The 559,698-nt window shown below is 41.9% G+C and overlaps 7 protein-coding genes and 4 long non-coding RNA genes across 56 annotated transcripts; 5 read left to right on the top strand and 6 right to left on the bottom strand.

The window, feature by feature from the left end:
- Positions 1-551: 551 nt before the first annotated feature.
- AGO2 (argonaute RISC catalytic component 2) lies at positions 552-48,128 on the bottom strand. Of its 4 annotated transcripts, none has more exons than XM_031591263.2 (19): positions 47,778-48,128; positions 32,240-32,435; positions 27,705-27,825; positions 25,024-25,208; positions 23,587-23,723; positions 23,310-23,444; positions 20,252-20,339; positions 19,281-19,428; positions 18,978-19,097; positions 18,668-18,790; positions 17,358-17,491; positions 16,315-16,499; positions 14,526-14,685; positions 12,727-12,817; positions 11,917-12,111; positions 11,242-11,376; positions 9,535-9,636; positions 9,030-9,229; positions 552-8,202 (listed from the first exon to the last, which is right to left on the bottom strand). In XM_031591263.2, exons 1-19 carry the CDS (start codon positions 47,806-47,808, stop codon positions 8,094-8,096), a joined length of 2,595 nt encoding a protein of 864 aa, XP_031447123.2. In that variant the 5' UTR covers positions 47,809-48,128; the 3' UTR covers positions 552-8,093. The 4 variants fall into 4 exon arrangements, with proteins under 4 accessions (XP_031447123.2, XP_031447124.2, XP_089994180.1 ...); XM_031591264.2 differs by having other exon boundaries at positions 25,024-25,205; positions 47,778-48,127; XM_090138054.1 differs by lacking the exon at positions 47,778-48,128 and adding an exon at positions 47,053-47,582.
- A 1,371-nt stretch (positions 48,129-49,499) lies between these two features.
- On the bottom strand, positions 49,500-54,330 carry LOC149918740 (uncharacterized). 2 transcript variants are annotated; one of them, XR_016465369.1, is made up of 3 exons: positions 54,091-54,330; positions 50,079-50,186; positions 49,500-49,880 (listed from the first exon to the last, which is right to left on the bottom strand). It is a non-coding gene; the product is annotated as an uncharacterized LOC149918740 (long non-coding RNA). The 2 variants fall into 2 exon arrangements; XR_016465368.1 differs by lacking the exon at positions 54,091-54,330 and adding an exon at positions 52,758-53,494.
- A 92-nt stretch (positions 54,331-54,422) lies between these two features.
- On the top strand, positions 54,423-55,594 carry RPLP1 (ribosomal protein lateral stalk subunit P1). Its single transcript, XM_031591266.2, has 4 exons — positions 54,423-54,598; positions 54,709-54,783; positions 54,883-55,000; positions 55,474-55,594. Exons 1-4 carry the CDS (start codon positions 54,527-54,529, stop codon positions 55,551-55,553), a joined length of 345 nt encoding a protein of 114 aa, XP_031447126.1. The 5' UTR covers positions 54,423-54,526; the 3' UTR covers positions 55,554-55,594.
- A 1,401-nt stretch (positions 55,595-56,995) lies between these two features.
- On the bottom strand, positions 56,996-249,331 carry PTK2 (protein tyrosine kinase 2). Of its 13 annotated transcripts, XM_090138051.1 has the most exons (35): positions 194,572-194,846; positions 182,800-182,871; positions 171,401-171,627; positions 159,793-159,959; positions 154,232-154,319; positions 141,086-141,165; positions 139,510-139,572; positions 135,271-135,325; positions 130,745-130,885; positions 129,979-130,056; positions 128,937-129,044; positions 126,037-126,154; positions 120,335-120,365; positions 118,235-118,287; positions 110,550-110,633; positions 109,350-109,367; positions 105,725-105,781; positions 104,350-104,370; positions 103,219-103,316; positions 98,275-98,359; positions 94,816-94,916; positions 93,183-93,298; positions 91,599-91,699; positions 89,428-89,517; positions 87,502-87,706; positions 80,203-80,314; positions 77,001-77,087; positions 75,619-75,756; positions 74,780-74,911; positions 66,631-66,693; positions 63,551-63,590; positions 62,640-62,743; positions 59,386-59,541; positions 58,483-58,563; positions 56,996-58,269 (listed from the first exon to the last, which is right to left on the bottom strand). In XM_090138051.1, exons 1-35 carry the CDS (start codon positions 194,675-194,677, stop codon positions 58,057-58,059), a joined length of 3,489 nt encoding a protein of 1,162 aa, XP_089994177.1. In that variant the 5' UTR covers positions 194,678-194,846; the 3' UTR covers positions 56,996-58,056. The 13 variants fall into 13 exon arrangements, with proteins under 13 accessions (XP_089994177.1, XP_089994171.1, XP_089994172.1 ...); XM_090138045.1 differs by lacking the exons at positions 109,350-109,367; positions 110,550-110,633; positions 194,572-194,846 and adding exons at positions 234,240-234,298; positions 248,914-249,331; XM_090138046.1 differs by lacking the exons at positions 109,350-109,367; positions 110,550-110,633; positions 182,800-182,871; positions 194,572-194,846 and adding exons at positions 210,869-210,895; positions 234,240-234,298; positions 248,914-249,331.
- Positions 221,795-234,230, top strand: LOC116227776 (uncharacterized). Of its 5 annotated transcripts, none has more exons than XR_016465361.1 (5): positions 221,795-225,015; positions 228,696-228,801; positions 229,734-229,833; positions 229,923-230,153; positions 231,206-234,230. It is a non-coding gene; the product is annotated as an uncharacterized LOC116227776 (long non-coding RNA). The 5 variants fall into 5 exon arrangements; XR_016465360.1 differs by having other exon boundaries at positions 221,795-224,676; positions 224,942-225,015; positions 228,696-229,833; XR_016465359.1 differs by having other exon boundaries at positions 221,795-224,652; positions 224,942-225,015; positions 228,696-229,833.
- Positions 249,261-264,241, top strand: LOC116227522 (uncharacterized). 4 transcript variants are annotated; one of them, XR_016465365.1, is made up of 5 exons: positions 249,261-249,341; positions 258,066-258,217; positions 258,384-258,475; positions 259,274-260,793; positions 260,919-264,241. It is a non-coding gene; the product is annotated as an uncharacterized LOC116227522 (long non-coding RNA). The 4 variants fall into 4 exon arrangements; XR_016465364.1 differs by having other exon boundaries at positions 258,384-260,804; XR_004166587.2 differs by having other exon boundaries at positions 258,384-260,793.
- Positions 264,242-324,740: 60,499 nt separating this feature from the next.
- Positions 324,741-343,984, bottom strand: LOC116227777 (uncharacterized). 8 transcript variants are annotated; one of them, XR_016465372.1, is made up of 7 exons: positions 343,705-343,790; positions 340,558-340,658; positions 334,100-334,348; positions 333,649-333,731; positions 332,091-332,270; positions 329,157-329,228; positions 324,741-327,932 (listed from the first exon to the last, which is right to left on the bottom strand). It is a non-coding gene; the product is annotated as an uncharacterized LOC116227777 (long non-coding RNA). The 8 variants fall into 8 exon arrangements; XR_016465376.1 differs by lacking the exons at positions 324,741-327,932; positions 343,705-343,790 and adding exons at positions 343,183-343,346; positions 343,938-343,984 and having other exon boundaries at positions 328,412-329,228; XR_016465375.1 differs by lacking the exon at positions 324,741-327,932 and adding an exon at positions 343,183-343,346 and having other exon boundaries at positions 328,412-329,228; positions 343,732-343,810.
- Positions 343,985-344,083: 99 nt separating this feature from the next.
- On the top strand, positions 344,084-382,714 carry DENND3 (DENN domain containing 3). The gene is made up of 23 exons (XM_031591277.2): positions 344,084-344,292; positions 349,523-349,799; positions 350,522-350,637; positions 351,121-351,260; positions 357,080-357,191; positions 358,748-358,867; positions 359,270-359,488; positions 360,835-360,956; positions 361,139-361,294; positions 364,101-364,197; positions 367,606-367,709; positions 368,033-368,214; positions 368,843-369,364; positions 370,437-370,699; positions 371,718-371,888; positions 372,887-373,016; positions 373,409-373,516; positions 375,040-375,179; positions 376,362-376,522; positions 377,879-378,012; positions 379,024-379,139; positions 379,269-379,406; positions 381,216-382,714. Exons 1-23 carry the CDS (start codon positions 344,209-344,211, stop codon positions 381,414-381,416), a joined length of 3,813 nt encoding a protein of 1,270 aa, XP_031447137.2. The 5' UTR covers positions 344,084-344,208; the 3' UTR covers positions 381,417-382,714.
- A 4,517-nt stretch (positions 382,715-387,231) lies between these two features.
- SLC45A4 (solute carrier family 45 member 4) lies at positions 387,232-473,823 on the bottom strand. Of its 9 annotated transcripts, none has more exons than XM_090138063.1 (10): positions 434,692-434,972; positions 423,399-423,505; positions 422,664-423,281; positions 402,063-402,251; positions 399,536-399,715; positions 394,773-395,848; positions 394,575-394,674; positions 393,367-393,578; positions 392,273-392,675; positions 387,232-390,980 (listed from the first exon to the last, which is right to left on the bottom strand). In XM_090138063.1, exons 3-9 carry the CDS (start codon positions 422,905-422,907, stop codon positions 392,313-392,315), a joined length of 2,364 nt encoding a protein of 787 aa, XP_089994189.1. In that variant the 5' UTR covers positions 422,908-423,281; positions 423,399-423,505; positions 434,692-434,972; the 3' UTR covers positions 387,232-390,980; positions 392,273-392,312. The 9 variants fall into 9 exon arrangements, with proteins under 9 accessions (XP_089994189.1, XP_089994188.1, XP_089994185.1 ...); XM_090138062.1 differs by having other exon boundaries at positions 387,232-391,325; XM_090138059.1 differs by lacking the exon at positions 434,692-434,972 and adding an exon at positions 453,136-453,387 and having other exon boundaries at positions 387,232-392,675.
- On the top strand, positions 455,258-473,784 carry LOC149918741 (uncharacterized). Of its 6 annotated transcripts, none has more exons than XR_016465381.1 (6): positions 455,258-455,692; positions 459,782-459,884; positions 463,041-463,250; positions 465,575-465,839; positions 469,310-469,460; positions 473,702-473,784. XR_016465381.1 is itself a non-coding variant. In XM_090138065.1 (4 exons), the coding sequence occupies exons 1-4, from the start codon at positions 455,642-455,644 to the stop codon at positions 465,607-465,609; spliced, it is 399 nt and encodes a 132-aa protein (XP_089994191.1). In that variant the 5' UTR covers positions 455,258-455,641; the 3' UTR covers positions 465,610-468,601. The 6 variants fall into 6 exon arrangements, 1 of the variants encoding a protein (XP_089994191.1); XR_016465380.1 differs by having other exon boundaries at positions 469,310-470,402; positions 473,702-473,782; XR_016465379.1 differs by lacking the exon at positions 473,702-473,784 and having other exon boundaries at positions 469,310-472,681.
- Positions 473,824-518,435: 44,612 nt separating the features above from the next.
- On the bottom strand, positions 518,436-544,682 carry GPR20 (G protein-coupled receptor 20). Of its 3 annotated transcripts, none has more exons than XM_090138067.1 (2): positions 544,595-544,682; positions 518,436-523,453 (listed from the first exon to the last, which is right to left on the bottom strand). In XM_090138067.1, exon 2 carries the CDS (start codon positions 523,436-523,438, stop codon positions 522,371-522,373), a length of 1,068 nt encoding a protein of 355 aa, XP_089994193.1. In that variant the 5' UTR covers positions 523,439-523,453; positions 544,595-544,682; the 3' UTR covers positions 518,436-522,370. The 3 variants fall into 3 exon arrangements, with proteins under 3 accessions (XP_089994193.1, XP_031446773.2, XP_089994192.1); XM_031590913.2 differs by lacking the exon at positions 544,595-544,682 and adding an exon at positions 532,253-532,386; XM_090138066.1 differs by lacking the exon at positions 544,595-544,682 and adding an exon at positions 525,527-525,703.
- Between the last annotated feature and the right edge of the window lie 15,016 nt (positions 544,683-559,698).

Raw genomic sequence — 559,698 nt, forward strand, 5'->3', positions numbered from 1 at the left:
AACTTTTTTAACTAGTTCAGCCTTACAGGAACATCCTACTCTCATTAAGCAGTATTTTTTGCATACTCTGAGAAAATCTGACAAATTTATCTTTGTTTTAAGGCTTAAGGTGGCATCGCCACACAGCATCATGCAAATCTTACGCTACGTCATCAAGATAAACACGACGTATTTTGACTCTCCACACCTACACAGAGCCTCAGCAGTTCTGAGTAACACAGAGCAACACCTCATCTCTGCAACGAGCCCTACAACACCTCTGATACATTTAAAAGTCAGGTGAGGGTATTTCTACACCTGGATTTTGTATGACAAGTGCCAGTCTTACCCAACCAGCACTACAGCACTGATACACCGCAAGCACACAACATTAATGCAGGTGCAACACAGTCAGCACACACTCAGTACCACTCGAAATGAGACCCTTAACATCTTCGTTTTTGCTTTCAAAATGCTAAAATGGTTATAAAAACATTTTTGTTTCAAGGGAGTGCGTACAATACAAAATTTCTGAATTAATTATTGGTTCTTTTTCCATTTTTTTTATTTAAAAAAAAAGGATTTGAACCTTAGCAGATGTTCATGAAATCTGCAATGTACCGAATTAAAGGAAAAAAGATTTAATACATTCTGTTCTCTGTCTCATCCCCCCATGATCAGTTAACCACTTTGCTACACAGAAACGTGGGACTGGGTCTGTATTTACAAACAGCCCTCAAGTCTGAGATTTTGTGGTTGCACACCCTCACAAAGCACTATGGAAGCCAGTGAAGTTGTGCTTATTGTTCCCAGCAGAATTCTCCTTCTATATTTTCATATACAAAGAGCCACACTCAGCTTTCAGCAACATGTAGATACACACACACACACACCCTGTGTACACAATGTTTTCCAAGCTGAACCAAGAAATCACACCAAACTGCAACCTTTCAGAACAGCCCACAACTTTGCCAGATAGTTTTCGAATTTGTGATTTAGTTTTCCATAGATACATAATTCTGAAGCTTACTCCTCATGTTTTGCTTTTGCTTCCCCCCATATGATGTGCTGCTTTCCCAACAGTCTACCAGTAATTACTCCTCAAGCCTATTTTCTTCTATGAGCAAATTCATACATTATCTCACCCTTTCCTCCATATAATCAAGAAAACACAAACTATTTCTGCTGTCAAACACTAGGTAATAAAGAATGGGCACATACAACAATCTTCAATTTAGAGACATTCTGGGGATTAAACACTGAGAGGTAATTTAAGATCAATTAAAGATTCAAGTCAGGCAGGCAATTGGAGACATGGTATTTAAGATAAAATAACAGCATTGTCACTTGTAAATGAGATGAGAAATTTAAGGTTCAGCCTTACATGTCTAATGAGAAAATGCAGAACAAAAGAACCAGGGTCAGTATTACCTCATTTTTTATAGCACATTTTATAGTGTTTCACTTTGCCTTATTTCCACAGAGGACGGGGTAGCTGCATGGCACACATGGCATTTCTCAATATTAGACATCCAGTGCTGGGCTCCTCCTGATGCTCTTTCAGGTTTGCAGACATTTCTATGAAGCACACAATGTTTCTCTCATTGTTTTGTAAGGTTTTTCTCACAGAGAAGTAAGTTCAGTGCCCAGAAACCTCTTTGAGGCCACAGCAATGCCAATAGTGTCTGTAGATTCCTAACTGCAAGACATAGCAAAGTATTTTCTGAAAGGAGCCATTCCCCCTCGAGCAAAACACTTCATGCTTTTGCAGGGAGCCCTGTTAAGTTATAACAGCAAATGGGATAGAGTGTTTAGGACATCATCCCTCAGTTATTAGATTAACTTATTTATTCAGTCACTCACCACTGCTCAACAAGAATTCTTCCACAAACCAGAACATCAGCAATCATCCCTGCCAGAAATAAGCATCATTCACATCTGTGGCCAAAGATGAAGACATTGAAGATAGCAAGCAATCCTGGGCTAACTTCTTTCTGAAATGCTAATTTCCAGAGCACAAAGCCCGTAAGCTACAAGAGTGCTATGAAAGCACACCAGCACACTGAGCCCAACCAGGGAGCATTTCTGTCAGCAGAGTGGCTAATTATAAAATGAAGAAGCTTGTTTGGATGCATTGTAAAAACAGTGATGTATTAACACAGTTTTCTACAGTTTCTACTCAGGTTATTTAAAGCACCTTTAGTTGGCGTGCGCTTACTTCAGGACTGAGTTACAACTGAGGCTTTGCACTGATCTGACACACCAAGCAGTCACAGCACAAACAATACTCCAAATCTTTTTTTTCCCCTCCATTTTAAAGTTTATCAAATGTGGTCTGAGCAGGGAATAAAGTATTCTCAACGTTACAGTCTCACTTATCCAAAAAGCATTAAAAAAATACTCATGTATATATATTTTACCTCAGATTCAAAATATATTTTCAAGCACCTTCATGTCATTTGCAATGAAAACATGATGATAATTTTTAAGCCAACAGCTAAAGCATGAAAAGGTTTCTCATCTGGAAACGACAGTATACAAACTCAGCAAAAGAATGGGCAGAAGGTAAAGGGATTGCATGGAAGCAGGCGTGCTGGATGAGATCTGCCTTGCTAGTTCTGAGACTTCAACAACCACTTTGGCATGGACACATCAGGAAGACATCCAAGATCACAGTATGGCACCAGCAGCTCTCCAGCAAGGAACAAAGCACTAAGAATACAGTTGATCTGGGAGCATTTTAGCTGCTGTAGTAGTAGGTTCACTTTACAAATTAATTTATCTGCAGAGGAACACAGGAGGTAGCCTTGAACTGCATCTGCTTGCTAACTAAGAGTCCTATAAAAACACCTTTTGTAGTGATTTGGCCAAGCCATTACATTCATATTAACACTTCAAGCAACAAAACAACACAGGAAAAGCAACTGAAGCATAAAACTGACTGCGCACCACACCACGTGCACACTGCAAACCTCATCTCCATCAGGCTGAGAGCATCTTTGGAGGGATGCACCTTTCCAGTCACTAACCCACTGGGAACAAAACTTGCTGTTCTGCATCCCAGCATAGTAACTTCCACCCCAATTCCCCATTATTCTACTAATTCTGCCGTAGAGCACAGAGATTGGTTCTTCTCAACACAAGCCAGGAATCAAATGCTGAAAGAAGCCAGGAAACACGTGAGAAAGCAACTGTGCCCTTGGATTCATACCAGAATGCAAACCAAGTATAACATCAGTGAAAAACCAAAGCTCTTATCTCAGTACTGTAAAATATGGCAGTATTTCTACAATGGAAGTACAAGGACTGAGATCCACAGCGTTTCAAGATCTGCTATACAGAGCATTATTTACAGTATTTTGAAACAGCTACAGCAGATGCCAAAAAAGTCTTACAGTAAAAAGGGAGATTAAAAACAATCAGTGCAATTACCTCCTACTTAAAGTTCTCCTTAGAAAAGACTGCAAGAGTGCAAGAAGAAGCCCATTGCCAAATGTAATATAAAAGTAAAAAAATGTATTGTTCTGTATTAGAAATTGAGAAAGCACACAGGTCAGGACAAACACACACACACACAAAGAGAGGTTACTGAAGGAGAAGAGTATTAAAACAAATAGGAAAAGTTAATTTATTACACTGGTATCAAGTGTGACTAACAGAACTTTTTTACATTCCTTTTTTCCATGTAAAATGTATCTGTGCCACCAGAAATGCTTACTGGATGACACCAAGATGGCCCCATCCACACCTGCTCTTCCAGCACAAGGAGAAGTTTCCAGTACAGATACTCACTATTATGAAAAAGACTGGGGCTTTTAGAGGAGAGATGCATGTGACCATTTATTGCTGCAGTAAGGAAATAGTGTTGGCAGCAGCGTGCAAAGCACTCCATGTCCCAATCTGCTTTCAATACAAAGTCTCTTTGTGCAAGCACATGTGACTTCCGATAAAGCTTCAAAAGCATCTTAATGAGGAACTTCCATCTTTTCATAAGGCTACCTGGGCACTGAAGAACCTCAAAGTCCACAACTACCCTTCAAAAGTCATTTCAAATCTTTGTGACAGACCTAAACGTGATGAAATTGACCAAAATTTCTGCAACATGGAAGATCAATGACTGCCACTCAGCAATCCAAATCTGATAGTTCGAGCACTCTAACTTGAACCAAATCAGAAGAAGGAGTTCTAATATACAGAAGTGACCTTACATCAGTGCATACAGACTAGAAGTGTTAACGTTGCATAGGGCCCTCTGAAATGCCAAAATCATGTAAGGCAGAGACAAATTCACCTACTTCCAACGTTTCACATTGGATATTTCCTCCTAAGCATTGACTCAACTCTATTTCCCAGGTGGTATAAGATGCAGAGTGGATGTTCCATTCCATTGAGCCACTGGAGCAGAAATTTCTAAAAATAAGCAATACTGTATTACATCCAGTACATGAGAAAAGACAGCTTTATAATTTATCTTTGTTAATGTGGGGATTGTCACAGAACCTTGTGCTCTGAGAGGGCTCTTTGGGGATGCCCAGTCCCATACCTAGCCAAGTCTGAGCCTCTCCAAAGACAGAGATTCCACAACCTGCTTCAGTACTGGAGTATTTTCTTTCCTATAGCGTTACCATTTCAGTACAAACTCCAGAAGACAAATCCATAGCAACTCATTAATACCTGCCCATCTCTCAAGCAAATTCTTTTAAAGGTGAGCTGCTCTGAAACAAAATAAATGCTGCAGTACTGGCATCAGTTTGTCCATAAGGGTGCTCCTGCCTGCAATGAGAATAGATATTTTTGTCACCAGGGTGCAATCAGTATCAACTTTCAGACTGTTAAGCACCGCGATAGCTTGCACCAACAGCTGAATTCAAGCAGAAGGTCACTGCCAGGAAAATAACAGAGAGCACAAGGAATGCAATGGAAGAGGTCCTGCCCAGTGCTCTTTTGCAACTGCAGTCACACGACTCCTTTGCATGGGCTCAAAACACAACTGTCAAAGGATAAAACACATTTGCTTACTGCTGGCCTGAGCTGCGCAGTGACTCAGTGGTTATAACTGCCAACCCCAGCTACAACTTCGACAGCAGGAACGCGAGCGAGGCAGAGACACCTTGAGCTCTGTGTTTACCTGAGGTACTGCTGTTCTGACAAAACACGTGGGAGGTAAGCAAATAATACCAACAGGAAGGTTTGAGGTGTTCGGTGGTCCCCCCCCAACCTCTTCTTCTTCTTTTTGGACAGGAAATACTTGGAACATTAGGAATGCTGCCAGAAAGATAGCTTCTGGGTTTACAGCACACTGTACTTTTCTACATGTGTACTTCATCAACGTTGTTTTAGAAAAAGGCTTCAAATAATGTTTATTCACCAGCTGGGGGAAAAGGGGCAGCAAGAGAAAGGAGGGAGAAATCAAGCTGTAGAATCGGCAGTAAGAGAAGATGAAAAAAATCAGTGAAAGGCAGAAACGTCTCCAGCCTGAAATGCATTAACCATCCCAAGTTCTTCACACTCAGGAAAGGAAAACTACACAGAAATCTCTGTTCATTCCAAGAGGACCCACAGATGACGGCTACTCTCAGATCAAGAGTCCACAGCTACTATGCCAGCCCAAAGAAAGCATCCATCAGAGGCAGGGAGTGCCGTGACCTGCTTCAGAAATAAGATTTGGGGTCAAGACAGCTTGTCTGTCCTCCTTATCCCATCTGTCCATCTGCACAAAGTCAGTTATGCCAGAAATGCACAGAGAGGGAAAAGGAGGACAAAATTCACATCCAAGAGGTCTCCACATAACAAGCAGCAAATAACATAACTGGAGTTTTAAAATGCTTGATCTTTCTTGTATTTGTTAAGAGTAATTCATATAAAAATAAATTCATATATAAAACTCTGCCGAATTAAAATCTGAAACGCATTAAGCAAACACACAGAAGTGCAACGTGTCAACTGTGGAAAAGCTTCTGCAGGTGAGCAGTACGTGTAAGGGAGGTACGTACAGCCTGGCTGCTGGAAAATGGGAAGACAGACAACGCGACGTGGACTCTGCTTTCTGTTATACTGTCTATCATTTAAAAGCTAGATTCACATCATGAGACAAAGGTCTGACCTGGCAGGCTGGCCAACAAATGAGAACAACACAAACACAGTTCATCTGCCAATAGGATTGACATCACTGTCTCACCTGAACAACACCAACGTGCTGCTACAAGGTGATGCTTGAAATCTACACTGAGTTACGTACCTAGAACTCTTAATGCAGCAAAGGTTGGGCACATCCTAGCTTACTGAGCAAGCAGCCAGCTACAGGCTCCCTGCTGCATGGCACAGACCTCTGCCTTGGTTAAAGCTCCTGGCCCAGCTCAGCAGCTAGAGGTATATGGACTCACAACAGTGACTGAGCATCTGCTAAGAGAAAAGGGGAAAGACAAAGCAAAATGGAAGAGAAGGACATCTTTTAAATACACGTTGAGAGGGTGGATTTTAAGCTTTCCTACGAAAATAAACTAAAACAAGTCAGCATAAACACATTTCCTGGGCTTTTTCCTTTTTCTTCTACACCTGCTTGTGGCATCATCATTAGTGCAATGGTTTTCATACGTACTACGGTTTTTAATGAACCCAGTGTGCAAACTAACAGAAGTGTTTGTCTAATAATTATCAGTTAATTAATGCTTCTCCTAAGAGAACGGCCAAACTCTCATGTTTACTTTTATGCATCATGAAGGTTTCACCTCCCTTCCTAAGTAAACTTCAGTTTCCTAAGATTTACCTTTACTGCATAGATTCTCTGACTTCTGTCCACGCGACAAACATCAAACCACTTCCCTCTCTTAGAGCTCCAGCTTCACCAATAATCAACACATAAATAAAATACAATTGCTTGTGCTTGGATGGATGCAGAACGTTGGTCTCGTGTGCGTCTTTGACTGCACAGGTAAAACCTGCTACGTTGTGTGTGCACTTTGAAAAGCCTTTCTCCAAAGGACAGGCTACACAATGTCCTCTGTACGCAGCTCTGAACTCTCGCATCAAAGTCAATTGCATATTTTTGCTTTTGAATAGTAACGTCCTCACGATAAGGTTTTAATTTCTAAATCCAAAGCATTCTTGATATGTTAACAGAAGTATAATGAGCACTCCTTAGTAAATAAAAATAAATAATAGCATCTAGTCTATCACATTAATACTGTGAAACACATATAAAATTTACATTAATTCAAACATAACAGTGAAAGAGGATTGTACTGTATTTATCACCACAGACCCGTATTCCTTAGAGACTTTGGAGAGTGTCACAGTCCTGTATGACAAATTCTAAAGTTAGCTGTCAGTATGATTTAAAAAAAAAAAAAACTTCAAACTCTTTTTCTTTTCTTAAAAATGGCACCTTTTCTTTTGCCAATCTGACTGCACCTATTAAAAGTTCAGGTACAAGTTCATTCATTCTGCTTTAAAATTCTTCTTTAGTCTATGAAAAACATTTTTAAATGCAGCACAATAAAAAACATTCAAGAACAAGCTTCAGAAAATACATTTGCCCTTAGACACGCAGAGAAAAAATTTTGTAAGACAGCTGGAAAGCAGAATTTTGTCACTCTTTTCTTTTGAAAATAAAACTTTTGGAAATGCATCTAGAATAAAACCAAGGCTACATAAATAGTCAAAAAATGCTTTGCTTTCCTTTGTATTAAAAGCTAATTCGCAGCATTTTAGCCCATTAACTTTAGTACGAATTAGATCTCTCCAAATTATTAAAAGCAATTAAATGAATAGCAAACAATGAAGAGTTTTGTGTTTTGTTTTTTTCCCCTAAGCCCTGAGATCACAGCTCTTGATTTAATTATAAAATATGGGTCTGTTTTATAACAGGCAGCTTAAGAGATTTTGGCAAACCACATTTCCAACAATCGTGGGGCTTTGTAGAAGAATGCAGTTCATAACCAAGTCTGAAATTCTGGACGGAAGGCTTTCTTGCAAAAAGGGGGGGAAAAAAAAAATGAAGATACATCACTCATTGCTGGCTGTCACTGGAGCTTGGGCAACTGTTGGTCTAAGTGCAGCTGGTCTCATGTGAATCCAACTTGGTACTGTACTGAGTCGCTAAACATTAAAACATGTCAAGCAAAGTACATCGTGCGCAACGTGTCCTGGTGAACCTGAACTGCTTTTGCAAGTGCTTGATGATCTCTGCCATTACTCTGACCCGAAGTGTGACTGCCTTCAGCACTGAAAGAGAACGGGGGGAGAAGGGGGAAGAAACCATATTTATTCTGCCTCTCCTTACATGTACGGTTTTCATACCCTTCCTTTCTTATGAATAGACTGGTCAAAAGCTCACAGACTCACAGAATGGCCAGGGTTGGAAGGGACCTCAAGGATCATAAATCTCCAACCCCCCTGCCACAGGCAGGGCCACCAACTTCCCCATTTAATACTAGACCAGGGTGCCCAGGACCCCATCCAACCTGGCCTTGAACACCTCCAGGGACGGGGCATCCACAACCTCTCTGGGCAGCCTGTTCCAGCACCTCACCACTCTCATAGTAAAGAACTTCCCCCTGACATCCAATCTAAATCTTCCCTCTCTCAACTTAAAACCATTTCCCCTTGTCCTGCTGTTATCTACCCTTTCAAAGAGTTGATTCCCCTGCTGTTTGTAAGCTCCCTTTAGGTACTGAAAGGCTGCAATGAGGTCACCCCGCAGCCTAACAAGCCCAGCTCCCTCAGCCTGTCTTCACAGGGGAGGTGCTCCAGTCCCCTGATCACTTTTGTGGCTCTCCTCTGGACCCTCTCCAACAGCTGTCTTTCTTGTACTAATTCCCCTTAAAACATTACTGAAGTTCTGAAATGGAAAAACAGCAAAGAAGGATACATGAACACAACACCTCTTTCTTCTCTTTCCCCTCCCTGTCATCCCCCCATGTATTTCACTGGAGAAAAAAAACAAACAATCTGCCCTCCAACTGCTAACCAAGGATGCTGCTGATCCCAAACGCCCATTTCCTTCTTGTTTCCTGTCAAATTCTATAGTAATCCAAAGCCATGCAACTCACCTGTCATGTTCTTTATCCACCAGATGATACCTGGCTCTAAAGGCAACCAGGTGCGCATAATATGCTGGTGCAGGGATGGAAACAGAACGAGTACAGCGTACGTACGTATGACACAGCTGGTAGGTAAGAATCTGCAGCTCATCTGAAGAGAAACGATTGTCATCCCAGAGGACGTGGTAATGTGAAGGTCTGCTTGTTCCCTGCAGGCAGATCACACACACAACATCAGCATGTCAAAAACAACTCCTTACATTTCCACCTCTGAGGGTGAACTGCCACAGAACTGCCTACTTCCCCAAAGTTACGTGGGAGCAATTCAACACAGTAAACTGAAAGCACAGCGCGTGCTTCCTGCCTGTTCAGGTTCATTTCTTTTAGATGTTAGCAGTACAGGACAAAGCAGAAACACAGAGGTTGTATGATTTGTCTCCTGTGTAAACAACACCAGGAATACCAATAGCCAATGCTATGTTTGAAAGTTACCACCCCATGCAAAATGCTGTACCTGAATACCAGCGTGACTACACAGGTAGAAGTCAAACTCTGATGGATGGGTGATTTTTGTGTCCACTGTGGTACCAGCTGGAATGTTCCCACTTTTTCCAACCTGTGTGAATGGTACATGCAGATTTATTAATGCACATAAACTTTCTTCTTTTTCAGCTGTATAGTAAGGGCAAGAAACATTTTAAAAGAATCTGTAAAAAGCAGGAAGTCAAGAAGGGACAACTGAAACTAAAATTTGAAGCATCTCTACAATTGAGAGGAAAAAAAAAGAAAGAAAAGAGATGAGCTGCAAAATCTTCCTTCAGGTTATCTATAATAATGAGTTTTTCTGATTAATGCAGAAAGAGCTTCCCACAACTGATCTGACAAACACTTCTCACCTTCCCATTCTGTGACAGAATATTCCCCCTTAAACTGTCTTGTTTATACCTCCAGAGGACAGTCTGTGCTTGGAAGTAGAACTTACAAATACCTTTTACATTAAAACAATTTTAACCACATTCTCAATATACAAAATGACCTTCATGTCAGCATTAACAGTAATTAACGCCTTCAATTGCTGTGGGCTTCCAATGCTCACACAGAGATTCCCAGCAGCAGGAAAAAGAACTGAAAACAAATGCTGCATTTTAAGAGAGGTTTGCAGTTGGGAACTCTTCATTTCCAGCAATGACACCATCCTTGCCCTGGGGAATCTCCTCCCCACCAGGAAAGGGCAAAATACTTCCACATGTACTTTGCAAGAGACACAATGGTGACTGCAATGAATTCATAAAACCATTTGAGATGTGCACAGATACAAAATCACAGGCTGACTCAATACTCCCAAATCAAATCACTGGTGTCCAAGACACATCTGTCTGCCTTACACACAGCATTAAGGACAGAGCTCATCTCACCTAACAGTTTCTATTGTGCAGGTGTCCCTATCTCCACCAGCTACCCAAAAGTCACTGTACATCCAACAGAAACCCACAAACACTCCCTACTTTAGAACTGGACGAAGCATGCCTTAAGCACTGTTGGAAATACTGAACAGATCTCTCTGCTTACAAAAAAGAGTGCCTGACATTCCTAACTTATAAGCTCTATACTGCTAACCTAGCAATCCCTTCGTTTAAGTGTCTCGAGAAAGTAAAAAACTGAAAAGAATGAAGAATTTGAGTAACATCAAGAAATTACAAGCAGACTTGTTGAACAACATATCCTCTTGCTGTTTCATAAAAGCTTCTTGCTGGTTTATTATGTGGGAAAGAAAAAGAACATTTTCCTTACCAGGCAGAAATATTTTACCCACTACATTACACAGTTCTTTAATCACAGCAAATGTTTCATACTGGGGAGCTTTTTCCTGTAGGGGAGCTACAGGAAAGAAAGGGCAGACTCTTTAGCAGGGCCTGTGATGACAGAACAAATGGAAATGGCTTCAAGCTTAAAGAGGGTAGATTTAGGTTGGATATAAGGAAAAGTCTTTTACAGTGAGGGTGGTGAGGCACTGGAACACGGTGCAGAGATCTGGTGGATGCTCCATGCATGGAGACATTCAAGGCAAGGCTGGATCAGGCCCTGGGCAACCTGACTGAGCTGTGTGCATCTCTGTTCACTGCAAAGGACTGGACTACATGGCCCTCAGTGGCCCCTTCCATATAGCATATAAGCAATGTGGCTGTGATCTAGATATCTGCCAGTCACAACATGAACATACCCGCTCGTTTTTATCTGTACAGAAGAGTCTGGTGTGATGCCTTTTCTGCACAACTATAAATGTAATTCCAGGCTGGTAATCCTTCTCTAGTTTAATACATGCTTCTCTGATAGCCAGCAATTCATGATGGAGAACCTGAATCATAAATACAAAATGTGTGTGATAAATACAAAAAAAAACAGCTTTCAGATTAATCTCATATCATGCTCCCTCTTGCACTGTCATTCAGTTATGAGATGTCAAAGCATGCATGATCAAACCTCAGATTCTTCACTTAATGAGAAGAAATTAGCTCATCAGCTCAGACTAATAAGCTATATGTCAAAATCTTTTTAACTGCCAAATACAAATTAACATGTAATTAGGCTGCTGAATATTCAACAGACTAATTATTTTCCAAGCTAGTAAAGGGGATCATATCCAGAACTGTTCAAATGCATGCTTTTCTCCAGCTCTCTGAAGTCACTTACAGTGCTACAGGGATCAAAAAGAAGTGAAAAAAAGCTGAGCGCAGTGAACAAAAAGCAATTCTTTAGGATTTCTGCTAATTATATGAAAACATTTTCCCCACTTATCTTGGTCGGAATGCAAGAAATTGGTAGATGTTCATTTCTACATAAAACCACATCTACTACCAGGAAACAACAGAATCCAAATCTCAAAACGAAACGTAACCTGCTGAAACTGCCCCTCAGAAACTCCATCTCTGTAGAAAATGATACGAGTCGGTTTAAATCTGGTTGATTTGTAGAACTGAATCAGCAGCTCCCTGACCATGGCAGCCAAATCTTGGATGATTTCTTGGCGGTGCTGCTGGACCCGAACAGTGGCACAGTAGCGATTGGGGTGAGCATCCATGCTTCCTACAACCTGTTGGAAAAATAAAAATGAAGATCTTAATATGGCAGCAAACATGAAAGCAATTGCTTTGTCTATTTATTCAGTAGTAGCACTAAAACCTTTGTTATTAAATAAGGCAGAGAATCCTATATTTAACATAATTGCTTCACAGTTTCTGCCCAGTAGCAGATCTGGGTTTGGTGGCCCTGCTTGTGGCAGGGGAGTTGGAGCTTGATGATCCTTCCAACCCAAGCCATTTTATGATTCTATGAATCAGGAAGCTCAAATCCCCCCTGAACCACAACTGAAGCAGACACATTCCTGCTTAGCTAAATTCTTAATATTTTTAACTGCTGAAAAAGCAGATTTCAGCATGCGCCAGCTTCTTACAGGTCGATAAATACCAGCTAATAGAAAAGCTCCTCAGTGTATTAGCATCTCAGGCATTTTACAACACAATACACACATTTACATAATTAGCAGCAGAGCAAGCTCTCCAAAGTTTCATTCGATTCTGCAGAAAAATAATTTAGAACACTATAAATGGGCAATCAGAAGAAATGGACCACGTAAGAACTGCGAGTAATAAAATGCTTCATAACTGAACAGTGGAGAAAGCAGGAGTTAACCACACAATGTACTCACTGCAGCAATGGAGGGCTTTTTTCCATCTCCAGCTGGAGGATGGGTTACATCTGCACCAAGGAATATGACAGGCTGTTGGAATACTGGTGGTCTGTATGAAGACAAAGCTAATTTGTAAAAGCAGCAACTTTTACACTTCATAAAGTGCATCAGAAGTCAACTAAACAGCACATCCTACTGCTGCAATGCATTAGTCTGCAACTTACAATGGATCAGACCATTGCCTGCACTGTGACAGTACTCACATCACCATCAAACTTCTCATGCTAGATACAAAATGTTTAGGCATATTTTTTAAATAGCTTCTCGTTAAAAAGGAGCAAAAAAAGTTTTTTTTTATTTAAAACTTGAAGAATCACATCTTCCCTTAATTAGAACACAAATAAAGATGACAAGCTGCTCCTTAAGTATCCAATACTATATGAGAAAAGTGAAGAACTGCACACATACACAAAAGGTTACTTTTTCTACAAATGAAAGTCAGCATCAGTAAGTAAGTATAAAAAACATGGTTATCATAGCTATTGATCTAGAAACAGAACTTTTAAGCTGTATTTCCAAATCAAATCAAACCTCTAAGATATTGGTCTCTTGCATCAAAATAGAACACCAAAACATTGCACTGGGAATGTTAAGATTCAACTTTATTCCTTAACAAAACAATGTTAAATGGGAGACTTCAGGGCACAGGAATTGTGTGTGTATGTGGGTGGATTGGGAATGGTTATATAGACAGATTCAATTGATTTCTGGCCTGCTCCCAAAAGGAATTTGAAGGTAATTCTAAGTGTAGCTGCTTGCAACCATCATGCAGCTCAACAAATAAAGGGCTCTTCTACCCAACAACCAACAAAATGATCCAAGCATTCCATTTAAAAAAGCCCCAAAGATGGGCTCCTCTGAAGCATTTAGGCACTGTGTGCAGTTGTGCTGTTCCTCCTCTCCCTCTTTACTGACCTCCATTTTCAGGAACATACAGTTTATTGGTATATTGAGTAAAGTTGAGTACATTCGGTGTAAGAGGATTTATTGAGACACAAAAATATATCTCCCCTCTGATGATGTGTTTCCCTGCTGCCAAGTACTTGTTGGATTATTTCTGAGCAGCTGCCACCTGACTAACCTAAATATGGTGAAGTGAAAACTTGCTTATCTGTGCAAAACAGAATGTCTCTGAAATGGGATCCTAAGAATGATGCAGCAGTTACTCCATAGGCTCTCTATAACTTGAAATGCAAGGATTGTTAAAAATGCTGTTTTTTCACTCTAGTAGAAACCTAACACTTCACTTTGATTACAGTAACTGCAGTAAGAGTGTATGTGCATGTATACTGACTGCAACATTACCAGGAAATTGTAAGGCAAATCCTGGAAATCAGTTAGTTAGTTTTCTGCTCCCAATTTCAATTGCTTTTCATGTCTACTGAAACTGAGATGTACACCAAGATGAACAATCCTGAACACAAATTATAAAGGAGAGGACACTACTTTGAAAGATGTTTTCTATTTGTTTGAAAACTGAAAGCAAAAAGACTTTTTTCAACTCAAACGAAAGCCATACAGTTTCAATAGGCAGGCTGCAATACAAACTTGTCTTAGAACCAATTTCAACTGGAACAAACATTCCACTACATTCTTTGTAACCCAGTTTTTGCAGGACTGCATTAGAAGCCAAAAGACAGCCTGACTAAAGATCACTTAGACTGCAGTGCTATTGACTATAGGGGAAAAAAAAAAGTTCTGTGATGCATATTCCCTTTACAATACAACACACTTCTCCTCTGTGAAAGATGGCTTACCTCCCCTGTGGCAGTAAAATATTATTTACACCTCCTAATTTGACGTTTATTTTTAAGCAGAGGTTAGACAGAGTCTGAGGTGTTGTTCTCTGCACATTCTTCATCTGAACACACTGCGTAGCCATTCCCAGCACTGTGTCACCAACACGCTTCACCTCCGCTGCAAAACAGAAAAGACACAGAGATACTTTTATAGTACAGATCAATGCACCAGACGTTGGTTTATTGACACCTAGAGATTCAGTACTCATCTAAATGAAGAGGAAAAAAAGAACAAACCTACTTCCCTGACCCAACCCCGCTCTCTAAACATCCTCCTCCTGTCCTGCTTCCATCCACTGACAACACAGCACCTGGGTCCTAAATGCAACCAAAGGCATTGGTGGTTTATTTGAACTTTCTTCTGAAATTACACTAATTGTGTCAGAATTATAGTGTGCCACCATAATTGTGGAAAAATCTTCGGCAAATGAAGTCAGGTAGTATGGATAATATTAGACGGTGAGCAGTTCTTTCATTATTAAACTCTGGACGATTAACTCAAAAATGGTATTAATGTGCCAACATTCAGCCAACCATGAACATTACGTCCCTCTAGTTTATCAGCTCATTAGCTTTAACCCTGACTTGCACAAAAAAGGACTTTTTGAGGAGATTGAGGAGGAGAGACAAGGCCATGTGCATAGGAAATGCAGGAGTATGGAAGAACACGGTGAAGGATGATGATTAGAGGAACACAGAGAACCATAATTAAAGATGATTACAAGGAAAGTAGATGGGAATGATACCACATCCTCTCAGTGGTTAGAAAGAAGAAAGCATCCCCTCTAAATGTGAAGCAGGAACAGTACAAGATGTCATTTCACACTGCAGTTCTACTGACCAAATTAGAGACAAGCAACCTTATTTGGAAGGTTGAAAACAAAAAAGAAAAAAACATTCTTTACTTGCAGCTTTTTTCACCTCTCTTACTTTTGACTTTCTATCAGATAATCTTTGGAAAAATAAGAGTTAGGAGCATATTTTCTGCTATATTAAATTGGTGAGTGTGAGGGATGGGATGAGGGAAGACGATTCTGCAGCTGCATGGTACAGATGGGCTGAGATCAGAGCCCTTGAAGCTATGGGAGAAAACAGCGGATGGTTTATGGTGCTACAATTAGGCAGGGTAAACTGCAAGAGGAGGAAGGCAGGACATGAAAAGGAGCAGTATAGGAAGAGCTCATTAAAAGCAAGATGTGTGGTTTGTCTCAAAAATTAAAACCTATGTGTACGTGCTGTGTAAAATGCACCTATGGTCAATCCGTCTCCAAGAGCTGCTGAGTTTTCACCCACAAAATTCCATGGGCAGAAGCTTTCTACTTCATTCAGCTTCTTCTGCAAAAGGCTGATGGCATGAGTAAGCAAAGATGTCCTAAAAGCTAGGCAGTTTTTAAGCTAATTTCTTCTTTACTCACTCAGAACTTTTAGCATGACAGTAAATATATTTAGAACTGCAGTAAGTATATTTTAATCAACCACAGAACAGTTCAATCAATTTCTCAAAAGCTCTGATTTTAGCTTTTCTGCTCACAAAACGTGTATCAAATAAACCCAACTGGAAGAGCAAATTAAAAGCACAGTCAAACATAATGAAATGAATTAAGGTATTAATAGAAAACATCATGCAGCACAAGAAAAGGAGTAAATTTAATCTGTAGTCAATTAGACTTCCATCATTCAGATAATTCAGTGAAAAATGCCAGAAACTGTGATTAAAACACAAGCTCATGATTTGGCACTCACTGACCATAAACTGGTGTTTTTCCTGGTAAAATTACTACAACGAGCTGCAGTCCGGTGTAAGTGTTCTTGAGATGCCTGAACATGGGCTCCACGCTGTCAGCTCCCTGGGCATATTTACAGAAGCATGGCTGCCCTTGGATTGGCATTCCTGCATCTCTGGAAATCTTCCTCAGTTGTTCTGTGAAAGTCCTAAAGGATTTAAACAGACAGTAGGATGTAAAAGGTAACGTTTCCAGTGTTTTCTCACCAGTTGTTAGGGAAACATTCTCAAGCTGTTTGGGAAATCATCTAAAGGGACATCATTATGGCAATACCATTGTGATGAATAACTATGAACCTGCATTCACCTGACAAAGAACAGCTGAGTCACCAGCTAGGGCAGCTAAACACAGCACTTGCCCATGCATGAAGGGAAAGAAACTGTGCAAAAGAATTACAGAAATCCAGCTACACAGGCACGCACACTTCCCATGGTCAAAGGATGGCAGATACCACTTTTAACAATAACCTTCCATTTGTTTGTGACAAAAACATAGAAATTTGAAAGCTTCATTTAAATGTTCCAAGTGAACAAAACAAGCAGCTCTACTGATCCTGTAAGCACACCAACGTATGCACTGCTGTGCCTCCAGGCTTGGGCAGAAAGTTGGAGATAAAAGCTGAATTACTTGTTAAAATATTCCTTTAGGATTAATAGTGCAAAGTTATTCCATGCCATATAACATGCTAACTTGTAGGTTAAAACATACAAGTTAGCTTTAAGACTTGACAAACCCTCAGTGATGAATACTCTCCATTAATCATTTTGACCACCTTAAACCCAAACCCAAGGTAGGAGCTTTGCCCTGCAGTACGTGTTGGTTCTGGCAAGTCTAATTTTGAGGATTTCATTATGCTATCGTGGAAATCAGACCTGCATAATTCAAAAGAGCATCAAAAGCAGCGTTAAAGATATACTGCCATATTTAAAATACATATTTTGTTTGACATAAGTCTATTTCTATACATAATAAGTAATAAAATCATCACCTTATGGAATACACTTACTTAAGATGCACCTCAGTGCATTGGCGCTGGGGAGCAAAGCATGCAATTGCCCAAACCTTTATTTCAATTCCAGTGTGAAACTGTTTATTCCTCATGTCCCAAACTCCTTGAACTGGTGTAGCAATTGCTTTATTCTGGGTGTGGAAAGAAAAAAAAAAAACATTAAATCAGAAAAATGATTCATACTAAGAAAAGCCATTTATGCTTCCCTCCAACTAGAAAGCTATTTAAGTATCTGAGCTCTTTCTCTACTGCTCAAACACCCATCCTATCTTAGAAAGATCATCCTATCACTGTAACAAAGCAGTCTGCTAGTCTGGTGAAAAATAAAGCTTCTTAAGAAAAATAACTGTAGGAAGCAGGCAATGTTTATTTTTACTGTTGATGATTTTCTTTGGTAATATAAATTAAGAGCAAACAGAAATTATGTGTGGATTAAATCAAAGATTCATGGTCAGTATGTAATGTTAACAGAAACACACATTTCTACAGTGACTTTACAACTGCACAGTGAACTCTCCAAGTGTCACTTAATTCAAGTGCTATCAATACTTTACACATCAGTAAGCAGAGGCAAATGCTGGTTGGGTGCCACTCACACAATTGCAGAAAAGACCCACAAGATGACAAAAGGTGACCAGTTATTGAACTTTGACATGCATGATCCTTTTACTCCCATCAAGTGGATATTGTTGTGATGCACTGGTAGAACTATCTTCAGCTGGCAATGCATGATCTAGAAGTTCATGAGAAGCCTCCACAAATTAAGTCATCCTAGACATGGAGGCTTTGATCTTGCATCAACAAGACAAGCTATGTAACTGATAAAAACACTACAAGCTTTTTGTTTGCAAGGCAACACAGTAAGATGACCACGTCAGGCAGAAGCCATTTGAAAGGTCACTGTAAAGAAAAACCTGCAAAGTAATACTTCTACAGGAAGAGGCAGTTTTGAGACTAAGAGATGATACCCTAAAATAATCATCCTAACCAGAGTTGCTCCACCCAGAACACTCAAAATCAGAAGTTTCAGAATATTTCAGAGTTGAAATAAGTAAGCAGCATCTCCCAGGGAAGTTTATATAAATGCATTTTACCTTAGCTTTATCTACAGATATAAAGAAGCAATTGAGGAATAAAGAATTATCAACAATGTGGCCACAAAACATAAGGACTTCTAACAATAATACTAAATGTTAAACACTACACCTATGATAACCTCATTATATTCAGCTCCATTCATACAAAGCAATCCGAAGTTAGCACAGCTGGTAATCAAAACAGTCACATTTTGCTGTGCCTCAACATACCCTGCCTCCGTAGAGGATTGAGGGAGGCTGTAGGACTCTACCAGTCACATCTGTCATTTCATCCTTCACCATTATCCCAAATTCACGAACATAAGGGTCAGTGTTAAAATTCGCACTCCGCATCTGAAATTCAAAGAAATGAGATACAGTTTGCAAAAAAAGAGGACTTTTTTCCATTCAAATCTCAGCTTTTCTGAGATGACTGTATTTGGGCAACAACCTGTTTGTAGTGCACAAACTCCTCAGAACCTGCTAACGGGAACAGAAAGAAAATCTACTACTCCTGCCTTGCTTTTGAGGGAACACTTACCAATTTGCTGATCTCTTCCTGACGGTCAGGTGCTGATCTGGCAGTTGCTCGAATCATAGTGGAAGTTTGATTGTCAGTGAGTTTTTTTATGCATCTTTGTCCTGCCACTATGTTGCACACCTAAAAGATCCCCAACACGAAGTTAAAAAGAACGAAACCAATACAACTTTGAGTTCTCCCCACCTCAACTGCTTTACACAATTTCTCGAGTTGACTATTCACCAAACAGTCTGTCAACAGCTTAGCTTTTTTTTCATCCTGACCACATCCCCAGAGTACAGTATTATTTCAAAGCTTACTGACCTCAAGAGGAAGGTATGTGTGTTTCTGCTCCTGCCCAACCTGTAAACATGGAAGGTGAGGATAGCGTAAAACTAATTTGTGCCTGTCCTTAAAATACTGAGCTACAGTGCATTCAACTGTTTGTCCATTCTCCTGCTGAAGTGGGAATCTATGGGAAATCAAACATGAAAATGAGCCATTACTTTATGAAAACACTTTTTCAATTCACTTCTTAGCACGTTTTAAGTTTGCTGGAGGTTAAACCCATCTTGTTTAAATGATGCATGTTTATTTCTGTAATCATGAGTATGTCATTACCACTACCTCATGTCATTGAATTATACCCCAGAAGGCACTTCTCTAATTTGATACCTAAAGCTATCAATTAAATTTTCTAAGAATGAGTGCCTTAGAGGCAAAGACTAATGTCTTATACCTATCTGTGATACCTGCAGAACTCATTTCACGCTATGCCACGCACAGAAAATTGTGAGCTTATGGTGAGGCACACAAACCCAACAAGCATTTCAGAAATGCATTTCTCTGTACGTTACAAATACATTTCCATATATGCACATGTTTATACCAAGTTGCCACAAATGGTCTTTTCGTTAATAAAATGCATCACGTGAAGGAATAGGAAATTAACTCCAAACAGTTAAATCACATACTGAGATACTGCTGAGTTATTTTATCATGCAACCTGTTACAGGGTGTCCTGTTCTTCTAGTGTTGTAGAAATCCAGAAAGCAAAATGAAAGAAAAGCACAGATCTAAAATGAAAGGAGTGGCTGAAATGCCATAAAGTGCATTAAAGAATAGAAATAGAACAAAAGAAACAACAAAACTGGGAATAGCTGGAGTTATATTTTAAATTTACTGACCAAAGTACCATTTTGCAAGACAGCTTTTGCCCTGGCTCCCTAACAAAGTCATGACACTCTTCAAGCATAAAACTAAATACACACATAAGAAGTAGCAAAATAGTTTACGTTTGGTGACTTGCTGGTCGTCTGGTGACATTGCACACTCTGTACTTTCTTTTCATTTGTCCACAGTGTGTTATCTCCACCTTTAGACCTAGAAGTGGAAAAACATTTATCACCATTTCTTCAAAATCAAGCTGTCAGTGCCCATAAAACTCAACAAGACTACTCAGACTGTGTAGTAAAGCTAATGACTTTTTAGTGAGTTCTTAGGGAATTGAAGACTATAAAAAAACTTACAACTTTAAAATAAAAAAAAACCCAAAACAACACAATACTGATTCAGCCAAAATTAAACAAAGAACTTCAGAAACAAGGCAAAATCTTAAGGTCATCAGAGCTGAAAAAGCTGGACGTATTCAATTAATTCTCTCTCTTTCTCTACTAAAGTCAGGGATGGTGGAAGGAGAAAAAGGGCATGGAATAAAAAGCATGTTTAAATATTATGTCTAAACACACAGTATCTGTGAGACCTCCAGACAGCAAAACAAACCCTGGGAATGAGGCAGCTGGGCCTCACTGTTAGTGAAGACAAACATCTGCTGCAATCCCCACCTGCACAAAAATGGAGCCTACCTGCAACCCAACAGCTTTCAGAGAGAAGCTAACCATGAAAGTGGAACACTCCCCACCTAAAAAATAATTTTTCCACCCCAGATCAGCACAGCACAGCTACATGAACAGAAGTATTTCAGAACTACCACTAAGCTCAGACATGAGCTTGAATACAGAACTTTCATTTATGCTGCTTTCTTGTTCAGACAGAAACAGGTGTGGGATGACTGCTACATTTAGGATGTTGAATGTGTGGGAATAGAAAAGAGGGGGCTGTAAATTAAAATTCCATATCTATCTGCACATGGGTATAAATTCATACTGCTGCTGAGTAACATGGCATTATTTATGGTATCTGTCAAAGGTGCAAATAACTCGCTGAGCACACTAATCTTCCCACCTAATTTTTTAGGGCTTAAAGTGCCTCTACTACTAAGCCACCAATAAATATCAAGTTTTCACAAGTATTTCTAAAGTCTGCAGCACAATATTTTCCAATAAAACGTTACCTCAGTTTACAATTAGCTTTGCTGCAAACCTGCTATAATTATTTCTTCTTGAAAACTCAAAATCCTTATGGAAAAAAGCTGGCAATAGTGTCTTCTGTTTCACCAGCAAGTACAAAATCAGAATTTCTAATTTTCTTGAAGACTTCTTGTTGGCCAAATACAAGTTTTCAAAATGATTCTGCAGACTTTTTGTGGAAGTAACGATGATGGGAAGCTGCTTCAATACAAGACATTGCTGGAGTTCTTCTTTCACTTCCCTCTTTCTTAGCTAACATATCAAAAAGGAAGGTGTGTTGGCTCTAGACAGGATAGTTAATTTTCTCTAGTGGTCCCTTCCAACCCCTACAAATCTGTGGTTCTGTGAATTGCATCATGCATCACTTATTTCATGTGTTTAAATGCTTTTATCTCAACTCACAAGTCTTACTTTCCCCCTCACCCCCAGTTCTCCCAAACATCCCACTCCAAGAGGAGACAGCCAACAGCTGTGTGTGCTTAGTGCCTGCCAAGTTAAACCACAACAGAAGGACCCTGACTTTCCAGAAGAAATGTTATGGGTAAGAGTTCAGGGAACACCACAAGGAGCTCAATTCCTTCCTACGAGTTTTGATTCATTCACTGCACCATTTGGTAACTGAATAAACTGTGGTGCTCAGGGACATGATTTAGCAGAGGGTTGTTAGAGTTATGGTAACACGGTTAGGTTGTGGTTGGCCTGGATTCTCTTTAAGGTCTTTTCCAACCTGAGCAATTCTAGGATTCCATGATAATATACTTCCTGGAAGAGTACATGTACAAAGTATTATGTAAGTATGTAAAACTACATTACTGATTTATTAGAAAATTTGGATATGGAAGTATTTCCATTAGTAATTTCAAAGAAAATTAAGATAGGGTAATTAGGAACAACAAATGTGAAATCCCAGTCTTGTCAAACAATTTAAAATCACTTGATTAGAAACAGGACCATGTTACAAAACTGGGATTGGCACTACTGACGTGACAGAAATGAAAAAAATGTTTTCTCATTTCTAATTGAAACTTGTATTTAGTGATGGAAGTACTTTCTGAATAAAGTGTAAAGTAGTATTTAATTCCTAAATACAAGATGGAAAAAACAACTGTCATTTAAGAAGATGAATTGTTTTTAAGGAGACTGACATAGTAAGGGATGCTGCACTGAGATGCTCTCAAGATGTTCACATGCACAGCTAACTTTGACATGACACTTGATCAAGTGATTAGGTGATGATAACACAATGAAATGAAGGCTTGACAAGGATGAGAAGCTTTTATATAAATCACAAGCCAGTAATTGATCTCAGGAAACCCATCTGCTAGGAAGTTTGAGTTTATCCCAACACTTAAGAAGAGAGTGAAACATGTCATATTCATGGATTCACTGCTGTACTCTCATTAAGGACACAGGTAACTGAAATTACCCTATACAGGGATTGGGCTAAATGCACACACGTATAGTTATCACATTCTCAGGTAAGTGATAATTTACTTATGTGCACATCTGAACTTAAAACGTGCCTGCTTCAAAAATAAATCATAGAACACCACCAGTTGTAAAGGATCCATAAGGATTACAGTGCTCAGGGACATGATTTAGCAGTGGGTTATTAGAGTTAGGGTAGTATGGGAAGGTTGAGGTTGGACTCTGTGATCTTGGAGGTCTTTTCCAACCTGAGCAATTCTATGATTCTATGATGATAGAGTCCCACACCCATTCAATTAACCTTTCATACAAGTGAATCAAGTCAGAAGACACGTATTTATCTGAACTGACCCAACTTTGGTTACTGACAAAGAAATTGTCAAAATCTTGAAACAAATGCCAATAATGTTTCTTGCCTTTACATTTGTTCAAAAGTGTACATTCACTGTTCACTGTCATAATTTGCTTTTCCCAAATAGTCAACAGCTATAGAAAATCTTCTGAATATATGTTGGTAATACACCTGCAGACAGAACAAAGCAGTTATATTTATTACCTTTTATTTCTTTGGTAAACTTTACCCTTTGGGAATCTGTCAGAGGTTTTTGTTGTTCTTCAATGCTTTTGAAATCCAAAACTTCACATACAAACTCAATAACTGGCTGTGCTTTGTAAAATGCAGTCGCCGACACTGCAGACGAAAACATTAAAATTGTATTACAAAAAAACAGAGGAATAAGTTTTGAAATAAATACAACTGAACGATTGAATTTTTGCCTCTCCATTGAAAGAGAGAGAAAAAAAAAAAAAAGAGAGAATTGTATAAAACCCACCATCAATGTTTAACATCATTTTCCATAAGGAAGGTCTGACTGATTGATGGAATCCAAACCAAACCTCTCTGCCACCACCTAATGGATTTGAGCACCCCTCAGATGCTGTAAAAAACGATCGCCCCACTGGAGTATATCTGAAAGAGAAGGTAAATCCACATCATAAATTAAAGCAGAAGGTATAAAATACTTATATTAGTTATGACTTTATTGATGCCTATTCAAAAGCACAGAAACATCAGTTTCCGTGCTATAAACAAGCTATAAACAACACCATAAATAATAACTTCTCCCCTTATTTCTGCATGGCTTACCCTGAAATCCATGGAAACACTGTTTTGCTAAACGAGTCACCTAGCAAGCATTGCTGAAGCATCTTTCAACTGCATCAGAATGATTGCACTGGTAATTCAGTACTACACATTTAATATCAAGCATCAAAACCCGTGCTAATGTGTTTCTCTGAATAAAAACGTGTGAATCGTTTGTCTCTCAGCTGTTTTGTTTACTGTAAAAGCTAATTGATTCTTTTCCTGAATATGAGAATAAAGTCAATGCAATACAAGGCTATTTAAATATATTTGCATAAACTTCTCATTCCTTTAAAATGAGAAAGTTCAGTAAAGAAATTTGTTCTTTATTTTCCAACTGCATTTAATTTGAACAGTGGTCTTAAGCAAGTTGTTTCATGGCAGCAGATTTAAAGAAACACTGTTTTGACTACAAATACCATGTATGCTGCTTGGACAAAGCCGTTTTAAAGCATTTCTCCTCTATAAAAACTGCTGTACTAAGTGCCACCAATGTCTCTCTTGCCTGATAATACAGAAAATCAGCAATTAACACATGCTGAAGGAACACAGGAATAGGAACTTTTGAGCCATACTTATGTGCTATCTCCCAGCCTCCAATTACTGCCAACTCAGGAGCTTCCTTCTCAGAAGGATACAGAGAGATGGAATATAGCTGAGGTACCAGGGCACCCCAGCTCTGAGACTACACAAATGTAGAATGATTTTCAGTAATTTTCAGTGCAAAAAGGGACTTTATCAAATGAGAAGCCTCAGAGCTGGATATCACATCATAGAACCGCGTGGGTTGGAAGGGACCAAAAGCTCAGTTCCCATATCCCCATCCAACCTGGCCCTGATGGCCAGGATGGAACACCCACACCTACTCCGGGCAACCTGTTCCAGTGCCTCACCACCCTCTGAGTAACGAATTTCCTCCTGACATTTAATCTAAATCTCCTCTCTTTTCACTTAAAACCACTGTCTGATAAACAGAGAAGTGCCATGTTACCTCGCCTGGCTCCATGACCTACCAGGTAGCTATTATTTGGTACAGCTGTTCAAGCACATCCAGCCCAAAGTAGCTGCCCAAGCATTTCAGATAATAAGGCAAATTTCCTCAGCAATACCAGTGTCTTCTGCTCACCTCATGGAAGGCAAGTGCCTCATCACAACATCCAGTGCTTGGATGGTTTCAAACGGGACACTTGGCAGCCGGCCAGAAAGAGCATCATGCAATGCCTGCAAACTCACACAGGACATCCACTTTATGGCCACCTTAAATATTCTGTCCTTCCCTTCCCCTGGCAACGTGACCTCCAACTCCACCTGCAACAATGACAAACAACAAACCAAGATGATTCTTTCTGTTTGGAGAGGAAAATGAGAGGGGACAATGAATTGCTCTGAATAATGCTGTACAGCCTGGGAAAAGATAGAGCAATGATGAAGAAACAGCAGATATTATGTACAGCCTGTCAACAGCTACATTTTTCTACAGGTGTATTTCAGCTAACTGGTATGCTTCCCAGGTTGGCATTCTAACACTGATTTCTCATCTTTCTTAGAAGATAAGGTCTGAGAATAATTCTTAACCCAACTGGAAGTTGGTCTAGTCTGATATCACAAAAACTGAGGCAGTGACTATGAGAAATAACATCATCAGAACGTCCCTTGCGTTGGATGTAAACAAAAGCATTGCATTTTCCTGCCCCGAGTGTACTGCTTCAATTCAAAAGACACCCACTTAGCAGACAAACTGTAATTAGAGTGCTATTGAAAACAATATATGGTAGCAGCAGGCTAATATATGCAGTCATCTGCCCTCTTGCAGCAGTTAGCTTCTTCAGTCCAAAAAGCAAAGATAAAACAAATACAAGCAGCTTCTCCATAAGCCAGCAACCAAGTTGACAATTTATAGTGGACAGTCCAAATTAATACTGCAGTCCTATCTTTCCCTTACAACCAACATTATTCACCACAGCAGCTGTGCAGAGGAAGGAGCCATGTGGCCGTGGGAGAGCAATGGAAAGTGGAGTCTGGAACAGCAGGACCTGTAGATGGCCCAGAATGTTTATTCTGCCAAAAAGGTCATGCAAATGAAGGTGTAGGTTGTCAGCTGATGCTGGTTGGAAGCTTTCTACAAAGCCTCTTTTTGCTTATTTGGCTTTTTCCCTCCCCTTGGTCTCAACTTACAAAGCTCCTTAACCACAATGGTATGGAAAAAAGATAAAGAACTGATCTATTTGTGGTGCTGTATCCACATCCCTGATAAACACAGGACTGGAGAATCTCTATGACGATTACTGGACTGCAAGCCAATGTCCGACCCTCTCCCCGAACCCCACATCCAATTCATACCTTGAGCCCTAAGTTTTAAAGTGGATGATCCATAACGTGAACTACTTTACTCATTTCTTGGTAATAAAACCCTAACACACAGGTAGGCTCAGCCATCTTAGACAAATCTACCAGTTACCAGAGCAATATCTGGGCCATGCTACATTTAGCTTAGATGTCACAAAGAATTTACAGTAACTTGTCCCACTTTTAACTGTTGGCTTTTAAGCCTCTTCAAAACCAAATTAGTCACTGATACTGCTCAAATACATAAGTTTTAATCCAACTTTCCAGGTTGTCTTCCTTTTATATCTCACCTGAGTGAAACGCTTCTGAAGAGCTGAAAAAATAATCCTAAAGATACATTAGGAGACTGCTCCCATCTACGTACCTTGACTGCGTCCTCTACTCTTTTTGTATGAGTAAAAATTGAGAAAATATTTTGTTTTAATACTTATATAGTCCATAATTGATCTGAAACGTATAAAGAAATGAAGGAGTGACAGAATGAAAATTAGCTATAAGGAAGGAATTACAACAGGTATGAAAGGGTGAGCAGAAAAGATGAAAATGTGTTTGTACGAGTTCAAATAGAAGCAGGATAACAGCAAGGCCAAAAAAAGAAAGAACAACTACCACTGACAAGAGATGAAGACAGAGGATGTTAATTAAGTTAAAGAGCAAAAGGAAAAAGGTGCTGACAAATTGGTTTTAGCCTCCTGATTAGCATCAGTTCTTCCTCTACTGGCTTATATTGCAAGTAAATGAAGTTTTTCTCCTACTTAGATTAAAGACCATCTATTAATCATTGTATGATCATGAATCTTTTCAATATGATCCCAAGTGTAGCAAAATTGCTATATTTGTTATGTACAGAACAGCCAAAAAACCCCCAAGAAACTTAATCTAATTACTCTGGAGGAAAGTGTTAATACCTACAAGCTTTATAATGGTTTAAACCATGCTTAAACCAATTAAGCTCCATGAAAAAAGAAATTCCCTCATTAAGCTAAATTTCCCCACACTTGATTTAAACCAGTTGAGGTTTTTCTGTATAAGTTTTTTCCTCCAGGGTAATAACTTCAGTTGCCTTGGCATACAGATATTAAAGTTCTGTTGTGGATGGGAAAAAGGGAAGAATCTGAAAGTCTATCAGAAGTGAGAGCCAGATACACAGATGAAATCACAGATTCACAGAATGGCCCAGGTTGGAAGGGGCCTCAAGGATCATGAAGCTCCAACCCCCATGACACATGCAGGGCCTCCACATTTAATACTAGACCAGGCTGCCCAGGGCCCCATCCAGACTTTTGTGATGGCAATAAGATCACAAGACCCTAAGAAAAGTGGAATCTAAAGGCAGCAGCAAATTTACACATAAAAAAGAACATACAAACCAATTTCTATCAGTTATTAGAAAGGCTCTGCAAATATTACACTGGGATCTCCAATCAGAAACTCTTCTGAAGTTTTCTCTTTAAAACTTACTTTATCTCTTCCAATGGGAAGTGGCATAGCTGTATAAAGGTTTTTTCTTCCATCGAACACTGGCTTGCGATCCCCAAAAATCTGTGTTTTAAAGTGCTGAACCATATGCTCCACTATTTCTCTGAAAAATACAAAAAAGAGTACATTAATTCAACTTTTTTACTTTTGATGTTACATAGCAGATGAATACCAATATTCATGAGTAGAAGCATTAGGAAAATTAAAAGGTTGTCTCCTGCCAGGCATTAAAGCTGAGATTTGTTTGATCTGAATTAGAGCAATCTTTTCACAGACTAAACCACTTTCTGAACGCAGCTGTTGTTAGCTTTTTCAGATGCCTTCCTGTCTGCTGTGATTTAACACAAGTGGCAAACTGAAAGATTGTGCTATCTCACGGTCACAACAGAAGGAGCATGGTATTGTCTGGGTCTCCTGCTTCCCAACCCTACAGTACTTCTGTATGGAGCCAAAGCTCAGCAGACTGAGCAGCTTTCCAAATACGACTACCCAAGCTTTCAGCCTCAGCCTTCCCCCAGCACAACATTCCTGTGATGACAGTGATACATAAAATTTCTGTGTGGTGCTAAGACAGATTACTTAAGTGCAAGTTTTTCCACAAAAGCAACAAAACTAGCATTCACAGAGATCCAAATGTATTAGAAATGCATATCCGTCCATTAAAGCACAGCTGGAAATACGTGCTGTTTGTATGAATGATGTAACTAGTCCCAAAGCACTTGTCTAACCACAGTGCTTCCACGCTGATCATACAAACCAGTCCACCAGCCAGATGAGTGGCTTGTTGAAGTAACAGCACCCTTTGATGCCAAAGGCCTTTAGTCCAAATGTCCCAAACAGACATGCTTCAGGCTACGTGTCTCATACAGCTGGAAATCTCAAATCCAGCAGTGGTTTGCAATATGCTGCCTAGAAGATAGTTAACATATATATGGCTCAAGGGCAAAACAGCCCAAAGAAGTTGAGCTGACACAGGAAGGAAAGCTACAGGATGCTGTTTCTTCTGTACCACTGCCAACTAGCTCAGTGAGGCTGCAGATGACTATTTTACTCACCATGATTTAGAAAGATAATTAGCTGAATTAGTTGCTATAGCAACATAAAACTCTGAGAAGAAACTTCAAGCTCATTCAAGCATTGTAGAGAGTGAAGGCTGTTTGAGCTGACAATTTGCTGCATCTCACAGCTTTAAGATTAGATAGGTTTCTTTTAATGGTCCCATCTCAGCTTCTGAGAAATATGAATGAAACTTAATCCAGCAGCTTCTGCTTCAGGTCTGCAGTATCTGACTGAACAAGTGCCAATTTCAAGGATAGAAGGGAGATATTTTTTACCCTTGTTTCGAGCAATGGAAAATCCATTCTCTTACTGAGCAAGATTTGATTGCAAATTGCTCTGCATGAAAATGAACGCTTCTGTTTAATTAGGATTTTCACACTTGGAACTCTGTTTAATGATGGTGTTTCTCAGCTGTGGTTTGAGGCATTTCAATGAAAAGTGGAACTATTTTCTCAATTTGAAGTTAAAAGAAGAGTGATTTACTGGCATTCTAGCCCTTGTGGACTACTGCACAGAGACCACACGTGCATGCAAGAACACAAGAGATCCCAGGTCACTTAAGAGGCTAGTGACACACTGGAACAGGTTGCCCAAGGAGGTTGTGGATGCCCCTTCCCTGGAGGCATTCAAGGCCAGGCTGGATGTGGCTCTGGACAGCCTGGTCCACTTGGCGACCCTGCACATAGCAGGGGGTTTGAAACTAGGTGATCATTGTGGTCCTTTCAATCCAGGCCATTCTATGATGATTCTATGATGACAATTCCAGGTGGAGTTCATTTTGAGCCATGTACAAGTCCCAGCAACCCTCACAAATTAAACCAAGGACACTGACAGCACAGAACCAATCCCACATTGCCCATTCTCAACATCTACCAAAAGAGATCTGGACTTCCTGCAACATGAAAAAAACTGAGCCTAACTGCATAGGTTTGGCACAGCAGCCCAGCTATCTCAGCTCAGTATTCCAGTCCTGCTCCAGCTCTTGTTTATGGCGTATCCAACTGTACAGTCCAAGCCATAGGTAGTCCAAAAATAAACTGAAGAATGAAGCCAGCACAGATGAGGGAATAGTGTAAATGGAATTAAAAGCTCAACCTTTTCTAGATGTTAAAACACAAAATAATGATAAAAGCTACTGATTGTAGGTATGTAGCTGAGTTACATAACTAAAACACTAGAGACTCTAATCTAGATGAACAAATGAATTTTAGCTCTGGACTGTACCTGCACCCTACAAAATCCTACATATGCATATATAAACATGTGCACAGACACAGGTATACATGCAGGACTGAAAGGCCACAGCAAGCAAAGCACCAGGCACTGACAAGTGCATGTACACCTAAAGGGTAGCAAAAGCACAAGCAAGTGCTCAAGGAAGAAGAAATGAAACATAAACTTCATTAAATGAATCCAATTTGTATTCTTCCCACACTATACAGAGAAACGTGCACAGTTGAATGCATTCATTACACCCTTGCTTACTGCAAAAGGCACTGAACCATGCAGATTTATATCTCCTCTGATACCACAACACAAGGAATAGCTAACCTAACAAAGGAGATCGGGTCTGAAGCTGTCAGTGGGGCAACAACTCATTACAGAGTATAACCTGCTTTATCAGCCAGGAAAATTGCTTTACAATTACTTTATAATTATGTTCTCTACAATTCCTTGGAAACTGATTCCCCACCACTAAAGGTAGGGATGAGAGAAGAAAGCACACACACACACTGGACTACAAAGAGGAGATCACTGAGAACAGCAGCACACACCACAAACACATACCAGCTGCACAGCACTGCACCATCCAGAGGGGCTAAGGAGCATAGAAATCTGCAACATACAGCAGCATGCATGCTGTCAACACTGGAGCAGGAAGCAAGGATAACCAGTGATAGTGAAAGCAAAGCTCTCATGGCTTTCTCTATGAAAATCTGAACTACAGTGCAGTGGGAATGCATTGTGCAATCAACAGGGCTGCTTCAGGCAAGAAGAGAATTTAGCTTGATGCACGTACAACATCTGCTTTTAAAACTAAGCCCAATTCTCAACTGGTTTAAAGGTTTTAAATAGCCTTAGAAAAGAGAAAAAAAACAGAGCAGCAAAGTATAGCAATGCTGCTTTATGGAAATACCATTACTAGCAGACTTGTTAGTGTAACAGTTGATAATGCACTCCAGTTTGTTAATTGACGTCAAGAAAACCGTGGCTTTCAGGTGACTTTTTGGACTCTACACTTTTGTTCTTAACTGCATAATCCACCCATGTGGACCTTTTTTTAATATGGAAAGTTTTTGCTGTTGAATATATAAACAAACCATTACGATACTCCACAGTCAAGATGTGTAGGTAGTTATAATGATGACACTTGTGGTTTCGACTTAGTGCCAAGTCTTGTTCTCAGTTTCACTTCTGGCAACACCACTCTTTTTCAAGTTAATGAGGTTGCCACACTGTGACTAATAGGGCACACATGCAAAATACAGGACCTAATTGCTTATTTCCTTTGCCAGCTGATCCATGCTTTCATCTCCCTATCTGTTTCAGGAGCATATCTTTCCCTTTTATAGAATCTACTGATGAAGGATAATTTCTTACCTAATTCAGTCCTTCCACGATCCTCTCCCAGCAGCACAAACAAATGGGTTTTACCTCCCCTTTTAAGTAGGTGAAGGCAGGAAAACAAGCTGGCAACACCAGTTCCCTGCTGAAGGGCTTGCCAGCCAATTACACTCTGATATTTAAACAAGCAATACCAAGAATATTACTTATCAAGTTGGTTTACACTGATCTAACCTCTCTATTGAATTAATACAGAGGCTTTAATCAGAAGTTGACAAGTTCGTCAAAATAAGGGACCATCAGCACTGAATCTTTGGGCTGGGACCAACATTGTTGGAGAAAGAGTGTGGGGTGACCTCATTGCAGCCTTCCAGTACATAAAGGGAGCCTACAAACAGGAGGGGAATCAACTCCTTCAAAGGGTAGATAACAGAAGGCCAAGGAGAAATGGTTTGAAGTTCAAGGAGGGAAGATTTAGGTTGGGTACCGGGGGAAGTTCTTTACTACGAGAGTGGTGAGGTACTGGAACAGGCTGCCCAGAGAGGCTGTGGATGCCCCGTCCCTGGAGGTGTTCAAGGCCAGGTTGGATGGGACCCTGGGCAGCCTGGTCTAGTACTAAATGTGAAGGTTGGTGGCCTTGCATGCAGCAGTGGTGTTGGAGCTTGATGATGCTTGAGGCCCCTGCCAACGCAAGCTCTTCTATGATTCTATGATTAAAAAGTCTGAGGAACACTGCTTGTTGACGGGTATGGAAAGTTGGAAGCTATCAGTACAATGAATAAAAACAGATGCATCTTCTGAACTGTCAGTGAAAACAGGCACGTGGCTCCACAATTTTCAAATGAAAACCAGAATCTAAGCAAACTCTGGAAAAAAGCAAAGCACTGGATTACCTGTTAACTCTTCTTGGACATTTTTCTGGCTTTATATCCAACTCATAATGGTAGATATCTATTTTAGGAATGTCCATTTCAAAGAAGTTGGCCTGCAGTTTGATTGTTCTCCCAGAAGTCCCAAAATCTGGGCGAGGAGGAGGTTTGAAGGCATATCCCTGTACTGGTGGTGGCAATGGTGGAGGAGGTGCAAGCACTGAAAAGAGAGAAAGCACAAATTAGCCTGAATTCACCTGACTTGAACAAATTCACAGACATTATCCAACAAAGTGGGGGATGTTCAAACTGGTAACAAAGAAAATCTGCTATCAGGAGTCCATTCATTTCCTCTCTTCTTCCAATGTTGGTTTACTGTTTGCTCTGTTTCCTAGTCCTCACCATTGATTAGAATCTTAAAAATAGTAAGATTTTCCCATACAACGAGACAGCTGGGCAGGATTTTGAGATGCTAAGCAGGCACTGGTGGAAAATCAAGAACAAAGCACCATTTATGAAGAGTCCCAGTTTCAAAACAGATACTGATACGAACTGTGGATTGACATTGAGAATATTACTGTTGTTTTTTTTTTTTAATTGTTCTATGTTGTTATTTTTATTAATAAAGCAGTTCTTGGGCTTTTCCTTCATTTGGTTTGTTTGGGTCAGATCTTGTCCTCCAAATGCATTCAGAGGCATACACTCCTTTAACACCACATTACTGAAGTCCAATAAACATTGCCATTAAAAACTGTGACTCTCCAACAGCAACCTGAAAGATCCATTCTAAATTCTTGTTCCACAAGACCTGTGTTTCTACAGTGGTGGTGGTGCTGTCCCATCATTCCCACAGCTTCTATTTTCTGCTCCTGGCACTTGGACTATTCGTTTCTTTTCATCCACACTTGTATCTTGGTGGCATTATGATCTGCCTTACCACTGCTACCTGTCCAACTACTATGCACCCACGTTAAGCATTTCCCTTGCCCATGCCATTATGCTCTCTAACGCTGCTGTACTCACCACCACATCCTGATTTCTCTGCCCTTTCTTTTGCTGTAGAGACTGTAACTGACATCTATCTACTCCTTAAGTTGGGATTGCTTGTTACTTCTCACAGAGATATAATGAAGCTCAGCTTACAAATATTCAAGGAAGAACACTGGAGCTTGGTAAGTTCCATTGGAGCTTAGTGACAAATGGTAAATAAGCAAATTATGGAGATAACATGAAAAATGCAAATTCCTGGGGAAAGATATGGAACAATTCACACACACAGCAGAGAACAGAACCAGGCACTTCAAAAATAACAACCAGCAATATCAGCTACTTTCACTTTTAAACTACATCTGTTTTAAATGTTCCAATTAAAGTTACTTCTGGCTCAACACACTGAGCAAACTTATATAGGGCAGGGCGGTGCTTGGAAGAGATAAGCACTGTTTATTAAACAGCAGCACTGACCTGATAAGCAGTCAGCCCATATTTCTGTGGCACGAAGCAGATACACATGCATTAGCTACAGGACTGATGGCTGTACCTATGTGCACCTTACATGTGGCACTGAGGAACATGGCCTGCTGGGCACGATGGTGATGGGTCAGTGGTTGGACTACATCATGACCTTAGTGGTCCTTACCAACCGTACCCATTCTATATGGGAATGCTTCTCTATGGGGTGTTGCAGAGGATACAGATATACTCTACCCATGGAAAGCTGCCACAGCTCACCCACCAGAGCCCAAAGGGCTGCCCCTGCTGGCCTTCCAAACACACCGCTGTGGTTTTTTTGCTCCATTCCTGGTTTTCAGAGACTCCTTTGAAAACACACACAGTACCTTCAGACAGTACTCTGAAAGTCTACATGCACTGGATTTTACATTTAAAGTGCTGTCAAGGGGAGAATGAAGTAGATGAAAGACAAGTACACCGAAACACCCTTGTGATATGCATCAGAAACTCCTTGTTCATTTGCTACATGACAACGTGAATAATAAAAATGTTTCAGCCTTGATATGATGACTGAAGCCATCAAGAAAACACAGAGCTCTATTTGCATGGTTTGAAGTAAGGTGCACTGCATACTCAGTAATGAGGTGCCAGTATAATGTCTTCAGGCTCCTCTGGAACTGAGAGCTAACAGATTTCCTACCAGAATTCATTCAATTTACAATAGATCAAGTGTTCAAAGTTAGCACTCTTAAGAACGGTCATTTCTACCAAAGTAGAAACTGGGGAAAATCCAGGTATTAGAAAAGTAACTGACTCATGGCAGTTTTCTTAAAGAACCATAAACCTCAGGCAGTATCACTCTGTTAAGAGAGAAGCAGGAAAATGGAGGTGGCAGAAGAGCTGTGCTCAAACACAGAACTGCACAGAGATGTTAAGTTAGTGCAAAGTTTTGCAAGTTCACAAGAATGCTGCAAATTCAAGGCTGGCTGCATGCAGACTTCCATTCCATCAAAATACTGCAGATCCAAACTGGAGATAAGAGTGACTCAAGGAGCCACAGGGCCAAGGCACTCCCAGCATGTAAAAGGAATGAATGAGCCACGCTTCTGATTGCACTCCTCTCCCCCTCCAAAACCCAACCAGTTGTGGAACTGAATTATCAGAGCCATTTAATTTATCACCTATATGGAGGCCTTCAGCACCGTCCTTTATTCTTCATTGTGCTGTAAAGCTTAAGGTTGTTGTTGCTCTGAAGTGCCGCTCAGCACTGAAGTTTTAGCATGGAATTATGCCATTAACACACAGTCAGAGGCCTAATGAGTTACTAAATAAGAAAGGGCCAAGCTAGTTGCATCCAAAAGGGCTTGTCGACACAGGAGATCATCCAAGCATAATTCTTCTACTGTAATTATATCAATACGTTTTTTTCCGCAGCAAGTCCTAACACATTTAATTACCTGGTGATGTTTTCACAGATCAAAGAACATTTTAGCACTGGGCTAATGCAGCCTACAGCTGTCATAGGAAGCCTCTCAAACTATACGGCCTGTAAGTGAAACTGATGTGAAGGAAGGAAGCCTTATTCGGAAGCCCCGCTTTCAGTTGAGGTTTCATTATCAGACATCAGGGCGGTTATTCCGGATCATCCATGTGGGTGTTTTCAGATATTGCTGTGTTGATCTACAATACAGCTGCCACTGCCAGAAGCTGCCACGTGAAAAGGAGATGTTTAAGACCTTCAACACTTTTTTGTGCTCAGTAGTGCATTTTTATCCACCTCAAACAAGAGATGCAGGAAGTGAAGCAAACGGCAGGCAACAGAGCTTACCCTGAAGACAGAGTGATGCTGTCAGAGGTACAATAAATAAGACACTTTTTTTTCCAAAAGTGTATCAGACACACTCATTACTTGACACCCATTTAATGAAACACATCCAAATTTCATGCTGGCATACAGAATTTTAACACAGTATCACATTAAGTTCCCCCTGCTGCACTCGATGTGCCTGCCTGCCAATCCCAGCCTTGCAGACAGTACAAAGACCACTGTGAAGTTTGCTTTTTGAACTACATTTTGCTTTTTCCTGTTAAGTCACTGATTCCATCCTTTCACAAGAAGATATCACTACTATTGATTCAAAAACCAAATTGGGAGGGTTATGAACCTGAGCTCAGCTACTGAACAGCTGTTTTGCTCCCAGGCCTGCAGGAAACAACAACAAGATCAGGTTAAGAACCAAGACCAGCAAAAGAAGGGATGTGTGTGCTACACAAGGCAGCTGTGTAGGAGGTGCTGGATATGGTGAAAACACAGAGTAAGCTGCAAGAGACCAGATATGGCCACTCTCCTCTTCACAGAGTTTCCAAAGCAACTCTTACAACTCGTTCCAATGGTTGATTACCCTCATGGTAAAACACATTTGTGGTATTATTAGCTAGTTTCCTGTGCTGCAGCTTCTGTCTCTCACCCCATCCCTTGTGCACCTTCCCTAAATCCATGTTCACCTCCTCCAGATCTCGCCTTATGAACTTGCAGATTTCCTTAGCTGTCCTAAAGGTTCTACAAACCCAATTCTCTCAACCATATATATATGTATGTCAGAATGTCTTTGCACGTGGTCTTCAGCTTCAGGCCATCTTCAAGTTTTCTTACAGTATGTGTTTTTAAACAAGTTTGACTTCTGAACTGGTTTTCTGTTAGGAACGGTTGGAGAAAGATAGAAAGAGAGCCTGCAGTGTTTTGTAAGAGATAAGGGAAACTCCAAGCTGCAGCTAATAGTCCCTTGATACTATGGAGGGCAGAGGCATCTATACATCTGCCTTTGCTGCCTATTAAGCATGTTTTGGAGAATACAAACTAAATTCATCAGTCAAGTTATAGCACTGTTGCATTAGATGATACACAAGAAAACAACCTTCTCAGTTATCCCCCCAAATTCAACAAACCACAAGAGAAGCACTGCAGGGAAACTGAAGAAATATGGATGCCCCATCCCTGGAGGCATTCAAGGCCAGGCTGGATGTGGCTCTGGGCAGCCTGGTCTGGTGGCTGGTGACCCTGCACATAGCAGGGGGTTTAAACCAGATGATCATTGTGGTCCTTTTTAACCCAGGCCATTCCATGATGATGATGATACTATGATGAAATGATGATGTAGTCAGAACTTCATTTAAGCCTGTATTACAGCACTATTTTAACTATTGAAGATCCCATTGTAAGGTGCGACTGCCAGAAGATTTCCTGCTAATAACACATCCTCTTGAAAAACAATATTTGATAGAGCCCAGAAGGGCAAGTAACCTGATAAGCACCTGAAAGAAATGAAAGAGTAAAAACAATTATTTCTCCTCTTTTATGCAAATGAACACGATCTAAGGTTTACTGAGGATAAATCCTGTAACCACTTCTTGTTCTAGTGGTATCAACAGAGGAAAATTATTCAACTGGATGGAGAGCAAACAGATTACTAAAGCTGTCCTCAGAAGGAAAGAAAACAAAAAGGGAAAGTGGGGGAGAGGAGAGCCTTCTGGTAATCCTTATCTTCTACTCTACTTGAGTTTCCTAGCCAAGGGCTGTTAAATGATTATTTTCCTGAAATGGCACTATAATGCTATCCAGAGTTCAATCACTCCAGAATGGAGAATTCCTGCTTCCCATCACATTCAGACTGCTCCTGTACTTCTCACAAACACCTGCTTGTCATCATCACATCATCGTTCGAGTTGGAAGGGATCCTAAAAGGCCATCTCCCCTACAATGCACAGAGAAACCTACAGCTCCATCAAGGTGCTGAGAGCCCCATCCAGCCTGACCTTGAGTGTACCTCCAGGAATGGGGTTTTCACCACCTCTCTAGGTAACCTATTCCAGTGCTTCACCATCCTTAATTGTAAAAAACTTCATCCTTATGTCCAATTTAATATCCCCTCTTTTAGTTTGAAATCATTTCCCCTTGTCCTGTTGCAATAGAGTCTACAGACTAAAGAGTCTGTTCCCTTCTTTCTCATAGCTCTCCTTCAGATACTGAAAAGCCTCTCTCCAGCTTCCTATACACCAGTACTCCCAGGTCCTTTTTGGCAGAGCAGCTGTGCTTTATCTTTACATCCCCCAGCTTGTATTGATAGCAGGAGCTGCCATGACCCAGGTGTAAGACCTTGCATTCAGCTCTGTTGAACCCCATGACGTTCTCCAAGGCCCACTGCTCAAGTCTGTCTAGGTCTCTCCAGATGGCATCTCGTCCCTCAGGCACCTTGACCACACAGCTTGGCATCAACAGCAAACTTGCTGAGGATGCACTCATTCCAACTGTCAGTTCACTGATGAAGATATTAAAGATCACTGGTCTCAGTAGCGACCCCTGCAAAATACTCCTGTCATGGACCTCCATCCAAACATTGCCCCAGCCCATCGTGTTCCCATTCACACTTGGAACCCAAGCCTTAAAGAAACTTCAATCACCTACATTCCTCCTTGCTGTGCCTTGATGAGTTTCATTTCTGTTATTTCTATAAGCTGTCTTTATATTTTGTCTTATTTTAAGACCCCTGTATGATACTATTGGGAACTGTATCTCACTGCGCAGAATTGGTTCTAATTCCTTAGCAATATGCAATTCATATTCAGATAAGCAGCAGAAGTGTTGGATAAACAGCACTGCCTTCAAATCTGTGATCTCATTATATTCAGCAGACTTAATCGAGAGATCATTTTTATGTAATAATTGTCACTTACCACAAGAGAATTGAAGCAGTGTTAATTATCAAGTCAAACGTTGTATTATTCTGCTTAGAACAAATAATCAGTTACAGATCTACAGCTGCCTTGGTTATCCTGGATACTTCCCCATCCTGCTAAGACACGGATGTGATCTCTCCTTACTGCAGGAAGCAATGTAACCCAGAGAGATCAGAATTCCTTCCAGACGCCCACAGTGAGCGTGGTCAGAGATGAAAAGGAGAAACAAGACAACAGTCCTGTTTGCTTTATGAAGTCATAACCAGGTTTCCAACATGGATACGTGAAAGACTGCAAGAACTCCACATACAAGTGGGGGTGAGCAGCAGAGGAGTAACACAGAGCGTTCAAGATGTACATGGAGCATCCAACAGCTATCCCTACCATTAATAAGCCATGTGGCTTGACTGATATCTGCATGCAAAGCTGCACAAAGTGAACTGAAATTCTTCCTATGGGATACAGAGAATTCTTTTAATTGTGAACAGTAATGTTGAATTAAGTTATGAACTGGAAACAGTGAGCCTCATCCAAACAGTGCAGTGGGTGCTTATGACTTACCTACGTGTCAGTAATCCAGTTGAAAGTTATCATGAATGGAGACTACAAAATGACTTCACCTTCAAGCAGATCTCTACTAGGTGAAGAGAGAAAATGGAGACTGGTCTGAGTGCTGTTTATCACTTGACCATAATGAATCGTTCTGTTCTCCTTACCTTGGAAAGTGCTGAACTAATTCCAGGTTTTTCTAAGGATTAAAAAAAGTCTGTAGTATTTTCTGTGTTCATAAAGAACAGTGCCTCCATTCAATACAACCTCAAGCCTTTAGGAATGGAGAAGAACGAAGCAGCGAGTATTACATTATCCTAGAGAAGAAAAAAATTTCCAAATAGCACCTTCTTCATGCTGCTTCATGCCTTTTAGAGGAAAGAACAGAAATTGTGTGTCCCTCATTGCACCTTACCTCCCTTTACCTGCACTCTCTGAAACAATGCACTTAGGTTAGGATAGGAAAGAAGTGCAGCTTACTTCCTTTCTTAGTTGACAGTCATACTCCCACACTTTGAGACCACGTGGTTGTGTACAAAATGGTACAACTCAGCCTCCACTGTCGTCAGCTTTCCTTTCCTTTTTTCTAAGTCACAGTAGACCTGTAAAGCACAACTTCCTTATTAAGGAAACCTCATTAGTGCTGCATATTTATTTCAGAGGCCAAGCTGAAGTTTCTATCAAACTACTTGGTGCAATCACCGGATGAATGATAACTTGCATTCAGTCCACAGCACCACTGAAGCTGTGCCAGAATCAGAGCCCACTGAGGGGTACTGAGCCCCAAGCAACCACATCAGGTACTTCAGCACCCTCTGCCCAGTGACATTTGTACTGTATCCAATTTAATGAAGCACAAATGATTGGGGGTCAGACTAGATGATCTCTAGAGATCCCTTCCAACCCCTACAGCTCCCTGATTCTGTGATTTGTCCTCAGCTTAATAAAGAAGTAAGCCAGGATGGACATCTGTGCTGTACCTTTGCTATACTGACTACATTCCAGACTTGGAATAACTCTGAAAATACAAAGTTTAAAATATCTTCATGCCCACAATATTTTTAATTTACAAAACTCAACTCTTAAGATATAATTCAGAAGCTTTCCTTCAAAAAGAAATCTTTGCCCAGACACACAGCAGATCAATCTAAAAAATACTAACGCTCCCACGGCTCAAAGTAGGAAATTCACAGTTCATTTATCATTTTAGATAGTGAAAGCAGCTGCAGGAGCATCTCTACCATGCCAGAGATCCAACAGTACATAATGCAATTTCAAGAAAAGGCTGTGGTGGTTTCCAGCATCGCTGAGAGGAGCAGCAAAATACTGGTTTGTAATAATGGAATAATTGAGACATGAGAAGTGGAGGCTTTCAGTTGAATGCTTCTATGTTTTTCCCCAGTTACAGCTTTTTTCTTTCACCTGCTTCCTGTAACCAACTTAAGTTCTCATATTAGTCAAAACAAATGAAGACCCAGCTGTGGCACTGTGCCACCCGAGTGATGACAGCTAAAGCTTGGGAGCAGACTGTTAAGTAGTGACATCTGACTACAGGGAGATTCACAATCTCACAGAAATATGTATTCATCTGTTTTCAGCTGCAGTGTCACTACCAACATTTTATTCAGTATTGCACCTAGTCCTGTACATCTCCATTTGTGGTCTGCCCATTCTGTCTAAGGATTCTGTAAAAGACAGGAAAAAAAGCAAAGCGTATACAAGTGTGTCCAAGTTTTAGGTTAATGGACATTTGCAAATCAGGAATAATTAGGAAAAAAATACTACTGTATTCTAATCACACGACACAATCCAAACAATAAAGTTCCACTTCCTCACCCCAGTGGGAATCCACTTTGAAGTTTCCTCTTCCTGCACGAAGCTCTCACTTCTTCAAACAACACACCTTCATTCACACAGCAGTGACTCGTACAGATCAAAACCACACGCTCCTTCATTAAACCCTGAAGAAATGTATTTGGTTCATTGAGGCATTCGTTCTTCTGCACTGTCATACCAACCTGAACCTCAGTGTCCTCCATTCTATTCTTGTTTCGTCTGTGGTTTGGAGGGTTGATGGTTTTTTGTTTTTTTTTTTAAAGCTATGTCTCAAACACTGACGTTCAAAAAGGGATAGAGTCCAAAGAGCTCAAGTTGAAGCTCACTGTTGTTTGAGAAGTCTTGCATTTTAGCAACAATTAGAATAAAAAAGAACATGGAAAATCAGAGAGACCCCCACCCCCAAAATCTACAGACTGTGCTCCACGTGAGAGCAAACGAAGATGTCAGAAATGATGAAGGATTACAACAGGGCAAGAGAGGCCAACCAACAGAGGGACTCCTTAAAAGCAGGAGAAAGGGAGCATTCACTGCAATCCACGACTTGTATGAAAGGACAATGTAATAAGTTCTTTATCAAAGGATAAGCGAAGCCAAGAACACAGAAACATTTAGATAGGAATTTACCCTCTGCATGAATAGACGTCTGTCCCTTGCTAGTTAACACTTGCTAAACAAGTTTCAGAAGGTATTTAACGAGGCCCCAGTAATAATTATGTTTTAAAGGCTTATTTATCTACATGACAAATTTAACTTCAAACAGTTTTTAGATTGATCCAGCTAAGCCAGTGAATCCTCCCCTCTTGGGAACTCATCTAAAATAGGCTTATTTAAAACAAATCAGAACTGGCACGTCCACACACTTCCTACTACTAAACTAAGAGCTCTACAGAGGTGATCTGTGACACAAGCAGCTTTAAGAGGCACCCATGCTCACATCACAGCACCTACTGCTGCCTCAAAGTCACTTCACACCCTGGCCAGAAAAAAAGTCATGAAGTGGTTTACAAAATCATCATCCTGGTGTTGCCTGTCTATAAATCTGTGCTATAAACACCACTACAGGTTTTAAAAGCAGCACTGAGCCCCGAGTGATGTGCTGAAGAGCAACGACTCCATTCCTGCCCCAAGGACTGCTGCTGCAGTCACAACACATCCCGTAACTTCTATCACCAGCATTCCTGCTTTGCTTCTCTCAAGGAAAACTCAACAGGGTGAAGAGATAAAAGCAGAAAAAAAAGAGACTTGGTTCAGTTTGGAGCAGCACACAATGCAGCATCCCACATGATGTCAGCACAATCATTTCTTCCTGCAGCGCCACTAGATTAGGCTAGTTTCAGACATACATAAAATTATAGGCTAGCACGCAGCCAGCTTTTATATCTGCTATCAGCAATGAAGCATTTTGTTTCTCGAGAGAAAAGAAGACTAAAACATACAGCAGAGACAAAACACAGCTGAGAAGCTCTGCCAGAAATAGAAAAAGACAAACAAATTACGACAGGAGAGAACCAACTACTCTCACCACATCTGCGGTTAAAAAGCATCAGTTTCACAACCCAACTACAACCAACACTTGGCAGCGCTGTGGAAAGCACAGTGAGAACAGGCATTGGCACAGCTTGCCCAGGGAAGTGGTGGAATTGCCATTGCTGGAGGCGTTCAAGAAAAAGGCAGATGTGGCACTGAGGGCCACGCTTCAGTGCTCTGGTGGGGATGGGTTGATAGTTGATGGCCTTAGTGAATGGCCTTAGAGGTCTTCTCTAACCTTATTGATTCAATGATTTCGCTGTATTTATACATCAAATTCCCCAAGTATTGCACCTAATACAGAAGAAACACCTACTACCCACACAGCTGCAGCATTAAGTAATCACGGTACTCTACCCCTTTTGGCTACTTTTCTGCCAATTGCACTTGATGGTGTAGGACCCCTGAAGAGCCTGATGCCTCAGCAGTCATCTGGGGAATGCTCCCTTTACTATTTTACCCTTACATGGCCACGTAAGAACAAGCTGAACAGTTTTTCCTCTTGCCAATTTCCTAAGGGGAACAACTATCCTTGATAATCATCAGTGGAGTGGTGAGGTGCTGGAACAGGCTGCCCAGAAAGGTTGTGGATGCTCTGTTTCTAGAGGTGTTCAGACTGGATGGGGCCCTGGGCAGCCTGGTCTAGTATTAAATTGGGAGGTTGGCGGCCCTGCATGTGGTGGGGGGGGGTGGAGATCCATGATCCTTGATGTCTCTTCCAACCCTGGCCATTCTGTGATTAATCAGATAACATCAACTGCCAAGGCATTCTGCTTTAGCATAAGCAGTACTTGATCAAAGCATTCTATGCTCAACGTTCATTAAGCACAGACAATACCCCTTTCTTTCCAAGGGAAGATCATTGCTTCCATTACATACATCTTCCCCTCCTGATAGTTTTGAGATGTCTACCTGGTATCAGTGCCACTTGCCTTCACAGCTGTGGAAGATGATGTTGTTCAGGTCTGCCTTTTCCAACTTTGCAAGCATGGAATCAGTAAGAAGATGTTCAAGTTCAGCTTTAGGTATTAAAATAAATTGGAGAAGGGAAAAAAAAAAAAAAAAAGAGAGAAAGCCTTTGCAGCACCTTGGAAAGCATAGAACTTGACAAGCCAACAGGCCAGGAGACACTTCTCATGTTGGTGGGCTGCTTTGTCCATCAGAAAAGATTCATGATACTGAGGGCAATTCATCAGACAATGCATGGAGCAGATCCCTACCCACAGCCATTACACTTAAAACTACATAATATTTTCCATCAGCTCTTTTTTTTCCTAGCCTGGAACTTAGCAAAAATAAGATACTCACAGTTGACTTTTCTTAATAGTCACGGAAGTGTGAGATCACATCTTTAACAAGCAGTAGTACTGCCTGCTGTTACAAATATTACAAATTTGGTCACTAACAACATGACCAAGTGCTCCTCTAAAACTTGAGATCAGGAAGGCTGTGTGCAACACTGTTTTTGATGAGTCTTACAAGTTTCGCAAAGCTATCTGTACAATCAGTACGAGAATCACTGCTGAATAAACTCTTGTACTTTCCATACAGTGAATCTTTTGTATACATTGGCTTGCTAAGGAAAGGAGAAAGTTTCAGTCGGATGTACATCTGTCACCTTTTCATCAAATAATCAACCAGGAGGTAAGAAAATACCCTTAATTTTCCTGTGTTTGACACATGGAAAGCCATAACCCCCCCTTTACAAAGTCAGTGTATTTCAGACAACTGCTGCTTTAACAATTAATGTCTCCAGTAGCAGACAAAATTAAATGTGCTTTCAAAGACTAAGAAATAGAATATATAGGACACTAACCTTGCAATTCAGAAATATAGAATCATTCGGTGGAAGTTACAAAAGTTCAAGTGAATTTTCATCACTTCTTCAAACCAAACTGATATAAAAACAGTGCCTTTATTAAAATATTAATACATTCCCCTTGTGTATGGGAAGGAAGGTTGGACTACCTGATCTTTAAGGGTTCCCTCCAACACAAGCCATTCTATCACCACATCACTTGGACGTTCTTTGAAATTAGTCAGGTGAACACAGAAAAACTGCTGCTGTGGCCACATAACTTGCTTTGTACTGTTAAACGGGGAAAGAATTAAGATTAAAACAGCCACCCTGGGGCAGATTGAGCCATTACGTTGGCAGGAGGCCAACACCACAGAATGGGCATCCAGTTTGGCAACGGGAACTTGAAGAGTGAAGTACTTCCCACGTATCAACAACACGGAGAAGCAAACAGCAGCAAGGTCTAAGTTAGGAGGCACAGGAACGGAGCACTCAAGTGGTGTCAAGGATGTGCTGACACACGGATGCTGGAGCTCTTGGACATTCACAGCAGCTGCTAATTTTAAATGGCTGTCAATGACAACTCTCATGCATTCCTCCGAACTGGATTTTAGCAATTTCAGGTGTCAGATTAACGTATGGAAAGGCACTTTCACCACAGCACACAGACTGCACAGTGCCTTGTGCAATACAGCTGAGCCTCCTGCTGATGGACCCCAGTTCCAGACTGGTTTCATCATTACCAGAAAACATAAATTCCCTCAGTTACGTTTAGAAGCAATTTAACATTTATGAGGTAAATCAAAGGGTTGAATTTTAACAGCACTTAATCGTTAACCAATTTGGAGATTAATAAAGCCATTTAGTGAAATATATAACTCAACAGCAACTTGATTACAGATCTGTGGAGGACAAGATTCACACTAACAGAATACCCTGTATCAGTGTATACACACCTGCATGGATGCACAACACACACTGCAGCACACGCACACCCAGATAAATGGAGATGTGGATCCAGTAAAACACCTCAACACCCACCCTCATGAAACACCTATTGTTAAAACATATCTAAGTAGGGAGGTGGATGGAAGAAGAATAAGCCAGCCTATACTTACCATTTCCCTCTATTCAAGTTTAGAGCAAATGCTCATGGTATATCTGCATTCCTTGGCGGGGGATAATTAAGACTAACTTGAGTGGGATAACTTCACTCCATCCTCTACCAAAGGTCTTGAGGATTTGGTATTGCCTAGCAGGCATTCCAACCCAGCTAAGATTGCTGATCACAGCTCGCTGCAATCCAGGAAAGCCCAAAGGGTCTCACTTAGAATCTTTGCTACAGGAGTAGCTACCTTTGGTCAGGTATTTTCCCATATCAACTCACTTGGAAAGTAGCAGAATATTTCACTATCCACCAGTTGTGCCAACACCCGGAATGTGATGGATTCCAAATTCTGTACCAATCCCCTCGGGCCACAGTCCCAGATGCACTAGGATGCCTTAAGCTGACTGATACTAAGTGATGGGAGAAGCAGGAGCCAGAAAGAGCTTTAATGCTCTGATCTGCTGCTTTTTGCCATTTATGTGAAAGTAGAGGCAAGGCCATGCTGGTCCTCTGCCTTTCTCATGTGAGAGGAAACACCAACAGGCGTAAGAGAAACAGGGGGACAGCTGTACCACCCCGGGGTTTGCAATAAGATCCTCTAACAAAAAGATACCTGCTTACAACTTGATGTGGATCAGGAAGCTGTTTGGACCAGCAGAAGCCACCGTGCTGCTAAGGCTCTCTGTGGATGGTTTTACAGCAAGGGAACGGAGATCCTCACGACAAAGAGAACAACTTGCAACTCCTACCCCAGAACAGACTCTGCCCAGCTCTGCAGAAGGCTGAGCTGCAGAGATAAACTAGGAAGCAAACAAGTCTGAGGACGAGCTTGGTTGGAGGGCGTAGAAGAGTAGGAGTCTGAGACAGAGGTTATGTTTGGAGAGGAATAACAACCTCAGACTCGGTGAAAGGATGGTCTTAGAGCAAAATCCTGATGCTCAGAAAGGGCTGTTCTGGTAAAGGGGTAATGGCCTTAAACAGTAGGTGTAGTGCTGTAGAAGTCAGATCATTTTGCATGAAAGGAAAAAAAGAAGGATCAGAGAGAGAGAATGTAGGAGGATAAAAGGAGTAGAAGTACTCCCAACGCATATGCTGCAAGTATTTGTAATAATACTTTGGCTCTTTATGCACAGTTTTGAAGAAGATTTTATCAATAGGAGGTAAGCAGCCTTTGCAACACAAACGAGTGCCACAAATACCTTGACAATGAATGAAGAAGAAAACCAGGCACTAAAAGCAAGGCAGATAACTAAATCAATATACACTGCCTTACTACCGAAACGTGCAAGTGATGCTCTACATGAAACACAAAGCCTTGAATATCAGTCTGGATGCATACAGCTGCAGTGATCCTACATAAACCCAGTGCCTTGAATATCAGTCTGAATACACACAACTGCAGTGACCTCTCCCCCCAGCACGTCCAGTAAATGCACTGTAGGAAGAAATGCAAAGAATTACAAAGACTCCCCTAAGACAAAAGCAGTCACTGCAGTCGTCCTTCTTGATTCCTGCTCCTTCAAGGAGAATCAGATCAGAGGAAGAAAAAAAAGCAGAAGCCAGGATTGAACCATGGATGCTACCCTGTGAATGTTCTTCAGAGGAAGCATTCCTGAGCAGCAGCCACAGGTTCCACCTTCCGTTACACGACTCCTTGCCAGATACCCATCTAGAGATGATTCTAGGAAAACCTGCTAAGAACAGTAACTTAAAAGACATGGAGTTACTCACTCTGAAACTTTTCTAGGAAAAAAACCTCAACGTCTGAAGTACCAATCACCCAAACTACAACACAGAAACGGCCAAACGGTAACAAGCACTGTCCCATACCGTGCCAACTCGCACATCTCCATAACGCTAAACGTCCCCGAGAGGTGACCGTTCTGTCGTTCGCATTCCGCTCGGCTGGCAGAACGCGCAGCTTTGCCACAGGTCTGCAGCCCCTTCCAGCCCTACCCGACACGTGGACGCCGTTTTTATCCCCATCTCAACAAGGAATCCAGGCAGGAGGGCCGCGGTTCGCCGCTCACCCCCCGCTCCCGTGCGCCTCGGGACGGCGCGGCGGATCGGAGCGTGGAAACGGGAGACCGCGGGGGCACCGCGGGGCAGGAGGCCGAGCTGGCAGAACAGCCGGGCCCGGCGCGGGGAAGGCGGGCGGCACGTAGCGCACAGCCGCGGGCACGGACGGCCCCGCCGGCCCCCGCCTCGCTCCGGGGCGGCTCCAAGCGGGCAGAGCCCCCGGCCTCGGCCCCCCGGCAGAGGGAGGGGAGAGGAGAGCGGGGGAAGGCGACCCCTCTCGGGGGCCTCAGGCCCGCGGTGCCGAGGGCGGCCCGAGCCCTCCTTCCCCCGGCGTGGCCTCGGCGGCCGCGGCCAGGCCCGCGTTCCCCACCCCCCCCCCCCGCGCTCCTCCGGCCCCGCGGCGCAGCGCCGAGACGGGCCGCTGACAGCGCCTCGTGCGCCGCCTCCCCCAGTCCCCCACGCGGGACCCGAGTTCGAAACCCCGGAGAGAAAAAAAGCGCCCCGGGCGGCTCGAGGGAAAGCGGCCAAAGCCTCACCGGGTCCGGCGGTGCTGGCTCCCGGGTACATGGCTCCGTGTGCGGCGGCGGAGGCGGCGCCTCGCTCCAGGTCCCTACCGCGGCGGCGGCCGAAGGGGAGGGAAAGGGAGGGAAAGGGAGGGAGAGAAGCCCGAGCGGCGGTTACGCTGTTGGGAGAAGGGGGAGGAGAAGGAAAGAAAAGGGAGGGGAGAGGAAAAGAAAAGGGGAGGAGGGGAGAGGGGAGAAAGGAAAAAAAAAAAAAAAAAAAAAAAAGAGGAAAAAAAAAAAAAAAGAGGGAAGAGGGCCGGGCCGACGCCGGGAAACCAGGTTACTCGGCGGCACTGAGGAGCGGGGAGGTGGGCGGGGGGAAGGGAGGAGCCGCGCAGTCACGGGAAGGGGCGCCCCGCCCGCCGCCTCCGCCCGCCCTCCTCGGGCCCCAGCGGGCGGGAAGCGCGGCACGGCCGGAGCGAGCGGGGCTGCGCCCTTCCGCCGCTGCCTCCTCCTCCTCACGGCGGGATGTGAGCGATCTTTTGCCGTGCTCGCGCTGCCTCGCTCCTAGCGGCTTGTGCCGTCTTTCGCTGAGACTTGGGGACGTGACGAGCCCTTTTCGCCGCCTGTCCGACGTGACGCGGCTGTGAGTGTCCTATCTAGGAAATGCAGCGGTGTGTGACTCGTACAACGGGGTCATCTCTGGCCATCTTTATTTGAAGTGTAGTGCAGGAGAATACGAACTAACAACTGCCGTGACGCAAAAGAGACATCAAATCATAGAGTTCTTTGAGTTGGAAGAGGCTCTTAAAGGCCGTTTAGTCCAACTCCCCTGCAGTGAACAGGGACACCTACAGCTCCATCAGGTGCTCAGCCTGACCTTCAATCAGGGATGGAGCATCCACCACCTCTCTGGGCGACCTGTGCCAGTGCTTCACCATCCTTATCAGAAAGAACCTTGTTCTCATTTTGAATGTAACTGTTCCCTCTTTTAGTTTGCAACTTTTTCCCCTTGTCCTGTCATGACAGACCCTGCTAAAGAGTCTGTCCCCTTCCTTACAGTCATCCTTTCCATTCTGAAAGGCCATGCTCAGGTCTCCCTGGAGCCTTCTCTTCAAAAGAGGAATGGCCGCCAGGGCGAGGGAGGCGATCCTGCCCCTCTGCTCTGCTCTGCTGAGGCCTTACCTGGAGTGCTGTGTCCCGATGTGGAGTCCTCAGTACAGGGGAGACATGGATCTGTTGGAGTACATCTGGAGGAGGGCCACAAAAGTGATCCCAGGGATGGAATGCTGTTCAGCCTGGAGAAGAGAAGGCTGAAGGGAGAACCTGAAAGCAGCCTTTCAGTATCTGTAGAGGGGCTGTAAGAAGGAAGGGGACAGACTCTTTAGAAGGGACTGTTGTGGTAAGAAAATATTAGGCAGTCCTAAATGCTGACAGTAGGAAATCATGCAGCCTGCATCCGAGTTTTTGATACTATATTTAAATCAATCTCTTCAATCTGATTAGGAAGATAACTCCCTCTAACATTATCGTACTTTCATGCCACTAGACCTTCTGCATTTAAGTATGAGAGAACACACAAGTACCATGACAGGTTTCTAGAAAATTCCATTGAAAGTGGTGATTGTGGAGAAATTAGCAACCAGCATCCACCAGCTGATGTCACCCAGCTATGTCTAGATTTACTGCCTCACGCCAGCACTGACTACACGTGTATGTATAGCTGTATGCCACGTGCCTGTCTTGACACTTATCATTACATTCTCAGGTTCAAAAACGTGCGAAAAAAACAAGGGCAAAAAAGTAGTAGGGCTACCATCACATGAGCAGTTTGTTTATTGTTACAGCAAGAGAAATAACAGGGCTTATGTTTGCTATATGAGGAGTGCAAGATTAAAGTAAGTCATCATCACGAGTAATCGTGGCATTTCAAAGTCTGTGACTTTTGATCCTTGGCAGCTGATGTGCTGTGGCAGTTGACATCCATACCATCACCAGGAGCATCGCAAGCATTTGATGATCAGGTCTATCAGTGTTCAAAATGTTTATCAAAGCTTATATACTTCATTTAAGCATTATAATATATCATTTCACTCATAAGATTGCCCTCCGTCAGAACACTCAGAAGTTTGGAACCTGCAAGGTGAAGAGGAACAAAACATGAGCAATGATTACTCTGTTATATTTTTCCACGTGAAAGAAGAGCTCCTGGTGTTGGTAGAAATGTGGAATGAACTCAATATGTACTTCCAGGAAGATGACAATCACTGTTTTGTAGGCAGGCAAGAACCAAATCGACTGTTGGACACACAAACATTGATAATCCTGTCTCACCTTTCTACATCATTCTGCTTGTGAAACACCACACTGAAAGCAATGGTCAGCAGAGCTTACGTGCAGAAGGGATGCACTGATATGAACTTCATCTGATAGCTCACACTGCTGCAAAAGGAAAAAAAAGATGAGTTCACAATAGTGCTCTGCAGTCAGTTTGAAAATAACAAACTATCGAGCAACAGAAGATGGGTGAAGGGTTTAGAACTTCAAAAGCAAAAGGGCTTATCGCTGTGTATACACTTGCACAATCAGTTAAATAGTAAATCAGTTAAATAGCTGTATTTAAACAGTGTTTTCATGTCTAGGAGTCCTGTTCCTTTGTGGTGCTGTGCTCTCCCAGCAATATTTCTGTGTTCACTGAGCAGCGCTGGTCTCCCTGTGCTCCTGAAGGAACAGGACACACACTTTGCTCCATGTTGCTCCATTACTTCTAATGCTTTCTGTCACTGACAGTTGCTGTTTTGGAGCACAGTGAAACCTAATTATCTGTTCCTCAGCAATTTCACACCAATAAAAAACCACCAACAACAAATAACCCCTCCATTTCTTAAAAGGTTTTGGATCAAAGTGGTTTGGAAGTTCCATAGCAGCTTTCTTTTCATCGTGCTCTTTATATACTCTATTAACAATTACACAGTAGTGTAAGAAGAATTACTGAAACACAATCAATTTTTTTTAAAGAGAAATGTGACTGTTTTGCACAATACGCTGTCATAACGGCTGGATTTCAGGCTGAAATTTCCTAGAGACCTCCCATAGGAGGAATTAAATTAGTTTTGAAAAAACTGTGCATTTTCTCATCGTTTTGGAAGTAATGATGGGATTTATGAATGGCTTTTAAAAATCATTTATATAAACGGAGGTGCTTGGGGGTAAATATTTTATATGCAATAGGCTGCTGGCAGAATACCTGGCTCTTCTTTTTATTAGAGAACATATTTTGACTTTACTAAGTAACAACTCTTTTTATTTTAACCCAAATTACATTCAAAGCCAGTTTATACAAGTCTGTTAGGGATGGGTAGTAATGATACAATGGCAAAAATTTTACTTAGAGAAGAAAGATGTAAATTTGATTCTTGACTCTGAGGGGGACCCAAACTTACGTTTTTTTCAGCCTTCAAGTGGCCCGGCTTTTAAGATGTTATTTTGGAGTGTGTGCATTAGATTTCTCACATATTCTGTGTCATTTTAAATAGAGCCAAGTGTCAGGTCCTGCATTTTGGTCACAACAACCCTAAGCAACCCTACAGGCTTGGGGAGGAGTGGCTGGAAAGCTGCCTGATGGAAAGGGACCTTGGTGTTCTGATGGACATTCAGCTGAATATGAGCCAGCTGTGTGCCCAGGTGGCCAAGAAGGCCAATGGCATCCTGGCTTGTATCAGGAATGGAGTGGTGAGCAGGACTAGGGAACTCATCCTACCCCTGTAGTTGGCACTGCTGAGGTCTCACCTCGAGCACTGTGTTCAGTTTTGGGCACCTCGGTACGGAAAGGACATTGAGGTACTGGAGCAGGTCCAAAGAAGGGCAACAAGGCTTGTGAAGGGCTTGGAGAATATGCCTTACAAGGAGAGACTGAAGGAACTGGGGCTGTTTAGCCTGGGGAAAAGGAGGCTGAGGAGAGACCTTACTGCTCTCTTGCAATACCTGAGAGGTGCTTACAGCGAGAGCGGCATTGGTCTCCTCTCACTGTGACAGGTGACAGAATGAGGGGAAATGGTCTCAAGTTGTGCCAGGGTAAGTTTAGGTTGGATATCAGGCAAAACTTATTCACAGAAGGGGTTGTTAAGCACTGGAATAGGCTCCCCAGGGAGGTGTTTGAGTCACCATCCCTGGATGTGTTTAAAATCCGTTTGGATGTGGCGCTCAGGGACATGATTTAGTGGAGGGTTGTTAGGGTAGTATGGTTAGGTTGTGGTTGGACTTGATCTTTAAGATCTTTTCCAACCTGAGCAATTCTATGATTCTATCAGAACAAAAGTGAGAAAGACCACGACTATGACCTGACCTGTTCACCTGGTTACAAAGTCTTTGAGGGCCTGACTTCAGTTCACTCAGGAAGGACTGACTTTTCTAGTGATCAGAGCGAAAAACATAGCAACAATTGAAAACTATGACAAAGGTGCAGCACCACCTATTGGGGATATGGTGCGAGTTGAGTATTACTGTTTCGAGTCACAGTGGAGTTTCAGGGGTTTTGTCCACACAGGTTTCTGTGGGACTTCCTAAGGCAGTCATCAGCTCAGGCATGAACATATTTTGGGGGTCTGAACACAGTTATGAAGAAGTGAAAACACAGGGGGAAAAAAAAAAAAAAAAGTAAGCTAAGGAAAAAGTAGTTTCCAGAAAAAAAGATAAGAGAATCAAGTACTGTGCCTGAGACTGAATGTGAACAAGTTGGGAGAACACAACCTTATGGTGAACAGTCATGCTGTCAAAATAAAATAAAATAAAATACAACCAAAACAACAGCAACAAAACAACCCTGCAAAAGCATACCATACAAAGAAAGAAACTAGTACCACAGCTGGAAAACAGATGCAGGAGGGGATAACTGCCCTGATGAACAGCACCTACACAGTGCTAAGACAGATACAAGGCACCCTGATGATCTGCCAGCACCTTCCCTCTCTCAAGAGGTGGAAAGACTGTGATTCTATGCAATACAAAACCTACCTGGAGGCTCAGGGAATCATGTTTTGTTATTATTTGCTTTTTTCAGTCAACGTCATATCTTTTCCCCATCTTGCAAGTGACTTCCACACCTGCAGGTCCTGTACCTGGCTGAGTGCTGTTTTGTGCTTGGAAACTCTGCCTTCATGTCACAAGTAGAGGACTTTGCCACTTCATACGTCTTACTTATTCTTCCTCAGTGCTGAGCAATGACATAATGCAGTTTTCTAGAAGCCCAGAACAATCACTACACTGATTTTAACGTTAACTTCCTTTGAACCAAACACAACCATGCAACACAACTACTTAGAAAATTCTTACCATATGCCCGGTGAAAACACTGTTGTCTTGCTATGAACAGGCCAGGGGCACCAGTCTTAGTTTGTCAGACCTGTGTAATGTCTGTGAGAGCTGACTCTGTGACCTGGAACTTTATACCGGGCTTCTGCAGTGTGTTTTATTGCAGGATAATGGCAAAGACCTGGGAAACAGGGACCTCAAACCATCAATAACTCACAATCAGCTATTCATTATTGAAAACATACAGCTTGAAAGCTGGGAAAAGGCTGTTTTTATAAATGAAGAATCAGCTCAGGAAGGTTACAAACAACACATAGCAAGTAGTTAAGCAAGAGAAGGGAAAGAAAGAAAATGTGAAGTTCAGGCTTCCTTGCTGAGGACCTCTTGAGTTTGGCCACCGTGATGATTATCCACAAAGCACAGCCATGCTCTGATCACACAGCATCAGCTCTGCAGGGCTGTGTACACAAAGCCAGCTTGGGATCAAGTGGTGAGCCCTGGCTGCTTTGCATATGTTGTGACAATGACCAAAAAAGTGTGAGAATTAATCTGCAGGGATAGCAGCTATGAGAAGTACTGATTAGCATGGGGTGTTTTCTTAACTTTCAGCAGTAAAGCTGTGTTTTACCTTTTAAAACTGGCATGATTTATTAGTGTTAATACTGCAATCACAGCAGTCTCCAATTCTTTAAATGGATGGTAGGTATGTACATATACGTGTTTATACACATCTATAGTGGTTTCCTTTCATCATAACTTAATTCTGAGGTAAGTCTCATCAGTGTCACTCCGCAGATACAGCCTGACAGCCGCGAAGCAAGGCTGAAGACACATCTCCTTTAACTAACATCTTTACCAAACGAAGCCTAAGTTTGTTCAGATGTTAGGTCCTAATATTTTATTTTGAGCAATGCACCCGCACTGTTTTGCTATCTTGTAGCTGGTAGTGCGTTCAGACGGAGTAAAGCCCTTGTGAGGTATTCAGCTCCTTTGTGGGCTGCTCTAATGAAGGCTGAAGGCGATCCTGCTGTATTACCAAGCTCTAGCTCTCCATGCTTCCTTTTGCTTAGGGGAGTCATTCCTCAATTCTTTCCTTCACATACGTCGATATAATCAGTGTGGGATCTGCCTAGGAAGGGATATAAAGAAAAAAAAAGTCAGAAAAGGCTGAGACAGGTGAAACCCTACAGCACCACGCGCGGCCGCCCAGGCAGCGCCGCTGAGGTAATGCTGCCGTCATCTCCCATCACTCCCCGCCGAGCTGCGATTGGCGGAGCTCTCCCTTCGGGCCCGCCCCCGTTGCTCGCGGATTGGACAGCACCCCGGTTCGCGGATCGCGATTGGCTGATGGCGCCCTTATAAAGCTCCCCCAGGGGCGCGTGCTCCCTTTCGTCCCCGGCGTCACAAGGTGCTGTGTCCTTCAGCTGAAGCTAAGGCCGTTCTTCCCCGGCGACTGGCACCGCGCCCCCACCATGGCCTCCGTCTCTGAGCTCGCGTGCATCTACTCCGCCCTCATCCTCCACGACGACGAAGTCACCGTCACTGTGAGTGTGCGGCCCGGGGGCCTCCGCCACAAGATGGCGGCGGGGCCGCGGCATGGCCGGCGGTGCGGGGGGGGCAGGGCCGGTCCTCAGCGCCGCTCTCTGTGTGGCAGGAGGATAAGATCAACGCCCTCATCAAGGCGGCGGGAGTGAACGTGGAGCCGTTCTGGCCGGGCCTCTTCGCTAAGGTACGTGGCGGCGAGGGGAGAGGGCTGTCGTGGCTGCTTCGTGCTGAGGGCCGACGCGCCCCGTGCTAACGAGGTCTCGCTGCTGCTCGTCTTCCCCAGGCTTTGGCCAACATCGACATCGGAAGCCTCATCTGCAACGTAGGAGCCGGTGGCGGAGCTCCGGCTGCGGCTGCTCCTGCGGGCGGTGCCGCGCCGGCGGGCGGTGGTGCTGCGCCCGGTAAGTGCGCTGAGCGCTGCGCTCCCGGTGCGGCCTCACCGGAGCTGAGAACAGAGGGAGGATCACCTCCTGCTGGCTCTGCTGTTTGTGAGACAAGCCAAGGATGTCGTTGGTCTTCTTGGCTACCTGGGCATGCTGCTGGCTCGTGGTCAGCCAGCTGGCAGCCCCAGATCCTCTTCCTCTGTGCATTGGTTGCATTCTAAATCAGTGTACAGCACTACTGCTGTCTCAGGTATGAGGATGTCTCTGCTGACAAAGTGAGCCTGCCTGTAGAACTTGTCAGGTTTCACAGAGTTGTGAAGGTGCTGTGCTAATTCTCAGTAGCACTGCTCTCACTGGGCCGTGAGATGGGATTTGGAAGGATTGCTCAGGTTTTGCTCCTTGATGTTGCAGTCTTTGAATGTGAAGTCTGATAGCATGACTTCATGAACTGACAGAAGTGGAAACTTTCTGACCACCTTTTTCTTTTCCAGCTGAGGAGAAGAAAGAAGAGGAAAAGAAAGAAGAATCAGAGGAATCTGATGATGACATGGGCTTTGGTCTTTTTGACTAAATAGTTTTGTAACTGCCTGTAATAAAGAACATTTAACTGTATTTTTGTCTCTTAAATTAACACTTCTGAAGAATGGCTGCATTACCTCCAGTGACAAAAATGGCTGTCAGTGTGTGGTCACTTGGGCTTTTACAGCTATCCCCATGCTCAGCACTGACAGGTATGAGTGACACAGCTCCTGCTGTCATTCAGAGTGTGGACAAAGGTGAAAATGTTACCACAGTGAGAATGGGATGTGGTTGGGTTTAGCAGAAGTGCTGCTGCAAGGTTATACTGCAGTGAGGCTGCAGCATCTTGGTGAAGCTGGAACAGCCTCAGTCCGTGCTCTGCAGCAGTGTGGCTTCCATCAGGCAATTCACAGAATGTGGTTGCTTAACCTGGTGGGAGAAGCAGTGGCTATGTTTCAGATGACAGCAGTGGAGCTCCGGGCTTGGGAAAAGGCAGAAATCTTTTACTGAATGCCCTTGCTGGGATGGAGTAGCTGTAATTTAAAAAGCAGAGGGAAAGTGCTCTGGGCTTTTGACCTGCAGCCAACCCTGGACATTACACAGAATCATAGAAGGGCCAGGGTTGGAAGGGACCTCAAGGATCATGAAGCTCCAGACCTGCCACATGCAGGGCCACCAACCTCTGCATTTAATGCTAGACCAGGCTGCCCAGGGCCCCATCCAGTCTGGCCTTAAACACCTCTAGGGATTGAGCATCCACAACCTGTCTGGGCAGCCTGTTCCAGTACCTCACTGCTCTCTCTGTGAAGAACTTCCTCCTGACATCCAACCTAAATCTTCCCTCCCTAAATTGAGGCACATGGGGTGTGTAGTCCTTGCTTTTCCAGGAAAAAAATCAAGGAACATTGCTGAAAACATGCTGCTTTGAAGGGTGGGTGTGGAAAATGGTGCAAGTTACATAGCATAGTAATACTTTAAACATGACTAACTTCTGAGCACCTGAGCCAATGTAAGAGTTGTACTCACGTGCATATAAGTAACTGCATAATCTTCATTTAATATTCTAGTATAATACTGAAAGGAGTGGGGGGGGGGGGTTAGTCCATGTCTGGAGGAATGATAGGAATGCTCTGCACTGCCCTGCCTCTGTGCAGAGCTGAAGCCCATTGGGTGTTTTGGAAGGCACCACAGTGGCAGCAGTCTGTGCACCCCCACTGCTGCTGAGAGCTTCCACGATAACCCCTGCAAACCATGTGGCTGCTGCCATCTAAGCATGCTTACTTTAAAATAATTTCAGGGGAGTAAGAATTAGCACAGATATCCAGCGACCAGTGCAGATGGTAATAGTGCCTGCCTCTATAATTAAGAGGAAATTGCTTTCTGAAGATGACTTATCTTGGATTTCTTCCTGGATGCTCACTGCTGCTCCTCAAGTGAATTCTTGACAGTAACAGACAAAGCAGAACTCACCGTAGCTTCTGCAGAGTGTGTGTACACAAAAATACAGCCAGAATTTCACTGGTAACACCTTTTTAATAGGTCAAAGTAACTGTACAGTTCATTATATTCTTCCTGAGAATAATTTATATCCCTCAACAGCAAAAAGGGAGTGTGGTTTTTATTTTAACAGAACAGATGGCGTAATTGGAAAACCAAGGAAAATCTAATTACACTGCTCTACTGTAACTCCTCCCAGGCAAGACAGACAAAAGGATGGGTTAGTTAACTACAGGGGGTTTAAAATATTCAACATGGCTTTAATCTGTCTTTATAAATTATATAAAAATGGGGGACATGAATGGTTACAGGACTCCTCTTAAGTGCAGCTCTGAGTTGCTCTGGTACAAAGCAGCATTTTCGCTTCCAAGGAAAACAACATTGCTACAAAAGAACTGGCACGTTATTCTGGTGAAAAAGAAGAGAGTTTTCCGTTGTGTCCTACAGCTAGTTCCAACCAAAGGCGTCACACATTCACATAAAAGTAAAAGGCAGGAAGATGAAGAGGGCTTTAGTTTGTCTCGAAATGACTGACGTCTTGAAAATATAGCTTTTTATTTTCTTTCTCTGTAAATTGTGATTAGCATATTGCGACGTAAGTGTTCTAATAAAAAAAATTCCAGTCTGGATAGTTCATATACTGTGGGCAAGAATTCTCAGCCCTGAGGTTTCCCAGAATTCTTCACAATATCTCGCTCCGCTCTGCTGCTCCAACAGTTCCGGCTCCGAAACTCCACCGCAGCTCTGGGCTGAGCGCGGCCGATGCAATGGAACCGTGCTGCTCCAAAGCCATCGTTTCCCAAGGACTTCTGTACAAACTTCATCCGGTGATGATGCCGCTTTCTGAATCCCAGGCCAGCTTGGCTTTGTGAGAAAAAAAAACGTGGTTAACCTTTTGTAATGGGAGAGAACCAACAGCTGTCAGTCAGGGCTGCTGAAGCAAGAGGCGCTGGAAAGCCAGGACCACACTGGGTTAATCCTCACTGCTGGTGGAAGGTGAACTAATCCTTTCGCAAGCAGAATTCTACAACAGACAGATGAAACTCTTCCCTCGGTGCTTAGTGCGGCCTCGACTGGCTGATCATTTTCAGTCTGGCTTGATCGATGACATCCAGCAAGTTCTTGGCATCCACAGCCAGAGCGTGAGCGGCTGTCAGCATTTGCTTCTTGTACTCCTGCTGCAGGCTGGTCATGACATACTGCTGGGCCAGCTTCATCTTGTTAATGAGCTCAGCCAGGTCAGAGTTGAGCAGTTTCTGGGCCATCTCAATCTGGAACAACAAGAGTGGGTCAGCCACACAGGTTGGTAGCAGCACTATCTGCCCTCCCCAAGGAAGAAAGTCACCTCCATGAAATCTGAACAGCCTGAGAGTTTCCCTTCAAGCTGAAGTCAGCACGTGGGGCTGGTGACACTTTGTACTCAGACACCAAGAGCTGCCTTGTTAGCTACAGGGCCACCTGAGGGTGAGTGGGGCTCTGCCTACCTCTCTGTGGGTGCTTGCAGGAAGCACTGGCAGCGACTCGTCCACTGTTGCTAGCAAGGTTCTCAGCGCCAAGCCAACCTCCTAAGGAGAAAAATGAGTAAGTAAGGAAATAACAGACACAGGACAACCCAACAGGACATCTCAGATTTGATTCAGATGCCCCTCTCACATATGCTGCCAACATACATCAGACCATATAAGCATTATGAACTAATAAAAACTTGGAATGAGTGGAGTTAAAGAAGTGTTGCTGAGTGACTTTGAATCACACAATCATGAAGGTTGGAAAAGACTACTAAGATCATCTAGTCCAAACACCGACCCATCACCACCATGTTCACTGTGTCCCTCAGTGCCACATCTCCACGTTTCTTGAACACCTCTAGGGATGCTGAATCCACCACCTCCCTGGGCAGTCTGTTCCAATGCATTACCACTCTTTCTGAGAAGGAATTTTTCCTAATACTCAACACAATCCTCTCCTGGTGCAACTTAACTCTGTTACTTCTTGTCCTATCCCCGTGACCTAGAAAACGCTGATCCTCACCTCACCACAGTCTCCTTTCAGGCAATTGCAGAGAGCAATAATATCTTCCCCAAATCTCCTCTTCTCCAGACTAAACAATCCCAGTTCCCTCAGCCACTCCCAATAAGACTTGTGCTCCCGATCCCTCACAGCTTCGCTGCCTTTCTCTGGACACAATCCAGGGCCTTGATGTCCTTCATGTAGTGAGGGACCCCACCCACAATTCCTTGTTTCACAGCATCAGAACAGAAAAGCAAAGGGTGGATTATAAAAGTTCCTTTTATAAATGAAATGCAGCAATGTTGCACAACTCCCTGTTAACAAGAACTTTGTCATTCATGAGAAAAATGAAACCATGTTCAAAATGGCATCCTTACCTTTACCATGGGCACGTACTCCTCTGGCGGAGCTGGCTGTATTTTACTGGACATCTCTATGACAGCTTTCACCAGCCCGGTTACATTCTCATAGACTTTGTCATTGGAACGGTCCAGGTTGGCCGTAGGAGGAGGGCTGATTTCCTGCGGCTTGATCTGGAAGCAGAGAGAGATTGTTGAGCCTCCTGTGCCCAGCAGATGGGGCTCAGCAACCTCCCAGCCTGCAGAGATCACCAGGAACAGCCACCCCAAACCCGCTGAGCACATTTGCTCGTGGGTCTGAAGGAAGTTTCCTTCAGGCTTTCTGACAGCCTGATCTCTGAATGACTCTGAAGAGTCTACCAAAAATTCTCTGAAGAGCTCCCAGTGCAACTCCCACAACAAAGAAAAGTTGAGAAAGGAGTATGGAATACTTGTCGTATCGAAGTGGTTCACTACTGATGGACAAATTCCATTGCAAGACAACTGGGTCCCTTGCTCCAGAAAGTTGCTTTCTCCACTACCACTGCATGCCATGCCCAAGCAATCACTTGGAGAGAAGGATTAAGAAATTGCCCATTTCCTTCTTATTGGTCACACAGTGGCCCTACAGATCTGGGCTGGGCTCACAGCATAGCAGCCCCACAGATGCAATAACACTGGTTCCCATAATTGGTCCCTGCTACAGAGATGCTTCACTGGAAGCAGTTGAAACTCTACACAGATGAAACCATAAAGTACTTGGATGAGACTCTGTCTAAGGAAAGAGTGCAGGATTTGGTGCATAGTTTCCCATTTTTTGCATTTCACTGATTGGTTACTGACAACTGTTACAGAGATTCAATCTGTCACATTGATTGGAAAATACCTTAGGAGAAGGAACATTGCAATTGCTGCAATCAGCAGGGAAGGGCCGTGATTCTAATTGGTTTCAGCAATCAAGAAGTTAGGAGAGTCATCTCGCAAAGTCGCATGCAAAGACATTTTGGAAAAGGGCACGTAAACACGCTCACGCACTGCTTACCCTCCATGGCTATTGTTGAGCAGAATGTGGGGGAAGGTTAAAGAAATTTACCAAAAGAAGGGAAAAAAGAAAAACAATATTAATAAAACTCAGCAGGAAAAAAAAAAAAAACAACCACAAAACAACAAACCAAAACATGTGTAGCAATAAGAGACCAGTTAAAAAGCCTGCAACAAAAACGCATCCTCAACGCTATCCGCAGTCATTGGGGTTAGCTCATGGTCCATCTGTAACAGAAGCACCATGTGCTGACAACTGCTGTGCACCCGCGTAGAAGTGGAAGTGTTTGCCATGCACCCATGCTAACGTTTTACTGAACACATGGGGAAGAGATCATGCAAAGCTCGACAGGAGCAAGCCAGTCTGGCAAGGAGCAAAGGGGTGAGTGGAGCAAAGGGCCTCTGCAACAGTGGGAAAGGTGTCCTGTGAAACCCTGCTTCCTTCGTAACATTAGGGATCTGTCACAATAGGAAATATGCAGTCATGTAGCTGTGCAGCTCTTGCAGTTGATGACCAGCCACACTCATGGTTAAGAGCTACCAAGAACCCAGCCTAGATGCATTCTATTCAACCTAATGAATTGATATGGCCAGACCCCAAAGTATGGACATCTGCAATTCTTAATAATCAACGTCCTCCTGTTCTTATAGCTAACATCAACATTACTGCAAGCTTTCAGGGTTTTCCTTGTGTGGGCTGGCTGCCTTGATCTCAGCAGGTAACACTGCACTACCTTCTTCTTGGTGCCCTACAGCTATCTGAGGGTAGGAAGGTCAAATCCTCTGATTTTCATTTTTCTCTCAGAACAGAACAGAGAGAATGGAGTCTGAAATGAACCTCAGAAGCATCTTCAGTTAAAGTCTGCAGACACTAACAAAACTACACCCTATTAAGAATTAATGAGCTGTCTTCTTGACAGGATGTAAGACCATCCAATTTCAGGAAATGCTTGACAGAAAGCAGGACAAAATCTTAACTTCTTTTCCACTTTCCAAGAAGTTATTTAATACATAAATCTTACTCACACTGATGACTTTGGTTGCTCGGGTTTGTTTGTCATCAAAAGGATGTATTTCAGAAAACATCTTTATGTTCTAATACCAGTAGTTAGAAAGGAAATTTTAGAGTAGCCACGTTCAGTAACACATCTGTTGCTGCTTTTTCATATTATCTGAGGCTTGGCAGCTTGAAATGCACTGGCACTGGTTTGCAATAAATAATCCTGCTTGAACTTGCCAGTGCTGATTCTTAAATACTCAGATGATCTCCAAAAAAAGAGAGCACGAGTGAGACAGGCAGTGGCTGAAGGACTGATTTGTGCTGAACACACTACTGTGATGGCAAGTTGTGAACTTCATGGCCAGATGACCTGGACACTGTCTGTATTTTCTTCAATCACCTAAACTAAGTGTCACCTACCACTGTATCTCCTCCCACCACAATGTGGAATCCAGTTTTTTGCTACAGGCAACAGAACTGCTATGTTATGTATCAGCTGCACTTCTGTTAGAGTATTACTGGCAGAGAAGCCCCAGTCACTATTATATCTACCTGCTAAAAACAGCTTATGACGGAAACAGCTTCTGTGGTTCCACTCAGGAGGCCCTGAAGTCACTCATATTTCTATCTCCTTAGGATTAGAACAGTAAAGGAATCCCAAAGGCAGAGAACAAAACCTGGGTGCATCACTTTAAAAGTGACTGGCACACTAAGGATGAGTTCCACTGACACCAGCAGTAACAGCAGACAGCTTCATAGCACCCTGCAGCCTCTCTGCTAGAGAACTCCCTGAAGTTTCACTTCTGGATTTATGCCTATTTACTGGAGACGAGACAACAAATCAGAAAGCATCTCAGTTAGGGGTCAGAAAGTGTTTTTCTTCTGTCCTTGCTCCCTACAGCCAGTAGGGATTTAGAAGTCCAGGTGCTGCAACAGCAGCATTCTGAGCATGGGGATCCTGAGTGTATTCTGTGCTCCTTCCTCTGAGCAGAACTATGTGAGAGATATCATATGCTTCTCAAACTACAATAAACTTGCTTGAGAAAGTTCTGGGTGAGGAACATGCTGAATCACTCACAGAGGACACGGGCAGCGCAGTTAATTTCCCAATTCCCACCGCATGTTTGTACCACAACGTTTACTTGGGAAGTTCAGTCACTTCTGCTTTCTGTGTTCTCTACTTGAGCTGAACTATTTCTACAGGGTAATGTTTTATTTCCTGAAATGTGTTTTGTGTCACTGAGCACCATACCTTCACGCCTTCATTGTAGCTGTCCACAGGGCTGTTCAGGCTTGCGAGGCTGCCCAAGTGGGGGGCTCCAGGGCGAGGGGGCTTCTTTGGTGGAGCTGCATGATCTGGTTAACAAAACAAGTGGCATGTTAGAGCACCAACATATCACATGTAACAAATCACTGCCGTCTGTCAACATTACAAAGGCTATGCCTGCTTTACTGTAACGGTAGAGGAGATGTGTCGCACAGAAGATCCATTGTTCGCACGAGCTATGCTTTAGTTGTTTCTACTCAGGAAAAGCAGAGACAAAAAGGTGTTATGTGGAACTTATCCATCAATGAGTTTTAGCAAGGTACTTTGAAAATCTCCTAGTGAGATTCCTGCTCAGTCCTACTAACTCAGTACACCCAGCCTAGACCTAGAGGAGCTTCTTACCACTCTGCACCACAATGAGTGCCCCACATGCTGCCGGAGTTCAAGGAGTGTTTGGACAGTGCTCTCAGACACAAGATCTGATTTTTGGGTGGTCCTGTGTGATGCCAGGAGCTGGATTTGATGATCTTTATCGGTCCCTTCCAACTTGGGATATCCTACGATGTTTCCTGGCTGAAATCCCAGCTGTGACTCACTTAGACACCTGAGGTTTCAGTCTCAATCTGTGTTTTGCATGTCAGAACTCCATGCGTGGCGGAGTCCTACAAGGTGATTCAGCCTCGTCTAGACAGTTCCTGACTGTTGAAACACTTCCTTGGATTTGCTGACTAATTTCTGGGGACTGCATGGGGAATTTCAGCATCAGAACACCTCTGTGCAGGTATCCATAACCGAAACCACCGCCTTGTATGGAAATCCTGGCATTTGCTCACTGTTAGTGCTCAAAGACGTGTAACCAAGGATTCAAGATAACATTATATGAACTTTGTGCTTACCTGGTTTACCCACAGGCTGATATATGTGCTGGTTACCAGCCTGTAAGATAAAATATGTATTTATAGCAGTTACTACAGTGCTCACAATTTCGCTAGCAAATTCTTCCCCACTGAAAGCAGGCAGTTCCCAGCACATTTCCCAACAGTTAAAAATACCTCCCTATTCACAATCGCTACCTATGAATCCTAACAGCAGTTATATACAATTATACAGTAAGGAAAATATTTTCACTTCTTTTGTATTGCTCATGACAGCCTAAGCCTGCACATAACGCTTTATCCTTCATTGTTACTCAAACACGCTGGCACATTCATAGCAGTTTTTCTTCTTTATTCAGAGATCAAACTGCAGAAGTTACAGTGCTGATGAAGGAATTGGAGAGCAGCAATTAGAAGCCTAAGGTATTGCTGCACGGCTGAATAGTGTCAATAATGGTAACAAGCTTCTGAGCTCTGAAGCTCTTAGTCAAGGTCAATTTGCTTATTCATTTGGAAATACTTAATGCTAGATTCAAATGACTTTCTTCAGTAATTACATTTACACCACCTTCATGCCAAGAAAAATGAAAATCTAGTCACAGCCAAATGAATACCTTATACAAAATTTGTCATATCACAAAAATAAAGTTACAAGCAAAACAGTCACATTTCATCATGCATGCGTATCTGTATAATGGATTTCCATTACAGAGCACTGAAGGCAGTTAGAATTTCATATGCCTCATGGCAAGAAGTTCTCAAAAAGGCAATTTTTAAATAAAGACAATTTTCTGCAAAGTCAGAGTACTTCCTTCCACCAGGACTTAAGGAAGCCGCTTCTTCAACACATTAAAGATGATTTTCCAAAAACTTAAGAGTTCACTGTTAACTGGTATGAAAACACAGCATCTGTTTCAGCTTGACTTCAGCTCTGGAGAATGCTATCACAATCACTGTCTGAGAGTGTTAACTAATTAACTTTACTTTCTGACCTTCTAAGCACGTCTTTTTGAACCTTATTGTATTTTCAGTTACTCAAACTGGACCATCAGTAGGACATTCTCTATCCCTGGCTCACCTCTTCAGTAACAAACCCAGAGGATATTCACAATTGTAGTTCAGCATTTATTCAAAGTCTCAGCTGGACATTTTTAGAAATTAATGTTCCTATTTTAAAACTACAGAAGATTTGACAAGGCTGGTGTGGTTAGGTTTACCTAGCACTTTATGAAGCTGTTTTCAGCTGCTCAAAACTTTATCAATTTTTAACTGTGTGAACTTCAAGTCCCAATTCTAACTCCATGTCAAGCTCAGTTCTATCTATATAGAAAACTGTAGCAAGAGGCAAAACTTCCATCATGTGGGCTCACAGAAGAATGTATTGCACAGGGAGAGTTCTGGAGAAAGGCACTAAGGAATTCTTACAGGTTTGGTAGCACGATAATCAAAGCTCCAAGTCCTGACACTCTTCTGCTGTTCTCACATCTCTCTGGCCACCATCTCACACACTGCCCTACCACCATTAAGCTTGCTCATGTTGCTAACCTAGCTATTCCAAACCTGAGAGCCCTGGGGAGAAGAGATGGGGCAAGAGGAAGGAGGCTTAGTTCCACTGGAATAAAATCATGATGTTTACTTCCAGAATGAAAGAATGTTGAAAGAATGTGAGCAAAGTTATAAACTGCTCCTTATTTCTCATCTCTCAATGCAGAACTGAGATTGACTCACAGGTTTACCTCTTAGGGCTGCCCCATGTGGAGTCATGAGTTGGACTTGATCCTTGTAAATCCCTTCCAACTCAGGATAGTCTAAGCAATGGCATTTCCAACTGCAAATGAACTCAACAGTTACATTTCAAATGCATTAAGAATTAAAAAAATGCAAACACAAATTCTGTAACTAATTTAAGAGTCTCTCCTGCAACTCATTCTGTCAACAGTCTTCTTGTTCAAGTGGAGTGAGTCCTACCTCATCTGGGAATACAAGACATCCCCTAGAAGCAGTTTGGGATGCATGTTTTTACTCTAAACCCAGGCAAAGAAAATTTGGAACTCGCTGCCTCCTACATCAAACCTCTGACATGACCTCAAGATACTCTTGCAGCACTCCCCTGAGTAGCACAAAATGCACTAATACTTTACTCATTCTTACAGTAAGATGCAATGGCAGTAAAGACCTAATGGTAACTGACAGTCTCCTCCAGGTTCGTGGAAAAAATCTTAGCAGCTTCCAAACATGAGTAACCAACTCCCAGAGACTGTATTGCAGAGTGTGATTCATGACTCTACTTTGCAAATGCAAGAAGAGTCCCTAAACTCTCCTGTTGTGAAGAAATAGTGAAGTCAAACAGAACTACAGCCCAGATAAACAAGGAAAGTGAATTTAAGACATCAACTTCCAAGAGAAGCCTTGAAGGTGATCCCTGGAGATTGTCACTGGATGAAGCATTGATTGTCTGCCCTTAACGGTCCCCAGCCTGACCCCCTTTTCTATGATTCAGAGTTTCCAATGGCAATTAAACAATTGGAGAGATGTTTTTATTCAAACAGGCAGCAGTTATGGCAGTAAGAATGAGTGCTGCAGCTGTTGCCTGACAACAAAGGAATGGCTGTGGGGGTTATTCCATTTGTTTCATGGCGGATCATTTACCCTAAACAGAGTTCTGAGTAACACAGCAGTAACATTTACATTCCTTGTAAGAGAACCCTTCAGATATTTAAACAACTGCAGAAGTTATTTTAACCCCACTTCCTGTTGACAGAAGTTTCAAAAAGCATTTTTAAATAAAAGGCCCAACCATACATCACAGGCACATTCAAAAATAATTGCAACATATTTGCAGAAACACTGCAGTATTGTTTCAAGGGGGAAAGAAAAAAAAAAACCAAACTCCAAATCCATCCAAGTGCTGCATGACCAAAGTCTGTCACTGTTCTGCTGTTCCCACAGAAGCTGAGCTCCTTGGAAAGTTGCAGAGCCATGTAATGACAGTGGAAACATTTAGCAAAAACTTTAAATCATCTCCTGTAATAAAAGACAGCACGTTCTACCATGATGCTGGAGAAGGGGCCAGGAGATGAAAGGATCCAACAGATACTCACTGGGCCCTGGAGACCTCCGTCCTCCCGCTCGATGCTGCCTCTGGAGAGCCGCACATCAGGTTTCTGAAACACAAATCACAGGATCACAGAATGGCTTAGGTTGGAGGGGATCTTAGGGATCACTGAGCTCCAAGCCCCTGCTGTAAGCTAGTTGCCACCCACCAGCTCAGGCTGCCCAGCACCCCGTCCAACCTGGCCTTCAACACCTCCAGGGATGGAGCACCCACAGCTTTTATAGGCACAATTTCACCCCGTTCTCTGCTTACATATTCACACAACCTAGGTACAAAACCTCTCAAAGACAAGGCCATTGAAAGATGAACGCTGCCAAGCACAAATGTCACTGCATTCGATGTGTTTTAGAAACAACAGCTCCCCAAAACTCCCAGCAGACTCCCAGACTGCTTGGCCATCCATTCTCAGCACACGAGTGAAAAATGCTATTTATAAATATTGCCAGTACCATTTCCCTAACACAACACTGGAAAACTGGCATTTTCTATTTTCTCAAAGGCAACAAAAGTTGTTTTTTTAAACAACTGTTCTCCTTCCAGCAGCAAAATTTCAACCACAGGATGAGAAATGCTGTGAGTTAATTCCCGCTTCCTGCTCGGAAGGCTTCTGTGTACTTGGCTCCCTCTGGAAGGCTGCAAACGGGGCCCAGTGACAGAGCTCTGTACACACTGCATGGATAGAAAAAGCTAACGTAGATGCCCAGATGCACAACTATCCTGATAAAAGTGACAAATAAATGAGTTTGTGTTCTGTCTGCTTTAAGTCACAGAGAGAAACTTGGGGCTTGACTGTTTTAAAATGGAACACTAAGACCACCCCAACTTCTTCTTGGAGAAACTGACCATTCCTCTCTCCTCCCACCAATACCAGGTGTATTGTATTTATTCTTGAAGGACAGTAATTCTTATGTAGGAAGAAAAAGGAAGAGCTGATGCGAAATAAAGCTTTGTGCTGACCTGAAGACACAAGCCGAACAAAATGAGGGTGCTTTTCTAGCACAGAAAAGCAAACTTAATGTACTGTCCTATGGAACTGCACAAGGAGTTCATGTTCTTCAGGTTGAATATTAAGAATAATTTCTTTGCAGAAGACTGGCAGTGCATTGGCACAGGCTGGGCAGAGAGGTGTGGAGTCACCATTGCTCAAGAAGTTGAAGAAACATGGAGAAGTGGCACTGAGGGCCATGGTTAGTGGGCTTGGGGGGGGTAGGCTGATGGATGATCCTAGTGGTCTCTTCCAACATGAATGATTCTGTGATTGAGGCAACAGACTCTTTTACATCAGTGTAAATACAGCCTCTGACATGTATGTGAGTGTATATATGCATAAAACGTATGCACACACACAGAACAAGATGTTAAGAGAAATGCAGACAAATACCGACAGTAACTAAGCTCACTCCACAAATACGTGCTTTCAGGGTCAGTTTTGGGGGACAAATGTATTTGTTTCTTGTTGAAAGCAACTCAAGATCCCCTTCCTTCCTTCTTTCTAAAAACACTACAGAATAATTCCAATTCACATACCCTGCCAAGTGATCCTAAAGAAACAGCAGGGCAGGCAGATCAATAACACTAACACTGATGCCTTTAAAAACACTCAGATAGCTCTAGCAGTCTGTATGAAGGGCTTATTCTGTGCATTTTCATTCAGACTTCTGCAGACAGAGCAAGGCACAGTCAGACTCACTGCCTGAAAGAACTTGCAGATTAAAAATAGACAAACCAAAGCAGACAAGGAAACATTTAACCCCTCCTTAAGCAGGAAGAACTGATGCAGACAAAAGCAAGCAATTTGCTCAATGCTTCTCTGAGAATTTGTGACAAATTCTATAGTGAAACCTACCTGGACAAATGTCTAGTTTATTTTCCTCATTATGATGATAATTTTTTTTCTTTAGTCTCATTTGACATGAGTACGTCAGACAATTCCACAGATATCAAGTGAGTTTGTGACACTCAGAGCAGGTTTTAGTTGAAGTAAATAGCTGTTCTTACTTAATTTCTATTACACTGATATTCACAATTTGTCTTTATTTCACTTCAATTTCTAGCCAGGAATTGCCCAAAGTCTTTGGAAATTGCTGAAGATTAATTCACCCTAGGGGTCACTCATGATGCTTGCACTTTGAGCAATTAACTCCTCCAAAAATACACCCTAAACCAGATTAGCCCAACAAAACTTTATTGGACTGCCCTTATACAAACGAAGCCATGGAGAGCACTGATGTTGTCCAGGTATTTCCAAAAATGTGATTTGAAAATGAAGAAACCCAGAGCCCTTGGATGCAGGAGCAGTTTGTACAGCTCCACAACCCACCTGCATCCCAGTGATCTCCACATCCACACTGTAGGAGTAAAGACAGAATCTTTAGTGCCACCACTCCCAACTTCTCCAAACGCTTCTTTCCCTCTGTCCATCAAAACCCCAACACAAGGAAGAAGAGAAATACTCAACACACGTCTGTGACCAATGACTAACAAGAGGCCCAAATGTATTTCCAACATTAATTAGTGAACGATATTCCAATTTATTCATTTGCTAAACTATTTTACACTAAAGGAGGTATCTCAGATCAAACATTCATTGCATTTTTAAACATCACAGAATGGCCTGGGTGGGAAGGGATCTTAAGCACCATCTGGTTACAACTTAATAGCAACTCTTCCTCTTCTAAGTGGATAGATTTTTAATTGAATAATATACCTTTCACAGTCAGGATAGGAGTTATTAATTTAATGTTAGCTCTTGATGCTGGCACTACACTGCAATGTGTGGGTGAATTCTTAGTACTGAGCTTCCTCAGTTCAATGCCACATTTCAGGGAAGAACAGTACTTCATTAAATTCTTGCAGAAAATCAAAGCCCTGGAAAAGTAAATGGACTCTTAATTGTTTGTTTTTTCCTAATAAGTACTCTGCTATCTGAAATCTTTGGAAGCATCAAGGGTACTTTTCAGACAGGATGCATACATTCACAAACTGGAACACAGTCTAGATTTCCAGTATTTCTGGTCACTCACTAGTAAGAGAACATGTATGTCTTGGCATTCTGAGGGCATGCCAAACTGTAATATCTCGGTGGGAATTTCTCAGGCTAAAAATTAAAATCTTATTTTAGCAACAGTTCACATCAATTATATTTGAGCTGCAGTTCTCAGTGTCAAAACAAGACAAAAACTAAACCACAGCTATGTGGGAATTTCAGAAAAAAAACAAAACTAAACACGATAAGGAAACTATGTAAGTTATTTCTTCTGAACATCCCAGGAAAGAGCTATAAATTCCCAAGCATAACACTGCTCTATCTGCTGAGGAGTTACCCAAAGGCATGAGCACATACATCTTTATTATATGTAATAGGAAGCAATGCCAGATACCATCAGTACAACCACAACAGAAAGGTTCGAGCTGGAAACTGAATTCAAATGGAGAAGCAGTTCATCAAGGCATCCTAAAAGAGGAAAAGCACTCTGCAAAACTTTCAGAGACAGCTACAGTGCAAGAAGCTACAGCAACAAAATCATCAACTGAACTGAAGAGGTCATCCTGGACAGTTTCTGTTCCAACAACCCCTGATAAGCAAACTAACAGCCATCAGTTACACAGGCTCTTATGCACCATCATCACCTCTGCTTTCCTAGCTGTGTTTAGGGATGATTCTCCTCTTGGGTCAAATTCCATATTAAAATAAAGAAGATATACTCTCCTAGAGGCAAATAAAAAAAAAAATCAGCTTCTGGCAGTTCCAGATATCTGCCAAAGCTTAAAAATCAAAGCATTCTGAAAGGGCTTTTTAAAAATTATTTTAGCTCAATGAATGCATCGATTTGCTTTTAAATTACTTCTACATGTGAGAAATCAGGCAGATTACCACATACACACCATGCCCTAGCAGAGTAATTCAATGTTTCAGTCCTGATTTGCTGTGTGCACACATAGCGTATGCTTTACATTAAGCACAAGCACTACAGGATGCCTGCCAGACTGTGGAGTAATAGGCCAAATATTTCAGTTCCAGTGAGCTGTGAAGGCCAGCAATGAAGAGACCATCTGCAATTGTAGAGCACTACATTTGGGGATGGAGGTTGCTCATTTGGCTTCTACATGCTTTGCGCTACATGAGTGTAAAGCTTCAATCAAACTGTTGTCAGTTTTACTTTTTGGAGTGGAAATACCCACTGTGTTTGCAAAATGACTCAAGAGAAAGTGCAGAACGAGAGCTTTGTGTGTTTCTTCTATGAATGAGGTAATCAACCAAACACCATAGGATATAAAAGATGATGAAAATCTTGTGGATTGCAGCACCTGGAGAATTGTAGCAGCAAGATACCTTACACAAGATGTCTTACTGGAGAGGGTCCAGAGGAGGGCCACTAAGATGATCAGGGGACTGGAGCACCTCCCTTACAAAGACAGGCTGAAGGAGCTGGGCTTGTTCAGCCTGGAGAGGAGAAGGCTGCGGGGTGACCTCATTGTAGCCTTCCAGTATTTAAAAGAGGATTACAACAGGAGGGGAATCAACTGCTTACAAAGGTACATAGTGATAGGACAAGGGGGAATGGTTTTAAGCTCAAGGAGGGGAAGGTTGAGATTAGATGTCAGAGGGAAGTTCTTCACAGAGAGAGTGGTGAGGTGCTGGAACAGGCTGCCCAGAGAGGTTGTGGATGCCCCGTCCCTGGAGGTGTTCAAGGCCAGGCTGGATGGGGCCTGGGCAGCCTGGTCTGGTACCAGATCTGCAGGCTGGTATCCTGCCTGTGCAAGGGGGTTGGAACCATGACCCTTGAGGTTCCTTCCAACCCAGGCCATTCTATGACTCTATCATTTTATGTGACTGCACTGCAGTAGTTCCACGTCTCCACCTATGTGTACCTCAGAGAGACAGCAACTTCTAACATCACCTGCATGAAGTGGGAAGTGCAGCGACACTTTGTCTTCACTTCAGCTACATCAAAAATAATTCAGAGATTTCCACCCTGTTTCCAGGAGGCACTGATATCCAAAGCAATTTTACCAAGATGGCATGAAAGGCTGCAGCTTTAACCACTGTCCATGAAGCTACCCGACTCATGTCAGTGGCCCCTCTGTATCAGAGGATGGGAGTTAATTTCAAAATAATTCCCCCCTGAAAAAAATCCCCCAACTCTCCTACTCTCTTCTCACTTCCCAGCAGATATATTTGGTTCAATTTTCAATTTAAAACCTTCTTTTCAGTTTTTACCCAACAGATTTAATTTCACTCATGAGCTTCCTATGAAAAGAGATCTGTTTATTTTCCCTTTATATAGCAGAATTTCAGAATTGTGGATTCTATTTAATGCTGCAGCTTGCAAACAACATCTCCATCTCCTTTCACATACTATTTACATGTTCTCAAAGGACTGTTTTCAGACAAACCACACAGATATCATCCTCTCTGAAGACTGTGCATTTCCATTTCAATGCCACTGCCATTTCATTCTTCATCTTGGGTGTCTCTTCTAGCAAACACAGCATCAGTGCTGTTCATCTTTGTCCTAACATGCTGTAAGCTGTAGTTATTCTTTGCAAAAACAGCGATAAATTTTGAATCATGAACAATCACTAGCAAAAATTGTGCCAAAAGAAACCCCAGTAAGGATTTTCCTTCTCATTACACAGCATCTCACATTAAATGATTTGCAGTCACTGCTCTGTGAGTCCAAGTCTCAATAGTAGAAATGAGATTTAAGATAAACTGTAGGAGTCTGAAGACTGTGTAAATAAAGCTGCTTTTGAAAGCAGCCAGCTTTAAACTAAGAACACTAGGCTGTAGAGTTACATAAGCTAAAAATTTAAATCTGGCTCTTCTCTCTCTATTGTTCTCTATGCCTAAGAGGAAAAATGTTCTTCTGAAACCTAAAGCAGGGACAGGAGAGCCACACCAGCCAAACAATGTCATCAAAACCTAAAGGTTAGTCTTCTTGCAGAGAATGCTCTCAAAGCATGAGAGACAGAACACTCACTGGTAAAATAAGTTGTCTCTCTTCCTTCACATTTTGAGAGGTTTTAGTGAAGTCCCTCTCTGGACAGAAGAAATGTCAGTTCTTTATTAGAGACCATGGGGTAAACAATGTGAACATGTACAACATATATAATACTTCTACACTGGACACTCATATTTGAAATCTCATGTATAATCTCTGGATGTTCTTCAGGAGAAGGCCAAGGCCTACAGGACTGCTTCCTCACAACGACTCTTCTACTGTCTTGATTTCTTCAGCATAAAACCTAGAAAACCATGTTCCTTATTCAAGAAATAGCCACGTTTAAGCAAAAGTTTCCCAGGCAATGTACCATGCTACGGGTTCAAATATAGCCTGTGACTACCACTACAGCTTGTTCAAATTTTGATACAGTGTCCAAGTCTGTAATGCCTTAAATTATAACCCCCACACCTCTATACTGAAAACGTTAGTGTGGAAAGACCAAGAATTTAAGTCTTCAGTGAATTCTGATTCTCCATTTTGGCCACTTAGCTTTACACTTACTCCCCTTCAAACTTGCTCTTTTTCCCTTCCCAACTATTTAACATTTACATTGGGTTTACAACCAAAAACAGCTCTGAAAAAGCTACAGAGCTGTAGAGCTCACAAGCTCATGAGCACCTTTAAATAGGAGGTGGTAGTAGTGATGGTGTCTCTTCAGCAGTAGGCTCTTACAGGGCAAAAGAAAAATCAACAAGCAGCAATCCAGGGGATGTTAAACATCTTGATAGTGTTCTGCTTTGCTTCAGCCCCAGGACCGAGTGCTACCAATAATTATCACCTATTCTGCAGAAAAGGTGAAAACTCCTGCACAACCCACTGCCACCACCTGAAGTTACCATGTCTCATTTTCAAGAGGTTCCTATTAAGGAAGCACTCTTGGGGCAATACATTAATCCCTCAAAAAATTCTTGATGATCTTGTAAATCTTAATCCACATTTGTGAAAGCCACAAACAATTGGTGCCATTCAGGACTGGAAAAGCTAATGCCTCAATGAGGCAAGAAGTTTTTCCTTTCCTCTCCCTTGTAACACATTTGACAAAGCAATCTGGGTACAGTGGTTTCTCTGTCATCATCAAATGATGAGTGTTTACAGAGAAAGAAGCCAAAAGCAAGCTTCACTGCCTTTTAATCAAAAGTGACATATTACCTCTGTCACAGATCTTAGCTAGAACACACAATGGGCATGGAGGCATCTACCAGCAGCTCTCATCTGCTAGTAGAGATTTATCCTACCCTCGGTTGCTCATCAACTGTTTGGATGAGCACATCTAATGAACACCCTAAGAGACTAAGGTAACTCAATTGCCAAAGAATTAGATCTCAGTAACACTGTTTACATTTAAGATCTGCTCTCTGTTCCTTCCCATTGGCGTCCTGTAGAATAAAGCATAGATTCTTACTTCCAAGGGACTCAATGTACTGGCTTCAGCATCCCTAAAATATGGCTTTAAATTTAGTGAGACAACCATAACCATAGCAAACATCCAAAATAAAAATAAGTCACCTGGGCAATTACTCAAACTTAACTCTCATAACAACTTACCACACTTGCATTGATACAAGCATGTCTTCTGACTACATACAACAAGAAAAGCTTTCAAATCAAAATATTCCTTGAAATACACTTGAAACCAAACGTGTGACTGATGCATGTCACAACCCATACCACACCACTGCCATGCACCTATCCAGTGAGGCTCATGGACTCATAGGCTTCTCAGCATGAACCTATACAGGAAAAATATCAGCTGTTTGAGTTTGGTTCTTTTCAGTGGTGCCCAGTGCCAAGACAAGAGACAATGCAGACAAAATGGAACCCAAGAGGTTCTGTCTAAACATCAGGAACCACTCCCACATTGCGTAGTGAACTGAGCACTGGCAAAGAGAGGTTGTGGAGCCTGCTCCTTGGAGATCTTCAAAAGTCACCTGCACGTGGCCTTGGACACCCTGTAGGTGTCCCTACTTGAGCAGGAATTGGACCACATGGATCTAGAGGTCCCTGTCAACTTCAGCTATTTTGTGCTCCTGTGGTATCTGTAGCACAGGACACACTAGCTGAACACTTGAAGAAAAATCAGAATGAATGAATGAATGAACGAACAGTAAGCACAAAACAAAGCATTACCAGGAATCGTTCCTCTTTCTCAAGCCAGCGTTGATCTTCTTCCATCTCTTGTTGTTGTCGTATTAATCTCTCCTCCATGAGATGTGTGGGTAGAACCTGCCCCATTCCTCGTACGTCCAAAGTGCCTGAATCCTACAAAACAATTGAGTTTATGCAGCCTTACAGCACTGGCAATCTGTAAACATTTGAACAATTTGAACATGAGCAAAATAGTCACGTGCTTCTGCCAATACTTTATTCAAGCACAACATAATTAAACTAAGTTGTTTCTATTGCCCCTCTAGAATAAACACGAATGCTGAACTACCTGGAATGACAACACTCAACGGAACTATACAGAGCATGAAAAACTGCATGGCTGCAAGCAGTAATGGCAGAATATATGACCGAATCAACCAAGAGTAGCTTGAGGCAACTGAAGATGTGGACACCTATCTGCTCTCCTGTATTTATGGTATAAGTCTCAGTTCTCATATAAATGCTTACCAGAGGCTCAAAGACTAGAGCACTGCTTATAGAGCAAATGAAGTTAGACAGAATCTTTGTGGAACGATAAAATGGAATTAAAAAATGGAAAATATTGGAGGAGAACAAAAAAAAAAAAATGCTGCAAAAATTAGAGGAGGGAAATAATTCCATGTTCCTTGTGGCTACATGCAGGATCTGGTTAAAGAACTGAATTCAGTCATGACACCCATCCCACTGCAGGAAGGCAATTTAAAAAACACTACTGAAACACACTTGTTTTTCCTACAGTACTCTCCAGATATACCTAAGGAATTTTTTAAAAGTGTATTTACTATACAGAGTGCAACAACAGCTGTATCAGTTCACCATACCTCCATGTTTGGCTGCCATACTGATACTTCCTGAGGTCGATGGTTCCAGGAATCTGTTTGATCCAAGAGAGAAGCTTGTCCAGGATAAATGCTGCCTGCCATGGCTGGTATCCCATGAGAACCAGAGTAGCCAGATACCTTTAGGGATGAAGAAAAAGAAAGTTACAGCAGTAGGATTTATGCTCCCCCATACTTAATAATCTTTTTTTTTCAAGGGAGTAAATATGAGTGACTCAATTCAAGCAGTCATTGTGAGGGAGGACAGGAAGCAACAAAAGAAGAAGGAAGCCAAGCCAAGATGTGACACAAAACTTTTCTCTAATTCATATACCATCTGAGGATGCCTAACCTAACAGCTACATTAGAAAGTATGTTTCAACCTCTGTAGTCAAGAAGATCGAAGTACTCTGACAAACAAAACCAACCCTACTGATACTTTTGGGAGACCTACATACACACAGCTCATATCCAAGTTAATAGAAGCTATGCACACATCACCCAACAAGGCCATAAATAATGTACCCCCCACTCCATATTACAAGCTAAAGTTCTGAGTGAGTGCATGTAATTACTGTGCTTAGCTACACAGCTTGAGAAATTATCCACAGAAAAATCAAACTAGCTTTAGTAAGTCTGAAATATTCTGATTAAAAAATTAAAACCTCCCCAACCCCATGAAAAAAAATAAAAAATGTCATCTGAGTCTGTTGTATATGGCTGCTTCTTTGAATAGAGTGTACTTAAAGAAGGCTTTCAGCCAACAGAAAATAAAGCTGTTTCAGAGAAATATTAGGGAGTACAATATCAATAAATCCAAGGAAAGTGCACCATCCAAACCTGTTCTATAATGCAAGGGATTTCGTAACAGCAAAAATTCCAACCCAGCCCAAGACACTCCATTTCAACAGAACAAATCCTATGATTCTATGATTCATTAAGAAATGTGTAGATATGGCACTGAGGGACATGGTTTAGTGGGCATGGTGGTGATGGGTTGATGGTTGGACTGGATAATCTTCGTAGCTTTTTCCAGTCTTAACGTTCCTATTCTCTGATAATAATCTATAAATAAGGTCTTTACCCCAGACATTCTACGATCTGATAAATGCTAACAGGAGCACCACATTCCTTCAGCAAATATGAAAAAGTCCAATGCGCTTCACTTCAGTTTCAGGAATTTGAGCACTACATCAGATATGGAAATATTTACCATCTGGAGGAAACCTACTAGGCTCAATTCAGGGTTTGTTCTGATGTAGAACAAAAAAACAGCAGCAGTCAACGGAACTAAACAGCAGCAGAAGTGAATCAATCCCACAAGCTACAACTAAGTCATAAACACCACATTTGAATAAATGCATGCAGAGTTTAAAATACAATACCTGGTAGTGATTTGGCTGTACCATATGCTGAGGACTCGGATAAAACCCTTCACTGGACCTTGGGCTGGGGTAACCAGGCCTGCTGGGCTGCAAATACAAAGAAATTTTAGAAGAGTCTTTATAAACAGAAACTAAATCCACAAAATTATTCTCTGGTGAAAGAAACATTTACATTACACACAAAAGCTAAAATAAAGAAAGAAAGAAAGAAATTCCTAAAATAAACATTCTAAATTATTTACCATTTAGAACAAAAACAACATAAAATTAAATTTTCCTCCATTTTCATCTGGAAACAACAGAGGCTGAATTGTTTGTTGGATATTTCAGTAAGTAGCATTCACTCTGTCTATTTCTGGGGCTTATCTGATTGCTTGAATGATGGGGCCTTCTCCGTGCTGTTCTTAACTCCAAAAAGAACACTCTAGAAATCTTAAATCAGGCTTTCAGGTTGAAATAGCATTGTTTCTAAATTCATAATTTGCATTATGTAAAGTTCTGCCGTTTGTTGCTCTGTAACTGTTCCCAAAAGCAAATTACTGTGCTTCAATCTGAACACAAATCTTTGTTCAGCACAAATATTTACATGCATTATTCTGAGGACCAAAGTCAGTTCTGATCATTAACCCCCATATAATTCACTGCCTTAAAATGGAAGGTGCTTCTGGCCATATTCTGAACATGCTCTGTTCTGCAACCCATACCTAGTCACAAAAAACTGCTCCTATTAGGAAGGACAGCTAAAGAAAAGCTATCAGATTATTTCCCCAAGCATCATTCTTGTCACTTTCAGCAGAAGCAGAATACTCTGCACGTAAACAAAGCTGATGTGTAATCACAGGAATACATGAGAAAAATCAGAAGAAATTAGGAAAGCTCAATGAAAATGAAGCTTTTTTGTCTGCACACATTGAACAGGCTGGCCATCCTTTTGCCAGAGTAAGCATAGCAATTTCACACTGCTGAAAGAAGCAGTGATGGAAAATGACGCTCAGAACAACTTATTTTTATCTTCAAAGTAGAAGTGTTCAGTTATTAATACTTGATGTTAACCTCTATCACAGAATCACAGAATGGCCTGGGTTGAAAAGGACCACAATGACCATCTGGTTTCAGCCCCCCTGCTATGTGCAGGGTTGCCAACCACCAGATCAGGCTGCCCAGAGCCACAACCAGCCTGGCCTTGAGTGCCTCCAGGGATGGGGCATCCATTGGGCAACCTGTGCTAAAGGTGCATTTGCCTTTTTTGATGAGGAAGTGTACTGCTGTGCATCTCAGAAGGAAGAAAAAAATTAACCAAAGAGGCAAACATACCCAATACAAAACCCAAACCTCAACATTCTGTTTCAGTTAAAAGCTACTATCACATTACTTTGGAACTTCAGAATTTTATCATTCCCTACATGAAAACTGTTATCACTCTGTAGTGCGATCTTTTCCATCTGAGGTTTCTCACTAATTACTGATAAAAGTAATTTCATAGCACAAACTGAGAGTTGTGAGCTATCTGAGAATGTGAGGAATTGAAGGCTATAAATGGGAGTTAAAGCACATGAAGAACTGTTACAACAAATTACTGAAAGAAAAATCAATTGTCTCTATTAAAAAAAATCAGATAGTAACTTAAAGGATGCTTGAGATACCTTATGTAAAAAAATTCAACTTGTAACAGTGTCATTAGTACACACAGATGTTACACAAAAACACTGTATAAAAAACCTAAGCAACAATTTCACTGAATATACAGTGAAAGTATCTCAAAGAGTTAAAACACTGAAAAAATCCATGCAGTGGTAGGAGAATTAATTTCAATCCTAACTTAAATTTTTCAAGTTGTAGTTTGGACGTCGCACTTAAAGGTCTGATGATGATCAGTTCTAATTCAGTGCTGCTCATCTACTACTTCAGTTAAAAGTATTCATTTGAATTAGCCCTAAAGCCTCAAGACTAAATACATTCTTAAACAATGTTGTAATAATTAAGTATTACTAAGTAGCTTAATGTCAATATAATAATAAATTTTAATTGTTATTAAGAAGGATATTGCTCTGATTCATGCAGTTCATCTCTTTCTGTAGCTCAGTACATTATCTGGTTATATATGCATCAAATCCTGGCAGTTTACCTCAGAAGCCTGATCAGTGTGATGGACTGCTCGCCATTCTTAACTCTGAAGTAAAAACAGTTATAGGGTCTGCAATTCCTGGTTGCCATAAAGTTATCAAAAAGGAGAACCAAACTAGGAAATCTGTCAAGCAACAAGCCAGAGATAGGGAAACCAAAAAAAAATACGTTTCTTTTTGATGAATGCCAAGGGATGTGTGCAGCAAAACTTGTCCCACTATTACTTTCCAAGAGATGGGTAGATGTGGCACTGAGGGACGTGGTTTAGTGGGCATGGTGGGATGGGCTGGTGGTTGGACCCGCTGACCGCAGTGGTCTTTCCAGTTTTAATGATTCCAGGATTCTACACTCTGACTACAACCCCTCTGAGTACCAGAGCTTGCACAGAGGGCTACAGGAACTCATCACACACCGATCAGGATGTGGATGGTACTCCACACCGCAATGGTGAGGGCACAAAATTAAATTCTCTGAAATATGGACTCCTTCAAAGAACAAAAAGCACACAAGTTATTGAGAGAAGTGAGTGCTTGGCAATTGGTGAGGTTAGACTGCAGAGCACCTCAGTGACATCTAACAGGACAGACGTGCAATGGAACAAAGATAAAAGTTATCTAAAACGCTTAAGTTCCTTGGAAGTAAAACTGTAATTTTTTGTTCAGAGCAAGGAAAATGAAAGAAAATACAATTAATTAATTTCTATTCTGATCTGTTATAAAAAAAAAAGCTTTACAGGGGTCTGAAATCTCACCAGCTAACATTTCACAGGAGCGCTAGAAGAGAGAGAAGAAAGAAAAAGCCTGGAAACATTTTTGTGGCAACTATGGTAGTCTCCTGCAAGTTAAATAAACAAGAATCAGAAAATTGTCAGTGCAAAATTATAGCAGAGATCAGCCCTAATAACAGTCTAAAGAGAGCTGGGTCATTTCAGGCAAGCATTAACTGATGATGATGGAATTGGGCAGAACGCCGTCGTCTTTACCAACCCCTCAGATGAGGCTTGGAAGAAATAAATGGAATTAAAAGGAGTATTATCATTATTTTTAGAAACATTCATGCTTTGTGTTCTGATAGCTACCTTGGGAGGAGCTTCATCTGATCCTCCTGAGTCCCAGGATACTGTGACTTGTCGCCTGGATTCCATTCTCATTCGTTCTTCTTGCTGCAGCTTCTCCTCCTCCAGTATTGTACTAAGAAAAACATATGGTATCTCAGTAAAACTCCTGTTTGATCTCTCACAAACCCCTCCCCAGGGCTCCCACATCTCACAAACTAATCAATACTATTCGACAGACTGAGAACTGAAAGGCAGAGCTCTCTTATGTGCACTGGGTATGTTTCTGAAAGCCTGAAGGAATACATCTGTAGGATTATCACTGTGCTTTTAACATCAGAAGCAGCATCAGGTTTTTAGAAAGCAGTGGTTGATCTTGGATAAAAATTTCTTTGCATGTTAACATTTCTTTTGATGTGCAATTACACAGAGAAATCCTCAGAGACAATAAATCAAGCACTTACTTGCATGAAAACTTATTTTTCACAAGAAAATATTCTACTGAATTGCTCTAAAGGATCAAAACAAACTGAAAATACATATTTATGGAAACTCAACAGAGCCTCAACGCATTGCCATTTTTTTTCTCTGTTGAACAAAGCAGTCAAAAACACTTTAAATACCATGCTTTCCCCTTATACTTCAGCTAAGCAGGAACAGTATAGCAAAGAGATTCAGCAAAACAGAAATATCTGAGAGCATTCACCCAGCATTTAAACACTCAGGTCAGAAGGCTGCATTTCCAACAAAGCACAAGACAGTAGTAAAACTCGTTTGCTACTTACCACAGTTCTGACTATTAAAAAGACTGTTTGAAGTTCAACGTGATCCCGCTGCCCCCACAGCAGCCTCCTCCCAGCTCTGCTATGTGGATTATTAATGTTGGATATTTGCCATTTAAAAAATACTCAGAATGAAGCTTTGGAGGAGGGAGCTGCCAATTCACTGGAGCTGCACACTACATGGATAGAATGGAGATCTGGGGAGGGCAGATTATTTACATATCCATCTCCCCAGAGTGAGGACAGTCCCGTAAAGCAGCCATTGCAGCTTCTTTATCACTCCAGCCTTTTGAGAAACAAAGCTCAGCTCTGAGTTTATAATCTGTGCAGTCTACTAAATAACCACCCAGAATTACTCATGCAAGGGATGAGATCAACTGCAGCAATCTATTCTAATCTTGGAACTTCGTTGCTTATTTCAAGAGTAAATTCCTGCTTGGTTGCAGACTAGAACTCTGCTCTTCCTTCCCCAGCCAAAAGAATCCATGCCCCTTTTTAAAAGCAGCGAAGTCATCTTGTCTCGCTGCAGCTAACCCGCGTCTAAGTATTGCTGCAATTCCAATCCATCATTGCTGAAGTAACACAAGAATGTGGAACAAAAACAAAATCAGACAAGTTATTTGCAGAAGTCATCCTGATAGAACAGCCACAGAAAAACAGCTACAGCCCAACAGAGGCGACTAAAAGGAAAACCTTTTTACTTTACCACCTCTTTTGTTTCCTTCAGAGTAAGGAAAAAAATATTTCTCACTTGAACTCACAAAGAATGAGCCAAATCCCACTGCTTTAAGGTAGTTCATGCTTCAAATATTCAGCGTGCGTTTTTATGTACCGTGAGAAATCACTCAAGATGTGGCTGTAGTCGTAAACCGTGATTAAGATCTTTCAAAAATACCTCAGAACTCAACCAAAAAAAACCCCAACAAAACAAAAACTCACCTATACATGTATGTATCTGTGCATGTGTGTGTGTGTGTGTGTATATATATATATGTATATATATAAAAATATATATTTTAACAAAGCTCTTGATACAGCAGTTGCTCTAATCCAAGCTATGGGAATGGAACAAAAGCCAGCTAAAAGCAGCTGACTAAATTTAGAGATGGCTTATTGACAACTTGGGGCCACGGGTACGGTTTGTCACAGCACAGCCCTCATTTTCCACAAAAAGGAATGAAACACTGGTGCCTATTTCATAGAATGGCCTGGGTTGAAAAGGACCACAATCATCATCTGGTTTCAACCCCCCTGCTATGTGCAGGGTCACCAACCACCAGACCAGGCTGCCCAGAGCCACATCCAGCCTGGCCTTGAATGCCTCCAGGGATGGGGCATCCACAGCCTCCTTGGGCAACCTGTTCCAGTGTGTCACCACCTTCTGTGTGAAAAACTTCCTCCTAATATCTAACCTTAACCTCCCCTGCCTCAGTTTAAGACCATTCCCCCCTGTCCTATCACTATCCACCCTTGTAAACAGCCATTCCCCCTCCTGTTTATATGCTCCCTTCCAAGTACTGGAAGGCCACAATTTGCCTTCATGTCAAAGACATTTTACTTATGACATACCATTATTTAATGGAATACCATCTGCTTCCACTGTGTCACTGGCAATGACAATTTTCTACCACAGTGACTTATTGTAGCATAGGTTCTTCTTTTTGCCTTCCAGCTCATTCACTCCACCATGCTACTCCTTGGCCTGTACTACCACAGGTCCTCTCCTCACAGCCCAGTGAGAAACGTGAGGCAGATCAGTTGCAGCAGAGTTTGTACTTGGATGCCCTCGACTACTGCTGACAAGAGAATATAAAATAGAAATGCCTCAGAGAAGCATCACTCCAAAAAAAAAGCCAACAAAAAAAAAAACCCACAAGGAATATAAATGACTCACAGAAATGCCTTTGTTTTCACAAAGGGAAGACAATCCATAGATGGAGTTGAAGTGTGCCAAGAGATATTTTTGACCCTTCCTCAGTACAGCTGCTTAAGTACTCCAAACAGTTTATTAGTATTCACAGAAGGTCAGGAAAGTCAAATCTAGGCATATTTTCCCAAACTACTTGTATTCTTGGCAGCAAATAGAAGTATGAAGAGAAGAAGCCTTTCTATTCATATGGCTTCCTGAGCAAATCTGGATCCAGGGCATCTTCTTGGCTAGGATGAGAAATCTGATGAAAGATCTCAGCTATTAGAAGTCTGTGTAATTGATAAACTCCGTCCATTTTCCAAGAATCTTTTTGTTGAAATTTGTCAGTGAGGTTGAAAAGGAAACATTTACCAGGAGTTCACTGTAAAAGTATCTGAAATACTGAAATGCAGCCTTAATTTCCAAAGGCAAAGCAACGTCAGTGTTTTCTCATATGGTGGTGTGGGAATCTACAGTAAATGCTGACCCTTGGAACCAGCAGCTTCTTTCTTCCTCTCTGTGGTCTCTGGCCTTCAGAAATACCAGGCTGCATGAACATGAGCACATTTTCCCACACTGCCCTAATTTAAAAACACTTTCATATGGGTATTATTCCTTATGGTCGCTGTCAAATACCAAAAGGCTCATGAAGAATTTTGAAACCTCCATCATATGTATCAAGTATGTGCTAAAATTATTTTTTGCCAGATGCCACAAAATAGCAGGACCTAAACTGCCCCCATTCTTATCAGTTGCTTATAATGAAAAGAAACATTTCAGGAACTACAGCAAATGCCTTCACAAGGCTCAAGTCCAACATGTTAACCATCTCACTGCAGTCATAGAAACAAACTTTAAGGGGATAACTAAAGTCATTATTTTAATTTATTTTTATTTTTATACTCTTTTTAGAGTTATATCTAAGTTTAATACATGACCTGCAGCCCGTGGATGCTACTGGGCTCATCACCTCTGCTAACACCTGTTCATCAGTGACCAACAGAGCCCTAATCGATGATCCTAACACAGCACTGATAAAACTGCTTCTGCAATTTTTGGAAGAGAGGAATAATTAGCAATAGGTACTTGATATAAAATTAATTCAATGATGCAGTGAAAATGTCATGGCATCACATGAATGGAAAAGCTCAAAATCAAAATTTAGCTTAAACAATGAATACAAAAAGCAGTTTTAATAGAATTACGAGCCTGAGATGGGCAGGGCACCATGACTCACAAGCACAAGCCTGGGAGCTGACTTCTAAGAAAGCTCGTGAATACACTGGTACTTACTTTAGCCATACAAACCTGTAGCATATTGAACACAGCAAAGAATAAATTAAATTCAATAATAAATGTTACTGTTCCTAGAGATGTACAAGGAAAGGGTGGATGTGGCACTGAGGGATGGGGTTAGTGGACATGGTGGTGTTGGGCTGATGCTCTTTTCCAACCTTAATGATTCTATGATTCTACATGTGGAGGAGATGGTATATATAGCCATAGCAAGCATATGGTTATAGCAGAATTAAGCATATATAAGTAATTCTGAATGGCAAGGCTGTAGAAGTAATATTGCATTATTTGGGTTCATTAAATGCTTTTGGCCTATCATATTATTTACCACGTAGTGCAAAATTAAAAATATCTTCTCCACATAATCATCAAGGAAACACATGCTTCCTGATTAAAACACTCTGGACTTTCACTGCGGCCCGCTCAGGGACAGCACAGCAATGCAGCATCTCTGCTTCCTGATTTCATCTCACTTTTTTGTTTTTCCGCAAATTGAAAATGAGAGACGTAGGAAGTGAGGAGAAACTGAAGTTGGAAATGCACAATCTGTTTCTGTGTTTGCTCTGAAGACTAATTCATCCTTACTCACTCTGGACAGACTCAAAACCACAAAATGCCAGGCTCTATTACTACCCCAATAACATCACATAAATTCTACAGCAATCAGCGTCTCACATGGCACAAGCAACTGCAAATAAAGTTTGTGCAAAGCAGATGTTACTATGAAACACATCAAACAAACTGAGAACACACAAAACATTTATCCCATCAGTGCTATTTCACATGCAGAAGTTTTTGGTGGTTTTTTTTTTCTTTTCCCCCCCCAAAGCCATGGCCTTTGTGATAAAAAAGAGAGGAATGCTGTAGTGTTGCACCGCTGGCTTCAGGCAAACAATCAGTCTGCTCTCAGCTTGAAAAAACTACCCTGGAAAACATCCAGAATGAGCAGCAGCAACACCACACAGAAAAAGCCACCAGGGAAATGGCTTGTTTTTGCAAGTTCATGGGAATTTGAGTTTTGAAACACAATCTTTCCTAGTTCCCTGACATTGCCTCATAAAAGGGAACTGGCAACCTTTCCGATGAGAGGCAGCACAAAGAAGTCCTAAGGACAACTGGGCTGCCTAACTTCTAGGAGGTAAATGTCAACATTTGGGAGTAGCAGAAAATTTTCTGCTTTGGTGAGAAGAGAGCAAATACTCTGGATTTTAGCATTGCTGTTGCTCCAGGAGAAAACCTCTTGTCTAAACTTTAATTTCAAACAGCTTCTCAGCTTGGACTTCAGGAAAATATTCTTCTCAGAAAAAGTGGGCAAGCAATGGAACAGGCTGCCCAGGGATGTGGTGGAGTCACCATCCCTGGAGATGTTCAATAAAAGGGCAGATGTGGCACTGAGAGACGTGGTTAGAGGGCATGGTTGGGATGGGTTGACGGTCAGACTAGATGATCTTAGTGGCCTTTTCCAACCATAACGATTCTATGGTTCTCAACATCCTAGCAAGACAAAAAGAGGAAAAAAAAATCCCCACTTGGTGCATTTTTCATCTAGAACTGGAGAATCAGGTAAGTTGGAAGGGACTCCTGGAGGTGGCTAGTCCCATCTTCTAACGTTGGGCTTGATGCACAGTGAGGTCAGGTTCCTCAGAGCCTTCCTCAGTCAAGGTCTGTAAGTCTCTCACTATGGAAATTCCACAGTCTCCAGATGATCTGCCTCAGTGCATAACCACATACCCTGGGACACATCTTTCTTGATAAATGATCACATCTTGCCTTTCTGGAAATTCTGACTTTTGTTTCTGTGTTGGCTGTGTATTTCTGAGGAAAGCCAGGTTATTGGGTTCTTGTTCCACTTTTCCACTAGTTTTTTTTTTTTCCTCTTTCCCTTGTGACTCATGACTCTACAAGCAGTCTAAATTTTCAGCAGCACCCAACAATGTTCCTCTTCCCTTCCTGGAAGAGGAATTCCCTTCCCTGACTGCATTTACACACTATCTTCCTGTCTACATTTTTTAGGGCTTCCTTCTCCTCTGTGCCAGCCAACAGTTATCAGTACAACTGCAAACTAAAAAGAGTCAAAAAAAAAAAAAAGAAATGAATTGCCACCTAGTACCCAAACCATACTATTGTGTCCTATCTTCTCCCTGTAGTCCCTACCCAGGCCTATCACTCCTTCCTGCGTAGTCAACTCTACACAGTCAGTTCCTTCTGAGAAGGGCTACATCCTTCTCTAGCTATGTAAATTATTTGGCTACAGATGAGTTCCCAGAGTGAAACACCTCAACAAAGAGGAAAAAAAATTGAAAATGCAGTTTCAGCTTAGGATAGCTTATCCATACAGGCACTCTGAAATAACACTGTCATCACAGTAAAATTGCCTCTCATTTTAACAACTTGTGAATTTTCTTCGAACACAAACATCCAGTAAGAGAATGCAAGGTATTATGAACACAAGTGAAACAAGATGGAAGATAAAACTTAAGAACCTGGCAATGAATCACAACAAATTCAAGAGTGGATTTACATGTTGTTTGAGGCTTATGTTGTCTCAGTAAAACAAATGCTGAACACTTAGAATACCATAAAAGTGGTATAAATATTAGATATGTCTGTACAACATCTCAGTAATGCTTCAAAGTTTAAATATCACCCCTATACCTTATCTGGAGAAATGAACATATAGGCACTCATTACAAATAAACTAAGAGTGTGAACTCAGACTGGTGTCAAAATCATGTACTCACACTTATTGCAAGATAAATTGTAAGGCAGTCCATCCCCTGCAAAATAACTTTTAGCTAATTACAATGCATTTCTTGCAACTGCACAACCGTGCAAACTGATGCCTAAAGAAAAAAACTTGTGTGCTACCTGTGTTACAAAGTGACTTTCAGCAACACCTCCTCCAAATCTTGTTTGTTCTACTGAAAACGCACAGACACCTAATTCAAGGCATCTACTCTGAAACTGGACGACTGGTTTACTTACAAAAGCATTGCATTTTACCCCAGAACTGTTCACTGCATGTTTGCCTAGGTAGTAACTCTAAACTCCTTCTACCATCCTGCTGGAGAATTGTAGCTAAAACTATAAACAAACATGGAGTTCTTCCTGGCAGAGAAACATGATCCACATTTCCAATCATACGAATTCACTCCCTAATTTAATTTACTCCAACATATAAGGTCCAGATTTAAAAAAAAAAGTACCAACAACCTGGTTTTCTGATTTCAAACTTAACACACACATTTTTAACAGAAAGAAAGTACTGTAATGGAAGATAAAGCAAAAACAAGTATTTCTGAGCAAGGAAATGATCTTTTAGAAGAATAACCCTACCTGAGTTGTGCTTTAAGTTCAGTAAATCTGGGTCGTCTACTAGGGTCATATGCCCAGCACTTGGTCATAAGGCTGTAGAGGGTGGGAGGGCAGTTTGGAGGCATGGGCAGCCGCTCGCCGTTCTCAATCCGACCAATAACATCATTATTTTTCACTCCCTGGAAGGGCTTTACCCCATGCATCAGGATCTCCCACATGCACACACCTATGAAACACACAAAACGATTCATTTTGCCTGCGTGAGCAAAGATAACCTGTCAAAATAAAAGAAAGCAACCCCTTCCCCCACCACCAGCACACAAACTCTTCATTTTAAGAATGCAGAGATTCAATAAGAACGGTGACTTAAATAAAGGACAAAAGCCTTCTTTCAGAGCTGTTATGTTCAGCTATACTACATGCTAGAAATGTATCGGTTCCCAGAGCAGCTGGCTGGATTTGCACGGCCAAACAACACAATTTCATCAAAAAAACAGAGCCAGGGAATCGATCCCTACTTACCAGCTGAGAGCAGAAGGGAGAGATGTGCAGTAAGACTACATACGCACTATCAACCAGAACTGCTGGTGAGGAAGCACGACCCACAGCTGGCTCACAGCAGCCTGGTTTCACATTAGTTACATTCTACCTATTGTAAGTCAGAATGGTTGCTCATATTCAAATCTACCCCCCTTTTTTTTTTTGTAATGATGTAGAATGAGCTGTATTTGCTTTTCCTCTGACTAGTTCCAACCGGCTCGTTCAGACTCCTAGGATGTATTTTCACTTTGAGGGTGATTCAGCCCTGGCATTCTGTCTGTGTGTCTGTGTGTGTGTCTGTGTGTGTGTCTGTGTGTGTGTCTGTGTGTGTGTCTGTGTGTGTGTCTGTGTGTGTGTCTGTGTGTGTGTCTGTGTGTGTGTGTGTGTGTGTGTGTGTGTGTGTGTGTGTGTGTGTGCGCGCTGAAACCATGTAATAAAACAGCTTCTGTTGAAACTATGTTAAAAGCAGAAAACGATCTGTTGGTTTACTATCAGCCAGTACGTTTCAAAGACTTAATTCTTGTAACTGGGACTGTGCTAGAGCTTTCTTCATATTACTAGAAAGATCACATACCCTTTGCTTAAAAGCACTCATACTTCAATTTGCAGAGTGAACCCTTACTCGTCTCTCCTGCTCTTATTTAATGTCTCATCATCTTTGTTCCTTCACACAGCCTATGTTTGTTTTCTGTCCACACAAGCAGTCAGTAAGCTCTAGCTTGAGCACAGATGATCATATTCATATAAAAGCCTTTAAATTTAATAAAGAAAGATCAAGGTTTCAGGATATTTCCATTGACCCGTGTTTTTACTCAGCTTCTGGTCATATTTTGTATGAGTGCTATGAGATACAGTTTAGTAGCTTAGTGGGTAGGAATAGTGATGGGAAGACAGTTGGACTAGATGATCTTGTTGGTTCCTTCCAACCTTGTGATTCTATGATTCTATGACTGCAAGCTATGAGGAGTTATCAAAGATAAATCAAGTGGGAATTTAGCATTAAAGAGCTGAAAACAGGACAAGATGTAGGCTGATCTAGACCTTATGAAAATAGCAGAAAAAAAATAAATCAAGAAAATAAAAGGTGAAAATATAAAACAAACTGAAAATAACCATGGTATTACAAAAAGAAATAAGAGGAAAAAATAAAAGTTAAAAAAAAAAAGGGTCTCCATTATGACCTTCATTTCTGTCAGTTTCTTACTAGAGATGAAAAAGCACTTGCAACTTCAGGCTTACTGAGAAAAAGAAAAATACAGACAGAAAAGATGCTGGAAGAAAATGCAATTTTAGAAAGAACAGTAAAAATAGAGGAATATCTGGAAATTATTAATCTCACAGTGATAAAACTGAAGCATCAACCATCAAACAGGACACTAAAAACCCCACCCTTTGGTATTCACCTACCAAACATCCACACATCACTTGCTGAGGTAAACCGTCGGAAGTTGATTGACTCTGGAGCCATCCATTTGATAGGTAACTTTCCCTTGGAAGCTACAAGACAAGAAGGCAGGCCATTATTCCTACTGCTGTGCTCAGACATAGGCTTTGTTCTCAGGGAAATCATTTAAAGGCCAAACTCATCTCCACTCAATAACTATCAAATTTGGTACATGAGATTTCTGCACCATCTAACCATCTGCAGGTCATCTTCTAGAAAGAGGGCAAAAGAGCAGCACTTGGCATAAATATATGGACTGATTAAGCTCCTTCTAATTTTAAGTCAGTTCTTATTTATAGGTGCAGATGTTAGGACAGTTCTTATTTATAGATGCAGATGTTAGAAGGCAGTGTTCATTTGCCTGAGGAAGGCCCTACAGAGGGATCTGGACAGGCTGGATTGATGGGTTGAGACCAACTATATGAGTCTTAACAAAATCAAGTGTTGGGTGCTGTACTTTGGTCACAAAAACCCCACGCATCACTACAGGCTTGGGGCAGAGTGGCTGGAAAGCTGTATGGAAGAAAGGGATCTGAAGGTGTTAGGTGACAGCCAGCTGAACACCAGCCATCACTGTGCTCAGGTGGCCAAGAAGGTCAATGGCATCCTGGCTTATATCAGAAATAGTGCAGCCAGCAGGAGCAGGGAGGTGATCATGTACTATACTCAGCACTGGTGATGCCACACCTCGAGTACTGTGTTCAGTTTTGGGCCCCTCACTGTAAGAGACACTGAAGCTCTGAACATGTCCAAAGAAGGACAATGAAACTGTGAAGGATCTGGAGCATAAGTCTTATAAGAGGTGACCAAAGGAATTGGGATTGTTTAGACTGGAGACAAGAAGGCTCAGAGGACACCTTATCGCTCTCTACAACTCCCTGAAAGGAGGTTGTGGTGAGGTGGGGATTGGCCTCTTCTCCTGGGCAACAGTGATGGAACAAGACCTAATAGACTCAAGTTGCAGAAGGGGAGGTTCAGGTTGGATATTCGGACAAATTTCATCCCAGAAAGAGTGGTGAGGCATTGCAACAGGCTGCCCAGGGAGGTGGTGGAGGACACCATCCCCAGAGGTGTTCAAGAAGAAGGTACATATGGCACTGAGGGACATGCTATAGTGGTCATGGGTTGATGGCTGGTGATCTTAGTGGTCTTTTCCAGACTTAATGGTTCTATGATTCTATGTAACTACTGCAGCTCAGTACGTACAACTACTCAATCTGAAACTGACATGAAAATCTCAGTTACATAGCAGGTATTTTTAAATGGTTAACTGAAAAAAGGGTAGCTTGTTTGGCCTTTCAAAAAACACTCCCAAGAACAGAACAAAATAAAACAGTCACCAAAGCCTTTCAAAAATATCATGACAAAAATATTCTTCATCTCTTCTCAGCATTGAAATAAACTCTAAGTACCTCACAGTGATATAAGACAAATGAAATGCAGAAACATGCTGAAGCATAAGGGGACAGATAAAGGATGTTTTAAAATACGTGACTGTTACTTAAACATTTATTAAAGATTCAATTTGTGAAGAGTTACATATTCTGAAGCAGATGTAAAACATGAGTGGTTGCCACCATACACGCCATCTCTGTTCTGCTGTATTTCCATCTATCAGGCACTGATGTACATCTCACAGCTGCTGGAGCTGCTTAAGCTCAATGTACTGTGCACAATGGGAAAAAAAGTAGCTATGTGCATTCTTTTGTACTGAATTTTGCCACTCCAGTGGCATTTGGGTGAACGCAGCATACAATGACAATGCAAATTCTAACACCTGTTGGCAGTGTTGAAATCACTGCAGCATACTTAGGTTAATACATTCCTATTACCTCAAACAGGCCTCAAATGTGGACAACCTTCTAAAAACCATGAAAAAAATAAAAAATAACAAAATTTTACCCACAAATGTATTTCTACTTTTTGCGAGTTAAATCAGACTCAATGATTCTTCTTTTTGATGCATACGTATAGGAATTTACTGCCAGCTTTTCAATTCTCGAACACTTCATCATTTTACCAAAAGAAAAAAAACAACTGCTAGACCAAGAAAATCTGGTCAATTCTTTTTGACAATTAACTTAGCACAGTGAAAAGCAGTGCCTTGTGAGATGAACCCAGAGTGCCAACTTACCTTTATAGTAAGTACTGTCTTCCATGTATCGGGATAAGCCAAAGTCACCCAGTTTCACACAGTCAGTGGCAGATACCAGCACGTTTCTAGCAGCAATATCTCTGCCAAATAGAGGAGATACTATTTATAGCTGTTTAGAAACTTATGCTGATAAAATACCATTTGAAAAATATTATTAAAGCCCAGAAATATCAATCACCTTTGAAAGGACCAAATCACTCTTCTAGACACAGTTTGGATGTACATACACAGAAAAAAAGACGACTACTACATGTTTGCCTACTGATTCTGAAAAGCTTGCAGAAATACTCTGGTATATTTGATCCTTTTGAGTAAAAACTGTCATCCTAAGGTGTAACTGTCAAGTGACAGAGGAAAAAGTTTTAGTTTTTCATCTGCTAAAGATTTAAAGGCAAAAAAGTTTTGGCAGTTCAAATTAATGGAAAGAAGAAAATCTGTCCTCCGCCACTGGAAAGGTGTGGAAATGCTTTAACATCTCTGTCCTCTAAGAAGCTTCTTAAGGAGCCCAGTTTTAGTGGTACTACAGTGCTTCCAGTGCATATTCCTTTCCTGCAGCTTCCTAGGTGAGAGAAGAAGCCTTATTTGTTTGTTGATTCTGGATTCTGGCACGCTGACAGACTTAAATTTGAGCAGCAACCTGAAGTGATCTACTTCCTCCTATTTCAGTATAATACAACTAAGTTGTCTTTCAAAATTTTACTGCTAGAGTTAAAATGAGCAGCTACTTGGCCAAAATTCAAATATCTGTGACAACTGGAAGGGTCTGTTACTTACAATGCTTATACATTTATGTAAGTATACATAAATATCTAATATGCATGTACACATATATATGTATGCACCTTCAATATATACTACATATCATTTGCACTTAAATGTTTAAACACAGACAGAATGTTCAAGTTCCAAATGCTTCATGATAATCTTGTCAACTGTAATTGCACACAGTACAGGGATAAATTCAGTCTTTTCTCCCTAGGGAGGAATTCAAAGAAAATAAAAATTTGAAACACATGAATATAGAAATATAGGTTCACTTTTTAGCTAAGCAAGCAGTTTTATGTTATAAACATTTTATTTTCCCTGTTCTTTGCTGAAGAAGCCAGCTGCCCCTTGTTTTCCTTCTCTGTGTTTCGAAGATGACAGCTGACAAGCAGTTTGAGAAAATGTTGTAACCACAATGCAACAACTCAGATGGAATTTATTCCTCTGATTAAAATGAGGCATCATCTCCAAGTCAATCTAGGAGTGAGCCAGCAGGTGTCACTCTTGAAAAGGGGGTTATTTTGCTATCAGTCTAAAAAAAGCTGTACTAACACGAAGATGGGCATAAAACGTGAATGTATTGCTGCTACCTATTCATCATAAGCCAAGAAAAATAAACAGGAAAGTTAAGCTTAAAATATAAAACCATATGTATCTTAAGCGTGCATCTTCACTCAAGTGTATCCAGCACCCAGAATACTCCCAGCCAGCAATCTGGTAATCTTGCACATTAATCCCCTGATGTTTCAACTAGCCAAGTGTAAGAACAGACAAATACACATATACATGAAGTCTTACCTATGTACAAATCTTTTGCTCTCTAAGTAAGCAAGTGCTGTGCTAAGCTGGTAAGCGTAGAGGATCAGGGAGGCCAGGTCCAAGCTGAATTTTCTTACTTGCAAAAATGATCTCAACTTTTTGCATAAAGAAGAAAAAAATGAAAGTGGTCAGGATGGAAGATAACAGATTCAAACAAACTGCATCTCAAACTGTCGGGTTTACAGAAGTGTCAACAGGTCTGCCTTTGTTACACACTGCACAAGAACAGAAAACCATTTGTCATGAAAAACCAGAACTCTGCACAAAACCAAGCAATTTTTTGCATGAAAAATGTTATCTAAACCAAGTAAACCTTTTTCTATTGCATTCAGGCTCCTTCTGAAGGCTGAGTGCATGTGCTACTGCTGTTCTAGAGACACCTGGTCCTATGAGCTCTTCCACTAAGTGTGCTTGTTTTTTTCTTGAGTTCAGGGAAACAGCAAAACAGAATACAGGTAACAGCTGTATTGTTTGAGAAGAATGCATTTTCTTACTTTATATTTGCTAACATATATGCACTTCTCTCAGAGCACTTGCTATCAATGTAGAAATTTTATAAACTATGTTCCTAGTTAAATGCAGTTAGGATCTAATAGAAAGTGCCACTAGATGCTGTGTATAAATTAAAACAAAGATTTAAAAGTAATTTGGACAACAGAAAATAGATTTATAATCTCATGAGAGAAAATGACTCCTCTATGGTTTCTATTTTTTATTGTCTTTGTTTTTTGTTTTTTTGTTTTTTATTTTTTGGAACAATGAATTGCAGGTTGGTAATTAAAATTACAGTCTTACAGTATGAAATATATGAAATATTACTTCAGTTCAAATTTTCAGATATGCACAGAGGAAACAAATAAATTTTAAAATCTGAGATCTAGTTTGGTATTAACCATTCATCCAAATGACAGGAGAATGAGGAAAGCCATCTCAATGAGGGTCTCTGTACAAAAGAAGAAACATCATAAATTCAGAGCTCCAAGGGACAAAGAACAAATATTACTCAGGAAGCTTCCAAAAAGTGAAAAATAATAGTTTGTAACTACTGTCAGTAAAATGTCATGAGCCATGTTAGTCTATGAACAGCAAACCCACCCATTTTCTTGTGCCAAGTTCACTTTTCGAGGAGGAACTACTGAAGACTGGGCAAGTAATTTGGATGGCTTTATGCATCCACTTCTACCTTTCCCACAAACTCTCCCTGCTATCATCTCCTTCAATTGCTGCCTTCACAGCACAAGCCTCTTCTGCCACCTTAAAGGAACGGAGGAGGTATCACATCATAATTTCCCTTCCAGAACACGAGCTTGCAAATGCTGTTCAAATGCTATCTCACTATCATCATCTGACTTGACACAGGTCATGCTCTCATCCTGCAAAAACAACCAAAGTTCTGAAAATTATGACTAAATCACTTCGGTATGAGTTGATGCAGATCCCTTACTGGAGGAGTTAGGTCAAATTTTGCCATTGCTGTGTCTGAGTCCATAATTCTAAGACAAGTATGATATCATGTCTGTCGAGTCTGCCTTTGCTTCGTAAGATAAGTGTTTTTTTATAGTGTTTTGCAAAGCCAGACAAGGGACCAAAGACACTTGAGAATTTTTCATACCTCTCCAAGCGTACAGAGCTCCATGATTATCCACACTGGGTTTTCTGTAATAACTCCAATGAGCTTCACAATGTGAGGATGATCAAACTGACGCATTGTTACTAAAAGGAGAAAAAAACAGATTGTATGCTACAGAAAATTTGGGGTTTTTAAACAATAAAAAAGTTCTATCCTGACTGAGCGTAACACTGAGCATAACACAAGCATGTTGACCTATCAATTCAGTGTATGACCTCTTAATCTGTGCCTTTCTACTGAAAGAAGAGGAGGAAGGATAAAACTGAATAATTCAATGGCTGAAAAAATGTATGTTAGTTTATGACACAGACACACAACCTCAAGTAACGACTATGCTCACGTCTGATCTTATTTTCTATGTGCTTAATTAACTTTTCAGTCTCAGCAATGCAGTCAGTAGATTTCATGCACTAAGACATAGAAATGCTTATTAACATTCCGGGGAGGTATGTTTGTTAGGTTAAAAGAAATATCAGTCCTCTGATTGTATTTTCATCTCCCAACACACACATGATGAGCATTATTAATTTAATTTTACAGTACTCTCTCTTTTGTATTTACAATGTATAGTGTCAACAGAAATACACAACAATTACTAAACTGGCAAGTCTGCTTTAGTTCACATATAACTTGAGAAGAATAATCCCCTTCCCTCCATAATGTGCCTTTTTATAAACCGTAAACTAGAATAGTAGGCTTTTCTATTCTAAAGAGCTCTGAATTCTACTTCTGCACCCTAGTTCACAGCAGTTGTATAACCAATACACCCTGCAACATTAAGTATCCCAAGAGAAATGCTTGGATAATGCTACTTGTATGACTTAATCTTGTAATAGTTCACTAGCATATTTTACTGCACAGAAACTTAAATGGGCCAACTTAAGAACATACTCTTTAAAATATTCATGTGTTATGAAAACTATGAAATCAATAAAACAAACAACCCTATCAATGATGAAGCTTAACACATTAATGAAAAGGAATAAAGAATGAATGGTGACACATCAAGTCAAGAAAAACTGGTAGAACACTACATAGAATGGAATTCGATTCCTAAATCACTGACTTCCCCTCATCCCTTTTGAAGTAAAGGGAATTTCAGAATGCATACATTATGAAAAAGTACACATTGCTAAACCAGTTTACCTGAGCCTGGATGAGAAGTAATGGCACACTATTAAAAATTTCTTCTCAGAAACAGTGGTAATGCATTGGCACAGCCAGTCAGGGAAGTGGTGGAGCCGCATCACTGGAGGTGTTCAAGAAAAAGGCAGATGTGACACTGAGGGTTCAGTGCTATGGTGGAGATGGGTTGACAGCTGGACTAGATGACCTTAGAGGTCTTCTCCAACGTTAATGATTCTATGATTGCACCATTAAAATCTTGGTAAATGAAGTGTATATTAAAAACATAACACCTATTACTTATTTTTAGACTTCTCTTATACTGATCTAACTCAATGAAATATACATTTCTTCACTGATGTAAAATGAAGCAGGAATACAGTTATAACTATTAAATCAATGGAGAAGAAATTAGCACAAGTATTTTGATACTTCATACGGCCTTATCAGTTTTAAATGTATTTCATTGCTGGAAAGTATCCTCCAGATACTAATTTTATCAGTTGTACCTCACAAACTCAAAAATTCATTTTGCCATCCAGCTTCAAAATAGGTATGAGGAAGATTCAGTTTCCAGAAGGAATGAATAGCTTGTGGAAAGGAGCAATTTACAACAAAAAAAGTGGAAGAACAATAAAAATCTACAAATCCCATGCAGTTTATATGGTAGCATATACAAATGTCTCAATCGTAACACGCTGCTATGCAAGAGTAGACAGGACTGAAGAAACAGATGTTACTCACTGAAATGTCTTCTTTCATGTGGAAACATTCAATCACTAATGTTGGAATAGATAATCTTAGCTAGTCCAACTGTCAACCCATTACCATCATGCCTACCAAACCATGACCCCAAGTGCCACCCCTACCACAGACAGACTCCACCACTCCTCTGGGCAGTCTGTTCTCATGTTTGACCACTCTTCCTGAGAAGAATTTTTTCCTAATATCCAATCTGAACCTCTCCTTGTGCAGGTGTTTCTCCTTCCAAGAATCAATCCTAAATCTTTTCAGCACTGGAAAAATCACCAGAAAAAACTAAAATGCCCAAACTACGAAATCAGTATGATTTATACTACTAATAAGTACGATCTTTCCATCATACTTCAAAGTTCTGAATTTGCAAAGCTTTTGTTTATGTATGCATTTCTAAGGAAAAAAAAATATCTGAAGTTTTTTAGCAAAACGGCCAGCTCTGGCTAGGTGCTGGATTTGGGCCCTTTAGAGAATGCTCTTACAAACAGTGAGGCAATATCTCAGAGTTTGCAAAGGCGAAACATAATGGATTGGAATTACTATAAAAAAAAGAAGAAAAACAGAAAAATGATTAAATCAAACTTGTAAAGCACTATTTATCTGCCTACAATACTGGTGTTTCCTAATCAGTCGAGCACAAGAGTCTAGTAAAGTGGCATTAAATTACTTTCTACACTGTAATTACTTTCTACATGAACAGACAGCTGTCTAACTTTGACTGCTGAGTTATTCCTAAAAACAACAGTATTTACTTTTCCAAAGCTAGACAAGTAATTGAAAGAATTACAGCAATTTAAGAAAAAATATGACATTCCAAAATAATAAGCCATTAGCTACGAACACATTTTCTAAACAATTAGAAAAAAAAAATGAACAAAAAGAATATGAAGTAGAGAGCACATTATAACGTCTGGCTATAAGTAATTACTTTAATGATATAACACAATACCTTCACAAGACACACAGACACAACTGTGGATGGTAATAGGCAATATTTGCTTGTAAAGCCAAACCTTACAGAACTCAACAACTACAACACTTCTATGGAAGTTTTCTGTTAGTATTTTCCTTAAAAAAAAGTTCTCCTCACATTTCAAAGATGCTGTTTGAGGACTGCGATATTTTCAGGCAAATGTTTAAAAAACTGGTTTATTAAGTTCTGAAATTTCAGAACAGATATATATTTGATGTAACATCTTAGCAACTTAACGAGAACAACCACCTGATGTAAAAGGTGGTGTAATACACTGATACAAATGCTACTACATTAAAAAAAATATTAAGAAGGAGACTGGAGATCAGATTTTTGACACCCCAAAGCCAGTTCTGAAATCTTCCAGGAGTCAGATATCACTGCTGAAATTTGGAAAGCCAAATAATCCACATATAATCATATACAAGGGCAATGCCAAGATATAAAGCAGTTTTCCTGGCATATATTGCAGGAGAGAACAAAGCCCATACTATGCATTAATAAACCAAACTAGTATCAGAAATCTCTGGCACAGATGGCTGCGAAGTCCAAGGACCATTTACAGAAGCTGATAATGTAATACTCACAGGCTTCTTGTAGGAACTTTTCTCTAACGCTGTCTGAGGTGCAGTTTTTACACGTTTTGATTGCTACAGCCATAGCTGGATTTTCCTGGAAGAGATTTAAAAACAACTGAAACACAGCCCACATAAAATTAGGTCCAAAATTCTAACGAAACTGATTTAGAGAAAGAGAATATTAACTAGAATACCTTTAGTTAAGAAATTAATTTTGAAAGCATCAGTGTTAAAATATTATTATAACCAAGACACTTAGTGTGCTTTTACATCTAATTAAAATTTTATCTGTTTTAAATTACGCTAATTCGTACAAAAATTCTGACAGAAGATGATTAAGTGTGCAGTGCTGTAAATGTTCCAGCACTACAGAAGATTAGAATAGAAGCACAGTTAGCAAAAGCAAAGGGAACAAGTAGATATATGCCTGAAAAACACACTTGGCTTCTGCAAGCAACTTGGAAAGCCAAATAAAGGGCTTTTTGTGGCTTTTTGCAGTGCAAAGACCAGCTATAATTTTTGACTGACTCAAATCCTTCATACAAAGCAGATTGCTAACAGGATACATACTAAGTCAGCTTTTCAACTGAATTCAAACTACAAAGAGAAGATTTTATAAATTAGCTTCACAGCCAGTTACACCAAGAGCTTAAAGCTGAGTTTAACAGAACACGTGTATTCCAAAGCAGCAACAGATTCGAGCATCTGATTGCTTATCCTCCGAATACAGAAAAATGAGAAGCTCTCAGACAGCCCAAAGGAGGCCTCCTGGCTCAGGAGGAGGCTTTCATCTTATCTTCCTTTGGTGCGTCTTACAAACACTCCGTTCTAAGTAACAGACAGCACTGAGGACTCATAAGAGCGTTTCTTTCCTAGAGAAGCTCTAGGCATTCTGTCTTCAGAAGGATTCAAAACACCACAATTTACTTGGAAAATGGTATATTTTTTAAGTTTAAATCACTATTTGGCAAGTGCAGAACCTGCATAATGAGCTGGAAAGCTCACGTACTGCTGGCTCTTACAAGAACAGCTCTGCATTAAGTTGCAGCAGAAGCTGCTCCATCCACGAGGAGCTCCATCTGCTCCAGCACAGCACATCCCCACTGCTGCATCTCAGGCTCAAGCTTCACTTTGACAATTCTTAATGAACTGGAAAAGCAGGTGAAGTGTTTTAAAATTAATCCTGATCAAGGCCTGACAAAGGATTAACGAGTTCCCAAAAACTGCAGCTCTGTGGAGAAGCACTTGGTGCTCTGGAGGATGAAAAGCTGGACATAAACCAGCCTGGAAGGTCAACAGTATCCTGAGCTGTACCAAACAAGAGGTGGCAGCAGGGAGAGGGACGAGGTTGTCCCCCTTTGCTTTGCCTTTGTGATGCCACATCTGGAGTACTGCGTCCAAGCCTGGAGTCTCCAAGAAAGCCCTGTGGAGAAGGACCTGGGGGTCTTGATAGATGAAAAACATGAGCCAGCAATGAGCACAACAAAAGCAAGTGTAGAGTCATGCATCTGGGGAGAAATAATTGCATGCACACCACGGTACAGGTTGGGGGATGACCTGCTGGAGAGGAGCTCTGCGGAGAGGGACCTGGGTGTCCTGGTGGACGACAGGTTGGCCATGAGCCAGCAGTGTGCCCTTGTGGCCAAAAAGGCCAATGGCATTCTGGGGTGCACTAGAAAGAGCGTGGCCAGCAGGTCGAGGGAGGTGATCCTCCCCCTCTACCCTGCCCTGGTAAGGCCTCATCTGGAGTACTGTGTCCAGTTCTGGGCTCCCCAGTACAAAAAAGACAGGGATCTCTTGGAAACAGTCCAGCGGAGAGCCACAAAGACGGTGAAGGGCCTGGAGTGTCTTTCCTATGAGGAAAGGCTGAGTGATCTGGGTCTGTTTAGCCTTGAGAAGACTGAGAGGGGACCTGATCCAGATCTATAAATATCTAAGGTGTGGGGTCAGAGTGGCGAGGTCAGACTGTTTTCAGCAGTGTGTGGAGACAGGACAAGGGGAAATGGCCAGAAACTGCAGCATAGAAGTTCTGCACCAATGTGCGCAAGAACTTCTTTATGGGGAGGGTGACGGAGCACTGGAACAGGCTGCCCAGGGAGGTTGTGGAGTCTCCTCTGGAGATATTCAAGACCCACCTGGACACCTACTTGTGCGACCTGGTGTAGGGAACCTGCTTTGGCAGGGGGGTTGGACTCGATGATCTCTGGAAGTCCCTTCCAACCCCTACGATTCTGTGATTCTGTGAAAGTGCCCTTGTGGCTTGCAAGGCAAATGGTATCTTGGGCTCCATCAGAAGAGGGGTGGCCAGCAGGTACAGGGAGGTGATTGTTCCCCTCTCGTCTGCTCTTGTGAGGCCCCATCTGGAGTACTGTGTCCAGGTCCGGAGCCCCCATTGCAAAAAACACAGGGAGCTGTTGGAGAGGGTCCAGAGGAGGGCCACAAAGATGATCAGGGGGTGGAACACCTCCCCTGCAAAGACAGGCTGAGGGACCTGGGCTTTTTCAGTCAGGGGAAAAGAAGGCTGTGGGGTGATCTCACTGCAGCATTTCAGTACCTAAAGAGAACCTACAGATAGGAGGGGAATCAACTCTTTGAAAGGGTAAATAATGGCAGGACGAGGAGAAATGGTTTTAAGATGAGGGAGGGGAGATTTAGGTTAGACATCAGGGGGAAATTCTTTACAGAGAGAGTGGTGAGGTGCTGGAACAGGCTGCCCAGAGAGGTTGTGGATGCCCCGTCCCTGGAGTTGTTCAAGGCCAGATTGGATGGGGCCCTGGGCAGCCTGGTCTAGTATTAAATGCGGAGGTTGGTGGCCCTGCCTGTGGCAGGGGGGTTGGAGCTTCATGATCCTTGAGGTCCCTTCCAACCCTGGCCATTCTGTGGGCCCTGGGCACAGAGATCTGGTGGGTGGTAACCCTTCCCAGGGCAGACGTGTTGGAACTGGGTTGAAACTTTCTTTTTTGCATAAGACGACAGAAAAATGAGGATCCAAAAACAAACTGGTAACACTTGTATAGCAAACAGTAAACACTATTTTAAATGACTCGTTTAGCTTAATTCCATAGTAAATAAGCCTTCACAGACAGTTTTATTAGAATTGCTTGCACGTGAACATTAAGATCCTATACATGCCTAACTTTTCATACAGTATGCTATATACATGCTGCTTTCTGGTATTTCTTAAATATTTAGTAGCAAGTAGCCTTGTAGAAGATGTGGTTGCTATTCAACCAATAGAGTAAGAATCTGACAAGTACAACAAACAGGGATCAATGAGATTTTCAAATTGGAATTTGAGCTAGCGGAATAAGATGTGAGGCATCTCCCCCACGTTTTTACATGTGAGCTGAATACACACAAAGATGGAAAAGCAATCATATCATTGTAACTGATTTTTCTACTTGCTCTATCATTTCTTCTAGACATTTAAGTATAGTCTATGATTATTACATCAAAATGTAATGATACCTTCCTACTTTCGCTTTGCATATTTGATTATCTTAGATGCGGTAATAATTTCATTAATAAAAGTAATTAGTAGGTAACATTTATAGAAAGCTAACTAGGTACATGATGACTTAACAGAATCTATTTTCCTATTCAAGAAGAATGAACAACATTTACAGAACAGCTCCAAGAAAAGAGGTCTATCACTGGTTTTACAGAGCACTACATTTATCCACTTTGCTCCAAGTTCACTGCAACGTTCTTCCTTGAGCACTCCTGTTAAGTTGCCCAGGGTTAAATAAAAATAAAGACTGATTCTAATACAAGGTATAACAGAACTGTTTTTCTGAACAGAGCTATAATGAAATATCTAACATCTGTATGATATATTTGAACACTTATCCCTATTTTGAAGTATCGCATTAAATATGTATTTATTTAACCCCACACATGCTTGGGATGTTAATCAGTTGTTTCTGGGAAATAATGTTTCCAAAGCCAGAACTCAGCTGTTGTACATATGAATTATAACTTCATCTACAGAAATTCCAGACACCAAAGTTCTTGAGTTGAGAAATAAGTTTTCATTTTACAGTTGCAGACTTAGTTCCTTATTATAATTGGCTAAAGTTAAATAATTTTACAGCTTTGTCTCTATTCTACCCCACTCCTCCAGTCCCCAATTCAATTCTTCATCTATATAAATTATCTTCATCTTTGTCACTGAAGTCTGTATAACACATAAACGCCAGCCTGAAGTTCCTGAGTGCCACTGACCAAACTGGTTTCAGTGAGGTGACTAGTGGACATTGAGGTCTGGCTGGATCTGCATTTATTTTGTATCTTTTCTTGGAACAAACTAATAACATACTAACATACAAGTCATAGAGCAAGAGAGAAAGATGCTTACCGCAAAAACAGACGTTTTTATTGCCTCTGTTGTAGGCTACTGCTTTTTCAGCATAAAAGACTAAAGCTTCTCCCCTATATTTCATCAGAGAAGTTACATTACTTGATCCTGACCCAACTGGCAGCTTCTGCACTGAATGCTGAATCGAAATCCAACTCAGGTTTAACATCTCCAGATACTATTTCAAACTTCAGAGAAGGTTCTACAGCACCAAATACTCACTAGTGGAGTATGGCCAGAGGTATATGTGTATATCACACTTGGACAAACTCAAAATTAAGAAGAATGTGTGCAACTAGGTTTAAAAGCAGTGAGTTCCAATTCTAGTGCTGCCAGTGGTTTTGGTAGGGGTGTGAACAGTTTACCTGGCATTTCTGATTCACTTTCTTATCTGTAAAAAAGAGGGATCACTCTAGAGCTACTATTTTAGATATCTGAAAAATGAAAAATATGTTCTGCATGGGGATTATTCCACTAAATAAACCACAGAATCAAGGTTTGCTTGTTCTGGAAGGCATATGAGGCACACGTTTATTTATTTTAACTTGAAAGCTTTTCTTTTTAGCTTATTCTTTTGTTTCAGAAGTGAAGCTTACCGGACTCATGTAAATTCCTTGGTGCACATCTCCAAATTGTCCTTCACCAATGCAGCGCCCCAGTTCAATTCTCTCCCTTTGAATTTCATAATCTCTGGCTATAAGAATATAATGCACTTAAAATATCAGATCTCTGAGGAAAGGCAAAGGAACAATCCACAAGATACCAAACTCAGTCACTCCAGTGTCTCACAAATGAATAACTACGATTAACATACGCTGCACACCAACCTATACAAATGCTGTATACACAGTGGAAACCTCTTAAACAAAAGTTTGAATCAAAGCAATGAAAAAGACAATGTGAACTGTAATTTCTTAAATTAACTATTATGCATTATTTATTTCAATACAATAGAGATAATTAAACCGTTCTTGCTAGTAGAAGACAAAACATAAATAGCCTAGGACAATAGAGATGATAATAAATACAGCCCTAGCTCACATGCTTTTATGAGTTTAAGAGAAGTCCACTATGTGGTATTTTAGATCTTGGAACCATCAAATTAGCCAGGAGAATTTTTAAAGAGGTAACTGCAAGAAAAAAATACAGAAACAAAGAGCATGGCAAATAAAGATAGAAGGAAAGAGCAAAATTTTGAGTGCAATACACCTCCATCAGTCTGTAATTGAAGTAAAATTGATAGAATGCATTGCAACTTATACAATTTTAATAACTTCACTGCTAAGACTGAGAGGTTTTCTGATGAAAATGCCTCAGTACTTTGGCAAAAATATTTAAGCAATTGCAAGTGAATTACTTCATTTGCAATTTAATTTCTAGCAGACATGGAAAAATATTTCTGGAACAGCAGAAAAACATGTACAGTATATGTTTTCACCTCTACTTCTATTATTCAGAGAAAAAAATAAGCTACCAGCTTAAGACTTAAGGACTGATTTTTTGCACTTATTAACACTACAGAAATAACAATGTCTAGAGATGGATAACACTATGATAAATGCCCTTTTCATTTCTTGCTTTAAGTACTGCATTTTCCTCTTTAAAATCCCAAAGCTAGTTGGTTTAACTATAGATAAATAATGTTTATTAAATGAAAGTGAATAAGAAAAATTCCACATCATTCCAAACTGCAAGCATACAAGGATGGGTAAAGGATCTCCTGTTACCTTCATCTATTCCATAGCTTTCTGCAGTGCAATTAAGAGAAAGATCAAATGCTTACTTAGAGCTTCTTAAAATCAAGGACAAACATTTTTTAAACATTTAAAAAAAATGAAGAACTATACAGATGCAGTTTTAACTTTACATTGGCAGAAGTCACAGGTCTGTTCTTGTGATCTGAACTGCCCCTGCCCTGGGACAGCTGAACACTTGAACCCACTTCAGTGCAGCACAGCACTTAATGCTTGTGTCAACAGCCCATCCAACAGGCTTTGAACTGAAGGCATAAACTGAAGTGTTCAGAGTCATCCAGTGCTGGACCACAAGTAATTTGTTCAATGGAAATTCAAAAGAAAATTATTACAAAATAATAATTAAAAAATCATAGAGTTAATATGTTAAAAAAAAATTAAAGGATTTAGGTTATCATAGTACTTTTTTAATCCTGCAATTATTTTAATGGAATTATGTAATAACTTACAAGACATTCAAAGCACACTGTTTATTTCTAGAAAACATATATTCTTGCTTTCCAAATATTTTCCACAGTAGCATATTATACAATAAACACTGAAGTGATTATGAAACACTTCTGTCTCACGAAAACCTGAAGAAATCCCTACACACAAGTCATTATTTTCCAGCAGAACACGCCATCAGCTCAGCACCATCCTCCCCTGTCACACCAAACCAACCTGGCATTTCTGTAGGCATTCTTCAGAAGCAGACAGAACCAACTGTCTAATGTTAGAGAAATCCCAGGCTGCCAAAATATTTCTGTAGGTTGCAGATGTAACTTAAAATCAGCATACGGACTTCTATGTGAAATTAGCTGACTCTGACAGTTCAACATATCCTAATTCAAATATTCCACGAGAAAATCCTGGCAGTGGCCAATGCATCATCTTTTTTTTTTTTTTTTATTTCAAAGATGAAGACTCAGAAGAACTTTTATCTTGAAAAAAACTGCATGTGGTACAAATGACTTTGCTCTAGAGAATAGTATGTGTGATGCAGAGCAAGGATCAAGGATGGGATACAGTTATAGAGCAGTATCCAAAAGCATTCCAAATTCCTTGCCTTTATGACAGAAATCTCACACATTCTTTATGCACTGTGTTCGGCATCACAGTACAAAACAAACCTCCATTTTATGACATTTTGAGACATAGAAGGGAGCTCACAATGAAGTCACTGGCAACACAAGCTATGACAGAAGTTACTTCGTTTCATAACCTGAGCTTAAAAGGACACTGAAGCTAGGAAGCTTTCAAACATCATCGAGCAATACGTGTGCAAAGAAAATATTCTTATGGCTGAAATGTAAGATTCAATCCCAAAGAAGCTGCTGGGAAGAAAAGTTCCAGTTAACATACTTACTTGATGGCATTGTATAAGTATCTTCTTCATCTATAATCTCTGCATAGTCATCTGTTTCTGTAAAGGGAGGAATTAAAGAATTTCGGGAAAAACAGATGAAAACACTTCTCCAAAACAGTATCTCCAATGTATCAAAGCTGGTAAGTCACAATCCCCCCACTTCAACAGCGCTGGGACACATTTACAATAGCATGAATAAAACTTGCTCATGCATAATTTATGGCATGATAATGACCTCAAGTGCCAATTATGCTACGTCACATAGATGCATTCAACAAGGAACAAAAGAAAGTTTCATTTGTATTCAGAAAAGTGTAAGTTCTCTAACTGAATCCAATCCAAACTGTTGACTCCAAAAGAAAATCCTTTTAAGAGCAAATTCGACCACAGAAAAAAAAACACCAACAAAAAAAACATTATTAATGGATTAAATTGTTTTATCTTCAATAAAGTGTGATCAATAGTTTGCTAATATTTATGTCAAACAAGCAAAACAGATGGTAAAGATGTGCCAGGGCAGCATCTACTTACTGTCAGTGCAGCAAGGTGAGCAATTTTCTATACTATTTCCTAAAGAAAAAGATCTTTTCTTCTTGTACTACTCTCAGTTTTGTTTAGAAGAATTGCTGTCTCAAATCAGCATCCTCAGAAAACATCCAGCTCTCAAAGTTACCAGAAAAACAACAGCATACTTCTTCCTCTGTTTAAAACTTATGACTTTTATATCATCAGTTCTCACGACAGTGTAACTGGTGACATGTCCTGTCCTACCAGTGGCTCCTTCTGTTCCTCTGAAGAGCTTCCAGCTCATGTAAGTCATTTCCTAATGGTCAGAAATTCTCCCAGGGTTTACAAACCCATCCACAGCAGTGAAATAATCAGTCACTGCCAGGCAATTCTATTCTCCAACTTTAATTGCATAGAGGTTCTCAAAATTGAGTAATTTCAAGTCCAGTATGAGGTTTTAACAGCTGTTTTCAGGTGATTACATATTGGGCTGCCTCTGAAAGGCACAAATCGCTTCTTCTGCCCTGGAGCATATGTACAATCCTACAGCTCCTCTGCATCATTTCTACAGCAGTGGTTTCTGAATGGTGAATGGGACAAAGCAAAGGTTGGGATGATCCCTTTTTGTGGCAGCCCTCAGTTCAAACAAAGCCAACTCTGACAGCAGAGCAATGCTCCTAAATATTATACAGGTAGACAAACAAGAACAGATTTTCAAACGAACTCAATATTCAGCAACTAGAAAACTTGAGATTACCTATAGTATTTGAAGTTCAACACACTTCAGCAATTAAATATAGATTTATGGTCTTAACTTTACATTACTAACACAAAATTAAAGGTTTTTTTCTTCCAAACCCCTGTAGAAATTTCCTATCTTGTAAAAACAGCAAATTTTACTCTTTAAATTTGTGTTAGGCAATTTCTGTTTACAATACAGCAAAACAGAATCACCAAACCAAAATCCAATGAATTATAAAGACAGTGCACAAGTGTGAACAGGCAGCACACTAAGGGGGGCTAATCACAAAATCACAGAATGGCCTGGGTTGAAAAGGACCACATTCATCATCTGGTTTCAACCCCCCTGCTATGTGCAGGGTCACCAACCAGCAGACCAGGCTGCCCAGAGCCACATCCAGCCTGGCCTTGAATGCCTCCAGGGATGGGGCATCCACAACCTCCTTGGGCAACCTGTTCCAGTGTGTCACCACTCTCTGAATCTCTAATCTCTTGGTATGTTTTTTCTTCTAGTCATACAAACTGAAATTTTAACAGACAGGTAAACTCTAGGTTCACCTGAAAAGTAAGCATGCATCTCAAAGAAAACATTAGCGTTACATCACTGTTATGAGGGTAATCATTCTGCTTCTTTATAATATTTTTAAAGCTATTTTTAAACTTTTGTTAGGTGAAATATACATCAGCCAGTGTTACAAGCTGTTATTTGAGGCTGATACCACAGAGTTCTTCCCATCTGGTTAAAAAATGGACTGAATGAAAGATATTATAAACAACTTCAAGAAGAATTTAAGGAGTCTAGATAGAAAAGTGGTGTCACACTGTTCTTTAAACAACTAAGTCATTTGTCACACTAGTTTGTGGAACAGTGCTTATGAATGTGACAAATGACTTGGCTTGTTCATCTCCCTACTTTAATTTACTGAAGTTCATTCATAAGCATTATCATAATGCTGTTGAGCACAATGCATGGTTTTAAGACATTGCTCAAAACTGCTCTGAAATGAAAAGAGTCCTCATTAGCCAATCTAAATGAATAACATGTTTGCAATTAACTACATAAATATTTCCTGTTATACTTGTAACACTCTGGAGAGGAACATATAATGAGAATTCAAAAAGTAATTCCTATACATGTTTGGTATCATTTCTAGGAATTAGAGAAAAAAAAAAAAAAAAATCAATCAAGGCATTAACAGGGACTCGAAGTGCTTTCTACAAGAGATAAGCAATCTCCATAACCCATGGTCAGAGCCACGTTTTAAGAGACTATATTCAAGTCAGCTAAGACTGAGACTATGTCTGCTCTCAGATATTCCAGAATCCACGCAGAGCCTAAAGCAAGGCCCACTTGGGCAAGGCTCTGCAGGCTTCTTAATGGAGAAGGATGTGCTGTAGCATTCCCCAGAGCAAAACGCTCACAGTAAAGCAGGGATTCCAGGAGTTACTGTTTTCAAGGCCCTTGGTATGTCTAAATGAGTAAGCCAATTTGAACTTCACTAAATCTGAACATGTTTATGAAATTTCGGTGCATTAACTCCATAATAGCTCATCCCTTATTTTAAAATGCTCTTTGAAATTTCCTTCCTCATGATTTTTTTCCATTTACCAGAGCCCAAATTTTTAAATGATAAACACCCATCAAAACCTGTCTGTAGGTATTTGAAAATCAATTTCTGAATTTATGATTGAAAAAATGCCCTTCAAGCTGTTAAGAAATTGAACAAAATAGACACAGTATTATCTTAATTTTTATCTGAAAGAGAGAAGGGAGGTGTGAATTTATATCAATTTATTCAGAGGAAGGCCACAAAACATTATTTCTTTTTACAGTCTTCCTTTACAAATTAAAGAACGTAAAAAGCAATACCTCCTACTTATAAAAATCAAGACAGACACAACCAGCAGTATCAGATTGACTTTTTTTCCCCAATATCAGATGGAGTTCAGCAGTAGTGGACTACTGATGACTTTAAAGCATCTCCTCAGCAGACTCATTTCCCATGCTGTATAGCAGCCATTGAACACACTCACTGGCCAAACCAAGCATGTAACAATCGCTTAAATCAAACTGAATGGACACTCTTGAAAGCCTATGAACTTTCTCTGCATCATGCCAGAACTCCCATTGCAAACACATGCAATACCACATCCCTGAGCGTTTGAAACAGGTTTCCCTTTTTCAATTCCAGTTTAGCAGAAAGCTCTGGTTGCACAGCCTGTGAAGTACAATATTTAATGGCTAATGGCCAAGACAGACTGCTTTTTGATACTAAAAGGTGTATAAAATTGATTACTGAAATAAGCATTAACTGCTATATGGATGTAAGAATTGCATATTGCACGTTAGTAACACACAGACTAGAAAACATATTACCGTCCCCACTAATTTCATCTGCAGATCCAGGTGGCATGCAAGGAGAGAGAAAAACAGGGGGAGAGAGAAGGGACAGAGAAAGGGAGGGGAAAATATACTATTAAATTCATGAGTAATCCAAAAGTATTCAGATTGCAGTTATCTTATATACCTGACTCAAGAGAAACCAGAAAAGTAGTGGAATTTAAGACTTCTCACCTAAAACCCAAGGGACAAAGATACGTTCTGAGAAGCTTGTATGATGAAACAGAGTTAACGACTTTTAAACACAACATTACAAAAAATTAAATTTGGAAGTGGAACTAGTGCTTTTAATGCATAAGGAAATATCAAATCCTGTTGTTCTTTAATCCTCTGCTACTGAATGGATCTCCTACAGCCAGATGGGTCGTTTCAATTTGGCTTTGCACATACAAATGTGATTTTTGATAACTAGAGTTGGGGTTGACTATTTTGGAAGGAAACACACTCCTGTGCTATCACAAAAGCAAGAGTAAGAAATGGAACAATCTAAGCAATAATCATACACAGCATACTAGTTATATTGAGCAACTCTACATGAAAGCTGTTCAATGAGCACCACAGCCTGCATTTCTGTAATGGCCCCATTCCACACCAATAACTACAGCACAAGCTGATGCATTTTAGATATTACTGATTTCAAAAATGCACATTAATATTGTAAAAAATAATGCACCTGTTACTCCAATTCTTCTTACACCTAACAAAGCCAAACTGGTCCAGACCAAGTGCTGAACCAGTATGAAACCACAAGCATCACTGTATTCAGTATTTAATTAAAAGTGATCCCAGCTGATGCTTACTGATGCTATTCTACTTCATTCATGAGCATGCTGTATCAGGGGTCCAAGAATGAAGTCAAAATCCATTAACAAAAAAAAACCCCAAGAGTATACATGGCCAAAATAGATATACAAATGAAAATATTAATGCTTGTAATTGCAGCATACAATGTTTAAAACAAAGCCTCTCATTAAAACATGGACCAGCAAGTTTATGACACAGCACGAATATCCAATTTGGTAGACTGAAGGGGTAGCAGAAATTTAATGAGATTATTCTTGGAACTCTGTTTACCTGAGCCTGAAATATTAAAAAAAAAACCAACCAACCAGTAACTGAGTTAGTATTTCAGGGTTTGGGTTAATAAGGCAGCCTATACAAAGAGCAGTGCAGTACCCTTAGGTGGCGGCTCATGGGAACAGAAGACGAAAGGGAGAAAGCGTCTAGCTTTCTTTACTTTATGCTGACAGTGATTGACTCCTTTACAAAGAGGCAAAAAAAAAGGAAAGAGAAAAACAAATTATTTAGAAATAAAAGAAAAGAGGCTGGAGAGAACATTTACAGTGAATGAACATAAAAATAAAGATTTACATTACAGTTCTGTATATGCAAAATGGATATACGAATGTATTTGAAACTCTAAAGCATAATTACTTTCCTTCAAATTCTTTACTACAGCAGTAAATTATTCCCATTTCACTTTTAAAAAGTGAGACTAGATTCAGTTGAGAAGCTGGCTTTGGCCAACTACCTACACACCCATTCACAATGCAGAGATACTGTCCATCCCAGAAGCATAACCCACTTTTGTAAGCTCCCCACCTAAGCTTGACTAGAATGTGCTGTGCTAAAACTCTAAGTGATGTGGCAGATTTAAACATGTAATACTGACTTTCTGGACCCTGAGAAAAGAACTTAATATGAAACAACTATTTCACATATTACAATTATATAGAACAAGGAAAAAGCACTGCTTCTCTATCCACTGAAATACAACACTGCATTTGATTAGCAAAGTGCTCAGCAGGAAGAGAGAGATTTATAAGCAGGAGAGATCACAAGAAAGCCAAGACCAACTTTACAAGCTGAGAAAGAAGGAAACAGGATGATACAAGGAACCTGAGTATAGCTGCTCCTCTTGTTTCTCATCATCTGTTCACTCCTCTCTGCTTTCTGTTCACTCCTCTCTGCTTTCTCTTCCCTCTCCCCCCTATCTCAGGAAATGGGAGAGATGATGCAAAACGTGCGTCAACCAAAGACTCCCACCCAGCTGCTGATACTCCCTTTCAAAATTGAGGAGTGAAGTCCAGCTGCCTTGACTAATAGAGGCTGCATGAAGAACTGAGAGCCCAAGCCATGCAGGAGCAGCACGCTGGCCCAATACCCCAGAAGGAGGATGGAGGAATCTGGAAACCTATGAAGTACTAAAGGAGCTATATTTATGCAAAAGCACTGTCTTCTACTCTTCATTTTTTCTTCTGATCAGAGTTTGAGGGATGATGAGAGCTGCATTAAGTATGTTAAATCTGGAGGGTGCACGCTGAATTTTATGCATGCAAATCTAATGGATAACTTCCTACAACGTAGAATCCCTATTCTGCTAAGACAGTAAAGGTAAAACACATGGGTATGATTTATTATTGTACCGAAACATCACTTTAAGAACTGCCAGGGTGATTCATCAATTGTGAAAATTTATGTGCCACTAAAAGTGGCAGAACATCAATCAATGTTAAACATTGAAGGAGATGCAAAGAGGGCAAACTTACAAGTTAGTTTATAGTATTTATGTGAATTAATACATTAATGGATTCACAGGAACCTATTTTCCTCATATCACATGGCACTATGTTCTAATACAAGGCTAAGGTAACATTCATAACAAAGCTTTAAACACAGTGCAAACAGAAAGAAGTCCTACAGCTATTTTTAGAGACATCTGAAAAAGTATTGAAATAAGAATAAAGGCATACAATACACTGCAGTGAAACAGAAGAACAGGTATAAAGTGACTGGAAGCAACGCAAGCTATCTGAAAGGGAAGAGATGCTTCAACTCTTGACCTGCCCACTCTACTTCAAGCCTGAAATACTGCAGTGCTGCTACTCTTATCCGGACACACGGGAAGCAGAAGCAGGCTGAAACCTGACCCACCTTCTTCATAAGAAGCAACCATCAAAATGAAATGGTCTTTTAATTCAGCACATCCTGATGACTGAGAATATTCAGGCCAACTTGTCTTCTGCACTTCAAATGTTGTTTGTGACTCCTTGTTTATAGTTTGTGCCACTGTTCTGCTACATTAAAAGAGGAACACTTGGCCTTAAAACTATCGCATCTTCAGGTTAGCTACAGAAGTTGTTCCTCTTGATAGAGTCAATTCTGAGTTCAAAAAAGAATGTGTCAGGAGCCTAGAAAACACCTGCTTGAAATGAATTCTATTTTGATTTACACCATTCCACACTGACTTCCAGCCAGTGATATGCTGGCTTCTACCTAAATGCCCACAAAGCTCAAAAATGCTGCTGAAAACAGAACTCACAGGATTCCTTTAATTTTGTTTAGTGCCTCCCCAAATACTCAGCTCTCATAAAGTTACTGCATACCATGAGTCCATACCACTTTCTATTTTACAAGGGACACTATGATGCTCGAGGGCAATTGCTCCTGGAGCTCCTTATCTGGACAGTGTGAGCAAAGAATGGAAGGCTGGAAAAGGTAACATTCCTTTCTACTTTAATATATATTCCAGAACCAGCTTGGGAAAAAAAAACACAGGAAAAAAATCTGTGGAAGGAATAAATATAGTTGTTTTCGTATATTTGCCAAAGCAAACATACTTATACATAAACAACAACAACAAACAAATGTAAAAATGCATATCTTTAGTCATACTACAGAAGTGTCTGCGTATATTTAAAAAAAAATGGATGGCAAAGGAGGAGTGCAAGAGGGGGAAGAGCTTTAAGCAATGATGGAGATTGGTGAAATTGAAATCAATGCAGGACATTCCCAGGCACTGACAGAGAGCTTGCATGATCACAGTTCATTCTGGTCTCACTGTGCCTGAAAAGAAGCATTTTAGTGAGCTTAAAATACAAAGAGATAACACCTGCCTAGTCAACTGTGATGAGAAGCCTAACACAGTAATTTATCATCATTAAGGGTATTTTAAAGCATATTATCTTATTAATAATCAGAATAGCTCGGTGAGTTATGCAGGTACCTTCTTTTTGGAGACAAATGACTTGCTAAAGGGTAGTCTGCCAAAAAAAAAACCAAACAAACAAACCTCAGACTCAAATGCTTCCCAGTCCTGCGACCACACAGCACAGCTACAGCTGTGCAGACTTTATATGCCTCTAATTACTTGATAATTAGAATGTGTAACTCCACAATTTATGCTACAGTGCCAGTCTGCAGAAAAATGAGCTGTCAAACGTGACATAATTGGGTGAACAGACAGAAGTCGTAAGCAGTCAAGATAATGGTTTTTTATCATAATAAATTACATACAATTTTCAACACTGTCTTCTTGTAGTGACTCGATAAATTGAGCATGCTTCCAAAAAATATCTGCTTTACAACCCTGGGCAAAAACACCTTCTTACCCTACCAACTTATTGAAAAGGAACTAGGAAACGTTAAGTCCTAGACAAGAAACTCTTTCAGAAATGAGCACACTGCAGACTTTCATTTTTAGTACAGAATTATGAGACAGAGCACACACGGTGCTTTGCAAGTAGAAGTGATTCAACAAAATCCCTTGCTCACAGCATTGCTTGTGACTAGCCCTCATCGTTAGCAGACTTCCTGGTCACCTGGTACACTCACACTGTCTTCATTAAGAAGAAAAAAGTGAAATCAAGTGAATCTACTTGGTGGTTTTTTGTCTGCTGTTTGTTATGCTTTGACAGTTGGCTCTAGCTATGTTTTGTATTGCTCTAGGTAGCCGACTACAAGTCTGCTTCCTGAATGAACTGCACCATACGCTGCGTCTATGCCTATTTCCTTCAAAAAAGTATATTTAAATCAAATTTAAATCTCAGCCAAATGAAATGACTGAAGGTGACAGCTACTTCAAACTCAGCATCTCATAAATTGCCCCTTAGAGCTATCTTCTCTATGTCATTTCACTGACACTGCCATAATCAGGAGTTAACCACGGTAAGTGATTTAAGTGGAATGACATTATACCAGGAGTCTGTGATTTTAAGGTAGAAACAGGAAGCTGGCAAAGAAACCTGTTTCAGGATGCCAAAGTCCTAAAATTTCTACTATAAAGCTCCCTCCAGAAGACACAGTTTCTCATACACGGGGCATAAGCAGCACAACTATTAGATACTTATGCTGTGGTATAAGCTACAGCTTCTCCTTCCAACTTCAGTTTGAGCACAAACCTGCTCTTTGTGTTAAAAACAGCCATGTCAACTATGGAACAAGACACAACACATTTCTCTTTCAGTCTGGGGTTCATCTCTTGCTCTCTTCTGCTGCTTGGAGGGCTAGCTGGGCATTGGCTGGGGAATGGTGAACAACTGCTTGTGCATCAGTTGTTAAATATATATATATATAATTATTATATATGTCATAATTATTATCCTTTTCTCTATCTTAGCAAATAGTTTTATCTCAATCCAGGAGTTCTACTTTGTTTTTTTTCTGTATTCTGAGCCCCATCCCGCTGGGAAGAGTGGGAGTGAGTGAACAACTGTGTAGCATTCTTATTATATAATTACATATATTTTATATTTTTTTATATATATATACTTATTATAATATGTAATTGATGGGGTAAATTATTATTTTTGGATACGTGTACATCAGGAAATATGCACATCACCTTACTAAGACTAATGGTTGCTATTTCAAAACTAACTGCTGGCCAAAATAAGTTTCCGTAGACTAGAGCAGTAATAAAATCACAATAAAATCACAGTAAAGTGCTACGTTCCTTCTTATAGATTAGATGTACAATTTGCACACAGCTAATAATTCAGCCTAACTGTCTTCTCCTGATTGTGCCCTCTTGGCCAAGCAGTAAGAATGCTTTCCTAATGCAAAAGACAGAAGTAGATGGAGAGGGAGATACGAGGTGGAACCATCCAACTACTAACTAGAACACTACTCACACTTCTGATGAGTCAGTAATTTTAACAAAAACACCATATGTGTACCAAAGAAATCCAAAATGCAAGTCATATTTAACTGGGCTTTTAATTTATATATAAACACACAGATAAATGTAAAATTTGAGGTATAAAATTATCATTATGTTTAAAAAACTTCTTACTTGCACACAATAAAAGATAATGCCTGTTGTAAGAAGTATTAAATATGAAGAGGTAAGACAAAGAATGCCAGAACAGAGAAAGCCACAGTGAAACCTGGTTCAGTGACACACAGCCATTAGGGAACATTTCTTTGCTCCCAGGTTCAGCAATTTGCTGCTTGAGATTCCTGGAGCCAACTTCACCCTTCATTAGTTTGAAAAGGTCTTTATTTAAAGCTAGAGTTTAAAAAAAAAAAAAATATTTAGAAACCTTCAATCTCTGTATGCCTTGGAATATTGAAAAACTTGGAAAGAACAGGTTTTCATTTCTCTAGACCAGAAATATTTCAAGGTGGATTAATACATAATTCAAACAGCAAGACAAGACATCTTTCATTAATAAGCTCATTTTCAACCCTATAAAACTTCAGACAAATACCTGCACTTCCAGACCACCAAATCATGTTCCACATCAGCATTCAGCTATTGCTTGGTTCCAAATTGTGGTAGGGAACTCACTTTGAAATTTTCCTTTAGCAGTCAAGGGATAAATGCTATAAATATGTCTGACTGCTAGATTTTCCTGCAGAATAACTTGTTTTTGATTTTTACTATTTAGTGTTAGCATTGGGAGAGGTCTAAATAAAGAAAGAACAGCAATCTCACTGCAACAAAGAGCTGAGTTAATTTATGATTTAAACTGTCGAAGGCATGAATGATATTACAGCTGTCAGAAAGTTACAAAAGATCGTCTTATTTGAAGTCCTTAGCTCTGAGGCATTTAAATGTCACCAGAGAAAAGCTCTTATTCTCCAAACCAAGATAGCATCATCCACAGCTGGCTTTGCACTGCATGCTGTCAGCTGTCAGACTCCGCTGACCTGTAACTCCCGGGTTAGCTGAACATAATGTACATCTGTTGTCTCTGTTGTTCCATATGATGTATCAGTTACATGTGACAACAGGAGGGGACTTCTTCACATCTACATGAAGCACTGCCTCATATATAACAAGTTGATTCCTTAGGGTACGCCAAAACTCCCAAGGAGAAATCGCTATCACTCAACTTTATGACTTCAATTCAATATCCTGACATCCACAGCACAGTTCAAAGTAATGTGGGGGCAAAACTGAACCAAAACAGAAACAATAAAACAAGGTTTTCAGTATTCTCTGTGCCTTTCTTAAGAAGAAGAACAAACCCTTGAAACTGAATAATAAATGCAGTAGTTTTAATCATTCCCGTATTATGTCAGTGTTTCCAATGGTTTGAAACGTGGTATAAGACACAAGAACAATGATTTCTCTGTGGAAAGATATAAAACCTTACTACAAAAGAGGAACGCATTACTGGTTTTGATTTTGGTAACAGAAAGAAAGACAAGGACATATGCTGGTTTTAATTGACTGTTTTGCTTCTGTCATTATGAGCCAGCTTTGTACTTTACGGCTTCTTTGATATTCACCTCCTGCATTTTGCTAGATGCTACCCTCTCGCCCTGGCTCTGCAGCAAAGCTCCCATCTGGCTATCAGACACCTGTATGCAATGCCCTACACAGCAGAGGTAAGCGGTATCACAGCTAACTTCCCTACATTAACATCAAACCACTACTTCAGAAGAGCAGAGAAGAATGAAAAGAGAGAACACGTTTATCACGCTTCATGCTCATCTCCCTCAGTGCCCTAAACCTTGCTTGATCAGTTGCTGTTTGACTCTGAGAGGTAACGTTAACTGATGAAGATCTCTTAGACCTCTGCAGCTTGACTGATATTTTAATTCCAGATCCTCTCACCTATGCTCTTGCACAAGGTCTAAATATGGACTTCTTACGCCAGCGGTGAATCTTAAACACCTTTAGAAAAGCTTAAGCATGGGGGTGGGAATCTGAAAAGTAGGAAATGAATCAAAAACATCTATGTACCATTCCTCCTTCTCCATTTCCTGAGTATGTGCCACTAAATGGTCACAAAAACGTTCCAGTGGAGCTGTAGCCTTCCTGTAAGTTAGGGATGGACATTCCACAGGGTCACAGTAATGCTTCTTGAGGTTTGCGGCCAAACACTATAAATCTACACGGACGTAGCACAATCTTAGTAACACTTCCACACTGCAAATCTCCTTTATGGATAGTATGTGTAAGTACTTAACAATGCATTTCCTACTGAGAAATTGAATCAATCCCTCAAAAGGATTTGTTGAGAGCCTTTAAAATAAAAATATTCTCTCTGGAGGATGAAAACTTTAAAAAAAAAAAACAAACAACATAGCAGCTAACAGAAATTTTAGAAGCCTGTGAGCTATAGAAACAACACATACTACATTACATGCTCATCATCCTTCAATTTTCTTGTGGTTTTCAACAGCAAAAATTTAAGTGCTCTGATCTAAACAGCAGTTACCACAAATTAGCTATTAAGTTTCTTCTTTCAGAAGTGATGATTGATATTTAATGGCTTATTTTCACTTTTCAAAGCTACTCTTTCATAATTAACACATCCTCAGGTAATTTAAGATGGATAGTTTTGGTGACAAGTAGAGTGGCCTCAGTGGAAATACTGACAGTCAGCCTTGCCTTCATGTATCCTGCCCCTGCCTCCCCGCACAGATGTGGCTGTTCTCACAAGCAACACTGCACAGAAGGATAGCTGGAAAAGTTCCTCTTTATGAATTCTACTGCAAAGTCAGCACAGCTATGGTCTTGGGAAAATCAACGGCCATGGAGCAAGAAGTGAGCTAACTGTGAGCAAAAATCTATCTAAACATCTGCTGGCTGTAAAAATAAACTTGCATTTCTTTCAGAGCCTTACCTGATACAGAGACTGTGTGAGACCTTACTCCTTGCTTCTCATTGTTGGCCAGCCTGTAAAACAGAGGTTTGAATCGCTGAATGCTGTACATTCTTCACGGTCACATACACTGTGAATTCATCCTAACAGGGCACCTACTGTAATTAGCAGGGCCAATCCATTTTCCACAGTGACACATTTTGAGGGGGAGAAAAGTCAGAAAGGAATCTACCACTTCAAACCCAGCTGGGGGAGTGAGAGAACGTGTTACCATTTTAATTAGAAAGCAACTTGGCAACAACAGAACAAACTTTAAGAAAAGCAAGAGAAACAAAACTGTTAAAAGGTTTTAAAGTTAAGCAGAGCAAGTCTAAATGTTGCCACTGTAGACAATCCGATGGTCATTCAGCTTTCTGTATTCAGTACTGGAAACAGAAATTATGAATTGAATTCTTATCTGTAAGCTGATTTATTTTATAGAGCAATTTTAAATTGATTTGCCTATCAAATAAATGAAGAAAAACAATTACATTTAAACTGTTTTTAGATATAGAAGTTGATTACTAACAAATTTCAGTGAATTCTTCCAGTAACTTGTTTCACATACATGTGTATATATAACCATAGTTATAATGTTATGAGAGGAGTACAGCAATTGATGCTTTGAGAAATCTGAAATTTCATCTGCAAAGGCAAATCTTTCCAGATGGTGCTGGCTAGTACTTTAATACACTTGACAAAAGACTATTCCCCTGCTGTCAGCTGAAGAGCATATGTGGTGCTCTTGTTTAAACAGACTCAACATTACAGTATTGGTAAACTGTCCCAAAAATGAAAAGAAGTTTCTACTTCAAACCTTACTTTATCCTAGAAATCCCTAGAAAAAGAAAAAAAAACCAAAAACATTGAAGTGAAAATTCTGTAATTAGAAGGTTATTCTGTTTTGCTCAGTTTGTTCAAGTAAAACTTTTCATCTCCAATGTGAGTGCACACTGTTTACCAATCTTACTGCTTCCTGAATTGACTTTCATTTGCTTTTCCTCCCTGTACTTTATCTCTTCTCTTTCTGCACTGTGAGCAATCTGCTACCTGGCTACTGAGGGCTGCAGCAGGACCTGTGAAGGAAGAGTATCCAAGTGGCTTTTTTCTTGCTGAATCAGGAATAAATCATGTTCCATACTGCATTCAGTAGTTTAAAAAGTAATAACAAAAATGGTAGGCTCACTCTAGGAGTTAAGGAAGAAACAGAATGAGGTGGCTGGATCAGAGTAGTACAGTTCCTGATCCCCAAAGGAAAAACAAAGAAAACACAATAAACTGCTAAATTTCTTACAGTTTTTCAATCATTATCTCTGGCTACTGGATACTGCTTGATAAGCCTCAAGGAAAACAAAGAATTATTAGATGCAAATACCTTGGATAGAGTGTCACCATTAAACGATTCAGAGGAAAAGAAATCAGATCTATTTGTAGATTAAGATTTTCAACACAATTATTATTGCGTATGTATTTTGATACATTACTACATTTAAAAAAAAAGATCAAAAACTGTTTGCTCTATGAACGCTACTCTTTATCATACTTGAACCTGGAAATTCCAACTCAGACTGATCCCATTATGGAAATATGATTTGGAAAAAAGAAAAGAGACATAAAAGATTAATTATAGGGAGAAAATTTCTGTATTTTGCATAAGCAGTAAAGCAGACAAATAGGAAAACCAACATTGCAGACTGATCTACAGAGAGGCTGAAGTGACAATACACAGACTGTTAGGCATCATTCCTGTAATTAAATCTACCCATGGACTCAAAACAAATAGCCTGAATCCCAGTCAGGCTTTTTCCAAAATATCCTTCTTTTGTTACTGTCAAGTATCATCAATGCACTACGAGTTTTCTTCCCTCAAATTTTATTTGTGGTATCTATAGCTTAATGCTGCTGTCAGGCATTTACGCCCCATGGTTCCAAATGACTGCCTGCTATTTGTCCTAGAATCCAAAGGCAACAATAAAAATTAAGCATGTATAAAAAGTGCGAAGTGTCTCTTAAACAAAACAAAACTATTTTTGAAAGCATTTTTTGAACTACATATATATAAAAAGAAAGTATTAAACTCACTTTGGTATTGATGGTAAAGCTCTTTCACCTTCTGTATAAAGAAGAAGAAAACAGAATTAAAATTGTATTTCAGTTTCCAAATGACCTCTCTCAATGTCCAATTTATACAAGGCTGAAATAGTAATCATCACAACCTTCCAGGGAAATTGTGTTGACTCAATACTTATATCAACAGCAGCACACTAACACAGTTCCTTCCACTAGCAATGCATCCATTCTGGCAAAGTCTTATCTAAGAATAATAATGTATACAGAATATGAGACTTTTTTATTCACAATAAATAACTCTGATAAATTTCATCTCTCTACAGAGAAATACTTCTCTCATTTCCGAGACGTGCTAACCATACATATAGTACACATGTATATACAGTATATAAACATATATGTATTAATATACCACACACACAAGAACAGAAATACTGAAATCAATGTAGACTTCCAAACAAGATTACTAATGTAAATCATCAGCTGATATAAATCATCAGCATAATATTATATAGCATATAATATTAACTTCACATTTGGTTGAAATTATACACCAGTAACGCCCAGAAGCCAGAGATGAGGTTGTCTCATTACACATGTGGAGGAGGATGGGGAAATTACTAACCCTTCAGTAAAACACCAACAATTTGAAGTAGATTGAAGTATGCAGGGAAGGAGAGAAAGAGGGCAATTAAAACAAGCATCTTCCTTCAAATCACTGTAGCACAGATAAAGTGTCCTGAAAGAAATGGAAGAGTGTGGCCCTGGGCTGCACACCCTCCTCCCTCCCCACAAAACAAGTGCACATCCTCCAGATCCAGCTACAAAGCTACTGAGTTTGGAGACTGGAGCAAAAAGAGACAGGCTCAATTTTAACTGAAAGTGTAGAAGGGCAGGATGGTCCACCGTAAAGTGCAGAAAGGAGAAGAGAGCTGCACCTCAGTGTCAGATGAGGTTGCTGTAAAGGAAGATATAGGAAAGAAGGGAAACAAAGAGCTTTGATTTTTGGAGATGACATAGTAGCTTTGCAAACCATATGAGCAAGCAGCTTGGAGCTGGAGGATGGAAGAAGGATGGAAGAAGCAAGTTCCTCCAAGAAGCATGAGGCAGAACAGGACAGAAAGGTATTGTAAAATGTTAGAGGAAATAACTACCAGTTGCGTAGAAAGAAAAGTCAAAGATCCAGAAAGGTACTGTGGAGTGACAAGTACAAGAACATAAGCCTGAAGGCCAGAGCCTGGCATCAAAAGGATTGGAGTTGAAGGGTTAGCCAAAAAACAGAGACTAGAATTGGCACAAGAGGGATTCACACTGGATGGAAGAAGACAAAAGACATCAAGCTTGGAGAAACAGGCGTAATAGCCCTGCCCAGCACCATGCAATCCTCCCTAGGATTGGGAATAAGACTCAGAAGCGTAAGTGCCATCTGATATCTCCTGATACTTCCATCAGCTGTCAGTCTGTGAAAGTATCCTGTATTCCAGCCTCCATAACTTGGTAGTTATGATGCTGCGGGTTACTCCAACACCTCTCCTACATTTGGCAATGAATTTAATTACTGATGTAACAGACCTGCAGTACATTGTTTTTAAAGGCTTAGGAAATGACACAAACATACAAAACTCCATTTTAACTCAAGATAACTGGAGTACAATTAATCAACTGCTATTCAAACTAACTAACCTTGATATTGAAAAGGCAGTTTAATCACATATTAATTACACACTATTCAAAACCGTCTTCTAAAGATGGAATTTTTAATTTCCTCTTTTGTGTGCGTGTGGAACATATCAGTATCAGATTTCAGGGCTTGAGAAACAATTCTGTAACACAGCAGGACCTGAGTGCTTTGTTCAAAGATTTCAACTGCAGATAAGATTGCTTCTCTCTCCTGTAAACAGACTCGACACCCTCTACAAAGAAAGAAACACAATATAGGTGGCAACTGGCAGTGTAAGCTGAAGTCACTTGCTACATATCAAAAAAGAGCTAAGAGAAATAAATACAAAAATCTAACTTTCCAGGGCAATATTAAGTTCCCTTAAACATATCTCCTACTCTGCTTCTGCAAATCCCAACTTCACTTACTGAACAGCATCTCACTGGTGTGCAAAAAATAAAGCAAGGATCATATCGTAACATCTCTCAACAAAATCCTGATTCTACTTGGCAAGAAACCCATTTACGGATTTTATGAGATAAGGAGAATGTGAAGAGAAGGAGAGGTGGAATTACATAGCTGACAAGTAATAACATCGAGGGATACGGATTGATCTGAGATTAAACAAGCATTTCATAAGACTTTGGAGTTTGTGATTTGAATAGCATTCTGTTAGTACATCTATGCTTTCACGATTGTTATGCTTTAAGAAAGCTGTTGTATTTTCACCTTCAGCCACAGAAAGCAGGGCATTAAAAAGCAGACAACAGGAAGAATCAACAGCTCTAAAATGGGTAAGACATAAACGGCAGACTAACTGCTCTGAACACAAAAGCATAATTCTGATGATGCTGGAATGAATAACTATGATGGAATTGGAGAAAGGCAGTGTGCACGAAATGCCACCTGGTGCAGCACTGCATTCAGCTCTGAAGCCCCCAATATGACTCTGATCTGCTGGAGCAGACAGATCTAGCGGATGGCCATGAGGATGATCAGAAAGATGGGGCACCTTTCCTATGGAGACAGACTGAGAGAGTTGGGGTTGCTCAGATTGGAAAAGAGGAGGCTCCAGGAAGACTTTATAGGGTCATCCAGTATCTAAAATAAGTCTACAGGAAAGGTGAAGAGGGACTCTTTCCCAGGGTGTTGTGATAAGAACAGAGGTAACAGCTTTAAACTAAAAGAAGGAAGATGTAGATGAGATATAAGGAAGAAGTTATTTTCTGTGAGTGGTGAGGAACTGGAACAGGTTGCTCAGAGAAGCTGTTAATCTGCAGAAGAGTTCAAGATCAGGTTGGATGGGTACTTGCCAAAAGGAACTAGTGGGAGGTGTCTCTACCCATGGCAGGGGGTTGGAACTGGATGATCTTTAAGGTCCCTTCCAACACAAAGCATTATCTGATTCTATGAGAGTGAAAAAAGATTTGTCCAGTGCAATAAAGGTGTAAGCAACTGTAGATAGCTATGAGATGGTGCAAGAAAATGATGAGGATGGAGAGAGGAAAGTAGAGACTCTAGGATAAGTTAAACGAATGCTCATTTCCAGATTGGCTAAAAAAAAAAAAGAGGCTGCATGCATGGCTTCTATGTAACTTAACCCCCACTATTTCTGATCATTTTTCCTGTCCTTGGGCTGCAGAAAGCATGAGTGATTTTATTCATAGCAATAGAGCAATGGCCCCTTACCCTCTTGGTTGATGTGGGAGCAGAAGTGGACAACATGGCAGCCCTAGGGAGAAGGAAGGAGAATGCAGAGCTGCTCAAGAGCAACATCTGGTATAAAAGTGCTATATAACATTCTTTTAAATGAAATCATTGTTTGTTTGCCTTCTGTTAATATATATACTAATACAGATACCATGCAAATAAGTAAACCTGCTCCATTACACGCATGGATTTATTTTGCAGTAGTGCCTACAGGGAAACCACAGTGCACAGCTCAGCCAAACCTAGCTCAGTATGACAGAAAGAATACCAGATATCTTGCCTTGAAAAGTGCTTAGTGAGTCTAGAAGACATAACAACTGATGATAAGCAAGTCAGTTCAGAGGGATTAAGGAATTAGATAGAGGTGAAAATAAAGCACATCAGTTTTCATTGCCACTTGAAGCAACAGTAAGCTAGGACCCATTAGCCCTGTTTGTCCTACACGGCAGCTGCATGCACCATGGAACAGGTTATGTTAAAAGGACACAGTAAATCTTGCAGAGATTTTGGTTGGGAGCTTTTCCCTTGATAGTGTAAGACTGGCATAGAGAAAAACAGAGTAGGATTTGGCAGAGAAATGGCAAAAGACATGACTGGGGCACAATCAGTGCCACAATGAACAGCAATGGAAGATGGTGAATTGGATAAATAGAGCTAAGACTTCACAAAGACCTTAAATGCCTGTGGAAATCAGCAGGCAGCAGTATGCTTTTGAATTAAGAGCCTTTATGTGTAGATAAGAAATGGAAGCCACTCCAGTTGCGAAGAAACAAGCTGATAATTGCACTGACAGCAGAAATTAAATGGAGCAAATTTCTGAAATATTTCCAATGCTAAAATGGCAAGAACTGGACACTGTCTACATTTGTCAGTCAAAGCTGACAAACCAGCAGTCCATTGGTGGTACTGGAAGGAAAGTTTTGGGGAGTGAATAATGAAGACTGTAAGAAATCCCAAATCACAATTTTTCAGAAATGGTAAGAAATTGTGAATATTTTTCAGACAAAAACAGGCATAAAGGATGGTTTCTCAGAGGTATAAAATAAACAAGAAAAGCAATGCCAACTTTATTGTTGGAAGAAATATAAACTAGCATTATTACTGATGCCAGCTTATCCTTTTGACATTCAGTTTGGTGCCAACGGTTCATCATCACTGAATTGCATGCAATGTTGGCTAGAAGAGTGGAATCTGTGTTGAAAGGAATATCTTCCTCTGTATGGGGACGAAGTCGCATGACTAATGCAAATTCCAGCAAAGCTGCATGTTGGAGCTACCAGTCAGTTGCACACTTTAAGAATCAAAAGAAACAAACACCCGAATTTAAGAATAACTTGAACAATCTTGAAGTGTTATCAAAATGTCTAACACCCTAAAATCATGTTCCTTCATTACTGAACTATCAAGTTTTCACACGGTTTTTTTTTGCTGGTTTTTTTTCTTTGCTTTTTGCTTTGTTTTGACAACAGATGTAAAGTTCAGAGCCATAGGATGCTAAATACAGAACTAGGAAAGACATAACTATGTCAATAACACTACCCCATCTGAACTACAGAGAATAAAATACCAGTGGTACAAGAAAGCAAAAATGTGGCCGTAAAAAAACACTTATGTTCAGATTGTAGAGCTTCTAGAATGGCTCTGTGTATATTCTTGTAAGACAAATAGGGAAGGAGGAAAAAGTTTATTGTTTTAGAAACCAAAACTGCTGGATGAATTTCCGTAATCAAGGATAAATACAAAAGGACAGAAGTTTCTATTTTAAGGGGCTTTGACTGAATAAATTTCAAAAATTAAAACTACTTGAAACCAGAAAAAAACTTCTGAAATTTAATTTAATTATCCCTTTACATCTAGCTGTAGCTGCACCCTTATCCCAATGCTTCCATCTTGTAGTTTGCTATAAAAATAACTACCCATCAACGTATAAAATCCATACTTTGCTTTAGTTCTGTTTCATGAGATAGGCTCACAAAACTTCTCTCAAGGTTTAAATAATAAAAAAAGAGAGATTTTGAGTACCTGGGAATAGAAAATTGATCTTCAAAAATTACAACTAATTCTATCCGAATGATGCATTCTAACCAACACCTCCTGAATTTCTGCTTGGGTACTGGTGTATCATTTCAAGGTAACAGATCCTTGTTAAGAGTGCCTTTAATTTGCAGTGGGGAGACACTGACAGTCAGTGTATTCCGTAGCAAAAATACCTCAAGTTTCATTCTAGCAAGACAACATTCTCCAAATGATGACTTTGAAGCTACCTTGTGTCTTCTGTTCAAGCACAAGATAATCTACCAGTAGAACAGAGCACAGCCAATACCAGAATGGAACATCATCTTACCTTTCTGTGGCCTGATAATAAAAGATTGCGTGGCTCCATTCACCAGTCGGCAATATCCGTCTATCAAGTCAGCCATATTCTCTGCAATGGTTAAGGATGGTGCTGTCACTGTCAGAGGCTGAAGAAGGAAAAAAACAAGGCACCAAACAAAGAGGTATTATTGTAGTTGCAAACACTGAGTAGAACAGCTGTGTCACTGCATCAGAACTTCACATACACTCGCGAACAGTAAACAGAAAAATGTGAATAAGCAAAGAACTACCAGATTCTTGCTTTACTTAAGATGTAGCACAGCTGAAAAACCCTCCATCCAACTGTAAGATTGATATGGGACTAGTTACTGGCTTGCTGGGCAAACATCCAGTCAATCACTGATCATTACCATGACTTTAAAGCTCTAATCATAACAACTATGTAGAAGCTACTTATTCTGTACAATAACTTACCTTAGATCATAACTGCATGCATTTTGATATGTTGGCTAAATACAGTCCTGTGAACATGGAAAAATATACAGCCTTGCCTTCCATTTTGATAAAGAAATTTGAGAACAGGTTTCAAGATTGCCCGAAAATCATCAATTTATGTCTGTGACTCCATTTGCAGCCAATATATGAACCGCAAGTTTTCAAATGCAACATACACAGTTGCCATCAGATACCCAACACAAAAGTAATCACATCCCTTTACCAGATTTTCTTAAGCCCTACCTTATTAGAGAAAAATATCCTTTCCTTCACAACCCCACCTTATTCAAGTCACCATTTTTTGGCAGTATTCATATTTGTGAACAACTGTCAAGGATAAAGTATAGCAAGATTAAATATCATCAAAAATCTCTGAGTCCCTTGAGACCTCACTAAGAATTGCAACCATTTCCATCAACCTGATCGAATAATCAGACTGATTAATTTCACAAAAACAAGAAGTATCCCACTGATTTTATGTTTTTGATCTTTTTTTCTAAACGTTTAAATAACAATATTAAAATTCAAAACATTTTGCTACTTACATATTAACTATATTGCATTTTACAAGGGCTGCTCTGAAAGTAATGCCTCTTGTTTTATGATGTTGGGCTGTGATGTCAGGTGCAAATGCTGGGTACTGCAGCAGAGATGCAATCTTCCCACCACTAATCCCTTACATTCTGTTGCCATGTGAAGATGGCAGCAAATGGGCAGTCTGACTAAATAGCATCTGACGTGGAACTGCATATGAAGCAAAGGTGTGTCACTGAATTCCTCCACGCAGAAAAAAGGGCACCCACTGACATTCATTGATGCTCATGAACGTTTATGGAGACCAAACAGTGGATGTGAGCACAGTGAGGCAGTGGGTGGTGTGTTGCAGCAGTGGTGACAAGACTTCAGTACATCTCCACTGGTGCACATTTTTATGAGCACAGCATGCTCCTGTTCACTGCTGGTGAAGATGCATAGCTAACAGGGGTGACTGTATTGAAAAATAGCATTTTGTAGCTGAGAATTTGCTATATCAAATCACAGAATCACCAAGGTTAGAAAAGACCTTTAAGATCATCCAGTCCAACCATCCACCGATCACCAACAGTTCTCACTAAACCACATCCCTCAACACAACATCCAAACTCTCCCTGAACACCTCCAGGGTCAGTGACTCCACCACCTCCCTGGGCAGCCAGGGATATACAAATAGTGTTACTGTGCATTTTGCATCAGTTGTAGTTTTTGTGCAAATAAACAGAAGGCATTACTTTCAGAGCAACCTACCTATACGTGGCCCAAAACAATTCCTCTTCACTGTAAGTGGCCTGGCAAGTCAGAAGGTTGGACACCCATGCCTAAGGTGGTATCTTCTTTCCTACCCTTATGCAACAATTTGCTCTTTACCCAAAATGTAACCCCAACTTCAAAATAAACTGAAATTAAGAAGGGAAGAGGTGAGACATACAGGCAAATCACCAATTTTAATAACACTGATATTGGATTCATAGAATGGCTTGGGTTGGAAGGAACCTTTAAGATCATCTAGTTCCAACTCCCTGCTATAGGGCACCTCCCTCTAGACAAGGTTGCTCAAAGTCCCATTCAACTTGGCCTTGAATGCTTCCAGGGAGGAGGCATTCACAACCTTACTGGGCGACCTGTTCCTGTGTCTCACCACTCTCACAGTAAAGAATTTCTTCCTGTTACCTAGTCCAAATCCAGTTTAAAACCGTTTTTGTCACTACATGCCCTTCTGAAAAGAAAATACTCATCCTTTTCACAGATTTGCCAACTTGCCCTCAAAACTTCTATTTCCCAGTGTACCAAGGCAGTGATTTGATTTCACTTCCAACTCTTCCTCCATGTAATATGAGAGAAACAGATTTTGCTGCTTTCATATTTCCCCTTTTCATAGAAGTGAAATCACTCCATTTCCTTTTCAGAGCACAGCATCATACACATAAGCAGACTGCCACTAAGATGCACCTAAGAACTGGTATTTTCAAATTAAATTTAAAGCACATAATGACATTTATGAGTATAATGAGTGCTTGCATTCAAGTACCTCAATCCCTTAAAGTACAAGGGAAATCAAACAACTACACATAATACTGGAAAGCAAAATTTAAAAAATACAGCAATGGCTGTAGCTATAGGAGGAGCAAGAGAGTTTAACAACAGATGAAGTCTTTGTATGCACATGTAGTTTGGCTGTCCTCAGCTTAAACTTGCATATGGAAACGTGAAGCATACTTTCAGGACAATGTATTTGTCAATTAGGCTGACAGAAGAAAAATTCAGAACAATGTTAAAGCCAGAATATGAGCACAACATACAAAGAGAGTACTGTAAATTAGGAGTATACAAATTCCTCTTTTTTACTTAAAGGAATATCAAAGAAATTTAGTTTATCATAGTTGCCAACTATCATACCTCAGGTGCACCAGCTATCTTCAGTTGCAACATCCCTTTTCTGTCCTTGTCTTCACTGTTTGAATACTGAATAGTTTGTACTTGATTAAAATCTGCCAGGTGAGTTGGCTGCAGGAAGACAACAGGAAAGATGTCAAAATCAAAGCATAATAGCTTGGGTTTACTCCTGAAGCATACGTTAATTTTGATCTCTGAATCTGCAAGTCTGTTTCTCTTTCTACAATCATTGGGCTTCTCAATTTTGTTATTTTACATTTACATACTCACATATGAAACCAAATATCAAGGCTGCCTACAGAGGTCACTGTTGAGTAACTCTATGCACACGCTAAAGAACATCAGAAACAACTTCTTTGAGGTCAAAAAAGAAAATTTAACAGATACCCACGTGGTATCTGCACTAAGAGCATGGTTAGGTATCCTCAGACTGTTGTAAAAGACACATTTTTAGCTGGTTACAGAATTCAGTTCTCTAAATAGTTTCACTACCTTTGAACGCTTCTCTTAACAGAAGCTGGACATACATTCAACTTGCATCGCGATTCTAAAGGTCCCAAACACTTTCCTGAGGCACCTTACACCATAAATACTCTAAAATGGTCAACATCATGCAATAAAAAAGCTGTTAAGAGCACAAATTAAAACAAATAAACCAACCATGACGGCACGAACACTACATACTGACTAACCAAGTTTTTTATTTACACATTCTCTCTATGAAAGGGGGGAATAACTTAGAATAATCTGCACTTTTCTTGTTAAAGTCACCACTTCAAATTCTAAGTGAGCATTTCAGTGGGTACAAAAGATAAGAAATGGAGTGGCTAAGGCTGACCCAGTCTCTCTGCTGAACCCAATTGTGTTTTCTCCACCCCAAACCATGAGTTAGTTTCTGAAGAACAGCTTTATGTATTGAATTTCCCAGCTCTTCTGAGTTTGTCTTGAACATTAGATTTGTCATTCCCTTTTGTGTGAAGTTCAAGTCACAACAGGTCACGGCTGTTAAGTCAGTAAGAGAGAGAAAAAACAGAAATAGACTTACATTTGCACCCTTGTCTGTAAGGTAGCTGATTCCTTCCTCTGGGCCAATTGCCAGCTCCACTGAAATAATCCAGCTTGACTTCAAATTGAAGGAGAAAGATGAGACAAATTTCAGCGTGTTTAAAGGAACGCTATCCCCCAGTGTTATCAATGCAGTTTTCAGTAATTCATCTCTAGAAACTTCTACACTCCTCAAACATTGCAAGATAGTAAAATGAAGTAGTTCTTCAAGTAGCAAAACTTCTGATGACAGGCTTCCTGGGGATCTGTTTCAATCAGTACGAGTTCCCATGTGTTCTACTTTCACTGTTTGAATACTATATATTTATTTCCTCTTCTCTCCTCATGGTCACTGATGTTCACATTCTGATTTCTATTCAAGTATCTCTTTTCACAAAGGTTGGAGACTCAAAGGGTTTCTCAAACTTTATTTGAAATGGTAGAGATTAATAGGCATTAGAGAAAAAATTTACAAATTGAAGAGGCTAAGAAGTCTCATCTCCTCAGGAAACCAGGTAAATAACTGCTCAGTTATCACAAATGAAAAACCAACAATTCTTATCAAACTAATATATGTTGTTTTTTAACAGTGAACTGAGAAAATAACAAAATCAATAAATATGTTATATATTCAGATTTTTAATATTTATCTACTCTATTCTCTACATCAACAGGCTAACTAAACAAGCAATTAACTGTAGAACTAAGAAAACCAATGTAACTGAACTACAACAATATCCTGGTGACTGTAGCGTTCCTCTACTTACACCAAGAGCACATTTGAAGCACTCCTTGTCAAATCTGTACACTGGAGAGAGGATCTCAAAGAATTTCAGAATACTTTCTTCTCTGTTGAGGTTGGCAAATTGTCGAAATGTTTGTTGGATTAATTTTCGTAGTGTTTTGGCCTGTGTATGAAAATGTTTAAAAGTCAATTATTTTATACCTGATCAGTGGCTGTGCATTTAAAGAGTTTCAGTTTTGACTAAACTTAGAACATAAGACAACACACTAAACTTTGCAGGAACTATTTTTTCTACGTTCTGCACTTCTCCCAACATCCTAAATGTCTACCAATTGAAAAGCACTGCCATCCGGACCTGCATCTTCCTACTATGCCTTAAATTTAAATGTAGATCCTCCTATTTTGCAATTACAGAATGGCTTGGGTTGGAAGGGACCTCAAGGATCATTTAGTTCCAACGCGCCTTGGAGTTGGCAACCACTAAATAAGGCACTAAATCAGACTGTCCAGGGCCTCATCCGACCAGTCATAACTGAGCCATAGCTTTATCTTCAACTCTGCATACAAGCATCTCAGACTATCTGTAACATACTGGATTCTTAGTGTACAGTAAGATCACAGAATCAGAGAATGACCTGGGTTGAAAAGGACTACAACAATCATCTAGTTTCAACCTCCCTGCTATGTGCAAGGTTGCCAACCACCAGACCAGGGTGCCCAGAGCCACATCCAGCCTGGATACACTGTAAGATTTACAAGAAAGTAAATTGAAAATTTATGTAAAAATTAAATATTTTAAATGAAATGTAAAAATCAAAACTAAGACTTATGAAAAGCCAAATATTTGCCTGAGGAAAGCTGCCACTGATTTCACAATAAATGCAGAATCTGAAATGCAATCTCTTTAACGTGCCCCAAACAGTGAAGAATCCTAAATAAAAACATCCTGACTCTAGGCACCAGAATTCACCCTGACACCGCCAACAAAAGTCCAACAGCTTCTCTCATCTGTTCTAATTGCAACAGCATAAGGATGCTGTTTAAGCAGTGTAGAGCAAAGTTACTCCATTTCATCTCTGCTCACATCACATAGTGCCAATATGTCAAAAACAAACAAAACTATTGTTTTTGGTTTTTGTTTTGTTTTGTTTTTTCCTGGCCAAAGCTTGGATTGTGTCAAGTGATTGAATGGGATGTTTTAAAAAAACTACCTCTGGCAATACATATTTCTAATTCATCTTCCAACTTACAAGAATAATGAAAGGTAAAGCCATGTTTATTTTTGCAATATGTCAAGGTTAAGACAGGAATTACCATTGTTCCTCTACCAAAACATATCTGACTGTCCTACTGTAACAGCACTAAAGCTCTTCATTCTTTCATCCTTTGCCTAAAATGGCTCCAAGCACTACACAAAAATAAACTTCCTTTTGGTGTTAACACTTCCAGTCAGATTAGGCATTCAGTTTTACAACACCATGAAAGAACATTTAGAACTCTAAATAGCCAATTTTTTTTCAAAGCTAACACTAAGAAAAGAGTGTAATAGCAACAAGCAAACTTGCATAGTCCCATACAAAACAATGATCAGTTTTGGAATGACACATATGTGGGCTGAGAAAACTCTCAGCTCAACACATAAGCTATATGCTATAAAATGAACAAAGAAATCTGCTGTTTTGTTGCAAGTTTGAATTAATCTGTCAGTTTAGCAGAACCTTCTACCAGCTACCAGTCAGGATGTCTCACTGCAGCCACAGTTATCAGCACTCCAGCATAATAAACCCTTCTGTGTCTCAATATCCTTTCCAATGTAGTGGAATCACAGAATCATAGAATAGCTCAGGTTGGAAGGGGCCTCAAGGATCATCAGGTTCCAATTCCCTGCCACATGCAGGGCCACCAACCTCCACATTTAATACTAGACCAGGCTGCCCAGGGCCCCATCCAATCTGGCCTTGAACACCTCCAGGAATGGGGCATCCACAACCTCTGTGGGCAGCCTGTTCCAGCACCTCACCACTCTCATAGTAAAGAACTTCCACCTGCCATCTAATCTAAACTTTCCCTTCTTGAGCTTAAAACCATTCCCCAAAGTGGAAGTTATCTACCTTTCTTAGAGAGAAAAATGAAGTTATGGGAACTTTTAGCTTCACCTGGACACCTGGCAAATGCTAGGAGGAAGACACTACAGTAGGTAAAAAAATCTGCTATGTTGAAGTTGTCTCAAGTATTGCAGCCACAGTTGTTGAGAAATACTTTATTCTTCTCATTATCCGCTTTGCTGGATTACTGCAACATCAGCTTGACTTCATGCATACAGGGATACATTATTTGTCTCCTTTAAGTCAATGAAGAAGACCTGCTATTGCCATATAATCCTGACCTAAACTTCAGATCATTAATAAGATACTTAGAAAAAACCTTATTCCATTAGAAATTTTTATGAGAAATATCTGCAAATGACTTCAAGAGAAATAAATCTAAAATGTATTACAATATTTCACATGAACAATTTTTTTTCTCTGCTATTTTTCAAGGCATGCTGTAAAGAAACAGGAAAATAATTTGCAAACTAAAAAGAACCTGGTTAATATCCATTCCCCCTGCCCACTGCTGGTTTAATGGAAGCAGGTATTTTCCTCCATACAAAGGATGTATCCACACAGATGCAGTTAGTATGGCACAGAAGTCAGAACTTCCCAGAGGCACTATTTACTACAGTAAATACAGGAAAGCTTATTATTCTTCTCTAGTGAACCAATGAAAATGGAAGGCCAGCTGATTCAGTAACTTTTCCTGTGTGCTTCATTTAGACTGACCTATTCTTTCTTGAACGTGAATAGCCAAGTGCTACTAGCAGGGTACATGTGATGCAGGGCTCTGTGCAATGAGCTCCCTCTTTCATTTTGGAGAGAACTCCCTTGGCACCTCAGGGTCAGCACTTGCTTTCTTTCACAACATCATTACACTCTGTGCTCAGGCAATATGCCAATATATCAAATGTCTGTGCTCAGGCAATATACCAGCATATCAAATGCCTGCTTTTTGAACTCACGTTTGTCTTCTAATACTTTGCACTGTTAAGTATTTTAAATCTCATCATCACAGCTTTTTGGTCCTCCTCTACATAGGGTGAAACGCTCTGTGTAGCTGTTGTCTTCTAAACATGTAGATCAACCAATGTCATTAACACTGCAAGACACTGCAAGTTTTACCTCGCTATTAGTGAAAAACACTTGTTTTTATATTTAATGGCCATCAGGAGCTCTCCCTTGTCTGCCAGTTCAAAACTATTCCTCTTCTCTTCACAAACTAAAGGACACATTTAATTATTTGGACTAATTCTAACTTATTTTTAATAGGGATATCATTTTCATTAAAAATCAAGACTCATTCTTCCATCCCTCGCTTTTCTCTTCAGATACCCAACATTTCCTCACGTCTGCACAAGTTTCTACACAGCTTCACCTTATGGCAATTCCTGCTACTTCTTCCAACCATTCATTTCTTAATTTCTGAAGAGCAATTTTCTTTGTCAGTTTTCTGGCTCCCTAATATTATTTTCTGAAGCATTTATTCAGTCATTTATGTCTGGAGCCTTTCACCACAATTTCTCCCTTTAGTGGTTCCAGATAATTGCTTAAATTAAAATGCAGACGGATTACTTAAATCCACTTGACTTCATTAGTTTCTGATTTTCAGAATTCTTTTGAAACAAAATCCATTCATGACAGACCTTTGCTGTTTATCCTACCATTTAAATAACAATGAATAATCTTCATAAATCTGAAGCTAAATTCTATTTGTAACTCCTCTATAAAACCACCGCTGCTTACCAAAACGAGCTCTAAAACAACAATTTATGATTTATATTTGCATATATGAACAGCAGATGTATTTTACTGCAATATCCATATCTAGACTACTACAGCTGTAACACCACTTGGAGACCGTTCTTAACCCTCCCTTTTTCAGGGGACGCCAGGAAAAATTTGCATTTTTTACTCTGGGAACATATGGACTTCAATGAGAGTGAGATCTGACTAATGCTTATAGTCCCAACCAGGATTAACATAAATGGAAATGGCTGGAAATCTTCCTTGAATGAGCTGGCTACAGTCTTGAGCATGAAAGGCAGAATTTGGTTCATCAAGCTGACACTAAAAATACGCTTTTTTTTCTTATATGTCTCCATCCTCCTTCTCCAGAAGCCTCACTTCTCTTTTAAGAAAGAAAAATAAGTTATTTGGTAGCAGAAGATCTGAAGACTTGTTGTAAGCTTTTTTTTCTTCAAGGTTAGAGAGGTACTTCGCTCACACCAGCTCAGCAAGGACACGTAATCACTGGCTTGGTTCTTCCAGTTGCATGCTTCCACTTGAACCACGGAGATTTATGTCCCACCAATTTGACAGGCAGCTTTGATATTTTTTTCAGCAAGACTACAACTGCACTTACAGCTCTATACTGAAACTGATCGTGCAATTTTCAAATTTCTTAAGAGTCCATTTGTTTGTTTTTTATGTAGTTAATTGGAACTATAATTACCTTCACTGAATCTAGCAAACTCTTCGGAAAAAATCGTCTTAAACCGACATCTTTTCTGAAAAAAAAATAAAAAGCACACATTTTTAATAATAATTTTTAAAAATTGTCAGATATTAGAATACAATTTGTGAGGGTATCTTGTGTTTTTAACTAACATATGCAATACAGTAAATTATTTTCACTGTAAAGGCTTTGACAGTCAGTCTCAGAGTACCAAATGCAGCACCATTAACATGCTAACTATAGCCACAATACAGCAAAGAGCAGAATTTCTAGTTTAAACTCAAAAGGATGTCACATCCTGGTGTGGAATGCTGGCTCTGGCACAGAGAAGTTTTGAGAATAACAACCATTGACTGTACATTTGAATAATTTAAATAATACTGAAAATAATGTTCTTACTGCATTCTTACAGCTTGGTCAGCTGAAAAGGGAATGACACAAAAATGGAAAATTCTAATAAACATCCATTTGAATTTAGTAGGAGAAACAGTGCAAAGGGGAGGATCTCTCATGATATCAATTTAGTAGATTTACCCAATGTGGCACTGTAATTAAATTTTTAAATTTCTACTGTCACTTTGTCCTCGTATTGAACATCTGGCATTACATTTCTCAGCTTTTCAGTGCAAATGATCTCACTTCTTGCATTCACAAGTCAGGATCCTAGTTCTTTTTGCAAGCTTGGCTTCTGTAAACTAAATTGCATCAAGCTCAATTCTTCAGACTTACAAAGATGGATTTTTGTGGCTTAGGTGTGCTGCATCTACCTTATGTCTAACATGTATATGTCTCACTACCAGCCAGGGAAGTTGCCTGGGGAATTACTGCCAAAAGAGATCATTATGCAGCCAGGTGTATTGAGTGCTGCAATAAGCAAGGACTGGTTGTATGGACATTTGCAGAACATCTGCATGAGGAAAAGGAAAAACTGAAAGAAAAACGTCCTTTGGAAAGATATACCATCTCTGCCTCTCAAAGGTATAAATGGCAACTTTTTCCCAAAAAAAAAGAAAGGAATAAATTTAATCAAGAGGTTACAATCTCTTTAAACAAAGACCCTTTGCTGTTTCTCAAATGAGTAAGAATGCTTTCCATGATAGGACGCTTTGCAGAAAGAGAAACACAACTGCAATGTTTACACTTGGCAAAGCAAGAAAAGCTGTTAGCCAGCTTAAGAAATACAGAATGTATTTGCTGCTACCTAGCCATGCAAGAGGAAAGCCAAAATTAAAGTTAACATAAAAAGCTTACTCAAAAAAATGAAACAGGGTTATTTTTAAAGCTCTCTCAAAACAAACAGCATTCAATTGTACAAAATATACTAAAAACATCCTCAACCAAGAGGAGCAGAATGTTCATGTGCAGCAGTGAACGCTGGCATCTGTGCCATGACAGTAAGCTGAAAGACGATAAAACTTTCATAAATGTTAATTCCTTTGATGCATTTCTTCTCAAATGCAAATTATATGCGGTTTATCATCTCACAGTTAAATAAGTCTAACACACTATTACCATCTAAATAACATGCAAAGACATTTTGACAAGGAATATATTAGTTTAACATTAAGCATTTTAGAGAGAAACGGTGTTTTCAAAATGAGGCACCCTCCATCACTCCGTATTACTCATCTCAATGGTGCTGCAGCACATGGCTGCCATTCTGCTGCTGTTGTGGGTAAAATAAGAGTAGTTTTTGTACAGATTTGTATGTAATAAATTTGGAGGAAATTCTTATGCAGAGTATAACGAAACACAACACTTAATAAAACTTGTAATAAAGCATTTAGGTTAGGCTGAAAATTTATTTACTGTAGGAGAATTTAACATAAGAACCATACAAATTCCAGCCAAATCTACAAACAGGAGAACAAGTACTACAAATTCAAACATACAAACTGTTCTTTAAACACACAACCCTACAAACTTTCTCTCACCTCCTCAGCTGCACTGCATGGGGATAAACCAGACCAAATCTGTTTTCTAAATGCCAGTAAGAGGTGATTAGCAGTGAGATCCTGCTCCACACAGTTTTTCCAGTTTTGTATTTGGCCATTCTACTTGAGGACTTGATGTAATTTTTTTCTTTATGTAGAAGCTTCAATAGGATTAATAAAATACTAACTACAGATAGATGATACCCCTTGCCACATAACAATAAGCAGATCTAGGCAAGACATATCTTAATCTCTATTTTTCACCTCCAGGTTGCATCAAAAAATATTATTAGATTAACAGAACAGACTTGAACATGCTCTTTACAAAACTGTGGATGCAGCTGTTTCTTCCTATAGCTCCCATTTGTGTACTGGTAATTATTCCTGTTCTATGCTAACAGGCTTCATGTTTATTATGAAAAAAATTCTTCTTTCATCACATGCAGGCCCAACTCTTAAAGACTACTTAACAATTTGATTCTATCTCCCATTTCCCATCCAGATTTGGTCTTGCATGAAAATTTGATCAAAGATGAATATACATCAAATAGACATCTGACAAAGACAGGCAAGGAGCAATCACATCAAATGTGAAAAAGTGCTATGCAAGAATTGCACTCAGCTGGTTAAGTGCCTCATCAGTGCTACAACCAACAAAAAGGGGCAAGAAACAAAATGCCTCACTCGAGAAATAAATACTACTTGTGTAAGAAAACCTTTATAAGATAATTAAGGTGATAAGTTCAAACAAGTACTTTGGCACTTTTAACACTCTCTTACAAGCTTAAAATTATTATCTACAGACACTTTAAGGTTCTTTTATCCTTCATCTCTCTCTCAGAGATTTGTATGAATCCCATACAAAACACATTTTGCTTCCAAAACTGTAAAACAGAAAATAACAAAGAAGTCTGGAAGTGCACAACTCAACCTTTACTTTTTCTCCAGCACAGCATCAAGCTGTTAGATTTTACACATCATGCTTTGGTTTCCGTCTTTCACTGTAATAATTAAGTTTAAATCTACAAGAAGAGTCACTGTTTGAAAACACGTGCATTGCAAGTCATTGTTAACCTGGAAGTGGCCCCATACTGCTGAGCCCTACAGGAGCTCTTAATTGTTATAATCCTTAATTAATACTGTATATCATCTGTTACGAACTTTGTTTCTTTTGTCTCACTGTCTCTGAAGTTCTCATTACCCGTGTCTGTGGTTCAACAGCTGCCACATTACTAGCTTAAATATACCCCCCTCAAGTTCCTACTGAAATACATATAAACTGTAACCACAGCAAGCTCACAAACTCTTTCTCACAGGACGACAACATGCTCAGGGCTTGTTCAGGTCACAGTGCTTTCCTATCTTTTTATGTAACCTTTTGGCCTTTACTAACTGTTCACCTTGTTCATTTCTTGGCCCTTCTCATTTTGTTACAGGTCTCCTCACTCAGGACGTTTCTGCTGGTTTCAGCATGAAACTGAAATCCTTCAAAAAATAATGATAATCCAAACAAAAGCAGAACTCCTTGATTCTACACAGACAGAGGAACAGCATATAACATTCGCTTATTTTCGTGAATGAATAAATTAGCTTTACTCTTCATTTAGAAGGTTGAAAGTTGGGGTTTTAAACTGGAACACTGGCTCTATCATATTCAATCTGGAAGATCTGAATTCTAAAGATTAACTCACAGATTCCAACAACAGTTTACACACCCTAACATTTCTTAAGGAATTTGGATTTTATTTATTTTTACTTAATCCAATCAACCATAGAACACAGTCAACTAACAAAAATATTGATATTTCAATATACAAACATCTTTCGGCTGTCCAAAAATTTCTGCTGTATTTAAAAATATGAACTTTTAACTGCAAGGTCACAACTCAAATCCACATACTTAGCAAACAAAGAATGATCCCACAAGCAGTTTAATTCAAACTTTACCACAGATTAGTCACAACTGAAGAATGCCAACTGAGTACAGAAAAAACATCTAGAAACAAAAAAACACCTTAGAAATAGACTTGATGATCCCATAAACATTAGCAGAGTTGAAAAAATCGTCAGCTTCATGGTCAAGTTTAAACAACTTCAACTTTACTTCCCTGTAGCAGAGTTGGAAGTGTTCTTCCTACTTATATATTTTAGTTGGTTTAATCATCCTTATTTAATGCACTTGAAAATCTCAACAATCTCCATGAAATAAGAAATGTCAACAGAAACTTTCTTTTAAGGACCCGAAATTAAAAATTCCTGACTAAGAAACAGCTCAAATGACATGCTTGAACACCATACTTACTCTAGCACTTCATAGTTGGATTTCTTTTCTAATGCATTGCCTCTCATCTCTCCGTAGGATCTCCTGAAGTCATGAAAAATATTTGAAAGCAACAATTATTGGATGACCTGGCCTAAAACCACAGTCAAATCTTTCGGAGACTAACATTAGAAACCATTTACAGAATGAATTCAAGTATAAATATTCTTATATTATTAACCTACCTCGAACAGATTTCTATTTTACAAAATAATTTCATACACTGGAAAATGCATGGGACTATACCAGTATTAGAAGAACTTTAACCCTCTTTAATTGAGTTGCTAGTGAAAGAAGTGATCTAACCTCTTGATCAGCAGCTATCTCATAGCTACCTATTTCAGTATCCCCCCCTGCTCTCCTCTGTAACAGCACTCACGTCTATGCATGTAATAGGGAGAACCTGACCCAGTTGTGAATGGTGAGAACCAACAGTTTCAAGCCAGACATTCACAACATTTGTTCATAAATATAAAATATCAAAAAGGAGTAGAGGGCTGGGAACATTGTTTTTACTGACAAAGTGGGCCACTAACGCAGTGTTAAGTCTTAGTAGTCACCTACTCACAGTACTTCACCAAGGCAAAAATGCGCTGAAGAACCACGACGTGCCACCCTGAGAGCTTTGGAAAGCAAAGTTTGACTGGCAAAATAATTGTGGATTATGATCTTCATGATATGTTTTGAAATATAGTACCGGTAGTTTTGTCAGCATGACTATCTGCAGTCACAACAAGACCTTTTGTTTTCTCTGTGCCTACCAGCAAAACTTACAGCAAGGACAGCAGGTTTTCCTACAGTGCCCATGCAATTGCACAGACCTAAGTTCTGTTTTATTCTGGAAAATTACTGTTTAAAGGACACTTTCCTTCTGTGCTAACAAGTTCACATTTCCCATGAATTTCTCATTGAGTTTACTACTTTGCTAATCTCTCTGTGCAAGACAACAGCATACAAAAAGCAAATGTATCAGGCAGGAAATTCTCCATAAATTAGCAAAGAAAAACAAAACAAAACAAAAAACCCATGCACTTCAGAAGCAGAACTGGGAACTCTCTCAAGGATCTATTGATCTGATAAACTTATCTTTATTTTCCAGCTGCCTGTATAGTTGACGACAACACCAAAAATCCCCAAAAGAATCACAAAGGTTTAATTATTTGAAACCAGCATATTAAGATTGAGTGAATGTAGACAGAAAAGGTAGCAGTACTTATCTTGAACATTTTTTAGATGCAAGATTTATACACGCAATTCCAGGACTGTTTGCTAAATAACACCACAGATGAATTGTTCTTTTAATGTCTTTCACTGTACCCCACAAATCTTTGGATTATTTAAATGAAGAATACATCCAACAAAGGCAAGTTAATTTTAAAGATCAGTAGAAATTGAGTAGAATGCAGCCTACCCATTTTTTGATCAAACTACTTTGAAGCAAAAAATCTGATATTTAGGTGTATTGACGAGAAATCCATGAACTATAACGAGTTACAAAATTGAAGTATATATTCTGTCAGAAATACGTTGAATAATAAATAAATAAAAGTCAGCTCACCTGATTTCAAGGCAACCTAGTTTCAAAGCAATTTCCTGGTCCACTTGATCTGCTATTTCTAACATATAGTCATTTTTCACCTACAGCAAAAAAAATGGGCATGCATTAGTTATTAACAAGAAAAGGACAAAACTAGTGCTGAAGAACTTAACTCTGCAAACTCTTTCACACAACAGCCTTTTTTCCATCAGTAACATTCCACAACAGTACAGCATTTCTGATAGCTTACACTATGCTATCATGAAAGCATAAGCTTGCTATTAAGTCTCAATGCAGAAAGTCTTAAAATATCATTTAAAAAAAAAAACCAAACAACAGAGAAACCGCAGAACAAAGAGCAGATTATAAATTATGAGATAAATACACTTTATGAAATGCTTTTTGAGTGATTCCAAGTTTAAGAAAAGCCATTTCAAACTCGTTTAGTGTAGGAGTTTCGTAGCTATAAGACAGAAAGACAGCAGCAGATTCAGCAGCTGGAGGCCCTCTCCAGTCAGCATCCAGCCAGCAAAGCATTAGCAGGCAAAATAACAGCTGGATCAAACCTCACAAAGCAAAGCAACAAATGCATGAGTCCTTTCTGGTTATGACGTGCATGAAAATTTTTGTTATGGAAAGACACAGAAGAAGAAATAAGAGCAACTGTGTAACAATGCAACTTCTTACAACAGTTGCACCATCAGAAAAAGCTTCCTTCATAGGGACTCATTCAGCAACTCAGCATGCTGACAAAATACTAAGTTTTTAATCCAACTCAACTCCAAAATATATTAATTAGAAGTCAAAGACTTAAGTAAGCATCCTTCAGCATCACGTAGTTTGCAATGCAAACATATGTATGGAAATGAAATTGTTGTTTTGTACTCCCATAGGAGTGATACAAAAGATACGTAGAATTAATGACCACTTTTTTTCATCATAATGCTTACCATTAAAAGAAAAAACAAAAAAGCACAAGAAAAAGTAACAGAAAAATGCCATCCACATGTATTTGATTCCTATTTGAGTTCTTCTGGTACCATTTCAAGATACACTCTATATATCTTGCAATTACAAGCAATGCAAACTCAGGGAGATGCACATCTTTCAGGAAGTTATGATGTTTTGATTCTGTTTTCATTTAAAAGCACGAGGGCTACACAGATGGTGGAGGGTCTAGAGGGAGCAGCGCTGAGCTCTGCTCTCTGTGACAGCAACAGGGCCAGAGGGAACGGCATGGAGCTCCGTCAGGGCAGGGGTGGATGGGGGTTAGGGAAAGGGTCTGCACCAGAGGTTGGTGGGCATGGAATGGGCTGCACAGAGCAGTGGGAAGCCCTGAGCTGCTGGAGTTCAAGGAGTGTTTGGACAGTGCTCTCAGATTTATGTTTGGAACAGTGTTGTTCCTGTGAGGAGGCAGAAGTTGGACTGGTTGATCCCTGTTGGTCCCTTCCAACTCAGGATGTTCTAGGATATCATTAAGTAGTGTCTATTTACGTTCATTCACTCATCATCATACTGCACAACTGCACCTGTTTGCAATGGTATAGTATTTCTCTTCAATTACCAAGGTTTTCTTCAACTTGAGTCAGAAGTATCATCCAGACACCTTTGTAAATGGCAGAATGTAATAATTTAAACTGAAAAATACACATGAGCTTCATCTGCAGTGATATGAATTCTGGTCTGCACTAAAACTGACAGACTCAAGCTCAGGACATATAAATTAAGAATATAATTTTCAGACTCCTATGTTACTGTATCATTACAAACGACCTTTGCAGTAGCCACCCCGATGGCAAACAGCAGCCTGGTTACTCTCTGTTTGCAGGTCTGTATGGGGACATATGAAAACCAAGAGAAAAACTGAAAATGGGAACTTTGAGTGAATTCAGTTCCTATACAGATGCTTACATTCCAGAAACAAAGGAAGTTAATATTAACTGCAACCAAATTACCTTTTTATATCATCCATACAGAGTTTTAATGCACCTGAATTGTACTTTCAATATAAGCTTTCATTTTCTACTCCTACCCTGTGTAGGCATTAATCTCTATGGATAGCCCAAATCACTTCCCTGAAGAAGCTAAAATACCTGCTCATGAAACCCCTTACCTAATCCACCTTACATCAGTCCAATCCAAATACCTACTGGTTAGTTCACTTCATTTTATTTTTTTTAAATAAATTACACACCCACTTTGGAACCGTTTTAATAATTTTGCAACACCAGAAAATTTCACAGTGCTGTTATCTACCCTTTCCTTGAGGTATTCATAAAGTACCTGCCTGCAGCAAAGCATTTTTTCAGTACTGATATGTAAAATTTCCCCTTGCAGACACTACACTCATTTGAGGCTGCTGGTATATCACGATCAAATTTTTACTTATCTTCACAGTTCATTGCCTAGTGGATCCCAGTACTGAAATAATTCATTTGCTAAACTAAAGAGCTTAAAAACACCCTCAGAATCATGCAAACAAATTTGAAAATGCTGCTAGCCTCAAGAAACTACTATTCCATAAACAAATAAGCAACGTTAACCAAATATTTCAAGTTCTCTTTCCCCTTGCCCTCTGGCTTGTGAGCTTCCAAAAACTCCACTCACGTTTTCCCAGTTCAAATTTGCAACTGCAGGCACCACAACTGTACTAAAATAATTCCACAGCCCTCCTGATCGCAACAATTTGGAAGAAAAAAAATCGGTCATGACATCCCCTCACCAAAATGAATTCCTGCACTTCATTATCATAAAGGAATGCACATCCATCTGATCGTTTTATTTTTCAGCTTTGGCAGGTATACAAAGACATTACAAGCTTCAGGAAGCCTGTGTAATCCGGTGATCTAATTAGATGGAACGATGTTGTATTATGAATAAAAAAATGTAATAAGTGGATATAATTAATTTTATGTTGCTTTTTTCCCCCAACACTTTCCTGCACACAGACTTCTCTAAATTTCAGTACGTTTAAGAAAAAAAGCAGATTCAATTTCTGCTCCCACATCACCAATAAGAACTTCTCTTACTTTCCTTCGCCTATTTTGTCAGAGCTACACATGAACCAATCAACATCACATCAAGATAGGAATTTTGCAAGTTTCAGCACAAGTTGCATAACACCAAGGAAAAAGCCTGAGCAAGTATTAAATGGAAGAGACGTAAGAGATAATGCAATGGCAATTAAGTGTGCTGTCTTAAGACAACTGAATGATTTTCCTTCTGTGTTTGCTCAATTATGACTTTTATTATTCTTGTTGTTAATATAGATAATGAAAATTGAGAAATTTTTTCATCTGTTCAAGAGAAAAAAGCACTTATTCTGAAATTCTAAATCCTGAATATATAAATATAGCAGACACAAAACCTTAACTGTTGGCACATCTGAAGAACTTGACAAGTTTTTCTTGTTTATTACTGACTCAAAAGTATGTGAAGAGGAGGATGACTCCAGATCAGTGTTGAAAACAAGATCTCCTAAAGGCTAACTCATAAAAATGTCATGACCTACCTCAAACAAGATGCTCTGGCATCAATCTACCTCACACTTCCAGATGAGTACTACCATACAAAAGGAACCTATCACATAAATAAGGAGCTTATGAGTACTACCATATTAAGGAAGCCTATAAACAGGCAGGGAGCCAACTCTTTGAAAGGGTAGATAACTGCAGGACAAGGGGGAATGGTTTTCAGGTGAAGGAAGGAAGATTTAGGTTGGATATCAGGGGGAAATTCTTCACTATGAGAGTGGTGAGGAGCTGGAACAGGCTGCCCAGAGAGGTTGTGGATGCCCCATCCCTGGAGGTGTTCAAGGCCAGGTGGAATGGGACCTTAGGCAGCCTGGTCTAGTATTAAATGGTTGGTGGCCCTGCATGCAGGGGGGTTGGAGCTTCATGATCCTTCAGGTCTCTTCTAACCCACGCTATTCTGTATGATTAAAAGTACTGAAGTAACTGTATTTGCCCACATGGGCTGATGAATAACACTAACTGATATGCAGCCTAAGCTTCACACTTGCCATTAATCTCTCGGTCATGACAACTACAGACTACTGCAACTAAGGGATGCAGTATATGAGAACTATGAATGCCAAGCAGAAAGGCACTTTTCAGAGATAGGAAAAGTGCCTTTCATATGCCTTGATAAAATGTGGAACACAACACATACTACTTGTTCAGAAAATACAATATTAGAAAGGAAACTAACATTCAAATACAAGAATTGGATTGAAAGAATGTCAAAGTCCAAAAAAAAAATCTAAGCCATAATATATTATGTTGACATATTAATACCTTTTTTTGTCCAGTATTTATCTTTTATTCTCACCAACACGTTTTTCATCACTGTTCATCACTGCTTGGCCAGAACAAAAATATCTGTAATGTTTCAAGTCTTTCGAACAATAAAAGATCAGAGATACTGTTAAATCATAAGAAAAGGAGGTGAACCATGAACTAATAAGTTTTTTCCACAAGGAAGACATGCATGCAAACAAAAGCCCAGTTGCACTGGACTAGTTTCCCTTCAGATGTCAGACTTCTAAAATATTTCTTCTTGTACTTGAAAGGACAAATTGCTGATTGTCTAACTTGTAACTTCTCAAAATTCACTAAAAAATAATGAGCACTCTGACAGCTATATCAGTGGCTAGCTATGAATGGTTCCAGCTGGTACAATTTAAAATAAAAACTGGAGACAGGGGAAAGCCCACATTTGTGAAGATGAAGAAATCAGAGAAAAGCCCTATGCTAGAACACATGATCTAAGAAGAAATCTATCACAGGCTTCGTATTCTGTATACCAGCTGCTACTTTCAGAAGCCATCTGCTTCATTTTTCTGCACACAAGTTTTTCTAATGCAGCTGCAGTGCTTCAGAAAAGCACTCACTTGGGCTGATGAGCCATCTTGCCAGTGCAGTTCACAAAGACACAATGTGGGATTTAAATTTCTTTATTAAGAAGAAGAGTAAAATAATTTTGAACTGAGTAACAAGTTCTTTCCATGAGTTCAGGGATTTAAAAAAGCCTTCTTATTCTGCCTTAAAAACATATTTTGGTTTAAATTTATATCCCAATATATATATATTAAACACAATTACCAAACTTTCTATTAAGTTTTGTTTTCAGACATAAACACTGTGGAAATTCTTTAGCAACAATTCTATCAAATGGTGTCTCAGTACCAATATCAGCCCCTTTCTGCTGGCTTTCCCATCTCATTTAATGTTACCAAGAAATTTCCCACAGGATTATATCCAATTTTTCAGGAGGACAGTTTAAAAATAAGCAATCTATTTCTCTTGCTTTACTTTCACTATCTGTGACCTACTTACACAACTTACAGGTCTGATTTTTATTTTTTTCTATACGATAATTGCTTTGGAACTGCATTTAAACAGCACTTCAGTGGTGAAGGACTCTCCAAAGAGTTAAAAACAGAATCAAAAGGAAACCCTGCCACAACACAGAAATTTAGATAAGCAAATGACAATGCCTGCTGTACCTCCATTTACTAAGCTGCACAAGAATCGCCACTCGAGTAGCTCAACAAGGCATGGTTTACACTTCAGCACTTTCTCCTTATGCAGTGTGCTCCATTCACAGATCTTCACATGGTGTTTTTTGCCTTTTATATTCAAAAATGATGTACCTGTGGTTAGTTTGTCACATTTATATTAACAAATACAAAATAAAAAACTCTCCTCCGTTTACAATACTCATTTGTTCTCCTATTTAACAGCTCAGGTTGTTCTAGCACCTGACACGTCTCTCCTATCTGAAGGTGTTCAAGTCCAGGTGTCATAGAATCACAGAATGGCCTGGGCTGCAAAGGACCACAATCATCATCTAGTTTCAACCCCCTGCTATGTGCAGGGTCACCAACCAGCAGACCAGGCTGCCCAGAGCCACATCCAGCCTGGCCTTGAATGCCTGCAGGGATGGGGCATCCACAGCCTCCTTGGGCAGCCTGTTCCAGTGTGTCACCACCCTCTGTCCACCACCACCACCACAACCCTAAAGAAATTCCAAGGTGACCCAATGCATCACTCTGAAAAGCAAGTAGTTAAGTGACCAAGACAACAATCTAAGCACATTTGTTTTCCCTGAAACCTCACATTTAAAGTTACTCTGTGCCCATGTTCAGATTGCATTTTGCTTTCTACTTACTGCAGGTACTGTATGCAAATCCACCATGATCCACATTACAGCTCTTCCTACCAGACAGAATCCTGTCAAATATTCTATACTTCATGCTGTAACCTGTTTTGCAGAGTTGAACAGATTGCCAAAAAGCTGTAGCCTTCCAACATTAAGGTCCCAACCCACACCACTATCACTTCAGAAATCTTATGCAAAATTTATCCTACAAGATCCATTACTCTCCTGCTTTGAATGAAGTACCGTATGCACAAAAGCTCAAAGCATGCTTCAAATGTCCATTTTTAGGAGTCACCTTAATGACCAAAATGGTAGTATTTCAAACACGTACAGAAGGAAAACACATGTGGTGGCTCTCCGTCCCTATCTGCCCATCTGACAATGTTAGACACATTATAGGAACTAAATCTACATTAGAGAAAATTAAGGCTTCAGCTTTTTCTTGTGGAGCTAAAAGCACAGATTCAGTGTTGGGATAACATTAATTTGCCATCTGCCCTCAGCTGCTCCTCCTCTCCAACTTCCAAGGTCACATTCTCTACATTATCTGGAGGTGATCTTTGACATCTCTAATTTTGGAAACTCCGATGTTAATAATAAGGGCATTAGAGATAGGGAGAAAAAAATCAACTTCTGGCAAGGCATTGTTTGGGACAGAATGGCTAAAAATGATCCCTTCTGTCAGTGTGGGCTGATCTCCAGATGTCACTGCAATATACACTGCTGCTTCTTACATCCTCCACAAAGTAGGACTATACACTTGGGAACCATATAGCGCTCAACCTACTAAGCGTGCCTCGCTAGCAGCTAATTTTATACTCCTCCTTCTGACACAGGGTTTTGCTTTTCCAGATCAAATGAGTCCAAGGATCAATGTGATTTGCATTTTGCTTCTCTGACGTGTGTTACACACTCATCAGAACAATGCAGGCATCAATACATGAAAACCTGTGCTGAGTATTTCACACTTGCGGTCTTCAGCTCACAGTCACTCACACATGACTGAATGAAAGCCCACAAGCACTATTTTCACCACTTCTGCTGACAGGTGGGAATTTAAAAATCAAAGCAGCTGCTCTCCTTTGGACCAGGTTTGACTGTGGAAGAAGTATTTGGGAACACCAGTATGCCTGACATTCCTGGCACAGAGCACTGCTCGCAGGAAGCACCGTGCGACACAGAGCATTTGGAAGATGCAGAAGCAGTGACACAACTGTACAAGCTGCAAGAACTCCAAAAACATCAGCACAGTTCCGAGGCCGTAAATCAACATTTATAGTTAAAAACAGTACTTTGCAAGGAATTGTGAATTTCAGCCCTTTCAAGAAATCACCCCTACAAAGGGCACCTCACTTCTAATTACTTTCAGAAGCTATAAAAAGCAGACAGGTGATACTCAGTTTGATGTGATTTTTCACTTTTTAAGCAGTTGCAATTCTTACATTTATTACCATTTTGCTTTAAGGCACAGTTTGTGTGTCAACCATTAATTCTTCTTGAAGGATTTTATTTTACTTCTCACAGGCTGCAAATATCAGGAAGAACATGTGCTTTTCCTCCTATGTCCTCGATTTTCTTCAAAGCTTTAACTACCAAAGTCATTTGCTTTAGGTCTCCTATTTTTATTACAGCATTAAGAGACACTGTTATTTAATTAGGTTAAAGAGTCTAATTCCCAGCCTGTACTTCAAATTATATCTCAAGCACCGAAGACTTATAAAACTTAAATCATTATTATAGTACTTGCCTTGACTTATAACTTTCTACGTGTTCAGGGACAGTATTATAAAAAAGGTATTCCATCTGCATGATATATTACTCTACACAAAATGGGAGTGAATTTTCATTTATGGAAATGCATTTTACCTGTTGTTATCTTCACAGAAACAGAACAAAGAAGTCCCACTGCCTACCAGAAATTTTGTCTCATTTTAGTTTAGCACACAAAACTTTTTTTCTTTCTTTTTTTTTTTTTAAAGGAGACAATTTCTAATGAAAATACACCTGCACTGAACTGGCCTGGGGAAATATGGGATTTCTACATCCGACAGAATTTAATTCAATTTTTCCAGAACATCATTTACCTGCCCTAACTTTCTCTGCTTGCGATTCCTCCTCCTGTGTTACATAAACCTTGCCTCATTTAAATGGCAAAACCAAAACACAGCCAAAAGTCTCCTTTAATAGATTAGTGGACTGGAGCTGGAAGTATAAAAGCTAAAAGAGGCAGCCTAGAGAAAAATTCTGCATTGATAAAAAAGACCTTTCCTCCTTCTTTGTGATCTAAAAACCCCAAAAGTTACTTTTGAAATACCTTGTTCAAGGCATAGGGTAGCAACAACAGAACAGCTGAGGCCCAAGAGTTGCTTACCCCCCACTCACATTCAGAAGCTTATTGCCTTTTCATCAAGGAATAAACCATCTCCAATTACTATAAGCTAACGTGTTATTCAAGGATAAATGCATGCAGGCTCTTGTCCCATACTAAAAGGCAGGCAATTCAAGTAGCTTACATCTGATTCTAATTACATGAATGTTTTAAAAATCTGTACTCTGTCTGGACGTGAGATCCTGCCTTCATTCCTCACTCTGCTATTCAGCCTGTACCCTTCACTTCCACCTCCCAGCAGCACTCACACTGGGACAGAAAGAGAGGAAGACACCTGCAATGAATTCCACCAACACTTTTTTCTTTTTTTAAGGCAAACCAAAATGCTCCAAGAAGTACAAGAAAAACATGACAGAGTTTTCCTTACCTGACAAAAATTCCAATTTTTAATTCTCCTTTTATGCTTTGTTTATTCTGAAGCCTTCTCGAATATCAGTTTTTTAAAAATCATATAGCTATCTTTATTCTTTTGGGAAGAGGGCTGGAGCACCTCTCCTATGAAGGAAGGTTGAAGGAAATGGGCTTGTTTAGCTTGGAGAAGAGAAGGCTCTGGGGAGACCTCATTGTGGCCTTCCAATATTTCAAGGGAGCGTATGAACAAGAGGGGGAACGGCTGTTTACAAGGGTAGACAGTGATAGGATGAGGGGGAATGGTTTAAAACGAAGACAAGGGAGGCTTAGGTTAGATATTAGGAGGAAGTTTTTCACTGGACACACTGGAACAGGTTGCCCAAGGAGGCTGTGGATGCCCCATCCCTGGAGGCATCCAAGGCCAGGCTGGATGTGGCTCTGGGCAGCCTGGTCTGGTGGCTGGTAACCCTGCACATAGCAGGGGGGTTGAAACTCGATGATCACCGTGATCCTTTTCAACCCAGGCCGTTCTGTAATTCTATGAAATAAGGAAATTAAGTAGTGATGAAAATCCATTTACAGTAGTTTTCCTCATCATCTCATGCACACTCTGTTTAAAGGTTGTCGGGTGAGGTTAGAGTTGTTTCACACTGGAGTATCTAATACAACAGGACACAACTAGCAGTGAAGACCTGCATATGAAGGCAACACAGTAAGTGTATGCAGGCTGTGCAATGACCACTAGGTGCAACACCATTTGCCTAATTCGAGTGAAACTGCAAGCAGTATCCAAGGGAACAATACAGTCAATGCAATATCACCAACTAAACGTTCTTCTACTTAATGAAAAAGAGATAAGAGACCACCACAGACCTCCACTACCTTTGCCACCTTCTGAACAGACCAGCAAAAATGGTTAAATTCTAGCGTGATTCTTTTGAACGACTCTCAAGTAGGAAATAAGAGGGTAAGTCCTAAATGTGACCATAGCATCACTCTTCTCTATTTCCAGTCTCAAAGCTGAGCTGCCTGAAAAACAGATGCATTGATAAACTGCGTGCTATCACTGTTAGTATGACTGCTTGGGATTAGCACGTTTGTAATTCTGTCATTACAAACAAGTTGCAAGGCTTCCCCCCCACATATTGATTTGAACCATTTGCTGTACAGCTTGCAGACCAGAGGCACTCCTGCTAAAGGTCTCATTAAGTGCCCTGCTTTTACACTCCCAATTAGAAGTGATTACGCCCACTGCAGCTGGCTGAATGACTGCCACTGATTGCAAAGTGCAGACTGCTCTGGTCTCAGGTTCCTGCCTGGTCCAACAAAGAATATGTAAGACAAAGAAAAGTCACAGCATCCTTCATATAACCAAAACCAAGAAAAAAAAAAAGCACCTATTTAGTACACACTTAATACGACAATAATAGTAATAAATAAGAGAAATCTTACATGTCTTCATGGATTCATACAGGGCAATGCACATATTGAGGTAAACGAGAATAGTCATGCATGTGGAGTTATAAATGCGTGCCAATTTTTCCCAATTTTCAGTTCAACAGCCTGGTAACTATTGCTGGGATTAACTGCATGAATAAATATGCCTGCTGACAGTGACTAAGGTAACATTTCAGCATTTTTACTGATGTTCTGTGCTTCTGTGAAAGATGACGGGTCACTTGGGGATTCAGTCTTACCAAAACTTTCAGCTCATCAACTACACTGCAGCTCTGCAATTAAAACTCAAGAAAATCAATTCACCATTTTCAAGATTCACGGACATTTCACAGGTGACCACATCACCACAGCCCTTTTCCTTCCCCAAGACCTCCTTAATTTGACAATGTACATTTTTAATCAGCCAGACAACATGTGTTTAGATGTCATTAAGACAGTAATGGGTCCTCAGACACATCTTGAAAACAAAGATTTTGTCGTGGGCAGCATCTGGCCCTCAAAATCCTTTTTTTCTCATGTACAACACAGAACACAAGAACGTAGTTAACTTTTACATCCAAAAAATGTCAATTTGAATCCACAGTTGTTACTGCTTTTGTTTGCTTGTTGTAAATTCTGTGAGTCCTATGTTCATCGCCTCTAACATAGTTATTTCTGTGCAGAAACCTCATGGTATCTGTGTACGCACACTTGATTTATACGTGCATTTCACTGTTCTTGCCTACACACAACATGCTGTGCCTGACTGCACACTGACTGCAAAGGATGAGCTGTGGTTAGCAAAAAAGGCTAAAATGCACTGATGACAATGAGACAAAGAAAGTGGAAGATTATTTCCATATCCCTCCCTGTTCTAAGTTTGTTTTATGCTGCAGCATTATTTCTCAACATAATTATCTTTTCCTGCTTTCTTTTTATAAGCCAGTGAGGTTATATTACCAGATAGATGTAATTGTCCTAACTTACTCAAGAAGCCAAGTGAGAATAACAGAGCAAAACAGAGCCAGGGACAGTGTATCAGCTCTGAAACTTATGCATGTGATTTCCATGACAACAGAGACCCAAATACCTCGTAGGACCACGTAAAGAAAGAGCAGTGACTTTTTAAGAACTGCATTTAGAAATGCTTCATGATAACATGAAGAAGAGAGGGGAAGAGAAAGTACTTGTAAGGTCTGCAGAGAAAGGAGACGAGAACCCCTGATATTCATTTTACAATAAAACTGGGATTTAGGGCATCATCAGATACACTCAGCTGTCTTCTTTGCATATCAGTTCCTATATATCCTCATAAGCCTTCCTGCTACCTTCAGACATTTGTACCTGATTCCTCCAAGTTTAATAAGAGCATCTTTGTCAAGAAGTGCTGTAAGTACTGTTCTGGCATTTTCAATTCCTCACTGAAAGAAATAGTGAGGCACACAAGAGAAGAAGCTTTAGGATTGTAGTGCCGCTGTTTGCAAATGAAACAAATCTTTATATATATGAAAAAAAAAGGAAAATACAAGGAAATAAGGAAAAAAAATATATACCTCAGGGGGCTGAAAAGACCTACCTGCTTCCCTTCCTAGAATCTTGAATACCATAGGAATCAAAAAGAGAAAAAAAAAAAAGAGAAAAAAAAGAAGAATGTAACCATGTGTTCTCACCCAGATTTGAGCTGTGACTGCAGGGTGAGCTTTGTCAAACCATAGCAATACCTTCCTGAAATAGAAGGGAAGCAACCCAAGAAGCTCTTCTGAAGTCTTCCTCCCTGCTATAGGCAGGGACACCTCTCACCAGACCAGGTTGCTCCAGCCCCATCCAGCCTGGCCTTCAATGCTTCCAGAGAGGGAGCATCCACAACCTCACTGGGCAACCTGTTCCAGCGTCTCACCACACTCACAGTAAAGAATTTCTCCCCAATATCTAACCTAAATCTACTCTCTTACTGTTTAAAACCATTTCTACTTGTCCTGTCATGACCTGCCCTTAAAAAATCCCTCCCCAGCTTTTCTGTAGACCCCCTTCAGGTACTGGAAGGCTATAAGGTCCCCTCTAAGCCTTCTCCAGGCTGAAGAGCCCCAAATCTCTCTGGGATGATCATGTTTTCCTCCTTCCAGTAACTTAAAAGAGAAAATTTACTCAGAAATACTGTTAAGCACTGACATTTCAGTGTATGAAGAACCAGATCACACCACCCACAGACTGAAAAAACCCCACCTAATGTAGCAAATAAGTAAATATTCTGAATTCCCAGAGCTGCATAGTTTGTTCAAGTTTAAGGATTTGAGTCCAAACTGCTCTAAAAGGTAACCCCCCGTTTTACTCTGAGCCTCCCAGTCTAAAGTCAATTCAATATTTTAAGAGTATAAAATGGATGTTTAGGTGCTTAATTTATATAAATGTTACCATTCAAGTTTTACTCATCAAGAAGACAAACCTTAAGAAGATACTTAAATCAACAACATAACCTAAATAACACGTCTGGTAAAAACATTCCATGGTTGTAGTAAAATCACCTGCTTATTTACACTTGCAAAAGAAATAAACTCAACAATTTAATAAAGCACTAAACACAGAAAATCAGACAGACAGCAGTAAATTTCATCCAAAAATGAGACAACACCTGCAGAGTTACCAGAAAAGATCGCCCATCGCTGCTCAGGGAGAAAGGCACCACTGTGGGTTCCCTTTCTTACTTTACATATGAACCTTAAATTCTACGAATTTTTTGTTTCTGGAACACTACATCATGCACATAAACAAAGCAAGAATCTTCCAAACAGATGGCAGCAAAACAGAAAGTAAATGATAACTCAGTATACCTGCTGATAGAAAAAATGTAAAGTTGGTTTGTCCTCAGTGAACTGGTTTAGAAATCCTTTGGGCAGGTATCGAATTCTCAGTTCGTATCTGAAAAACAAGAAAGAGAATTAAACTGGTAAGACAAATAATATCAAAGACTTCACTGCAACTACAGACAGTCTTCAAATGTTGTACAAAATACAGATAAAATCAACACAAACACTGAAAACTAAGTAAAAATTCTATTGTTTGACCACTCGGAACACTAAATCAGAGAGCACCATTCCAGAGTACCTGACATTTCATAAACACGTTTTCAAATGACCTATACATAAAAACAAACATAAAACCCTCATGCTTCCCAAAGCTTCACTGAGGACTGAAGCGTTAGAACCCAGAGCAGATAAGGTGCAGACCCATTGGAAAGGTGCCCTCTGTGAGGTGATGACAGCATGTGACCTGCCATAGCCATAAGTGTGACTGCCTGGCCTTTTCCTTTGCATGACATCCCTGTACAGATCTCACTGCTCCAAGGGAAAGTGGCAGCAGGGAGCCACATCCTACAGAAAACAACAGGGGCACAGAAAACAACATCTGTAAAACAATCTAAGGCTGTAGGTTATAAAAGAGATGGAGAATGAAGCCAGGCATAAATGAAAAAACAAGTCAAAATCCCATTTAATGAGAGCCATTTTTTTGAGAGCTGTCTTGAGAAGGTGCACAGGATCACCCGTTATTGCTGGCCTGTGTTTCCATTTCATGACTGTCACCTTGGTCCTTTTACAATGACTGATAGGGGGTATTTCCTTTATTCACCTCAACTTAAACTTTAATCCAAACTGTACCCATTCAGTGGCACTGTCTTTAAGATGATAAAGCTCGTGGGCAGAGGCACTTTTCTTCCCAGCCTGTTTAGAGAGTGGCTGGTTGGGTGTCTGGCAGAAGCCAGCATCACCTAGGACAAGTGCTTGATCAAGGGAACCTCCAACTGCCTGGAAGGGGAATATTATGATAGTACACATGTTTGGGACAACTTATTTAATAATGAAGTCTGAAGGTAGGGTTGAATTATCACAAATGAATAAGAACTCTTTATTTGGTCATCCAAAGTATAAAGAACAAACTGATTAAACGCATAAGTCACTCTGTACCATCTCTTCTATCTTTCTGTTGTCTTGCAAGCAAAAACCAGAGATCGTTCAGGTCCCATGAGATGCATACAGAACTTATCTCAGATCTCCAAAGAAACACATGCTGACTCTGTCGTCTTGATAAAGAGATGAGAAAATATGGGAAAAGCAGTATTTCCTGTACAGAACTTGATCTGCTTCACTAAGGAGACATGAGAAGCACTGCTTTTTGCAACAGGATCTCATGAGAAAAATAAGGCAAGGTAAAAAGCTTGGCTGGGACAGCTACAGTGACCTTCATTACCTATTTATGAAGAAATCTCTGATTACACTTATGGGAATGAAGAAGACAATTTCCACAGGCCAATTCAAGGATGAGCTTGAATTTCCATATCCTCTAAACATACTTTTTGAAACGTGGCCAACCCAAGAGAGAAGTCCCTTCCCACAATATGGATCTGCTTGCTGAGCAAGTCATTGATGTCTACCTCCCTTAAGTCTGATAAGAACACTATTCAGAAGGCTACAATTCTAGTTGCTGCTCTCTATCTGTGTTGGGGTACAGGTGCTTCTATGCACACACTGTCTTCCACTCTAACCTTCAGAACAATGGGCACCAGAGTGAAAAAGTTGTATGGTTTAAGTAAGCACAGCATATACTGCTGAGTAGTTCCAGGAGCTTCTCTTGGAAAAAACAAGCACTACCTGGGCAGAAGTTGAAGGTGAAAGGATGATCCAAGTCTTCGTACCTCAGGGGCAGCAGAATAAATAATTAGACCTATCCCAACCACGTAATTCAGTTCCAGCAGGATCTGATTCAGTTTGCATCAGCAGAAAAGTAACCAGAAAAGAGAAGATGGGAACAAATAGGGTGGACACAAATGGGATAAAATAGCATTGTGTGAGATTAATGAACTGCATCAGGCTGCTGAAGGATTAGCCAAGCATTAAGGCTCATAGAAGAAAAGGCACAGGGTTGGATAACTGGAAGCACGAAAGGGGAGAAGAAAGACTGGGGAGAAGAGAGCTGTGAGGTTATTTGTTGCCTCATTAAATCACACCGTGAGTCTTCTGGTCTTTGTGCCAGTGCAGAGGCACCTGTGCTGATACAAGAATTTGTAACACACAACAGCTAAGCAATGGGGCTTCCTTAAGAGTGTCTTTTACCTGTTACAGCCGAAGTATGAATGACATGCAGTTACAAGGATCAGTTTTACCTATGCACCGTAACCACAGAACAGGAAGATCTCTGTCCTGTACGGAACACAGTTGTTCCAAGCAATAAAATTTGTTACATGAATCTCTCAGTTTTCCCCCAATCGGGCATGGTAAATAGAATGGTGCTTTGGCATATACCATTTTTAAAGGACAGGCAGGATAGCTGCTGTGATTGCTGGTAAAGGCAGAGCCTTATCAAAAATAATCAGGGCCGATGTAATGATTTAATGATTTAAGACTCCCAGATCCTGACATTCCTAGTTCAACCTGCCATACAGGAATAAAGAATACATGCCAGAGAGGAAGATTCATTCCTGTTTCACTCTCATGCCCTTCAAAACATCCAATCATTAATATAATACTACAAGTGAAGAGGAATTTCTTCATTAAAAGATGAGTTTAATGCACGCCCAGGTCTGCCTTGCTGACATAAACACTAAGAGGAAACCTGAAGCAAATAAATCAAAGGCACTCCAGTCTTTATTATCTTCACATAAAACACCACTGGGGTTTCATTCGTATTTCAGTTGTCGACTGGGAACATCTTGCAGATGCGGGTCTATAGGACTTCATAAAACATAATGCTTAACAAAGAATTAACAATTTATGCTGCAGTAAAATAAACCTGACAGCAGCAGTGTTACCGGAATTCAGCAAACCCTCAAACTGTATTTGGATGACTACAGTTACTCTAAAGCAACTGCATGAAATTATGCTCAAATTATGCAATACTGTTGTAGTGCTAAACCTTGGACATCTCTTTGAGGTAAGACAGTATTACTCAGGACTCCTTTACTTCCACTTACTTTCAGGACTCAAATGTTGCCATCTTGTGCAAAAAGTCTTTTTTTTTTTTTTTTTTAAAGCAAGAAAGAGGTTAACATTATAAATAAAGCAAACATGAGGGTCGGAAAAGACTTCCAGAAAGCAATAATTTCCTGTTTGTCTTTTGCCACCTAATTGGGTTTATCCACTGGTAGTTTGGCCAAGCTCAAGTTGTGTGTGCCTCTACAACTGAATTTGAAATAACAAATCTGAGTGACTTTGTTGCCCTGATGTCCACTAATATTTACTCTTTCTAGGCTCTAACTACAGCTGTGTCATCCGAAGCAGTCACATCCTTGTGCCATGCCACTACACCATCCTCCAAAAGTCTATGAATAGGACAGCACCAGACAAAAGCTGCATACCCTGGAGACAGATTTTACCCTGGTAACCTACGTACATCCCACTGAATCAGTGTAGCTTCCAGCATCTGGATAAATCCAAAAGAACATCTCAGATCTTATTTCTGAGCATCAAATACAAACCCTTTTAATTCAGATGATTAAAAAATTCATAAGAGACATTTATTGGATTATTAATACTATAGGAAGCTTTCAATTTAAGAATCATTCCAAGATGTCTCTCCCTTTACTCATCTAAATATTTTTACAAGTACTGTCATTTGATCTTAAACACTCTTTTATGGTATTACAAATATGACAGCAATGTTTTGATATACACAGCAAATCTCCACGGGTTTAAAAGGTATGTCAGCTGCATGGATCCGATAACACATAAAACGACGCCTTGGAAAGGTACTGAATAATTTACATCTTATCACAGCTCTTTCATGAGTATTTTATACAATTCCTATCCGCAAACTTCAAAACAATCATCTAACTTTGCTTTTAAAACCGATTAACTTTGTTCTGCGATGTGCACAATGTGAGCTGTGCCACGTAATAAGAAATGGAATTGGCACTTGTGCACTACGTGACAAATTTCCACTGCATAAATAATTCACATCTAATACACAGCACGATTGTCGTGGAACTCATTCAGGAATCCCTTACTTCTAAAACTGTATTTCGCAGTATTATCGATGAAAAATTTCTTGTAAGGAAGGATAAAGGTTGGTGCACACCCCAGAAACAATAAAACTCAACATGTGTAGAAAAGAACTTCCTAAAGTTTCTGGCATTCATGTTTTCAACAATTCTAATTCATTTGATATTATAAAGGCACTAAAGAGAATTTATAAACTGTGACATCTGCTAGTATAACATGCAAACTCAATTTGCAAAGAATCAAGTATGGACTATTTACAATAATTCTGCAGCAGACAGTATTTTAGCCTTCAAAGTAATACAGCAAGCTAGCACAAATTGTAGTTATGAACGTATTAAAGAGAAAAATAGGCACAACCCACCTGCACTGAATCCATAGTAGCACTTCATCTACATTTTGGTATTGCCACAAGTCTAACATTACACTCGGTATTTCAGAGCTCCCTCTCTTCTCTAGTAACCTACTGCATCCTTCTGCAAACATTTCCTCTCGTTTTTCTGCCAGCAAAGTGGAGAATCTTTCCTGTCTTCCTCTCCAGTCTACATCCTCTCCTGAGCATGCACCCTCACTTTGCTCTTTGTCTCTTTTCAGCTTGCTCTGCTAAAAAGCTGAAGAGAACTCAACCATAAACAGAACACAGCTGGCTGAAAGAAGTGGTATGACCTAACTAGTATGACCTAACTAGCCAATAAGTCAGCAAATGTACCTAGGCTATGAAAATACAAAAAACAGATATATGTGGTTATGCTTCCATTCTTCATTGATCCTAGTATAACTGAAGAAGATCCCAGTTAGAAGAAAAGCAGATGTCACTCATTGCTCCAGGCCTCAATTCCTTATCCAACAAGTAGTTTTATAACTAAAACATTTCAGAACTGCAGATGAATAAACCAACCTACTTCCTTTATTTCATCCTTTCCAAATTTCTCCTGTTTCCAAAACTCTCCTGTTTAGTCTGCATAAATACAGTGAATGTGTAACAGCATCTTCTTGTTTTCAGTTAAGTAATAGCATCTTTTAAAAATTTTAGAGGTGTACATACACCAGAGATAACACCAAGATTCTTGTACTAAAACCTTCAGGACAAAACCTGAGACAGGGTTCACTAAACATAACCCAAGTTTTGCAGATCTTCAGGACAAGTGCTAGATTTCTGCTCCTACTTTATGCCTCTTCTAAATCCCAGGTTACACTTATGTGTTTTTCTCAGTTTGTAGGAAATCCCTTCCAACAACAAAAAGCATACTTCACCAATTACAGCCCTCTGATGCACCAAGTCTTGTTTTGTTTCTGTTCTACAAGATCTTCCTTAATAAAGGAAATTATAGAGTCAACTTTCATGACAAGGCAAACAGACTCATATGATACGATTTTGACACTGAAGAGATTTATGGTCTTACTTCCATTCTTCTGGAGGATGTGCTAGTTCAAATTTCTCTCTCACATTGGATACTCCCATGTCCAGGTGCAGCCAGTGAACCTCCTCAGACTGCAGATGACTGAGTCGCAACCCATAGCAGGCCACATTTTTCACTTTGTGACTGTCCACAATCTTCTGTATTATGCCCTAAAACAGAGAAACACACTCCTTAACAGCCAGAAAATGCAATATGTATTTGTAAATACATTAATTTTGCAGTAAGACTTCAAAATGTGACCATGTCAAACTCTATACAAAACACTAAGCAATAAATCAGACGGCACCTTTATTAAGAATACTAAACAATTTAAACTACTGCTTTGGACAAACATCTATAATTTCTGAAGCTTTACTGGCATAGTTTCAGAAATAATCACATACGTAGGCCTCTATGAATCTTACCACATTTAAGACACCATTCCTTTTATGTAAAGTAACATAATGTAAAAAAGCAAAATATAAAAAACAGATCGGTGGATGAAAGCAAAATATGAAAAAGCAGCACCAGATCTTAAAAAAAAACAACACTCAATGTACAACTGGAAAAATGTCTTAGATGCACATCTTGCTTAGTGCCTGAATTGCCAGGATTTAGCAGGTCACATCACAGCCTCTTGACATCCCCCACTCATTTTTTCCTGAGCTCCAACAAATCCCATATAAAATGAGGCAAGAGACAATTATTTGGGATTATTAAATTCAAACGTGTTAGTAGATGATGGATTAGCAATCTCTCTAGTGCCATGTGCTGGACTGTTCTGCTCTTACCCAGATTAAAAAGTCAGCAGGGGACCAAAGTTGCTGCCTCACAGCCTGCTAGAGAGTAAGCTGCAGGGCAGCAGAGTCCTGCCAGGGCTGAGCCCCATGCCCAGCAGGAGCACGGGCTATCACTGCTGCCAGATGCTTCTTTCAGGAAATCATTCTATTTCACTTCTGAGCTGGATGCATCCTATTGAAAATGCTCATTACCCATAAACACATACATATAGGTATATACACAAAATGTTGCTTCTTGCACAACGTTTCAGAAAACATCAACACACAGGTAACCAGGAGCCAGATGTTGCCAGATGTGGCTTGACACTGCTTCCCCAAATTGATGAGTTTATATCCCAAAGAAATAATTTAAGACTATGATTCTGCAAATTAAGTATGAAAAAGACTGCAAAGAAAGCTAACAAAGCACTCAATCTGAGGAGAGGGGGAAGGTGGTACACGTAGGACTGGAAGCATGCTTTTGGTGAGAGTGAGCTTGCACATATCAAACTGCAACTTCTGAAAAAATGTCCTAGAAGCAATACAGTGCACACTGGAATGTAAAAACAAAAAAAAAAAATTGTTGAAAGTCTGTAAGAAGGGGAGACAAGATGTGTTTAATAAGTTAAGAGTCTGAGTTAGGAGTTGGACCATCAAGCCCAGCACCCAGACCCTGAAGGCATCAGCAAAAGCATCCTTAGCAGTGTCCTTCTCTTCAGCTCCTGCCACAACCACAAGTCCTGCCAAATCCTTGCCTCTACAGGACTTATGCTTGCAGGAAGGTGGACACATGGTTGCAGAGGACTCTATCATCAAGAGGGGAGAACTTAGGAGATACTGTGCAAGTTAGCTTCTTGCAGCCTTCACTAGCAAGTTGTAAAAGTCTCTTGCCAGATCAGGCAGCAGTTTTAGAGCTGAATTAAAGTTACCAATGACAAGGTACAAAAATTGACTAGATTTATAGCTCCTTGTGTTTGTTAGCAAATAAGGCAGAGCAGTTGCCTGTATCCAGGGAAACCTACAACAAAACCAAGAGCTCTCAGAAGTGACAGAGGAAAATTTAACCTATTATTCGCCCAAAGGACAAGCTCTGCTCAGTTTGTGAAGCATACTATTGGCAGGGGTACTTCCAGGTGAAGGGCACATTGCCAGCTTTTCTATACACATGCAGACAACAGGGATTCATACATTTTCATTGCTTACTGATCACTGCAAGAACAGAGTACATAAGGTGCAGGCATTTGTTAATGGAAATCCATCCCTTCCCATGTTTCTTGTGCTTGAAGTCGATAGTGAAAATGGCCGTACAAAAACAGTTATGCCTGCTGTGAGAAGAAATGACTCTCAAATTAAAAAATACATATTTTTTTATGATCATGAACAACCAAGAACACTAATGCATAGGGCAGCTGAGATGATTAGTATCTACACAGAAAAGAATCAAGCTAGATATTTAAGAACCTCTAGTTTTCAGGTTGAGATTTCAAAACAACTTCAGCAGCCACATATTTTAATTCCCAGAAAAAGCAAGCTTCTATGCCTTTCACATCATTAACTGGTTTTAGACCCACTGCAAAATCAAGACAAACATTTAGAATTTGATAATCTATTTCAAGAGGGCAGTATCACAGCAAGCAAACAAATTAGCAGAAGTCTATATTGCAACTCAAGAAAAAGAGATAAGTAGTATTAGTGCAAAGGTGGAGAAGTGTTTGAAAATACCATCTAAAAACTATTATGTATATCCAGAAAAGAAATAGTTATGCTTTACATGAAAAAAACATCCAGTTGCTTCTTTTTCTAGAGAGCTCATTTCAAATGCTAGTAAGTCCTTCTGTACTTGAAGGGAGCATATAAACAGGAGGAGAACGGTTGTTTACGAGAGTGGATAGTGACAGGACAAGGGGGAATGGTTTTAAATTGAGACAGGGGAGGTTTAGGTTGGATATTAGGAGAAAGTTTTTCACTCAGAGGGTGGTGAGGCACTGGAACAGGTTGCCCAAGGAGGCTGTGGATGCCCCATCCCTGGAGGCATTCAAGGCCAGGCTGGATGTGGCTCTGGGCAGCCTGGTCTGCTGGTTGGTGACCCTGCACATAGCAGGGGGTTGAAACTGATCATTGTGGTCCTTTTCAATCCAGGCCATTCCATGATTCTATTATTATTTATACATTAGGCAATCTGAATTTTGAACATTTAGAGTCACAGCTGCAATAAGTGTAACCCAGCACTACAACAGTGCTGTTCATTCAGCAACAGAAACACACCGCAACACTGCAGCATGCAAACAGCATAGTAAGATCCTGAGTAGCACTGCAGCTTTGTTTTCTCTGGCTGCTGTTTCCAAACTGTACAAAAATAATCTCCAAGAGTTGCTTTGGCATCACGGCCATAATTGGGCCAGTGTCTTTAACTCCCATGGTGTAACAAACAAGGCATCCAGCCTTCTGGGCTTCTGACAGCCTTGCAAGCCACGTGGAGAAGCTCACAGTACCAAACAAAGACACCACCATTGCACTTTGGGACCAGTGAGAGATCCTCTTGTCTCGCACGGTCACAGTGCGAGGAGCCTTGCCAGGAGCATGCCTGATGTTTTCTCCAGGAGCAGAGCAGAATGCTTGATCAGAAGTTTCCAAAGACAACATTTAACTGTTTAACCACTGCACACAGACAGTAAAATACCCTGCTGAGATAAGAATACTCTGAGTTGAAAGGGACACAGAAGGACTATGAAGTCCAACTCCTTTACACCTAACAACCTTCAGCATCACCAAAGAAAACAGAAACCTCTTCAGATTGGACTGCAAACACCTCTTAGCTCAGGAAGCTCCTCAGAGGCATTCTTCAGTGAAAACTAAACAGGTAAGGAACATCTGGATGAAACTGTCAACCTTGGTGACAAACTTAGAGCTTCAAAGCCATCCCAGCTGGAAATCCTGGCAGGAGAGCTGGACTCCAGTGGACACCTACACCAGAATAACATTTTTCTTTGGGCATACACTGGCTATCCATGCGAATATAAATTTCTACCAGTTTTCACCCATCTGTTGTCACACTCATCTAAACACACAGCTGCAGTGAAGTCACACAATCGTATGTAAGCTGGGTGTTGTTTACTGTAATCACATAGTCTTTAATTAGGTTTGCAGAGCCGACATTTACACACCAAACATAAAATAGGCCAGTACAGCTGAGCAGAAGAGAATGGGAAGCCCTTAGAGAAATCTTCTATCAACAACAGGTGATAGGTCATCTGTTCCTTCCCCTTAACTGAAGAGTGGAGGCAAAAAAAAAAAAATTAAAAATAAAGCTTCATAAAGAACCATAAAACTGGATAGCACTGGTTTTCACTTAATCGTTCAAATAACTCACAGTTACTCAACAGGTAATTTGCAAAATAGATTAATATTTGTCCTCAATTAGGAGGTAAAAGCATCCAAGAATAGAATTTAAAGTAAAATACAGTTAGGAAGCTGTTGAAATTCAAGACAGGCCAGAGAAAGGCTGAAAGACACAAAATCACAGAATGGCTTAGGTTGGAGGGAACTTTAAATATCACCCAATTCCAACAGCCTGCCACTGGCAGGGTTGCCAAGCACTAGATCTGCCCAGTATCCAACCCAACCTGGCCCTGCATACCTTCAGAGATGGGGCATGCAAAGCTTCTCTGGGCAAATTTTGCCTCATCATCCTCCAAGTAAAAAAATTTTTCCTAACATCTAACCTAAATCTGTTCTCTTTTGTGTTTAAAGCCATTCTCCCTTTTCCTATCACTATAAGACTGTGTAAAAAGTCAGCCCCCCTCCTTGTAAGCTCTAGAAGGTCACAGTGAGGTCTCCCCAGAGCCTTCTCCAAGCTAAACAAGCCCAGTTCCCTCAACCTTTCCCCACAGGAGAGGTGCTCCAGTCCTCTGAGCATCTTACTGGCCCTCCTCTGGACCTGCTCCAACAGCTCCACGTCCTTCCTGAACTGAGGACCCCAGGCCTGGACACAGTGCTCCAGATGGGGCCTCACAAGGGGCAGAGCAGAGGGAGACAATCCCCTCCCTGTTCCCTGCTGGCCATCCTTCTGTTGATGCAGCCCAGGATACTATTGGCCTTTTGGGCTGCAAGAGCACACTGCTGGCTCAGTGTTCATCTTCTCATTTATCAGGACCCCCAAGTCCTTCCCCACAGGGCTGCTCTCAATGAGTTCTCTCAGTCTTTACTTGTAACTGAGTTGCCCTGACCCAAGTGCAACGCCTCACATTATGGCCTTGTTAAACCTCATTAGATTCTCATGTGACCACTTTTTAAGTGTGTCAAAGTCCCTCTGGGTAGCATTCTTAACCTTCTGTTGTGTCAGCTGCACCGCTCAGTGTGGTGTCATCAGCAAACTTGCTGAGGGTGCACTCGCTGCCGCTGTCTTCACCGCTGACAGAGCTGTTGCAGAGTTCCAAGATGGACTCCAAAGGGACACCACTCATGATCAGTCTCCACCTGATTGTAGAGCCATTGACAACAACAATCTGGCTGCAACTATCCAATCAATTATTTATCTGTACCTAATAGTACAGCCTTTAAATGCATCTCTCTCCAATTCAGAGATAAGGATGTGGTGCGGGACTACGTCAAAGGCCTTGCACAAGTCCAGGCAGACAACATCAGTTGCACTCCCTTTGTCCACCAATGCCAGCACTCCATGATATGCTAGGCTCTCTCAGTGTACATCAATACTATCCTGTGATTCTGCAAATGAGTGAAAATGAATTGCTTGCTTGTAAATTATCAAAGCTGATGTGCTACTATGAATAAATTGAAGCTGGAATAACACATTCCCACTGTGACAACAAACCTAATTTCCCTATTTAGAAGGAAGACTTCTGCACTGGAAAAGACTTTCTAGTCTTCAAGCAGCACCTCCTGCACAGAAACATAGCATTAATGTTAGTGAAGTACTTTAAATATGTGTGTATATCTATATGCAGAATTTCAAGATCCAAACAGAAGTAAAACTGCAAAGGTTTAGGGCAAATTAGATTTAAAAGTTCTATGGAAGTGCAGAATGCCTTCATGACACCCAGGCCTGGGTGTCCTCTGATGATGGTATGCCTGACAGTTGAACCCTAAATGCCATAGGCCTTTTTTCTCATAATCATGTTAACTTTTTTTTCCCCTCTCACTTTCTCCAGTACTGATCCAGTAGATGTTTGTACACCACATGACAAACTAAATCAGGTGAAAAGGAACTCTGTCACTGAACAAGTAGGTACTGAAGAAACAATAGCCCAAAATCACATTATTCAGATTCCTAGCATTTTCTGCAAGCCCACAGACATCATCACTTCAGAAAACAGAGCAACCTAAGTACCTCAGCATCTCTCACACTTAAGCCAAAGATCACACAATGCAGAACTGGTAGAGCCATCCCTTCTAGTCCCCGTGACTGAATTAGCACTCTTCTGATCCTACTGCTACACTTCTTTAAATAAACTTCAGTGCTTTTGAAGTGTTTTAAATGTTTAGTTTTCTGGAAGCTTAGCATCCAGAACTTGATACTCCTTACTCTCAGATTACTTGCAAATTCCTGGTGTCTCTTTGGACCCAACCCTGTATAGCTGAATTCTGGAACAAGAACTATTGTAGACTTGAAGGCCACCTGTAGATCCAGATTTTTTCAGTAAAATGTCAAAGGGCTATTTATATAGTTTTTAAAGCATTGTTTAGTGCGTCTCCTTCATCCAAGGATATCTAGAGTATTGTGAAAAAGTAAAGCAACCACCCTGAAGACCAAAAGCATTTTTGTCTGTCACAACTAGTGCAACTATCAAAAGACACTCAACTGGTTTTGAGCTCCCTCGCTGCTCACAAGCTCTCCCTAGTGAGCACGAAAGACTTTTTGTGTGGCTAATCTTCTAGCCCTACACTGTTATCAGAAAAATCTATTTTAAAAGAAAAAACTAGTAGAAAAGGTCTACTACGTAACACCTTAGCAGTCTCATTTACAGAAAGATAAATTATAGCAGTTGTACAGCATGCCCAGGACCGAGATGAAGATGGATGGGTACAACCATGGCTACAAATGAGTCTTCTCAGGGACTGAAGCTAAGCTGACACGCCTCTAATTCTCTTTTTGCCCTATCACTCAAGATAGGCAATATCCTTTTGAGGTGTGGTTGGAGACCAGGCACGCTACAGTGGATGATGAGGAATCCTCACAAATGAGGCTCTTTCCCTGGTGGTGCAGTAAATCTGCAAACCTGAGCAGTGCCAGCAAAAACAGATATTTCCTTTCATCCTGCAGTCTTCTTAGCTGTGTCCATCCGCAAGATGATGCAGCTAACAACACTGCAAAACTGATCTGGATTAGAAACTCGACTAAAAGAATGATCTATTCTGACTTCAATCAAGCTTTCCAACCATTCATATACCTGTGCTGGCACAACTGAGACAGCAGCTTGAGAGAACAGTGAGAGGGAAGCTGGCACAGCAGCCAGAAGTGCATGTCTAAGAAGCTACCTGAGTTGTAGACTTGTGCAATAGACTCCATTCCACCATCAGGAACTGTCAAACGCTCAGGTGTCATGTAGTGCTGGGTAAAACACACCAAGAAGCCACAGTGCAGAAACACCAGAAAAACTTCAAGGGCTTCATTCAGACAAACCTGACAGGAAGAGAAATACTGCAAGAACAGCTAGCCAAAAAGAATGAAACACAGTCGCTATAGGACAGACTTAGACATGGAAACTGCAAATAGTTTTGGATGGTAAAAATGGTGGGTTTGGATTGAATGGGAGACGTAAACAGGAAAAAAAAGTAAGGAACAATGAATAACACAGTAATGCAGCTTACTTAACCTGCGTTAGTGAAGTATTGAGAGAATGTGCTTTAGCCTTCCTAAAAACTCCAGTGAGGGACCTGGCTGAAATCACACAACTCTTCCAATCACACACCCATGCTTTCTAGAATAGCATTGGAGGACTAGAAGTTGAAAAGATACACCAGAAGTGAGCCAGATGCCTGTGAGTGTAAATGCATAGCATGAAGCAGAACTGCACTTGAGCAAAACGCCTTCTGTCTACACCAGTTCACGCAAGATTTTCAAAGGCTTGTTTAATAAAAATCCACTCCTCTCATCCCTCAATCTGCTAAATGTCAACAACACGTTTACTTCTCTGCTTCAACCACATCTTCTGAAAACAGAAAGGCAATTTACCTGTAATTGCAGCTCGAAATTCAGTGGCACTGTTTACATTCCAGGTGCACTTGAGACCAAAGAAATCCCGTCTCAGCAGCACCCACCCCACTGCATTCCAGTGCTAGGGCTGTGAACAGGGCAGAGCATGCCCTGGAAATCCAACTTTGTGAATGTGCACATAGAAAACACATATTAACAGAAATAACAAGTTGAACAACCTTTCCTTTTCTGCATAGCAAATATAGCCAAGCACTTGCTGTAGGTGGCCAATGTTTGAACAGCCATAAAGAACTTTTTTCTTTTGGAAATGAAGCATGTCTTCAGTTTAACACCAAAGGAAAAAGAGCATAAAAGAGAGCGTGTCAGTTCTCTGAAATCCAAAAAAGCATTTCTAAGAATTGAAAAATTGCTCTTCAATCCATTGGAGAATATGGATTCATCCTTCAGAGGAAACAGCTGCCTTTGAGGGTCTAAATCCATCCAGAAACAACAGTTCACAGTCATGAAGTTCTCCTTAAAGCAAAGCCCACATATAAACACTGCTGTCTTGTTTAAAGATATTTCAAGAGAAATAGCAAGGAAATTGTACCTTTAATCTGGGCACTTTGAGACTCTTATAGAAAGCTAAATTATGTTCATCTCAGCTTAACGATGAGTCTTCTCATTATAAAGGTTTTCCCCTTTAGTGATCAAAGATGTTTTCTACCCAGCTCTTAATAAATCATAAAAGATCTCAATTTTTTGTTTGTTTTTTGAAAGGGAAGAGGGTTTTTCCTCACTTCTATAACCAAACACATCCTTTCTACTGACAAAAGCAAATACAGTTTGACTTGAAACAGAAGATATTATGTTAGGGAAACACTAAAAATCAGGAAAGAAACTTCCACGCTTACTTTCCTTCAGTGTTAGCACATAACACAAAGTCCTCTGCTTTATCAGCAGAAATACCTTGCAGAAATTGGCTGCTCTGGAGATTCCAGTCCAACCTGCCTTCCTTTCAAGGCTGGAAGGGTTCCTTGGCTATCATTCCAGAAGCCATGCTGATCAGGGAGAAATCTTGAAAAAAAACCTTTTCTTTCCCTTTTAGTTGTACAGTTTTCTCAAAGGCATTCACTGCTGACTGCTTCCAAGACTTCACCAAAATGAGCCAAGAGACAAACTCAGCATCAGCCTCCTTCCAGTTTGTAACCCACAGGAGAAATGGAAGCTCTTTTGCAGTCAATCTCCATTGCAAGAGGTGAAGGAAAAAGCAAAGGCATAAAAACCTTCAAGGCTGTTTTCACCTTAAATTACTTAACTTGGTCAAACAGCAGTCATTTCAATGGAATGGAGGCTTGTACTCCAACAACCATTCACTGTTTCTAAAATAAAAGTCAGGACATGGTAATCCATCAGTGCTGGGCCACTGCTATGAGTACCTGCTCATATCTACAGTGACTGTCTCACTCTGCCAAAATAAAAAGGCAGCTGCTTTGTTAAATGAGTGGAGGTAACAGTGACTCATGGCTTGCCCAGCGCTCTTGTTCTTAGGAAAGGAGAACAATACAAAGATATTAATTACTTTAGAAATAAGCATACAAAGAAATGTACATACATGAAAATCAAATATGAAGGCAAGCCTTAGGTAACTGCTGTCTGTTCTTTTAATTCTTTCTAATAAAAAAATATGACGTGTTCTTGCTTAAAATAGGATTATGTGGGTCTTCAAATTCAACTCAACACTGGATTTTTTTTTTTACAGGGAGTGTAAATTTTGCATTCTAAAAGCTCATGACCGCTGGAATTTTTTGAATCTTTTTTGAAACCAGAGATGTAATCTGTTTCTTTTTTTACATATTGCTTTGGAAAGATAACCTGGATTTCAAATACTGTATATTCAAATCCACAGCCAAAACTTGCAAGTAAGGTTAAAAATTGATACAATTTTCCTCTCTTGCACACCATAATACACTTTATGAAATGAATCAATCACACTGGATACATCAAATCAACATACTTAAGTCAGACAATTAAGATATGATGTAGCACTCAAAAAACCCTCTTTCGTGTAAAATAAGTGTATGTTACTGATGACAGTGATTCCTACCAGCGTACCTCTAATTTATCTAGCCCACCAAGTTATCCCTGTACAGAGATATGAGCTGATTAAATTGACAAGAAGCAGATTTTCTGATCATCACCAAGGAAAATCCCTGAATTTCACTGCAGCAAGACCTACTCCACCTAAGAATGCTCTGAGGTCTTTTATACACAGAGGTGCTAGAAAGTAGTAATAAAGGAAGAGCAAGTATTCAAAATTCGTTACTGGAATTTAAAGTACTGTACAAAGAATGCAAATGCTGGAAGGAATGGGCAGGTGGCAACCCGCTTCCATAGCAAGAACCTTGCAGAACAAAGCCAATCCTATAAACCACCTACCACAAGGCAAGACTGCTCTTGGACAATAGCTGAAAACAAGCAAACTACACTTTAACAGTACTTGAAATGCTAAACAGAGATCATTTAAGAACCACAAGACCTCAGAATGTGAATAAGTGTAGCAAATGCTAAGTAAAGGTCTCACTGTCAGATTACTATTCTGCACATTCTACACAGAGCAGCTCAACCCTCTCCAAAATAAACACAGTATTTTCATGCGTATGTATACTTACACACATATCAAAGGTAACATACACCTGAAGTAATTATTAAAACAATCCTTAATCTTCTCTTAAGTTAGCTGAAAAACTGCACTGTACAAATAAAACTAGGTGACTACTGTGGCGAGGAGGGGAAGAGCAGAGGGAAGAAAGGGCTTTGCCATAAAATGTTTTATTCCCCCACAATGGAAGGAAATACTGTCTAAACAAGAATTAAAAAACAACACATCCTTAAATATTTTAAACAACTGTTTACCTTTTTTACTTTCATAGAATCACAAAATGGCTTGGGTTGGAAGGGACCTCAAGGATCAGGAAGCTCCAATCCCTCCAGTGCAGGTAGGGCCGCCAACCTCCACATTTAATACTAGACCAGGCTACCAAGGGCCCCATCCAATCTGGCCTTGAACACCTCCAGGGAGGTGTTCAACTCTGGGCATCCACAACCTCTCTGGCCAGCCTGTTCCAGCACCTCACCACTCTCATAGCAAAGAACTTCCCCCTGATATCCAACCTAAATCTTCCCTCCTTCAACTTCAGACCATTCCCCCTTGTCCTGCAGTTATCTACCCTTTCAAAGAGTTGACTTCCCTACGTTTTTCAATAAAGAACAAGAAAAAAGGCATTTAATACCTCTCCTTTCCTACATTTCCTCCCATCACCACACAGAATTTAGGGGAATACAAAGTGGTAAATGTTGAATGACGTAAGTCAGTAGTAGTATTTAAACTGACAACCAGTTCTAGAAATTTCAAGTTTCTGTTCTGCAAAATGGGAATAGTTCTATTTCTTTAAGGCAGTAAGCTATCATACATCAATTTCCACAGCTCTTCCCCTCTCTCCCCAAAGGAAAGTTGGTACCACTAACGCCTTTTCCAAAAATTACTCAAAACATACAACAGGTAAAGATTCTTTCAAAACAGTGAATTTTCTGTTTCTTGGCTTCCAGATTTCACCTTTTGAGGGTAAAGTTGGAATTTAACCTAAAGATGGCAGGAGAATGCTAAAACCAGACTTACTCGAACATCAGTAGCATCTCCATGCCGGATAATGCTGGCCCACGTCGTTGGCTCACTGCTGGTTTCAAAGTAGTGAAAGACCTTTAGGACTCGCTCCATGGCCCCCGGGGAACGCTCCATCCCAGTACCGAGGTGCATCTTTGCACTTGAACTTGGTGTATGATTCAAGTTTGGATCAAGGTAAGCTGCTGCCATGGTTTTGCTAGATGCTAGGTATCTGTCATATTCTGGAAAAGGGAAACAGAAAATAAATTAATTTTCATTATGCCCAAATTCTTATACTGATTCAGACAAAACATTTGTTGCAAATTCTGCAAGACTAATTTTTAAGGCTCATTTAATTGTTTATTTGGAGTTCCCTACTAAAACAGTTTACTGAAACAAAATCTTTCCAGAGTCATATCAAAAAAAAACGGTGAGCCCCTCAGAGTACATCAATCTAACGTGAACAGCAGAAATAACAGAAGTGGTATCTTATACAAGACTTCTTCCTTCACTTTCTGTATCTTAATCCAGCCATCCCCCTTTGAAGAGCAAATGCTGACTTCCAGTTTTACCAGGAGCTCCCACTGCCAGGACCACTCACTCAAAGTTGGCCTTGCAGAAACCCAAAGACTGGCACTGGGGGAACCCAGACACCCAAGACACAAATCTGAATCTATATGATGGTGACGCACACCAACACCAGCCTCACCAGTTTAATTCTAGGACCATAGAAAATCAGTCATTTTCAGCTATTCTGGGATGCAGTGAAACTCAGACCATGCAGAGTTGAATTCATCCTTCAATGAGGCACCACGAAGAACACCACTGAGTGCCCTCCCAGCAACTGTGGTAGAACAACGAGGCACAGGCTGCCCACAGAAGCCAAAGATGCCCCAGTCAATCTTTCAAGGCCAGGTTGGATGGGGCCCAAGGCAGTCTGATCTGGTGGGTGGCAACCCTGTCCATGGCAGTGCATTGGAACAGGGTGGGGTTTAAGGTCCCTTCCAATCCAAGTCATTCTACTATTCTACATACTATATGTATGTATGTGCTATGCCACTGACTTTTTGTTTTGTTTCCAAGTGATTTTTGTATCTAGTGGCAAAAGACACAGCCAACAGTATATACCTGTATCTCAAAGAAGCAAAAAATTGCCTCCTGGCTACTGCTGCGAATTTGTCAACAATGAGCAGATGGTCTCTGAGAAATCAATACTGAACAAGAGACAGAAAGAGAAAACAATACATTTTCCTTTGCTTGATACAGCCTTAGGAATCATCCTAGTCTGTTGGCTGCAAACAACAAAGATCAATGAGCTGAGTTGTCAGGGCTGCACAAGTGCACTAAGAATTTCACTGCCTCTTCCTTGTAGAGTGAACACAGCAGGGAGGCACTTTATCAAATGTGGCAATGCTAAAGAACAACACGCTTGATCTTTTGGGCATGGTAGAGTGAATGACTCTGTACTAGTAAAGCTGACTTGGGAAATGGTCAGAAAAAGAAGAGTGAAATTGCTTTAGACTGTACTGCTGTTGAATATCTGAGCATATCCTAATACCAGACCAGGCTATCCAGGGCCCATCCAACCTGGCTTGAACACCTCCAGGGTAGGGAGCTACAGCACAACCAACAGACTACCTGCACAGTGTGACTGCACCTTTTCAATTAATGGGGGAATCGCATCCATCCAGAGCTGTTCAAACTTCAAGTTGGCAACAGTGGGTCAGACAAAGGCCTCAGATGCAAGCCCTTGGGGAAGGTAAGCACAGGCCAACAAGTGGAAGACACTTCTCCCAAATACTCCCCATACTTGAGGAAATTCCTGTACCTGCTCATTGCTGGCTCTGGGAACAGACTGATGAAACTGAAGTGCTCTCAACTAATCCTATGCTTATTTATAAATCCTTCCTTCTGTCCATTCTACACTAACAAATACAGACCAGAAAGTGCTGGGCAAAACCTTTTGTTTTATCCTCACAGAAGCAGCTTGCAAGCTTTTTTCATAAAAACCTTTCATAAAAAAAGCTGGAGCAGGTCTAACAATCCTCCTTTTGGCAGACTGAGACCAACACATCATGACCTTCTGCAAAGCTCCTCTCCTGTAACGTAAAATTGGGCTGTAAAACTCCAACAGAGGGGACTGGGGAGCAGCCTAAGGACAACTCCCTTGGCCAAAGTCCTAACTGCTCTCAATAGTGTAATGACTAAGAATTAAATCGCAGTTTTCCGCTCAACTTGGGCCACTTTTAACCTTCTGCTATTAAGTTCTGCTTCCTTTAAAACCCACTACACTACCCCAAAGTCACTAGTAAAATCACTGAGTGTTACGTGTCAAGCTTACCCACAACAAACAGTAGAAGAAAATCACTGCAAACCAAAGCAACATGAGGATTTCTTTTTTTTTTTTGGCCACAGGGAACAAGAAGAACACCTGCTTTAATGTTTATGCGTAGCACGTCATCAACTTAACAGACAAATTTAACAGATTTTCTTTGGCAGAAAAAGGGAGAAAAGCTACAAGGAAAAGCAGAAACAAGTATTCTGAGCATCTAACCACAGATTTATTATGGACAGTCTACATCCCCTGGGAGCTGCAAACAGAGACGTGATGAAAGACATCAGTTTTATACACAGAAGTGCTCTTAGCATAATTTCAGTGGATAAGAAAAATACTTATGACAGAGGGAATTTCTTCATATGCATCATATTGAAGAGAAAATCTGGAATCCAGGACTGACCATCCCAGGTGCAGGGTATGGTCAGTACACACAGCATTTCACACGACAGAAGCATTTAAAGGTAGAAAAACTTCCTACTGCAAGTCAGACAAGCACTTTTCCTTAAAAATTTCATCATCTTTGGGTTCTTTACAACTTTCAACTTTTAAAAACCCCAGTGCTTTCTTTACAAGGTAACAAAAAGGCAATAAATTCGATAGCTCTTAAGTTACAGAAACACATGCCATAGCTCTGGTTATGGATCTATTAACTTAATCATTAAAACCAGCCCCTGGTTTTGAGTTTATGATGTGACTGTAAAGCTTTGCCCTCGGCCAAAATTTTGTAGAACATAACTGCACTTCTCCTAAGGATAGTTCAACAACTATTTTACAAGATCTGCTTGGTTATTTTAAGATGCAAAGAAAGCTAAGGTGACCAAACATGGATGCTTACTTGAGCTTTTCCAATTCCAGCCAGGTTTGTAATCTCACAAAACAGACAGATCAGCTTTAGTCCTTTTGGTATTAACCAGACAGGCAGGAGGCTATTATACAGCAAAAATGAGCTACTTTATTCTGACTTTATTCTGCTTGGTTTTACTGGGTACTGTGATGATAAAGGAGCAGAGGCACATCAAGCCCAATGGCCAACTTGTTTGTATGCAGGGCTGTGTGTAATCTTTCCCTCTGGGCTTCCAAGATGAAAAGCTATCAATCTCCCAGTTCACACACTTTACAATAAATAAAAAAAAAAACAAAACATTATTTCTCAGTACTACAACAACTTATTCCATGCTTAAGGAGAGTGGAGCAAAGCCATTCTGGCCTGCTGATATTAGGTGATTCTGCCAAGATGCTGTAAGTTATTACCAAATCATAATGTGCATTATCATTTTGATAACCTGCTATCATCTGGCAGAATAGCTGAGATTTTGGAATGTAGATAGAAGACACTTAAGTGAGGTCAGAAGAGCCTTTATTATTATTGAAAAACAAACAAAACCACACTGCACAGCAAGGAAGCACTGCTGACCTTGTTTGTGCTTTTTTTTTTTTTTACAATTCAATTTTGAATGGCAGCCATTTTCACTACTGATATCTGAATAAATTACAATAAAAGCTGTTTTTATTTTCTCAAAAACACAAAATTATGAGTTCACTAACTGAATGACTTCTAAAAATTTGTTCACAACTCATTCACTGCTCAACTTAATTCCTGCTGACAACTTACCAGCACTGCATATTCCCCACATTTGATGACTGCATTGGAAACAAAGTCAATATTATGACTTCTGGCAGTACAAACAATCAAAGTTCAAAGTCATACTTCACCACCAGCTCTGAGTACTGAGAAATGAAATCCCTTCCACTAACGAGACAGTCAAAAAAAGTTGTAACAAATATTTAAATCAATTAATAAAGTGTAAAGTAGTCTGATAGAGTCAACCTTTTCAACGTCAAAAATGTCTGCCCTATTAGCAAATGGATAATATATGGAAAATAAGTTACTCAACAAGATTTGGCACATGGCCATCAACATGATGCCAGCAAGTTTGTCTGACAAGGAACCGAGCTATAATTATTGACACTGTGACTTCATCATAACCTTTACAAGTACAATGAAGTTTTTATGATATTGCTGAGATGAACCCCATCTCAGGCTTGAAGACATCCAAATCTACAATAATTTCTAGAAGAGAGCTCCAGGGGACCTCATCCGTGTGTATAAATACCTGATAGGGAGGGAATAATGAAGATGAAGCGAGGCTCCTCTCCATGGTGCTCAGTGAGACGACACAAAGTGATGAACAATAATTTCCATTACAACCATCTCCCCAGGTCCCTTTCAAACCCAACAAATTGGTGAAGACTAAATTAATAATTCCTCCCACCCTACAAGCATAGAATTGCTCAGGTTGGAAAAGACCTTAAAGATCGTCAAGTCCAACCACAAAGTGAAACAACAGCCAACTTCAAGCTCAAAATGGGAAAAGAGTTTTGGAAGGGTAAGCGTGTGATCTCAGAATACTTATCACAGGATATACTAAATTCTTAAAACACTTCATAATGGATCAGGGAGGGATTGCAATCCCTCTGTAATTTTACCAGAATATCCAGATTAAGCTCTCTGTATATGCCATGTAGAAGATCAGGGTAGATTATGAGTTTTATTGTTCAAAAAAGCTAACCAGCAATGTCTCTCACATCAGACAGTAAACACATTGTGAATTTAAAGCCCAATCCATTTTCACAGTTTGCATTAAATCTTGTTGTAGCTCACCTTGCAAATATTGACTTGTCTATCTCACCCTCACAAATGAAGGTTATAAGGTACAATTTTATGTACTTCCCCCATTATAAAACTTGTATTTTTAGGGGTCTGCACCAAGTTTTCCACACTGCTGAGCTTTTTGATACATCATCTCCTGATATCTTTTGTTGTTGTTGAGTTTCTTTGTATTTATGTATCAAAAGGTTTGGGACAGATGGATGACTCCCTGTCACAGGGATACTTACAAAACCCCATTTCTCCTAAGGAAACAGTCACCATACTCTACTTGCCGAGGGTCCCATGACACAGCTGCATACACAGAGTTATGGCATAGTCACGTTCCCTGAAGACTGGATAAAATAAAAAGCACAAGTAGATACCTATATCCACATCCCTACGAATTTAAGAAAGAACTCTGAGGAAGCTGTTAGCTTTCTGATTTCAAACTGGCTATAAACAGAGAAAGAGAAGAGAATTGGTATTTCTTCCTATAACAGTCACTTTTGCCTTCAGGAACAGTCAATATATTTCAGCCATTTCCATAAGCCACATTGGAACCTCCCTGTTTATTTCCTGTTGAGCTTATTTTTCTTGTTTTTCTTTCAGTTAATGCTGATGTTCAAAAGAAAGAGGAAAAAAGCTGTAATTCTCTGCTCCTTCCAGTCAAATTCACTCTTCTGGTTAACGCTTTCGATAGCTACATGTCCAGGAACACAAATCCCTTGCCATCTCCTCTCTGGATGCTTCCTGACTACCACACCTCATAAATATATTTATTTTCAAGTTCACTAATTGTGGTCAGAAGCACTTAAGCCCCCCAGGTCAAAAAAGTATGAAGCAGGCTGGCCAGACACATTAAAAGCATTTCAATAATGAGTTCTTGATATCTATTTTAGTCCAAACTGACACACCAACTATTTCACTATATCAACATGAAATGGAAGAATAGTCTGAAACTGACAACTGCTGACCATTTTCTTTCCTTTGGAATGCTGCCTTTAACAGTTACTAACTCAAGGTCCTAGTTCAGTACAAGGCAAAAATTTATAGTCTCTTTCCTAACACACAATCACGTATTTTAGAAATACACCAAAAGGTCAAAATGAAAAATATAATAGAGACCAAAGTCAGAACAAGATTAGCAACGCAAGCTGCAAACGTGCAGAAAATTTACTTCAATTGTATCAATGTTTTAAGGAGATTAAATGTTCAGGGGAAGCACGAAGAGATAATTCACAGAAAACGTGAGCTATGAGAACAGCATGAAATGAAGCAATATGACATCCTTCAGCCTGCTGAGCAGGAGGCAAGCACATCTCAGCATAAAAATCAATTAATAAGTATACCCATCCTAGACTAGCTGAAACGAAGGTTGATGTCATGCACAGCAGCTGTTAGTGAGGGCTGTCTCAAGAACCTTTAAATCACTTTTGAAAAGTGCTCCAGAAGTATTTGCCTATTACTCAGGAGGCACTGCACCTCAGGATAGAAAGATGGAGAAAAATTTTAAAGAATATTGAAAAGGAGCTGAGCTACATCCACTGTCAAGCAGTAATCCAGCTTCAGTAAGATGTCCTGCAATATTCAATATGGCACCCTTTCCCAAATCCCATGGTATCCCATGGGATCCCATGGGCACTGACATACCTCAAAGGCTGGGTTTAACCCAATTTTCTTGCAACACTGTTGCGTAACCAGCAGTACTCAGCAACTCCCTTTGGAGTCGGCACCAATTCCTAGTTGCAATATTAAAGGAAATGATAATGAGGAAATATCATTTGAGTTGGGAACAAAAGAAAATCCATGTCTTTAATTAGCACAAGGTATCCAGCCAGATACTTGCTTCAGTTTTTAACAGCACTCCAAATGCCCACTGTGGTCTATAGGTACCACTGAAGTCCACGCACACACCGATCCTTTCTTACAGCTTCAACTGATGATCTTCTGAATCTCTTTGACATGGTATACAGTATTATAACTGAACTTTTCCCAGAAACTCAAAACTTCAACTCTTCAAAAGGGATAACAACAGGACAAGGGGAAATGGTTTTCAGGTGAAGGAAGGAAGATTTAGATTGGATGTCAGGGGAAGTTCTTTTCTATGAGTGGTGAGGGGCTGGAACAGGCTGCCCAGAGAGGTTGTGGATGCCCCGTCCCTGGAGGTGCTCAAGGCCAGGTTGGATGGGGCCCTGGGCAGTCTGGTCTAGTATTAAATGGGGAGGTTGGTGGCCCTGCACGTGGCAGGGTGGGGATGGAGCTTCATGATCCTGGAGATCCCTTCCAAACCTGGCCGTTCTGTGATTCTGTGAAAAAGCACAGAACTGAATAGTAACAATTCTGTATTTGTACAAAAAGGCTACAACAGAATTCTATAACTGTTGTGAAGTTGCACCACTGGTTGGCAGCAACCCTACTTCTGAACATCACAACAGGAGGGTGATGCAAGCAATTGGACTTAACCCTTTCAAGTACTACTTACTGAATATTGCCTAGTGGAGGCCCTACATAGCACAAGTTCTTCTGAACAGCTATACAAGTAGTAAATAGAAGCAATGAGTGTTTACTGTCTTTCCAGAATACCAAACGCAAAGTCTAAGTTAGAATTAGTGATAATGAGAGCATGCTTCGAGGAGACTAGGAGCTAGACACGTCTGAACAGCTAAGGAAAGCAGTGAGGTATTTCTGCTATGCATTATCAGAGATACAAGTATTTGGCTTTTGCTACCATCTGACTTTAAACTTGCCCTTCCTAGTTTTTGGATACTGAGTGATTATAGCATCCCGGCTCTTTATTACACAACATTCGGCTGCGTAGGCTTCTCATTTCTGATTCACTTTGCAACAGTTTGAGTTGCCCTCATGTTATCCCTATTTTTATGAAAGCCAGAAGAGCACATCAGATAAGAGGCACTTAAGTACTCGGGAGGAACAGTGCAAGACAATAGTCACGTTGTCCCATTGCGTGGCAATGGCCCCATTACAAAAACCAATGACCTGTAAAAAGTTTGACTTAAGCCCATTGTGGCTCAAGTGTTTTCCAAAGCCGGTAATTACAGCCTCTGTTACACACAGAGAAATGAAGAACAAAGCGATTCTTATTCAAGCGACTGAATGGCAGTTTAATGTAGGCCGACCATAAAAATTCTTCCAATTACGGATTTTGGAGATGATACTCCTCCACATCACACACACACACACACACACACACAAGAATAAGACCAAGGCACCATGGCTGCTAAATCTATTGACTGACTTTGGCAATTCCTCACAAAAAGGGAAAACTTCAAAGAATATTGGTCTGCAGAAGAAAAAACGTCTCAATCCTCTACAGGAAAGACTGATTCTGTAGCAATTCAGCTTCATGCTTTTCATTACTTCGTACTCCTCAGTGGAAGAAACCATTTGAGAACCTTTTGAGAACCCAACGCACCGCTTCCTTCACCACCACCCCCATCAGAAGGGACAGTCTGGATCAAAACTATCAGTTCTATCAGTACTATCAGTACTGAATTACGTCCAAAGCCACCAGTGTATGCTGTCCCTCATCCTGCAGGGCAGGCAATGCCTGGGTAAGGTCTTCATGGTATGTGGCACACGAAGAAATGAAGGCAAGCACTAAAAAATAAGCTAAAAAACAGACAAACAAACACAAGTAAGCAGGTTTCACTTCCTCCACCAGAAGATGTTACACCATTTTAGAGCAGATCTGAGCATATCTTAAGATGACACAGAAGATGAAGCTTACTTTATTGTGCGCTGTTGTTTCACTATTCTTCCCTGGGGAAAAAAAAAAAATGCAATTCTTATCCAACAATCTGAACTCTTGTAGAAACACCTGGTGGCTATAAACTGATGTTACAACAGTTCCATAAGCCTGTATTACACAGAGCTATCAACCCAGTCTTCCTTGAGTCCCTGTCAGAGCATGCAGAAACATTAATACTGGAGGTCACTAAAAAATGTTTCAATAATAAAAATAAAAAATAAAGTTTTAAGATGCTGAGTAGCATAATAGCATCTGTTATTAGAGACCAGTAATCAAAGGAACTTTGCACATGAACTTCAGGAAGGAGTCCTTAAGCATTTGCAATCTGTGCTCTTAATGTGTTTCACAGAATCACTGAGGTTGGAAAAGACCTTCAAGATCATCCAGTCCAACCATTCACCTATCACCAATAGCACTCCCTAAACCATGTCCCTCAACATGGTTTGAGCATCTTGTGAAAGTACTTCGCTGTGGCTACAGTGAAAATAGGAGAAAAAGCCTCCAGAAAAGAGAACAAATTCATTTCCATACAAAATGAGTGTTGTTTTGCTGTGACAATGCATTCTCCATGCTGGAGACAACTCATCTTCTTTATGCAGCACTATTTCACAGGTTGGAGGAGCACCACTCAAAATCCCAATGCAATCTGATGCAGAAGTTACTTTAGGAAAGATGCCACAAAGGAGTAAAGCATTAGGTATTCCAAATGAAGGATTCTTAACACATTAGTAATGAAAGTGGGGACATTCATAACGTGGAAGAGGTTCTAAGAGTTGCTCACACAACTTCTTGCCAGCAGAGAACCATGGATGAAGTTTATACTGTTTTAACCTCAAAGTACAGTCAAGACAATGAAGCCTCTTTTCTACCACAATTAATACCTGGAAACTCCACACAAGGGCAACCAAAATGCTTGGTGGCAGAGTAGCAGTTCTATTAGGGAGAACTCAAAATGCTGGAACCCATCAAATTGTGAGACCAGGAGACAGGGAAGAGGGGGAGCTTGATGAACATCTGTGGCATCTGCGAGATGATGGATTTAATGAACCCTAAGCCCCCTGATAAAAGAATGCATTCATATTTGAATAAACTAATCTCCTCTTAATTTTCAGAGGGAAGACCTGGGAAGAAGCAGCAGACAGTGTGCTAGATGGGCCAGTGATGTGATGCATTTTTCACATTCTTCAATTCCAAAGCTTCCCCTTTTGCTTCTATCCCTGAAGCTGAAGCATGATTCTCTGTCAAAGTCCAGCTGAAAGCAACATGCCTATCTTGAGGCTTGGGAGAGACTAAGTCTGAACATTAAATGAAGTAACAAAAAAAAATTGACAGTTTTCTTGAACAGAACAGTTCAGAAAAATGCAAAAACTGAGGGAAAAACCACATCTATGAATGTGCCAGGAAATCTACACTGTATATTCTCATCCTTAGAAAGTATATTTGTTGTTTTATTGCTGTTATTTTTAAGTCAAGAACAGTTCAAATTCTCATGTATAGTTTAACATTCAAATATCATTAAAGGAACTCAAGTCTGGTTTCTCAGCTCTGCCTCTACAAGAAGCTACAGACAACAAAACTGATCTATGATTATTTCCAAAGAACATACACATACATATTTGTACAGAAGTTTAAGCTCATTTTTCAAAGGAAAACAAGTTGTCACCAAAGGCTGCTGAACCAATTTAACATACCCAATTTGTCCTTGCTGCTGTCAAAGCTGCAGAGCCTGCTACTCCTTTCCTCCCTGCCAAGCCTTTCCTCATCCACTCCACCTGACTTGAGCAATCCTGGCTTTCCTTCTGTAGCTTTCTATTGCTGCCTACACATTTTTGGAGCTGCTTTTGCAGACAGAATAAAATCTGTTCAGGCTTCTTTTTTTTCTGGTTTTGTGTTAGTGGGTTTTTGTTTTTGTTTATTTTTGCTATGTAAATGTGGTTAAGTGGCTCAAAAAGAGCTCTAAAAAGCTCTGGAGCCACTACAAAGGCAGCAGCAGAAGCACACAGCCAATACTAAGGGAGCAGACTTCCCACATTATATGAGTATATCATATATATCCGTATATATTAGCTGGTATATCAGCTCATTGCTCATCCTAGACTACACCTGGGTGGAGTGTGGGGAAAATAAGTAGGAGACCGAAGAAGCGAGAGCTGGGTTCCGGTGACATTGCTTTCTTCCATACAGCTGCACAAATCATGTGTAGTCCAAATCTGACAACTCTGAGCTTCTGACAACTAAACCATTAAATTGCATTTACTGATTTATAAGACAAGGGCAAACCGGGGGGGGGGGGGGAGGAATGGCAGAGCTCCAATAGGGAAGGTGGAGCTCTTCTGCTATAAAGAATGAAGAGGGTGAAAATAATTTGGTTAAAATAGCAACAATTAACAGTCATGTATCACGTTCAACTCCAACCTTATTTTCCCCACTCCTTCAAGCTATTTATCAACTATCAGCCGGTACCCAGGTGCACCTGATCAACTCAATCAGCATATGTGGATAAGACCAAGAGTCTTTAACAGTCATGTACTGGATACTCGGTAAATGTCAGAGTAGAAAGAAGGAGGAGGAGCTGCTGATCGAAACCACTCCCATAACCAGTGCAGTCTGGACCAAACTTTTATAGCATTCAGCCTTGTGGCTGAAATAACACTCACCTCCTGGTGCCTGAGCTACCTCCTCACACAGGGGTCTTGCTGACCTACGCAGTCCCCACAGACATCTTCTTCCTAACAAAGACGAATGGTTCTTTAGCTCACCATCAGAGCAACACCTCTGCTCCCCACCCTTCATTCTAAATCCAAGAGAGTGGAAACTACAAAGGACTTTCATGCTCCATCTTAACTGTAGATAATAGAGTTTTTAAGTTCAGCAAAGCTATAATCGTCAAGTGTTTAGTTTCTGGAACAGATGTAAAACAATTGTATAACAGACTAAGTTTAAGACCATTGATACATTAATTGCTTATCATTAGTATAAGATTACTCTCTCATTTCCTGAGTGAAGAGCAAGAGAAGCAATTTTTCTCCCATTTTCTGGGTTTGAAATGCTTGTAAACCCAACAACAGCCTGCAATATTCTTTTGAGCCAATTCTCATTCAAAACCTCAATCTTTTGCAACATGAAGCTTTGATGGTATTACAAAACGTGTGCAAAGGAAATCCAAGAAGGTACAGAAAGCCTCGTGGAATACTGAACACAATCCTGAAGTGCATCACAACTCCTTAGCTCTACAAACTTCCACTGCTAAAAATGGAAGCATCTCCTGGCTTTGCATCAGTGCATGAGCTGAAAGCCTTAACGGCACAGTTTGAAAAGAAAAAAAAAATACAGGCTAACTATCCTGTTTCACTCAGAACAATGGCAATTTCCCCTATCTTGAGAGTGTTTACTAACACTGCACAGCAGTTTTTCTATGAGGATAAGAATGTATCAGGTGATAAAACTTACTGAAGAAATTCTTAAGTCCAGGAATTTGGATACAGGGGCAAAAGTGGATGGAATTCCTGGGCAACAGCACAAACAAATGGTTTGTTTGCATCTGATAGAAGGCAGACAAAGATAAGCACCTGTAATTTACACCCAAATAAACAAAACATCTGAGAGTTAACTGCCATGGCACCAGCTACAGATATTCAGCAAAAAGTCAATTAAAATGCAGCCACCTTCTTCTGTCCCAGCGCTGTACAAAGAAGCGATGGACCCCAAAAGGAGCAAAGTGAGTGAGCAGCAGAGCTTTTATAATGCTTTAACAAATCCTCTGGCAGCTGTAGAGACAATGTCCCTTCTACACAAATAAAACATTTCAGACGTTAATAAGAGTTATTAAGATTTATTTCAAAGAAGTCATAGAATGGCTTGGGTTGGAGGGGACCTCAAAGATGATCTAGTTCCAGCTCCCAGCCATGGGCAGGGTTGCCAATCACAAGAGAGGGCTGCCTGGTATCCCATCCAATGTGGCCTCGAACACCTCAGGAACAGGCCATCCACAGCCTCTCTGGGCAGCCTGTGCCAGTGCCTCACAGCCCTCTCAGTGAAAAACTACCCCAACATCTAATCTAGATTGCCCCTCTTTTAATTTAAAACGATGCCCTGTTGCCCTGTCACTAAGAGACCACGTAAAAAGTTTGATTTCCCTTCTGTTTACAAGCTCTCTTTAAGTACTGGAAGGCTGCAATGAGATCTCCCTGCAGCCTGCTCCTCTCTGGATGGGAGCGGACATGGGTGGAACAAAGGCAGACAAACCCTTCCTTTCCCTGCTGCCATCCCTCTGTTAATGCAACCCAGGATACCGACCAGGCTGCAGTGCACTCTGCCAGCCCATGTTATCCTTTTCATCTACCAGGACCTCTCTGTTATCTCCTCCATCTACCAGGACTCCTCTGCCCTTCTCTGCAGGGCTGCTCTCAAGGACTTCTTCCAGCCAACTCAAACCAGGAAAAAATTGTCCTCACCAAACACTTCCCCCACCCTGTGCTATTTTTTCAAACAGACAAGATTTTTTTATTTTGTTTTACATTAATCAAATGAAACTCAAGGCACAGATTTCAGAGATGCAGACAACTTGCACCTAAATACACAAAAACTTCACATTTGCTATGTAGCAAGTTAAGGGTTAAAACAAGCTCAGATCCATCTTGAACGTATCAGTTACACTGTTTTAACAGCATCTGAAAGCAGAGAACTTTGAATATTATTTTGAAATAGCTATTTCACTAGCATGCCTGCTTTCAATTTTCCATCTTCCATTACCCACAAAATATTTGATATTAAGAAGTCATTTGAATAACCAGAGTTAATGCTTTTATAGCCCAGGATAAGTATCCAGAACAAAAAAACACCACAAAAAAGAAATATTTTATTCCTCATTTGCCAGAAGACAGACATACTTTTAGAGCTTTCTTCTGTCAGATTTTAATTAAGAGAAAGCACAATGTGTAGCAGCATGCTATCTCTAACTTGCACATTACCTTGCTGTGTTCTGTCACTGCATCAGGTGTAAGAAGTGGCAGTATAGAATGAGGGAAAGTAGTTTTAAATTAAGACAGGGGAGGTTTAGGTTGGATATTAGGAGAAAGCTTTTCCCACAGAGGATGGTGACACACTGGAACAGGTTGCCCAAGGAGGCTGTGGATGCCCCATCCCTGGAGCCATTCAAGGCCAGGCTGGATGTGGCTCTGGGCAGCCTGGTCTGGTGGCTGGTGACCCTGCACATAGCAGGGGGGTTGAAACTCGATGATCATTGTGGTCCTTTTCAACCCAGGTCATTCCATGATATGATATGATATTTTTGGAGGTTTGTCAGTTCTCATAGGACACATCTTGCAGGAGAGATTTAAATTCCTTGCTTCTGCACTTTTATGAGAAGTTAAGGTTAAAGAGAGATATAACAAATTGCTTTGAAAATATTCCTAAGAATAAGATGCTGTTTTGAAAGAAAACTATGAACTTGATTTAGAAGTTATTATAACATTTATGTATTCTCCTTTTACATGCTAAACAAAACAGCTCACAGAGATAGTACAAATAGCATCACTGTGCCTAAAAGAAGTGAAAGCAGAAGGGAAAGAATGCAAAGTAGTAGTAATCAAAGCCAGAAATAACACTACGTAGAAAAACTCAATGCCAAATGACACTGTGCCACTGATGTCAAAGCAAACATATGCAATAACGAACAGAAATCAGCAACCTGAGGCGTTTGAGATCCACTCCTGTCCAGCTCAGCCCTAATTTTGCCAAGCACTGAGCATGCATGTGCACTTCCAGCAGAACTGCAGGTTTAATGGGTTCTCATGGACAGGTGGTGAGCACCAGGGCAGGTATACTGATAAAAAGGGAGGAAGCCTTCAATGCCTGAGAAAGCTTGGTCCCAGCCCTAGAAATGTGTAAAAAGCTGCATAGTCAGTCACAAAGGACACATTTTATGAGCAAGTTTATTGCCTTACTGTAGGATGGCTGTCCTTGTGAGGAACAGAGGGGAATAGCTTACATGGTATTTATTTTTCCCATTGGAGAAGAAGAATGAGTCTGTGTTTTCAATTCCATCAGAACTGGAGCAAAATTAACGTGGGTGCAGACTGGATATGAACAGTGAGGGAAGTGTAACAAAAAGAAGGAAAAATATTTTCTCCGCGATTTTTTATGGCAGTAAGTTACAAAAAGCTACCCAGCCCCTCCTGTATAAGGCCATTCCAAGGATGAACCATCAAGTACGTCACAGATAGAGTAATTCAAATTCCTGATAATTGACCCGTCCTAAGTCAAGGCATCATCCACAACAACCAAAATGAATGCTTCCAAGCACAATTTACTTCCAAGGAACTGCAGTGCACACAACATCCCAGTAAGTTCCTACCACTGAACAAGAGAACAGGGATTGCTTCAGACATCACAGATCAATTCTTTTTAAAACAGCATTAAAATTAATGACAGCATACCAACACCTTTCACAGACCCCTAAGCACACAATACAGGCAAGTGCACAAGTAAAACTACTGAGCTGAGGTTCAGCATTGTGCCTCAAGTCTGCCTGTTTGTTTTTTACATCTCCAACCAGCAGCTTGTGCTGAACTTCACTCAATCGATAACATCAAAAAGAAAAACAAGAGCTGTGAGTACAAGCTTCAGAGCTGCCTTCATTTTTCCCTCTGCTAAAGGTGCACAAATCACTGCGACCCAGCAAATGAGGACAGTACTTGAGATACTCAACATCAGCATCCTTATTCCTAACTTGGTATCTTTCCATGAAAGCATGCAGCAAACTTAAAACTTCACAAACATCAGCTTCAAAAAGAAACAAGGTATGACAGATAAGAGCAATATTCCGCTTGAATTTTGGCTGATTAACAAATGATACTTAAAATTAAGATATACTAACTTGGCACTTCAAATATCACATCCAGCATTAGCAGCCTATGCAGGCCACGTGGTTTTACTAAGAAGTTCACTGCAGGCAAAACTAGAAACAATTTGTTCTGACTTTTATCTGATATTGAGCCTACTGAATTCCCAAAACGACTTTAAAAGGAAAAACAAATAATGAGCATTTTCCCACCGAGATATTGATCATGCCTCGTATCCACTTACATACACATATCAGCAACGTGACTGAAGAAACTTAGCAGCAGAAGTATATTAGTGCCAATCCTTCCTTTTAAAGACAGGCCAGGAATGGTGCTGCAGCACTTTCTTCACTTTACTCAAGGTAACTTCAGGCACTGAATCTTCTAATTACCACAAATGCAAAAAAAAAACAAAAAACAACAACAAAAAATAAAACCTACCTTTTGCTAAAACCTACAGCTAATTTACAGAACAGACTTCAGTCTACTAACATGCTAGGATGAATCACAGACTAATGGAATATTCCAGATTAGAAGGGACCCACAAAGACCACGCAATCCAACTCCTGGCTCCACAAAAGAACAACACTGTTCCAACCATAAATTTGAGAGCACTGTCCAAACACGCCTTGAACTCCAGCAGCTCGGGGCCGTGCCCACTGCCCTGGGCAGGCCGTTCCATGCCCACCACCCTCTGGTGCAGAACTTCTTCCAGCTGCCCCTGCCCTGACACAGCTCCATGCCGTTCTTTGGGGTCTTGTCACCAGGGAGCAGAGCTCAGTGCTGTCCCTCTGCTCCCTGTGAGGAGCTGCAGTCGCCATCAGGCCTCCCCTCAGCTTGCTCTGAACAAAGCAAGGGATGCCAGCCACTCCTCATCCACCTTATGCTCCAGACTCTTCTCCATCTTTGTAGCCTTCCTCTGGACTCTCCCTAATAGTTTTCTTTGGTTTTTTTTGTTTGTTTGTTTTTTTACTTTAAAGGATGTACATCAGGATACAATCACTGCTCCCCTTGCCATATGTAGAATAAAAGCAGCACACACGAACAGCTTCACGATGCTGCTGGCTGAAGGACGCTCAGCCTCTGCTACCTGAGCAGCACCTTTATCTTCTGGTAAAGGGCTAGGATGGATATCTACAGCAGATGCCTGCTTCCATTTCAAAGGTAAAGCCATACTCAATCATAGATCGGAGTCCTTTGAAGCCAGCCTTTTAATTCTGCCCATATTATTCCAGTCTGCTGCAATCAAACACCTGAATGGACAAAAAGCTGCCGCTGAGTCGACTGGCAGCACAAGTTGTTGTACGCGAATCAGCCGCTGCGATCAAGTGGAAAAGGTTGCTCTGGTTTAAAGCATCTTTGTTACAACTCTGCTTCAGTTTATCTCAAGCAACCATCATGTCACAGCCGAGACAAAACCTCCTTTGAATGAAATACGCTAAGATTTCAGAAATACGATTCCTATTGATATCTCTTAATAACAGCAGGGACAACAGACTGTAGCTGAGCTGCAATCATGATACAGCAGAAGGCCTCTGAGCAAAATGCAAACCCTATTGCTCCTTACCTTCAGAAGCCAGCTGTGAAGCTTCAGGAATACATCTAGCTCCCTCCCATTCTCCTGCCTAGAAATAAAGACCCACCACGACTGCAGACCATCATCCACCCAGCAGCTACTTGTTAAGAACAGCTTTGTTTGCTAAAGTGATCTTTGTAAGTCCTATTAAAGAACAACACAACAGTAGGAACCCATGACCAACTATATATTAGGAAGCTATAATCATAAGGAGAAGTTGAGTTTTAAATATGGATGGCTTCAGCCAAATCCTTAAAGATACTAGAAAGCATGTGCTGATCATTAGTCTGATAATACAGTATCACACGCTATAAGGAACATGGTGATAAAGGTGACTTGTGTCTTCTGAAAGTTTGGGAACCAAGATCACCCACACTTTCTGCCTCAACAAGGCAGATGTCTATATACTTCATTCACAGAACGAGTGCAATTTAAAGAAGCAAACCAAAGGATTGTGCTCAGTTTTGAAGGATCAGAAATCTTTTCCAGGCAAAACAGCGTCACAGAAAGCAGAGGTGGTGCTGGGGGGGAAGGAAGCAATCCCTCTCCTGGCAGGGGAACAAAACTTGGTTATCAAATGTCTACTGATGATTTTCAACAAGGTGACTCAGTGGAACTGAATTCTGCCCAGGAAAACTCTTCCTGACATCTTTGCTCAACAACATTTGTTCAATGTGAAAATCCAAAGTCTTCCTGTGAAAAAAGTGTCACATCTCATGCTGGGCACTTACCAGTTAACTGCTCAGTGCTCCTGATTGCAACATTAACAACTCCATGCCCCATCCTTCCCCCATCAGAAGGAATTGGTCCCAGGACCTTTAATGCAGATTCACCAGTACTGATCTCACTTACTCTGTACAAAGAACTTGCTGTGAATGCTACAATATTTTTAAATTTATCAGTCCAAAGACACTACATACTTATTGCTAGCTCACAGAACTTTTTGGATAGCATTAATTTGCACCTACTCTGTTTAAGGCCCACTTCAGCAAATGGAAGGATTTAATAAGTAAGCTGATGCTGTTCTTACAAATGCAAAGCAAATCTGAAAAGTTAATTTTACTGCAACAGTCCTTCCAAGAAAAGCTGTGCATCACATTATATTGTCCTCCTGCCCACAGGATTCCTTTTGTTAAAAAGGCAAAAAAAAAGAAAGGACCTGAAGGATTATCATAGAATCTGGAATGCCTGGGTTGAAAAGGACCACAATCATCTAGTTTCAACCCCCCTGCTATGTGCAGGGTCACCAACCAGCAGACCAGGCTGCCCAGAGCCACATCCAGCCTGGCCTTGAATGCCTGCAGGGATGGGGCATCCACAGCCTCCTTGGGCAACCTGTTCCAGTGCCTCACCACCTTCCTTCTAATATCCAACCTAAACCTTCCTTGTCTTAGTTTTTAGTTTCAGATTACTAGCTATGGAAGCTGATTTCTAAACATAGCAACAAGCTACTGCCAGGCTAAATAGATGAAAAAGTGAGACTGGGTGAACATACACGTATGAATGTGTGTATCAATACTTACGTGCACTTTTTTTTCTTATTGATTCATGATAAAAACCCACATTTAACTCGAATAAGAAGGCTATTAAGGCTACAAACTCTTATTTGAACTTTCAGCAGAAGAGGAATATTTCAATCAATGTATCATCCTCTTAAATACCACCATCCAGATTTTGCTCTTCAGTCTTCATCTGAAGCAACTTCAAAAGGGCAGTGAAAACATTCTGTTTTGCGTAAGTGTCGCTTTGTCAAAGACAGCCCAGAATTCAATTCCACACCGGTTCCTTCCTAAGTGCTACCACTGATAAGATCACACATCTGCATTACACAGGTAACATTAAATGCTCTCCAGGAGTTCAAAACAATCGCCTTCCTTTCTTGTACAAGTATCTCAAGGTCCATCTTCTATCTCACTAATGGAAACACATCAGCATTCTCATACCTGTACTTCTGTGCCTAAATGTGTGTAAAATACACAATGCATACCTCTCACACTGTAAAAGGCCAGTCAGTAACAAAAGTTTGGATACATCTATGGTTTGGAAATAAGTGGCTAACGTGTCACATCAGCTGATGCAGTCAGTGAACCAAGTTACCAGCTGACTGTCAAATGACAGACTGAATTCTTCTTTTCCCAAGTGTTTTCTCTCTTAATGCACCAAAGCTACTATCTGCCTACCTTATATAGACAGTGCTTTTCAAATGAAAGAGAACTCTCATTTTAGAGACTAATTACCCTAAATAACTGACTACTTTCCCAGCACCAGCAACTCTTACACCATTTCTACTGCTGTGTCCATTTCCAGCCATCACCTAAAATACCAAGGGTCTGCAAGACTAAAATCATTTATTTTCCTGATAGTAGAACAGCAGAGATTGTAAGGATGGGAATGAGGGAGAACAAGCACTGAACTTGTCTCCTATGCATCAAAACCTGGCTTATATTCAACATCACCAGCAGGTCCCTTCTGAACATTCCCTGAAATCACAAGGTTTACCAGAAAACAACCATTTCACTTGGAGTTGCTCATCACTTCTAGAAGATTGCAACATTAACAGATTGCAATAAATGGGGTAAAACTCCTTCCTGCTGGATTTAGTAAATTTCACAACATTGTTGGCTCTCAAACAAAATCAACATAAGGTTTGGAACAGAACTGCAGTTATCTGAAGACAGCAGCACCTTTCCTAGTCTAAAGGCAGTGTTCAATAACTGCAATCACTTTGCCCTGACTACTCATGTGTAATGCATTTCACATCACACCAATTTATTGTTTGTAAATTATTTAATAGCTCTTCACTTGGAAGATATTAAAGAAACTTCCTCCTTCTCAGAGTGGGTAACTTACAGACACACAGCACAGCTATCCAATTACTAAGAGCTGCTCAATTTACATTTATTTGGTAAACTAAAAACAGCATGCCTTGCAAAATTTGGGAAGGAAGGCTACAAGCAAAAGCATTTGAAGCACAATACATCACATCATCTACAACTTTTAATATCTGTAAGCTTTGGTGAGATTACTACTAGCGCACACAAAAAAAGTACTGCTAAAATTGAAGGCAATTTTAATCTACTCTTCAAGTCAGAAAGAAAACATCCCTTATAAGAGATTTTCTGTACTTGGCTGGAGGAAATGCAGTGACCCAGACACCAATGCAGCGCTCACTGAAGGTCTGACCAAGATTGAACCTATTTATTTCACAAGACGAGAGATTTCGAGTTTCAAATTACTTAGCAAGGGAAGGGTGGTGGGAGGAAAGAAGCAGCCAAAACCATCTTAATCCTATCACTACTGAAGGAAAGCAATACAGACTTACTTCCTGAAAAGAAATGTGCCCGTAAACAAAATCCACACTTTCTCTCCACTTGCCAATGAAAATATTCTCAAGTCTGGAATAGGCAGCTCCAAGCTAAGTTATCAAATTCACAAACATTGCTTTGCATTGATGCTGGTGTAAAGAGGAGGCAAAACCTGGCAACACAGATTACACAAACGTTTCACAAAGAAAGCAAGCACTATCTTAGTCCTTGGTGCAGTCCCACAAATGGAGCACACAGAATTAACAGCAATTAGGTCAGCCCACTGTATCACAGAGCTGGAAGATTTTAGGTTTATCCTACAGGAGTGTAAGCATACTACATGTGAACACAAACTTGCTGAAATATTTCAAAGCATTTTCAAACAACAAATATTTGCTACGAGATCACACACACAACAGACCAGAAGCTTCATCTGTCCCGTTTAAAGAGAAAAGGAACCATTTAGGTGACATCTTATACATAAAAAATACATCAAGATCACACTTTTAAGAAGCTACAAAACAGTTGTTGAAGTTTGATCAATTTTTGCTGCAGTTAAACTGAAGCTTTAAGAGATTAGCCCAAGGATTAGAATAACCTTATCCAAACCAAACATTTCTCTCATTAATATATTACCTTTCTTTGACTGTAGATATCTCACAGCCCTTATCAAAGTAGGCCAGATCCGTTTCATTTCCCTCAGGTTACGCTGGTGAACAGTACATGGGGTATCCATCAACTAAGGAATGGCCACCATTCAGTGACAAATACAGCACCAGCCATTTCTCATCTGTCCTATTTCTTTGGAGGATGGTATGTCTCTTCTAGAAAATCACCACAACTGGCAGACTTAGAGATGCAGTGCCTTTGTCCTTACGTAACTGCCCGCGTCCCCCTTCTCCCCCCCAGGAGGAATAAGAAGAGATTACACGGTTGTTCTCCATTTCAGGAAGGAGGCGGCTGGATAAGACATCACCACAGAAGTTATGTCCTGAGAACCCTCCGTAAAGCAACCAGGAAAGAGGGAGGGATTGGTTTTCATTCCTTTCAGTTGTTGCAGTGAGTGGGGGGAAAATCAATACCTTTTATAGTGGCCCATTGCAGCCATCTTTGCAAGCAGCAGCTAGCCCTGCTGTCCTGATCCGCCAGTGCTGGAGCAGGAGGAAGAAAACTGATACCCCGACACTAAACAGCCTTCCTGAACAACAGATGGTAACAACCCCTTCCCCCCTTTTAAAGTAAGTATTTTATTCACTATTTGTACATTATGGAAGTTACTCTTTCTAAGGAAACTTCATTCTGACTCTCACTGTATCCCAAGGAGGTGAATCCCAACTCCATCTGATACTTCCCTTACCAATTTACAGTGCACAGGAGCAGGTATTGCTGTTACCCCTTCTGGGTAGATCCTAGTAGGCAGGTTTTTATGGAGGCAAAGAACAGCTCTGGTTCAGCTATAAAGCCACTCCAGCTACATTTGCTGCGTTACACACACAGAGCTGACAGATTCTGCAGTTCGTTATACACCACTACAACAGTGGTCAAGCTTGCTGATTTCTTTCTGTTACTTCTCCTATATGTGCTCCCATAATATGTTGACTTGTGGCAAAGAGTGGTTGATTTAGCCTGAGCATTTCAATAACTTGAAGAAAGCACACAAAACAAAGACAGCGTTAAATACTCCTGCACGGATCCTGCAAGTAAGGAGACAGCTAAGAATTAAGTACATTCAGTGTTCTTTTACCCAAGACAGCTCATGAGCAGCTACATCCACCTGCCATACAGCACCACGTCCTCCCTGGCCCAGCCACCTCTGCCCTGAAGTTCTGAAGTCAGTGCCTGTCTGTGATCCAAGGGCACAGTGATGCAACACTCCACAGCCTGCTTCTCTTCCAAAAAAGAAAGTGCACTGAAGTGAAAGCAGACAAGAGGAAAGTCAGGCTTGCAACCAGCAATACTTAACCTTCTACTGTTGTTCTCTGTGTAAGAAACATTTGATTCTTTGGCCACTAACAAAATTTTAAGTTGAATCCCTGCTCTGCTATTTCATGTGGGTATTTTCAGCCACAACACCAACACACAACTACTCTCTGGATTATGATAGTGTCAATATTAGTGTTCTGCAATGCAAGACAATCATGTGAATAACTTACACGTTTCCATCCAGTTATTATTAAGCCCCAATTTCAAGCCAAGCCCTCTCATTGTAATAAATGCATACTTCGTGGCTAGTTACTGTCTCTTATGGGGGCAGAGGGGGGTTTGGTGTGGGTTGCAAGTTCTAAAACCTCGAGCAAAGAGATGCATGCCTTCCATTGTAAACAGCCACTGGAACAGCTTCTTCCAAAAGGTAAGGTACACCACAGCAGAATCACACTCAGTGCTTCAAAGCATTAAAACCAAAGTCGTGAAGTCTTCAAAAGGGAAACCTGCAGAGCTCAGTGCAATGATTTTTGAAAGCACAGAGAAAAACGTTACATTTTCCAGATGAAAGAAAATCCAGGTGACTGCTCCCTGTTCTAAGTGCACAGGTGAACGTCGAATGGAAGAGGGAAGGGGGATACTCGTAGGTGATAAAACATTCAAGAAGAAAAGAGGGATACTTACAGGCGAAGAATGTGGAAGAGGGAAAGCGGAATGCTCAGAGATGATAGAACGTTAAATTAAAGACAGAAAGAAAGCTAAAACAACGCAGATCACGCGTACCTTTAGCCCAGCACATCGGGAATGGGCTGCAGCCGCTCTTCTCCATACAGACAGCACCTGCTGGCTGCGGGGCCTGCCGGCCTGCCCCCCCCGGCAGCAGCAGCATGCACCCAGCGCGCAGGGCTGCAGCCCGGCTCCGGCGGCTCAGCTCTCAGTGCCGGCGCTGCCGGCGGCCCCCGGGAGCCGCCAATTCGGGCGCGGGGCCGCAGCCGCCCGCGGCCGCCGGGAGAACGGGCGCTGCCTCCATCCTCGGCCAGCCCCGAGCAGGCAGTGCCCTGCCAGTCCCTTCCTTCCTTCGGCGGGGAGGGGAGGAAAGGGGGAGGCGATTAGCGAGCGCCGCATTAATATGCTAATCTCCCCCTTCTGCTCAATGCAGCCGGCAGCCTCCCGCTTACAGAACTGACAGCGGCTTCGCAAATCGACTAAGCCGTAAATCAAGCCTGACCCGGGTCATGTCTGGAGCTGCGCTCGCCGACCGCTTTTTGTTCCGCTGAGGCTCGCAGAAGCCCCCCCGGCGTTTGCTTTGCAGGAACTGCCCCGGGAGGAACAATGGGAGGCGAACAATGAGCGGCTCCGGCGCGTCCCTGCGAGAATCTCCGAGCGCTTCCCGGTCCGGAGACCTTTAGGCAGCCGTTCCGGGCAGAAGCCTCACAGCGCACCGACTCACGGCTACTTCGAAGGGAGCGGACCTGACAGCGTCACCTGCTCTGCTCCACAACCGCGACAAAAGGGAGCTGAAAGAAGCTCGGCCGTATGCGGGTGCTTTGGAAAGAACGCAGCAAAAGCTATTAAAAACCAAAAAGAATCACCTGCAAACGTGAAACATCTCCCCTCCCTCCCCCAAATCCCTCAAACCCGATGCCACTGATGAATCAGCAGCACTCCCCGTGTCAGGGCTGCTTTATATACCTCTGCTCGAAAGGCAAAGGTCAGTGCCATGCTGCACTAAGTTTGCTCTCAACCTGCAGCACAAAACCTCAAAGCTACTTACAGCGGTTTGTTTGAGCGTAAATACTGGACAAGCACATGTTTATAAACAGCTGCAGGTGGATGTGGAAATAAAGAAAATACCCCTTTTACCCTTAGCAAAACTCAATGATCCCTACGGGTCCTTCCACCTCGGGCTATTCTATGACTGTGTGGACTGGCTCTGCTGAAACACACATTAAACCCAACAGGAACATGACTCACACAGCTCAGCCTCTCCATACAGCGTGTGTTAATCTTTCCTCCCTCCCAGCCCTCAGCAATAAGGCACAAGGCTTATCCTGGTCTATAACCAAAAGGGAATTAATCCCAAGCTAACAGCCTTCAACTTAACCTACCTGCCTACTTGTAAGCAGCACAAACTAATCTACAGCACATATTTAATTACCGCTTTTTTTTTTTTTTTACCCATAGTGGCACCACGTCTTCACTCAATACTCCGGCACTGCAGGGCTAGAGTGGTGTGTGTCAAAACTCTCAATAAATACAGCTGCTGCTTTTTAGAAGCACTGCTTTCTTCTATATTTAAAAGAGAAAACAGTCACACACAAAAAGAAAAACCCCAGGCCGCAAGCAGGCCATCTGATGTTCTGCATCACCGCTCAGGCACAAAGCTCTCTCTGGGGCTGAAGAAAGCCAAAGGGGCTGAAGACATGCCTGGATGGCCCTCCCCCCCAAGGAAAGTTTTCAAAGCCCCAGAGTGCTACACTGACAGCCAAATGCTTCCAAGAACACAGGGTGAGTTATGTTTGTCCCAGCAGTATCTGCCACACAACTCCGTACAGCGGTGTGTGCGGAAGGCTCACTGAGGACGGCTGCAGCTCCAGCCCACAGTGCAGGAAAGCTGATTTCCCATATCCAGCTCAGCCACCGGCTTCCTTTGTGACCTTGAGCACATCAGCCTTGTTTTGCTCCAGCTCAGAAGTGAAAGCTGCAGGCGCTTCCCCCGTTTTCAGAGTTTGTTTGGTCTGAGCATGAGGGTGCAAAATGTGAAGCAGCCTGCGTTTCTTCCAGACCATAACAGCATCTTACAGAGAACAAGAAAAAAGGGGGCTAAAAACGTTAAGACATTGTCTGCTCCTTGCAGCTCTCCTTACTGATGACAGCAGTGCTGGGATCAGTCTCATCAAGGACACGCTTTCCCACTGCAAAGTGAAGGTGAACACCAAGTATGGTACAGCCTGAGAATCTTTATATGCTGTTTGTATAATTTCACTAATATTTCACACTAAGAATACAAATGCTCAAAATAAGCCCATTGCTTCCTTGATGCTAAGATACATACATATTTTTAATTACTTCTTTTCTCCTTGTTGGTGCAAAAGTTATCTAGCAGAAAAAAGCTCTATTGCAAACAACATGGACAGTTCTCAGTACAACAAAAGCCTGATGCGTGGATTTGGTATTCTGAATTATGCTGGAAACCCCAAACCTTCAGGTTGTTGATTTGTGATTTGCTTTATTTATTTTTTCCTCCTCATTATTTTTGTTTTAATCGGGCCTGAGGGGCTGATCCCATCTCATAGCGAAGCCAACTGCAAAAATAACAAAGCCTCATACAATGAAAGGTTGAAGAGCAATTTTATTTCCACAGATAGTATCTCTAGTCATCAAATATTGATCAAACCAATTGGCAAGTTTGAGCAGCCTTGGGAAGAGAAGGACAGAGCTAAGCTGACAGTACTTCTGAGATTTCACTACTCTGAGAGTCTCAAAATCATAGAACAGCCTGGGTTGAAAAGGACCACTGTGATCACCTAGACCCTATGTGCAGGGTCACCAACCACCAGACCAGGCTGCCCAGAGCCACATCCAGCCTGGCCTTGAATGCCTCCAGGGATGGGGCATCCACAGCCTCCTTGGGCAACCTGTTCCAGTGCATCCTCTGCTCACACACCCTCTGTGTGAAAAGATCTGTATATTTGATTTAGAAGACAGAAAACAAACATCCCTTCACTGCATTCATTTTGCTGGTCTCTAAGTCTACCTGTTTACTATCATCGTGCTTGCAACCCATTGCTCCTCATTCCCCTCCCCTGCTTGTGTCTTCTCTAGTATAGGGACTTACCTGAACCGCCCCTTGCCAAAGGCTTAAAAGAGTACATGTATTGAGCTCAATAAAGGAACTCTGAAGACAACAAAGATGCTCAGACACCATTATGCTGGTACCAGAGGTACTGCTATTTCTTATTTAACTACAAGCATTCTGGCAGATAAAACTGAAAAAGAAACGATATTTTATTTCAGAGCATCAGAATCTGAGTTCTCTGACAGAACTTGACTCTTTGCAAGATGGACAAAAACAAGTTCCACATTCTAGATTAGAGTAAGGGCTTCATTCTTCTCCAGGAAACATGTAACAAGGACTTGGGAAATAACCATTAGAGATCCAATCCAGAAACAACAACAAAAAAAAGCATGAACTGTCATTAAGATCCATCCACTTGGTTGGTTCCAACTCAACCAACCGAGAAAATCTGGATTTGGAGAAGTCTTCATTTTGAAGTTCTGGCAGAAGTACAATTACAACACAGAACACACTTCGTAGCTTCAGCCTGGGGCAGCTGATAGCCTGGAAGAGAAGATTTTGAAGGACGCACATTGTTATGCCTAGCTGATCAGAGGAAGATGCCAGTAAACCAACAAATTCATTCCTGATCTGTCTTGGACATTTTTCTGGCAAAAAAAAAAAAAAATCAATCCAAGATTGAATTTTTTGTTATCTTCCACCACTTGGTAAGCTTTATTAATAACATACATGTAAGGCCATGACTCATGAAAAGATCAGTTTTAAGTAACACATTCTAACCTTTTGAGCCACTACCACATAAAACGGATTTACTATCTCTGAACATTTTACAGTAACATTTGGACTTTTTTTTTTTTTTTTGGGATGCAAATCCTCCTTGGTTTCCATTGTTTTTTTTTGTTTTTTGTTTTGTTTTTAAATCTAATATCACTGAAATACCTCTCAACCAGCAGTACCTGGCTTTGATTGGAGGCCTGGCTTTCCATGGCCTTGGAACAGCTGACGTTGATGGAACTCTGTATCTTTACTTTCAGTCTCAACCTACTGACAGTTGTGGAGAGGAGAAGGCAAACAGAGTTGGTCACTGAGACAAAAAAGAAGAAAAGTACTGCTAAGTCTCCCAAAACTTCCCCCCTTCTGAAAGAATCCTCTGATGCTGAGGAACACAATGCAGTGCCCTGGCCCACACTGTTAAGATAACAGTTAGAAGGACCATTAGGATAGCAGGACAAAGGGAAACAGCTTTAAGTTGAGGGAGGAAAGATTCAGATTGGATGTCAGGGGGAAGTTCTTTACAGGGAGAGTGGTGAGGTGCTGGAACAGGCTGCCCAGAGAGGTTGTGGATGCCCCATCCCTGGAGGTGTTCAAGGCCAGGTTGGATGTGGCCCTGGGCAGCCTGGTCTAGTATTAAATGGGGAGGTTGCTGGCCCTGTCTGTAGCAGGGTGGTTGCACATTCGTGATCCTTGAGGTCCCTTCCAACCCTGGCCACTCTATTATAGCTCTGCTTTCATTATTTCATAAATACAGACTGGCCGTTTTCTAAACCCATACAGACTTCATCAATCCACAAACATGAAAGTCACAGCATCTCCTTATAGTCTCCTACTTCCTTCAATTTACTTTTTTGAAGTTGTATTGTAAAGAAATACAAAGACAGTACCATGGTTTAAAATTACTCCTTCCTTAGGACATTAATTCCAATATTCTGCCTTTGGATTCTAGGCTGCTTACAAAGCAATACACATACCTGCTACTGTTCTCAAGACACCTTCTGAGAAGTTCCTTCACAATCCCAGTGCTTCCAGACAGCAAAAGCCTGCTCCATGGGGACTTGAAAAAGTAAGAGGTGCAGAAATCCAACCCTACATACCTTGCTCGTTCATTTAAGGCAAAATGAAGTGATATTTCTGCCTTGTGATAGGTTCCTTAGGTGCTCATCCCTTTGCACTCTTTTTGTATTCACATTTCTTGGATGAAGAGGAGGCAGCACAGGAGTTAGAGAAAGCTATCCAGATTGGCCACCAGACTGATAACATTTCCTCTATTTATAGAGAGAAGACATTGTTTATGGAGTAACCACAACAGAAAGCATCTTGAGGGGAGGCTCTCAGCCCTTTGATGCTGTCTAAAAGAAACCAATTCTGCAAGTATTTGTTTTGTTCAACAGAAGGGATCCACAAGTGGATCAGCTGACCTTACAGATACTCACTCCTTAGAATCCATCTTCATAAATTCAAAGGTAAATGAGAAACACCATACTAGAAATGTGACACTAGAAAAAGTGTCTTATTTGTCTGTTCATATCTGAGCTGCCTTTCCTCTGATCTACTTAACAACCAGTTACACAATAGCAAGAAAGCTATGCAGTCACAAAAGGTCCAGTAATTTTCCAGAACTGGCAGTCTGGACATGTTGTTTCTCTTGTCCTACCAGCTTCTTCTTCTTATGCTAAATACAGAGTTAGAACAACAACTTAGCAAGAAAAATTGTTCTAAACAGCTGTTTACAAGTTGTGTCTAATTTATGTATCACTGCACCTCAGAAGAAAGCATGTAATTTTCAAAGACTCACGGTGTTACATAACATTAGCTGTTCCTCAGATATTCAAGTCACTGTACCCAGTTAAACTGAATATAAACCAACATGCTGACAAAAAATGCAACATCATTCCATTTATATTTTAAAAAACTGGTTGAACAATAAGTTCTGTATTTCTTATCGAAGGAAGAGTGGCATAAAGGCTATGGTAAATAGCTGTCCAACATTAAGGTTTTGGTGTTACAGAATGGTCAAGCCTATACTGACATCCTGCAAGTCTAAGGAAACATAAAATTAAAAAATATTTTTTTACATAATGTCTGTTTAGAGTTTTGTAAATATAAATATTAAGGCTGCTCAAACAAGCAAATTCTGTGCCTAACCTGCATTTAAAAAGCAAGAAATCAGAAACACAAACATCCCACTCCATCTTCAATTAGCATAATTTGGGTTCAAAATTGGTTCATGAGATACACCAACAAATTGAGTTTAACTCTTTGTTTAAGACAGACCCCAGAGATAAACAGATTTTACTCTTTCTTACTTCCACCAAGCCCCTTTGCAGTGTTATACCAAGAAGTGCCCTTCCCTTTACAGGCACTTTCTTTTATGTCTCTGCCTCTGAAAATGGCAATAAACCTTCGAGGACCACTGCCTCAGGTAGTCATTCTCTCCTCTGCTATGGGGATCAAACGTTGAAAAAAATGGTTTTGAGTGACATGAGGACAGTGCAAAACCCATCACCTTACATAGCCTCATCTGTCTAATTAGACCAGCATCTTGTCAGCCTGTTCTATCAAAGAGGTTTAACTACCAAAGTGCCTGTACACTGGTATGAAAGTGCCCAGAAAACACAAGGACACGTTGCTCAGTTTTAAGAAGGCTTCCGTGATCTCACCACCCAACAAAGCCCAAGTTGTTTTAGCTAACCAGATGCAAAACTGAAATACTGAGTGCAATTCCATGTAAAGGCACTGATTATTTCTCTTTTAGTGCATTGCAGCCTTACCTTGAGCACTGGGTGTAGTTTTGGGAGCCAAAATATAAGGATGTAGATACTATTGAATTAATATCCAGTTTCTTGCAATGGTAGACAGAACATTAAAAAACCTGACAGAAACTTGAATGACCTACATTGCCAAATGTCAGAGGAACAACACTACTGGCATATAACAGCATCTGACAAGGCCAAGAACTCATTTCTTTTGTAGTATTGAGCTGTCAAGAACCACTTCCAAAGAAACTGTGGCATTGGTCTCCACAACCCCATTTGATGCCTTTCAACCAAGGCACAGTACTCAGGTTTTCATAAGAACAAGGGAATAAGACAAAAATAACTGAATGCAAAAACAGAAGGCAACTAAGCCTTGTGTTGCCTTGCTGACACAGGGAATAAAATGTAGTAAACCAGAGTGGTAGAGAAGTTCAAGCATCCTGAGATGAAGCTGAGATGAAGGCATAACAAGAATTTTCACATTGCAGACAAAGCCATTAAGCTGCCTTCTTAATAGGTTAAATGACTTCAGTGTAGTCATTTTTGTCTTTGCATAGAAGGACAGACCTCCTTTTCTCCTCGAGCTTTGAAGGAGGCAGATCATTAAACACCGCTGATCATCACCCTCCAAACATGCACTTAAAATCCTTCCTTAATTAGTTCTGCATTCAAGGATGTCAGTAACTCAAATGTAGACTTCTACTGACTCAAAGAGCAGCTGACCTGCTAATGCAAACTTGGGAGTTTAAATGAAGTTTTTTTTAACTTCATTTGATGAAAGATGAGCTGAAATGCAAGCACGTGTGTTTACATCCTGGCGCATCCAGCCTCTAGAAATTTATTTCAAGAAAGCTGGTAAATCTGTATCTCAAGATAAATGCTATTAATTCTGGAAAGATAGTTCCAATACTTCTCAACATTAAGTCTTCCTAAATAAGTTATTGCTCACTGCTGAGCTGCAAAATACATCAAACAATACTGTAGCAATGAATCTAAATGGAGACTAAGTAGAAACTTCAGATTTCTATTTCTTTTTGAAAGGCATAAATAGTGAATTAAGACAATCTGGGAAACAACTTTGTGCCACAGTTAATTTCTTGAGAATTTAAGAAATCTCATATTCATCCCAAGCATAATTTACTAGCCCACCAACGAAAGCCTGAGCATTTAACACAAACTTCTGTCAGTCGGGGCTCTTTTAGGAATAAAGTATTGAGGAAAAATGTGTTTGCTACAGGAACAGACATTTATTAGCTTGGCCTCCCATATGAAAACCTAAAGAACATGTCAAATAGCCTCTAAAGTTTTTTGTTCTAAGTGTACTGATATCCCATTCCCCATAATATAACCCAATACAGCATAGAAAAGTCTTGCAGAAATTATCACAGTTATTATGAAGTTGTTTAGGTATTTTCTTAATTACATTCTTCATCCTTTAAATATATTTAAAAAAAAGGGAAGGAAAGGAAGAAATCATAGGCAGAACATCTACTATTTTTATTACTACTGCCTTCCTTCAGTCTTGTGCTGAGCAAAACCAAAAAGAACAATACCAAACCTACACAAATAACTATTAGTTAACTTCATAAAGCAGAGAAATGCAGCTTTACACCAAGAATCATCATATAGCCTTATTTATGATCACTGTAGGCCTAACTTATAACGAAGCTTGAGAAAAGTTCAGCCACGTAATGCTTTTCCTCCTGCCCACAATGTTCTACTTCAAACAAGCTGATGTGTATTTTGGGAGACAATTCCAGGCCGCTCCCAACTCAAGTCTTGCAGAACAAAAAACACTCTAACAACTAATGTTTATATAAACTAAACACTCAGGTTCCAACTTGATTTCCAGAATCCTTTTTTCAGTAATACTGCCATCCTCACCCTCCCTTGACTTTGTGTTTGCTGCTACCATCACCTTAGGTACGAACATTCTTAACAGTATATCAAGTTTCCTCAATGTTCTCATCCAAGCAGACCTCAGGTGCCACTGAAACACACTGATAGTTGTGCTTAATTCCACTTAGTACACCTTGAAAGTTTTACCAAGGCTGACAAAGTCACTGCTCAGTTGCTTCAGCAGTAGAATGCTACGATTTAGGATGTGAATATAACTGGACAAGAGAGCAACATGGTGTGCAGTTTAAGAAAGGTCTGTTCAGTGATTAATTTCTGCTAGTTGAAAGAACTGCAAATTGAAAGTTGAAAGAACTACAGAAATCAGCAGGAACTGTATTTTCTATGGAGTAGTCTTACAAAAGGCTACATGCAGCACGGGCATAAGCAGGATACTGCTCATAAACCATAATTATTAATTTTTGTCTGTTTTTTAGCTTTCAGAATTTCTTATTTTTCATACTGCATTCAAATCCAGAAAAAGATAATTTCAGTGACCGCTACCAAAGGTTTTGTGTTGTAAAGAAGCATCAGTCCCTCATTCATGATATCCTAATGCCTGACTGGCTCACTGTCCTCCACTGACAAGGCTGGCTCTGCTCTTAGTTTTTTCTCCTGTAAGACAAGATCCTAAAATCTCTTAAATTCCCATCTCCTTAACAAATACCATTAAAAGGTTTCCTAAAAAAAGTGCAGGCATTTCTTAAATCAGGTCCAGCTGTACTTGGTCAGGCTTAGCAAACGTCACCACTGCAGTCAGTGCACCAGCTCCATTTCTCTTCCACCAGAGAGAGGGAACCTTCCCTCCTGAGAAGTGTAGCAGCATTTGTTATACAGCTGCTCCCCAAGGCCAAAAAATAGTCTCTCCTGTAGCAACATGGAAAACATCACATTTCTGTAACCTTGGCGCAGTCCAGACAAAATTCTACTTTAGATCCAAATTAAATATGCCACTTGAATAGCCCTCACAAGCGTGCCTTTGTATATCACATACCTTGACTTCTGGAATTTTTCCACTTCTAGATGAGTCCATAGAAGCACACAAGAACAATCCTAACTGTGCGTCCCCAAAACCTTGGGAGCTGGACAGGAAGCAATACAGAAATGTGCTGAGCTGCCGCTGGTTTGTTTCACTGTTTGTTTTTTAAAGTGATCAGACAGTTAAGCCACCTTGTTAACATTTACAGGAACATCAGCGCAGGAGTTGAAGGACTTTCCATTTTCATGCCATCAACTCCTATTCCCTACTTCTTCACGCAGTCATGTCACTGTGCCATAAATCAAGTTAGAAATGCGTCACTTTTCGAGCATAAGAGCACACAAAACCAATTGCTGGGAGTGCCACACTACTCTCAGTTCTCCAGACTTCGATCCCAGAAGTTCAATACTCTATACTGAAATTTCTTCTCTATGCTTTTTTACCTTTTACCTTCTAACTCATCTTTTTCTTCTGTCTCTCCCTGTATGTATACACACAATGAGCAAAGAGCAAATTTCTCAACTGGAGACCATTTTGCAGACTGGTTTTAAGTGATCAAAAGTAAGACACAAGAATGTCACTGGAGCAAAGGAATAGCTGTAGCCTTCCAATGAAAGAGACTGCTCTTCATTCTAAGTTCTCTTGATTCCTTACAGCTTGACAATTACAGAGTAGATACACAAAACACCTGATAAAGCATTTTTCTTTGTTCCTTTTTATTATTACAGTCGAGTTCACACACGATTCATTATTAGGTCTGGAATCACAGAGGTCTTCTCATTAGTTTAAAACTCCCCAAGCATATTTCTGGAACAGTTATCTCAAGTGCCATAGGTACCTATTTAAAGGACACAATTACATCGCAATAATTATTTTTTCTACACCAGGCTGTAAATGTCAGGCTGAGAATAGGTAACACTTACAGTGCAAGACAGGACCCAAACAGAACCTTCAAGCACAGTCTGGCAGCCGTGCACAGGTGGAAGAGAGAAGAAAGTGCTACTTAAACTGCATATTTATGCTGCCAGTACTACACATATCAAAGTTTAAGAATACTTTCTGTAAGCACTTACACAGATAGTATTTCACTCAAAAACCTCAGTGTATCTACACCTAGAATTTATTACCACTTAGTAAAACCCTGCAGTGCTCAGAGGCATCTAAGTTACATTTACAGAACACACCACGTCAGCACTGCACATCCTCTTGTTTTTAATAAGAGATTCACAGATGCGTCACTGTAGATACCTTCCCTTCTGCCCCTCTCATACTGTTACAAGAGAAGGAGGTTCTCTCTGCTGCAAAATAATTAAGCTTATGTAGTCCTGTATTTTCTGAGTCATAACAAATCCAGTTATGCTCTAAACCAATTTCAAAATAAACAAACCAGACTGTGGTAGCATTTCAAGCCGGTTTAAATGGAGCAGTTGTCTTTAAACACTATCAAATTAATACTCACCATTATGCTGATGAAATGTCTTCAGCATGGAACAATAAAGTCATTAACTTAGCTATGATAATTACTTATAAGTCTGCCTCTAGCTTGCTGACACTGCAGGCATTTATCCTTTTGTCTGTACTGATACTGATGAGAAAAGCAATGGCTTGAGGAAGAATAGATGGATGTTGTGGGTCAACAACTGGCTGCACAACTGGCATTGCCAACGTGGTTCTGGCTGCGATCCTCTTAGAGGTGTGAATACCAAGTGGAATTCCAAAAAGGGCAAACAGGAGCATCTCGGTAACTAAAGGCTGCTCAGCCTTACCTTCCTCCCTGAGGTGATGAACCAAATAGCAACAGGTCATTTCCGAAACATACAAGAAATAAAAAGACAATCAAAAGCATTCAGCACAGACATGCGAATGAGAAATCACTCCTGACCAACCTGATGGAATTCTACCATGAAAGGAGGAGCCTGGTGGACAAGAAATGGTTAACCTTTACCTCAGAAAGGCTTCCAACACTGTCTCCCATGACATCTTTATGGATGAAATGAAAGTATTGACTAAATAAATGAACAGCAAGATGAACTGAAAACTGCCCAGACTGTCGGACTCAATGGCTTGTGGTCAGCAACTCCAGGCAGAGACTAGCCAGAACAAACAGATGATTAACAAGATCATTTTCTAAAAGAAAAAAGAAACAGAAATGCTGAGTTGCATTGATTTTAGTCATATTTAATATACCTCAGCATCTCAACTCTATTGCATGCCAGACTCACTAATAAGAAAGTTATCACTGTATCCAAAATATGCTGGTGCTTTTGAATTGTGTGGACACCAGCTACAAAATACGGGTGGAGGCAAGGAAAGGGTAGATGAGGGCAGTGTCAAAAGAGCAGCCAAAACAGGCAAAGAACGTCTCACTAGGAAGGCTTGCAACCACTTAAATTTCAATATTTTAGCTGTCTTCTCCCATCTCCCTAGAACATTTAATACAAAAATACCAGATACCTAACAGCAACAGACCAAGGACAAATGTTTTGGTTTACAAGTGTCCAAGGTGTATTAGGGAGGAAAATGGTATTTTACAAGCACAGATGATTGTTTAATGTACACTATAAAGTTTTAAAACAGGAAGATTTTGCATACAATAGCAAGGAAAGCTTCCTTATTAAGCTTTATGAGCAGTAATTCTCATCCATTAGGAGCAGGAGTTTTGCAATACAGCATTGGGTGGTAAAAAAAAAAAAGCTATGAAGTCACATCAAAAGAAGAAAAAGCCTTCTCATGCCTTCTGAACTTTGAGAGGCACACAGACTGCTAATTCTGAATTAACAACACTAACATTTTATCAACTAAAAATTACTAATTCTGTGTTCTTTCATTGGTATGAGCACCTCTTCTAAACATAAATAAATCACAACCATAGAAACAGCAGATATGAAAAACTAACTTTTAAGTTATAACTGTTGTATTTAATTCAGTGAACGCAGTACTCCTGGATAAGAAGCAGAATCCTGGTAAGTTTATCTAAGATCCTTTAAGAAAAAAAAACACAATTTATCTAAAGGTAAACTATCCTTAAGGAAACAGGTAAAGCAGGTCTCCTTGCTGTCTCCTTTGACAGAATGCCAGTGTGTGCTGCCTGAGCTACAGAATCACAGAATGGCCAGGGTTGGAAGGGACCTCAAGGATCATGAATCTCCAACCCCCCTGCCACATGCAGGGCCACCAACCTCCCCTTTTAATACTAGACCAGGCTGCCCAGGGCCCCATCCAACCTGGCTTTGAACACCTCCAGGAATGGACAGGGCATCCACAACCTCTCTGGGCAGCCTGTTCCAGCACCTCACCACTCCCTCTGTAAAGAGCTTCCCCCTGACATCCAACCTAAATCTTCCCTTTCTCAACTTCAAACCATTTCCCCTGAAGTCCTGAAGGGAACTGCTTACTATCCATAGCACCTCAGATTTATGTATAAAATTGCAGCACAAATCAAAAGGCCACAACTACACAGCTGGTAATTCATTTTCTCCCTTTAAACAGAGACACTGACAACAGTTCTCCACTAACATTACTGAGTTCATTCTCAGCTGTATGAATAATTGCTGCAGAATTTATTGCTCCCTGTAATGAGTGTGAACATTTTAGAAGTTCTGCATATTGTCAGTTAGTCAGTTCTTGCCACTAAGCTTCATCTGGCTTTTCCTCAAGTGATGTTTAGTTTTCCATCTTTTAACACACAAAGTAGCCTTGCATTTTTTTTTTCTTCCTATGGTCTGAAAAGCAACACTGCATTTCAAGTTGCTGTGTTCAGATTTATCACAGCTGATGTTTATGTAGGATAAAGAAGATCTAAATGCATAGCACAGCATTAAACACCCACCTCATATCTGGCAGCTAAGAGGAAAGGCAGCAGCAGGTTGCTTCAAGGCAGTGTTTCTCCGGAAGGTGCCAAGAGATTAATCTGGTTTAACTGAAGGGGTAACTAATAGGCTTTCTGCAGGAAGGAGCACCCTAACAAAAAATGGAATGCAGAAGCATTTTTATTTCAGACTGAGCAACATTTAAGCAGAGTTGAAGATGTATCACTTCGTTTCTTTCTTTTCTGGCCCTAAACAAACACATGGAACATAAACTAGTTCCAAAACCATTTTATATTTCAAGGTAACAAAGGTTTCATACACACACAGCCAAACTAAATAATATGCCATACGTAAAGAAAACACACAAAAACATCACATGGACATCAAACATACTGAATATCTGAAATACACAAACAAAGGATATTCATTCCTATTAATTATTACCTCAAGCTAGGAGAACAACACTTAACTCACAAGAGTTAACTCTGAAGGAGATGGTCTTCCAGGACACAACATCTCTATTTAAGATCCTATTTCATATTTCTGACTGTAAACACAATATATATATTTTTTTCTCACTATTCTCTAGCTATCTGATAGTTCTTTAATACAAATTTTTGGTTCTCATTATTTCTCAATTCTAGTAATGAATGCTTATTTGCACTACGGGATCAGGAACAAAGTGCTAGGCTGAAGAACTGTCTGCTGTATCACTTTAATACTAGAATCACAGAATCCTTTGAGTTGGAAGGGACCTTTAAAGGTCATCTAGTCCAACTCCCCTGCAACAAACAGTGACATCTATACCTGTTTTAAATTCAGAAGGGAACAAAATCCAAGAAGACTTGGTTTTAATCCCAACAGCACTAATAGATTAAAAAGCATTTACCATAGAAAACTGGCCTTTCATTCCACCAGGCATGCTGTGAGCATGCTCACATTCAAGGACAGCTTCACATACACACAGGAGCACTTGGATGTGTCTGGCTGTGAAATGATGGTATTTTAACACACGGCCTTCCAAGTCCCTAATGGCTTACAAGCCAGAAACTCTACAATCGTACCCAGGGACCCGATTTACAGGCAGTAAAGCATCCAAGTTTCCTACTGACTTCAAAGTAGTGATACGGCTTAATGCAGGGTAACTCCCTAGTAATGATTTAATGATTGGATTAGTAGCCCAATCAACTAATGCATTCAACTGCACACAATCATTTGTACAAGAAGATAGCTATAAAACCAAAGTGAAAAGGAAGTTTTCTGGATGACTTTGGTACACCACTGACCACAACAAGTTTATATACAATGCAACCTCAAGCACAACACTATAATGAAGTGCATTTCAAGTGTTCTCCTTGCTTCTGGAAAGCATTCAAACACTGCAAACTCCTCCAATGTATAATGATACCAAATTTGAATACTGAAAAAAAAAAAAAAAAGCAGGAGGAAGAAGTGGGAGCATTTCTAGTGACATCTATTGTCCACTGTTAAAAGTGGCACCCAGAAGAAAGTTCCGTAAAACTTGAAATAAGCAAGAATGAGTTCTGATGACAGAACATCAATTAAAGCTTTCCATCTAAATGCAGAACCTCATCTTTATTTAAACGCATTGTATCTTTCATCTTATTCCTCCAGCTCCTTTCTGTTGAGTTTTAATCCCATCATCCAATGTGCTTGCAACCCTTTTTTATACTGCTGTCACTTGTAGATTGAATAAGCACATTAAGTCCATCATCATGGCCATTAATGAAGCCATTGTAACGCCACAGGACAAGTCAGGCCTTTGTGGGACTCCTTTCCATACACTCTATTCTTCTGACAGTACTTTAAGCATGTTCTAAAACAACTTTCCTTAATTTGCTTATCTTTGATTAAGTCAAATCCCTGCTACAGTCAAATTCTGACATACAGCCTTTCTAGCCTATATGAAGCCTCCTTATCTTGTGGCAGAAACGAAGCTACCATTTCAAAATCTTGGGCAATTATTTGCCCTTTATGAGTATTCAATGCTAGCAAGTACAATTAGGACACCCCCCTTCACAAAGTGAAAAGAATTATCTCATTGTGACTCAGACTCACAGTATCAGACAAAATCTTCAAGTCCCAAATGAAAACTCAGAAAAGTAAGATCTGCTCTCTTCCCACAAGCCTGACTAAACACCAGACAGTCATTCTTCTAAGATACCCCACCAGTAATCACCTACTTGACAACTGCCCTCAGCATTCCAAAATAATTTTACTGTTGAAAATAAACAACTTGTTCCCCATTTAAAGTTCTCTTCACTGATTCAAGCAAGCACAGTTCTGTCCCAGAACAGCCATTGAAAGCTCTCACGGAAAGACTGCACAACACATCAGCTGTCAAGCTTTTAATTGAAACAGCCACTGGATTCAAATGGGAACCACCAACTACTTCCAGAGCAGATTCAGGATGACTGCAAAGTGCTGCATTTCAGAAGTTCACTTATCCAACCAAAGCCACTTTGTGGATAGGTGTGAAGCATACTTTAGGAAGACGACGAAAGAAAGGATCCATAAGGAAAGTCACCAAGATAAAGTAAGCATAAAAGGCAGAAGGTTTGATAACACCCAATGCAAAACTTGCTCAGCTTTTACTCCAGGTGAACCGTGATGATGGTTCTAGAGCATCTTTGTTAATGCAGAAATTACAAACAAATCAAGAACCCACACCCTCCCAGCCATAAACCTCCTGTCTCCTTGCAGGCTGTTCCTCTGATTCATCACCAATATTTCTGCTTATCTTCTGACAGCTTTATCACACACTCTGCTCTTTTAAATATGCATGTGATATAATTAATGTTTTACAATAGCATCAATTTGTATTTAATAATTTGTTTCCTCCTCCTCCTGTCAAAATCCATCATTTAAATATAAAAAGGTCTGCACATCAACAGGCTTTGTTCTGACCCCAGCATTACCCCAGGTGCCCACATGATGAAGTACCATGACAGTGCCAGGAAGAACCCAGGCTCTGGTTATATAAAAACATTACTGTATTGCAAGCAAGTTCTGCTTGCTGTCAGATCAAGACATAAAGACTTACCTGCTGGCAAAGAATGTCTTGAAATTTCTGTAACAATAAAGAAACACATTTAGAAGGAAAAAGAAAAACAGCTCTAAAACCACGTTAGCCTAATCGCTTTTCTACAAGGCTGCATTTGCTTAATAAAGCACATGATTTTAGGCAATTTGCTAGCTGATAGTATGCCACGTGTAAATTAAGACTGTTTCACTTGTCTCATTCTGTTTATTATCAAGATTAAATTTTTGCTCACCTAGCTGAAGGGTAGAGATTACAGCACTAAGTAACAAGGGCAGTTATTACAGCAGTGCAAACATTCAACGTGAAGTCACAGAGATTTCACTACTATCACCTCCACAGTTCCAGAGTTGTGTGTCAGGGTTGTTTTTAGCCTCTGCATACAAAGAGGATGTTATTGTTTTTTATCTTTATGCTTAACCCTTGACAGAGAGAAGACCAAGTTTGAAACACAAGAAGCAATGCTAGAAGAGATGGATCTCTGTCACAGAGAGGCACAACACAGCTGCTGAACATTTTTGTAATAAGTATCAAGCCTGCCTCCAGTAGCAATTGACTTTATCCAATACCACTGTCTCAGAGTCTAAATAGATCACATCAGAAAAATTATGTTTATTCTTCTTGAGGGTATAAGTGTAAACACACAAATACATCATCATGCCCATTCTAACTCATTCTATTCCTTCTGCCTGATTTTGATACACCTGTCAACTCAGTACATGGGAACCTAACTAGGATGGAAGGTGCCAATCAGGCTTCAAAAAGGAAACTGAAATGCACGCAGAAAGAGAAAGTTAGAAGTTAATGAGGTCAAGGACTGTGGATTAACATCAAGAGTTAATGAAATCTGAAATTAAAACAAGTAGGGGAAAAGAAAGAAGTAGAAAGAAAATGAATAATAAACCGAACTGAGCCTAAGAAAAAGGGTCCATGTAGTTCCTTGCTTAAAAGGGGACAACAGGACTGTGTAATAAATCCCTTTATTGGGTACAAAAGCCATGCAGAAACTGATCTTTATCCACAGGTGCAGCAACTGGGACGAATGGTAAGGAATGCCTTCAGACAGGAGAAACCCTGACAAGGAGCTGTGTTGTGTGCTGGAAGGAAGAGTCCCAAGCTGCCTCGTGCAAAAGCATCTGCATAGAGTGCATGTTGGTGTACACTGAACAGAGCTTTCTTCTGGCAGCAGAAATGTTCAAGCTACCATTAAACTGTAACATTAAATTAATCCAAAGAGGTGTTGCACCTTGCAGTCTGCTACACACAGGTTTGATCGTCTTTCCCACACGTATTTCAGACTGAACTCCTGCTTATCCCTACAGAAGATGAACCACCCTAGGGCACTAGAGTGAAAAACCAGAATCACAGAACGGCCTGGGTTGAAAAGGACCACAGTGATCATTTAGTTTCAAGCTCCCTGCTATGTGCAGGGTCACCAACCAGCAGACCAGGCTGCCCAGAGCCACATCCAGCCTGGCCTTGAATGCCTCCAGGGATGGGGCATCCACAGCCTCCTTGGGCAACCTGTGCCAGAGCATCACCACCCTCTGTGTGAAAAACTTCCTCCTAATATCTAACCTAAACCGCCCCTGTCTCAGTTTAAAACCATTCCCCTTTGTCCTATCACTATCCACCCTTGTAAATAGAATCAAACTGCAGAGTAGAAAACACCTTATTTGAATTTAATTTCCTGTGATAGAAGGCAATCTCTAAATTCCTTTAAAAAAAAAAAAACACCAAAATTTTGATATACTATGAAAAACTAAAAGCTGCATTAACATTTCCCTCGATCCCAAGGACCAGAGTGGGACCGAGCCAAAGGAACCTACAAGATCAGCACTGTTACTATATTTAAGTCAACAACTGTAATGATTTAGTACTTCCACGTTATGCTGCAAAATAGCTCTGTAAGTCCATTAACTGGAGAGATGCTTCACCTCTGAGAGGGTATGCCTCCTGCAAATGCACATTCCTCCAATATAACCAAGTACAAGAGACTGTTTTCCAAGATTAGTTGACACATGTGAGTTAAAAACAAGCAGGAGAAAAGAAATTGAAACTTGAAGGCCTCATCAGTCAACTGAAAATTGCACGAACGCACTTAACGAGGTATTTGTATCATATCTTTCAAATATTTCCATTAAGCCCAAGGTCCACTATAGCCTAATGCATCTTAACTCTGGAAAACACCAACTACTACAGAAATATTAACTCATAGTAGCGTAAAATGAAACATATACCATCACAACTGCAAAAAAAAATACCAATTCTATGGGAGTTTTGTGTGTCTGTTTGTACATTTAACACAACAGTGAATGTTTGTTATGTCATGTATTTTTATTAGTTACAGAGCCCCATCCTTAATTTTGGAGGTTAGCTTCATGACCCTTCCTACCTTTGGGTCTATCCTATCTCTCCAGCGAGTTCTCGTCTTCTCTGGCTTGAAACTTTTTAAGCTTGTTCTCCAAATATGGTTTTTCATTCAACATCTAACACTGAAAGCAGATTAGTGGCTTCTGGCAACATCTTAAATACTTCATTCACTGAGAAGTAAACTGAGACCACGCATTTAGGTAGCTACTAATTTCACACTGCTTTTACACACTTGCAGACTTTGCAATGCAGTGAGGTTGCTCCTTTTTGAATACCCTTTTCTAGTCTCTGGTCTCCCAGCTTTCCCCCATTTCTCACTCAGTGTAGCAGAGCTCACACAGCTACATTTAGCACTTCCAAAAGTGCAAGGCCGTCTCTGCAGCACTCCTAAAACACAACACAGCCCCACACACCAAGGCTGCCAGGGCAGTCCCTCTGTTGCAGTACAGCTCACAGGAATGTCAGAATTCCGGGACACCTGCTGCTGGGAACATGAGCAAACAAACTTTACACGTTGCCAGGAAAGGTAAAATAGTCCAAGTAAAGCTGATTTTAATCCTAGTCAGACAGCAGGACGATGACGTAGATGGGCTCAAGAGGTCATTTCCAATCAGTGTTGCTTTCACAGTATACACAGATGACCAAAATAGAACAGGAAAGAAGCTGTAACAATGTAAGAGGTGCAACAAAACAAGTTCATTACCCAAAAGTCTTGCTAAGCAAATGAGTTACCTACATGAAATTACTGAAAAGCAGAAAGGAATTGACTGTGAAGAAGGAATACTGTGATTACTTCTGAGATCACAGCATATTCACAGCAGGAATGGTCCCACAAGGATCACTGAGTCCAACTCAGTGCACTCCTCACTGCAGGCTTTGCAGATGCAATCCCAAACAGCCTTTTCTATGATATCCAGCACACCAAGACGCTCATCTTCCATTAAAATTGAAACTATTTTCTATGAAACCATGCACTTATGCATTGCAGACTCTCCTCAAATGTTTTCCTGGAAATGGAGCCACAACTTCACATCCTTCTTTCCAAGAGTAACATCTGATCACTGAAAGCAGGAATATTTTGTGAGCTGTGTTCTTACCTCACAGTAAGATGAGAGCACGGCTCCGTGGCTGAGGACAGAGGCTCAGTGCCTTCCCAGGCTGCAGCACTGATCTCCTTCCAGAGCTGTGGTAAGGAGCTGACCATGTGAAATTTCATCCTGCCTTACTGCAGCAGCGACTGACTCCAACCTAGCAGAGCCCCCTTGAAATCAGTTCAGATATTCAGTTCAGGAACTGCTCTCTCATTCCAGCAAAGAATAAAGGCTTGCAGCACATGAGGAGCCTCAGACCACAAGCTCTGGGAAGATGGCAAATGTGATTTTCCTATTTATCTACCAGTACCCAATTCATTTAGGAATACAAGCGTCTAGCTTTTGTGGGAATAAACCTGCACAAAGTTGCCTCAGAGGCTAACCTTCCTGCTATGAGAGGATAGATGCTCCTCTACTCCTTAATGAAGCAGAGATATAACTGCCTCCTTTCCCCCAAGAGCAAACAACTAGGCTGAAAACTCACCCCTAAAATAAACTTAGTAAATTATTCTTTATAAATTAACTTTTGTTGAGAAGCTCAAGAATTTCTCCACAATCGATCCAAAGACCTTGGAGCTCCCATTAATTCATTCTGACAGCACTCTCTCTAAGGAAAAGCCATTAAATAGCATTTATAATATGATGAAATTTCCATGCAAGATCTACAGTAACCCCTGGTTCATATCTCTATATATAGATATATATATAGGTATATAGATATTTTCACTTTCTTGTTAGAAGTGCATACCTTATTTCTAACCTCAACTAATCTTCTAATTTAGCATTCTGCAGAGCTGAATGTTAACAGCCCCTCATTATATCATTTCCCATTAAGGCAATTTTAGGTGAGCATCACTACAATACAGAGAGTCATTTCTCTAAACTTTTGGTCGCCCTTACACACCTCAATTTCACTTTTTTTTTTTTTTTTAATTTTAGCAGCTTCTGTGCTTTACAGACACCACTGCCTGATGCAGTATTCATAAGTTAACCATAAGAGCACTAAAAATACCACTTGCTTGCTTCAGTTTTTTCCCCTATTGACATACTTACTGCACTTGCCTTAGGCACAGTAACAGGTGAATACTCACCATGAACTATCAATTTGTACCTGGTGCTGTGGGTGAGATGGGAAGAGAGAAGACTACAGGACAGATCCCCCATCCACCAAACCTGCCAGAATTCTTTATCACTTGACCAAGTTCACTGTACAAACCCACACATTTTTTGTTTTCAACCCAACTTCATAGGAGATCCAGGTTGCACTGCAGACATTTATTATTCTTAAATCCTTGTTTCCAACTGTGAATATCAGCAGTAAGGATTTAACGCTTTCATCTACATCTTTTGAAAAGGTTAATGAGGAAACAGCCAAGAATGAGTTGCTATCAGACCCTCCTCAAGAAGTGTGCATGTTCTGTATTACATTTTGAGAAGGCCTGTTTTACCAGTTATTAATGTCACTGCAAGCTGTTGTCTCTGAATCCCAAATACAATACAAAATTAATTGTGTGTATGCATGACAAAACAGGTCCTAAATACATTTGCAGTACGATCACCATCATATCTTGTGGAGGTCTTTAAAAATGCATGAGCGAAGTATTCTATTATTGCAACACAAGTCAGTGAAGTCATCCCGTGCCTTGGGAACACAATCAGTTTGTGTTTATTTCCATAACTGACAAAGCAGTACCTAATTAACTGTGGCATTCATCTCGCTGCCCCCAGCCTTCTGTTTATACCTGCCTTCTGCTTCCCACCCACTGTGATTCAAAAACAAAAGCAATGTTTGGTCTCCTTAGTTTACAGCATCTACAGAAGCCTTTTCAAGAGTTTCCAGTAACAATTTCCCCTCTGCTGCTGAAGGAAACACTCCACCTAAATCACTTGGCTTATGGCTGTTAAACACTACTTACTGACTTCAGAAAACAATCCAAATTCTCATCAAGATGCCATGTAACCCACTTGCATTTTCCTTCACCTCAATTAGAAGAGTACACACCTGAAAACTTCAGGTTCATTTACACAACATCCACACAGTGGAAACAAGCACACCCTCAGCAGGTTCACAGATGACACCACACTGAGTGGTTCAGTTGATACTAAGAAAGAATGCCATCCAGAGTGACCTGGACAGGCCTGGAAAGTGGGCCCAGGAGAACCTCATGAGGTATAACAAGGCCAAGTGCAAGGCCTTGCACCTGATTGATGGCAATCCCCGCTATCAATACAAGATGGAGAATGAAAGTCAAAAAGGACAGGTGGACAGGAAGCTGGACATGAGCCCAGAGCCCAGAAGGCCAACTGTATCTTGGGCTGCATCAAAATAATTCTGGCCAGCAGGGTGAGGGAGGTGATCCTGCCCCTCTTCTCTGCAATGGTGAGACCTCACCTGGAGTACTGCGTCCAGATGTGGAGTCCTCAGTACAGGAGATGCACGGACCTGTTGGAGTGCATCCAGAAGAAGAGCATAAGAGTGATTCAATGGGTGGAACACCTCCCTTGTGAGGAAGGGAGAGGTGGGGCTGTTCAGCCTGGAAAAGGCTCTGGGAAGACCTGAGAGTATCTAAAGGAGGGAGCTATAAGAAAGTGCACAAGACTCTTTAGCAGGGTTTGCAGGGAAAGAATATGGGGAAATGGTTTCAGACTGAAATAGGGGAAATTTAAACTGGATACAAGAAAAAAAGTGTTTTACAATGAGGGTAGTAAAGCACTGGTACAGGCTGCCCAGAGATGTGGTGGATGTCCCATCCCTGGAGACATTCAAGGTTGGGCTGAACTTGGCTCTACACAACCTGACCTAACTGTAGGTGTTCCCATTCACTGCAGGGGAGTTGGACTAGATGGCCTTTGAAAGATCCCTTCCAACTCAAATGATTCTATAGGGAATACAGAATCAGTATCTGAATACCGTTTTGCCTGTAGGAAAGAAAGGTATGGATTAAAAGGCAGGAACATGGTTTCTCAAGAGTTGTTTTCTTGCATCACAGATCTGATAACAAGTCTTCAAGCCCGTAAGTACTAGAAAGCTCTTGTGCGTAGGCAAATCAAATAGCATGCCAGTGGGAAGAAACTGCAAAAGGACCTCACAAAAAAAGTTACCAAGAATTAGCAGATGCACTTCTACATAGATGTGACATAACACATTTAGGGAAAAAATGTTCTGAGCAATACCTAAATCATACCACTTGCACTTTCTGCACTTCTGACTGTAGGAGGAAGTCCAAGTCACTGCTGTTTTCCCTGAAATAATCATCAGCACCAAATGCAGTAGCTATCAATAACTACAAAAAAAAAAAAAGCTACGAAACACTGCCTGTCATTAGGAAGGGTACTGAAAAACATGGCGCTTAAAGATTTCACTATACAAGAAAGAAACTAAATAAATAAATGCAGCACCACTGCTCATAGTAAGAGTAGTAGGAGTTATGTGAAGAAACTACAGGAGATCAGCTCCAGCTGGAGGACAATGAGCTCCCTGAAGCTCCTGCTACTGGAGGCACAGAGGTAGGTAGCATCAGCAAGTTTAAGAAGATACAGAGTCCAGCAGGTCAACAGGGAAAGATGAGAAGGGCTCAGCAGGGAGGCACCAGCTGGTATCTCTGATGCAATAGTGGACGCTGAGGGATGCAGGGCCAGATGTACATACAGTATTTAAACAGCACCTTCTGTTGCTGCTGGGGCACAGTGCTGGGCTGTGGGATCACTGGTGTCACCCAGCAGGGTCTGTCATGGTCCTGTCCCTGTCACAACTCCGTGCTGATGTTGGACACCCACAAGCTTTACAAGTGACCTACAGGGATTTCTCTCCTACAGGAAACACTGTTTTAATAGTAAGTTAGCTACATTATAAGAATGATCTTAGTATTTTAATGGTTCAGAGCAAAAGGAAATGTGTTGTGCTCTCAACAAGCCAAGGAAACTAAAACTGCTCAAGATATTTAAGGAGGGACAACTGTATGCAAGTGGCTCAGGTGTACCAGGAGCATCTCCAGCACTGCGATCTGTGATCATGTAATCCTGCTGGAAATCCTCTGACATTTTATGAACCCACCAATTCAGGCCCTCAGGCAAGCCTTAGGGACAAGAGTAGACACATACTCTGTCCACATCAAGCTCTCCTCATTTGTACTACAGAGTGCCTCTTGAAAGCAATAGCTTTACTGGAATGTTTTATTAAAAAAATACAACCAAAAAAAAAATCTGTCTTGACATTGCTTGCTGCCATTAAAGATCCCTTGTCATTCCTCATGATGGACTACTGATATGCAGTGTTCCAACACATCACCCACATCTTCAAAAGCTGACAGGATTTTATAGCTTCTGTGCTAAAATACAAATTACTCCTGTGTGCCAGGATAGGTGTTTTGTGCTCTAAGTACGACGGGAACTCTAAGCACACTGAGCATGAAGATGCTTCAGAATACAAAATGGGAACAAACTTTACAGGTGCAGGAACGAGCACCAAGGAAACACAAATTACAGACAACAATCAGGACTGGAAGGTTGCTCACAAGCAACTCCAACAGAGCTAGAAATCCCAGAAAAGAATACAAGAGAAACCTGCTTTCTTGGTTTCCTAAGTTTAACTGTTAAGAAAAACAAAGAAGTACTGAAACAGCATTTTATAAGTTGTTGTTTTGTTTTTAAATAAGACTTAAGTTCTTAGAAAGTTGGGAGAGTCATTTCCCTGCATGTTCCACCCCTGTAAAATCATGCTGTTTCCATGGTTATGGCCCACACACTGATTCCATTGTTACAAAAGTTTTCCTTTAAGAACACTCAAAGCAAATGAAAGAAGGCTGAAGAAACAATGCAACCAACAGGAGGGGAAGTAGAAGTAAAAATTAAAGCAACTACTTCACATATGGTACCTACAGAAAACGGACTGTTATGTAGTTAGCATCTGCATGCATGTGAAGACTAACAGACTAACTTACCTCGTGCCTAGCAAAAAAATGGTTTGCTGATGCCAATGGGACTACTGCAAGATATTCAAAATTAATTTGACAGCAGTCACAGAAGTTTTGTTCTGTACAGAAGCCTGCTCCAATACACAAGATGAAATTGATTTTAACAAGAATGCTGGTGCATATTTAGTGTAATAGTGATACCACAGATGGAGAAAGTTCTGGCTGCAGTTAGAGCTTATTCTCAAAGCAAAACAGAACACCTCTTTACAATGAACGGGCATTTCCACAAGCATATGGCTTGGGCATTTGCAGTTGGAAGAGCCTGAAGTCACTCTTCCATAAATGCCTACATCCTAACAGCATCTGAAATAACAGAAGAGAGGACAGCATGTTCAGCATGCTAGACAAATTTCCAATAATCTTTGCAACACAGGCATAAGGAAGGCTCCTTTAACAGAATCTTGCTGTTTCGGTACCTCTTAGCATTTCTTACCATGAACACAGACTGCAAAGCTTCAGACTACTTCACTGCACCACGTTATGCCTCCAAACAAAGCATGACTCCTTCTATGATTCATACATACACATGTATTTATATATAGGTACTTATTTATGTTTTATTACTATTAATAATAAAAATTCTCCAAAACCTGGGTCACAAGGAACCTCTTCAAGCTGCAAGAACCATCCCAGATGAATAAATATATTATTTGTCAGAGATGTAGCTAGCTAATGTGGTAATGAGAATTAACAAGAAAAACATTTATGTAACATATGTACTCAAACATACATAATTAAGCAAAAAAGAAACAGATCCTGTGTGTCTTAAGTAGGAATTTAGGTGCAAAAGAAACAAAAAAATCTGGAAAAGGAAAGAGTAGGTTGAGCTACACTCTATGCATTCATTTAAAACACAAAAGCATTATTTTTTTTGCTATGCTTAATGATAGCTGCATTTGTGATCTGTTTGTTCTTTCCTCTCTCCCTGCACAAGGCAGATATTTGGGAAAGATCTTTTCCCTGGCTTCGGCTCTGCTTTCCTGTCACCTTTTAAAGAGTTCTTCAGATGGAAAAGAAATGCAGGACAAATTAAGACAGCAAAAAAGATGACAAGCGAGGTGGGGAGGAACTACATGCAGGAAAAACGCTGAAAGAAAATACACACAGCAGGACAAAGAAACCAATGGATGGCTGACGAAAGCTAGATTAAGGAGAAAAAAAGGGGGTGGTGAAGGAACAAGGCTGCAGACAGCAGAATTTCAGTGCACAACATGAGACAGGCTTTTTTCCCCTAATTGGTTCTGTCATGTAGCCGTCGGAGAGCGACTCGCCAAAGACGCTGTTGTTGTGTCGAAGGAAAACCCCCAACACGTCTGTTCTCAGCACCAGCATGATCAAACAGGAGCCTTAGTGGGCTTGACAGAACACACCATGTGTGCACCTTCCCTATTCCGTTTGCAGCGACTTCCAAGTGTGGCCATTACTTGCACCAGTGAAGTGAGCAAGTCAGTTTATTGCTAATATAGCAGCATTCCAAGTCTGGCACACATGATGAATGGATTCTCATATCCACAAGCCCACTGAAAAAAAAAAAAAACCCTTCGGTTTAGCATCATTAAGATGCTATCAGTTCTGAAATGCAATTTAAGATAGTATTTCTCCCCTTAATCTGCTGCTTTATTTAATCAATTTAAATGCACGGTTAAAAACTTAATCTGACAAAATTGAATGCATTATTTCTCTGCCTCTGGCACAGAAGAGATTAAGACCACCAGAAATACTTGCAGAAAGATTCAAGACTCATTCCATCTTGGGTGGTAGATAAACATCAGTTATGCTATGAGCTCTGTATTCTGTAGACTCAATATCTGGTCTACAAAAGCTGTAAGTTTATTAGTTAACACTGTAATTACCACCCCAGCAGCTAACTCAAGGTGTGCCTCCTACACAAGCCATGACAGCAGTATTTCATGTCAAGCTGCATAAAAGTAGTTTACACAATACAGACTCCAGACATAATGAAGATAGAGCAGGGACAGCAAACAACTCCAACATCCTTTCTCTGTCCTTGTTAGGACCGGAACCTACACAGGTTGATAAATGCATACATCAGGACTGAATGAGCTCTTGACCCAAGTCATCAAGGTTGGAAAAGACCTCTAAGATCATCTAGTTCGACTGTCAAGTGTTTGTCTCAGCTGAGTCTACTTATAATCCTACCTAAAAATTCATCAAAAAGATTTACCTGGTGTAGGGATCCTGCTTTGGCAGGGGGGTTGCACTCGATGATCTCTGGAGGTCCCTTCCAACCCCTACGATTCTGTGATTCTGTGATTTCATTTCAACTAATCAGCTTATCCATGAAGATAGTGAAAGGCAAAACAGTAGTTGCCACAGAAGAACATATGGAGATCCACAGAAAATGATAACAAAGCTGGAAGTCGCAGGAGATGCCTACTATGCAGCTCTGGTGGTGAGACTTGAGCAGCTTCTCCAAAAAGTAGCTCCCATCATCCCAGCACCGAGGCTGCAGCGTGACAGTACTGTCTGTAGCACAAAGTGAACACTTCTGCCTTCAGCACCGTCAAAGCCATTCTCCTCACAAATCATTAACACACCAATCCAAAGGGCACCAGCAGGGAAAGGAATCCTGATTGAGTACTGTTCACAAAGGGTGCATTTCTTCCTAAAAATCATTGCATTCCCTAAACAATTCCGACTTAGCATCTACTGAGAGCTACTGAAGTATTGAAGAATATTACAAATCTGTTTAAAGTTGATTTCAAGTCTACCATCATTTTCTATCAAATAATTTCATAATCTATGATTTAAGAAATGTTTTTATGGAATAAAATGTATCTAGTATTCAAAACATTCAATCTAAAATCCTACTTAGATAAGGAGGCTCGGTACAACCATGTGGATGCTGGTCACAGTGTACCATGTTTTCTGTACCAAAACAACAACTTAAGACCACAAAGAGGCTTTCTCCTGAGAACTGAGCGCTGCAAGGTAACAACATCATCTCCAATTTCTCTATCTACCACAACAGAAGTGCACACCTTCCAAACAAGAGTGAACTATTTCAGGAATATTCCTGAAACAGCTCTTCCTTTTTTCCATGTCCTGTGAATGAACAGAAAAGATAGCAAGAAAGCTATCCAGATTTCTCTGCTCCTTACCCAGATTCATCAGTCAGCTACCACTAAATCTCACAGTGGCAAAAATGAAGAATTAAACTTGGTCACAACAATTATGAAGAACACAACTGACAGCTATTTCACACACTTCTACCCTCAGCAATGCCAAAAGAAAAAGCGGGGGTTTATTGCATCATGATCTAGTTTTCAAATCATCATGTATGAAATGCCATTTATGTAGAAGACACTGTAAGATATCTCCTGTCCACAAGAACTGTAGGGTACATATGCAGTATTTATTAAAAATTAAAATTCAAGAAATACTGAAGGAACTCTGCTCCTCACCCCTCCTTCTGACATCGGTGGAGATGATATCTTAAAAATCACTCTCAAGAAAGTCACTGCAGTTCAAGCTTCAGACATAAATGAGAAAGAAAATGGTTTAAGGTGCAAATTATTAACCTTAATTAATTTCCCAGTAATTATTATATTAAAAAAAGACCCATTTTCAGTGTAAACTGTTTCAAGCGAGTCATTTTCTGAGCAAACGTGAAGTTGAATTTGCCAAAATACGCTAAACTGTTCTGGCATAGAGCCACCCAGTTACTGCATGAAGAGTGGTATTTCAGGAACTTCAGATGCATACACCTGCTGCTGACGTGCAGAAGAGAGATAAATGAGGAACTACAGTGCATCCTTATTCTACTGTCAGCTCAGGTAGAGTTAATATTTCATCATTCTGCAAATTAAGCATGTTTGATAGTACAAAGCAATTGCAAGCTGCAAACACTAACATGTCACTGAACTTTAGCTGAAATAATTTCTACTTTGTCTGCTGCAGCACATAAGAAAAAAAGTGAAGTTTTTAATAATAGGACATTGAAAGCTAGAGCAAACCAGAGGCAGCTCACAACAAAAGCATTATTCTCAGTCTAAATGGCATGGCTGTTAACTCTGCTGCCAAATGAATGCAGGTTAAGGACAGTCCATCTACCTCCTTTCTCCCAGTACCTGAGCCACAGAGCAGCAACACTAATCAGAAGGCCAGAATTACCTTATGACATCTCCCCCAGAGGACCAGTTCTCCATTCAGCAGTCTCACGCCTCGAGCTGTTACTGCTTGAAGCACACAGTCCTAAGAATTTCTCTGAAAATGGTTCTAAAAACAGCAGCTCCAGAAATCAATTAATTCCTCCCTCTATCCCACTGAGCACATCACGTGGATGGGTCTGGAGTGACTCAGGTGAGAGTGCCAACATCTAGCTATGTAAGTCCCATTCCATTACTTTTTCTTTTTTTTTTTAATGTAACACTGCATCCAACAGCTGTCAAGACCACTTCATTTATTTATTTTTTTATTTATTTTGAAAAAAAAAAAAAAGGAACGTCTAAAAAACCCCTTCAAATGCAAAAAGCATGATGTAAGTGAACAGCACAGCATGGTACTTAACAGGATACCACAACAGCTTCCAACATAATTTTACCTACTAAAAATTATTAAATCCTAACTGCATTGTGATGAAAATTAAGAGAAGCTGTTTTGAATAGTTTAATAAAGCTTCTTCAGTCTGGAGAAGAGAAGGCTTCAGTGAGACCTTACTGCAGCCTTCCAGTACATTAAAAAGTCTCTTTCCATCTTTCGGAGATGCAGTAATAGGATGAGGGAGAACAGGTTTAAGCTGGAAGAGGGGAGATTTAGATTAGTTATAAGGAAAAAATTCTTCACTCAGAGGGTAGTGAGGCACTGAAACAAGGTGTCCAGGGAAGTTGTGGATGCTCCATTCCTGGGGGCATTCAAAGCCAGGCCTTTAAGATCCCTTCCACTCCAAATCCTTCTATGATTCTATAAGAAATATCGGAGTTTTCCAACTGGTTCCAAGTTTCAGAAGTACCCATTTGGCATCACCCACACCTGCATACTTAAGGGCCAGATACCAGCCTGAAATCAGCAGCTGTTTTGTGTTCCTACTACATACATTATTAATGGACACCTTGTCTCCTTATTCATCACCAGTCAGGTTGGTAGAAGCACTGCATCTGATGCCCTAAGGCCAGAAAGCCCCCTTCTACCTGCTGAAGAGCTTAGCCAACCTTGCTATGTTACATTGACCTTCATCAGCCCAAGACAGAGACAAACATCCAGGCCACGTGTGGCTCTTTCCAACTGCTGACCTCAGCAGCTACCCACCACCACACAGAGCTCCTGGTGGACTTCAGAATGTTGTATTATGACCAAGACCTGATGGACCTCCACCCAACACCCTCCAACGGTAAGCAAGTTATTCAAATGAAAGGTGAGCAATCATAGCATATGATTATGTACAAAACAAGGACACGTATCAAAATATGAAGTAATACAAGATTCAAGTCATCCATGTTGTGTCATACAACAGCCAAAATGTATTGTTTTTTAAGGGATAGAATCCCATTAAAATAAACATGACAAATGACAATTTTCTCACTTGCATGTATTGGAGGAGAAACTAAAGTTAGCACAAATCTACATTGGGAACATTCTTACACTGCACTGGTTAATAGCTAAATATTTAAATCTGATAGAAAAGCACTGAGAACTGAGGTCTGACTGTAGATATTCTGAGAAGCAGAACCCCATGGGATGGGCAGTGTGAAAGGTAAGTGTGGAGCTCCCATGTTTTTCCCCATGCAAGTAACAGTACCGTCACATTAGAAAGCTGGTTAATAGCAACTTATTTCTTTCTTACTCCTTTTTTTCCTCTTCATATTCGCACCAAGCCTTTCAACAACTAACGTGCACTGCAAACAAGCTAGTCTCATGTCAGCAGAGTTGGTTTAGCATGGGAACCACATATATAAAACACGGCAGTAACACAGATGTCTGGCTTTCTGAACCACCACTGCATATTAAAGTATGGAATTTAAGGTTAATTATCCATAACACAGAAATGCTTTTCATTTAGAAACACCAACGTATAAAATCTATACTTAATTCGCGGTGTAGGAGTTAAGACTTTGACACTGCTGAAATTTGAGAGCTCTGAGGCAAATCTGAACATGTCCTTGCTTCAAAACATGTCTTAGGTAATCTTATTAAGAAGTAATGGTAAGAATTACCATGATTTCAAGAATAGATTGCATATGACTTCATCAGACCAGCAATAAATAAAATATGGATGCTGCAGAGGTCAAAACCAAGATGATGCAAAATCAGATTTTCTGAAATCTTCCACTGCTGTCATTTGACTTAGAAAACTACACACAAAAGCAACAATCTTTTGTTCAGATTCCAGAGCCTTCTATAACTTTCACAAGAGCAAAAACTCCAGAGCTGAGGCCAAGATTTGGGCCCACCCTTTAAACTTCTTTTCAAGTGTTCTTCAATTCCCATGAATTTCCTCTTGAAAAGCCATTTTGAAGGGGAAGAACAGTTCACCTGGATGTAACGCATTAGTTAACTCTACTCAATTCACCAAAATAATACAGAAATTATTTTCTCCTAACAATTTTAAAAGTTCAGAAGCAAGCTTAATTATTAAATATAATTTCTTAAATAAAAAAAAAACAGGTGAGGAACTAGAAGGAATGATGTAGTTGTGTACTTGATAACAGATGAGCATGCCAGTTGACTGAACCTTCCCCTCCCCTCCTTAACAGCTCTTCATTTTGCCCACTATCTAATCATAGAATGACTTGGGTTGGAAAGGAACTCAAGGATCATCAAGCTCCAGCCCCTTAAGAATCAGGAGACACAAGATTTGCAAATGAAAGTGTTAGATTCTCAAAACATAACTCCAGTTCAGTATTTGCACTGTTTCAGCTACTTCTCAAACCTTTTGTGCTCCACTGAATGTAGCTATCACAGATTTTCTTTGCCTGAGAAGACCTTCAAGTGGGAGTTTTAGAAAAGCAAAACCAGTATCTTCTGATCCAAATTACTCATGTTGCTGGAATACAGTTATGGCAGAGCATTCTATGCAGGTTTGTCTGCTGTCATCACTATGGATATAGATACCATCAGCACATTGTGCAATGTAACTTACTGGTTTTGTGATGCCCTTCTTTCACCTTTCCAGAAGGAGAGCAGTGTTTATTTTATGTTTCCGAGGTAAAGCACCGGTTATCAAAAGTGATGTCAAAAATATGAATTCCCTGTATTATGACCAGGATTCTGTCATTTTTCTGTCTCTCAGACTCTGGATTTCATATCAAACTCTCTTCCTTAGAGAAGTAGAACAGTAACTGGTACAAACTGGTACACCATACACACACATTTCCACACATCCCACATTACAAATAATTAAAGCAACTCTTCCAGGTATCTTTGGTTGGCCTCTCTTCAAACCTTATTAATAGGAAACCTCTGACTGAAGCCCAGATCATTTCCATCCCATTGTCCCCCAGACATCCAAATCTTCATTGACTACTTATACACATACAAGAGCTCTGGGAGAAAGCAGGCCTCTCAGTAAAGCAAGCCTCCCCCGAAAATACTCTGGTCACTCTGTTTAAAGACATCATCTTTTAGGGTCACATTTGTTTAATATTTAGCACAGAGCCAGAAGCACGAGGACTCGGGCTGGATACAAACAGATCCTGTGCTCAGGAATGAGCTGCCTGGAGAAGCAGAACATAAAACTGGGAATGGTTCAAAGCAGAGCACATACAAGCTTCTGGCCATGAAAGGGCACAAATCCACTCTGACTGGCAGAACCACAGGCATGCAAACCTGCAAAATGAAAAGCTACTCTGTCAAATTTTATTCTCGTACACAGATTGGTATTCAAAAAAGACTGATTTACTATACTGCTCTCGTCAACCAAGGATCAGGTTGCAATTAGAAACAGATTAGTCCTTAACAGAGACTTGCTTCTTACCTATCATATAGGTCAAGACTTTTTTAGGAGAAATTATTCCTCAGAAAGAGCTTAACCCCAATGAATTAACATACTTACTTCCTTTCTGGAAGAATTCAGTGTTTAATGTATTAAATAATTAACACACAGCCTCTAACACCATACAAAAAGGAGGTGCGAGTTCAGATCCTGTTTGCTTTCCAAAGACAAAAGTTACTACGCAGAGGTTTGTAGGGTACACTCTTCACCATAATAAGAGTCCAACTCTAATTTACATGAAGATGATTTATAAGAGTCAGCGTACATTAAAGGCAGATGAGTACAACTTGAATTGTTCTGCTTAAAATAACTATGATACAATACCATTCAGACTCCCAGTAATGTCGCTATTGACAAAACAACATCAGGAGACTACTAGAAACTGAAGTCAAAACGCATGAAGTGTCAGTAATATCAGAAAAAGCCCTCCATCTCTTTTGGACATTTATCTTGCAGAGATCAAAGAATAAGAGAGTAACCTGAAAGGAAAAATCTCCATGGCCACAGCTATTCTAATTTCTTTGGACCTTGACACCTACTGAGACACTGCCAGGCTTTTATCATCCTATCCTGAAAGTTAAACCGACCGGCCTGATCCTGAAAGAGGGAAATGATGACACTACCACCTGCTTATAATAAACACAAATATAATCTAGAACACCAAACCTGGAGTCCTGCTGACAACCATGACTTTTTCAGTGCCCTTTTCCTTTCCACATGCCTAATACTATTATACTAAAATAAGAAATGACCTTTTTATTTTAAATAGGAATCTCAGTTAGCAATCACACCTTTCACAATACAGCTGTGAGCTGTTGCAGTGCAGCTTTCACACATGCTGAAGAGCAGCAATTTAGTGGTGCCTTTTAGTGGTGCCTACTGAGCCTAAGTTTTGTTAGCTGATCCCTTTAGAGTGCTCTTTACCACTGGGGTATCTGGTTCAATGCAATCAAGGTACAGTTTAGACTGTTACTTGCTTTCCCGTGCCCTCTCATAGTCCCTAATAAAGAAACAATGCCCAAGCTGCCTTTATCTAGAATCTTACCCAGGGAATTTGAGTTGTCCACTCTATATCTTGTCATAGAAGCAAGTTCTCTTTCACAGCTTTCAGGGAGAAGGAAACTAAGGAACCCACATGACTTCTGACAGTCACCTATTCTATACATAAGACAGCAGTATGTCTGACTAGCACACAAAATAATAAAAAGCAAGTCCTGCTACTGTAAAAAGATTTCATAAAATTAATTCAAGCATGTGAAGACACAGTACCATAATGCTGTGCACAACACAAATTGGCCCAAAGCTCCATTGTGTAGTTGGAACATTTTAAATGGAAGTAGTTGAGAGCACAAACACAGCAAGCAGAAGAAAGCTTTTCATAAGTTTAGGCTGCGCAGCTATAAGATTAGCAAGCAAACTCAAAGCATTTCATTTCAAAACAGCTAGAAGCTAAAGACTGATGATACATGGGGAAGAATTACGAAACAAGGTTCCAAAGAACGGAGAGAATAAGCAAGACAAGTTATCTATAAGCATCTGGACATAAAGGTGAGGTTGATTTGAAACTATTTCAACACACTGTTCACTTCTACCTGTTATTGTGTCCTCTGAGCAGATGAGAAAGAAAGAAGCATTAGAACAGCTGGTACAACTTTATCATACGATTTTCCATCAGTTTTACACCGAGGCAGGGGTAGCTAAACACATATACACAAAATGCAATTACTGGTAAGACAATGCCAGGATTTTGTGGATTGTCAGTATGGTTTTGTGCCCACTGGTTTTCCTCTCCTTATATTTAGTAGGCAAAGTCTGTAGCATGAGGGCACTCATTACCGCTCAAGGTACAACTCAAGACACAAAACCAGTAACAGAAGTCATTAGGAAAGATAACAGGAAGGTTTACAGCTAACAACAGCAATTGTCAAGCCTTGAAAAGATTATGGTCTGGTTTGAACTTTGGTCCTTTTGATGCTCTGCAGAAATCCCCTTCAAGCATTTGGTTTACAAGAATCCAGTTAACACACATCAACATGCACTCAAAGGCTGATTCTGAGTTCATCTTTTTTACAACAGTGGATAATGATAAGACAAGGGGGAACAGTTTTAAAGTAAGACAGGGGAGGTTTAGATTAGATATAAGGAGGAAGTTTTTCACACAGAGGGTGGTGAGGCACTGGAACAGGTTGCCCAAGGAGGCTGTGAATGCCCCATCCCCGGAGCCATCCAAGGCCAGGCTGGATGTGGCTCTGGGCAGCCTGGTCTGGTGGTTGGTGACCCTGCATGTAGCAGGGGTGTTGAAACTAGATGATCATTGCGGTCCTTTTCAACCCAGGCCATTCTGTGATTCTATGATCTACTATGTGCCCAAAATTTGGATATTCTGGAAGGTAAAGCAAAGTGCATAATCATTAGGGTTTTTTTTGTATAAGATTGGGCTGAGGGAACAAATCGGAATTTCAGCAGCTTTCCTTGACCAGTGTTACAGAGCCTTGTGCACTTCCTGCAGCAAGTAACAGGCACTACAGCTTCTAATCCATTAAGCAAAACATAACCAAGGCCAAACACCTTACTAGCTAGGTAAGTGAAGTGCTCTCACAGAAATAGAGCTACAGCAAACTTGACTGCAAATACAACCGCAGCCGTAAGAGCAGTATGTCTATTTTTAGAGAAATGAAAAATACAGTAGGAGAGTGGAGCAGAACAACCATAAGGAACCAGAAGTAATTTGCCTTTTAAAACAGTGAAGGTGGATGCAACCCACGTTATTACAAGTACAAATAAGAGCCTATCACCGTAACAGCTAAGCACCACAGTCATCACTCTGGAAAATATGTGTAGGCAGCCGCACTTGAGATACTCTTCCTGATTTGAGCAGGTCAACACTGTGATTCCTACAGGTATGTACTTGAAGGGCTGGGATGATGAGAAAATTAGCTGCCCCAAGACTTGAAGAATTGTTTTCTAATGAAAAGGTGTCAGTGCTGTTGGAGAGGGTCCAGAGGAGGGCCACAATATGATCCAGGGACTGGAGCACCTCCCCTATGAAGACAGGCTGAGGGAGCTGGGCTTGTTCAGCCTGGAGAAAAGAAGGCTGAGGGGTGACCTCATTGCAGCCTTTCAGTACCTAAAGGGAGCCTACAAACAGGAGGGGAATCAACTCTTTGAAAGGGTTGATAACTGCAGGACGAGGGGAAATGGTTTTAAGTCGAGGGAGGGCAGATTCAGGTTGGACGTCAGGGGGAAGTTCTTTACAGAGAGAGTGGTGAGGTGCTGGAACAGGCTGCCCAGAGAGGCTGTGGATGCTCCATCCCTGGAGGTGTTCAAGGCCAGGTTGGATGGGGCCCTGGGCAGCCTGGTCTAGTATTAAATGGGGAGGTTGGTGGCCCTGCATGTGGCAGGGGGTTGGAGATTCACGATCCTTGAGGTGCCTTCCAACCCTGGCCATTCTGTGATTCTGTGAATACAATTCTACAGATCCATCCAAATTGTACTGCAAAGGAATACAACCTATAGGTTCACAAGCATTACTTACTGCTTTATACTTCTTTCTTACATTTACCAGAAAGGGTAGCAGTAAAACAAATAATGTGTTTTGGCGTACAGAAACCTCCTAGCACCTCCAGATGGAAGGTACAAACCTCTGCTTCACTGTACCTCCTTTACATATTTCCAGACAATCCAGACAGGCTGCACTGAACTTCACTGAGGGTTGAGACAACTAAGGAGAAAGCACTTAAATTTATTTCCTCCCAGCCCACTTACTTCTGTGTAAAAAAAACAATTGCTCTGGGGGCAACCTCATGAACAACAGCTATCCTGAGCAATGGCCAGAACAGAGAGCTCAGGAAGGCATTAAGCATCACATGGCACAGACTGTGTTTGTTTAATTCAAGTTCATTGCTTTTAAAACTGTGCATAATGAATGCTGTGGTGACATCTGCCAATACAGATACAGCACAGCAGGAACCCAGCCAGAGAAAAGAGCACATCCTGCACTGAACTGCCCATGAACTCACTCACACTTGTGAGCCCAGCCTGCCTGGATGAGTTTAAAGTTAACATAAGCTTGATGGAAAAATGTCCAATGCCTTGGAAGTCCAGAAGAATAAACCAGATACAAATCCAGCAAAATCCCACTTCCGGAAGCCAGGAGGAGCTATAAGCACACCAGTGCTATTGGCTTGAAGCAAACACTTCTTACTTTAACAAATAAGAATCCTAATTCATTGATCTGACAGTTTTGGAATGAGTAATGTGTCAATACAGCAAGTCTGCCTGACAGATACTGGTTTAATTCCATTTAAAATAAAAGTAAAACCAGCATGTTGCAAAGCATTCAATATCACCAGCAGGAATATAATTAGGAGAACAGGGGTTTTTCGGGGTACAGCTTCATGGTGGAAGTGCAAGCACCACCTACTGCCCGTGGCATCCCTCCTTACACACCAGGTATGCCCACACCATTACCTACACTCATAAAGCTCAATGGTTGCTCACAGTCCCACCTTATTCTGCATTTGTTAATCAATAAATATTCAGCATCAAGGAGAAAACAAAGAACACTTTATGAACTGAAGCAATCAGTGTCATCTACGCATTCAGGGTTGCTGGATGATGTTAACAGAGTTATTTAGTTAAGCTTTGCACAATCAACCATGTGTATTTCTTTCGTGGACACATGCCTTGATAGCCTGGGGGTTAAATACAGAACTGCCAAGTACTTTCAGGTGCTATTCAAATTAGTGAGGGATTTGCTTTGAATGCAAATGTTTGAAGTGCTACAACAAGAAAACGGCACGTGTGAGTAGAGGCCTGAATTGTAATCATTTGATCCTAAATTCAGTGATTCATCCACGCCAGATACAAATATTAATGTAAGACAAGAGGCCAAAGCAGCCACTATCTGCAAACTTAACAGGAAAAACCCGTTCTGCCAGAGGAGGGCTCGAAGAGTGCAGTGAATAGAGAAATGTTTTTAGTACCCAATGAGCTTCTGGTTTTGTGGAACAAAACACATGACTGTGTAATGAAAAGACCATGGTGGTATACATAAGAGCTTAAACTCTGGTAATTTGAATATATAATTTACAATAATGGTCTCTTCACACAGCAAGAGACTCAGCACTTTTTTTTTTTTTTCCCCATTTCCACTGGAACTGTCATTCTGGTATTTGCATACATAATATCAATCAGAGTAAGCAGCCCTAATCTTTTTCTCCTAACAAATCCCCAGCCAAAAAATAATCCACGCTTCAGCATTAACCTGACAAATTGGAAGTTCTTGCAATTTGCATTTAATGTATTTTGCTATTTCTTTTTACTTGCCCCTTTTATTTCAAAACCTTGTTATTCACAGGGCTGCTTTTCCAAAATGTCTTATCTGGGAAGGCACTGCAAGTTATTTACCTAGCAAACCCATCAATACTCCATTGCAGTGCTTCTACCAGGATATGACTCACTTCTGCCTTTTACAAACTCTGTATTCCAAAGACCAAACTCAGCTCACAAAACATACACGTGTGCTTTTTACCTATGACATCACTAGTAGTAGCTGTTCCTTTTAAAAGGTCAAACCAAAAGAGGAAGTGTAAAAAACCTGAAACCACAGGTTTCATTTGCAGGCCTTTATATAAAGAACTGCAGAGGGAATGCCCTGTTTTCTCCCCCCTCCCCTTTGCTTTGTCTATTTACCATACAGCAATATTCCTTGTTAAAAAAGCTAAAATACCACCTCTGTAATTCCATCTGAAATGTAATTCAATGTAACGTATAAGGCAACAAATTTTGGTCTTCACTGATAAAAATACCAGCAATGATGCTTTTATTCTAACAAAAGCACTTCAGATTTCTCCAGTTCAGCTGACAAGACAGAAAACAACCACTTTTTAAGGCATTCAATTCATTCCTTGGAGTGGTGAAAGTTTTATTTTCCCCAAGGATTTCCAACTACTTGTTCAGCACATACCAACAGCACCCCAAACCAGAAAAAGGGAAGAAATTAATTAGAAAGTAGAAGTAATTACTATAAAACAGAAAATTTAAGTAAGGCCAACATCCGGACCACGCATGGAATAAGCAATTAGACAAAAAAGACACCTGGCCTTACAAATGTAGGCAGTCATGAGGCATTAAGTGACCCTTTGTTGACTCCTGAAAGTGAAAATATGGACAGATCCCATCAAGCTTTTCATTTCAATGCACTAAAGCTGAAGTGCAACGTAACAGGCTGAAATCCTACTGGGGATCCAGTGCTTGCACAACACAAGCAGCCACATCTGCTGTTACCAAGCATATTACAATCCAGGCAAGGAGAATATTAACTTAAAGCAGGTGGTACACAAGTTTTAAGTAAGGTTTCTCCGTACCAGCAAGCTACATGCAGAACTACTATTGAAGAGGCAAGAGATTGATTCTGTTACACGTTAAAGCCAAAGCCTAGAGAAGAATACCATGTAATAGATGCTCACAAACCAGCAACCACTGACAATGTAGGAGGAAAGAAAGCTAAGTCAGCACAATAAAATAAAAATGGATCCCACAAGTTCTTCTAGGTACACTTAAGTGCATTCCAAACATCCATACACAGAATATAAGTGGGCATCAGCAAATAAAACCATTCACTCTGGGAGAGATAAGTCCCAAGGAATCACAAAACAACCAAAACCAGAGTCCTGTAATACAAAGAATGCTGTGATTACCCAATTCTCTACTCCTGCATGCAGCTTAAGGCCCCTCTACAGCAAAAACTTTGCCTAAGGCAAGCTGCATGTACAAGAAGAACTCAAAAAGCAGAGAACCACTAACATTTTGCTCCAAAGCCAGGATGGCAGTCTGGTCAGCAAGTTTCCAGCTCTGTCATTTTGGTAGGTGAGAAGACACCTTTTAAATTCCTCTTGTGCACAAAATAAATACATCATCAGTACGGACCACTCTACTTAGAACAGAACCCAGTAAGGAAGGGTAAATATTGCTGTGCCACCTACCTTAAGTAGACCTTCCAGCTCTCAGCAGTAGGTGCTTGACATAAGACGGAACATGAAATCTGAAATGAACATTTAGAACAGATTAGATTATTCTCTTACCATTAAAGTAGTCAAATATCCAACGTAAATAAAACACAAACAACTGATATCCATTATATGAAGATAAGAATCTTCCAATGGAATGAACGACAAGAGATACCCCAGTTTACAAGGCAGTCAGCTAAAAGACCCCAGAAAAGCGGTAATAGAAGCCATATGAACTGAAAATAGACACTTCAAAGCAAGCTGCCATCAGTTTTGCAGGTCTTGTGAGCATGAATTTAAAAATTTCTCTTTTATGGTTTTGAGGAGCAGGGGAAGCCTTAAAGGATTCTGAAATGAACTTTTAATATAGCATTCCATTCTGGCAAGAGCAGTTCAAAGAACACTGAAAATCCTGATGAGTGATCCAAAACATTAGCAGCAGACAGACCTAGAATTAAAGAGTGCTTCCCTAAAAAAAAACACAAAGAAGAAGAACACAAAGAAACACCAGAAAACAAGTGTGTATAGCAGGAACTAGTGAAAAGCATTTATTTCCTCAGGGTATGTGCATTACAGGACATTTGAGTCAGTGTAACAAATGTATACAGATACAGCTCAGAATACACAGACTGTCCAAAAAGAGGATTGCATTTATTTGTTTCTTCCTTAAAGGAACTGACCAAATTGAAAGGACACAGAGTTGAGTAAACTAGCAAAAGAGCAAAAAAAACCTCTTTGTTTTTTGGCTTTTTTGTCTTTTGAACATATGGTCCGGTGATGAAGGCAGAACCAAGGAGAGAAAAATCACATTTTACAGAAATGTTTCTGAGCCTTTATTCACATTAGCTGCTTCTCCCACACACAAAGGCCACTGGAAGATTTCCATGAGAACTGAATTTGACGAGGTAAACTCATGCCAAAAAACAGTAATACCAAAAGAAACTGTGCCAAGTAGCTTAGTTTTGTTCAGGTAAGAATAAAAACAACCAGAATGAACTCTCTTTTAGTACTGATCTATACTATTACAAGGGGGAATGGTTTTAAAGTAAGACAGGGGAGGTTAAGGTTAGATATTAGGAGGAAGTTTTTCCACACAGACAGTGGTGAGGCACTGGCACAGGTTGCCCAAGGAGGTTGTGGATGCCCCATCCCTGGAGGCATTCAAGGCCAGGCTGGATGTGGCTCTGGGCAACCTGGTCTGGGGGTTGGTGACCCTGCACATAGCAGGGGGGTTGAAACTAGATGATCACTGTGGTCCTTTTCAACCCAAGCCATTCTGTGATTCTATGATAAATGGAAAATCAAAATATTTGCAATTTCTATATGAACAGACACAAAAATGTCAATGTCTGAGTGTAAATGAAGCAATGGAACACGATACATACTGCCCCCTCCTTACACCGTTCATACGCTAGCAGCACCCAGAGATTGCTTTGCAGAACTTAGGCTGAATTTTAACCTTTCATTACACAGCTGTTGTGCCCATGTTAAAAATTAACCAAGTAACTTCCCTATGGGAATAAGGAGTACAGCCAGATTGGTGCATGCATATGACAGCATAATGCCCACACACAGCAGAGCAAAGTACAACGAACACATCTCAGATTTCCTCTGTTTCTAACGCACAACTTCGCCACATTAAAAACCATCCTGATCTGCTGAAAGGGTCCCAGCAGCCAGCTGACCTATCATCTCTATCAGCCCGAGCAGCAAATGACAGCTTTCCTCAGAATACTGTTGGGGAATCAGTCGTTATCTGGGACAACGTGTGAGAACACCAATGATTAACACAATGGGAATGACATCATGGCAAGCTTTTACATCCTTTACGAAAAGGGCAATTCCTCATGAGACTGTTTGGCAGATTAAGAAATCCACACAGTTATTGATTTATTTAAAGAAACACTTTCTTTGATATGGCAAAAGCTACTTTTAGCTTCCAGAGCTGATAGAACTGACCTTCCTCCACTCAGGGAAATTACGTCAGTGTTACCCTTAAAGCATGTGTTAAAATAATAGCATGCCACAGCTGTGGGAGCTCCTCATGCATAACAAAAATGCTCCAAACAAATACTAGAGAAATATTATTTTAATAGTTTAGACATCAATAATGCAAACAGCTAGGAGCAGAATAGATTTTCCACCAGTTATCCTACTGATTTTCTATATAACTACCCACGTGTGTAAAATTCAGCACACAAACACTGTACTGATTTGATGTTGTAGAGCATCCCTAGAACACAGATAAAAAGCCCATTGCTTTACCACTAACTGTGAAGAGCGTGAGGCAGTCAGAGATGATCCTAACACAGGATTATCTCATCTCTCCTACACTGAGAGCAATTTCCAAGCATATACCCTAAGATTTGTCTTCATGGTGCATCTTCCTATTGCTTACTGGTTGACTCTGGGACACAAGAGGTGACAACAAGTCTTCTGTGCTCAATTCAGCTTTGACCAGCTGCAACCCTATTGAAAAACACATCAATTAGTCTCATTACAATTGGGATAAACACTGAAGATTTCTAAACTGGTCATAAGAAGATACAAAGTAGTTTGGATTCATCACAATAGTGTGCACTTATACATTTGCTTAAATGAAATATCTTACAACGTGGTTTCTTTAAACCAAAATACAGCAGAATTATTTTCCTGTGCTTCTGAAGAGGGAACTTGCCATAGCTCTTGAGATTTCTTTACCTTTCTCCAAAAAGGGAAAATTTTCTATGAACTGACAATATTTAAATGTTAAGTGTAATACACTTTTTTTTTTTCTGGTGGAAATTATTCCTTTTTTATACTTTTCCCAACCAGCTAGGATTGTTCCATTTCCTTTGGCATTATCTTTTTTTTTTTTTTTTAAACTCACTTTTATCTATGACTGTCTTATTTTCCTCTTTAAAATCACCCCTAATTCTACCTACTTCTTTAATTAAAAGATAAGAGCATCTTACCTGGAGATCTAAACCTCCAAGCACATTGCCTGAAACTGGTTTTTGACTGCCAGCCCCTCCCTCCAGTTACAGATCTTCAACACAGAGACCTTTCAAGACAAACCAATGACAAGTATCCAAGAAAACAAACACTACATATATTTTAGGCACCGAACATTCTCAGCTTCCTTGTATTTTAGTGCTTAAAAGCTCATTGATCACATTCTTGAAGGACATTTACCCTCACTGCTCTTTTCTCATCTCTGCATTCATTTCTTCTTCACAAACTCCCCTCTCCATCTGATCCCCAACACTATTTTCAGATAACAGATTAATCACCTCAAGCCCTGCAAAGCCAAAGCTGGACCGTTACAGTCCAACACCACCACTTTCATTCACCTCTCCCTTCTATCTTTGATCTGCCAAGGAGAGCAACTTTTGCCATCGTGCAAGATTTTTATCCTTATACATATGTAGAAATGCCCATTTAGCACTACAGAAAGTTATGACATCCCCACAAACAGGAGAGGAAAGATTCCAGGAACAATGCCAGCGCAGGGAAAGAACAGTAACACCAATTTCTGGACACAGTATTTTCTTTATCAGAGATTAATGTTAGTTATGGCTATCAGAATTGTGACACTATTATTTTTGCTAGTTATACACGTATATGTATGCTTTTAGATGCTCTTCATAGAATCACAGAATGGCCTGGGTTGAAAAGGACCACAGTGATCATCTGGTTCCAACCCCCCTGCTATGTGCAGGGTCACCAACCAGCAGACCAGGCTGCCCAGAGCCACATCCAGCCTGGCCTTGAATGCCTCCAGGGATGGGGCATCCACAGCCTCCTTGGGCAACCTGTTCCAGTGCATCACCACCCTCTGTGTGAAAAACTTTCCCTAATATCTAACCTAAACCTCCCCTGTCTCAGTTTTAAACCATTCCCCTTTGTCCTACCACTATCTTCCCTCGTAAACAGGGTGGACAGAGACAGGACACTTCTTCTACCTGATCTACAAACAACTGTACATACAGAGCTCCTCCACTTTGAGCAACAGGGCAACGGATCTGTCTGCAGCACTTTCAGCAGCAGCACCAAAAGAGAAAATAGCACAGCCCTCAACATACTCTACTAACAATCATGAAACAGATCCTCCTACAAGACACATTAAAGCACGTGAGGGATGAGTGGGTGATCTGAGACAGACAGCACAGCTTTACCAAGGAAGATTGTGCCTGACCAATCTGGTGGCATTCTGTGACGGAACAAAGACTTTGGTGGACAACGGGAAGGCAATCAGTGTTATCTACCCGGACTTGTGCAAGGCCTTTGACATGGTCCCCCCACCACGTTCTTAACTCTAAACTGGTGAGAGATGGATTTGAGGGGGATAAGGAATTGGTTGGAAGGCCATAGACAGAGGGTTGTGGTGAGCAGCACTGTATCCAGGTGGAGGCTGGAGATGACTGGGTCCCCCAGGGGTCTGTCTTGGGACTGGTGCTCTTCAACACATTCACCAATGACAGGCTTGACTGCACTCTCAGCAAGTTTGCTGATGACACCAATGATGATGCTGAGTGGTGTGGCTGACACATGAAAGGAAAGGGATGCCATCCAGAGAGACCTCGACAGGCTCAGAAAGTGAGCCTGTGTGAACCTAATGAAGTCCCTTCCAACCCAAGCCATTCCATGATGATTCTGGATGAGTAAACAACAAAGCCTTCAAGGAATGTTCTATGACAGTCAGGCAGCACTGAACTCTACACCCACCAACTCTACATACTGATACAAGGCTGGAGAAGCAACTATCTTGAGAAGTTTTGGGACAGTTGGGATACAAACACTAGTTTGTCCTTAACTTTGCTCAAAGACTCGGACACCAGAAGAACCTAATCATTAAAACAGAGTTTGAAACTGACGCATTGAACCCAAATGCACGTTCTAAGTGCATCAAAACAAGGCATAACCATACAGCCACTCAGCCTAACCACTGCCAGTTCTGCAGAAAAACACAAAACCAAACTGTTCTAACCAGTAAGTGGGGGAAGAAGGACAAACTTCACTACTATCTCACCTCACATCCGTAACACATTAAAACCACCACAAAGTGAAGGAGTCCAAATTTACGGTTGTCTCTTGTTCCCAAAAACTACCACTCATTAAAATCAGCTGTAAGGAGAAATTTACCTACTTCAAACTTCAACACTGACCATAACAACTCTTGGAACTGCTGTAAAGCAGGCTCAATCCAAAAAGGTACCACGTTTCGGGTGACAAGTGTGCACTAAGCTCTAATGTTATATGCACATGGTCTCTGCATTCCCCCTCCCTTCCTCCTTTTCATGCTGCCTGTGCTTCAGATGCTTGGTCACGACTCACTGCTTTCATCATGACTTCCCACAATTGACCTCAACTCCACAAGCCACAAGGTCTTGCCTTATTTTGCTTTTATCAGCTTCAACAGCAAGGTATTAAAGCAAATGTACTTTATGCACATTTGTTTTTCTAACTTGCTGCAGTCTCTACCTTCCCATGCTTCCACTCCGCAACACTTGCTTACTATGGCACGACCAAGGTTCCCTTTCCCCCTTGGAAGCGCTGCCTTGCAATGCCTTTTTCAACATAAGTAACGAAGACTTGAAAGGAAGAATGTCAATGCAATTCCCATTTTTCTTCAAAAAAGCACATCTGAATACATTACATAACTCCAGAAATACTTTCCTAGGGACAGAAGCTCCTGTGATCTATATTTTTCCTTAGATTATGAAGCAATTGAAGCATTTTGCTTGCTCTAAGGGAAAAAAAAGCTGATTCCGTTGTAAAATGAAGCCAGTGATATACACTCCTGTCCTACAAATTACCTACCCCCTTTCACTGAAAACAGAGCAAGGTATAAAGATATAGCTGTTGAAAACACTGAAACAGCACGAGGCAAGCAGTACATCCATTCACAAACCAACTCTTCCCTCTCTAACTAAGGCTGAATTAAGGCTTGGTAGCCTAAGACACAACTCAACTTTCCCTTAAATCCCTGTTAGGACTAATCTCCTATGCTGTACACCTCTTCCTTCTGATGCCGTCTAATCTCCTTAATAAACAAACAACTGCATTTCTTTCATGTGTGCAGTGAACTTCAGGCAACAAGGTAATGAAATGCAGAAAGCCAACACTCAGTTTCTTATAAAAAATGAATGCTGACAAACGTTGGGGAGCAGATGGAGGTAGGTAGATTTGGTGCTTCGATTCTGCACCACTCTTGGACTAAGTTTTACAGCAGCACTGACTGTGTTATTTTTGTTTCCTTCTGTAACAAGAGAAATATGAGTAATTAACTCAACTGAATATTCACAAAGCATTAGGAGTCAGAACGTTCCCACAATAGAAACCAATGCCATGTGCTCCCTCCTCCATTTCTCTTACAACATCAATTCTTAACCTATACCAAAAAAACATATATACAAGATGGAAGGAATATTATTTGCTTCTGGAAATTGCTTTTTCAAGATAGACTACTGTCCATTTCATATGCCCAGCACAATTTACGTACATCAGCACTAAAACATACACTACTGAACTCATTGGAAGGGATTATCTTTTTTCCTCCAAACCATACAACATACAAACACATCGCTAAGCAAAAGTAGACTATAAAAGTTGACATTATGAAGAAAGGCTGAGGGAACTGGCCTTGTTTGTTTGGAGAAAAGAAGGCTCCAGGAGGAAGTTTTTCCACTCAGAGGGTGGTTATACTCTGGTTGCCCAAGGAGTTTGTGGATGCCCCATCCCTGGAGGCATTCAAGGCCAAGCTGGATGTGGTACTGGGCAGCCTGCTCTGGTGGTTGGTGACCCTGCACATAGCAGGGGGGTTGAAACTAGATGATCATTGTGGTCCTTTTCAACCTAGGCCATTCTATGATTCTATGATACATAAATCTGACATGAATATTAGATTACCATGCTGATGAAGAGTCATCTAATTCAAGCAACTTCTGCACCAAACTTCTAACTCAAGGTTTAAAATGCTACTCAATCCATCAGTTTATTTACAGAAGGCACATCTGAAAGGCAGGACGTGCCATAACACCAGTTTCCAGCAGAGGCTGTGCTGAGTACAGACAGGCACGCAGACCACGCCGTCTCCATTCACGTTTTCACTACTTAATTCTTAATTCTCTTTCCTAATCTCAACAGTCACTTACTCCTTCCATGACAAAATGCTGAGAAATATTTTGACTTGCTTTAAAACAGACTCATGTAAGTTACAATTAAGAGGAAGCCTACTGGCAACATCCAAATGCAAGCCGGGCACTAAGAGTCAGACACAAATCAGAAATTCACCAGAAGTTCCAGGCTACTCTTCTGAAATAAAGACTCTCATTTTATCAATATGCAATGAAATGCGCTCATTACATCAAGGAGAATCGTTGTCTAAGGCTGTTTTTACTGACTTGCTCACACAGTTTAGTGGCCTGGCACGTATTCTGTAATGAAATTTATGAAGGTACAACCAAATGGCAATAGAACTCGTTGTTGCAATATCAGTAAGCACTTTTTAGCTCAGGTTTTCCAGTCATATTCAGGTAATACAAAATATAAAAGAGCATGACAATTTCAATTATGGCAAGGATCTTCCTGAGCTTTTTACATGTAACTGAAGCAACATGCCACAAACCAAACAAGATGCTTCGCCTGCAACAGATTTACACCAGAACTGCAAAGTATCAGGGGAGGACTTGCTCAGAGGAGCTGAGAGAGCTGCTGAGGTGACTGTGAGCTACACTATCAGTGTAAAGCTGAAAAGCCATGTTCTTTACCCATTAACATCCCCAAATTCAGTAGATACAACTCACAAGGCCATTCAAGGAAATCTCCTGAAATAGGGACAAACAGTACCTCCCTTCTGACAGATAACTATCTGGTTCTTGAAGACTGCCACTGATGAGAACCACTCCCAATCTATTTCAGCACTCAATTACTCTTCACATTAGAAGTAACACAATACTTCAAGCCCTCCTATTTAAGTAAGCAATCTCGTTTTAGCCCTTCCAAGTCCTTATCTTCTCCCTTCTCATAAGTAGCCCAACACACAAAAATAAGATTACAAGGAGATAAAACATCAGCACCTTAACTTGTTCAGTTCTCATGCATCGTATAATTCAGGTATCTGATCAGTTCTTGAAAGCATCCCAAAGAGAGAAAAACCTTTTCTGGATGGATGGTGCCACAAATGAGTGCAGCACTCTAGCTGAACCCTAGCAGTACTCAGCAAGGCAGTGACGGGTTGATGGTTGGACTTGATGGCCTTAGCAGTATTTTCCAACTGTAATGTATCCAAGGATTCACCCCCAATACACCACATAAGAGATAGATTTCTTTGCAACATCACAAGGTTAACCACACACTGAGCCATAAGCAACCAACACCACGCACATCCGAGCTTACTCAGCTTTTGTAGACTTTGAAAAGCATCTTTGAAGTGCACATTTGAGCAAACAACATTGAAAATGCACTAAACTGAGCAGGAAGAGGGGCTGCAGAGACGAGGAGCACCAAAAAAAATGGCAGAAAAACAGCTTTCTGATTTTTGGAAACTCAAACAAGATGGTTAATAAGCCATCCAGGATCTAGAAACTTCTGGCGTAAAGGGCTTCAGCCTGAAATAGAAAATGAGAACCGATAAAATTCAGAGTTGCTTCTCCATTTATCAACAGCACTCCCGTAACTGTGCTGTTAACAGAAGAAAAGAAACTGGTTTGTAACATCTGCAAAAACTTCACTGCCAGCAACAGAAACTCACATGTCAGCAGTGTGCAAGTGTCCCAGATGAAGAATGGTGATAGAAAACTACTGTTTAATTTCATCACTTTTCAGAACTGTCTTGTATAATACATACTCTATAAATACAGAATTAAGAAATTAAATCCCTCCAACCTGAAGCTTTTTTCCCCCATACGTGTATTATCAAGCTGCTTTTGTTCCTACTAGCTAAATTAGATGTGAGTGCATCTTATTCAGTAAATGTAAGCGTAGTTCTAAGCCAAGCACTGTGAAAGGTTCACATGTACACTGACAAACAGGAATTGAGATAGCCACATCAAGGCTTCTTCCAAGCAGCACCTTAAATGAACAGCTTTTACCCAACATCATGGTTTCTGCTTTAACCTGTGAGTGGCACTTCATGCTCCTCTTACAGCAAGCTCTTCAGAACTACCATGCGTTTATAGACTGGTACACAAAGCCTGAGCATAGCAATGAAATCAGCTTAACCAGCATCAGATAAAAATATATATATATAAGCCACAGAAGAGGCAGAAATAAAATTCTTGCCTCCTGACTTCCAGGCCTGTGGTTGTATCAGTATTTGCTATCTCCACCAGCAGTTAGCAAAAGCTGCAGTACTGGAACTCACAACAGAAGTACAACAATACCTCAGTCAGTTCTGGAATCACTGGGGGAGGCGTGAAGAAAGGGAGATAAAGATTCATACAAAATGAATGTAGTACAGTTAACTCTTTATCAATACTAAGTTCAAGCAACTATGAAGGTACCTGCGGCATATATTTCTTCTGTATGCTACTGCCCAGGTTGTCAGATCTGTTATGAAGAAATATCCTCACCTTGAAACAACTTCCATTACAAAGAGCACCAAGGAAGAACAGGAAACAGGATGAAGGAGACAGCTAAAATCCAAGGGAAAATAAAGGAATGAACGAATCGCAAGAGCAGTCAGCCACAAGCAAAAGGAATTTCTGCCTAAAGAAAAGCATCTAGAAATAGAAGAAATAGAAGTGGGAAACAGCCTGGTTAGTTGGACAGAAAGAGAAAAGGAACTTCACTTAACACTAACTGAATTTTTCTCCTTTATGCACCAATCTTTGCTAGAGAAACAGTAGGCAATATTCTGAAGAAAACCACAAAAGACAGAAAGATTACAACCACTCAGTCGAAAGAATGACATCAAGAACATATATTTGTAAAAATATGAGTGGCAGCAGATTATATTCTTGAACTCTGCATTTCACAGAAAGAATAATTTGTAAAGTACTCTTAAAACCAGTAAGAAGTTACCATTTAATGGTGCTCATAGGATTTCAGGCTCCCAGGGCCACAGGGCATTGCGAACACTCTCGTCTCAGCATTCATACTGATCATAAAACCCACGGCTTCAAACTGGCATTGACTGACAACAACCCCCACTGCTGGCATAACTCAATCACTGGGACGTGTAAGAAGTCTGTTATTAGTACCATCAGTGCTTCCTTCTTTTGTTAGCAGTAATCCTGAACCTATTTACTGAAGCATCTTTAAGAAGTACGTACTAAATGCAGATGACTCTTAATGCTTACATCAGAAAGCACTTTGCAGCACTAAGAAAAGGTCAGGGAAAATGCTGGGCCCCTGGATAAAGAGGTGCACTCAAATGTAAGAAACATATCGAGTTAGCTCATTTTTGAGCTTCTGCTAAATTAGCCTTCTGCTACTTCCTAGCAATCCAATTATTTGCTATCCTAGCAGCAAGGAAACAGGAAAGAGCAGGAGCTCCTCCTTCCTATAGTCAAAAAAGAAAAGGAAAAGAAAATAACAAACATCTGCCGGTTCTAATCCTTCCCAGGAACTTTAACAGGACTGAAAGAAAAACCGTATCTGCCTTCCAAAGACATTTAATAGCTTGGAATGGTGTGCTCCCTTCTCCCCTCCCCCAAAACAAATTAAAACAAAAGCAGGAATTGCACATTTTCATGTGAAGGCAAACAATGAAAAGAAATCCAAGTGGCAGCAGGAAGCAGCAAGCAGTCGGTAGAGCCCTCTGACCTCTTTCTTACTGTATCCAACAGCTTTGGCTCTATCACTCAGACCGTGCAATCGGTGACAGCAATGAGAAGGGTCTCACTTTGAAGGTGCTCATGTATACCCTGTCCAAATGTCTTTAAGTTTACTGTTTCATCAGCACACCCAGAATGACAGCAGTGTCAGTATGTGATCTCCTACCACTGTCTCCAGGACAACCGATGCACACCGTTTGCTTATGTGCTTGTGATTAGCAGGAAGGAAATTAGACCAGGGTCTTGAAATGAGTTGAATTACAGTTCCAATGGGGGAAAGAGCCAAGATTAATCTTAAGGACTAAGCTCTAAACTGACCTTTATTACACCATATGAAGCTGGAACCCTGCAGCAAAACAGAAGGAGTTGGAGTTGCTCAGTTCCCCTTCCCAGCAAAAATAAAGAAGCAATACTTCAGTAAGCAGGAATCTACACTGTTTGGGCTTCTGGCACATGCCCTTTCTGTACCAAACACAAAAAAAGAACAGAAGAACAGGTAAAACAATGAATAGCATTAGAGGGGAAACAAACCTTTAAGTCACAGGGAACAAAGGGAATCCAATACAGGAGAATTTTTAATGGTTCAGCAGTGGTCTGCTACGTATCTGACTGAGATTTGGAAGGACTCACATTAAAGGTCAATCTAAGAGAAAAATGTTCTCCAACATAGCCTGTAGCCCTTCACCTTTCATTATTTACCTTTTCCATTCCAGTTTGTACTTGATGGAAATTGCTACCAAACTTTGCAAGCCAGATTCCAGAAACTGTTCTCCAGTTTCTTCTTGATATACAAAATGCTCTCAAAACCAGTGATGTGCACCTGTACATTTCAAGTACTGGCAGAGCCAAAGAGCACCAGGTTGCAGTCTCATCCCACCTCTGGCAAAGCTCTGACAGTGTTTCTTTCGCACATAAGGTTCCCAGTACTGTTGGATGGAGAGACATGACACATGATAGAGCTTTCTGAACACACCTTGCAAGCATTAGCTGTTCAAACACCCTGCAGCACAACCCACAGGGTAATTATAACTGTTTCTCTCAGGTCTGCTTTCATACAAGTGAAGAAAGTCAAATCAAGCTACTTGACTTAATTTTTAAATACAGAACCGCTCTCTTTGAGGCAAATCACTCAAAAGACAGCCTGGTAGCAAGACACACTTCCCAGTCGGGAACACTAAATACTGAGCAAAGAGTAAGCTAACTCAAGAAGCTTTCGTGGTAGAAAGAACAAACTTACAAGGAAACTTACAAGGAAAATGGAATAAAAAAATTAAGTCCACAGTACAAAACCAGAGGTTCAGATCCTAATTAACCACATTCCTCAGCAGGTCCTCCTGATCACCCATTAACCACTGTCCAAATATGCCTATTAACATTGTGGTATAGCACATGGGACATCACAACTTCCTAAATGTCAACTATACACAAATCATGAGACTCAAATCACTTCTGCTGCCACTCCATACAAGAGGGCAATGATACAGTGAGAATTTGTTCACTGGAGATTTAAGTACTGCCCTATAACCATAACCTTTTCAGGAAATTAAGTCGCTATGTCCAAAGTACTCAGCAGTGGTACCTGGAATGTTAGAACTACGCTTGCATGACACGAGAAGAAAAATAGCACCTGGGAACCACATCTGATGGAGCTGAGTCACACAACTGCGTCTTCACTGACAGCTGTCTGGGATGAGGACACTACTATTATCAATGGGAAATACTGGCGATAGGCAGATGGTTGGACTGAATGATCTTGGAGGTCTTTTCCAACCTTGGTGAGTCCATTAATTACTGCACACCACAGTGAAAGAGTAGGAGAAAACACTGATCAATACTGAACAAAAAAATAAGAATAGTCAATTACAAATAGAAATTAATCTGCTAAACCGTCAGACCTACTTGGTTCAGTACTTGATTTTCAAAAAGAACCACTGCTGCTCTATTCTCCTGATCCCCCCCGAATACACACTAGTTTGGTGGAATTTACAAAACCAAGGTTTCCCCCTTTCAAGTATTAGTCATAATGTGGTAAACCATTATATTTAAGAAAGTCCTTTCAACGACGTGCAATTGCTTTGAAGCAAAGTTGCATCACCACATCAGATCTTTAGAAATTGCAACTTTTTTTTAAAGCTCTTTCAGCAAATCACACCCTCAAGATAGCAGTGCTATTCTAAGAATACTCATTTCTGGATGAAGCTCTCCAATGCCAGCACTACCAGCTGATTGCTATATCAACCGCACACGCTTCGCACTTTTATTAATACCTAAGGCTGAATAAAGCTTAGAGCTGCTGACAAATAAGTATCATCCCATCTTCCTTTCATATGTGCATTTTACCCTTTCTATAAAACCAAAAGGTCAACCAACGCAAGCATCAATCCGAGTTCAACATCAACCTACAAATACTGGATTTAAAATGTAATAGTACAGAGGACAGATTAATTTCTGACTACTTAAAAAAAAAAAAAAGCTACTTAAGAGTATTTCTCAGAGAGAAAATGTTTCACAGCAACTAAAGAAATGCCTCCTCCCTTTTCTTTTTCTGTTCTTCTTAATAATACCCCAGGATTTCATTACATTTATCAAATATACATACTTCACAGAACCTCTGCTATAAACCTCATGTCAAGAAACCCAAAGGCTGCAGCCCTCACACTGCAAACCACACCAGAGGAGCAAAGGTGTTCCGACACAGAAACGTGGTGGATAACAGCCTGATTGTAGAGGGAATCAGAAAGGAGATGGGTGGAGAAAGGAAGCAGGGGTATTTCGGACGCGGACAACATCAGTAAGATCACAAGCTGTTCTGAATAACTGTGTAACTAAATTTTCTGGTCCCCACCCAGCTGCGCTCTTGACCTAACCCAGGTTTAATAAAACCAGAGATGCTAACGGCAGATTAGCTGGGAGGAATGCGGGGCTTTTCCAATCCAAAAAAAAAAAAAAGGATATTGAAAAACCGAGCGAACCTGAATCTTTAAGGAGGCACGGCAACGCCACTTTCAAACTAACACATTTAAATCCCATTTACTTCGGCAGCAATCCCCAAGCGCTTCTCCTTTCAAGCCAACTTTTTGTTTTGTTTTGTTTGACACGTTTCGCTACAGCACCGCTATTACTGCCATCAAACACGGAGCTGCGGGCTGACACCGCCGAGTCAAACAGCGCTGCTGGGGCCTGCAGGGTAAACTCTGCCTTCAGAGCATTTCGATCAGCCCGACCGCCAGCCGGCTCGCAGTGAACCGCTACAGCGAGCTACAGTCCTCCAGCTAGGAAAAAAAAAAAAAGAGAGAGAAAAATATATATATCAAAGAAACCGCCCGCCCCGCTCCTAAAAGGAGGAAAGTTTGGAAGGGGAACGGATGCGAAAACCGGCATTGTGCGTAAGAAAAAAGCCTCGAGCGCCTCACTGCAGCCGCACATCCACCGGCCCTCCCGGGAGGAGGAAGGGGCGAACCAGGCGGGGATCCCCCCCTCCCCTTCCCTTTCCCCTTTGTTTACTTGACGGACCGTCCCGCTCCGCTCCGCTCCACATCCGGTGGGACCGAGCCGGCCGAGCCGCGGAGCCGGGCGGGAGGCCGGCGGGATGCAGCGCGCCCGCAGCCCCCCTTTCCCTTTCAGCCGTGGCCTCCCAGCACGGCTCTCCCCATAACCCCACAACCCTCAGCCGGAGCCCTCCGCTCGCAGCGCGGCTCCGCGTGCGCGCAGCCTCCCCTCACACAGCCGTACCCCACGAGATGGGGGGAGACGACGACGACGACAGAAGGCAAACCGCTGCCCTGCCCACCCCTCCCCCAGCCCAACCTCCCTCAGGGACGCCCCCTCCCCGTTATATAAGCGGGGGCCGCCTCGCTCCGCTCCTCAGTGCCCCCTCCTCACGCACTCACCGCGCTGCGGGCAGCCGCCCCCGTCCCGCCCCGGCGGCCCTGAGGTGGGTGAAGCCGTGAGGTGGTCTCGCAGCAGCGCTGCTCGCACCGTGGCTGCGCGCGGTGAGGAGGCAGGCTGGATGGCTGGCTTGCCTGCTGCTTGCTCGCTCGCTTCCCTCCCTGCCTCCCAGCTTCCCTGCCCCGGCCGCTCCAGGCCGCTCTCCCCCGCCCTCCCGGCGCGCTGCACCATGGGATGCGCGCTGCCCTCTCCCTCCCTCGCTCCCCGCACTAACATGGCTGCGGGGGAGGAGGGAGGGGGTCAGGCTGCCGCCCCTCGCACCGAGGAGGTGGGAGCTCCCGCCCCGCCTGCGCAGGCGCCTCAGGTGGCGGAGCCGTCGGCCGCCGCCTCCGGTGCCGTCAGCGGGCGCGGATCCGTTCGTCCTCACAGGGTCCGTTCTCGCTCCGTTCCCCGAGGCGCGATGCCTTTGGGCTGAGGGAAAGAGGGGCGAGCTCGTGAAGCTTAACTCCTCGTCCTCCTCTCTGTGTCTCAGAGGCAGCTCTCCACGCTCGAGCTCGTTTTCTCTGTGTCTCGCTGCAAGAGAATAGCAATAGAAGCGTTGGAGGGGCTGGAAACAATACATATGAGGAGCAGCTGGTGGAATTGGGGTTGTTTACACTGGAGACCTCGTTGCTCTCTGCACTGAAATGATGTTGAAGCCACTGGGGTATCATACAGTCAGTAAGGTTGGCAAAGACCACAAAGATATCTAGTCCAGCCATTGACCCATCACCACCATGTCCACTAACCATGGCACTCAGTGCCACATCTGCGTGTTTCTCGTACACCTCCAGTGTTGGTGAGTGTCACGGAATCAACTAGATCAGTTTATGCCCGTGACAGGGGGCAGTAGGCCCCTGCCCTCCCCACCCCCCACCTGGGCCCACAAAATGGGAAGGAAGGGGGAAAAGGAAAAAAAACAGCGGCAACAATCTATGGAGGTAAACTTATTTTACTAACTATGATATCGGAATACAAAATAATACAATATAATACAATCTAATTGAAATTGAGACTAATAAATCAAATAAGATATGAGAGAGAGTTCCCGAGACCGAGTCAAACCTGAAAAGCTTGGAACGGCTAGGAAAGCACCCTCCAGCACCCACTGCCAGGCAGTAAGAGACCGCCCCCCCCGGAAGGGTCAGATCCCGTGACTTCCGTAATGTATAGGGATAGGTACATAGAATTAGAGCATTAACACTTCAATTCCAGTACATGATGTTTTGATGTGGAATATTGAAAATCAAATAAGCAAAAACCAAAACCATGACATTCCACCCCTTATTCTACATCACTACATCACGCTTAATATATATATATACATATACAAACAAACAAAATGATTAAAAATGCATCACACGCACACGTCTATATACATATACATGGAATTACTGTCTGCACTCCCCCAGCATCAAGTTTCCTTGTGGTACACATTGAACATCCCCATTTTCCTGCATTACCCACCAAGTGGATCCAGGTCCCTGGGCAAAAACAGTACCGCGGAGAGGTTTGCCCTTTCCAGAAGCTGGAAGAACCCAAACTGCTTTTCCCAACATGCTCTTTACATGTATTACAGGGACCTTATCTCCCTTGACAGTATGTAGGGAGCTAGCAGGACCATCACGATTGATAGATCCTCTGGTATTGACTAACCAGGTGGCTTCTGCCAAATGCTTCTCCCAGTGCTTAAATGTTCCGCCACCCATTGCTTTCAGCATTGTTTTTAACAACCCATTGTATCGTTCAATTTTACCAGAGGCTGGTGCATGATAGGGAATATGGTAAATCCACTCAATGCCATGATCTTTGGCCCAAGTATTTACAAGAGAATTTTTGAAATGAGTCCCATTATCTGACTCAATTCTTTCTGGGGTGCCATGTCGCCAAAGGACTTGTTTCTCAAGACCTAATATGGTGTTTCGGGCAGTAGCATGGGGTACTGCATATGTTTCAAGCCACCCAGTGGTTGCCTCTACCATAGTAAGCACATAACACTTACCACTGCGGGATCGTGGCAAGGTGATATAATCAACCTGCCATGCCTCCCCATATTTATACTTTTGCCATCGCCCTTCCTCCCAGAGTGGTTTCATCTTCTTGGCTTGTTTGATTATAGCACATGTTTCACAGTCATGAATAACTTGTGCAATAGCATCCACAGTTAAGTCCACCCCTCGGTCTCTAGCCCACTTATATGTGGCATCTCTCCCCTGATGGCCCGAGGTCTCATGAGCCCACCGAGCTAGAAATAATTCACCCTTGTTCTGCCAGTCCAGGTCTATCTGAGCCACCTCAATTTTGGCAGCTCGATCTACCTGATGGTTATTTTGTTGTTCTTCAGTAGCCTGACTCTTGGGCACATGAGCATCTACATGGCGAACCTTTACGACCATATTCTTTATTCGGGCAGCAATATCTTTCCACAGTTCAGCAGCCCAAATAGGTTTACCCCTTCTTTGCCAGTTATTTTGTTCCCACTGCTGTAACCACCCCCACAAAGCATTTGCCACCATCCATGAGTCAGTGTAAAGATAAAGCATTGGCCACCTCTCTCGTTCAGCCACATCCAAGGCCAGTTGGACAGCCTTTACCTCTGCAAATTGGCTTGATTCTCCTTTCCCTTCAGTGGCCTCTGCAACTTGTCGTGTGGGGCTCCACACAGCAGATTTCCATCTGCGATGCTTTCCCACAATACGACACGATCCATCAGTGAACAGGGCATACTTTCTTTCATTTTCTGGTAATTCGTTGTATGGTGGGGCCTCTTTAGCTCGTGATACTTCTTCTGCTGGTGTTCCAAACTTTTTACCTTCAGGCCAGTCCATGATGACCTCTAGGATTCCTGGACGGCTGAGGTTCCCCATCCGCGCTCTCTGCGTAATCAACGCAATCCACTTACTCCAAGTGGCATCAGTTGCGTGATGGGTGGGGGGAACCTTTCCTTTAAACATCCAGTTCAACACTGGTAGTCGAGGTGCCAGAAGGAGCTGTGTTTCAGTACCGACCACTTCAGAAGCAGCCCGAACCCCCTCATACGCGGCTAAGATCTCCTTTTCAGTTGGAGTGTAGCCCTCTTCCGACCCCTTGTAGGCCCGACTCCAGAATCCCAGGGGTCGGCCTCGGGTCTCTCCTGAGGCTCTCTGCCACAAGCTCCAAGTGGGGCCTTTCTCTCCAGCAGCAGTGTAGAGGATGTTCTTTATATCCTGCCCTGTCCGTACTGGCCCTAAGGCCACGGCACGGGCTATCTCTTGCTTAATCTGTTCAAAAGCCTGCTGCTGCTCGGGGCCCCATGTAAACTCATTCTTCATTCGCGTCACATGATAAAGGGGGCTTACAATGAAGCTATAGTTTGGAACATGCATTCTCCAAAAGCCCACTACACCCAAAAAAGATTGTGTCTCTTTCTTACTAGTGGGTGGAGACATAGCGGTGATTTTGTTGATCACATCTGTCGGGATGTGACGACGGCCATCTTGCCACTTTATACCTAGGAACTGAATCTCCTGAGCAGGTCCTTTCACTTTGCTCCGCTTAATAGCAAAACCAGCACGCAGAAGAATCTGGATTATTCGCTCTCCTTTTGTGAAGACTTCTTCTGCTGTATCGCCCCACACAACGATATCATCAATGTACTGCAAGTGCTCAGGGGCACTGCCCTGTTCTAATGCAGTTTGGATCAACCCGTGGCAAATGGTTGGGCTGTGTTTCCACCCCTGGGGCAAACGGTTCCAAGTATACTGAACACCCCTCCAGGTGAAAGCAAACTGTGGCCTACATTCTTTGGCCAAAGGAATGGAGAAAAAGGCATTAGCAATGTCAATGGTGGCATACCATTTGGCTGCTTTTGATTCCAGTTCATACTGGAGTTCTAACATGTCCGGCACAGCAGCACTCAGTGGGGGTGTGACCTCATTCAGGCCACGATAGTCCACCGTCAGCCTCCATTCTCCGCTGGCTTTACGCACTGGCCATATGGGGCTGTTAAAAGGCGAGTGAGTTTTGCTGATCACTCCCTGACTCTCTAGTTGACGAATCAACTTATGAATGGGGAGCAAGGAATCCCTGTTGGTGCGGTACTGCGGTCTGTGCACCGTTTTTGTAGCAATTGGTATCTGTTGCTCTTTTACTTGTAGCAACCCCACAACAGACGGATCTTCTGACAGGCCAGGCAAAACAGACAGCTGCTTAATGTTGTTTGTGTCTACAGCAGCTATTCCAAAGGCCCATCGATACCCCTTAGGATCCTTGAAATGCCCCCTTCTGAGATAATCAATACCAAGTATACATGGAGCCCCTGGACCAGTCACAATAGGGTGCTTTTGCCAGTTCCTACCAGTGAGGCTTATCTCGGCCTCCAACACAGTCAATTCTTGAGAGCCCCCAGTCACTCCAGAAATATGGATTGATTCTGTCCCTTCATAAGTCGAGGGCATCAGAGTGCACTGTGCACCGGTATCCACCAATGCCTTATATTTCAGTGGTTCTGATGTGCCAGGCCATCGGATCCACACAGTCCAATAAACTCTATTATCCCTTTCCCCCCCCTGACTGAGGGCAGGGCCCCTCTATTCATTACCTGTGGTAACCGGAGCAACTGCACTGGCGGTTGATCTGCCTTGTAATTCTCTCACCCGTGCTCGTAGTACATGAGTAGCTTGGTCGTGCCACTTCCTCATGTCTTCTCCATGGTCACGTAAGTAACGCCACAAGGCAAGTCGCGATGTAGGATTCCTTCCTGGAGCTGGAGAGCGTTTGCCTCTAACAGCTGAGATTTTTGATTTTGCACCTGCGAAGGAGGGTTCATCGTCTTTAGTTTGTTGGATCCACATTTGTTCTACCATCTCCTTCACCTCCTTCAGTAGACTCTTTTGACTATACTGATCTTCATCAAGCGTTTCTGATACTTCTACAGGTTTGTCACGATTCATCAGTGAAGACACTTGCTCTTGGACTTTATTCAGTTGCTCCGTCATTTGTGAGATGGCGGCGATGGCGGCGCGAGTTGGGGGTAGCTGTTGTTCATAGCTTTGGAGCATAAGAATCAATTCATAAACTAAGGGGCTTCTCTGTTGGTCCTGGTATCTGTCCGATGCGGCCAATAGTGCAGAGGCGTATCTGGCTGGTGCTGTTGATGTGAGTTGCTGCCACATTTCACGCGTTGTTCTCACTCTCTCAGGGTCATGGCCTTGTGGGTCGTTAAAAACACAGTTCGGGTCATACAACATTTCCACCACGGCTATTTCCCTCAAATACTGGATACCCTGTTCAACTGTATCCCATCTTTTCGTCACAGGCTTCAAGCCGCTTTTGAAGGGGTACCTTTCCTTCACGGCTGTTAATACTCGTTCCCAGAGGGAGGCAGCCCCATCCAGACATCGACTAATCCCTCTGTCAATAGCTGGATCTCTGGCAATGGCTCCTAGTTGGCGGGCTTCATTACCATCTAGAGACAAGCTACTGGCCCCGTCGTCCCAACAGCGAACTAACCAGGAAACGATAGCTTCATTTGGGCGCCGTGTAAATTCCTTTCTTGAGCCTTGGATTTCAGTCATCTTCAGAGGCCGACGAGTAGTAATAGAAACTTCCTCTTCATCACTCTCTTCTGCATGTCTCTTAGTTTTTCCTTTTGCCTTTCTTGATGTTGGTGGTTTCGAGGAGGGCCCCTCACCTGGATCTTCCTCCACCTCCTCCTCCTCCTCTTCTTCTTTTTTCCGTTCTAGACGCGAGGACACTCGTTTCCATTTCTTGCCCTCCACAGGGGCAACTGATATTGTTACTGGTGTCTCCTGTAATTGATCAGATTTGACTTTCCCTTTGGCTTGAACCTCAGCTCGGAAACTCTCTCTCTCCAAAACAGTATTATATATGGCACGGTAAGCACAAGCCAAACCCCAAATAAGTTGTACCTCCTTAGATTTACCTGAGCCGCACTGCCCCTGTTCCAAATACTGGCTAAGTTTCTGGGGATCCCACAGGTGCTCAAGAGTGAAATCCCATGACATTGCGGGTCCCCATGCTTCTAAGATTTTTCCTAAACCTCTCCATATTCCCTGCCAGTCAGCATTCTCTGGTTCTGGAGGAGACTCCTTCTGCTTACTATTCCTGTATAGGACTACATTCAGGGAGAGTGATATTACGACCACAAGCATGAGAGTTAACTCAGCATTGGAAAAGCGTCTGATAAACCAAAAGGAAAACCTGGAAACTGGTTTGAACATCGTGTGGTTTGTAAAATTAGCTATTCCATCTGGGATGTAGTTGCTTGTGAAATTAGCCATTCCATCCGGGATGCAAGTGTCAAAATTCGTATTAAACATTGCATATAGGTACCAAGATAGGTACCATACAGGCGTCTCCGTCAGTGCCCATATGTAGTTATATATGTACACAAGTCCACAACAAGTAATGATGACATTGATGATTCGCCAGTAGGTCGCGAGAAACACCATAGCTTTTAATCCCTTACTCAGCGCTCCCACGAAAAAGAGTGGGTTCATCGCTGGTTTCTGCTCAAAAAGGGTTAATGGGTTGAAACTAACAAGAGGGGGGGGGAAAGGAAAAAAAGGCACTACCCAGACTAAGCAGTGCTCAAAGTTTACAAATATCCCAGAATACTGGCAGTACGCCTGGTCTTTCAAGGTCAAGTTTCCCAGCACAAAACCTGAACTACTGATAATGCTCCCTAACGAAGCTCTCTAAGAGCAGAGAGCGAGATTCGTTCTAAGAGCCAAAAAGCAAAAACCAAAAACAAAAGGCAGCTATGCCCGCATTCTCCACCAAAATCTGTCACGGAATCAACTAGATCAGTTTATGCCCGTGACAGGGGGCAGTAGGCCCCTGCCCTCCCCACCCCCCACCTGGGCCCACAAAATGGGAAGGAAGGGGGAAAAGGAAAAAAAACAGCGGCAACAATCTATGGAGGTAAACTTATTTTACTAACTATGATATCGGAATACAAAATAATACAATATAATACAATCTAATTGAAATTGAGACTAATAAATCAAATAAGATATGAGAGAGAGTTCCCGAGACCGAGTCAAACCTGAAAAGCTTGGAACGGCTAGGAAAGCACCCTCCAGCACCCACTGCCAGGCAGTAAGAGACCGCCCCCCCCGGAAGGGTCAGATCCCGTGACTTCCGTAATGTATAGGGATAGGTACATAGAATTAGAGCATTAACACTTCAATTCCAGTACATGATGTTTTGATGTGGAATATTGAAAATCAAATAAGCAAAAACCAAAACCATGACAGTGAGTCCAGCACCACCTGTTCCAATACATTGCCGCTCATTCTGGGAGCTTTGTGAGACGGTTTCTGTGTGTCCTATCACTTGCCACCTGAGATAAGGATGATATGTAATGGCCTTAAGTTGCCCCAGGGGAGGTTCAGGTTAACTGTTAGGAAAAAAATTTTCTCAGAAAGAGTGATAATGCATTGGAACAGGTAGTGGTGGAGTCACCGACCCTGGAGGTGTCCAAGAAACATGTAGATGTGACACTGAGGGACTTGGTTTAGTGGGTATAGTGGTAATGAGTTGACTTTTTGACTTCATCTTAGAAGTCTTTTCCGACTGTAATGATTCTATGACTGGGACAGGCTGCCCGGAGAAGTGGTGGAGTCACCATCCCTGGAGGTATTTAACGGATCTGTGGATGTGGCACTGAGGGACATGATTTAGTGGTGGACTTGGTAGAATCATAGAATATCCCAATTTGGAAAGGACGCATAAGGATCACATAATCATAGAATAACCTGAGTTGGAAGGGACCCACATGGATCATTGAGTCCAACTCCTGACTGCACAGGACCACCCAAAAATCAGACCATATGTCTGAGTGTGTTGTCCATATGCTACTTCAACTCAAGCAAGCTCAGTGCTGTGACCACTTTTGTGGAGAGCCTGTTCCAGTGTCTGACCACCCTTTTGGTGAAGAACCTTTTCCTGATATCCAACCTGAACCTCCCTGGTAGTGTTAATCGATGGTTGGACATGATGATCTTGAAGATATTTTCCAATCTAAATGATTTTATGATTGCAACTAAGCATACCAACTGCAGGGAGATGTGAAAGTAGCTTCAGACGAGCTTGCTGTGGGATCCCTGGCCTCACTTCTTTTCCATGGTGGCACTCATTGTCTTGATTGTTCTCTTATTTCAAGATTGGGTGTATTCTCTTTCAAGAAAATACTTACACATGACTACAGTTCACCTGCTTATCAGTCACTGAGTGTATTTAACATCTGAAGTCTGAAGCAGTCATTTTAAAAGTCCCTATTACTACAACTCCTACCTTTAGTGGCATTTGAGTTCCATTTTTGCATTTCTCCTTATCCTGGGCAGCCCTGGCTTGAGCAGATGCCAGATCCTCACTTCTGTGATTCTATAAAATATCCCAAGCCAATCAATCAGATAAATTCTGGACAGGATACAGATTCATCAAGTGCCGTATAAAAGCAAGTCCTAGAAAATATCTTTTAATCACAGGTGTGGCATTGCTGTCTACCTTTTGTAAAAGAACTGGGCTATTAGAATAGTTACTAAAAAAAATAAAAATAAAAATAAAATGGGTGACTCATTGACTTCCTTAGCCCAGAAGGTTTGTACATGTCTCTGTCAGGCTCCTGGGAGCTCCTTCCTAGACTTGTAGGCTCGACCAGATAGCAAATACACTCTTCCAACTGAAGCTGGATCGCTGTGCAGAAATAGAGGAAGGAAGGAAGAATGATTTCAGTTATTTTATAATTATTGGTCTGAGGATCACTATTGATGCTCCTGCCAGAAAAGGTAGAAAAGTGCTAATTAAAATTAGTGATGACAGAATGTTGGGAGGCTTTCAATAAGGAGGATGTTCACAGTACTCGCAGGCAAAAATAGAATACTCTTGAGGACTGGGATAGAGAAAAATGGGAGGAAATACATGAGTAAAAACAGGACTATGTTTTCTGTGTAATATGAAGGGAAGGGAGGGGAGGTGTAATACTGGAAACAGAAAATGGAGCTTCATGCATTTTTATGATGTGGTGATAGGGAATTACGCTAAATGACTTGTCCAAGCATTTGACCCCAAACATTCATTATTTCTCCTTTGTCTCCGCCTTTGTCCAAAGATGTCAAAGTGCTCCAGCCTCTGAGCAAACTTAGGAAGATGTGAAGAAGATGTTGTGGAAAGTTGAGACAGTATTTGAGTTCTCCAATTCACTCATTTACTGAATGAACAGGCCTGAAAGCATTTAGCTCCTCTCCAGGACTGTGTACTTAGGTAAGATAGTACCAGTAACTACTTTATATGAAACATAGTATATCCTATTCTTTTGATAAACACACATTTAATAAATACTCTTGTTTTAGATACCTTTCTAAATCTATTTGCTCTAATAAATATTGACTTAAAGCTTTATAATGACTTATAACTTTCTCTCCTGCAGATTCTCTGGGAAGCATCAGTGTACCAGTTCTCCCAATTTTACAGACAACAAAGCTACTAAGAGAGATGTGGCTGATTTACAGAGGAGACAGGGTAAAGCCAGAGCAATTTTAGAACAGAGAGCCTAATCTTTCTGTTTCTTATTCTTTTAATAGTTATTTTCACATGGAAAAGAAGTATGCTCTCTGAAGTCTTTGGGAGTTTTCCCATTGGTTTAAATAAGATGAAGGCAAGTCTGAAATAATACATCAAATTGATGTTTTCTACCAATTCCTGAAAAGTCTTAGTTTCAAATGCTGTTGAGATTCTGTTTCTTTTTTTTGTGCTGGTTTCTTGTTGCTTTTTTTCACCAGCAAAAAAACTTATGAGAACAGAAGCCTTCAGCAGCGTGCTTACTTTGATAAAACACTTGCTGGGAAATCTTGCTCACATTACAGAATGCAATTGTTAGTTAAACGTAGAGGAAGTTCTGTAAAAGCTGATGATTGAAATTCTCAACTGGGAGAGGGGAACTGTGTTCAAGTGTATGTCTGATGACAGGTTACATAGTTATCCAGACTAAAAACTTCATGAACACAAGTACAGTGATAGTCACTGTTTCTGTACGGACCATAATCATCAAGGGTCTGAGATCTCTGCTCTGTTTTTCCCCCTCTTAACTCCAGTTTCTCATTCAAACCCATTGCCTTGAAAAAGACAGGCACTTCAGAAGTTCATCAGTTCTACCTACCAAAAAAACAATGAATTGCTCTCTGTATCTATTTTTCTCAGTAGACTAATGGAAAGCCTGAGTAATTAGCCTAAATCTTTACAAAGGTAACCTTTTATGAGATGGGACACCCCAGCCTTCTAAAATTCTTGTTTTCTTCTAATTCTTGATTTTTTTTACAGAAAAGTAAAATAGTTTTCTTCCCAGCTCTGTCTCCATGGAGGTTACTGGTAGGTGGAAATGAGGCTATCCCTTTTTAAATCATTATTGAACAAATAATATCAAGGTAAGGCAATCTGTTGAATACTAATGTTATTTGTCTAGCCTACACCATTATCTCATTCAATTTACAGCAGTTATTAAACCTGTGCTGCACTGGTATAAACAAAAAGGTAGGAAGCTTCATTATAGTTTGCCATGTATTGTCTTTCCTTTTATTGAATGATGGAGTAATAGCTTTAAAAAGACCCAGTTCTTTCCGGTGTTTTGGAGCACAGCTGCAGAGGCTTTTCTGCAGGATGGTAAATATTCATTAAAACAACAGAAGTGATCAGGCATACAAGAGACAGGTAGCTCTGAACTGCAGGACTACTTCAAGCTGTGACAGTGAAATACAGGCGGATTTAGAAAAAGAAAAAAAAAAAAGGAGAAAATGGCAAGATGTTAAATATTTCATAAAATACACAGTAACATTCTTCATCATAAGAGGAAAAAGTGCTTTTTTAAAATCATCTGAATCCAGCGTAGATTAAGTCTTCAACAAGGTTCATAGGGAGTCTACACAGTACTCTGCTGAATGAAAAGTAGGTAGTAGATACCTATTTTATAAGGTAGCTATAGGTAGAACAAGAATGCCCATCTTACTAGAGGTACAATATGCTGCAAATCCAGTGCTGCGATTTTTTCTTCATGTGGGATTTTTCATTTTTAAAAATAGTGACAACAGCATAGAATACTTGAGGGATCAGGTTCTGGGCTCCATCAGAAGAGGAGTGGCCAGCAGGGACAGGGAGGTGATTGTTCCCCTCTACTCTGCTCTTGTGAGGCCCCATCTGGAATACTGCGTCCAGGTCTGGAGCTTCCAGTACAAGAAAGACAGGGAGCTGTTGGAGAGGGTCCAGAGGAGGGCCACAAAGATGATCAGGGGACTGGAGCACCTCCCCTATGAAGACAGGCTGAAGGAGCTGGGCTTGTTCAGCCTGGAGAAAAGAAGGCTGCAGGGTGACCTCATTGCAGCCTTTCAGTACCTAAAGGGAGCCTACAGACAGGAGGGGAATCAACTCTTTAAAAGGATAGATAACTGCAGAACAAGGGCAAATGGTTTTAAGTTGAGGGAGGGGAGATTTAGTTTGGATGTCAGGGGGAAGTTCTTTACTATGAGAGTGGTGAGGTGCTGGAACAGGCTGCCCAGAGAGGTTGTGGATGCCCCATCCCTGGAAGTGTTCAAGGCCAGATTGGATGGGGCCCTGGGCAGCCTGGTCTAGTATTAAATGGGAAGGTTGGTGGCCCTGTTGTGGTAGGGGGTTGGAGCTTCATGATTCTTGAGGTCCCTTTCAATCCTGGCTATTCTATGATTCTGTGATTGATTCTATGATCAGGTCCTACAATTAACAGTGAATCATTTCTCACAGGTGAAAGATGAGCATTGTAGGAATTAGGGGCACAGCCTATGTACGTGCAGCCTAATGCTTTGAACATACAGGTTTGTACAATGTAAGGCAACAAAATGTTAATCATGTTAAAATGCACATCTTCATATTGTCTCTGAGTTTAAAAAAAAAAAAAAAAAAAAAAAAAAGCCTAACTTATATTAGCATTTTTGTACAGCCTCTAGAGCAGAGGAAAGGCACCAAATGGAAATCTTCATGATTTATGAAGAGAAGAGAAGAGAAGAGAAGAGAAGAGAAGAGAAGAGAAGAGAAGAGAAGAGAAGAGAAGAGAAGAGAAGAGAAGAGAAGAGAAGAGAAGAGAAGAGAAGAGAAGAGAAGAGAAGAGAAGAGAAGAGAAGAGAAATACAAAGAAAGTCTTAAGGAAAGTTCCACGGGAAATCAGCAAAACTGTGCAGAGTCAGGAAAATTTTGTATGGAAAAAACTAATTAGTGGCTGGGGGACCCATTTGATGACTTGCTGTTATTAACTAAAACCTCCAAAGCAAATGTTAATGTCTTAATTAGAAGCACAGTAATAATCTCCTAGATTTCCCAATGGGAAGCAAACAAACAAAAAAAAACCCTAGAAACATTATTTTTTTTTAAATTTTCTTGGTATTACTGTCTAAAAGCAGACACATCAACAAGGGAAGCCACCCAGCATACTTTCTTTGTGGAGAAAAGCCACTTTGTTTTCTGGTGGCAACATGGGCCACCCCACCTGGCCCTTCAGCATAGTGACAAGGTAGAAGTAAGAGATCAGTAAGTTTGTTTAGCTTTTTAGAAAATCAAAATGTTTGTCCTCATTGGTGGCTTTGGTTTCTGGAAAGAAAGGAAAGACCCCACGAAACAAGACTAACATTGGCTTAGTTAGCCAGAGTTGGACTATCGTACTTTCTAGGAGTGTTCTTGGAGACTTTTCCAGTGAAGATACAGCTTTCCAGTTCTGAGTCAACCTGCAACATTTACACTTTCAGTTAGTCAAACCGGTATTGAAAAAGCTTATTTTTTTCTTACTGTGTCCTTATGCATTTCTGGTTCTTTGTTGTTATTCAGATCCAGTCAGCATTTTGCAAAATCTGTGACAGCAGTGTCATCACTCTGTTCTCTGTCAAATCCCTCCCCAAATCCCTTCCGCTGCTTTGGTAAGCTTACACTTTTCCTGTAGAACCCCTTGATGTGTAAAATGTAGGCAATGTTTTGATCAAAGAGGTTTTTGTACTTAATGCAAATTTCCACTCACATATAGCAGTCAGATGTGAATGTATAGATCTAATCCTCCCGCTCTCCAGAGTGACACTGGACCCATGGGACATCCGTCCAGCTAGCAGGGAAAATGGCTGTTGAGGAATATTTTATCATAGAATCATAGAATCGTCTGAGTTGGAAGGAACCCTTAAAGTTTCTCTAGTCCAACTGCCCTGTAATGAACGGGGATTTTAACTTGACGCCCCATCCCTGGAGGCATTCAAAGCCAGGCTGGATGTGGCTCTGGTCAGCCTGATCCTGGTTGGTGACCCTGGGAAATGGTAAAAAAAAATCTTGCCGCAATCCTTTCTGCTGCTTAAGTGAAGTATCAGATACCTGAGAATGATTTTCTGTAGGTTTATTTCAAAGCACAGATGCAAATACACAGAGTATTTTTTTCAGTGGATACTGATGATCATTGCTGGCCAGTCTCATTTTCAGCAAGTTGTTTTCAATTCATGTGAATATTGATTCTTGTAATTGTTTATTTTCCAACCTCTGTTTATTTGGTCATGGTTTCTACAACTTTGCTATCAACTTCTTTTAGTTCTAGGTGGATGGAGTTGAGACAATATGACTAGTCATCATGGAATTTGTCCCAGCATCATGAAGACTTTGATGCTATGTTGGTTAGGAGTGTTATACAGGACTGCTACTTGTTCTGTATGCCTTTTCTCTGAATTTTAGGGTTCTCTCCATCTTCATATACGCTCTGACCATAGAAATTTTTCTTTCCCTGCACTTCCACCGAAGACTGTGGTAGATAGAGGCTGAAGTTGTTCTGTTGGACCAGGTGTCTTTCTCTTTGATAGCTGTGTTGCAGAATGGGATATGCTGAAGGGAACACATTCTAGCACTTGGTTCAAGGATGGAGAAATTCCTCCAATCCTGTATTCTGTTTCAGAGACAATCCTCCTGCATTACATTTTCCTCTTGTTAAAAAACAGTTATTTTAAGTTACTGTCAAGACATTGCTGACCTGTATTTATGACCTGAATTTATTCTATGATGGCTGCATAGGGAGTCCCTGCTGTCTAAATGAAGTCATTACTTGGGAACTACTGAATGAATGACCTCATAATTTTAAGTCGGCCTGAAGAAGCATATCTAGGTAGAAGGTTTCTGTCATACCTCTAAAATTTTCATCCATTACTTCTCTGAAAGATGGAATAAAAGTAGAATAAAAGAAGACTGTAATTTTTTGAGTTCAGATCCATGCTCTTCAGTTGCCTAATTACAGATTGATTATTTATTATCACTTAGGATTCTGAAGAGAAACGATAGATGCTCTTATACATTTTTTTTTACATGAGACTTTGAATGTATCAAATGTAGAGTTAAATACCTTACCAGATATGGTCAGAAGACAGTGGTGCTTTGGAAAACACTTTCTTTGCAGGATTTTACAGGCTGAAAGAACTGGGGCTGCTCAGCCTGGAGAGGAGAAGGCTCAGAGATGACCTGATAGCAGCCTTTCAATGTATGATGGGGAGCTACAGGAAAGAAGAGGACAGACTCTTTAGCAGGGCCTGTGGTGACAGAACAAGGGGAAATGGCTTCAAGCTTAAAGAGGGTAGATTTAGGTTGGATATAAGGAAAAAGTCTTTTACAGTGAGGGTGGTGAGGCACTGGAACAGGTTTCCTAGAGATGTGGTTGATGCCCCATCCATGGAGACTTTCAAGGCAAAGCTGGATCAGGCCCTGGGCAACATGATTGAGCTGTGTGTGTCTCTGTTCATTGCAGGAGAGTTGGACTAGATGACCTTTAACAGTCCCTTCCAACTCTAAAGATTCTAGGATTCTAGGATTCTATGATTGTCCAACTCCTGAATATCCCATTCTGTGTCCCTTCTATGCTAACTGATGTTCACTGGCATGTTTCACAGTATAAAAAGAGAGATTTTTTTGTATTGTACTTTTTGCCACGTTAAGCCCTTAATTTTACCTACCAGTTTTCTCAGTACAGGCTCAACAACTTTGCCCCTTTTGAAGCTGCTCTGTGAAGTGCTTTAGTATCTGACTACCACAATACCACACTTGAGTTTATTTACTTTGTGGGAAAAGTATTGCACCAAAAAAGGAAGAGAGAAGGCCTGTGGTTGGACTTAAATCAACGTGCTTTTCTTTGGAGGACTAAACGGGCTGATTAAGGCACACACAGGAGTGGCTTCATTCTATGTAGGTCCCTTCTAGCTGAACTAAACCTACTACTATCCTCCTCTCCTCTCCTCTCCTCTCCTCTCCTCTCCTCTCCTCTCCTCTCCTCTCCTCTCCTCTCCTCTCCTCTCCTCTCCTCTCCTCTCCTCTCCTCTCCTCTCCTCTCCTCTCCTCTCCTCTCCTCTCCTCTCCTCTCCTCTCCTCTCCTCTCCTCTCCTCTCCTCTCCTCTCCTCTCCTCTCCTCTCCTCTCCTCTCCTCTTTGTGGCCCTTTGCTGGACTCCTTCTAGGAGATCCCTGTCTTAATATGTATATAGTGTTAAGATAAATATTATATTAAGATGTTTATATATATTAATATTATATTAACAATTCAACTTTAAATACAAATTTGTTCTCGAAAATGTTACTCTCCCTCCAAATAAGAATATAACAGTTTTAATTTTTATTGAAGCAGTTAACAAGTATGGCTGTCTGGCTTTATCACAGAATTACTGCACTGAGTAAAAGCTGCTTCAGAAACAGCAAGAGACAAAGGAACAGTGAATGTACCAAATGATGACTGTCTCAAGGAGTCAAACATTTCTTTGTTGTGGATGCCTGCCTCTCTAGGAAGTTGGCTGGCTGCAGCAAGGAAAGCAGCTTTGTAAATCAGCTGGGGATTATTTCTTAGCATTTATTTAGAAACATATATATTTTGTGCTTCGCTGTTAGCTTTGTAATATTTATGAGCATTGTAACTATACAGGATATTTAACCCTCAGCGAGTTTACAGGTTAGAAGAAGCAGTGTGGAGTTAGGCCTTTTTTTCTGCTGTGAACATCCTTAATGTCATTTAGTGTTCTGATGCCCCCAGTTCTAATCTGTTAAATAGGCACAGTAATTCCAGAGCTATGGAAGATACTGGGTGTTGTCTGTAGGAGGATGAAGCTGTCTGAACACTGAAGGCCAGTGTGTTCAATGGCTCTTTTTCTTCGTCTTCATTCAGTTGTTGTGTCCCTATCTGTTACCTGCAGCTTAGGGAAAAACTTCTACAGTTATGGGGAAAGTTTGGAGTTGTGCTTAAGGGAGAGGCAAATATTTCCTTACTGCTCCGTTCTGATGTTGCTAGATCAACTCCTGCATCAGCCTTTTCCTGTATTTGTTGATGTTGAGCTAGTTACATACTGAGCTGCTCTGTTTATTTACCGAGCAGGGGTAGAGATTTTTCAAGTTCCTCTTATTGGTTACCCCACTGCTCTTTTACTCTGATTTAAACCAGAGGAATGTGGCCAGAACGTAGTAAAAACAAAGCCTGTTAAGGCATTTGAGAGATTTCATGCTTAAAAAGTGAATTGTCTTTACAGTTACTTACTGGTTCCCCTTTGCTGTAATGGAAGAAGCTGTGCACTTTGACAACAGAAACTCACAGGTGTTGATGTCAATAGAAATGGAGGTCATTGCTCCTAGCCAGGTACCAATGAAAGTATTTGCAGAGAAGAGCAACAGTCTCAGTTAATCTTGATAATGTGAGAATTCCAGAAGCTTCTAGTATTTTTAACAGCAGTTGTCTTTGTTAGTGATCAGATTACACCAATTGCCAGAACACAATGTGATCTGTGAAAACACACAGTGTGCACACTGTGGTGATGTACTTAAATATGGGCATGTGGTTATTGCATGCTGCTGGGAGGGGAACTGTGCATACGTGGAACATAATGAATATGTGTAACTAGTGCAGAAAGCAGCATTTCCTTCTAGTACTACAAGCTCTACATCAAAACAATTCTATGTTTTAGAGAAGGTTTGAATGTAGAAGGTTTGAGGGTGTATATTTGTATACTTAATAGATTCCTAACATTTCTGCATTAGCTTTTGGATGACGTGAAAAAGCAATTATATAGCACAGGTACTAAGCTTCTCAGAGGAGGGCTCAGGAGGCTGTGAGCTTCAGCATTAGCACCACATCACATGTTCATGGCATATGCTGGGGATGTGTTTCATAGAATCATAGAATCCTTACAGTTGGAAGGGAGCTCTGAGGGCCAATTAGCTTAACTCCTCTGCAATGAACAGGGACACCACAGCTAGTGTTTGCATGGGTTTGTGCCTTCCACATTTCCCTTCTCTCCATATTCGTTGGGAGCTTTGCAGGCTGCAGCAGTTCCAAAATGCCTTGCCAAAAGATGAGGCAGAGCTAATCTGAGCGAAGCATCTATAACGGAGGTTTCTTCATTCAAACAAGTCACACTGAAGCAGATGAGAGTGCTCAGCATCTTGTCCTTAATTATACATCTGTAGTCACCTGGATCATGCTCTGAGCTTAGCAATGAGATCTTTACTGACCTGTTGGCTGCTTAAGAGTACCTGCTAACATTTTAGAAGCTGAAGTCAGAGATGAATATCCATGTTTTAGGATCCACTCCAAAATCCATAGGCAGAGTCATCCAAAGATGTGGCACCACAAAGGACACAAAGGCAGTCCGTTTGTTATCACAGCCACTGTGTCTGTGCTGTGCTGCTGGTAGCTAAAGTGATGCATTGGCTGCTGCAGATGCAAGATGAACATGGGCTCACCATACACTAACTGTACAGTGCCTGGAGCTTCCTAGCTGGGAGGCAACTCTAGAGATCAGCAGAAAATCTCTTGTTGACTTTGGTGGCCTTTAGACCAACCCTGAATCTCTGCAAAATGCTTGTGTATGCTATAGAAAATTATTCTAATCTAATATTTATAGATAGGGAAAAAAGAAATCACTTACTGAAGGTCCCTTCGGAGTATCCAGCTTCCAGTTCCATTTTCAGTTTGCCAAGCCATGCAGAGTTTTACTTAGCAAGGCTGTATAGCTGGAACTGAGCTTGTAGAATCTTTAAATTCATTCCAAAGGAGTTTTTTTGCTGGAGACAGATTGCAGCTTTTTTAACCATAAAGCAGTACAACATGCTCGTGATTTCTAAGCACTATTGGATCGTGGTGTAAATTCTTCTTTTAGAAGGCTTCAAAATATTTTTTGATAAAATCAGTTAGTAATTGTAAGATTATGGCTGTTTTGATCTGAAATATATTTGTTCAGTCTTACCATCAGTAGTCTCTTTTTGAGTTGAAAAGCTTCAAAGCAATTCTATGCCTTCCTCTAAATGTCTTCTATTACAAAGAAGCTGAGTTTCAGTGTTTTGTGCACTGCTGTCTTACAAGGCTCCATAAAACCTAAATTTTGGCAAGAGAATTTTGATTTTATCTGCAGTTTCTTTGCAGTGGGAAGAACTTCTTTCCTCTAGAGCTACTGAGGAGTTGGAGGGTGTTCTCTTTACATCTAGCAGAAATTAGGAGAAAGTTCACAGCCCCAGTTGTTGTGTGGATAGATGCAATCCCTGCATCCCTCCAGTCAATCTCTGCCTGAGAAGTCAGCCGCAGGAAACAAAATTTAAAAGAACACTTTCAATAGCTGTAGTGGTGTTATTTTAAGCTACCATATCAAACAGTGTTCTCTCAGTCAAAATAGTACAAGAACTAGACTATTTACCACAATAAATAAGGACTGTTTTAGAGTTCATTAGGCTTCTGTTGTGTTTCTTATGCTGCAGCTGTAGTGTTAAATGCCAGAATTACTGGAAAGTCACCTGTGGAATATTTGATGCCCTGAAATACAGGCTTGGTCTTGCTTATTTTTAGGCACATAGACCAAGATTCCTTCATTATTTTGCATTTCATTCTAATGAAAGTATTTGTTTCTTGAATTTCAAGGGTCATACTTGATACATTCATTCATGAGCTAAAATAAGCTGAAGTGAGCCCACAGAGGAAGAGATTACTACAGGAGAGTGGCTTTTACTACTGCTAAACCAGCCAAATATTTGCAGCTTTGCAATGATTCATCCTTTTTCCTCTCTTTTTCATCAGTAAGTATTTTGGAAGAACAGACTAAGGAAGGAGCTAATGAAACTCCTGGCCCAAAAGAAGATCAAGTCCTTTTTCAGTGAATAATTTGACCTGAATCAAATCCTTTGTTGTTATAGTGTGGCCACAAAAGTAAGCAGAACTGTCCCTATTTATCCTAATTAGGGAATAAGCCCTTTATCTCATGCTTTTATTAAATTTGCTTAGAAATATTAATTATTATTTACTATTATTGAATATTCACTATTATTTCCATAAAAGGAAATATTTAGGCCTGATGACCTATCCTGAGCAAAGTATTGCAGCACATAGATTAGGACCATCCTACGAAGAGCATGGCCAGGGGATCCTGCCTGAAAGAAGCTCATGAGTCATCAGTGCACCACCATGAGCTGCCTTGACCCTGAACTGGTGGAATTCAACCACAAAACAGTTAATTTTCCAGTCCTAGGGTGTATAGTAAGCTAGCCATGAATTAGAAACCTTTCAGTCTCCACCCTACATTTGTCCATGTCCATGGAGTTGTTTGTGTTTGCTTTTTTCCCCAAGGTAGTTTCTTGGCAGCCAGTTCCTCTTTCTCCCTTTAAGGTGCCTCCACCCTCCTAAATTACTTAGTTCCCTGTTCACTTTTGGGTCCTCTCCCTTGAGCACCCACAGCACATAAGCATTAGTTCAGTCGCAGCTGTCTTTGGGATTCAGATACTTCCCTCTGAAATGAAAATTAGTTGTAGTGTTTGGGTTTGTTTGTTCCAAAAACACACTCATAGAGGACTGTAAAAACAATTCTGTAGATTTATCTCCCTTTCTTCTACTGAGTTGTCTGACATCCTCCTAACAGGCTTTACACCCTTAGGGACCTGGTTTAGTGGGCATGGTGATGATGGGTTGGACTAGAGGATCTTAATGGTCTTTTCCAACCTCAGTAATTCTATGATTTAAAAAAATAATAATTATAGACCACGCACATCATTGCTTTGCAATTCCTGGCATAGGAGCCTGGGATAATAAATTTTGACCTATCGACTGAGCATCCTGAAGTCTTCTGAGGCTTCCAGTTCCCTGAAGATAGAGTCCTTTGCACTTTGGTTTTAAGATGCTGAGTCTTCAATGGCAGCAGTTAAAAGCATTCTTGTCCCTTGCTTTTCTCTCCAGCTCTGTGCTGCTGCAGCTGTATTGGTACGGCTGCCTGAGGTGATGCAATGGAAACTAGGCTGTGGGGCTCACACAGCTTAAAAAAAACACCAGGGTTCTCAACCATTGTACTCTCAAATACATTTAGAAGTTATTAGATAAATACACAAAACCATGAATATCAATTGCAGAAATCAGAAAGGAGAAAAAACCCTGTTTTTATTTTTCCTCTTAATCAGAGCGAAGAATACACGTTCCTTTCTAATAAGCTTCATTAAAGGAATATTCCCTGTGTCTATATGAAATGTTCTTCCCTTTGTGTCCAGAATGTGCCAAGGACAGCTAAGAACATGAGAATAATTTCCAGAAAGGCTTCTTTATGCACAGCTTTTACTTGTGCGCTTTGTGCGAAGAACGCAAAGGGTAAGAATTGTTCAGGTGGCACCTCAACAGGTGAAACATGATGCTCAAGGTCAGGAAATGAGCCCATGGCAAAGCTAGAAGGGAAGCAGTAGAGGTGAATTTAATAGGGACTGATGGCAGCCAGCTGCCTTGCTGCAGCTGTGCTTGGGGAACATTGATCTTATTTTGTTGATGCAAGTGAACTTCTCCAGACAGGGAATAGCACATAAAACCAAACCATTTATCAGCTGTTAAGAGAAATGAGCTGTAAAATGTTAGGCTGTCACAACTGTAATGCAGGCAGCAATTAGTAAGCTTTGAAGGGGGGATGTTTTTCCTCTCTATCCTTCTTGAATGTTCTGATAAAGCTTTGGTCCTACGGAAGGCTATTTCCGAGACTCTTACCTTGAAGAGTACATATCCTGATAATAGAATATTTCAGTCTGGAAGCACTCCCACCACCTTTTTTAAAAGTATAATGCAAGCATCTTTCCATTTTGACATGCTAGACACGTTTCTGGATGCAGAAACATCTCTTACCTAAACCCCTGGAGGCCTGGAAAGAGACATGTATGGCTTCACTACCTGCAGTGAAACTTCTGTGCCATTGGATGCAACAACAAAACTCTGGCTACAAGTAAAATAAAAATCATTGTGTTCAGAAACTTTTAGAAAAAGGCAAATCCAAAAGTCCAGTCTGTGAGGAGATAGGTATAAATCTGTCCTTGTTCCTACTGTCTATCTATTCAGATTGAGTTGTACAGTAACAGCAAGGGAGGAGTAAAAACAGCAGCAATGTACCTCAGGAATTGCTGATTCCCCTGGCACCGTATTAGGAGGTGGCACTCAAAGAGATAACAAAACAGAATCACAGCACCATAAATTCATAGGATGAGCCAGATTTGAAAAAACCTTCAAAATCACCAAATCCAACCACCAACATGGCCTACCGAGTGCCAGCACTAACCCCTGTACATTATTGCCATGGCACGTGTCCTGAAGGCCTCTAGGAATGAGGACTCAACACTTCTCAGGGCAGCCTATTTCAGTGTTCTCTCCATGAAGAAATTCTTCCTGATATCCAATCTAAACCACCCTTGGTGCAAGTTCAGACCATTTCTCCACATCCTAATTTTTGTCACCTGTCTTCTGTCTGAGATAATGATGACAGGTGAGCAGCATTTTATCTTGCCACTGCCAGCTCCAGCAGAGACACCACATCTTTCTCTAACTATAGGTGATTGCTGAGCGTTCTTGACAAACCCAAGGAAACACACTGCACCTTGAGGTGGATGTATCAAAATGAATAGGTCAATTCCGATGACATACTTCAGAGAGAGAAAACATGTTTCCCTTTATTTTCTCTGGTCTTTTCCTTTATCCTTTCTTACTGAAGACCACAAGTAGCTTCTTCCATGTACAGGAACCTGAGTAAAGGTTGCTGCTGGATCAGAATAAAGTGATCACTCCTCTGTACTCAGCACTGGTGAGGCCACACCTCAAATACTGTTTTCAGTTCTGGGCCCCTCACTACAAGAAAGATAATGAGGCCCTGGAGCATGTCCAGAGAAGGGCAACAAAGCTGTGAAGGATCTGGAACACAAGTCTTATGGGGATCAGCAGAAGGAGTGGGATTTTTTAATCTGGAGAGGAGGAGCTCAGGAGAGACGTTATAGCTCTCTGTAAGTGCCTGAAAGGTGGTTGTGTTGAGGTGGAGGGTCAGCCTTTCTTACCAGGTGACAGACATAAGGTGAGAGGGAGTGGCTTTAAGTTGTGCCAGGGGAGGTTCAGGTTGGATATTAGGAAAAATTCTTCTCAGAAGGAGCGGTGAGGTATTGGAACAGGCTGCCCAGGGAAATGGTAGAGTCACCATCCCTGGAGGTGTTCAAGAAACGTGGAGATGTGGCACTGAGGGATGTGGTTTAGTGGCATGGTGATGATGGATTGATGGTTGGACTATCTGATCTTTGAGTTTTTTTCCAACCTTAATGTTTCCACGATTCTATGATTTGTGTTTATCATTTACCTTAGCTACTCAAAACCACTGCCATTCTTCTCCCATTCTGTCCCTAGTTCTTGCTGGTTTTTTACTCACTGAAGCAGCAGTAGTACCAAAGCTGCAAGGAAATATTTAAACACTAATTAACTTCTTAATTTTGTGTGTGGGAAGGCACTTTCTATCCCCTGCAGCACAACTGATTTTTGAGGTATTTACTTGGGCTTGCAGGGTGTTTGCATACTGTGTGTGCTCCTTGTGTATGTTGGTATGTGTGTGGGATGCCGCCGGCTGTATCTGCCTGCAGCTGAGCCTGTGTGACATTCCCCTTAGAGCAAGCGCGTTTTCCAATACAAATGTGAAAAACCCAACCCATTCCTCTGCTTTCTTTCAGTTGCTGGATAAAAGCAGATCACACTGCTTCCCCAGCAAGCTGTCTGTGTTACACTACCCCAACAAACACGCGCCAGTCCCTCGAGCTGCAGTGAGCTGGTGGTGATCATCTGGCACAAATTCACCCCGAAGCAGTCACCCCATGAGGTTTTCCTTTTCGATTTTTCCAGTGAACTGAAATCTGTGTGGTATTGTTGAAGCTAATCTGATTTTCCCTGGGAGGTGGTTCAGCGTGTGGCTAGACTTTGTGTTAGTGGTTATTAAAATTGCGTGCCTTTCCATATTTCCTTCTGCTCAGCTTCCTCTTTCACAAGTCTCTTCTGCTGTGGTGGAGGGCAATATTGAGACTCGAGGCTGAAAATATGTATAAAATGTGCTTGGTCTGTATGTTTCTGTGTATATTTCATGCAAAGAAAAACGTGGTGCAAAATTTGGCCCTCCAAACATTACAAAATGAGAGGAACGGAAGGCCCTATATGTCAGCCTGACCCTATCTGTAGGGAGGTGTGCTGCCTCCCTGGGGCACAGGTCAGAGACATTTCTAGGAAACTTCCTGGTCTGATTCGCCCTTCCAATTGTTACCCATTATTGATAGTCCAGGCTGGCAATGATGAAGTTGCTGAGAAACGTCTCAGGGCTATCAAGAAAGACTTCAGAAGACTGGGGCGTGCAGGTGGTGTTTTCTTCTATACCTTCAGTGGCAGGCCAGGATACTGAGAGGTACCAAAAAACTCACCTCATAAATAAATGGCTTAAAAGTTGGTGCAAACTCAGGAATTTTGGGGTTTTTGACAACGGGGCAACTTACTCCACGCCTGGCATGATGGCAGCAAATGGAAGTAGCCTGTCTCTGAGGGGGAGGAGGATCTTAGCTGAGGAACTAGCAGGAAGGTCTTTAAACTAGGCATGAAGGGGGAAGGGGGCAAAATCAGGGTCGCTGGGGTTGAGCAGGTCGTTCAAGGGCTCGTACCAAACTTGATGGACGATGACAGTGAAGTACAAAGGGATGGACTGGGGCAGGGGGGTGTTGGGGATGCTGTTGTTCTAGGGGAACCTAGATCCTCTATAAAGGCAGTGAGACGGAAAGCCCAGCTGATGTGCCTTTATACCAACGCACGCAGCCTGGGAAATAAGCAGGATGAGTTGGAAACGGCGATGCGCTTAGAAAGTTATGACCTTGTTGCTATCACGGAAGCATGGTGGGATGATTCCCGTAACTGGAATACCACCATTGAGGGCTCTCGCCTCTTTAGAAGAGATAGGCTAGGTAGGAAGGGTGGGGGAGTTGCCCTCTATGTCAAAGAGTGGATAGACTGTGAGGAGCTTCCTCTGAGAAACAGTCAGGAACAGGTTGAGAGCCTGTGGGTTAGAATAGGGATGGGTCTAACAAAGGCCAGCTGGTGATAGGAGTATCAGGCCACCTGATCAAGGGGAGACTGTTGACGAGGCTTTCTTGCTTCAGATGTGGGAGGCTTTGTGCTCACATCTCTTGTCCTGATGGGGGACTTCAACCATCTGGATATCTCTTGGAAAGACCACATGGCGAGTTGCAAGAGGTCCAGGAGGCTCCTGGAATGTGTCGATGATAACTTTCTGGTCCAGGTGTTGGACAGACCGACCAGAGGTGAAGCGTTGCTGGACCTGCTGCTCACCAACGCAGAGGAAATCATTAACGGTGTTAAGGTTGAAGGCAGCCTGGGTTGCAGTGACCACACTCTGGTCGAGTTTGTGATCTCGAGGGATGTGGGCCTGGCGAAGAGTGGCATCACGACCTGAACTTTGGAAGAGCGAACTTTAAGCTGTTCAATGGACTGCTGGCTGAGATCCCCTGGGACGCTGTCTGTAAAAACAAAGATGTTGAGGAGAGCTGGCTACTCTTCAAGGATGCCTTCCTGAGAGCACAAGAACTCTCTGTCCCTCTGAACAAGAAAGCGGGCAGAGGAGGAAGGAAGCTGGCGTGGTTCAGTAAGGACCTGGTGGGTGTGCTGAGGGAGAAGAAAGGTGCGTACAAACTCTGGAAACAAGGGCGTATCACATGGGAAGAATACAGGGATGCTGTCCAGACTTGCAGACGTGGGATCAGGAAAGCCAGGATGCAGGCAGAACTGAAATGGCGAGGGACATGAAAAATAATAGGAAGACTTTCTACAGGTACATTGGCCAGAAGAGACAGGCCAAAGCGAGTGTACCTCCTTTGGTAAATGTAAAAGGAGAACTGGCTTCAACGGACGAAGAGAAGGCTGAGATACTGAATGAGTTCTTTGCCTCGGTCTTCACTGGCGACCAGGATTCCAGTACTTCTCATGTCCCTGAGCCCTGCAACCCTACACCTTTGGGTGGGGACTGGGGTGGTAAATCCCCCCCTGTTGTGAGGACAGAGCAGGTCCGAGACCGCCTCATGAGACTGAATGTGTACAAGCCTATGGGGCCGGATGGCATGCATCCCAGGGTTCTGAAGGAGCTGGCTGAGGTGGTTGCCGAGCCGCTCTCCATCATATTTGATAAGTCGTGGCTGTCTGGTGTGGTCCCGGATGACTAGAGGAAGGGTCACGTCACTCCCATTTACAAGAAAGGGAGCAAGGAGGACCCCGGGAACTACAGGCCGGTGAGTCTCACCTCTGTGCCTGGGAAGATCATGGAACAGATCATCCTGGATGACATGCTTGATCACATGAGGAAAGGGCGTGTGATCCGTGATAGCCAGCACGGCTTCACCAGAGGAAGGTCATGCTTGACCAATCTGGTGGCCTTTTATGATGGAGTGACAGCATCGGTGGACAAGGGAAAGGCGACCGATGTCATTTACCTGGACTTGAGCAAGGCCTTTGACATGGTCCCCCACCACATCCTTCTCTCCAAACTGGAGGGATGTGGATTTGATGGGTGGACCACTCGATGGATAAGAGACTGGTTGAAAGGCCGCAGACAGAGGGTGGTCATCAATGGCTCTATGTCCAGGTGAGGCCGGTAACGAGCGGCGTCCCCCAGGGGTCTGTCTTGGGACCGGTGCTCTTTAACATCTTTATCAATGACATTGATGATGGAATTGAGTGCACCCTCAGCAAGTTTGCTGACGACACCAAGCTGAGTGGTGTGGTTGACACGGTTGAAGGAAGGGATGCCATTCAGAGGGACCTCAACAGGCTAGAAAGGTGGGCCCGGGTGAACCTGATGAGGTTCAACATGGCAACGTGCAGAGTTTTGCACTTGGGCCGGAGGAATCCCAAGCATCCCTACAGACTGGAAGGAGAGGTCCTTGAGAGCAGCCCTGTGGAGAAGGACCTGGGGGTCCTGATGGATGAAAAACTTAACATGAGCCAGCAGTGTGCCCTTGTGGCTTGGAAGGCAAATGGGATCCTGGGCTCCATCAAAAGAGGGGTGGCCAACAGGGACAGGGAGGTGATTGTTCCCCTCTACTCTGCTCTTGACGATGGGGTGAGGCCCCATCCGGAGTACTGTGTCCAGGTCTGGAGCCTCCAGTACAAGAAAGACAGGAAACTGTTGGAGAGGGTCCAGAGGAGGGCCACAGAGATGATCAGGGGACTGGAGCACCTCCCCTATGAAGACAGGCTGAGGGAGCTGAGCTTGTTCAACCTGGAGAATAGAAGACTGCGGGGTGACCTCATGGCAGCATTTCAGTACCTAAAGGGAGCCTACAAACAGGAGGGGAATCAACTCTTTGTGACAGCAGAACGAGGGCAAATGGTTTTAAGTTGAGGGAGGGGAGATTTAGTTTGGATGTCAGGGGGAAATTCTTTACAGAGTGGTGAGGTACTGGAACAGGCTGCCCACAGAGGTTGTGGATGCCCTGTCCCTGGAGGTGTTCAAGGCCAGGTTGGATGGGGCCCTGGGCAGCCTGGTCTAGTATTAAAAGGGGAGGTTGGTGGCCCTGCATGTGGCAGGGGGTTGGAGATTCACGATCCTTGAGGTCCCTTCCAACCCTGGCCATTCTGTGATTCTGTGAAAATACTGTAATTCAGAGATGTAAAAAATGATTTATTTTGGAAAAAACTGCAGAACTGGCTGTGGCTCAGTGATACCAGTTATAAAGTGGCCCTTTCTGCCCTAAAGGCAGGTGCTGAGAGGAGCCCGCTGCTCAGCCACTCGCAGTGGGTTCCTTTGGGCATTGAACTGCTGAGACAACCGTGCTTGAAGGGCTTGTTGTTCCATGCCTGTCTGGTGAGAGACTGCAGGCGTGTAAGGGTCTGAAGGCAAGATGTGTGAGAAGCGGCTGAGGTCCCTGGCTTTGTTCAGCACAGATCAGAAGCTGAGGGGAGGCCTCATAGTGCCCTACAACTCCTCATAGTGAGCGGAGGGACAGTGCTGAGCTCTGCTCTCTGATAATGGAGATAGGAGCTGAGGGAATGGCATAAAGCAGCAACAGGGGAGGTTCAGATTGGATATTGGGAAAAGATCTGTCACCAAAGAGTGGTTGGGCCTCCCAAGGGTCACAGCACTGAGCTTGCTGGAGAGCCATTTGGACAGTGCTTTCAGACATAGGGTCTGATTTTTGGGTGGTCCTGTCTGGAGTAGGAGTTGGACTCAGTGATCCTTGTGGGTCTTTTCCAACGTGGGTATCCTATAATTCTCTGATTCTGTATATTCCTCTCCAACAGAGAGCATGGTCCCTCCTGGCCTACTGCCCACTCCAATATAGAATCACTGAATCACAGAATTGTTTGAGTTGGAAGAGACCCTTGAAGACCATCAAGTCCAACGCCCCTGCAATGAACTGGTCCCCAGCTCAAGTAGAGGGAAGGATGTGCCAGAGTATGCTGCACTTTTTCTTTCACCAGGCGCTGGAATTTCTCTATGAGAGAAAGATCGACTTGCTACTGTGGATTTTGGATGTGGCCAAAGCATGTACCTAGCATGGGAAGTCTGGTGGACAAAGACTTAGGCTCAACTAGACCCAGATACCACAAAGGGCAGGGTAGAGCTGGAAGGACACTGATTTAAAGTAGTTTTCACTTTGATTCACTTCATTCTGTATGATTTAGCACAACACTTTAAAAAGAGCTATGTGTGAAACAGGTTTCCACGCGTAAAGCTGAGCTCTGACCTTAATTTTTTTCCCCTGTTGCATTGCACTTAACAGCACAAATTTATACTCTATGTCCATTAGGAGAGCAGGAAATTACATGGTAAATGTTAGCAAGGGCTGAAGAATAGACTTTGATTATCACTTGATAAACCCATGTAAATCCCATTAGAGCTGAGAGGAGTTATGTGGGTATACCAGGGGAAAAAGAGACCATTTGCTCTCATGTAACTAAATAAAAATTTAAGAGCATATAGTGCATAATGTTAGACTTTAGGTTAATGCTCTTGAATGAAAAATGCCAGATGAGCTGAAATTGCTATACAGAACAAGAGAAGCTCTGGCTGCCCTTGTGTGCCCAGTGAATAGCCCCAGTATTCCCTGCTCAGGCTCATTATATGGCTGGGGGCTGACGGAAATGGCTGTGTGTGACCTTTGTCAGGACCTGTAGGGCAAAAATCAGTCCAGGGAAGATGAGAAGATAATGCTTGGCACCTAAAAACTGGCTTTGTATCCTCTGCTGAACTTATTCCTGGCAGCATTTTTCTTGCCAATGTGATCAGCAGGCAACATCTTAATCAGTGCCTTTCTCACTGTAGAACAGCCTGTCACAAGCATCACAGAAGCTCAGTTTTCAGAGCCTTGTGCCAACACACTCTAAACTCCTGTTGGTAATCACTTCCAAGTTCAACAAGACCAAATGCCAGGTCCTGCACTTTGGTCATAACAACCCCAGGCAACACAACAGGCCTGGGGCAGTGTGGCTGGAAAGCTACGTGGAGGAAAAGGATTTGGGGATGTTGGTCGATGCTCGAGTGAACGTGAGCCAGCAGTGTGACCAGGTGGCCAAGAAAGCCAATGGTATCCTGGATTGTATCTGAGGTTGTACCTCAAGCACTGTGTTCAGTTTTGGGCCCCTCAATACAAGAAAGACATCGAGGCCCTGGAGCGTGTCCAAAGAAGGGTGATGAAGCTGTGAAGGATCTGAAGGACAAGTCTTATGAGAAGTGGCCATGGGAACTGGAATTGTTTAATCTGGAGAAGGGGAGACTCAGGGGTGACTTCTCTACTACTCCCTGAGGGAGGTTGTGGCAAGGTGGGGATTGGCCTCTTGTCCCAGGTGATAGTGGTAGGATGAGAGGGAATGGCCTCAAGTTGCCCTAAGGGGAGGTTCAGGTTGGATATTAGGAAGAATTTATTCTCAGAAAGAATGGTGAGACATTGGAACAGGTTGCCTAGAGAAGTGATGGTGTCACTGTCCCAAGTGTTGAAGGAATAGATGTAGTTTAGGGACATGGTTTAGTGGGCAGTATTGATAGGTGAATGGTTGGACTATATGATCTTAGAGATCCTTTCCAACTTTAATGATTGTATGATTCCAGAGCAGTTACAGAAACGTGTGCCCAGCAGGAAGGTGGGCATCTTTCCACAGAGCAAAAAGGCACCAGCCAGCGAGATGGTCTCAACCAGGATGTTTCCTGCATTGCTGGAATAGAAAACACAAATCCATACCTTCTTCATCATATAAAATTATGTTTTATTTCACAAGAGCTGTGTTTTATTTCCTAGAGCTGTGTAAGAGTTAGAACAACTGTAACTAAACAATAAACTCTGTTTGGTCCTGTATAGAGCCAGGAGTTGGACTCAGTGATCCTTATGGGTTCATTCCAACTTGAGATAGTCTATGATTCTGTGTTATTCTTAAGGCACAGTTAATTGAAACAATAGCAGAAGCTTCACAAAACAGTTATATGTCCATGCCCAAGCAAAGACATGTGCAGAACACATGTATGGAAAACGTATGAATACATCTATGGAGAATGGCTTCCCTTCCATGGAGCTAGCCCCAACCCTTGGCACAAAAATGACATAGTCCCAAGGAAAAGGATCCCAAAAGATATTTTTCATTTCTTAATTCTTCCTAAAGTTAGGGAAAACAAGCTTCCAGATTGTTTGCAAATAAGGAGTATGGGAACTAAAAAAGCACTCATTTCTGCTACAGCTTTCACTGCCCCATATTAAAAACCATTAGAGAACTACAACTTCATATTTTCATTAATATACATTCCTAACAATCATTACACTTCATGACAAGACAGAATTGCTAGAATGAAGTCCACAGTCAGGTGCACAACCCAAGCTTTCAGTGCAGACTGTCACCTTATTGCCATTTGCCCATAATGCCTGTACAGTTTTGGAAAACCTCAGTAACACAGAAACCCAACCTTTAAAGTTTGTCGTATGATTTACGTTTCTATAGCCACTGCTGGTTCAGATTTCACATCGCTTACTGAAGGGAAAGTTGAACTAATGGTTCTTTGTGATAAAAGAGCAGCCACCTAATGAATAGCAGGTCAGCATGACATACATTATAGCGTGGTTTGGCATTTATGTTGAGAATCTCCTGTCATCTTCATCACCACCCACAAATGCCATGGCAACCACATTGCAAAGGGACTAAAATGCATGCACAGTTTAACATGCTGCTAAATGAATGCACTACTTGTTTTACCGTTGTGATGATGAATTCATTTCAGCTGCAGTCACTGATTAGCAGAAAGCTGAGTTCCCACTGAAGGGAAAATAAACAAACAGCTCAGATTTTGCCTTTTAGTAATTGAGCAGTTTTGCAGAATTCAGCTGTGTGGGCAATTAACTGAAAGGACCTCAAATTATATGTTGCACTTGCATATTAACTTTCAGAAGTGCCATAGGAAAGTAATCTTTGCAGCGAACGCGAGGTTCAACCAGCAAAAGCAACAGTTTGTTGAAAACTTAATACAGAATAAATGTTTATTCAAGTGTGTTTGAATATTAAAGTATGCAATTATTCTTAAGTATAATGAGTTTCACCAGTTTTGAAAAGCTCAAGCAAGTCAATAATTTGCTGCAATTAAAAAAAAAGCAGCTAGCATTGTGATTGTTCATGAAATATGGGAACATGGTCCTTAACACATTCTTATGATGTGTTAAAGGCACTTAAAATGTGTCCATGTTCTTCATGTACTTTCTTCACAGCTTGCTCCCCCATGAGAAGCCACCTCCAAAGGTGTAGGCTTTTCTCAAACACGGCTGTTCTCCCATGTTGTTACACCTTCATCCCACTTTCCCACAGCCTTGTATATCACCTCCAGGTATTAATTGCTTCATGCTCCTTGTAGGGATCATTAGTCACATATTTTACTTAAAACACTGGCTTACAGATTGTCCACAGACAGCTCTGAATCCAAGAACGAGTTGTTCCTGTTACGTATTCACCGGTTATTTTTCCCCTCTTTGTACTTCCAACCATCTCCCAGAAGAGCAGAAGGAAAAAAAAAAAAGAACACACACAAAACAAACAGATGAAAAATGAGAGATTGCACTGAAAGCAGGATCTGCAGCCAGATGGATTCTGTCTGATTTTAACCACCCCTATCTGGCCTTCCTTTGTGTTCAAGAAGCATGTAGATGTGGTACTTAGGGACAGGGTTTAGGGGGCAGTATATTGGTGGTAGGCAGTTGGACTAGATGATCTTAGAGGTCTTTTCCAACCTTAACGATTCTATAATTCCTTAAACTGTCATGTTCACTTACTGGCCTTGGATGTGTAGGATAAAAGGTCTCCAAAAGGAACAGGTAGGACTATGGAAATCAGTGCTACTGAGAAATGGGATCAGTAGAAGACCAGTATTTATTAACATCTTTCACAGAATCACAGAATCACAGAATCACAGAATCACAGAATGGCCAGGGTTGGAAGGGACCTCAAGGATCATGAATCTCCAACCCCCCTATCACAGACAGGGTCACCAATCTCCCCATTTAATACTAGACCAGGCTGCCCAGGGCCCCATCCAATCTGGCCTTGAAAACCTCTAGGGATGGGGCACTACAGTCTGAAGTGCTGCTGTTCCTCAGCCCTTCCATTTTCTCTTGCTCAAACCGGTCAATGCATTGTTTTTGTGGAAGAGGCACAGCAGTTTTCTTGCCTGAGCCTCCTACCCTTGTCTCTGGTTTGGGCAACCAGATTCAGATCTCTCAAACAGAGCAAAATGTCTTTGGCCCTGGGATCAGAACAAAGAAAGAACAAAGAAAGATGAAAACCACAGAATGAAAACAGAACTGGAGGATGTTGGACCCAAATTTTTTGGCTTCTTTTGTGCTCAAAGCCAGGTTTTGCAGTGTTCAATCTCTGGTCCCCAGCTCAAGCAGAGTGAGGGATGTGCCAGAGTATGCTGCAGTTTTTGCTTTCACCAGGCACTGGAATTTCTCTGTGACAGAAAGATCGACTTGCTACTGTGGATGTAGGATGTGGCCAAAGCATGTACCTAGCATGGGAACTAAGAAGTCCCAGTTCTGGTGGCATAAGATATTTCATAGAATCATGGAGTCATTTGAATAGGAAGGGATCCTTAAAGGCCATCTGGTCCAACTCCCCTGCAATGAACAGAGACACCTACAGCTACATCATGGTGCTCAGAGTCCCATCCAGCCTGACCTTGAATATCTCCAGATTTTGTATTGTTTTAGTTACTCTCTCAACCTGCTGAACTGTTACAAGGCACATTTCTTACACTACCTCTCTGAGCAACCTGTGCCAGTGCCTCACTACCCTTATGGTAAAAAACTTCTTCCTTATATCCAGCCTCTCTCTCCTCTCTTTAAATTTGAAACCATTTCCTGTTGCCCTATCACCACAGACCCTGCTAAAGAGCCTGTCCCCTTCTTTCTTATAGACCCCTTCTAGGTACTGAAAGGTTGCTCTCAGGCCGCCCCAGAGCCTTCTCTTCTCCAGGCAGAACAGCCCCAGCTCTCTCTGCCTGTCCTCGCAAGAGAGGCGTTCCATCCTTTGGATCATTTTTATGGCCCTCTATTTCTATTTGCTAGTACCAAGATGACTTCTGAGAGTGGATTTCTCCCCAGAGGCACTTGGAACAGCATTCAGCCACCCATTTGCTTTCTTTTGACTCACTAAACAGAGTAAATTTCTTAATTTCTCCCTGGAAGACATCCTTCTTTTCCCTGTGTACATTCTTGTGTCCCTTTCTCCAATCACCTCCAGCTTTTCAACCTTCTGCCTGTTTTGTGGATGCCAGAGCAGGGCACGATGCCTTGGCAGCTGTTTGGGGGGAGAAGGGATACTCAGGCAGCAAAATCCTCCTCTTCTCCCTGGATTGCCTCTGTTTCTACATTTACAGATCAGATCAGTTCATAGTCAGTTGGTTGCTCCCTCTGACTTGCAAGTATTTATTATTCAAGGCTTTCCACTACTGCAATCCCACCAGGAAAATACTGCCTTCTTTCTCTGATCTTGTGACTTGATTTGGCTGTACTTCCTTGCCTCCAGATTACCAATTACTCATTTGTATCACTGACCTCTACTCCTTCTCTTTGCCATTTTCCCAACCTTTGGCTCATCTGAAAAATCTGTTGGTAATGACTTAAAGGTGTTTTTTTATCCTTAGCTGCTGATAAACTGCATTAGTGTGGAGCCAAGAACCGATCCCTGTGGGATCTGTCCAAGCACACACCCACTCAAAGAAAGTTTCTCTGTTTATAATTATATTTGAGGCCTGAAGTTAGCCAACTCTTAATCCATTTAATGTGTTTCCCAGTGATTTTGTATTGTTTTAGTTACTCCATCAACCTGCTGTGCTGTTTCAAGGCACATTTCTTACAGAAGCTTGATATCCCTTCCCTCATCAGCCATGTGTGTAATCTAAAGCAAACTTTCCCTGATCAGTGTTAAAAAGTGGTGTAAAAAATAGCTGTGGGATATATCTGCCACATATTCACAGCAGGAACTGCAGCCTAGTGTGGAGAGATCCAAAATAACATTAAATTTCCTGGTTTGGGTACCAGTAGGAGGGTAGGCATAGCACTTCGATTATATAAATTCATGTCATATATATCAGATAAATAATATAAATATGTGAAAGCTAAGGGTATCATTTTTGGAGGATGAGTGTGATCTCAGCAAGGTAAAACCCTGCTGCCAGCAGTGCTGGTGCTTCAGTCCTTCTTCAGAAAGCCGTTATCCAACATTCTCATATTGGAGGGGAGTCTGTTTTCCCCACTGCCACCCCATTGGAACCAGAGGCTCTCGTGTTTATAATTCCATAAAGGCTTTGTAAGCTGGAGGTGTTTAAAATGGATTTCTGTCGTGTTGGAGGTAACCTCAGCCAACAAAGCACAGCATCTCTCCACTTTCTCAAGCACTGGGAGGGCAAAGTGGGTGTAACAAAACCTTAACGTTTATCCTCTTCTCCAAGAGTGTCTGGTGTGATATCTGTTTAAGGAATGAGGCAGTCAGCTTGCCTTTCTTATTTTTTTCCAGCTATAGCAGAACTTTGCATGATATGCTCCTACCAGATGCGTCCTGTGATGAATGGAGTAGACTGAGCTCATGGCACACAGCTTTACTTACCTTCATGTGGTCAGTACATTGTTGTCATTTCTTTTGGATGTGAAGAGGTCAACTAAAGGAGCTGGCCTTTTCAAAGACCCTTTTCGAGCTCACAGAAGGACCTGTGGACTATGCTAGAATTTTGGATGAATGGAAGTAAAAATATTTGTAATAGCTTCAGATCTCTTGACTTTCCCAAGATGCAGACAACTCACAAATTAAGTATGCAGACAAAATCAAACAATTGTAATTTGGATTTAGGTTTGGGAATGAACAGGGTGTTAATGAGATAATGTCGAGGTGTGATACAGTCTCACTTCTTGGCATAAGAATGCATAATAAAATCACCTAGGATAAACTCCAGTGATACCTTTTCAGTATTTCATATCTATTTATAACCATACACTTATTAGAATAAGGTTGTTTATAATTTCAATGTTCCTCTATGTACATAAAATCCAATTTCAGGCTTATAAATAAATATATAGCCTAAAGGACAGTGAAAAACAGGAAACAGTGAAGCACAGGGAGGTTAACTCATCAAGGGCAATGCTGTTCCACTGGAAACTTTATCTACTGTCTGAAAAATGCTTTTGTGATTGGTTTGATTGCCAAAGCGGGGATTATTCAGCAGCAACAGCCAGAACAGAAACCATTAAAAGAACAAAATAGGAAGGCGAGATCTCTGCAACCAAGGTTTAATTCATGTTAATATGCACGAGAATGCAATTAGGGAAGGCTCTGAATTGCAGGAATGCGTGCCTGATGACATGCAAATCTCATTTCAATGGGAGCAGCCACCCGAAGAGGGGCGGTTAATAGATTATCTGAATCCTTATCATGGAGCAAGCTGCTTGGGGTGGAGTTCATTAATATAAATAAAAGAAAAGGAACATCAGTAATGAAAGGATGACTGGGTGGGTCAGTTATTAGCAGATATTCTCCTGGTAATTTTAGTGCTGAGACCACCTGTAGGCTGCCTTTGCTGCTCAGAGAGTTCAGACCTACAGTGAGCAGGAAGCGCGAGGCAGAAATTCTGTCTCAGCTGCATTTTTTATTCAGCAGAAGGGATCAAAAATAATTTTTCTGCTGCTAATTGTTAATCACTCTGAAAACAAAGCTGGCCTTGCAGACCCAACTGGGGAAGTTGAGAGGAGGAAGAAAGTATTTGGCTGCTGTCTGGATGCTCAAATGTCTCTAATTTGGGGTTTTCTATATTTTGCTTGTGTGATTATTTCATAGTCTCATAAATTACACTGTTGAACAGCTTTTCTTTTTGCATAATCTGCATTTTCCTTTGGACAATGATATTCGAATACTCCAATTTATTATTTCCAGCTCCATTCAGCTCTCATATATTACTGTAATAGTGTCCTTCTACTGTTCCATGTAACTGCTGATTCAAGAATCCTGGAATCATAGAATCATTAAGGCTGGCAAATATCACTAAGATCATCTAGTCCAACCCTAGCCCATCCCCACCATGCCCACTAAGCCATGTCCCTCAGTGCCACATCTCCATGTTTCTTGAACACCACCAGGGACAATGACTCCACCATCTCCCTAGGCAGCCTACTAATGAACATTAATGAATGAATCTGCATTGCACTGCCTATGTGAGTGGAAAAATCTTGGTTACGAAACCTCCCTACTCATCACCAGCACTGACCTTCATCTTCAGGGGGACAGATGAGCACTGGAAAAGCAGAAAGTCCCAGTGTGTACTGGTGAAAGAGAATTAAAGGATTCCAGTTACATTTCTTCAGTTCTTCTTTGGAGCATCAGCTTTGTGGACACACCAAATCATGGGATTTTTCTGTAAAAGTGTAATTTAATCAGGATTAAATTAAGGACTATTTGCATTTGGGTGGTCTTTTGTGGAGCCAGGGGTTGGACTTGTGAGCCTTGTGTGTCTCTTCCAGCCCGGGATATTCTATGGTTCTATGATTCTCTCTGTACCTAGACTCCTGAAGATTTAAGAGATGTGTGGATGTGGCTCTCAGGCACATGCTTTAATGTTGGGGCTCAGTAGGTCAGGCTGATAGGTAGACTTGATTAATCTGAATGTCTTTTCCAACCTGTACCCTTCTGTGTTTCTAGAAGACAGAAAGAAAGATGCCTAAGTATTCAGTGATGATGGGATATGTCCAAGAGTTGATTTTGTACGGCAAGGTTCTGCTTTGATCCTACATTTGCTTTTAGAGTGAAAGAAGTCATACAGCTGGAAGTCCCTCCAGGCCTGCCTTCAAGGCCTGTTCCTTATGTCCATGCTCTGTTTCAGGCTCTTCCACCATTTGAGGTTTTCAGAAGTTACAGAGATAAATTGCAGCAGCTGAACTTCCCTGGAATGCTCTCAGCCAAAAGTCCTGAGTCATCTATTTTGGGGGATTGCTTAGCTGTCATTTTTGTACAGACATGCAGTGTCTGAAATGTTCGCCTTCATCTTCTTTGTTTCTACTTCTCGTGTTTGCACTGTTTTGGGCTGCAGGATCATTGGTTGTGGCTGGTATAGATAGGCACAGTTGAAAGAAATTGAGGTGAAATGGGGTTAAAATAAAGGCAAGCAATCACATGGACCTTGTAAACAAGTTGAAACACAATATGAAAAATAAGTGGTTTCAACTTTGGCACTGAGGGAATGAAGTTGTTTAAATGAAGACACCAGAAGAGCATCCAAGTCTTCTCTAGAGCAGAGCAAGGCATATGGCCTACTTTGCAGTGTGGATGTACCTTGAGGCTGGAAGCAGGCTTCATTCCTGGAACTGCTTTGCCTTCTGATATCTGGAAGGTGGGTTGCTCCCTGCCATGGTCTGCGTGTGGGATTTTCTCAGCCAAAACTCTGAAAAACTTTGAAGTTGGCTGTTCTGCCCGCGCTGTGATGTGGGGCTGCATGTTTGTAATTTGTGAAGCACCTCAGGGTGAAAGGCCTTCTGTAAACACTGTTATTCATCAGGATATTCACGGCCCGTGCTTTGAATGTTAGCTGGCATCATTCCCAACCCCCCCCCCCACCACATTCTGCTGTTTATTTTTGTTACTCCAGTGGCGCCCAGGGATAAAATGAAAGTGAGGGTCCCTCGTGCTAAACACTGCACAAATATAAATGTCATCTTCTCAATGGCAAGGGAGAAAAAGGCTGTGGGAAGGGAAATGTTTTATACTCTTTGTCTGAGACTGTTTCTTTCCCAGCTCAGCAAGGATGATTGGAGGGCAGAAGGTCTCTATATTTTTCCTTATATGTAACCTTAAAGTGAGTCCCTTCAATGGGAACTGACCATCTAGATTCCTCTTCTCATTTATGTGGTGAAGAAGCATCCTTGGGGGCACTTCACCAAAACTAAGATGAGCTAAAGTGCATCCCTCAGGTACCTGCTCTTCTCCACTGCTTTAAAGGCAAAAATATGAAACTAGCCCAGATGTAGACACCTATAGTTGAAATTAATTTGGCTATTACCCATTGGGATGAAAACCCAGAGAGAGAAAGCGTCTCGTGGGCAGACCCTACTACATCAAACTGTAAGCATCCATGGAGGTGTTCAGGGCCAGATTGGATGGGGCCCTGGACAGTCTGATCTGGGGGGTGGCAGCTTTGCCATTGGCAGAGGAGTTGGATGAGCTTTAAGGTCCCCTCCAACCTGAGCAATTCCATGGTTCTGTGATTATATGAAATGAAAAATTCCCTTGAGATGCATTGCCTCCACCTCGGGGCTGAGCAGCATGCTGGTCTCTAAGGCTGCCCCTTTCTCTGCATTATGGGAGCCAAAGCAAGAGACAACGATGTGAACTCTCCCAGCAGCACGCTAAAGGAGAAGGGTGATGGTGGGAGTATGTATGTCCAAGCAGAGTGGGATGAGTAGAAATACTGGAGTGAATTGGATCTTGTGTGCCTGACAAGAGACCAGTCAAAGCTCCAACAAGCCTCCTTTTATTCCCACAGGAATGTAGTGTGTCTTATAGGATGCCAAGGATGGTATTCATGTTAAAAACAAAGAAAAAAGGTCTTCTGTGCAGAATTAATACTGAGTGCTAGTGCTTCACATCAGGATTCAGGCTGTCTGAGGATTCTGGGCTGTGGAGCTCTCTGAGTTTTCTCCAGGGCAATTAGTATCCTCAAAAAAATGCACCTGCCTGCAAGCCATAGCAGATCGTTAGGGGTTGGTTCAGATGATTAGCTAAAATCCAGCTTCCGGAGCCTGCAGTACAGGGCTGGAACTTGTTCTTGTACAGAAGTGCTTGTGGCTTCCCCTGCTTCCTGGCTCCTATTGACTCAGAAAATCTCCAACAGAGCCTCTCCTCTTCTTGGTATTTTAACGTCCAGTTTTGGCAGGACTCCACCATATCAAGGGTGTAAAAAATAGTACAGAATGAAGCTAGCAGGATGAAAGAAAATCACTTTAAACAGGGCACAAACCCCTCCTGGTGGAAACATGGAGACAGCTTGTTTAAAGATCTCACCTCAAATCCTCTTACCCATTCACTTGGGTGTCACACATCTTCAAGTCTCTTTGCTGAGCAGAGACCAACTTAGTTTGAGCTGGGCTCAGGTTCTTAGCAGATGGTTAGAGAAAATGAAGGTATTCTTCCTGTTTGCACTGAGGTTTGCTTTGGGGAACTGGTCAGTAATGATCACCACGGTCCAGAATGTCCTGGAACCATCTACTCTAGAATAACACCACATTGTGATGGTTGGAGACGGCTCTGTTTCCCTCCCAGAGTCTGATTGTGCTGAGTTTTATGGCTTGATATGAAATAATTTATTTTCTTTAGGTCTGGGCTAAATGTTAGCTGGGAGATTTTAATCTTCCTGGGCCAACAGGAGGAGATTTTGCAGTGCCAAGAAGGAATGGTTCCCATTCATCCCACCCAATGACTGGTGGCGCTGCCTGTGGCAGGGGGGTTGGAACTTGATGATCCTTGAGGTCCCTTCCAATACAAACCATTCTATGATGCTACGATTCTAGGATTCCATTAGGGAGAGGATTCCCATTACATTGTGCAGCGTTGGCTTGAATCCATCCCATTTTCTTCTTATAGTTTTTGGAGATTTTGAGGAAGTTTTGATAATGTTGGGAATGGTTGCCTCCTACTTCTGAAGTAATGACTGCTGCACCTCCTCTCTGCCCTGATTACATGTGCCTGGACCAAAAGGCTGCCATCAGGAGGGTGTTTTGTGCTGTCCCACACGTCTCTCCATCTAAATCTCTTGAGTCTGCCAATGCTCGGCTTTATGACTTACCTCATTATCATTACTCATTATCTTTCCACTGCTAAAACATGTCAAATCAGTACAACGTGACTTCACCTTATTTTCCCACAACAGTGATTTATTCTTTGGGATTTGTGCTGATATTAAAAGGACCCAATGTCCAAATGTAAACACACCCTCTGACTCAGCCATGGTGTACTTTAAAAGACACAACCTATAAACATCCCTTCCTGCTCAGGTCCAAACAAAGCTGAATCTCCTTCCCACAGCAGTACGCTGTGAAGTTCATAAAATCATAGAATGGCTTCGGTTGGAAGGGACCTTAAAGCCCATCCAGTTCCAACCCCCTGCCATGGGCAGGGTTATCACCCACCGGATCAGGCTGCCCAGGTCCCATCCTTGAATGCCTCCAGGGATGGGGCATCTACAGTTTCTCTGGGTACCCTGTGCCTCACCACTCTCTGAGTATAATTCCTAAACTGCTAACCTAAATCTCTCTTTTAATTTAAAGCCATTCCCATTTGTCCTCTCACTATCAGACCATGTAAAAAGTCGGTCCCCCTCCTACTTATAAGCACCTTTCAAGTATTGGAAGGATGCAATGAGATCTCCTGGGAGCCTTCTTTTCTCCAAGCTAAACAAGCCCAACTTCCTCAGCCTGTCTTCATAGGAGAGGTGCTCCAGATCTCTGGGCCTCTTTGTGGCCCTTCTCTGGACCCACTCCAACAGCTCCACATTCTTTCTGTACTAGGGGCCCCAGGCCTGGATGCAGTACTCCACATGGAAACTGACAAAGGCATAGCAAAGTGGAACAATCCCCTCCCTCTCTCTGCTGGCCACCCCTCTTCTGATGCAGCCCAGGGTACTTTTGGCCTTCCAGGCTGCAAGAGCACACTGCTGGCTTTGAGCATCTTCTGAGGATGCCATAGAGTCCCCTGCAGCTCTCCACCTTTATCCTATTTCTTTCTTTAATTTTCTTTATCATTATTTGGTGGACCAATTGACATTGCTTAGCAGTATTTCTCAAACAAGCCTCCTGGAGTAGCAGGGCAATAAGTGTGTGTTTGCCTACATGCACTTCTCAAAATATGAACAGCAGATTTTTTTTGCCTATTGAGGCTGATCAATTGTGCAAGCAAATTTTCCAATTTCTATTATCAGGGCTGGACATTCATTAGCTCTGTGGAAACTTTCCTCCTTCATTCTTCAAATTGATGAGGAATGTGGGTAAGGACAGGAATTGCAAATGCTTGTTAGTTAAGGTTTGATATAGTTGTTAAAACTGGAGGCTCACTTCTATGTAGACGTCCCTGTTCACTGCAAGTGAGTTAGACTAGATGACCTTTAATGGTCCCTTCCAATTCTAAAGATTCTGTGATTCTATGATTCTATGACTGGAACATTAAAAGTGCTGACAGCAAGATGTGTATGAAGAGCAGTGTGTGCCCAAGAGAAATGGATGGGTGAGATGATACGGGAGGAAGCCTTTGAACTGCTTTGTTGTTAAATATATTGATATTAAAGCTTTAACTAACAAAGCTAGGGGTTTAATGTGGGGCAAGTCGTATGAGCTGTAAAGGGGATTAGAGAGCACAGGCTCACATTAAGAGGTGGGTTGCTCCTGGAGCTTTTATCTGTAATATATGGAAAGAAATACCGGGTAATGGGAGATTTCAATCATAAAGATATATGCTGGGAGTCTCATATAACCAGAAATAAATCTCTTTGAAGTTTCTCAAATGATGTGTGATCATTTTCTAGCACAGAAGATATTACATCCAACATGAGATAACAGCATTTCAGATTTCATCCTGACAGATTGGTCTGTGCATTGGAAGATGATGACAGTATCTTAGGAACATGTGGCTGAGACCCTGTTTTAATAGAGGCAGAGGATGGTCCAATGTGGTAATGAATATATTGTGCTGTTCAGAAGGGGTAATTTCCCAGTGCTGAAGCAGAATAGCAAAGAATGAAAGTTGGGCTTTGTATGAGAGGATTTCTTGAGCTGATCAGCACCTTGATTTCACCATGATGCAAGAGGGCAATTTTGATTAAAAACCCACATTGCTAAATAGGGGGAATGTCACAAAGCATGAGATAAATGACTTAATAAGCTGATTGTGGCAAATAAGATTTACTTTGAGAAGACGGATTCAGCGTTAAACATGACTGCAGCCAAACAGCCAGGGTAGATGGAGAGCAGTGTGATAGTGAGCTTTTAACTTCGGTGGCTGAACTGCAACATCACATCTGCATGTTTGTGCTTAGAAAACATTGGAAACTGGGCTGAGCTGGTGTTGTTGGGAAGGGAAAGCAAGACATGAGTTGAGGCCCACCAAAAATGTCCCACAGATTTAAGATCTCCGTCTGCTCTGTTTGCCCTTTGCACTAATAATTGAACTTATCCCACAGTAACACATTGATGGGTTCTGGAAAGGGAGGGGGAACAATGTCTAAACTGGCCTGAAATTCAGTCAGCAGCTTGTAGCATCTCTGAGAAGCCTTCTGAGTGGTTATTACCATGTCTTCTGCCTTCAAAATCAGGAAAGAAAGCAAAAGGAGAAACCTGAAGAATTTTGTAAGCAGCCAGATGAATTTCTTTCTTTCTTTCTCAGGCAAAGTTTTCTTTTTTATTCCTCTCAAATTGCAGCCCTGTTATTGATCTCCCATATAATCCTGAATAACCTGTGCTACTTATGACTGTACTTTCCCAGGGAAAGAAGAGATATATTTAGGATATACCCAGCATTTCAGAAGGATGAAATACAAGTGAGTCAATAGGTGCATTTCAGCAGAAAATGAAAAAAAAAAAAAAGGGGGGGGGGCCCTTGATCTTGCTGACACTCATCCATCTGCATAGCTCTGTTGTATTTATACAGGTGCAGAAATCAGACCCGTGGCCAGACCTCATGTGCTCACACATCCCTCGTGGCTGTTGTGCAGAAGAGCAGTTGCTTTGCAGGGTGATGAGATGCTTTGCAGAGAGATGAGCTATCTGAGGCTCTGGAGAGACGTAAATGACTGAAAACAACACAGAGTGCAGCGTGGAAATAGCTACCTTAAAAAGCTCGACTGAGGCTGTGTGAATTAGATCATTTGAACTGCCAAACACACACAAACTCACTTATTACGGTCTGACATCGCTCGCTGTGTTTCTAACACGTTAAGGACACAGGTGCCTTTTGTTTGTAGTGAGTATTATGAGAAACCAAAAGAAAAAGGGAAAAAAAAAACCCTTCTGCTCCCCATGGCTAATCAGGTATTCACCTTGAACGAGCACTAATGAAACCAGCACCACATCAAAAGGAGCACTGGCTCCAGCCGAGAAGGTTATTAAAAAATTTAACAGTACCAGACGGCTCCCAACCAGCTTAAGTGACTGCATTTTATGTTCCGCTTTGTAAAAAGAAAAGTGGCCCTGTGCTTGCCCCTCTCGGCTGCCACCTGTTTGGGGCCTATCACAATCAAATCGAGGCACTGGGGATGCTGTCCTTGTAGGCAAAGATGATTTTTCTGTTCAGTGGTTCAGTATTTCTTGTCCGCTCTCACACAGGCTGGCCATCAGTATGTACCAACATAGACCAGTATGTACCAACATAGACCAAAGCTTGTTTTTTCACAGGATCATGAAGTCAAAGATGTTGGAAGGGCCTTCTGGGTTCATCTGGTCCAACGCCTTCTCAAGCAGGGACACCCACAGCAGAGTGCCCAGGGCCATGTCTGGGTGAGTTTGAAGATCACAGAATCATAGAATAAGCCAAGTTGGAAGGGATCCATAAGGATCACTGATTCCAATTCTAAGATCTCCACAACCTCTCTGGGTAACCTGTGCCAGTGCTCCATCACTGACACAACACAGAAATGCTTCCTGACATTCAGAGGGAACCTCCTGAACTTCATTGCCTCCTTGCCCTGGCACTGGGTACTACTGACAAGACTCCAATTCCATCCCCTTCGTGCCCTCCCTTCAGGTATTTATGAACATTGATGAGACCTCCCTGTGCCCCTCCTTCTCCAGGCTGAATAGTCTCAGCTCTCTTGGCCTCTCCTCATAACAAAGATTTTCCAGACCCTTCATCATCTTGGTGGCTCTATGTTGGACTTCCTCCAGCATGTCCACGTCTCTCTTGTACTGGGGGGCCAGAACTGGACACTGCACTCCAGTTTCAACCTCACCACTGCTGAGCAGAGGAGCAGGATCAGCTCTCTTGACCTGCAGGTTGGATATAAGGAAGAATTTGTTCTCTGAAAGAGTGGTAATGCATTAGAACAGATTTTCCAGGGAACTGGTGGAGTTACCACCCCTGCAGGTTTTCAAGAAAAGAGTAGATGTGACACTGAGGGTCATGGTTAGTGGGCATGGTGGTTGATGGTTAGACTAGATGATCTTTGTGGTCTTTTCCAACCTTAATAATTCTGTGATTCTGTACTGCCCAGTGTAACCAATAATATTGTTAGCCTCCTTTGTGACAAGGGCACTGATGGCTCACGTTCTCTAGGAACCCAGGTCCTTTTCTGCAGGGCAGCTTCCAGCTGGGTGCCCCTTGCATGTCCTGGTGCCTCAGGTTGTTCCTTCCTAAGTGCAGAACTCCAACATTCTCCTTGTGGGACTTCATGAGGTTGTTGTCAGTCCAAGTTTGCAGTTTCACACCCCATGTATACCCCATACTCAACTAACTCCTTTATGGTATCAAGTGGTTCACTGGGAACAGGACACGTGAAGTTTCATCTTCAGCTGTATAAAAGTTTGGGAATAAGGAAAGGAGTCTCCATCTGGGATAAAGCCACTCTTGCAGTTTTAGGTGACTTCTCTTGCCACAAAATGGGATTTATATCACACAGTGCTGCATGTAAGGACCCCAGCCTGCCTCTTCACCAGCAGAGAGATTTGGGCATCTCTGTCCCTTCCAGCTTGAGCTGCAGAGATGCTCCTCTGAATCAGAGGCGTGCTGAGATTTCTCTGTGTGTTAACATGAGGGACTCTCTTCTACTGATGTAACTTGGCTATTTCAAACCAGACATTAATGGCATAAAATCACACCTAGGGGCCAGGTTTCTTTCTGTATTGAAGCGTTAAAATTGTTCTGGTCACAATTTGCCTTAGTTTTCCCACCACTTTAGGCTTGTGTTATCTGAAATTATTCTTTCTGAGTGCAAGTAGAGCTCGGCAGGTGAAGGAATCCAGGGTGTTATCTTCAAATAATGATGTTGTTCCCCATACCTACAGTAGAGCCTAAAGTAGGAGTACATCTTTGGCCAAAGGCTCCTCTATAGATCATTAATATTTAGATATTAGAGAAATCTGATACCAGAGGAATCCACACGATTTTTCTCCAATGCATACCTGAGCCACATGACTGAACTGAAGTTGCTAAATAGCTCAGCTCTAAAGCAAACCCTCCTACGTTGCTCTTTTAAACTTACAAATGGGTTGTAAAAGAATATGTAAAGTGCCAGGGAAGTGAAACCACCATTATTTTACCTCAACAAAGCCAACAAAACCAAACAGCCAGACTCATTAAGAAATTGCCTTTGGGGAACACCTGCATTGCCACGTGGTTTCAAAACGACAGTTTTACCAATAACAGTTCTTAGATCTGGAAATGTCCTTGATAAACCTCCAAGCAAGGCCATACCATGGATAATCTGCTAATAACGTTTAAGCTGTAACGGCCAGCCGCTGCCTGCTGTGGGTGTGGGGGAGTTTTTGCCAGGGCTGCAGCCAAGACTAAAAAGGAATAAGAAAAAACACAGGAAACCTTGGGACAAAAAGAAACACCTACTTTTGCAAAGCTGTTGCACAAACTCCCATCATGCAGGACTCAAGGGACCGAAATCATAGAATTATATCGTAGAATCACAGAATGACCTGGGTTGTAAAGGACCACAGTGATCATCTAGTTTCAATTCCCTGCTATGTGCAGGGTCGCCAACCACCAGAGCAGGCTGCCCAGAGCCACATCCAGCCTAGCCTTGATTGTCCTGGCCCAAGTGCAACACCCTGCACTTGGCATTGTTGAATCTTATGAGGTTTACATGGGTCCACTTCTCCAGCCTGTCCAGGTCCCTCTGGACGGCTTCCCTTCCCTCCAGTGTATTGATTGCACTGCTCAGCTTGGTGTCATCTGCCGACTTGCTGAGGATGCACTTGATGCCAATGTCTTTGTCATTGATAAAGATAATATGATAGTCCTGGAGGTGTAAATTCACACATTTTCAACTATATTAGTGTCTTAAAATGCTGCTGCAGACAGAACAGTGGCTGTATAAAACTGCCATCTTTTTGTTGGGTGTCTCTACTCTTGTGTCAGGTTTTGGTGCTTTAATGAGCAAAAGCTGCCCCACCGGTGAATGGAGCTGGGCTCAGCACCAGGCTGTTGTTTGTGGAGTAACAGCTGCAGGGGTTTTGCTGCTGGTGGTGATGGCAGAAGCAGAAGGGATCCTTTGGATTTCAGGTTGTGTATACATCAGCCATCTGGAAGTGAAATATCTTTCCATTCTATGCTTGGAGCAAATTAGATCCACAAGTCAGAGAGCTCCCCAGTGTCAACTGTACTGCAGTGGAAAGAAAAGAAATGATCTTCTCTAATTAATTCAGACTTAGAAAGTACAACTTAATGGGAGGTTTAGATAGGACATTATGAAGATTTCATCATGGAGAGTATAGTTAGGCAATGGAACATGCTGGAAGTGATGGAGTCCCCATCCCTGCAGACATGTGGACGTGGCTTTAAGGGACATGGGTTAGTGGTGAGATGTGGTAGGTTGGGTTGATGTTCAGACTTAATGATCTTGAAGTTCTTTTCCAAATAAAATGATTCTGTGACTCTGAGTACAAATTACAGGGGCAAAGGGAGATTTCTCAGCTTGTTGTGGTTGGTTTGGGGGTTTTAGTGGCTACTGTTTTATGAAAATGTCTGCACCTGGGAAAGGGTGGCAAAAAGGCTCCAGAGCCATTAGGGGAGGCAGTATCAAAGCCCCAAGTACAGCCTATGAAACGTAGGAAGAAACATTTCCAACAATAAAAAGGCTATTTTGGCACTGTTTGGCAGTGATGGAATAAAAAAAGTCAATAAAGACAGGAAAATACAAGTTTGCATTCACTGATACACTGCACTGTGCCAAATTTACTGGACTCTATCATCAGTTTCTCTTCCACCCAGAGTTTTGAATAACCACGTGGGATTTGTATGAACTGACCATCAGCTCAGCTCTATCTCTGTATGGTGCTGTGGTTTACATGGCTCACTGGTCTTCCTGAGTCCAGCTGTGATGTGGATATACAACAGAACAATAAAATCACAAAAATTGGAAAAGACCTCTAAGATCATCTAATCCAACAGTCCACTTACCACCAATATTTCCCACTAAGAAAAATGTATTCAGATACCCAAAGATGCATACCTTCAGAGGGAAACAGAGCTGTACTAATTCCTTGGTTTCAGGATGTTCTGTAGCACATGGACCCTCTCCTCTATGTTGACATCATGGCTAGAAAGAAAGAAAGCCAATGTGCTTCAAAGTATTTAATGTGTTTACCCACTCAGTATCCAGCAAGGCAGACAAATGGATTACCCGAGTTATAGAGGACATAAGGTCCAAAGGGTAAAAAGATGTGTTATAACACACTACAGAGCTGCATGCAGAGTATATATTTTTGTATTTCTGTATGTGTGAGTTTTCTTAGATTGATGCAGTGGGCTCAGAATATAAAAGAAAAGCAACCAACAAAACAAAAAAAGAAGAAAACAGCTAGGAAGGCAATAACTGAGGCTTAAAAAAGAATGGGTCTAAGAAAATAACTCTTAAAATTGGAGGAGCATGGAGATGGAAAAGCCCCTCAACCCAGAGCTGACCTGGACCTCACTGGCACAGCTTCTGTGCAGCTCAGTGGGCTGGAGTCCAAAGTTGTATGGCTTTGTGAGCCCCACCTTGCTTCTCCATCCACCTCCTTGGGCTTGGTGAAGGCTCTCCCAGGAAAGCAGGACAGCCATGTCTCCTCTTTCTGACCTTACTGGGGGTTACGGAAGGAGCCTTGACCTCCAACATCCTTTCTCCTGCTGTGTGACTGATCTTTGTTTGAGAACTTCATTGTTTATGCCCTGGAGAAGAATGAGCTGCCACCGGGAGCAGATCACAATGAGAATATTGCCACACAAAAACTGTCCTTGTGTCCTGTTTTCAATAAAACCACATATTTCTGACAGTCTGGTTTCAATAAAAAGTCCAGAAAGAAAGAATGGAAGGGGGCATTGTATTTCATGCAATGCCAGCAAATTGCAATAAGTGGCTCGTTTTTAAGGAGCTGCATGAATAGAGACAAAGTGGGGTGCTTGGGGCTGCACCAGTTCTGGATTGAATTCTGCTTCTTGCTCTTGAAACTCTATAGCCTGGGCATTTATCTTCATTTGCTAAAGCTTCTCCTGACTCCAGCTGTCGCAAAGATAGAGCAAGCTGAAGCCTTTGCTGCAGCTCAGTCACTCAAAGGGAGAGTTTGGTCAGCACATGGTCTCTTTATGGAGATATTTCAGTTTGCATATTAAGAGAAACATGTTCTCTGAGAGAGTGGTTGGGCAGTGAAACAGGCTGCTCTGGGAGGTGGTGGTCACCATCCCTGGAGGTGTTCGTAAAATGTGTAGAAGTGGTACTTAGGGATATGGTTTAGTGAGCAATATTGGTGGTAGGTGGATGGCTGGACTGGACGATATTAGAGGTCTTTTCCAACCTTATTAGAGATCTTTTCCAACCTTAATGATTTTATGATTCTGTGACATTGATCTTGGCACTTGGCAGACCACATGCTGACAATGGCTGTGATGCTGCTTTCCATTGGCTGCCGCAGGTTAGGGATGGAACCGTATTGACAAAACTCGGCGTCGTCTGCTTCGCATTTCACTGAAGCTAGGCATGTTCTGTCTCTTCTGGTAGCCTCAAAATAACCCAAGAGAAAACAGCACCAGAACATTATAGAAAGTCATGTGGAATTTATGACTGTAAAAATGCCAAGCACACAGATCTATACTATATATAAATTATGTTGTGCTTTTTTATCTTCTCATCGTTGGATGTCAGGGGGAAGTTCTTTACTATGAGAGTGGTGAGGTGCTGGAACAGGCTGCCCAGAGAGGTTGTGGATGCCCCATCCCTGGAGGTGTTCAAGGCCAGGATGGATGGGGCCCTGGGCAGCCTGGTCTAGTATTAAATGGGGAGGTTGGTGGCCCTGCCTGTGGCAGGGGGGTTGGAGATTCATGATCTTTGAGGTCTCTTCCAACCCTGGCCATTCTGTGATTCTGTGATTTTGTGATCATTTACCCTCTTCTTTCCAGTGAGCACTGTTTTGATTTTTTTTTTTTAATAACCACTGTGTTTGTACAAAGTTAAAGCACTTTTGAGTCTTTCTCTCAACCTCCCCAAAATAGTGCATCCCTAGAACTGTGCTTTGCTCCCCATGGCAGATCCTGCCAAATTCTCATCTATTTGTGCCACAGAAAGCATCACACTTGCAGACAGCTGGAGCGTGTTCTTGGTAGGCACAGGGAGCTCCGAATCCACCACTGTAGGTTTTTTGCTTTTCAAACACTGCTCTTCTTTGGAGCTGTTAGGCCAGCAATTGTCAATGTGCTTACAGCAGAAATCTTGGCAGGGAGATGTTCTGGCACTGGGGGGACCCAGGAGGATTTTCTGATGGGCGTCCCATCCTTCTTAGCCTTCCTGAGGCTCAGGACGTCCCATAGGCTGTACTGAGACAAGCTAAGATTCCCCCATTCCGCATCCCACAGCTTGTCCTGCAGGATGCTGCTCTTCCTTGTCATAAATAGATGAGAAGACTGGAGGAAATTGCAATTCCCTGTTTCATACTAGCTCCGTTCTTTTTGTGCTGTTTGCAACAGAGGCATGGATGCAGAGCAAGCAGCAGAGCTGTCTTCTGAATGATAAGCACAGGACACTGTGGTTTGTCATCAGCTGTGTGAGCTGAGGGCAGTGACAAGAGGGACTGTGAATGTTCTGGGCAATGGATGGGGTAATGCAACCCAGTGGCTTTGTCACTCTGAGTCCAGAAGGATGAATAGCAGAGGGATTGCTGCTTGGGACTGTGCAAAAACACTGCTCCCACTCAGTGGGTAGTTGCCACAAAATGTACCGAAATGGGTTGTTTTGAGAAATCTGCCATCATAGGTACTGCATGGTCTTCAATTTCCCAGGCTTACAGTTTCACAGCCCACCACAAACCATCCTGAACCACTTTTGTAAAACCTATCCTCTCTTTAGGGCTGTTGAGCAATGGGAAGGAAACTGCTACATATCCCAGACCATTGATAAGAAAGGAGACAGACATTTAGCAGGGTCTGTTGTGAAAGGACAAGGAGAAAATGGTTTCAGATTGAGAGAGGGGAGAATTAGACTGGATATAAGGAAAATTCTTTACAGTAAGAGCAATGAAGCACTGGCACAGGTTGCCCAGTGGGGTGGTGGATGCCCCATCCCTGGAGACACTCAAGGTCAGGCATCCACCTCGAAGGCAGTGCTGTTCCATGAGCTGCTAACAATGTGTTGCTTTGGGATGTGTTTGGGATTCAGGATTGTGAATTGCTGGACTTGTTAGAGTCATTTGTAAGCCTTAGGGATGGTGAGGATTTTAGATGAACCTCAGGAGAAGATGTGTGGGGGAGGTTGGGATTGGCTGGACCTGATGCTGCCGGGCTCCTACAAATGATGACTTTAGGGAACAGCGTGGGAAGGTGTCCTGCCATGTGGGAGAAATAAGACAGCTCTGCCTTGAAATGTCTGGGCAAGGATTAAATGCTGCTCGCTGGAAAAAAAAAGCTGTGATATTGTGCCAACAGTCCACAGAGCTGCTCATGTTATGATTAATTCCTCCCTCTGCATGCAGCATGGGGCCCCAAGCCTTCCAATTAGCAAAACTGGGGTGTGCATCGTTTGCTGCCTCTCCTCTCCTGCAACCATACAGCCCTTGCTGTGCCTTTGGTCAGCCTGGAGTACGTTCTTCTCTTCAAGAGAATGAGCAGTCATCACTATGATATTTTCCAACATCATTTTGTTCATTCAAAGCAAGCAATGCTTGTTTTAATTAATGAATGATGTTCCTCTTTTCTTACTTCTTGGCTTACTGCCTGGTGCTGCATTTTTTGTGCCTGGAGAATAAAATGTTTCATTCAAAGCAGGATCCTCCTTGATCTCCTTGTGGCTGCTGATTGGAGAGGTGCAAGGAGGTGGCAGTGGGTTTGATTTTGGGGAAGGGGGAGGAAAGAGGAAATGGCTGTGAGTACAGAGGAACAGAGAGGAATATGGTTTAGTGGGCATGGCGGGGATGGTCTGACAGTTAGACTAGATGGTCTTGGTGATCCTCTCCAACCTGAATGATTTTATGATTCTGTGAACAGGCCAGTTTTGTAGCACCTTTCTCACTTAACACTGTTTCTTTCCCAAGAGCTGCAGTAAATCCTATTTATGCAAATCCTCACCTTAGAAGCATCCTATTTTTCTTACAGCCTCTGTTGTGCATAGGAGGAACAACTGGCAGGTTTATAACCCCAGCTACATGCTATGTAAGTTCAGAGTTGGCTGCAAAATTTTTCACAGAATCATTAAATTTGGAAAAGACCACTAAGATCACCTAGTTCAACCATCAACCCATCACCACCATGCCCACTAGCCATGTCCCTCAGTGCCATATCTACCCTTTTCCTGAATACCTCCAGGGATGGTGACTTTGTTACCTTCCAGGGCAGCCTGTTCTGTTTTCAGCAATGCTGTGGCACATTTAACCTGTGTTTGCTGACATCTGTGCCCAGCATTGTCTGTTTGTCAGAGCTCCACCTTAGCTTATCAGCCCTCCTAGCCTGGATATGAGGCTAAATTCCAAGGAAAGCAGGGGGAATCAGCTGGCGATTCATCTGCCATGTTACTTTTTTTTTTTCTTGCACTTAATTGAGCATTCCACTTCTAATAATCCTCAGTATTAGATTAAATCTCTATTGATCTCATTTTAATGAGCTCACCACTGTGACCAACAACCTCTCTCTCGCAGCAGATGGAGACGTGGCCATCTGAACACACAGCAGCCGTTGTTTTAGTTCAGAGAGGTGACACCTTCTTCTCTGTACGACTCTCTTTGGCACCTTGTTGTCCCCATATCTGCAGGCCCAAAGCCAGCTGATACATCTTGTTCTTCACATCAAGCCTTCCTGAGTTTTCTGTCATGGTGAATATCCATATAAACCACTACCAATATCTCCCAGCCTGGAGATTGGCACTGTCCAGGTTCATCAGTATGCAGGCAAGTAGGTGTATGTGAGCACTCACATGCTGCAGGGAATGCAGAGTGCTCACGGCTCCCTGCTGCCTGATTGACAAGTTGCACTGAAGATTCAGCTCTGGAGCAACTCAACTCTCTGAGCTACAGAACTGATTCCACCTTCAGACACCTGCATTTAGATTTCCACTTGAGATAAAAACATATAAGGAAGGATATCTCCCTGTCCTTCATTATTAAAGGAGGGGGGGAAGAAGATGAAAGTTTGAATCCTAATGACAAACAAATCCTAACGATGCAGAAATTCTGGTGTCAATTTTCTGCACTGTAGCATTTTGCAGTCTTCGAGGACTGAAAAATCATTAGAGTCAGCTAGTAGCACCTTCTACCTAACAATCATAGAATATCCCAAGTTGGAAGGGACCCATAAGGATCATCGAGTCCAGCACAGGTCATGGGCATTTTCTCTGTGATTTTTGAATACAGTCTAATAGCTTGTATTTAAACAAAATAGCTTAATGTTTTTAAAGTCTTCTTTGATGTAAAGACTGCAATACGGAGTGTTCTTGATGGGGAGCAGGGCAGTGCTGTAGGAAGGACAATGAGTTTAACTGAAATCTGTTTCCCATATGGTTAAAAGCTATCATTAAAGTAAGTCCTATACTATTCAATCTCTTAAGTCTGTATGCCCAGCTTTGTGGTATATGGTTTTGTACCAGGTGGCACTGCTTAAACACAAACAAGGAGATGCAGCCCCCTGAGGCACCAACATTGGCTTACTTTCAGAATGAAGTTTGCAATGTGGTGATGAATGGCTTGATGGTGGTGGTGATGAGGATGGGGGGATGGCTGGTCTAGATGCTTTTAGTGGCCTTTTCCAACCTTAGTGATTCTATGATTCTATGTGAATTTGCACATGCTGCCTAGCATCATTTTAAAGTTTGGGTGTTGCTCACTTTTTTTTTTTTTTTTTTTTACTCTTTCTTGACCATATGCCTTGTGTCAGTAGATTATGATTAATAGTCAAGATGTGTAATGACATTAATTAGCAATAGCTACTGCTAATGATTAATAATAGCAGCTAAGTAAAACGTTGGCTTCAATAATTTATTTTGGTACTTTTGTTAAGCTGTGCATCTGGCAATACTGTGAGGCTCTAACACACTGGATATGTGGGGAAGCAAAAGGCTGAGAAACGCTGAATGAAAGCACAAGTATGGACTTGTTCTTCCCCCTTGCCGCACATAAGAAATTTGGTGGCTGTAGTGAGATGGAAGATGAGAGCTCAGCACGCCATACATAACACATACAAACCCTGCCTGGAGCGTAGAGGTTTTGTACTGATGCTTTATCTCTCTGTATCCACCTGGAGAAGAATTGCTCCTTCCTCCCATGCAGTGTTGAAACCTCACTTTAGAAATCATGACTTCTCTTAAAGTGGGTAAAAATTTAAGTTAAGCGTAGCATAGCTTTCATATAGCTCCTTCACATGGAAAAGTTAAAGTCTATAAAATGTTTTGGCATTAGACTGAAGCAAGCCAGAAGCGTGAAGCAATAATGTTCAGTGTTGCAGTGAAGGGCTGGAATCAAATTCCATTTCCATATCACAGAATCACAGAATCATTAAAGGTAGAAAAGACCACTAGGGTCATCTACCCAACCACCAACCCACCCCCACCATGTCCACTAACCACGTCCCTCAGTGCCACATCTCCACGTTTCTTGAAAACCTCCAGCAATGGTGACTGCACCACCCCCCTGTGCAGCCTGTTCCAATGCATTACTGCTCTTTCTGAGAAAAATTTTTTCCTAATATCCAATCTGAACCTCCCCTGGTGCAACTTAAGGACGTTACCTATCATCCTATCAGCCTCTCGTACCTCCCTGCACTTTGGCAAAACTCGTATCAGATTGGAAATCAGAACTTGCAATACAGGCACATGATTATTGTTCACTACTCAGCTGGAGAGAATCACAGAATCACAGAATCACAGAATTGCCAGGGTTGGAAGGGACCTCAAGGATCATGAATCTCCAACCCCCCTGCCACATGCAGGGCCACCACCATTCCACCTAATGCTAGACCAGACTGCCCAGGGCCCCATCCAATCTGGCTTTGAACACCTCCAGGGACGGGGCATCCACAACCTCCCTGGGCAGCCTGTTCCAGTACCTCACCACTCTCTCCGTAAAGAATTTCCCCCTGACATCCAACCTATATCTCCCTTCCCTCAGCTTAAAACCATTTCCCCTTGTCCTGCTGTCACTCACCCTTTCAAAGAGTTGATTCCCCTCCTCTTTGTAGGCTCCCTTTATGTACTGAAAGGCTGCAATGAGGTCACCCCGCAGCCTTCTTTTCTCCAGGCTGAACAAGCCCAGCTCCCTCAGCCTGTCCTCATAGGGGAGGTGCTCCAGTCCCCTGATCATCTTTGTGGCCCTCCTCTGGACCCTCTCCAACAGCTCCCTGTCTTTCTTGTACTGGGGGCTCCAGACCTGGACGCAGTATTCCAGATGGGGCCTCACAAGAGCAGAGTAGAGGGGAACAATCACCTCTCTGTCCCTGCTGGCCACCCCTCTTCTGATGGAGCCCAGGATCCCATTTGCCTTACGAGCCGCAAGGGCACACTGCTGGCTCATGTTAAGTTTTTCGTCTACCAAGACCCCCAGGTCCTTCTCCACAGGGCTGCTCTCAAGGACCTCTCCTTCCAGTCTGTAGGGATGCCTGGGATTCCTCCGGCCCAAGTGCAAAACTCTGCACTTTGCCGTGTTGAACCTCATCAGGTTCACCCGGGCCCACCTTTCTAGCCTCTCGAGGTCCCTCTGAATGGCATCCCGTCCTTCAACTGTGTCAACCACACCACTCAGCTTGGTGTCGTCAGCAAACTTGCTGAGGGTGCACTCAATTCCGTCATCAATGTCATTGATAAAGATGTTAAAGAGCACCGGTCCCAAGACAGATCCCTGGGGGACGCCGCTCGTTACCAGCCTCCACCTGGACATAGAGCCATTGATGATCACCCTCTGTCTGCGGCCTTTCAACCAGTTTCTTATCCATCGAGTGGTCCACCCATCAAATCCACATCCCTCCAGTTTGGAGAGAAGGATGTGGTGGGGGACCATGTCAAAGGCCTTGCTCAAGTCCAGGTAAATGACATCGGTCGCCTTTCCCTTGTCCACCGATGCCGTCACTCCATCATAAAAGGCCACCAGATTGGTCAAGCATGACCTTCCTCTGGTGAAGCCGTGCTGGCTGTCACGGATCACACGCCCTTTCCTCATGTGATCAAGCATGTCATCCAGGATGATCTGTTCCATGATCTTCCCAGGCACAGAGGTGAGACTCACCGGCCTGTAGTTCCCAGGGTCCTCCTTGCTCCCTTTCTAATAGAGATTATATAGAGAATAGAAATGAAAATAGATTTAATAGAGAATAGAAATGCCTCTCTTTAGTGTGGCCTCAGTGCTCACTTCAGGACTGACCTTGTATTAAGATAAATGTACAGTTATTCCTTTTTCTTCTGGCTTCCTATTAATTATATGCAGTTTACTCTGGAGAGATTCATTACTGTGCTAATTTTAGGAATCACCACACCGCAGCAAAAAACTTTGCACAACACTTTAGGTCCACAAATGTTTTCAGCGATGAAATTTCAAATGAAAAAGCAGTAACAAAAATATCTTGCACTACTTTTGGGAATTCCACCCTTTGTGGAATGAGAGTTTCTAAAAGAAACACTTTTGTTTCCTTATTTATAGTCACTTCTCCTACCACTGCAGTTGTTCTTGTGGTCTATTCTTTCTAATTTAAGTTGCAGACAGCAGGAGGACATAGCCAGCTATTTGATTCGTCTTGAGCGAGCCGAGCAAATGAGCAATGCCAGCTGTGTAACAGCACTCAATGTGTTCTGGGCAGGGACTTACAGTCCAGTGACTGTTTTATACAGAAACATCCAGCTAACTTGGGAAAAACACTGAACAACAGAAAAATGAGTGGTTGGCAGCCTGCCAGTTAAGAACAAGTGGTCGGTGCTCATCTGCAGACAATTGAGATGCAAATATTGTTTCTAATTTTTGCGAGATCCTCCAGTGCTTTGCATGGAGCAGATTTAAAAACAAATGTGTAAGGAGATGTGTAAAGGTAAAAAAATCATAGAGAACACCACTGCCAAAGCTTGACTAATAAGCCACAGGTAGGTCCTGCACCAAGGGCTGTCCTTCTCCACAGGCTTTGTTGAAGCCCACTGATAAGGTTATGAGAAGGAATATTGACTCGTCCATGTCACAGTGTTTGAGGGCAACTGGGAAGCCAAAATGACTCTCTACAGTAACACCAAAGGAGCAAGAGCCTCAGAATGCCCTACACAAGGCTAGTAGGTTGCAGATCAGTTCAGACTGTTTTAGAGCAAGACGTTGTTTTCAGTGATCTTCATAAAGTGCTTTGAAAACCATTGCAAAAAAACACCCATTTTTGTTGCCTTTACACCTGGTGATAGTCTGTGGCAGGCAAAGGTCTAAAAGATCAAGCCAATAAATTCTTCTTGTTTAAAGAAGTGAACCTGGTACCAATGCAATCCAGCCAACTTTGCCTTAGCATCTACTGGGTCCTGAGAACTCCTGGGCATGAGGTTCATTTGATCGGATGTGTATCTATGATTTGGATCCTGAGACCTCTCTCAGGTCATGTTTGTAATAACTGGAGTCACCAGTCGGATAACAGAGTGTATAATTCACCTTCTTCCCAAGAGAACACCTGCATTTGGTAGGAATGGCACTCTAAAGCTGATGCTGATGATTAGACCTCTTCTAACCATGATGGGCACCCAGACCATTAGCTCAGATAAAGGGAAAGTACACTTAAAAAAAGTAAAACCTAGTGGAATGACTCTACCAGTGCAGAAAAAAAATACTAAAGACAGCAGAAAGTCATGTCTTTTTAGGTTTCATTGATAAGAACTTGAGGCACAGAGACATGCATGGAAATGTGCTCAAGATTATTTTGGTAACTAGTATGATAGTAATTAGGGAACTCCTCAGATCAGTTCCCATGCACAGAGCTAGCAAACGAGACTAGCTAGGAATGAAAGTGACACAAAGCAAGAAAGAACTAAATTCTTTAAAAATTACTAAAGCTTCAGTATAAAAGAGAATATTATGATCTGAAAGCTAATTCCTCTAATACAACAGCTATTTTGGATCTGTGTGTCAAAAGAAATGGCCTAATGCCTTTGTATGTGCAAGTCTAGATTTTCACCCTAACATCATCATGAGAGCCTTACTAAATTGTAGATTTAAAAAACTTGACTTTTGAGAACTGGGCTCTTTCACACCTTCTTAGATAGGGGATCCTCTGCCTCTGGGCATTTTTGGAAATGTAGGAGTTCATGGATGAGATACTGGGGTGAGCTCGGGTAGCTTGTCATCTCCTTTTCCACTGAGCAGAGTGCTGAGTCCCAAAGCACTGCCTTTAAGCCATCAGCCAGTGTTTCTTATTGCCTCTATTTATGGAGTCTAGCTCCACTTTAAATGTAATACATTGAGCTTATTATCCTCATTTTTCATCGCTGCAGAACTGAACGCAATTACAAAGCCTCTTAGAGGTGATTTGACTAAGCATCCTGCTGATTTTTCAGCCACATTTAGTGCCTGTTGAAGAACAGAAATCCTTCTAGACTGATGATGTTGAAGCCATCTGGTGCTGCTTTTTTCAGTCTAGTAAGCATTTCTGGCTTCATTTTAGAGGAAGTCAATATACAACAGCTTATTTAAGAGCCTAAAAGGACATAAACATGGACTGAAAGACAACCAAAAAGATACATCTTGGGAATGCTATAAGAACTGAGAAATAAAAGCGTGAAGCAATGTATTATTTCTAATCCTAATCCCTAAGAGTAATCAGGAGAAATCTGAATAGTTTCTCTTCAAGCATGGGTTGGGGATTGAACTAACACTCCTGCAGGCTGGGGAGAAGACACAGCACGTAAAGAATACACAACGTATGTTATGCATGAGAAGAGGCAGTGCCACTCTGCCTGTGCTGAGTGTAGGTGTCCCTGTTCACTGCAAGGGAGCTGGACTAGGTGACCTTTAAGGATCCCTTCCAATTCAATAATTTTATGATTCTACGATTCTTTATATCACCACACAAAGTTGCTGGCGTGGCACCATGTCTGACAGAAGCAGGTCACCAAGGCACTGTCCTCACCCTTTCTCCCACATTTGGCTTTTCTTTAGACCCTTCCATCTGTGATAGGACCTGCCTAACCACAGAGGAACGCTGGCTTTGCTGTTGGTTCAGCTCTGGTTGAGGTTGAGCTCTGGTTCAGGCCAAGATCATTTATGAACAACATAACTCAGTGAGGGCAGTGATTGAAATTTAACCCATTTAACCCATTTCTAACAAACAGGAAGGTTCTTCTGTTACTGGTTTCTCTCTTAATTGAAGTACGTCTCCATAACTGACTACAACAGTTACAGTTGTTCACTGATAATACAATACATGCTCACAAACACAGTTGCTCACATCTGCCTGTTCCCCCAGGTCAGTATTTCAGGCAGCAGAAGCATCTCTGTCACATCCTGCTCATGCACAGTAAATCAGGAGTCTTGCTTTCTGCATCAGTGCCTGCAGCAGCGCAAAGTCAAGCGTTGAGAACATTGAGAGCAGGGAGAGCAGTGCAGCCCCTCTCCTTCACATCCCTCCCACTTACCTCCATGGGGCTAATCAATACAAAAAAACTTCCAGGAAAATTTACAGCACTGCTGGTCAGCTATTCCCCTAGCACCTTCACTATCAGATGCTGGGGCTTTCCTTCTCCGTCCAGCAGAGCTTAGCCCATGGCTAAGCCTCACACCAGAACTTCACCCAGCGTCCTTCCAGTTTTGTTTTATTGGCAGCAGCTGTTGTGCTGCCTAGCACTAATTAATCAGCTGGCAGGTGTACAGGGCTGCACCCTGCCAGCTGATCTGGCCTGGGAGGCATTCATGTACTTACAGGTGATTTTAAGCCATAACTAATGCTTTTAAAATTAACTGCTAGACGACACGGCTTTGAGATGGTTCTCAGACATTTCATAGTATGAGCTGTATTTTATGGTAGAAATTAATTCTCATGGTCTTTCATGACTCCGAGTTTCTTCCCATTGTATCCCTTTGCTTTAGCTCTGGCATCCATCACTGTTCTCTCTATGGTATAGAACTATAACAGTTGGAAAAGACCTCTGTGTTTATCTAGTCCAGCTGTTGACCCCTCACTACCATGCCCACTAAACCATGTCCCTCAGTGCCACATCTACCCTTTTCACAGAATCACAGAATTGCCAGGGTTGGAAGGGACCTCAAGGATCATGAATCTCCAACCCCCCTGCCACATGCAGGGCCACCAACCATCCCACCTAATGCTAGACCAGGCTGCCCAGGGCCCCATCCAATCTGGCCTTGAAACCTTTCTTGAACACCTCCAGGAACAGTAACTCCATGATGGTATTAGGAGGCTGTTGAGATTTTACCCTATTTTGTGTGGGTAAAGGGTTGAAGGTGAGGGGGGTCCAGGCTCAGCAGGCTGCATGTTTCCACTGCATCCTTGGGCCAATGCTGCTGCATGCAATAAAATGGAAGTTTCAGGTTGCACACTGGGATCAGGGATGGCACTGGGGAGCCGGACTTCCTTCATGGCAGTGCTTAAAGGGCTGGCTTTGCTGTGCAATGGAATCACAGCTAGCCCCAACCCTGCAGAGCTGTGTATTCCTCCAGCAGCAGTGTGAGAAGTAATGTACTGAAATTTCTTCAACAAATGCAACCTTTTTTCTTATTCAGGAGCTATCGGGCTATTACTTTTATCACATATATTCCTTATTTCTCACACAATTTCCTTCCAGTAAGCCATGGCTTATCACTTATCCATTAGCTGCTCATGGTAATGAGCTTCAGCTCACAGTGAAGCGTGCTGTCAATTTTGTCTGGACACATGAATCACACATCGGGTTTATCTTCTCTGGCTGGAGAAGTAAATCCAGAGCTAAGTGTCCTTTGCAGATATTCACAAATGACCTCTAAGCTCATTTCCATATCAGGCAGCTACTCCCTAGGTATTTCCTTCAAATTTGTGTTTATATGAGCATTCCGTGCTGCGAACCAAGCCAAAGGCAAAAAGTGGCAAACATGAGCTGGAAGCAAATGGAGACAGCGTGATTTTAGTCTGATTGCTCCCTTAGATGAACAGCCATCTCCACAGCTGGAGAAGGGGTGGACTCTGAAGAAACATAGGTCTCCCATAGGGAAGCACTGTTACTTTCAAGGTGTATTTCCATGTGTGATTAAATATGGACAGCCCTTTGCATGGCAAAGAAGAGTCTGTTCTGCATATCGAAATATATCTCAATAGATATCTGGAAGAAAATAACAGATTGGGCACAGGAGATCTTCATAGCAGCTATATGTCAAATTTTCCTTTTACTGTCAGTAAATCAGTGCATAAAATGTATGCTTTGTACAGGTCCAACATACACTGCGTAACAAACAAGTAGAAAAGTCTAAAATAGGAAATTGAATTCATCTGATATTCTCCTAAGTAGGACAGTCATGACTGACAAGGCATTTTGTTAATTTATCAAGCTCCTTTTTCTATCTACCTATAGGCTTTTATCTATTAGGAGGTTCATCTAGGTCATCCTTTCCTGGGCATCTTCTGGAACAAATGGATGAGTCACTGATTTCTCTTAGGTATCACTTTGTAATTGTTACCTTTACAACAACTTCTGAGAAGAGTGCCCAAAGAAGATTAAGGGTGTGTGTTACTTTTGTTTCTCTGGAGATAGAGATCAGCATTTTCCATGTTTTGCTGAGAACTCACATTTCAGCATACACAACCATTTATTGTGGCTATTTCATGGCATCTGCTCTGTGCCTGTACTGGTATTTTAGATCATGGTCCATGTTATCTTAATTGCTTTTTCATTTACTCTAAAAACTGTATGAAAATGACTTATTTTATTCTCACCATCATTCACCTACAGTCAAAGATGTAGGTGGATCTTGGTCTCCTAAGTTTATAAGGCTTAAGTTTTCATTTAAAATTTTCCTCAATCCCTTATTTTTGCTTTATGGCTACATCTTTATGTAGTGGGAAGGGACTGGATCAAAGCATCTCAAAACTTTGTGTTCAAAACTTCCTAGACAAAACCTAACAAGATTCAGCGAGGCCAAGTGCAAGGTGGGGTGGTGCAATCCCAGATATGCGTACAGATGGGGGAAGAACTCCCTGAGAAAGCTCTGCTAAGAAGTTATTCTGCTAAGAGTATGGAAGTAACTTACTGAGCACCCTGATCTAGCTGTGCATGTCCCTGTTCACTGCAGGGGAGTTGGACTAGATGACTTTTAAAGGTCCATTCCAACTCTATGGATTCTATGATTCTATGAAGTCAATGGGAATGGAGTGTCCAAGTCCTGGTAAATCAGAAGGGATTTACTTTCTTTCTGCCCTTCCTAAGGCAATGGGATAAACTGGAGACTTAGAGAATATGACAAGCTGAACCTGACAGACTACAGATTCCATCTCCCTTCACTGTAGGTGATCTCAGAACCTAAGCCAAGATTTGGTAATGAGAGCATCCCATGGCTGCTGAGGCAGGAGCATGCCATGCTTCCCCTTGGTGCAGTGAAGTGGACACCATGAGAGGAGGAACAGTGTGACTCACATTCAAAACATAGAACCTCATCTACATGAAGGCACACCGGGTTGCATCACACTATGCACACATGTACGTGCTTTCAGGTGTCGCGCCAGTGCTCGTCTGGTTACTCAGTCTGACAAAGGCTGTCTTCGTGTACCCTGTACTGTGAGTCACTGAGGTGTAACAGCTGGTTCCTACCAGTGTCTGCCTGAAGACAAGAAACCTTGTCATATCTCCAAGCCTGCCTAGAGGTCAGCTTTGTGCAACTAGCCCAGTACAATATATGGAATTGGACTATATGATCTATAAGGGTCCCTTCCAACTCAAATGATTCTATGATTCTGTGATTCTATGGGAATAGGTTTTGTGAAAAGAGTCAGCAATACCTTCCTTGGAGTGGCTCAAGGCTGCAGAAAGATGTCTGCAATCAATGCAAGCTCGGAGTTGCTGGTGATTTGCTTCATTCAAAAGTCATTAAAAACTAGAAAGGATGAAATGTACTCCTCGTGAGAGGGAAACATGATTGTTTACCTTTCAGTTGTTTATTTTTGCAGAAATGGCCACAAGGCTTTTCTTGAGCTGTTTAGCAGCTGCTCATTTTTACATCATTTATTTTGCTTTCTGTATTTTCTGAAATTCAAAGAAGTCATAACTTGCTTTACAAACCAGAAGCACGGAGGGCATGAACCTGGCTGGAGCTGGCTAGAAGATTTAGGTTGTCCTCTGCTCTGCCATGAAATCACTGCTGAAAAAAATTATCAGTTTGCACCTTAAACCCTCAAATCATCTTTTAAATGATCAGAAAATCAGAAATTTGCACTGGATTATTCAATGAAGTCAGATTCTCCCCTGCACAAATTTTCCTCCTAAAAGGGAGGGGAAGGTTTGGCTGTCAGGGGCCATAAATGTGCTCCTGATCCACTGCACAGAATCATTTCAGTGCTCACTAAATAATCACTTTCCCTCTGGGATGAAGCTGCAGCTGGCAGCAATGAACTCGTCTGGTGCTTCCTTCTCTCATTTGGCAGGACTCCCAGCCTAGGATTTTAGGGAACAAGGTGAGAAAGAAACATTTCCTGCCCCTCAGAGATGGAACTGAGCGGAGGCTGAGTGGGTGCTCATCTTGCAGTAATTTTGCTTGCAATGTTTTGGGGTATATAGAGGAATCCTGATATGGGGGAATGATTCTGTGCTCTTAGTATTGTGAGTCCACTTGTATATGACTGAAAACAACAACAAACACTAGGAGGGAATTCTGGGGAAAATATCCTAGCTTCTGCTCTTCCAGCACCTGAAAGTTGCAGCCTAGAAAATACAGATCCAGCAAGAGCCTTTGCCAGATTCTTTCAGATTACTGTCAGATCTACCAGCAGCATGAGAAGTTATGTATAGATTGGTGCTGTGCTGCTGCTTTGCAGCAACTAGGAGAGAAAAAAAAGAATTAGTGGATGAATGGATAAATGTGATGTGTTAAGGAAGAGTCCACTTGGCTTTTATAAAGGGAAGTCCTGCAATGTGGTCCCACTGGAGTTCTCTGAAGGTGTCAACAAGCCTTTGGATAAAGGATATCCTGTTGATATAAGCAGCTTTTATTTCCTAAGGGCTGCAGACAGCATCTCTCACCAAAGGCTTTTAAGGAATGTCAAGGCATACGTGGGAAGGGCCACGAATGAATAAAAAATAACATTAAAACCTAGAGAACAGAGGGGAAACACATGGTCAGGACTCGTTGTATAGGCTGATCAGCGGTGGTATCTCCTGGAGATGTGTTCTGTTCAGCATACCATGAACAACGCAGCGACAGTAGGCGTGCTGCAAAACTACTCTAGGTTTTAAAATGAGGATACAGAGAATAACTGCAAAAGTACTTGGTAGCTCTCACCCACCGAGCAGTGAAGTGACGCCCAAGGGGAATAGCAGCCCTCAACTCATATAAAGTGATGTCCCTGAATTGGCCATTACCAGCCTGGAGTGAGAACTCCGGGCGATGCCAATTCCATGACGATGTCAGCTAAACATTTAGAAGCAGTCAATGAAGCAAATCAATAAAGCAAGTCAATAAAGCAAACCAAATGTATGGTTCTGACCTAGTGCTTGGTCTAGCAGTCAGAAACCCTGCTTGTGGCAGGGGGCTGGAACTTTGGAACTGGATGATCTTTGAGCTCTCTTCCGACCCATTCTGAGATTCTATGGGTGAATTGACAGGAAGGGGATAAAGCATGTTGTTGTGCAACTGCAGGAACTCTCAGCTTGAACCCTATGTGCAGCTCTGGTCCTCTCATTCAAAAAGGAAACAGTAGAGCTAAAAAGATTCATAGGAGAATAAGGAAGAACTCAACTGCTCCACCTCTTCCATCTGAGAAATGGAGAGAAGAAATCTATAACATCAAGAATATGATGGAGAAGGTGATAAGAGAGTGATTTTTCATTGTTTTTTTCCAATAAAAGAATGAGGAAGTAGCAAATTAAGATAGGAAAGGTCAAGCTCAAAGCAAACAGAAGGAAGTGACTCTCCACACCTGTACTTAAACTTGGGAACTTCCTGCCACTCTGTGCTGTGGGAACTAAAGCCTATGTGGCTTCAAAAGCATTCGTTCAAGCAGCCTCTTCAAGGAAGACAGAGACTGAGGGTTATTAATACACAGACCTGATCTTTTCAGGAAGTCCCTGAAATGTACTTATGGCAAAAGGGAAGGCTGCTTTGAAAACATGCTTTTCACCAATCCTTACAATCTTCTTTAGGAATCCTCTTTTGTTGCTGTCAGAGAAGGATTCTTGCAAGCAATGGATTGGGAATAAGGGAATAAGCTCATGCACTGACCAAACCCACAACCTGAAGACCTTCACTGTGATAGAAAGCAATGTATGTTTTTCTCAGCATTGCAGTGCATTTAACACTTCAAGGATCTGGTCTAGGAATTAGACAAAACGATGACGTTAAACATTCAGTTGCCTTTTTCTTCTATCTCACTTCCTAGAGCCTGTGCCTGCCCTTTTGTTCTCCAGTTGTTATCTCCAACTTTCCATTTCTTCTCTTGCGGGAATGCCATTTGCAGTCATTAGTATAAGAATTTTGCTACTATCCACAAAACAGGTAGAATCGTCACAAAAAAACATGAATTCTTAGTATATTTTTTCAAGTGTTATATTTAACTCAATTACCCCCTCTTTTGGAATTGTTTGTTATTCCTTTGGTGACAGAACAGCATCCTGTTTGCCTGCACACATTGCAGCTGCATGGTTCAGAGAATTCCACATGAGTTTCTTGAAATAGCTTCAAAACTGATACCTCCCAAACACTGAACTGTGCTTATCATTTATGTAACCAGATCCTAGAACCAAGACCATTCCTATCACATAGTTGTAGCTCATCAGCACGCATAATCATAATTTTTGTTTAGTGCAAACGCATAAAAATATCCCTGAATTACATATCTGCATCTTTCCAAACACTGTGACTCAAACTGGGTAAATTCCAAAAGTGTTTGCTTCCATAACCTTAAGTCAATTATGCCACACATCCTATGTGAATAATCCATTGTCAGCTACAGGAAATGTGCATCTCACTGAACTACCACAACCTGATTACAGACAATGATCCATCATCTAGTAGTTCTGAGTAATATTAATCACTTTCCTGAACATTTGAGCTTAGATATATGTCTAGATAATTCATCAGGGTCTAATAATTCTGGAGAGTTTGTAAGAATTAAGGCGTGTTCCTATTGTAGCAAACAGCCACACGTTCTAGTAGTATTCCTTGTTCTGTGTGCTCTGGAATTATCTCTGTACCTCACAGGGAGAGATAGGGAGCTAGGACTGCTTTTTTTGCTTTTCAAAGACTTGATGTTCACACTGAGGATATATTTTATAACCTACTGCAGGGAACATACTTCAGCAGGTGGTGATCTCTGGAGATTTCTTCCAGTGCTTGTGATTCTGTGAAATACACAAGGACTGGATCCCACCTAAACGAGGAGTGTGGATTAATGATTGTGGTGCTAATTACATCTGCTGTTAATTGGGTAGCTTTGGAAAATACCCAGAATCTGAACATCTGCTGCTACTAAACAGTAGAAATTAGAGCTGAAAAGCTGCCTAGTAAAAAAGCAATCCAGATGAACTAACCCCCATCTATTTCTGGGAGATGAGAAACAGGTTGGACAAACTGCCAGTGCTAGAGGTTTTACAGTCTTCCTAGGCATCTCAAAACTAATGTCCTCTCTAAGAAAAAGTTGCTTGTCATCTCTAATTGCTCTCTCCTTTATCACTTTAAATTCATTACACCTGACTGCCCCCCAAGGGACATGAAGAGCAGTTGCACGGGTCTGCAATGTGGAAGCTTGCTTGGATTGTGTCCTGAGCCTACAATTAAAAGCTCAGGAGTGGGAATACAAGAAAAACAGTTCTGAGCAGCAGCTGTGGAGCAAGATAAACAGCATGAGAACCAAGGACATCTCTAGAAGAAGAAAGAATGTCTCACGGCTCTGATTGGATAAGCACCTGCATGAACAGTTGAAGAATGTTTGTAGAATGCTCTGTTGGCATGTAAAGGTGGATGGGAAAGTTGTAGGGGCAGATGGGAAAGCTAGAAAAAGAAAATCTGTGAAGGTACATAAGTGATGTGAGAACTTGTAATAAACAATTTGGATCGTTTGCATCTGAGTCCATGCATCAGATGCTGCACTCAGGTGTGGCATAACTTCCAGACTTCTCACTCAAGATGATGTTCCTCAGTGGTGTCCAGGCACTGCAATCACCTTCACATAGAGAAGAATACAGCAAGAGTAAAATAAATAAAATAGCAACATTTGCTGTCTGTAGTCCAAGAAACAAAATGAATGGGGCTGTAGCATTTTTGGAAATCACCAAAGAACTCTCTCCATACTGTCACCTTTGTGACAGCATGCTGGGTTATGTGGCAGTGTATTTCATCTAGGAGAGAAGAAAAATTTCTTAGAAAGGCAACTAACAATGGTGCCTTCTGCATGACAGATGACCTTCCATATGGAATCCATTTGGCTGCAGGCAGAAGCACCCATGGAGGTGATTACAGAGATCCTCAGCTCTGCAGCTCTCTGCAACTCTACGAGGATAGATGGGTTTTCTCATAGTACTTAAATCTTCATTTCCTCCACCCAGCAGATCAGAGAAAAAAGAAGAGCAGATAATGGAAATAAAAGACTCTGAAAGCACCCAGCAGCTGACAGGATAGCAGATGCTTGGGTTTCCTTGGGGCATCTATTGTATGAACATACTAAGCAGCAGAGGGAGAAAAAAAGAGTCACTTCCCAAATTATGAGGGATGGAAAACCTTTGCTCTGAGCACAGGCTGGGGGAGATCGAGCTGTTAAGCCTGGAAAAGAGAAGGCTCTGGGGAGACCTGGGAGTGGCCTTTCAGTATCTAAATGGGAGCAATAGGAAAGAAGGAACAGACTCTTCAGCATGGACTGTTGTGATAGGAATAGGGGAAATGGTTTCAAATTGAAAGAGGAGAGGTTAGACTGGACATATAGAAGGTGTTTTTACAATACGGGTAGTGAGGTACTGGAACAGGTTGCTCAGATGGGTGGTGGATGCCTTGTCCTTGGAGATATTCAAGATCAGGCTGGACAGGACTCTGAGAAACCTGATGTAGCTGTAGGTGTCCCTGTTTATTGCAGGGGAGATGAACTACATGACATTTCAGGGTTCCTTCCAACTCAAATGATTCTGTGATTCTATGATTATTAGCTTTATTTCAGATCTTATCACTTCAGTGCATGAAGATGAAGTCCTCAGAATTGATCTATGTTTATGGTATGTCAGCATAAAGCTCTGGATCTGTATGAAGTGTGAGAATGAACACAAACATCATAAGGGACCAGTTTTTGGCTATGCACCAGAAACTATATTGCAAAACTTCAAGAGAGATCTTGGATGAGATCTGGGAAAGAACCTTGGAGAACCTTGAAATAAGGTAACAAGGGAAAGAAGCAACACGCAAGTAAAATGGAGGACTTTTACAAGATAGACCAGTGAGTCATCTCACTGTACTGCATGTGGTTTTGGGCACTACAATAGAAGAAGGTCATTAAACTGTTAGAGAGTGTCCAAAGAAGAGCTATGAAGATTAGGAAGGATCTAGTTGGCAAGACTTGGGGGAGCGGCTGGTTTGCTCAGCCTAGAGCAGAGGAACTGAGGGGAGGCCTGAAGCATGAAAAGTGCTCCATTAAAACAGATTAAGGACAACGAGAGACTGGTGGTCTCTAGGGTTATGCTAACGGCCTTTGATGCACAGCAGCTCCCACAGGATGATATAAATTATCTGTTTCCAACTTGAGCAAACTTGTTTCTGAGTCACCATCGATGCACAGTTTTTCTGATGACATCCTCATCAGAACATTTGTCCTCCTTTTCCCTTTCTTCACTCCATCCCTCCTCTCGCTGGCATAGTGTTTTATTTACACTCTATTTTTCTTCCTTATCTATACCATTTCTCTCTTTTCTGACCCTCCTGTCACACAGTCTCCTTTCAACCATTCTCCTTCTGTCCATCTTTGGCCTTGTTTACATAGAATCACAGAATATCACAAGATGGAAAGGATCCATAAGGATCATCAAGCCCTGCAGTCCTTCCTCTGTCACTGAAAGGCTCAGAGCTATCCAAGATCATTTTCCAACCCTTTGCATCTCTTTGTGGAAATCTACCATTTGTCAGAAAGGGAAAGGCAGCAGAGTGAAATGTAGGGGTTGTGCTGTACAGTACATCAAATCCAACAGTCACACCTGGCTCCATTTCTGATATCTTGCTTTTTCCACCTGATCTCTTCATCTGGCAAATTTCTTCTCTTACAGGAGACTCCCTGCTGGTACTCCAGCATTGGATCAGAAAGTAAAAGGTTGAGCTTTTCCTCTGTGCTACCTGCTGTATTCCACTTCCTATTTCTACCCTTTCTCGTCTTGAATAGTTCCGTCATTCGATCCTTCTCCCCTCACCCATCCATACTACTGGTTACCTATGCCCATCCAGCTTCCCTCAATCATTATTCCTCTTTAATTTCAATTTTTTTCCTTCATTCCTTTCTCCTTCTTTCCTTCTCAATGAATTTGTTCATCTAGAGAGGAGTAGGACAACAAACAGAGTTTTAGGTCTAGACTTTTCAAGGATATTGAAACAGGACTGCTGCAATTTTGTTTTTTTACTTGTTTTCTTTGTAGAGCAGTTTTCAGTTCATAATCTTCTCACAGTGACATGTTCAGCAGCAGGGTTTATTCTGTAAATTGATTTGATATTAGGGCTGTGTTATTTCCACCTAGCAGAAGTAACGTGATGCTGCTTCTATTTCCTGCATATTCAAGGGCATGAAAGATCAGGCATGAATATTTGTCTGCAAATGAAACTTTTTTCAACCATTCAGTCTGAGCAAGAAGTTGTTTCCTGCCAATACTTTCACTTAAATGAAGTTTCTAATATGTAGAGTTATGGACATAGACATTAAATTTCCCACTGTTAGATCTCTTATTGACTAAAATGGGAAAGAAATATTCAGAAGCAGTTATTTTTTCACACTGTTCCCATAACTATAATTGCTTTTTTCTCTACCTAGACAATAAATTTGTAGTGGAGTTGCTCGGTTCATGATTTCTTGTCCACAGACACCTACTCCAATGTATTTAGAAGAATCACTATAAATGGATGAAATTCTGATGCTTCTTCCCCTGAATCATCGAATATCCTAAGGTGAAAGCGACCCCTGTGGTTCATTGAGTCCAATTCCTAGCTTCATACAGGTCTACTTGCTTAAAATGGTTTAGAACTAAAAGAACTGAGATTTAGGTTAGATGTTATGAATTTTTAGTCAGCAGGTGGTGAAGCACTGGCACAGGCTGCCCAGAGTCGTTGTGGATGCCCCATCCCTGGAGGTGTTGAAGGCCAGGTTGAATGGGGCCCTGTGCATCCTGATCTGGTGAGTGGCAACTCTGCCTGTGGTATGGACTTGGAACTGGATCAGCTTTAAAGTCTCTTCCAACCCAAGATATCATATTATACCTAAAAATTAAACCTGTTTGCCCTGACAAAGCTGTAGAGGGAGCTCAGGCAGCTCAGACACATCCTAAAAGAAAGGCTGTTTAAAATCAGGTAGATACTGGCTACTGGTATAGCTTCCTTTAATTGTGAGTTATTTACCTCATGCATAATGATGTTGAATACATTTCTGCCATATACACTTGTTAATAACAAAACAAAAAGGAAGCCCACTTTTGAGAGAACAAAACTCTAACTCAAAGCTTGTGTTTAATCCTAGTGGCTACTTAGCCTGAATGTGTTACCAGAAATATATCCATGGAAACCTTACCAATAGCCAAATCTCCAAATTCATTTTGACACTGGACTGCTTGAAGCCAGTCTGCCTCTGGTGTTGTCTGACAGCAAGTATGGAGGATTGTCAAGATTTATTTTCTAGCTATTGTGATTTCCTCTACCTCTGTTTTCTCCATGGGTCTCTTTCAATGGGTATTTATATGGACTCCACCTTCTTCTAAGTAGAACCTTAGAAGGTTCCCCCATGACCTTGAATAGCATCTTCATGCTGGTGAAATAGGGGTGTTATCATTAACCTCATTATTTTAACAGAGTAGTTAAAGAGCTACTAAGTGACCTGCTCATTGTAAGAGATACCACATATCTCACAGAATGAGCCCATCAATCAAACCAGTGCAGAAAAAGCTCACAGAGATTCCTAAGTGGAAAGTACTCCTCAGAGAACAATTATCATAATTAATTATACTAAGGATTAAACACTTCTTTCTTTTAAAAACAAACACATACCAGTTATGGCTAGGTCCTGGTCATAATTCTGATGCGTGCTCATCACTACACTGTCACAGCAGATGCAGAGCTCTGCAGCAAAGACACTCCCATTAATTCCTAGAATGCATTGTAATCTGTAGATTTAGATTTGAATTTTGTAAATCCTTAGAATTGAGGGAGGAACTTGGCCATAAAACATCTCCCTATAGAGCATAACAAAACAGACTCCAGGTCTGGGAGGAGCTGAGCACACATAACTCTGACCAAAAACTGTAATTTTGGAGTTTCTTGGCTTCATGCAGCATTGAGGCCACACAGCAGAGTGGAAAGATGGTAATAGAACTTAGAACAGTTGGTCTGGCTCCATCTTGCTATGCAGCTGGAGAACAGCTGTGTGCTGGGTAACAAAGTGTCATCCCTCATCCAGAAGACTAGAGTCACTGCAAGCTTTCTTCTAGGATATGTCTGAGCTGCCTGAGCTCCCTCTACAGCTTTGTCAGGGCAAATAAGAGGCTCCGTGTCTGCACCCATCTAGGGGAATGAATGAGTCACAGCCACGAGTAGCTGCCTGATGGCACAGATGTACATTTGAGCTAAGAAAACTCACCTCAAAAGGACTGGGCTAGATACAAACTGATAGTAATTCTCCAGGAAGGAGAATCACTTCTCCCTGAAATGAGATCAGTAACCTGACCTAGCTGTAGATGTCCCTGTCCATTGCAGAGGAGGTAGAATACATGATCTTTAAGGTTTCCTTCCAACTCAAATGATTCTGTGATTCTGTAGAAGCTTTTCTGTGATGCTAAGTCGATGCCCTCATTGATGTCTCAGGAAGGGTTGTATTGGCCGAGGCTACTGGTGCCAAGCAAATCCCAAGGACAAAGCTGCCCTGAGATACAGTGTCTTCACCATCCCAGTGTTTCCAGGGCAACCAGAGCTGGAAGTCAGCTCTGATGGAAGTTCACCAAATCTGAGCTCTTTCAGACATAATATTTTTGACTTGCTGAACTGGTATCATTGAAAGTCCTTTCTAAACAGTAGCTCTAGTGTGCACAGCCATGCTAAGTACCACCAAGAGCACAATAGGAGGACGTTATACATTTCTGGAAATAAGAGACAGCTCCGTTGCCTTCAGTGCTGTTATTATTCCTTAGGAACACAGACATCACTGTACTGGAGGATGCATGGTTATTTGGTGGGGTAGCTGCTTTCTGGAATGGAGATATCTGAAGGGGGTGGAAACAGGCTCTGATATCTCTTTTCCCTGATGGAGGAATATTAGTTGCCTATATAATAGATACTGAAGTGTTTATCTCTCTTCTAAAAGAGGTTTGTATTTTTTTAGCTTTCAGGACTGCAACTGTATGCATACCTGTATCTGTTACCATATCAAGATTTCCCTCTTTTTAAGAGAATACCACAGCTCCATGTTTTGCAATTACACTGAGTTAAGTGCTTCTGTTGTAAAGTTACGATTTGCTATTTCTCATCTCTTTGAGAGATACTTTGTTCTTTTATTATAGGAAAGAGGTAACGGGCACTTTTAATCCATGTATCCTAGACCACGTATTATTTGATTTATTGCATCTTACCCTTCCCAGATAAATGGCTCCAATTCTTTTTGGTTTTTTTTCATTCATTACTGTAAGAACAGTGCTTGTCCCTGAACTCCACAGCCCTGTTATTTATATTTGAAACAGCATAATAAGCACTGAAGTCAGTCTACCAGTGACTGCAATCGCACATATTGTGATAGTATTAAGTAACCTCCCATCCTAGTTGCACCAGGGGGTGTTCGGGTTGGATATTAGGAAAAAATTCTTTCCAGAAAGAGTGATGAGGTATTGGAACAAACTGCCCATGATGCTGGTGGAGTCACCTGTGGAGGTTTTAAGAAAAGGGGAGATGTAGCACAGAGGGACATCGTTTAGTGGGCATGGTGGTGATGGGTTGGTGGTTGGATTTGATGATCTTAGTGATCTTACCCAACCTTAATGATTCTATGAAATTTTACCCCATTGCATCCCATTGCATCCCATCGCATCATATCCTATGCCATCCCATCTCTTCTAAGCCTTGTATATATTTGATTGTTGATTGTGATCATACCTCCAATGCAGTTCTGCACTGACCTTTCTCCAGTAACCAAGGACATTCTCTGAGTTAGTACTTGCACTGATTCACAGTGGCACAACGGCACAGTGAACTGTGACTGTTCTAACTCCCAGCTGTGGATGTGCTTTGCAGGAAGTCTGTCTACAGAGAGAAGTTATCCCAAAATCTCTGGAACAATCTCCCATGTAGATAAGCCCTGGGTTAGGGCCACGTAGTAGTCTCAGGAGGCAGTTTGGGAAGAATCATGGAGATGCATAAAAGGAAAGATGAGCATATGAGCCATGAAGGTTGCCAGGGATAGTGGAGCTGGGAGTACACAAGGTTGCTGTGACAGCACAGCTAAATAAAGTGAAAGTGACACAGTCAAAGACCTTGAAACATACAGCACAAAATAAAATATTCCCCCAAAAGACAGATCACTCAATTAAAAAAGAAAAAGGGCCAGTTTCTAGGCAGCTGTAAATCTCTACAAGAATAGAGAAGGCAACATTCTTCTCAAATTATGTTGAAGGGTAATAAATCCACAGGTAATTCTTGGAGCGACCATTCAGTGTACTGTCTGACAAAGGTCTGCAGGGCCCTGCCGTGTGGCTTGCAGCTTTTCCAGCTCGTAGCATGAAGACATAGCTTGGAGGAGTCACGCTGCTGCGATTGCTTTTGGGCATTGCATGCTGAAGGCTGATACCTCTGCAGATGTGACCTCTGCACTGAAAGTCTGGGTGATGCATGCAGCCTGTCAGACCCAACAGATTGCTCAGGAGAAAAGTTAAAATTGAGGATTTCAGTGGAATTGTCTCTGGTGAAACTCAGCAGAGCTGTGACATGTACTGTACCAGCTTTCATAGTACGTTTAATTATCTGACATCATTTAAATAGCTGGGGAGATGCAGCTGGATGGAGTAATCACTGAATCTGATGCAGACAAGTGGGTGTGACATCCATGGGAGCTGATGTTTTCAAAGTGATGTTGCTAAATGCACCCAGGACTGCTGGAGTTTTGTCTTTTCCTTCAACATTTTCTTCTTGCTACAGTTCAGAGTTCTTGGGGAAATCATTATTCATCCAGGAAAGTACAATCCTTACTCATCTAGGAAGGAGCAAGTGGTGGGCTTGTAAACCAATGCCTGTGGTTGCAGAAACTCCTGGTTTCTGAGCCCAAAGGCTTTGCCAAATGGGGAGAAGAGAAACCAATGAGACTGGAGGGTTTCTTGTCTGTGCACAGTGCCTTATGAGCTGAGAAGCTTTGGATACAACAGCATTTCCTTTGGCAGCTGCAGTAATCCTGTCCCAGCCATATCTCTGACACAATCTGGTCCTAAAATAGCCTGCTGCACTGCACAGAAGTAGGAGATCTCATTTTCAAAGCATTTCCTCTCCTGGTAACTTCCCAGCTTTTGCTCACAGTGCTCCAGCATCGTTCCTGCCCAGAGGAAAGCCCAACCTCCATGGAAGACAATGAAGGCTGAAGTTGGAACTGTGATAATGCTGTCAGAAAAATTCCAAATGTCCTCGAGTCCCTCCAGAATCATAACAAGAAGCATCTAGTGCTGTGTCTTCCACTGCCTGGCTAGAAGCCATATGAGACATGATGCAGGGCATCATCAGAAGGGAATTACTCATAGGATAGGTAGGGGCAGAAAGAAGCACATCTGCGAAATAGGAGTGAGCTAACATTCTTACAGCAATAGCTCAATTAGGATATCTCAGCTGTGGTAGGATGGTAGTCAGGCTTAGCTGGACTAGGAGGAAGGATATCTCTGAGGTCTTGTCCTGTTCCAACTTCTTTTCAGGATCTCTAGCTCAAATCGTTATTTTCAGTCATTCTGCTCAGACCCTTTGACTGATGGTCGTTCATTCTTGTCATGCCCCACCTCATATTTCCAGTCTACAAAACTATGAAGTTTAAGCAACTTAAATCTACTACAGACATTGCTTGCCACCTCTCCTGAAGTGTAAAACATGTAGAGCTGTTGGCTTTCTTTAACTGTATGACCACAGAGTTTCCGGTTTCAGCCCTGAATTTGAGCAAATTCACCAGCACTGCACTTGGTAGGTGCATTCCAAATGGGAATTATCATAGAATTATAGAATCGTTAAGGTTGGAAAAGACCACTAAGATCACCAAGTCATCATCAGTCCATCACCACCATACCCACTAACCATGTCCCTCAGTGCCACATCTACACATTTCTTGAACCCATTCAGAGAAATTAGTTCAAACGATCTCTTCATGAGCAAAATGTGTCTTTAAAACTGATGTAAGGTTGTTTAAACCAAGTCCAGCTGTCAGAAAAGAAACTTCTTCCTTTAGTAAAAAAAACAAGCAATGATTTTCTTTTCTCCTTCAGAGTTCATCACTGGGCAACATCTGGATATGGTCTAATTACCATAGCCCAGAGAAGCCTGAAGAAATCCTCCCTTAGCATAGTGCTAGGGCTGAACAACAAACCAGGGGTCCTGTACTCCATATTGCAGCTACACCTTGCCTATCCCAGCCAGATGCTGCCCAGGCTGGTATATCTGTCCAACACCCTTTGCTGTGATTAGATCCCCATAAAACTTAAGAGCAATTTCAGCAGCAAGGCAGCAGCTGGTGGCGGTGGGGGTGGTGGACATCCCAGTAGAACTCTTTGCAGAATAGGGAAATCCCACTGGGACAAGGGGGTGGCTTCCTTCCTGGCCAAATATCCTGCTCCAGCTGCAATGAGAGGAGACAGGTCTGGCATTTGTGTGCATCCTTTTGACTTCATCTGCATTTCAGCTTGGTTCTGCCTCAGCTCTCAAGGCCTCCATGTGATCAGAAAAAGGGCATTTCCCTTCACATTTCCTCCCCTGTTGTACCTTAGAAGGTAAGAGTTTAATAGCAAGGACTTTGCTGCAGGCTCGCACAGCAGGAAAACACTGATGATAACACAAACATCGATGGATGAAAAAAAGAATATAGCTCAGATTCTAGAAAATTCCCTACATTAAAACTAAATGATCTTTAAGGTCCCTTCCAACCCAAGCCATTCTATGATTTTGTGATTTGATTATTAGAAGTGGATATGGAGTTTGACCTAAATTTTCAAGGAGAGAAATTATTATCACTGAGAACAACTTGGGATGAAGCACTCAGGTGCTCCTGGTTGAAGAGAATATCCAGCAAGTCTCTCTCTCAGAACATAAACAGGAAACAGATAAAAAATGTTAGCTGCAGTTTGCAACTAATGAAAAAACTGTATTGAAGCTAAGGCTTTGCTCTAATTTTAATGTATTTTCTTAGGTGTTCCATAGCTGTGACTAATTTGCACTGCTAGGTCTGCCTTTTTTGAAGTTAAAAAGTGCATCTGAAGTGCTGCAACCTTTAGCCAGGATATTCAAATTGCAATAACATTTCAAAGCCTGTCAAATGGGGGGATGATGCTCAGACACCCTCAATGCTCTGAGCAATGTGTATAAACAATCTCCCTCATTCTGAATCTCAGACTAGTGGTAATGGTATGTACGGTTTGGAAGATACACTTAATCATCATTAGTTCCTTTGTTCCTTCCTTCTGTCCTATCTTTCTATCTTTCGTTCTTCTGTGCTCCCTTCCTCCATCTCCTCCTTCTCTCTTTCCTTCATTCCTTCAATCTTTTCCTTTGTTTCCTTCCTTCTTTCCACCCTTTCTTCTTCCTTTCTTTCTTCCTTCTTCTCTTTTGTTCTATTTCTCTGTCTTTCTTCCTTTACTTTTCTTTCTCTCTTCCTTATCTTTTCCTTTCTTCTACAGATCTAAATGTATATAATTTTTAAGTTCTTGTTGTTAAGTACTTCTGGTTAATAGACCCCACTACCCACATAATTTTGCTTGGCAATGATCACTCTCAGGAAAATTCATCAGAGCAGAAAGCACATAGCAAAATTAAGAGGATTCACAACAAATTGAGTGGGTCTGCTGATCACCATGTAAAACTTCTACCTGCAAGCCATGGGGTGTGAGTCTTTAGATGACCAAAAAGTCAAAGTTTGATGGGGTGAGCTGGGATAGCACTGAGCTGCTCAGCTGTGAGCTCCTCAAGTTGTCAGCTCTGCTCAGTGATCCAGGAGGTGGGGAAACGAGGGCCTTGCAGGAACCCACAGGCAGACACAGCCCCAGCTGGGTAGCCCACCCTGTGTGGCAGGCTTAGTATGTGGGGTGGGCATACCTTATGGTGCCTGTGACAGATGGAGTAATATGGCATAGTGAATTCATGAGAGCAATTCAGGCCACCTGCTACCCTAGACTACGAGGCTGTGGGGGCCAGGCTCTGCCAAATCTGGATGAAGTCTCTGAACCACTGTTAGAAGTCGTTTCTATGCTATAGACATAGCCTAAGTGTGCTGCCTTTTAATGTAGCTCGGAAGCAGGATGGCTGTTCCAACCTGTGAGCTGGGAGAGACTAAAGGGAGCTGCAGTCCTTCAAGAAAACTAAGAAGAGGTTTGATTTAGGTATCCGGTGCTATCTAACATTCTTTATTCATACTTGGGAAGGTAAGTGGGGGTTTGGACATGGGCCAGAGATGTATTTGTACATGACTTATTCTTAAGATCAGGCATACAATGTGACTTGATGCCTACAAGGCGAGGTGTTGTTTGCATATAACTGTGTCTGTATTGTCCATGCAGCTGAGCATAAACAAATGATTGTTTGCAAACATTAACCCTGCAGAGCAGGGAGAGCAGTTGCACAAGAGCTGGATCTGTTGCAGCAGCTATCAACTCCCTAAAAAGCACAAAAAGGTACAGATGTGTGTGGCGCAATTAGTAGCATGACAATGAATGTTTTTCTACTGGGAAAGGAGCCAGAGAAGGTTTTTTTGTCTTCAGGAAGCTGTCAGCCCTTCTCTATGCCCTTCCTACAGAATTTCTCTAAGTGGGGAAATGAAAACCAAATTTACCCAATCTATTCTTGTTTTTTTGTAATGGAAATCAGGTAAAGGCAGTAGGTGCTTCCTGCAAATGGCTACAGCATACACAAGCTGAGCAAAAAATCCATTCAAGGCTGGATGCCAGAGGAAAAAGTTGGGTTTGGATGTTCTGCAATGCCTGGAAAGCAACTTTCACACAAAATTGTTATTTTTGACTGTCAGAGCATTTCCACCCCGTCTGATGAGAGCTGTGGTTTCACACCTCTCTTTGATGCTGGCTAAATTAATTGCATGATTTCTGACTGGTTTCCTTCTTGCTAATAATTTTTAAATGTTTTCAATGAGAAAGGCAAAATTTTGAACAGAAATATCCCGCCTTTGTGAAAACAGGTAGATGGGTTGAAGTGAAAACACCTGTAAGCATCCTTGCCAAAGTAAAGGCAACCATCCTTACCAAGGTAAAGGCTATCAAATTGTTCTTTGTTTGAGACTCATTGTGTGATGGACATCTCATAGGTGTTGCTGCTGTGGGAAAAGCTTCACTGGGTGCTTTTTGATAGGAGAAGGGGAAATAGTTTCAAACTAAAAGAGGGGAGTTTTAGACTGGGTATAAGTAAAAAGTTTCGTACAATACGGATGGTGAGGCACTGGCACACATTGCCCAGAGAGGTGATGGGTGGGTCAGGCTGCACAGGGATCTGAGCGCCCTGATGTAGCTGTAGGTGTCCCTGTTCATTGCAGGGGAGTTGGACTAGATGACCTTTAAGGTCACTTCCAACTCAAACAGTTATGTGAATCATATTTTATGATTTTCTTATTCTTTTTCTTCTTTAGTTGTGGAAAGCAGTGCAAGTCTAGGAAACCATGGTTTGCTATTGCTCCAAAATTATTGCATGTTGCTGGAAAGATTTTTGCATTTAGCTATCTTAAAAACAAACAAACACAAACCCACAATCCATGGCTATGACACTACTTCCTTTTAGAAAAAGCTGTCAGTGTGTCAATATCATACGTACAAATCTCTGAGATTATTCACGTACTACTTCTAAACATCTGAATTTACCTCTTTAATCAGAGTTTCTAAAAGCACCTGCATATGTTAGGAAGCAATTTCCCAGGGATAAAGGAAGGTTTCACAGGGGAGAAATGCGTGGCTGGCAGGTGAAATGATTCACCTTGGGGTTACACAGAAAGCTGGGAAATGAGGTCCAGCCCTGAAGACACACTGGGAGTGTGGAAGTGACCACAGGGCTTTTTGGCCAGTGTGCATCTGTGGCATTGCTGGCTCATCTATTTGTTTGACCAAATGGGTACAACTGATAGCTGAACCAGCTGACTTTCAGCTTTTTAGCCAAGCAATATTCAAGCCTATGTCTAAAGCGTAACACACTGACCACTTTGCTGCCAAGCACTTCATTAAAGACAACTTTGGTGCTTTTTTTTTCTATGAAATAGTTACTACAACAGTTTCATGGACTTTTAAAGACTAAGGAAAAAAAAAACCAAACAAGCCTATCACTAAAGTTCTTCCTTTCCACAGTAGGATGTGGCTCAGTCTCTGGAGGGTGAGAGAGTTCCTTCCCCAGGCTAGACAATGTCAAAATGCTGCCTTTCAACAGTGATGCACATTCCTGCAATTGTAGCAAGTGGCATTTGGCTGTTAAATGCTAAGCCTCATATAACTAAATTTCATCTAAATTTTATCATTATTTATGTGTTTATTCAGTGCTTATTCTTTATGTATCACTGTAGATGTTACATCATACAGAAGTTAAATAACTTTCAAAGCATTAACCAGTGAAATCTCCCCATTCACATCTGTAATGGGTGAGAAAATACTGAGACAAGCTTCTGCTCTCAAAAGTGTATTGCAAAAACTGCATGTGCATTTTAAATATAAATTTATCTGTTATATTCTTCTTAGCATAATGAAAAAGTGAACAAAAGGTCTACTTTCTATATAATTTTCTGAGCTTTGGAGTTATGTAACAATTTTGTGAATTTGTCCTGCAAACTTGATACATTGGATAGAACTTAACTGAGGGATAACTGATGAAGGAAAAGCTTTGTTGAGGTTTTTTTTTTTTTTCTTTCCCCTCCCATTGTTGAAGCTCTTCCCCTCTGAAGCCTGTTTGGTCAATCTGAAATTGGATAAAAAGATTCCAGTCTTTCTGCAACTATCCTAAAGAAATTTGTGATATATGAGCCTTGAAATTATGATTATCATCAGCATGCAAGATCTCCCAAAGACATTTTTGGAGCTTTGCAAGAATTAATATTTACAACAGTCAAACACCCAATATCCTCAGGTTTTATGGCAGCTGCAGGCAATAAAGCCCATTAACCCATAGCAAGTAACAATCCTAGCCAAGCCAAGTTTGCTCCTCCTTGCAGAAGAACACAGAGCTTTGTGAAAATAGGATGGGTCATTAATGACAATGGACTCTTCAGCTGAAGTGACTTCCTGTTAATTTGGAGCTCTGTTAGTATGTCTGTTCTTGCTGACTGCACTCAAAAGTCTGGGACAGTGAAGAAATTTGAGTTTGTGTTGCATTGGAGCTTGTGTCTCAGCTCAGATCGAGACACACTGAGCATTCCTGGGTGTCCCAGGAGTTTGGCAATCCCAAACACGAGGATGGATAGTCTGTAGGTTATTGCAGCCCTGGATGAGAGAAGATCTTTACCGTTCCCTTGACGTAAAAACTAAAATGCGCCATGTGTGTTATAAACGGGAGGTGGTCTGAATACGTCTCCTAGTGGTTAAAAGCAGCCATGACATGTTTTGCACGTGCTTTGCTAGAGTTTTGAAGCTCACGGTAAATTGGATAAGTAACTTTGTTTCCCCCTAGTATTACCTTCCTGTTTTAAATTGGATTTTCATCCTTCCTAGAATGTTTGGACTTCCTCTATAGCAAGGAGGATGATAACTGCAAGAAAAAGGATATAAACAGAGAAGGTTGGTCAGCACTCTGATTTCCGCCCATCACAGGGTGTTTTAGGCACTTTCCTGTCTATCTCTCCTTTTCCTCACTACTGTGGACATTATATGTTGGAATTTCATAACTAAAAAACCTGATCCCATTGTGAATGAAGCAATAAAAATCTGAAACGAAAAGGTAATCCTGCTCCAAATTGCTTTTGAGATGTATGACAAGAAACAACAGATGGATACAGCTCACTGAGGGGAATTAAAGGCAGCAGTGAGGCAGTACTGATCAGTGTGATAGGCAGGCAGCACAGGATGTAAGCTGTTGCCAAGGCTTTTGCATTGTGGCAAAGAAGGAAAAAAAAAAAAAAAAAAAAAAAAAAAGGAAGGATTTGACAAAAGCTAATGAGAGCTCTGTAAATATTTTTGTAAGCCAAGAGCATGAGAGAAAGCACGAAATAGATTGTTTGAACATCTAACAGTAACTAATTTGTGTAGTATGATACCCATGACTTCATAATGGAGGTTATGAAGGGTAATTCATGAGCATGTCTGAGTGTGTTTAAATACCACTGCAGAGTGGAGGATTGTTAAACTAATAATTCCAGAGAAAAGGCTTAGAATCATGTTAAGAAAAGGCTGTGTGATTTTAGGCAGGTGATAAGCAAAGAAATTGGAAGCTGCTGGGCCATAACCTTCTGGTATGAGCGGAGGAGGTTATTAATATGAAAACTGACAAAGGGATTTTTTAGCCATTGCAGACTCTGCTGTATCAGGTTGGGTTCTGTTTTCATTTGCAATGGCTAAAATATGGTTGTGGTTGCTCTGAATTTAGAGCTGGTGTGTGTTTATTTCAGGAAAAGACATTTCACTTAGGGTGAGAGAATACATATTGGGATAAAAGAAGTTCTATAAACAGCAAGTCTACAGTCAGCACGTTGCTGTCAAGGAAGTTAGCCTATCTCAGCAAGATTGATGTAGTTACGTTGAAGGAAGTGTCATACCTAAAACCAGTATTTCTCTTAAACATGTCTCATTAATACTTACAATTAGATTTTAAAGCTATTATTTGGGAAACACAGTATCTTTTAAAAGAACTCTGCTTTTAATCTCACAAAGCTCCTTAAAGCCAATACCTGATGGAGCCCACTGACTGAATACTTTTTGTCTGCTGCCTGCAGCAGAGATAAAATAGGGAGGACCATTGTGAAAAAGACTTTGTATGAAGCCAGTTATTCATGACATGCGACAGCAGCTACGATGACTTTCCTGAAACACAGACCCTCCAAATCTTTATTCTTTGGAATTGATGTCAATATTTTTAATTATTATTATTTTTTAACATCCAGGATTTTCTATGCCTTAATTTTTATAGTTGAATTTTAGGTTGTCAAATCTAATCTTCTCAAGAAGCCTTTGGATATATTTTTTCTAGTATAATTTGTGTAAGATAATGCAGGCTGGAGCAAATGTGACCTCTCCATGCCCTACTCTTCACTAGACAAAAGCAGTTGCCTGCAGCTGTGTCCATCTCATCCTTAAAGGGGTTTTAAAATGCCACTTGATATGCTGAATGTATTTGAATGAATATTTTCTGTCATTACCAATTGAAATAACTCCTGCCACCTCCTTATGACCTTCAGAGCTAGAAAACAGCATTCTTTTCCTTAAGGACAATTTGGGAAGGTCTGATTTGGGAAGTATTTCCTTGCTCTTGAAGAGAGGCATTTACATAGATCTGTGTAGGTATTATAGGGAACTAATTTAACAAGTCCTAGGCTCTAGTTTCAGGCTGGCTCAGGTATGAACTCATTCAGTGGCTGTGGGAACATTTGTTCGGGTATTTTATCATCAAAATTTTCCGAGTCTCTGTGAAACCTGAATAGGATTAAGTCATAGTGAAAATCAAATTCTTGTTTAGTTTTGCTTTCAGAAAATATGGAAGTAGGCCTAGGAAGAGTTAAATAGAAGTGGACAAAAGCTGGGGTTTTCTTAGCTAGAAGATACTGTGCATAATAAGGAAGATAAAAGGAGTAGTTTGTGGTAGGGGAAATCCTGACCTCATTTGTAAGACAGTTCACTCCAAGTATGCTCTTAGGAGAAGACAGGACTTTGAATTCAGTCACTACACATGCTAGCACAGTACACAAAATTTAAGCTTTTTTTTTCCTCTGTTACCAACAGTATGGGGAAAGGGAAGTCCACACTTCACCAGCATTTTGTTTAACTTCTGTTTTTCAGAGAAAGGGTAATTTACCCCCGAGTTTCCTCATAGGTATCTTTGGTTTCTGAGAAGTTGTGATGGCCATACAACTCCAGTTTATACTCACTACAACTGCAGTTTGAAATTTTGGAAAATTTCATTTAGGTACTTCAAACTCAATGTATAAGAGCATAATCAAAATCAGCAGCTTTGGAAATTCTCTGCCTCTATTTAGGATGTACATATACTCCAAAGATAGAAGAAAATATACTTGTAGTTTGTGCAAAAATGAAGATAAGTCAGCTGGATTTTAGTAGATAGAGAGGTCTGGCTTTTATACTAATGTGTCCTTTCGAAGTTTTCATTTAACACTAGCCCCAGCTGCCATATATATGGCAACTTCAGTTAAGAATTGATTTTTTTTTTCCCTAAGAACTGACAAATTTTGAGTTGTCTTATTTGTGAAACGGTGAAATGTGAAATGCTTCAATGGTGAAATTGTGAAATGCTTCTTACCTGCTCCTTCATGGGCATGAATTTGAGTTAATGCTTGTACAGTGTGTGAAAACAGGAAGTCCTCATTTATTAAATCTGAAGATGAAGAATTGCATGAAATAGATGAAAGGTAACCACCCCTGTACATCTGGCCCAGTCTCTTACCTGTCCTGATCATGATGTTTTTGCTTTGAACAGGTGGAACAAGGTAATAAGGTGGCTAAAAATAAGTTTGTGGTGCTATTACACGTTTTCTTCTTCACAGAAGACAAAACATAGAAGACAACAGCTCGGGTTCTGAATGTCAAGGCATGATGTAGTTCATCTACAGCCAGCACTGCTTCCCTGTTAAAAATAAAAGCAGTGCATGTTTTTTCTCATGTTATCTTACAGAGATGAGTCAGGGCAAACAGCTATGCAGATACGTGTATTTTATTTATAAACTTAATGATAACTGCATTATTATTAATCATACAGAAAATAATAGCTGGTACTACTCAACTACTCAATCAGTGGGCTGGCAGGGAAGGGATTTCGCTATTTTTAGTACACTAGAACTATAAACTTAAGACTAATCTTTTAGGCAGCCATTTGCTAGTCTTAGTAACTTTTTGTTGGCAATTAAAAATGGGTGACAAAACCTAAACAATTTAGGTTTTTGTTTATCATTCTGACAGCCTAAGTACTGAATGCACAAATTACATTGTGTGATTTTTTCCCTCAGTTGTAACTGAAAAAATGCAGATACGCAAATTCTTCTTTAGAAATTTGCAACTTCCAATCTGTATTTATTTCTGTACTGTTACTGGAACAGTTATGCTGGGGGTTATCACATCCGCCTTCAGGTACCAACTGAAGTATCTGAGCTGAAATCTACCCTGAGCTCCCTCTATTCTCAGCTATGTCCTCATCCCACTGTCTATTTGAATCCTGGTCTAAGTTGTTCCACAGATGTTATGACCAATAGGAATACCTTCCATTAAAACTGGTAATTTTTACATACTCCTCTGTGTAAGCAATATCTAAAATCCTAAATCATGACAGGCTGGAGGGAAAGGATTTGCTTTGGTCTGCTAATGCATGAAGTAAATGGCAGTAGCACTCAGAAATTCAACTGCAGCAGCTTCTGGGTACTTGGAGTAGTCCTGGAGGCAAGGAACTTCTAGTTACAGAGCTATGATTATTTCTCATGCCAATTAGCTCACACCACTACTTCATCAAAAATAGACCATACCTTTGTTTACATTTATGTAATTTAATGGTCTGCATCCTGAGTATCTGCACACATTTGTAAAGGCAGATTCCTTCTGGTAGGACCATGCATGTCTATAATGTGCCATAAAGAACTGTGACATTAAAACAATCAATAATAATATAGCATCTTCTCTCTCCTCCCCAGGAAAAAGCTTTTTTGCTTATAAACTTACCTCCTGTTTTTTTTTTTTTTTTTTCCTTATTCTTTGAGTGCAGCCAGTGCTGGTATATGTTGCAAGCAGGGTGGCTAGATTAGATGTTGCGAATCTAATGTGACATACTTCACTTGTTCCAGCTAATTCCAGCTGTCACCTGGGCCTGTAACTCTGCTTTAAGCAGCTGCTAAGTGTTCGGAGCTTTGCTTCTCTTGATCTGCAAGTGCCCAGTTCTGAACCATTCAAAGCAGGTTTTATCAACACAAATAGGATAAAAGCTTAGGCAGTACTTCATTATTTTTCAGAGTACTCACTAGTAAACGCGTGCAGCTTTCTCCCTGTTACTTTCCTTATTCCTTCCATACTCAGTGCTGCCAGGAAGATATTTTTTTTCGTTCTGGAAAAAAGCAAACACTAGTGAAGGCAGAAGATTAAGATTTAGGAAAGAAAATACATGCAGTGAAGGGAGGTAAGAGTGATTACACCTTGCTTTTGTGTGTGAAAGTGAGCCATTCCTTCAGTTTGAATTAAGCAACTCTGTTTTGCCATTACTTTGCATTAATGCTGTGGTTTTTTTTTTCTTAATCCTGTTGAGAAAAAGTCTGTTGCATTCATTTATCATGCTTGTTTTTATGCACTCAAAACATCAACACTCACAGCAAAGATCCGAAAATAACAATTTAAAGTTTTATCACTGTTTCCTAATGCCAGTAAATTGCATGGCAGCAACATTTTTGTTGAAATAAAGAAAAGGAGATCACTTACCAATTGCTATTGGTGACAAAATAGACTCAACTTGGGGAAGGTTGATTTAATTTGTTGCTGGTTAAAAATAAAAACACATTCTCATAATATCCTTCTGTTTCCCAGAGTCCACTTCACTGTTTTGTGGGCTCAACTTCATTGTGCAGCAGGTGTATTTCAGAGATCAATGGCTCTGTTGGAGATGGAGGTCTCTTTTCATGGAGGCCAACCCCTGAAGCTGTCCTGCTACCAAAGCACTCACTCCACCTGCTTTTATAAAGAGAAGAAATCAGAAAAAAAAATCAGATTCCAAGGGATCCCTAAAGATCTCTAGTGAAATCTGATGCTCAAAGCAGGGCTAACATGGAAATTGCATTAGGTTTCCCAGGAATGAAAATTTCACAACCTCTCCTTTTCAATTATAAGGAAGAAAAACTGGATGGATTGCATGAGTGGGAACTAGAGCCTGGTTTGCAATTCAGACTTCGTTATTACTGAGAGTGGATGAATGCCATGAAATTAGAACTGTGTTTGAAGAGAATTGGCATCCATACAGTTTGCAGTGGAAAACGTTCACATTAACAGCAGTCATCCTTACAGTTATCCTTTACTGCATCTGATCTGCCTTGGGGTGGAATGGGCAATAAGGGTGGCAAATGTTCCTTAAGGCAAAGACTCTTTAGCAGTCTGGATTCAGATGGCTTTAGGTACAATGGAGCACAAGTACCAATGACTTCTATAGTGACCATTTTGAGCTCCCTTGTAAAAGGTAAAAGTTACATGTTATGTAGAGTAAATGAGGTGTAACTGAAAAAAGCAGTGACCTCAGCCTCCTTCCTGGCCTGTATCTTTTATACAAACCTTGCATGCCTCCCTGCTACAAATCAGAAAATGTCTCATTATATGACAAAAGGGAAAAATAATTTTTTGGCTTTTGAGTGGTGCTTTAGGGTGCAAACAATATTAACAAATATGCTAAGCACTGAAAACAGAGGATACCTATAAAAACCTTCATTTTCAAATATATGCTCAATGTCATTGTAAGAAATCTGAATACTGTCATCCTATGGAGTGAAGACAGATGCCTGGTCCAGTCTTTATGCCTCCTGGCACGGTAAAGACAATGCAAAAGGAAAAAAGAGGGCTATGGAGGAAAATGATCCAAAGGATGGAACACCTTTCCTATGAGGACAGGCTGAGAGAGCTGGGGCTGTTCAGCCTGGAGAAGAGAAGGCTCTGGGATAACCTGAGAGTGGCTTTTCAATATCTGAAGTGGGGCTATAAGAACAAAGAGAATGAAAAGAACAAAAAGAATGGGCTGCCCAGAGAGATGGTGGAGTCACCAACCCTGGAGGTGTTCAAGGAACGTTTGGATATTGTGTTGAGGGACATGGTTTAGCAAGAACCATTGGTGATGGGTGAATGATTGGACTGGATGATCCTGTGGATCTTTTCCAAACTTAGTGATTCTATGATTCTATGAAAGGAGACAGATTCTTTATCAGGGTGTGTTGTGATAAGACAAGGGGAAATGGTTTCAAACTAAATGAAGGGACATTTAGATTGGATATAAGGAAAATGTGTTCTATGATGAGGGTAGTGAGGCATTGACACAAGTTACCCAGAAAGGTGGTGGATGCCCCATCCTTGGAGACATTCAAGATCAGACTGGACAGGGCTCTGAGCATCTGATGTAGCTGTAGGTGTCCCTGTAAATTGCAGAGGAGTTGGACTAGATGATGTTTTAAGGGTTCCTTCCAACTCAAATGATTTTATGAAGATCTGAGTTAGAAAACTCAGAGGGAAGTTGCAAAGAGGTGGGTTTGCTCTTTGTAGCTTGAAGAGAATGGGAAAGAAGAAATCAGTAGCTGTTATTTAGGCAGTAGCCATCTCTGAGTCTTCATCTTTTCCTTACTGGCTGGAGGGGTAAGCACAGCTTTTCTGAGCTCTGTCATATGCTACAGAGGTAGCCAGAGCCATGGATGGTTTGTGATCAGAAAGTTGCTTGTGTGTCTAGAACTGGTTTTGCTTTCTGAAATGAGACTGGTAGTGAAAGATACTCAGGGGAAAGCATCGTCTGACAAAGTGGGTGAGATGTGGTTAGAATTAATATGTAAAGAAGGCTGCAAATTTTGCATATTTATGCAATCACTTTTCCGGAGGATGTAGCTACTATATATAAGTTCTGGTATTTATTTTAACTTAGTAAGAACTGAACACCATCTGTACTCAGAGAATAAAGACAAAACAAACTCACACTGTTTAGCTTTTTTGTTTTTTGAGCTCTTCAGAGAAGAGACTATGCCATAGGTCTCTAGGACATTTAGCATCAAGGGTGTTTAAGGCCCCCTAATGTACTTCAAAAAAATAAAGTAGAGCACAAAAATATTGCATGGGAGACCCTACAGCTGGCTTAGTGCTGAATTACAAACTCTGCTTAGTGCCAAAACTTTTGTGCTATTTACGTTTAAAGGTTGCTCTTGGCTGTACTGAAGAACAGAAGGTTTGGCTGTTATTATTTTACAAGATTTAGATAAGTTGGAATCACTTGGCAACTCAATTTGAGAGCTGCTTTCTCCAAAAGAAAATATACTGCTTTTTAAAGATATATATATATATTTTAAATACATGCAGCCTTTATAACATACTAATATACTCTGCTGCACAGTCTCTGCAGCACTCTTCTAGTCGTTGCTTTATTAATTTGATTCATCCCTTGTTAACTCAGATTGGTCTTGCAGTAACTCTGAAGACTTCCATATTGAGCTTCAGGTTTTGCTTCCTGTCAGGAGACTGAATGTTTCTGGACAGTACGTAAGTGAATTACCTTCTTTCCTTTTGAAGTCTTTATCATAATGATGTTATTTGCAGGGGTAATCATGCATGTCATTATAAAAAGGTGATTGTATCTTGTTCAAGTCAATCAACACTATACTGGCACTGCAATATATTGGCAGCAAATCACTGTAAGAAGATTTCTGTGAACAAGAATCATGTTAAATCCAGGACAAAATTCAGGGAAATATGAATTAAAGAACAGACTTAGAAGGAAAACCTGTTCATAGATTCATTTATGAACTACACTACTGTGCTTTCTCAATTAAACAATGCTGCTTTCTTGTAAGTTTAGCATGTACTCTGTTCATGAAAGACATATGGATTCTATCAGCACACCTTCCACTTCTTGATCACAGATCTACTTGCACTGTCTTAAGAAAGGTGTGAAAGAGAATGTCTCACATGGTAGTGCCATGTGTGTGCCATATTCCTAGCATGTTTTAAAAACAACCTCTCTTTTGGTTCAATATGGGACACTGAAGAATAATATATTTTACAATTTATATTAATGTAACTTCCAGATGTTTGGTGAAGGGGCCGAAGTGCAATCTGCTGAAAGATGTAAACCAGCTTCCTTTTAAAACAATAGCAGAATTTTAACAAAGATATACCAGAAAGCAATTAGTTACTGCTATTATCCATGTGCCCTGGATCAGTGCCCTGCTCTGCTGGATAACTGTACTAAACTCAGAGAAATGCCTGCTACCCTGAGGCATTTACAGTCTAAGGTTGCAATGCTATAATGAGTTGTGTGGGCTTGATCCTAAAGAAGAAACTGAGGGCTGAAGACTTAATTCTAAAAAAGATCAGCTAGTGAGCTTACTGATATGTAAAATATGTGGATGAGAACAAAACTAATAAGAAAGTTGCTGAAGCCTTTGGTCTACGTAATCTGAGAACTCAAAAGAAGTCTGGATCTTTCAGCTAGGATTTAAAAATAAATCTGTCCTCTGTGAATGTATTAATAAATTAGCTTCTAACTCTAGCCTGAGTTATCATGAATGCTTCTGTACGTTATTATAATATCATCAGTGACCAGACTCGAATCCTGAGGTTGCATATGCTGTAAAAACACAGAAAAGTAAGCAAGGTTCATCTTTGTGGAGTATGACTTTTCTTTTATAATTTTGAGTAATTTCCACATATGTCAGATTATATTATTTCACTGAGTAAAATATTGTATTTAGATGGTTTTCTGGTCTTAGAAGTTTTGAGTAAATCAACCTTGAAAAATTCTCCAAACGCCGAAGACAGATAAATTGAAATAAGAAAAGATGGCAACAGATTCAGCTGTGCCAGAAAAGAAAGCCTGATACCTTTGATGAATAATTCACCTTAGTAAATATTGTCTCTGTAATTTAACTTACAGGATACCCTACAGAAAACTGGAAGTGTTGTTACGGAGGAATAAACAAGAACTGTAGAAAATAAGACAGTGGGGGCACACTGTCAGGCGAGTTTGACAACCCATAATATGGCTGCACTATTTTAATATTAGGAAAAATGTAACATGGAAAACAAACACAGACTATTGGGCATTGTTTGTACTACAGTCATTTCTCTCTGTGCCACCAGCTGTGCATAGAATCCTCCTTGGCTCTGGGGCAGTACAGGCTGCCTGCTCTCATGCTAGAAGTTGCCCCATGACATCCCCATGCAAATCAGGGATTTTGATGCAGTAAACTGCAGTTACTTATTTACAGGAGGTTATGTGTCCGTTTTCAGTCACATGTGATGTAGCAGTATGTATCTAATTGCTATATTTGCGGTCTTGGGCAACATTTAAATATAGTCCTTTTATAGTAATGTAGAAGTACACCTGAAAGTACCTGATATGTTTAGTTATGCAAATATTGGAACTTTGTTCTCTCTCTGCTGCACTTTCAACTCTCTATGGACCCTTGGATGCAAATAAAGCAATACGGGCTTAGTTAATTATAGAATCAAAGACAAATGTTGTTTAGAAGGGACCATTGGAAGTTACTGGTCTAACTCGTTGCAAAACAGCAATAAATTCAAATCTAGATTAGATTGCTCTGCTCCTTATTTAGCCAAGTTTCAAAAATCTCTAAGGAAGGAGGTTACAATGCCTCCCTGGGGAACTTGGGCTATTGTTTAATCTCTGTCATGGTGAAAACATTTTTCCTTATATTCAAGCAGAACCTCTTGCTGCAACTTTTGGCTGTTGCCTCCCATCCTCCCATTGTTTGCCTCTCAACAAGCCTGTGTTGCTTTTCTTTATAACCTTTCTTCAGATAGGTTTAGTTAGATCTCTTCTTAGCCTTCTTTTCTGGCAGCTAAGTCCTTCTGTCTTACAACCTCTGCCTCCATAGGGGCATCCACAAGCTTGCTGACATTGTCCTTCATCCCATGGGCAGTGTTAGAGATAAAGATGTTAAGTATTATTAGCTGCAATATCCAATGTTGATGAATGCTACTCATGACCAGTTGTCAGATTTCATGCTGGTCACTGCAACCCTTTGAACTCAATGGTTCAGCCAGTTTTCAGCTTGAGGTCCACCTATGTAATCCATGTCTTTACAGCTTGCTGCAAGGATTCTTTGGGAGATTATCAAAGCCTTGCAAGAAAGTAAGCTTCATCATAGAATCATAGAAAGGCTTGGGTTGGAAGAGACCTCAAGGATCTTCAAGTTCCAATACCCCCTGCCACAGGCAGGGCCGCCAACCTCCACATTTAATACTAGACCAGGCTGCCCAGAGCCCCATCCAGTCTGGCCTTGAACACGTCCAGAGATGAGGCAGCCACAGCCTCTTTGGGCATCCATTTCTTCCACTTCCTACACAAAGGAAAGGGATGGCAATCTGGTTGGTAAAGCACGATTGCCCACAATAAACCTTTCCTCACCAGTTCTAAGCACCTTCCATTCCTACTGTGCTGATAAATGGCTTTCACAAGGCCAGAGCGATGCTTTCCATGCTAGCAAACCAGGAAAACCAGCATGAAGTGCTGTGATACTAATGTGATCTCATGGTATACATAAACATACTGGCTAATGCCTACAGATAATCTTCGTTTTGTTCTACATTCAACTGCAATAAAGGAGACTTGCTGTATGCTGCCATATCGTGTTTTTTCTTGATACATTTTTTATCTAGAGATAAAATGAGTTCACTTGGAAGCTATTTATTTTATATGGAAAATACAATTGTTTGGTTTCTGTTTTAACCCAAATTAATCTTATGTAAAAATGTTGAAATGTGAATATTTAAAATGAACAATGTTGTACTTAAACAGTCCCCAAGGTTAGAGAAAATTTGTTTATGCACAGCAAAGTTCATTTTAACTATATGTGCTATTTTTTCATACTGAGAGATGCAGGGGCAGATACAAATAGATCAAGAGGGAATGTGTTTGGCTTTTAGTATGTGTTTCACAAAGTTAGCATTAACTATTGATGAAGAAGTTCACTGTATTGTGCTTTTGTCAAGCTAGGAACTGCTGATAGACTTCAACAAAGTGGAGCATCCTGAGAGGTTCTTTAGATTTCAGAGACAGAAAGTATTTTCCTTTACAAAAAAAAAAGCAGTTCATAGTTATGAATTAAGGTACCTGTACTTACGTATGTTAAGATTTCTTAGGTTGATGTACACAAGAATTTAGTACACAAAAAATACTCTACCTGAAAATTTCATCTGAGTTTCTGTCTCTCTGCACTTCTGACCTTTCCTTTTTGTTCTCACCACTTCTGTAATTCTGAATCTGAGCTTCTTTTACAGCATTCTGGTAAAAAGACAAATGTTATGAAATCTTAACGCTTCTATTAAAAAAAATTGTTAAACTATCAAAACCATTGGCTGTCTGAGACTGTGCCAGAAGGTAAATAATTGGAACAATAAACATCATGTTAAGCAAGTCAGTTTTGAGGGACATGTTATACATTCCATGCAAACAAAACACTGCTAAAATTGACCCTGTAGTGATTAGATTCAAGAAGAAGCTCTGCTGTAGCCTCAGGAATATCTCACAATATCTACAATGCAAAATATTTATAGTATTCAGGGCACTCATGTTAATCCAGTCTTTTGCCAAAACAGACAAGGTAATGTTATTACATGTGATAAAGCTCAGAGCTGGCTTTTTTCCTTCAGGAATTTTCAACAGACCTTTTTTTGAGTAGAAAACTGAAATTATGGCCAGTCAATTTAAGAGAAATATAGAGATGATGGGGAATAAATGTTGCATTGACACCAAAAGCTGTTTCCTTGGGGCTCAGTTACCCTGTCACAGAACAAATAATTTGTGTTGAACAGAAAGATCACTGACTGTACAATTGGCTGAGGATATTCCCTGTTCGGTTTACTGGAATTCTAGCATTTTGTTTCCTTTATTCAAAGAATTCTTAACCTTCTTGCTGAATTTGTATACAGAGAATCACTGAGAATGACAGCATTATCTAGGTTGGAAGGAGGTTTCTAGACAAAATCCAGCTCAGAGCAGGGTTAGCTGTCAGTTCAGATCCATTTGCTTGTGGCTTGATTCTGTCTTTTCTTGAAAACCTCCAGAGATGGACATGGCACATCTCTATGCCCTTGTTCCAGTGCTTCACTGTTCTTAGAATGAAGTTTCCTCAGACACATTCAGTACTTTCCTGATTTCAATGTATGGCCTCTGTTGCTCCATTTCCTGCTGTGCACCTCAGTTAAGAGCCTGGCTATCATGTTGATGACCTCCCTGGAGGTCCCAGGCCTGCTATTAGTTCTCTTCCCATCTTTTCCCTAGCCCTGTTCTCTTAGCCTCTCCACTCAGAGAAAGTCTCCAGCCCTATCTTGGCAAGTCTGCTGAGTTTGTTCCAGTTTACCAATGTCTACCAGTCTTGCACTCCACATTACCCACAGCCCTCTGCAGAAGCTTTTATTAAATTAGGGGATTACAGTGAGGCTGATGAGATTTTACTGACCTCATTATCATTCTGTCACTCCCTGGTAGGGCACAAATTTAAGTCAGACAACATTGCTGCACAAGTGTCTGGTATGGCACTCTTATCTCCTTACCATATCCTACTCTCATTCAGTGTAGCTCAGTTTACCTTTATGTTTCAAAGGAGACGACAGACATTAAGGTAATTAATTACAACCATAATACAATCTGAAAAATATTCTGTATATAACATACTAAATTAGATATTCTTGCAGGTTAAAAGATTACTATTGACAGTTCTGGGATCTGTCCATACTTCACACACTTTCCCTTCCCAGGGAAAAATGATGGACATCATTGTCTCCTTTTTTTTGCACTTGCACTAGCTTATTCAGAGTGGTGGTGAAACACTACAAATCAAAGAATATTGAACGTTAAGGGGCATGTTTCCCTACAAAAGTTTAAATTAGGAGTAGCTCTTCATAGCTGAAGAACTGTGAGGAAATAGCAGATGGTAGCTGACTTCTCTAGTAGGTGAGTAGGTACAATTAGTGGACAGTACAAATCCCATCTGGAGGTACTTTGTCAAAGCTGGTCTTGCATTAGGATATTTCTGATGTCAGTGAAACTTATCTATGAACTATTAAAGATACACGTGGTAAATCACAGTTAATGTTATAAAGAATTTTCTTTTGTACCATGAACAGTGGTAGTGCAAACCAGACAAATTAAGTAAAAAGGAAAGAAGATGCAAATGGTACTGTTAATATATTGCTGAGATCCCTAAGCTGTCCTCTTTTCCTCCTGATGTCTTTCTGCTGAACCCAGTGTGCTCCCACAGAATAATATTGAGCTCAGAGTCACTGTACTCACTTGGACAAAACTTAAGTCAATAAAAAGGTTTGTGTGGCAATATTAAGAATTGGGAATAAATATCTGAAACCCTGAGAAAGACATCTCAAGACTGTGCAGGACCCTTGGTTGAAAGTAATAATCCAATTTGCATAGTCAGTTACCAAGTGGTTGCTTGGTTGCTAATATAGGTATGTAAATGTAAATTTGCATTGCCTGGCAATGAAAGAAATGACATAATGCACCAATAAAGCACATCCGTGGAATTCTTCTGCTTCATTATTCTGGAAGAAGGAATACAAAACAGAGATACACTGAAGTCGGAAAGAATATTACAACCTGACCTCTCTGAGTTTTGTTTAAATGAATGCTTTCACCTACCCAAGAATTTGTACTAAGATTTTACAGCCAAAGTGTTTAAACACTTGAGATGGTGTGTTTTTTCATGGATCTCTAGACTGCAAAGAGTTAGTATGACACACTTTAGAGCAGCATACTTCTTGTCTTCTCTTTGCCTAGAGCACGTAGTTCTTACCAGACCGAATAAAAACTTAAATAAAGATCTGTGCAGTAACATGGGCACAGAAATGGGTGCTCCTGTGGTCCAGTTAGTGGAAGGAAGCAGTGCTCTGAGTTTCAGTCCTCATTGAAAGAAAGATGTGGCTGTGCAACAGTGATATAGGTGTGCAGTCATCTTAACTGTAAGTGAAAGAGAAGACAGTGAACTGAGCACCGTATGAATAAACCTGCAGAATACAAATGATGTCTATATTAATTTTCAAAAGGAAATTCCTTTAGTCCTCATATAAATCATGGTGAAACCGTAAAAGCTTGCGGGCAATAGGTAGTGACTCATTGTGTATTGAGCAGCTCAAAAAGAAAGCAGAGTCCCTTCAGTTGTTTCTCTGCTGCGTGGGCAGCCCCGACTGAGAACCTTCTGAGGTGAAAACATCCCACGGACTGCCATCAGCCCTGTGGTTACAGCTCGTCGAAACTATGACGTGTTACATAAACGTGACTCTAATTCAATGCCAGCCACATACTACTGCTGAGTCACCTGAAGCAAACAGGAGGAGGACAGCACCTCTTATCAAAGCACCAGGCCATGACTTCACTCGCTTCTTAAGAGGCACTGGAGCAAGCTAGAGGCACCTCAGCCTTTTTGTGCCATCAGACCCTCCGGGAAACTGGCTTAAGCTTCCGTTGAGAAGAAAAATGGCTTTCCCGAGGGCTCTCCCGGTGGAGAAGAGGTGCGAAGAGCGGGACCCTCACAGCGAGGGCGGGAAGTACCTCAGCGCCTCACAGCAGCGGGCAACCAGCGGTGAGGACCCGCCCCCACCCGGCCCCGTCATCTTTCATGTGTCTGATTGGTCACAGTCAAGAACGACAGGGCGAAAAGCCAATCAAAACGCGCATTGCCCAGAGGGGGAGAGGCGGGCTCTCAGAGCCGGGTGAAGCAGCGGCCCCCCCTTCAGGCGGCCGACTGGGAGGAGCGGAGCGGCCCTGAGGGACGGAGCCAGTGGAGGATTGTCGTGTCCCGTCCGCTCTGCCTCGCTGTGCCATGGAGGATGCGCTGCCTTCGGGCCTGTTGGAGGTCTGCTTGCTGGTCGGCGTGCCTAGAGAGCAGTTGAGGACTCAACTGCAGGTGAGGGGGGTCGTTGGGTGCCGGGCTCGGTTGTCTGTGGGGCTGCTTCTGTCAGCGTGGCTCTCCTGGAGGTTTAACTAGGGTTTGGACGAAATCAGCCTCCCTCACACCCCCCCTGACTCTGCTTCTTTCCACCGAACAGCAAAACTGCTGATTTGCCTCGGTGTTGTCGTTGGGTGCGGCAGAAATGCTTTAAAAACAGTTGTTTTGGTAGGAGAGTATCAACAAAGTAGGGGTTATTCCATAGCGATGTTAAGCAATGACACTTTTTGGATGTATGTGAAGAACGCAATGGGTTTCTGTAAGCTGGAGCAGCAGAATGTTTCAATAGTGTGTATCCTTCACAGGTTAACATCCCATTTTCCATCTTCTGGATTATAGGGGGATAAAGCACCAGTAGGAGAACACGAGGGTGTAAATCCCTGCATGGAGATTAAACTTAGAGTCACGAAGTGCTCTGATTTCTTACAACCTGTTCTGTTCAGGCACTGCAGAAGTTGCTAGGTTGTGTTCTGCTTTGAGTATTCGGTTTATAAGTTGTTGGTCACCTGTTGCTTCACATGTGAGTTAACAATTCGATTCTCTTCCTGATTTTGCTTTGTTAAAATGTGCTGATGGCAGTGTCTGATAGTGTCCTGCTGTGGGAGAAGCTGAGATGCTGGCACATGCTGAAAGCCAAAACTTCTGCTCCCACGGATCTCTGCTGTCTGCCTTGAACTTGACTTTGTGCACTCTAATAGTGTTAGATAAAAAAAAGTCTTTCTTGTTGCTCACTTACTCAGAAGACAGCTTTGCTGGTGTTGGCTTCTTAAGTGATATTGGTTAAAGAGAGGTTCAAATTCCAGGACCTCATTCATGCATACGTTGATATTGGGGAAGTAGATGTGCCATAAATCTTATCACCAGACTTTTGAAACTGGCGTGTACGTGTTGTTTTGGTATTTGTTTGAGAAGTAAACTTAGAATGGGTGAATTTCTTTTGTCAGTCCACAGTGTGATCTCATTGCTTCCAAAAAAAAACCTGTAGAACAATAAATAGGAAATTGGATTAAAAAAAAATAATAAATGGAGCCATTCAATTGCTTTGCTTATGCTGCAGGTTTTGAATCCTCTGCTCAAAATACAGAGTGCAGTGTCAGAAAGGAAAGTAGTCTCTCTGGGTATTAATATTACTATTGGTAACATCTCTTCAAGCTGTTGAACTGCAGGGATTTCAGTCGCTGTCTGGGGGAAAGTTTGTAGGATTATTTCACTTCCTCTTCTTTCCACAGTGCTATCTATGTGAGGAAATGGTAGGATATGTTTTGTTCAGTTACAGTGAATGCAGAAAGAAGAGAACTATCTACAGAAAAAGAAAACTTTACTGCGAAGTGCTGGGCTCAGGTGATATTCAACCTTCAAATCTGTCTTGAAATTGTATTTATGCAGTTATTTTATTGCAGTGTGGGGCTATAAAGTAATAAAATCAGTGGGAGCATGATAGGTTAAACCACTCCCAAAGTATGAGAAGCTTTGTACTATTGTCCTGTGGACAGTGGAGATTCTGGGAACAAAGATACAATTTTGCACTGAAGCTCTGCAACTGAAGTTTCTGGGCTGTCATCCATTGATCCTCCTTACTGGCAATATGGTTGTCACTATGAGGCTTCAGTTTGAAGAGATCAAAGATAGCTTTTCAAATATAGATGATGTTTTTAGTGTTGGCATTGTATATTTTGTAGGGCTGAGATGTACAATCATGAAGATCATACAGCCATCTTCTTTTTCCTAAGTCATTGTCAGATGTAAAGCTGGGTTTTGTTATGACAGATGTGACATGTGAGCAGTCTGCAAGATGTCTGGCATCTTCCAGTTCCTCAGTTATTGATTTCTATATCTGCCTACCACTCCCAGTGATACAGATGTTGCTCTGACAATGGCTGTGTTATGCTTTCTGGCCATCTTAATTCAGATATAACCCCCAAACCCTACCTTCAAATCCTCCCCCTTCCCCCCCCCCACCCCCCCTTTTTTTTTTTTTTTTTTTTTTGCCTTTTTCTGTAATAGCCCTCTGGAAATGAGGTGTCTTGTGCAAGAAGCCATATATTATCAAGTTGATTATTGGTCAGCAGTGTGCTCTTGTGGCAGTGAAAGCTGAGCATGTAATGGCTTGCATTATTATCAGAGCCATAGCAGGTGAAGGTAAATGCTGGCTATTGTTGTCGTTATAATTCAGCACTGAAATAGATATCTATTTGGAATACTGTCCCAGCTTTGTGGACCTCAATAAAGGCAACTGCTTACAAACAGAAGTAGATGTGCTCTAGCTCTCATAAAATTCAGACAAGTGTTGAAAATTTGCTTCTTAATGGATTTCTGAGACTCACAGAATTGTAGGTGCTGGAAGGGACCTCTAGAGATCATCTTGTCCAACCTCCCTATCAAAGCAGGCTCCTTAGACCAGGTGATGTCTGGATAAGATCCAGAGCAGCCTGATCTATCTTCACTTATTGTTGCTTTGACGAAACGGTTCTACTCCAGAGGTCCCTTCCAAACTAACTCTTCTAAGGCTTCATGACTTTCCCTGCCCAGCTCTTCTGTAAAGACGCCAGTTCTTTCACGACATTTGGGATGGAATGGACTTCTTCATTGATGGAAAGAGGAAAATGAGATCAAGTAGGCATCACGTGGCTGGTATTACACTCTGTTCTGTGATTTCAACATTCTACTTCTCGTGTTTAGAATAGCGGTCACTGAAAAAAAGACTGTCTCTTCTCTGTGTCATATATGTTACTGTTTTCACAGGAGTAGAAGAAATCATCTTAATGAGGAATCTTGAAGAGTTACAGGAAAGAAAAGGCATTAGTCTTTATAATAAACGAAATATGCTGTGAGGCATTTGGTAGTGAAAAAAACCAGTCAGGAGAGTGTTCAAAACCAAAGAAGTGACAGTAGAAGAAAACAAAGAAGTGACAGTAGAAGAAGAGAATAAGAAATGAATAGTAGGAAAACATCAGTATTGTTCTGTTGCTGCCTATTCATTCCCTCTGAACTGAGAGGGTAAGAAAATATGACTCTGGCCATAGACATTAATAAGAACTGATTTGAATGCTGGTGGCTGGGTCACTGGGTCAGCGACAGCACTGACAGAGCTGTTCTGTGAATGAAACCTGGTGTGTAATGCCTCTCTTGCAGTCTAAGACATCAAGGACTACTGTGTCAGAAACTGTGATGCTGTGAGGTCATTAAATTTCTGGCTGTCATCCAGTATTTTGTAGCACAGAGATGCCTTCAGCGCAAGTTAGGGATTCCTTGTCAAAGCAACCTTGTATGAAAAACTGTGGGGCGAATCTGCCATGTTGAGATTGCTACTGCTGGAGTAGGTGTGTGTTTCCCTGGCATAACAGCCTTAGGGCTAAGCTTTAATTCTGAATTTCCATCTGTAAAATTCTGCAGCATGTTTCTTGAGGCTGATCACATTGGATTTATCTCTGTTCAGAGTTTCTTCACTTGGAATGGGTGTTGATTGCCACCTAGACCACTGAAGTTCTTAGCTTGGCAGGGTATTGCACTCAGTATTCCAGTTTGTAGCATGCTCTTTTAAGTCATTAATATATCTTTTAGTATCCCAGTTATACTATTATAATTAGTATATACAAATATATTTATTTACTTATTATTATATATACAAATATATGATATATATTATATTATTATTATATTATAAATAAAATAAAATAATAAGTATATATAATAGATCCACAATATTGTGGAGCTTAAGATACGTGACTAATATATCATGAAGGTAAGTATTCCTTCTCATTTTTCCTATGATGCTTCAAATGTGAAGAAGACTGTTGGTGCACTGTTGCAGATTAACCCAGCAGGCAGCTAAGCACCACAGAGCTGTTTGCTCACTGCCCCACTGGAATGAGGGAGAGTCAGGTAGAAAAGAAGGTAAAACTCATGGGTTGAGATAAAGATAATTCAATAGGATGAAAAAGGAAGGGAAAATAATAATGATGACAGAAGGATGCACAGAACAATTGATGCACAGTGCAGTTGCTAACCACTGCTGACTGATGCCCAGCCACTCCCTGAGCATCAGCTGCATCACTGTCCAAATCTCCTTGGTTTTACTGCTGAGCATGCCACCATGTGGTATGCAACATGCTTTTGGCCAGCCTTGCTCACCTGTCCTGGTTCTGTGCCCTCCCAACTCTTTGTGCACTCTATCTCCTTGCTGGAACAGCAGTGTGAGAAGCTGAGATGCCCTTGGCACTGTGTAAACATTGCTCAGCAATAACTAAAACAGCAGCACTGTACAGCATGAGGAAGAAAATTAACCATACCTCAGCTGAAACCAGGACATGGACTCAACTGCTCAAACCTATAAGCCAAAACCTTGATGGAAGAAGATTTGCTTTAGTGAAGCAAAAGAACTTTGCCTTTATAAGTATTTTAAAAAGTGGGGAAAATAATGAAAGATGTCATTATTGGTACTCAGGGAATATTTTAAATAAGTGGTACTGCTGCATGATATCTGAGGGTAAAAGTTAGAAGTTGCACGTGTACTTCATTTATCAGTTGGCAATGAGTTGTATGTGGAACAGCTTCTCAACCACAGTGAGGCTTGCCTTTCCTGTTTCCAAATATCCGTTCACTGAACAGAGCTTTCACTTGCTGTTTTGGTCTTGCAGAAGGAATTAAAATTACCATGAAGTAATTGAAAATGTAGCTACTTGTATCTGTTACATAGTCAAGAATACAAAAAGTGCTCGCAGGTTTTCCCTAAAATTGAGCAAAGACTTACTTAGGGAGTTCAGCTCTACTTTTTTGTTTGCTTTTCTTCACTTGCTGCCTGTTTTCTGTTAGCAAATTTTTATTTTAAATACAGCTTACGCTTATTCTGAATGCTTGGAAGGAGAAAATATCTTACTTAGGATTTCTTCCTTTTCTTATACAAAGGGGTTTATTGGTAAGGTGTGTTTTGAATGATGAAGAATGATTTATTGCTAATTAAAAATGACTTGTGTCATTTTTATTGCATTACCTTGCATTAACTTATTTAAATCAAGAAACTAAATGAAAGATGAATTGTCAAGGGAAAGTGTATTGTGAAACCACAATTTTAGAAGCAGAGAGAAAACAGAGCTAAAAATTAAAAAAAAAAAACAAAAACAAAACAAAAAAAAAAAAAAGAGGGGGATGAGGGTCAGTTTATTTTTTTATTTTTTATTTTTTTTAAAAGGACACTCAAAGAAAACCTAGAAGTCTTCTTCCCCTGGATCCAGAAGTTCTTTCTGTATTTGTGCCTCCATTTATCAGCAGAGATGATATTCACTCGACTAACACAAGTGGTAACAACTTCAACAGAGGTAAACGCCGGTCTTTCCGAAAAAAGAAAGAGAGACCAAAGTTGGAAAATGCCAAGACTCTCAATGGGGATCAGAAAGCACCTGGCACTGAAGATATTACAGTTCCAAAGGACATTGATCTCATTGGTTTGCCACAGCTGTGCTTCCCAGGTACTGCAGTCTTCCTACTTCTAAATGAGAACTGTTTTAATATTTGATGATTCATTATAAAAGTGTCTTTACTATATTGATGAATTTCACAGTATAAATAAATAAATGTGTCTGCTTGTGAGCAAGTCCGTGTTGAGAGCAGCTGTTACGTGCAGGGCTGTTCAGTATGAACAGATCCATCAGTTCTGGTTGTTGTAACAGTTCCAAGAGGGGGAAACCAGAAATCCCTTTCTGTTATTGGTAAATCTTAGTTTAAATGAACATGTGCTTCCTCTTTAACTTTTTTTTTTGTTTGTCTTAAACGACTGAGTACTTTTCACTTCATTTTTCATTGGCTATTAAGATATCCATGAAGTTATGACTATTTCCTCTAGGCTTAATTGCAACAATTTTAACAGGTGTATTGGAATTGCAGATCTTGCAAATATCTTGGAGGGGGGGAAAAAAAAGTGAACAAAACTCATCTGTTGTATTTTGCCATTTAAAATGCAAAATAACTATGTAATATCTTTTCTCCTTCAGTACTGTGTGGCTTACAACCTTTCTAATAACTCTTAAATAAAATGAAATATGTGCATTCTAAACACATCAAACGAGACAATTCTCTTGAAATTGGGTAGAAATGAGCAGTATTTGTTATCAGTAATCATTTTTCAAGCAGTTGTAAATCTATGTGTATAGACTTTTTTTTTTAAAAAAAAAAAGTTTCTGTCTTATTGCAGGAGGACTTTTTATAACTGCAGAACCAAGAGAGGACCACATTCACTTCCTGGTCTTCACAGATGTCTGTGGTAACAGAACATATGGTGTTGTTGCACAGTACTATCAGCCAATGCAAGTATGTTATTTAACTCAAGCTTTTATTGAAATATATTAAGAGATAAATGCTTTGAAAGTAGTGGCAGGTGTGTATTTCAAATTAGTTATCTGATAATTTTTGTTAGTAGGAATACAGAACAAATCAAATTTTATAATGCTGTTGTCATTTAATTCAATGCTGTTCTAATGTAAATTTCTAAGCAACTGTTATGATTTCAATTAGGAGTTTTGAATATTTAAATGAAGGCTTTTCCCTTGGGCATGTTTTTTTGTGTGTGTGTACTCTCTGTTCTTTATTAACATCTTCTCTACTAAAATTCATTTAGTATGTATGTTGTAGTCTTGTAGGCTGACATTTTTCTGAAGAGCTCAAGGGAGAGAGACATCTAAATCCCTTTAAAATTTGAGGGAATTGGGGTATCAACTCTCTTGGGTTCTTAAGAAAATGCCAGCCATAAATTCCTGATTAACATAAACACATTAATCTGTAGTTTCTTTGTAGGATGGCTGTATTGCCTCCAATGGGCAGGCCCAGTGGGAATCTGTGCGGGCTGGGAAGAAGCCTGGCTGTTTTGTACCGCTTGCTATTTGTGTTATATCCAGATATCCATATTTTAATGCCCTCAAGGATTGTCTGTCATGGTAAGACTTGCTATCCTGTTTGTCTCTACTGGAAATAATTATGCAGGTCTTAATGTATTAATATATGAGTTAGTGTAATACTAAAACAGTTGCTAGTTTTAAGTTATGAGATGTAGGGGAGTGGAAGAGAAGAACTGTAAAGTGAATGTTACTTGGATAGTAAGAAGAAGACAAACAGGAATTCTGTCATGCTGGTATAAATTATGACACTGTATTTATTTATTTTTAACTAAATAATCCAAGTTATGTGAGGAAATACAGTGCTTACTTGGCTGTCATAGAATCAGGAGACAACATTGCAGCATACAGAGTACATCACAGGTTGAAAGTGGTAAAATATTGTGCAGTGCTGATGGGTTACAAGGTAAGTAATTATAGGTTTGTCTTTTTTCAGTAACTTATTTTGAGGTCATAACCTCACTACCTTTGTTTGTGCTAGATCTATCCTGCCATTTTCAAAGCATAACTAAAGGTATTAATTATGGATGGGGGACCTAGAGATGATGGAAATTGGGTATCACAGAATGGCCAGGGTTGGAAGGGACCTCAAGGATCATGAATCCATGAATTTCCAACTCCCCTGCCACATGCAGGGCCACTAATCTCCCCATTTAATTAATATTAGACCAGGCTGCCCAGCATCCCATCCAACCTGGCCTTGAACACCTCCAGGGACGGGGCATCCACAACCTCTCTGGGCAGCCTGTTCCAGCACCTCACCACTCTCTCTGTAAAGAATTTCCCCCTGACGTCCAACCTAAATGTCCCCTCCGTCAACTTAAAACCATTTCCCCTTGTCCTGCCGTTATCCACCCTTTCAAAGAGTCGGTTCCCCTTGTGTTTGTAGGCTCCCTTTAAGTACTGGAAGGCTGCATTGAGGTCACCCCTCAGCCTTCTTTCCTCCAGGCTGAACAAGCCCAGCTCCCTCAGCCTGTCGTTGCAGGGGAAATGCTCCAGTCCCCTGATCATCTTTGTGGCCCTCCTCTGGACCCTCTCCAACAGCTCTCTGTCTTTCTTGTACTGGGGGCTCCAGACCTGGACACAGTACTCCAGATGGGGCCTCACAAGAGCAGATTAGATAGGGACAATCACCTCCCTGTCCCTACTGGCCATCCCTCTTCTGATGGAGCCCAGGATACCATTTGTTTTCCGAGCTGCAAGGGCACACTTCTGGCTCATGTTAAGTTTTTCATCCATCAGGACCCCCAGGTCCTTCTCCACAGGGCTGCTCTCAAGGACCGCTCCTTCCAGTCTGTAGGGATGCCCTGGATTCCTCCAGCCCAAGTGCAAACCTTGCACTTTGCCGTGTTGAACTTCTAGGTTCACCTAGAACCTTTCAAGCCTGTTGAGTCCCTCTTAATGGCATCTCTTCCTTCCACCGTATCAACCGATACACTCAGCTTGGTGTCATCAGCAAACTTGCTGGGTCTTCAGAGGGCAGTACAAAATTGGGATGATCACTAAAGTAGGAAGGAAGCCTTTCTTTGCCTTTCTACTTTCCTGCCTGTGTCACTTTTTCCACTCCTTCCATTGAAGTTGCACCAGCTGTTGGTGCTGCTGGAGCTGATTCATTGCTGTCTTTTTCTACTTTCAGATCTCAAGTAAATGGTCATCTGTGTAACTGTTACAGCTGTGTACCTGAGGTGTGATGCTTTCCCATTTATCTAGCTTTTATAATATTTAAAGTGTTTTGTTCTTATAATATTCTGTGAACTCAACCTTTATAGAGGCATAGTACACATTAGCTTTCGGCTGCCAGGGAAATAGCATAGATTCAGCTTTTCCAGTAGTTTATATAGTAAATTCATGAATGAGTCATTTGTTCTCTGAAGTGAGATACTTCTGAGCTGGGAGAAGCAGTCAATGTGAATGGATTTCTAAATAGTCCACTAAAGGAGAAGTGGGAAAATATTCAGGAAAACCATGGAAAATTCCAGAGGTTGCAGAAATAGTTCTGGGTCTCTTGTATTTGTTCAGAGCAGACAGGAGCCAGCTTTCAGGTGGAGTCTCTGCACACGCAGAAAAAAACTTGCAGGTAGAGTCAGCTCTTCAGAAGTGCAAGCTCCTGCCTCTGGCTGGATATATTAAACACTGTGATTAAACATTTCTGCCTTAATCATATGTAATAGATTTCTGCACCTACTTAAAGCATTAGCCTCTAGGCTAGCTTTAGATAGTTTTATCCTTTAAGCTGTATTGCTTTTTAGAGGGAGTTCAAATTCATCCTTAACCTACCACTTAAGCTTTAATTGATTAATAAATATGTGAATAATTATATGGAAATTCCACAGGTTAATAAAACTATGTGAAGTCCTGGTCTTGTAACAGAGATTTGTCATTCAGTTGCACATCTCTCCTTTCATATTGCTGGGGCATCTGGCTGTAAGATACTATTGTGTGGAGCTGGAAGGCGAGGGGAAGTGATGAAGCTGTGTTAAGTGCTGATTTTTCCTGCTGGACTGGAAATTCAACTGCTTATGTTTCCATGACATATTCTTTTGGAACTTTTTAAAATTTTATTTTTTAAGCTTGTAATCACTACTTGCTTGATTCCATTTGATAGACAAATTTGATTCCATTTGATAGACAAATTCAGAGTATTCTGTTGTTTTTCTTTTATTTTTTTTGCTCTTGTCAAATACCTCTTGTGTGCTTCAGTGGGTGGAGAGGAAGGAGTGGAGAGATAACATCATTATTATTATTATTACTTTGTATTATGATCTTTGTTTTTTCCAGCATCAGGAATAAAACAGTTGCTGGGATGTGTGGCTGTTATGAATATAAGCAATTACAGCAAACAAGACCTCAGTGATACATTTTGAGCATAGTTCTCTGTACAGCTGGAGTTGTTTCAGGTTTTTGTGACATTTCAAAACATTGTCACTCTTTTCCTGTAAACCAGAAATGAAGTTATTTTCATTTCAGGTGCCTTAAGTGCAATCAGGTGGCCTATAGGTTAAATATTCAATTTAATGTTTTCATTGAGCAAATGTTGTCAAGTCGTGGTGCCTTATATATTTAACAAGTAATAATAGCAGATTAGAAGAATGTCCTTGTTATGCTTCAGTGTTGTTTTGCAGGATGCTTCTTTTTTTTTTTTTGTTCTACCAGTCTGGGGATATGAAAGTGATTTCTGGTGGACCTTAAGCCATCATTTCTAGTATGTAACTTGTCCTTGTCCTGGTAATAACTAGTGGAAAAATACTATTTGCTATTGTTGATGAAGGCCTGATATTGAAGTAGCATCTGTTCTGGATCCTGTTATAGCAAAAGATTCTGGGGTTGTTTAGCTTAAAGAAGAGAAGGCTCTGGGGAGACCTTATTGTGGCCTTCCAGTACTTGAAGTGAGCGTATAAACAGGAGAGGGAACGGCTGTTTATGAGGGTGGATAGTGATAGGACAAGGGGGAATGGTTTTAAACTGAGACAGGGGAGGTTTAGGTGAGATATTAGGAGGACGTTTTTCACACAGAGAGTGGTAACATCCCATCCCTGGAGGCATTCAAGGCCAGGCTGGATGTGACTCTGGGCAGCCTGGTCTGGTGGTTGGCGACCCTGCATGTAGCACGGAGGTTGAAACCAGATGATCATTGTGGTCCTTTTCAACCCAGGCCATTCTATGATTCTATGAAGATTTTATTTTTCACCAGAATTCTCCTGTGTACAAATGGTGGTTTCCGTGACATGCAGTGCAAAGGGTTGCACATAGGTGGGGTGATACTTGCTTTCAAGTAGAAGAGTCCTCAGAAGTGTTTTATCATTGTAAACATTCTTAGATAAAACTTGGGCTTCTAACCTTTTTCATATGGCCAAGTATTGTAGAAATAACAACTAAGAACAGAGGTTGGTCTCAGATTCAAAGTCAGTGTCAAACATTAGATCCATGTAAGTGCTTTGAACTGCAAGATGAACTTGCTTTCATCATAGTGATGATCTTTGCATTCTGTTTAATTAATTTTACAGCTAGTTTTATGTTACTAGAATGCAGTAATTCCAAATCTAAAGCAGTTAAAATGGACTCTGCGCCTCTTCCTAAAGCATGCAGATATGCATCGAGGTGGCTTCACAACACTGCAGTCATTGCATTATTGTGTGATATTTGAAAAGGTTTGTTTTTAAATGGAGAGGTTTGAGTACTTTGCACAATCTGTTTTTTACCACAGTCTGTTTCTCTATGTGTAAAATGAAACATCCCTACCAGTAATCTCCTGGATGAGCTCCTGTCTTGGATGGATGAATAGACTCCATTCAAATAGTAAATCTTCCAACCTATGTATTGGTCCTTTCAGCTGCCTTGAGAGCAGTGTACAAATTGCTCACAGCACTGAGGCAGTACAAAGGGCCTATTCTTATGTGTACTTGTTAGATGAAATATCTGTTTGAAGGCAGTTAATAGAGGTAATGGAAGGTTCATAAACTCCTTAGCTCTCTCTTTAATGTTTCAGAGATTACCTCATTTATTTCAGCAGATGTTTGCAGTAGCAGAGCTGTCAGCTGCTATTACATTGCATTAGTGAGCACAGTGTACTGATTAGGAAACTCCTACTATCCCTTCTGTACTTCTCCTCCTTCTCATCACCAGATCAGGTTGATTCTGTTATTGCATCAACACATTCAGTAAATGCTTACTTTTCATCTCAAATAATAATAATAAACAGCTGAAGTATTACAGTGTAATTTTTCAAAATGATTCTACTCCCTGATTTTCTTCGAGAAATTTTAATTTCCCCTCCTCCACATCCTGCAGTAGCTGATGAGACCAGGACTGTTTCCAAACGTGAATTTATTTAATACTATGCTAATACAACAAAAAGCTCAGTAATACAGGACAGAATGTTTTTATTCTAGAATCGTAATTCCATGTACAAATAAAATTTCTAATATATCTAGTATAATATATTTCTAATATATCACCTGATTTATTCAGTTGCTTTGTAGACTTTCTTGCTCAAGAACAAGTATTCTTCTACAAGAAACCAGTAAAGTAGCAGAATAAAACCTCTGGAGAATATAACCACATGAAGTTCCTAATTTTTGTACGTAAAGTTCTGCAGGCTTACATTTTAGGTTTTTAGTTTCTAGTCATTATATTTCATTAATTCTGTTGGACATTCTGGTTTGTGGTCTTAGTATCTTGTTTAAGCATTCATGAGTTGATTGGCACATGATACAAATGGCATGATCTTTGTAGCCTTGGAACAGCTGAGGTACCACAGTTCTAAAACAGGTGTTTGACAGGTTTGCACAGCTGTGTTTATTCTTTTTGTGTTTAGGACTGGTAACAGTTAGCAGTGTCCAAGCAGGCATTAGACCTTATGCTAAATATGACTCTTGTTTCAGATTCCTCTGCAGTTTAGCCTGTGTCTTTATTTCTCTTTTTTTTTTATCTACAACTTCTCTATTCCTTTGACACTGTGTTCCTTTCCAGAGTTGATGCTTGGGATGAGAAGACCATCAAGGCACTGTGCTGCAACTGTTTTTGAAGCAGTCTGTGTAGGCCACTTAATATAGCTACATCTCACCTTTAGGTTTCTTCTGCCATCGTGAGACAAAATGTGCTAGCTCTGGTATATGACGTAGCATTATTTTATGAAAGAAAACAAAAAGCACCATCATCGACAACAAAAAAAACTTCTGATGTACAGCATCATTAAAATTAAATGGAACTATTGAAGTATGTGGTAAATTAGAAGAAAATAATTTGGTATGATAACTACATTGCTGCTAATAGTGTTTTTTAGCTTTAGGTTACCAGCAGAAAAGTTTCTTTCCTGTTCGTGTGTTATTCTTTAAAAATAATTGTCTATCATTTCATTCCAGCTTACTAGTGCAACTGCGATCTTTCAAGGATTTAGATGTTGATGATCACATAAAAGAATTTGCAGCAAAATTATTTTTAATACCCAGCCCACCACCAGGACCACTGCATTTGGTAATTACTGATGCTGAATTTCATCATTATTTTAACATGACATAAAAAAGCTCTAGGATGTTGCTCTTGTATAAACTGGAGAAAGTTCTTTAGTATCAGATCAGAGATTTCACCTGCTGGGATATAATTGATGTCAATACCCATGCTCTGAAATTAAGGCTGTGCATTATAAGTACAAGAAATATGTGACCAGGATGCAGGCTGGAGTACTGCCGTGTTTGTTAGTCATACTGTTTAACTTTTAATACTTTGCATGGAAAGATTAGGTTCATCCCAACTAGTTACTATATGAGATGATGCCGTGGGTACATCTGGGTACAGCATAATCCAACTTCTGGTTTGCTGACAGTCAGCCCATATAATCTCAGCTAAAAGCAGCTGGAAGCTCCAGTCTGCACCTGCTGTATATGAAAGGAAGTTTACCTTTTGCTTCTACAATATGCCACTGCCATCTCACTAAATACACATGCTTGAACACGAATAACTTATGTAACTGTATCACTTGACCAGAGTGTGGGAGTTCCCTGTCTTGTGCCTGATGCATATGTCATCATGGCTGTCATCTTGATTGCGTGTTGGATTGAGGTGCAGCTGTGTGACTAAGAAGTAGTGCAGCCCCTGTGGAAAAAAAGTGAGAGTAAAGAAATAAGTTGCTAGGACAACACATATCGTTCTGGACTTGTTTCTATCTTGTCCAAGTAGCTCTGGGGAAGCAGAGCAGTATGTAGTGAATTAAATGTTATGGTTAGGGTGGATTTGCTACTGCATGGAAAAGACCTAGCTGAGAAGAGAAACTCACATAAATGTTTGTATTCTGTGTAGAAGCTAAGATGCCTGGGTTGTATTTCTTTACAACCCTTCAAGTCAAGCTGGATGTCAACTGAGTTGATGGTTTCAGCATGTTGTCTTTCACATAGCTGAAATAGTTCTAAGGAGGCATGCTTCATCTGTATGCTTCTCCTTAGCTGATTTCCTTGACCCAGGGATGAGGGGTTAAAGCAGAAACAAATAGCATAGCTGAAAGATTGGCTAAATTAGCTGCCAAGAGCTCAGAGATGCAGCACATTCAGTGTTCACCCCCCTGACATTTGAACAGGAATATCTGAAACATGGAAAGATATTGCTTGGTTTGTTTTGTTTTTGTCATCTTCATTTCAGTTCATGCTCAGTACTTTTGTTCATACTTTTCCTATTTCCTATATGAATTTTATCTACACCTGGGAAATCCGAAGTGTTTCTGCAAATATAGATTGCATTATCTTATTGAAATTAGAACAAGTAAGGTTTTAAAAGTCTGTTAAAATAATTCTTTTCAAGTTTTATTGGCTGAAGATCTTGCAGTTATGACAGGAGACAAAGTTAATTTCAGTCTTTCAAACTAGGTGCTATGCCCTTTCATGTTTTCCGTTATTTCTATTTCCATTTTCTTCAGTGTGCTAATACCTGTAGTCTTGCAGTCAGTTGATTTTAATGTTTTGTAATTGGAAATAAAATTCTGAATTAAATGTGGTGTGGAAACACTTTCACTAAGAAATGGAAAACATCTGTTACAACAGGTATTTAATATGAAACCACTTCAAATAATTATTCCTTCACAAGAGGATCCGGACAGTCCAGTTATTGACTTGGATCTTCATCTTCCATTGCTGTGCTTCAAGCCAGAGCAGGTGCTGCAGGTAAACCCAGTTAACACTTTCAAATGTATTTGAGATTGGCTGTAGTGGAAATTTGGGGTTTTAAAAGGAAACAAGATGTTTTAGTTACCCAAAGAACATCACAAACCCAAGAATTCAGGAATGCCCGTTCTTGAGCATGGAGTTTGTTTTACCTTTGTGAGATAACCCACATGTTTCAGCTAAGCCTTATCTTCATTGACATTTGTGGCACAACTCTTGCTGACATCCACTGTCAGTGTTTTTGTCTCTTCTTAGTATAGATTCCTAAGTGTATGTTATTTCAATTTAAAATGATATAAGGTAACTATTGAAGCTGTTTTGGAAGCAGATGAAATATTTGTGTATGTATTGTATGTTCTGAGTATAACTCTTCACAAACATTTATCTTTTTGTTCTTTTCAGATTATGACCTGTATTTTGACTGAGCGGAAAATGGTGTTCTTCTCTTCTGACTGGGCCCTGCTGACACTTGTGGCTGAGTGCTTTATGTTATACCTTCATCCCCTTCAGTGGCAACACACCTTTGTGCCTCTTCTGTCTCGTCATATGCTGGATTTTGTCATGGCTCCAACATCTTTTCTTATGGGATGCCATGCTGATCATTTTGAAGAAGTTAGCACAGTACGTTTTTGTTTTTGTTTTTTTTTACTGATACCATTGCTACCATTCTTGCTGCTCAGTTTCTATGCATTTATTTGCTTGCTTCTTTCAGATGCAGATTGGAATGTTTTTTAATTAGATATAAGAAATGAAGAAACTGAGAGTAATGAGGCTCCTTCTTATACCCCTTACCTTTCATTTCTTTGAAGAGTAATAAACACATGATTTCTGGGAGTTCTGTTTTCAATTGAGGAAAAATTCCACCTATGTACTGTTTGTGTATAAACAGTTTCCCTTCAGATCAGTGAGATTTTTTTTTTTTTGCTTAAAGATTTGTGTGGGGTGAGTTAGATGCCTATTCCAGGTTAAGAGGTGAGCATGTACTTGAAAATGTTCTAGTAGTGCTGCTGTTCCTTATGATGGGGTTGAGTAATTAATAAAAAATAGCAATATAAAGAATACAATTTCTCAGTTATTCTGAAGATTTGTTTTTGTCCTCATCTTTCAGGCTCTTATTTAAGTAAGTCTCTTTCAGTGAGTAATAATAATCTTGGTTGCCCCAAAGGATTTAAGAAAGGCTCAGCATCATAGTGCTGGGCTAATGAGAATATTCTTTTTTGAGTGTGTTGCATCTGTTTTGAATACTCACAGAAGACCTAATGTGGAAAAATTTGTGAAAGTTTGTATTGTTTTAAACCATCTGGTTATAAGCCAAACTGTAACCCTTATGTCTAGTTAAGTCCAATTTAGATCAAAGTGTTAAACCTTTTTAATAACAATTCATTTTAACAGATAAGATCACTGTCAGAAATACCTTCAGATTAGAGAGCACACTCAGATATCATTTGAAAGATTTTTGTGTGCTTATAGATACTGTATTATAGTCATTTCTTTAAGACTGTTAAAAATTGCAAACTGATGGATCTGTCTGGACTTATAACTCCATATAACTTCGTGTGCATTAGCATGTGTTTCAGTGTTTGAGACTCTTCTGACACACCACATAGTAAATACGGGAATAAATGCTGAACATACAAAGCTTTTGTAGAACTTCTTTCCATACATAGGTGTGGTTTTGTACTTATCTTCATGTGTGTACTTTATAAAGGTTTGGCTTTAACAATCAGTATTAATTTAATGCTACATAAAGAGCATATTACTTACCGAATGTTTGTGAACTAAGATCAGTGTCTACAAAGTTAATGACATGTATCTTGTAAGTTTAGGTATCTGTGTGGTCTTCTAGTTTGGGGAAAAAATGTAATCTTTTTCTGATTTATCTTCTGGCTGAAATAATTCATTGCCTGAGTTAGATTAAGGAGAAATAGCAATATATTTTCCATAATTTCACTTTTGTTTCTTAAAAGGAAGCTGAAGATTTAATTCTAATTAATATTGATGACGGGAATATTTCACATTCAAGAATGGTTGAAGAGGAGCCTGAAATTCCAGACGTTCCAGCGCAAGCAGCAGAAACCTTCAAAAAAAGGTGAAAAGATGTTGAAGCTGTGTTTATCATAGGGCGTGGAAAGAGGATCCACCATGATTTAAGATACAAAAAAAAAATTATTTTTTTTTTTTGTATTACGTAATATTAAGTCTAAGTGACTCCCTAACAAATATCAAGATGCTGTGTTTGGATGCAACTTGATACTTTTCTTCTCTCTGTAGAGCGGAGAGTCTTCAACTGCACTATGATTTAGAGCTGTGTCATCTTCGTGCCACCACAGATCTTGGTGAACTTCAGATGCGCAGAAGGGCTTGGCAGCAGAAACTGAACACAGAAGTTCAGCAGATGACTTTGCAGTTAATTGTTAATATCTTCAGGTCAGTGGATATAGTATTTTTATTATGAGAGCATATGGTTGCAGTTAAGATGCTTCCCCTGTCATTGAGAATACTCTTAATTTGTCTTACTTCCTAGGTGTTCTGTATATCTCTGTTTTGTGAGGAAACATGAGAAGGTGGTCCTGCTTAGAACATGAATAATAAATGTATTCTGGTACATACAGTACCTCCTCTAGGTGGCCCTACTTGAGTAGGGCAGTTGAACCAGATGAACTGTAGAAGTCTATTCCAGCCTCTACGTTTCTGATATGCATGGCCAGGAAATCTTACAGATAGCTGTTCTAATTCCTGAATTTGCATGTCTCTTACGTGAAGATTTCAGGAAGAGGAGTGTGGTTGTCATAATTAAGAAAATCTTAAGGCCCAGGGATATTAATTTGTAAATGAATACCATATTGGTCAGTCATGCTACAGAAGAATGAATCATGGAATCTTTTGAGTTGGAAGGTACCCTTGAAGGTCATCTAGTCCAACTCACCTGTAGTGAACAGGAACATCTACATCAGGATGCTCAGAGCCCTGTCCAGCCTGACCTTGAACGTCTCCAAAGATGGGGACCTCTGTAGGCAACCTCTTCCAATGCTTCACCACCACTATTATAAAGTACTTTTTCCTTATGTTCAATCTAAATCTCCCCTCTTTTAGTTTGAAACTGTTTCCTCTTGTACTGTCACAACAGGCCCTGCACAAGAGTCTGTCCTCTTCCTTCTTATAGCCCCCACTTCAAATACTGAAAGGCATTCTCAGGTCTCCCTGTTGCTGTGACCGAGGTGCAAGTCCTTGCACTCTGCTGAATCTCACGAGGTTTTCTTGGGCCCACTACTTGAGTCTGTAGAGTTCTCTCTGGATGGCATCCTGTCCCTTAAGCGTGTCAGCTGCACTACGCAGCTTGGTGTCACCCACAAACTTGCCGAGGGTGTGAATTCAAATTGAGACAGTAGAAGAGCTGAAAACAGCTTTGGGAGCTCAAGGACTCCTGACCTGGCTGGTCAGGAGATGGAAAAAATGCTGAAAAGGCTTGAGACATTCAGAGATAGCAACTGTGTGAGTGAGAGTAAGGGAAGGAGAAGAGCTGTTGAAACTCAAGTACAGTGTTGGCACGATAGTTTGGTGGTATTTTAATAATGACGTAGAATAGGATTTGGATTTTTTCCTCTAGAAAAGAGGTCTAGTTATATTACTATTCCTTGTTCTTAAGCTCATCTAATGTATGGATGCACATCTTACCAGGGTACCCATTGTAAATCCTACTATTATTTTCTTGTCTTTGGGGCAGTTATGGTGATATGGTAGGTCATTTCTAAAAACGCAGAAAATTGCTGGTTGATGTGCCTAAGCTTGATTTCTTTCACATAGATACTAACATATGAGAACAAAACTGCTTGCCTGGCATTTCTGAAAAATCTTGCTGCAGATAACTGTCTCCATCTGTTTCTTTCTGCCTCATGTTGGAGATGAAGTTCCTGATGGCTCAGCTATTGCATTGCTCACATGAATGCTTTCTTAATGCTTTCAGTAAGGAGTTATAGTGCAAATACCAAGTCTTTGTTAACCTGCTTGCTTTTGTTGGATTGGCTTAGGGAGCATTCATACAAACAGCTGGGCCTTCCACAAGGACAGTAGCTGCTGACTGTGAAGGAAACAACAGGTTACAGATAGCACAGCTGGATCTGGAGAATAAAATGTGTTTATAGCCTAATGTGTCACCGCTGTGGGATTTGGTGAATTTCAGTGTAACTGTTTAACACACTAAATGCTTGGTTACAAAAAATGAACAGATGCTTTGCTATTTGATAGAATAACATTTTTGCAGAGGAATTGATTCCTTTCTTGCTTTCTTTCTCCTTCCCTTCAAACTTTCTCTTTGTTCTTTTTTTTCAGCATTTTCTTCTGTCTTCTAATACTATATCTACCACCGTCCAGGAGTGAAGGAAAGTAAATCTCTGATGCTATTCTGCTGCTAATTGCTACTGTCTTATTGAAGCACTGTAGTATTTTTGTGTGTATGGAAGTTTTGTGTTTGAAGAAAACCATGATAAATTATATATAATTGTATAGAAATATATACTTGTAATAACCACTATTGACCTGAACCCATATGGCTCGATAAACTGTTTATAAGCTTATATCACCGATCTGTGAAAGATGTGTGATATAGCAGTCTGGTTTTCCAGGGATGGCATAAAGCCTCTGTCTGCTGTGATCATGCATGTACTAAAAATTGCATCCATTTTTTCATAATGCTTCCTGGTTTATTTCAATAGTTCTGTTTCTTTAGACATCACACAAACATCAGTTATTGCTGGCTTGAGGATCAGAGTTTTAGAGTGCAGTAAGAAGTTATCTGTAATGTCTCATGCACCTTAGAGATGCAGTGCAGTGGGATAACGTGAGGCCAGATCATATATTCCAGATTGCCCATGTGAATGTTTGTCTTCATAATGCTTAAAATGGTTTGTCTGTGATTCAATATGTTAATACTATTTCAGGACCTGAGACAGATTATGACTTAAATATAAAGATTTCCTTCCATGTGTTGTTGAAATTGATCCCCCCTTAAGTGAATTTGCTGATTGGAAATGGCAGTCACAGCAGGTAGCCTGTCTTCATACAAGAGTCTGTGTTCTTTTCTTCTGTTCCAGAAACTCAGACTTGCTCATTAAAACTCAGTTTGCTTCTGATGCTGCAACATATTTCTAGTAGTACTAGTGGGCTGCTGCTGCAAACTTACAACTTACTGACAAATCTCCAAGCATATTCATCTTTTTATTTATTTTATCCCTAGGGAGGTAAAAGACCACCTAAATTATGAACACAGAGTGTTTAACAGTGAAGAATTTCTGAAAACAAGAGCAATAGGAGACCAGCCATTTTATGGAAAAGTAAGTTCAGTATTAAATATGTTGTAATTCTGTTACTGACCTCTACTTGAGAATTAATGTCAGAAATTAATGGAATGGTCATGGTTTGGTCTGTGTGGTGTTACTGACTCACTAGATTTCACACTTATTTACTATAAACAGCATTTTGGAGAGCAAGATGTGTAGTTTCAGAGCAAATTACAGAAGCATGGCAGAAGAACGAGCAACACAAGTTAAAATACCTGCTTTATCTGAAGCCTGAGCACCATGACAAGAAGTTGATGATGCCTGTTTGGCTCCAGGCCGTGAACCCATTTCCTACAATGCATGACAGTGAAAGCATGCTATGGACACCGAGTGCCATTTTGCTCGTGTTGGGTTATAGGATGTGTACAGTGTCAGATGATCTGTGTCCTTAGAGCCTGTGGCATTATGATGCATGTGGGGTATGAGTTGATAGAGTTGATGTGTTCTACCAGGTATTCTAACTGCGGCTTACTTTTATGAAGCCCATGAAATAAGACATGAATAGTGCATGGCCTTGTGCCAGGCTCATAGGCACAGCTACAGCCCCTCAGGCATAAAATATTTTTTCCTAGCCCACCTGCTAACACAGAATATTAGTAAATATTGGAGCATAAAACCCTGTGTGGATTTTGTCTGTAGAAGTTCTTTTCATTACTGCCATCATTGCCTTGATCCTGCTGTTAGTGTAAATTTGATTTAGGCCTTCTGAAGTTCACAAGTGATTTAGTTTTTGTCAGTGTGTGTGGTGAGACAGATGTCTGTGAAGAATACAGATGTGTTTTCCTTTGGAGCTGTCACGGGCATAAACTGAACCATGACAGGAGCACTGTTGCGGGAGTATGTTTTTAAAACAATGACTTTAGATATCTAAGGAAGTGGAATGGGTGTGATTTCCTTTTTAAAGGGAGAGTGGCTTGATCACAAAGCTGTGAGATTTAGAACAGTTCTCAGTGCCTTTGGTGGAAGACTTGCTGATCATCAAAAGCTAGAGATCCTTGAGGTGAGGAGGGGAAGTAATGAGGAGGGAAGTGAGAATAGAAAAAAAGAAAGGATCAGGGGAAGAAAGAGGCTGAGAATAGACAGATTTGTGACAGAGTTTCTCGTAGTGCTGGAGTATTTAGCTTGGAAGTGCAAAGGTTGAGATTTTCATCCTTGCAATTGAGACTATTATTTTTACATTAAACTGTTTGCACAGTTAATTAGTTTAATATTAACCTTCAATTAAATGAACTGTTGAGTATCTGAGAAGCAGAATTTACATCTTTTTGAAGTTTGCATCTCATCATCTATGGTGTTCTAGGAGAATTCTGTTGCAACAAAGCAAGCCAATATCCCAAGATTTTCAACTCATAATTTTTAAATAGCAAGGTTATTAACCAATCAAAAGCATATATTAGTTAAGTAAAAAATGATTTCAAGACTTACCCTGATCTGTGAGTACCTGATTTATGAAGTGATGTGAGAAACCTTCTCCAATTAATGTCATAGTTTTTAACAGATACTTAATAAAGTGGGTTCTTATCCCAGCCTACTTTAAGATGTGCTGTTGTTTAAGCTCCTTAAAAATAAGAAAGTTGTGTGCTTGTCACTTTTTTTGGTGAAACTGTTAGTTCTTCAGTAAGCTGTGGGTCAAAGCAGAAATGAAATAGTGAGTAGCGATAGGCTTGCTTTCAAGTAAATCTCACAAGGTAGCAAAACATGGAGTAATTGCTGTTGGTATCTAGTGTTACTGACAGTATTAGTGTTATCTAGTGATAGCTAGTGTGTTATCTCAATTAGTTACCTTTGAAAACCTTTAGAAAGGGCTCCTTTCCTGCAGCATGTCAGTTCTTGAGAGCAGCCCTTCAGAGAAGGAGCTGGGGGTCCTGATGGATGAAAAACTTAAAAACTGAGCCAGAAGAATGATTTTGCAGCTCAGAAAGCAAATGGTATCCTGGGTTCCATCAGAAGAGGAGTGGCCAGCAGGGGCAGGGAGGTGATTTTTCCTCTATACTTTGCCCAAGTGAGGCCCCATCTGAAGTACTGTGTCTAGGCCTGGAGCCCCCAATACAAGAAAGACAGAGAGCTGTTGGAGAGGGTCCAGAGGAGAGCCACAAAGATAATCAGGGGACTGGAGCACCTCCCCTATGAAGACAGGCTGAGTGAGCTGAGCTTGTTCAGTCTGGAGAAAAGAAGGCTGCGGGGTGACCTCATTGCAGCCTTTCAGTACCTAAAGGGAGCCTACAGACAGGAGGGGAATCAACTCTTTGTAAGGGTAGATAACAGCAGGACAAAGGGAAATGGTTTTAAGTTGAGGGAGGGAAGATTTAGGTTGGGTGTCAGGGGGAAATTCTTTACAGAGAGAGTGGTGAGGTGCTGGAACAGGCTGCCCAGAGAGGTGGTGGATGCCTCGTCCCTAGAGATGTTCAAGGCCAGGTTGGATGGGGCTCTGGGCAGCCTGGTCTATCACAGAATCACAGAATCACAGAATGACCTGGGTTGGAGGGGACCTCAAGGATCATGTAGTTCCAACCCCCCTGCCTAGCAGGGCCACCAAACATACACCTTTACTAGATCAGGTTGCCCAGAGCCTCGTCCAACCTGGTCTTGAACACCTCCAAGGACGGGGCATCCACTAGTCTAGTATTAAATGGAGAGCTTGGTGGCCCTGCATGTTGGAATTGGAGATTCATGATCCTTGAGGTCTCTTCCAACCTGAGCCATTCTTTGATTCCTGTGCATACAACAGGAAACAAATTATGCCATCTACTGGAGATTATGTAAAGCAGAAATTTGTAAAATAGCATCTATGGAGGCACTAAGGATGCGTTGTAAAGGAATGTGTAAGAGGTGAAAATGGACAGATAAGTGGCATCTTGAGTATGAACTAATTGTTGATATAATGTTTCCATTAATTTCAGAAAATCAGTATTATTTATAAATCTCATCTGTATTTTTGAAACATCATAGCAAAACATAGATACATAATCAATAACTTATAAAGTGAAAAAATAGTAACTGCAGGACTAACAAGGGTATTTTAAGCAAGCTTTTGGAATATGTCATTAATGTAAAGGTGGTTTTTTTTTTTTTTTAAACTTACATTTAAAGGTACAGATGTTTTTCTGTCAGTGCATTAGTTCACTAATTTCAGTAGTGAACTCTACTCTTTTGCTCTGTATTTCCCATTTTTGGTTTGCTTTCATCTTTTGGAAGGTGATCTGAGATTACTTTTTGCCTCTAAGCAAACGTGGAAGTTGACTGAAAGCTGAGTTAGTTCTGTTGCTGAAGTCAGGTACTTCTGTTTTTTTGTAATTGCTAAAATGAATGTTTTCAGTTGTATGTCTTGAAAGATGATAAAAATGCTCAAAACATGCTGCTAACTTGTGAATGATCCACAGCTAACCAGTCTGTCTCTCACAGGTTTTAGAGACCTACATGTTTCACTCTTTCCTTAAAGCTCGTTTGAATAGAAAGATGGATGCTTTTGCTCGACTTGAATTGAGCACCCAGTCTGAAGAGGATAGGTAACTTTTTCACCTTGCTTGTTGTGGTTTTGAACTTTATCGGAATAAGTGGCATCAGTGATAAAAGAACTTTTGACTGTATTGGTATGAGATTAGGTTACCTATGAATAAGATTGTGACTAATTAATGGGCCATTTTATTAAGCTTGCTGTGAAAGAGGTGTACAGATGTGTCCAGTCATGGCTGTGAAAAGTGTAAATTGACACTATGATTATAACTTGATTTTCTTCTTCTTGCTCTTTCATAGTATTAAGTAGTTATTTAATTTATGTATGCATGCAGAATTTTAAACCTAATTATATAATTTTTACATTATTTTTCAGATTCAACTTGATGTTTCGTACTCCGAGAAGACTTACTATGGAGAAAATGGCTTCTAAGAGATTTAATTCACAGAACATCATTAACAGACGTATGGTAATCAGTATGCCTAATCTGCAAGATATCAAGCTACCAGAGAGTCCTACTAGAAGGTCCTCACTTCGAAGAATAGAGGCAGGCATTGGTGAGTGAAGAATGTGCTGAATGAATACACTGTTTTTTTTCTGTTTTGTGTGATATCATTGAATGATTTCCACAGAAAGTGTCAGATGCTGTAAGGAAATGGTGAGCTGGGTCATTTTCAGCTGGGGCCCCATCTGTGCTTCTCTTTGCATGTTAAATCAGCCTGTATTCTACATTAAGTTCTGCTGTACCACAAAGGATAAGGATGTGATTACTGTCCTTACCGACCTTATGTCCATTTCTTCACTGCATTTGAATATTTGCTTAGATTTACCTTTGTGTAACTAAGCAGTCCTTTTCAAACTGCAGATATGGATTTACTCTCGTGTGTAGTTTTACTTGCATATTTTTATGTATTACATAAAGAGATGTATATATTCACATTATTCATATATCTTAAAAATATGTATTCTCTGGAAAGGATATTACCAGAATGGGAGTATTCTGACATTAAGAAGGATGTATATAGAAATACATTTGTGTCCTTAGCATAACTTTAATCTGAAGGAATTTTATGCAATTTAATTGAAGAAATTGTTGTGATGGGATTCTTTTTGTTCATAGTACTGCTGGTTGCAAAAAAATTCATGCTTTTACTAATTCCTGTACCACCTTTTTTTCACTTCTAGCTGTGAAAAAGCCCTCCAAATCAGTTAGTACATTCAAAATCCCAGAAATTCACTTTCCTCTGATGAGCCACTGTGTTCACTCCTACTATACAGAGTTCTTCAACCATCTCAGCAAAGCTATAAATACCTTACCACCTGATAACTCAGCATTGCTGGCAAGGTACTTCTACCTCCGGGGACTTATTAGCTTGATGCAAGGGAAACTACTAAATGCACTCTCTGACTTTCAGAACCTAGATAAAACAGACTTAAGAATTTTCCCTACTGAACTTGTAAGAAAAATTGTGGAAACTTTGCCTCCTTCTGAGCGTTTTCAAGCTGACCGCAAGCCTGAGCTGAAGAGGCTGATAAGCCTAGTGATGGAACAACAGAGGGAAGTGACAAAAATAGATGACCATGTAAAACACTTTGAATTGCCAAAAACACACATGCAACTGGATGATTTTGTGAAGCGAATCCAGGAGTCTGGGATTGTCAGAGACATAGACACTATACATCGGTTGTTTGATGCCTTAACCGTAGGTGAGTAGAGGGTACATTTTTACTGATCATCTACACTGACACAAGGACAATTTAAAGCTATTTTTGTTTTTATGAACTAGGATAAAAGAAAATTTGTCTCCAGTTGTTTCTCTTCTTAATTACTAGTCAACTCAGTATGCGTGCTTTTGTTTAATTAAAGTAAGTGTGGAGAGTAGATTGAATGGATACAGGATGTATACATGTGTGTATGCACAGGTACATTTATGTACCTGTGTCCACAATAAGGGATGAAGAGTCCTCTTACATATTTAAGCATACAACTTAAAATTTTTCAGATTGAATTCATGGGGTAGTTTTTATTCATTTTGTGTTTTAATGGTGTACAGTTCTGCTTTGGCTATGATGAGTCAAGTGACTATAAGCCTGTCCTAATTGCTAATGGATAATATCTTATAAAACCACTAAGTAATCTGGCAAGGTTGGAGACTGTTGAAAAGAACTAGCAAAATACAGAATTCAAGTGGCTACAGTAAAATTCCTCTTGAATCATTATCATAGCAAATGGAGAGCTTATGTTTGTGTTTGAGAGAACTTTCTTCTCTTGTGAATGAGATCTGAATCTTGTGATAGATTTCTAAAAACATAGATGGAGTGGTTTTATAAAATACTATTCAGTTCTATTTCTATCTCTACTTACTGCAATCATAGTTATATTTTGTGGCCACAGAGATTAAACATCAGTTACAATAGCAATTTTTTTTAATGCCAAAAGTAACATACATCTTGCAAGAACTCGAGATTCTGCTGTCCAAGCTCACTTAAATTCTTAGAATAACTAATTAAATACTTGGAATAACTGTTGCTGAAGTCTTTTAATTAATTAACTCTGGCTTTTATCCTGAGTTGGTAAGTATGTTGTATATTTGCATTCTGTGGAACCAAGAACTGAAATGCCATGGTGAGAAGTACTCAGTTCAGTAGTGCTTACCCAGTTCTGCTTATCCATTTTACTGTTAGAAATGCAATCTGGAAGCCAATATCTTTTAAAACTATCTTTTTATTTAAATCTGTATAATAATTTCTCACAGTAAACAGGTTTTAAAATTTTTAGGGCAGCAGAAACAAATTGATCCTGAAACATTCCGAGATTTCTACAACTACTGGAAAGAAACTGAAGCAGAAGCTCAAGAGGTCAATCTGCCACCAGCAGTAATAGAACATCTGGATAAAAACGAATGTGTCTACAAGTTATCCTGCTCAGTTAAAACTAACTATGGTGTAGGAAAAATAGCACTGACCCAAAAGCGCTTATTTCTTTTGACTGAAGGAGGACGTCCTGGCTATGTCCATATTGCTGCTTTCAGGGATATAGAGGTGAGCATCGAGTCATTTTCTTGAATAATTGTACTTTGAGGGTGACAGAGCCCTGGAATAAGCTGCTCAGAGAGGTTATGAAGTCTCCTTCTCTGGAAATTTTCAAAAGTGATGGGCACTTTCCTGTGCAATTTGCTCTAGGAAGCTTGCTTTAGCAGCAGGGGAGGATTGGAGTAGATTATCTCCAGGGGTCCCTTCCAACCCCTGCGATTCTGTGGATGACAAGCAATGTTCCATTCTGCTGAAAGACCTACCTCAGACTGTCTCAGTAAGAGCTGTAATGAATGGCTCTGAAATCAGAAACTCACAAATGATAAGAGGTTTTAAAGAGGTGAATGTGTGCTAGGTGCTACGATGGTGTGGTTTAAAAATCTGGAGTCCTTAACTTCTAGATCACAGAATCACTGAATGGGCAGGGTTGGAAAGGGACCTCAAGGATCATGAATCTCCAACCCCCCTGCCACATGCAGGGCCACCAACCTCCTCATTTAATACTAGACCAGGCTGCCGAGCATCCCATCCAACCTGGCCTTGAACACCTCCAGGAATAGGGCATCCACGGCTTCTCTGGGCAGCCTGTTCCAACATCTCACCACTCTCTCTGTAAAGAACTTCCCCCTGACATCCAACCTAAATCTTCTCTCCTTCATTTCCTTTGTCCTGCTGTTATCTACCCATTCAGAGAGTTGACTCCCCTTCTGTTAGTAAGCTCTCTTTAGGTACTGAAAGGCTGCAATTTAGATTTGCAGGACACAAAGCTTGGTACACAGAGCCAGAGGAATATAATAACGTGAATGTTAAATGCACCAATCTGTATCCACTCTGTAATGAAGCCTAGGTGATACTGTTAGCGATTATCATCCTCACAAAACCTGCTAATAGACTATTTCTGCTTAGTGGTGTGTATGAACAACTGAAATATTAATTGTAGTTAAATAAAGAAAGCTATCCTGTAGGTTTAATACTGCATCTTAGCTGTGACTGCATGGTACACCTTCCTTGCTTTTCTTGTTTCCAGGATGTTAAGAACACAACTGTAGCTTTCCTTCTTTTGAGAATACCTACTCTGAGGATTGAAACGATATATAAAAAACAAGTATTTGAAGCTAACCTGAAAACTGAGTGTGATCTCTGGTACCTGATAGTGAAAGAAATGTGGGCTGGAAAGAAAATGGCAGATGATCACAAGGTATAAAAATGGGCACAGCCAACTGAATAAATGTGAAGTATGTGCTTTCTGTTTCTGTTCTAAATAATTCCTGTATCAGTCTTGGAATTTCTTGGTTTTAGCATGTGATAGCTAAGTAATAAGCTGTTGTTTTTGATGTTACTTCTAAATATAGTACATCCAGAATACTAGCAAAATAGTACATTTAAATATGTACAATTAAATACTGCATTTAAAAGTAAGGGATTTTTTTTCTCAATTAATTTGGACCTTTTTGTTTAGTTACCAGTTTTGTGAAATACATTGGTAGCTTAAGCTTACCAAGTGAGAGCAGTGATCCTAAAAGAAGCTTGCCATGTCTTACTTCCCTTACAAAGTGTAATGTTTAGAGGGATTATTTTTTTTCTTTGCCATTCTGGAATCTTGGTAGCTGGAATCCTTTGAATAAATAGAGCAAGATGTGTTAGAATCATAGAATCACAAGGTTGGTTCTTCTGCCATAAAACCTTTGAGGAAGAAAAAGGATCATACGAGCATGGTTTCCAGCCAAAATACTAAATTCTCCATCAGTGATGAATTTAATAGTGAAAATGTATCTTGGTGATTTTTTAAGAAGGATTGGGATAGTGTTACATGAGATCAAGAAAAATGTACTTCTCTTCTATGCAGGAAGGTCCAGGATGGAAATTGGTGTCTGCCCTGTGTGTGCTGTGTCTCTTCAATCAGTGCAATTCATGCAGTTTCAATTGTGCATTCTGAATTAAAATTGTGCCAGATCTGAAGTACATCTTTCAGTGCAATGACTTAACTGTAGCTTTTGGTTCTCTGCTCTATGCCCTTGCTTTGGAGTGAAATGTGATGTGATAGTGGGGTTTGCTTGCAGGTAGTATGGATTATGCTCCAGGAAAGCAACTGGCTAGTGCTTGTGCTTTAGTGTGACTTGCATTATAATGGTTGAATATGGAGACATGCAAGAATGATGAGTAGTGGGTAAACTACAGTAAGACTTTTTTCTTTAGGATCCTCAGTATATTCAGCAAGCATTGACAAATGTTCTCCTGATGGATGCTGTCGTTGGTGCCCTGCAGTCCTCCAAAGCCATATATGCAGCCTCTAAACTGTCTTATTTTGACAGGATGAAGAATGAAGGTCAGTCATGTACCAGTGATATGAAGCCTCTGGTATCTCATCATCTATTTCAGTCTTTTCTTTTTACAGTTTGTTTTTCAAACTGGTTATCTGTAGAGTTATAAGATGATGATAGCCTTATTGCTCTTTGGTTGCCATACTTCATTAAATATTTATTTTGTTTAGTTAGAAACCTGTACTGATATCAATATACTGTGTTGGGTGGGTTTTTCTTGTTTGCTTTTTGGATAAATGCATGCTTCTCTTATTTAAATACTGCCTGGGCTTTCACAGTCAGCTAAAGTTAGAAGGAAAAATGGGAATAAGTGGTACATAATTATTCTTTCACGAGGATTATAGATCTGTTTCAGGCTCAAGTATGCACTTCATGACCTTTTAAAAACTTATTTTAGTGCCTATGATGATCCCCAAAACAACCTCAGAGACATTAAAGCACAAGATCAACCCGTCAGCTGGTGAGACATTTCCACAGGCAATAGATGTCTTGCTTTATACTCCAGGTAAGGTGATGTATTTCCTTATAGTAGCTTTAATTAGCCTATAAAATGTTATCTCCTAACACCTGGTATTATGTCTGCCTGATTTTGTTCACATTCTGACAGGCCTTGGTTGTGTATAGAATTCTAAAACAGAAAATATTGAAAAAGAACAGTGATAAATTAAGATAGCTTTCACAGTCTTAATTTGCCATCCTATGTGTATATGCGTTTTAATTGTCTTCAATTATATGTTAATGTGTCAGTTTGCCATTAAGACTTCTACCTTGCTTATTGAGCAGGGTGGAAAAATGATGTCCCAGCACTGATCAGTGTTCGCTGTTCATTTTCAGTAGTCATATAGGAGTGTTTAGTTGAACCAGTGCAGAAATCCCAGCCAGATCTGTTCCTGTGACTCTCACTGTCATCACAGTACGTGATCTAATATCTAATTCATCCCATGTGATTTAAGTCCATGCCTGAAGAATGCATTATTATTTTCCCTGTGATCTTTTGTGTGATATTTGGCACACTTATATCTCAGTAATTGAAAATGCACTGGAAAAAAGAAGTTGGGGCAAAAGCCTTATCTCATTTTAACTGCTTAATTTGGATTGTCTTGGATTTTTCAGAGCAGTCATATGTGCACTTAATGAGATTTCAACCTGAACATAAATTAAGGTTTTCACCTCAGGTTTCACACCTGGAAGTGAGGAGTGTGCTGCTAGTGTGTATTTATGAGAAATGACTTGCATAGGGATTCTGATTCAGAGGCACTAAGAACTCACTAGATCTGAGTCTATGTCTTGCTCAAAACGTGCATTTAGCCAGAAGGCAAAGAAGAAATCCTAGAAATAAATATCCTTTGTTATATGATCCTGATTTATTTCAAGAGCAAATCTGCACAATGCATGATCTGTGGGGGAATAAATACATGATCATACTTAAAACAACAACAAGGGAAAAAAAAGCACTTTTATCTGGGGCTGTTCACAATGGATGTGAATTCTAATTGAGAGGTGTTAATTTTCATAACCTTACTCATCTCCTGACTTAAGTTCACGTGTAATTCCTAGAATTTGGGCACCCTGAGACAAAAGCACAAAGTGAATTTCACAATTCAGGAAGTTGGATGGAGAATCTGTGTGTGGTGGTGGTGGAGGGTTTGGTTGTGCTTTTCTTTCTTTGAATGGAGGTTGCTTTCTTCTAAATGAAACAATCATGTGGCAGATGGAATGAATGGAGTCACTAGTTTTATTTCATAGGGCTTATAAGCCTCCCTGCAATTCCAGTTATCTAAACATTTCATCTGTGAAAATGATCTCTGCTCTGAATAACATTGAAGTGTGAGGTTAAGCCATCAGGTGAAATCACCAATTGGATAAGGAGCACAAATTCACTGTAAACAGTGTCCTTTGTTAACTGGTGATGTAAGTTCCAGAACACAGAAGCATTTCATTGCTCTACCTCTGATAATGTTTTTTCCATGTGTCTCCAAAAGTGTTTTATTTTCTTTACTTCTCTCATCTTCTCTGCTTTGTTTCTAGGGCATCTTGACATTTCAGAAAGACCTGACAATGCTCATCCAAAACTGTGGTGTGCTTTAAACGAAGGGAAAGTTGTGGTCTTTGATGCATCTACCTGGACTATTCAACAGCACTGTTTCAGAATGGGCCGCTGTAAACTGGTAAGACTAACACTCATACCATGACTGATGATTTAGCTTGTTTTTTCTGTTGCTGATAGCCTAATTAACACTAGGCCATACAGTCGTCCCTTAGAAGTTGAAGAAGGATATTTGAGTTGTGCTGCAGTTAACTTGGAGAAACGGAGGATTGAGAGAAAAAGGTTTTGTAACGAAACAGGTCAACTGGTAGGAAGTGATGGATTGACTGAGATGGCATGCTAGCCTAGTGGTATTCTTGGAGCAGGAAGGCTGGTTTGAAACAGCTGAGTGAAAAGAATCTATAAAAAAGAAAACAGAGATAGCCCTAAGTATAGTTAAAAAATCATCTGTGCTGAAGAGCTAGAAACTGGAGAAATGTGTAAGGAAACTACTGGGTGATACAGATAGTCTAAAAGAAGACTCAGACAACAGATTAAAGAGAGTTACTTGTGGGAATTTGAATTGAATAACTTAGTGAAAGGGAGGGCTGAAACAGGCTTTGGACTGCGTGAAAAACATACAGAAGAGAACACACAGCAAAGGGCTTTATAGGTGACTTGTGTGGAAGATGAGAAACGTTTCTGTGGATAAATGTGGGGAAAAAAACTGAAAGGGGTAGGACAAAGCTGATGGTAGAGGAAAAATAGAAATCTTGGAGAAGAGTTGGATGCTGACCTATTCTAAAGAGGAGGAAGAGAAGAAGAGGAAGACTTGGGTCTTGTGAGACTCAAGAAGGAGAGATTAAGAGTTTCTGAATGGGAGAGGGATGTTTCAGGTGCAATAAAGGAGAAATTGGTGTTTTCCTAGGCATCACCTTAACTAAAGTAGGAATGGTGTTTATGTCAGATGGTTAGTACAGCTTCCAATCCAGAAGACAGAAATGCACCATATTCTGTGGTTTCCCCAAGTGCTGTCTGCAACTTCTACTTTGCTTAAGCTGGGAAACACAACTTTGAATCAGTTACCAAGATACATTATTAATCTTATTTACTGAAAGTTAAACTCAAAAAAGAGATCTGTCCTTCCTCTCCCTCCAGCTGAGCAAAGGATAAATACTGGAGTGCTGAGTTTTAATCCCTTACTGTAATCACCAGAAATCTGTTACTTCATAACATAGCCTTTTTCTATGTTATATTAAAAACTGATTTTTTTAAAAGTTTTTTTTTCTTTTTTTACTATTTAATCCTGTTTTTTTCTCCCCAGACTTGTATGGTAATGGTAGAACAGAGTCAAGTATGGATTGGTTCTCAAGATTCCATTATTTATATAATCAACACTCACAGTATGTCTTGTAATAAGCAACTGAATGATCACCATTCTGATATTACAGACATAGTCGTGGAGAAGAAGAATGGAATACCCAGGTATATTTAATTACAATGGTTTCTTCTTAAAAATGCATCTACAAGAAAATGTTGAGAGACCGGAAGAGTCATGAACGTTAAGGAGAATCTTCCTGTGGTTAAATAGAAAGCTGTCCTACTATTGCCAGACATCACTTTGTCTAATATTGTAGCTCCCATTATTGGGTATTGCAAATTAAGTATTTCCTTTCTATTAAAAAATCATTATGTACTTTGGAACAAAGATGATAAAAGAATATTTTTTTCAGGCAAGAAGTAGAGCAGCTGGAAGTTGGTGGCTCTGTACAAATCAGTAGAGATGCCATTTAAAGACCACTTCATTTTTGCTTTGAGCACTTCATCATTGACCAGATTTTTACAACGTGCTTCAGAGTTCATCCTGCATGTTTTTAAAGGAAATAGTACATTCCTTGTTTTGTTCAGAGAAAATCCTTTTTATCTTTTGGTAGCATTGGGAAGGGAGTAACTGAAGGCATGAACTAGTTGACTTTCTGTGACAGACCAGAGACAAGCCTCAGTTCTAGTGCTGCAGCAGGCATGACTGGGTTTTGAGGGGGAATTTGCTTAGGTGTCAGTAGGGCCTACTGGAAAAGGTACTCTTATCTGAAGAAAACAAATGTCAAAGGCAGAAGAGATCATATGATTTGTTCTCTCAGGTGGAGTAGCAAAGAAAAAAGATTTTGAGATGTTTTGGTCGTGCCTTGAGAGGAAAAGAGAAAATTGGAAAGGCAACAGAGTTCAGGAAAATTATAGGGAATGTTTTTGTTGTATTTAACTCTTCAACCATGATGTAATCCATGCTCTAGTTCACTTAGAGGCCTGAATTAGCCTGCAGTGCTGCTAGTGATATAAAGTCTTTGGAGTATAATCTCAGACAAAGAAAAAAGGGGCTGTGCCAGAATACAGTAGTTCCATAGGAGACAAACAGCTAGAAGGATGGATGCTTGGCTGTTACTCAGAAGTTGCTGTTGGCTGCTTAAATGTACTTACACTAAAATAATAGAATTGGACACCCCAAAACAGAACTCAGATCAGCTGTGATGAGCAAAATCTAACTGTTTAGAGCCAGCAGTGTAAAACATAGGGAGGGAAAAAGTGTAGGTCCTTCCTCAAGCATTTTGGTGGGCATAGAATGAGTGTGCTCTTATCCTTTAAAGACTCCAGTTACTGTTTGAAATGGCTGAGTACAGCTAACTGCTTACTGCTTTATTGTTAAAATTATAGTATCTGGCCTTGAAGCCTCTTGGGCTTTGGCTTATTGTAAAACTTGTGATTTTGCAAGTCTTTCCATATGAATTTTGTTCTGAATGTGAATGTACAATATACTATTATTATTTTTTTTGTCTGTATCAACAGTGAAGCATACTCAAGCAGCTTAGATGGAACAGTGATTGCTTGGAACATCAGCACTCTGAAGGTTAACCGTGCTTTTCAGCTGCCCTGCCAAAACCTAACTTCTATTAAACTTCATAATGAACAACTGTGGTGCTGTAAGTTAATTCCTCAATAATTAAAAAAAAAAAAAAAAAAAGCTATCTTATTAGTCAGAGCAATACATTAAACTCACACTCTGACTTTACATTCACGATGTTCCACCCTCAATTCCCACTTGGTGTGTTTAAGTAGCCTTCTGTAAGTGAGGCCTCCAAAACTCTTACTTTAATTAGCTAGCTTGAGTCTCTCCTGAGAGTATTGCCTCTGCTATAGGATGTGGCCTCTGGCTACACTGTTTGTCTGACCCCTCCTGGCAACACAAGATTGGAATGGAAAGCTTTGAGAAAGTTCTTTTAAAGTCTAAAGGGATAAACATTTGCAAGTTGCTTTTGGTATTTTGACTTTTTATTTTTGACTGTATGGTATTGATCTGAGTTGGTAATCTTCAAACCTGCCTTTTGGGCACGTTTAGAACTTGTCATCCCTTCTGCAAGAGTCTAGATGAATAAAGCCAGCATTTATGTTAAACATCTTTATCCTTGAAGTAAACTAGTAAATTACTTGAAGTCATTTCATAAATAGGGCACAGATAGTAAGCCCTGCCATGCTCAGGAGCCTGTATTGAAGCACACCTTAATAGGACAACAGGTGAAACAGAACAGCAGGTGCAGTCTTTGGGAATTTGTGCAGCAAGTAGTAGCAGTGCTTTGGTGGGGTAAAGATTCAGCCCTGTTAACTTTGTAGCACAAACACTTCAAATCAGTTCTGTAGATAGCTGTATACTAGGGAACCTAACTGTGGGATCTCCTAATGTAAAGGAATCTCTTCTCATTATTTTTGGACTTTAACAGGTGTTTGTACTGCAAAAATAGTAACCAGCATTTGGAGAAAACAGAAGTAAAAAGTGGATACTATAAAAAACAGGAAGAGCCTCTAAGATGTCACTGTTGATTGAGAAATAAGACAACTGTTAGATGCATCCATTTTATTTTGCTAGTTTTGTTCAGGGCTTATGGATGTGTAAGGAGTTGGCACTTCTTCTAATAACACTTTATCTAATACTGAAGGTACTGGAAGCTGCATATTTGTAATGTCAACTTACGAATTTCGACTACAAATGAAGATTGAGCAACACCTGAAGGATGTGTGTTCATATTTCCTCTGCTTCCAGCTCTTTCCTGAGGTATTACATTTGAACTGCTAACGTGGTGTGAAGAAAGCGGTCGCGACATGCCAGCAACTGTGTAGTTACTTATTGCAATATGCTTGCTGTCAGCAGTGCTAAGGTTAAACATAACTTTCTGTGCTTCAGAGAAATGAAGTGTGGGCATCTTACTCAGGGAGTAGTGACCTGTATATTTGGAACACCAAAGACTTTGCAAGCACACCTCAAAAAATTCATCTTCAAGATTGCTCTGAGATTACCTGCATGATACAAGTCAAAAATCAGGTGAGAGACGTTTGGACTGATTTTCATTTGTTGTAGACTTCTTTACTAAAAGCTTTGTCTGTTTACAGCTCTCACAGGCTTTCATTAGTTAGCTTTCTTACAGACTGTTTGCCAATGTATTAGTTTAAAACATTGATTTTTCTTTTAAATCAGTAGCCCACCACAACTGGATGCTATGACTGTAGCCCAGAATGCATGTCAGGCCAAAAAATCTCACAAGTAATTAAAATGCCTGGTGACTTTTATTAGCCATTGACATTTTCAGGGAATGGTAGAAGCTGAAAGTTTAGGTCCCTTGATATTTAATCTCAGGGCTCCTAAGACTAAACCTTGGAAAAGGTTAATAGCCATGCTAATTGGCATTTATTGTTTATCTGTTTTCGTAGATGACCTTTTTCTTGTTTAGTTACTGCATGCCTAACTGAACAGAAACAAAAGGGCCAACGTTTCCTACCTAACTATCTTGAGTGCCTGTCATTTTTGGCCTCCAGCTGTACCTGCTGTTTCTGGGTAGTATCAGTAGCTGTGCAAATGACTGTAGTTGTGATACCACATGGATGTGTTTAGGATCAACTTACAAGTAAATAGCTAATATAAGGGAAAAATATTTTCATTTTCCCCTCAGGTTTTCCATATTCCCATCTTGTAGAATGACATTTTCTCAGGAAGTGTCTTATGAGATGGGGAAAGCTTTTTGCATATCCAGCCCTTGGCTAACTTTGTGAACAGAAATGAAAAAAGAGCTTTGGATGCAGCACTCCCCCAAGCAGAGCTGGGTATGTTTTAAGGTGGCTGGCCTCCTCCCACTCACAGTGCTGTCTGGTGCAATGTGTGCTCCTGGGTGTGTCACAGAGGAGAGATCATGAGGTTTCCCAGAGCCTTCTCCTCACCTTACACCTTGATAATCACATTATTACCTTATCACATATTCTCTTACCCACATGCCTCTGGGAGCCTGGACAAAACTATCCACATGAAGACCACAACTCTGTTCTAGCAGACCAGACCAGGTGCCTTGACCTCACCCTGTGTCTTATGGTGGCAATAGCAATGCTATGTAGAAATGCATAAACTCAGCCTTCTTAATTTTTATTTTTATTTTCACTTACGACTGCTGCTCTTTGCCCTTGATAGTTTCAGTTCTTTGAATCTTCTCTATATCCTTGCAGAGGGTGACTGGAACTAGTCATGGCACTCAAGATGTAGGTAGGCTGTGGTTTTTTACAGTGGTGAAGTGACACCTTCTGTTTGCACTGTAGCTGTGAAACTTAAGGCAATCTGAGGGCTTTTGGATGGGACCCCGGGCAACCTGGTCTAGTATCAGATCTGGAGGTTGATGGCCCTGCCTTTGGCAGAGGGGTTGGAACTTAATGATCCTTGAGGTCCCTTTCAACCCAAACCATTCAATGATTCTGTGATTCTTTGGATCAGAATCCTCGTGCTCCATATCTACATGGCAATTAACCCCCTCCTGCTACTCTGCCAGTCACTGAGGCAGTTTACCTTTTTGCAGAAGCTCTGCTGACTTGTTCCTGATAGTGTTTCTTCATGTATTCAGTGATCTTTTTCTCTATTATAACCTTTGCTTTCTTTCCAGGGATGGAAGTCAGACACAAGAGTCTATTTTCTTTTCCCAGAGATCCTCTTCAGAACCTCTTTGTGTGGAGGGGAAGCCATTTCCTCCCAACAAATGCATATATAGGAAATTCTCACTTGTTGCCATTTTCCAGCTTAGTGAAGGAAAACCTTATCTCGACTGTGTCTTAAAATTTCATGAATCAAAAAAATATTGTTTTGTTTTTCCTCCAGATGTGGGTTGGCAGTAGTGGAACATCACAAGGCAAAATCAAAGGGAAGATCTACGTGATCAGTGCTGAGAAGAAGACTGTGGAAAAAGAATTGTTTGGTCACGCTGATACTGTAAAGGCTCTTTGCTCTGCAGAGGACAGATACGTCCTCAGTGGTGCTGGAAAGGAAGAAGGGAAAATTGCCATTTGGAAAGTTGAATAGTTAAGCTATTCAAAATATGTCTACCTAAGGTGGAAAAAAAACCCTTGGGCCTTGGTTACTCTAGCATTTTGCTTCTATTTCAGCCACCTGTCAGTGTTATTTTTGTATTTATTCAGCTATTTTCAGTAGCTACATTGTTGTTGAAAATCAGCTTTGAAATGATTCTCTCCTTGCATCTTGTACTGCACCTGCACATTTGATAAAGAAATGGAAATGTGAGTAGAGGGATCGCTGGCTTTAAACTTAACCATATTTTGTTGTGAAGGATCAGAGTTACAGGCCAAGTCTGTTATGCAGGCTGCATTAAATCAGCTGAAGCTGGTGAGGTTAAGTTCAGTAATTCCACAGGAGCTCTTTCTCAGCAGTGTATATAGTAGCTGGAAATGTTCACTAAAATCAAACAAAGAAACAACAAATCCCAGAACCAAACCAAAAACAAAACACCCCAATGGATTTGTTTGATTCATTGAGTTAATGTAAATGCTGAGTTATTTATCTTTCTGAACTAGCAGCTAGAATTAGCTGGGAAGACTGCCCATTATCACTGTATGTATATATTTATGGTGCTGTATTATTTAAAAGGTAGATACGGGCAGACTCTTTTTGATAGCACTGGAAACTTCCTGCTGCTAAAACAGGATACTTGGATAGTGTCAGTAACTGTTCTTAAACTTGTTCTTCTCCTAAAAACAATGCACGGCACTTGGCATTTATGAAACTGACATTTTTTTTCCCCAATCTGAAATACTTTATTTAACTACTATATGTATTGCATTTGCTTTTGGAAGCAACCTTTTAGTCACTGTGCAAAGAAATCTCTGCCGGTCTTCCCTTCAGCCAACATTTCTGTCATCAGAGGAACTGCTGACATTTAATATAGAACTTCAGAGTCATCAAACTATGCCTTAACTACTGAAGTGGGCATAATCAAATAGCCTTCTAAAGGGTTCTTTCAAGCAGCATTTCCTAATCACTTCCTAATGTACTTTTTTCCATTGATGACAAAATCATCTACAAGTAGAACAGTCTTTGCAGAATAGTTTTACTTGTATCAGTGCTGAGTAAAATGGAACACAATATTTAAATTATTACAAACAGAAGGAACAAATGGGCTGCTACTTTTTCAACAAGTATAAGCTGAAACTGTAGGCCTGATAGAAATGTAAACTACTAAGAGTGTACTGCATCTAATATTTTAAATCTTTCAATGTACTGATGAAAGGTTTTATGTGATGGTAACTGTAATTTTACCTTTTTAGTATTTTTGCAATTGAAGAATATTAAACACTATATTGATACTCTGGCTTTTCTTTGTTCCTTTTTCCTGTGTGATGTAGTGCACAATACAAGAGTTATGATTTTTTTTTTTTTTTTTTTACATTGACTTGCATCACCTCTCTGTGCTAAGAATAATTGCCTGTTTCTCTCTGCATATTCTCCTTTCTAAAAACAGCTTCTGCTGCTCATGTGTCCTCCTTCTGAGCCCTTCATCTGTAACTTCCAGACTCCTTATTTCCCCCCCCCAGGCAGCTGTCTGGCTGCTGGTGGTAGGTGGAAGTAATTATGTTCTGTCTGCAGAGATAAGCAGGAGCTGAGGTGCTGAGGAGATGTCAGTTGTTGCAGGGATGTACCCAGCTACTGCAGCCTGTTTGCCAGTGCCTGTCTGATTCCTGCTACACTCCTTGGACCTTGCTTTGCTGTCTCTACTGGCACCTTGCTTGTGTAAATGTTAGATGACAAAACTAGAAAATACCAATTTTCATGCTTGAACTCTTCTGGAAAATTTATGATGTATTGATTGAATAGCAACATAATTTATTGATTAGATGAGTCCTTTTCAGAACAATGCTTTCTTTAATACCATCTGTTGCTATGGCTGTTGAACACAAGCATATAGGAGTGCAGTTTAACCAGAGCTGGTAAAACCATGTGAAACACAGATCCTTCAACAGTCATCCCTAAGGGCAGGAGTAGCAGCGATACAAATATGATTGATTTGGGGGCACAATGCCATGCTTTTTTTGACTTTCCTCATGAGATGAGAAAGCTCAGGTATGTGTTTACTTACTATTTCTTCTTTGATCCAGTGTTACACACATGACAGTGAACCTGCAGGAATAGGGCTTTGGGGTTTAGTTCAGTTTTCAGTCCACTTGTTCTTTTCCTGCTGTTTGATGGGCCCCTTCGTGGTGGGGAGGCACAGGGGGAGGGATTCTCAGACTCCAGATACCCTCAGAGCTGCTCTTTGCCATGCTGCCTACTAAGAGTCTGGCAAGTTGAGCTGCCAGCGAGCAACACACCTAATCTGCTGATGGATGCTGCCTCTTCATTTGTGTTCTCTGCTCATCTCTCTTGTGAGCTTGCAGTAAGCTGTTTGAGGTGAGAGCACCTTCTAGTTGTGTTCATGACATAACACTGTATTGGCACTTAGCAAGAACTCCTGCAGATGTTGATGTTATAAATGCTGCTGCTTGAATGCTTGGATTTTGTAAAACTGCTGAGCTTTTCAAATCAAAGGTAAATTCTCAGGGCTCAAAATGGGCTGCCAAATAGTGGGGAAGCTTTATGTTCTACTGGCGATTGCCTTCTCCTCAAAATGATGTATAAATATTTATAAATAATGTATAGATAAACCAGAAAAAGTCACTGCATCCTGCCAACCTGTATTACAGCCAGGATTTCAGTTTCCATTTGTCTGGAGAGATTTTGGTCTCTATTGTCTCCACTCAACATCAAGGTAACTGCCTTCCTGAGTGGGAATAAAGACCTCCCAGGCTTCAGGAAGCCACTTTTGGAACAGATGCAGCACTCTGAGCTCTCTTGCCCAGCTGCTGAGCTGCTGTTGGAACTGGTCAGCTGTAACTTGAACCCCCCAAGTCTCCCTGTGCTGCCATTCCTTCCTTTTCTCCTTCTTTGAAGTACTGCTTGCTTCTTGAAAGTCAGCTGCAGTTCAAGGTTGATTTTTGATTCCTTTCTGCTGTTGATTTTTCAGGCCGAGGGGTGGCAGTGTTTGCTTCTAGAAATAAGCTGCATTAACCACGGGGACAGGAGCTGCTTGAGAAGTCCTGCTGTTGCGTGCTGGCTGTGATCTCCTGCGTGGGCTGTGCAGTGAGGTAGGAAACAGCTTCTTTTGCCTTTCAGCCCGTGGTCATGGCTGCTGTAGGGCTGTTGCAGGGATAGGCGCCTTTTTTGTCAGTACTGAATGACCCTTGCCTTTCACTCTCATCTGCTTAGAGCTGGGGAGAAAAGCAGAAACCCATTTTAGCACTGTTGCTGTGACTTGACTTGCCTCTGTCACTCTTCTGTATTTTCAGCCACAATGTTCCTATGGTTGCCTGAAGAACCTACTTTCCTTCCCAGCACTCTCCCCACGACTGCTCCAGGATGCAGCACAGGTGCTGGCTATCACTTGCTGCATGGCTTTAGTGCTGTTCTTGTCTGTGATTGGATCAGATTCCATTTAGGGGCTGAGGACAAAGTAGATGATGCTGGATGTATGCCGAAAGAAAACAGTGGGGTTTTCCCCACTGACCATCATCCTTGCCCCTAGGATTTGGTTCATTCTCTTGCTGTGATGCCCCTTTCATCACTGAAGCCCCTCAGGGAGTGTTTCCCTGTGGGATGGATGCCCCCTGCCTGTTTTTGCTTCTCTGAGCTCCCTCCTCTCTTTGATGTGTCCTTCTGCCTGTTTACCTCTGTGCTTGCATGAGTTTCATGTCACAAGGCTGGGTGTGACAGTGTGAAATTCATGGCGATCCTACAATTTCACTGCTTTAGTGGAGACATACTAGTAGCAGGTGGATGATTGGACTAGATGATCATAGAGGCTTTTTCCAACCTTGGTGATTCTGTGATTCTCCAAGTCTTAGCCTGTGTGTGGCCAACCACACAGTGCACACAAATCCTGCCAGGCACAGCTGCCTGAGCACCCCAGCCTGTCGCATGGGATTGCTAAATCCCTGTTCCTTCCTTGGCAAGTGGCATTACCTCTCCATCAAGCATTGCAGGCTGGTGATGGACATGGGGACTGCATTACCACCCACCACCCCATATGGGAAAAATGGATGTGGGGGGGTTGTGGACAGCCCAAGGGATGCAGGAACTGACCCTCACTTGGGGTTGGTGAAGTGACAGCAGTTTGCTTTTTCCTTTTTTAGGTCCCGTTGCTCTTCCCTGGAACCATCCTGCCCTGTTACTGGAAAGGACTCAGTGAGGTTTCCCATCTTCCCCTTCCTTTGGCATGGTGCACAGAGCTGGTACATGGATGCCTGGGAGGAGATGGATGAACCAAATGCTGTGTGGGCTTTAAATTCTCTGAGCTGATGCCACAGGGCCTGACAAACTGCCTAAGGAGAAGTCACAGACCAAATCCATCAAGCAAATAACTGGAAATTCAACTAATAAAACAGAGCTCTTCATGCTCTAAGTTCAACCAGGCAGCTGGTATGGGTAATCTGATACAGGTGTTCCTTTTGCTTTCCCCTCTTGTCACCTGCAGGGTCTGGGTGCTTAGCCAGTTCTGCTGTGAGCTGGTTTATTTGTAACCCACTTGTGGTTGGTTTCAAATGACCCCATTTCTTCCAGAAACTCTCCTAAGCCCTCCACTGCACAGGGTATCACACTATGGAAAAGGAGAGCAGGAAGAGGCTGATGGGCTGGCAAAGGAGGGGTGAGACTTGAAGGGAAAACCCTCAACTCCCTGTAGTGCTGCTCTCAGCGATAGCATTTGTTGGCTGAGCAGATGACAGCCTTCACCTGGGAATGGGTCAGAACAACTAGGGCAAAAGCAGAATCTGTATTCAGGGATGTGCACCCCTCCTGGGCTGCAGCAGTTTGCTCTTCTGTCTGTATTTCCTCCCCTGATGTACCCAAATGTTCCAAGTATCGGCTCCATCACTAAGTGCCTCCACCCACAAACAACACAGGAATGCAAACCACAAACTCTTACTGAAATGTTTATTAAGATTGAAATTCAGAACAACGGATTGGAACACAATGTCTTGTGGAGTAGAATATCTCTAAATTGATTTTTGTTTTCTATGCATAAATGAAAAAAAAAAACAAGATTATACAAAAAGAACAGAAAGTGCAGAACACAATAAAACAGTTCTCATGCAACAACTCTTTTTTTTTTTTTAACCTTAAAACAGAAAAAAAGCTCAACAGTGTAGAAATAAAAAACATACATACGTTATGCCGTCTACGCACTCAAACATTCATCTGTGACATTACTTTTCTTTATCCCTTTTTCCTCATAAAACTTAACGTTATGTGTTTAACACATGCTTATAAACATTGCTAAACTCAGCAAGAGCTATTATAGTGCCCCAACTTAATAAGTTGATAAAAAAGTAGTTGTCGTACGGCCAGTTCACACAGGAACTAAATATTCTCTTTTTTATTTTTTCTGCTATGAGATGCCTATATGCAGCTTTCTATTAATATGAGGCATTTAAAATAAGCTGGTCATTTGGCTACCAAAAGGGCTTAGTGTTCATGTTACATCAGAATAAAGAGTAATAAATGGGAACTGCCAATTTGTTAATAGCTCAGTCTTTCTGGTTTTGGGGTTGTTTACTACAATTTGGCTACCACTGAGTTGAAAAGGTGCAGGCTAAGGGGATGATTTGCTCAAGGAAGGCTTTGCTTTCAGAACTCTACCCCTCAACTCCAAAATTTAAGGACAACAAGTCAGAGAATGCTGAACTGAACCTGTGTCCTGGCCTTTCTGTAAAGCTTTAGCAGGCCACAAACACAGCAAAAGCCTTTGAATTTGAGAAGAAACTGTTTGTTTTTTTTTTTTTGAGGGAAAATATTTGCCACTAAACAGCTGTAATTTTCATCCATGTCAGACCTCTCCATGGAGAAGAACAAGGCTACAGGACAGGGAGAAGCAGCCAAATACAGACCACCCCCTGGAAATGCAATTGAAATCACATAACAAACTGAATATATGAACCCTACTGCTCGAGCAGACTGAAGCCACGTGCTACTGCCACATTACAGAAGGACAACTGAGCCTTAGAAAGTTATCTAATTTCTGAACTGCCCAGCCTGTTGAGCCTCTAAAGCCAAACAGCAGTTGGTACCTGAGCTCCTGCAGCTTGCCTCTGGGAACTGCTTTTTCTTGATGCAACATGAGAAACAGAAAACTTTGGGTAGCATCACGTTTTAAAATGACCATTTTCAACGCACTTCACGAATGTTCAGCTTTGTCATTTAAGAATAACAGCTAGAGGACTCTCTGTTACCGTAAAGTTTCTGCAAAGAAAAATAAAATTTGGTATCTCTTCTACACAGTCATTCATAACATTTCTGTGCAACATTTGGTGTTCATTACATTTATTTGGCCTATTTAAAGGAAGCAAGAACAAAACAGCTGCAAATAAAACCAACTTCTCTTTCACAACGGATACTTCAGATGCCGAAGCTGCTACATGTGCTTGGAATATCATGCAGGAATTCACTTACTCACTTAAATAGGATATATATTTATAGATGAACTCGTCTCGCATCAGACAAGGATGAGGGGAAAACCTGGAAGAACTCAGTTGAAAACATTGTCGAGTACAGTGACAAAGAGCACACAACCACCAACAGTATTTTGGCCCGAACAGTGTGTATATGGAGCTATATACACACAGACACATGCACACACACACACACACACACCTAAAAAACTCTCAGTGATTGAACTAGAAACCATCGCAGAGTGGCTGGTGAGTCAGCTTCTCATTTAGAGAAAAATTACTGAAAAGAGGAGCGATCACCAAAACTGCTGCTCCCTGCGACGTGACTGCCTGCCTGCCCAGCATGGAGGAAGCTTTCCCAGACATCAACCACAACTTCCTCCACCTTTACTGGCAGGTGTGATCTCAACCCACATTGCTGCAAGGAGATGCACCACAGCCATGAAAAGCCTGCCTTCTGTGATGCTGATAAGGGTGATGAAGGCCAAGCTCAGCACAGGGTGGGCAGATTGCGTTTTTAATGATGGAACTGAGGCTTTATTGAGGTATCTGGCAATAATCATTACTGGTGCTGTTGTCATTCAAGTGCTCAGGGGATTTGGATGAGATGGGAAAGGGATGAGGAAGGCTCAGCCGCGCTCACCACGGCTCTGCAGTTGAAGCTGGGAGGGTAAATGCCAGCTTCCCTCTGAGAAGGAATTATTTCAAACTGCAGGGAAGGGCTCCAAAGGAAAGGGGAAAAGGACACTCTGTGTTTCAAGGAGCACTAACCTCTGCTGGATTTACTGGCTTCCTCCCTCCTGATGATGAAGAACCCACATCTTACCACAACTGCTTACTGCCAGCGCTAGCCAACACAACCAGATTCGTATTATAAAAAGCCTGTTTGGGTCATAAATCTCTATGAAAGTCATCTAACCAGCAGGAAGGGAAACATTCCTAAGAAATTATTGCTTCTGGAATCTGTAATTGCCAGCCACAAACACTTTGAGCCCAGTAAGACTCTGGTGATAACCCAATGGCGCACAATCCTCACTGTGCCTTTCTGAGCGTTGCGGTTTGAGCTGCTCTGATTTCATGTGAAATACTTCAGGATGTGCAGCTTGCTGACCGCAGAGTCCTAGTGAAACACTCAGCTCTATCAGTGTCTCATGGAGGGGCGTTGCACGCCACCCAAGACTGCAGCAAAATTCATTAAAATTGTTTACAGTATAGAGCAACTTGGAGTGAAACCACAAAACCACAAACCTACTGCAGTGAAGGAGATGGAGCACGCAGGATAAGTTGGACTGTTCAGTAATACTGGCAAGCAACAGTGATTCTTGCTGTCATCAGGAATTAAAGTAAAGCCCCTGCAATTCTCTCTTCTGCAATAAAGATGTAAAATCTAATTTATATTTTAATTGTGACCAAAAAAAAAAAAAAGTTCTGTATTAAAAGGTAAAGGATGCATTTAGAAATAAATGAGTGCCCACTCTACCCTGAGATGTGCCAGGGTAAAAAGAAAAGTTCTCAACTTCAAGAGAAAGCATTAATATCAGCAGATGTCGGAAACGATCCCTGCGAGCACAGGGGAAGCGAGTGCAGTGCTTTCACAGCCTGGCCGAGGGACAGGAGGAGATGCTTTGGCAGGGGCTGCCCAAAGTTAGTTCTTCTGGCAATACTACAAATACTTTGGCATGTTTACAATGGATAATTATTTCCTTCGGTTTTGTAGGGCAGTGAAATAGAGCTTCCTGCTACAAAGCAGTGTGCATATTTATGTGTTACAAACACACTAAACAATGCCATAAGCAATCCCATATCTGGATTTTAATGTCAGTTCCTAGAAATGAGGCTGGGACAAACTGGACCTGCTCTGCCTTTGACTGAAACTCCCTAGGTTTGAGATGTCATTCTCCCTCCTCACCGCTTGCCATGACACAGAGAACTAAATAAACGCATGCAACATCAGTCTGCAAGAGGGAGCCTCAGCATCTCCTCCCTCCTTGCAGCTGGACCTTGGTGACTAGACTGTGCTGTGAAAGAAACCCTGGCTTACAAAGGTGCTATGCAGAGCAGTAGTGGTTGGAAGCTACATTCACCATCAAAGGATCTTGTGAGTGGTGGGGAAATAGGTAAGGCTGGCAGCGACCAGAAGAGCTATAAAAAGTGTAGCAGAACCTTGCAAGAAATAAGGTTCACATAAGGAGTACTTGACAGTGTTCATTTAAACAAAAGCAGAATCTTCAGGAAGTTTTAAAAATAAAATAGTAAAGCCACTTTAAAATGTCTAACTCAGCATGTATTTTACACGAATGCCAGTTATAGGGTGAAATATAACACGCATCTCTTCTATATATATGAATATCACCAGAATATATTAAATGTAACTGAGATGATAAAATTCACGGCAGAAGTTCAGTTAAAGTACTTCTCACAACTGCTTTCTTCAGTAAGGTCTTACATTCTTCAGTAGTACTATTCCCCTGTCAGAACACAGTTCACAGTATGTGTTCTAGATAAAAATAATATTCACCTTAAAAAAAAAAAAAAAAGACTTTTTTGAGACGCTTGGAAAAAACCAAAAAAAGAAGTCCCATGCGATTCCATGTACTTTAGTGCTCGGAATTCCACCAGCCTAAACACAGCACTGTCACTCTTGATAGCAGAGGACATCACACTGACAGCCTTCAGCTCACAACACATGTATTGCCACCAGGAATTCGTCACCAATGCCAGCCAAAACTGCATGTCAGCTTCAAATATACCAAAGCATACATTTCTTAAATACATCAACAATTCAAGTAATTTATTAAAAACTGCTTTTCATTTTGAAATATATATTTTTCTTTCGAGTGACTATATTGCAGCATGATTTACACATGCAGTTAAAAGTACTGTAGTATCACAAGTTTGAGGCAGCAGAAATCTTACGATGAGCTGTGATTTGTCTGTTTATAGCACAAGGACTGACTGCAGCCCGTAGGTCCACGCCAAAATGAGGAAACAGCATCACAAACTCCTTAGAAGACGACAGATGGAAGTTCAGTTTCCGAAGTTGCTTTAAGTGGCTGCCGGATCTCTCAGCTTTGTCTGCCCACAGACCAGGGCACTGCCAGCAATCCAAATAAAACTGTAAATCAGATTAGCTCAACTCTTTTAAACTCTTCACAAAAAATGTCTTTGCACTGCAGCTATGTCCTGAACCAAGGAAGGGGCACAGAGGTTGCGCTGATGAAATTGGTAGAGCAGCTCAGAAGAGCTCCAGCCTACAATTCCTCCAAGACAGGGACTGGAACAGCAACACATGTGAGTGGATTGGATTTTAAGGCCTAAAAACTGTTTCTGACACAAATTTCTATACAACCAGACTATGCCATAAAGTTACAGAGGTAGGCCTTTGGTTCACCTTGTTGTACTGACTCTGTGCCTTTAACCTGACTGCTGCGTTCCCAGCCTGGAGGTTAAAGGAGCAAAAAAGTGCAAGTAAGCAATGACTTCCTTCCACCAAATGAGAATTTGCACACCCATCCCACAAAGCTGACCCCAGGGACACCCTCCTCCACGGCAGCTTCATCCAGATATGATTAAGTTTAAATGCCAGGAAAGCCCCAGAGCTCACCAGTAGGCAAAACTCCCAGCTAAAAATTGTCACAGCGTATTCCCATGACATTCATCAAATTCAGCACTTGCAATAAAAACCTGTGAGTGCTGATCACCTCTTCCAGCTGCTGTCCTTCTACCTACAGTTCACATCATGCACCCAATGTCACCTACAAGCAGCAAATTTGGGAGTAATTGTTGAGCTGTAAGACAGAAAGGATTCACAGCAGTTTCTCAGAAACTGCAGTAATTGCTTTTTTCCTTGAAAATGAAACAATTCTGTAGTAATTGCACTAACAAAAATATGACGTCTAAAATTCACGTTCAAGAACTGTAGCTGTCAGACCAATAATATGCTTATGAAAAGAATTGATCATGATGTCTAAGCATTTCATTCAGCTACTGCACTGGTGAAATTGGAAATGTTCAGACAAATAAACAGCAGGAGACTGTAAGTCAAGATAGCTTCCATTTTCAGTTAGTTTAAAAACAGCCGAAAACTTAATTTTTCTAACTGCTAATTGTATACACTGTCTCATGCAGATTATTAAAACTTATTTGAAATCTAAATGTTTTGGTAATAAAAAAGTGTTCAGAAATGACATTTCTAAGTTGTAGAGAAAGCAATTAGCATCACAGCTACCTGTTCAAACCTATATTAAGGACTACAGAACTTCATTTACATTTTGCATGAAACTGCCTTTTCTTCTGCAATTTTAGCTACAAGTAGTGAAGATCCTAATTTGTTTTCCTGGGAAAAAAAAAGAAAAAGAAAAAAAAGAAGAGTTCTTGATCCTGCACCTGCACTCCCTGGAATGTGGGTGAGCAACAAGCGGCGGCCTCACACAGCTGACTCACTCTCCAGCTCCAATGCTGTGGTTCCTTTGCGTGTGAGCTTCAGGACAGTTGGCTTCTCTGCGCTTGTGCTGTTGCCCTCAGTTGTGTCTGGAGGACCCAGTCCTTTCTGTTCTTCCTTTGGCTCTTCATTGACTTCGGGATAAATCACCAAGAAGGTAGCTGTCAAAAACCCCAGGAAAGATCCCACTGAAGCCACCATGGGAATGACTCTGACTGTGCCAACTGCATCCACCACACTACCAAGGGCAGAGGCCACAAGGATCTGAGAGATGTAAACCTGACACGAGAGAATAGCACAGTCTATGCCAAATCCTCGCTTTGAGTTCCCAGGGCTGTGGTGAATGTACTGGAAAAGACAAGAAATATATGTTAGGAGGTAAAACAAGGGAGGAAACCACATATTCCAACACTGGGATCTTCCCTGAACGTCTCAGCCGCAATCAACTTTATGCCATCCTTATGGCACCACACTACGCATGTCCAAATCAACAGCCTCCTTATCTCCTCCTTACACTGAAGCAGATTTTTACTGGGGCACTCCTACATGAATTTGACTCAGGATTAGTTTTTGTAACAAATTTACATGAGACTGTTGGTGAAAATTGTTTCTGTGATTTTAAAAAGAATCTCCCTCCTAATACCGGCACAGAAATGTGTTAAAATATCTGATCCTCATGTGGTTTGTAATCCAAATGTAACAGTTCTAAAATCTGGAAAGTAAAGACGTCCTCAGTTCCAGCAAAAATGAGGACATTACATCTCTCCACATTCATAGCTGCATTTCCAGACTCACCTCAAGATCTAAGACTGCCAAGAATCTATCAAATCCTCTCACACCTCAGCACAGGATAAAGCAATTTTGAGAAAACCCTGCAGAGAACTTCATGCCAACTCCATCTGACTTAATTAGCAGCTCCCAAGGACAAATCTGTGCTACAAGCAGGTTTTTCAAATAACTGGTTTTAGTAAGTCTCCTCTGTCACTTCAATCTTCAGAAAAGTGTTCACGTCCTGCTTTGATCAAAATATTTCACGTACCTCTTTAATATCATGGTATTGTCCCAAAAGTGCATAGGGGCAGTAGGAGATGCTCATAGAAACTATTCCCATAGTGCTGATCATTATCATGGTGACGTACACGTTGGGGAATATCGCCATCACTGCAGTGCCTAGAGAAAATCCCAGCGTGCCCAGGATGTAGATCACTTTTATACTAAGGTCATAGTTGTCCAAGTATTTCTGTAACAGGGCTGCAAAGATCAAGAACAAAACAAATGCCACCTCAGGATTTGAATTTTGGGTGGTCCTGTCTAGAGCCAGGAGTTGGACTCGATGATCCTTGTGGGTCCCCTCCAACTTGGGATATTCTATGATTCAATGTCCTCAGTCTCTGCCTCAAATTACCTCAGTCTCTGTTCAGACACAAGCTGCCCACCTGAACTTTGATTTGATGTTTCTCATCAGAAAGGCAGTCTCCATGATTATAGAATCACAGAATGGCCTGGGTTGAAAAGGACCACAATGATCATCTAGTTTCAACCTCCCTGCTATGTGCAGGGTCACCAGCCACCAGACCAGGCTGCCCAGAGCTACATCCAGCCTGGCCTTGAATGCCTCCAGGGATGGGGCATCCACAGCCTCCTTGGGCAACCTGTTCCAGTGCCTCACCACCCCCAGAGTGAAAAAATTCCTAATATCCAACCTAACCTTCCCCTGTCTCAGTTTAAAACCATTCCCCCTTGTCCTATCACTATCCACCCTTGTAAATAGTCGTGATATTGATCTGTGCAGATGTGCCTGCACATGTCCTGCCAAAGGCAGAATTTAAGTTTGTCAAAAGTTTTCAATTTCAGAGTCTCCAAGTGTAAACTGTTATTGGAAAGCAAGAAAAAGACTTTCAGAAATACTGAATTTTCATTGTGATAAAAGACTTTGCATATGCTCGATCTTCTAACAAGCAAAATTACAGTTTCTTTATGCCCAATTAGATGCAATTCAATACCCTCTGATGCCATTTTGTGCTATATGCCATGTAACCAATCTTTTCATATTTTCCCCTCTACATTTGAAGACATTTTTTAAAATTATTGATACTTAAAGGAATCTCTCTGCTTATGACCACCTGAAATGCTTTTCCAAAATATCCTTCACACAAACAAGGGGGCAGATGCTAACTGAAGCAAAAATAATTTTCACCTTGTAACACACTTATGAGGTGCATTCCACTGCCTTGTGCAGTCTCTTACCTGAACAAACGGCAGCAGTAGCAGCATAGATAACCAGTCCCCAGCATCCCATCTGAACTCCAGCATTATAGGCATGTAACTCAGTTGAATTAGAAGGGGCCTGCGACAAACACAAAAGCAAAGCCACTTTCTTTTAATGAGCACACCCCAGCCATGAGCAGCTGTAAGCAGGTTTGCTAAAGGTAACTGTCCTCTCACCTTTGGATCGCCCTGAAAGATGACCTGACCCATGAAATCTGTATAGAACACAGCTTCAGCAATGATCGAAAACCAAGTTAAGAGGTGACAAACGCACAATCTCAGCAGCTCCTTCGGCATCTTTAGCATAGACAACCACAAGAGTCTGACAGTTGTTTCAGTTTCCCCCTCTTCGCTCTCTGTGTCTCCACTCGAGTTTGTTGTGCCACTCTGATTCCTGTGTCTGTACCTCTGCCGCTGCCGCTTCTGCATGTCATAGATGTCATTCATGCTGCGTGAGGACTTTATCAAGACGATGGCATTGGCCCGACGAAAGCGATAGCGGTGAGAGCCTATTTTGCCATAGTATGAGAAGGTGTATGATGGCTGACGGTAGAACATGTGCCTCCGCCTCCGCATGGAGTTTGAAGTACTGGATTGCTTCATGCCTATTCTAGCGTGTCCATTGAGGAACTCTTTTGGTAGGGAGCCATTCATATTTGGGACTTTATCTTCATTTAAGCGATTATCAAGCAACATTTCCTCCTCTTTCTCATTGTCCCTGAGGAAAGCGGACAGGTGGTTGAGTTTGGACTTCATGATCTCTTGGCTGGTGTTGTGGGGAGTGTTTGGATACGAAGCATCCTGAAAAATGGAAGGTTCGATGTCATGCAGAAAAAGCAGCTCTGATTCAATTTCCAACGTAGCATCGGGCATATGCAGAACAGAGTCACTCTTGCTTCTTACAATGTTCACCTCGAGGAACTCCATATTGAGATCATGCTCTGACTGAACCTCATCGTGGAACATGGAGGCTCCGTATGGCTCCTCCTCACTAATTACATTCAGTCGATTCAGAGGGGGGAGACTACCACTGAATTTGACACTAGAAAGTGTGTCTCCTTCCTCATCAATCCTATCCTGCTGAGGGTTATATTGCTCTTCTTCAATGCTAAAAAGGTGGAGAGCAACAGACACAGAGAAGATAATGGCTGCAAAGAAGAAAAGGACTTGCTCTTGAGATTTAAAAATACCACCCAAGAAAGTCTGTGTCCAGTCCAGTCCTCCTAACATATAACCGATTGCTCCTCCAAGACCTGTGCAAGAGAGAAAGGAGTTTTGTCAATAAGCAATAACCTCCGATCACCAAAAAAGCACACTCAATCTGACAAGAGAGCTGCTTACACCAGACAACCTTAACAAAATCTAAATGAAAGCTTCTTTGATTTTGGTTTCAAAAGTTAAGAAAATGACAGATTAGTTCACTTCTTCAGTAGTACGTCTTCTTTGTGACACGCTGATATATGCTAACTCAGGGCCACATGGGAGGGAGTTTCAGGACTAATTTCTGATGTCCTGTGCCCTCAGGGTTTTCATGCATCCATAAATACACAGAAGAGAAAATAAGATGCTTTCGTGCAAAGCTGTGTTTTTTGAAGCAGTATGGCTGCTACTGCATGGGAGGCAGGCAGTTGCTCCCATATTCTCAAAGGATGTGAGGCACCTGAAGTGTATATGTTCGGGGAAAAGTGGTAAATATAGCAGGACTGTGTTTACAGAAGATGTCTTCAGATTGATGTCTCTGAGTCATAGAATCACCAAGGTTGGAAAAAGCCTCCAAGATCATCCAGTCCAACCACCCACCTACCACCAATACTTCCCTGCTGAATCACGTCCTTAGTACATCTAAACATTCCTTGAACACTTCCAGGGACAGTGACTCCACCACCTCCCTGGGCTGCCCATTCCAGCACCTGACAACCCTTTCAGAGAAGAAATTTTTCCTAACATCCAACCTGCATCTCCCGTGGCACAGCCTGATACTATTCCATCTCGTCCTATTGCTAGTTATGCCTTAGAAGAGGCTGATACCCTATCTCACCACAACCTTCTTTCAGGGAGTTGTAGAGAGCAATATGGTCTCCTGAGTCTCCTCCAGACTGAACAATCCCATACTAAACAATCCCAACAAATGAACACATACTGCTAATGAAAGGTACAACGGTAACTCAGTTGTCTGTCAGTTACTGCCTTATTCTCATTTCTACATATATAAGGCTCATTAACAAGTATAGTACCTGGATTTAAATCTATTTTCACTTTACAGATATATTAAGATACATTCTCTTTCAGGTTACACTGCTGTTACTTTCTCCTCTGACAAGAAGGAATCGGGATTAACAAGAGACACCACCTGAATTTGCTCCAGTTTCCCACTACTCAGTTTTGTCTGTTCAGCATAAACTTCAGAGCAGGGACTATCCCATTTTCACAGAATTGCAGGGGTTGGAAGGGACCTCAAGAGATCACTGAATCCAACTCCCCTACTAAAGCAGGTACCCTACAGTAGTTTTCACAGGTAGGCATCCAGACAAGTTTTGAATATCTCTATAGAAGTAGACACCATAACCTCTCTGGGCAGCCTGTTCCAGTGCTGCATGACTCTAGTCATAAAGAAGTTATTTCACATGTCAGTATCGAACTTCCTATGTACACGTTTTAGGCTGTTACTCCTTGTCCTATCACAACACACCACCAAGAAGAGCCTGGCCTCATCCATTTATCTTCCACCTCCCTTCAAATATTTATAAACATTTCTCAGATCCCCTCTCCGTCTTCTTTTCCCCAGGCTGAACAGACCCAAGCTACTTTACTTATATGGCAGATGCTCCAGATTGTTTATCATCTTTGTGGCCCCCTGCTGGATTCCTTCTAGGAGATGCCTGTCTTTTTTGAACTGAAGTGCCCAGAACTGGACACAGTAGTCTAAATGTAGCCTCACTGGGGCAGAGGAAAGGGGAAGGATAACCCTCTTCGACCTGCTGGCCATGCTTTTTTTAATGCACCCCAGGATACCACTGGCCTTCTTGGCCACAATGGTACTCTGCTGGCTCATAGCCAACCTTTTGTCCACCAGAACAACCAGGTCCTTCTCCGCAGAGCTCCTCTACAGCAGGTTATCCCCTAACCCGTACCGATGCTTCTGGTTACTCCTCCTCTGGTGCAAAACTCACTTGTTCTTGTTAAACCTCATTAGGTTCCTCCCTGCTCAACTCTCCAGTCTGTCCAGGTGTTGCTGAATGGTAGCACAGCCTTCTGGCGTGTCAGCCACTCCTCCCAGCTTTGTGTCACCACCAAATTTGCTGAGGTTGGACTCTATCCCTTCATCCAGCTTGTTGATAAAGATGTTGAATAAGACCCAACCCAGCACTGACCTCTGAGAAACTCTGCTAGTTACAGGGCTCTGGCCAGACAGTGCACCACTGATGACCACCCTCTGAGCTCTGCCAGTAGGCCAGTTCTCAATCCCTCTCACAGAAAATGTGGGATAGATGAGTGCTTGGTGAGGTGAATTTTACAACGAGGATGTTGTAGGAGACAGGGTCAAATGCCTTGCTGAAGTCAAGGTATATAACATCCACTGCTCTCCCTCCCCTCATCTACCCAGCCAGTGATGACATCACAGAGGGCTATCAGGTTAGTCAAGCATGATTTTCCCTTGTGAATCCACACTGATTACTCCTGATATCCTTCTTCTCTTCCAATCACTTGGAGATGGCTTCCAGAACAAGCTATTCTATCACCCTTCCAGGGACAGAGGTGAAACTGACCAGTCTGCAGTTTCCCAGATCCTTCTTATCCTTTCTGAAGACTGGAATGGCAGCAGCTATATCTCCCAGTCTTCAGGCACCTCTCCCATTTACCAGGACCTTTCAAAGATGATAAGAGAGTGATTCTGCAATCACTTCTGTCAGTTCCCTCAGCACATGTGGGTGCATCCCATCGGGGCCCATCCTGAGCTTGGAAGAAGTGGTGTTTAAGCACCAACTAGCTCTCACGGGCCCCCTGCTTTCTAACACTCTAGCTCATGGGACATAGAACTATAGAATCCTTAGAGTTGGAAGGGACCTCTGAAGACCATCTAGTCAAAATCCCCTGCAGTGAATAGGGAAACGACAGCTACATCAGGTTGCCTTTATCCAGCCTTGCCTTGAAAGTCTCCAGGGGTGGGGCATCAACAACATTACTAGGCAATCTGTTCCAGTGCCTCATCACCCTCATTGTAAAAGATTTTTTCCTTATATATAACGTAAGTCTGCCCTCCTTGAGCATGAAGCCATTTCCCCTTGTTGTATCACCACAGATCCTGTTAAAGAGTCTGTCCCCTTTTTTCCTGTAGCTCCGCTTCATATGTAGAAAAGCCACTATCAGGTCATCTCTGAGCCTTCTCTTCTCCAGGCTGAACAGCCCAAGTAGATCTCTGAAGAAGTTAAAGTTGGCTCTCTGAAGTCCAGGGTAGCAATTTTACTTATTGCTTTGCACCTTCCACAAAAGATCTTGAACTCACCATATTGTGATTGCTGCATCCCAAGCTTCCCCCAACCATCACAGCCCTGACCAGCCTTTCTAGTAAAAACAAGGTTAAGTAGCACACCCCTTCTCCTTGGCTCCTCCACCATCATTTTGGCTACACAGCATCAAGTACCTAATTTTAAGTAAGTGATTGAAAAGGTTTATAATACAACTATACTGTTGCTTTGGGCCACAAGGTATGTGCTCTTTGTAGTTATCTTTTATACTGTATAAGTATTTTTTCTATTCTTTGCCTAGTGGTTCATACAGGTATTTTCTCCAAGGCAGTTACACTGTGAGCTTCAAAACTGCTAAGAAAGTGGCAGTGGTAAATTATGAAAAATAAGCAGTGAGAAATCAATTCAGTCACAACTTGGGCATCAAGAAGAGACGGCAGCTGCCAGCCAGCAACACATCAGTTGACTACATACCAGCTGAAAAGGCGTGGATGTTAAGGGCCATATCTTGTTCTTCACTGTCCACCACGTCCAACAGGTATGCCCGAATTGGCCCTTCTGTTGCATCAGCACAGAAGTCCAACACCACAACACCAAGCACTGTGAGGACGATGCCGATGGGCTGCTTGTCTGGGACATCGCCAATAGCCAGACCTGAGGAAAAACAGGTGAGGAATCTGAGCACATGAGTCTAAAAGCAAAAACTGCTAAGGACAAGGTTAATCTCCTCAAAAGAAAAGTGGCTAACACACTTATGGGAAACATTCTATTGGGGAATAAATGGCAATTTCAACTCTCTGGCACAACTTTATGGAAGGTCTGGAACAGAAGATTATATTTTTGCATTTTTGAGGCTGATATTTATTTTTCAAAATGCTATTTTGAAAGTCTCTCTTAAAGCTCTGATTGTATCAAGTATTAATTCACATTCCTTGTGTTCTCCTCCATATGCTGAAGGCTGTTTTATAGACAAGCCACCATCCAAGAGCAGAATGACAAACTTCATCTATCAATTACAAACACAGGTAAATGCACAGCTGACATAGCTCTTAGCACATAATGGTTGCAGTACAACAGGATTAAGTGCAATTTAATATCCTCAGCTCCTTTGCTTTTCTTAAGCATTTGTATTTTCTAGACTATTTTCATATCCAAAACATTTAAGAGTAAAACAACATAAAGGTATTTATAGGTCACTGCAAAAGACATCAGTCAGCTTCTGTGGATAATGTGGGATGAAGTACTTTTTATCTGCTCAGAAAGGCAGCAGTAGTACACTGCTGGAGAATTTTTCATGAAACTAATCATGGGCAAAAGCATGAATTACTTGAATCAGAGAGATTTACCTGTTACATGTACAGTAATGATTTTATCAGTCTGGCAATTGATGAAAATGACTGTGGAAAGAGATGAACTGGCTAAACTAACAAAACCCACCTAAATCTGAACTGCTATGATTCCTGCATACCCAATCCTCATTGCCTCATGTTCTTGGAATGCTACAGAAGTCTTTGTGTTCCACGCTGGGTTGAAAGTTACAGCAGGAAACATCAGCAGTGTCAGTGCTTTCATTTCTTGCAAATCTCAACAGTGCAGTACAGAGAACGAGCATTGACTATGCCTATACATAGCTGTACTCCTGGGATGTGTACAGTATTCACTGCCTTTTTTCTCTGAAAAGTGATACAAGCCACCATTTCAGTAAGGCTAACATTGTTTCTTTATGAAGCTGCTCTACATACAGGACTAGGTGGCTTCTAGGAATTGAATGCCAGCATCAGGTCTTTATCTTCTAGTATGGAATAGGCTGCAGAAGACCATGGAATGGCCCTCATTTCAACTGAGTTTGCTCCAGGCTCCCTTCTTTAAAGAAATTGCATTGCACAAAAATAGTACTAGAATATATGAAACTGAGTTGTGGAAATAAGAGCTCCTGGTCAATTATAATGGTTGGACTTGATGACCTTGGAGGACTTTTCCAACCTAAATGATTCTATGATTGTAATTTAAATCTTATAGTAGGGCTGCAGTCTATTATTATGTGTACATCTAGAGGAGGAGCAAATTTTGGAGACACAGTGCCAAAGTACAACTGATGATCACAATTCAAATAATTAATACTTATGGCTTGGGTGAATTTATCTCATCAGTTTGTCCACAGCAAAAGAAATTTAAAGCCACTGTATGTCATCTCAACGTGGCTTTGAAAACTAACATGCTGAGCTAAGGTAATGTTCCACTCATTTCCTCAATTAGTACAACCTTTTCACAATAGAGCTGTAGCTTTCCCAAAAGCAGAGAGCCAAGAGGATATTATTAGGTGCTAAGTTCCTTTCATTTGCATCATGATGTAAACATTTCCCCAAAGGTACTTGCTGTCACCTCTCTTACACTACATTTACAAAGAGTCTTAGATTGTAGATTAAGCTCTGTAGTAAACCGTGCTCACGGAAAACTATTTTTACCAGCTTTGATGGGGGCTCAGGAAAAATTATTTTCCCACATAGTTTTTGATAAACAAATATTAACTGTGTTCTGGACTTTTTCAATACCGGGTCTAAGAAAAGCACAAGAAAAAGTGAAAAGATAATTTTTGAAATAATGCTGGAAACAGGATGTGTTGTCAGATATGCATTAAAGGGAAAACGGATCACAACAGGAAACATTTCCCTGTGAACAGGTTGCTACAATTTTCCCATGTCAAGGATCAACGAAATTCGTCTCAGCGACTGCAAACATTATGCTGGCAACCATTGTATGAATAAAGCCGTGCTAACAGTCACAGCTACGACTGCACAATACTCAGTGTACTCAGCACAGCACTGTAGCTTCTGAATGAAAGTAAAAAGCATTTAAAATGGCTAGCTCAAGTGCAGCGTTGCAAAGATTAAAGAACACAGTATGGTGATGCTGCTGGTTGTAATATTCACTTCTTACAGAGAAATCTGAACGCAGATACGTTACCAGGTGATATATATTCTACCATTTCCTCATCATTTACCTATAACGGAGCCATTAAGGAAAAGTGCAACTCCAAAGAGGACACCGATGCAGAGAGCAAGGATGAAAGGCCGCCGGCGGCCCCAGCTCAGCGTGCAGCGGTCACTAGCAGAACCTATAAGTGGAGTGAAGATCAAGCCCAGGATTGGGCTAAGGAACCAAGTGAGGCTGTAGTACTGTTCAGGAAGACCTACAACAAAGACAAAAAGGATTTAATGGTTACGTGGTACGCACCAAACGTTTTACTTTACACAGGGAATTTGATCATACCTTTGAAAATTGTGAACTGATCATTCGTTGACTTATGTTTTCTTCCCAACAAACAACAACTCAGTTCAGATTTCTTATCGATGGGAAAAGCACAGGTCATGTATTACATGCCTTTAATTCAACAATAATATATTTAAGCTACTCAAATCACACTGAAAAGAGTGATCTAACAGTGTAATCACTAATCTGCAATAATTACTACAGTCCAAAAAAAATCGCACTTTTGCTGAACTTCAACAGCAGCTGAACATCATAGTGGTACTGAGCATCTAAGACCACCCCTGTAACGAGTTATTAAAGGTTTAATGGGCTGAGGATGATGGACAGCATCTGACTGGTAAGAGAAGAGCCCGAAGCGCTGTTTTCCACCACTCCACCATGGCAGGCAGTGGCCTGCAGATGGCAGACTGGTCCAGAAGAGCCGCACTGTGGTCCTCTGACATCAGTCCCCATCTCAGTTTATCAGCACAGGCCATGTAGCCCCTCTGACACGCTCTTTAGCAAAGCATTACAAACAAAACGATCAGTTGCTGGCAATCCACGCGATGCCAGGGCTGAAAAGCTCAGTGTCTTTGCCCTATAGAGGAAAACGATGCATTCTTCTGAGCTGGATGCTGCGACTGTAATAGGTTGCAACCTTTGCTGGTGAGATCAACCTGCACCTCGTGCTTTCCATTCAGTGTGCTGAGCCATCCCTTAGCAGGCAGGATTATACCAATCCCTGCCCAGAATAGCCTCGGCTGTAAATTTGGAAGGCTAATCACCTGTTATTTAAAGTGTCATCAAATCCCGACCAGTGATGCTGACTTCTCCCACAAGATAAATCAGGTTTTGCCAAGGCTGTAGTGATACAGTAATTATATTACAAGAAAATAAGCCTTTTTTTTTTTTTTCTTCTTTCTTTGTTTCCTTTTTTTTTCTTCCCACAAGCTACCATAAAAAAATAATTTCACCATTGGGATTCAAAATCCAGTCTAAGGCCAAAGTCTACATGATTTAACTCAGCTTTGCCTTACTCACAAGCTAACAAGCAATGCTGCCTTGATGGGCACTGAGTTATGGGGAGAGATTTGCATGTTCCAAGCCTGCCTGGCATCTGCTTTTGGACCAAATATATCCTTGAGCATCCTGCCTTTCCCATGGGGAATGAAGAAAGCATATGATTTGACTGTCAACCCTGTCTGAAGGCAGCTGGAGGCTGCACCTGAGGCCAATACTCCACTTGGCAGTCACAGCTTGACTTCTTTTGTAGCAGGTATTAGGTCTCTAAGAAATACAATCTGTGTTGATACAGGTGGCACCTTGGTCACATCAGGCAAAGTATCACACAAAGTATCACTCGCAGGCCAAGGGAAGGAATCCTTTCCCTCTACTCACTGCTGGTGAGGCTGCGTCTGGAGTGCTGTGTCCAGTTCTGCACCTCCAGTTCAAGAAGAACACGCACATATCAGAGAGAGAGCAATGGAGGGACAGAAAGATGATGAAGGGACTGGAGCACCTCAGCTATGAGCCATGGTTCTTGCACTGTTCCTTCAGATCCTGACCGTAGTTCCACCACCCGGCTTCTTTTACAAGTGCTATCCTAATCACAGGTGCAAGTCAGCAACCCAAAGAGAAATGCAGAGGAAACCTCCAGCTCCCTGTGATTTTAACATCTTCAACCTCACTGAGCTCAACAGCCTTCCCAAGAGAACAAGCAGGGCCAGGCTCTGTGTGCTTAACCTCACCTGCTCCTGGATGCTGCCACTTATGCACATCTGCACTGGCATACAGAAGCTGGCTTGCTCCAAAGAAAATCAACGGTAGCAAAATGGAGGCATTTAGCTCAAAGCATGTAAAATTAAATGCTGAGCAGGTTATGATATACTTAAGATGGATGATTTTTTTTGCATGACATGGAAGAAACATCAATGCATAAATGCTCTTCCCCTTTTGCTTCTGCAGGGCCATTCTTTTCAGAGGCAGTTACGCATCAGAGGTTTCTATTCTGTGGTGAGAACTCATTGCAGCAAGTCTGTTTTAAAGAAATCTACACACTGTGTTTAACCAACTGGAAGTAAACGTCAATGTAAGTAAAATGGATGCAATTAAGAGGCTTCTTTTTTTAATACTCCAACAGCAATTGAGACAACTAACTTAGCCAAAAGGCTTTGAGAAGGAAGACCTATTCCTGTTTTAATGTAGAGTGTAAGCTGTAACAAAAAGGAATGCTAGTACAGCAGGGAGCTGTAACAGGAGAGCATATCTTTGGGCACAGGGGCTTGTAGTCTGTTGTGAAGCACTAGCACAAGTTGCCCAGAGAGGTGGAGGAATCCCCATCCCTGGAGACATTCAGAGTCAGGCTGGATGGGACTCTGAACACCTCAGGAGCTGTAGGTGTTCCTGTGCATTGCAGGGGAGTTGGATTAGATGGCCTTTAAAGGTTCTTTCCAACACCAAGGATTCTTTGCTTCTATGACTGTCCCTCAGTCCTTGCTGCCACACTTTGTATCCAGACCACAATGGCTAGATGGAAACTAACTTCTCTTCTAGATGGAAATCTTAACAAAAAAGAGTTCTTGAATCATTACCTTAATGTATCTGAAACAATTACTTCTGCATCAAATTAAAACCTATTTACAAACCGTAAAAACTGCACATTTCTAAATGGGAAAGATAGGCCCTTTTGGCATGCTTTATGGACACAATTAACCAGCTGGCATAAAAAATGTCCTGAGATTATTAAAAAACGCAGTGATTTTTACTGCTAGCATTACTTTGACTTCAGTACTTTCAAAGTCAGCTTTATGTGCAATAACTCAAAAGCATGTTAAGGCCTGCATTCTGGTCTGATTTTACAGATCAGTAAATGAAAGGAAAAAAGGGTTTCTACTCAACCTCTGTTACATTTAGTCTTATCTTTCCCTGTATGAGTCAGAGGAGAGAGACTGAAGTGCTTACTTGAGAAAGTTTTATTTCCACTGATTGAAAAGGGTGATCTTCCCATCATCTATAATAAATCAAAGCCTAAATCCAAATATTTGCGTTGAAAATGGCTTGCAAAAGATAGGAATCTCAGATTTCAAAATAGAGCTAGGGATGTATAGTAGCTTTTATGGAAAAAAGGATACTTAATCAAGTATGTAAAATTTGGAGATCCTTCTTTAGACAAACCACTTTGCATTTGTTTATTGAACTTTAGCTGCCAAAATATGCATATTTAAGAAAAAGAGGCCAACATAACAATCTATACAAGAATAGCCCCATGCCAAGAAAAATAGAAGAATTCCTAAAATTCCATCCTGGAGGAACTTTCAGTGCTCCTCCAAATAAAGAGGAAAGGAATAAGTTTCAAGAGCAAGCTTTGGGTAGCTATCTACTAAAGCTGAGACGTGCTATTGATAAGATGTAGCCTACCCAGTGAATCAAACCTCTGGTCTGCATCAAGCAGAAGCTTGAATTATGTTCCATGCCATGAAGAACCTACTCTCTTCATAAAGACACAGTCATCTGCTCTGATGTTTGCTGGGAAGCCAGACTTCTGTAAAGCTCACAGCCATGTTCTGCCATGGGGCTTCCAAGAAAGAGCTTTCCAAGGCACAGAGCCACACTATTTCATGAGGTGAGAATTCCCCTTGTAGATATTCTTCAAAATATTCATGCTTCATATCAATAGACTACAGGACTTGCATCATTTCAATAGTTGGGTTGCTTTAGTGCTACACATTTTGATATAAGTAAGAAAGCTCTAGACAGGGATGGAGAAATCCAACCCTAATGCTTCAATCTAATCCTAATGGTTCCTTTCTCTGTATATGTATGCTGCTATGCTTTAGCTACACAATCATTTAATACAATATTTTACAGTATGAAGACAGCTTAGGAGGCACCCAGGCCAGGACAAGACGACAATGAGCAGAAACAAAGAGATAAAGGGAATGTTTTGACACCAAGAACTTCCTTCCAATATCCCCATCTAGCGGCAAGGGCTTAGATGCAGCACTTGCTTAAAATAAACTTGGCTAAGGTGAGGTGCCAGGCCAGCAGCCCGGTAGCATCCAGCCTCTGATGTGCAGAATAGATGCATGGAGGGCAGTTTGAACTAGATTTTATGGCAGCTCTGCACTGTGAGCTTGGCATCCAAAAGTCTGCCTTGCCACAGCCTCTTACAGAGGAATGTAAAATGCCCCAACCTCTGAGAGCTGCTGTGCTCACCTGGAACAGGCTGTAACTAGGCTGGGACTGATTTTGGATGGCTAAGAGCAGTACTGTGTAACAAACGCTGTTAGTGGAGGCTGCTGAGACTCACATGCGGACTGGAAGGACAAAGCAGCTGCATCCCATTACCAACTTAAGATAAAATAAACAAACAGCCTTAATTTTCCACCAGTGTGCTTGTCTTGTCAGGTAGTAGCTCCAACAGAGGACTGCCATGTATCAGCTTGGGAGAAAAAGGGAGGAAAAGTAACTGGAGCATTATTATTTAGTGTTCTGTTGATGGCAAATCTGAGGAAACACTGAGGAAGAAAACCATACTGGATAAACAAGGTTAATATTTGTGTGCCATGAACTGAATGTGGAGCAGGTCACAAGTCAGACGCAGAAGTCTCATACAAATCAGTGAGAAAAAGAGCAAAACACAACAACAGCTTCTGTTAGCAGCGTTGACTGCCACTGAGACCCTTGTAATATGGCATTTCCCAGCCAGCTACAAACAAACAGGACACTGGCTTCTAGTAAATAAGGGTTTGTTTTTTCCCAGACAAAAAAGTGCCCAACAATAGTGGGACCAGCACTGCTCACAGTTCACAGGAAATGCTCACTGTGTCACCATCAGTCTAAGGGCTGCGTGAGGTCACGAGTTACATGGAAGAAAGATTAACTCCCATGCAGCAGTTTCTATTCAAAACCTCTTTTTGATAAGTTCTATTGGGGGAAAAATAGTTCTTTATAAGTTTAACAATAAGATCTGATATGGGAATAGGATGCTAAGTGCCTATTTTCATTCGTCAGAAATCATCACCTAGAGACTTGTTTGTACATTTAAAGTAAACACCATACAAATTTCTGAGCTTACACAAGAAGCTGTCGTGCCTTGCAAACACTTTTTATTCTGCAGTTTCATTCCCGTATAAAACACCACATGTTGCTAAAAATATTTTTACATCGATCTGTTTGAAATGTAGACCTTATTTTTAAAGAATGTAGCAAGTAAAATGAGTAATCGTCAAAAAGCTGTGACAATCTGAGAACCTCTGAGTATCTGCTCTCCATTTGGTTACGAAAGAATCCCAGATGGCTTGGATTGGAAGGGACCTCAAAGATCATCCAGTTCCAACCCAAGAAATGCAGAAGACAGTGTGAACTCTGAACTTTTAGTATTGGGATCTCTGTATGAGGAATAGGGATTTCAGAATGAGGCTGCAACCATTTCAGAAATGCATCCAGATGTCTGCTCCCTAAATATTTACCACACAGAGCTGTCACAACTGGATCTAATCACAAATTTTTTTGCTTCTTGCTATTTTCCTTGAGTTTAAAACTTGAAACGGCTTACAGCTTCATGGGGCTCAGTGCTGACAAAAAAAAGTGTATTCAAAGCAATACATGAGGTCCCAGCACTCCACTGCTGTGCAGCAAGCACTCGTACTGAGGTCGCAGCTCCTATGAGAAACTTTCTGGCTTCTGGACTGAAAGAAACCAAGCAACAGGGAAGAGTTAGGAAAAAGCAGCCATTTCTCCTGGTACCTACTGCCACAATGAACAGTCTCCCAAAACAGGAGAATGAGCTTTTAAGAAGGAAATGCTTTCAAGTACTACTGGAAATCACAGCCTGATGTCATATGGGAAGCGAGAACCTCCCCAGTTTGCATCTCTGATATTACAGTATAGTGTGATCACAGGGCTCACTGCAATTGCAAGCATGCAGGTGGGAGAACTCAGAACAACACTGCTACCCTGAGGTTTTTAATTGCTGTTTGCTTTCTCCCTGAATGCCTACCAAGTCTTCAGGCATCTCGTATTTGCTCAGGGTCTCAGAAGTGACCCATTGCCATAAACAGACCATAAAATAGAGCAATAGCATAACTGTGGCTTAAGTCTTCCCACTGGTAAAATTTACATCCTGAATTTCCTTTTGCGCCTGTCAAATATGAGCCTTTCTGCTTAGCTGGCAACATTCACAAGCTGTCAGCACATTATATACATCTTATAGGCAGGAGTACGTGCACTCCGCATTCTGAACATACTTTTCTGGAGCACACTGTCACCCAGTTGCTAGCAGTCCATCCTCTCCTTCCCCTCCTGCTTAGCTCCTGTCAGCAGGGATATCTGCACGACGGCTGGGCTCACTGCATTGCTCAGCATGGCCATGAAGATACGACTGTCTGCTCGGCTTGAATCAGCTGTGGGCCAGGAGAGTGAATGGATAAAGCATGTCGCCACTGTTTGGATGGAGTTATTAGCTTTGAAGGGAGTGACAAGCAAGAGAACAAGTAATTGAAAGGGATGTTATGAGGACATAAAAAACACAGTAGTTTGAGGAACTGATATCCAACAGCAAAACAGAAAAAATGATCTCCAAAGCTATCAGCAAAAGGGACTGCCTGCAGCCTGCTCTCAATGCATCTGGAAAAATTTGAGGAGCAAAGAGAGAGGGCTGGAGAGATGTCTGCATTCCTCTCTCACTGTCTTCACCTCTGTGATGTCCGAAAGTTTACAGTTTCATGCTTTTAAAATGCACCTGCATTGCTGCTTTAGTTGCTCTGTGTCAAAAGGACAAGGCTATAGACAAAAGGATCTATGGATCTACATAGAGATAAGTGAATAAATAATTAATAGGAACATTAGAAGGATCAAATTACTTTAGAGATGCTGGAAAAGCACACAGCATTTTCTTAAAACTTTGACTTCAAACCTTAAGTCTCCTTAGTAGTTGGATGCAAACGAGTCGTGCTTTGACAGCAGAAACCACTTCTGAAAAATGTGGCACTGATGACAGCAGGCTCTGCTTGATACCACTGGCTGCATGCCATGCCTACGATGAGAAGAAGAGCCATCCACTTCCAAAGAACAATTTGAACAGCCCAACTGGCAACGAAATGATGCTCTTGCTCTCCAGTACAAAGCATCAGTGTGTGGCTTCACGTACAGCCCTGGAATGTTTTTAAGCTGTAGAAGAGTAATATCCCCTCCTGACCAAGCTATTTTGCCTTTTGTTACAGCTTTTGGTATTATCCATGCAACAGTCTGCAAGCAGCAAACATGTTGGGTCAAATGACAGACCTGAAGGATGGGATTAAGGAAACAAGTGACAGGCTTCTTAGAGGATTTCATCATCCAGTTTTCCAATTTTCTGTCTCAGTTCAATTACTGCTTCTCAGCCTCCTACAACTGTACTCCCCATCTCTTATTTGGCAACTGTGGGAGTCAGCAGTGTTTCATTAGGCTCTGCAGCCATTCTGCCAAAGTTGCAGAAAGGTTTATATGACTTCTCTGACAATTTCTATTTCACAGCAAAGTTTTACAGTGCTGTGTCAGGAAAGAGAAGCATATGTTAAGAGAAGTGAGCCAAAGGTATGTGTGAAAGGGGGAGAGGGGAAGCAAAATCCTGAGAAAAGCTGAGCTCTGAAGCATCAGAGAAAGAACACATGCACTGAACTGCAGTCAGGAAAATATGGTTTTCCTTTCAGCATGGTTATAAAGACTGCCAAGTAAAGCTTTAAAAGCTCTACTGATCTGTAAGTTTGTAAACCTGTAGTAATTCAGGTAGATTACTTCCAGCTTGCTACCCTTGTAACAATCCAACTTTCTACTTTCGTAACCAACATAATTAAGACACAGCTGACAATGTTAGCTACTCCTGAAGACAAGGAATGAAAGGCCAGATGTATGATATGCTCAGAGAAAGACCAAAGAATCAATTGCTGCTGTCGATCTTATTATACTAAAAAGCCACTGCTGAAACCAATTCATTGGGATTTTCTGGATTACCTGGGCCATCTTTTTTGGTTCTTAGGAAACTTGTTTTTATCACGTCTTCCTCAGAATAACCAGTATTCAGAAATATATCACTTGGACACCAACAGTGAATTTGCATCACAGTGCTAAACGAGCTGAAATGGAATACAGATTAAAACCCAAGCAACTTCCAACATGCTTAACCAGCAGCAATAAGAACAATTCCTATTAACCCTCCATTGAAGAGCAGGTCCAAAGGTATAACAAAGATGTATGCAAACCCATATATGAATGCAGCAATCAATTAATTGTTTTGTCACACTAATCCTTCCTCTCCTTTATGGGCTGTAATTAAAATGCATGAGCTGTACGTGATGCCCCACTTCTCTGTGCATTACGTAACACTGCAGCACTTTGCCGCTCCGTTCGCTGCAAGATTAGACATCAATTACAATGACATGTGTTGCCTGAAGATATACTGCATCCCAGTTTATCCCAAGCTCGATGGTTTTGCATCACAGCTTCAACAGTATTGGCAAATTTATAAACAAAGGCACTTCAGTTCAAATCCCCGAACTCAAGAGACTTAGATACACAACATAAAATCTTTTAGAACCACTCATAAGCCTGTTATCAACAGTGGAGCTTTTGTTGCAGTGATTAACACGTTAATACCCTGGGATATGATCATCTACGTACATAGCTGTACCAAAGCCCAACCAAAAAGCAGTGCTAACACCTATTTTTCCTTCACGTCAAGCCAAACCTCAACGGAGACTGAAGTGACCTTTGAAAATATTATGCTCACAAAGGAAACACTGGACTAGAAAGAATCACCTGGATATTAAATTCTCATTCAAGATAGCAGAAGTTTATTCCTGAAGCATCCAATTCTACCCAACTGACCCTCCAAATCCTGGGAAACCAGAAAGGTTCCAGTTGATGCTGCAAAACAAGTGACTGGTGCATACAAACAGATCTGAGGGTAGGCAAAAAAAAGTATTTTTGTCAAGCAGGCAACCAGGCAGAGTATGATCAGCACACCATTCATGCCTTTGCATTGCAAGCAGCAAAGAAAACAGCTCATTTCCAGGCTCAGGTTACACAGTGTAGTAAACACAGTATGTGTCAGTAAAACACAAGGAACTTGTCTTTGCACATCGATAGAAATCAGCCTCTTCTCCTTCAGTTTTTAGGTTTGTTCATGCTTGGAAATCACACAAAAACAGCAACTCAAGACAGTGCTTTTTGGCTTGTGGGCCCCTGCAGATGCCATGTGAGCACCCAGGGATTACTGACTGGACAGTTGATCTCTAAATTTCAGCTGGGATCACATTTGCATAGTCCTTGTGAGGGTCAGTAAACAGGGCAGGCAGCTCCTTCTGGAGTTACCCCAGCTGACCTGAAGCAGAGCAAATGTAATAACTAACACACGTGACAGGTATCTTGTACAAACTTCATATTCTAGCAGACATTTTTCCAGCTGGAAATACCCAGGCTGCTCAGAGGGGAAGAGAGTTGGGCTGATCCTACCTTGGGCCATTCATGTCATGCAGCCCCAAAGCCCTTTTCTCCCCTTCTTAAGTCTCAAAGCCTCCCCCCAAAAGCCTGCAGCCCCATAATAGGCTTACTAAAAGGGTACTGCTAATTATTTCTATGCTGCGAAATCAACCCTCTGCCCTTTCTAAAGTCTTTAGGACTATTGGATTGTTTATGGTGGGAATAAACGCTCTGCCAGCGATCGTTTCTGTCACAACTGTGCTACTGGGCAGCCCTACCAGCTAAAAGGTCAGCACAGCACAGTAACATTGCTCATTGTTCAGTTCTTTGCTATTTTAAAGCTGGTGCTGAATTAAGACATCAGTATATGCATCGATTCTCCTCGTCTGTTATTCACTGTGCATTTAAGAAGAAAAAAAAAAGAGGAATTCTGAAAATAAACCACATTAAGCTCCTAAAGAGAACTACATTCCTCTATGCAGTTGCCTTTATTGAGGTTAATTCCTCACGTAGCTATATGGAGTGAAACACAAATCCTATTAGTGCTATGCCTACTTGCTTCAAGTGAACTGCGGGTTTCAGTTTGGAGGCCTGGTTCCCCACTTGCTCAGATCCCTGCTCCAGGAAAACAGCCTTCACCAGTGGTCCTAACAAGCTCTACACATACAAATGCTAATAGCAGGACTATCATACAAAGCTTTTTAACCAACTGAGGGCTTTTCTGCCCCCCAAAAGTGGTCTCCTCTCTATGGTTACTCATCACACCAACTGCCTCCCTTTTAGTTAAAGTACTGCCGAAAGCAACAGATTAAATTTATGGGGTCTGATCAAAAAGACAGCATTGGTGTTTATAAAGCCTGCCTCCAACTTTCTGAAATACCTCCTTCTATAAAATTACATGTTTTGGCTTGAACATTAATGCAACCGAAGTACGTTATACACATGTTCCAGAGAGATGTAAATGCACAGCTGATTTCAGAGTCATAGAATGGGCTGGGTTGAAAAGGACCACAGTGATCATCTAGTTTCAATCCCCCTGCTATGTGCAGGGTCACCAACCACCAGACCAGGCTGCCCAGAGCCACATCCAGCCTGGCCTTGAATGGCTCCAGGGATGGGGCATCCACAGCCTCCTTGAACAACCTGTTCAGTGTGTCACCACCTTCTGTGTGAAAAACTTCCTCCTAATATCTAACCTAAACTTCCCCTGTCGCAGTTTAAAACTATTCCCCCTTGTCCTATCACTATCCACCCTCATGAACAGCCATTCCCCCTCCTGCCTATATGCTCCTTTCAAATATTGGAAGGCCACAGTGATGTTTCCCCAGAGCCTTCTCTTTTCCAAACCAAACAATCCCAGTTCCCTCAACCTTTCCTTATGGGAGAGATGCTCCAACCCTCTGATCATCTTAGTGCCCTCCTCTGAAGCTGCTCCAAGAGCTCCATGTCCTTCCTGTACTGGGGGCCCCAGACCTGGATGCAGTACTTTCATAGTCCTCTAAACTGTAGCTAAAAATATATATATCTTGATGAAGCACCCCAATAAGACAGCAAACATTTCCTTTCCAAATACTCAATTGATGAGAATCAGACCCCAGTAGGGATAACACAGAACTCTTTTCCAAACAGCCAGGCAAATTTGTCTCACTGTGAAAAGCAGTCGTGCTGTACATCAGTCTGCTTGTAACCTTTGTGTTGCTGTTTGAACTTACAAAAGAAGGCACTGAAATCCATGCACGAGTTACAGGAGGACCCACCAAGATGGCATCATTCCAAATAGGCAGAACTACAGAGGCGAGAAACAGACACTGAAGGCCAACAACCAGCAACCTTTTATCATTGACTCCCATGGAAAAAAATAAAGAAAGGGAGAAAGAAAGAGTACATCTGCTCTTCATTTGTGCTATAGCTTGGAACAAAAGACAAGATCAGATGTTTTGAGGCTGCAGAGGCATCTCATCGCTACATAATTTGTCATATCTGCATCACAGTACGATAAACAATCATTTTCAGGTCACCTGATGCAGCCCGTGTAAGACAGCAGGTATGCCTGTAATGACTCCTCCTTGCCAGAAAATGCCTGGCGTGGTGAGAGCTTACTCCCAGCTTTCCAAATCAGGCAAAGAAAACACAGGGAATGCTGCAACCGTATCCACTACAACTACTCCATGCCTGTAAACAATCATTTATCTGAATACCAGAGGCACTCTGCTGCCTTTAGATTCTTGAAGGTTTATCCTAGAGCGTCAATGTTTAGCACTGATTTTACAATATGCAATTTAAACTTAATTTTTTAGCCAACTACATAAACTCTGAAGCACACAAGCTCAGTCTCTGCTGTCTAAAAAAAAAATAAATTAATTTCTAGAGGCATCCAGACAAAACATTTGTAAGAGGTATTAAATACCCCTTTGACCAAGAGCTCATTTAAAGCCAGCAGAATACGTTGGGAATTTGCAGGTTATCCTGAGGGCAGGTGCTTAGTTCTGATAGACTGAATTATTGAAAAACCATTGTTGACAGGGCAGGACAACTGATAAAAGGAGGAAATTCATGTTTTTAAACAGTCCATACATGGAAACACATAGAAAATGATCCAGCTCTCTTTATTGCTTGAGTGGGAGAGACTAAGAAATCAGGATCCGGGGGATGGAAATCCAAGTTTAAGGTAATTTCAACATAAGGCACACCAAATTTATCATCACGTTAAGAGAAATTGCACTGCGTCACGATGGGACACTTGGCAAAGACAATGCTGAGGGCAGAGCCAGACTGACTCTGTTGTTCTCTGACTGCAGTGCTGGAAGCAGCACTTCCATGGGGAAATAGCCACGCGTTATTTAAGGCTCCTTGAGGTCAGCATGGAAGATATGTCTGAAGATTTAATGTATGTAAGAACAGGTGAGATATGCTATGGTGATAACAGTCACTTATAAGACCTCACCTTATTCTTTTTTCCCCAGAGTTTAGAATTTTAGGTTGTTCTGACTGGGGGCAAGTAAGGCTTATTCGTCTGATAAGCTCTTTTCAATCCAATTTATTTCTGTACAAAGGCAGCTCATATTCAGTTGTAATGCTCTGAATTTACTACCCGGCAAAAACCCCACCATAAACCTCCAACAGATGATCACCAAATGTTAAGAGCACATTGCCTGGTTTATGCATTTATGGAAAAAGATGCATCTGTGCTGCCCTGTACCCACTGTTACTCAAGAGAGTGACAGGAGCTATTGGGGATTTATCCAAACCCATGTAAATAAGATCTATGACCCGATTTTTCCATGTTTAATTAAATAGACTTGTATTAAATTTTATCATCAGACTGAATCAGCAGCTCAAAACCTTTCCAATACTCTCTTGCAAAATAGCCTGCAGGAAGCATATCTGAAACCTTCTCAAGTGTTGTTTCGTTAAAAGAGGATGACTAAGACAGAGTCCCAGAGGGTGCATCACAGCAGAAATGCTATTGCAACAAGCACACAGGAGACTCAGAGGAGAACTGAGCTTAAGGGGTTGCAGCTTTGACAATCCTCTTGAAGCAAGCTTTATTAAAGCATTACGTGATTTGGCAGCAGCCTGTTGACATTCTTTTCATTTCAGAAGTGGCCTTAATTTTATTTCCTTGAAAAGTAAAGACTCCTGTTCATTAAGGAGTACTTTTTCACCCTTTTCATAACTTGATTCACAATCCACATTCAATAGAAAACCCTCAATTTGAGACCTGGCACAGCAAGGCGCACAAATTTCAGTTCTGCATTTACAGGTCTCCACCACCAGAACTCATCCTAAAAGTTGAAAGGTTTCTTTCTACAGTAAGGAAAAGGCAATTGGAAAACTGCCTCGCCTGCAATTACCTGGTAATAAAGAGCAAGGAAGCACTATGGTGTTGCATACCATAGTATCACTACACCATTATCACTACAGAGTTACCTCTAAGTCATAGGTGAGGGTCAAATTCTTTTCGGACAGTACAGGGAAGTTCTGTGTGCACTGTACGTGTATTTGAAGCTTCATCTTGCTGTCCTGAAGTCTGTTTAGATACGAGTATTAAAAGCTGAGAGATTTAGCAAATTTGGCTGCCATCACACGTGGGTTGGAGACAGATTATGAAGAAAGGTTCATAAAGGGTCATGTTTAAAGCCATGGACTTTAGCACGTGCTCACAAGACCTAAATCTGCCCCAGCTTCTCGTCTCCCATCCTTGCTCCACTACACACAGAAACAGGAGATCTGTTTCCACTCTTAGTAAAAGACAAGACAGATGTCAAAGGATACTCCTATATCACTTCAAAAAGCCTGACCTCTCCTAAACCTTGGCTAATGAAGGTAAAGAGAAAGCAGCATGCTGAACAGGAAGGATTTACTATTAGATAGAAGCAGCTACAGAAGAAAAGAGATATTCATTCCCTTCTTAGGGGGATGATTATTTCTGGAGGCCTTGAGCTCTTCCCACATATCACAGGCTGAAGCGTCAATCTCTGCAGAAAAATAAATGGATTTGAAGAACATAAATGGCAACAAAATTAAGAATCGCTTTTAAATTTTCATCCCCTCACAAGTGCTGACAGTGTGCATTGTCATACAATTTGCTTTGTCTTGCACATCATGATTTTTCTCTGTCCACAGCTCTCAGATGTCAGTGTTCCCTCTGATATATTGTTACTCACATTGCCTTCAGATTACAAAAGCTCTCAAAAGGAAAACTTGAGAAGGTTCAAAGTGTTCTTATGCAGAATTTTCACTGCAAACACTCTATGCAAGGAATAAAAATAAGCCAGTTCTGTTTTAATGCTCCCACAGAAGATCGGGGGCTTTCATTTAAGACTCAGAATGGGAGAAAACAGTACCAAAATATGGCTGTTTTTAGGTAGACTTGTGCCTCTGAAGGACCCTTTAAGAGAAAACAATAACAGGACAGTTTTATTTATATATATATATATAAAATAAAAGCTCCATAAGTAACAGTTATTGCACAACCTACAAACTACTTGGCATTTGCATTGATAGGAAATCAAAGCCCATGCTCCTGCCTCTATGTTTCAAAACCCTGGAGAACTGCATAGCACCTTCTTTTAATGCCTTAAATAAATCCTTATCCAAACCTCTTACAAAAGGCTGCACTTCCAAAAACTGCTGCTGGTGTAAACTTAAGGTCAAGAGGTGTTTTATGCAAGAGAAGCACAATGTAGGATATGAAAGTTTCATTGACCTGCTTTTGGTTAAGAAAACAGACAGTAAAATTAGCATTACACAACTCTTTAGTAGACATAAAGTTAGTCAATAACTAAAAAACAATGGGTGGGGAGGTTTTATAGGGCAATCAGCACTTGTCTCGAAGGCACAATATTCGCAGTTTTATACATTCCATTTTATACATTGAAATCTGAATTCCAACTTCCCATGACCTTAAAGACAGTATATCTTCAAAACTACCAAGGCTAAAGAATGTGTTCAATTAAGAATTTACTAGTTCAGGAGCCACTGTAAGTTCAGTTGTTGTCCATAGGTCAGCTGTGTAACAGCCCCCTCCTCAGCACAAGTCAGCTTCAAGGAGGAATATGATCTGCAATTCACCCTCAGCATCCTGGGACAGAGATAAGGAATAAAGGTGACAGTGAGCTGAGCTGAAATTAACAGCTTTTATGTTGAAGAGGCTCATCCATCCGCAAGTTTTTCCAGGCAGCCTTTTTTTTTCGCTTGAATTATAGGCAGCCTCTAAAAGCTCATCCATCCCTTTGTTTTCATCTCCCCCACCAGATCTTGAAGGTTTTGAGATTGCCTTTGATCTCAGGCTCAGCCTTGGAAGACAATCTCCTTCCACACCGAATTGAGTCAGCAACTGATACTTTAATTCCTTTGAAGAAACATACCTAAAGGCCAGCTTATCGTTAACATTTCACGCTTGATTTCTAACTCTGTCTCCATAATCTCCTCTTTACCTACACGCATTCCTCTCAGACAGGTACCAACGCTGAATTTCAACTGGGAAACTGACTCCTTCGTAATGAAAGTTCACTCCGTAACATTAAATCTTTTTGGGATAATGACTTCTCAGCGACCACGCAGAGATTTCTCAGGATCAGCAGTTTCTATTACCGTTTAGAACACTTTTTCCATACTGGCAATTTCACATGAACTGCATTTCAAGACCCTGGAAGCACAGTCTTAAGCTTTAGGCTGTAAGAATTTTCAGTGTAAGATAACACAATTAGTCACAATAGTTGAGAAGAAAATGTAGCCAAGAACTGACAGCCCAAGCCCCAAAACAGCCATCCCAGATTTGAGACAGCAGTAATGACAGCTTTCTGTCACTTTCAGAGCACATAATGACATAAATAATTTCTTTTCCAAATGAAATGAGCCACTTTTGTACTCTGCTCTGCTGAGCTCAGCCTTTCTTTGTATTAGTATCTATTAACTAGCACTGCAATACTCAGTTTCCAGGAATACTATTCCTTTGTGTTATTGCCCTAAATGACACATGCTCAGGGTTAAGCTTAAAACCAAAACCCTCAACATTTAATGCTAGATCAGCTACCATTCATTACAAAAGCCCATTAAATCTCCCAGCATAACAGAATAATGCCATCACAGACAGGCACTCCAATACAAAATACATTAAAAAAAAAAGCTATTCTTGCTTATCAGACCTGATACATTTCAGTCAGTTTCTACAATATCACACATTCGATGCACACCTTAGGTTAAAACATAGCAATGAAACACTTTTTAGAGTAAACTTAAAGACACTGTACAGGTAAGCAGGACACAAACTGCTCGTGCTTTTCCTTCAGTAAATGCACATTGTTTCATTCTAAATGTGCTCATGTAATGTACTTAATAATTTACGCAGGGGAATGAGGAACAGTTCTGGTGCTGACAGTCATTTCTCTGCCCATTAACTATTTATAGAGTAATGCTAGCATTGGAAAGAGCCTTTGAAGCAATAGCAAAGGTTTGGCAAAGCTTTCATCATATTAAATACAAAATGTGAAGCTTTGTGTTCACAGCTACCACCACTCATTTGTCACATGGGAATTTCTTCTGAAAGCAGAAGCCACCACAAGCCACAGATTTTTGTCCTGCAGCCTTAATGAAACAGTCACAGATCTCACCTTCTGCATCCTGATTTCACTGCACAAGTTTCTTTAATAAGCTGCATTTCTCCAAGTTTAAGCCACATTCATCATTAGTTTCTCCTCAGCTTCATTCACAGAAATTACTATACAAAATCATTTCCAAAATGGTTTGGCACCCAAATTTTCCACGACCTATTATGGACTGGAAGGAGGTTCGGTGATTGAATCCCTTGAAGCCAAGATTAATGATGGAAGAAAATACACTGCCATTCATAAACAATAGCAGGATTTTAACTCCTTTTGCTGATAAGCAGTATTACGTGCCAGATGTTTCAGAAGACAAAGGCTTCCTCGTGCTTCTACGTAATTTGGTTGAGATGAGACAGAGGAAGCAACCAGCAGTTGGGATAAGTCAGTGTTAATGCAGAGAGCATCCTAAATAGCAGCACAAAATCATCCAGCTTCTCCAAAACCTTGAAGTGACATGAACACATACCCAGAGTGCTAAAGGAGCTGACATTTTATTTTCTTGCATAGTTTTCACAGTAGGTGGGAGGAACTGCTGATTGAATGAGCCTCCAAATAAAGGTTAATGAAGATTTCTAGAGGTCAAAACATACAGAAGTGCCAACTAATACTGTTTTACCTGGACTCAGCTTGCTAGGTCTCATATTTGACATACTTATGTTCTCCAAAGTGTTCTAAGCAAGTTATCTGCTTAATTTTGAATTCCTCTGCTGCAGACAGTAAGAAGTCAAAGAACAAGTTAGAATAAATTGTGATGTGTCTGGCTTGCTCTTGTTGCTAAGCTACTAAAACCCATTTACGGCAAAACTGTTAACAAGTTGTAGCTGCACTTCTGAGAAGGCAACGTAGCATCAATCTAAACGCAGCAATAAAGACAAGGATTACAATCACAAATCTGAAGGCATTTTGGTGGGTGTACAGCATTCAGGGACTTCCAGACCTCTCTGATTCACAGCATGCTCTGACTCAACCAGCTCCCACTGCTGCCTGGAGCTCTTTTGTTACAAATTCAGATCTTCTGGAAATTGAAACACATTTACAACCCAACCACTGAATTGGAAAGGGAGAACCTCAAGGGACACCTCCTACAGCTGCTGGAGCCTGGCTTACACAACAACAGGTCATTGACCTGCCGGAGCATAACTTGGAAGGTGTGTGTTGGATACTAGGAGAAGTTTCTTCTCAGAGCAGACAAGCATTGGAACAGGCTCATCAAGGAGGGGGTGGAATCACCGTCCCTAGAAGCATTCAACAAACACGTAGATGTGGCACTATGGGATGTGTGAAGTGGGTGACGGGCTGATGGTTGGACTAGATAAGGTTAGTGGTCTTCTCCAACTTGAATGATTCTATGATTTCAGCTACCAGAAGTTCTATTTGAGGTGTGGAACACAAGCTCAAACCAGAAAACTTAATTCTTAAGAATTAATGTACATCTGTAAGGAGTCCATCTTACACACCCCAAAGACTTCTAGTTGTTCAGTTTACGACGTGTGAAGTTTGCCACTTCTCCATTTGCCACTTCTCAGAAAGTTTCTCAAGCCATACTAACCTCACACTGAAAACAAGTGAATACTGCTGCCCAAGGAGGCTGTGGATGCCCCATCTCTGGATGCATTCAAGGCCAGGCTGGATGTGATTCTGGGCAGCCTGGTCTGGTGGTTGGTGACCCTGCACATAGCAGGGGGGTTGAAACTAGATGATCTTTGAGATTCTGTTCAACCGAGGCCATTCTATGATTCATTCTACGATTTACCAGATCACAAAGCAGAAGGAACACTGCAGCACTGAAACAGCTACAGACAGCCCCCCAGATGAGAAATAAATATAGCTCCTGTCGAGCCAGACAGATGTTGAGGTTGATAAAAGTAAACCGTGTAAGAGGTAATTACAAAACAGGTATATAAGTCACCCATGAATAGTTTAACCCTTCAGTGCAGCCAACATTATTTATTCCTCTGCTGAAGGGGAACATGAGCCAGAGTACCCAAAATGCTAACATCTGTAACCAGCTACCTCCATTTTGGCTCTACACAGCACTGAACATCATCACTGCAGTCTTCTGTCATTTTGTCAGCTTTTCTAGAAACGAGTGCTCTATTTGTCCTTTCCCTTCCCCCAAATCCCTAACATTATTTTGATCACTGGGGTTAGGGAAGGAAGGGAAGAGATATTTTTCCAATTATCTGGAGGAAACAGATTTGCTAGAAGAGCTCACAAAAGAAATGTAAACTAGCAGAGTGATCAGTAATCAAAAGGATGGTTTGTTTATACTGTCTGACCTTAATCATCAGTAAGGTAAAGTCAACTCAGCCAGCTATACATTTTAAACATCCAAGTGCCAGCACAAACAAGAAAGCAAGCAAAAAGTATAGGTCACTTACAGAACTGGGGGTCTTCTCCATGCTAAGCATGACACAAGTACTTTGCGTGCATGGTTGACAGTAATTGAATCAAAGCTCCTAATACAACTCAAGTAGCTTAGATATCTGAATTTGGACTTATCTAAAACCAAAATACCTTACAGACATTATGAGCTTTCTTAGACGAAGATAATACATGTTTTGTTCAGCAAGTCAGGTCAATTAGAAAGCCTCTATTCAGAAAACACATATAATCTATTCTAACTGTCACTGAGAGATCAAAAGAGGGCACATGGGCTCCAGGAATGAAAGTTTCCAGGAAATCTTGGAGCAGCAACCCACCAGGATCTCTCACAGCTCAGTCTGCATTAGTTATTGACTCATCTGCTGATCTAAAATAAACCCACTAGTAATTTCATGTGAAAGCACATTTTTAACTGCAAGAAGAGTGCAGGAAGGAATGTGTGCATTGGCATGCTCACACATTTTATCTCATATATACTTTTTTATCATATGAAATGTTTCATTTCAAAAGCTGACCTTGAATTTTTAAAACAATGTTGTAAATGCTGTTCAGTGAACATTTTAGAGACTTGGCTGGGTGCTTCTCATTGCCTACAAATGAGCGTGGTAAAGGAACAAGTGCATGTATAAGCCAAAGCAAACAAACAGTATTCATATACTGTACATACTTTTACACAATGTAAACACATCAACTTATTCACACAGAGCCATGCTCAGTGCAGTGCTTCCATTCACATTCGTGTAATATTTCCTGATATCTGATAGAGAACACGATTTTCTAGATTTGATAAGGTATTATGGATACTGGAAACAGTTTATTGGCAACCTAACTACAGTACTCACCACAAAATCTAACACTATCTACTCCTACTCCAGTTCCTCTTTCTCCCTCGTTTCTTCCCTCAAGCTATTCATGTCATGTTTTATTAATATTTGTTTGTTTAATCAAACTATGGACATAAACCAGATAAAACAAGACTCACTAGTAGTTTAAAAGAAATATACCACCTCATTAGAACTAGGAAAAGCAAAATTGGTTAAGCAGTTATTCTGAAGCATTATAACCTGAGGCATTTATCCATAAATCAAAAACAGCTTCACTGAAGTCTTTTATAGTCTAATGTTGCCAGTTTTGAGGATACCTATCTTTTAATAAAGAGTTTTAGATGTGAATTCAGATCAGGTAAAGTGTTTACAAGGAGAAGCAATATTAAACAAGACAAACGCAGACAGAAATCCTCCCCACTTTAACATGGTCACATACTGAATCCGTGGCACAGCCAAGAATAAAAACCAAAACCCTTTTTATTCTCATTTGCAGCTAATGGATCACACTTCCTTCTGATTTCAATGAAAAATGGTGTCTATAATATTGAATAACAAAAAATGAGAATTACTTACCAATTTGTAACAATACAGGCGTTACCAAAGCTGTCTCCATGGCATAACAAAATTCCCTGCCAAACATTACTGCACCATGCATCACCCACAGGCGTATCGGTATCCGGTCTATGGATCCTTCACTAATGGTCTCCTCTCTACTTTCATTCTCCTTGTTTTCTGGTTTCTGAAGCTGTGCCACAGGTAGATCTTGAACTTGCATAGATTCCGAGTCAGCATTCTGGGGAGCCATTTTCATTACCATAAAAATATATATATGTGTTATATCTATATAAATAATACTACCATAACTCCACAAACAAGTTAGGATGTCTTCTCTTTCACCTTCTGTTCCTCAGGCAAGTAATGCTTATATTCCTCTTGTACAAACAAGTATCTTGCAACTTCTTGTGTAGATACGAGACATAAAGAATGGAAAGCTATTTGGTAGGAATTTCAACATATGGCTTGCTGGTTTACTGTGAGTTAGAGTTAAAAATCCATAATTGCCATTCAGTTAATACCAGTTTCATAATTATTATCGAAGAAGTGCTGAAGTTGTTATTCTTGCTACAGAGAGGTGGAAAGGCGACACAAAGAGGTGCTCCACTGTTAATCCCCATCGAGTGGCTGATTAATCTGCAACAAAAAGCAAGCATTTAAAAATTTCAATAGTATTTCTCAGGATATTGTGCCCCCCCCACCCCCCTTTACCATATACTCTATTTCCTGCTTCATGCTTTCCATTGTCCTTGCCTTGTGTAGGGTCTTTCATTCCATGGTCCCTCCTACCACTGAACTTTCCATTGAAATGCCATTGTTCTTCATGTTTAAATGATGGCTAACTGTACTCCTGTGTGGTCCTGCATGAAGCCACAGAGGAATATATATATCAGTATATATACATAATTATATAACAAATATATCACGTTTGCCTGAGGCCCTCACAACATCCAGCACAGGGCTGACAAACTCTGGGAAATTAAGGCAGGTTCCATTTCAGAATCAGCATAGGATATTCCAGTACTAAGCCAGGAAGATGACTCCTATGCCAGGAAGATCATTCATAGATTGCCACTTACTCCCTAGCCACGCAGACTTGTGTTCAGCCTTTTGGAAGTTGCCAGCTACCTTACACCTAAGATCCCATAGCTCCCTTGAACTTCATAATACTAGAAAGTCAACCGCACTGATTGATAGAGAAGGGCATCACTGTGTAAATTCAGACCAGAATGATATTTCTCAAGCAAACACGAGCAGAAATAAGCTGTTAGGAATATAATTTGGAAGATTAGTATTTAAAATATTCAAAATTTCAAGGAAGAGATATTCACAGTATATGCATCCATCTTCACTTTCTGCACACAAGACCTGAGCAAACCTTCATACTCTATGGAAGGAGAGTCTTATGAGTAGAATGGTACAAAATATGCCACAGTACATTATTTTTGAAATATATTCCAACCAGCTGACAAATCTTTGTGTGCTCTAGCATAAACCAGACCATTAGGCAGAGAATGTAAAGTAGGGACTGAAGAAAGTGGAGACATCAGCAGCTCTTGTTTACCGTATGACCCAACTAAAACAATGTCCTATTGAAAGCATAGCAAGGGAGCACCTCAAGAGCTCTTTCCTGCTGATACCTACCTCAGAGCTGTACCCCAGAGGATTTTGTGTACGTAATTTGTTCATTCACCCAACAGCATCTTTTTTTATTTAGTCTGGGCTTTTTTCTCCTTACCCCAAATTACTTAAATTCTGAGATCTAATGACCTCAATAACAACGTAAGCTTAGAATTTCCTTCTGAGCTAGTCAAAACACGTGAGAGAAGTTAAAATAAATTACTGAACACATGTTATAAGCCAAGGTTTAATTCTCAAGTGTTTTAACCTATTTGCAATAAACAGTTCAGAACAAAAAGGTCTCAAGAAAGCATTTCTTCACTCATTCTGTACTAAAAGGAGTTGAGATGCACTGCCTAGGGTTACTAAATCAAGGCCCAGAAAAGTAATCGGTCAAGTTCTTCATCAGCTGGTTCTGTTGGTTCTGTGAAGCATTTCCTTCTCATCAGCTTGGATTTGTCAAATTCTGCATATGGCAGAGTTCATTTCATAGAACAGAATCATTAAGGTTGGAAAAGAACCGCAAAGATCACCTAATCCAACCATCAACCCATCCCCACCATGCCCACGAACCACATCCCACAGTGCCGTATTTATCCTTTATTGAAAGCTTCCAAGGATGGTGACTCCACCACATCCCTGGACAACCTGCTCCAATACCTCACCACTCTTTCTGAAAAAGAATTTGTTTCCCAATAGCCAACCTGAACCTCGCCTGGCCTTAAAGCCATCACACCTCTTTCCACCGTCCAGCATTAGCATTGTGTTGAAGCTGTGTCAGGAAGGGATGGGATTCTCTTACCTTACTTCAGTATATGAGGTTTCAGCTCACTCCTTGAATAGCTATTTTAGTTTAACATAAATAGGAATTACAAAATTAAATTAGGGAAAAAAACGGCAGAACACACATGCTTATAACAGAAGTTTTGGGTTAAAAAACCCAACAGAGCACAGGTTCCAGAATAAGAGTGATTATTTTAATTACAGCAATAAAACATTTAATTGCTGGCAGACTGAGGCAAAATTACCTTCAGTAGAATTTAATAAGATTACATACTAGGTTTTCCTACTCAGGAATCTTTCAGTACACGCGCATGGTGTTGTGGATGAAGGGTCACAGATAACACTTCTGCATTAGATGGCTTTAAAGATTATTGCTTTTTCTCATGCTCAGTTTCTCCTCGTGTCACTGCAATGAGGGATTTGACTCAATTTCTCTACGTACCTCTTTTAGTAGGTAGTTACAGGATAGCAGAATGAAGCACAGATAGGAAGGCAGAATGTTTTATAATGCAGTGGGGCAGCCTGAATACACAAGCAGAATGGCAGCAGGCTGGGAGCATTTCTCATGGCAAAGGGGAAAGAAGGCAGCAGAAAGAAACAGAGGTGAGGTTTGGGCCATTTGAGCAAGGCTGTTAAGGGGTGACTGATGAAGTCATGCCCAAAGTGGAAGATGATGGGTACTGATCAGTAATTTAAAAGACAGGAATAATGGATGACAGATGGAGGTAGACCTTGAAGCTGTAACTGACACATAAAAAGAACAGTGTATGTTAAACACGTAAAAAAAAAAAGCAGTTCCAGTATTCAAGTGCAATCTCAAAAGGCCCAATGGACAGGTTTTATCTAAAGTAACAGGGAATTACTATTCCATTATGCCAATTTGGTGGTGAGCACTACACTACTCCTCCTGCAGCACTTTCATCTGACTCCAGATGAGCGTTTAATACATCAACTGCAGAGCAACAGCCTCTGGAAAGGTCTTCAGCTCCTTTGCCAGCCCCCTAGGCTGGGCTCAGATTTGTTTTAGACAGATCCTCATTCTTCATCAAAGCTCATTCCGAATTCGGCAAGCTTGAATGGCAGCATTCTTTTATAACAAGAACAGGGAGGCAAATACATTTACCTGATGGAAGTAAATATTCCACAAGCTCTTATGTAACAAAAAACTCCAAATACAAACTAAATGGCATCTACAGAGGAGCTGGATTGAAATACTAAGGAGGGCGTGCATCCACGTATGCATACAGCACAACTCTCTTGGCTAGTAACACCAAAAAATTCACTGATAATACTTTACTAAATTGAAGCACTGAATATCAACAGGAATTTCTAATACAGCAATCTTTCCTCATTAGGTTTAATGGCTTCATTTCATAAAGGGTCAACCTACAAAATATTCTTGCATTATTATCCTTTCCAAAAGAAAAGTGATGCATTAGGCTTACATTTTACCTGTCATTCATGCAGCCTAGATAGAAGTCAAACAAAATAAAAAATTTAAGCTACATTTATGGAAAAGTCATAGAATGAAATATCCCAAGTTGGAAGGGATCCATAAGGATCATCAAGTCCACTTCCTGGATCCACACAGGATCACCATAAGAGGAGGAGATGATTTCCCTCCCTCTGTCATGTGTTCTCCTTGCTTTTGATGATGTTTTAGAAGTCATTTTCAGGACTCCCACAAAATCACAGAATGGTTTGGGTTGGAAGGGACCTCAAGGATCATGAATCTCCAACTCCCCTGCTACAGGCAGGGCCACCAACCTCCCCATTTAATACTAGACCAGGCTGCCCAGGGCCCCATCCAATCTGGCCTTGAACACCTCCAGGGATGGGGCATCCACAACCTCTCTGGGCAGCCTGTTCCAGCACCTCACCACTCTCTCTGTAAAGAACTTCCCCCTGACGTCCAACCTAAACCTTCCCTCCCTCAACTTCAAACCATTTCCCCTTGTCCTGCCAAGGACTCCCAAGGAATACTGAAAAGAGAAAGCAGAATTGTTTGAGCCTCAGAAAGGGGTTAATGCTGGACACTGCTCAGAGGCAGGGTATAAAGAGAAGTACAAATACAGAAGTATGTACACTCATAAAATGCATATGGGAGGAGGGAATTTGATTACGCTAGCTCTTCTTCAGCCTAATTGCACATGTTTTACTTGAACTTTGGTCACACTGCAACAGTAGTAGAACCTAAGGAGGAGTAGTTAACACCAACAAACCAGGCAACTAATATACTGAGGACTAACCCATAAGGGAAGTTGTATAAAAGCTGCTCAGATTCCTTGTAATCTGATCTGTTACACTTTTACTACCCCTCACCTAGGTGTAGGTCGTAATGCAACGACACGAAGCACAGAATGATGTGCTACAAGCCTGACAAGGCGATACCACAACAAACCCGTGCCTCAGACAGGTCATGCTCACAGCTTGTGAATCACTCAAGCAGCACAGGAAAATTACTGCCTCCTTCTGGGTTTCCAAACCAGAGGACTAGTTATGTAGGTCGTATCCCTGGCCCACAGCATTCAGCGGTTCTGTTTTTGAGCACGATGATAAGGGCAGCACAAAACGTGCAAGCGAGATAATTGCACAACACAATGCCTCGGGGAAATGACTTCCATCACGTTTCCCAGCGTGTTTAGGACTTGGAGGCTGACAAGCAGCATTTTCACATTTGTGACACTGGAGATCAGATGATGGGCAATACAGCCATCAATCCCAAAATAGAGCATAAGTGGGGTTAACAGCCATTCTGCCCAAATCTGTTAAGACTGAACTATTTTTAATGCGTGTTTCCAGATATCTCTTGCTTACAAGGAATAGGAATGTACTGTTCTACAAGCAACTAGATATCCCAAGCCACTGCCAAAGCAGATGACTTTAATTCAGCTATGTAACATGCAGCACAATTCAGGTAATGACACACACACTTTATTAAGCCTAGCCAGTACATAGAGTTAAATGGGCCCAATTGGATATCAGGCAAAAATTCCAGTGCTTATTCTGAAGCTGCTAAGAAATCACTGCAGCATTTATTAGTGTAAGAAACAATTCATTTCAGCAGAGTAGGCGTGTGGTAATTACAAAATCTTACAGTCTTAAAGGAGAAATAAGCCTGGTCTAAGGAAAATTTGAGTGAGCAAATTGAAAAGAATGGAAACTGTTTTGCCCAAAAGCTATGAAATTACTAAAGGCCTAAGAAGGGGAATTGACCTGAAGCATACTCCTGTCTCATCCTGAGTTTCAGGGTTTATTGTGTTAACTTCCAGTCACTTATCCAGCCATCCAGCGTCTCCAAGATCTGCCTCTTCCATTACCCTGCCTTCTTTAACATGTAAGCACACAGCCTGATCAAAGCTTTCTTGTGACATTTCACAAATCATACCGAAGAGCTGCATTTTGCTACACAGGACTTGCTTTCTATAGATTTAATATGCATTCTATCACAGACAAAGATTCTACAGTTTACAGGAAGTTTCATCTTTTTCATTCCGAACCAAAGGATGAAGAGATTTTGAGTCTCTTTACATACAGATGTATCTGCCTTCCCATTGTTTATCACTAATCTCACAAGGAAAATAGCTAAGAACCAGTTCTGACTGAATTTACCTAGGCTTTAACAACTGTGGTCACAGTTCTCCTTAGTTCACTAGTAAATCCTACTGTAATATCATGCATGACATCAACAAAACCATAAACAACAAAAAAATGAGGTTCAAGGTTCAAACGAGTGCAGGAGCTTAATGCAACAGCACCTTTCTGCTTTCTCCATTGCCCCCCTTCATTTCTTTACTGAGGATACTGCCTGGACATAGGCACCACTAGCCATGCTGTTTCAATTGCAGATTTTTTTGGCTAGCGAGCCTATAATTGCCCGGTCATTCCATTTATTTGTCAGGTTTCATTTCTTTCTTCCAAGTTCTTTTCAGAAGATGGCCATGTTACTTTAGAAGTTATCTAGAGTGATTTAAGTATAGCTTTAATGTTAGTATTGGAGAGAAAGGCAATTCAAGTATATCTGGCTTCTCCTCAGAGTAAATAAACATTTGGCTGAACATTTCCACCTCTGTGCTGGAGACAAAACATCACTTATTATTCCTTCTCTGATTAAATGCAAAAAGGAGACTGGTTCTGCTTCAGCATTTGACTGCCTTGTGAAATGATGCATTGTTTGGACTTGTGCCTTTTCAAGAGCCAAATGGTGTTTGTCCAAGGAAATCACTAGCATAGCTCCAGATCTGACAGCAAACTGTACTTATGCTAGAATTGCCTGTTCTGCTAGCAAGGGAAGTTTGGTCTGACTGTCTGCTGCTCGAATAGGTACACAGAAAATACCCTACCAGCCTATTATGCTGCTTACACCAAAGATTTCTCAATCACTTTAAGTTAGCACAAACAAGTACTTCCTCTACAAGCAGCAGTCTGTTCTTCCTCTTCTTCACCCCCATCCTTATTCCCACCCCTTCCTGTACCACCACATGAGCATCTGTGAAATGAACCACACAGTGAAAGTGATCTAAGTTCAAAAGCAACTTGATAAAAAGGTGTTGTAAAGTTGGGTTGGTTTTAGCCAATTGCACAGATCTGCACCAAACTACTGAGGACAGGGAGCGACAATGGCAGCTAGAAGTTTCTTTGGCCCACATCAAGACTCAAGTGTTCAGCCACGGCAGTAGGATGGAAAGCATCTAGAGGACGTACCTTAAGTTTCTGGCCCAGCTGTACAAATGCACTCAGCTACCTGAAGTTCAGCAAGGAGACTGTAGCCTCCCACGATCAAATCATGTTGGTCCTTCCTAGAAGTTCAGAATCAAGAACCCTGCAACCTTCCTGAAGCACCGTCGTATAACTGAGTTGCAGTTCCTTTGGTGCAGAAGGGCAGCAGCTGAAGTCACACAGTTGCTTAAATGTCTTCTCCCCTATTTCAGTGTTTATAATGATTTTCAGTACTGCTTTCTTAAGACAGAACTGCATGAACCCTATCAGAAGGAGAAAGCTACACTTGGGATTTTTTTTAAATGCAGTCATACTGCATATTACCTAATAATGGTCCATATGTGAGCAACAACACTCCTGACACTAAAAATCAACCTCTAATTTTAAAATTGTATTAAACCAGACTAACATTTTTTGAATCACTAGAGGCTTGCCAAAGGAAAAAGGTTAAGGCTAACTAGGTGCAATACCAAACCACACCTGACATGTCCTAACGTTGAATCCATCGTTCAGGTAATCAAAGACATTAAATCAGAACATCGTAAGACAGATTGCTTTACAAGGCTATCATGCCCAAGTAATTCTACAGCAGACACTGAACAAATACTTGGATGAGCAAACGATTCTGACAGCTCTCCTAGCAGTGAGGCTATGAACCAGACACCCTTGGGGCCCCCCAAGAAATCCAGATGAAATAAGAACAAGAGGGGGTGTCATTTCATTTTCAAATAATCATAGAACAGCTTGGGTTGGAAGGGGCCTCAAAGGTCATTCAGTTCCAACCACACTGCCACAGGAAGGACTGCCAACCACTAAATCGGGCACTAGATTTTGAAAGGGTTAATGAATGCTTACTGCACCTTTTCCTTGCTATGCATGCAAAATTCCAGAAATTATTAAACCCTGACATAAACAGGCTTCCAACCCCAACCCTTCCAGAGGGTTTTCCTGACAACTTCTGGTCACAACCCTATGCAGTGCCACAGGCTTGGGGCAGAGCAGCTTGTGGCATTATGAGACATGTGGCATTATGAGACATGGTTTAGTAGACATGGTGGTGATGGGTTGATGGTTGGGCTAGATGACCTTACTTGTCTTTTCCAACCTTAATGATTCTGTGGTTCTTTCTATATGGTATGGCCTAAACTGGGAGCCTTCTTGCTTCCATCCATTTCCAGCTTACTCAGAAAATGACCAAGGGTAAGATTTTGGCTAATACGCACATGGTGATGCAGTACCAAAGCATGATAAGCTCCCCTGAAGGGACTTTTCCCACTCAGACATACAGGAAAGAACAGAAAGATGTGAATGTCCTCATGACACCAAGAACATCATCTCAAGGCAGCACTATCACCCAGAGAAGCTGTAAATGCCCCATCCCTGGAGGTGCTCAAGGCCAGGCTGGACAGGCCCTGGGCAGCCTGAGCTGGTGGGTGGCAACCAGCCAGAGCAGGGGGGTTGGAACTGGATGTTCTTCTGTTCCCTCCAACCTAAGCCATCCTATGATCCTATTTCCTCATTCTTCACGTTTTGGGGACCAGTGTCATTCCCCCTGCCTGATTACATTACAGAGAGAAAGACAAAAGGATGGCTTTTATGAAGTTGAATGGAAACAATTCTGGGAAGCCATCTTTTTAGAACGGATCCAGAATTTAATGTGAGACAGACTTTAGTGAGTGGATTGGATATTATACTGCTCCCTAAAGGCACAGGCTGTTTGTTACTAATATTAGATCAGATTACATTGTTAAATCACTGCTGCTGCTGTTTTTACTAGGAAACACTTCAGCATTTTTTTTTTTTTAAACTGGGGAGGTAATATTATCTGATTAAACTTCTTTGGTTTTACTGCTATTTAAAGAAAAAAACAACTTCATTTATGCTTCTATTAGCCTAGAGTTTATTAATAGCAATGCATTAAACAAATAGACTGCTAAGAAGGCATTGATTTAAATATCAGGAGAGAATCCTGCTGAGTAAGTGCAATACAGAGCAGCTGGGACTGGTGATGCTGAGCAGCACCTCCACAGTATGGCCATGTCACAAGCATGCCTTACTCATAACAGCTGGATCTCCAAGTAGCAGGATCTCATCCCGAATTAGATAGAGGTTAAAGGCATGATGGCAAGCACTAATAGCCAAGTGCATTCAAAAAGCAAAAAATAACAATCTAGTCATCACATAAGCATGAAGAACTCATTGGGACTGAGTTCTCCCAGGCCAGTATGTTGAACAGGGGAGTTATCTTCCATCAGAGAAGCACTGATTCATTGCCTCTCTCAGTGCAGGCAGTGGAGGAAAACAAACATAAGGCAATCATAAGAGAATATCTCCATATATCCCTAACTGGATTAACTGGAACCAGCTTACCTTCCTGCAGCAGAAAGGACAGTGTCCAACCTGGCACTGCTGGTGGTGCAAGAGTAATCCTAACTATCAGCACATCTTTGCCACCAGCATTTTTTTGCAAGTTCTTTTTAATCAAGGCTGTCCTCCTGACTGCACAGTGTGGGAAATGAGTTACATCAATGCAACCATTTTTGCAAATTACTCTCCAGAATGAGCAACGCTCTCTAAAGTAGGCTGAGACTAGTGTTGTGCATGAATATACATCTGTAGAAGTGAGTTAAGCTAGGTCTGGTTAGTTAGCCTGTATGTGCAATGTTAGATACTCCCTGCAGATGTTATTGCATACAATGAACAGCACAGTACTTCCTTTATTTTCCTATTCTGGTACCTTACTAATTCACTGCTCTGCGAATTTGCAGGCTGTACAAACTAGTTTCTTCAGGCTGTAAATGCTTAAGAAACCCAAATACTGCCAGAATATGCATCAGACAATTACAGAAGCTATCCAGTAGATCATGACAAAAACGAATAGAGCGTAGATCCTCATCAATTGACTTCCTCTCACATATCGTTCCCATCTGTAAAGCCTAATTCATTGGAATTATCTCCAATTATCAGTCCCTAAATGTATTACCATCATTCAATCTCAGAAAACTCAAAGTCAAGCTTTTGAAAGCACCCAGAGAACTTTTCCCCCTACTTTGGAGGGTGAACAAAGCTGGGTTTTGGCTAATTTTTACTGAATCTGAAGAAATAAATACTCCTGCAGAGGAAAAACAGAACAACCTCCCAGTGTGAGGATTTCTCACATTGCAGATTCTCCAAAGAGTTGGTAAACAACTAAATATAACTGCTTGTATCATCTTGCACTTCATATTCTCATTTTGTCTTCAAGTGAACTCACAGATCAAACTACTACATCATTACAGCGATAACTTGCTAATTAACAAGCAGTTATTTAGCAACCTGCAGTCTGAGCCAGCGCTGATGCATCACGATTACTAGAAACAGTCTGTCTCTCATAACTGCAGAGAAATTCTTTCCCTCCTGTCTCTATCCAACACCAATTTTACATAAGGTAAAACAAGGGTTGCTAGAATACTTTAATTGCCCTACATCAAGTATTACAGAGCTGAAAGATATTTTAGGATAATTTTATATTTCTTACTTCCATCCAGTGATGCCTACCTCATTCTGATGCAACTCACTGCAATAGGTGCAGTAAGTTACTGCTTCCCAGCCACGTAACCTCAAGCCTGCCATGGGTTGGGCGGTGCTAACTGAGGAACACTAGAGATTAGGGCATCAGTTTTATGGTGCAGCGCCTTTAGTAAACACCATCAGAGCCTCCCCTTTGAAACACAAGTGATTACAAACAGGATCTGAGAAAGCACACTCCTTTAAAGTGCTGCTATATCACTCGAACAGAATCCCATTTGCTTTTTCAGACCATTGTAGACTCATTCGAGTTGGAAGTTGACTGTTCTCGAGTTGACCATCCCAAGCTGATGTTGAGTTGACCAGCATGACAGACATGTTTACGTTCACTGCCATAAAGAGCAGCTATTTGAATTAGTTTCTGAATAATTAAAATAAATGCTTTAACTGACCTAGCAGGGATGGATAGCCAATACATTTTAAGAAAGGCATAACAAAGAATCAACATAATTGTTACTGCTAAGAAAGGATTCTTTAAGAAAATTAGTAAATCTTAAGCATGCCAGAACACTGTTCTTTCAATAACATGGGTAAATCAGCGCCTGGAAGGTTGTGGTTACACAACCACACTGATTTCAGACCACCCCGCTAGCATTTGGGAAAAAAGTAACAGTTCCAGCAGGCAATATTTTAACATTCAATTTTAAGCAAAGTAGGAGAAATAAAAGGGAGACTAAGAAGAAAGGGAACAGCCTCTTCTTCAGCAGAGTCTGTTGTGATAGGACAAGGGGAAACTGTCAGGAAGGCCAAGGCCCAACTGGAACAGGACTTGGCAAGGGGCACAAAGACCAATAAGAAAAGCTTCTGCAAGTACCAAACTGGAAAGATATGGATTTGATTGATGGACCGTTCAATGGATGAGGAACAGACTGTGAGATTGTACACAGAGACTGGTGGTCAGCGCCCCAATGTCTGCATGGAGATGAGAGTGGTGTCCCTCCGGGGACAGCACTGGGATGAGTGCCCTTCATCAATGACACTGACAGTGGGAGTCAGTGCACCCCCAGCAAGATGGCACCAAGCTGTGTGGTACAGCTAACACATCTGAGGGATAGGATGCCATCCAGAAGGACCTAGACAGGCTTGAACACTGGGCCCAGATGAACCTCATGAGAGTCAAAGCCAAGAAACTGCAAGGTCTTACACCTGGATCATGGCAGCCCTCCCCCACTATCAGCTGGGAGAGGTAAGGATAGAGCACAGCCCTGCCAAAAAGGACCTGGATAGCAAGCTGGACATGAGTCAGCCACGTGCCCTCAGAGCCCAGAAAGACAATCATACCATGGGCTGCAGCAAAAGAAGCTGCAGCATGAAGGAGGTGATCCTGCCCCTCTACTCTGCACTGGTGAGGCCTCACCTGGAGTACTGTGTCCTGATTCAGAGTCCTCAGTGCAGGAGAAACATGGACCTGCTGGAATGTGTCCAGAGGAGCACCATAGAAATAATCCAAGAGATGGAACACCTCTTCTATGAGGTGTTCCTGGAACAGGATGCCCTGTCCTTGGAGACATTAAGGTCAGGCTGGATGGGGCTGTGAGCAACCTGATCTAGCTGTAGGTTTCCCTGCAATAAGCAGGGAAAGTGAATTAGATGATCTTTAAGGGTCCCTTGCAACTCAAATGATTCTATGAAATATACTGTTTAATAGATACTTTCTAGAAGAGAATATAGCTCATAAACAATAGTGGCCAATAGTGTCTTTACAAATCTGTTTTAGAGAAGTTCAGCTCAAGCAATAGGATTGAGACAGTGCTTTATAAGCAGGCACAGAGAAAGCTGGTGGACACATTTACAATCAGCTTGCTATCTACATATTTTGACTTTTAACCAAAAGCAAATGCTATTTTAGTCATGCATATTGCCAAGTTATACCCCATTAGAACTGGCAAGATAAGATATTTACTGACACACACACTGCAATAACAAGAGGCTTGGCAGTTGGATGCAATACATAAAGACCTGCTAGAAGGGAAATATTTGGAGCATTCAGACCTCTATCACTTGTGACTTTGCAGAACTATGAAATGCTTGGCAAAAGCTTGTCAGAATTTGGCTTTTTTACTTAATTTGGAAATGACTGTCAGTCACTCTCCTTTTACAGGGTGCACAGCCTCAGCATCCATGTCACTTCAAGCAGCAGATATCTGGATCACTCTGAATCTTGTAGTTGAGGAGCTTTCATGCTGTGTCACATCAGTGCAGTCACTAGAGCAGATCTTACAGCTCACAGTCAGCTAAAGAGGTAAAAGTAAAAGGAAATGCAACAGTCTGGATTTAGTCAAGTCACCTTCAGACAGCTTGACCGTGCTCTGACAGCCCATCAGCCTTTTCCAGATGCTTTCTAGCTGTAAAACAGGCAGCTGCCTTCTTCAAGGGAGGTTTTACATAGGACACTCTAGAATCCCATGAGGATGAAGCTGTATTCAGATAGACGCAGCTCCAATCCCTGGAATTGAGAGCCATTCTCAGATCTAAACTTTAAAGCATATATTTGGCATCCGTCAGCACAAATAGGTGAACTTGTATCTCTTTGAAACCACACAGCAGCACTCTTCAGGGGCAGTGGTTAAGAGGAATCAACATAATGGTTTTCATCAGCTGCACTATAACCATTTATCATGAGCCAGCTGGGCCTGTCACCAGCCAGCCATATGGGCAGGAGGGATGCTAGCCTTAATTAGCTTGAAAATTGTTAGCCTTATGAAGAATTACATGCTACTCTCAAACAGCAAATCCTGATTGAAAAGCCCCCATTACAAATATGCTCCAAAGCATCTCTTCTTGAATGTTCATGAGTAAAAAAAAAATTGTTGCACTAGTTTCCACTGGACCAGGCAGGGTTCTTTACATGAAAGGAAAATCTGAAGCCAGCAAGTCACAGCCAACATTAGCTTAAGGTTCATTCGAGTGATTGCATCTAGAAAGTGACAAAAGTGCAGGTTTTTTGGCATAGAGAACCTGGAAATGAGAAATTCAGCCTATACAAGCACAACTGATCAGAAAACAAAGCTGATCTAGTGGTTGCTTCTTTGTGCACAGCTAATTGCATACCAGCTAGAGCACCTTTATCAGTCTCAGGGACAGACTGAATTTGCGGTCAGATAGCATCACAGGTATTTCTGTAGGTGGGTAGAACTGCTTCAGTGCTTGAAGGCACTGAAAGTAGCACATGGGAAAAGCAGGCTGAATAGTGAGGGAAATGCTAGAATCTCAGTACACAATAGTAAGATACTGAAACGCAACAGCTGACTTGCCAACTTATCCTACTCAGTTATCTAATACACTCAGAAATACATGAGCTCTTTTGTTCAGAAGTGCATCAAGAACAGCAAAGCCCTACTTACAGAAGTCTTTAGTCTATCAGATACCTAAATTAATAGCTTTCCAGTTTCAAAATCAATTTGGTGGTGATCATACAGGAGATGACAACTGCCCATAGGTAAGGAATAGCAACAATCTGAGCAAGGAGCATCACTAATCACATGCAGAGGTCACAAAGTATGACGTGAGCACAGGTGCACCTCTGGTTGAGGCTGCAAGGTATTTCTGACAAGGTGCATTTTAAAAAGGGAAGCTTTATTTCTGTAGCACAGGTGAAACAAACCACAGGCTTACATCTGCAGGGAAAAACAGTCATTAGTCAAAGAACATTAGGAAGAACTGAAGCCAAAGTCAGTTTCTTGGATGAATACTGTGTAATGCTACCTATTCTTTTCAAAGAGTTTTAGGTCTTCAGACTATTTACTTAAAGAACTGTTCCACTTTTAACTGAATACTTTCTCTTATCAGTTTATTCTGGTACAAGATAGTGGCTTGGCTTCCAACTCAGTTCCCATGAAAATAGCTAACACAGGATTCCTTTCTCCAGCATGAGAACCAGCAAAATGCATTTATAACATGAAGTTGAGATGAAAGAACGTTTTCCCTGAATTATTTCACTGCTTTGAGCCAGTCTACTCATTGTTTACAAGGTATTTATAGACAAAAGGTTGTGAGAATTAAGAAACTAATCACACAAGTTAAGGAACAACTTTAAGCATCCTTATATATATGCTTGGACATGTCTTTGCTTTGGTGCTCAAAGAGGAAACATATTACCTCAATACAGTGATGTACTTAATTTTAAGTATAGAAAATAGAATACCTACTGAACTATGTGGCTATTAAAGGTGGGCATCAAACAAAAAAGCGAATGAGTGAATGAATGTGCTTTGAGCAACTGGCAGAGACCACAGTACAGCCTGGGTTGGAAGGGACGTTAAAGTTCATCCAGTTCTAACCACATGTTACAGGCAAGGATACCTTTTTCTAGACCAAGTTGCCCCAAGCTCCCCATATAGCCTGGCCTTGAACACTTCTAGGGATGGGGCATCCACAGCTTTTCTGGGCAACCTGCTCCAGTGCCTCATCACCCTCATAGTGAAGAATTTTTTCTACTCTAAGCCTACCCTAATGCCATTAGACCCCTGATCCTACTCAGATCAGACTGCAGTGACGTGAATTTTGCCTAGAGCTTCTAAAAAGCCCGTCGGAAGTGCTTCGCTGTTTTTGAATGGTCTGTCCTAGGCTGCTGGGTTACAGTTAGACTTCTATAATCGATTCCAGGTTACAAGAATTGGCTGAATTTGGTCACTTGAGGTCTTTCAGGAAGAATCCTATTCTAAAACACAGGAAGGTTTCACTGAGTTAGCGAAACAAATTTCACATGCCTTATTAATAAGCCATAAGACATATGGAATGAATGCTCTGACAACCTTGGATGAGACAATAACCAAGTGGGTATAATACCAAGACTTAGTGAACATTATACTGACTTCCATATCTTTTTCTAGGTGGCACATAAAGAGACTAAGTTTAAATTCTTAGTTAAGGTAAAATACTTTTACTTTTGTCCTAGTGTACTTTTGAACATAAATATTGCTTCACACAACTTCAGTGCACAAAGCCTGTGTTACACTTAGATGTGAGCCAACTAGAAAAAGGGAAAGAAATAGAAGAACAAGAGCCTGAAGACATGACTAAAAGTCTGAAGGGCACAGAAACATTCCACTCATTTAAATCAAGTAAGACTTTTTGTAGGATGCAAATGCAAAAGCTGTTGAAAAGACAGTATTAAGTCACCTCTCCTTTCAAGAAGAGATTGGCTTAAACTGTGTCCAGGAGGATTACAGCATATTCTCCATATGCTATTTGTAACTGAAGTGCTATTATTCAACACAAGACAGACAGAGCAGGTTCACTCCTTCCTTACCACACTCAGTGATAACTTCCTTGTGGCTCTACAAGATGAAGTTGCTCCCTGCAATCTTTGTATATCCAGTTGTAAAGATAACTGCCAAGTACAGTCACATGTATGTGCACATGTCTAGGTGTTCATCTTGATACTTAACACAAGAATAGTTCAATTCTTGTAGCTTGTGAATCAGTTAGTACACAGCTGACAAACATGGTAAAGTTGATGAAAGTTACTGGTCAGCACATGGAGGAATTTGACATTTTCCACATTAGCCACTTGCCAAAGTGAGGGAAGCCTCGGGGTGAAAGATTTCATGGTGGTTGAAGCTTATTTTAACAAAAAGTAGCTTGTCCTCTTGTACTGTTTTATTCTGGGAGCTTTGCTAAGAACTCTGCTTAGTCATTTTAGTTTTCCAATTACAGTACTGGCTTATGTAATAAACTGATGTGTTCACTGTTTGGAAATCACCTGCCAAATTTTTAGGAGGACTAAAATTTGATTATAAAGCAATGTGTAGTTACACATAATACACATTTAAATGCCCTCGGCCTTCAGAGCCTAAATAGATTTGATATCACTTAATGTTGCTTTGTATAGCAGCCAAAATTCAATAGAGAAAACAGGGGCATCACTTCCCTGTTATCTCCTTGAAGTGAAATGCATTTATTATCCTGCATTATTGTAATAAGGTTCTGCTCTTCCAGAAGAGAACGTTAAGAGAACGTTAAAGTTGGACTTCCTTCCTTTATAAAGATATTCCTGGATAAATAAGTGGGCAGACCATTGACCACCAGAGTTCTCTGGAAAAACATAAGTCATCACAGACTACAACTACCTACTAAATTATTATAAATAAATTTAACAGAAACTTTAAGCCAGAAAACATCTCCAAATTGCAGTTCCATGTTAGACAGAAAATGTTAATGTATTAAAACAGGCTGCCCAAGGAAATAGTGGAACCCTGGGGGGTTTTCAAGAAACATGCAGGTGTGGCACTGAGGGATATGGTTTAGTGGGCATAGTGGTGATGGGTTGATTGATAAACTACATGATCTTAATGGTTCTGTGACATTACCACCCTTAGCTTGCATCCTGGTTTTTAGTAAAGTGGCAGTAGAAATTAAGTTAACATAATTAGGATTGAGAATTAAGGGTAAGTTATTCATTTATTAGGAAAAAAAAAAAAGTAATGCTCTCAGCATTTTGCACTCTACTGGTGACCTTAGATTAAATTCTGCAAGAGAATTCCTGTTGCATCTGTGAAGTTCTTCCAAATTTACATGCTGTAGTTTGTTGCACTTACTGCAGATAACCCAAAAGGCTTTTTGCTATGGAAGTCTTGGCTCACCTTCCTCTGAGGACCCAGACGATACATCCTTGTCTTACCACTCATACACAAAGTCTGGAGAAACAGAATGAATATAAAGCATGCCACTCTACTGATGAAGGAACACTTGTCCTGTAATAAGCTTCAGTCAGGCAGGAACCTTCACTCACAGGGAATGCAGAATTTTGCTGATGTCAGCAGCTTTCAAAAAACAGAACTGAAATTGAGCACAAGTTTCACAGATCCAGTATGACATGTTGATTTCTGCTGAAGAGTGCCCTCAGCACAACCAGAGACAGCCAGGGCAGACACTGGGTAACCCAACCAGTCAGCTGGGTAAGAGCTCAAGCTCACTGATGCCAGATTTCCTTACTGTATGGAAAATAACCTGAACACACATGTGCTTTCTGGCCTGCTTTCTTAAACACGATCAGATCAAGAAGTTGGCAAAACAAAGGAACTACACTGCACTTGATCACTGCCAGCAGGCTGAGCAGTTGAGGAGAATGGGCACAGTGCTGTTCCAAACAAACCTCTGAAAGCTTTCAGTCTCATTTTCTTACTACAATGTTTGTGGCCTTCATTCTGCTTAACCTTAGAAGCAATACTGTATGTGTAAGCAGAAAGATAGATGAACCCCTTCATTTTTTGCTTTATCTTGTCAATGCAGTTCTCCATAGGCCTTAAGCTTTTGTCATGCTGGGCATTTTCAGGAACAGCTACTGCACCGTTGCTGACTGAGATGAGGAGTGAGGAGTTGCTCTACAGATGAACTATAGAATCCAAGCTTCAAACAGAGAGGAGGATTTGCACAGCACCAGACCCCTCTACCACTTGAACAGACATTGAAATTAATGTCTGACTCATTAAAGAAGTTACTAATTCAAGTCAAGCAACTAGCACAAGTTCAACAGTATCTTTAGTACAGTTTTATATGCAGTAGCTCCACCAAGGTACATAAAATCCCTTAAGCAGATAGCTCTCCATATTCTGTCTATTTATCATTTGTCTTGGCCATTTCATTCCCCCTCAAGATGTTCTAAAAGCCACTGATCCAGGATGTGTCAGCTTTGAAATATTACTTAATTACTGGTGGCAGAGATGAAGCTCATCCTCCGCTCAGCTCCAGGAAGCTAAGTCAGCTGCTCACATTTAGAAGGAAGAGCACACTTATCATAACTGGGTTGAATCTATAACCAATTAAAAGTCAATTTGACAACTATTCGTGACAAGCTGGAAGAATGCTGGTTAAGTTCTGGCAAAGCTGTTCTCTAGCATCTCCTGGAGAATCCTCCAGCCTAAGACGACTTCGGCTTCCCTTTGAGCTTGTAAAGATGCAGAGGGACAGAAGTTGCTCTGCCATTACATCCATCACTGAGCTGCAACACAACCCAGCCTCTGGACAGCCAAGGTTGAATGAAGGAAACATGCTCATTAATTACCAAGTTACAATAGACACATGAAGAGAAATGCAAGGTTAAAATCCAGGATCCATGGATAGTTTTCCACTTGCTGTATACACTCTTATTACTGAAGCTTTCAGTGGCGTAAAATACCAGACTGGAGCAGATTTCTCCCACTAGAAGCAGCTGTGACTACCATTTGGTATGATTAAGCTGATTTCAGTGGTGTTGGCAGTAGTACACTGACAGTCATCCTTCGAATCCCATTAGATTGGGAACAGTGACACCAGTCTGTCACACTGAAAGCATCTTCCCCACACACAGTGAGTGGAACTGTTCACATAATAGAACAGAAAAGCTACCCAGACTTACAGGTAGGTCCTCCCAGCATAGAGGGTCCATGCTGGACATTCTTAGAAGCACTGGAAATACAGATCTATCATAGAACAACATACTTACATACACATACAACTTGAGATTCATTCATTGGTCTTTAAGCATTCTCTTTACAACCCCCCATTCTTCCCTGGGAAATTGGAATGGTGACAACATTGCAATAAGCTTAAGCCCTCTGAGAAGCAAAAACCAGATTTAGTTATAGTCTTGGTTGCTCACAAACAGAATTTGTTCTAGGAGGCCAACAAGCTCATGAAGAGTTTTGGACTCATGCTTTAACAGATAGGGTGGAGTTGAGAAGTTTCCAGCCTTGGATTCCTGGTTGGCTTTCAGTCTATTCAAATAGTCTTAAAAACTTTAGTTTATTGAAAGCTAGAAACTGGCCAGCATTTCTAGTGTTATCTGAAAACACCTATAGCAGAGATAGTTATTTCATCCCTACACCAACAGTGAGCAAGAAAATGAAGCACTATAAGGGCACTTACATAACCATACCAGGAAAGAACTAGAAGGGATGCTGGACAGTCAAAACAGAAATAAGGAGCAAGTTTTTATTTGATATTTGTCACTTGGTATGTTTCCATTCATTTTCCAAGCTGCAGATGGATATGCAATATTAATGAATTGAACTCTGCCACTGGAGATAAACAGTGGTGTTGCTTTCATTTGTGCAGTGCTTTCACCCTGACCACACTAACTTAAGCAGAGGGAAAGCTCCTAAAACATGAAAGATCCACTCAGGTCATCAGGGACACATGAATTACTAAAATTCTAGTAGGCAGAATGACGTTACAATCCACAATCAAGGCAGTTTATTGACAATTAGGTTAAGGATCCTTTGAGATATTTAGAAATACCTCCAGACTCCTTCCAGAGCCACCCAGACAATGAGCCTGTTGACCAAACGCTTCTGAAAGAGGCTGAAGTTCAGGGAACAGTGTGGCTATTATTGCACCAATGTTAAATTTAGGCATTAATTACAATCAGTTACTCAGTAACTCAGCCTTCACACAAAACTGGAACTGATTTCTTTAGGAAGTGTTAATTTAGGAGCACAGTTGATGAGGAAAAGAAAGCAGCTAAGCATAGCTCAGGGAAATGCTATGCAGTTTTGGGCTGCTGGAACAAGCTGAAGGTTTGTAGCATGATGAACCACTAGTTCAGCAGTTTGCTGTTAAGACAGCTTATTTTTCACAATAAATATATCTTCTCCATCAAGTCACTTGCATGGAGGTAAGAAGCTAAAAAGGTAATCTGTTTGAGAACAGAGTTAAGTTTATATTGTACATCATAGAATCACTAAAATCTTCCCCAACCTTTAAGGTTGTGATCCCTCAGCCATTAAACTGCAGTTTTACAAAATATAGTAGCAATTAGATCAAGCTGTGAGCAGGCTAATGACATCCCAGAACAAGATACAAGGGATGCTCTGCAAGTAACGCCTCCTATTTTAATGTATTGCTCACAATAAAGGCAACCATCCACAAGTATATACTACAGTTCCTAAGGAGACAAAGTAATACTAACAACTAAATTTCAAGCCCACCGGATGAACAGTTATTGTGCACTTATGGAAGATGTTGGCACAAGACTTACTGGATGGGAGCCCAGACTTACATAAAGCATAGCTTAACTGAGACCTACTGAAGAATATTTTGCCTTGGCAAGGCTGCACCCTGATTGCTGAGCCCAGTTCTGGGCTCATCAGTCAGTACAAGAGAGATCTGGACATACTGGAGAGTTCAATGGAGTGCCAGCAACACCATGATCACACTGGCTGCCAAAGGACACATGAGGAATTTGTAGGGACTTGTCCCCCCCCCCCCCAAAAAAAAAAAAAACACAAGCCAGGGTCTGTAGTGGGAATGGGCTGTGGTTAGCAGGCCTTACCAAAGGCTGGGGCCAGCTTACATAACCCCAAGTCTCCAAGACACAAGGAGAAACAAAGGTCAGGTACCCTATGGGTCACCACCCCTTAAGAACCCAGAGTTGCTGGCTCTAAGGACACTCATTCAGAAAGGCTCCAGGTCAACCCACAGACTAAAGAACTAAAGATTCCATTGCTAGATCCCCAAGCAGTGACCATACACCCCTCCCCCTCCTCACCCCCCTTCCCCCCCAACCTTTCTCTATTTCTTCATTTTCCTATCTTCCTCTCATTTATCTCAGGATAGTTAATGCAATTGGATACACTAAGCTTTCTTGTTACATGCTACCCTATTAGCCTTGTTTCACATTGTTTTCATACTGGTTCCCTCTAGTTTAATCGCTGTTTGCTTAATTTTTACTGTTTATCAGATTTGCTCAACTTGTGGCTTCGCATAACTCCTGCTGTTATAGGATATTGAGGATAGTAAATTGAATACATTGATTGTTTAATCTTGTTACGTTCCCTGGGTTACTGCAGTGGATGAGTCCAACTGCATGGCCCTGCAGATAGGGAAACTCCTCACACAGAGGGAATAAAACACATTCACCTTCCTCACAACCCACAGAGCAGGGTGAGACACTGGAGCAATCCTCCTATGATGAGAGGCTGAGAGCTGGGACTGCTTATCCTGGAGAAGGAGGCTTAGGGAAAAAAAAAATAAATCAGTGCCCATACATACCTGAAGGGAGGCTGCAAAGAGGACAGAGCCCAACTCTTGGAAGGTTTGCCCAGTGCCAGCAAAGAGGCAATGGGCACAAACTGGAACACAGGAGGTTCACTCTGATCATCAGGAAGCACTTCTGTACCACACTGAGTAATGACTGCCCAAAGAGCATCCACCATACAGCTGCATATTGAGATTTTTGAACAGACCACAGCTGGATGAACACTAACTGGAGAGGCAATATGAAAGCAAAGCAGCAAGAAGAGCAGTTCAATCAGCAATAACTGTATGAGTATGAAGGGTGCAGGTAACTGTCAGGTCTTTTCTAGCTCATTGAAGGAGAGTTTTGACTTCAGCTGTGACAACCAACATGAGCAACAGCCTGAGCCACACACTGGAAACAATCAGGTAACTCCTGCACCAAGAAGCCTTCTCTCTCTCTCTCTCTCTATTCAGAGGTTCTAAGCAGAACAAGAGCCAAGAAAGAGGGCAAGAACAAATCTACATCAAGAGCTGACTCCCCCAAATAAGTTTCAGACAGCAAACAGGACATGTGCATTGGATATGTTAGCAGTGTAGCTAATTGCACATTTGTTTTGGGTTATTTTTTTTTGAACCTTTGGGAATTAGTTGGCCAGCCATGCAACTCCAAGGAGCAATAGTTCAAACTGCCAAATTGCTCCTGTGGGAGTATCTAGAGCCAGACTGCACAGCCCAGTGTACTTGCCCAGATATTCCTCTTGTGAAAAGGGAGAAGGATTTTTACCCAACATGCATGCCTTCTCCCACCTCACAAAAAAAAAAAAAACAAACCAGAACACCACAGAACCTCAAATCTGTTACCTGGAAGCAAAGATTCAGGAGTGAGCCTTCTTTAACGTTCTTTTCCTCCCATCTCTAGTCCCAGATGATCATAGGTGAATTGCAGGTTAAACAGCATTCAGACCAAGTTTATTCTCAAAGACTGCTTATTGCATGTAAGTGATGACAGGAAATGTTCTGCAGGCAACACTTGCTGGGTTAAGCCACCAATTTCTGGATGCAGTCCAGGAAGAGTGATCATATATTCAAGGACAGAATGCAGAAGATAAGCATGACATGCTTTTGTCAAAGAGCATTTTGGGTTCAGCCCCCAGTTAGATCATTTATTTATCTGGCACTGAAGGGTGATAATGGCTTGTTTTCAAGTCTCCAAAATAAATGAACTATACTTCAAGCAGAAGTAGTGCAGGCCAGCCAGCAGAGGAGAGAAAATATGCAGGGTCAGCATAACACTGGTTTCAGTTTCAGCTATGAAAACATTAGAGCTCTCATTTAAAACAAGATGAGGAAGGAAGGTTCTCTCTCTGCTCTAAGATCACCAGTTTTGCCCTCCCTGCAACACTGACAATACTCACTTCAAACATCACTTATTCAGACAACCTGGGGTAATGCTTTCCTGTATCCGTTGCACTTAAAAATATTAGCTGTTTGCAAACAGCATTTTCACTCTGCTCTTCAGGGCCAAGAAGTTTTGTCTGCCTCCTCCCCTCTGCCTTGCTACAGGAGCAGCAAATGGCCATCAATTTCAGTTCTGCAATGAGCATAGGTCTCGCTCTACTGCAGACCCCAAGTCAGTCAGTCCTCACTGCAAGGGAAACAGTGAGTCAAGCCTGCTGAAGTTACATCCTTGAAGGATGGAAGTCTTGGAAAGCAACTCTCCAGCTTTAATTGCATTTTTAGAGTTTCATTACTTGCCTACATTGTGGAGACAAAACTTCCCATAACCATACACTGAGATTCATGCTTGAGTAAACCACATGCCAGTGAGAGCTAACCTAAGGTCAGAAGCAGCTCCCATGCCAAACCAAATTATTACCAAATGAGAGCCTCGTGTCCCACAGCTTGCCAGAATCCCTTGCCAAAAGTTTGATGAGAAAACCTGGCTGCTTACCCCGAGTTGTTACAATGCAGTATGCCAGTTACAAGTCTAATTGACTTTACAGCACTTGAAAATACCAACACTAAGGGGCTTTAGTTAAGCTCCCTGTGCCAGTTTCCCTAAGATGGCAGTTCACAGCACACAAACCAGCTGGTGACTGTCAGGCTCTGCACCACTGCTGGGATGCCTATAGATCAGCTTTTAACTTGAGACAAGTTCTGTCTCCTGTAACTGAGAGAGGTTTACATTTAATAGCAATAACTCAGCTTTTTAATGCTGAGTACCTTGTTCCACCCAGAAGAGCAAGCCATCATATAGAAGCATAACAAAACCACTTTATTCAGGATATCAGTAACTACTCAGTACTAAGATCCAAGAGACATGCAGCCCTAGCTGGAGGATGCAATATTCTCCACCATCTGAAGTTTTGGGTGGTTACTAAACATACTCTGAGCAGGCTGTGACCCAAATGCACAGCATGTGGGTAGCTGATAAGCTGCAGACTGCAGAACAGTCATCTGACCAGCAGCAGCTTACTGCAAGCACATGAAGTCTTCAGCTCACAACACAGACCTCCACAGCTTTACACTGCCTCCTTCCAGCTTTGGGGCTGTCCAGGGTAATCCGTATGGAAGGCAGTTCTCAGAGGGAAGCACCAGTGATGTATCAAGCTCCACACATGGTGTCACTCATCCTGGCAACAGACATCCTGCTTCAGCTTGCTGGCAGCTGGGTTTGCCAGAATCATTTCTATTTTGTGCCTCTGCTTGGTGAGTTACATACACTGCTCTGCTAGGAAATTTACTGGATTTGTTAGAACAGTTTACTAGGTGGGAGTAACACTGCTTAAGAGTACGGTTTCAAACACTGTTTAATGCTGGTGTATTAAGCAAAACGTTATCCATTGCACTCTGGATCACTGCTTCTCCATGGAAGTGGTTTAGTAAATCTGCCTGCATGTTGCATATGAAAGAACTGGGAGCTGTAGCACAATAATTATCAGTTTAAGCCTTCTTAATGGAAAGAGCAGTGCAGAAGGCTATGCCACTGCCAGAATAGATCTGATTCATCTTACACCTACAGATGGAATAGGTCACAGCATGGGATCTTGTACAAGAGACCCCTGCAAGACCCACATGCAGCACAGTGCAGTTTTTCATGCTACCAGTTACCTTGTGAGCTGCTAAAGCTTCCCCCTCCACCACTCAACAGCCTCACCACATCCACAGCAGTGCTTTTGGCTGATCAGCTGGGAAGTCCCACTTCAACCCAAGTTGCTGTGCCTCCTTCCCACATGCTTTTTACACCAATCATCCAATTAGATGGAGTCTGAACTGCAACTGAAGCTTGTTTTTTTCCTGTCTGAAGCATGACAACTCCACTGCGTGTGCACTGTTGCTCAACACACACTGCTTGATAATTTGATGTGAGGATTCCAGGGCGGCCTTGAAATAGCAGAAGAGGTACAGACTGTTAGCTAAGCTCAAAAAACTGCCAGCTGCAGCTCCTTGTGATGAGAGATGTGAAGGATCCCACTGCTTCTACCCAGCACATAAATAGAGGGGCAGCAATATGTGCAGAAAGCTGCTTCAAAATTCAGGACCTGCAGCATGAAGTCATGTGTTCAACTAGGAATACCAGTAGTATATCATATCATTAAAGTTTAATCTAGACAAAATAATTGAGGACTAGTGCTTAAAAGCTGGTTATTGCTCATTGCCTGCTGAAGGTACTGCTCATCAGCTGGCAGGTCAGCTCAGCAGTCAGCTCCCACCTAAGCATTTAACAAGATGCCTCTCAAAGCAACAACATGTTTTCTAAGCTGCTCCACTGGCAACACACTTTAATATCAAGGTTTTTTCCCCTCCCCCTCCAATCAGTTTCCCTAGTGAAATGCTACCTAATGTTTGTATTCTCACAGCTTTTAGGAATGACCCATTTTAAAAAGTTCATACAGAGGTAGAGCCTACACATTCCAACCTCAGTAGACAAGCAGAGCCATATTAAATTACCAAGCCCTAACTTTCTAGCTGTCAGTGAAGCCAAGACTGAAGTGAGTTTAAAGGTAATTAACCTCTGAGGTCACAGCCCTACAAGATGGGTCCAAACTCAGCTTTCTCTAAAGCTCCTCAGAGCCTGAACAAGAATAAAGAATAAAGTAGTCCATATGAAGAGCTTTCTGGGGCAACACTTTCACTTTGGTGCACATATACACTGCCAACAAAGGACATGTGCAAAAGAGATCCTCCCATATACTACTGCACTGTTTTAAGTGTGAAGTGTACAGCAAGTGATTAAGAACATCTCAGCTCTGTGTTTTGCACTGGAGTGAAAGCAGTCCCCATAGCATCCAAACAAGATCACAGCAGCAGATAGTGCTCATTCCTCTTTCAAAGACCAACTCCCAAGAAGCAGCAGGTTCCTGCAGAAGTTCACATATTATGCAAGAGGGTTATCTCCAGAAACACACGTTTTCAGTTTTACTGGAAATGTCTCAGCTATATATATTTGAGCAAGGAAAGGATGACAGTTTTTGTAGTGAGACATGAGCCAACTCATGTAAATTGGTCTCCACTGTTACAGTAGAAATAGATGTTCCACAGATCCCATTCATCACTGAAGTCAAACCAGGCATTAAGGACAGTTATTTCGTTGTGAGAACTATCTCACTGATAGAGAAATAAAGCTCTCAGGATAACAGATGCCACTGCCTCTTATAGAGAAACTCACAGATACTTTCAGACACTCAATGTGACTACAAGATGCAGTTTCAGCAGCTTAAGGTACTGTTACCTTGTGGCCAAAAAAAAAAAAGCCAAACACTTCTGGAAGTGTTTACAGCCAGAGTGTCAACTAAATACCTTTATCTCTTATCTGAAACCACTTTCCCTTATTTAGGAGGGGAACATTTAGGCCTGTTGAACATTTCACCAACTCAGTATAATCATTAAACAAACCAAACAAGGAAGACCTTATCTTTTGCAATAATGTTGTGGGGGGAAAAAAAACCAGCACACACAAGCTCTGCAGGTCCTGCATTTAAACAGCAGAAGTGTCAGAGCAATCACATCAGCAACCACTCCTGCCAAGCATTTACAGAAAAGCTCAAGCTCTACAGGCAAGCAGCAAGTATTCACCAGTGCTTTGACCTCAAGCACCAGTTCGAGCCATATTTCATTAAATATTTTAGTAGCACTGTCTGAACCAAGGCAGCAAAACATGACGCAGATCATGCTGCAGCAGGTTTTTTTTTTTTAAACAGAGCAGCAAGGATACACACTGTAACAGTGATTTCTCCTTCTGAATTCTCAGAACACTGCAGTTATCCCTCTGTGCTCCCCACTTTCAGTGCTGCCTACCATTGCAGCTTCACATCTTGCAATAGGAGAAATTGCCTCCTCTGTCCAATACTCAGCATCTTGCCATGTTTTTTCTAGCCCTTCCCATTTGCCATTAGCTGCAGTAGCCAACTCTAGCAATGTTAACTCACTCCCTGCATCCTGGAGTCCTGGCTAGGTATTTTCTTGACCCTTGCTTTTCTCCTTCCATTTAAGAAGACCACGGGATGCCAACTTTAACAGGACCTACTACAATGGAACACTGTCCCAAAGGGAGAGTAATTTTCAAGGTCAATAGCAGTTCCTACGCCTGCTAGATGTGCTAAGTGCAAGCATCTCAGAGCTGCAAGTCACTGGTAATGTGATCTTAAAGAAAGCTACAACTTTCAGGGAAGATTTCTAAGAGTTATGTTCTAAATCATTTCTTCTTCCTTCCACCATATCAAACTAGGTGAGGTGAGACTCCCTTGTTTCATGGCACACACCATGATCAGGTTACAGATTAAACATGGAATTATTCAAATGGCACACTATTTAGTAGTCTAGAAAACTAAAGACTTCCATTTTCAGCTCCTCTGTCAAGACCTCTTCCACCAGAACCCTAGGAGTCACCTCTTTCTCACCCCATCCTCACCTCATTAGGACTCTACCCCAGAAACACCACGTGCCTCTCCAACCCTTCACTCACTCTACCACCCACTGCTCATCCTCCCAAGTTTTTCTTCCAGTCTCTATCTCCATCAGAGAGAGTTCACCCCTTCTCCACCTCCAACCTCATTCCTCCATCACCTCAAAGCTCCCCAATCCTTTCACACCTTCAAAACCCCCCACATCCCGTAACTCCTTGTTCCTTTCTCAGCCTGAGAGCATCTCATTCATCCCAAAGCTTCTCAACCTTTCTGAGATACATTTATCCTACAGCTGTGTAGTCCCACACTTCCCTCTCTCTAGATTTCATGAACCTTTCCCATCTTTATGGTCCCACATCTCCCTCACCTCCCAGCTCTGCAACCCTTCCCAACCTCAGAACCACACATCTGTCACCCTAGATCTCTTCAACCCTTCATGGTTCTGTGCCTTTCACACCCTGCATTCTTCACCTTCCCAACTCCAAATCTCTCTCACCCCAGACCTCACCAGTCACTCCTCATCCCCAGGATTCCATATTTCATTCACCCCAACCCCCTCACCTTCATAGCACTACATCTCCCACACCTTAAGTCTCCCCAACCCTCCTTGACTCCTACCTCCCTCATCCTAAATTATCACACAACTTCTCACCCTTCTTCACCCTCATAGTACCATACTTCCCTCCTCCCAGCTTCTCACACTTTTTTCACCTTTGCAACTGTGTACAGGAGATGCATCTTCCTCACCCCATATCTCCCAACCCCTCCTGACCTTCATGGTCCCTATCTCCCTCACCTTCACAAAATACCATCCCTCTACCTGCAGCTCATCAACTCTTCCTTACCTTCACAATCCCATACACCTCTCATCAAATCCTACACAACTCCCATCATAACTCCCCAGCTCTCTATCTCTGTAGTTCCATAGCTTTATGACCCCAAATCCTCACCCTGTAAATATGACCTTCACAACCCTCCCTGACCTCCATGGTCCTGTTTCTTTCATCCCCAGTCCTCACTCCACATTCATCACTTTCCCAACCCCACATCCTCCTCACCCCAATCTCCCCAACTTTTCCTCACCTTCATGGTTCTGTTATCCCAGTCCCTCACTTCACCTTCTTGACCTCCACAGCCCTACATCTCCCTCACCCTGTGCATTCTTAACCCTTCCCAACCTTCATAGCACCTTATCTCCCTCATCCAAAATCCTCACCCCACAGGTCCCCAGTCCTTCCTTCTCATCCTTTCACTCATCTCAACTTCTCACTCCATGCTCTTCACAGCTCTAGATCTCTCACCCTAGACCTCCATAACCCTTCTTAACCTTCATAGTCCCATATAACCTTCACCTAAAATCCTCACTCCACCTTCATAACACCACATCCCTGACCCCACAGCTCCCCACCTCTTCCTTATCTCCATAGATCCACAGCTTCCTCACCCTTCTTCATTCACTTCACAGCCTGAGATCTCACCAACCCTTCCTGATCTCCATGGTCCCACATCCCACCCCACATTTCCATCATTCTGTCTTCATGAACCTACGTATTCCTAACCCCAAGTATCCCCAGTCTTTCTTTACCTTCACAGTTGCATATCACACTCATTCTCATGAGTCACCCCACAATCTTAACTCACCCCCAATGTCTCCCTAACCCTTCCTGACCTTCACAATGTCAATGCTTTCCCACAACTTAAATCAGCACCTCACAGTTCCCCAGGCCCTTCCTCATCTCCACAGTCCCATGCTTCATCACCCCAAGTCCTCACCATCACAACCCCTGCATCCCCCTCACTCCAAATCTCAACCCTTCCTCACCTTCATGGCTCCATCTGTCTCACCCAGATGACTTCACTCCACCTTCACAGCCCTACATCTCCCTCAGCCCAGATCTCACCTCCCAACCTTCATGGTCTCACATACCCCTCACTCCACACCTTCTCTCACCTTTCCCCACCTTCACATCCCTCACCTCCTCAAATCCTCACATCTCCTTCACAACCTCCTCAGCTCACTGAATGGCCAGGGTTGGAAGGGACCTCAAGGATCATGAATCTCCAACTCCCCTGACACATGCAGGGCCACCAACCTCCTCATTTAATACTAGACCAGGCTGCCCAGGGTCCCATCCAACCTGGCCTTGAACACTTCCAGGGATGGGGCATCCACAACCTCTCTAGGCAGCCTGTTCCAGCACCTCACCACTCTCATAGTAAAGAACTTCCTCCTGACACCCAACTTAAATCTTTCCTCCCTCGACTTAAAACCATTTGCCCTCATCCTGCTGTTATCAATCCTTTCAAAGAGTTGATTCCCCTCCTGTCTGTAGGCTCCCTTTAGGTACTGGAAGGCTGCAATGAGGTCACCCCTCAGCCTTCTTTTCTCCAGGCTGAACAAGCCCAGCTCCCTCAGCCTGTCTTCATAGGGGAGGTGCTCCAGTCCCCTGATCATCTCTGTGGCTCTCCTCTGGACCCTCTCCAACAGCTCTCTGTCTTTCTTGTACTGAGGGCTCCAGACCTGGACACAGTACTCCAGATGGGGCAGAGCAGAGGGGGACAATCACCTCCCTGTCCCTGCTGGCCATCCCTCTTCTGATGGGGTGCAAGAGCTCTCCGAGCTGCAGGAGCACTCTGCTGGCTCACATTAAGCTTTTCATCTATCAGGACCCTCATCTTCACCACCCCCATCATCTCCTTCCCCCACAGCTCCCTTCCCCACCTTCAGGATCCTCCACCTCCCTCAGCTGATATCCTCACCCCCAACACCCCATCCCTAAACCTCCCCAGCCCTTCCACACCTTCACGGCTCCGTATCTCAGCCACCGCAACACCCCGCTCCACCGTCACAATCCTCACCCTACCCAACCTTTCCTTACCTTCACGCTCCCCTCTCTCCCCCTCCCCCACACAGCCCCATTCCCTCACTCTTCCCTCCCCCCCCACCTTCCTCTTACCTGCCCCCGGGTCTCCCCCTGCACCCGGGACCTGCTCCGTGCGACGGGGGAGGCTGTGACGGTACCGGGAGGTACCCGCTGCGGCCGGCGGGAGGGGTGGGGGGGGAGAGGAGGAGGGAGGGGTGAGCACACTCACGGCGGCACAAGCGCGGCGAGCGACACCGGGCACCAGCGGCCGCTTTATACCGGGCTCCTCGGAAACCCGCTCCCGCTTCCGCTTCCGCCCCCTTCACGCCCCCACCCCTGCACTTGGGGGTCATGAATATGCAACAAGGGGGGCGTGGCCAGAGGGCCCCAGGGTCGGGGGGGCGCGTTGCTATGGCGACGGGCGGGCGGGCTACGGGGGCGCCCGGCGTCCCCTCTCAGGGGCGGCGGGTCGTTACCTCCTGAGGGAGGTGCGGCAGCAGGTGTACGGACGTTTCTGCTGCGCTGAGGGACCGACGGCCTGGCGGCTGCTGCGGGGCTCCAGAGAGCCTGAGCGACCGACCGCCAGCAGGCCTGGCTTTGGTTTCTACAGAAAAGCCGCACGAATTGTGCTTTTGCAGCTCAACCGTCTTGTTTTAATACCTGAGCAACCATCAGTTACCACAGGACAGGAGCTGGGCTGGGCACCGTCCCTCTCTACTCCACGTTCCCGACCTTTTACCTTTATTCTGAGGAAAAAAAGCCTCTGTGTTGAAGTTCTTGCCACACTGTGGGAAACCCATGCAAACCTGCCCTAAAATTGCTTTTTAAAACCACATTTATTTATTTTTAATTATAGGGATATATAATATATATATATACACACATATACAATCTTAATCACTTCAGTCCCATAGGCATACATATATATATTTATATATATATATGATCTAAATTATTTCAGCCCCCCCCCCCAGCCTTCATAGCTCTGATTTTCATTACACCAATGGGACGTGTGAGGTAGCGTGTGAGCAGCCTGCAAAATGCACATTATATTGCATAAATGCACCTCAGATTGCATAAGTGTAATTGTTTTCTGTTCCTTGACACGCTGTTAAGTATATGTTCCAAAACAATTTCCCCCCCCCCCCCCCTCTTGTGAACTTCTTTCTCTGCAGATCATGCATAATAAACCACAAAGCGTAGCAGGCTTCGGGGGGAGAGAAAGGAAACCCACAGAAGGCAAAATGAAAGAGCCGTATGCATCCATCCACTGTCACAGGGCAATGTTAATTTTGAGCCTGACAAAAACACTGTAATTGCATCCCCCAAGAACAAAAAAAAACAAAAACAAAAAACACCAGCATTATTCTTTTTCTAGAACACAACTCTCAATGTATTTTTAGACTAATTCAGACCAAGAAGTTTGTAGCCTGCATGACCACAATGATACACAGCTCACTGAATTAACGATCGGTGAGGACTCACAAAGTCAAAGAGAGGTTGTTCTTTTATTTTTTGGCTACTGCTGATGTTTATAGATGTTGTAATGACAGTACTATCTCAAGTTGTGTAGTTACACCTTCTGAAATGTTTTCCTTCCCCCATATACTGTGGCAACCCAGGCTACGTGATGTTTAGACACCTCACTTTAAGATACCATTTTATTGTTCTTTTCTTGCCTGCCGTTGTGGTGAAGCTTGCTCCTTACCTTGCCCTGACGTTTCAGACGTGTTCAGGCTATGTCCAGACGTGTTCAGACGTGTCCAGATATTTCTCCATTTTATTTCCTTGTGATTTTCTCTCGAGCGTTGTTAACTCTCAGCCACTCGCTGAGCTGAGAGCCAGAGAGGGTAATTTTCCATAAAGCAAACATTTTTGTTTAAAAAAAAATATCCAAATTGTTATAAAGAGAGTGAAGGGATGGAAAAAGAAATCCAAGGAAGCGGACCCACCTCTTCCCTCTGAGGTTCTTGTTCAACTCCAAATATTTAATTCATAATAAATAAACACATCCTCAAGTCTTGGCAGAGGAGAAATGAAATGAGATCTGTGGATGTGTGCTGGACACGACTGTCAATACACGGAGCTGTGGTCCAGGCGTGTGCTGCTTTTGCACAGGAGAGAGACTGATGTTTGTGGGAATGTGAGAAAAGCCCCTAAGCCATGGTCGAGAGTGAGTTTGGGGACCTGCTTCTGTCCTTGGCATTTGTTATGGTCTGCCTTACAGCAGATGCCTGCTCAACGGGGTGGTTTTTGTCAATTCCTCAGTAGTTATTTCTCCCTAGGCAATACGTAGGCTGAGGCACTTTAGCTAGTGCCTTCTGTGAAGAAAACATCCAGGAGTGACCTTCAAATCTCCCTACCGACCCTTATAATGCATTTGGTTTCCATTTTGTGGGTCACATAGCTGGAGAAAACCCCAGGGTGCTGATCCTTGCTCCCACTGGTTTGTCTGGCAGACAGTACCCAAGGATTTTCTAAACATTCTATAGGACATTGGAGAGCAATATCCTTCCCCAGAAGCCTTGCAGCTCTCTACACGATGTCCTGTGTCTTGGCATAGAAATCGGAGCAAGTGGTCTTCCCTATTTAATGATCAATGTTAATTAACCAGCCAGCAGGATCATCAACAAGTTCCTCCATTTCGCAGGTACGTGGCTTACAAAACTGTTACGAAAATTTGCCATGCAGCCAAGCCAAACAAACAACACCCCCAATATTATTTTACATGCGTGTCAAAAGAAATAACTTGCCGCAGGCAGTGCGGGTGAAGGAATTTTACAAGACTGCGTCTGATCCTCCCTCTCCCCTCCCTCAGACAGTTAAAGAAATGTTTGTGTGATGAAAGGGGTTAGGGAGCAGAGGACAGCTGGTTAGGAATTAATGAAATGTTTGAGCATTATCATGCAATAATGGATTTAGTTGACTATTTGCCAGTGTTCAGATCTAGTGTGAGTTGCTCTACATAAAAGGCAGGGTTTCCTAGATTAAACTGAACCTCCTGAAACTGCTGCTGCGCCTAAATCCTTTGAAAGCCAGGACTTTAACAAGGTAATTTGTCTTCTGGAGGGACAGAAGCCCTCAGGATTGTTTGGACTGGCTTTCAGACTTCATGACATGTGATGCAGCCAGCTCTTAGAGGTGTCTCCTGGTAAGGAGAGGCCATGAATTTGGGAGACCTGAGCAGAGATGAGGTCTCTCGGCCAGGATACTTGTAAATGACATGAAAAACGAGTCTTGATTTTCACGTGTTTGGCCTGTAGCTTATCCCTGGGGTATCTCTCAAAAAAGGGTGTTTGGTTCATTTCTGATGGGAAAACAGTGCTCTGAGCTTGAAACTGTCATTTTTCCTTCTTCCCACCCTTCCCCAACATACGTTGTCATTAATTTGGAACTTTAAGTGGCTGTGTAAAATCATTCATGTCCCTTGATGCTTTTATTTCCCCCCTAAAAGCCTTGGGATGCTTCCAGTTTCTGCCTATCAGATAAAGGCTGTAGGCCAAGCCAACCAAAGATTTTTTTTAAAACTCAGACAAGTTACAAGAACGTCCCACGGGTGGAAGGATGCTCTGTGCAATTCTATGGCAGTGACCCAGTCAAGCAGATTTTCTGGCTCACTGAGATTACCTGTGGTAGCCAAACTTGACTATGAGCTTGAATTCCCAGTGCCAAATTGCTTTGTGTAGAAACTTTGCGCCCAGAATTTACCCATCTGAGGCCAATTGGCTCATGTCACCCTAGAGCAATGTCAACAGTCCTAAGCAGACAGGGCAGAGCCTATCTCTTGGGCTGAAACCTGGAGTAAGAGCAGGAGCTATCCTACACCTTTCCCAAATGGAAAAATAAATGACTTGTAATGGAGTCTCAAGCTCCTAGAGGTTGTGTTGGCAAGATGCTGATACGAGGTCATGAGCTGTATTGCTCTTGCTGCTGCTTGTGAGGTCCCTGAAGAATTCGTGTCTTGAAAAATGAGGTTTCCTTCTCATTATTGTCCTGGTTTGCACAGCTAAAAAGCAGTATTAACAGCAGCAAAATTATCCTGCCTTTTTAATCTATGTGCTCTATTATTATCTTCACAATAAAACTGTGAGGCGTTAAGCTCCAGTGCAGTTTAGAGTTGACAAGGAATGACTTGACAGGTCTTCAAGAACAGCATCTTTCAATCCTTACATAAGCACTAAGAGCAGTTAAAGTGCCGCTAGACAGCATTTGAGAACTGCATGACTTGGTAGTTCAGTCACTTCTTCCCTCGCAATGGAGACACCAGAAGTTCTTTTGTATGTTATTTGCTCTTTTTCTCTCTGCTTGGGCAATGAGCCGGGATTAGTCAGTATTCCTTCCGAGCCGTCTCATATTAAACCATGACGATGATGTTTATGAGGTTTCCATTTCTGCACTGGGATATTTGTACTTCAGTCTCTCTATTTTTGCTCAGAGCCAAATTGAAAAATGGATACATTTTCATCACATTTGGTTTGCAAAGAACCAAAACCTTGAAGTAACACCCGTAATACGGGAGGTTGGTTAAAACGGAGATGATTTTCAAGTGACTTCATTCACATTAGCTTCACCCTGGCGAAAGCTGCTCAGTAATATTGCCAGTTCACACTGGTGAATACAGAAAAATGCCCAGAGCAGACAGCTGTGTTAATTTTCTCTCTGTGAAGGTTCCTCTGCAGGCAGTGTACCAGAAAGCTGATGAAAATCAGTCTTTCAACTGAAGTCTCCTCCGAGATATAAGTCTATTCCCTAATGCTTTCACGTAGCAAAACAACCTTTCCTGTTTAACTTACGAATAAGTGATAGCCTCTTCATCTAGTTTAGCACAGAATAAAATCATATCATCGTAGAATCATTGAATAGCTTGGTTGAAAAGGGCTTCAAAGATCATCTAGTTTCAACACCCCTGCTACGTGCAGGGTTGCCGACCACCAGAGAAGGCTGCCTTTTATCTGAATCACAGAATCATTAAGGTTGGAAAAGGCTATTAAGATCATCTAGTCCAACCATCAGTCTGATCACAACACATAATCTATAGATCTAGGCATGAAAACACGACTTTCATTTAACAGATCGTTTATTGTTATTCATACTGTCTTCTTGTCTTGCAGCCTTTTAGCTACAGCTGAATTTGAAGTATGCAGGTGTTACTGGGCACATTTGTTTTGATCACTGAGGTGGGACCTGAAGCCTCTAGAGCCTTCCTGGAGGTCTTGCTTTGCTCTTTGCTTTGCTGGGGCCTGTTAAAACCACATGTTGTGACTTATCTCATCTCTCCCTTGCCTAATCGGCACTGTACCTAATCAGTGTTTGCAATATTCTGGGTCCCAGCGTTGTCAGAATTTCAAATTGTTTAGCCCTGTGTCATGAAAACTTTGTTTGGAAAAGCAGCAGTGTTTTCTGTATTTTTGGAGAACTCTAGGGTATAACTCAAGGAGCTACATCTAAGCTAAATGGCTTCTCTAGCTCTGATTCAGTGTTAGCAAAGGTCCACGAGCAGTCACAAAAATAGACAGGGCCATACTGATGATATCCAGGTTCTTTTTAATGTTCCCCTGAAAACATGAGTAACGCTCACCTGGGTGATGGAAAAGCAAGTTGGATTGGCACTGGTTGGTAATGGGATGGAAAATTAGTATGTAAAAAAACCCAGTGATTAAGATAATAAAAACAATGTTAAGAGTCTTAGGTGAAGCCAAGTTTTAGAGCCCTCGAGCTTTTAATTGTGAAATTCTTGGCTCTCATTTTGTTTCTGAAATAGAAATCTATTTAAATGACTTAAGCAACCCAGGTTTGAGGAATAACCCTGAACAGACCGTTGTTGTTGTGACAGGAAAACTGATATGAATTGGGTGAATAATTTTTATTCTAATTGCTTGAATTTCTAAACACTACTGAACAATTGCAGAGCCCAAAGTATTTCTTATAAAGCCATTTTAAACATTGAGGAAAAAAATGCAATGCGTTTCCAAAGTCCAGAGATATTTGGAGTGGGAATTAAAATCGCCAGAAGAATACTGAGGTTTTAGAAGTGTTTTCAATTACTTTCCACTCCTAAAAGGTAGGTGAAAAATGACAAATTCACAAATTCTGTAATTCACTTAAATTGTGTTCAATGATTTTTCTCTTTTCCTATAAATGAATATAGAATCATAGAATCACTAAGGTTGGAAAAGACCTACAAGATCATCCAGTCCAGATTGGTTCACCAATCACCAATAATTCTCAATAAACCACATCCCTCGACACAACATCTATCATCCCAATCATGAATTTTCCTGTCATGTTTGGAACGAAGTTGTCCCTTTACACAAAGAGCAGCGTGGAGGCTGCACACTGCTGTTCTTAAGCTCTGGTTTCACTTTACAGTGACGATGATTTAAAATCTAGTTGCTCCCCAGAGGGGGTCTCCCATTCCTGTCCTTTTCATCTGCTGATCAAATATGCTCAGGATTAGTCAGTGCATCTAGCTAATTTGGTAGGAAAAAAACCTAACATAAAAATAAATGGATACTTTTCTGCTGGATGAACGGTGTGCATTGACTCATATCACAGTTGTTACACCTTATGTCAGCCTGCAGGGGCTGGCAGATAATGGTCAAGTCCTTTCCCCCAGTATTGTCTTTCCTAGGGTAAGTCACACCCCAGTTCTCACTTTTGATCTCTATAGAAAAAAAAACAGCTGTATTTTTTCAGTTTTTTCTGAGCAGTTTTGTCCTTTTCCTTGAACATTTCCCAGATCATCCTGGAGCTACCATGCAACCTGTTGGAGGGGCACCTGGAGGTGCCATTGCTCTTTTCTGGAATGTGTCAGCAGCAAAGAAACCAGGAAGATTATAGAGGTATCTTTCCTTGATGCTTCTTTTATTTGGGCAATTCTATCAATTCAAAAGCTTTTTCCTTTATTTTTAAAGGGGGTCTGGCAACTAACATCCTCACTTAAATACCTCAGATACCCAGAAATGCTTTGGTAGGACCAAAAGTTTAATAATCTTGAGTTTTTCTTACAGAATCATAGAATGGCTCAGGTTGGAAGGGACCTCAAAGATCATGAATCTCCAACCCCCCTGCCACTTGCAGGGCCACCAACCTCCCCATTTAATACTAGACCAGGCTGTTCAGGGCCCCATCCAATCTGGCCTTGTACACCTCCAGGGATGAGAGGCATCCACAGCCTCTCTAGGCAGCCTGTTCCAGCAATTTATTTTTTTTTCTTTTATGATTAGGGAATCAAATCAGGCAAGGAAATAGTTTTGAATATTTCAGAGTAGAAATAAAGATCCTTTATCCCTACACGGGTCTCAGCCCTCTTTTCTGGCCTGTCAATGTCTTGATGCTGAGTGCAGACATGCTCTCCAAAAGCATATTTTGGCATTCGCTTGGGCCAGAGAACAGAGGTGATTAAACCACGTGGGAAAGGAGGATGGGGGTTACAGTGCGTAAGGGACAGAAATTCAGAAGGTGGCAGCTTGAATGGAGATGATTTGCAACGTGCAGAGCAGATGACAATAAAGAAGTTAATGAAGTTGAGAGGAGAGAAAGTTCTTAGCAGCAAGGGTGTTTTAACGAGCTCCCCAAGGAAACACTGATGCTGTGCAGAACTTTGAGAGCAGATCAGGAGAAATGGTTTGGGGGAGATTTGATTTTTGTCATCAAGTAATCAGCCGTATTTCTGCAAAAATGGCCCTCCCCAGTCCCAGTTAAACAGGAACTGGCCTGAATGGTTTGTTCTAAATGGGAACAAAATATTTTCTTCCAACTGGCAAAAGTTCCCCTCTCTTTTTCCCTTTAGTGGTTTTGGTCAGACCAGAAGCGTATGTTACAGAACCTGCCAGAAAAAAAATGTTTTCATAATTGATATTTTCATAAATGCCTTTCAAAAATTTCCAGTCAGCATCCTTGGAGACAGAAATCCTCTCTCAAGCTCTAGAACAGGTATTGAACAGACATCAGTTCTTACCATCTACCAGCTGGCTCCATCAATTCATTCTATCCTTGACCTCCCTTCTGACAGCTCTCACAAGCCTGTGATGTTCCCTTTGGAGGTTTATTTTTCAGCACTGCAAATCAAGCAAGCAGTGTGTTCCCCATAACCTTTCAGTGTGGTCTGGTGGCCTGTGGATAGAACATGGCTGGAGAAGTGCAGTGAAGAATTTGGGAACTTTGGACATATAACTGAGTTCAGCTCAAGTCATTCTATGACTTTATGAGTTAAATTTGTATTCTTTTCTCCTGGAAGTGACCTGTCAGCCTTGCCCTTTGGTATTGATCCTTAGTACTCTGCTGCACAAAATCTCCCTCTTCTGAGGGAATGATTCTGTTTTGTAGGGGTTATCGGCTTTCTGTCGTCTCCTCTGGTATGTTTTGAGCTTCACTTCCTAGAAATGAGATGCTGCTGTACAGCTTCCCTTCTCTCCCTTCCTCCCACCCTGCTCTGCTTACTGCTAACCAAGAGTTCCTCAGGAGCATTTCTTCTTACATTTTTGTGGCTTGTTGTAAAATGCAAAATGCAAAATTCAAGCAGTTTTCCTGGGGTGAAGCAGATAGGAGGTCTCTCCAGCGTTTGGGTTGACGCATATTGAATGCCACAAAGTGTATATCCCAGAAGTGCCCCTTGCAGACCTCCATCTCTAGGCACTTATTTAACAAGTTCATTGAATTTCATCTGCTCAGTGATTTTGATCTCCCTCTGAAGTGCTGCTGAAACCCAGAAGTTTGAAAATTATCATGGACAGGAGCATACAGTCCAACAGTTTATGAGAACATGCCAACTCATGTCTTTAGGCTTAAATTACAGAGATGGAGACAAGCTAATAAATTGTTATTCCCAATATTTCATGGAATAAGAGAATCACAGAATGGCCTGGGTTGAAAAGGACCACAGTGATCATCTAGTTTCAACCCCCCTGCTATGTGCAGGGTCGCCAACCACCAGACCAGGCTGCCCAGAGCCACATCCAGCCTGGCCTTGAATGCCTCCAGGGATTGGGCATTTCTCAGTCTTAGAGATGGAATATGTACTTGCACACCTGAAGTTGTTTGGTTCCAGCCCCCTGAACTCTGTGTGAATTCTGCATTTGAAGCCAGCCCTAGGAAAGCATGCAGCTGGTGGTAACAGACTTCTGCTCACTGTGCTGTTCGTGGCAGGAAAAAAGAGAAGCTATTCAGCTGATCCATGACCATTTCCAACTCTGTTATTTGAACTTCAAGATACATCTAAAAGACTTCACACATTGTTGGGAGAGATGTTCCACCACAGATCAAAACCACTGCGCAGGTGCAGAGATTCCCATTATTTTGGGAGTACCATTAGATAGTTTCTGCATGCCTGTGTGTGTGTGTGTTGCAGTCACTGACTTCACTTTCTCTCAGCGACCTACTAGTATCTCTTGTCTCATGGAATTGAGTGTTGTTTGCTTGTTCACAGTTTCCTTTCCTTCCGTTATCCAGCAAAGAAAGTTCGCTTAAGTGCTTTTTGTGAACTCTTTCAAGATCCCCAGAAGGATGATACAGGAAACAGTGAGTTTCCTTTCTATACAAACTTCTAGGGTGTTCCCATAATAGTCTGGAATTTATCTGCACTCGACAGCCTGCAATTGGGCAAAAATTAATGAACTGTCAAGGGATCAGGCAAAACACAATTAACATATCAGAGAGGAGAGCTTGCAATAAAAAAGAGTCCTCCAGTTACATAGCACCTTTCATCCCAAAGCACAATACTCATGTTGCCAAACACTTTCCTTTCTACCCTTGTGTTTCCAATTACTTTACAAGTTGGCCACGCTTTAACCATTCAGCCTGAAATTTTCCATAATTGCTCTCTGCCTCAAGTTGTTTTTCTTTTTTTTTTTTTCTTTTTAAAGGGGAGCAAAAGGGGAAAAGTTACACACACACACACACACCAGCCCTTCATTAAATGTGCGCTCATTTTTCATGGAGATTAAAGCTAAAGAAGTAATTTTATGAATGTTTAAGCTTTGTGTCTCTTTATTTTGAAGAGCACTTCTGCACTGCGGGCGGCTGGAACAGAAAGGAGACACTTGGCACAGAAGCTGTGTTGGGGATCGGAGCCTGTCGCTGTCTCCGTAAAAATGTTTCTGGATTCTACATCCCAAACCACAGCCCAACCTCTACTTGCATGCATCAGAGGCATGCCTGCACCTTGCTTTTAATGCTTGCTCACTGCAGACCCCCAGAAGCAGCCCCTGGTAAGCTGAACGTCTGGATGGCGCAGGCAGAAGGAATTCTCATCTTTCCCCATTTTACCCTGGGTGACCTGGTGCAGTGAGTTTGAGCTGGGAGGATTGTAGCACTGTAAGGGAGGGCAGGGCATGTGTTGAAAGCTGACAAGGTAGAAGTGTGAGTCATTAAAAAGCAAAGACCAAACTATAAAGAAACACTTACATATTAAGAAAAAGAAAAAAAGCAGTTCTGGAAGGCACGTTCACCCGATGACTGACACTCCCTAGAAAAGCACCGGGTTGTTCCAAAAGTCTCCCACGAGGTGAATAAACTTTGCCAGAAATAATTGCAGATATGGGATTGTGTAATTGCTGAGTGCAGTGCAGGAACCTGTGCTTTCTGTCCCTTCCACTTCCTTCATTTCAGAGCTGCACAGTGCTCAGGACACTGGTGCTTGCATTGGCTGGAGCAGTCAGGGCAGCAGGAAAAAAAAGAAAAATCTTCTTAGCAACAACTTCACAGCATCTTAGCTTTTTTCTAACTCCATTCATAAAAGCAGCTAAACAAGGCAGGCCGCTTGGTGTACTCATTGCTGCGGGAAGCGGAAAGCTCTTGACTTGCTTGCCTGCAGATTTCATCTACTCATCAAGCAATGAGCAAAATGGCTTTAAGCCACTTCAGGCTCTGGCATTCCCATTAGTATACTCCAGTTACGGAGATCAAGGGACTGCAGAGGGCAGCGTGACATAGAGAGGATGCATATAACAGCTTCACCTCCTCTCTGCAGCAGACAGTGAGTTTGGGGAGCAGGCAACTGCCACAGTGGTGTGGTTTGAATGGCCGGGCAGCACAGTGATGCTCCCATATCATGGGCTTTGTGTCAGGCAGTGCTACCAGCAGGGTGGCATGCCTTTCTTTAAGCAGTAATTAATGGCTAATCAAAATTCAGACACTCAGTCTGCTGTAGAATAAAATCATTAGGGTTGGAAAAGACTACTAAGATCATCTAATCCAACCATCAACCCATCACCACTTTGCCCACTCAACCATGTCCCTCAGTGTCATATATACTCACTTCTTGAACACCTCCAGGGACAGGACAGTGACCTCATCGCTTTCCTGAGCAGCCTGTTCTCATACCTCACCACTCTTTCTGAGAAGAAATTTTTCCTAATAGCCATCGTGAACCTCCTGAGCTGCAGTATGTTTGGCTCACAGGAATTAAGGTTAAAAGGGATGTGATCAGTCCCCAGAAATACCTGCAGCAGCAGCAGGTGCCAGGTTTTAGCAAGCTGTCTGATCTATTGTGTGAAGAGCTGCAGAACTCATTTACTGGAGACAGAAATGAGAGACCTTCCCACTGGAAATAAGGATCAGAGGTTAATTAACTACAGGAATATCATATCGAGAATGTGAATTCCTATATAACAGCATGGGGGAATTCACTGAATATTTTAGGACAGGTCTGTTGTCCAATGAAGCTGCTCACTGTGCTGTTGTGGAGGTACCTGCTGTGTAAAGAGGGATGCTGAGGCTCCTGACTTACGTATCACAGAATCTAAAAGTAGTTGGTCCATCTGGTTCAACCCCTGCTCAAGAAGGGACACCTACAAGCAGTGTGCCCAGGACAATGTCCAGGTGACTTTTGGAGATCTCCAGGGATGTAGATCTGGGTAACCTATTCTAGTTCCTGCTTGGTGCCCAGGAAAGAAGGCAGATGAGATGGACTTTTCCTACCTGCAGTATTGCAACTCTGCCCCTAGCTGGTGGCTATGGAAAATCAACATGCCCTGCTTGTGAGAAAGAGCCAAGAAGATCAGTGCTTGGAGTCTGTAAGAGTGCCAACCTGACAGTTTTGCTCTTCCCCCTCGGATGTCACCAGATCGCTGTCACATGAGTGTGCCGTGGGTGGGGGAATGCCCTGAGCATGGTGCTGTTGGCTGCACAGCCTGTTTTCTCACATGGTAAGCCTATGAATACAGCCTGATGATTGCTCGAGGTATAACAGAGACAATTTGGATGCAAAACAGGAAAATATCTCAGGCTCAAAGCGGGAGCTGATTCCTTCTGGACATGGAGAGCCTGAGCCTTGAGCCCTGTCCCTGGGTAGTTTAATCTCACCAGCCAGAAACCTATATGGATTTACACTTCATATGCAACGGTTTGATAATCATGTTGCCATGGCTACACTTTAGTCTTGCAATAAATGTGTCATTTCACACATTTACATCAAAAGGAAGTCCAGGACATGCAGCTCTTGTGTAGCAGAGCACGCTGGTCTCCCACTATGAACACTTCCCACTTTTAACACCCTATTATTGTATTCGCTGTTTTTTTTTTTCTTTTTTAGGAGGTGAGGACTATGGAATAGGTTTGACAGCATGAAGATGAAGTTCCCAAGTGCTCTGTGGTCTTGTCTACTTTAAGGCTTCCTCAGGGCTGGCATCAGGGCATCAGTTTCCTGTTGGAGTCTCAGTTGTCCCTCAAGTGCCTCTTCCTAAATTCTCTCCTGAGCTTCCTCCTTCTGATGGCTCCTTGTCCCACATATAAGGACATGGGCAGCTTCTGTCTTGGTTTGAGACTTTTTCTCTCCTCTGGCCAGAAGCAATGGGCAGGTAAGTGCTATGTAGAAAGATACAGGTAGTATGGGTAGTAGAGGAGAGGCAGCACCTATGGTAACTAAATACAATGCTGGTTGCCAGAGATGCACCCACTAAGTATCAGATCTGGAGAGGATTTTCCATCCAGGTTCTAACCTTGCTTTTTTTGAGCTGATTTAAACAGATTTTTCAGGACTTGAACAGTTGTGCCTTGATTTTTTTTCCTTATAGCAACAGTAGCTGGAGCATCGTCAGCACTAAAGCAGCACTAGAAAGCTCTGCTCTCTTGTGACAGTAACAGGCCTAGAGGGAATGGTATGGGGGAGTTGGACATGATGATCCTTGTGGGTCCCTTCCAACTCAGGATATTCTATGATTCTATGAAAACTCTGTTTTAGACAAGCTGACCTTTAAATACTAATTAAACACCCATGGGATGATGTAGGAGACAGGGTTCTAAGTGAGCATGTAGGGCAGTAAGTATCAAAAGATTTGCTCTGGAATAGAATGATGCTCTTAGCAGCAGTGAGGATGCTGAATTTGCCCATATGGATGAGTGATCCCTGAAAAAAGAATCAAACACACATGCCTGTGTGATTAATCAAGGGCTAGAGGAGGGAATAAAGGAAGCGTATGAAAGAGAAATAAAGAAGGAGGAAGGTAACAGAGCAGAACAAGATGCAGAAGCTGCAGGAAGATGAAATTTCATTGGAAAAGCTTGTCTGAATGTGAGAAAGGCAGCTTGACATGCCTGGAAGGGAATGATCATCAACTTTGTCCAGGAATAAAGTGTCAGCCTGTCAAGTCTGGTTTTCAGTTTCAGGAATATGTGCAGCACTGTACTGTAGAAGGACATGTCAGATGGGCCTGGAGGAGAGGAACCTAGCTGTAGATGTCCCTGTTCATTGCAGGGGAGTTGGTCTAGATGACCTTTAAGGGTTCCTTGCAACTCGATTCTGTGATTCTATGATTCTAACCCTGGACTGAACCTGCGGTGTTTCTAGAGTGGGAAGTTCAGACCTGGTTTACACCCCATCCATGACTAAGAGAATGGGACGTTATATTATTTTTAATCATATCAGAGCATATTGTAGTTTGTTTTTCTTCACTGTCAGAGCAATAAAATGCCACCACAGGAGACTCCCAGTCCCCAGGGAGCATGCTGTGAGGATCTTTTTATACAGCATTTTTTGTCATCCAAGCTGATTGCTCTGAATGGGCATTTCCTTACTGAGACCAAAATGAGCTAGCAGGAGGACTTGAAGTCTCACCAGACAGTCTGTGTGTGCATATATCAAGCATGCATGTTCAGCTCTGGCCTCACCAGCATCCTGCAGGAACGTGCTAACCCACTGACTTCCATTGACTGCTTTCAATTGATCGGTTGTGTAGAAACAAAGCAAGCAAAGTTTCCGCTCTCTCAGATGTTGCAGAGGGTGTCGGGTTTGCTGTAGCATGTTGATCTTTTTCAACTGTTCCTGTACTTTTCGTTCTCTCTTCGGGGTGGCAAAGTATTTTTTTGTGACAGATAGCTGGCCAACAAAAGGCAAGATCTCCTAGAAAAATGGACTATCACTTGCTTTTTTATTCCTTCTCAAAAGTGTAAGGGACATCTCATAAAAATGCCCCGCAAGTAAGCACAGGAGGGGCATACAGAACTATGAGCTGCCCTGTGAACATGAAAGCCATCATCAAGCCATTGCATTTCCTGTTAGCCCAACAAGAAGTATGGCCGAGTCTCCTTCCTCATACTCCGCCAACCTTCCCCTTTCTCTCCAGGGCATGGATAAAGCTTGCCTTTCCTTTTCACAGCTGCCAAAATACTGCCTTTCCTGCTCAATTACCCCATTTTCAAACACTTCCCAGAGTTTGAATACTGTATTCCAAGGCATGGGGAGAGATAACTATAGACTTGGCTGTGGATGACCTTCATTTCCTTTAGCATCTGCTCCTCCTAGGAGTTAACTGTATGCAGCAGAAGCCTGTAGTACAGGAAACAAGGAGAAGGAAGGAGAGGGTGAGCTGCACCTAAACCCTGTCCTTGAATGTCTCTTCAGCCAGTGAGGTTTGTGCGCGAATGAACCCATGGTTGTGCGTGAGACATCTCACATCCAAGCAGGCCATGGTGGCCCCATCCCAAGTCCCTGAGCTGCCACACACTCTGGCCATGCTCCAAGGACCCTGGGGACTGCAAAGGATCTGCTGCCAAGGCACCGAGCTCCCCCCTAGGCAACTGGAAGATGGAAAAAATGCAGGTCGTGAATGCTGTCTGGAGTGAGTGACCTGGATGTGTCTGCCCAGACTACACACAAAGAAGCGACGTGGGCCTGGCTCCCTCACTTACAGGCCTTTGTGCCCGTGCAACGTGTGGAGAGCCACAGCTCTTGCCTGGCTGCAGAAGAGACCACTGTTCTTCTCGGCACAATGGACTTGTCAAAGTGGATGCCAAGAGCTTCCAGTCTCCCCGCCATGTCTGCCAAAACTTCCTGATAGTGGGCTGCTCTGCAGCCTAATGCTGTGTGCTGAGGGGAGATTCAAGTGCTTGGGATATTTAGATGAGAACTGTGGAGTATGTTAACAGCTGCCACTGTTTCTTCACTCCTGAGGCTCAGTGTTTGTGAACACAAGATTCAAATACAATAGTCCCCAATTAATGACATGGTTGTGATCCCAACCAGAAACTTCTCCTGTGCCTAACAATTAGCTAAAAATGTCAAATACTCCAAAATAGGTCTGAATGAACGTATACAAGAGATGCATCAAGCTGATCCGTCTGCTTCCAGTATTGCACAGGGTCCTGCCTGTGCCTAACTGCAGAGTGTGCTCTTCTCTCCCTTGTAAAATGGTACTATGAAACAGGTTTCGTAGAATCATAGAATTGAGTCAGAAGGGATCCTTAAAGGTCATTTAGTCCAGCTCTCCTGCAATGAACAGGGACATCTACATCTAGGCTATGTTGCTCAAAGCCCTCCAACCCCATCTTGAATGTCTCAGGGGATGGGGCATCCACCACCTTTCTGGACAATGTGTTCCCTTTAACATAATAAACATCTACCTTATGTCCAAGTCTCTCTTTTAGTTTGGAAACGTTTCCCCTTGTCCTGTCACAAAAGCCCCTGTTATAATGTGTCCCCTTCTTATAGTCCCCATTCAGATACTGAAAGGTTGCTATCAGGTCTCCCCAGAGCCTTTTCTTCTCCAAACATTATTCAGTGTGACACATAACAGATAAAGGGAAATATTCAATTTCTGCTCACTTTATTTGTTTGGGGCTCAAAATTAATTTATCTGAGAGAAGTTAAAAGCCAAAGATTCATCGTGACCAAACAAACTGAAGGTTAAACATTTGGATTAAAAAAATGGGAAAAAGCAGATTTTATATAACCTAGACCTTTTTTCTGTGTGTGTGTGTTAAAATTAATGAACTTTTCAGGGTGATCAAATTTGGTCAAAGAATAACTAGATTTTTTTTTCTTTTTTTACAGAATTAGACCATATGGGAAAATTTTATTTGGTTCACTTGATTCAGTACTATTTTTCCCCTGATCTTCAAATTGGGCCAAAGGTTCCAAAGAGCAGACAAACAGAGGAGATGGCCTAACCCATGTTTGCATCCTTTGGAGTCTGCACACTGGGGTAGGTTGAACCTTCCCTGGAATCTTGCATGTGGCTCTCAGATCCCATAAGCAGGTGGAGAGATGCTCTGAAGGATTTTGTAGGGCCAGGAAGAAGGATCTAGTGCCTGGAGTGTGCCTGAGGGCTGAAGAGGTTGAAGGCAAATTGAGGTTGCATGCTGGCATCCTGGCTGTCCCTGAGGTACCATCTGAAGTTAATAAATGGGGTTAAATAAGGCCTTAAAAACTCTGTTTTTACAGTGCCTCAAATTCAGAATGGCTACACTGAGCCAGTTGGGAAATATGTGGGATTTCAGTTATACCCAGAACCTTAAAGACACTGCCTGTGCTTCCTCCATGGCCCTTTGATCACCAAGATCTTAGCTAAACCAGCAAACAATCCCATGGACTAATAGCTGATGTTGAGTGAACCTGAGCATCAACACAGTTTCTACAGTGTATGTCAACTTCAAAGAATCAAGATGCCGTTCCTGGGGCAGCTATTCCTGTGATAAGAACAGGAAGGACACATTAGTAGACCTTTATGTATGTGCCAAGCTGAAGGTCTGAGACCTCAGTGGAATGTTGGGATCTTGACTTGAGTAACCTGCTGTAGGTTAGTAGAGCTTGGACCAGACAATCTTCAGATGTTCTTTCCATCCTCAGCCCTTTTGTGATTCTTTGACTTTGACAGAACTGATCACATCAGACAGGGTCAATGGAACCTGCACTGGTTCAGCACCAAATTTTGGTCCCTGAGCCCACATCACTCCCATTGCTCAGCCAGAGCAGAGACACCAAGTGGAACATGAGAATCCTCTGAGCCTTTACAATTAGAAAAAGAAAACCTGGCAAATGCTGCTGTGCGACGTTCAAGGAAAACCTGTTTGCGTGGGATGTGCTGGAAAAATTGCTCAAGAATGGTGCATTAGCATAGAAAAAAAATGGTCTGGCTGCTATTCAGGTTAGTGTTTTCTTGCATGCATGCAGCTGCTAGCAAGGTGTTTGTTGTGCATGTGTGCTAATTCCTGTTGCTCTGGGATGCTGGAAATGTTTGCCCTCACCTAGTTTTGATTACTTAGTGTTTGGATCCATCTGAAAGCAACTTGCTGAAGATTTCAGGGTAGATAGGGGCATTCAGTGGGTATCAATCCAGGAAAGCAGTGAATCCAAGATAAGTTTGTTTCTGGTGCTTGATCACTTTTTGCAGCCAGAATAAATCACAGTGGGAAGATGGATGAATGGCAGGGCCAAAACATTATACCCACTTCCATGGCAGATTAGGTATAGGTTTCCAATCCCTGTTAATCAAAGCTGTGACCATGCTTCTGAGGTGGATGAAGAGATTCATTGTTATCCAGATCATTTGTCACTGGCTCAAAATGACTGAAATTGGAAGGGCCCTCTTAGTTTATCTGATCCAACCTCTGCTCAAGCAGAGGCAGTCAGAGCAGGGTGCCAGGACCACATCCAGGCAGCTTTTGAAGACCTCCAAGGAGGAGACCCTGCAACCTCACTGGGCAAACTGTGCCAGTGCTCTGTCACCTACACAGAACAAAAGTGCTTCTAGATGTTCAGAAGGAATCAGCATTAAGTTTTCAAGAAAAAAAAAAGGCAGGAACACCAAGATGTTTGCTGGAACCTCCTCCCAAGCACTGCTTGATGAATTGATGAATTATCTGCATGCCTGGTGCTGCAAAGGGACAGCCCTTGCTGCATCTCCATTTCTATCTCAGATGAAAACTGAAAGTAAAATACACCAGGAATGGCTCCTGCAAGCTGGAGAGCTGCAAGCTTTCCCTTGTGTACCAATCTTACTCTCCTACCACTGTTCCTCTAGCCTTTCCAGCAATAACGATGTTATTCTGAGCTCAATTCCTGTAATCTGAAAGGCTAAAATCATCAGAACCATTGCTACAAGAGCCTGTAGCACTCCTTTCGTTTCAAACGTGAGGTCTTATAGAACCATAGCTAGGATCACTGAGGTTGGAAAAGACCAAAAGATCATCTTGTCCAGCCATCAACTCATTCCAGTGACTGCTCTAAGCCATGTCCCTCAGTGCCATATCTACCCTTTTTGTGAACACCTCCAGGGGCAGTGACTCCAGCACCTCCCTGGGCAGCCTGTTCTAGCACCCGACCACTCTTTTAGAGAAGTTTTTCCTAATATCCAACGATCTAACATCCCCTGGTGCAACTTGAGGCCATTCCCTCTTGTCTATTTCTAGTTACCTGGGAGAAGACGCCAACCCTCACCTCACCACAACCTCCTTTTGTGGAGTTGTAGAGAGTTATAAGGCTCATTTTAATATGGTTGTTCAGTACAGAGGATCCTTTAATTTAGCACCATTAAACAACAACAACAAAAAGTCCATACTGTGAATTTAGTGGAAAAAAAAATGTAGTAAAAGCAAAAATTGTAGCAATCTGGGACAGGCTGCTGCTGCCTCAGAATAAGTGCCCATCCACTGCTGAATATTTTGGTGCTGGTCAGTCCTGATGCATTTAGCACAAGTATCATGTCCCCTGGGAATCACTGATTAGCTTGGACTCCCCTTTTCCCTGGAGTTCAGACCTCAGACAACATGCTGGAGGCCTCATTTCCTCAACTTTCATCCCAAAGGACAAGGACTGATATAGAATCATGGAATCAGAATCATTAAGGTTGTAAAAGACCATTGAGATCATCTAGTTCAGCTGTGTACCCCTCACTACCATGTGTGCCAGGGAAGGCAGTGAGAAGGGGAGGAAAGACTGTGCCAGCCCTGTAGCATGTAGGGACCATGCAGGATTGATCCCTCCATTCATAGACAATGGAAGGATCAATCCTACATCCATCAATAGTGGCACTGGGCATCCAACACCAGATTTTTAGAAACGAGCTGCAGTTTTAGCTATGAGACGCATGAGATGGTGAGCACTGACAGCACCAGGAATAATTGTCACATTAAACCCAGCTGGGCTTTTGTTTTTAAAAGCACAGCCTTGCATCATGCTTGGCATCACAGCTGTGATAAACCATTATATGTGACCAGCTGCAGTCAGCCTGGGGGTACAGAGAGCATTTCTCACCTCCTCTCATCCCTCTTCTCTCCAGTTCATGCACTGAACTCCCTGTAATTGAGCCTTTTCCTCCAACAGCAGTTTTACTTGTATAAACATCATTTCTGCAAAGGGCCTGGCATTCAACCAGCACTGGATTCAGTGGTGCTCATCACCATGGTTTATGAGATTTTCAAAATGGGTACCATATCTGAATTTGTTTTATTTATTTATTTATTTTTTTAATAAGACAAGATCAAATTGATGTGTGTGATGCTGTGAGATGAAGATAACATTTCCGAACAGCAGCCTGATCTGCTAATTCTGCCTCTTACCTGGCCTTCCAGGCTGCCTCATTTAACTGCCAGCAAACATCCTCTCCCCACATTAACCCCACAAAAATGAGCTGCAGCAGAACCCACATAATTGCTTTTCTCATTCTGTATGCTACAATTTCCAGAGGGAACATTTCCTGCAGCAGCCAGATCTGCAATATCCATTATTTTTATGCAAGGAGTTGCTGTGCTGTATTCTCAGATGCCACCTTTCATCTCACGCACTGCCTCCAGCAGCACCCAGCGGATGCAGTGTGCCCTTTTCCCATCCTCTCTTGGGCAAGCAACTCCAGTGGCTCCGGACAGAGACAGTTTTCAGCAGCCCCCCTGCAAGAGCTGCATCCCCCCTTGGAGCCAGGCATGCAGCACTCACATGAGCAGCAGTGCAGATCCCTTTGAGCAGCTCAGCTGCAACTCTTGTTTAACCTCGGCACTGAAATGAAGCACCAGGGCATCCAGCAGCTGACATATCACTGCGATGTCGCTGTGAGCAAATGCACCAACACAGCAAAGCAACCACGCAGCCCACGCATCGGTGCAGGCGGCAGTGTGGGGGTTCCCTGCTATAGGGGCAGCTGATCCGTCTGCTGCTGCTCTTGGCTTGATGCAGCAATTTGTTATTGCTAGCTAGCAGTTTCTCTCAGTGTTTAAAATAGCAGCAGGAACGTTCCCCATTGATTTATTCTCCTAGCACAGATCGCAACCTGCCTGCATACGGCACATGAAAAAACACTTGCTTGTTTTCTCCCTGTGTAGGAGACTGGGGGAGGAAGCCCTGCAGACGCTTTTTGCCCGGCTGCTGATAAATCCCGACCCAATGGCAGAAAGCAGGGGATGCTTGCGGCGCGCGGAGCTGATTCGCTGACTTACCCTTCATCTCTCCCAGGAACACCGGGTGAAGAAGCCACGCTCTTGCTCCAGAAGGAAAGCAGAAGGAGCCCAGCAGCACCACTGCAGAGCCTGCTCAGAAGTTCGCTCCCTCTGCCACAGCGTGTGCAGCTTGCCAGGTATAGCCTGGATGAGAACACCCAGTGCTTTTCCCAAGATGAATGAGATCAGCACATATTCAGGAAAGGAAAAAAAAAAAATCCTGCTAATATATGGGATGGTTTTTAACCCAGAGGTAAAGTGTTAGCTTACAAGTTCTTCTGCTTTAGGACTCGGGATTTTCTGGGGTAGATTTCATGGTGAGGGTGGAAGTCTCTCTTCTCCCTTTAGTGCTGCTGTTAAAAAAGCAAGCAAATGTTGTAGCCACAGGGTAGGCAAGAGCCCTGTGCTCAGCAGTGGAAGATGTAGGACACATGAAGGGTACCGTCACAAGCTGTGGAGAAGCCTTTGCAACCTGCACACTGATGCTTTTGGCTCAAGCCCATAGCTCTCTGTTGCAGGCACCACATGGCTGGAGCAGAGGGACCCTGACTCCACTGATCTTTCCTGGGCAAGGTTGTTCACATTAAGCTCTCTTCTGCATGGCTGCTTCACACCATTGCAGATCTGCAGGGTGCCTTTCTGCTGCCAGGTCCTTTCCATCAAGCATCTCTCAAGTCTTATTATCTGAAGCCTCAGACAGGGAGACAGGGAAAGGGCATGAGCTGCTTGAGGGACTTGGATAGGGGCTAAAATCTTTTGGGGACAGGAAGTAAAATGTCACATACATCTAGGATGTCTGTCTTTGTGTTGGGGGATCCTGAACTTGTTGGTGAAAGAGGAGAAAGGGACACCACGCCATCCAGAGGGACATGGACAGGCTTCAAAAGTGGGACCACATGAACCAAATGAGGGTCAACAAGGCCAATTGCAAGGTCTAAGTGATTAGATGTTAGGAAGAAATTCTTTACTCAGAGAGTGGTAAGGCACTAGAACAGGTTGCCCAGAGAAGTTGTGGATGCCCCGTTCTTGCAGGTGTTCAAAGCCAGGTTGGATGGGGTCCTGGGCAGCTTGATCTGGTGAGTATCAACCCTGCCCGCAGACTAGGGGTTGGAACTAGATGATCTTTAAGGTCTCTTCCAACCTAAGCCATTCTATGATTCTATGGTGATGACTGCCTTGGTTTTACAGTTGGGAACCTGCAGGACACAAGGTTGCATTTTCCTTTATCCTTTCTGAGGTGGAAAGTGAATACATTGGAGGAAAAGGGTTTGCTCAGGATCAGGACCCCAGGCTTGTTGGGTAGGAAACCAGGTTTGTTCTGCATCAGCAAAGCCAACAGGATCCCATGGGCACCTCATTGCTTGTGGAATGCCTGTAAGTTTGGTGAATCCTGATCAGCATTGGTGGCAGGAGAAAGGAGAGAGTCATGGAAGAAAGTCATTCAAGGTCAGAGAAAATGCAGGAGAAAAACCCAGTCAAGCTTAGGCTTAAAAATTCCCTGAGAGGAAGCTATAGCGAGGTGGAGGTCAGCCTCTTTTCCCAGGTAACTAATGGTAAGACAAGAGGAAATGGCTTTAAGTTGTGCCAGGGGAGGTTCAGATTGGATATTAGTTAAAATTTCTTTTCAGAAAGAGTGATGAGGCATTGGAATAGGTTGCCCAGGGAGGTGGTGGAGTCACTGTCCCACTGTTCAAGAAGAGAGTAGATGTGGCACTGAAGGACATGGTTTAGTGGGCATGATTGTGATGGGTTGATGGCGGGTCTGGATGATCTTAAGAGGTCTTTTCCAGTCTCTATAATTCTATAATGGACACAGGCCCTGGATGTGGTCTTCTGGGTGCTGTGACTTCTGAAGTCCCAGCAGATCCTACAACACAGTGGGGCAGTGCCACACAAGTCCTTTGGGCATGTGGGCAATGGGGATGGTAGACCTTCCTTCAACCCAGGAGGCAGCTGTGGGCATGTTTGTTTGCAAGACTGAACCTAACCTACCTCAGGTAGGTGCTCCGATTAATTAGTCAATACATGTTAAGTGCTGCAAAGATTTAAGGCCCTGCTTAATCATTAAGTAATTCAATCATCGGTGGCTGCGTGGGTTGCCTGAGGCAGAGAACGATGAATCAGCTGATTTCTGGCAAATGCAAAGTGTGGAGGGAGAAAACTTTCCAAGGCTGGGTGACAGGACTATAGGAATGGCAGCAATTACTGATGCTGATGAGACTGAGAGCATTTATTATGACCTAAAAGAGAGGTCAGAGCCTGAGCAGAATGGATGGTAAGATCAGTGAACTAATAGAAAAACCTTAAAAGGCCAGCAGGAGCTTTGTTGAGCTCATCAGGCCAAGCCACTGTGGAAGATCAGTGTCTGAGACTGAATCAAAAATGCATGACTGGCACTGGTAAAATGGGGAGATCTTGCTTGCCATGGATTGGCCTGTCCTACCTGCAGGGACTGGTCCCTTTTTGTAGGCGTGGATGAACACCTAAGCAGCTGATGAGGGATCAGCTTGTGCCCTCCAGATGAGTTCTTTGTGGAATCAGGCAACCTGAGAGGCTTGAGGGCTCACAGTGGGGACATTGCTATGGACCAGTCCACCCACCAACCTGAGACACCTCATCTCCTACCAACACACACCATGTCCCATCACTCATAGGTGGGCATCAGACAGGGACCCATGTAATAATTTCTGTGATAGCTAATTCCAACCTTCACAGTACTTCTATTTCTTCCTATTCCTTCCTGTCATTCTCCATAGTGGGATCTTCCCAGTTACACCACTGACTTTGCTCCTGGAGTCATCTGCACAGATGAAAAGTGTCCCTCTCAAAGTAAGGAATATGATACTCCTTTAAAGGTGAAACTCACTGATATTAGGACTTTAAATCCTGGTTAATACCATTGCAGATGTGACTTGCTGCTAACCATGGAAGTGAGATGAGAACTCCTTGGCACTGTGCCCCATCCATAGACAGGGATTTCTGTGAGGCTGGATCTGGGGAGAACCTAACTGGGTGGAAAAAGCCTCAGAGCTCTCCTTGCTGAAATAAGTCCATTTGGGGAACTGAGGAGGGGCTGGAACAGCCCTGTAGGGTTGCGACAGAGCTGCTTACCTGAGCTGAACTTCTCCAATGGGGCTGTGGTGGTGACACGTTGTGACTGTGATGCAGAAGCTTTGGAGATGTGCCAAGATCCTATTTGTCCACTACCTTACCTATGGCATGAGTGTCCCCTGTAGGCTCCTGTATCACTAATCTTGCCCTAGCCTCACAGATTTCCTCCCAAAGCAGCTCTACAAAAGAAAAACAGCCTGGATGCCTTGCCGGGGTCTCAGATGAGACCTGCCCAAATCCTGGAGAAGACAGCATCGCCAGCAGATAGCCCAGTGTCACAGCACCAGCTGCAGGGCTTGGCGTCTGTTCTTAAGGCACCCCCTGACCTCAACCATCGCCCACGTCCCTGCAGCCTGCTTTAATCCCTTTTTAATTAAATGTAGAGGGGTGTGATGGTATCAGGAGGGTGGGAGGGTGGTGGCCTGGGGTGTTTTGGGCTAGGTATGTGTGCCAGCCAGCTGGGTTTGTTATGAGCCTGTCAGATCTCACACGCTAGCTTTCCTTCTCTTGGGATACAGCTGCAGCCCAGGCACTGTGTGGATCACCTCTGCGACTTTCCCACTGCTCTGGGATCCTGCTGTGTCCCACCTGGCAGGAGCTGCTGTATCTTGGATGTCAACAAAATCAGCAGTGGAAAGGCAAGGTGGCTTCTGTGGCAGCACTGAACACTAGGGAGGAGGTTTAACTTAAATCAAAAAGCAGCACTGATGAGACAACCAGAGTGGAGAGAACATAGTCATGGAGATGCTCAAGATTACTGAGGGTAAGGTCTTAGTCTCAGAGGTCATTGCACCAGTGCAGTGCAAAGAGGAACAATCTCATAACGTGTGGCCTTGAGCAAAATCAAAGTGATCAGAACAGGAGACAGAGCAACGCTCTTTTCAGCCACTGGGAATGGTCAGGCACAGCTGTGTTCTGTGTGGCCCAGAGCAGTGGTGAAGTACAGAAGTGAAGGAGCTGACCTGGATGAGGTCAATGCAAAGAGATGCCAGGGAGTAAACAGTGTTACAGCCACATTGAGAAAACCCAACCGTGTCCAGCCTTATGGAGCTGAGGTTGGAAACACTCAAACTTAGCTGGATGCCCTCCTGTTTTTAACAAGTGGAGGTTTTGAGCCCACTTGGGATAGCTGGTGGGCAGTTAAGTTTTCCCCATGGCTGGAGATCACTTCATCAAGGCAGCAAAATTATTGCTCAAAGGGAATTTGTGGGCTTGGCAGAGACGATCAGTGCTGAGTTTTGCAAGAGGGCAGATTGCTTAGCATTGTACACCCAATGTATCTTAAGCCCCATGACTCTGAGAAACAGCAGCTGGTCAGTCACTTCTTGCCAGAGTCATTTGAGAACCCTTGTGGCTTCATTACATGGACAGCAATGTTGCTTGCAAAATCACAGGATCACAGGATGATTGAGGTTGCAAGGGACCTCTAGGTCCCCTTGCTTTGCTCAAGCAAAGACACCCAGAGCAAGTTGTCCAGAGCAGGTTGTATCCAGGAGGCTTTTGAAGATCTCAAAGGAGACTGCAATTTCTCTGAGCAACTCATTCCATTCAGATCTCTGCTTCTCAAGCAAATAAATGTGGGGAGAATTAGAAACTAAAATGAGGGGGCTATCCTTACATCTGTCAGATTCTGAGTTTGAGCCAGTGACAGACTGCTGAGCAAAAGAGATGCTTGAAAGGAGGCGTGTGTCCCTTTGCACTCCTACATGCACATATTGAGTAGAGCATAGCCCAGCAAAAACACCAGAGAAGTGCTTAGTGAAGAGTGTTTGGTCTTTGGGAAACCAACACTTAATCCTAATCAGCTCAGAGATTTTCCTATTACCATGGCAACCGCTCCTATGCTGACTAGCAAAACCTGGCCAGGCACCATGGTGTATTGCAAAAAACCTTTTCCTTCTCAAAGTAGAAGCCTGACTTGCTGCTCCACTTGGTTGTGCTGCTGAGCCTGGCGAATGGATTTGGGTTCAGTCTGAGTAACAGGCACTTAGATACTGTGTGGGAGCAGTGGCATATGTTGCCCAGAGAGGTTATGGGGTCTCCTTCTTAGAGGTCTTTAGAGGTCACTTGGATGTGGTCCTGGGCACCCTGCTGTAGGTGTCCCTGCTTAAGAAAGATTGGACCAGATGGACCCAGAGGTCCTTCCCAACCTCACCTGTTCTGGCCATTGCAATACCATCAGTCTTATCTCTAACCACAAGAGCTGGTGAGGGGACTGGAGCACAAGTCTTATGAGGAGCAACTGAGAGAACTGGGCTTGTTTATTCTGGAGGAGGCTCAAGGAAGACATTACGGCTCTTTACAACTCCCTGAAAGGAGATTGTGGTGAGGTGGGGGTCAGCCTCTTCTCCTGGCTAACAGTGATAGGATGAGAGGGAATGGCCTCAAGTTGCACCAGGGGAAGTTCAAGTTTGATTTTAGGAAAAACTTCTTCTCTCAAAGAGTGGTCAGGTGCTGAAGTGGGCTGCCCAGGGAGATGATTGAGTCACCAGCCCTGGATGTGTTCAGTGAAATTATAGATGTGGTACTAAGGAACATGGTTTACTGGGTATCATTGGTGGTAAGGTGGACAGTTGTACAAGATGGATCTTAGAGGCCTTTTCCAACCTCAGTGATACTGTGATTCTAAGAGATGGACGTGTCTTGACCCACTGCCTCAAGATATTGTACTCTTAGCCTCTATCAAAGCTGGCAGCTTGGCACAAACGACTCTCTGGAACGGAGAGAGGCTGCTGATGGCTGGAGCAGCCCTGCAGGGATTTCACAGGAAGGTTTTCATGACTGCAAATGTGGCCAGATACATGTTCCATGAGCTGCTGAGATTTCTTTCTCCTAGCTGTTCTCTTCTTGGTTGTTTTAAAGGTTAAGGTTTAAAAAAAATTCTGTGGGACAAGGCCTTATGAAATCCTCCCCAGTGGGGACTGAGGGGATGCTTTGCTGAGGGAATTTCTGCTGGTGGGTTGCTTTTTTCCCCACAACATCTGTCTGTTCTGAGGTTGGCATTGACTCAGCTGCTGTTCACAGAATTCAGCTTACAGCTGGAAGTAAATGCATTTATTCCACCCTTTCTCCACTGCAGCCAGGTGTGTTCTGCTCTCCTGAAGTGATGCTAATGACTTTGTTTCCCTTTCTTACCCTCTGCTGTTGGAGTGCCCTTGCCCTGCAGCTGTGCTGGGCTGACAGAGACCTGCCACAGTCCCAGTATCAGCAAGTTCAGCTGGGAGCAACAGAGATTTTTGCAGGTATTAGGCTGTGTGGGAAAGTAGAGCTAATTCAGAACTATCCTGACTGTCTTTCCTGGGGATGAATTCATTGCAATGCTTACCTCCAGGCAGCAAAGAGGGAGAGACTTTCTTCCTTTGTTCCTTGAATGATAATTCAGCACACTCCCGAAAATGCTTGGCTGCTTCTTTTCTGCATTTGTGGTGAATCATACCCATGGGTCTAATTAGAACTGCACTGTGACAGTGTTGGTCTGAGAAAATTGTAGAATTATAGAATCATAGAATCATGAAGGTTGGAAAGACTGGTAAGATCATCCAGTCCAACTGTGAACCCATTACAACCATGCCCACTAAGCCATGTCCCTCAGTGCCACATCTGCACATTTATTGAACACCTCCAGGGATGGTGAGTCCATCACCTCCTTGGGCCGCCTGTTCCAATGCCTCACCACTCTTTCTGAGAAGACATTCTTCCTAATATCCAACCTGACACATTTAATGGGCACATTTTACTTCGAGAGGCAGCTTGGAGCAGAGCAGTCCATTCTCTCCTTGGGCCTACAGAAAGGATTAGAGTGAGGAGAAACAGAGTGGAGGAGGATGCTTCCCAGTTTGTCCAGAGTGAATCTGAAAAAGAAGAAGGGCTTTTTAAGAGCCTCAATATCTCTTGTGAGAAAGTCCCAGATGTGCTGAGTGGAGAAGCTGTGCTCTGGGACCTTGGTCTGCAAGGGTCACAATGAGGAGGTAAAGGCAAGCAGAGGGATCCTGGCAGAGCTTGAAAACATCATGAGAGAGAATTACATTTGTTTAGTGAGAAGGAAGAGCTGGCAGGGGACCTTTCCCCTCTTCTCACATCTGTCCAGTGCTGAGCAAACATCAACTAATCTTCCTGACACTTCTATAAGACAAGGAAGCATTATAGTGCCATAATGATAAGTGCAGTGGAAACCACAGCTGCAGTGACGCATGCTGCATAAAATCACCACTTGGTCAGACTTGGTCTCAAAATCTGCAAACACAACCCATCAGGAGCCGGGCTGAGATGCATTTCCCACAGCAGGTCAGGGGCAGACTAAGGAGGCAACCCAGGCGTCCTGTCTCACAGCTCTCACTTCTGGACTATGATGAGCTCTGTCAGCCAGGGAATAATAGGCTAATGGAGCCTGTAAGGGTGAGGAAGTAATTAAAAGCTGATCTGAGCTCCTGCTTTGGAACAACAACAACAACAAAGTCATATTTTCATCTCCAAGCTGGCAGGAGTCATCTATTGTTCATTTCTCCTATGTTTGCTCCTTATCTGTTTTGCTCAGCAGACATGATGTTGTGCTCAGCAGACATGACCATTTACCAGGCAGTGTAATGTAGACACAGAAATCAAAATGGAGTAAGGAATGCTAGTTTACAACAACAAATACATAAAGATTTTCTGTCAAAGGTGCAAATGCTTGTTCTTGTTGCTCAAAGTCAGGTATTTGTCAAGAAACAAGATCCATGGATCCACGGGCTCATTCTCAGATGAGATTTCCAAAGACATGTTACAGGGAGGGAAAGCAGGACTATCTGGCTTTTCTGAGATGGCTTTGATTCATCCATTACTGGACTTAATGGGAGTTGGTGTTCTCTTACAAGAAGCATATATGTGCCAGCACATCCCTTGCAAAGTCAGCAGGCTAAGGGAAGTGGTAATTCTCTATTTTATAGAATCAGAATCATAGATTTGGAATATAGAATCATTCCATAAAGGTTGGAAAAGACTGCTAAGATCATCTAGTCCAACCACTGAGCCATCACCACCATGCCCAGTAAACTATGTTTCCCAGGGCTCTATCTAACCTTTTCTTGAATGCCTCCAGGGACAGTGACTCCACCACTTTCCTGGGCAGCCTGTTCCAATACTTCTTTTTCTGAGAAGAATTTTCTCCTAATAAAAAAACTGAAACTGAAGCACTGTGTTCAGTTTTGAGTCTTCCAGTAAAAGAGAGACCAACAAATTGGTCCAAGTCCAGTGGAAAGCACAAAACACATGAGGAGAGGCTGAGGGAGGTGGGTTTGACCATTTTGGAAAAGCAGATGCTCAGGGGTATATAAATTCTTTTTTCCACTGTTTATGCAAAGGCTATAAAGAAAGCAGACATTCTCTTCCCCAGAGTGCTCAGGGAGAAGATGAAGAAGCAAACACTAGTTGTGGCTGTAGGGAATGGTCTTGTGATGACGTTGTAATGCACAATATGAGACCTTGTTGAGAGGAAGATGGTTTAATTTTAAAACTAAACACAACCCAAAACTGTTATCACTTGTTGCATTCACGCTTTTGCTGCTTTTGCCTTTTGGAATTCAGTAGTACCTCTGCACAGATAGAGAACTACTACAGGAAGGTGTCATCTTTGGAGACATTCAAGCTCAGGCTGGACCGAGCTCTGAGCACACCAATCTAAATGTAGATGACCCCTGTTTAGTGGAGGGGAGTTATACTAGATAAAAGTCCCTGCCAACTCAAACAATTCTATGATTGTACAAGCACCAAGAAATGTGTACCGACCAATTCAGCACTGAAACATCAGTATCCAACCTCTCTCTGCAACACTGTGGATGCAAGGGATGCTATCTACTGAGTCACTTTCAGTCTCTTGGGATCCTCCTTGGTGGATGACAACTTGCTGGTTTTATATGCTTTTTTTTTTTTTTTTTTTTTTTTTCTCCCCTGGAGGATCTGCTACTGTTGGCTCTTTTCATCCTGTCAGTGAACTACCAGGATTTACCCACTGACCTTTATCTCCCAGCCCAGGTGTACTGAGATGGTGCACATAGATATTCTGGGATCTTGCTGACTTGCTCCCCTTCGTGCCATAGGTACATGTTATTTGTGTAGCCCTTCGTCTAATGAAATGTCATTAACCTTACTAATGCCTTACTTCTATCTCCTCTGATAGTCCTCTGCCAGACTACAGACTACAGAAACTCTCCAGATCCCTTCTGAGTGCATAGCTGTGGCCTGTTCAGTGGGGTCTCAGTACAGATTTAGTCCTGGCTGACAGTGGGCATAGAGAGTACCCACAAGACGGGAATGGCTTCCATCTCCTGCCCATCTCCACAACCTGATGTGTGTTTGAGGGTGAGTACCCTTCAGCTTTTAGGCAGAGACTGGCTGTCTACCTTGTTAATATAGAGGGGGCAGAGGAACTGTGATCCCATGGCACTTTGCTCAAACACTTTGATCCCACTCACTGTGCTCTCTTTGCCAATCAATTTTCACAGCATCCACAGGACAACCATTCTTTGTACTTCTGTGGGGTGAAAATTATTGGGCAGGGGGAGAGGAACAGATATGCACAGTGACTGCATAAGGGGATTTCCTAGTCACGTAGGAAAACTGGCTGAAAATGAACCCAAGCAAAAAAACATCTTTTTGCAGCTTCCCCAGAGAGCTCGGAAGGACCCTGTCCCGGCTCATACCCTTGTCCCAGCTTGGTTTCCTCCAACCCTGCCCTTCAGGCCTGCTGAGTCTTTGGTTTGCAGCAATAATTTATCCCTCACGTGATTCAGAAAGTTTTAGTCATCACCCAACAGCTGAATAAACTTCTTGTCTGAATTCCCCTGAAGGCTCAAAAGGAGTATCTGCTTATTGAACGCTCATTTGACCGGATAATTTGAAGGCAGTTTTCAAGCACTCTGGAAATGACCTTCTCTAACTTAGTTCAGCTCTTCAATCTCCTTGGCAGCAACATCAGCAGTTTTCCGTATATTTTTATTTCTGATTGGCACAGGCTCTGACATTTCTACCACCCTAGCATCATGTTTACCCTGCTGAGACTCAGAAAGATGGAAGGGAGCCTCTGTTTGCCACCGTAACCCATGTGCTACCTTCGTATGGACTGGAAGCTCAATTGCAGGGCATCATTTGCAAAGACTAAATGATCTTAAAAGCCTTGCTTCCTTGTTTCCCCTCATCCTAGAACATTTAGAAATAGCTTCCTAGAACAGGTCTGTCCTCTGAGTATGGAATAAATTGCTTGTTCCCCAGCTTTCTCTCTCTCTCTCTCTCTTTTTTTTTTTTTTTTTTTTTGTGAGCTCTACTAATTACTCTTGCTGCTGTGTTCTGGGTTGCTTTCTCATTGTTGGGCAGATAAGCTGCAGCATTCCCATGGGTAGAGCATGACAGGTTTTTAGTTCCAGCACTAATGCTTTCCAATAAAAAAATTTTGTTTCCTGCAACCAATCTCATGCATGACTTTGAAACATATTTTCAGTGAGTCTATTCACTGCACGACCACCTGTGTGAATGTATGTAAAAAAATGAGACAATTGCCTTGTGTTTACAACTCCTCCTCTTCCTCACAGTGTGTTCCCAGTTTTTTTTTCCGGAAAATACAAACTACAAGTGGCAAAAAATCATCTGAGCCATCTTTTTAAAACTTTTTTTGTGATCGGATACAGAAATAGATAATGCATATCACAGTCAGTAGGTAAAGATGCTGATTTCAGTTTGCTGGAGATACAAAGCAAATACTGCCCTGCTTTCTTGTAATGTGAATGTTCCCCCTGTTGGTTCCTCCTTTGCTCATCCATGCCTTTGAAACCGTTACCTATTGCAGCCAGGTCAGGTGAAGGACTAAAGATCTGAGATACCAAAATTCTTACCTCTTTTGCAAATACCATTTGCTAGATAGAGGCCTCTCTCAAGTGCCTTGACTAATGGAAATACAGTGCAGTGATTGCACTACTTATTACTGCAGAGAAGTCTCTAAAGATCTCCAAAACCATTCTTTAAAAACTTCCAGGCTCTGAAAAAATAATTAGAATAGAATCATAGAATGGTTTGAGCATGAAGAGACTTTTAAAGGCCATCTAGTTCAACTCCCCTGCAATGAATGTGGATATCTACAGCTAGATCAGGTTGATCAGAGCCCCGTCCAGCCTGATCCTGCATGTCTTCAGGGAGATGGGGCATCTGCCAGCTCTCTTGGCAGCCTGTGCCAGTGTTTCACTACCCTTATTGTAAAAAACATTTTTGTTACTCAGGGGAATCAGCTGAAGCTTCAGAGGCAGGAATTTATTTACTAGAGGAGAATTCACTTGAGTGAGTGGTGGCGATGGGGATGTTTCATCTATTCAGCTTTGAAACCTAAGGGGTCTGAAAGGAAGTCAAAGAAATGGTGGTGAAAGAAAGCGTGGGACTTTCAGATCATTACTGCATCAGCCTGAATACAAGGTGGGGACCTTTTCAGAAATAAAGATCTGAGTGAAAGCATCTGGTTTTCTGTTTTTGCTCTGCAGGGGAGATGGTCCCTATAGGATGCCCAGAAACTTTGTTAGGTCACAGCTGTGTTGTACCTCAGGACTCTCCCAGTTCTGCCCCAGGCAAGACGGTCACTTCTGCCCCTCTCTCCCTGCCCCTCTTCTTCCTTGTTCCAGCTCTTTCTCCTTGTGCTCCTTTCCCTTTCCAGCCCATAACTCTGTCCTGAGCTGTCTCACAGACTCTGATCTTCTCCCCAAGTGACTTTGCTGTTGCGGTCTCCTCCTCTTTGCTTCCTACTTGCCTTCATCCACTTATCATGTTATCTTGTTCTCTCTTAGAGGAACTCTGCCAAAAATGCTCTCTCTGTGCAGTTAACTTGCCTGATTTCAGCAGGAAAATATTTTTTCCTGCTTTTTCTTTAGCAGCAGCCAGGAAGGTTTCTCCTGCTGAGGGAAGGTACTTCAGTGAATTACTTACCTCACTCAGATGCCTTAGTGGAGCTTGCCTGCTGTAAATCCGGCCCTTCTGTCCCTTAATTTCCCTGTCCAGATGCACTGTGACAAGGCATTAAGAAAAACTGAGTTGTAAAGTCCATCCCAAATCCAGATGGGAATCCTTAGTGTCCCTGAGGCAGAGTGATGCCTGGGAGATCTTATCCTAGTTAATGTCTCTCCATGGATGGCACAGAGTGTAGATGACAATTTCACATGCAGACACCCACTACTGTCTGCACTGACTTTAATCTGTAGTTACTATTGGCTGCTGTTGAGACTTGCAAGAAGCTAGAAAAGACAGGACTCTCTGGAAGAAGGAGCAGCAGGGAGTCCTGATAGCAGATTTCCAGTATCTAACAGGGGGCTACAAGAAAGAGACAGACTCTTCAGCAGGGTCTGACATGACAGAACAAGGGGAAATGGTTTCAAACTACAAGAGGGGAGATTTACATTGGATATAAGGAAAGTTTTTACAATAAGGGTGGTGAAGCAGTGGCACAGGCTGCTCAGAGAGGTGGTAGAAGTCTGGTTCCTGGAGACATTCAAGATCAGGCTGGATGGGGCTCTGAGCACCCTGATCGAGCTGTAGGTGTCCCTGTTCATCGCAGGGGAGTTGAACTAGATGGCTTTTGAGGGTCCCTTCCAACTCAAACAATTCTGATTCTGTGTCCCTACTGGAGTGTGGCTAAGCAGGACAGGGTGTAGCTATTCTTTAGTTCTTTAAAGGTTCAGCAAAGTGAGCTTATGTTGATAGTTCTGCGCCACAGGTCTTTCAGTCGCTGAGTTTTTCTCTGCCCTTTCTCCTTTGCATGTACAATTCTTCTCTTTTACAATGAGGCATGCTAAGTGGGGGTTGGACACTTCTCTCAGGTAACTAGTGATAGGATGAGAGAAAATGGCTTCAACTTATGCCAGGTGAGGTTCTGCTCGGAGATTAGGAAAAATTTCTTTTCCTAAGGAGTGGTAAAGCACTGAAACAGGCTGTCCAGGGAGGTGATGGAGTCACTGTCCCTGGAGGTGTTTAAAAAACATGGAGATGTGGCACTGAGGGCCATGGTTAGTGGTCACAGTGGGGATGGGTGGGGCTGGATGATTTTAGTGATCTTTTCCAACCTTAATGGTTCTATGATTCTATCGTTCTGTGAACTGTGTCAGCACAGAGCCTTGCAAGTTACAGGTGCAAGGGATGTTGTTACTACCAGACTCATGCTCCCAGCACTGCAGCTGGATATTGAACAAAAGGGAAAAAAAAAGCAAGGCTGAGTCATTAACAAGTTAAATTCTCTTTCAAAGTAAGTCAGGCGATGCAGCTCAGCTACCTTCCCTTTCTTCCTATTCGGTGTGTGCTTGTGCATTTAGTAGAGCATCTTGTTTAATGAGTAGGATTGCTTTTGATAGATGAAGCTTTCTGATTATGTAATTGCCCTTGTAAGGAAGCATAGAGGAGAATTTTAGCAAAATTGCTGGCTCTTATGCAATACTGTTGCCAGTGTTTACTCTGCAGAGATGCGAATCTCCTCTGTCACTTGGGCAGAAAATGCTGCCTTAATCTTTTAAGACATTTATGAAACATTGGATTATGCCAGAATCAGTGCGCTATCATCTGTATGAAATTTACTGGCTGATTGGATAGCACAGAACTTTTCAAGGCAGGTTTTATACTTAAACTTTGCATTTCCATGCTGGAAGAACAGCAAATATTAAGCTCCTAAAAGCCTTGGATAGATCATGAGGTCCAAGTTTTCAGTAATTGCTATCAATGGAAAGTTGGGCTTGAGCGTCTGTCAAGAACAGAAGTTGTATTGCTGGTCACTGGTCTCCTAGATACATTTTCATCATATTTCTCAGCTAAGGGGATTTAAACACAGCTAAATTGTGCAGTAATATCTAGAGGCCATCCTGAGTCTTAACTGTCCCCCAGAGAGCTGTGAGATGATTTAATGACACAATTTTAGTGTTCTGAGTAGTGACTGCAGCAGTGACTTCAGAGCTAAACACAGTAACATACAGGATATCAAACCACCTACAGGTGGTCTACAGATACCAGAACCATTCTCCAAATTTGATTAAAAACTCCCTACCTGTCATCCTTCCTTTTCCCCCTACTCTGGCAATGGTCGAATTAGAATCACTGGAGATTTACGGGATATAAGTTTAAATGCTTGTTACAATGTAGGAGAGTTTGTGAGCTGAAAAATATCAAATCATTAAGGTTGGAAAAATCACTAAGATCATCCAGCCCAACCACCACAGGCTTTCTTGTTGCTTTTAGTTACATCTAACTTAGCCATTGAGAGACTGGCTGTGGCTGAAACATCCTACTGGAGAGGCAGTCTATTTCCCTGTCTCATATCTCTGATTACCTGTGGGAAGTAAGGTTGCTTGCATTGGAGTAAGCTACTGTGTTTAATACGGGACAATTGAGAATTATACATGAAACTTATAAACTAGGATCTCCTGGGCAGGTCTTTTAGTGTCTTTTTACAGTTGCTGAAAGACAATTGTGAGGGTCTCTGAGATGTCTGCTGCTTACAGAGCTTGGATGCAATATGAATATTCAAGCTCAGGTTGATGGCATGATTTTGCACAGGATTGAAACTTACTGATTCAGGCAAATTGCTGGATTGATGTTGATCTGAACCTGAAATTCAGCTGCTTTGAAAGCCTATAATGACTTCCAAAGCAATGTAGTCCAAAGCTTGAGGGTATTGCAATTACTGCCATACAAGTGTAGCCCTTTTTCAAACACACGTTTGAATGTATTTGTGATCCATTTCTAACATAAACATCATCTGTATGAAGTATATGGCGAAATTAATAACCTTTGTGCCATTATCCTTGGTGAAGCAGGATGTTGGCCCAGGTGACCAAATGTTGATTTTTTTAAGGAAGCCCAGCACTGTGATATGCACTGTTATCCATGCCCAATAATAAAAAGCCCACAAAATATGTTTCAGCCTGCAGTTAAAAGGAGTTACATGATGTCCCTAGGCAATCTGGTCGCAGTTCCTGCACTGGGAACTGCTCTGCAAAGCAAACACTCATCTTATGCTTGGAGGAGCACAAGAAGAACTAAACATGCTCATGTGTACATGCCAAGACCATCTTGCATAAGGCTGAAAATGTTTTGTAGCTGTATCAAACCAACATCAGCAGCTGTGAACACCCCTAAGTACACAATATTCCCTGCTTATTTCTTGCTTTTCACCGAATGTTTGCTATTCATTACTCAAAGGTTCCTCTCCCCACTTCCTCTCCAATAACCCAGCAATGGATCCTCACGTTCTGGTCGTTTCCCCTTTTACAGATAAGGAAACAAAGGCAAAGACTTAGCAGAGCTGGGGATAGACAATGTTGTAAACAGGGATGTTTTAAGGGCAGATTAAATTGAGAAAACCAAAGACCTGTTCAGGCACACTTGCTCTTGCCTTGGGGTGGAGGGAAGGAGGAGGTCACCTTTTCACCTCCATCCCAACCCTGCTCTCTGCGGTTTGAGGATCCACCCAGTTTCTTTGGAAACAAGGCCCTCCCATCGGTGACACACAGATTTCTCTTACTCTTCCTGTTTATATCTTACTGATGCCCTCATTCTGGCTGTGTTTTCAGTGCTCGGGGCTCTGGGACTGTGAGCACGTTATTCAGTGCATAGGACACACTGAGCTCCTTGAACCTGTGTCAAGAAAACTACACTGCAGACCAAGCCCCATTGATTCTTGCATGTGTACAAAATACTGATGGATTAACACTCTGGTAGTGTTAGCACTGCACTGTGTTATACCAGGTGCTATCTATCACTTCTTCTGCAAAACTGTCCTATAAGCACAAGACCAGGGGTTCATCCAACTGAAATATGTGTGCTTCCAAATCATGGTGTTGGGGATGGGGAATGCTCCTGACCCAGAGAAGAGACCAACCTTCCCACTGGCACCCTTTGTGTGTCAGACAGCCCGTTAGCATTGTGATGCATGTTTGTTTGTGGTTATGTTTGTTAGCAGGTCACCAGGCTGGGCTCCCTGGGTGTGGTGGTGTGGGTGGGATGGAGTTAATTTCTCCTGGGGTGATGGGAGTGAGGAACTGGGTGTGAGTCACATACGTACAGTGATGGTGTTATCTGGGAGATCTGCAGTGGATGTGGACCCCTCCACATCACCCAGCCCTCTAGGAAGGCTTTGTCCCGGTGGGAGTCCCTAGGTCCAATTGGGGCTGCAGAGGTAGGATGGGCAGGCTGGGGTTCCTGGCAGTGTTTCAGCTTCCATGGCACTAAGATCTTTGGAACATGGTATTCATGCCACCTTGACTTTTCCCTGTGTAAATGATTAAACAGGGCAATGCAGAGCCCTCCCCATGGCCCTTGGCCAGGAGGAGGCCACAAACAGAAGTCACAGACTCCATCTAGCAAGTATTCACCAGTATTGACAGGGAGGAGCTTTGTGTTTTGTCCTTCTTACACTGCTCTCATAGCTGTCAGAGAATCATAGAATAACCAAGTTAGAAGGGACCTACAAGGATCATTGAGCCCAGCTTTTGCTTTCACACAGAACAACCCAAAATCCAAGTCCTGTGGCACTGCAGAAAGATGGTGGTTCAGGAGGTGGAGTCACTGTCCCTGAAGGTTTTCAGGAAGAGGGTAGATGTGGCACTTAGGGACATGGCTTAGTGAACATGGTGGGAATGAGTTGATGGTTGGACTAGATGATCTCAGTGGCCTTTTCCAACCTTAATGATTCTGTGGTTCTATAGAAGATGTGTCTGTATGGTTTGTGAGCAAATACACAGGGCTTAGGGACATCATCCTACTGCAAAGGGAGGACCTGGATGAAATACGGAGCATGTTGTTGAAAGCCCTGTTCAGAAGTGGGAAGGTCAGTGGCCTGCTAGAAATAACACTCTGCTAGAGATAACACTCTGGCATGGTTGAATGGAGACTGTGTTGTGTTGTGCCCTGACCTTGGCAGGCTTCCCATAGCCAGCCCTGCTCAGACCAAGCTGGGCTTTTCTGGCAGGCTCAGGCCTTTCTCTCAGCATAGGTGAAATGCAAACGAAGGACACATGGCACAGACACCGTTAACCTGAAAGCCACAAAACCATGCCCTTATGAGTGCCCTTCCTGATGTGAGGCTGTACCAGTGGGCATAATGTTCACATAGGAATATCTGCACTTTATTGTAGGATTTTTCAGTTCTGGGATAGTTGAAGTTGGAAGGGGCCTCAGGAGGTCTCTAATTAAATCTGCTGCACATCTGGGGAGAGTTCAAAGAATTTCTTATGGGTCATTCATGGAGAGGAGAGGATGGCACGCAGGACCAGTGCTGGTTTCATGCCTACTAATTAGTGAATTATTGTTGAGGATATGATCAGCAGATAGAGCTGGACTGTCTTCTCATTCCCGGATGGCCACTGGCTTCCAGGATGAGTTAAGTGTTGAGCCATGTAGCGAGGAACTGCAAAGTATCATCCCTACATGCACCTTATCTGAATCATGGAATCACTGAATGGCTTGGGTTGGAGGGGACCTTGAAGGTCATGTAGTTCCAACCCCACTGCTGTGAGCAGAGTTGCTGCTCACCAGATCAGGCTGCACAGGATCCCATCCAAACTGGCCTTCAATGCCTGCAGGGGCATCCACAACCTCTCTGGGCAGCCTGTTCCAGTGCCTCATTACCCTCTGAGGAGAGACTTTCTTCCTAACATCTATCGTAATTTTCCTTTCTTTTCATTTAAAGACATTCCCTCTTGTTTTGTCACTATCAGATCGTGTAAAGTGTCAGTCCCCTTCCTGCTCCATTCAAGTAGTGGAGGGCTGCAATGAGGTGTCCCCAGACCCTTCTCTTCTCCAAGCTAAACAAGGCCAAGAGAGGGATAAGGTGCATTGATGGGGCTGTTTACATTGAGTTCTTTCACCCTAATGTTACTAAAATCTGCAGCAATGCCATGACTCCTATACCCAGTATTCAGATGAAAATCTGTCTGATTCTATGATATGAAAGCAGAGAAAGCAGAGAAAGCAGAGAAGATACTTCTGAATCTGATACTGCCATACTGGTCCTTGACTTGAGCTATTAATGTTGGGATTAGCATAACATTAACACAAGCAGGCTTGTGATCTCCTTACAGTGCCTTCAGAGGCAGGAAGCAATACTGGACCATGTAAGATGATGTTATTTTTTTGTGGTGAAACTGGCATAAGAAATTCCCATCTTTGTTCCTTTCCTTTTGAGCCTACATTAAAGTTTGAGTTTCTCCTCCCCAGTGACAGTAAGACTGCTTCTTGGCAATGCTGGATCACTGAACTGATGTGGATATCTTTTTTGCTGTGAGCTTTGAAATTCTGGGGAGAGAGGTTACACAGCAAGTTATTTTACCTTTGGAACTGACTGAGGAAAGATAGCAGCATTTGACCATGCAATATATATAGTGTTTAATTCATCCATTTTGCAATCTTACATCCAAGATAAACCTGAACTAGATTCATACCAGTGCCCAGTTTTGTAGCTTGAATCAGAAGCTGAGCATCGTGGCTTTACCACCAAGCAAACCTCCTTTGTTATTATTCATTGAGTTGATGCCTATCAGTCAAAAACAGAGAACTGGACTGTTCTTATCATAGAGGGCAGCATGTCTAAACATGCAGATGCAGAGAAGTGAGACATAGCATCCCCACATAACTCGTGGTTACCGTGGAATGATGACCATGAGTGTGTTTCAGCTGGAGATACTTTGAGCATCTCAAATAATGTGTGGTGTGCTTAGATGAAAATTCAGCCAGTTAAATTGCTTCTTAGCCTCCAAAGGGCAGTGCTGTTTTGGTCCCTGATGGCTGTAACATGAAATCAGTCACCTACGCCCATGGAGATGCCCACAATGAAGAGTCACAAACCTCCAACTGCCTCCTTTTCCCAATGGCTTTCCAAATGCTTCCTTTGAGGTCACATAGGGAGATTGTGGTGGAGATGGGGAACGCCTCTGGATCACCTGACTCCTAGGCTGGCAGGCCAGCTCCTGTTTGCTCATGCCTGTGTGCTGACAACACCACCTCGTATCCCCACCTCACAGACAATCATAGAGTCATTAAGGTTTGGTAAAGACCTCTAGAATCACCTCAGAGGTGCTTCAGGGTTGCAGGTCAATGACAAGAACATTAAATAACAGTGACAAAATTACTCTTCTAATTGCCAGAAGAATCACAACAATTACTATCATACTAGTATGGACATTCATAATAATGATAGTAGTTATTCAAATTGACAGGCAGCTAATTTTGATCCTCCAACATATTGATTATAATTTCTGCTATTAGTTCTGATATTACATTCAGAAGGCTCAGCCTGAGTCAGACTGTTGAAAAAGAGGTGAGAGTGATCTGCTGCACATCTGTTTGCAAAGATGCTCAAGGTTATTCCTGAGAAGACAAAAAGTCATAGAATGGGCAAATTCTAGAAGTGGAAGAGATGCACATATGTGTAATTTCCAGGTTTGGGAGCTATAACAGGAATATACGGAATATTTGGAGTGCATTAGAATTAGAGACAGAGGTAGTGGTCAAGCAAGGGTTGGCAATTGGCAGTGCATCAGAGAGACAATACCCAGTGCCATTTGTCATGTTCACCATAATGTGTTCTCAGCTGAATTTCCAACTCTGTGCTACAGCTTTGTGTGTGTCACTGCCTGCATCCTGATCAGATGGCAGTACATTGACAGATATGAAGATTGTCCCCTGGGGGGTCAATATATCTGCACTGCAAGGTGGGAGTTTCAAGTTTCATGGGGACTGGGGGAATTACACTCACTTTCTGATGATAAAGATGAATTTTAGCAGAGATTGCAACTTGTGAAATAATGGTGTTTTAGTACAAAATTAGGACATCAAAATTGAGCCTCAAGCAGAAAAAAGAAATCTCTCTTTCATCCTCCTCTTATCACCTGCCACAAATACTTCCTCCTTGGAAAAAAATCCAAAAACACTTGGAGTACTGTTTCAGCATGGGATAAAGTCAGATTCAGAAAATTAAACCTGGGAGCAACAGCAGCTCCTATCCACATGGTTTGGCAGGATTGCAGGCACACTCTGCACGCATCTCTGTGTTCCCATAGTATACAATACTTCAGATGAGAAGTAATGGCCTCAAGTTGCACTAGAAGGAGGTTTAGGAAAAAATTTTTCTCAGAAAGAGTGGCCAAGCATTGGAACAGGCTGCCCAGGGAAGTGGTGGAGTCGCTGTCCTTGGCGGTGTCAAGAATGTAGATGTGGCAGTGAGAGACATTGTCTAGTGGGCATGAATGTGACTCACGGTTTGATGGTTGGACTTGATGATCATAGAGATCTTTTGCAACTTTAATGATTCTATGATTTCAGGTATAGATGATGTTCCTTGCATTACAGAAGCAAGAACAGAGATGGAGAATTAGCAGGCTTGGGATAACAGGGCAACTTTAGCCACAGCAAAGGGCAAGAGTTCTCTAGGTCTCCATTAGCAGGGCAATAGATCCTGCAGGTAGCAGAGGAGTAATGACTGTTCCCCTAATGTGACCCTGCTTGATGTTCTGTCATCAGTATTTTTAACCCTGGTGCTTTGGAAACGGAGTGCTCCTGATTCATATTTAATTGTTTGTGGATTAAGCCAACTCTGGGATTGTATCTGCAACCCAGCAACACTGCAGCTTGCAAGCAACTCTACTGACATCTGCCATGTACTGCTTCACATCCTGAAGTTGGCTGAACTTCCTGAACTTTGCTAGCGCTAGGGGAAGGACTGGAGGTGAAGGGGAGCAATCTCAGTTCTGATTACCCTGATGGTGTTTGGGAGCTTATTTTCACCAGGCTGGCTGCTTGCTGTCACTAATTCATCACTTCATCCACAGGATGCTCACACCACTGCCACGCATGCTGAGCTTGGTAGGTTGGCCAACATCTCTGATGATGACACATAGTAATTTGCTTCTGAAGGGAGCATGGGTTGGTTTTGAGTATAACAGGACTGGATGTTACTGTAGGACTGAAGGGAGGAGATAAGGTCTTACAGGCCTCCTTGGGTTGGGAGAGAAAGTGTGTGTGGTCTGCTAAATGCTGCTGGAAGGAGGAAGGAAGAATTGTTGCTGTCTTAGTGATCTCCAAGATAAATCTACACCGATGCACTATCAGCTAAGAGAAATGCTTCTCTTGGGACAGTTCAGTGTGACCATACAACTCTGGCACAGTGTGTTGCTTGGCTGATGCACTATAATGATTAAAACCTTACAGCTGTTTCTAGCTAAGGGATCTGAAGACCGATAACCTGAATTTGCTGATCCTGCAGTATTTCCCACAGGAGGCTGTGCTGCTGAGCACATATGTTACTTTTCTAAGCTACCATCAAGCAGTCAGCAAATCTTTGCCTGTTTGAATAGTGCTGTTTCTGAGCAATGTCATTTTCCTCTATTTGTGCTTGTTTTAATTGGGTGGTGGAAGGCACAACAGTCTGTTGGTCACAGATTTGCTCTTTGTGGGCCTGAAGTGGACAAGGGACAAGGTTCAGAGCAGATTGTTTTAGTTGTCATCTATGTGTGTGGATTCCTATGTGGCAGTGTCTTCCCTTCTTTTGAAGGTAGGGTTATGCTATCAACAGAAGGCATTTGGTATTTGTTAGAAATGTTGAGACTGGCAAGAATGGATGAAAATCAGTGTGGAAGCACCAGAAAGAACCAATAGTGGAAAGGCTGCATAAATGATAGGTGTAAATGGTCCCCATATGAGCAAATTGACAAAATCCCAGCATTATGTTCACTGTCACAAGACATTCAGACTTGAAGATTAATGCCAGTGAATAAATTCTGATGAGTCATGGAAGTGGGACAGTATGGTGACATCTAGCACAGACAGCTCCTCCAGGTACAGAAGGGTACATCCAAACTCAGCTCACTGTCTCCAAATGTGGAGAAACCCAAGAAATGTGATGGAGATTTGGCAGTCATTGTCCCTTGTGTCTGGAGCAGAGAAAAGCTGAAGGGCTTTGGAATGTCAATGGCCTGAAATATGACGTTCAACAATATCCCAAGAGGATGTAAGGACAGGAAGAAGCCTCACTCATTCACATTTCTGTAGCCAGCGAAAAGCTTTCCTTGGATTTAAAACTGGAGTTGAAATTGTCTTTGCCTCTGAGTCATTCCTGAAATCTCTCCCATTGCTATTTGTCAGATACAATCACTCCAGAAATAGCAAGTAGTGGCAGAAGCAGCATCTGTGGCCCAGGGAATACACTGTAGACTTCATGAAAATGGTGCCTGTAATGTGCCCAACTGATGCAGAATTAATCAGGTTTGAAAAAAGAACACGGCTTTTGCACCCTGGGGGACTGTTGCTAAAAAATCTTGCCTACGCAGATCTTCCCATCCTGCTCCTTGACATAACTTCTAAGGGAAATAAATGAGTTTATCTCCCACATTGCCTGGAGACCTTTCACATGGAAATAGTGGGATTAAGGAGATTAAGATTTAGCTTCAACTTGGATAAAGAACAACAAAGAGGAATGATTAACACATGAAATGATTCTCAGTCATTAGATCTGAAGTCCAGTCTCTGTATACTGCCTCAAGTGACAGCTTTTCTGTTGTGTTCATTGCTGTCACATCTGATCCCATAAGAGAAGAAGAGTAAATCAATTGGTTCCCTACAATGGAGTGGGTTGGCTCTAAAACGCCCATGAGCTCGGTTATGGAAGAGGGAGAAGGCATGGAAAAAGGAGACTGGTAAGATTTCTGGGATGAATGTAGGGAAAATTCCCTCTGAGGAAGGCAGGAAAGCATGGAGAACGCAGATAAGGAGATAGAAAGCAGAAGCTAAGAGTTGAGGTATGGATTTGGGGAAAGTAGGAGGGAGAAGGTCTCCTTCTTAAAGCAGACTTGGCTTCCAGCAGTCTGGCGATCTTTCTGATCTCTCACTTGGAGTACACTGCAGTTGGGCCTTGGAGCTGAAGTTAACTGGAAAGATGTTACTGTCCTGATCCGTGACCACCACATTTCCTGAGGGAGACTCCTGGCTATCTTGGACCTACATGAACCATACTGACATGAAAGTGAACAATGCAAACAACCACGTGATGTCTGTGTGTGAAAGCAGAAGTATTCAGCCTCACAAGACCCTGACACTGCAACCAGGCACTGGTTTCCTCTTTAGCTGGACAAACTTTTTCCAACCTCAGTGGCTGAGGCAGTCTCTTCATGTCACTTTGTAAGCTTTGGAGATTCATTACCACCAAGATTCTTTTGTTGTCAGTGTGGAGGCACCTTTTGGAGCTGGAATTTCTGTTCCTTCATCATCTTTTCTTTAGAATCTGGATCATGAGGCTTTCAGAGAGCCTGGATCATCCTTCCTTCAGAGCTTGGATCATGAGGCCAAGCCACCAAATGAACACATCCTGAGGATGGGAGCTCCTGTTTGGCCTATGGTGTTGTGATTCTGACAGACTCAAAGAGAAGTTAGATCTTCTGCCAGTAAAAGGAAGCTGTCAAGCAGGGGAATTAGAGATCTTGGAAAGGCAGGGGGCATGTTGGCAATGAGCAGAGGCAGCAAATACAACGCTGGACTCTTTTAGCCTTGTGAACGCTTTCAGATTTTCCCTGTGTACAGGGTCATGCCTTCCCCATGTTCAGGACTAGTCTTCCTTGGTCTTGGATGTAGGCATTATGGGCTCAAATCCATTGTCTGTGTGGCCCCCATGTTCAACAGACTGGGCCTACCTGTGGCTTCATCTTCTGGACTGATGGGGGTAAAGAGCAAGGGGTTTGCTTAGTGGGACTCACAGATCAATTTTTTTTCCTGAACAGATGGTACAGGACAATGTACTTCAAAATCCAATTTTTGAAGTGTATACCTTCCCATGTCAGGCTGACTTTTCCCTATGAGGACAAGGTAAACAGTCTCCATTGTGCAGTCTCCATTGAGGTTTTCAAGACCAGGCTGAGTAGAGCCCTGAGTAACCAGGCCTAACTCCCATAGCGGTGTTTGCATTGAGGAGGAGGTTGGGCCTGGGTGGTGACGTACTGGTGACAATATGGTAGGATGCTCAGTTTTCCCAAAGAGATGCCATTCACTGACTCTAGGTCACCATTGACATTGGTGACCTGAAGCCAGCTGCCCTACTTGCTTGGTGCAAAGTCAAGGCCTCGTGGTACCAAAAAGCTTAATACCACGTTAACATGATATCTAGGCTTAGCTCTCCCCAGCATGGCATTTTGAAGTTAGCTGGGCCATAGACAAGTTCAGTTTCTAGACTCACCCCCAAAGCTGGTGTGATCAGGATCGCGTTGGAGGCTGGGGGTCCACATCCAGGAGGGGTGCCTGAATTGCATTCTATGGATGACCTCACAGTTTTGGCTTGAGCTCACAGTAACAGAGGCCTCAGGTGTCCTGTGCTTATTACACACCTATGAAGCAGCAAAGCACTTGGTCTTCCACTTCCTGCCCCACTGAACTGGTTGTTGTGTTCAAATCATATTCCTAGGAAGATGGAATGTCCACCACTATCACCACCAGCTGCTTGGTGAGGACAGATCTTCTCAGTGTGATCTATGGAGTCACTCAGCTTTAAGATTACCGAGTGGAATCTCAGTAGGCAGGTAACTGCCTGCTCATTCTGCTTTCTTCAGTGGAGAGAGCAAACACACCTCTCTGCACACAACCAATGTGCGTCACTGATATTTCCACAGGGTAGGTTAAAATTAGAAGCCCTTCTTGCTGGCAGAATTGGATGTGCAAAACCTCTTGGACTTCTTGCAGACTTAGTACTATGACTGCTGCAAAATTTGCCTTTTAAAGGAGACTTTACTCTCACCCTGCAAATTTCAGTGCTTCCTAGTGATTCTAGACTTGCTTCCCCACACAGCTGGCTGCTCACATGTTGTGGAGTTCAACATGTCTAAGGTGAAAAAAGTGTGTGAGGTCAGAAAAGCGCATGAGATCCTGGTTCCAGGTCCTTCATGCCCCTGTATACTTTAAAGGTACTCTGGAGACTGCAGAGAGGTGCAAACCAGCTTGAAGCCTGCTTGCTCTTGGCCTGATCTGCAGGTCACTGCTGGTTTCTTTACATAATAACTTGGTCTCTTTTTGTGCTTTCCCATATGTTAGATGGGACACAGATGTTTGCTCTGACAATGAGTCATTAAGACAGTGTCAAGAAATCTGGTGTATTTGCAGCTGGATTGGAGAAAGTCAAAGTTTGTATCATGCGTGAAAACAGCAGAGTTCATGTGCTTTTGTGGGAGTCTGGGGACAGCCAGACCAATCAGCCCCAGCAAACGAGTACCTCTCTACAGCCAATACAGTTATAAATTTGCCTGTTCCTGCTGTTTAACATAGTTGAGTCAGGACTTACCACGTGTATTAATGTAAGACAGCTCAGTGGGACCTTCCTGCTTCTAAGGTGTCCAGATGTGACTGCAATAGCAATTCTAGGTTCACCCCTTGTGTGCATGTGCTGTACTTTCAAATACACAGGCAGAAAGAGACTGAGACTCCTGCTAGAAAAAAAACAGTGCTAATGGCTTTTATGATATGGTTGCTTATCAGAGGACCCTGGATATCAGTTTTGCTTACCCTTGACCTTGTAGGGTCTTTCCACTGAAGCTGGAGCACAAGTCTTATGAGGAGCATCTGAGGGAAATGGGAGTGTTTAGTTTGGAGAATAGGAGGTTCAGGGGTGACCTTATCACTGTCTACAACTGCCTGAAAGTAGATCGTGGCAAGATGGGGGTCAGCCTCTTCTCCCACATAACTAGTGATAAGACGAAACGGAATGGCCTCAAGCTGTGCCAGGAGAGATTCAGTTTGGAAAAATTTCTTCTCCAAAAGGATGGTCAGGCACTTGAACAGGCTGCCCAGGCATTTGGTGGACTCACCATCCCTTGAGGTGTTCAAGAAATGTTTAGATGTTGCAGTGAGGGACATGATTTAGTGGGAAATATTGGTGATAGGTGGATGGTTGGACTGGATGATCTTGGAGATCTTTTCTGACCTTGATGATTCTTTGATTCTATGATAAGCTGAGCCTGCACCCAGTCCATCCTGGTCACTTTGCTCTGGGGTGAAGGAGAAGAACCTTGTGGCTCACAGGCTGGCCCAGTGTTGTGTGGTGTGGAGGTGCAGCTGGGCTGCATGCTTTTCTGGCTCTCAGGTGCTGGAAAGAATGGTGGAAGTCCTTACAAGCCCCAAGTTTCAGGACTCAGGAAACAGGAAGAAAGTCCCTGCCTGGTTGAACTGTGATTTTTCTCAATGAGAACAGCTGATAGAGAGCTCCTGTAGGGGATGGAAACAAAATGTTAAAGTCTAGGCAGTGAGGCCACATCTTACATCGAAAAGGAGCCACTCCCCACCTAAAATACATGGCAAACTCTGATTTTCCTGGTCCATTGCTGTATTGCTGTTTAGTAATTGCAGATGTGGTTGCTCTTAGAGAAGAACTGGAGCTGCTGGAGCACTTTCTCCTTTTCCAGCTTTAAAAATTAGCCTCTGGAAGTTCAGGATTTGCATATATTTTAATTTAGAGGAACAAAAAAAGGCATGAGCAATGCTATACTCTATGCTATGAGTGTGCATTGATAGCTCACACTCTTACTGAAGTATTAGGAGATCTGTAGTGAGAAGACAAAGCTGAGGATGCTGTACAAAAAGAAAGAAAGGGAGAAATAATGAGTTAAAGCTGCATATGCATTAGCAGGAGACAGAGGAAGTAAAGGAGGACATGCAGGGGTCATCAATATCTATCTGTAGGTGTCCCTGTTCATTGCAGGGGAGTTGGCCTAGATGATCTCCAAGGGTCCCTTCCAACACAAACAATACTATGATTCTGTGAAAATGGCACATGCCCCTGAGAAATATTTCTGCTCATCTGTCCTGGAGGAGCTGCTACCATAAACCTAAAGAAGGGAAGTTATCACACAACCCAGAAAATACAGGGAAATATTTTCCATGCTGCTCTGGGAGACCAGGAAGTTATTTTTGGTCTCTGTAGCACAGTGAGTGTTGGTGGGAGCATGTGCAACAACAGAATTCTCAGCAGCTGCCATTGTATTTGCTCCTATCGACCTTATCACTAATAGGTGCAGGATATGAATTATAACAGTAAAGATGTAATCGGAGAAGCCTGGAGACAGCTCGTCTGCTAGGGACGAGCAGTTGCCATGACAGAGCCTCTCACGTTGCTTCTTTTCAAGCATAATGGCAGGTAAAACAAGGGCTCTGCAGCTTCTGTTGGCTTCAGCATAATGTAGGGGATAAGTGACTTCACTGTTCCCCTGGATGTGGGAGGTGAGGACATTTTTATGATTGTGAAGGACGAGGAAAGTCACGTTACTGCACTCCTGGTGAAACACTTTGATATTCTGCACAGCACTCAGGCTGGCAGACTTAATGTTATTCTTAGCTATTTCTTATTAAGTCACAACACATGCAGAAGTGCAACAGGAGCAAAGGATCCAGATCCTTCTTCATTTACAGCAGTTTGAACACTTGAGGCAGTGCTACATCCATTCATACCAGCTCAAAAAATAGCCCAGCAAATCCCACCTGGGGTTTAAACCTTACAAATCAGCTCATATGATCAGGATGGTTTGGAGGGGAAAAGCAAGCATCCTATATATGCAATGTCACAAAACTGGCATCTTCCCTATGCTGACTGAGGACTGAGTGACACGTATCCTTTTTGTAAGCAGGCCAAGGGAGAAAGATCTGGCACTAAGCAACATGTGCTTTATATCTGTTAGAGACTCAGAAATCAGTGCAGCTCCTTCTGTCCCAAGGTGTAATGAGAGAGCTTGGCCAGGCAGAGACATTACAGAAGGTTTCTGAAGGTCTTGAAGACACAGATGTTTTCCACATGCCTCTGCATGGCTCTGATCACAACAATAAGGGTTTGGGAAGGTGTTAGGGAAAGGATTGAGTCACTGGAAGTTTGTATGAGTGTCTTTTTCTTCCATGCTCCTTCTTCCCTCTGCTGTGAAATCATCTTTAACACAAAAGAGACTGTCACTGGCTGTGGGACCATATAACAGGTTAAGGGAATTGTCCTGGCTGGTGGCTTTCTCTTGTCTCTGTAGCTCTTTTCAGCAAAAGAAAAACAAATGTTGAAGGGAATTGTGAATTTCAGCTCTCATGCACTTTGGAAGATCTAGGTTTTCCTTTTAACCTAAGAAATGCAGTTCAACTACTAGATGTATGGCCCAGCTAAACAAGTCCCAGAAATCTCACCATGTCTTCTGCCAAGACTCCAGAGTGTTTCACAAACATCATAAGACCTTAAGGAGGTTGGACCACTGTTCTTCCAGGAGAGACAAAAGAGGATTTTGTCTGGCTAGTGTCTGAGCAGGCATCTGCTGCAGCTCAACTGTGCTCTTCTTCGCTCCAGGTTTCTGCCACCTCCTCCAGCCATCTTTCACGTTTAGGGACTACTCAAATTTGCTCAGTGGATGTTAACCCCACAAGAGGAGTCTGAAGGCTGGTATTTTGTTTCCTACATTTCCTATGTAAACAAACTTCCACCTTTGGCTCATATCTGAGTTCCTCTAGCCAGATCCTAAGGAGACCTTGGAGCCTTGCAGAGGTTTTGAAGTTTTGTAACACATCACTGTTGAAGGCAAGGCTGTCCTTCTGCAGAGCTTCACAGAGTGAAGTATGGTAATGCATGAAACAACAAGGCAAAGTCTTGGAGATGTGGGAAATATAGAATCATAGAATCATTAAGGTTGGAAAAGATCACTAAGATCATCTGGTCCAACTATCAACCCATCACTACTGTGGCCCACTAAGCCACATCTCTCAGTATCACTAAAAAAACAATGGGGAAGGACTTGGCATGCATCTATCTGGCTGCATTAAGGCTCTGTGATTTTCCATGTGTGCTTTCTTACATGCACACAATCTCAGTAAAGATCACTGCCAGTTTTAGGACACTACAGAAGACATTTGACCACAATGAACACTGCAGCTATATTTTGTGAGAGTAAAGCATTGCTGACATTGCTATTTGCACAGAAACCCTGAATGTTAACCATTAATTCATTCCTCTGCATGATCTACTCTCGCTAGTACATCCAGTGCCAGAAACACCTGCACACCAATGTTTGTATTGCTGGATCAAATTGCTTTTATGGTTTGTGATAACAGGATTGTTCATGTCCTGTGGAACATATCAGGCCTCATCAAAGTCAGGAAATGAGTAGAAGGATGGGTGACCTAACGTGTGGGTTCTCATTCCATTCCCAATCCACCGCAAGAAGAGATGCTCAGTGGTAACAGCCACAGTAGCAGTGACAAAGGTGTATCTCATGGTTTTTCACACTGGAAACATGCTCTTAGAGGAGACCTCTTTTTGTTTTAATGAGGGCATATAGTCCACAGAGCAAACACAGAGAGGGCTCTAGTGTTCTTCAGCAGACTTCCATCCTTTCCAGCACAGAAGGAGAAACGTTCTATACTTTGTCTAGTTTTGGTTGCCTCTATTGACCTGCAGGTGAGTCAAGATGTATCAGGTAGAGAGAGGTTTGCATCTTATAATACTATGCTCCCAAAGACCATAAAAATACCTTAAAATAGTTTGTGTTGATCCACAAAAAAATTCAAGGTCTTTGAAAACTTCACAGTTTGATCTGATCTAGCAAGTGCCATTAGACTCTCCTCAATATCATGATGCAACATGGGACAATGCCAAGAGCAGAATATATATAAACAAACTGCATCACCAGCTCCTGCCCTGTGCCTAGTTGCAATGAGACACATTGCCAGGATCTCCAGAGCACTGCTGATTTATTTCAATCTGCCTTTTTCTCCCATTGTGTAAGGCAGTAGGCACTCACTGGCCAGAGCCAGATCCTGATGATCTCTGTGCCTCAAAATGCTGAAAATGATGAGGGTGAAGGGGACAATCTGCAAGTATTGTAATGTCCAGCTATACTGACCACCTGTCATGTGAATATGTCCTCTCTGCAAGGACAAGGTCTTGTTCTGTGCTTGTGAACAGCATAACTTAATGTAGACTGAATGTGAGCTTTGCAGCAACACAACAGAATCTTATTTTTATTTCTACTGCTGTAGCTGTCTATAAATATAATACCTATACATCTTGTCTAGTTGTGCTTTAAGAGGCTGTCAGAAACACACTTCAGCAATTTTCTGTGAAAATAGGAAGAAGGAAGGGAACTCGTAAATGCTCCTATGTGCCCATTGCCTGGATAAACTTTATGTGCAGTATGAACTAAAAACTCAAACGCAAATTTATGGTGCTTGATCTAGTGCCAAAGAAAAGCTCGAGTTCAATTGCTTCAAGGCGCGTCTGTGTAGACACAGGCAATTTGAGGTTAACTGTGATGAAGCCACTGCTAATTTTACTGATTGGTTATAACCTTGGGCGGACTTGAACCTTCTCCCAGAAGTAGAATGTCAGCTGAAACACACTGGCTGCCTGTACTGCAGCAGAAGGGAGAACTCTCTAAGCAAACTACTTTGACTGAGAGGACCGTGGAGAAGTGGGTGTCTTGAGATGAATGTACTAAGGCTACCTTCAGAAAAGTGTATGCTTGGTTCAATGAAAATTAGGCTTTTATGGAGATACAGATCAGCCTGGAAGTTCCTGAGAATCCAAAGTTTTCATGGAAAATATGTTCTGTACATACAAGCAAAGGCATAACTTACACTTAAAAAAATACAGTATCTCCTTCTATTGTACTGTGAGCTTCCTTTCACATGCTTGATAGTCCTCCCGCAGGCATCCACCATGCTTCTTACATGCATACAGCTATGCATTGTTGGGTCCTTTACTGCCAGCAGGCAAAGTCATTTGGGATGCAGCCACTCTTCCTCACAAAAGTCACTTGTGCCTTTTCCTCTTCCTGACTTCAGCTGAAGTCATCCTCTGCTGGTGATGCTGACTTGGATCTTGGATCCTCTGGGAGTGAAGGAGCTGATATTTTTATCAATTCCCACCTCATTTCTGTCTGTAGAAATGACAGGCAAAGAGGTTCAAATGAAGGCTGATCTAAGATGTCCTACTCCATGACTGTCTGAGCTGCTAGCATTCTCCATCATTTTTCAGCTGCTGTGGCCTGAGATTTGCCATTAAAACCCACACCTATCTGTGTATCAACTTTGTCCCATTCATTCTGCTCCTGCTGGTCCGTATCAGCTCCTTTCCCTGGATGGGTGGAGCTGTATTTGCCCTGCTCATATGTCTCTCTGCTCTCCTGTACTATTGCTTTGGTATCAACACATATCTAAAAGTTTACACTCAGATGGGTGTGATTAAGAAGAGGATTAGGTGGATCCCATTATAGCAAATGCAGAGGAAGAAAGATATAGTCAATACTTATGTTGAAATAATCTCTAGCTAGGATGTAGACAGCACCCTACAAATACTATCCATGTTAATCCTTCCCAATGGGGCTCTCAGATGTTGCTCTTCCAAAACCATACTAAACTAAAGCAGCAATCTTCAGGATGCAAAAACACTTTATTTAAAAGGAAAAGGGGGAAATTTCTGGAGTTGCCTGGCTTTTATGTGCAACTGTTTCTGATTGTGATGCATCACCACTTTTTTCTGCATTGACTTGTCACTCAGGTTAAATCTCCAGACAGGCAAGTTCCTAGCCTCTGTAGACTGGGTTGTAGAAGAGGCTGCTTATGTCAGAGCCTTGCACTGCTTTAGGCCTGTGTGAATTGCTGTGTCACCATTTCACCCTGGCTCCGTGTTTTGAAATAGACAGCTGCCACTTCTTCTCTTGTTTTATTTGGAGCAGAGCAGTGGAGAGTCATTATGGGCCATTTTGAATGTTCTTCCTGTGTGGCAATTTGCCAGAGAACAAGATGAATCATAGGCAAGTTCCATGCCCTGTCTGTGTGAGTGTGAAGGGGAAGCACCAGTATTACTGGTGATTGTCTCCCTGAGCAGGCCACTGAATTCTGCATTTCATGGGGCTGAAGGCTGGGATGGCCTCCTCATCCTTTGGGTCCTACTTAAACAGGGATGAGCTACTCTGTTCTGCTCCGCCAGCTAGCAGCAAAACCTGTTAGGTCTGCCTGACCTGTCAAATTGTTAGGCTTCAAAGGGATTAGGAAAGGAACGTCATAAAATGTTCCCAGCATAGGGATGCCTCGTGGCCTTGCAGCAGGCTGTGTGTTATGGGGAGAGGCATGTGCAATCAGGGGTAGAGAGGACTTAATAGGAGTATTTGCTCCCTTGCTGCATTCTAAGCCATGAAGGTTTCTATGCCTAAGAGAAACCAAGGAGGAATTAAGCAGTAGGGGTTACCTGCTGGTTCCCAGAGTCTTGCACATAGTCTCAGGGAGTTTGGATGTCCTTTTGATGATCAGGAAAACTAGGGATCTATTTTGTGAGAAGAACATATGGATCACTTAGTGAAGCAAGGCTGAAAGATCCTTTTTGTAAGCACATTGGTACATGGGAGGTATTTATTTTAGAAGAGTACTAATGGAGGATAAATGGGGATATACTGGACATAAACATATTTGGCTGAGGAGGGACAATAATACTCATAAGCTTCAAAAACACCTTATGAAAAGTTTCCAAAGACAGGCACCAAACAGTTTGAGTGCGCAAACAGGTGAAACTGAAGAAGAGATGGCACAAGAGGGGTGCCAACCTACAGGCAGAGGTGGAAAGTGGTTGAAAGAGGGTGTGAGATTTGCTGATATCCACAGGAGGGCATTAAAAGGGGATGATTGCCACTGTTCTCACTTACGTACTGTTTTCATGGTGTGGAATTGTTCCCATGTTTCAGGGTTTCTGCTAGGAGGAAGGAAACCTTTCCTGCTCAATGCAGAACCTGGCTTTGCATTTTATTTATTTTAGGGGCTCTTCTTTCTCTTTTCCCTGTGTCAGCCCGAGTTAAAACAGCATGCTAGGGGCAGGGCAAGCACTCCACTTGTGCTTTTAGGAGAGGGAAATGTTCTGAATGGTCTACACACCCAAAATGTATCCCAGAGTCATATCTAATGTCAGAGAGGAACTGGGCTGGGTCCTTCCTTCTATGTAATGCCAAGGGTGACATCATTTGAGAGGGACCTTGGCAACACACTTGCTGTCTCCTGCCTTTTTGTGATGGCATATTGGAAGCTTTTAGCCCTTTGTCACTGAAGTGTCTTCTTGACTGTGAACTGCTTGGGATGCTGAACTGTATTTTGCATTGCATATGGAGAGCTGTGGTGGAAAAAGGCTTTGAATAAGGCTTCCTGGGGGAGCTTCCAGTCATACAGCTAATGCCTGGGGAAAATGCACAAGGTGACCTAGGTGGCTGGTGTGGAGATGCACTCCAAAGTTCACAGAATTGATTCGTGGTAACTTATTTTCATCAGAACTGTTTCCTTCTTTAGTGACTTGATAATCCAAAGGAAATTCTTCAGAGTGTCTGGTATGATGCTATGTTTTGCTTCTACAAGAAAAAACAATGCAGATTACAAACCAATGTTCATAGTTGCTGCTAAGCAGTGTTGCACTGAGCCAAGGCCATTCCCAGCGAAGGGCCCAAGGAGCTGGGAGGGAACAGAATTAGGACAACTGACTTAGACTGACCAGAAGGGTATTCCATACCATATGATATCATGTGGAAGGAGTTTTAAAGGGGGTGGGGGTTCATCACTCTCTCTTCTGCAGTTCAGGGGGCTAGCTGGGCATCGACTTGGTGGGAGGGAGGGTGAGAAATTGCTTGTGCATCACTTGTTAAATACTTATATACATATATATACATCATAATTACTATTATTTTCCTCTATATTAGTAAATAGTTTTATCAACCCATGAGTTCTACTTCCCTTCCCTTTTCAGGAAGGAAGTAGAATTCTATTTCCTTTCCCCCTCCCCTCCCCTTCTTTCCTCCCCTTCTCCCCTCCCCTCCCCTCCCCTCCCCTCCCCTCCCCTCCCCTCCCCTCCCCTCCCCTCCTCTTCTCTTCTCTTTTTTCTCTTCCTCATCCCACTGGGAAGAGGGGAGTGAGTGAATGACTGTGTGGTGCTGAGCTGCCTGCTGGTTTAAACCACAATACAATCCCAGAAGATGACAAACAAACCACAGCTTCAGACAGGAAACTACTAGAGTCTAAACAGTATGAGCAGGTTTTCTCTGGATGTGAAGGGTTCCCATACATGCTGTCTGGGATAGAAATAACCCAGAGCATTTCCAAGATCCATCGTGCATGCAGGATATTGACTGTAGGATCATAGAATCTGTAAGATTGGAAAAGAACAAAAAGATCATCTAGTTCAACCATCAACCCATCCCCACCACCATGCTCACTAAACCACATGCCACAGTGCCATCTCTATCCTTTTCTTGAACACCTCCAGGTATGTTGACTACCTCATCTCCCTGGGCAGCCTGTTCCAATACCTCACCACCCCGAAGCAGATATTTTTCTTAATATCCAACCTGAACTTCCCCTAATGCAGCTTTATACCATTTCCTCTTCTCCTGTCATTGGTACCTGGGAGAAGAGGCTGACCCCCACCTCACCACAACCTGTAGAGAGTGAGAAGGTCTCCCCTGAGCCTCCTCTTCTCCAGACTGAACAATCCCAGTTCCCTCAGCCGCTCCCCATAAGACCCGTGCTCCAGACACACCACAGCTCCCTCTTGCTAAGCCCTGCTCCCCCACTGAGGCTGTGGTCGAAGAGGTTGTCCCATTGGCCCCATTCCTGACTGGAGACAGCACGAAAATATAGGGTCTGAGCTGTTACCGTGCGAGGCAGGACCGTGTGCTACCATCGCCCCCCCACCCCCCCCCCGCCATGGCAGCCCTCGGTTTTCCCGCAGCGCCATCTTGCGGCGGCGGCGCGGCGCCTCTCCCATCTCGCTTCGCTCTCAGTCACCCCTCAGCCTTCCTGCCTGTGGAGAGGTCCCTCTCTCTGAAGCACTATTACATCTTTGTCAGGAACACGGTGTGGGGAGTGGAGTGAGTTTTGGCAGAGGAAATTTAGGAGAGGGAAAGGTCCAGTCCATGGCTGAGGTGATGGGCATGGGGCGTCTTAAAGGCCATCTGGTCCAACTCCCCTGCAGTAACAGGGACACCTACAGCTACATCAGATGCTCAGTGCTCCATCCAGCCTGACCTGGAAAGTCTCCAGTGATGGAGCATCCAATAGCTTTCTGGGCAACCTGTGCCAGTGCCTCACCACCTTCACTATAAAAAACTTTTCCTTATATCCAATGTAAATCTCCCTTCTTTTAGCTGGAGACCATTTCCTCTTGTCCTATCACCATAGAATGTGCTGAAGGCTGTCCCCTTCCTCCTTATAGCCCCCCCTTTAGATACTGAAAGGCTGCTCTCAGGTCTCCCCGCACCCTTCTCTAGGCTGAAAAGCCCCAGCTCTCTCAGCCTGTCCTCACATGGAAGGTGTTCCATTTGTTGGATCATTTCTGTGGCCTTTCTATGGATGCATTCAAACAGGTCCATTTTTCTCCCGTACTGAGGACTCCACATCTGGATGCAATACTCCAGGTGAGGCCTCAGCACAGAGTAGAGGGGCAGGATCACCTCTCTTGTCCTGCTGGCCATGCTTCTTTTGATGCAACCCATCATACAGTTGGCTTTCTGGGTTGTGAGATCTCAGGAACTCCTGACACTGTGTCCAAAGGAGAGGCCATAAGGATGCTGAGATATGAGACTAGCTCAGCTGGGAACATGGTGATTGTTAAAACAGCAGTAGAGAGTCACAGCCCATGGCACAGGACACCAAGGGTAAGGTGGGAGCAGGACCAGTCTGATGGCTGGATGGGAAGGTCCATGCTTTCAGCAGCAGGAAAGGAACAGTTCCAGAAGAAGGGCATGAATCTGTGCTGTTGGGTCTCTGCTCCTTTCCTGGCTCCAGGCTGGCTGGGATGTTTTGAGAAGTGTGTTATAAATCAAGGGATGGTGCCAAGGGTAGTTCTAGCTGGCAACCTTAATAAATGGATCCCTAAGAATCTATGAGTGTGCTCTGCTCTGGGGCTTGGCTGCCCTACAGTAAATTACAATGCATGGGGCAAACACCCATCCATTCTGGGGGCACTGGTGACTAGCTCCTCACCCTCAGAGATCTGGGGACAGGTGGTCTCAGCACAGGTACAAGAAGCTCTGGGGGAAATAAGAAATCCTTGCTTCTCTTGGCCATGCACGAGCCACTGCCAGCAGTGAACTGGAGCTCAGAGATGGAAGAATCCACCAGAGGGTTTCTGTGTGGTCAAGAACACCAACGTGTGGTGTGCATGAGTCACCCTCAAGGCATCTCAGACTCTCCAGTGAGGGAAACTGAGCCCAAAGCATGTTGGTGAGTGAACAGCATTCTGAAGTTGAAGGAGGTGACTGTAGCCTTTATCTGAGTGAGGCCAGAGGCTTCACCTCCTGCCCATAGTTAAATGGTAGTGTGCTTTTGAGGAGGGTCTTGTGATGGAGATTCCACAAGGTCCCTTAGAAATCACTTCCAGCGGGTGATTCTTTGGGTGGTCCTATGTGGAGCCAAGAGTTGGACTGGATGATCTTTGTGGGCTCCTTCCAACTCAGTGCATTCCATAGTTCTGTAACTGTGATTCCCTTCAGATGGAATATGTCCACCATGTCTTTGCCTATTTGGATGCACTCCTGTGATGATTCTCATCAGAAACTTCTCTTTCTTATGCATTTGCCAGTAACATTAAAAAAGTTGGACAGTGGAAAGATGTGAATAAAAACTGTGTTTGATTGTGAGTACAAAATCACAGCCTTATGTAGCAATGTACACTTAAATGTCATTTAGAGATACGACCCTGTAGCAGCGATGTGCAAGACACAAAATGTAGGGCTTTGGCAGCTGTTCTGAAGGAGATATCCATGACCTAAGATAAGAGGAGTTTGGTTTTCTCTTTCCTCCCAGCAAAATAGGATTTCAGACATAATTTTCCAGCTAGCTAGATTGTTGGGATCTCTGTGGGTATTCGAACTGCATTCAGCAGAGGGCAGTGGTTGGTTTGTCACAACTTGGCTGGCAGCATCAGACATCTCAAATCCCTGCCTTAGGGAGCCTTAGGGGTACTGGTTTCTCTGTGAGACTTTGCTGACATGTCTTTGCTGCAGAGCATCCAAAAAAAAAGTGTAGAAGGGGATGTTGCCACCAGGTCCTCCCTCCCTTGCAGCAGTGCAGTGCAACAGAAGTGCTGGTAGGTCAGAGAAATCTCTTGTGGAAATTTAACAAACCTCCCTCTTCCCACCCTGTTTAAGTCTACAGAGCTAGAAAAGAATTTCCAAGGAAAAAAATATGCCTTGGCCTGGTTTAAATCTACTGATTTACTGATGCTTTTCAAGAGGTATGGCATTTTATTATCCACAAGTGTTTAATTGAAATTAAAAAAAACATAGACCTGCTGCCTATGTTTATAATTTTTCCCTAAACAGTGTATGTAACAAGTACTGCTCATGTGAGCGAAGAAAACCACGTAGCATCCTGTGCTCTGGGCATCCTGTTCCTGTGGGAAGAAATGCAAGAAAATGGAAACATTCCTGCAAAACAAGGATACCAACCACCTGGACTGATCAAGTGACTCCTAATTGGGTTTGGGAAAGTTACTTAAACATAAATAAAGTGTGTGGGGCTGCTCTGAGCTGTTCCAAAAGCCTGGGAAGGGAACTTGGGGGACAACTGTGATGTCCCCCTGTGGCTGCTGGCATGTCAGATGCTGCTGTGGGAAGATGGCCAAGACTGGGGATTCCCAGAGACAGTTGCTCTATATGGGGCTGATGACAGCTGACATGATATCAAAACTGTTAGTGCAGAGGAGCCTTGGGGGTTGCCAGAGCAGCCCAGCTTTAGGATCCCACCTTTTGTGTGAGGAGGGCTGGGTTCCAGTTTATTGACACTCAGTGCACTGTTGTGAATAGGAACGGAAGAGAGGAGATGGGAGAATGCTTGTGACACTGTCTTCAAGGCAAAACAAAGCTTGTGGGAAACTGGGCAATCTGGGAGGAGTGTGAGTGAAGAGGTTCAGAAATAAAGCCAAGCACTTAGCCATGCTAAGCCTACCTAATGCTGGCCCTTCTGCTTACCGTGTGCTATGTTTCTATGCCCTCCCCCACATTTACTGAAATACGTGATTTTTTCTATGTATTTATTTGGAATGTAACGATGAATGGCTCAGGAGAAATTAACTGGGGAGAGCTGTGAGAACCCTGAAAGATAGAGGGGCTGCTGATGCATGAGAGGCCCATTCTGATGTAATACCCAGGGCCAGATCCTGCCTGGTGCTGAGTACTCTCTGTTCCTGCTGTAGGCAGAAGGGATGAGCCACTTCCTAGGATTAGACCAAGTCTAAAAAGAGCCAATAGGATATTTATGGCTGTGTCTGGGCAGCTTTTCCTTCTCTCCTGTTGCTGCAAAGGCCTCAGGCAGGCTGTTTCCTGTGATTTTACGCACCACTAGCTGGTCAAAGAGACTCCTCTGGAGAGCTATGAAAGCATATTTCATCCATGAAGGTGTTTTGCTGATTGTGGGGGGAAAAAAATCACCTTGCCATGAAAGGAAAGGAAATTGTGCCCTTGCGGGGACTGGAGAAAGCATGAAGGGATCCCCTTTCTCTTTAGACTTGCATTAAAAAGTCTCCACCAGAAATCTTGTGTTTTTGATCTGGTGGTGTCCGAGCTGCTGGCTGCTGTCCCACCACCCTGGTGGCACAGGGGATGGAATTCCCCTTGGTACCCCTCAGGTGTGATGTGGATAAACTCATCTCACTGGAGAATGTATGCTGAGACTGTGCCTCAGTTTCCCTCTGTCTCTCACCCCGCACTTCCCTATGTGGAGAGCTATGGTCTCTTAGGGTTTATGCTCTCAAAGTAGGGGTTTATGCTCTCAAAGTAGGGACTACAAGTCCTCTCCCTGTCCATGTTCAAGCACTTCTTTCTCCCTCTTCACATACAGCATTGCGCAGATTTGTCCATTTTAGATTTACATTGCATTTGTTTTCAGTGCTTCTCATGGTGCCGACATCCTCAGGTATTCAATCAGATGCTCATCTCTCTCAGACCCAAGGGCAGTGTGTGACCAGGAGTGCTTTTTTTTCTTATGAAAGCACCCACTGCTGGAGCTGCAGGTGGAATAACATAGGACAGAACACACTGAAATGGTTGCTGGTGTATGCTGGATTTGGGTTTGGGTGATGTCTGACTTGCATCACATATCAGGAATTTGCTGGTGTATTTGACAACCCACAGACTCCTGCAGCCTGACACAGATGAGAGGAGTTCCCTGCAGCTATCTCTGCCAGACTCCTTGCCCTTTTTTTTTCCATCACACCATTATATCTGCATCCACACGTGATGCACTGCCACCCAGACTTGTTCTGCATGGCTGTGCACACCTATGCCTCTCTGGGGACGTCCTGCCCTGCTCTGTGTGGCTCTCCTTTTGGCATCTGTCACTCCCACATTCAGCATTGCTATCAAATGACCCTCCAGGATACTTTTGGTGGAACTAATTGATTTCTCATGCCCCCAGGAGCTTGCAGGACAAACAGCTGCTCCATTGATAACAAACTCTATGTTGCAAAGAGCACGCCTACATCCTCTGTACTGGCAGCTGCTCCTGCTGATATCAAACATGGCAGCTGTAGAGATGATGTGCAGAGAACAGCCCCTTGCCATCCTCGTGGGCTTGGAAGAGCTGCACTTATGGCTGCCAAATGCAGGGTATGTGGGCTTTGCTGAGCAGGACAGGCTGCGTAGTGCAAAGGCTGAAAGGACACTGACGATGTTAGGGATACACCCTGGTACTGGCAGACAAGGAGCTCTTGGTGGTGGATGGAGAGGCATCATGCTACCATGGTCCTTGAGTGTCATCTTTGTCCCTCAGTCCACCTGTATCACCCCCATATAAAAAAAGGTTTTAACATACAGTAAATCATTTGATTTTCTCAGTTCTGGAGAGAAATTGTCCTGATAGAGTGTATCCAGAGGAGGGCCACAAAAATGATCCAGTGAATGGAACACCTTCCCTGTGAGGACAGTCTGAAAGCTGGAGCTGTTCAGCCTGGAGAAGGCTCCAAGGTGACCTGAGAATGGCCTTTCAGTGTCTAATGGGGGGCATGAGAAAGAAGGGGACAGACTCTTTAGCAGGGTCTGTGGTGATAAGACAAGGGGAAGTGGTTTCAAACTATAAGAGGGGAGATTTACACTGGATATGAGGAAGAAGTTTTTTTACAATAAGGATAGTGAAGCACTGGCACAGATTGCACAGAGAACTGGTGAATGCCCCATTCCTGGTGACACTGAAAGTCAGGCTGGATGGGGCTCTGAGCAACCTGATGTAGCTGTAGGTGTCCCTATTCATTGCCAAGGGATTTGGACTAGAGAACCTTTGAGGGTCCCTTCCAACTCAAACAATTCTATGATTCTATGAACTAAAATCTCTCAGTCCCCTATTCCTATCTTTCTCTGATGCCCTGACCTGAAAAAGGCAGCTGAAAGTTCCAAAGAGGCTTAGAAAATAGTCACCAGAAAGTCTCAGCATGGAAATATACCTCATAGGAAGAGACAGGGTCATTTAATTTTTCAGACTGCAGGAATAGATCGCTGTTTAAAAATACCTTTGCTGGAAGAAAAAAAATATCTGGCATTGCAGAGTGTAGTAATCTGTTAGACAAAGACAGAGCAAATATTCGTGGCTTGGAATGTGATATTGCAGAGACAAAGAAGGTGCTTTGTCTTCTGTAATCCTCAAAGAAACACTGGCATAAAATGGGAAGAATTCTGAAAAAGGGACTCCAGTTTAAATGATGATGAGTTGACTGTGTGAAGCTTTCTCTTCTGTTAGGCACGCAGTAGCCTTAGGAAGAAATCCTGCAGGATTCCAAGTCCCGCCTGCTGTGGGAGGCTGCAGGGTGGCTGTGCCTGATTTTGATGTTGCATGAGTTAATATACCCTACAATACTTGGTCAAACCTCAGCCAGGTAAAGTGTTAGCAGTGGTAGAACTGTTTTGATTGTATAGATAAACCATCCAATAATTTGCTTTAATTATGACAATACTGATTTGTTTGCTTTATGCAGTGTTTGTCATAAGATGAAGCATGGTTACCAAAATTATCATGTAGACTAGTCTGTGTATAATAGCAGGCCAAGAGGTTAGAAGAGGAAGAGTTTCCGGGTTGGTTGAAAGGCACAAAGTAAAGCTACCAGATAAACAAACCATAATTTCTGTCAAGAAGCTATCAACAGATTCCCACTGCATGTGCTGCAAATGGGCAGCTGTATAGAGAACTACGTCTGGACTGGTGTCTTCAACACTGCCATGTTTTCTAAGCGGTGCTGGCAGAACGGCATTTCCAACTCTAAATAATATCAATCAAGTGAGGCCTGCCCTGGGAAGCTAGGATTCGGGCAGTCTCTGAGCTATCCAAAATGTCAAGGGTTTGGATACAGGGCTTCGGTTTAGGTTGCTGTCTGATGAGCTTCTTGAATGAATTTATAGGAGTCCTTCACAGGCTATTGGTTCAGGGGAAGGATAAGCCAACTACTGGGCTTTGACTCAAGTCTTTTACGTCATGCTGTACTCTAATATTGACTTCCTCTGGGCAAATCTCTTGGGGAAATCTGTTTAACTGACTTGCAACAATCTCAGTTTTTCTCCACTTTCTTGTAGAGATAAAAATTTCTGCTAGAGGGAGTTTTATTTTCTTGCTTTAAGTTCATGTCAATGAAGTCCTGTTAGTGTTCTCTGAGAGACCAATGAGAATACTAGGGGTCTGCTGCAAGGGAGAGAGCAGAGGCCTTCAGGGCATTCCCCAGAATGCCTCCTCTGGGTCTGGAGCTCACACTACTGCTTGCTCTTTGACTCTTCCTACTGAAAAGAGCAAAGGAGGTGCTCCTTTTCACAGAATCATAGAATTATAGGATGGCTTGGGTTGGAAGGGACCTTAAAGCCTACCTAGTTCCAACTCCCCTGACAGAGTTGCCACCCACCAGGTCAGGCTGCCCAGGGCCCCATCCAACCTGGTCTTGAACATTTCTAGGGATAGGGCATCTACAACTTCCTTGGGCAGTCTGTTCCTGTGCCTCATCATACTCTGAGTAAATAATTTCCTGTTCTTTGAGTCATTCTGCTAGTCTGTATTCTTATCTGCAATTGTCCTGACCCAAGGTTAACACTTTGTACTTGGCCTTATTGAACCTCATTAGGTTTATGAGAGCCCTCTGAATGGCATCCCTTCCTTCTATTATATCAACTGAACCACTCAGTTTGGTGTCACCAGCAAACTTGTTGAGGATGTACCTGATCCCACTTTCTATGTCATTGATAACGATGTTAAAGAGCACTGGTCCTAAGACAGACCCCTGGGAGATGCAACTTGTGACTGGCCACTGTGGGAAATGGAGAGGTCAGCATAGTTGACCACATGTTGACCACAACCCTATGACAGCAACCACCCAGCCAATTCTTCATCCACTGAATAGTCCACTCTTCAGATCCACATCTCTCCAATTTAGAGATAAGGATGTGGTGCTGGACCACATTAAAGTCCAGGTAGATGACGTCAGTTGCTCTTCCTATGTTTACCAATGCCATCACTCCATTCTAGAAGGCCTCCAGATAAGTCATGATCTGCACTTGATGAAGTCATGCTGGCTGTCTCAGATCACCTCTGTGCCTTAACACAGCTTCCAAAAGGATCCACTCCACAATCTTCTCAGCCACAGATGTGAGGCTCATTGGTCTGCTTCATGTTTTCTCTCTCCTTTTCTTGGAAATGGGAGTGCCAAGTTCAGGGATGTGAGAAACATGGGAAGCCTGACTGCCAGTGAAAATTGAGGCAAATAACTTGTTGAGTACCTCAGCTATCTCTACGTCTGTTTTGGTCACTTCTCCTTTCTTGTTTATCAGAGCAAGTATACTCTCTTTGGCCTGTCTCTTCTGATCATTGTACTTATAAAATCTCTTCTTGTTTTTAATATCCCTTGCCAGGTTCAGTTCCATCCATGCCTTAGCTTTCCTGATCACATCTTTGCCCATATGGATGGCGTGCCTGTATTCGTTCCAGGCCACACATCCCTGCTTCCACTGCCTGCACATTTCCTTCTTTTCTCAATGGAATCTCCATGGCTGGAGAAGATGTATTTGGATCAGAATTCTTGATTTTTTTTTCCCCACAAAATAAAACCTGTTCTGACAGATCTACAATTTCAAGGGGCATCATATGTCTGAGAGTCAGCTGGTGTTTGAATACACATCTCTCTGTGATCAGTAAGGAAACCAAACTCTGATTCACATCTGCCCTTCAAGGCATGGCACAGCAGTCCATTCTGCACCTTTGCATTTCTGTGGCCTGGTGTTGACAGGTGATGGAGAGCACTCTTCCCTTCCTAATGCAAAGATATGGGTTTATTAAGACAAATACAAGACAAATACAAGGGTCGGTGGGATTGAAGCTCCTCTCTATGAACTTTTGCTGAGATTGCCATGAGGCCAAGAAAGACTTTCTGCTATACATAAACTCAGCTTTATTTCATCTAAGAGGCTCTTTCTTGGTACATTAGCAGCTGGAAAGAACAGTCCTGTGTTGCACTGCTAGCTCTACACACAGCTGTGAAGGAAAATCACTTGCAATGGAAGTCAAACACATACTTAAGTTAATTTGAGCTATGATGCTACAGTCAAACATCCTGAAGAAGAATAGTTCCATGAATTAAGACCTTGATATCCTGCCAGCATTGGCAGATTGTAAAAACACTTAGGAGATCTCATGTCCCTGCCAGATAAGTTTGGGCGCTTTTTGCAGCATCTGCTGGGTGTACAACAGCTGGGCATGAGCAAAGCCAGTTCTTCACACAGGATAGAGGACTTTACTGGCCCAATGTCCCATCACATGTTTGGGGGTCAAAGGCCCTCTTCCACTTTTCCGGCACACAAGAAACCTTCTTGTCTTCTGCCCCAAGAACACAACAGTTCATACTGCTGTGGGGAGATCACTCTTTTTCCTTTTCTGGGCCTCACCTTGGGAAGGGAATACAGTGCTCTGCTTTTCAGCTTTTTCTTCCTTAAATGGGTGCCTTTCAGATCTGATCCAAGCACTGGAATCCTCCCCAGAGCTCCTGTTTCAGGACTAGTGATGCCATGCCCTACCTAGATTTCCTGTGTCATCTTCACTGGATATCAGATCTCTGTATTCCCTGACAGCTTTCCCCTCCGTTAGCTTCCTCATCCTTGTTCTCACCAGCCTTTCCCTCCACTGAGCTCTTCTTTTTTAACCCACTGGCTCCCTCTCCTTCCCTTCCTCTGTTATTTCTTTATCTGGGCTTGTGGTTTCTCTGTAAAGTCTTCATTATCTTCCCCTGCCCTAAGCACATCTGAGGGGAAGCAAAACCCAACGGGATGAGGAGGAAGGAAGAGCATCACTGTGCTGTTTCCACTTTGCAGCTATCAACATGGTAGTGGACTGGGGACAGAGCTTGCTCAGAGCCCAGAAGGAAGACAGTCTGGCCAATAACCCCATGTGTAGAGTCAGGGGCTCCTTTTAGGACACAAAATAGGAGATTTTAGTTTTTGCTGGGTCCAGCTGTATGACAGATGGGTTGGTTATTCTATATCTCTTCCTCTTTACAGACATCCCAAGAAATACATGTGAGATTTTGCTAGCCACTGGGCAGCTGGTAGAAGAGGATATTCTAATTCACATAATAGAATTTTAGATGTGAAAGAGCACCAAAGTACATCAAGCGGAAATGATTGCTCTAATTCTCCAGAAAGGGCAGGGCTTCTTACTTGAGCTCTTTTGTTGCAGTTAAGCTCTTTAGGGAACGCTGTATTCTGTCTACCATGGACTTGGCAGTGATTGTATGCTATGTGATACTCATTCATCCCTATTAATATTTCAGCCTTTGGCTAATGACAGGGATCCTCAAAGGCAGATAAGTACCTGATTTTATTCAAACTCCTTGGGAATTTGGCATCTAAATCTTTAAATCAGCATATAAGCCTGCCCTGCAAAGCTGCTTTGTAGGTCCACTTCCTTAGCATCCTCAGTGTCTATTTAATGGTCTGTGGAGTTTCCCGTTGCCCATGGAGGTTTCCCTATTGTATTGCATGCAGCTTTAGTTGTGCTGTTCACATCAGAAAAAGGTCAGGTTGGGGTAGGAAGAGGACTAAGGCAATCACTGTCTGTGATCACAGAATGTATTGAGGTTAAAAGGGAAATCTGGATCCATCTGGTCCAAGCCCTGATCAAGCAGGAACACTTACAGCAGGGTGCACAGGATCACATCCAGATGGATTTTGAAGGTCTCAAGGAGGAGACTGCACAACCTCTCTGGGCAACCTGATCACTAGGAGGCAACCCAAGATGATACCTGAGCGCAGAGATGGAGCGTAAAGGGCAAGAGACTTGGTCCCTGTCTCCAGAAATGAAGAGAACTGAGAGAGTCTTTGGCAGCAATGGGAATCTTCAGCAGCAATGGGAACTAGCAGGTGAAAGATGCCCAATAAAGCTTCCATTGGAAGTTTATTTCAGATGATACCAACCTTTTTGGAACTGATTTTCAACATTATGCCCTGAGCAGAAATGGATGACTTTAAATAGGGCAGAAGTTAAGCAATCACTGCACCCTGAGAAAAAAATGACACTTGTAAACAATAGGGATAAGAAAAGATAGCACAAAAAATCACTGAAAAAATAGGCAAGTTTGTGAATGATTTAACAGCTCGCCAGTTTTTGGAGACTATATTCTTGATAAAGGACCTGATCCTTCTTTGGAGTTGGGAGAAAATGTAAAAATGAGCATTGAAAGATCTGGATAAAGCAATAAACATTGCCAAGTAAAGAGAACGATTCAATCTCAGATTGGTTGTATGAAGAGTGAATAATATACTGACAGTAAAGGGAATACAGACAACTACCAGTTAAGTATACAGCAGAGAGATTCAGTTGAGACACTATTTAGGAACTTAAAAATCTAAGCAAATGATCTTAGGGGTTTTATACTGGCCTCAAATGAATAACTGCACCAAGAAAGATATTAAAGCATTTCTGTATATGGCAAAAACACTGTAGATAGCAAAATAAATGGAGGTGTAAAACTGCAGCTTGTTGGAACAAAGAAACTAAAATAAGCTATGCACTGAGCTTGCACTTTAGCTCCTTTCTCTCTGAAACAGTCAAGGCAAAAGACAGTACTGTTAACAACTCTGTATACAAGAGACACATTTTCATTACAAATGAGCTAGCTGTAAATGTCTGTGAGCATGTTGTGGGTTGGTGGGCATGACTTTTGGGATCTACATGGAAGAGCAGAGCTTTGAGGCATAGTATGTTTTCTCCAAATGAGGGGCTGGTGAAAAACAGTGGCAAAAATGTGAATTTTTTGAACACCCACCACTGTTCTGGGTGCTGATGCATAATTTGACAGAGATCTGCCAAGGAGCTGGGCTTGGCTGCTAGGCACCTTATCAGAGTTAATAATTTGCAAATGAGTAAGGAAATAGATGAGGTGAAAGGAAAACAGTAGAACTAGACTCTGCAAATGCTCACCATGGCCGTGTCTAGGGTTAGAGTTAGGGCTAGATTCATGGCCACGAAAGGGAAGCAATAATGAAGGTAAGTCTTACATCTCAAAAGGTACTTCCACAGTGTTGGTGGCTGTCATCCCAACCTCTAGGAATGAAAAAAAAAAGAAATTCAAAGTAATGGCATTGAGTCTGTGGTATTACTCAGGAGAATTTCAGATAAATCACATCCACAGCACTCTTCTGTGCTCCATGATCCACAAGAGCCTGAGTTAATGGTCCAGTTGCAGCTGTCAGTGTCATGCTAGTCTTCGAGGGGAGACCTGCAGCTGACTGAACACTGCCCATTTGTAGATTATAGATGCATACTTTTATTTCTGACACAGGTCTCAGCTATTCAAGCAGAAGTGTCTGTGGCTGGGAATGCTCTGGGATACTTGAGGCTATTGGCACAGTGCACGACTTGTGGGAGAACCACAGCCTTGTGTAGCATGGTCTGTGGTGAGGACATGCTATCATGCCTACCACAACACTAGGCACTGGTCTAGTGGCAGCTAAATCCTTCTCTAGGGACTCTGATAGACAATTAAGACACATGCATGAAAGTGTTTCATGTGTAGGCAGTGTCTGGACTCCTGTTGTATCCCTGGAGATGTAGGCAATGAGGAGGTCTCTGCTTCCATGACCTAGATCACTCTCCATGAATTCCACTGCCTGGGACACACAGTGGTCCTACAGACACCTATGCTCATCTCTGGACAGATCCCTGTATTGCAGTAGTGTTGACTGTTCATTACTTTTGTGTGGTAAAGGAAAGAGAGTAAGGGAAACATATACGTAGTCACAGGAAACATTTTTAAGCATTGGTTGTGTTTTGATCCCATGAAGTGAAGGTGGCTGTCCCATAGTTGGACCTGGGAGAAGTTGGATATTTCAGCCCAGCTTAGACCAACAAAGCCTACTGTGCTGAATGATAATGGATGAGGAGAAATGGAGCAGTAACAACTGTTACTGCCATTCGTGCTGCATGTTATGCACTTTTTCTTCAATGATTTTTTTTATTTTTGCATCGCTTAATTGTTGCAGTCCAAACTAGGACATGTACCCACTGTTGTGGACAGACTTTCCTGGCATCATTATCCTTACATGTCTTCCAAACATAGTTCTTAAATCATTCTAGGGACTTTGTACTGGGGTGAATTTTGACTTCGATGCTTGAGATAGATTGTTTTTCTGTCCCTGGAAACATCAGCATTTGAATGACTGAGTGCATGAACTGATGGTGGGAATTAGGACTGAAAGCCTTGATTTCGCAATGTGACAGGAAGAAAACTCAGACAAGGATAGTATAGCATTATAGTCTGGTTCTGCTTTTCATCTTGGCTGTTTTTCAGGGAGAGAGAGCAGAACAGCAGAGTTTGCTGGAAAGCACATTCATTTTCACAGCTCTTTGTATGCTCATCTGCAGTTCAGGGGATTTAGTGATCCAAATTATGGTGGAACATATCTTTAATCTTTCCCCAAACCCAGACAATGTGTATGAAAACATACATACCCACAAATATTTTTTCTCTTATGCTTAAATAGGTAGAGGAGATAGTACTGCTTGACTTCACAATCTCTACCCTGAAAAAGTTCCAACCTTTTCAGAAACAACAGAGTGGATGCTGGTGATACGTGTGTGTTACAATACTTTCTGTCTCATCCTTTTGGCATCTAAAGTCTCTGTCGTGGGTATCCCTGGAAACGTGACTCTTATCCTTTACTGTTAAGTACTCATCCAAGGTCTGATAGCTTTCATAGAAAACAGAGGGATTTACTGCTTTCTAAGTCGTCATAGTAGTTTTGCATTGCAATGTCAAAGAGGAAAAGAAAACCACAATATGGAATTTGTTGTTAGCAAAATGTCTGTATTAAAATACAAGGAAAACATTCCTGTGGGGAACAGTAATTAATAAACTCTCTTTTGTATTGGTACTAAAAGCACTGCAAGTTCAATTTTCCGAACAGATCACAATGTTTTTGAGGAATAAATTCCACCACTGTCATTCTGAAAGTCTCCCTAAAGAACAAAGATGTCAGACAATGGTACCATGCACCCTACCAGGGTTCCAGCATCATTACACTGGTTTACTGCAGCACCTCCCATCTGAACTGGGTTAGATCTGGACACTGCTTGGAGACGGCAAGCTCACAGGGCTTCCTATTGTGTTTGAGAAGGTGATGATTGCATTGGAACCCTTGGTGTTCTTGTTCATACCCAGGATGTCCACAGTGGTTTGCTCCGGTTCAGTTTTCCTGAAGATATTTTTCATGGTTGACTGGAAGTTGTTGGTGACAAAGCAGTAGACAATAGGGTCCATGCAGCTGTTGAGACTACTCAGAGTCACTGTCACGTGGTAGACAAGAAGGCTGACATTGTGAGGCATGTCTGGGTTGATGGAGATCACCACCTGTCGCACATGGAAAGGAGTGAAGCAGATCATGAAGATGATGAGGACGGTGATAAGGAGTTGCACAGCCTTCATTCTCCTCTCCCGACTCTGGTGCATGAGGCTGGGCTTGGACAGAGCACACATAATCCTGGTGGTGAAGAAGATGATTATGATGAGGGGGAAGAAGTACTCGCAGACCATCAGGACCAGAATCTCAGAGATGCAGCACTGGGCAAACTGTATTGCCATGATGAGGATGGAGAAAGTCACTACAGTTGCAAAGATCCAAATGAAGACACAGATCCCCTTGGCACAGGTGGGATTCCTCCATTTTCGTGAGGCTTGCACCTGTACGATAGCCAGGTAGCGGTCAACACAGATGCATGTCAAGAAGAGGATGCTACAGTACATGTTGACAAAGTAGCCAAAGATATGAACAAAGGAGCAATTCAGGCAGTCCTCTGCAGTATAGAACATGATGATCCGTACAGGTAAGGAGAAGCCTACCAAGAGATCGGTAACAATCAAGTTGATGGTGTAAATAACAGAGGTGGTTTTTGTCTTAGTACGGAAGCAGAATACATACAATGCCAAGCTGTTCAGCACAACACCCACCAGGAAGATAATGGCATTGACAACTATCAGGGCAATCCATAGGCTGTAAAATTGTTCGTACAATTCTTTGTCAAGGTGGATGAACTTGGAGAACATGTAGATGCTGGAGTTGGGTTGCCGGGTAGAGTTGGTATGGTCAAGAGCTGACACTTGGGTGGAAGAGGTCGGCATGGTCATTGGCTTTCCAGCAATCTGGAAGAAAAGATACAGGGATATACTGATTTGTATGCTGCAGAACAGAATATTGTCATATAAGAACATTTTAACCAATATATTTGCACAGCCTCAGTAGTTACATGTACTGCTGTACTCAATAGGCATCTTATCTGTCAATATATGAAGTGGCAGGCTGGAATTGTCCCTAATTGCTAGGAAAATATCTGCTTTTATAACAATTCTAGTTCGGTGGTTCCAGCTGGGTGTTTTGGAGGCAATGTACAATCTCCACTTCAAGTTGCTCCTGTTTAAAAGTGATTTTAAGGACTGTGCAAGGACAAAGAAGTAAGGTATGCCACAGGGAGCAGAGAGGAAAAGGGAAAATCGAGGTGTGTGGGTCATGCTTGGGTCAGCCACGTGGAAAATGGTCATTGGTACAATCACAGCCCCATCATCTGACTCCTAGAATATTGCATCCCTTCCCTTGGCCAGGTGATCCCATAGAGAGCTGTGCACAGCAGCATTTTCAGGAATTGTGAAGCTTTCCTAAAATCAAAGGATGGCTTTTTTCAGGAAAACACAAGCAAGTTGTGTGGCATTTTCTAGGTATCTGTGCTCACAGCAACAGCAGCCGGGAGATTTCAACTAAGGGTGTCAGACACTACTCCTGCCAAAGTTTGACAGTTTAATTTGCAAATCATTCCTGACTTACACACTTATTTTAAACTGATTTGTATATTAGAAGATAAAAAAAAAAAAAAAGAAAAAAAGCCCAATATATACAGAGACTTGGCTGGTTTCAATAAAAATAAATGGTTGAAAAATGTCTGGAATATCTCAAAAGAAGCTGAACAGGACTGTGAGGTTAAAAAAATCAGCTTGAATCAGCAGAGACTAACGCTGAAAGATTTGAGTTATGAGGGTTTGAAATCCTTGCTACCAAAGAGCCAAGTGCAAAAGGACTGGTAGACAAGGAGCTACAAACACATCTTCCAGCACTTGCAGGAAGTTTTTACCTCATTTTCATATGGAACTTCTTGTGTTCCAGTTTGTGCCCATTGCCCTGTTTTCTGTTACTGGGCACCACTGAAAAGAATCTGGCTGCATCCATCCTGCCCTTTGAATATATCTCATTGATGAGATCCTTACTCAGTCTCTCAGCCCATCTTCGCTTTTGTTTGTTTGCAATAAAAACACAATACTTGATGGCTTTTCTAACAGCGAAGGATCCACTGTAATGCCTAGGTCTTTTCCAGCAGAGCAGTTCTGAGCCTGTGCTGGTGATAGGGTCATAGGATGTTGCTAGGCAGGCTTCTGTACAGGACTGAGTTGCCAAATAATGGGTGTTTTTCTGCTCCTTCTCAGCTTGGAGAAGGTTTAGAAATTTGGTAAATTGTCAAACCCTTGAGATCAAGGGTCGTCATGGGATGCCATAGCCCTGCTGTGGTTTATCTGTATGGTTCATTCAGCCATACCTGACTGAAGGTAGTGGGGTTACAAAGTATGGCATCCAAGGAAGACCCATGGGGAAGATGCAGAAGGCTAGCATCACTTTAAAATGATTTTCTAATACTCTCACCATTTGATCTACTGTTTGTTTGTGTGGCTCTTTAATTACAAAAACAAACTGAAATGAGCAGATGCCTGGATCTGCTCCCAAGTTTCCCTTTGCAGATGACTCAAGGGGAGCACTGCAGAAGGCACTGCACTTATGCAAACCAGGAAATACAGACATTTTTGCTTCTTGAATGTGGCATGAATTTGCATATCTGTGTTGATACAGACAGAGGTGAGCAAGGGGAGAATTAAAAATCACCTATCCCATCTCTTAGCAGGGCTTTAACTTGTGTGGACAATAGGGCACTTCATCCCATTGTAATAGTAAGGCATTGGCTGTTTTCTCTGATTTTATGTCTTCTTGGTAGCTTGCCTCTTACAGAAAGTATTTCTTCACTCTCAGATCTGTTATCAGGAATACCTGATATTCATCTTACAGTTTTCTTTTCCTATTCCAGTGAGACCAGTAACTTGAACTGCATTCACATGCATCTCATCCTAATAATACTAGTGAGGTATGCAGAGCATTTTAGACTAGTAGGAAAGTATCACCTGTGAGTGCTGTCCAGTCATCATCATATGCAGTGTGCTGGCTTACGTAGTTCCCTCTTCCCCTGAATCCCATGTGCAATCAAATGAACTCCAGATACTGCAATCACCCACACAAATAATGGGCAGCACTTTCTCACTGTAATGGAGGAGCAACGTTAGAGCTGGTGTCTCTTCCAACACTACTGCCCTGTGTGGGCTTACAATACAAGCAACAACATGAAAGAAACCCTGACAAATTTAAGTAATTCTGAAGATTTTCTTACTGACAAGCTATGGTAAAACTGCTCTTAGGCTGCAGTGGGAAAAGTCTTCCTCTAATCAGATTGTTTCTGATGAATGTTTGGGTAAATGGCCTTTTAGTTTGTGGGACTGCTCTTATTACATGGCTCACGAGCAGAAAGGATGGAGAGCTGGACTGGCAAAGCAACAACATTCCTCTGAGTGCTTTTAATGAGATGGAGCTAGACCAAACCCATGGTTAACAGCTACTAAGTATTTTTCCATTATGGGTCTCCAAACACTTGACAAAGGTACATGGCCCCATTTTGCAGCAGGCTAAACAAGGCACAGAAAGGCAGCCTGACCTCGTGTGTGAGTGGAAACAAACATTTCTAAAGCCTTCCAATTTTGCCTCCCTCCCCTCATTTCTGAGTCCAAAAATTACCCCAACTAGGTCTCTGTCTGTTATCAGAAATACTAATGCAGGTGTTAAAGTGGGTCAGTTCAGCTATGCATAACCATGGAGCAGTCAGTGAAGGTCGTGAGAAGCTCTGCAGCCTCTGAAACCTTCTGCTTTGCTATGGCCTCACTATTTATGGCTTGCAGCTGTAGCATGAGCTCATGAAGGGCTACAAGAACTAGTCACCTTTTCTTGCAGAATTAATAGCCCTTGTGCTACCCCTCTGACTAAAATCTCTAGAGGAATTGGAGCTGGGCTTTCTTCATGCCTAATTCACCCCTCATTTCCCCAGATTTCAATGGAAACTCTGTTTTATGGGGCTGGTAGTCTGCAAAATCTGTGATGGGTAAACATGCACTGTTCTGAGCGCCGTATGAACGCGCCAGTTGACCTATGCTGTTATATTATACCTCTCGGGCTGGGTTTTGTCTGTCTGGCTCAGAGGCTGTGGGTAGCATTTCCTTAAAAGTACAGCAGGCATCTGGGTAGAAATGGGATATAGGGAGGGAGGGAGACTGGAGGTTGAGCTGGTTTCCCTCGTTTTGATAAAGGTTCCTGCTCAGCACTGGGAGACAGGGACTCGCTCTGAAATACTTTCTTATCATTGCATGACACAACCAATTCCATCGTTCTTGGGCCAAATGAGAAACAGATGGTCACTGTGCTGAAACCAGGGCCTGCGATCTCTTCTTTTGATGCTTGGAATTCCACTTGTTCTTTTAGCGTGGGCAACTCAGTGCTACGTCTTGCCCCAAGAGGATATCCTTGGCCATCCTGTATTTCTTTCCACCCAACTTTTAGCTCTGTATTAGCCTTATGCTTCACTCTCTGCTTGCTGAAGTCAGCTGGAGTTTCTTTCTTGACCCATGGTACTTTTGGGTTGAGCTCAGCAATTCAAGTAATGGGATACAAAAGAAAATGCAGATCAGGCAACTGAGCTTTGTCCTGAGCACTCTCCAAAAGGGTTATTTATTGGTGTGTACTGATAGGATCTCAGCACACAGAGAATAAAAGAGATGTGCACTGGGATGGGGAAGATGAAAAGGACATTCATAAGTGTTATTTAGTATAAACAGCTTCAACTTTTCTCATCTCCCTGTCCTGAATCTGAACATCTGACCTGACAAACTGGCTCCTCTCTCCTCTCCCTGTCCCCTTCACCCTGTCCTGTCTGCTAACCTTGCTCTGCTGCCTGGCATGGAGGCAGCTTGTGTTTAGCTTTGCAGTCTCTCCGTGTTTAAAGTTCCATAGGTGATTTATCATCCTGTTTATAAATGAAGGGTTAAACTCACTCTCTTTCGGTTTAAATTGTATGATTCTCCTGGCAAGCTCTCGCTCAACTCTGGCTCAAACTGGCCAAATATGGTGTTTTTCTACATGTTGAGGACTGGCCCTATATGTAGTAGAGCTCATTCTGTCAGCCTGGGGAGGGTGGGTTTGCTGATCGTGGGAACTGAGGGAGAAAGAGAAAGGGAGAGAAAGGGAATAAGTCCAGCTGATAGAGGGGATAGGTTCCCATCTAGTCCCCATCTGTAAGAAAGGAGCTAGTTTGGGGGAGAATTATGCCATTGAAAGCAGAAATGGGGCTACTCCCAGGGTAGGGAGGACCCTATATTTGAGGGCAACACATAGAATCTAGAATGGCTTGGGTTGGAAGGGACCTCAAGGGTTATCAGTTTCCAATCCCTCTTTCGAAGGCAGGTTTGCCAACTATTAGACCAAGTACTGTCAGGTTGTGCAGCGCCCCATCCAACCTGACCTCAAACACCTCCAGGGACAGAGCATCCACAGCCTCTCTGGGCAAACTGTACCAGCACCTCACCACTCTCTCAGTAAAAATTTCCCCTAACATCTAATCTACATCTCCACTCCTTTACTTTAAAACCATTCCCCCTTTTCCTGTCACTATTTAGCTGTGTAAGAAGGTGATTTATCTCAAGTTTATAAATTCCCTTTAAATATTGGAAAGCCAGAAGAGGTCCCCCTGCAGCCTTCTCTTTTCCAGGCTAAACAGCCCCAGTTCCTTCAGCCTATCTTCAAAGTAGAGGTGCTCCAGCCCTTGGATCACCTTCATGCTCTCATTTGATTCCAGGACATAATGTCTGCTAGAAGCTTCCAGGAGTAAGGGTGGCTAGACAGAGTGTGTGAAACACCTGACTGGGGGGAACTGCAGTTGAAAACTCTCAGATTCAGTCCAGGGTAGGATTATTCCTTCTCCTCCAGTGCTGTGGAACAAACAGATGTTTTGGAGACTCAAAACACACATCTGACATGTTGGGTGCCAGACAAAATGACACCTGTTTTTTTATGATTCAGTGTCTTGATCAAAACATTGGATCAATGTTTTACCCTGGTTTAGATGGTTATTAATAGCTTTTTCCCATGTGGCCATCTGGTTGTATTAATGAGGACTTAAGTTCCAACTCTTTCCTTGGCTCCAGAACGTGTTTGAATTTATCCTTTCATTGCTGCCTAATTTCCTGAAAATTGAGGTGATCTTTTCCTTCTGCCAAATTTTGGTATAAATTAACCAACAAATGGGAAAACATTGGGAAGCCAGAGGAAGCCAGATCTGACAAACACACAGATATGTACTGAACAAGGCCAGATTATCCTTGTTTCCTCTATTATGAACCTGCAAAAAGTTTACTAAATCTTTCCTCAGCACATCTTTTTATTTAGATCTTCCCTACACAGTCCCAATGCATCGAAACACTGCAAACATGTTAGATGTCTTCTTTTCAAAGAAAGAACTTGGCTTGCTTCATTATTTGCCTAACATTAAATAATTTCAGATTTGTACCAATTAATATGTTACTTCTGGCAGAACCAGCCTAGCTGGGGATAGATGGTAACTGATTGCCTGAAGACCATGATGGTCAGCATGTCCCACCTTGTCCCATGGTTTGAAGAACCATGAGCTTAATTCCTGCCTTTTCCTGGAGCCCAGAGGAAGGTGTAAAAACAATTCTCATGCCAGTGAGAGGGATTAACACCCACCCACCCAAACTTCTACATTTTTCTGGTTTTATTTGAGAATCAGATATCCCATCTGGGCAATGGAAAAACTTGAACGTCCAGTCCCAAGGCATGGCCAGATGCTGTCCTTCAGGCCATGTAAGCAATCACAGCCTAAGGATGTGTACTGGGGGGATAATGCAATGTTGGTTTGGAGGTTGATGTTGCTTTTAAACCATTTGCCTCCTGTCTGATGGTGCCAGTGAGGCTACATGTGGTTCTCCATCTCCAAGGCACTGCCTTGGGTGTTGCCGTGAGTTGTAATTTGATTTCTACCCCACCTCATTCATAGTTGAATGTTGTGTGCACACAGGTGTACCCCATGCTCTCTAGGAAACCCAATGCCAAAATCAGGTCCTCTGTGCACAAAGAATCCAACTTTCAGGTTTGGCTGGTGATGAGTAATAGCCTGTGGGTGGCTGTGCAATAATTTAGTCCAACAGGTCATCCAAGTCCATGAAAGATCCCTTCCACTTAGAAGAGGGGGAACGTAACCCTCCAAACTGCGTTCCTCTTCTTCATGGAGCAAAATGACCGGGAGGGATGTTGCCTGGCTTGAACTGTCTGCTCTCTACATATGGGCTTAAGTTGGCTGTTTAACACCAGCTGATGGATCACCAGTCCGTGACACCCCAGAGACAATCTATTTTAAATCCAAAAACTGCTGCATGGTCGTCTTTCAACTCTGTCCTGAGCATGCATGAAAAATATGGAATGAAGCTCCCAAAGGTACACAGAGCAAGCAATTAATGTGCTGGCAGATTTCTTCAGAGCTTAGAACTCGTCTATGTCCATTTGCAACACTAATGCCTCAGGTTTTGAAAGAAGAAGCCTAGATGTATGTATAAAGTGAACAACAACCTGGGATACAAAGATGTATGCACAGGTTGCAGGTCTTCTGCTTGCCTCTCTGGACCCACACATGTGCACCCATTCACAGTGGGCACCCAGAGGTCCTTCATCATGTTTTGATGAAGCTTACTTGTACAGATCACCTTAGGAATGCTAATAGAGGCTTTACAACTCCACTTGCTTGTTTCTGTCTCACTGTATGATAAAGTCCCTCCTGAAACATATAGATGTCTACAATGACTTATGGATTCTGTAGCATTTTCCGTGTCTTGCTTTTCTGCTCTACCAGATCCTGGCCTTGGAGTGATGGAATTCCTAAATGTATTAGTGAATTCTCTACAAATCATGTTGTTAGCATTTCAAGGCTCTGGGCAGCCTGGTCTAGTGGTTGGTGACCTTGCACATAGCTAGGGGGTTTAAACTAGATGATCATTATGGTCCTTTTCAACCCAGGCCATTCTATAATTCTATGATCTCATAACCTGCCATGACTAGTACCAAGTGCCATCTGTCATCTGCGTCTCCACAGTAGACTCTAAGAGAAATCAGAGCATGACTTCCTTCTTGTATTCCTCTCTATCCTTTGTGGATGAGTGTAATATGAGGGGAAAGTACATTCTTTTTGGGAAAAAAAAAAAATTACTAGCGGTTTTATTTTTGTTCAGAGCTAAATGTGGAAAGAAACTTGTGGATTTGGAGTCTTGTAGAGCTAGCCAGTAGAAATGAAATTGTGCCGGTCTTCTTGGGAGGTTGTAACATTACAAGAGAAATGTATTTGAGTTTTTGGGGATTACAGTAATCCATCTAGCCTTTCAAGGGTGCCTAGGACGCAGTGCTAGAAATGTCAGTTTGGAATAAAAATGATTGTGGCTGTGCACGAGGAGAGCCCTGCAGTGAGAATTACTACATTGGCACAGAGAAAAACTTCACAGTGCAAAAGCACTGCAGGAGTTAAAACAGAGCAACATCAGGTCTGTGTGTTGCTGCTTGCATTTTGAAAAGGAAATTCTTAATTGCAAATGTAGTTGTCTGTGAGCACTTTTCCCTTTTTCTGCTTTCAGCTGTCTGCTGGCTCCATCCCTTGCCAAGAAGCCTTAGCAGGACAATGGGGGAAGAGCAGCAGCGAAGTTTTGCTGTCAGGCAGTACCTGGGGCTCTGTATGGTCCAGAACAGAAGAAAGCCGGGCTCAGTCCCCAGAGAGCACTGGTGATGGAGGTGATACAAATGCAGGTGGGAGCCAGGGGGACTGAGCAGGAGGAATCCCAGGGTAGATTATCAGATCTTAACCCTTTTGGAGGCTGGTTGCTATGGTTTCCCGTGTTAGGCACTTTAGTCACTGCACTGTGCAGATAGAACCCCCAGTGCCTTTGGGGATTTGCGAGTTTTGGATTAAACAGATTAACCTGGAAAAAAGCTGAGGTGTTAGCAGGTGTATTACTATTAAAGCATTTCTTAAGAAGTGTTGTTAAGGATCTTGGAGAGAATCTTCTTCTCCTTAGGATAAGAATCAGCACAGCCAGAGATAAAACAACCCCCAACCCCGGCAACCTTGTTCTCAGCAATGCATTGTCTCCTTTTCTGGCTTCAGAAGCCTGCATACAGGTCATTATAGAATCAGAATCAGAATCACTGAGGTTGAAAAAGACCACTCAGATCATCTAGTGCAACCATCAACTCATCACCACTATATCCACTAAACCATGTCAAGGAATACGTACACAAACAAGACATCACCCCATTCCTCACAAGAGCTGGCATAGTATTTTTCACCAGGGGGAAGCCAGCACCTTCACACATCTTTCATCACCCCCATCTCCTTGGGGAACAAACAAATAGCATCACACTGCCCTCAAACCCCAGAACAGAGAAACTCACAATGCAAAAACCTCCTTGCAGCCCCACTGTCCCAATGGGCACCTCCTGGTGAACTTCCACACCTGCAGCAAGAACAGAACTATGGACACCTTGCATGTGTTCAGCAAGGTGCCATTCCACCTTCCAGGGCTCTATGATAGCCATGCTTTCCATTCTAAGTTTGGGCTCAGGTCTTCAGTGACTCCCTCCTGTCCCCTTACTGTTACCTCTTCCACATTGTACTCCCCTGTTCCACTTTGACCAGTGTCCCAAAGCATCTGCTGCTGCAATCCTGATATATTCCGCCACCAGGACTGACTTACCTCTGGCCCGATCTCCCTTCTATGTTTGAAGAGCTGCTGGTAAGAAAATTTCCTTGTGGACTTGAATGCTATCGCCCCAGGAAAGAGGCATCTGTTCCTACAAGCAGAACTGGAGTGACTACAGAATATGAAGAAATGCCTAATCTCTCTCTCTCTCTCTCTCTCTCTGTCTCCCCCCTTCTCTTCTAAATATAGCTTTGCAACTAATGGGAAAAAATACACTCTCCAAAAAAAAAAAAAAAAAAAAAATTTCCACTTGTCTTTAGTGTTCAGAATTTCTCCCGAAACATCTGGCTCCTTGCCCTAAATCTCTCTGAAATTTATGAAGTGTTGGAAACACGAAAGGGAGCTCCAGCCTTGCTCGCAGTGAACATCTCTACTAAACTAATATTGGTGTTGCTGTACCACCTGCCCCCTCCCCAGGTCTATTTTCCTATGTCTCTGTGGGAATGAAATCTCCTTACTGAGAACACTATCAGCTCAAGGCCACAGCAATGTCACAGGAGGAAAATACTTCTCTTTTCATCTTCTCGATATGATCTGGGATTAGACAGAAGTCCTCAGTATTTTCAGGAAGAATCAGATGTTGAACCAAGCTGTCCAGACCCTAAGAAAGAACCTGGCAGAGGGAGATGAAGCGTGACCTTACATGTTTTGATGACTACTGGCTCCAGTCATTAGAAAGAGATGTTAATCATCTCTGCCCATGGACTAAGTTGAAGCTGTTGAGTGTAGGTGAGTTGAGGTTCCACCACAAAGACCCCCAACACATTTCTCCATCCTCATCCTGCCCTTCCATACTAGTGGTAGAATCATTGTAGTTATCAAAGCAGAGAGTTGTGTGTTCTCACACCCCTGACTGCAGTATGGAGCCAGGAGTTGGACTGTGATCCTTATGGGTCCCTTTCACCTCAGGATACTCTGTGATTGTATGAAACAGCATAGCAAAGTATCACTATGCTGAGATGGGCTCAAGGTAAAGGACCATTTTTTAAGATGTCCCTGTTGACCAGTACTGTAAGAACTCAGATCTCTTAAAGCCCCTAAAATCCCACTCATGAAATGATGCTTTTCTGTCTAAATAGGATACCAAAAAAGCCATATTTGGTGGGGTGAGGCTCTAAGGGGGCCTAGACAGATGTTATTTCAAGGAAGTTTTGCAGTAGATTTGGAGATCCCTCCTGGGAAAAAGGACAGAGAAAAATAGAGACGTTATCACAAATTTAGTTATTTAACAGGACAGGGAGAATGGGTAGGATTTTAGTGTCAGCCCTGACTTTTTTTTTCCTCACTAATTTAGATAAAGACAACACTGATGCCAACACAATAAACATGAAGGATATGGCCCATAACAACACAACGGGATCAACTGAGAGGCATTGAATTCCAGGTCAAGAGGCCAAATCCATAAATAGAGGAGAGGTAGACTCCACACGTGTCTCACTGGAGCACAAACAGTAGCTATGGATATTAGAGAAAGTTGACCTCATTTTCTGGAATTAGTTTTTCGCCCTTGAATCTTTCCCAGGAAAACTGAGCTGATTTTTTTTTTTTTTTTTGTCAGGATATTTTATTGATTTCCTATTTTGAGTTTCCTCACAACGAGCGCCAGATTCTTCCTCCAGTTTCAGGAACATCCTGCTTGATTATCTGTGCACACTGATCCAGACATCCAGCCTTTCACAACTATCCTTCAGCTCAGCCACGTGCCTTGGATCTCATCTGCTTTTCACTTCCTTATGATTTGGAAAGGGAGTGTGATTGCAAGGCCTCCATGAGTCATCTCTAGATAATAAACTTGCTTTCACTTCCTTCATTCTTGGGGATTTATCAAGGGGAAGAATGAAAAAGAACCCACCTGTTTGTTCTTATTGTCTATGGTGACAAGCATTTATGTTTTCCCCAATCTGCCAACAAAGCTCTCTGGATGTACAAATGCAAGACTGTAAAAAGAAAGGAGACCTTTCTCCAGAATGAGTTATTGATACCTACATTCTGTTCATGTGCCCAGTCATTCTTATATGACGACTAGTTTGTATTTGTTCTCCTGTGTAATGCATGTGAGCTTTGTTCCCATCCCTTGTGCATGGGATAATCAGTGGCCTGCACTCCCCCACTATCTCAGCTTCTCTCTCCTTGCCGAATTTAGAGCTAGACTTATAGTGGCAACAGCTGCAAAGTTTCAAGTTGTGCCTGAGATAGAGCAGAACATGCCATATTGGGAAGCAAATGCTGTTGTTAAGGTGGAGAAGGCACATCCGGGTTCTGGGCCACACTTTGTCCCACACACGGTTCCCACACTTGACTTCAGGAGGAGTTGTAATTGTAGCCGATGAAACTTCTATCGTCTCTCTTTTCAGATTTTATGATGCTCCCAAAGGGAGAAGGAAGGTAGAAAAAAAAAAAAAAAAAAAAGGAAAGCTTTAATAAGTGGAAAATTTTCAAGCTTGCTGGCTGAATATGCAACAATATTAAATATTGCAGTGGGTGTCTTGACGTTGTAAGTGGAAGACGGCACTTACCAGCTAAAATGAGCATGTTGGAGAAGGAATAATGGTCAGGACAGGAAAGGGTGCTGCTGGCCCATAATAATACCTCCTAATCCATTAACATTAGCATATAAAATAGAGATGGGATGGGGGGGCTCCATTTAAAAGCACAAAGTGTCAAAGCAGGAGGTGAGGCAGCTCTGGAAAAGGGGATGAGGAGGTTGATACCATTCACCACCCTGGGAGATATCTTCTCTGTTTTTGTCAGGAGAAGGGAATTCTTTTCCAGTCATATTCAAAGAGCAGAGCTGAGTTACCCTTCAAGATTGAGACTGGGCTCAGTATAATGAATTTTTGAACTGCCAAGATGGGCAGGATCGGCTCTCAAGATATTTCTGTTGACCAACTCTATAAGGATCCAAACAAGACTTGTTTGGGTCGTGCCTGTTTTTGTCAAGTTGAATTTACTCTCTATTTTACTGAATAGATCCTCAGAAATTCATTCACCAGTGGTGAAGGAGAGCTTCTACCCAAGAAGGTCCTGGACCCAGATCTGGCAGAATCAGAGCTCCAAAAGTTGAGGAGCCCTCACCTGTGGTCATGGAGGACAGTGAAGGATAGGATCTTCACTATATGAAGAGCCCAAGAAGTATGGGATCTTATCTATCTGGGAATCCTCTTTTAATTAGCTACTTCAAAGAACATGAACTCACATGCCTGTACACAACCTCCATTGAACATTTTCTGATTTTCCCACCAACACAAATGTTCCTGAAATGTTTGTCCACTGTCTTGCTCTTCTATCAGGCAGCAGAAAAATCAGAAAGGAAAGTGGCCAAGGAAATGGCCAAGATCACAAACTTTAGCATATCTTCATAAGTCTGCTTGCAGGAAAGGTTGTCCAGCTCATGTAGATGCAGGGTTGATGAAGTGGTCTACTCCCTGCCATGTGAGTGAATCCATTATCACAGCAGGAAAAGTCAATTGCATGGAAGAGAGTCTACATTCCTTTTACCCTCCACAACAGCTCATCCCTCCAATTAATCTGTCCCTGAATATCCAGAGGCCTTAATAATCTCTGGAAAACACTCATGTATATCCCTATGGTATGTGCTGAACACTAGCTCTGCATTCTTAATTCACTACAGCCTAAATGGCTGTTGTGAGATGCTATGAATCAGATGCAGAACTGAAGACTCAGAGAACTGGTTTGATTCCCACAGATGGTCCAAGGGTAGAAAGGAGTCACCTTTCACAGAGGGCAATTGCCAAGAAAGCTCAACATAGCATTTGGGTTAGGGTAAAATCTGCGGACACTGAAACTCCTAAAAAATGTGTAGGAATGTCCTTCATTTCAAAGGGGCCCAGCTAACCCCATCATGCTTCCTTACCATTAACGAGTGAGACGTGTGTTCCTTTCCCCTGGAAGGAAAGCCTTGGACAGCAGTGTGGGAACATTGTCAAAGGATAAGGAACAAAACACTGGCTTCTGTCCCAGCCCTGCTGCTGAATATAATGGAGCAGAACACGGTCTAACAGGTGCCAAGCTCCTGCCAGATGGATGACAGCACCTGCCCTAACATTTACTAACATGAGAATGGGGGAGAGAAGCAGCTATTTGGTGGGAACAACTTGTAGCTATACAGACGTAGTGGGGCTGAGAGGGACCAGGAGGAACACCTGACTCCTCATCCTATACCCAGCTCTGACTCTGCTTGTGCACAAGGGTTGGAAACACAGCAAGATTGGCAGGTAAATGGAATTGCACAGGAGATCAGGTGGAGTCTGTGCCCTTCCCTCATTCTTGCTCCATGACCAGTGCAGAAAGAGAAAAATCCCTTCTCTTCTTAACTCACAAACTGGTGCTTGGCAAAAGGAGTTGTGGCAATTGTGTGCATCTGGGTTTTCCCTGGACACTTTTGCAGAATCCATGGGAAGCCTACTTGAAACAGCCAAGAGTCTTTCCCCTTCATTAGGAAACATATTAGCAGAGGTTCAGGTTTGATATTAGGAAAAAGTTATTCTCAAGAGTGGTAATGCATTGGATCAGGCTGCCCAGAGAAGTGATGGAGTCATTGTCTCTGGAAATGTTAAAGAAAAGGGTAGATGTGGCACTGAGTGTCATGGCTAGTAGGCGTGGTGGTGACAGGTTAACAATTGGACTGGAATGATCTTAGAGGTCCTTTCCAACCTTAATGATAGCTGGATTCAAAATTGTTGGTAGCCAGCTTTGGGCTCACGGCATTTTTTTCTTTGAAGCCTAGCAGAGGGAGATGTGTCTTTAGCTTCTGGGCCGTTGAGAGGTCATTCTTTGCTATTCTTGGATATAATGATTGAAGCATGCTGCGTAGGGCTGTTTGGAAGATCAGAGATCCCCTTGGAATCTTAGCTCTGAAACATTCATGATAGCTAAGCCTAAAGTGGTAGCTGGAGGGGTTGTAGGGAAAGATAAGAGCTCTTTGCACTGAACTCTAGACAAAACCCACAGGGAAGAGACAACCTTTGTCTCCTAGAACTTGTACCTGCAATGCCCAGGGACAAAAGCATAAAAGGAGCAGAAAAACACAACCATCTTCTGCCCAGAGAAAGAAAGCATCCAGCTGCTTCCCCTGGCCGTGTTCAGCATCTCAGGACTGATAGCATGACTCTCAGCATGAGAAACAGAGACTGTGTTGAGCTATAAAAACGACCCAGCTGCCCCTATAATCACAGTTTGTAGGGGCAGCTGTACCTACCTGACACAAGAGGCTCAGCAAAGAGCAGTCAGTTTCCCATGCCAAGGCACTACTCCAAGATCCCAGCCACTTCCCAGAACCCACTTACCATCTGCAGAGAATTGCAAAGGTCAGAGGGACCATTATCCATGGCCCTGCCACTGAACAGGCTCTCATCTACGTCTTTAGGCAGGGAGGGAGATCAGACAGTTGCCATATGGGGGGTTCCTGCTGATGGGATCCAGCTGTGATTTGTCTGTTTGATGAGGAACAGGGAAAGACAAGTGGTTCTCAGAGGAACCACTTGTTGGGTGAGTCAGGCATGGGAGAGAATGAGTGCAAGAGCCAGTTTCCTGCCTGCCTGCTGCATTTTTAGGAATTGACTTTTCTGACCATTATCTCCCCCTGCATTTCTCTCCCCTGTTCACACCAGTGAGGTTTCCAGCATGGATCCTCAATCAATTAATCAACAAAATGAGCTGGAGAGACCTTTGGCAGCCCAGCAAGCATGTCATGTCTCAACAAACCCTTGCTATCCAACCTCAGTTGAGATCCCTTACAATGTCCCACTCCTACCTTTGTGTCCCCCCAGCCCACTTCTGGCCAGCAGCCACTTCTTGCTTTTTAAAACTTTTTTCTTCCAGCTATTTTTCTCAAAGTCTAATTGCCAAGAACACGATGTCCAGCATCACAACCTCACCCCATTCCCAGCAAAGTAATTCCTGCTGGATTTGTTTGTCACTGGGTACACAGGCATGTTGGTGCTTGGAGGGGAATGCTACGCAGGCAGTCAGGGCTTTGGCATTTCTCGGGCACACGTGCTTGAGGAGGTTGGGCCCTATGGAGTGGCTTTTTCCCAGCAGGAATCAGTAGGAAATTAGGGATACCTGCACTTGAGGGTTGCCCCTGAGTACCTCTCAGTGCTCTACTCTTGTGTTTGGAGTGATGAAAAGCACAGTGTGGTAGGGCTGAGCCAGAAAACCTCAAATTGAGCACAGGAATGGGTTATCCAGAGAGGCTGTGGGGTTTGCATCCTTGGAGATTTCCAAAAGCTGCATGGACATGGTCCTGGGCACCCTTCTGAAGGTGTTGCTGCTTGAGCAGGGTTGGACCACATGGACTTAGAGTTCCCTTCCAATTTCAACCATACTGTGATTCTGTGATTTTGTGAGCTCAAGATGAGGCTGTAGAGGTGGGGTACTGAGGACAGCAAGGACATTCACAGACACATAGCAAGCAAGCAGCAGGGACCTTAGGGGACCAATCTGCTACCTCCACCTGCTTTGATTTAGCAGACCTGGCAAAGAGCGGTGAGATGCTTCCAGGACCATCTGTTCAACACTGGGGTTCTTTGCCATACAAGCAAGATGTAGCCTTACCCACACCCTGATGCCAAACAGAATCACAACAACCAGGAGGAAGGATGACAACTCAGAAAATCTGCTTTTTGGCTCCATGCTCCTCAAATGGCTTTAGAGAAAATCACATAGCCTCCCTGCTCTCTCTCTGCAAACTGAGCATGCTAATCATCCTCTCCCATCCTCTTTGTTTGCCTGGTTTGTAGAGATTGTGAAGGCTCACGGCAGGGCTGGTTTTTGTTAGATGTACACAGAGCTCAGCGATGCTCTGATCTGGAACAGGGCAGCATAAATCTGGCAGATTATCATAGGAAATTCCACAGTGATGAAAAACTCTATAGAAACACGAAGAAAGGAAAGAGCCCCATTTGGAAAAAAAAAAAAACAAAAACAACCCAACAAAAAAACAACAAACAAACAAAAAAAAAACAGAAAAAAAAAAAAAAAACCAACAAAAAACAGCCCTGTTTCTGCTGCCTGGTTACAAGTAATTCTTAAAATTGCTGCCTCTGGAAGGAGCTGGTACATTTTCTCATTTTTGTTATTTTGCAGGGGGTGTTTTTCTTTGTGTTTTCAGCAGTTTGGAATTACAGGTTCCATCGCTGCAGGCAAGTACTGCATCTAGGGATTAGGCTTAATATGGATGTGTACTCAGTCACTGTCCCAGATCCTGATGGTCCAAACGTAGAGATCTCCTTGGGTCAGGGTCGAACTGATGTCATCTAGCTGGGCTTGTGCAAAGCCTTTGACCTGATCCCACACCACATCCTTGTCTCTAAATCAGAGAGATGTGGATTTGAAGAATGGACTACTTGGTGGATAAGGAATTGTTTGGATTGCTTCAGCCAGAGTGTTGTGGTCAATGAGTCTATGCCCAGGTGGAGGTCAGTCACAAGTGGTGCCCCTCAGATGTCTGTCTTGGGATCAGTACTCTTCAACATCTTTATCAGTGACTTAGGTGATGGGATCGAGTGCATCCTCAGCCATTCTATGATTCTGTGATTCCATGATTCTATGACAACTATGCTTGTGTCTCCTAGGGCTGCTTTCCTTAGAGGACAGCAGAAGTATAGGTAGCTGTAGGATCACCTCACAGTGCTGGAGGCAGAGTTTAGTCCCACGGCTGTAATACAATCCACCTTCCTTTGGGCAAATTCCACTGGCTTCTTTAAAACAAAAAATCCAGCCTACTTTGGTTGCTAAACTGGGCTCTGCTTCTTTGGGTGTCTTTCCATTTTCCAAGAAAAATAAACTGCAGGCTCTGTATTTTTAGATATGCCATCTGATCGCAGCCAGCCATATATCAGTCCCAACACTGTGAGTCAAGATGCTGAGCTCCAGAGCAGAGCTCCCTTGGGCATGAACAAGTGGCTCGAGCCATCCTGAATATATTAATAAATTAGCACGTGTAAAATAATCATGCACTTTCCTAGGTAAGCAGCTCACAAGGAATCATACAGTTGGAATTTATTGCTGCTGGTGTCCTAGTAGCTCCGATTCTTTGGGTGAATTTAGTACTGCACTGAGTGGAAGGCGAGCAGCCCTGGTATGAGACAGCCCTAATCTAGCAGGGGCCACAGGCAGCACTGCTCCCCTTCCTCTCCCTGTCCCAACAGTGAGTGGCTCCTGATGTCTGCTCCTTGCTATTTCAGTCCTGGGAATCCTCTGGGGTGGCTGCTGGTCAGAGCAAGCTCTGCATTTCCTTGCAGCAGGATCTGACAGTTGAGTGACCTCAATCTGTATGGCTGAGATATGCAAAGCCTACTCACGTCTTTGAGCTGGATGATGGAGTCCCTTCCAACTTGGGATATTCTATGGTTCTATGATTCTGCAATTCTCTTCCAGCAATGCTGAACTTATTTGTGAGTGGTAGGAGAAGGAGTATCTTGGAAACAACATGTTTCTTCATGCAATCTTATTTCATGCAAACCTGCCCTGTGCAACCTTCCACCATGACCAAGAGAAGTTGTGGATGCCCTAGATGATCTTTTAGGTCCCTTCCAACCGAATGCATTCTACAATGAAGGTCCTACGACCCAGCCTTGCAAGTGTCTGCTCAACTTACCCTGCACAGATGTGGAGTTATCAGCCTATTAGAAATCTCTATCCCTTGCCAACTTCTTTCAGCTCTCACAAGTCTGTCTCTAACACCAGTGCAGCCTGGAGATGATTTTCTGTATATTTTATCAAAGCTGTGGGAAGCCTTGAGCCTGCTGTGTAAAGAATGGCCTGCCTTGTTCCTGATAGCTTGTTTGCTGTGCTGCTTCATCACTCTAATGACAATCAATTTATCCACATAACTGGTTGCTGAAGACAGAGTAACATGCCTTGACAGCCTGGATTTTTCCTGCAGATGTATTGCTTGGCATATTCAACCAAGGCAAAAAGAGACAGCCTGCCAGCTGAAGGATTGCAACTCTGTGTGACCACCCAGATTTCCCTCTGCATCCTGCCTGATGAGCACCTTAGTGTCCCCTCCTGCTGTGCCCAGGTGCCCATTTTGCTATGTCCTTCTGGGATCATTGCTCCAAGAGGACCTTGATGGGCTCCAAACACTTGCTGTGGTCTCTGTATGGGATCTGCGTGCTCAGAGCTCTGTGCTGTTTAACCTTACTAATGCCTACCTGGGTCATGGTGGTGTTGAACTGATAGTTGGGCAATATGATCTTACAGTTCTTTTCCAGCCTTAATGATTCTATGATTCTAGGGTTCTCTGAAGAAGGTACTCAGATAGAGGTATTTGTAGATGTTCTGGATGAATCAGAGAACTTCAGCAAACCCTCACAGTGTCCCCATCCACAAGGCCAAAGCCTACTTGTGACAGCTTCTCTATGGGACAAGCCCTGAAAGAGACCCTAATCCATCTCTGTGGGCGTCCCAGAGAGAATCATAGAATCATAATGGTTGAAAAAGACCTCTGAGATCATCTAGTCCAACTGTTGATGGATTCCCACCATCCCCACCACAGAGCTGACAACCTCAGCACATACAGTTGATGGGGTGCTGTCAACAAGAGCCATACTCCAGCTTGTTAGCTTTAGGGGCATTTCATAGAGCCCCATGTTTTTTTTCTGGCAGATATTTATACAGCAGGCAGCTGGAGCTGTGAAGAAAAGGGGACATTTGGTAGCAAATCTTTTTGTACGGGTGCAGAAGTCATCACCCTTTCTGTTGTGTGATAATGGCTCTGATGGCACTTTTGAGACTTTGATAGATGAGTTGCACATCTTTTATGGATTAAGTGTAAGAAGTAATAAAAAATCCAGTTCCTCTGTGTCTAGATACAAATGGCATATTGATCTCAGTAAATATAAGGATGAGATTTAATGGCAGTGTCCCTGGTTAATTTCATCCTAACGGCTGACATCTTTTCTTTGAGTGTCACAGATCAGCTCAGACAAACCCATCTGACCCACAGCTTCATCTTTCAGTTTCCACGATTCACCTTCCATGTCAGCCCAATTTCTTCCACCTCTGGGTTTGATCAATCTCGACTGGACTCTGCTGTGACCTCCTGGAAGGGAAGAGTTTCTTTACTAACCAGTGAATAGGATTTTCTCATGGGAATCCTTAGTTGTTTTGAGTTAAGCGCTATAAATTAAAACACAGGTGTGAAAAATGGAGGGGAGTTGAATGAGAAAGCACGAAGAGGTGGCAAGATCCTTACAGTGTTTACAGTAATTACAGGAGGGCTGGCAAAGAAGCAGCAGGTGTTCCTCAGGGGGGTCTATGGATTTTGCCCTAGATGTTAAAGGATATTTTCTGAGACACACATTGAGGTGATAAATGTTTTCACCTCCTCTTAAACCTAACAATTGGGCATGCATAGAAACCTCCTATGACAGTACATGGTGTAAAGGAAAGTCTAAGCAGTATGCACTTTGTGTGTTTGCAATGCTCCCATGAGGGAGTTTCGCTTCCTGGTTTAACAAGAACTCAGGAATTTGGCTGTCTTCATTTTTAGATGCAGGGACTCGCATCTCCTTTAAAGGGTGAGGTTTCTCCTAATGTGCTGAGTACCTGCCTGATAAAAATCCCTGTTTACGTGTCTCCAGCTCATTAAAACACAGATAGCCAAAGTCCATTCTGACAAGCTGGAGTGCGGGATCAGATCTTTCCCCATGAAGGGGCATATAGTGGGAGGACAGCCCTGCACCAATTGCATCATCTCCAGGGCACATCCTTATGTGCATAGCAGGGAGTAGAACCACAAAAGCACTGTATGTGTGCAGGGTGGGATTTATTGCTCTGCTCAGCAGCCTCCCCCATTCTGCTTGAGCTGCCTGTGAGAGAACATGCCATGAGAGGTGTTTCATGTGCAATTCCTTCCTTGGCCTTTACCTCCTTCTTCAAAACAGGGGAAGGAAGACTTGTAGGGTGCACGCAGGGGAGGGAAGAGATGGCTCTCTCTGTTTTTTTATCTCAACACACTGTGGAGAAGGCAAAGGGGTTTAAATGGAGCTAAGCAAAATGTGCCGAAATTATAAATTAATTAAGACATTAACTGGCCACATATCCTTGTAGGAAGAGAGTGGGAAGAATAGGATTTACTTTCCCATTTGTGTGTTGACAGACATCTCTGCATGCAAAGGAGATAGAAGAGCAGTAGTCAAGAGGCTCTCACCCAAGGCAGTCCCTCCCTCGTGCCTGTGGATGCTGTGCCATGCAGATGGTGGGCATTGCTGCCTCCACTGTTCCATGGCTGCCCAGCTTTCTGCTGTCTCAGGAAAGGGCTTGCATCATGAGCTGAGATGCAGCCTTTGCATCTAATCATGGGTGACGGAGGCATTTGCACCAGTGGTTTTCAATTGGGACTGTCAGGCATAATTAATAGGGTTTGAGCTTGCATGCCTGCTGCCTTTTGTTTCTGAATGGGGAAGTTTCAGCTTTGCTGAAGGAGCTGCCATTTCAGAAAAAGGAATGTTTTTTTGCTGAAGAAGAGAAATTGATTCTGGCACGTGAGAAATGTTAGGAGAGAAAGCGCCTCGTGTTACCAAAACATAGCTGAAATGAGTCCAAAGAGCTGCATTTCTAATTCATCACACTCTGCCACTGACTATAGTTTGTGTAAGTGACAGGGGATGCTCTCTTTATGATATACTGCAGGCAGACACGTCTCGGCCAGCTGTGCTTGCCGACCATTCATCCATCTCACCCACCAGTCGCTTTTCCCATTCAAGAGAAGCCAAAGTAAGGGTGCTTTCTATACCATTTCCATGGTGAAAGTTTTCTGCTTCCTAGATCTCAGTCATAAATAATTTTGAGCCCTTTCAGAGCACTTTTTCATGTAAAGTGTAAAGGCTTTGTTTCTAGCTCTGTGTCTCTATGCAGGGACACCTGAAACATGTATATGCATATGTTTCTGGACTTGATAGAGGTAGTCAGGATATAGAAATACACCAGAAATACTCAATTTTTCATATGGAATCATTCAGACAGTTTTGTCTGCAGCCTGCTTTATGCATATCAAGTGTGCATTCTCACAATAGTACAAATCTGGCATCCAAATGGACCAGTCCAATAATGAGAAGCACCATTTCCCTTGATGAGACGCAGCACCCGGCACAAGAGATGCTCCCCAGGAGATGCTCCTCATCCTGTTCCCACTTGCACCCAAACCCATGTGCTTTGCTCTCAACCCAGCTTTCCAGAGCTCCCATCCCAATCTTCATGCCTCCAAACTCTCAGTCCAGCCAGGATTGCAGCATGCTGCCTTCCTGAGCTGCAGCTGGTAAATCTCCCTCCCTCTCCCCCTTTCTGCACATTCCCGCTGGTACTTACATAGCTTGGATGAGAAAGCTCAGCTGCTGATCCCAGAGCCTGCTCCTGGATTCCTCGACCGAGCGAGAGCGCGCTCGCTCTCCAGCACTCAGCCCAGCACAGCAATACAGGAACCAGACCTCTTGGGTTTACTTTTACATTGACGTCAGTGTCTTTCCTAGCCTCCGCGGCTTGTTTTGGTCAAAGGATGTCTTCAGAGTGAAGGGGAGGAGTGGGGAAAGGAGAGGAGTGAAGATGAACTGGAGGTGAGTTTTCGTGATGAAGGCATAGAATCATAGAATCATTTTGAGTTGGAAGGCACCATTAAAGGCCATCTAGTCCAACTCCCCTGCAATGAACAGGGACACCTACAGCTGTATCATGTCTCCAGAGGTGGAGCTTCCACTACCTCTATGGGCAACCAGTGCCAGGGCTTCATCACCCTTATTGTAAAAAGCTTTTTCTTTGCATCCAGTCTAAATCTCCCCCCTTTAGATTGAAATAATTTCCCCATGTCCTGTCACAGCAGACCTTGCTGAAAAGTTGGTCTTCTTCCTTCTTTTAGACCCCTTCAGATATTGAAAGGCTGAACAGTCCAAGTTCTCTCAGCTTATCCTCAGAGGGAAAGTCCACATCTCTCCTGTACTGAGCCCTCCACATCTGGACACAGTACTCCAGGTGAGGTCTTGCTAGCTCAGAGTGGAGAGGCAGGTTCACCTCCTTTGGCCTGCTGGCTATGCTTCTTTTGATGCAACCCAGGATACACCTTTACATCCACCAGCTTATACTGATAGTGGAATTTGCCATGATCCAGGTGCAAGACCTTGTACTTGGTTTTGTTGTAACTCATGGGTTCTTCTGGGCCCACTGCTCGGGCCTGTGTGGGATGTTTTAGATAGAATGACAGAAGAAAGTTGAACCTATGTGTAGATCATCTGGATAAGGGGATGCTGGAGTAATGAATCCTGCACCTGTATAAAGACCTGTTTATTACTTGCACCAGAGAGTATGAGTCCTGCCTTCTCCCAGCTTCAGTAGCTGTTTGTTCTGGGTTCAAGGGAGAGGGAAGGAAGGATGTCAGAAGGAGTGAGAGAGTTCTGGGCTCTTGCACAATACCACATGAACACAGCAGCCATCTTTGTGTGCTCAGGCAAAGTCTGTGTTTATCTCCAAGGGAAGAAGAGGTGCAGATTTGGATCACTTTGACCATCACAAAGGATGGCCCTAAAGATGTAGGCTTCGTGAGTCATTAAGTTGTAGATGATTGTACACTTGAATGTATCTATATATGCATGCAAAACAGCATTTTACACTGTACATGTCATATTTGTTGTATTCAAATTCAAGCACCTGATCCTCATAAGTTTGGAGAGCACTCACCTTCTGTGGAGATCCTGCTCTGACTTACCTTGTGATTTTTGATGTATGATGAGCACATCCTTCCTCCAGCTCTGTGCAGAGGACATGTGCATGGACGTGTGTGTGGGGCATGCATGGTACCAGTGCTTGTGAGAGATCTGGAGAATACCAGCAGAAATTGGGTCCTAAAAACAGGATATCTGCTATTGGATTATTCACAGCAAATTAAACACACCTATGTTTAGGACTTCTTTCTGGCTGGGAGTGGAGCCAGATTTTTTTGTGTGTGGCCAAGCAAATTCCAGGAATTCCAACATAAAGCTTTCACACCTTTCATGCTGATAGTTTTTTGTTAAATTCATGAATAAATCATTCACTTGGGTGGTGTGATGCAAATGCTTGAGCACTTGGAGCAGAGTTAGAGACACATGTAAGGGTGAAGGTTGGCTCTGTGCCATTGCACAACCACAGTTAACCCTGTATCTTCCTGGTTTTTGCATTACCTTTCTATGATGCACTTGTCCAGCTCTTAACACAACTGGTCTGTCATCCTTTATTTGGCCATCTATATAACATCTTGATGCAAACCATTCCTTGTAATCTCTCAGGAACAGGTGCTGGGATTAGTCTGGATGAATGAAAGCATCAGCAATCACAACAGCTTGAACCGTATGGTTGTATCACTGCAATTGGACTGGTCAAACCTTTGGAAACTGTAGTAGTCAAACCTTGCAGAGAACAGGGATTTTTGAAGAGTAAGTGTCAACTGGTACCACCAGAATGACTAACTTGTACAGGTCTCTTTGAAAACAGTGAGAAAATAAATTTGTGCCATGGTGTACCATGACTACAGAGAATAAGAGACATATAAAGGGAAAGCTTGTCAGTTGTTCAGCACATCTATGGCAGAGCTGAATAATATGTCCTGTTTCTTGGCCATTGGATCACACAGTGTACAGCATAAATAATATTAAAGTCTTAAAGAATCTCAGTGTCCTTGTCACAACCAATACATTGTTCACTGCTGAAGAAAGACAGAGTCTTATAAAAACCAGAAAAAGTGGTCCTCATAAATCACCATGTCTATACTTAGAAATGTGTTAAACCTTCTAAGCTCCATTTCAGAGCACATAAATTTTTTTTCTTTTTTTTTTCCAAGTTAAAAAATCCATCCAAAGGTCAGTCAGAAACAGGAATAAAACTGTCTTTGAAATCTCAAGCTGCTGTAATAGCATTTTTGGCAGTGAATGATAAACTTGAACAGTTGAGGTTTACGTGGCAGATCAAGTGAACATGTGTTTGTCTATACATTAAATAATCCTGCAGTGGCTGTTTTTCATTCTGTCTCCAGACCTATCAGCTTATTTATAGATTTTTACTACACATGGACTTCCTGAACAAAAGAAGGTAGACAAACTAGCTCTGAAGAAATCCTCACAGCGGAGCTATGCCCATAAACCATCACTCCTGGGCAGGAGTCCCATTTTGGTGATAACCTCCAAGATAGATTGAATATTAACCCTCCATTTACCTACCTGGCAGGGGTTCTTATAGTTTTTTCAATCTTTTACAGCTTTTGAAGACTTTCTAATCCTGAAGGTGTTGAGTTGAAGGAGAATTGTGTCATCCTGGCCAGAGCTCTCAGAGATGTCTGGGGAGCATGGTCTATCAGCCAGTACACAGAATATGCCTGGCTGAAGGGACTTAAAAGCCATCTATTCAGCTCTGAAATTAAATGAGAAGCCAAGGCAGTCCTTGATAATTGGGCATTGGTAACACCTGAGCTCCCTTTGTTGCTCTGATCTCTGATTCTCACCCATAGGCTTTTGATGCTGAGGTGGATCTGATGAAAAGACCAGATGTGAAAACACAGTAGGTTCAAGGCATAACCAGTTGTCTTCAGGCTCTCAAAGAAAAAGACTGGCTTCAGTCACTTCAGATCTAATCAGTGTAGTTGGGCTTTGAGCTACTTCAGTGTCTTGAGTTACCAACTCAGTGTCTTGAGTGAGCAACTGAACTGAGCCCTAGTGTGGGATGAGAAGGATCTCAGCCCTCTCCCAAGCTGGGTGAGCTGAATCAGACAGTGAACAAACTTGTCCTTGAAGACGTTTGGATGCTGTCCATAAAGCTTCTCAAATGACACTTGAGCTTCCACAGTGCACCCATGGTACTCTAACCTATGCCATGCCTCACTCTGTGATTTCCAGAGGTGCTCTTTTCCCTCTTGCTTTGCAAAAGCAGCTTTTTGTGTATCAGAGCTGATGTGTATCAGCAAGGGAAGCACTGGCTCATAAAGGCATAATGGCTGGTTTGTGATTATTTCTCTCAGTGCATTTTCACCAGATCTGAAGGCTGTGCTCAGAGGCTCCCCTTACTTTGCTTTGCATTTATCAAATCTCTGTGAAAGAAAGTTTAGTGCAACCATGGAGGGATCTCAGGCCATGCTCATTACCCTACGTGCTTTTTCTCTACCTCCTTTCACATTTTGTGGAAATTTAGGTAGCATCCTGAACCTAGTGTGAAACCATATCAAGGACTGTACTTAAAAATGAATGCATGGCAGTTTGTACCTGGATTTTTTCCCTTTCTCAGTGCCCAAATGAAATGTCTGATTGCATCTGATCTGCATACTTACCCTTCCATGCTCCAAAATAACAAAAGCCACATCCTGAGCAGATCTCTAGGAGTTTTTCATTTACATCTACAAAAGATTTTTGATAATTGAACATATGAGTGCCACTTTCTAAACAGCATATATCGTGGAGAGCCTGGTCTCCCATGTAGGAATACATGCTTCCTCTGTAGCTTTGCTTGTCTCTGTAAACAGTGCTCTGAGAAATCACCCTTCTAACACCAATAAAGTCTGTTATTTAATATATATATATATTTAAGCAGAGCTATTTCTGGTAGCTCTGTCCTGTGTATAATTCCATGCTCATTTCAAATATCATTGCTACATTTCTTCCATCATCTTGCTCTTCTATTCTGGTTAAAGTTAAGATTAAAAATAAAACAACAACAACATTCTGTACTGCCCAAAGTGTCTCACATAAACTGGCACAGCACAACAGTTTTAAGGCTCAGTGGTCCAACCTTCAGAGCCCTTAAGACATATAACTTTCCATTAGTCAACAGGACAACTCGTATAGGTCCTAGTTCAAGTGGACAGAGAAGTAAACTCAAAACTAACAGCCTGATTTGCAAACAGCAGATGATCTGGTTCTTTGGAATTTTCCATGGTTTAATCTTTAACGGAGAATGTTGGGTTCTTGAGGGAACTACAGGCTCCCACCCTTGCAATGCTATGGGATGGGTGCCCCACAGCGAAGCAGCAATGCCAACATCAGCTGGTCGGGTGTTCAGATGAAGAGTGAGCATAAGCTGTCCACTATGGGAACACCACTTTCTTGCAAAGCTGGCTATTTATGCACTTGCATCTTGGCTACACAGAGTGAGTTTGAGAAGTGAAACGCATTTACTATATAGCTATGTAATAAATGCTAAACTTTGACATTAGGGGCATTTGTTTATCCCAGAACAGAAAAAAGGGAAAAAATAGCTATTGCTTTTCATTTCCAGCATCACTGACTCAAGCCCTACCAGTCCTGCCCTCATTGAAAGAGTCCTTGCTGTCCCTTGGCAAGCGTGCTCTAAGGGTGAAGTGAACTCAAAGATTTGTGGCTGGAATGAGCTGGGATGTTTGGAAAGAAAATAACAGTTGTTTTATGTAAAGTAGTGGAGCTAATCTAAGAAAAGTTTGGACGTTATTGGTTCTAATTCAGCCTGTTAGTATTAGGTAGACTCCCAGACAATGTAAATCTCAAGTTGAACTTTAATGATGCAGTCAAAGGAGTTAATCTTTTGGGGATAATCCTGCTCCTGATGAAACTGGTGGAAGTTCTGCACTTGGGTACACTGACGTTTATGCAGGACAAGATATCCAGATAATATGGATCTACAGTCTATGTATAGTGTACTGTGGCATGAATATATGAGCTGTTATGAAACTTTATGTGTATTTACTTGACTTTTAGTAGCTTTTCTTTGGCTTCTGAAGAATTTTGAGTAAACAAATTTCCCAAAACCATTTGTTAAAAAAAAGTCAAGGCCTAAGTGAAAGAATATTCCAAGTAGGAAGAGACCCAAAAGAATAATCAAGTCCAACTCAAGGTCTGTCTAAAGAGAGACCTTATCTACATCTAGATAAGGGTTCCAGAAATCTGCCTTGCAAAAAAATCTTTCTAGTCTAGCTCTGAATACAATTTAAAATGGTCTGTCAAGCTTTCGTATAAATAAGCCAAACAATTAATGTGCTATGATTCAGGTGCAAGTGATGAGCTCATAGAGATAAATTTATTTTTAAGCCTGATACTGAATTATACAAAGTTTCCTCTGAAGATGCAAAACAGCCTAAAAGTGGATGCAAATGTGCTTTTTGTTCATGTCTGCTCTGGCATGGAACAAATAAAGATATGAACAGAGAAGATCAATAACTTCTGATGGTAGTATCAAAGACACTGGAATGGGCTGCCCAGGGAGGTGGTTGAGTCACCATTCCTGGAGGTGTTCAAGAAACACTTATATGTTGCACTGAGGAACATGGTTTACTGAGGAAATATTCGCGATAGATGAACAGTTGGACTGGATGATCTTGGAGGTCTTTTCCAACCTTGGTTATTCTGTGATTCTATGATTTTGTAAGTCGTCTATTCCAGCTGACCATTCTTCAGATTGGAGGCCACATACCCCAGAGAAAACTTGGCAGAACCCATTTTCACTGGCTTTTGAGCTGAGCTACAAGAGCTGGGTGGAAACAGAGGGCTGTGGCAAATGTCAGCCCTTTCTGAAATAGCTTTTGCTGTCTCTGGATGAGCAGTTCACCTGTGAAGGAGGTCCAGTTGTTTTCATCTGTGTTGGTCACAATTCTATAGTAATTGCATCCTCCCCTCTTCACCAGCTGCGTATTTCTCCTGCCATGTTTATAATGCACAAAAACTGGAGTGGCTGCCTGGGAAATTACTCAAAGAAGTGATATGCAAGAGTCTTTGACGAATAGAACATTTCTTAATCCCATGTTGGGATTTCTCCCCATTGAGTGAAACAGAACTGGTCCTTGCTGCAACATAGACTCACAGTGGCTGAAGATGACCACAGAACTACACTAAGTTGTTGGTAAGGAAGTAGTCCCTTGATTTACTCTCCTTAGCTCAGAAAAATGTTTATTTTCTGGTGTGTACATGACCTCTAACATCCCCAGCTGCCCTGTTGTACTAGCTTATGATAAGGCTGTGTGGTGTAATCCTGGTTGATGCCCTCTAAATAGAAAGTGCTTAGCCCCCTCCACCTACGTACTCATCAAGTCTACCTTCAGCCTCAGGCCCATAAAAAAGATGTATTAACACAGAAGGAAGCAGTAAAATGTTTAAGGAACTGCTAGTTTATTGATATGTTTTACAGCATGTCAATCCGCACTCCATAAAGCCTTTCTGTATGTTTGAGCAATGTGGCCAAAGTCTTTCCTTTCAGAGTTACCTATAAGTTGGCACACATTTCATTCCTGGAAGTGGCTTGTTATTGATTTGTTCTTATTGGTGGCTTTTGGAGATCTTGGCAAATAACAAATGAGTGTAAAAAGGAGGGAAATGGGTAGATCTCAGCCACACATTATTTTGTTTTCATGCACCCAGGGGCTGTAAGGGTCACAGATTAATGGGAAAATTATGTTGTCAATTATCTTTGGCTGCCAGCACAGCTCTGACGCAAAACCATATCAAGTATTGATGAACAAATGTGAGTTGTGTGTCTACTCTGTTCTGCTCTCAGAACTGGCATGTCGTTCTGGGGTCTCCCAAGTTTACTTACTTAGCTTACAACCACTTTGACAAACTTGTCCTCTCATTTAGACTGTATTTGCCATGACCTGGGTTTTGTGTCTTCTCTCTTCTAATTAGGGCTCCTCTGACACCACAGTATTTGGAAAGAGGTTATTTGAAGAGACATTCAGCTCAGTTTTGTTCTTAGTTTCAGTTCATTACCCATTCAGAACTCCTAAATCTCCTTCCAAGATATTCTTGATCTTAAAAGTGCTATGACCACGCCAATGATCCTTGCCTATGATAGTTTAATATGTGAATCTGTCAGGTGAATCAGCAAGTCACTCCTTGGCAACTCCTGGAGGCATGACCATGTGAAGAGATGAATCTACTGCCCAAGAGATGAGCATCTATGGGGGATGTGGGTGGTAGAATCATAAGTAGGTAAAGTCATATCAATTTGGGCTGTACCTAAATGCATCTTCCCTTTGGAAGGGCAGAGAGCATAAGAAATATCCTTTGTTATGCAATTTCTTTTGTGTTTCCAAAGAATCAGCTAACTGGCACTCAACAGGTTACAGAACCAATGGGAATTATGAAGAATTTTCTTCTTGCCCTGGGCAGGAGGATGTGGACACAGCAGCACAAAGCTGGAGATTCTCAGAGAAAGGAAGATCCCTGGAAATCTTCAACCTGAAGCCAGGTGTGAAAAGCCATGTGCTGGATGCACAGAATCTGTGCAGAAGTGGGATTGTCCCTCAAACAGGTGCAAAAGGTGGGAGGAACTGAGATTTAGCCTTTCCTGACCATTTTTTTGGACAGGTTTTGAGCTGTGGCAAGTGCATTTACTGCAGCATACCAAGTGCCTGACTCACTTCTTGCTTTGCTTTCTATGGTGTCCTTGTGTTGTGGAGTTGGGCTGCTTGGGAAGCCTGAAGGCATCTCCCAGAGTGGCCAGACACTGTAGAAAAGTGTGAAACCTTTCATATCACACATAGAAAGTGGTTTTCTGCAGAGGGCAAGTGACTATCCAGTCCTGAATCACACATCTTTTCTGCCTTACAATGATGAATTCATCTTCTCTGCCCAGAGCAGAGCATGTTGCCTTCTTTTCCTATCCATCAGTATGCTCTGGCCTGAAGCAAGAAGACTGATAACATTTTCCAAAATACTAAAGTGAACAATCAGAATCACTTGAGGATGAGTCAGGTCTGGAAGGCTTCCCGACAGGCGTGGCTTCCTGCCTAGCACCCTTACAAGAGTAACCAGCTCTATCTATTCACAGCTAGTGGGGAAAGAACTCTTCTTATAGGGCCTTGTGTTACTGGACTGGAGCCAAATGTGTTTTGCACATATGGTGGTATTTGGGGGTTGTACACCAGGCACCAAAAGCAATGACCATGGCAGTTTCACTCATGGATGGGAGCCCATATGCTTGAGGAGGAGGCTGACATGAAGGGGGTCATGGCGATGGCTCAGGGGAACTTTGGGTAAATTGTTTTTTGTTATTCCCCTCCTCGTCACCTGACTGTGGCTTCTCTACCACCAAAGTCGATGACTTACTGCCCTCTCCTTTGAGATCAATGAAAATTTTGCTGTGGACTCCAAATCAAATGTAGTAGCTGTATATGAGGCTATGAGAAGCCAGTCAGACACAGTTTGGCTGGTCAAGCACTGTCAGGGTGCTAAATATGCATTTAGTAGCATTTGAGATGCCTTTGGAAATATTGCTTGACTGACTGATTCTTAATGCCATAGATCTCCTGTAGCTTCTGATGGGGGATGTTAAGTCTGCCATCCCCAGTTAGTTACAGTGGGTTAAATCAAATTGCATGATACCAACTGAGTAGTCAAATGGTTGGAGATGTTAGATGCTGTAGGACAGACAGCATTAGCACAGGTAGAGCAAAACAGTGGCTTTGACACTGAAATTAAATTTGGGTCCTATTTGTGAAGAATATTCCTCTGAGAACTGATGTCCTGATGACTCATCACATCCTTCCTGGTCACTCCCTGTAGCTCTGTCTAGTGCAGGATAATCTCATTTTCCGTGGGTAAGGGACCTATTTTGAACATGCTGGATATATCCTTTCAATATGTAATATCCTCTGGTTTAAAATCCCTCCTGCCTGAAAGACAAATACTAGATGTCACATCATGGGGTCAATACTTGCTCATTGGACTCCTCTTTTCTAGCTTAAGTTCTTTCACTTTTGAAGTGTCTTTGTATTTAAAGATGAACTTTACAGAAGCTGTGTCAGCTAGGTTCCACAGCAAACCTACACTACAAAATCTGCTAATCCTCACTCAGCTCTTACTGTGTAATGCCCATGGTCCTGATTCTCTTCAAAACCTTTTTCTGTGTTGGTGGGAATTCATCTCTCTGGCTCTAGGATGGGATTTGATGATGGATGGAAACCCAGACGTGTAGACGTCTCCATATCCACGTCTCCTTGTGTACCAGGTGTCCGAGCTTTCCTTGTAGCCTCTGGAGAGCAAGGCAGGAGAGACAAGTAAGAAAGGTCTTAATTCAGTTGCTGATGGAGGTTTCAGGCTGTCCAGCATCTCAGCTGATCTCCATCTGCTCCACAGGACATGGGTTTTCTGAAGTCCTGTGTCCCATTGTCCTAAATTTTCTGCATCTCTAAAACGTTCCTATCCCAAAGAAGCAGGAAAAAAAAAAGCAACACTCAACCCTCTCAAACCGTCCTTCATCTCTGAAAAATAAAAGGGACAGAACAGCATGATCCACTTATCCCCAGTCATTCCCACCTTTTCTGAGGGAAAGTCATGGCTTGTCCTTCTGTGCTGCTTTGTGACACCAATTTCTCCGAAGGCAGCACAACCACAGGGCAGAGGCGAGGCACATTCCTGATAGGACCAAGATAGCTTTTTCCCATAGCTCCCAGGCAGTGGGAACAGGGCACTTTTTCAAAGGATTGCTATGCCTAAAGTTAAAATAACAGGAGGAGCGGAGTGGGAGGTGCAATTTGGATTATAGTACTCAGAGCTCTGTTCCTCCGAGAAAGAGAAAAGAGAAGACGATGAAAGGATGCACTTGGGGAATTTCCAAAATACATCTGTGACCACTCTGATATCTCCTTGGGAATAAAGTTTGCCCGATTTCATTTGGTAAATGCAGCCTATGATGCAGCTTTGTTTTTAGTCACAGGGATTACCCAGGCCTGTGGTTTCTGAAAGATTTCTCTTGCTGTTGAGTCCCTCTTCCTACACTCCCTGATGGAAGAACAATATTGATATAAAGTCCAAAGCATTTAAAATCACATGAGTTGAGTGCTGTTTTACAGCTCCGAAGCCCCGAGCTGTCTTTGTTCCTCTGATTTTTCCACCAGTTTACAGGCCATGGAAAATCTTGTCTGTTTTCAACTTATAAATCTCCATTGACTACGGAAGTGTCTCTCATGAGAAAATAAATAGATGGGTGCTCAGGGGACACTATGGTGTTGGAGGTGACAATCTTTGAATCTTATACAACCGAACCCATTCTGTCTGTAAGAGCAAGGAAGGGGAAAAATTGCTCCTGAGTATTTTAAAGCCATATCTTGAAAAACAGGAACTCGTGCCAGAACAGTTTATTTTGGTTAAAGCTGAGTTGTGCCGCAATTCCCTTGAGGCAAGACTGAACTTGTGAGACACATTCAAGGGAATGGGCTATTTTATTGATGTTGACTGATTGTGAGGCTTGGGAGCATCAGCAGCTGGGTTGGATCAGTTGGAAAATGTTATTGTCTCCCTGTGTGTCCGGACAGCTTTGGGCAGTGAGGAAAAGTGGGGAGTTCCTTAAGTCACCATTTCAACTCACCTTGCAGAGGACCCTGATGTCACCAATGTCTTGAGCCTGTTTTGGTCATTCTTTAAATTAAAGAGTGGCATCTCAGGGACATGAATGTGCCCTTGTAGCCCAGAAAGTCAGCTGTATCTTGGGCTGCATCAGAAGAAGTGAGGTCAGCAGATCAAAAGAGGTGATCCTGCCCCTCTACCCTGGTAAGATCTCAACTGGAGTAGTGTCCAGATGTGGAGTCCTCAGTACAGGAGACCTGTTAGAGCACGTCCAGAAGAGGGCCACAAAAACAATCCAAGAAATGGAACATCTCCCCTCTGAGGACAGGCTGAGAGATTTGAAGCTTTTCAGTCTGAAAAAGGAAGGCTCTGGGGAGACCTGAGAGCAGCCTTTCAGTATCTAAAGGGAGTCTATAAAAAGAAGGGGACAGACAGATTGCCCAGAGGTGGTGGATACCGCATCCTTGGGAACATTCAAGGTCAGGCTGAATGGGGCTTAGTGACCTAGCTGTAGATGTCCCTATTCATTACAGGGCAGTTGGACTAGACAACCTTTAAAGGTCCCTTCCAATTCCAACAATTTTATACTTCTATGAATATGGTCTATACAAGTGATGTAAGGACAGACTTAGAGATTGTGCTTGTAATGTGAACACACCAAAACACTGTGTTGCATTGTTATGTGTTTAGCCCTGGGGGGTAGACCAATCTACAGCCAAGGAAGTGATGGAAGAGTCCAACAATGGCTACAAATAAACACCAAGGATCACAGGGTTATTAGATAATTCAGGTCTGAAGGGAACTTTGCAGTTCTTTTGCAGTCCATTTACCATGCTTGAGACAACATTAAGGACAGACAAAGATGCTGGGATGCTGGGAGTCTGGTGGTGAAACACCAAAAAAATGTCTTATCATATGTAGGCTCTTCATCTGCCAAGGGAAGAGGTGGAATCAGTGTCCCTGGAAGATGTGGTACTGAGGGACATGGTTTGGTGGACATGGTGGTGCTGGGTCAATAGTTGGGCTAGATGATCTTAGAGGTCTTATACAACCTTAATGATTCTATAATTCTATAGATCATGTATGACTAGAAATTAGGACTTTACCATTTCAGGGAAACAGTGGTGGTGGTGAATGGGGATTTTCCCTCCACTTACATTTGTATTATATGATAAGGTCTGTCTGAACTGGGAATTGAGAGAGGAATTAAAGCTTTATAGTCTCTACATATACACACCATATACTCATGATGCTTTTTCTTCAAGTACTCTCCCTGCCTCCAGTACTTGTGCACTGAAGTTTTTTTTTTTGGAGCTAACTGTGTTTCACATATTTAGTGAATCCCAGTGGATTTATCTCCATGACCTACTGTCCTATTGGCTTCTGCAGCTTTTAGCACCCACAGAATCCTGTGGCAAGGAATTTTACAGTTTGACCACACATTTCATGAGGAACAGTCTTGTGTTTGCTTTGCAGCTTCCTCGTGTTGGTTTGATTAAAGGCCTTGTTCCTGCATTAAATAGGCCATGAAAAGTCAGACTGTGCTTACCATTTCTCTGCTTTTTGTGGTTATATAAATCTCTGTCACCTCTCCTATTGCTCATCTTTTTTTTTTTTTTTTTTTTTTTTTTTTTTTTCCAGCCTGAAAAATCTTGGAAGGCAACTCAATTCAAACTTTCAGCTTGTCGGAACCTGAGCTGATGTTTTCATGGTGGTTCCAAACTGAGATCTAGTTTCAGCCCATCCTTTTAATCTGCATTTTGAAACCTCCACTTAAGCTGCTTCCGATCCTTCCCATATGGAAGAAGCAGCATAGCTTGTTACTTAGAGCAGCTGAACTTCCTATGCAGAGAGATGGGATCATACTGGGAAGGAACAGAAGTCATCTGAAATAAATGTCAATGGGAACATGTGGCTGTTAAATGTGAGCAGCAAAAGCAATAATCACCCAAGCCCCTGGAGAGTACGTGTTACCTTCTCTTTGTTCACCTGCCAGGGACATGGAAAAAGAGAAGCAATGCAGGGAGGCAGCATGGAATGTTGGATCTGAAATGACAGCCAGGGTTTCACAGATAAATCTCTGAATCACCCCAGTTAACCCCTGCCCCTTCCTTCCAGGAACTCAACTCTGCAACAAGGGCCATGGGGATTTCTGCAGCCTCTTCCAGCCCTTGGCAGTCCCCAGAGGTCTGGACAAACTGGCTTTGTATAGAGAGGAAGAAAGGCTCACCCAAGGGATAGTGGTTGGGATGAGAACAACCCAAAGCTACACTTAGACAAAGCAGAGGAAAATGTTGGAGACAGTAAAACAGAAAGGGATGAAGAATAAATAATAAGAAACAGCTCATTTTACCCTTTGGATCAGAAAGATGCAGGATCCATTTTAACTTTGCTCAGTCTTTTCTTCCCTTTGCAATGTTTACAATGGCTCCCTGACATTTTTTTGCCCACAAACATCCTCCTTGGAGAGGAGCTTCCTGGATGTGGTACTGAGCACAACGCTCTGAGTGTCCCTGCTTGAGCAGAGGTTGGACCAGATGGACCCCTGCCAACCTCAGCCATTCTGTGATCTTGTAGTTCTGAGGGAAGGGAAGGGGGTGCTCAGCCTTGCACAGGGAGCTAAAAGGGAACTGTTCAACTAACCATCATCCTGCTGGGCTTCTGTTCATGCTTGCTTGGATGCTCTTCTTGTCTCCTATCTGTTTGTTTTCCTTTTTGCTCCTCCTGAATTTCTGTCCAGCTCTGCCCGACCCCACACTTGTTTATCACTTTGTGTTCCTTTAAGTCCTTATATTCAGGAGAATCAATTGCAGAACCGGAGTGTCTGAAGCTCTGCAACATCTCTTCTCTCTTCCACAGGCTTTTCTGTCCCTGGAGAATTTTACTCTCTGTGCTCTTTTCACCAGCCAGATGAATTTTTCTGGGAATTGCCTTTCTAATAACACCATTCCCTCTGCTATCTCTCAGTTTCCCTGGCTGCAAAAGGACAGTTATTAAGCTGGATGCTTCAGTGAGGACTGGAAATTGCTGAGTGGCTACAGAGAAAACAAATTATTGTTACAGATCAAAATCTTCCCATGAAGAACACAAGCAGTGCAAAGCATATAGACTAAGAGATGGCATTTCCAAGGGATGTGGCCCAGCCATAAGGATGTGAGTTGGAGAAGGTTGGAGAATCTCTTCTCAGTGGGTCATCAGGTTTGATTTGTCTGGCCTGGATATGGGAACATTTTACATATAGCGGAACAAGTGGGGAAACCTGGATGTATCTGGTGCGGGGGATTGAGCAGATGGCTTTCACTGCAGGGAAGCACCTCCTCAGGAAGTCTAGGGAACCGTAGAAAACAGTCATGAAGTCAAGAGACAGAAATTAACTGTAGTGAAAGAGGTAGACTAAATACAAACTTAGGTCCATTATTTTTTAAGGAGGGATGTGCTGCTTCAGTGGCTGATGTGGACCAGGTACAAGAGCTTGCAGCTCTGAGTATTATCATAGAATTATAGAATCGTTTGAGTTGGAAGGGACCCTTAAAGGTCATCTAGTCCAACTTCCATGCAATGCACAGGGACATACATCTACAGCTAGACCAGAATTTGTGTTTCCAACAAATTTTTGGAAACAGGAGCAGAAAGAGGAAGATGAGGCCATACGACTACGTCAAGAACAGGTTGAGAGCCTGTGGGTTAGGATTAGAGATGGGACTAATAAAGGTCAGCTGGTATTAGGGGTATACTACAGGCCACCTGACCAAGGGGAGGCTGCTGATGAGGCTTTCTTGCTCCAGATGCGTGAGGCGTCTGCCTCACGGGCTCTTGTCCTGGTGGGGGACTTCAACCATCCGGACATTTGTTGGAAAAACCACACGGCGAGCTGCAAGAGCTCCAGAAGGCTCTTGGAATCCATTGATGATAGCTTTCTGGTTCAGGTATTGGACAGACCGACCAGAGGTCAAGCGTTGCTGGACCTGCTGCTCACCAACGCTGAGGAGATCATCAAAGGCGTCAAGGTTGGAGGATGCCTAGGCTCCAGCGATCATGCCCTGGTTGAGTTTGTGATCTCAAGCGATGTGGGCCTGGTAAAGAGCAGGACCAGGACGCTGAACTTTAGAAGAGCAGACTTCAAGCTACTCAATGGAATGCTGGCCAAGATCC

Source organism: Phasianus colchicus, chromosome 3 (assembly GCF_987193195.1).
Source record: "Phasianus colchicus chromosome 3, bPhaCol1.hap1.1, whole genome shotgun sequence".
NCBI lineage: Eukaryota > Metazoa > Chordata > Aves > Galliformes > Phasianidae > Phasianus > Phasianus colchicus.

Bases quoted from the DNA above. Each gene is read 5' to 3' on its own strand.
- AGO2 (XM_031591263.2), bottom strand. From the start codon at position 47,808: ATGTACCCGGGAGCCAGCACCGCCGGACCCG. The intron at 32,436-47,777 runs GTGAGGCTTTGG...CTCTCTTTTCAG, and splicing joins AGCCAGCACCGCCGGACCCG to TGCTTGCACCTCCTCCACCA. The intron at 14,686-16,314 runs GTCAGTGAGTGC...TCTGTTTTGCAG, and splicing joins AGGAAAAACACCAGTTTATG to CGGAGGTGAAGCGTGTTGGT.
- RPLP1 (XM_031591266.2), top strand. From the start codon at position 54,527: ATGGCCTCCGTCTCTGAGCTCGCGTGCATCTACTCCGCCCTCATCCTC. The intron at 54,599-54,708 runs GTGAGTGTGCGG...TCTGTGTGGCAG, and splicing joins ACGACGAAGTCACCGTCACT to GAGGATAAGATCAACGCCCT. The intron at 55,001-55,473 runs GTAAGTGCGCTG...TTTCTTTTCCAG, and splicing joins GGGCGGTGGTGCTGCGCCCG to CTGAGGAGAAGAAAGAAGAG.
- PTK2 (XM_090138051.1), bottom strand. From the start codon at position 194,677: ATGCTGCTGCTGCCGGGGGGGGCAGGCCGGCAGGCCCCGCAGCCAGCA. The intron at 118,288-120,334 runs GTGAGTTTAATA...TCTGTTTTACAG, and splicing joins GCTTTACCATCAATACCAAA to GCTGGCCAACAATGAGAAGC. The intron at 58,270-58,482 runs GTAGGCAGAGCC...TTGTTGTTCCAG, and splicing joins CTGCAAGCACCCACAGAGAG to ATTGAGATGGCCCAGAAACT.
- DENND3 (XM_031591277.2), top strand. From the start codon at position 344,209: ATGGAGGATGCGCTGCCTTCGGGCCTGTTGGAGGTCTGCTTGCTGGTC. The intron at 375,180-376,361 runs GTAAGACTAACA...TTTTCTCCCCAG, and splicing joins GAATGGGCCGCTGTAAACTG to ACTTGTATGGTAATGGTAGA. The intron at 376,523-377,878 runs GTATATTTAATT...CTGTATCAACAG, and splicing joins AAGAAGAATGGAATACCCAG to TGAAGCATACTCAAGCAGCT.
- SLC45A4 (XM_090138061.1), bottom strand. From the start codon at position 422,907: ATGGTAATGAAAATGGCTCCCCAGAATGCTGACTCGGAATCTATGCAA. The intron at 399,716-402,062 runs GTAAATGATGAG...GTTTTTCCTCAG, and splicing joins CCTTAATGGCTCCGTTATAG to GTCTGGCTATTGGCGATGTC. The intron at 392,676-393,366 runs GTACGTGAAATA...TGTCTTTTCCAG, and splicing joins AATACCATGATATTAAAGAG to TACATTCACCACAGCCCTGG.
- LOC149918741 (XM_090138065.1), top strand. From the start codon at position 455,642: ATGTTAATTAACCAGCCAGCAGGATCATCAACAAGTTCCTCCATTTCG. The intron at 455,693-459,781 runs GTACGTGGCTTA...AACATTTCCCAG, and splicing joins CAAGTTCCTCCATTTCGCAG to ATCATCCTGGAGCTACCATG. The intron at 463,251-465,574 runs GTAAGCTGAACG...TTTCTTTTTTAG, and splicing joins ACCCCCAGAAGCAGCCCCTG to GAGGTGAGGACTATGGAATA.
- GPR20 (XM_090138066.1), bottom strand. From the start codon at position 525,553: ATGATGATGACTGGACAGCACTCACAG. The intron at 523,454-525,526 runs GTGATACTTTCC...CTTTTCTTCCAG, and splicing joins TGACTGGACAGCACTCACAG to ATTGCTGGAAAGCCAATGAC.